This window comes from Aulonocara stuartgranti (assembly GCF_965226115.1).
Source record: "Aulonocara stuartgranti genome assembly, chromosome: 5".
In the NCBI taxonomy this organism is placed as follows: Eukaryota; Metazoa; Chordata; class Actinopteri; order Cichliformes; family Cichlidae; genus Aulonocara; species Aulonocara stuartgranti.
This window is the reverse complement of record NC_138943.1, coordinates 7,725,770-8,302,485: the sequence shown is the minus strand read 5'-3', so window position 1 is coordinate 8,302,485 and position 576,716 is coordinate 7,725,770. Positions and strand designations below refer to the sequence as shown.

At 38.2% G+C, this 576,716-nt stretch overlaps 20 protein-coding genes and 1 long non-coding RNA gene across 50 annotated transcripts in view; 9 read left to right on the top strand and 12 right to left on the bottom strand.

The window, feature by feature from the left end:
- Nucleotides 1–178,746, top strand: part of grm4 (glutamate receptor, metabotropic 4) — a 206,904-nt gene extending 28,158 nt beyond the window's left edge. Inside the window, exons 2-12 of one of the 6 annotated variants that reach the window (XR_014276816.1) lie at nt 9,345–10,396; nt 92,281–92,497; nt 132,442–132,577; nt 132,782–132,936; nt 133,276–133,416; nt 146,616–146,816; nt 158,924–159,060; nt 160,225–161,160; nt 173,684–173,930; nt 174,168–174,279; nt 177,032–178,746. Coding sequence is in view for 4 of the 6 variants with exons in the window: in XM_082533805.1 (XP_082389931.1) it covers nt 9,686–10,396; nt 92,281–92,497; nt 132,442–132,577; nt 132,782–132,936; nt 133,276–133,416; nt 146,616–146,816; nt 158,924–159,060; nt 160,225–161,160; nt 173,684–173,930; nt 177,032–177,081 (2,931 nt within the window). In the remaining 2 variants the exon portion in view is untranslated. Of the gene's footprint in view, nt 1–9,344; nt 10,397–54,701; nt 54,741–82,197; nt 82,272–92,280; nt 92,498–132,441; nt 132,578–132,781; nt 132,937–133,275; nt 133,417–146,615; nt 146,817–158,923; nt 159,061–160,224; nt 161,161–173,683; nt 174,280–177,031 lie in introns of those variants that run through there. The other 5 variants (XR_014276817.1, XM_082533805.1, XM_082533806.1 and 2 more) reach the window with 5 other exon arrangements.
- Nucleotides 751–3,416, bottom strand: LOC309706860 (E3 SUMO-protein ligase ZBED1-like). Its single transcript, XM_082533811.1, has 3 exons — nt 2,043–3,416; nt 1,614–1,866; nt 751–1,450 (listed from the first exon to the last, which is right to left on the bottom strand). Exons 1-3 carry the CDS (start codon nt 3,158–3,160, stop codon nt 1,034–1,036), a joined length of 1,788 nt encoding a protein of 595 aa, XP_082389937.1. The 5' UTR covers nt 3,161–3,416; the 3' UTR covers nt 751–1,033.
- Nucleotides 178,747–203,886: 25,140 nt separating the features above from the next.
- On the bottom strand, nt 203,887–205,465 carry LOC309705965. The gene is made up of 3 exons (XR_014276648.1): nt 205,146–205,465; nt 204,859–204,946; nt 203,887–204,159 (listed from the first exon to the last, which is right to left on the bottom strand). It is a non-coding gene; the product is annotated as an uncharacterized lncRNA (long non-coding RNA).
- A 13,608-nt stretch (nt 205,466–219,073) lies between these two features.
- igfn1.1 (immunoglobulin like and fibronectin type III domain containing 1, tandem duplicate 1) lies at nt 219,074–245,321 on the top strand. 3 transcript variants are annotated; one of them, XM_082534211.1, is made up of 24 exons: nt 219,074–219,227; nt 222,771–222,861; nt 228,976–229,095; nt 229,833–229,975; nt 230,090–230,189; nt 230,328–230,372; nt 231,587–231,620; nt 231,709–231,892; nt 232,045–232,158; nt 232,248–232,416; nt 232,666–232,938; nt 233,090–234,004; nt 236,630–236,754; nt 238,445–238,586; nt 238,781–239,074; nt 239,179–239,475; nt 240,171–240,350; nt 240,458–240,586; nt 240,674–240,982; nt 241,407–241,492; nt 241,591–241,783; nt 241,875–242,171; nt 244,147–244,473; nt 244,733–245,321. In XM_082534211.1, exons 2-24 carry the CDS (start codon nt 222,813–222,815, stop codon nt 244,735–244,737), a joined length of 4,530 nt encoding a protein of 1,509 aa, XP_082390337.1. In that variant the 5' UTR covers nt 219,074–219,227; nt 222,771–222,812; the 3' UTR covers nt 244,738–245,321. The 3 variants fall into 3 exon arrangements, with proteins under 3 accessions (XP_082390337.1, XP_082390338.1, XP_082390339.1); XM_082534212.1 differs by lacking the exons at nt 219,074–219,227; nt 222,771–222,861 and adding exons at nt 223,974–224,045; nt 227,711–227,811; XM_082534213.1 differs by lacking the exons at nt 219,074–219,227; nt 222,771–222,861 and adding exons at nt 227,148–227,189; nt 227,711–227,811.
- Nucleotides 245,322–256,868: 11,547 nt separating this feature from the next.
- Nucleotides 256,869–286,503, top strand: LOC309707389 (immunoglobulin-like and fibronectin type III domain-containing protein 1; the record flags this gene model as incomplete). The annotated part of the gene is made up of 41 exons (XM_082534697.1): nt 256,869–257,052; nt 258,072–258,194; nt 258,552–258,691; nt 259,352–259,451; nt 259,647–259,728; nt 259,804–259,996; nt 260,170–260,283; nt 260,696–260,864; nt 260,964–261,236; nt 261,401–261,622; nt 263,502–263,617; nt 263,815–263,956; nt 264,048–264,341; nt 264,458–264,760; nt 264,998–265,177; nt 265,278–265,406; nt 265,516–265,595; nt 265,784–265,976; nt 266,150–266,446; nt 267,915–268,208; nt 273,263–273,313; nt 275,899–276,021; nt 276,113–276,252; nt 277,293–277,392; nt 277,780–277,861; nt 277,936–278,131; nt 278,406–278,519; nt 278,644–278,806; nt 278,911–279,183; nt 279,379–279,756; nt 280,230–280,354; nt 280,508–280,649; nt 280,953–281,246; nt 282,056–282,355; nt 282,741–282,917; nt 283,042–283,170; nt 283,307–283,615; nt 284,251–284,336; nt 284,442–284,634; nt 285,267–285,563; nt 286,160–286,503. The coding sequence occupies exons 1-41, from the start codon at nt 257,007–257,009 to the stop codon at nt 286,501–286,503; spliced, it is 7,506 nt and encodes a 2,501-aa protein (XP_082390823.1). The 5' UTR covers nt 256,869–257,006.
- Nucleotides 286,504–288,192: 1,689 nt separating this feature from the next.
- On the top strand, nt 288,193–298,489 carry LOC309706063 (protein phosphatase 1 regulatory subunit 12B-like). 3 transcript variants are annotated; one of them, XM_082532282.1, is made up of 8 exons: nt 288,315–288,388; nt 290,917–291,092; nt 295,040–295,056; nt 295,230–295,359; nt 296,072–296,173; nt 296,358–296,408; nt 296,488–296,538; nt 298,080–298,489. In XM_082532282.1, exons 2-8 carry the CDS (start codon nt 290,991–290,993, stop codon nt 298,164–298,166), a joined length of 540 nt encoding a protein of 179 aa, XP_082388408.1. In that variant the 5' UTR covers nt 288,315–288,388; nt 290,917–290,990; the 3' UTR covers nt 298,167–298,489. The 3 variants fall into 3 exon arrangements, with proteins under 3 accessions (XP_082388407.1, XP_082388406.1, XP_082388408.1); XM_082532280.1 differs by lacking the exon at nt 295,040–295,056 and having other exon boundaries at nt 288,195–288,388; XM_082532281.1 differs by lacking the exons at nt 295,040–295,056; nt 296,488–296,538 and having other exon boundaries at nt 288,193–288,388.
- A 2,160-nt stretch (nt 298,490–300,649) lies between these two features.
- On the bottom strand, nt 300,650–328,258 carry syt2b (synaptotagmin IIb). Of its 3 annotated transcripts, none has more exons than XM_082532813.1 (9): nt 328,127–328,258; nt 310,398–310,626; nt 310,120–310,280; nt 308,004–308,135; nt 306,235–306,402; nt 305,171–305,338; nt 304,021–304,138; nt 303,703–303,836; nt 300,650–303,562 (listed from the first exon to the last, which is right to left on the bottom strand). In XM_082532813.1, the coding sequence occupies exons 2-9, from the start codon at nt 310,600–310,602 to the stop codon at nt 303,347–303,349; spliced, it is 1,302 nt and encodes a 433-aa protein (XP_082388939.1). In that variant the 5' UTR covers nt 310,603–310,626; nt 328,127–328,258; the 3' UTR covers nt 300,650–303,346. The 3 variants fall into 3 exon arrangements, with proteins under 3 accessions (XP_082388939.1, XP_082388938.1, XP_082388940.1); XM_082532812.1 differs by lacking the exon at nt 328,127–328,258 and adding an exon at nt 315,132–315,225; XM_082532814.1 differs by lacking the exon at nt 328,127–328,258 and adding an exon at nt 315,132–315,225 and having other exon boundaries at nt 308,004–308,126.
- Nucleotides 328,259–332,081: 3,823 nt separating this feature from the next.
- On the bottom strand, nt 332,082–344,099 carry mybphb (myosin binding protein Hb). The gene is made up of 12 exons (XM_082534515.1): nt 343,861–344,099; nt 342,793–342,855; nt 342,487–342,621; nt 341,694–341,861; nt 338,264–338,352; nt 337,984–338,179; nt 337,764–337,903; nt 337,439–337,598; nt 334,749–334,885; nt 333,337–333,523; nt 333,154–333,207; nt 332,082–332,461 (listed from the first exon to the last, which is right to left on the bottom strand). The coding sequence occupies exons 1-11, from the start codon at nt 344,051–344,053 to the stop codon at nt 333,176–333,178; spliced, it is 1,500 nt and encodes a 499-aa protein (XP_082390641.1). The 5' UTR covers nt 344,054–344,099; the 3' UTR covers nt 332,082–332,461; nt 333,154–333,175.
- Nucleotides 344,100–344,404: 305 nt separating this feature from the next.
- On the bottom strand, nt 344,405–426,068 carry nav1b (neuron navigator 1b; the record flags this gene model as incomplete). 6 transcript variants are annotated; one of them, XM_082534509.1, is made up of 31 exons in its annotated part: nt 344,405–347,742; nt 347,843–348,040; nt 348,256–348,374; nt 348,476–348,672; nt 349,030–349,101; nt 349,187–349,338; nt 349,468–349,703; nt 350,972–351,140; nt 352,502–352,597; nt 352,697–352,794; nt 353,308–353,506; nt 353,706–353,862; nt 354,067–354,245; nt 355,266–355,387; nt 355,482–355,593; nt 356,029–356,112; nt 357,843–357,920; nt 358,849–358,901; nt 359,478–359,651; nt 360,143–360,303; nt 360,389–360,430; nt 361,112–361,522; nt 363,144–363,903; nt 365,169–365,469; nt 366,844–366,994; nt 380,384–380,743; nt 382,457–382,559; nt 388,104–388,841; nt 395,927–396,015; nt 396,307–397,118; nt 425,982–426,068. In XM_082534509.1, 30 exons carry the CDS (start codon nt 397,089–397,091, stop codon nt 347,659–347,661), a joined length of 6,480 nt encoding a protein of 2,159 aa, XP_082390635.1. In that variant the 3' UTR covers nt 344,405–347,658. The 6 variants fall into 6 exon arrangements, with proteins under 6 accessions (XP_082390635.1, XP_082390633.1, XP_082390634.1 ...); XM_082534507.1 differs by lacking the exon at nt 388,104–388,841 and having other exon boundaries at nt 352,697–352,797; XM_082534508.1 differs by lacking the exon at nt 388,104–388,841.
- On the top strand, nt 416,208–420,670 carry csrp1b (cysteine and glycine-rich protein 1b). Its single transcript, XM_082534528.1, has 6 exons — nt 416,208–416,339; nt 417,198–417,307; nt 417,758–417,926; nt 418,202–418,331; nt 418,425–418,518; nt 419,349–420,670. The coding sequence occupies exons 2-6, from the start codon at nt 417,199–417,201 to the stop codon at nt 419,423–419,425; spliced, it is 579 nt and encodes a 192-aa protein (XP_082390654.1). The 5' UTR covers nt 416,208–416,339; nt 417,198; the 3' UTR covers nt 419,426–420,670.
- Nucleotides 425,082–426,465, top strand: tnni1b (troponin I type 1b (skeletal, slow)). 2 transcript variants are annotated; one of them, XM_082534527.1, is made up of 5 exons: nt 425,082–425,313; nt 425,404–425,535; nt 425,667–425,756; nt 425,925–426,101; nt 426,311–426,465. In XM_082534527.1, exons 1-5 carry the CDS (start codon nt 425,305–425,307, stop codon nt 426,413–426,415), a joined length of 513 nt encoding a protein of 170 aa, XP_082390653.1. In that variant the 5' UTR covers nt 425,082–425,304; the 3' UTR covers nt 426,416–426,465. The 2 variants fall into 2 exon arrangements, with proteins under 2 accessions (XP_082390653.1, XP_082390652.1); XM_082534526.1 differs by having other exon boundaries at nt 425,082–425,535.
- Nucleotides 426,466–433,379: 6,914 nt separating this feature from the next.
- On the top strand, nt 433,380–442,551 carry LOC309706296 (troponin T, cardiac muscle isoforms-like). Of its 2 annotated transcripts, none has more exons than XM_082532659.1 (12): nt 433,380–433,457; nt 433,604–433,648; nt 435,795–435,821; nt 435,946–435,967; nt 436,064–436,127; nt 436,229–436,345; nt 436,433–436,510; nt 436,689–436,790; nt 436,875–436,984; nt 437,117–437,207; nt 439,792–439,832; nt 442,154–442,551. In XM_082532659.1, exons 2-12 carry the CDS (start codon nt 433,636–433,638, stop codon nt 442,191–442,193), a joined length of 705 nt encoding a protein of 234 aa, XP_082388785.1. In that variant the 5' UTR covers nt 433,380–433,457; nt 433,604–433,635; the 3' UTR covers nt 442,194–442,551. The 2 variants fall into 2 exon arrangements, with proteins under 2 accessions (XP_082388785.1, XP_082388784.1); XM_082532658.1 differs by lacking the exon at nt 433,380–433,457 and adding an exon at nt 435,021–435,219 and having other exon boundaries at nt 433,614–433,648.
- A 655-nt stretch (nt 442,552–443,206) lies between these two features.
- On the bottom strand, nt 443,207–457,396 carry LOC309706610 (plakophilin-1-like). Its single transcript, XM_082533308.1, has 13 exons — nt 456,514–457,396; nt 454,543–454,634; nt 453,260–453,675; nt 453,001–453,148; nt 451,929–452,136; nt 450,456–450,624; nt 448,690–448,807; nt 448,107–448,283; nt 446,260–446,430; nt 445,967–446,120; nt 445,564–445,750; nt 445,306–445,390; nt 443,207–444,954 (listed from the first exon to the last, which is right to left on the bottom strand). The coding sequence occupies exons 1-13, from the start codon at nt 456,884–456,886 to the stop codon at nt 444,880–444,882; spliced, it is 2,373 nt and encodes a 790-aa protein (XP_082389434.1). The 5' UTR covers nt 456,887–457,396; the 3' UTR covers nt 443,207–444,879.
- Nucleotides 457,397–460,030: 2,634 nt separating this feature from the next.
- Nucleotides 460,031–468,519, bottom strand: smpd2b (sphingomyelin phosphodiesterase 2b). The gene is made up of 11 exons (XM_082533422.1): nt 468,283–468,519; nt 465,918–466,031; nt 465,729–465,825; nt 464,514–464,590; nt 463,973–464,066; nt 463,279–463,368; nt 463,105–463,187; nt 462,817–462,949; nt 462,267–462,371; nt 462,006–462,183; nt 460,031–461,531 (listed from the first exon to the last, which is right to left on the bottom strand). Exons 2-11 carry the CDS (start codon nt 465,965–465,967, stop codon nt 461,107–461,109), a joined length of 1,332 nt encoding a protein of 443 aa, XP_082389548.1. The 5' UTR covers nt 465,968–466,031; nt 468,283–468,519; the 3' UTR covers nt 460,031–461,106.
- A 5,985-nt stretch (nt 468,520–474,504) lies between these two features.
- tead3b (TEA domain family member 3 b) lies at nt 474,505–498,811 on the bottom strand. 10 transcript variants are annotated; one of them, XM_082534516.1, is made up of 14 exons: nt 498,561–498,811; nt 488,322–488,386; nt 487,716–487,778; nt 487,519–487,581; nt 485,491–485,502; nt 484,485–484,610; nt 478,885–478,928; nt 478,643–478,699; nt 478,164–478,228; nt 477,931–478,067; nt 477,516–477,689; nt 477,066–477,209; nt 476,816–476,968; nt 474,505–476,648 (listed from the first exon to the last, which is right to left on the bottom strand). In XM_082534516.1, exons 1-14 carry the CDS (start codon nt 498,682–498,684, stop codon nt 476,535–476,537), a joined length of 1,341 nt encoding a protein of 446 aa, XP_082390642.1. In that variant the 5' UTR covers nt 498,685–498,811; the 3' UTR covers nt 474,505–476,534. The 10 variants fall into 10 exon arrangements, with proteins under 10 accessions (XP_082390642.1, XP_082390645.1, XP_082390644.1 ...); XM_082534519.1 differs by lacking the exon at nt 478,643–478,699; XM_082534518.1 differs by lacking the exon at nt 485,491–485,502.
- A 14,199-nt stretch (nt 498,812–513,010) lies between these two features.
- Nucleotides 513,011–525,060, bottom strand: LOC309707555 (tubby-related protein 3-like). The gene is made up of 13 exons (XM_082534949.1): nt 524,898–525,060; nt 522,239–522,371; nt 522,031–522,135; nt 521,769–521,897; nt 519,204–519,323; nt 518,928–519,062; nt 518,772–518,854; nt 518,488–518,652; nt 518,202–518,314; nt 517,990–518,098; nt 517,798–517,896; nt 515,973–516,144; nt 513,011–514,926 (listed from the first exon to the last, which is right to left on the bottom strand). Exons 1-13 carry the CDS (start codon nt 524,910–524,912, stop codon nt 514,793–514,795), a joined length of 1,512 nt encoding a protein of 503 aa, XP_082391075.1. The 5' UTR covers nt 524,913–525,060; the 3' UTR covers nt 513,011–514,792.
- A 13,208-nt stretch (nt 525,061–538,268) lies between these two features.
- LOC309707558 (adenosine receptor A1-like) lies at nt 538,269–547,272 on the bottom strand. Its single transcript, XM_082534952.1, has 2 exons — nt 540,076–547,272; nt 538,269–539,945 (listed from the first exon to the last, which is right to left on the bottom strand). Exons 1-2 carry the CDS (start codon nt 540,402–540,404, stop codon nt 539,315–539,317), a joined length of 960 nt encoding a protein of 319 aa, XP_082391078.1. The 5' UTR covers nt 540,405–547,272; the 3' UTR covers nt 538,269–539,314.
- Nucleotides 547,273–550,032: 2,760 nt separating this feature from the next.
- On the top strand, nt 550,033–555,789 carry LOC309707556 (adenosine receptor A1). Its single transcript, XM_082534950.1, has 4 exons — nt 550,033–550,118; nt 550,231–550,553; nt 552,957–555,020; nt 555,136–555,789. The coding sequence occupies exons 1-3, from the start codon at nt 550,089–550,091 to the stop codon at nt 553,564–553,566; spliced, it is 963 nt and encodes a 320-aa protein (XP_082391076.1). The 5' UTR covers nt 550,033–550,088; the 3' UTR covers nt 553,567–555,020; nt 555,136–555,789.
- Nucleotides 555,790–556,699: 910 nt separating this feature from the next.
- rplp2 (ribosomal protein, large P2) lies at nt 556,700–558,651 on the top strand. Its single transcript, XM_082534953.1, has 5 exons — nt 556,700–556,807; nt 557,925–558,048; nt 558,118–558,166; nt 558,258–558,353; nt 558,522–558,651. Exons 2-5 carry the CDS (start codon nt 557,926–557,928, stop codon nt 558,596–558,598), a joined length of 345 nt encoding a protein of 114 aa, XP_082391079.1. The 5' UTR covers nt 556,700–556,807; nt 557,925; the 3' UTR covers nt 558,599–558,651.
- A 1,962-nt stretch (nt 558,652–560,613) lies between these two features.
- On the bottom strand, nt 560,614–564,928 carry LOC309707179 (uncharacterized protein). Its single transcript, XM_082534330.1, has 6 exons — nt 564,449–564,928; nt 563,301–563,897; nt 563,065–563,175; nt 562,756–562,817; nt 561,525–561,785; nt 560,614–561,263 (listed from the first exon to the last, which is right to left on the bottom strand). Exons 2-6 carry the CDS (start codon nt 563,887–563,889, stop codon nt 561,225–561,227), a joined length of 1,062 nt encoding a protein of 353 aa, XP_082390456.1. The 5' UTR covers nt 563,890–563,897; nt 564,449–564,928; the 3' UTR covers nt 560,614–561,224.
- A 5,805-nt stretch (nt 564,929–570,733) lies between these two features.
- Nucleotides 570,734–576,172, bottom strand: LOC309707453 (potassium voltage-gated channel subfamily A member 10-like). 3 transcript variants are annotated; one of them, XM_082534792.1, is made up of 2 exons: nt 575,769–576,172; nt 570,734–574,821 (listed from the first exon to the last, which is right to left on the bottom strand). In XM_082534792.1, exon 2 carries the CDS (start codon nt 574,655–574,657, stop codon nt 572,966–572,968), a length of 1,692 nt encoding a protein of 563 aa, XP_082390918.1. In that variant the 5' UTR covers nt 574,658–574,821; nt 575,769–576,172; the 3' UTR covers nt 570,734–572,965. The 3 variants fall into 3 exon arrangements, with proteins under 3 accessions (XP_082390918.1, XP_082390919.1, XP_082390920.1); XM_082534793.1 differs by having other exon boundaries at nt 576,030–576,172; XM_082534794.1 differs by lacking the exon at nt 575,769–576,172 and adding an exon at nt 575,664–575,752.
- Nucleotides 576,173–576,716: the final 544 nt, after the last annotated feature.

Below are 576,716 nucleotides of genomic sequence, written 5' to 3'. Positions count from 1 at the left end.
TATGTCCTTTTAAGGCTTATTTCAGTAATTTTTTTTCTTTCATTAGAAACATAGTGACAGCCTCTTCCAAGCTCTCAACTCCTTGTGTGCAGCTAAGCCCTCCTCTCTTCATTCATTTTCCTCAGGGCAGCCTACTTCTACCTTCCTATTGATCTGCTGTGCAGCATCAACATGCTGGAGTGTCAATTAGAGAACCCATCCTGCCCATCTGTGAGAGGAGAGCTGCAGCATTTCTCAAACTTTCCCTGGCTCACTTGGCCATCCAGCAGCTGCTCAGGTCTCTGAAGATAAAGAGGGGAATAATCGTTTTAGAATAAATAATAATTTATCTCAGCTATACCCTTGTTCATATTTATAATGTTCCTTTCACAGCACTGATTAGAATGTAAAATACTTGCACTAGCGGTGTGATTTCTAATGTAAAGTGATAAATATTATGAGGGAATTTAAAGGAATAAGGGCAGATCTGCAGAACACATTTGTCTGCTTCAAAGAGAACACCACTTATTTATTTATTTTTTCTCAGGTGGATTGCATTTGTAAGTAGTGCTGTCAAGAGATTAAAAAAAAAAAAGAGATTAATTAATTATGATTTTTAATTAATTGATCTAATTAATCTCTTTTTTAATCTCACCTAAAAATAGCTGAGGAAAGCCCTCAACTTATTGTGGCAGACCAAAAGACTGATATAACAAAGAAAGTGACTTTATAAACTCATTTATTGTTTAACAAATGTTAAACAGATGCAACCATTTACATACTGTTGTATTCTTTTGTAAAATAAGTGGAAAAATAAATACAAATAAAATCAAATAAATTAAGTGCTGCAAGTTAGCACATCAGAGTTGCTCTTTTCTGAGCAATACAGCACTGAAATTCCTCTGCTTCAGATAATGAAAAATAAAACTGACATTGCAGTGCTGCAAGTTAGCACATCAAAGTATTCTTCCATCACAAAAAAAAGTGCTGAACATCAAGCAATCTATTCTAGTAGGCTACAAATGACACAGCAGCTATGCTGACCACATGTGTCTCATTTCTTCTTCCTCAGCCAGTCGCTAAGACACACCAGCCTGGTAACATTTTCTGGAAGCAAGGCTGCCCTTTTCTTTTGCACTATGTGGCCTGCAAGGCTAAAGAGTCTCTCACAGGGTACAGAGGTAGCTGGGGAGGCCAGGTACTTTTGTGCTAGGACTGACAGCTTTTCATAGACTCCTGAGTGAGCATACCACCACTGCAGGGGACAGTCATCAATACTGATGCTGGGTTCTGCTCTGTAGCGCTGCAGCTCTCCAGACTCAATTCCATCTTCTGAGTCAGAGTCAGACCCCAGAAGGAGTTCGCTCCTCCTCTTCTTCTGAGCTGGTCCATCATCCTCTGTGGAGGGCTGGAGACTATCTGCTCTTCTGGGCTCTGCTGCCTGGAGCATATTCTCCAGAATGGTCCACACCTGAATGAATGAATGAATGAATGAATGAATGTGATTAAAACTAAGTGCTTTTTTATTTTATTTTATTTAATCTTGTAAAGAACTTTGTGTTCCATATAATAAATAAAAGTTTGATTTGATAATGAATTGGACTCATTAGTCCAGCTTAACCTTATTGTCCTACCTGTTCCCTCTTTTCTCTTGGAAGACATTTCAAATCCTTAAACCGTGGATCCAATGCTGTGGCCACCTCGAACCATATCTCGTTGCCATTAGCTCGTCGTGCTGCCAGATCCTTCTGGAAGGCATTCTTGAACTTCACCACGTAGGCAGGATCATCATCAGTAATGTCCATGACACGGTACAGATGGCGAAAAGCAGGCAGCACTACAGAGCAAGAGACGTAGGCCTCACCACCCAGCAGCTCTGTCACATACCTGCAGAGGTGGAGAGGTTTGCTAAATAAACCTAGCTGGATTCATTTAAATCAAAGTGTAACTGGTTTCCAATTTAATTGTCCTTAAAAGTTCCTTGTTATGTTCATTAATTTTGATTTTACACATGTAACAGTAGTTTATATAATTAAAATGGGAAGGTGTTTATTTGAACTTACTTGCATGGTTCAAGCAGGAGCTCCAGCCTCTGCAGTTTCGCCCACTCAGCTTCGGTTGGCAAGACCAACCTGTGGTTCTGTTGGTCCAACGTAGCCTGGACAGCCTCTCGGTTACATAGGAGGCGTGAGACCATTGCGAGAGTCGAGTTCCACCTGGTGGGTACATCCTGTATAAGTTGATCGCTCTTCTTTCCGAGTGCTACTTGTTGTTGGTTAAGTTCTGTGGTACTCGCAGGGCTTTGTTTAAAATGACCAACAATCTTGCGGCACTTTGCCAGTACACCGACAAAACCACTGCTATCGAGACATACCGTGATGGTCCTCTGGAGAATGTGAGCATTGCAGGCGATGTGCTCATATGGAAGTGCTCTCATAGCAGCCAGCATGTTTGCTGCGCTGTCTGTGCCAATGGTGGATATCTTGTTTTCAATACCCCAGTCATTTGCTACCTTGAGGAACTGTTCGGCGCATTTATCAGCAAAGTGCCTGGTTTCTGTTCTCATGACGGTCAGTGCAAATGAGTTGAGGTTCCACTCACTATCAATAAAGTGTCCAGTCACCCCAAAATAGCTGTGGTTGCCAGCTGAGGTCCAGTGATCTCCGGTTATAGCAACACAGTTGGGAGAATCCTCCGCCAAAATCTCAAGTTTGTTTTTCTTTTCGCCGTCGTACATTTTGCTGATTTTGGTCGTTACTGTAGTCCTGCACGGCGGCTTGTATGACGGGTCATTGGACGCAATTTGCAACACCTCTGTCAATCCTTCGTCCTCTACTATATTTATCGGCCTACAGTTCATCGCTATCCACTTGGCAATAACATTAGTCAGCCTGTCGGTCGCAGACTTGCTCATACGAGGGGTATTCTCTAGTTTTGTTTGGCGAAAAGCTTTGCTCTGGCTTGCTATATTGCTAACGTCTTCACTGCTAGCTGTTGCTGCACTCGCGGCTGGGTGCTTTGCGTTGAGGTGATAGGCCAAACTTGAGCTGCTTCGGTGGTAAGCAAACTCCTTCTTACACTCTAGGCAGACCACTTTACCTTTGTCAATGGTGCCGTCGGGGCGTTTATGAAATACAAATTTCCCGTTCATTGGGCCAACAACTCTCAGATGCGCCTCCATATCCACACTGTAAGCTAATCACCACTTCTCACCTTGACCTCACGACGTGACTCCACCCCCAACAAGTCAAGCACAAGGAGCCCAGCACATAAAAACGGATTTTATAACATAGCAACTCTCATACAAAATCAATGACGTCAAGAGATTAAAAATTAGATTAACGAGATTAAAAAACATAACGCGCTAAATAGCATTGTAATTAATTAATCGCAATTAACGCGATAATTTGACACCCCTATTTGTAAGGGTAGGCATGTTGAGGCGAGTGAAGCGAAAACGTTTTATTTATTTATTTTTAAGCGAACGCAGGCTGTTTTCAGCATTGTTTCGCTCAGTAACCAAAGTCTGGTGTGTTGCAGATCTCTTCCAGTGGCTTTATTATTTCCAAGACTGGTTTGAATACAAAACAGCTTTCTGGAAATCAGGTTCTAAAAGATGGGGTTGAATGTGAAAACAAGATATTCAACATCAGGTTGTTTTTATTTTTATTTTTTTCAAAGGAGAGCGTGCCACTGTGACATTATTGGTCTTAATGTTTCCTGACCTCGTCAAATCTGTGTATATATTTCTGTCATCCCCATCTACTCTAGGATATCAGCAAGAATACAGCAGACAGGCACTGGTAGAATATCATGAGTCTTCTTGGTTTTTGAAAATGAAGTTCAGTTTTTAAGTATATAACCTGAGTCTCTTTCTGTCTTTACCCTCTGCTTCATGAGAGAGGACGGCTGATGTGCAGCTGCAATTTAAATGGCCAGTGACTGTGTTTCTGAGTAGAAACTAGAGATGGCACGATTTTTAAAAAAATTTTTAAAATTTTTTTTATGTCCGATATCATATATTTGGATATCTGCCGATACCGATATGAATCCGATATAGTGTATTTTGTAATCAATACAACTTTTTTTTTTTTTTAAATAAATCTCTATAAACCTACACCATCCTCCCTATTCTGATATTTTAAAGAGTACTTAGCAGAAATATTAAACAACCTAATAGGGTTGCCAACTCCCAGCAAAAAAAAAAAAAAAAAAAAAAGGGAACCACCCCCCACCCTCCGCCTTGTGATGTTTAATCAACATAATCAACTTTAATTTAATACACGTGCATTTAAAAAAAAAAAGCAGCACAGAAATCAATTATTTTTCTACAATAATTAAACAGATTCAACATCTTTCTTCAACAGAATTGCAGACTGCAAAGATGGAAATAGTACTATAGCTTACTAGAGTATATATTAGACTTAATAGTTACTATATACAGTAATGGATTTCTATACATTTAATCAGATGAAAACTTTGGTTGTAAGATTCAGATAATTATTTATTAGTCATTTTAAATGAAATAACAAAGAAATATTTTTGTGCCCCCCTTTCCCAGTTAATGCCCTACCTGGCCCCCTGGCAAAACTTTGCTAGACCCGCCGCTGCACAGTTACCAGCTGTGCGCTACGTAAAAAAAGGATCTTGGTGTTATTTGTCTCTCAGAAATAGTTCATAACTTCCGTTCATGTCACCTAAAAGGTAACCCTGTTTCTCCATCACCTGTTCAGCTCTGATGATTCAGTAAGGACAGCTCCTGGTTTCATCTTCATGTTTCCCTCTCACCAGATAACCAAACCGATATCATGACCAGTAGTTTTTACTGCCGTGGCTCCAGCAAACAGCAGCTGATACTAGAAAATTTATATTAAATCAGTTCTAACAACAGCTTATCAAGCTTAAACGTGCTGCTGTTGTTTATCCGCTGGTTTCCTCTTTCTAGCGCAAAGTGAGCGATAAACAAACAAGAAAGACGGGACTTGCGAGAAAAAAGCCGACCAGCTGATCATTGATCAGTTTCATGATTAAAGTAGCAACAGGGGAGGGAGGGGGAGAGAATGAGAGAAGAGTCAGCTTTGCAGCAAGGACAGAATAACTCCAGCTTTGTGTCTGTTTTTCATTCTAGCTGAAGTACAGGGCAAATCGCTTCCTTTTCACCTCAATATGGAACTCCAATGCCCAGTCCAGCTGTGGCTCCATATATCAGTTGTTAAGCTTGATGTGGAAATACTATGCAAACATTCAGAGATGAACTTACGAACTTGCTTTACTTCTCTGGGATAGTTTTCTCCGAGATGAAATGTGGCGGTTTGGAAGCATAGTGAGGCTCCAAATGCTCCACCAGACCACAGACAGGTCTGGCAGACAACAGCCGCTCTATCACGTGATACTGCTCCGATGCGCTGAGCTGGGTTACGCCAAAAAGCGCTTTTTGTGAGGTGATTTTGCGATACCTCGGATCGGATTGCATTTTTTATTTCTCTCCGATATTCGATCCAGTAATTTAGGTCAGTATCGGACCGATAGGTAATATCGGATCGGTCCATCTCTAGTAGAAACCTGGCTTTTTAAAATCAAAGTACACCTTTTTGGCACAGTCATAACAAAACATCTTTTAGTGTGTTAATTCATGCCATTTTGTTCCCATTGAGAGTACATTAAATTAAATTATCAGCATTGACAGTGAAAATTTTGGTAAACGCTGTTTGTGGTCAGCATTTCAACGCCAAGTTTTAACTTCAACAGGTTTTTGCTTTTAAGCCACACCCATTTCTGACATGACTCTTCATCCCTTGCAAAGATAAATTTTCATGACTTCATCTGATACGTTTTACTGCAGAAGCAAACAGGGAGCAAATCTGACAGCCAAGATGATGAGGTGCTCAAAAAACAGTGTGAGAAGTGGTAGGAAGCTGTCAGAGAAAATCATTCTGACCATTTCAAGAGCCTAACGGGAGAAAGTGGGAGTATGGGACTGATAGGACAAACTAGACAAATGTGCCATTCATCTGTCAGCCTATTTCCTGTTTCTTAAAAAGCTTCAATGACGAAAACTCTCCTGTGTTTGTTAATAATCATATCTCAGAAAAAATAACATGGTTTTCCACAACCAGGTCTAGTTGTGATAACAGACATTGCAGGACAAATGTTATGGTATAGAGGCTAATTTAGATTACAGTGTGAAATCAGCACCATCTCATTCCTTCCAGTTCCCACTTAAAGTCAGATTATTAGTTTTTTGTTGTTGTTGTTTTTTTTTTTAGAATATTTCCATTAGAACTCTCTTTAAATTGAACCCTGTATATATAACTGACCATCTTGTTTGTGTAGGGTTAATGCAAGAAGTTGAAATTCTTGAAAATATATTATTGCTAACATTTTTGGGTTTATCAGTATTAAGGAGTTACTGCTTCCACTGTCGCTTGCAAGGCCGTTTAACATTACACACTGATTTGCCTGAAGGTTGATGGCCTTTTGAAATGAATACATAGTCTGCTCTGAAATATGCTTTTGCACCTGAGGAAAGGTTGTTCTCTGATATGAATCTCCAGTAATTCCTGCAGCTGTCTTTGACATTTTCTAGCTGGTAAACATTTTGGTTGTTTTGCATAAGTCTGTGCTTCGTATGGTTTTTGAGGTATGCTATTAAGGGCTCATCTGTGAATGTGTAAACATTTTGTACTTTCATTCAGTACGTTTGTTTTTCTGAAAATGAAAACAGCGGAATTCCATAAAATAAAGGCAGAACATAGATTTTGTGCATTACATGGAGTATATTCCAGATGTTTTTATAAGCCACACAGTAAAAACACTGATTGTGCTTTCTGTGAGATTCTACGTCACTACTTATCGTGCTGAATTGAAGTCTGACAAGTGGTTTGTTGTAACCTCAATGCTTCATTAAAACAGAATTCATAGTTTTGGCTGAATGGTGATTGCGTCTGAGATGATTAATTCTAAGACAGCCCATCCTGAATGCCCTGAGATCTCTCAAATATCAGAAAGAATTGTCTGCACTGTGGCTGAAGATGAAACACCATAAGATATTAATCTGTAACAAGACAACACAAGCTGATTAACAAGATAATACTTCATGTAATCTTGTGAGATATAAGATCTTCTTCCTTCAGTTGCACATGAGCTACTTCTACAGATTAACTGGCTTTCTTCAGTCTGAATAAGACATAGGAGCTGTCACCCAACCAGCTTTTCTTCTGTTCAAGCAGAAGTTTGATGACATCTATCTTCAAATCTGCAGCCTTGCAGAACTGTTTCTTATTTGAACTGTTCAATGTTTACACCTGTATTTTATTTATTTATTTATTTTTTTAGACTATCTGTACCATGCTATGCTGGCAGCAGCACTCCCCGCCTCAATCTTAGTGTTTGCTTTAATGTCAGATGTGCTGCTGCATGGTTTGCGTTTGATTATGGGGGCTAAGGTGAGTTGGCTGGCTTTCCAGTTGTCATCTGCCCTGCAGCAGTTTAAGTGGACCTGCAGTGAATCAACTCTGAAAAATTACTTCTCACTCAGTAGGAGATAGTTGGGTGTATTCAAAGTACCTTGTCACTTCCAATATGCTCTCAATGAATCTCCGCCGTTGCCGATGCAAGGCCTCAACCCACTCTGCTGGAAAACCAATGTCTACAGCTGTATTTTGTGACTGTGTGCAGGGAGATTGTTCCTTTAGAAGTTATTACAACTTCAGGAATGAGAAGGGTGTAGACGTGTAGATACAAGATGGTTAATAGTGGCATATTTTGTGTGTCAGGCATGTGTGTACTTTTTATCTCAGGCAGAAAAAGGAGGAGGGCAGAAATAATAGTGCAGGGTAGTGATGACCAGATGTGCGTCACAGGAATCAACTTAGAAATTAAAAATCCGTCTTCAAATTTAAATTCAAATGTAACCAATGAGCTTGTTTACGACACCTGAATTTGCAAAGAATCTCGTAACATCATCTAACAGCACTCATAGCAGCAAAACAAAAAAACAAATGCAGTTTGATATAACAAGAAAATGAGGTTTTAATGACTCAGAGTGCTGTTTCTACATGTTTTTGGTTGACTGCTCTAAATGTTCTGCTTAGCAATTTTTCCCCTCTTCTTTTTAATCTATAGCTATCTATATGATGTCAGTGTGAGCAGATATATACCTGATACGATTCTCTCAGGCAAACAACTCTAGCTGTGCACACAGACGTGCCGCCCACATGCTGGTCAAAAAAAAAATCTTATTTTGTGAGGGGCAGCCAATCAGAAGAAAGGTAGTTTAAAGGGAGGGGGAAGGGAACTAGAAATGGCTTCTTCGCTTTCATACACTCCAAGGATAAAAAGAAATATGTCATTGTTCCCCTTTAAGGTAGACCATCTTCCTCTTTTGGCTGCTCACCACAGCAGATGATATGCCTCCATCTCACCCTATCCCTACATCCTCCTCTGTCATAGCAGCCTTCCGTATATTCTTTTTTACTTTCTCCATCAATTGTCTCCGTGGTCCTTGTGTTTTCCTTCTCCCTGACAGCTCCATATTCAACATGCATTGTTTCCTTTAAGACAGATGTTGGACATAAAAGTGGCTCTTCATAGTTAGTTTCAAACTCAGCCCATAAACCTGTTGCTTAAAATACTTAAGTGACTCTGAGGCCCACATATGTATTTTGTTATATTATACTGAATCTATATGGAGTTGGTTTTGCCTGTTGTAAGCAGAAATATATCCAGGTAATGCTGAAGTGGTTCTTTAGGCACAAAGGGAAATCTTCTATATGAGAAGCTTATTCAGCCCCTTGGACGTTTCTTTAAACTCTTGTATTTTTAATGAAAAGATTTGAAGACGTGTATATATCATGGTGGAAATGCTGATAGACTGATAAATACTAATTTCTGAGCAAAGTACTGCCACAGACCAGCAGCCTCATTACTACCACCAATGCTGTCAGCGCAGTCTTATGTTAGTGGAACCATAAAAATGTCAGTACTTTTTCAATTTGTCAATTTGATGGAAAATTGACAGAGAAATGGGAAATATGATAGTCTGAGAATGTCACAGCATTGTGATTGTGGCTGAATGTGTTGCTGACATGGTTGATAGGTGAAAATGAAGCATGTGGGATCATTCTCAACCTTGAGAGTCCATGGCAACCCACTGAAAGCAGAATGGTAAACAGAGGCAGGCTGTGTGAGAGAAAGAAATTAGTTCTGGACCAGAACTGTCTCTTCATTTCCGCATAATAATACTGCAGTAAAAAGGTTGAGGAAAAAAGTATTAAAAAATCTTAGACCAATACAAATCCCTGTGCTTTTTTGCCCCTGTTTTCTCTGTGCTATGTCTCACTTCTCTACTCTTTTTCATCTTTCAGGAATTCACTCTGAAGACTGTGGACCTAAGCAGGCCTGAGGGCTCTGACATATACCAAATCCCTGCCCAGGGGAACAGGGGAGATTAAAAACTTCTGATTGAGGTGGAGAGGAAAGAGACACAGATAGAGGGAAGGAGAGACAGAAAGAAAGCTTATCGTTCACCTTTGTTCTTTTTAATGCCCCAAGTGAAAGATCTCCATAGGCATGTCTGTGAATAACAGCAAACACAAGAGCAGCTGCCCACCACTGTGGTCAGAAGATGGAGTGAGAGAGTGAGGGAGGAGACGAGAACAGGATTACATCCTGTGAAAGAGCCAAGCTCATATTCTACTTTAATTGAATGTTTGGGAGAAAGGAGAGGCATGAGAGCAAGCCTTTTCAGTGCCAACTGCTTCAAGAGGTACTGCAATTAACCCCTGGCCATCATAAAGTAATACCTGGCTTTTGCTGTTTTCCAATTGCTGGGTTTGGTTGTACACTGTGGATGTGTGCTTGGGCCGTGGTCATGTTTCAGCCCCTGGTGTGTAGACCGGAACGGACCGGCTCTCAAAGAAACGGCCTGATTCCTCCTCTGTTGCTGCTGCTGCTTCTTTACACCTCCCTTAAGCCCGCTCAGGCGGCCAAACCCAAAGGGCCAGGACACACACATTTGAACTCTATTCGCATCGATGGGGATATCTCCTTAGGTGGGCTCTTCCCAGTACACGCCAGAGGGCACGATGGAAAGCCGTGTGGGGAGCTGAAGAAGGAGAAGGGTATACATAGACTGGAGGCCATGCTCTTTGCCCTCGACCGCATCAATAATGACAATAATCTACTGCCCAACATCACACTGGGAGCACGAATCCTGGACACCTGCTCAAGGGACACTCACGCCTTGGAGCAGTCTCTCACCTTCGTGCAGGCTCTGATCGAGAAGGACGGCACAGATGTCAAATGTCTCGGTGGGGGGGCGCCCATTATCACCAAACCTGAGAGGGTTGTAGGTGTTATTGGAGCCTCCTCCAGCTCTGTTTCCATCATGGTGGCCAATATATTACGCCTGTTTAAGGTAAGATTATCATTACTTATTAGCTTGGTTTGTTGGGATGTGCGAATTGCACAAAAAAAAAAAATGGATTCCAAATTCCAAATGATGTATTAGCCTGAAAAATACATATGCTTTTGCTTCAGTGATGCACGTAGATACTGTATTTGTTTGAATAATTAATAACACCGGATGGAAAACAGTACAAGCCGCTGAACAATGTGAGAGAACAATAAGTGTTCGATATCTGCTGCCACACAAAGACCAATTTCATAACTTTAGTGAGGAGATGCCTGGGTAAATCTCATCCCGGCTGGTGCCCTGGAGGAGCTGGTTGCTAAGCAGTGAGAGGTATTGCCTGTCACAATACAAAAGTGATTAATAGGATTTGATTTCATTTTTGGCCTATAGCCTTTCCCTTGATCACAATAGTGTTTACATTTGTTTACACTACAGAAAAAAATATGTTCTCTTCGTGGACATTTGGACATTTGATAAATTATTCAATACAGATTTTATTATCACGCCAGTCAGCCATGGCAGTCATAATAGTTCTTTTTCACTTTACCAAAGGTATGATTGCTATTTAACGCTTGGCTCACTACAAAATAGCAAACCTTTTTTGACTAAAAAGAACTAGTTTTTTAAAAGTACTGTCATATTTGAAAAGGTTTCATGGGTAATTACACCTTTTTGCAAAATATTAGACAAATCACTTTCAGTGAGATGAGGTAGTGGCTGATTTAAATTCAGTGATAATTAAAACCAGGAACTTTTCCTCACACAAACTTGGGGCTAAAAAAATATTTTAATATTTATACAAGACCCTGACTCCAGATTTTACCTTCACCTTGATCTTGCATGGAAATTTGTGTCTATTACTGTCCTTTTCTTGCTTATGCTGCAAGGTCAAAGGGGAACTCTATCACACTCAAAAACATTCTTTCAGCTGATTCAGTGTTTGCCCAAGGACACTTCAACAGAACAGGTGTTTGCTGTCATCAATTCTTTTAAAACGTCAGTATCTAAAATGTTAGATGAGGAGCTGCAGATTCAACTCGAAGCACACTGCTGGACATTTTTTCAGTGCTGTATCACTGTACACAACACCAGATGAAAGCACAGCAAGCCACACATAGATTTTACTCGGGCAGGACACGTGGGTATATTGAGGGCTGCCCAAGTATATTTTGAAACCAGCCTTTTTATTTAAACTTCTGTTATATATAAGAGTCCTAGTAGCTGCCTCCGACGCTGAAAAGTGAAGCTAATACAAAGTGTCAAAAACTCCTCTTCCTAGAGTGGCCACAAAAGCCAGTCAGTCCCCATAGACTCCCACTTTTAAACGTGGTAAAAAGCATGTTTATGGATATTGTACCTTTTTATAACAACTATATATAATTTTTCTTTTTTTTTTTAATAACATGTTCATTTGGATACTGGTTAAAGTGCACATTAAGTTTGCAGCATGGCTGCTTCATTTCACAGATGTGGTGGCACCTGCAGCCATTTGCTGTCTACTAGATTGTGCCTCCTCTAATGTGGGTGACAGACAGTCTTTGTGTGGTTGACATCACTTGGCAATTAGAGATGTAATTACTTTACAGACAGCACTGTAATTCAGGTGTGCTGCACCTGTGGAATTTCTGGCAGCTGACCAAACACACTAGCGTTAGTTCGTAACTTAGAAGTCTATCCTCTTGTCCAAACATGGCAACCTCAGGCTCCAGAAAATCAACATGGTGGAAACCAAAATGCTAATACTAATGCTTCAAACTGTGGAGTCCAGAATATTATGTGATGTAACAGTGGTTACTTCCATCTTTTATATACAGTGTATGCTGCCAACCAGCTAACTGAGACCCTTTATCTCGTGCACGTTTCTGTACTGGCAACCAAGTTGCTTTTGTTTCAGCTCTTTATTAAACACTGCACGCTTACATACAGTACTGTGCAAAAGTTTTAGGCAGGTGAGGAAAAAATGCTGTAAACAAAGAATGCTTTTAAAAATGGAAGTGTTAATCATTTATTTTCATCAATCAACAAAATGCAGTGAATGAACAAAAGAGAAATCTAAATCAAATCAATATTTGGTGTGACCATATTTTGCCTTTAAAACAGCATCAGTTCTTCTAGGTACACTTGCAGACAGTTTTTGAAGCAACTCGGCTGGTCAAAACATGTTCCAAACATCTTGGAGAACTAACCACAGATCTTCTGAGGATGTGGGCTTCCTCACATCCTTCTTTCTTCATCTAATCCCAGACACACTCGATGATGTTGAGATCAGGGCTCTGTGGGGGCCATACCATCACTTCCAGTACTTCTTGTTCTTCTTTACGCTGAAGATAGTTCTTAATGACTTTGGCTTTATGTTTGGGGTCATTGTGCTGCTGCAGAATACATTTGGGGCCAATAAACAATCATTTATATTTCTGAAAGCATTCTTTGTTTACAGCATTTTTCCAAACCTGCCTAAAACTTTTGCACAGCAATGTCATGAAAATATCAAAGGGTGTTGGTGAAATAAAGAGTTGATCAGCCTACCATATGTTCATTTTTCATTCATTAGTTTATTAATGATTAGTTATTTGTAATTTTTAAGCCAAATGCTTAATTCAAAGTAGAACTGGGCGATATGAGATTTTTTTCATATCACGATATGTTTTTTTTTTCATTTCAGGCGATAACGATATCTATCACGATATAAGCCAAATAACTATATTTGTAAGATTTAAATGTGCCGTTGCTCACAAGTAAAATGTGAAATAATCAGCAGCTTGTTTTTATTTAAATATTTATTTCCCATAATAAGTTCAACAGGGTAGACGTACTTAAGGAACATGAGACTTTTTCAGATAAATAAAGGCAAATATTGCAAACTACACAAAAGGCAGCCGCTAAAGCGTTTAAGTTTCAAAATAGAACAAACAAAACAGACTACTAAATTGTCAATTCCACTTAGAAACAAAGTATTAATTCTGAAAATAAATCTTAGTTTGTTTTACAGAAGAACAGACAAAACTGACTAACTTTTGTCAATATCAAATAAACTGAGAACTAAAAGGAAATTCTCAATCTCTCCTTGTTGTATAGCTTAGCTTTTCAAACAGTTTTAACAGTTACTTTAGTCTGACAAAAGCCGAATGACGAATTAGCGCTTCCAGTCAGAGACTGAGGCTACGTCCACACGTACACGGGTATTTTTGAAAACGGAGATTTTCCGTTTTCGTTTTAAAAAATAATCCCGTCCACACAAAGGCAGAAATGAAGGAAAACGCTGCTATGAACATGCCAAAGCAGCAGGTGGCGCTAGATTCCTAACCGTGCAGAAATGTTGGCCAATCAGAAGTCTAGAAGCCTCGGTGGGAAAAAGTAAACAAAGCTGGGGCATAGAAGCAGAACAGACAGTAACTGTGTGTATATGTAAGCATTTAAACACTGCAGAGAGTAGAATTAACAGTAACAGTATTGTAGAAATTCATTTCACCGAAACAATAACGTGGCGCAGTGTGACGCATGCACCAGTTTATTGTATTTCCAGACTTGCTTTCGGCACAATTTACAGTGCACGCTACTCTGTTTTTTGTCAGACTTGAAATAGCCGAAATACCTTCACACTACGGAACTTCTTTGGCTCTTCCGTTCGACAATCTCTCCGGCGTTGGAACCATCATCTGTTTTCTCTTCGGTCACGCTCGGTTGATTTTTCTAGTCGGCACACTCATTTCCTCCATTATGCGCTGGCTCCATTACCCGCTGGCTGCTTCCCAAACAAACACACGTGCGGCTTGGCACTTGTGCTGTACGTAACAAGTCACGCGACGTGACGCTGCGGCTGTGATTGGTTCGGCTCTGCGCTACTTAATTTGGATTGGCTGATCTTTTTTTTTTTTTTTTTTTTTTTTAAGAGGACAAGAGCGGTGAGGTCTATCGCGATAGCTTAATTTCTCTATCGAGTAAAAGTTATATCGCGATACATATCGTTATCGTTCTATCGCCCAGCTCTAATTCAAAGCTTTGTTAATTCATGTATTTTTGCTTTGTTTTATTTTGCTACTCTTCTTTGTCTTATTTGATGTATGAATTCAGTATCTCAGGTTCTGGAGTGTAGTTTTGAGGGTCGGAGGGTCGGCAATTTGAATTTGTTACCTTGGGCTCTGGGAAACTCCGGGGGCATTTTTACTATTTGCGACATAACTTAGAAAATAATTGGCTGATGGATGTGAATGAATGAATGAAAAATAATCATTAGCTGCACTGTTGGATGATGTAAATGAAAGCCAAAGGAGCATGATGTACAATGTGTTTCTATACTTCTTTTTTTCCCCCCTTGATCAACCAATCAGTGTTCTCATTACCAGTACCAAATCCTAGACAACTGCTGAACCAGACCAGACTCAATGCTTTATCTGCTACCTTCCAGTGTGATGTCATTCGCCAGCGGTATGCAGGAGAGATGCTCCGCTGTGTGATTTTCCTTTTTTTCTTTTTTTTTTTTCTTTTTTATTATAACTGGACTATGATTAGGACATGTTTCTTTTTTATTTCATTGCCTGTGAAAATGTGTTCATTTTACAGGTGATGTGAGTGAAGCCCAAAAAAATGGGGAAAAAAAGTGAGATGTGAAGTAAAGCATGAAAGCTGATATATATACTGTAGGAGTTTGGTGTGGGGTAGCTGGTGTGTAGGTGTGCTGCACTGCAGTGTATCTGGACAGAAGCCATTAATACTATAGCACCACTCATACTTCCAGATAGGTTGAGTAATTTTAAAAATCAAAAATATGTAAAGTGGAAAATGAAAAGTAGTATTCACATCACTAAATAAAATGCAATGCAAATGACCTGGAATGCTTAGATTTAGCTACGGCTCTAGATTTAGCTGAGATGGATATGAGGCTTTTATTTTGTTTTTTATGCTTATTTATGTATTAGTTAATCTAATACTCCACAGCAACAGCCTGCAGTCTATGTGTTATTTGATAAGCTCCCTGATTCCAGAGTGTTACAAACCACATGGGATGTATCCTCCTCCTCGAGGCCCCCAGCATTAATCAGTGTGAACCCAGTGTGATGGCACACACGCACTTCCTCACACACGCCAAGGTCTCGTGCATTCTTTTATATGTTTTAATGTGTGTAAATGTTTTTGTTAAAGTCTGTGTATAGGTTTGTGCATCTCCGTACGGATATGTTCAGTACACACCAGTAGAAAATATACTCTAGCACACAGAACCCTGTGCATGAACTTTGCATTTCTCTCTGTCTCTATTTCATAAAGTATGCCTATATGTGCACTCACACAGGTAAGAGTCGGTGTGGGCCACAGTAATGAGCATCTCCTGCAGTGCGTTCCTGATCCCTTTCTCGCATGGGAGCCTCAAATCCTTCGTCATTAGCACAGTGCTCATTGCTTCTTCATTAATGCATGTAAGCGTTGTCCTTGCATATTTAATCTGAATGTCTCTGATCTCCTGTCTCTTTATCCTCAATGCATATAAGCAATGCATTCCCCTCTTCTGCTTTTTTATATGCAGACAAATGGAGGGTGAGAAAGCAGCACTAGACTGATAGCAAGCCAGTCCATCTTCAATACTATCACTTTTTAATCGCTCTTCTGAAAATCAATCAAATCACAGTGATAAATCAATCAAAGACTGTTGCAACACTCCAAAAAAAAAAAGACTGAACTAAACTGTTACAGTTACACAAATTTAACAGCAAACTTTTAATGCGGAGCAGTGTGTGGTCATTTAGGCCAAGGCTTTGAGTTATAGCTTCCCAGGGATCCATAGGTCAGCCAAATGCCAGCCCGTTCTTCTGGCCCTGATGGAGCCGTTGATGGGCTCAGAAAGTTTTAACTTCCTCCTTGCCACCAAGACCCCCCCCCCACGCACTTCCCCCAAAGAAGAAAAATGTCTACTTATTATAATAATAATAAGTAGAAGGAGTTCAGGGAGGACTGTGTCTACTAGCTTTGTTGCTAGGCATAAATGCTTGATTTAAAAGAAGGCAAAGTATGTACACAACTAACAACTCAGGATACTGGTGAGGTAAAACCAACTTGTACACATGCTTATGCATCTGTGTGCATATCTACATACATAAACCATGTGCAAAATTGCAGCACTCAAATATACCAGCTATATAAATGCTTCACACAAAGAAACAGTCTCGTACAAAAGTAATCATGCGCATTTGCACACAAACCACTTTAAAGGCAGCAGCAGCCACCCTGGTGTAGTTAGCAGGTTTTCTGAAAAGTGTTTCCTCAGCACTCAGCTGCATACAGATGTGATCCAGAGAAGCTGATGAATATTTTACTTGAACCTTATGTAACGGTACATGGGGACCAGGAGCTGCAGCTCAAGAAGATTTTAGTGCATTTCACAGAAGAGGGAGCTGCTTTGACAAGCATTTGGGGAAAAAGATCATTTGTGATCACAGAAAAACCATGTCAGATGATTGCATTATTCATTTACGCAGCAGATGTGTTCATAATGTGTTGACTCATGTCACAGATTACACTACCAGGTCTGTCCTTCCCAATCAGCGGGAGGTACTGACAGGGATATTATTTTAAATTCAACCACAGCAGAAGCTTGGCTCTCGTTCAGTGAAAACAAAGTAGTTTTCTAAATTTCATTTGATTTCATTTGATCTGTTCTGTGGTACACATGAGTAGCAAAACAGAGACACATTGACCCAGGAATAAGATGCTCAGAACCTTCAAGCCTTCAATGCTCACTGGAAAGCATTTTGCCGGCTTTTTGTTGCTCTAACATTACAGTTTAGTGCTGGCTGGACAAAGCATCTCGCATTCACTTAATGGTTAGTTTCAGCAGTAAAAGGGTTCAGAGAAGAGTAAAAAAATATCCATTTCGAGGAAGAAAAGTAGAAGATTTTTCATGCAAGAAAACACAAGCCTTCACTTCAGCATCCCACTCAATGTTGCATTATCTCTGAAATTTAGTTCACGCCCTAATGTTATTTTCTTTTTAAAGTTTTGTATTGGAAACATAAAAACTGACCTGTGTTTATGCAACTCCACATTGTGGGAGCATTTTCTAAACTGTAAAGGTCTCACGAAAAAAAACCAAGAAGCACAAAATAAGGCATTAGGACAGTAAGTACTTCTGACCTTTTAGTGAATCTTGTTAGGCTGCACCTTCGCAGATTAAATGCTTTAAAAACTCAAAAGTAAAGCAAATTATTTTTATTAGTTTGGGAGATTGGAAGGAAAGAACACCAAATATTATTAATATTTCCCATGATTTATGGTGGATGATTGCTAATCATATACATATCATATACCCATTAATCATAAGCATGTGAATAAGATCTATGCTGAAAAGTGCATTGTTGGGCAGATCAGATTAAAAAATGCTGTCAGTTACTCTATAGAGCCTGTGATCCTAAAAAGTAAACCAATATATCTCAAATTTAAGTAGTGATTCTAGCTTATTTTTGTTTTATAAAAATACAGAGTGGGTGGTGTTTTTGAAGGAGAATAAAAACCATACTTTAAAAATCAAATTTCAGTCTGATGCTGCTAATGTTTGCTTTTTACTGGCTTCTTTGGCTACCATGACTCATTTCTGAGTGTACTTGTGCACTTGGGAGAAAAGAATATCACTTATAGTGAAGCTACAATTATGTGGTGGCTTGTAAGGTAAAAGCTATCGGTGTCAGTCTCATTCAGAGTATGTCCATGTTGAAACCTAGTCACAAAAGAAACCACGAAGAGGGTGGCAGCTATCATTAGCTGACTGTCTCTATCGTGGTTCCCTGAATGAGCGAGCTGATACATTCTGCAGCTGTTATGTGGTCAAAGCTCCACCACATCCCTTTCTCCCAGTGGTGTTCACCATCTGCTTTGTTGTAGCCTCTTTTAGCAAGTTAATGCTTATTTCCCCCCAGTTGATCCTTTGCTCCTGAGCTCATTTTGGCTTCGGACCAGTTTGGCAAAATCTGTTAATGTTATGCTGGTATGGTCATTTGTTTCTTTTTTTCCCCCTCTTTAGTTAGAAAGAAAGCATGTGCAAATGAAATGAAAAATTTGATTGGGACCTACATTATTTTGTTTAAACTTGTACAAGGAAAAAAAAAGATTTTAAACCAGAAATAATATATTAATACCTACAATATTAGATTATTGTTGCAATAAAAAAATGCCTTGAATTATTTTACTTTTTTAGAAAATTTGTTTTGATTGTTGTAGTATGACTGCTAAATACAAAATCCGTGACATCACTCACTGGTTTGCTGTTCTAGGCTTCAAGATTTTTTGCACTCATCATCTTGATGCTATCGTTACATTCTAAACCAGATGTGACGATGATGAGGGATCCAAACGCACACAGAGCTGCGCACTGAGGACATAAACCGTGTTTGCAGAGGTCAAGTGGGCCATTTTAGCAACCATAGCTATCGCCCCCCTAGCAAGTTTAAGAAACTTACGCACTGGCTTTACTTGTCAGAACCGGAAGTTATGCTCGTCTTTTATGCTGTGTATGATTTTTGCTCTAAGAATCAGTAAAAAAGTATCAAAAAGCAGTTATTGTATTCAAATTCTAGATTCACCTTGTTCCTAAAATGACACTGAGGTGGTACTCATGGACAGTGAAGCTGCGTCTCGATGTTGGGAGAAACTTTTATTTTTGAACTGTATTTTCAAACCTACATTGTCTTTGACCGTTAAATATAATTCAATTGAAAACCAATGAAACAGAAGTGGTGGAAGATGTATGTTCATCTGGGTTGGAATATGGCCCAGATTAGAGGGTATTTTCAAGTGTGAAGCCTGTCTTTAAATGGCAACTACTGATCCACATAGGTCTATGAATAAAAGACTGATCAGAATCAGAATCAGAATCGTGTTTATTGGCCAAGTATATGTGCAGACACATACAGGGAATTTGGTTCCGGTAGATGGTGGCTCTCAAGCACAGCAATGTAAATCTCACACACACAAGTGTCTATATATACACATTACACATACATACACAAAGCTATGTAAACCAACCATAAATAACGAATCTAAACTTATATACATAAAACACAGAAATGAATGAGGTGGAATGAATACTACAAAATGTACATAAGGTGCAGTTGCAGTCTGGCAGTGGGAGCAGTGTGACAGGTCAACTGTTAAGAAGGGAGATGGCGAGGGGAAAGAAACTGTTCCTGTTTCGGGTGGTCCTGGTCTGCAGGCTTCTGTACCGTCTGCCAGAGGGCAGCAGATCAAAAAGTCTGTGTGCAGGGTGTGAGGGGTCTGTGATGATTTTCCCTGCCCGTTTCCTGGTTCTTGAGAGGTACAGATCCTGGATGGAGGGCAGGGGGGCGCTGATGATCCTTTCTGCTGCCCGTACAGTCCGCTGCAGTCTGCTCCTGTCCTGTTTAGTGGCTGCTCCATACCAGACTGTGATGGAGGAGCACAGGACAGACTCAATGACCACAGTGTAGAACTGGATCAGCAGCTCCTGTGGGAGACTGTACTTCCCCAGTTGTCTCAGGAAGTACATCCTCTGCTGGGTCTTTTTGAGGATGGAGTTGATGTTGGTCTCCCACTTCAGGTCCTGGGAGATGGTTGTACCCAGGAACTTGAAGGTCTTCACAGTTGACACAGGGCTGTCTGATATGGTGAGGGGGAGCAGAGTTGAGGGATGTCTCCTGAAGTCCACTGTCATCTCTACAGTCTTAAGAGTGTTCAGCTCCAGATTGTGCTGACTGCACCAGAGTACCAGCCGCTCAACTTCCTGCCGGCATCACCATCTTGAATGAGGCCAATGACAGTGGTGTCATCTGCAAACTTTAGGAGTTTGACAGCCGAGTTATTGGAGGTGCAGTCGTTAGTGTAGAGGGAGAACAGTAGTGGTGAGAGGACACATCCTTGACGGGCACCAATACTGAGGGACCGGGTTTCAGAGGTGATCTCCCCCAGCCTCACTTGTTGCTTTCTGTCTGTCAGGAAGCTGGTGATCCACTGACAGGTAGCTGGTGACACGCTGAGCTGGGAGAGTTTGGAGGAAAGAAGTTCAGGCACAATGGTGTTAAAAGCCGAACTAAAGTCCACAAACAGGACCCTGGCATAAGTTCCCGGGCGGTCAAGGTGTTGCAGGATGTAATGCAGCCCCATGTTCACTGCATCATCCACCGACCTGTTTGCCCGGTAGGCAAACTGCAGAGGGTCCAGCTGGTGGCCTGCAATGTCTTTCAGATGGGCTAACACCAGTCGTTCGAAGGATTTCATGACCACAGACGTCAAGGCGACAGGTCTGTAGTCATTCAGTCCTGTGATGGTGGGTTTCTTGGGAACAGGGATGATGGTGGAGCGTTTGAAGCAGGAGGGAACTTCACACAGCTCCAGGGATCTGTTGAAGATGCGAGTAAAGATGGGAGCCAGCTGTTCAGCACAGGTTTTGAGGCAGGAGGGTGAGACGCCATCTGGTCCGGGGGCTTTCCTGGGCTTCTGTTTCTGGAATAGTCGGCTCACATCCTGAGTGTGTATTCTTAGTTTCAGGGAGGAGGAAAGGGAGGTGAGAGGTGTGGTGGAGGTCGTTGAGTCTGGATTGGGGAGGGTGGGGGTGGTCGTTGAGTCTTGATTGGGGAGGGGCAGGGTGAAGGGGGGAGAGGTGGAAGGTGTGTTGAGGGTCAATGTCTGAAGCAATGTCTCTGGGGAGGGGAGGGTGGTGCGTGGGAGTCTGTCCGTCTCAAACCTGCAATAGAAAGTGTTTAACTCGTTGGCCAGGTCTTTGTTTGCTTCAATAGTGGGTGGGGGGCGTCTGTAGCTGGTGATTTCCTGCAGGCCCCTCCACACTGACGCAGGGTCGTTGGCTGAGAGCCGTTCTTCCAGCTTCTGGGAGTAGATCCTTTTAGCTGCTTTGATCTCCTTGGTCAGTGTGTTCCTGGCTTGCTTGTACAGGACCCTGTCACCACTTCTGAAGGCGTCCTCCTTGGCCTTACGAAGATGTTGGAGTTTAGGAGTGAACCATGGTTTATTGTTGTTGTATGTGCAAAAGGTCTTTGTTGGCACACACACGTCTTCACAGAAACTGATGTATGATGTCACAGTGTCCGTGAGCTCATCTAGGTTCTCAGATGCAGCTTCAAAAACAGTCCAATCAGTGGAGTCAAAACAGTCCTGCAGTTCCTGCTTTGCTGCGTTAGTCCACTTCTTCACAGTTTTGACTACAGGCTTGGCACCAATACAGAGTTCTGTGGGTGCCCTCTTTTCCTCATCTTGGCTCAAGCTGAACTAAACTGTAAGGTTTGAGCATTTACATAGGTTGGGTGACCTCTGCAAGAAAGAAAATAGAAATATAGCATTGCTTAAATTAATACGGTGCAATAATCATTTTATCTTCAAAATTTTAATTAAGCATAAGGTTTGATCCACTGCCCAGTCCGAGTCACAAAACAAAAGCCTGGATTTCAAATTAAGCAGTTCATCAGTAGTGTTTTATCTGGGATTTGTAACTTTTTATTTTTATTTTTTTAAATACACACCATTATTAAACACTGAAAGAAAGGGCGGGGTGGTGGGTAACACAGACACTTTGTTGGACATTAAGTTTAAAATGATTTCCTGTAAAATCCTCCCAGTCTTTGCCAGCTTTTCAAAACACATTATTTGAGCAGCTTTTTATCTTTCCGCCGTTGGGCTTGTATTCATTTGGAATGAAGCAATAACCCGAGTAGAGCTTCTATAGAAAATTTAATCAAATCTCCAAATTTAAATGCATACTTTTGGTGTTAATTTAGATTTTGTACCCAGACAGAATTACATTAGCGGTAGGAAAAAGTCCAAAACCTTCAGCACTGTAATATATTTCAGTCCATGTATTTCTGCACTTATAAAAAACTGACAGGCCTTGAATTAAAACACGAATAGTTTCATTTTATAATACACGTTATTCATTTTCTGTACATCATGTTTTATCACTGTCTGGATGAAATTGGTTATCCTATTTATTTCATTTTATCAGTGCGATTGCTCACACTTTTAATGACACTGGATACGGTCATCAATCATTCGGTATCTGATACATTTCTTTGAATTTTGACCCTGTTGTAGCCCTTGCAGCGAACTCTTAAAACATGGGGAAAAAAATGGGTCATGAAATTTCATGCTTCGTCTCACCTTGTTCTGATGGTTTTTATTCCCCTATAAACCTTCCAGTGACACAGCACAATGACGGCCCTGTGCCAAAATTGATTTAGCAGCTCATTTGGGGGATGACAGCTAAATCAAGATTTACTAGTATCAGCTCATTGAAGCATCTCACTTTGACCAAGCCCACTCATTCAGTGAGCCAGTGACAACATGATTGTTTGCACCAACTGCTTCATTGCTGTGCATGTACTTCAGTTCATGCAAGAAGGTGACATGTTTAGACTTAAGTCAGACAAAAAAATCAGAGTTTTAGCATTTGCAGAGGCAGGTTTCATTTTATGTTTTGTTGGATGTTATTGACAACAAAAAATACTTTTTACCGTGTGTGTGTGTGTGTGTGGGGGGGGGGGGGGGGCATAGTTCCAAGGAAAATAGATTACATTTTTAATTAGACAGAAACCTGGACACATCAATTTAAAGATATTCAAGGGGATGGCACAGCACAGATGTAAAGATGGTATAGGGCTTTGTTACGTTATTATTTCAAAATGTGAGCCATTTTGGCCCAAGTACTGTAAGTCATTGCAGAAACTGCAGATAATAATCCTGCTACGTTCTCACAGGTGGTATTTTTCCATTTTCTCTATTTTCCTATGCTTTTTCCATCCCTATCCTTCTTTTTTCTCTCTGTCATCCAACTACTCCATTAACAAAATGCTGACCTATGAGGCCATCACTTTCTTCTCCATTCTTTTATATGTAATATACATATAGTAACTGTATTGTTCTGTCTCAATTTTTGATTTTGGTCAGCCAGATGTTATTCGACTTGGAAACACATTGTGCTTTGACTGCCAGAGAAGCTTCTGCATCATCCATGTAATTTCATTCTGCTCATGCAGCCTCTGCCTGCACCTACAGTGCAAGGCTCTGTCTGGCTCAACATGAGAGGGGCATTTTGTGGATATATATATATATATTTTTTGTCCTGATTTGGTCCAATCCTAAATCAGACCCCCCAAAATTTTAGTCTTTCACGGAATGGCCCAGATTTCACAGATCCGACAAAGAATCATTTTCTGCAGGTCTTGTAAGCTGTATGAAGCTAGAGGGTAGTTTGATACCATAAGAAAACACTTGTTCTTTCTTCACATCCAGGTCTTATGTAGATGTTTTTGTTTGTGTTCCCTTAAATGGAAGAAATACAACCTCAAATAACTAGCTGAAAATGCTGAATAAAGCATTTAAAAAAAAATCTTGTCCTCTTTTAAATCTGCTGTGGTATAGTTTAATTACCGAGTTCAAAGGATGTAGAATCAGAGAAAAGATTAAAATGGGAAAAGATCACTTTGTGTGACGCGAGACTCAAAAGAAAGAGGCAAATATTCTGAATAAAAATGGAACACAGGCAAAATGAAGCTGTGTTTATTCACATTATATGGGAAGTAATGCAAGGCCACCTACGTGTTACACTACAGGAGCTGCTTGGCCATAGAAACTCAAGTTCCAAGGGCGCAGTTATTCTTCTAGGAGGCAACTGGACTTAAAACATCTGAATTCAAACATTAAGAATTTGAAGAGGAGAGATCAATCTCTCTGGCAATAAGACACAGATGGCCCATCATGGCAGAACGGAACCCTAGAGGTGATTGCCAATACTTTTATCCATATAGTACTATATTATAAATTATACTGAAGTTTTAACAAAAAAAAAATGGTGTAGGGTAGGTTGCCCTGTGGGCCCCTGTATTTTTCTCCAATGCAGATCTGATAGATATTTTCCCCTGTTTTAATGTGTATTTGTAATGTGTAATGTGGTTTTTACAGTATGGAGTACAGTAATTGTCAGCTTGAGACATTTTATCCTCATCTTACTTGTCTCTGTACTGGACAGGCTTTATGCACACACTATACAATAAAAGCAACACATGCACAGTGATTTTCTAAGCAGAGACAAAGACGAACTAGCCTGGCAGTAGATTATGGCACAACACGGTAGAGACTCTCTAACTGAGCTGCATTTGGAGCTTCTCTGCTTCTTTTCTTCTTCTGATATTACTTCTGATATTTGCTAGTGTGATTTTTGTTTTTTGATCATTTCCTTGATAAATTAAACAAGCTGGTTTACCCTGAACATGACCGGCAAGCCAAAATAAAGAAAATTTTTAAATATATGATGTTAATATAATCTAAAAAATACCATGCAACAAATGATGATGTGGTTTTATGACATGCAGTCTCCATGCAAAAATGTTGCACAAATTATTTTCAGATTCAGGTCTTAGCGTTCTGGGTTTTTTTTGAGTGCAATCTTTTTTACTGCCTGATTTCTTGCTTGTGTTGTTTTGCTTCTCTGTGAGTAAGCATTGCATTGATTCATGGTGACTCATTCATCATCTTAAAAAAAAAAAAAAGAAGTTTTAAAGATGCACAAGGCCATGAGACATACATTTTATATTAATATAGATTAGATTTCTCAGAGAAGTGATTTAAATAACTTTTAAATCAGCAGCAATTATTGATTATACTCCTTATTACCATTTGTTATGGTATGTTGTATTTCCCTTTGCAGCTTGTTTTTCCTGCATTAAACACAAATTATTTACGGCAGGTGTTTGCCAGCTCTGTAGGGTTTCGGGGAACTAGATGTTGTGTTATCTTGTATAATCATATTGTTTTACACTATAATTATATTTTGCCATGACTCTGATCTCATGTCGCCAAATACAAACAACTCATTCTCAATGCAAATAAGCCGTAACATAATTTCTGTATCTTCAAGAGTTGATAAATGTCCATCTAGAATCAAGATCCAGACCTTCTACCATCTGCCAGTGTTCTTTACATGCCAACAACAATTGTGTGTGTGTGTGTGTGTGTGTGTGTGTCTGTCTGTCTGTCTGCGGGTGGCTGTGTTTGAACACGAGTACATATGTATTTCACAGGCTGTTTATTTGCATATTTCTATTTGGTTATATGAAGATTCTCTTATAATAGCCATATGTTTTTGCACAAACATGAAAACAAACAGCTTGAAAATTGTCTCTGTTCCCTCACAATTCAATGTACCATTAGCAGAAAGCAAGTTTTCAGTTCACAGAATCCACTGATGAAGGTTTCCCAAAAAAGGAAAAGAAAGGACAAGAAAATGCTAGAATAGAAAACGGCAGAATGCTTGCTTTACGCAATTGCTTTTTTTTTTTTTTTTTTTTTTAAAAAACAAAAAACTACTTACTAGTACAGCAAAAAACATATTTAAAATTGTTGGTCTTATGGCACCCATATAGTCTCATCCTAAACTGACATTTAACTCTTTAACTTCTTTGCTGCTTCATTTCAGTAGCAAGCCAACAGAGCTCTGAATAAGTGTCCAAACCTCAAATATGTTTGGCTATTTGAAGAGAAAAAACTGCTTCATAAGTGTGATTATCAGCATTTAGTGACATTTCGTCTAGTGGCACTGTTACCATTTGCAGTTGCATTTTCAAATCTTACCTTTTGTACACAATTTTTCAATTTGTGGAGCCAAATTAAAAAAAAAAAAAAAAATCTTGAATGTATTCGCTAATTTTCATTTGTTTATTTATTTGTTTTTGTAATGATTACTTGCTCACAGCTCATTAAGTTCCTCTTTTTAAGTTCTTGTTAATAAAAGAACTTGTTTAGTTTATATAGGGAAATGGCATATCAAATGCACCCTGCTGGAGTCATTACAGATTGAACATTTGAATTTTAATGGAATTTATAATTAGGAATAAAAATGTAAAAGCTCTGCACATCACGATATCTCCAGCAGTAACAGCCATTACTGTTAAAGTTAATATCTGCTGAATAAAATAGCTGTTAGTGTTTATTTGGTATTATTATTTGTAGTTTGGTGTGTGTGTGTGTGTGTGTGTGTGTGTGTGTGCGTGCACGCACGCGTGTGTGGTGCGGGTGGGGTGGGGGGAGTTATATTCTGTTATTTGTAAATTTTATGTGAAAATTCACGCAAGTAATTTTTTCTTGAATCAAGAACCAAACTATCTCAGTTGATGCTGGATAGAATGGTTGAGACAAAATATTGATACTGCAGTATTAGGGTTATATTGGCACATAGTATCAATAACTGTATTAAAACACGCAAGTGCCCTGAACTAATTTCTCCATTATTTGGACTTAAGCCACTGTTGCATGTCTTTTACTGGAAACCCTTACTGAATTCATGAAGGTAAGTGATCTGGAAGTGTCCTTAATGATGATGATGTAGAAACAGAAGAACTGCCAATGTCTTTCTATCTTTTTGAACTTAGGTTATATAAAAGCAAGCAAACACAGTCTGTGCAAACTAATCAGCAGTAAAAATACTAAGTCCACCTCACGATTCAGGAGCTTGCAGAACCACCTTTAACCAGCAGTATCTTGAAGTAATAATTTTCTGTATGACTTTATCAGTCTCTCACGTTGTTGTGAAGGAACTTTGGCCCACTCTTCATTACAACATTGCTTCGGTTTATTAATGCCGCTTTTCCACTAGTATCTACTTGGCTTGGGTCAGCTCAACTCTGACCTGTTTCGGTCATTTTTAATTACAGTTGAGTACATCCTCGATGTGTGTGGGGTTGTTATTGCAATGTAGCCGAAAAGTCCCATGATGTTATTTGTATGCAACACAAACACAACACAGTAATGGAGGACGTTGATACAATGGCATACCTGCTGCTCGGTGTTTGGTTTTTTTGTCTTATTCGGGAACCACAGCGTTGATTTTTGTGCTGCCATTTCCCTCATTGCTGGGTTTCAGAACTGACATTTTTTATTTTTGTGAAGGAGGTGCTTTCATGACTCATGTACCTGGTACCAGGTTCTACCACATAATAGAAAACCCTAAAAACCAAGTTGAGTTGAGCTGAGCAGAATACGTTTTGTATACAGAGGAGTTCATGGTTGACTCAGTGACTGCAAAGTGTCCAGGTTCTCTGGCTCCCAAGAAGTTCAGCAACCCTCCACCACTGTGGCTGACAGCTGGTATAAGGTGTTGGTGCTGAACTGCGTGTGTTTGGCTTCCACCAAACATCTCCACATTGGTCTCATCTGTCCAAAGGATTTTGTTCCAGATGTCTATTCAGATGCAACTTTGCTGCCATGCTTTTTTTTAATTTTTATAGAAAAGTGGCTTTCTCATGGCAATCCTTCCAAAGAAGCCATACTTGTTTAGTCTCTTTCTAAATGTACTGTCACGAACTTTAACATTTTACATGCTGACTGAAGCCTGTAGTCTGAGATGTAGCTCTTGGGTTTTTTGCAGTTTATCTGAGCATTGCGTGTCTTGATATGATCAGCTGACTCTTGTAAGCTTCAGACTCTGGGGGAGTTGGTGGCAAGGACGAAGACTCAGTCTGCTGTGTTTTTAACACAAACATCATCATCAATTTGAGTCATAGAATTAACAATAGATAGTAAGAGTTGATGCAGCCTTGAAAAACATTTGAGTAGGAGGATACACGGATACGCATCTATAGACTCAAAAAACTCAAAACACAAAAACAGACCAACAAACAAACACCCCAACACCAAAGGAGTCAGAGTATTAGCTCCCTGACAGAGGTTTTTAGGTTAAACATAACTGTGCCAAACAAAAAAGGCAATTAATTGTTATTTAAAAGAGAGTGCCTTCGAGTTTTTGATTTTTAAACTGACGAAAAATGGTAAGCAGGTTCCTAAGTGTTTTGTACTCTGAGCTTTGCTAATAAGAGTGTCAGAGCTCAAGAGTGATTTACACTGTTGATCCTGAATAATTTTTCAGCATGAAAGTGAAATGTTCACACTGTAGCTGTGGGAATTTCAGTCCATTAAAAACTAGGTTTGAATTTTTTTCTTTTGTGTACTCTGTCTATATATTTGGTTTATCATTGTATTCAGGTATTTATACATATATTTAAACTTTTTACTTGTCTGAAATTTTTTTTTTTTTTTTTTTTACAGTATACTGTTGGTTTTATTATTTTTTTTTAGACTTTTTAACTTATGCAAAAGATGTAATCGTGCACACAGTCTAAAAATGAGAATTTTCAACCTTATTGTCAGGCAAATTTAACTGGTAAAGGTATTTAGTGTTTTATACTGTGTGGATAACTGCATTCCACTTCTTATTGCCTGGTTTCCGTGTGCTCAGCTTATGCTAGAGTGAGCTTCTTCCTGATGCTCCAGTTTCCTCCTGCTGTTCAAACACATGCAGGTCAGTAAGGAGTTTCTAAATTGCCCATAGTTGGGACTGTCTGTCAGTTTTTTGTGCAAACCTTGTGACTGCCTGATGCTTAATGCCAACTCTTTTCCTCAAAGGACCCTTCATAGGGATAAGCAGTTGCAATTAAAACTATTTTCCCACAGTCCTTCAGGTCTCAGGATAATTTGCATTTTCGACAAAAAAGGAGAACCTAACCTTAACCCAAAGAAAGAAAAATGCATAGAAATTTCTCAGTTTACCACAGCTTCTATAGACAGTTCAGTGCATGCGTTGATTACATTTTTTTTATTACATTCTTCTGCCAGTGGTTGCCATAAATGTTTCAATGCAAATTTTAAATAAACACAGTTTGTTTTAAGCCCTATGTTGCGTTGTAGTACAAAATTCAATGTATTTAAATGGAATGGTAAATAGACTGAAGTCTATTCAGTGCTTTTCTAGTATTGTACACCACTTAAATCGTTCGCACTACAAGCCACAGTCACCCAAAGATCGAACCTACTGACCTTTGGATTAGCAGAGCCTCTCTACCTTCTGTCTGACAGATTCCCCAGAATTCAGCACCATTTGTATAAAATGTGACTTTATATTCATTTGCAATACAAATTATTTTTTGATAATGACACTGTATTAATGAGATTAAGGTTCCTGTTAAGGAGACGAAAGTTTGTTTGTTTTTTAAAATTTTCTCTTAAATTTTAAATAAAATTAAATAAAAAACAAACCCTGGTTTTCAGATATGAATACTGTCTACTTTTCTTAGTTACTAGAAATAATCCACTTTATTGTTTTGTACATATTGGATGATAAAAATAATTACCAAGCTTAAATTGCTATCCAACCTTTAAAACATTATTGTTCCTTGCTTTTAAGGTTAAAAAAAATTAGAAGGCACAAAAAGGTGATTCTTTTCATCTGGATGTAGTTTTCATTGAAACATTTTGTCACTCATCCAAGTAACTTCTTCAGTCTCAGCTGATTACAAGTTTACCCAACTTTATAAAGAATACATTTTTCAGCTCTGCTGCCTAAGCGAAAACTGTGATCTCTTATGTGTCAGGAGTATCGGAACAGCTGAGACCAATTCTAAACACTGCATCTTTGTAGCTTTCAAACCCCAAACACGTTGCGCCAAAAACTGATCTACCCCAAGGATCAGTTCCCCCCTGCACAAACAGAGTAATGTAGTGTTCGCTGTTAGGTGCCAGAAGGATTGCCATGATTTATACATCGGGGAAAGCAAGCAACCTCTGGCTAATTGTCTTACTGCATGCTCAATAAAGGTAAGGAAATCTCAAAAAGTTGATTCTGTTCATCTGGATGTAGCATTTTCAGAAAAAGTTTTGGGAACCTCTGGCTAAGCGGATGACACAACACAGAAGAGCTAACTTGTCAGGCCAGGACTCCGCAGCCTGTTTACACCTACAGGCCAGTGGACACTCTTTAAGTGATGAGGATGTACACATCCTGGACAGGGAGAAACGCTGGTTTGAGCGTGGAGTCAAGGAGGCCATTTAAGTTAAAAAAGAAAGTCCATATTTGGGGCCTAAGGGTACATCTTACACCATCTTACAATGCTGTGATTGCAGCCATTCCCCAACTCTCTGTGAATAGTACTCATGGCAATTGATCAATGGTCTTTGATCAGTGGGCTTTGATCAGTAGTTGTTGATCAATGGCCGTGAGTACCATTTACAGAGTTGAAAACGCTACATTCAGATGAACGGACTCAACCGGGATTTACTTACCTGGATAATTGAGCATACACCAAGACGAATAGAGTAAAAGAATTACTGTAGCTTTTCCAAAGCTCATCAGCCATGCTCATATTAACCAAAGAGAACCCACTTCTACTCAATGTTACAAAAGTTGTTTTGAAAAATTAGGGAAAATCAGATGGTTTCACCAAAACACAAACCAAAATGCTTCATTTCAAAATGTTCTTAAAAATCATACATTATAAATATCTAACAAAATAGCAGTGTAGAAACTTTTTTTTGAAAAAAGAAAAAAGTTAATGTTTTAAACGCCTTCGTTTACAAAACCATGGCTTCACTTACTATTTTACATATTGCTAACATATCACACACGTCCCCCCCCTCCCCAAAGCTTTTTGTGAGGCAAAGAGAGTGAGAGATGCTAACCCAGACCAAGAATTCCCTCTTACTGTCTACACTGAATTCTGAACTACATCTCTCTTTAGAGCATATAAGTAGCCTATCTGACATTAAGAAATGGATGATACATCTTTCATTGGTTCAGAGCGCAATAAAAGTGTATTTTTTAAAATACATTTTTTTTAGGTCTTACAAACCTTCTACAAAATTTAGGTTTTATAAACTTTTCACCACCGTACTGCCCTTTTAGAGACATTGTATCTGAATAAAGGCACCCTCAGACCTCTGTATTACCTTTATTCCTTATGTGCACAATAGATCCATAGATCATACCTGTTCTCTGGTACTTCTTCATTGTTTCAAGATTCACAAAGGGCCATTCGAAAACCAGCAGCTGCCTTTCTCTGTAGGAATCTGGGCAAATGTGTGAAAAACTGGGAACACAGAGAGCACTTGTGACAGTGTCAAGGCTCCCCTTGAACTCTGTCACCACAGATTCATAAAAGACGCACACTAAAACAAATGCACACAGAGAGTGATCAAGATAAGATTCCCTAAAACCTCAACTTTCCTTGATTTGCCCCCACTGGTGGATTATATATCTGAACAGAAGTTTTTCAAATTTGGCATGGGGCAGCCTCAATGTACACAAATCTGTAGCTCCTATATTAAAATATACAATTGTTAAATATTTTTATTTTTATGTATTTTGGGTCACTTTTGGAAAAGTCTTTAGAATGTTTTTTTTTCTTCTTTTATTGCTGTCAGATGTTAAATTGGATCAGATTTGACTCAAAGAGTAGGGTAAAAAAAAATGTAAAAACAAAACAAAAAACACTTGTTTTGTAAAATCAGCTTTAGGATCAGTGACTTGAAGTAACGGTTTTCTGTATGACTTTATCTTTTTTTTTTTTTTTTTTTTTTTTTTTCCTCCTGTCCCGTTTGGTTCTTTTGCCATCAGAATTATTGTCTAAAGGCCAAGAAAGATGCCTAATGGATTTACTTTGCCAAATGGACCATCCCAGCCTTGCCGTATTGGCCCATTTGATTGACCTTTGTTTTTATTGCTACACACGGGACAGACATGACTGGGGGAAAGAAAGGGAGAAAGAAAGAGGGAAAGAAAAACAGCGGGGAAGAGGAACGGTGATAAAGGGCAAAAAACAAAAGCAAACAAAACAAACAGACAAAAAATACATATATCAATCGCCCGGATCACCTGTTGAGAAAGAAAAAAGAGAAAACAAGCAAAAAAAAGAGAGCAATATAATAAACGCGATCGCGATGATCTATGGGAATATAACAGTAAATACTAAATATTGAATATTATTGTGCAGCATGTAGGATCGACAGCGCACAGTGTGCTTTGAGGTAGGAGCCAAAAAGGGTGTAGTTTGTGTGTGTGAGCACCCGTGTGTACACCTGTGAGCATGAGCGCGCTTGTATTTAAAAGGTTCCTTCATGTAATAATCTGCTAGAGGGTGTGGGGAGCCACAGCCCCGTCCTCCAGGGCATGAAGCAGGCATGGAGGAGATCCAGGCTCCAGACATCCAGAGACCCTCAGAGCACAAGAGACCAAGGAAGACCAACAGAGGGGCAGCCGCGCCACTCTCCCAGAAAGAGCTGAGGAGAGCCCCAGATGAGGGGTCACTCAGCAGCCGCAGAGCAGAAGCCAGGGGGGGTTGCAGTGATGTGCCCGTGAGCTCCGCCGGCAGCCAGCCGTGCCAGAGTGACCGAGCCCCAGGCCCAGAAGCCTGTATGACTTTATCAGTATCATATTGTGGAGGAATGTTAGCCCACTCTTTAGAATGCTGCTTCAGTTCATGGAGGTTTCAGGGTCATTCATTTATACACAGCTCTCTTTAGGTCGCACCATATCAATTCAATCAGTTTGAGGTCTTGGCCATTGCAACACCTTAGCTTAAATGCTGCTGTGCTTGGGATCATTGTCCCAGCTTTGCACATGCTTTAGCAGTTGGACAGATGACCTCACATTTGACTCTAGAATACTTTGGCATACAAAGAAGCTCACTGTTAACTCAATGATTGCAAAGTGTCCAGGTTTTAGAGAAGAGTCAATCCTGCAACTCTTGGATTTTTTGCAGTTTCTCAGAGTTTTGTGTGTACTGACCTTGGGGTGAATTTATTGTTATGTCGACTCCTGGGAAGCAAGTGTTTTGAATCTTTTCCATTTGCGAATAATCCTTTTCACTAAGGAATTTTGGATTTAGAATTGTTTGGAAATGACCTTCTAACCCTTTCCAGATTGATGGGCAGCAACAGTTGCTTCGGATCATTGCTGCTGCCTCTCTTCCTTGGCATTCTGCTTTTTAGAGGTGCTCACACTTGCTGATGATCCAATTAGTCAAATGCATTTGTTTAGCAGAACCTATGGAAGTAGTAGAGGCATACTTATGAAATAAGGTTTTATAAGAGTCTTTTGAGCACTTTTTATTTTATTTTTATTTTTATTTTTTAAAGACTCCACCTTTGTACATTTCTGGTCCACAAAAAGTAAACATGGTGAGTTTGAGGTCCAATAAGTAGCCCTAGGGCATAGATCCAGTGTATTGTATCTTTTAGAGAAAGAAATGGTCTTTTATGTATCCACGTTTCAGTCGGTCAGACTCGGTCTCCACTGTGAGGAAACATAGTTGCGGTCAATAGTTCTTCTGCTCTGGAGATGAGCAGACGAAGCAGAGATGAGCTATGAGGTCAGCAAACTCAGAACCTGAACATGTGGATAACTGGTACATGTACTGCTACAATGAACTCACTGAAGCTGCACAGGAGAACAGCGACTACAGCTGCAGTCTAACATTGTGCAGTCTGATTTTGTTCATTTACTGGAGAGGCAGCTACATTAATCCCTGTGCTGTTATTTGTTGTTACAAATAGTCTAGTTAAATGATTAATTTAAAATGAATAATACCTCCTTTTGCACCTAACTATTGCCTCAAATAACCAAATTCTTTGGGAAATGGTGGAGTTTTATAAACAAATAGTTGTTCATTTGTTCAGATGGTAACAGTAGGCTAATAATCATGCATTAGCTAGCGTAACTGTTGCAAAAAAATCTTTTCGGTAAGCTTTCATAATGCCAAACTCTGTCTGGTGGTCAGCAGCCTGGTGTGCATCAAGTGCTTTAGATAGAGAAAGATCCTGGTATAGTTGAAACACTCATAGTCACATATGCCAGTTTATCTTGAGAGCTCCATGTCACACCTTTTCCTAATACTGTTGACAGGCATGAGGTCGATGTTGTTAGTTGATGTATTGATCTTCAGTGTTCAGAACCTGTCTTTGGTGGCTCTTTACATCCTTATCGTTCACACAACACCTATGTTGGTGATTACAGCTGCTTACTGATGATGGCTGTAATAGACTGATGTCAAGCAAGAAAGAGACCATGTTCTGTGGGCATTGGCCACAAAACGTAATCAGTTGTCTATGGGAAGTCTGAGCACTTCTTATCAAGCAGCTTGGCTGAGCAGCACAGATCGATTGCCAAGATGCTGTAAGATTGACCATAGTGAAGAGAGAAGTCGAATCTTGTTATGGCACTTTTTTTTTCAAGGAGACATCTGAAACTCATGAAATTGGACTTATCAAACTCTAAACATAAAAGAGCCAGTGTTTCTCCCAATCCTGATAGGGAATGGTTGAGTGAGTGATTTTTTTTTTTAGGCACGCTTATTTTCAAGACATCTTGGACAACTTGCAATTTGGCCTGTCCCATACTGATTGTGACCCTGACTGAAGTTGACAGATGCCAAACAGTGAAGAAAAGCTCCAAACTTACTCTGTGAGCCTCTTTCTTTGTGCATATACTCCAGTGTGTGTGCGCGCGCGCACGCACACACACACACACACACACACACACACACACACACACACACACACACACACACACACACACACACGAGGGATATGGGTACATGCGTACGTGCTTAGGTACAGCCTGGGCATCTATTAGTGAAAAGGCCACTGGACCAGCCAGGAATTGTAAAGGAGTGTTTGTCAACCCTCCCGTCATCCAAATCTGTATGTAGTTTTCTCAGACTGAAGACAGTCTGCAGTGAGGCATGAGAAAGACCATTACACACACGTCTACCACGCTCTAGATGATGAAGAGATCTGGGAACACATACTCCCATGAAAACTGCCTCTGGCTGAGATGCTGCATTTCCTGCATGCGGGCCCCAGTCAAGCCTTGCCAGCCTGTGCTGATATAATGTACACATGGTGGAAACTACCCCGAGACAGCCTTGTGTCACACTCAAGTGTTAATATTGGAATGAAATGAATAAAATGTCCCTGCTGGAGGAAAAAATGGAAATAGAAAGGGTGTCTTTATAAAAGTGTTTGTTTTTGTTTAAAAAACACACACTAGAAAATATACCAACAGATAAACCTTCAAACCTTTCTATTAGCATGGACTTTGTAACATGAGTAACCATAAATTGCACATGTTTTAAACAATTATTTCTTGATGCCTAATTTCAACAAACTGGAATTTGTATAAAGACAGCCGCCTCTGTGTTTCAGTTGCTTCTCTCATTGTATTCAATGCCAGCCTCTGTGGAGACAAAATAGCATCAGTGAAGCAATTAACTTGTAGTGAATATTACGTATTCACAGAGTGTGCCCATCTGATCAGTTCTGGCCAGTATCTTTTGAGTTGCTTCAGCTCAGGCAGTATTTGCCCCATGTGGCTGGGAGTATTTAGAATAGGAACCTTGAAGTTTCCCACAATTTGATTTTGATTAATGTTGCTTTAATACAATTAAACTGCATTTTTTTCATGAATCTTCATGCATTTTGTTTCTTACAGAATAATCATAATTGTTATGTCCATCCATTTTCTTATGTGCTTATTATATCCCACCTGCCGCAGGGTGAGAGGCAGGGACAATCCAGGACAGGTCGCCTGTCTCTCACATAAAAAAAAAAAAAAAAAAAAAAAAAGTATTTTGGAAGAAGCCAGGATGCCCAATGAGAATCCACAGGGAGACACAGGGACAACATGTAATTCTAACTCTACACAGAAAAGCCTCAGTCAGCTGGAAGATATAAACCGTACTGCAAACCACTGCAGAAATGGCAATCTTGCATTTTTTTTTTATATCATAGAAAATGAATTGGGTTTTGGGTGCCCTAATAGCATAATGGGTTTGTATTTGGTTCCATTGTCAATTTTATACTAAGCTCTTATTTATTTATCAATTTATTAGCACTAAAGAAAAATGCCAATCACCATTAGCATGGGATAGCACTGTTTACGCCTTCATTTTGTGAGAGAAATGAGACCTTTTTCGACAATATTGTCAGCCTTCAATAAACAAAGTGAGTGCAGCTGTTGTCTTTCAACAAAATCCATTTTGTTTTTTTGAACAAGCTGTTAAACTCATCACTCACTGCTTTTCTCACTGTCTCAACCACAGTTACTGTCACAGCTCAGCTGTCACTTTGATGGCTAAGCTGGGCGATGTGGACCAAAAATCATAAAAATCAATTGTCTCTGTATTGTTAAGCTGAATGGCAAAAATGATATGCCAAATAATGGCAACAGTATGTGTTAGTTTTCTTCAAAATGGGTTAACGTTCTCTTAAAAAGTACGTGTGTGACATAACAAACACTTTTATTAGAAAAGGCTGAAGAGAATGACATGCAATGCAAATTATTCAAAAAAAAAAATTATGGGTCATCTTTAAAAGCAGTAGGGTTCTGAGTTAGCAGCTATTATATTTTTCAGGAAAACTTGAAAACTTGACAGATTTTATTCTGATATTTGACAGATTAACCATTTCACCAGGTAAGCTATTTTCACTCCGTTCATTTTATCTGACGTGGGATTATATTATGGTGACCATATTTTGATTTCCAAAAAAACGGACACTTGGCCCAGTCATGAAGAACTTTAATAATACTGTTTGCTTAAAAAAAATAAGAACATTTTAACATATTTAAACAACGCCTTCTCTGTGCGGTTAATGAATGGTAAAACAAAAAATGTCATATAGGCTTTTACAAGAAAATAAGGGCAAAAAATTACTTAAAAACCTCTGGAATTAAATTATGGTATAGAAATAAGGCCTCATATAAGAAAACTTACCAGTACCGGGACGGTACGAGGGAAATATATTTTGCAGTTTTTCTGAAAAGCTGCATTTGTGCTTTGGCATCTTTTAAACGTCACCAGACGCGCTGCTGCCCACTGTCTGTCTGGTCTGTGAGCGCAGAACAACAACTCACAAAACCGCAGCTCGGGGATGACGTCACACATATGGGTCCTCTGTAGGAAAACCCGGACATTTTCATCAATCTCGAAAATCGGACGGAACGTAAAAAGTGGACATGTCCGGGGAAAAGAGGACGGTTGGTCACCCTAGGTTATATGAGGTACTTACCCATTGCCAGTGCATTACCTATAGCGGTGTGCATGGCCCCAAGCTGGATTATCAATTCAGGTAAAGCCATATTTATGTTTTCAATGCCTTACCTGTCTGGCAGACAACCCTTTCTGACTGGGAGTCAAAGGGCATTTTATCTTTAAAGCCACCAGACTTGCATTGCAATTTTACCTTACAAAATATAGAAGTTGCTAATCAGACCAGAAATTCCTGTGTTCTACAAAAATAATATATATATTTTTTTGTCAGTAGAGTCTAGCAGCTTTGAAGGGAATCACTTCTCAAGTTAAAGTTAATATACACCTTTTACGGCTTAAATTTACTGTTTGCCCGGTTATGTGTAGGTAGCAGTGGGGAGTAGTTGTGAGTTGGATCGTTTCATTCATTCATTCATTTATTTGTTCATTTCCAGGCACAACAAATACCTATATTGAACATAAAATGCACAAAACAAAAAACAAAAATTGCCTGAAAAAGGAGTGGGACGAAGAAAACTTATTAAATCCCACCCCTATACTCACTCATCAACAAAAAAACAAAAAAACAGAACAAAACAATATACTTCCCGCAGCTACGCCCATTATTGCATACAGTCCCATCAAAAGCCCCGGGCGCATACAAGCATCTAAACTGCAGCTCGCAAGCAACAATTAGAGCCTTCATAACTGAATACAGAATATATAAATTATAAATTACATTACCACAGGTAACAGGCAGTAATAACTACAAGTAACAAACACACACATACACACATACATATACATACATATATATCTACACACACATGTACATATATGTACATACATACGCACAGTCTTTTTTTTTTTTTTTTTTTTTTTGAATCCATACCAGCAATGGTAAGAGAACAGACATTACAGAGCACACTAAAAAACCATCATTGAGTATACTGTGACCAGACCAACTGTTTGTAGAGAAATTTAAATCTATGAATATTTTTGCATTGTTTCAGTTGTAAACTCAGACTGTTCCAGATTTTCACACCACATACAGACACACAAAAGCCTTTATGGGTTGTTCGAGTTCTGGGTAATTTGAATTCTCCAAATCCTCTAACATTATAAACCTTTTCTCGAATTTCAAATCTAGTTTGTAAATTTGCCGGTAAAAGTTTAGTAAAAGCTTTATACAAAATTATGGATGTATTGTAATTAACCAGATCCTGGAATTTAAGTAACTTTGCCTGAAGAAAGAATTTGTGAGTATGATCTAGATAACCAGCCTTGTGAATTATACGCAGTGCTCGTTTCTGTACTGTGACTAATGGATTAGTTGTAATTTTATATGTGTTTCCCCACACTTCCACACAATATGTAAGATATGGAAGAACCAGGGTACAGTACAGAGTACGAAGTGCATCTTTATCAAGGAATTGTTTCACTTTGTTCAAAACTGCGAGGCTTCTGGAAATATTGGTTTTTATGTGTCTGACGTGGGGTTTCCATGAAATTTTGTTATCAATTACGACTCCCAAAAATTTGTTTTCACTCACATTATCAATTGGTACACCTTCAATGATAATTGGTAATTCTATATTATATTTAAAATTACCAAAAAACATTGCTTTAGTTTTATTTATATTTAATGATAATTTATTTATGTCCATCCATTTTTTTTTTATTAATTGTAGCTCCCTGTTTACAGTCATTACAAGATCAGTATAATCATCGCTACTGAAAAATATGTTGGTGTCATCTGCGAACAGTATGAGTTTAAGTACTTGAGAAACATCAAAAATATCATTTATGTATACATTGAAAAGTTTTGGTCCCAACACTGACCCTTGGGGAACACCACATGTAATACCAAGTTTCTCTGAATGGTAATGCCCTATGCTAACATATTGTTCCCGACCCGTTAGATAACTTTTTAACCAGTTACCAGCTTTCCCTCGAATACCATATCTTTCCAATTTATCCAATAAAATTGAGTGATTAATTGTGTCGAAGGCCTTTTTGAGGTCAACAAAAATACCAACTGCATATTTATTTTTGTCCAGTGCATCAGTAATTTCTTCTACTGCCTCAATTATCGCCATTGAAGTGGTTCTTTGTGTTCTGAAACCATACTGACCAACATTTATTATTTGATGTTTTTCAAGGAATTTTTGTAATCTTGAATTAAAAAGTTTTTCTAGAATTTTTGAGAATTGAGGCAGTAGAGAAATAGGCCTATAATTGGTAAAACTGTGTTTGTCATTACTTTTATATAGTGGTATTACTTTCGCAATTTTCATTTTTTTTGGAAAACAACCGGACTGAAATGATAAATTACAGATATATGTTAAGGGACTAGCAATATTCAGAATAACCTGTTTAACTACAGACATATTTATGTCGTGATAATCCATTGAAGACTTACTTTTACATTTTAATGTGATATTTATTACTTCTTGCTCATTTGTAGCTGAGAGGAACAGTGAAAAGGGATTTGATTTTATATTGCTGATATTTTCATTTTTATGACACGGGATGTCCGCTGCTAGTTCAGGGCCAACATTTATGAAGAATTTATTGAACCCATCGACAATATTACTCATGTTGTGATTTTCACCATTTGCATCAGTAAAATATTCAGGATATGATGTTCCAGAAGATCCTTGTTTAATTAAGTTGTTTAACACATCCCAAGTTCCTTTTATATTGTTTTTATTTTCATATAATCTTCTTCTATAATAAAGTTGTTTGCTCGTTCTTATAATATCAGTCAATTTATTTCTATATGCTTTATATCTTTGTTCCACTTCTTTTGTTTTTACTTTGATAAACTGTTTATACAGATTGTTTTTCTTTTTGCAAGCATTAATAATTCCTTTTGTGAGCCAAGGACTTTTTATCTTTTTTTTCTTTGTCATGTGTTCATTTACAGGACAATGTTTATTGTACCACATAGTAAAAATATCTAGGAAATTGTCATAAGCCTTGTCCACATCTGACTCTTCATACACCGAACTCCAATCTTGTTGTGCTAAATCGAAATTGAAGGCATGAATTGCTTCTTCATTTATTGTTCGCTTTGCTATCATGATTTTGGTATCTATTTTTTTAAAATCACAGTCACACAAAGTAAAAACTGGTAAGTGGTCAGTTATATCACAGACAAGCAGGCCACTATTAATTTGGAAATCCATGACATTAGTAAAAATATTGTCAATAATAGTGGCGCTATGTGATGTTATTCTGCTTGGCTTTGTTATTGTTGGATATAGTGATAAGCTGTACATCGTGTCAGTAAAATCATCAATGGCTTTTAACCTTGTTGGGTTTAGCAAATCAATATTAAAGTCACCACAGATAAATAGTAATTTTTGGTTCACCGAAGCAAACGTTTTTTCTATCCATTCATTAAAAGTGTCAATACTTGAACTGGGTGTCCGATATATGCAACTTATTATAACATTTCTCTTTTTTTCATTCATGATCTCAATAGTCAAACATTCCAAAATTCCATCAATAGCCATAGACATAGTTGTTACAACATTATATTTTATAGAGTTATGAACATATATAGCAACCCCGCCGCCCGCCTTATTTAATCTATTCATGTATTTTAAATCATATCCATTCAAACAAAAATCTATTCCTTTATCGACATTGAACCAAGTTTCAGTGATGGCTATAATACTAAAGGGGCGAGAAAATTGTTGCAAATAGTCCTTAATGAAATCAAAATTAGAGTACATACTTCTGCTGTTAAAGTGAATTAATGAGAGCTTCCTGTCTAGGTTAATTTCTTTTTCATATTGTTCCTGAGTGAAATAATTACAATTTTTAACAAAAGTAGAGAGAAAGTTACTTCCAGAATCTATTTCTGGATGTATTATATTATGCTCCTTATATTCACAATCTAGATCAATTACTTTCTGTTGAAGAATTAATTTCAACATGTCCATGTCATTTCCTGGTGTAATTAGAGATGTTGGTGTATTTATCATTTGATTGTCATTAGAGTTATATATTACCTCGATACATTAGTGTCAGTTGTACTTGTCCAGATCCTCCATGTTCCTCACTATCAGTACTTTTGCCTCTTCTGGTGTCCCGTTTAGCTTAATGAAAATCTTACAGTTTGTTACCCATGTATGTTGTATTTTACCATTCTTCTTCAGTTGCCCCTGCCTTCCTCGCGATGTCTGCGTTTTTTCGTGTCAGATGCTCATTAATGAAAACATCCGTGCCTTTCAGTTTGCGTCCTTGTTTCAGCACTGCGACCTTGTTCTTCCGATTGACAAATCTCATAACGACGGCCGGCGGTCTGTCACTCCTCCTGGGCAGTGAGTGACATGCTTCTATGTGCTCCAGGTCCATCTCTATCCCCTTGCTTTGGAGGAAGGACGCCACCTGTTGCTCCACCGAGCGGGTCTCCTCGTCGCTGGGCTCCCCGACGTTCCCGGCCACTGCGTGCGCGTACGAGCGCGGCTTGATTTTAATACCGCTGATGACCACGTCGTTCGTACGGGTGTACTGCTCCAGCTCATCCACCCGCCGCTCGAGATCCATGATCCGTCTGTCCTTTTCGGCATTTTGGAGGCGTAGCTGTTTTACCTCCTCCAGTAGCCCCAGAAGCAGCTCCTGCTGTGCCCTGACTGCTGCCACGTCTCCGCACAGCGCTCCGAGGGAGGTTTTAATGTCCTCAACCTCCTCTGGTGTTGGGCCTTTCTTGGGTGGCATACTGAAGCGAGAGCACGAGGCGGCCACCACGAGGGACCCGGAAGCGGAATTTCTGATGATGGCGCCTGGCTAGGCCTGCTGGCTGATGGAGGAGCCTGGCTGTGGCCTGCTGGCTGGGCCTGCTGGCTGATGGTGGAGCCTGGCTGTGGCCTGCTGGCTGGGCCTGCTGGCTGATGGAGGAGCCTGGCTGTGGCCTGCTGGCTGGGCCTGCTGGCTGATGGTGGAGCCTGGCTGTGGCCTGCTGGCTGGGCCTGCTGGCTGATGGTGGAGCCTGGCTGTGGCCTGCTGGCTGGGCCTGCTGGCTGATGGTGGAGCCTGGCTGTGGCCTGCTGGCTGGGCCTGCTGGCTGATGGAGGAGCCTGGCTGTGGCCTGCTGGCTGGGCCTGCTGGCTAATGGTGGAGCCTGGCTGTGGCCTGCTGGCTGATGGTAGAGCCTGGCTGTGGCCTGCTGGCTGATGGTAGAGCCTGGCTGTGGCCTGCTGGCTGATGGTAGAGCCTGGCTGTGGCCTGCTGGCTGATGGTGGAGCCTGGCTGTGGCCTGCTGGCTGATGGTGGAGCCTGGCTGTGGCCTGCTGGCTGATGGTGGAGCCTGGCTGTGGCCTGCTGGCTGATGGTGGAGCCTGGCTGTGGCCTGCTGGCTGATGGTGGAGCCTGGCTGTGGCCTGCTGGCTGAGGCCTGCTGGCTGATGGTGGAGCCTGGCTGTGGCCTGCTGGCTGAGGCCTGCTGGCTGATGGTGGAGCCTGGCTGTGGCCTGCTGGCTGAGGCCTGCTGGCTGATGGTGGAGCCTGGCTGTGGCCTGCTGGCTGAGGCCTGCTGGCTGATGGTGGAGCCTGGCTGTGGCCTGCTGGCTGAGGCCTGCTGGCTGATGGTAGAGCCTGGCTGTGGCCTGCTGGCTGATGGTAGAGCCTGGCTGTGGCCTGCTGGCTGATGGTAGAGCCTGGCTGTGGCCTGCTGGCTGATGGTAGAGCCTGGCTGTGGCCTGCTGGCTGATGGTGGAGCCTGGCTGTGGCCTGCTGGCTGATGGTGGAGCCTGGCTGATGGTGGAGCCTGGCTGTGGCCTGCGGGCTGATGGTGGAGCCTGGCTGTGGCCTGCTGGCTGATGGTGGAGCCTGGCTGGGCCTGCTGGCTGATGGTGGAGCCTGGCTGTGGCCTGCTGGCTGATGGTGGAGCCTGACTGGGCCTGCTGGCTGGAGATTGTGTTGTAGTTCCACTGCTGGTCCTAGTGGAACTCGTATCTTCTGATTGCCGTTTTCCTCCTTCACCTTAAGGATGAACTGTCCCAACTGAACTGTGGGAGTTTCAGGCCCAACACACAAACCAACCAGGGAATCGTGCCACTAAGAACTAGAGCTTCAAACATTGGCACAATAGCGTGCCAGGGATTATGTATCACAACATCAATATAAATGCTGTCATACATCTTATCACAGCTTGCTTGAGGGTGTCTATTATACTGATTGCCAAATGTTGGCAATCTTGGTCTTGGTCTCTACTTAAATAGGTTGTTGGGTCATAGTAGTCATAGCAGTCCTAAAATAGTCCTATTTAACTTAAATTGGGCCTTGTGGTAGTGTCATTCATCCACCATCTGAAACTAGCTCACTTTTGGCTCATTTCCCTTCAAGATCACCCGCATTCTTTTATTCTTCTTTCAAATAAAAGATTTAAACTACAGGAGAGTGGGGTGTCTGTGCTTGCCACATTTAGGATATGTCCTCTCTAGGAAAATCTGTCTTAAATTGAGCATTTAGAGCAGTCTGGACATTTTGTGAGATTTGGGTTCACATGGAGAACTTGTACACCTTTAATATTTTAAACTTTGTACATGTTTAATATGAGCATTAGCCTTTGACAAAGTACATTTATATACTGTGGGAAAAAAGTATAACAAGGAAATGCAACAGCAGCAAACAACCTTAAGGTATCAACATACCAGATGGAGTAGAATTATTGCTAAACACCCTGTATGAGTCTACTACTGTGCACTCCCACAAAAACATGTTAATTCATTAATATCTTTTTGTTTTGTTTTGTTTTTTGCATTGTTGGGCACACTTGTCAGGGACTAGTTTTAAAGAGCAGCAAACTGCACCATTGTTATAGTGACTGACACTCTCATCTGTGTAAACCCAAATATGTTTTTAATGTTATAAATTATTATTATTTTTTATTGATCACGATTCCTCTTACAACTTCTAATCATATTCCACGGCTTGTAGAAGGCCACAGATTTTCCGCTGACATAATCTAAACATATGATTCAATTAGAATGAATAAATCAGAAAATTGCTGAGTGTCAGCGCGCAGGCAGCTACAAACTTCTGAGAACTTAAAATTCTTCAGTGAGGGGAAAGATGGAAAAAAGATTCCAAAGACCAAAAATGTACCATAAGACATGGAGAGGAAACAGTTACTGATACAGTTATTTTACTGTACAATGTAAAGCTGAACTCTTTCAGTTCAGCATAAAGGATACATACTTTCCCTACCTTTAAAACCAAAGTTTTGAATTTTATTTCATAAATAACTGTGGGCTCTTCTACAATGAAGACAAAACCTTACAGAACTGCTCTAAATACCAGCAAATGCAAAGCTGTGGAAAGAAAAAAGAAATCTGCTGCCTTCTGTAAAAATGTAAATGACCTGACTGTATGAATAGCATTTGGGTGGGAAGTGGAAGGAATTAATGCATTTCAGGTAAATATTCTCACAATCGTCAAAAGTGTTCATGCAGCTGCACAAAAATGGCTACAAGTTATCGTGCCTCATTAGATTTATGACTCTGATGATGATGCATAACGGGTATCTGAATGGGGCACTTCACTGATATTACATTATTTTAGTCATGTTCAGTTCAGCTTGGTCTATAAAAAGAGCTTTACATATAATATGTATAGATAGATGGATAGCTGTAAGATATTAATGGTGCTAATATATAGGAATAATGGTTATTCAAGTGACACTTGAAGGATATTTTTATCTTATTTATTCTCAGAAATTATGTTCTTAACCACATGTATTATACATGACTAACATTCTTGAGTAGAAAACTGCAATGCCATTGCTGATCAGGGTCTTTCACAATATTTCAGTGTAGATAGTGGATGGATAATGGACGAATTGATGTCAAGCTCTTTTTGTGGCTGGAGCAGCCCCACCGGCTTCGTCCTCGTGTAGAATCTTCAAGCATTCAATAGAACAGAAGGTGGAAGCAAAGGCCGTCATTGTTTCCCAAATTAAATTGAATTATCCACGTTTTTTTTTACCCAAGGTTTATAATGATACTAAGTATTAGGCCCCTTAATGTCAATAACGCATAACAAATTAACTGGAATTACGTTTAAACTCAGGGTGAACTATTTGCAAATTCTATGTGCTGAAATGTCACACGTTTGTTGTGTAGGTTTAGTTTAACAATGGGACGTGCTTTATGCCAGATGTTTAAAAGGGGACTCCATGGTAATGATAATAAAATAGTTTTATTTGACATGGAGTACTTTAAAGGAATCATTACTTTTGCTCACTGTGGTGTCTAAAATATTTAATTCTGCAGCTTATATTTTACTCAGCACAACTACGCACAACTCTTACCCATAAAATGCAAAAGATCTGATTTGTCCTTCAAAGCATGCATCCCATGCTGGCAATCATTTGCCTGCATATGGTCACGTAGACATTGTTACGATGACTCATTGAGCTTCTGACCAAGCATCAGAATCAGTTAGAAAGGTGATTTTAGTGACTTTGAATGTGGCATTGTTGGTGGTGCCAGATGAGTTGGTTTGAATATTTCAGAAGCTGCTGATGTACTGGGATTTTCCCACACAACCATCTATACGGTTAACACGGATTGGTCAAAAAAAGATAAAACATCCAGTGAGCAAAAAATATCGTATTATCAGAAGTCAGAAGAAAGTGGCTTCAAACTGATAGGAAGATAATCACTCATTACAATCAGGTTTTGTAAAAGAGCATTTCTGAATGCATAACATGTCCAGCCTTAAAGCATTTGGGCTACAGCAGCAGAAGACCACACCAGGTGCCACTTGGTGCCACTGTCAGCTAAAGACAGTAAACTAAGGCCATAGTTCACATGGGCCCACCAAAATTAGACAAATTAGATGTGGTCCAAGTCTCGATTTCTTGTGTCACAAATATCAAATAATCTCTAACGCAAATGTTCTCCACAGTCACTAGATCTCAATCCCACAGAGCACCTTTGGCATGAATTTGAATTGAGGATTCTTATCATGAATGTAAATGTAATGCTGATAAATCTGCAGCAACTGTGTGATGCTATCATGTCAACATGGACCAAAATCTCTTAAGAATGTTTACAGGCTCGACTGAAAAAAAAGAAAAAAGGCAAAAGGGCATCCAGCCTTGTTCTAATAAGGTTTCACATCGTGGACGTCTTCTGGTGTAGGTGCAATAATCTCAGAATTTTTTATTGAGATATATCTTTTGGACAGTGCCTCCTTTGTTCACCCATTTTACTTTGACTTTTTAGTTTAATTTCTTTTTCTAATTCCAATGACCTGCCAATGGATTTGTGTGCAAGCCACAGTAAGGGCTAATGGTAAAAATGAGAGGAAGTCTACAGATATTGGTCAAATAAGGTACAGTCATTATGTTTATTGTACATGGAAAAATTATGGTTCACTGTTGGGCAATATAACTCCCCAGAGAGCCATTTTGAGTTGGGAATAACCCTGTAGTAGTTAATCAGTTAACCACTATGGGTGATGCAGTGATGGTGTCACAGTTAATATGAAAGATTTTCTTGTTTAATTATCCAGCTTTTGTTTAAGAGGGGATATGTTGAAATGTTTTAATATTTATTTACTTAGACAACAATACAGTGGTGTGAAAAGTGTTTGCCCCTTCCTGATCTTTTTGTATGTTTGTCACAATTAAATGTTCAGATCACCAAACAAATTTAAATATTAGACAAAGAGAAAACAAGTAAATACAAAATGCAGTTTCTAAATGAAGGTGTTTATGATTAAGGGGAAAAAAATCCAATGCCTCATGGCCCTCTGTGAAAAAGTGACTGTCCCCTAAACCTAATAACTGTTTAGGTCACCCATGGGAGCAACCACTGCAATCAGGTATTTGCGATATGTTGCAATCAGTCTTTTACAGCGCTGTGGAGGAATTTTGGCCCAATCATCTTTGCAGAATTGTTGTAATTCAACCACATTGGAGGGTTTTCAAGCATGAAAGCCCTTTTTAAGGTCATGCCACAGCATCTCAACTGATTCAGGTCAGGACTTTGACTAGGCCCCCTCCAAAGTCTTTCTTTTGGTTTTCTTAAGCCATTCAGTGGTGGAATTGCTACCACTACAATATTTTATTGTTGGTATGATGTTCTTTTTCTGAATTGCTGTGTTACTTTTACACCAGATGTAATGGGACCCACACCCTCCAAAAAGTTCAGCTTTTGTCTCATCTGTATTTTCTCAAAAGTCTTTGGGATCATCAAAGTGTTTTCTGGCAAAACTGAGTCGAGCCTTTATGTTAGTTTTGCTCAGTAGTGGTTTTGATCTTGGAACTCTGCCATATAGGCCATTCTTGCCCAGTCTCTTTCTTATGGTGTAGTCATGTTCTTTGGATGTTTGGTCTTTTGTGATCTCTTGGATGAGTTGTCGCTGTGCTCTTGTGGTGTGTTTGGTCGGCTGGCCACTCCTGGGAAGGTTCACCACTGTTCTGTCTTTTTACCATTTGTGGATAATGACTCTGATGGTGGTTTGCTGGAATCCCACAGCTTTAGAAAAGGCTTTTTAAAGGGTTTGCAGGGGTAAACACTTTTTCACTTCACTGTATATTGTGGTAGAATAATGGAAGGCACATTGCAGTAGATGAGCTTTATATAAGCTTGTTTCTTTTCCTATACTCTTGAGTATATGCAGATAAAAGTATGCCTTTACTTTAGTAAACAGTTATGACATTGAGCAGATGCTAATATTACTGACAAAACACTTTGCCAAAACTGCAAAAGTAAGATTAAAGGTTTCCTAAACTAGATTATCCTTGTCTTCATGAAAAATCCCTATCTACTTTTATCGCCTTCATGTTTCCCAGGTGTTAATTGAAGGTTGCAAACACTTGTGCATCAAATGTATTTTGTTTCAGCAAGCTGTCAAACACACACGCTGCACAGCAAGCAAAAAGCTTCCAGAAGAGCGGTGCAGGGTGACGCAACAAGGTGTGCAACTGTGCACACTTCTAAAACACAGTGTAAGTGCGCTAAATATAGGAGATGTTGAGGTAAATGTCAGTATGTATTATAGTACAACTGTTGGGCTGTGAACTGCTTAGATAATGCTGCACGAGCCATTTAAAGGAATATGAAGAGCGAAAGGATTACGTGACAGATGCACTATGGGAACAGCCTAACGGCTGAGCATCAGAATGGGCAAGAAAGGTGAGTTAAGAGACTTCAAATGTGCCATGTTTGTTGGTGCCAGTCAGATTGGTCTGAATATTTTAGAAACTGCTGATCTACTGGATTTTCCCCACACAACCACCTCTGGTCCAAAAAAGAGAACATTTCCAGTGAGCAGAAGTACTCTGAGTGAAAATGCCTTGTTGATCAGAGGTCAGAGGAGAATGTCCAGACTGCTTTGAGCTTGTGGGAAAGCAACAGTAACTCAAATAATCACTTGTTACAACCAAAGTGTACACAAGAGCATCTCTGAATGCACAACACATAAAACCTTGAAGCAGATTGGCAACAGCAGCAGAAGAGCAATATTCTTGGTACATTTCAGGTCCCTTAGTATCACTTAAGCATTGTTTAATTGCCGCAGCTTACCTGAGTATTGTTGCTGACCCTGTCCATCTTTTACTGACCATGTACCCATCCCACTGATGGCTGCTTCCAGCAGGATAATGCACCATGTCACAAACTTCAAATCATCTCAAACATGAACATGACCCTGAGTTCATAGCACTCAAATAGCCTCCACAGTTATCACATCTCAATCCAGTAGAGCAGATTTGGGATGTGGTAGAACGGGAGATTCTCATCATTGATTTGCATGCAGCAAATCTGCAGGAACTGTCTAATGCTATCATGTCAATATACACCAAGATTTCTGAGGAATATTTTCTATAACGTGGTTAAATCTGAATCTGTGCCATGAAGAATTAAAGCAGTTCTGAAGGCAAAAGGGAGTCCAACCCTGTACTAGCACAATGTACCTAAGAAAGTGGCCAGAGATTTTATTTCATCAGTTGTTCAGCTGTTTATTTTAACCGCATCTTGGACCTGTACTACACACTGGTTGTGGGTGCAATCATCTCTAAATGTTTTATTATATCCATGGTATTTGTTTTATAGCTTTAGGCATTTCTTCTATAACATTGCATTCACTAAGTCAGTTTTTGAAATCTGACAGGCTTTACAACCACTTGGGCAGCTTGATTATGACAAAAACATAATCCTATTATTTGAAATGATTACTCATTAACTGTGGAAACATGCTTTTATAACTTCCCTATAGCAACTGGTGTAACTGATGGATATCATTGAGAAACAGAATTTTCTTTTTTCAAAGCTGATCCAGGATTTCAGAAAAATGTGGTATGATCGGTTTGGCTGTGACTGCTTGTGTTTTTTCCCTACCAGATATTGTTTTGGCAATGCTGGTACCCAGAGGAATGATGTCATAACTGATAAGTATTAGACAAAAGACAAAAAAACACTGGTTAATGACATAAAAAAGGATGTGTTAATGTAATTCTAATTGCAAATATTACATGTCGTCAGAAACTACTATATGCAGTGGGAGTAATTAGCAGCTAGACAACCATAAAACGACAAACTTTTTGGGAGATGAGATACTTGACTTGATTCACATATTTAGACTGCCTATAACAGATATTTTTATTCTTTATGAAAAAACAAAATCACTCTTACTCCAGAACTGAATCCCATTTACCTAATTGACAATTAGGGACTCTCTGATTAGTCATTCATGAGAATATAAACACCCTAATCGTTATGATCCTCTCCAACAAAAACCTATGCCACACAAGCTTGCTCAGTCTGTAAGAGTTGGTTAATTTGGTAGATTACATTTAACTCAAAATCACAGCAGTTTAGAAGAATAAAGAAGTAGAAAGAAAGGTTGCACTGTTTAGTAAGTAATCATATATAATCTGTCTCTGTGCTGGAAAGTATAATGTTTAAAACACCCAAAATGTCACACAAAATTAAAAAAATAAAATAAAATCTTACGTATACAAAACTTTTATAACCTGAATTTATATTTATCTTGATTTCAGCATCTTAATTTGGTATCAGTTAACTGTTTGTCTGTGTTCCCCGACACTGTTAAATTATTTCCTAGTGCCATTGCTCTCCAGTGTTTGATAGGCGCTATTATAAACACAATGCTGGACAGCTTCACAAAGAGCTTGAACACTAGGGATAAAACCAAAATAACCACAACAATGTATGTGATATATATATATATATATATATAATTATGTCAACATTTCACAACTATTTCTTTTAAGTGAATGTTTGAAGTGATGTCAGGCTTGTGCATTTGTCACACAGTCCATTTAGTGTTGGAGGAATTCAGCGTTCACATGATTTGTGTCTAACACAGCGTGTGCGCATTGCCAAATATTTGTTTCTCTTTGAAGAGAGGCAGAGTTGGCTTGAGTTTATTTATACTTGACATCATTCTTGCTAATGATGTTTGGACTATTTTCTAATTACAGCTAGGTCCATACATTTTTGGACAATGAGAAACTTCTTTTTCTAATTTTTCCTCTGTACACAGCGTGTCTTAGGCCAAACGACTCTCAGTTTTGTCTTCAGTAACTAAAAATCATGTTCTATTGGGTTGAGATCAGGTGACTGACTTGGCCATTGAGGAATATCCCATTGCGTTGTGTTGAGGAACTTTTGAAAGCTTTCATAGTATGCTTTCAGTCATTACCCATTTGCACTGTGAGGCACTGTCAGATCAGTTTTGCAGCATTTAGCTGAATCTGAGCCACAAGTACACTGAACAAAAATATAAACGCAACACTTTTGTTTTTGCTCCCATTCCCCATGGGATGGACGTAGAGACCTAAAATTCATTCCAGATACACAATATAACCATCCCTCCCAAACAGTGGTCACAAATCAGTCCAAATGTGTGGTAGTGGGCACATCTGCTATATTGAGATAATCCATCCCACCTCACAGGTGTGCCACATCAGGATGCTGATCTGACATCATGAGTAGTGCACAGGTGTACCTCAGACTGCCCACAACAAAAGGCCACCCTGGAATGTGCAGTTTTTTGCGCTATTGGGGGTCTGGGGACCCAGAACCGGTCAGTATCTGGTGTGACCACCATTTGCCTCATGCAGTGCAACACATCGTCGCATGGAGTCTATCAGATTGTCAATTGTGGCCTGTGGAATGTTGGTCCACTCCACTTCAATGGCTGTGCGAGGTTGTTGGATATTCGTGGGAACTGGTACACGCTGTCGTATACGCCGGTCAAGCACATCCCGAACATGCTCAATGGGTGACATGTCCGGTGAGTATGCTGGCCATGCAAGAACTGGGACATTCTCAGCTGCCATCTGCCCTGAACAATGTGAACCATGATTCATCCGTGAAGCGTACACCTCTCCAACGTGCCAGACGCCATCGAATGTGAGCATTTGCCCACACAAGTCTGTTACGGCGACGAGCTGGAGTCAGGTCAAGACCCCGATGAGGACGACGGGCATGCAGTTGAGCGTCCCTGAGACGGTTTCTGACAGTTTGTGCAGAAATTGTTTGGTTGTGCAAACCAATTGTTCCAGCAGCTGTCTGGGTGGCTGGTCTCAGAAGATCTTGGAGGTGAACCTGCTGGATGTGGAGGTCCTGGGCTGGTGTGGTTACACGAGGTCTGCGGTTGTGAGGCCGGTTGGATGTGCTGCCATATTCTCTGAAACGCCTGTGGTGACGGCTTATGGTTGAGAAATGAACATTCAATGCACGGGCGACAGATCTGGTTGACATTCCTGCTGTCAGCATGCCAATTGCACGCTCCCTCATTGCTTGTGGCATCTGTGGCATTTTGCTGTGAGACAAAACTGCACATTCCTGGGTGGCCTTTTGTTGTGGGCAGTCTGAGGTACACCTGTGCACTACTCATGATGTCAGATCAGCATCCTGATGTGGCACACCTGTGAGGTGGGATGGATTATCTCAATATAGCAGATGTGCCCACTACCACACATTTGGACTGATTTGTGACCACTGTTTGGGAGGAATGGTTATATTGTGTATCTGGATTGAATTTTAGGTCTCTACGTCCATCCCATGGGGAATGGGAGCAAAAACAAAAGTGTTGCGTTTATATTTTTGTTCAGTGTATAACCCCATACACTTTAGAATTCATCCTGCTATTTTTTTAGCAGCTTTCACATCTTCAATGAACACAGCTTTATAACTACGATTGAAATGAACTGAATCAAATTGACATTCATAGACGCCCATAACATAACATTGCTTCCACACTGTTTAACAGATAATGGTGTATGGTATAGATCGTGGACTATTTTTTCCTTACCCATACTGTTCTCTTACACAGTCATTTTGGTACAAGTTAATCTTCTAGTTCAAAGATTTCTGTTGTGTTTATTTGTTTTCAAGAATTGGGCAGGGTGTCTTTAAATAACTCTAATTTGGCTCAGAATTTACATTCATGAAGGTGTCTCTTGATTGTTGACAAGGATGGGTATTGATATGATTTTCACGATTCCGATTCCATTTTCGATTCTGTTTAACGATTCGATTCTTTATCGATTCTCTTATCGATTCTTTTTAAAAAAAGGAGAACACTAAGTTCGATTAGCTTAGAACTTTGTTTTATATCTTCTCTTTGAACAAGATAGAAATTTAGGAGTAACATGGCCTTACAAACCCAACAGTGAGATCTTAAGAGATCCACAGCCTATGGCTCTTCAATGGGGCGTCACAGGGTCCCCAGGAAAAAAATTGTAAATGTAAAACAATAAAATAAATATTCTTCTGTAGCAATAACAAAGTATAACATAAATTATTCTGTAGCAATTACACGACTATATTCAGTAATGTCCCTGCCTACAATTAAATACATTCACTTACCGAATGTCGGGGGCATCTGCTGTGGCAAATGGGTGCAAGCCTTTGACCACAAACTTAGTCACTGCTCGGTGACATTCGTCTATCCTGGCCTGAAAGGAGACGCTACCGGTAGACTGCAGCGAGAACTGCCAGCATCTGAGCCAGCCTGACTCTGTCTCTCTCATCATGGTCACCTAAATGCACAGTAATGGCAGGTTTTGTAATAAGACAGATCGCGCTAGCATAATATGCACTGTTAGTTGATTATTTACCTGCCGTATTAACGGGAGAGAACGTGCAAACGTTACCGCTACTGCTCGGTTGAGATTCACGAGTCCGGAGCGGAATTAAAAACACGACATTCATTTAAGGTTATCACGTGTTTTGTGAGCAAATGCTTTTGCATATTCGTAGTGTTTCCTCCCTTAAATGAAATATCTACTTTTCAAGTATTGCAAGTTGCCTTGTTGTCATCTGTTCTCGTAAAGTATAACCAAACTTTTGAGCGTTTGAGCCGCCATGTTTCCTGCCAGGTAAATGACGCTCTGCAACGTGGTGACGTCATTCGGGGCGCCTGGAATCGATAAGGGAATCGTTTGCAAAAATGGCAAACAGTTCCAAGGAATTGAAACAGTGGGAACCGGTTCTCAACAAGAACCGGTTTTCGATACCCATCCCTATTGTTGACCTTGACATCGATGTGCCTACCTCCTTGAGAATGTTCTTAACTTGGTTAGATGTTATAAAGTTATTTTGTTAAACCTAAAATAATTCTGTTGTCGTACAGTTTAGTTGTTTTTTAGGGTCTTCAGGGCCTTTTGGTGTTGCTGAACTGGCTGCTGTACCAGATTGTTGGTTTTGCCACTCCTAAAGTTTTTGGATGACCTCCTTCCTTGCATAGACATCACTATGGACATATTTTATGAGTTCCCTACCAAATGCAAGGTTTTAATCTTTGAAAATGGGGCATTGTAAATAATGGCTGTAATTCCTCAACAGTTAATGCAAGAGTCTGCACTTCAAACACATTGTGATTGTTTGTTTTAAAATCAACTGATCAAATAATTCTTGTCCATAATCTTTTTGTAAGCTTGTGAATGCGAATTTATTTTGCAATGACCTGAATAGCCTGAAGCAGTGTAATATAAATGATTTTATAGGCTGTATAAATGCATATATATGATCTTATATAGAAATAAAACTGAATGTAATATTCCACTCATCACAGAAAACATAAAATTTTGATGTTTTCATAATTAAAAATTAAATTGTTTAATATTTATCTCTGAATTAATATCATTTTAATCAGTTGTAGTTACACTTTGCCAGCATGGAAATTCATTTGAACATTTCGGTGTAATCAAGTTTGTTTTACAAAAGAGTTTTTTATTTTTTATATGAGACTCCTGAGTAAAAGAGGAGAAAAAAAAACTCGCTGTCTTGTCTTCTTTGTGGATGTTTTCAATACTGACTTATATAAATTATGAAATTTAAACTGATAGCTTCACAGGCATCATAGAGCATCACTAAGCTTTAAAACCCAAACCAAGTTTAATGTGTTTTTCACACTAAGTTGTGAGAAGTTTCCTCATTCTCCATGTCCCTTTTAATTCCCTGTCATAAGGACAAGAGAAAGAAACCCCTGAATAGCTGGAAGGAGACATGTTTATCACTTTCCTGCAGATGCACGCAACGGTAAATCAAATCTATGTGTGATGTCATGCAGAGGAGGGAGATTTTCCTCTAGTCGCTCCTAACACAGGCTACCTCTGACATTAGAGAAAATGATCTGAGGGGGAATGCTATCTGTCGCTTACAGCCCTGAAAGCCTGTGTGCTGCAAGTTACTCAGCTACAGGTCTAAAAGTCAGAGGAGAACTTTTTTTCAAATGTTTTGCTGACGGGTATGACACTCTCAAGAACCTAATTTGGCTGGTTTTTGTACGGCATATAGCATTTAACCAGTGGAGCTGTTTAAAATTGTTCAGTCTGTGAAATTAAGACTTTTTATGTTTCATGATAATTGAATCGTCAGGAATAAGTGTAGCATATAATTGTATTTTTGATGTTTTTACAAGAAGAGCTTACTTTTTAAAAATTGAGCTGAGAGGTGAACAAGATGAAGTTAATTAAGCGTCCTCTTCCTACAGCATGTATCCGAACCTGTGGGAGTAAAAAGTATGTAGAGTTTAACTTTTTAAGACAAGAAAAATCCCACTTGTTCTTTACTCCTACATCATTGCCCCCATTTTTCTTTCTCATTTTTATGGCCTCAATTTTGAACATATTCTTTTTTTGTTATTGTCCTTCCCTCTTAAGCCATACACCTCCCCCATCCCCTTTCTATTTCACAGTATTTTTCATCTTGTAGTTGATGAGGTTCTTGGTGGCTGAATGAGTTCACTCCCATTTTGTTGTCCTCACTTTCTTCTGCTGACTGTGTCCCATTCAACCCGGGAGTCTCTGAGGGGCCAAACCGTGAAGCGGGTGTCTGATGCAGACTTCCAGAGATTGATAGCATTTGTTGAACCATAGCTTCTGCTGTGAAATAATAAAAGTCTGGTGTGTCACCAAGGTTATTATTTGAAATACGCCACTAAAAGATGCGGAGCGATTATATTTAAAAAAAGATGATAAACCTCCAATGATGATTTTTCCCCTCTATTTATGATAGGTTTGGAGGCTTTGTCATAGTTACTTTAATTAATCTGCCCCACTTTAAAGGGTTCTGCTTCTGTCGGCTGTATTCATCTTCTGTGGCCTTTATCAGGGGCCAATGCAATTTTCTCCCCTCTACCACATATTACAGGCACAGAAACAGAACTCTGATGGCGACTATAGAACGCAGTCTTTCAAAGGAACTCCAGTGGGTATTCATGAAAAATGCATGAGTGCCGACTGCACATGGATGCTCCCTTGAGCTGAGGCTCTGAGAATATGACAGTGACAAACAATGGTCTCATATGTCAGCATTACTACAAAGAAGAGGAATATCTGAATGAATGTTTGCATGCTTATATGTATATTACAGACTCAGTGGGGCTGGTCACAGCCCCTTGGGTGCAGACTGCCCCTTACACCCAAACTTCAAACGTATTTTCTCCCCTATTTTCTTCCACAACCAGCAGCTCCCCTAAATGCGTGAGAATGTGAAGGCTGACTTTTAGTTGCTTGTTAAAGTGGACATTGGGAGGCTGGCTCTTTTCCCTTGCGTCTTTTTAATCAATATCATGCGGTAAATTTAAAGAATCGTAAAACATTAAAAGAGTAAATTTTCACTTTTTCCTTTGAATGCGGCTACCTCTGCAGTTACAAGATAATGTTAAGGATGCAGAAAATCAGCAAGTGGCAGTATCTGATCAACTGTCAGAGACAAACTATGAAGATGACTAATGCTCAAATTACGTCATACTGAATATCACATGTTGCTTTATGTTCCTCCAGCTAACCTCAGCTGATTAAAACTATAATTGCAGCGCTTTTGTGCTTTGTGAAATACGACCTTTCACTCTTAAACCGTTTACCTTGATTCTCCAAAGACAAGGGTGCCTAAATCAAATTGAGCGATTGAAGTATGAAACGAGGCAATAAATGAAGTCTTGTAATGTCTTCTTGTAATGCTGTTTTGTGGTCACACTATCACAGGGGTTACATGTCACAGCAGGCTGATAAGCCAGAGTCATGAAAGACGCTAACGGGCCGATGTTAAGCCAGTTTCCTCTCTAATACAGATAGTCATGGTCTATTTTAACCAGACCCTGCTGAGCTGATAACTTTGCTGCTACATGTTTGGCTTTAAAATGATAGAGCCAGGAGAGGTGAGCAAAGCCAATTGAGAGAGGAGTGAATAAGTGGCTGCACCAGATATTCCCTGTAAAAGGGAAATGAATTAAACAAGATGGATATTCTCGACTGTGTGTTTGGGGAATCAAGGGAACAATAGCAAGTTAGGGAGGTGGAAGAATAAAATTAACTTGAAATAATAACAGGAGAGAGAAGAGATGTTGAGGTTTGTGGGGGGTGGGGTGGGGGGGGGGGGTGGTGGGTTGTGTGGGGGTTGTCGCTAGTGGAGTCAAATCCACCAGTAAATTTGTGCCAAATGTTAGCAAATTCGTTTTTGACCAAAGGGAGAAAAAAAACAGCTGCTGGGCACGTCTCATTAATCAGCTGGCAAAAAGTGTCATGAATATTATGTTTTCCTTTTTCACAGAAGTACCTCATTTTCACATTTTTGTAATCCAAGTCAACCTAATTATTTTGGGACTCTTTTTGACTGTGTGTTGCCATGCTTTCACTTTTTAGCTCATGCCCAAAGCCTCCTTGGTAATGGAATTTGAGCCGCCCTTTTTGGTGACTCATCCCTGTTTCATGAAAGGAAAAGAAGGTCACATTAAATGGGGATTTACATAAGGCTATCTTCACAGCCATGAATTCCAAAGCTGTAATAGCGGATTTTAAGAAGGAAAATAAATGCTTTTGGTGAAACCACACACAATAAAAAACAAAAAAACTTCAGAGACATCAGAGACAGAATAATTGAGGAAGGCAATGGCACTACACTTTCTCATTTTGTCTGTTAGCTTTGCTTGTTGAAGTGCACAGCATTTTCTTATGTGGGAGAAGAGATGATGCCATTACATATGCTTTGGGGACCATTGCTTTCAAAATGTCTACTCTGTAACAAATGGATACCTATGCTAAAAAGACCCAAATAAGACAAGAAGACAAATCTTTACCTCCAAAATAAATCTTTTTGCTACCTGACTTCTATGTGAGGTAGCTGTCAAAACCTGTAAAGGTCCCCATCTCTCTGCGAATAACACGAGAAATCTTTGATGTTGCAACAGGGGACACTACAGCCAAATGGAAAGTTCTCACTTGCCAATATTTATGTTTCTGCCCTGGTGAGCGAACGGTTTGTGTCACAATTTGACACACAGACTACAATATTGTGCAAAGATTTATATCCCAGGTGGCCGTGTTCACAATATTGGACATATTTGTAATATTGGACAGCACATAAAAGATACTGATCTATTTAGGCTGGTATTATTCTATATGGGCAAGCCATTGATAAGAGCTGTCTAATTGAAACAGCAAGTTGAAAAAACGGGATCGATGGGTACACTGGTGCAGAGAGCTCTCTTTGTGCGAGTCATATTATTAGATTTCATACAATTTGATAACCCTTTTGCTTTTGATTGATCTTTTCCATTTCGAGCATTCAGGCCTTGGATCAATGGCCCTGCCCTGCAGCCACTACTGTCAAAGCAGCAGCAGGTCTGCAAAAGCAGGATGTGGTCACTCTCTGAGAAAGGCATTTAAGTAAAACTGCATGTCGCTATATGGTCATGACATAGCATGAAACGTACCTGCCTCTTAAGTATTCAGCACGTCATCTTTATTTACACCAACTCGTAGAATGAAAGCTAGTCTTCCATAAGTCTCTCTTTCCTGACAAGCTTCTGTTCGTAATTATGAAATAGCGATGCCTTTATTGAGTTTGTCAGATGAGAATCAAAAAAAGAGCCTTTCAGTCTTATGGTCGTCACATTATGTCATCTGATCTTTTCACAGTATGCTCTCAAAAGAACTGGGATTTGACAGTGAAGGGCGTAGAGTAAGCAGAGCTAAGTGCCTCTCTCTAATTCTCCCAGTCTAGTCTCTTGAGATGGCCTACTGGAGCTGGTGGGTGTTGCTTTATGAACCAAAAGGCTGAATGAACTGTAATGAGATTTGTAAGTACAGCACACAGGAGCAACCATTTTAGGGGGTTGCAAGACTGGTATTAAATATCTTTCTGGAGCTGGCCTTGCTGCTGAGCTTATCCAAGCTGTATGTAATTTATGAAAATGGAATCCTTCAAGACTCTACTACACAGTATATACAAGTGTTCATGAGGTCTTCATATAAAAGGTTTTCCAGACTACAGTTTATGTCTTGTCATATTATTCATACAGTGAACTCTGGCACAAAGCACTGGTGTTTTTGTCAAACAAGCACATGCTGTTTAGTTCATTTGGTGCAGAGAAAGAAAGAAAAGCCACGCATTGTTTGTTATTTATTGAGATTTGCGGCAACCAAACCAGGATAAGTAGGAATAGAATCATCTCGTCTGTTCAGTGCACAAAGAAGTAAGAAAAATAAGGTTTGTTTGTGAGCAGGGTTAATTGGCACATACTGAAAACCGTGCAGAAACAGAATGGTAAATGGGCATGTTATAACATATTTATGAGCTATAGTGACTGTACAGAAGCTATAGTTCACTCCCAGGAAAATGCATGATGGACTATATGAGCAAGACATTATCTGGGAAGGTCCTGGCACTTGCTGCTGCTGTGCATGTTACAATACCTCTAAAGGAACTGTGAATGCATATAGAAGGTGGTGTAAGTGTTGGGCAGGGTTGTCTTTTTTTCCCCTTTTTTTACACGTAAGCTGTCTAAACCCTGTCCCTCACTATGTTATCCTTGTGCTGAGCTCCACACCAGAGAGCTCACAGGTTGCATTTCCAGCAGTCAGCTTTCTTGTCTTGATAGTCAGGCAGCCAAAATGAAGACAGTAAACACAATAAAGGACAGCTATGTTTACACAGAACTGATTTGTAAGTGTGTCTACTTGAATAAGGAACAACAGTTTGCAGTGCATTGTGTTTGCATACACGTAGATGGCAGATTAATTCAAATAAATATAAACTTTGTACTACCTTGTACTAGTCTCTGGAATGATGATATTGAAGAGCTGAAGATGGTGTGTCTGATGTCTGAATTGTACTTTTTGAAAAATTCATCTTTATCTAATGTCAAACTAGGACTACATTTTTATATGCTGTTTACATACATATTTTAGTTAGTGTTTGAGTACCTGTTTCAATGTAAGCACCAGAGAAATGGGGAAAAGTCTAAGCAATTTATTGACATGAAATACAGAATAGAGTTTTTGCAGTCATTACTAGCTAGTCAATATTTGGTAGGGCTTCTTCAAGGACATTCACAGTTCTTCTTCTTCAGATATTGGCTCTCTTTTCTTCCATTCTCTGCCAAGATGTTCCCACACTACTTCACCAATGTCCAGGCTCTGGGGAGGCCAATCAATGAGCCCTGTTTTTCTATCCAGGTATGCTTTTCTTGCATTTGGCAGTGTGTTTGGGATCATTGTCATGTTGACAAATAAAGTCACTGATGGTTTCCAGATGTTATTTCATGGTGGATTTAAATCCATTTTTCCAGAATTCTTTAAGAATACACAGAACACCATTTTAAGATTTGTCAAGTTTTTGGCTAATAGCTCTTTGGGAATCAGCTTACTGGTGCAAAACACTATTTTATCCCTGTCAAACTGTGTTGTCTTTGGCACTTTTTATAAATTCAGCTAAAGAAATGGGAGCAAATGATCTATTTTTGCAACCGATGCAATTTAAAATTGGTTCTTTGCTAGGCTGTCATACAGAGATACAACACTGGTTCATCTCCTTTTTATGCTTGAACGATTCATAAGTTTGTGTAAAGACACTTAAGTTCTTTAAACTAGCCTGTTTAATTTACCAGACTTTCTTGTGCTGTAGGAGTGTAATGGGTGGCTCATCTACAGAATATAACTGCCACGCAATCAGGTACGGGAAAATCACGCCGATAGCTGATACTGAAATTAAATTCAAGGTACATATGCAAGTTCAGCTTTTGAATTCATGGTGTATTTCTGGCAAATGACACAAGCAAATCATATTAGAGTTTGTTTTGGTCTTTTTCAAGAAGTCCTGGTCCATCTTACAAGGAGGATCCTGGTCCGCTTCCATGTTCCTGGCTTGTGTTGGAAAGCAAAACAGACAGACTGCAGAATTGTTATAATGATATAAATGTGGACATTAGTATCAGTTTAAAAGACAGATGATGAAGCACTGTATTTGGTTGACCTTTCCCCTGTTTGTGTTGCGATTATGTGTTTTAGCAGTTACTCATATTAAAAAAGGACGAAGAAAACGTAATAGTCAGTTTTATTTTGCAATCTCATAAAAGACAAGCCAAAAAAAAAAAGGCATGATAAACATCAGACACCTGCATAAGTCCCTGCCAGTCATTTGAATCTGAATTTCCCCTGCAGGTCCTTGTAATACTGATAATACTGAATGACGGTTGCTGCGAAAAACAAACCAGAACTCCAGCATTTATGTACAATTCCTGAACTACTCTGCCTTACTGATAAAATTTTGATGTGACATTTGTGGTTTTATAATAATAATAATTATAATAATAATAAAAAAAACCCTTTGTAGTTCACATGCTGCATGCTTTTTACCCTTGAATTCATCCTCATGAAAAGTTAATGTGCTCTCATATACAAGTAGAGGAAAGATCAGCAGCTGATGAAGGGAATACGAGCATCAAATTCTCCCTCGTGAGCTTCCATATTTTAAAACACAGAAGCAAAAATAGCACTGTTACGCTCAATCTTCTGATTTTACCTTATTAAATCTAAACTCTCTCACGCACACACATATGCACTGAGTTAAGAATAAAATAGCAAAATAACAAATGGTGTCTATAATTACAATTTGTCCTTGGAAACACTTACGGCTGGAAAAACAGTTGTGAATTAATTTTCTGGTCATTAGTGACACCATGAAGTGAAAGAGCTGCTTATCACAAATGATATTGTTTACCCTCACTAATCAGTTTTACCTTTGGCATGGACCTTTAGTGTTTGCCTGCCCACCTACACTAATCATTCAGACAGGCCAACTAGGAGAAACCCTCTCATGGTCCTGCCTGTTGATGCTGTGTCTCATTTAAACCCTTCTTAAGGTCATGTAATCTAAATGAGTAAAAAAGGAATAGAAATGCCCTCATTGGCTCCATTTTGAACTTCGTGGCCACTCTGCACTACAGTGCTCATTTTGATAATTGTTCTTCCTGTAATACTAAATCATGACAAATTGAGGGTGTTCTTACAACATTTATACGCATTGTCCCAATTTAATTAATTTGTAAAAAAAAAAAAAAACCCAAAAACTACATTTGCTGCAAAATTAGACTTGTACCCTGAGCCAGTTTGCTTAAAGCCATTATTGATGAACATGTTTATCATAAGCTGGCTTCTCCACTTGTACAATTATAATCGCTTACCCCACACCCCCACGATCTGTGGCGCAATCACTAATGAGATTATGAAAATTATAACTTCCTGGCAGGAACAGAATCCAATATTAATGAACAAACCCAGAGCTGATTTAGGATATGAAATTATATATTGGATAAGTCACACTATCTCGAGGTTTAGATGTATTTTGTTGTGTTGCATCAGACAGTCTCAGAGGTTCCTTCGTCTTCACCACATTAGTGAGAAGAGACAATAAAAGCACACAGGGGAAAGGTCAACCAGATTGTGGCGAAAATGAAAGACAGTGCAGGGAGATGGGTCAAAGATGGCAAGATTGAGAGGCCGTCTGCATAATTAGGTAGCGTAATTAGGTTTTATTTATGAGCCACACAGAATAGAGATCACACAGTCTTGGATTCATCTCCTCAAATTTATGATGGTAACCAGTCTGAAAATGTATTTTACTAATGAATTAAAATTAAATTTAACCAGTTCATTGATAACTTGGTCGTGGAGTCAGTGGCTGGTAATATCAGATAGTTTTGGCCTGTCACAGGAATGAATATCAGCATGAATGACGTCTGATGTTCACTGATATGGAAACTTTGTTGTAAACAAACATATTGCAGAAAAAGATGCCTGGGGTATGTTACAAATGCTGTCATTAAATGGTTTGTCCAGCAGAGCGACTCTGACTCAGCTGTTTACTCTGCTCTCACCACTGTCTGCATCATCTAGCAGGGAAACATCTCGGCTGAGCAGATGGTGGCACAGACTCAAGTGCTGTCTCCACAGTAAGGTGCTAACTAGTTTGTGAAATATAATATCAGAAAGTTAATAACTAATGAATCCAGCTTTTTTTTAAGCTTTTTTGTCAATAGAAATCTAACCAATGAAGTATTATACACATACATTGATTCTTTTGTTACAGTAGAAGTGTGTTGATTTGTGTCAGATGGGTAAAAATACAATAAAACAATTTGGCGAATGTTATCAGACTTAAGATGCTTTGACAACAGCTGATGATGAAATTGTAAAAATTGTTAGTTGCAGCCCTTACTCCATCATCATCAGAAGTATCTCTTGCTGCGTGGCTTCTGTGTTTTCAAGTCTCTGTGGCCGTACTTCATTCTTCGTAGACATGGCTGTTTCCATTGCTACATGCCAAATTCAGTAGTCATCCTAGCATCATGATTATGAATAGATTACATTATTAGTCACTTTCTACTGCCTGCCAGATCTAATTAGTCGTGGGTATCCCCCCGCCCACCCCGCTTCTTCGTCCTGTCAAGGAGTGACTTGCCAGCCCTCCATGACCCCGTCTGTGTAACAAAGCTGCCCATCATGCTGTTTTAATCATTTATCCAACTGGTCCTGAAAGCTAGCTGTGAACTGCCAATCCTTTCTCCCGCTATGTGCCTGGCTGCTGGAGCCTACTGATCAAGGAGCACGTGCCAGAACCGAAGTGTCCAGGGACAGCATCCCAGGACTGTTTTAGGGCTGAAGTGACACATTTCGTCACCCCCCTCCCCTTTCACCAAACTGTCGGTTGTAGCATCTAACACATGTATGATACAATGTTTCCCTCCACAGCACGAGGTCTGCCTCTTTGACGTCCAAAGAAATGTTTTGTTTTTAACCGTATTTTCAAAGGTTCACGATGAGCTACATGCAAGTATTTTTGTGATATATCTAGTCAAAGTCCATAAAGTCAAGCAAATGTCAAGCATTTTGCAGTCACATCTTGATAATTGTATGCAGGCTTAAAGGGAGCAAGTTTACATTAGGTCTGAATATTTTATTTACTTTGTGAATTCTCACTTGGAGGGTGATAGAAGGATCTCATTAGAAATATGCCACACCTTTCAAAAGATGAAAAGCAGGATTTCATGGGAGACACTCACAGCTCTGAGACCTCCATTTTCAATGACTTGCTGTGACCAATAGCATTTTTTCCAGCTGTTGCAATTCTCTAGCTTATTCTTGGGTCAGGGGAGACTATCTTACTGACTTGTCAATAAAATGTCTGTTGCCACTGGGAAAGAGCAGGATCCGTCAATTGGTTTCACCTTATCTACCTTAAACATGCCTCTGCTGACTTCATGCTTCTTCCCATTTCTTTTTCTTTTGCAGCTTTTCATTGTTCTTTAACCCTATTCTCCATCTCCCTCTGCACATAAACCCAAAGAAATTAGTCAATTACTGAAAATGCATTAGACGAAGATTAAACAAAATAACTGTGCAAAAGGTAAACATCTACAAGCTCATTTAATTGTTGCCTATCCTGTATATTAGACTAAGAGACAGTTTTCCCAATGTTGCATTTAAACATCAAAACACTACAAAAACAACCCTTTGATTTGATCCTGCCATGAAACTCTAAGGGAGTTCGTATAACAATAGTTTTATGTATAATTGAGTGCACACATCCTATTTGACAAGGACCGGATATGTCTTCATCTCTGGAGACAAGTGGAGGTCAGGAGAGGTAAAACTGATCGCCTTTTGAAATCTCCTCAAAAATCAGGGCTACAAACAGTTGTGGAAATATAGATGACAAAGCCTGGCCAGGGAATTGCTTTCAAAGGGTCTGATTGAAAGCTCATGTCAGGGAGGCTGTAGCAATCAAAGGACTTGTGTATTTCAAGTCGAAAGGGGCCATGTTGAGAGCATGATAAATCTAACAAATCTCCTGATCCACCATTCAAAAGCAACTGTTTTCTATTGTTGCTGCTCTTTTCTGGTGTTCTGCTGCACCTTTTTGAAATACTCAGTCTCCACAAGCCTTGATGTGCAACAGAGTCTTAGGATGTCAGAAGAGGGAGACTATGGATTGCTGCTTTAGTGGCAATTCATCTTCTACCATATAAGCTAAGAGATTGTTAGCTTGTATATCTACAACATTACCCATTTATTTTTGAAATTCGCTTTTTGGGGCCAGGCTATAAATATTCTTGTTTCTGTTGTAAATTTGGGTATTTAGCTGGAACTCAAGGAACTTTGGGTTTTATTTTCAGAATAGCTTTTCTTTACCTGAGAACCTGTGTTGTTTTGTAAAACTTTTCTATTTAGGTTATTTTGGTTATGCAACTATTAATTGCATATCCCAGAATTGAAGTGACAAAAAGATGGTATTTTGGAGAGGGAAATATATATATATATATATATATATATATATATATATATATATATATATATATATACACACACATATGCATGCATATATATATGCATATATGCATATATATATATATATATATACACACATATGCATGCATATATATATATGCATATGTGTGTGTATATATATATATATATATATATATATATATATATATATATATATATACACACATATGCATATATATATATATATATATATATATATATATATATATATATGCATATGTGTGTGTATGTATATATATATATATATATATATATATATATATACACACACTATGGCATGCCCTTTAGGAAAATATTATATATATATTCCAACCAAAGTCTGAATATATAGAATGAAACTTGAATATATAGAATGAAGCTTGAATATATAGAATGATCTTTTGAATATATAGAATGAAGCTTGAATATATAGAATGAAACTTGAATATATAGGATGAAACTTGAATATATAGAATGAAACTTGAATATATAGAATGATCTTTTGAATATATAGAATGAAGCTTGAATATATAGAATGAAACTTGAATATATAGAATGATCTTTTGAATATATAGAATGAAGCTTGAATATATAGAATGAAACTTGAATATATAGGATGAAACTTGAATATATATAGAATGATCTTTTGAATATATAGAATGAAGCTTGAATATATAAAATGATCTTCTGAATATATAGAATGAAACTTGACGTCACGGAGGCGCTTGCGCCATCTAGTGTTTTCCTTGTTTGTACCTGCGAGGAATGGCACTATGAGCCAGTCCGCACGGAATTTTGTGGCTCAAATTCTAAGTAATGAGGAGCTAATTAACACCCTGGCAAATGCATGTTCTGGGCAACCTAATATTTGTACTAGTGTACCGCATCGTACTACTGATGAAGAAATTTATTCACTTTTTCGTCGTGGAAGACCAAATGCAGTGAACCTCTCCGGTCAGATAACCCCTGGTTATCCAGCTAACGTTACTGCGGTCAAGTGAGCCCTCACTTACGAAGTCGCAGTCAAGCTAGCCGCCCCGCCAGCCGCACCTAAAATGTTGTTGCACTACTCTTACGCATATTACGGTATAGGTGCCGACTGGCTTAGAAACGCAGTGTTTTCTGTCCTGACACTATTTTACTTCACAATCCACTCCCAGTTTTGGTTAATCTCCACTTTCACCCCTGTGATCCACAGCCCAAATTACTGTATGATTCAGAGAAAATTAACAATAAAATTTACCCAATTTACTCAACTATACTTTTAATGTCCTCATCTTTGAGCTCAGATTACAGGAAAACTGAAAGAGGTGACGCAGATATCTCACTGGATTCTGACTCTGGGTGACCCCCACTCTGCATGCTGTGATCCACAGCCAAAATTACTGTACAGTTTTTGAGAAAATTGATAGTAAAATCTTCCCATTTTGCTTTACTGTACTCTACATATTGACATCTTTGATCTCCGATTACAGGAAAACTGTAAGAGGTGACGCAGATATTTCACTGGATTATGAATCTAGGCCATCTCCACTCTTCACCCTGTGATCCACAGCCAAAATTACTGTACGGATTTTGAGAAAATTGATAGTAAACTTTGCACAATTTACTCTACTGTACTCTATATATTCTCATCTTTGAGCTTAGATTACAGGAAAACTGTAAGAGGTGACGCAGATATCTCACTGGATTATGACTCTGGGTGACCCCCTATCCGCACCCTGTGATCCACAGCCAAAATTACTGTACGGATTTCTGATAAAATTAAATCCTATTCCATTACCAAACAAAATGAGTTCATTGAAGTATTTGCTTAGCTACAAGAAATGTCTTTCCACACACAATTTAAATTTTTCAAAATGTCATTCACACACCACCTCAAGTATCAACTTCAGTTTTAGACATTATTTATTCAGTGCTTAATCACAACAATAGTCAACTTAAGGCACTTACATAATAAGTTAAACCTTACAATAATACATACAGAGAAAAACCCAACCCAATCATATGACCCCCTATGAGCAACAGTGGGAAGGAAAAACTCCCTTTTAACAGGAAGAAACCTCCGGCAGAACCAGGCTCAGGGAGGGGCGGCCATCTGCCTCAACCGGTCAGGGTGAGAAATTACATTTCTCAGATTACTGATTTCTCATATTACTACTACACAGTTTAGATACACTCAACAAAAATATAAACGCAACACCTTTGTTACTGCTCCCATTCCCCATGGGATGGACGTAGAGACCTAAAATTCATTCCAGATACACAATATAACCATCCCTCCCAAACAGTGGTCACAAACCAGTCCAAATGTGTGGTAGTGGGCACATCTGCCATATTGAGATAATCCATCCCACCTCACAGGTGTGCCACATCAGGATGCTGATCTGACATCATGAGTAGTGCACAGGTGTACCTCAGACTGCCCACAACAAAAGGCCACCCTGGAATGTGCAGTTTTGTCTCACAGCAAAATGCCACAGATGCCACAAGCAATGAGGGAGCGTGCAATTGGCATGCTGACAGCAGGAATGTCAACCAGATCTGTCGCCCGTGCATTGAATGTTCATTTCTCAACCATAAGCCGTCTCCACAGGCGTTTCAGAGAATATGGCAGCACATACAACCGGCCTCACAACCGCAGACCTCGTGTAACCACACCAGCCCAGGACCTCCACATCCAGCAGGTTCACCTCCAAGATCGTCTGAGACCAGCCACCCAGACAGCTGCTGGAACAATTGGTTTGCACAACCAAACAATTTCTGCACAAACTGTCAGAAACCGTCTCAGGGACGCTCAACTGCATGCCCGTCGTCCTCATCGGGGTCTTAACCTGACTCCAGCTCGTCGCCGTAACAGACTTGTGTGGGCAAATGCTCACATTCGATGGCGTCTGGCACGTTGGAGAGGTGTGCGCTTCACGGATGAATCATGGTTCACATTGTTCAGGGCAGATGGCAGCTGAGAATGTCCCAGTTCTTGCATGGCCAGCATACTCACCGGACATGTCACCCATTGAGCATGTTCGGGATGTGCTTGACCGGCGTATACGACAGCGTGTACCAGTTCCCACGAATATCCAACAACCTCGCACAGCCATTGAAGTGGAGTGGACCAACATTCCACAGGCCACAATTGACAATCTGATAGACTCCATGCGACGATGTGTTGCACTGCATGAGGCAAATGGTGGTCACACCAGATACTGACCGGTTCTGGGTCCCCAGACCCCCAATAGCGCAAAAAACTGCACATTCCAGGGTGGCCTTTTGTTGTGGGCAGTCTGAGGTACACCTGTGCACTACTCATGATGTCAGATCAGCATCCTGATGTGGCACACCTGTGAGGTGGGATGGATTATCTCAATATAGCAGATGTGCCCACTACCACACATTTGGACTGATTTGTGACCACTGTTTGGGAGGGATGGTTATATTGTGTATCTGGAATGAATTTTCGGTCTCTACGTCCATCCCATGGGGAATGGGAGCAGTAACAAAGGTGTTGCGTTTATATTTTTGTTGAGTGTATCTAAACTGTGTAGTAGTAATATGAGAAATCAGTAATCTGAGAAATGTAATTTCTCACCCTGACCGGTTGAGGCAGATGGCCGCCCCTCCCTGAGCCTGGTTCTGCCGGAGGTTTCTTCCTGTTAAAAGGGAGTTTTTCCTTCCCACTGTTGCTCATAGGGGGTCATATGATTGGGTTGGGTTTTTCTCTGTATGTATTATTGTAAGGTTTAACTTATTATGTAAGTGCCTTAAGTTGACTATTGTTGTGATTAAGCACTGAATAAATAATGTCTAAAACTGAAGTTGATACTTGAGGTGGTGTGTGAATGACATTTTGAAAAATTTAAATTGTGTGTGGAAAGACATTTCTTGTAGCTAAGCAAATACTTCAATGAACTCATTTTGTTTGGTAATGGAATAGGATTTAATTTTATCAGAAATCCGTACAGTAATTTTGGCTGTGGATCACAGGGTGCGGATAGGGGGTCACCCAGAGTCATAATCCAGTGAGATATCTGCGTCACCTCTTACAGTTTTCCTGTAATCTGAGCTCAAAGATGAGGACATTAAAAGTATAGTTGAGTAAATTGGGTAAATTTTATTGTTAATTTTCTCTGAATCATACAGTAATTTGGGCTGTGGATCACAGGGGTGAAAGTGGAGATTAACCAAAACTGGGAGTGGATTGTGAAGTAAAATAGTGTCAGGACAGAAAACACTGCGTTTCTAAGCCAGTCGGCACCTATACCGTAATATGCGTAAGAGTAGTGCAACAACATTTTAGGTGCGGCTGGCGGGGCGGCTAGCTTGACTGCGACTTCGTAAGTGAGGGCTCACTTGACCGCAGTAACGTTAGCTGGATAACCAGGGGTTATCTGACCGGAGAGGTTCACTGCATTTGGTCTTCCACGACGAAAAAGTGAATAAATTTCTTCATCAGTAGTACGATGCGGTACACTAGTACAAATATTAGGTTGCCCAGAACATGCATTTGCCAGGGTGTTAATTAGCTCCTCATTACTTAGAATTTGAGCCACAAAATTCCGTGCGGACTGGCTCATAGTGCCATTCCTCGCAGGTACAAACAAGGAAAACACTAGATGGCGCAAGCGCCTCCGTGACGTCAAGTTTCATTCTATATATTCAGAAGATCATTTTATATATTCAAGTTTCATCCTATATATTCAAGTTTCATTCTATATATTCAGAAGATCATTTTATATATTCAAGTTTCATCCTATATATTCAAGTTTCATTCTATATATTCAAGCTTCATTCTATATATTCAAAAGCTCATTCTATATATTCAAGTTTCATTCTATATATTCAAGCTTCATTCTATATATTCAAAAGATCATTCTATATATTCAAGTTTCATCCTATATATTCAAGCTTCATTCTATATATTCAAAAGATCATTCTATATATTCAAGTTTCATTCTATATATTCAAGCTTCATTCTATATATTCAAGTTTCATCCTATATATTCAAGCTTCATTCTATATATTCAAGTTTCATCCTATATATTCAAGCTTCATTCTATATATTCAAGTTTCATCCTATATATTCAAAAGATCATTTTATATATTCAAGCTTCATTCTATATATTCAAAAGATCATTCTATATATTCAAGTTTCATCCTATATATTCAAGCTTCATTCTATATATTCAAAAGATCATTCTATATATTCAAGTTTCATTCTATATATTCAAGCTTCATTCTATATATTCAAAAGATCATTTTATATATTCAAGCTTCATTCTATATATTCAAAAGATCATTCTATATATTCAAGTTTCATCCTATATATTCAAGTTTCATTCTATATATTCAAAAGATCATTCTATATATTCAAGTTTCATTCTATATATTCAAGTTTCATTCTATATATTCAGACTTTGGTTGGAATATATATATAATATTTTCCTAAAGGGCATGCCATAACACACACATATGCATATATATATATATATATATATATATATATATATATATATATGCATGCAAGCAATCGTTTTTAATAGCTTAAGGCAAACTGAAGACACTGTTGTACTTGCAGGTTTGTTAGAGAAAAGTACCCAGTAATTGAGAAGCTGCCTGCTGACTCGTAATGCTGCCAAAATGCCAATTAGCAAAAGCAGCAAGCATCCGCCTCCTTACCAGAAAAAGGTACCACTGGCTAAAAATAACTACAATACTACTAGAAAAATGTGGCCGCCAGTACAGCAGTATTGCAACGCATAGACAGTACACAGCTTCTTTGTAATTACTTCATAATCAGATGATTGTGTGCATTATGAATGGCATTATGTGTTGTGTACAATCTGCTCTATATTACTTTGTGCCTGTGCTGTTTTTTCTCTCTCAAATCCATTCCCTTTTGTCACACCAGAGCCTGAACAGTGGGCATCCAGAGCTAATCATCCCGATTAAGGAAGAGTTGGTTTTGTTTTTGTTTTTGCAAAGCCACTATATTACTCGCATTAACCCTCGCACTGGTTTCAACTACAGGCACATTTTAATAATTAAGGAACCCCAAGATCATCAATAATCGAGTCGTTTATTCATTAAACAACACAAGGAAAGCAACAGGGGCAGAGCCAGTAGGAAGACTATGCAGAGTTCATTCTGAGCTGACAGGGAACACTGATCTTTAGGTTGGAGATTGGACTAAGCAACTTTATGAATTGCAATGTGGGAGCTATGCTTCTTGCGGTTTGCAGACAGGTTCTCCAGTAGGTTGACAGATATGTGGTATGGATAATTGGGCTGGTGATAACTGTCATCTGGGCACTTAATGAAGATAATAAGCTTTTAGTTTGACAGCTTAGTTATGCCTATCCAGCTTTTACTCCCTCTACGTACATTTCCTCAAGAAAAGGAAACAGATCTTACTGTCATTTGTAATTTAAAATATATGGTGTTTGATATTTTAGGTTATTCTTCGACTCACCCAAAAGTTAACATCCTCTAGAACTGAGACTTTTGTTGGTATCATTTTTGTCTGAAGCTACAATACTCCTTCTCACGTAATCCTGATCACAATCAAGGCAAAAGCTGGCTGTGAGTCTGATTATATCTGAACTATAAAAGAAAAGAGACAGAAGCCTGGAAGTGTCCCTCCAATAGTCTGGGTCTTTTTACTTCATTTTCCTTGGCTTTGCAAACTATGTGGATATTGTTAACAAATGCAGAGCTGCTGCCATCAGCACCTTGCATACTAATGAGAATCATGTTAAGAATGTTTATTATTGCACTGTGAATTTATTCACTATTAATAGCTAGCAGCTCTCCAACTCATGCAAAGAGGGAAATAAAGAAAGAAAGCAAGCTTTAATATTTAAATCTTCCCCTGTACCTGTAAGAGGTGATCTTTACTTTTGAATGGTCAGTATTGTGTTTTTTCTTCTTATTTTAATTCGTTTGTGATGAATTAAACAATGAAATCATGGTGAATAAAAAAGACTGCACTTTGAAGTGCAGGTGGTGGTTTAGATGTAGTCGTCTGCTCTCCACTGGGTTTTTGTGATTGAATGCAAATAAGGAAATTCATTTAAGCTCCTTGCCCTCATAATGTGAAATGCAGATGCTATGTTATAGCTTTAGTCTGTACAGTGGCAAATCTAGTCTGTTGGTCCAAGTTCCAATACAAGGATTTAACTTAGGTGCTAGAACCTGCACTGGCTGCTTAGATTTTCATAATGAAAAAATATAGTTTTCAGTATCAAAAGCTAACAGACCTACATTACAAATGTGGAAAATACAATGAATACAAATGTGGAAAATACATGCACCAAACTACACATACATTGTAGCAATTTAGAATAGACTTCTAAATTTCATAAGTTAGCATTCACAACTTCTCATTTACCTTGAATGGATACTGCTTTCAACAGTACAAACAAGTATTGTTCAAGTTAGCTGGTGGTTAATCCACCTGTTCTACTGATGTCCTATAAAATGACAGGTAAAACCTTACTCTAGAAATGGGAGGGCAAGTTTATTATAAGTGTTAATGCTAGCTGCAAACATCTACGTTCTTTCAGCCTGCTACAATGGCTAACAGAGCTGGGCACACTTCTGCTAGCTAATATAACTAATGTTAAAAATCAGAGTAAGAAAAACCAAAAATGTGGTTCTGGTGAAAGTTCCATTATTTAAGTTTCTCTGGCCTCAGCGCCACTGATTGACCAGGACATTGTCACATGGTAGTTAATATATTTTTCACTAGCACAAGTATAAACGCCAGCAACTACGTTGAAGACTTAAGTTACATTGTAGGATCTACAAAGATTGATGGATTTAGCAACGCCAGGTTTCTCCAACTGTGCAAACTTTGCTTACTGCTGAAGTTTAAAGTACGTCAGTCTTCATCAGTCCCCCGCTGGCCTGGGCCAAGGCAGTTGTGTGCCCAACCTTTTAGCAAGCAGTGCCTCTTCAGTATCCCTATAGAGCAAAAACAGGTCAGTTTTCCTGCCATTGTGTTTGTAATCATAATTTATTACAGTGACCACACAGAAGAAGAAAATAACTATTTTCCTGAGTACCTCCATACATGAGTTCAGTCACACCGCAAATCATGACAAAGAGACTCAATGACTGTTTATATGAGATTCATTTGAAGCTATTTATTTTCATTGTCAAGGTGAAAAGCACCTCTATTAGAGTCAGTGTGTGGTTAACACAGTCTGTGGTTCAGTGTTTGTGTATAAACTCCTATTTATTACCTTTATTCTCACATACAGAATAAAGGATTCTTTGTAAATATATATTTGATCAAGATTTAAATAAATCAAAGCTTTTGTGGTATCCCAAACTATAGAACAGCGGTCCCCAACCTTTTTTGCGCCACGGACCGGTTTATGCCCGACAATATTTTCACGGACCGGCCTTTAAGGAGTCGTTGATAAATACAACAAAATAAAAGTTGTACCGGTACTGAAAAATAGAAGATTTATTCATAACACACGTGAAAAGACCCAGGAAAACCGAGTTAATGATAAAAACGATAACAAAATAACGCTGAAAACCGATAAAAACCCTGAAAACCATACATTTCACACCTGAGCCTCTATTCTCGCGGCCCGGTACCAAACGACTCACGGACCGGTCCAAGGCCCGGGGGTTGGGGACCACTGCTATAGAAGACAATTCTATATATAGGAAAGCTGTTAACTGGGGCTTCTCTTCTCCATTTATGCAATATACCCTGGGTTTCAAAATGTGTGGGAATTCTAGGTATGTCAATAATGACCTGCGTTATTGTTACAATAATAATAAATATTGTGTATAATGACAAAAGGTGAAATAGATTTGCAACACTAAAAGGGTTAAATATCTCCTTTTTTCCACAGGTTTACTTCTTTGAGGGTCCAGGTATCATTTTACATAGGGAACCTTTTTGCACATGCAACAACATAATGAATTGCCCTTTGATAATGAATTGTCTCTAACATTTTTATTATCATTATCATTTTCTGGTCTTTTCTTTGCTTTTTGTATGGGGAGGGCAGTGGCTTCCACTGTGAGACACACACAGCAGGCGTAAAACTGAGAGCAGAGGAAAGAAACTACCATAAATGACAGCAACGGCACGATGAATGAAAAAAGTGCACATGGGGGAAATGGCTGCTCTTTTAGCTGTAAATGCTTCAGTGCATTAATCACAAGTCCTTTTAAGGACCATATTGGGAGGCAGGTGGGGTTGAGGTGACACAAACACACCCAACTGTCAGTTGAGAGATTGGATGTGCAAAGTTGTCTAGCACCACTTGCAGGTGTTTTTCACTCAGGCCTTGGTTATATTTAGGCACCAAAGTGGCTCAGCAAGGGAAAGGTTTGGTCTAAAATAGTTATTATTAAGCTTATACCTTAAACAATTGCACACATTCTAAAGATCACTTATCTAAAATTTAATAACACTATATGCGATAACAGCTTGTGCTACCAACAAGCCGGTGTTTAGTGTATCAACTAGTTATTAAATTTGCCCAGTTAGTGTTTGATTCTGTGAAGGTACTTGGAGCTATTTCACAAAATGACCTCATATAGCAGAGAGAGTAAATCAAAATAGAACAGGAACAGGCCCCATAATAAAAGCAAAGTGCTGAAAGACCCTAAAACAATGTCTACAGTCAAAGGGCAATAGTTTTATAACCCTCTTTGAGTTTGTTACAATAAAAATGTATACTACACATACGTTTAGTCCAGTGTTTAAATAAAGGTAGCCTATATGTCGGAGCAAGGAAAAAGTCCAGCCAAAGATGCTGACTGAAAATCCCAGATGGGGAAAAACAGCTCAGAGCTGCTTGGCTTTCCAATATTTCTAATGTTTCTTATCTTAATTTCACTTTCTAGAAATTTTTCTCAAAACTATTTGCAAAAAATGTGGTTTAATGAACCGTTTCTGATTTGTAAAGTGCAAATAAACAACATACTGTAGCCGGTGGTGAAAACACTATGTGCAATGTGATCGATTGCTGGTTTCTTGTAAACTTTGTGAAGTTTTTATTTGTTTATTCATGTAATCATATTTACCACAAGTGACTGTTTATTTGCATTGTTACTTCACTACAATAATTCAAATAACAAATAGTTTGATAGGCAGTTTAAGGTGTGTGGGTCAGGAAGTTGAGCGGGTCGTCCACTAATTGGAAGGTCAGTGGTTCGATCACTGGCTCTTCCTGTCAGCATGTCAAGGCATCCTCTAGCGAGATACTGAACCACAAATTGCAATGAGAATACAAATAATAAAGTGCTGTGTCAATGGGTGAATGAGACTTGCAGTAGAAAGCACTTTGAGTGCTCAGAGTAGAAAAGTGCTATGACTCGCCAAACCATTTACATCTTCGAGTTTAACATTTACAGAACTTAAAAAAAGACAAATCATTCAAGAAATCTAGAAATGTTGAAATTTTAGAAAGCATAAAAAAGTTTTACAAAATTAGACTTGAGCGTACTTTTTTACATGCTGCATCATGAAATGGTAACATAGGTCCAAAGAAAGGCATCAAGTTGTCTTTTTCTAATAATTCCTGTTTTGGGTTTTATTAAATTTGACCTTCCTTGTCATCATTTGATGCACCATAGGTACTCATTTATGAACTTAGATTAAAGACACAGTCTGAAAACTTTGAATGTCCCACAAAACAGGAGGGCAGACTAATGAATCATGAGAAGTCGTGCATATCTAATCACTTTAGCAGAGGACCATAATGGCTTATTGACCAATAGTGAAGTAAGACTGATGTTGCTTTGAAATATTTATAATTGCAAACTCTCCATGTCATCTTCACCACCATGTTTAATTTCAAAAAATATGTGTGAAAGAGATTGAAAAATCTTTAATTGGACCACGACACGCTGTTCCTATACAGCACACGCTCTGCATAAATATGTCGTGTGCATTTGAAGTTTACTGGGAATATGCAGCAGAGGTGCTTTGAACACAATATTTTGACTTTTTGCCCTTTTTAATGTTTGAAGCAAAGGAAGACTGTGACATTTTATGTTTGTTGAGGAACACAGCATGTCAACATTAAAGAACAAGAAATCGCACAGAATTTTAAAATAAACAAATATAGCCGTTCTCTTCTATTTTTTATATATATATATGTGTCTGTTGTGTGGGTAGCTTCATGTTGAAAACAAGAACAAAAATGTTCAGATATAAGCCATCAAGAATAAATACCCCCCCCCCCCCCCCCCCCCCCAAAAGAGCAGACAGAAGCTCAGCATATAACCTGCCAGTTCTGATCAGGCTATTCAAGATCGTGTGTGTAAAGTCACGGACTGAAGGATGACATACAAGTAAAAGCCCTTTTTTAAGGGTCAGCGAATGTGACACTGTGTACTGCTTTGCGGTCTTCACGGTTTAAGGAAAATAATTCAGGGCCAAGGTAAACGGCTTGCCTCTTCTTTGCCACTCCATCCTCTGCAGTGCAATAACTTTGATGGTTGGATATTGATGATATCTTGGGGTCTTTATAAGGACATTCTGTATCTTTGTTATTAAGTGGCTTTTTATTGGATTGTGAGGCTTTATCTTGGGGCATTTTAAAGCACACAGCAGAGAAAGAGACCTGACCGCGGGATGCTTTCCATCATTTTCCCTTTATTTTAAAAAATGATGAATCACTTCTGTCAATTGTTGTGATGTATCAGTCATTTTTATATGAGTCTGGAGTGTCATCACACTACATGATATACCATTTTGCTGGAAGCCAGTTGGTAATTCGAAGCCAAAAAAATATAGTGGAAAAAAAAACAAAAAACCTCTGTCTTGATTTATCTTCAAAAGTGTGGCACCACCATTCATCATTAAGGGGCTTAGTTTCGTCTTTCATCTAGCCAAATCCATCCCTAAAACTTTACTCATTAGCTGCCAAGTTGATGAGGTGGCGGAAGACATATATGTGTGTTTCTACCACCATATGGTAGATGCATTCAAATGTTTCAGTGGACGTGTGAACCTCTGTAAGCACCATGTGGCTTCTTTTGTGTTTGTGGCTTTTTGTCATCATGCTAGAGCCACATTGATGTTTTGTTGGTTGCTTAAGTGTTTGTGATACATGATCAGCTGTGCAAAAAGGAGATTCTTTGGAAGGAAATTAATCTTTGGAACTTGTGCTTTGGAACAAGACACAGGGATGTGCTTGAGTTTATTTTGATTTGCAGCAGAAATATTGGAGCCTGATGGAACTTATTCAAGACTGTTTTCAGTTCTTTTTTTTTTTTTTTTTTGCTCTGCCATATAAAATCAAGTAGTGGTCCCTGTGAAGAGGAGCACTTGAGTGAAGAAACCGTCCACTCTGCAATGTCACCTTTTAATTCCTAGCAATCGTTTACCTCCTTCTCACTTTTATAAAGCTTTTCTACTGCAGAAGTTTTGACACGTAATTCCAGGAAAAGCAAATTTGTATTTAATATTAATGATGTTTGATGTTTCAGATTTAGTTTGGCTAATTTCAGTGCACACACTGACTTGCAGTAATGGCTTTCTCTGACACCTAAATGGACCAGAGTGTTGTTAATGTTTCTCATTCCATCTCTGCTCTCACTTTTAGAACTTTTTTTTAAACTAAAAACGCACTACTAATGTTGAATTAGTACTAAATTCGAACCATGCATCTTAGATTATATGGTCTGAATCATCACTTAAAATAAAAAAGGGAAAAAGAAAAACGTAATCATTTTAGTTTTTATTAGTTGGTTCAACACTTTAACATTTTTTGAGTTGTTACTCATTGTCTTTGTGGTTTACATACTTACAAGTGCAGACACCAAAATTCAATATGTCAAACTTTTAACCTCATGACCTACTGACCTTTCCTCCTCTTGTATTCTTTTTTTCTTTTGAATTTTCACTCTGAGGCAGTAAAACTAAATCGAAACCACCTGGACCTCGTGAAATAACCCGCTAAATTATTTAAGACTGAATATCATGGTCGGTTTTGATATTAGTCTATTTTAAACAAATCTGCAACCTTTTATTCACCCAAAGTTGTTTAGATTTCTCTAACTCCATCTTTTCTTACAGCCCACTCAGTCCTCCAGAAAGCTGTTTTAAAAGCTAAAAGATAAAGATAAAATGTTTATTATTCATGACCACCTACTCCTAATTCTACCTAATGAATTTTTAAAATTTCCTTACTCTGCCTATATAGTGTCAGTAATGGCTGCCGCTAGAGATGTGAGAGTTGGTACTGTGGCTTGTGATCATGATTCCTTAAGGGAAAGGACCTCCTGTTATACAAGTGAGCCTTTAATAGGATGTTTCAAAGTGATATTATTGCATAACTTACCTGATAAAGTGAAAGTATATTTTTTGCCATAGCATGCTTCCGATCCTTCATCTTAATCAGCTACAATGCAAACTAAAACTGCAAAAAATATGTATACACGGGGCAGGTGGTGGGATTACTCTGGCTACCTGTGACATAACAAGAGGTTTAAAAACGGTTTGCTATAGAATCACAAAGTCACAGTGGGAGGCCCTGAGCACGAGGATGGCAGGAACAACTGTACATTTAATCCATCCACCATTAATGTCATCCTATAATACCACAGAACAAGACCAGCAAAGCTGATGTCAAGAAATGTAACAGTTATCTATCTAACACTGATGTAAACCAGTTTAAAAGATGGAAGGAAATACTAACTTTGTACTTTTAACATGTATTTTTTTTTTATTGCAGCACTCAATAATAAACTGGTAGTGGAACCCTAAATCGGCACTCGATAATCAAAACTTTGAGAACCCCAGCTCTCGCTTAAATTGAAGAGTGAGAATTTTGTAGTTTCACAGCACAAACCCTCCCACCCCTTAATCTGTTCCAAAACAAATGTTTCTTTAGTTTCCAGAATTGCAACATTTGCTCAGGAGATTGCAAAAAGTTTAAATTTTGGTGGATGCACTTGGAGGTATGTGGTTTCTATTTTTGTACAAAAAGTGTTCTTGGGTTTAGTTTTAGGGATGCATCGAATGTGACTTACTGCAAAAAGTGACCCCTTTTATCTGGATGATGGTCCCAAAATATCTACATATTCAGTTCACATTAATGTAAAACAGCAAATCCCGAGAATAAAGAAAAAAAATAGAAGAACAAAGTGTTTGGAAAAAATTTGATGCCTGGTGATAAATTTAACACACAGAAGGAACCACACTGCATTTAAGTGCATTTTTATAACCAGCGTTTGTGGCTCTTGTTAAAACTAATGCAGTCTGATGCATAAGCCCTGCAAGTAAATCCTTCCTTTATTACTATACATTTAAATACTTATTGTTTGAGTGCTGCTTGTATTGGTGGATGTGGTGGTACTGAGTTGTTTTGGATTATGCCAGAACTTTCTTGTTTTTATATCATTTATATTGTATTGATGTAAATGGGGTGGACGAGAGAGAGTTGTACATAGAAGTAAAACAAATTACACAATAGGTTTATTTATTTACTTTACAAAATTTAATTAATTCATTATGGAAATATATCTGTGATAGAAACAAAAACAAAAGCAGTTCTCCCTTGTGTTAGCTACTCATTAGCTTTCTGTGACTGGACCTAAATTAAAAATGTTGTTTTTTGTTTTTCAACATGAATTTCACACTTTCATGTCCGTGAACACAACTTTTAATCAGGCTATATCAGTCCATATATACATTTCACAGATTTTCACACATCATTTGTATGATTTGTAAGATCATAATTCAATACAAAAGTGTTGCTTGATTAGGTTTAGGCATTAAACACAACTAGGTTGGAGCTGGGCAAAAACCCCCGCTTGTTTATGTTTATAAAAATGTCTTAATTTGTGTTAAAATACAACATTGCTGCTCCTGGTTCCCATAGTAACACTTCCCTGCTTTCTCTACAAAGATACAAAAAGTACATGCTTCTGATATGAAATATATTTCCTATTGAAATACATTACATACAAATTTGTGTTCACTGACACAAAATTGTAAGACAGCGGTCCCCAACCTTTTTTGCGCCATGGACCGGTTTATGCCCGACAATATTTTCACGGACTGGCCTTTAAGGTGTCGCGGATAAATACAACAAAATAAAACTAGTACCGGTACCGAAAAAAAGAAAATTTATTCATAACACACGTAAAAAGACCAAGGAAAACCGAGTAAACGATAAAAACGATAACAAAATAACGCTGAAAACCGATAAAAACCCAGAAAACCATACATTTCACACCTGAGCCTCAACTCTCACGGCCCGGTACCAAACGACTCACGGACCGGTACCGGTCCGAGGCCCGGGGGTTGGGAACCGCTGTTGTAAGAATTTGTTTTCATGAATATGAAAAAAAAGATTAATTTTGTGAGTGCTGCCTATTTGGTGGTGAAGCACAAAGAAAGCTGAGAGCCACTGATGACACCAACTTCTAGCCTAACAAAAAGTCTGCCTTTGTAAGTTTAAGATGTTCTTTCCTTAAAATTAAATCAATAAAAAATGAAAGCACTACTCTGTAATCTTGTAGTTTTGACTCATTTTTCCATATGAGAATGTTTGCTTTTGCAAGGAAACACTCTTAGTGGCAGGTGATTTAACTAAACCCAATGGGTCGAACAGGTGGCTATCCCAGTTGGCAGGGTTGGAGGAAATCTTTGCCTTTTCACACATCATTATTGTGTGTGTGTGTGTGTGTGTGTGTGTGTGTCTGTAATGCAGTGCAGTCAACACTCGATAGCCTCCTCAGTGGTTTGAATGACACGCTTCCCTAGGAACGGTGGGGTGCAGAACCATATCAGTCAGTGATGGATGGTGGGAGGGTGTTTTCAATGATGGATCTGTAGGTCTATACCAGGAGTGACTGTGACATACTGAGCTGCCAAAATGCTTTGGTGTAAAGCATCCTCTGTGGTCAGATTTGAGATATCCTCATCCTCTCCACTCAGTGTTCACATCACTGATTACAGGTAGAGATCATGTCAAGTCCTTCTTGTCCTGGATTGAGAGTCTTGTTGTTTTTGGCTCACTAAAACAGCAGTCGGTCCTCTTATGTGTCATCGAAAGACCCGGTTGTGTTTTCTACAAGCTTCAGCAGCTTGAATAAAGGGTCACTCGAGGTGCCGTCTTTGGAGCACACAGAAAGCAGAGCAGAGAGATAGAGACCCAGATAGCAGAGAGTCGATTCCTCACACACTGTGTCATAAGGTCTTTAACAGATGGGGGGGTGCTATGTTTAGCACAGATGACAAGTGCTCTAAAGAAACTTGGAGCATCGTGACAGAGTTTGCACTTTCAGCACGCACTACCTCACTTTGCAATTTGATTCTTCATGTTAACATTAACTGTAAGGGCTTTTTTTTGGTAGGTGTCACAATGTGATTGAATGTGTTATGTTTTTACTTTGAATTTATCTTGATAAAAGAGACATTTCACTGCATTGGATCATGCATGCAAACTAAGATGAAAAGAGTACTGAATGTCATACTCAAATAGAAGACCTGATGATCAGAAAATTAAAGACTTATACTAATCAATTTAAGATCTTTCTGTTAATCATGTCTTGCTTTGTAGACATCACTATCTGCTTGCTTCCACCATTTGTGTCAAAATGGTGACCCGCTCAAGTTAAATGAGTTGGCAGCTTGACCCTTAGGGAATAGTTCAGAGTGCACACCCCTTGTCAGGCTTGTGCCCAAACATGCTCCTGACATGATGCACCACCCTTGTGCTTGGACATTGTGGACTGAAAACTGCTGTTTGGTCTCTGAGTTGTAAGCATAACATCCAGCTATTATTATCAGCAATGATCTTTAAGAGACGTGAAAGTTGGGGCAATTTTACACAGAATTTGTTGCTCACTGTACATATTTTTAGGTATATCATGAAAATGCAGATGCGGTTGTGAAGTAGCCTGTGGAAAATTATAAAGATAGCAGGACAGCTGGAAGCAGTACAGAAGAGCACAGGAACACAAGAAGGAGAGAGAGGTCAGATTCTAATTATTCATGACTGGGAGGAATCAGACATTTTTCTTGATGATGGACATTTCTGCATTTAAAATGTTGTGTACCAAACAATACAAATTCATTAACATAATATATCATTATTTTAGGTTTTCAAATCAAACTGAAAAGTTGCTTTTACCAGTGTAAATCTGGAGTAGGATTAAAATGCAGTAACCATGAAAGAAACAAGTACGGCGTCCTGACTGTATTAGAGAATATTAGTCTGTCTTTTTTTGCATTTTCTAAAATTTTGAATCACATTTAAAAATCCATTAAAAACCAGTTTCTCTCTATTTAATCTTCTAAAATATGTATATTTATAAAAGGTTCTCTAAGATTTGTACAGTGCAAAGGCTTGTTTTCACCTTAATGATTTTTAAAACAAATCTTGTTTTGTTGTGTATACCTGCCCCAAAATGCCTCTGAAAATTGAAAATAATATAAAAGGAAGGAGAGCCATCTGCCAGAAAGCCCTAAAGGCAAACTTCTCAGACTAGCAAAGCAAAGTACATGCATTCAGCTGCTTTAAACCATACAGTATGTACGGGCAATATTTTAAGCTGGAGTACATATGCTGGCTGTAGCACTGATACATTATCACCGACTGCCATAAACAGAAACAACATCCACTTACGTTCTGAAACAATAAACAGTATTAAATGTTTCTGCACTGTGACAACTTGATTTAGTCGCCATTATTGTTGGGGTTAATTGACTTCCTCCTTCATACACTGGGAAAAAAAATGAACAGCTCATTATGAGGTTCTGCCACAGGTTTAAATAACATTTAAAAGTTCTCCAAGTTCAGTTTTTCTTACATCACAAAGCAGATTTTCTTTTAGGAACTTTTCAAAAAAAAAAAAAAAACTAACAAACTGGAATTCATCCAAGAAACTGTTATCATATATGAAACCATAAGTAAATAAAAAATAACCTTTAGCTTTTCTTTTACAGACAAATGTGCCTTTTTTTTCAAAATGTCTTTGACATTTTGTTTATTATAAATAAACAAAATATCCCACTCAGTGAGGTCATTTGTCTCATCAATTGCAGACAAAATCGAAGTGATCTTGTTGAGCTAATCTGAGCATTCAAAGCAGAAATATGGTGGAAAAATCAATAACTGGCAAATCTTTCAACCGTGCATACACCAAACACCCACATACCCCAAGTGTGCAAACTAGCATTTTTCAACTATTTGGCATTCTCATGTGTGGTAGTCAAATTCACCTTTTGCATTTTAACATCCATAGTTTTGATTTTAGAGTTCTTTCCTTTTGCAGCCTTGCCTCTCATAAGATAAACTCACATCCATTTGTCAAGTTTGTCTGACTTTTAGTTCTTAGACCAAGTGGGTCAAAAGTCGTATCCCTATACTTTCAGATTGAATAATGCTGTATATGTTTGAGCATTGCATTTTCAGTTCTACATTAAAATCATGTGTGCAGCAAAACCAAACCTCTTTCACAGCTAGGAGCCCTTGCAATTTTTATGGAAATTTGGTAAGACTGTTTTACATATTTCATTACGGTGTTTAAAATTATAACTGTTTCACTGTGTAAACAGTTACTCAGTCATTAAGCATCCATTTTCACTGCTTCTACCAACTGTATACCATTCCCGCAAAAGGAAAGATACAAAAAAATTGAAACTGGCTGCCGTTATCACAAATCATCAAACTTTGTCAGCTAATACTAAACATGAAAGTGTAACATTTGGTTTATATAATCAAACTTGCTGGACAGCATTTCATAAATGAAACCAGTTTTACTGTATTTTTGGCATCTTTGGAACATAGTATTTTTTTCCCCAGTTCAACTGAATTTTGTTGATTTCATTTAGTGCCATTTCACAGTAATAGTCATGTCTTTCTAGTGCTTTATGTTAGTAAAGATCACGCAGCATTAGAGAATCTCACTTCATCCCCTGTGAGCAAGCCCTCGGCGATTATACCACAAGTAAGCCTGGCCTTTGAGAACAAAGTGCTCTATTGGGATAATATGGTCTTCTTAAGCATATAATGGGGCCTGCTAATTCAGAATTTTGTATATGAAATAAAGGATTTAGAATTAATTTCTGGATTTAACATGGAGCCAGTGATATGGGGAGATATGATCTCTTACTCGTCCCCGTTAATGCTGAAGTGAACTAAACTGAAGGCTTTTCTGAGACAGTGGGCTAATAATTAACAAGAATAGTCTTGCCTACAAGAAAAAAAAATGCATGAACTAATTTTTTTCTTTTAGGCAAGACTTCTTTTGATGTTTGAGGACAAACATCTTGAAACTACTGCCTCACCTGAAACAGTCACATCACCAACAGGTTCGTCTCAGTTCACAAATTCTTTTTGAGAAGTCGCCATAACTTGACTAAAGATGAGGTAGGCAGCAGAGAGACTTGGGCTCCCCAGAGTGATCTGCATGATTGAAGCATGGTGATGTCAGTCCCTGTGGAAGACAAAGCAGGATGAGCTCGGTGTTATTGGCTTTGGCTTCTCTCAATTCAGTCGAATGTCAAAATATTAAAGGTCAAATCTGAGAGATGGAAATATTATGAAAAGGTCTAAAGCATGCTCTGAGTTTTTATCACCAGTCTCTTGGGACTGAACATTTGACAGTACGGTGACACTGCACGGCTGAAATTAAGTAGCATTATTTGGAGTCACAGTTTACCATTTTGGCTCAATTAAACCCATTATAGCTAGACAGTGTATCAGAATAAGCAAGTCTAAGAAAATAATGGCGATAATGAAATAATTCCCACTAATATACTGTCCCTTTATATACTAATGCATCAGTCTGAATCATAGCCAAATATCCCTGTTGTATCCAGTGCTACGTTGTTGTTCATTCCCTCAGCGGTGAGAATATGTTTTGTTATTTCATTATACAGGAATTGGTTTTCTATTCAGAAGGCTCAGCTATTTGCTGCTCCACTTACCCTGACAGTAACAAAGTGAAACTTTAATCTCCCCTCAATGTCAACAGCAGCTGATAGCAATTACGGAGAAAGCCTGGATACTGAAGTGGTGCGTTTGACTCAAAGAGTTGACCCACATCCCTCACTGAAAATTTAACTGAGTCCTCTTTATGTTTGCAGCCGCTGTCCAAGCCCAAATTTCTTTTCTGGCCCTAAATTGAATTAAGGAGCTACGCCACTGAAACAGTTACACAATTGTCTGGATCTGTGCAGATTTCAGCATGCAAATCAAAACATTATAGATATTGTTTTTCTTCACATCCTAGTCCCATACTAAGTGGCCATTTTATAGTTAAACAATGCAAATTAGATGTTGTAATTTTGTGTAAATTTAATCTGCATGAAGCTGGAGGAGAAAACTGCAGGCATTATCTCTGCCTGAATGTAGTGAGCACACTGCTGTTTTACCTACTGACACTTAAGTATAATGCAGCCTTTGCTGTGCTGCAGTCAACACACAAAGCTCCTGCTGTGTAAGAGTGAGGAGCTGTTGCACTGCAAGCTTTGCTTTCTCTGACAAAGAGCGAAACAATGGTGGAGCCCACTGTTCGTCGAGTACAAAAGCAGACTTCGAAGTGTTCAGTCTTTTCAAGCGTGCAATTATTATGTCTGTTTAAGTTTACGTTAATACTAGAACTGTTCAATCTTCATTATGTTGCTTAACACAAGTTAAAATTGAGCATGCTTTTTGTAAATGTGCTGAAAAATATCAGCTAATCAGATGAGGAATTTAACGTTGTTTCACTTCGCAACAATCCTGCTATGGAGAGCTGTATGTCTGTCATGAGGAACCAAAAGACAAAGTACACAATATGTCCTTACAAATGTCACTTAGCCAATATAGAGTAAATGCTTTAAGAGCAAAAAAATGTTTTTTAATTACTCAATTCCTTCCACCTGATCTATTGATCTAAATAGTGTCACATTGTCACTGATACTTGTTCTGTTCTGTGCTGCCTTTCCTGGAGCACTTCCCTACCTCCAGCTTTCCACATAGGCACATGTGAGGCATATATTCAAAATCCCTGAAGAGAGAGTTACTACCAAATTTAAATTAGTACATATAGAAAAAAACACTCTTCTGTTGACTGTAGTAGTCTAGACTAAAAAGATTTGGCTTGTAGCTAAATATTTATAGGCAGTGATACACTGCAAAATGCATAGTGTGTATCCCCGAGGCCTCAAACATTAGACATTTGGAGAGCATTTTTCTTTTCATTTTCCAGTTTTTACATTTAAAATCTTCATTAAAAAAATATACCTATGTTTACCAGCTAGCTTTTCCTCTGCCTTTAGTTACACATTACTGCACATCTTAATGCCCTACCACTGCTGGTAAAGCTGTTCTGTGGAAGAATCTAAAATCATTGTCAGGACTGTGTATCACATCACCTCTGTGTGTGCACTTGTGTGCTATTATGTGTAGGAACAAGATAAACTAAACTCAAACAGAAGTCAAATTGAAGTACTCCATAATGGTACCACAGCAGAAAACTCCAGTGTATCTGGAACTGATGATCAAAATGTTGCTATTTCAATTACAGATTTTTTTGTTGTTTTATAAATGATATGTAATATGAAAAATACTTATTTTCTACTAGATTAATTATGCTATTGACTTTGTAGTCTATTATATGTCTGCACTCATACCATAGATCACAAAAATTGAGCTCATGCAATGTTGAAAGTCAGCATTCTTCAGATAGAAAATTAGAATGCCAAGTAGTACAGCTAAACTATCTCTTTCCATCTATTTTTTCCATATGCAGCGTGATTGAAACAGATGCTCTGCATTTGGGCCACACTGCGGGTTGCAAGGATCTGTCAGGTGTCTGAATTACAGATGCAAATATAGTCAGCTACTTTGCATGCCAGCATCATTTGCTCAGAAAAATACTGCACCTACACCTCGGGTCCCAATATTATCATCATTAAGTTGCTCCTCATCTCAACAGGATGCTCAACAACGAAAACAGTTGAGATAAATATGGCACCACACAGTCACTAAAAGGTCTTAAATGATGCTGGAAAACATAAAGGGAGGAAACACCAATTTTCTCTGCCAGATTATAATTTTAGCGTAGCACTTAGGATCTGAGGTAATGTTAGGATGTTTGAAAATGTTGCTATCCAGAGTCTTGACCTAAATAGGCAAGAGTCTAAATTCTAAATCAAGTAACTTATAGATGCCTATCTGCAGGTGTAGTCCAACTAAATATCTAAGCCTAAAATTGTTATTTACATACATATATATAATATGTCATGTGTTTTTTGTTTTGCAATGAATTCTAGAGGACTGACATTCAACTCAATAGTAAGTGCAGTTTCTGCAGGCAGACTTTCTTTTTATAGTCAGATTACCATGTGTCGCTGGGATGTGAATCACACTGAAATCATTAAGTTCTATCACATTCACAGCTAGCTTTCCCACTGCTTTCACAAACTCAGGTGCTTAATGCTAAGAGCGCAAGTTCAGGTAAAAAAAAAAAAAAAAAATCCTGGTCAAGATGAAAACCTTTACACATCTTTGTTAGCGACAAGCAACAAGCCAGTAAAACAGAAACTGACAGATTGTCAGAGTGACATGGTGTGACAGAAATCTGCTATTTCTGGTCTCTGAATATACCAGTTAATAGTCACAACAATTAAACAGCTTTGCACTCTGCAGAGTTCTCGGGAGAGAACACGTTGGGTGTCAAAGCTGAGAAAGTCACATGCCAAGCAAGCAAGTATGCTTATTCACTTGTGATTTATTTCCTCCTTCAAATAACAATGCACCTAAAATGCACCTTTGTTCATTTCAGATGCAAGGTAAATAATGAGATTCTTTAGATCTTAATCCATTCATCGTGATGTGCATACTTATGAGCTTTCCCATATTCAGCAGGCCACCCAGGATGTATTTTGTCGATATAATTTGAACAAACCCTTGATGTTTTTGATGTAGTGCAGGTTCATGTTACTGGTTCAGAGGGTTTCTATTTTTTCTCCATCTGTCTGTCCATCTACTTGTCTATCTGGGAGATGTTATATGAGTTGGAGCAAGAAAAGGAAATATGAAATTAATTGGTTTGTTATTTCAATAACAAATAAACAACATAACTACCCCTACACAGATGAGGGTTAATTTTACTGAACTGTTTTCTTATTTAAAAGGAAAAGTAACTGCAGTATAATAGTAATAATAATAATAATAATAATGACTGTTTCCAAGGAGACTTTTGTGTCGTTTTTTATCCCCACATAAGTTTGATCAGTAATATATTATGGTTGACAAAGTAAGCTTTCAAAGATTCCAGTCTATGAATACACTCTGCTCCATTATAACATATTCCATTATTTCATGTTTTCCCTCACAAGTGCTTGCTCAGGGAATCATTTTAAAGTACTGGTACAAAAGCGAAGTACCTCGTTGAGTCTGGCCTCTAACCTATCCTCAAGAATAGATTTCAAACCAAGCTAAGGTATCTTAGACATGCATGGATAAGGCTGCTGTAGATGGGACTGAAAAGACTACAAACAAACGCCATGTACCAACATGTATTTTTGGCCTGCTGTGTTTCTTTTGCTAGTTTAAAAGAAACCAACCCTCTTCACCTCAGATTTGGCCTCAGATGAGCGTCACATATTCAGAGTTTTTGTGTTTTTTGGTTTTTTTTATTTCGCAATACAAAAATGTACACATGCCATCGCTTTAGGAAGTATTCAGTATTGTTTTAACAATTTTAAGTCTATAATATTGGATTTTTCCCCTTCTCTGTCAGTTCAGACTTAAGAACCCATGATAAAAGTAACCAGCGTTGCAGCAGTTACAGCTTACACTAGCAGTCTGCTTGGGTAAGTCTCTACAGGCTTTGCAAACCTGGATTTGGACAGTTTATCCCATTCCTCCTGGCAGAGCCTGTGAAAACTTCAGAGAACTGCTGTCTTCAGGTCTCCCTACAGATGTTCTGTGAAGTTAAAGTTTATACTTTGGCTGGGCCATTCACAAATTGTCATGACTTCCCCTAAAGCCACTGCACAGTTATCTTACCTTCTTTTTGTTTGCTGTTGCAATGTAGTTGGTTGCATTTTTATTCCCCCCACTTCTGACCAGTTTTTGTTTTTCTGCTGTTGAGAAGGATTCAAGAAGGTGATATTGCCTCTACCATGTTTCACCCATTATCCAACCTGAAACATGAAAACAAATAAATTAGGAAATAAAGGAAAATCTAAAATGAAACAATGCAACATAAGCTTGTTGTCATAGTAGTATAATTAAAGCAGAAAAGAGAACAAAAACACCAAAGCTAATTGTTATAGAGGTCACGATGTGTTCTGATTATGATGTGATGCAGGTAAGCAGGTTGATAAACTGCTTCAATTTTTAGCTCCCAAAGGATTTATCTTTAGTTTAGTTCAGCGTGTGAAGTTTTTACAAAATTTTGACTAAACTTAATAGAGGACCTGCTCAGGAGATAGAACAAGTCATCTACTAATTGGAAGTTTAACAGGTTGATTCCTGGCTGACCAGTTTTGCATGATCACATTTCAAGGCAAGGGGTGCATGGTACATACTAACCCAATAACTAAGGCATTTTCAAACATAAATCATAATGCATACTTACTAGTTTCACCTTCCAGATTCTTCTTACTAACTACCCATGAACATGCCGTACCTATGTTTTTTTTTTTGTTTGTTTGTTTTTTGTTTGTCGAATATGTATTTGTATTTACAATGCCAAGGTTGATCTGCAGCCACTGGTGAGTGGAGACAAGTTCTTCATTTTTATTGATATACTGTAATGTAAAGAAGGGCGTTAGGCCACTCTGGTGTTCATCATGTTGGGAGGACATTGCCTTTAAGTCAGATGTTTTCATTTCAAGGGTTATCTGTGTGTGCGTGCGCCTACAGGTCTGTCAGTGATAATGAAATGCTGCATGTGGCAAAGAAGTATCTGGAGGGAAACAGTGCTGTTTTCATTAGGCTCATGTTTCACTGAGTGCACCTTCTCCTCATTTTGTTCAGAGACACAAAAACATGACGACAGATCCTCATCAAAAAGGCACACTGTGTATCATTACCAGGAAACACCTCTGCCGTCTGTCTGTTTTGTTCAGTGTGACCCATAGGGATGAAAAATTCCATTTACACAAACACAGTTTATCTATCACAACAACTGCCTTGGTGAAATCCCTGAAAACAGCCTCTTGTGTTGAGAAACACAACACCAGCTAAGAGTAAGTCTTATATAAAATTATGGTCACTCAAGAAAAGCTTCTTGCTTTAGCTCACCTATATGTTTTATTTTATTTTTTTTGTGTGTGTGTATTGTTTTTCTTGGTGCACACATCAGTGAAATCGTTGATCGAGTTGGAGCAGAAAAATTTGCATCTTGCACATCTGCTTTGCTACTGGAAACTGATTTTCCCGGAGGAACCCACCCGAGGGATTAATAAAGTTTCATCTAATCTAATCTAATCTAATCTAATGCTTGTACAATACTTCAGTTATTTATTTTTATATCATTTTCTATCATGCTTAGCTGTAGAAGCTAGAGCCAAGCATGGACATTCTGTGGTACACAAATATACCAGCAAGTGACCCATGCTGAAATGTGTGACATACTCGTGATCTCAATTTATATTCTGGCCAGCCTACGGTAGCATAAGGGACTAGTGATGCTGGGTATTATAAATGGATCAGCAGGGTGTTGTTTGATAACTGTCTAAAGAGAAATAACCTGAATAACTTGAATCTCAGCTCCAATTGGTAATGGAAAAAAATGGTGTATTGGTGCTTCAATTTCAATGACTACATCATCATCATCATCATCAACTTTATTTATAAAGCACTTTAAAACAACCACAGCTGACACAAAGTGCTGTACATTGGAACTGTAAAATAAAATTACATGAGATATAAATAAAAAACAAATAAAAGAAGAGTGAAATCATTAATTAAATAACTACTGCATTAAAAAAAGAAACTAAGTCTCACTGAGGTTAAAAGCCAAGGAATAAAAGTGGGTTTTAAGACGTGATTTAAAAGACATTCACAAAATTGGGCTACTATCATAAGGATGCATGACAAACAAAATGATTTATGCCAGACTACTATATCTAGAAAGTTGCATCAACATATTGAGCCGCGATCGTGACTCAAGAGTTGGGCGTTCGTCTTGTAATCGGAAGGTTCGAGCCCTGGCTCCGACAGTCTCGGTCGTTGTGTCCTTGGGCAAGACACTTCACCCGTTGCCTACTGGTGGTGGTCAGAGGGCCCGGTGGCGCCAGTGTCCGGCAGCCTCGCCTCTGTCAGTGCGCCCCAGGGTGGCTGTGACTACACTGTAGCTTGCTATCACCAGTGTGTGAATGCGTGTGTGAATGGGTGGATGATTGTGTATAGTGTAAAGCGCTTTGGGGTTCTTAGGACCAAGTAAAGCGCTATACAAATACAGACCATTTACCATTTTTATTCAGAACATTGCTGTTACATTGAGACCAAGATCAAGTGGCTGATATGACTTGAGTTTTCACACATTTGTATCGATTCCTCGTTTTAAATGAGTGGCTGTGAAATGATTCCAATTAGCACTGAATGGTTCAGGCTACAATACATTCCTGTTCTTCTGAAGGTCTGTTTACTGTCCCTTAGTCAAAACTAAAAGTGGATAAGCAGTATTCAGTTTTTATGTACAATAAACTTGTCTATAAACTCTAGGGCAAGTGCCCTTTATTAAATTAAATTGTTTATTCTTTAAATATGTCACTTACTTTTATTGTGTTTTTTTTTTTATTGTACTCTTTTTAAATCCTATCTGTGTCTGCTATTACTGTATAGCTTTGAGCTTCTTTTATATCTTGTCCTAATGCCTTTTATGTCTTATGTAAAGCACTTTGATCCCCTTGTAGTTGAAAAGCACACACAAGTAAGTGTGCATTGCTTTGCCTTGATACTGTTCACTTCAATCCCACAACTCCTTTTACTAGAAGCTCCTTCAAGCTTATTTTATTATTACTTCTTTTTGTGCAGATACCCCAGGTGAGCTATGCCTCCACAGCTCCAGAGCTAAGTGACAACACCCGCTATGACTTCTTCTCCCGAGTGGTGCCTCCTGATACCTACCAGGCCCAGGCCATGGTAGATATTGTGAAGTATATGCGCTGGAACTATGTTTCCACAGTGGCCTCAGAGGGGAACTATGGCGAGAGCGGTGTTGATGCTTTCATTCAGAAGTCTCGGGAGGATGGTGAGTACACTTGGCCTTGTACATCATTACTGCATAACTTGCACACCAATGTGGGAAGGTGTCACCTATTTGAGCTTGCTGCACTGATGAATGATATATCTCAGTGACACAGCTAGCAAAAGTCAGCCACTGAGGTCAAATGTTAGATTTCAACCCAGAACTTGCATATGCAGAGGTCTACTTGAATACCACAGAGTACATCTGTTTGTTGTTACCATGCATATAATTATGATATGAATGGCTTTGAAGCACCATTCAGTTTTACAAGAGTGATGCTATAGAGACAATATCAGTCATATGTAGAAGTTGCTAATTAACATCTAGAATATACACCTAACAATGCACCCATACACAATGCCAATCACAGTAATCTACACTAAAGTTTATTAAAGCCAAACAACTCTGTAAAATGTTTCATACCCACACAGATTTTCAATTCAATTCCATTTTATTTATATAGCACCAAATCACATCAACAGCTGCCTCAAGGTGCTTTACATTGTAAGTGAACTGTAGTACCTGGAATGACCAGTTGAGGCTGTCTTCAACAGCAGTTTATTCCTTATAAAGTCCAATGTAAAATGGCTTACCTTAAAAAGTATAGGTACAGCTTAATACAAAGAGCTTATTTCTCCATATGTGAGAACTTCACAGGGTGTCAGTTTCTTAGTCAAATGTTTTAGGTCTCAAGGTTAAGTTTCATTTATGTTGGCTGCCTTTTGGAACATTTTTAATGCAATTACTTAAATATGTGGCCATGTTAAGCCCATCCGGCCTATTTCGCAGTCCACCCTTTTGTCACTTTTGGCTTCTAACATACCAAAATGGAGAAGGCCATAAAGTTAAAGTAGAGGATTCAGAATTAAACAAACTACAAAGTGATGTTGAACTAAAGTCATGGCCAAATGTTTTTGACATCAGCAAAAATTTTGGTTTTCATAGACTATATTTCTTTTTAAAAATATTTTTTCATTTCTTTGTTATATTAAAGAACAGTCATAAGCATTTCATACGTTTCACTGCCAAAACGTTAAGGCTATTTTGTTTTAGATAAATAGCATTATTATAATATGTTTAGTTATATTTTTTTTTATCTACAATAAAATGGATCAGACTTTAACTGTATTATCAACACAATTTTTTGGGGGATTGTTCAAGCTCAGTACATATCTCTCTAAACACACTAATCTATATAAATTATTCAGAAAAATCATAGATATTAGCTGCTACAATTTAGTTTGAGCTCTTAATTGAAACTGTGTGCTTTCACAATATTAAGTGAGCAAATCCCTGTGACTGTGGATTTGAAGTATTCTGCTAATTCATTGCTGCACTTGTTCTCCTACTTTGCCACTGTCATGAGCTGAATAAAGAAAATAACCTGAACGGGCAAATTATCTGACTCAGCTCCCATAGCAGCAGCCCTGGCAGCCCAGGAGCCACATGCTTGGAGCTTCACCAGAACAGCTTTCCCTTAAGAGAGCCAGCAAATAAGACTGAGTACAATGTGGGTAAAAAGCAGATGATGAAAGGTAAATATGAATTCCAGGTGGGGTTTTGTGATCTCTGCTTTTGTATCCCTCTTCTCTGGCAAAAAGTGCCTCGAGCTGGGAATCAGTGGCCTTCAGTGTTTATTTCTGTGTAGTGTCTGAGATGAGAAGCTTCTCATCTCCCATATACTGACCCAGGATGTGACCCACCCTGAAGGGATGGTTGTAAGAGCTGTGGTAGGATACATGGACACGAAAAGCAGTCACTTGTTTTGTTTAAAAAAAAGAAAGCTTTCCAAATCACATACTTTTTATTTTTACCTTCACTATGCCCTTTTAAACTATGTAATACTGCATGGAGGGTGTATACATTTGGGACTCACTACTTCATCGTAATGTTGAACTTTTGATGCACTTAGTTGCTTAGTTGTAAATGGCACAGAGGATTGTGGACAGGACAGGCAAAAAGTATGCTGGTGGAAGTAATAAAACAACCTGGTATTTTTGTCAAACAGCAATTGACATAAATATTTTTTTCTGCCATACTAAATTTTAATATGTGTATTAGTTACACCTAATGTTGGAAAAATCCCCTTTTTTCACCTTGTATTTTACTGCTACATTCTAGCAGATGTTTTCTCTGCTGGCAATGAATGTGTTATATTAAATTACCAAAGACATCAAAGCAAAGAGCAGTACAATGAGGACATAGTAGGTTCTAATAACACCAGATAATTTGGAACATCTTACATGGAGCTGATGCAGCCACCGGATGCTTTATTCTTCAATTTCAAAGGACCTATTTTATGAAACGCACATAGTTTCTGAAATGGAAACTTCCTAATGGTCATCTGGGGTCTACTTAATGGTCTCTTATTGCTTACTACTTTCGTATTTATGAATGTACGATTCTTTCCGAGTGCAGACTTTAGGAAACAAACAGGAGACAGAAAGACCAGTCAGTTCTGGGCAGTAGAAGCTCATCTCTGGCTGAAGACTGCCCTTCTCTGCAGAGACGTTGATTACTATGGAGCATGCCCCAATAGATGTCATTAATCAAGTTAATGAAACACAATGTCAATAAGAACCCTAACAAGATTTCCCTTGCAAACCAATGGCCTGTCTGACATCAACATAAAAAACCCTGCTAATGGAGTAACTGCTACCCCCATGTGATGAGGATTACAAGTGTTAGCCACAGAGTTGGGCTGAATAAGCCCATGTGGAGAATGTAAAATGAAGAAGAAGAAAAGGGGAGCACAAACAACTCTGCATTGCTCCTGGGTGGTTTATTTGTAGATCCAGGGAACAGACAATTTTAGAATGGGCTGATTGTTATGCCTAGTGAGCGAAAACAAAGTATGAACTCAACACATGGGGAAAATGCATAATTATGTTTTATTAACTGATTCTTACTGAAATGATCTTTCAGGTTAAAAGCAGTTCACATTTAAATATTAAGGTTGGTGAGGCTTTATATTTATGTCATAAATAACAAATCCCATGAAAATATTAAAACACCAACCGGGTGTTTGTGCACAACTTTGCAGGTCTGAGTTACAGTATTATTTAAAGATTAATACATGTAGCACTGTGGAAACATCTTGAGCTGCCTTTCCTTATATTTTGCTTTGGAGTAGCCAGACTTTCTTGCAATTTTCAAAGTGGTCTTGAAAAATAGTTCTCCAGGGTTTTCGAAGGTCTTTCAAAGTCCTTTGGATATTGGCAGCTTCTTCACTCATTTTCATCCTAGTCCTTGTGCTGGACCATGAATCATCCAAGCACATGTTATCTAGCCACCATTGTCACACAATACAGTCAGAACTTTTCATCATCAGCTTAACACACGGAAGACCAGAATCATTAAAAATTTGCCATCACATTGCTTAAAGAAATTACAAGGAAGCTTACCTAAGAGAGTTCAGGTTGTTTTATAGAATAAAGATGCTCATTTCAAATACTGATTTTCATGCTGATAAGAAATGTACAAACTAAGCAAAATATGAAGAGATATGGGGTGACTCAAGACTTTTGCACAGTACCATATGTGGTGCACTAGTACTGAATTTTGATAATAAGTTTGTGCATTAGAGCAAGCCTTAAGATGCATAGGGCTTGTGTTTATCGTAATGCAGTAATGCACCACTCAACGCAATAGTGTAACAACAATGGAGTTTTATGGCATAGGGGAATAAGCTAGATCACGCTTTCTTCTTACTGCTTTATAAATATTTGATGCACTCTTTGAAGAATATCATGAAAGCTGCAAGGTAAAGAAACTGGAAAGTATTGTAGACTGTGTAACAGGATAAGATAGAAGCACGGCTCCACCCAGAGCAACAGACAGACTTGTGAACATCTGCATTCTAAATGACCGCAGTCACCCAGGGAAGAGATCACAGCACACACAGCGATGTCCCTGTTTCTATCTGTATGGCCTTTTAATCTCTAGTTCACACCCGTGTGTGATGTGTCAGGCAGTTATGTCTTTATTTATTATTTGACATAACGCAAATGACCCCTGAGTACCTCAGATATGTCCTCTTGCAATTTGTTTGAACAATTACTTGTCATTGCTTAATTAGGGAAAACGAAAGGCTAAATAATCATCACTCTTCTTCTCTAGCAGTTCACTCTCCATCTTTTCTCCCTCTCTGACAGGGACGTAATGGTTACATATTGCTCTTAATGCAAAGACACTATAAAAGCCAATTTCCTTAGCCAAGTGCTATTTGAACTTCGATCTTAAGTAATACCCTATAGAAATGTTAGCTGACCAAATGATTTCATGTGACATCATTCCCTTTCTGCTTCTTCTGTGGCAGCTTGTACTTTATAATGTCAATGCACATTAATACATATTTAAAACAAAGACAAAAATGGAGAAATACGTGACGCAGATTCAATCAAAAGTGCAGGGGGAAAAAAGCAACGGATTAGGGTGTGGGGGAGGTTATGGGGGAAAGTGGAGTTTATTTTAGCCTGAACTACCCGGGGGATGTGGCACAAATTGGCCACAAAAGAGGCTGTTGTGTGAATTTTTATAGATAAGGTTAGTATATGAATAATTACATGGACACCAAAAACAATAAAATGAGGTTACTGACTTAAAACTATGAGCATCAAATTTGTTTCTAGTTGGTAGTCTGTTTGGTTGTCAGAGAAAAACAGAATGACATTTAAGTGACATTCAATAGCTTTAGCATTGCACCCAGCAACAGGAGATAATCAGGTTGGTGTACAAGAAGGATACCCCCCCCCCCCTCCCCCAAGAATATAAGATGAGTGGCAAAGTTTTCCTAATGACTATGTACATGAAAAATTCTGGATAAAGCTAGACAAAAAATGGACATATAACTGATTTTAACTTTCAAAGAGAGTTGAATTTGTCTGTCTACTTATTTAAGTCCATCATTCCAAACTTATGAGAAGAAGACAGATTTCAATTACGCAACATAAGACAATAATTTAAATTAGACAGTTCAGGCAACTAATCTGGATTACAATTCTGCAGATAATCCAGACAGCTCCTTTTCATAAGAACATATCAATAGCACTTTTGTCAGGGGGATAAGATTTTCTCAGCTTCCACTGAGCACTTTCTAATGGCTTCATATTAGCTTCATTAGAATAGGCTTACACATTACATTACAGTAGTGTAACGATTCCATGACAGTTTCTGAAGCAACATGATATCTTGTGTTGCAATCTTAACTTAGTTTAAAGTGACAAAAATACATACTGTACATATACATGTACATGTATGTATATGTATATGTATATACATGTTTGATATGTTGGTCACTGCTGTGCAATCATGCCGTGTTTCAATTTTTGAAGGCTCATATTTAAATAAAAAAATGTAAAAAGATTTTAAAATTTCAAATGTTACCAAAGTTGCTCAATTTAGTTCTTACTGTGCAAGAAAAATGCACTAACATTGCAAATATTGATTAGACACTTCCGAATTGCTTTAATGTTCCATCACATCCAAAAGGTGCTCTATTGGGTTGAGATCTAGAGACTTTGAAAGCCATTGAGTACAATGAACTCATTGTCATGTTCAAGAAACCAGTTTGAGATGATGTGAGCTTTGTGACATGGCATGTTACCTTCCTGGAAACATCCATCAAAAGATGGGTACATTGTGGTGTTAAAGGAACATGGTCATCAACTATATACAGGTTAGCCATCACATTTGAACAATGCTCAGTTACAGGCACAAAGGAGCCAAGAACATATTCCCCACAACCTGTGTTAAAAAGCAATTGAACAGATGTGCCTAATTACGAAGTAGGAAACATTTCCATCAATTTTTGGCGTTCACAAAAACCAGTAATGTTGTCCAATAGTTTTATTAAAAGATGCCTCCAAAGCCAGTTTCCTTACTTTCCCTGGTGCTCTTTACCCTGGTCAACGCATGAACCAAATTAAGCAAAAAATCATAAAAAAAAAATGACCATCAAAAAATTGTAACATAAGTTTTTGTAACATAAAAATGATATCAAGTAATTAAAATCTTAAATCTTATTTACCTACAACATAATCGTTTTAGCTTTAATCAGGGTGGAATTATTTTTTTTACACAGCTATATTTATTTGCTGATGTAGTGGTTTGCATTAGCATTTAACTGAACAATGTCAAACCCAGAGAGGATTTCTAAAATGTACTAATTGCTCAGTCCATTTAGAAAAACAAGAGGTGAGTATTGGCAACAACATTGATAAAAACATTACTAAATGTAAAAATAATAAACATATTTGAATTCCCACTTTGATCAAAAACTGCATTAAGAAGCTCATTAAGATAGTGATGTTGTATGCAGTTGCCCTGAATCGATCCTATGGATGTTACTATGGAGATTTTTTTCCTTAGGTTAGGTTACAGAGGTCACTCAGAGTTCACTTAATAGAGGAGCTTCACTTGAAGGAATGTAATGACTGAGCATCTCTCTAGACACACTAAGGGCACAGAGCTCCTCTTTTCAAAGATTAGGTAAAAATCATGTCCGACATTAATATTCCGTCTGTCTCTTATAAGACCTGTGACATTTGTAGTGTCTTATTCAGAGAGTAAAGTATGAAGAGTAATGTACAAAAAAACAACAGGTCCTTCAACTAAATCATTTGTTGCTACAGTACCGCCTGAAACGACCCATGTAAGCATTCCTGAAACAAATGCTTTTAAAGGTCAGACAAAGGTCACATTAGGTGGAATGAAAGTGGCATGGACACATTTTACTGTTCATTGAGAGACTGGACTCCAGTTTATTTACTTGAACCTTTTCTTTTACTCACTCGTTCTAACTCGTGGTTTGGTTATGTTTCAGCAACAACTGAGAAAAAAACAACTGAGTTAAAATTAGGAAAAGAACTTGCATTTCACAAAACTGTTTACTGTGCAGACACTAGTTCAAAGCTGTTGAGCCACCAGAGGTCATTTTCCTTAAAGCATAAATATTGGATATCATAAATAATGTAAACAAATACATAATTTTGTATAATGAACCCTGTTACTTTATTTCAATTCATGTGTGCATTGCTGCACTCCTTAGCCAACATTTCCTCAGTGGTATTGCAGTGTGACCAAACCTGGTACCACAAGTTTTCTCTGGCACTCACTCAAACATATACAGTCACTCAAACACAGAGTTAGATTACACTAATGCCTAATACACGCATGCATTGTCTGTACAACAAAGAGCTTTGGACATTTTCCAGTGAACTCATGGAAGAATGAGTATGCAGTGTTTCTGTACAAATACAAGAGCTTACAGAGTAATTTCATGATTTCACACAAAACCATGTGAAAATATTTGTTTAATAAATGCATTACATTGCCTTTTATATGCCAGGCAACCAACCCAACATTGTACCAGACAAAACACAGACAAATCCTAAGAATTATTGTACTGACTCCAAACTTGATTGTTTGTCCTATTCGCACATGTTTACAGGAAATACAGCTTTTTATTTCCTGTAGTTTCGCCTTATCTAAGCTGCACTATTTCTGTGAGAGCAATGGTTATTGTTAATTAATTTATATGTGGTTCCTATAAGGAAAGATGTATTTTATGATTTTATCAGCCTAAGGTTAATTCATTTCATTTTTACTTTCTCTCCATTTTATATATGTGTTGTTTTTATATAGTTGCTAGGGGTGCAACGATATTCGTATCGATATTGAACCGTTCGATACAGTGCTTTCGGTTCGGTACGCATATGTATGAACAATACAACATTTGTAATTTATTTTATCAATTTTCCTTCTGACGATGCTGTCTGTGTTGAGCGCTCAGTGAATCTGTGTTCGACTACTCCGCCTAGGCTGCACTGTCCAGCGCAGATCCACTGAGCGCTCAACACAGACAGCATAGTCAGAAGGAAGAGCGCAGGGCAAGCTAGCGAGACAGAAGTTAAGCTCTCCTTTTAACATGGACCTCCCCCACTCTCATTCAGATCTGGCGTTTGGAATTATTTTGGTTTTCATGTGACGTATGACCCTGAAGGTAAGCGAGTCATGGACTAAAGTAAAACAGTATGTTGGATGTGCCATGCAATGCTCAATTACATTGGTGTGAACTAGTGTGTTAGCGCAGTTAGCTCGTTAACGTGTTGGCCGTCTAGCCCCATGCACAGGGCGATCGGCGGTAGCTCGTTAACGGAGATTTGCCATGTTGTGGTGTTAAGGTCATTTCAACGAGATTAACCTGAAAGCACTAGTGGGAACACAACGAATATGACTGCACATTTACGCCGACATCATCCTAGTGCAAAGACAAAAACAACAAGCATGCTACTAACTTTAGCCGAGTCATTTAGACAGCTGTTAGCACATGATTCTCCTTATGCTGCTGAGAATATAGCCCAGAAGAAGCGTATAGTATAGCTTTTATTTTGGAAAGAGCCATTTCTCTGTAATAAACTCTCTTTTCCAAAGATGAGTGATTCCTCAATCAGATACAGGGCTTGCAATATCGCTAGCCCGACGTCCTGGAGCTAGCGATTTTTTTCAGTCGGGCTACCAAAATCTATCTCTTCCCTGCCCGTCGGGCTATTGTAGGAAAAATATATGTCAATGCTTTTGCATTCTTTCGGAAATGTAGCTGGGTAATTATGTCATTGGCATCGGTGAGCCACTGTCAATATGTGACATATTGAAGTCGCGTTTGAATTTGCGCTTGTTTTTTTGCTTTCACTTTGCAATCGTGCGAACTGTGTATAGAGAGCGACAGCACTGATCTGTGAGTGATGATAATTTGTGCACCAATTCCTCTGACATCGTCTTATTAATCGTTAGCTTACTATGCAAACATGACAAGTGAAATCTCCCGCAGCTTAAACATGTGAGAGGTTGATCGCGCAGAGAATCGCTGAGCTTATGTGAGTGAGCGTGTAAAAGCATTTCAGTTATGCTGAGCCAAATAAGACAGGTCAGGGTGAAGAAGTGACAGCCAAAGAAAAGCTTACCACAAAACGGAGAAGTTATGACAAATCAGACTATAAGGCAAAAAGAAAGTGCAGCTTTATGGTTTCATGGACAAAATAATTTCTGTGGCTGCAATATGATGAGCTAAATAACCAGGGCTGCACATAAGTGGTCCGCAGGTGCGCATTCGCTGTCAAAATAAAAAACACGCACAAGGGTTAGGGTTAAATTTAAAAACTGTACTTTTGAGTTAAAATATATATTTATAATTTTAATAAATGACAAATTAAAAATGCATGAACATTTTTTGTATCGAAAAAATATCGAACCGTGACACCAAAGTATTGAACCGAACCGAACCGTGAATTTTGTGTATCGTTGCACCCCTAATAGTTGCTGGTTGGCACACTTGGCATCTAGATTACTGGGCGCATGCAGCCAGTGGCACAGTAGAGCAGTGTCTTTAGATTAGTTTGACTTGAGAGTTATTGATCCCTTTGGGGAAATGTGCTCATTACAGCAGCAATAAAATTTAGCTTAGGGAGAGACGAGAATAATATAATTACACAAATCTAAAATAAACAGAAGGCGGTCAAGGTGCATCTCAGCACAGTTTGCGGGAAGGAAGTCAATTAATGGATATTGTGTTTTTGCCAGTTGCATCTATTTATCGACGCTGACGTCTTAACATCTCACTTAACAACAGCATAGCTGAAGAGGCTTTCATGACCTCAGAAATGACAAAATCATTTTATGTGTCTTTATAGTATCTGTGTTTGATCAGACTTTGCTTCACAACTCTGTAAACTTTCTTTACACAGCACGGAGCCTTGTATGACAAAGAAACACAGATACATCTGGCAGTACAGTTTCCTTCAGAACTATTGCTCTTTCAGGTTTCTTCCTAACGAGCTGGTGGAAGACGTTGTTTAGTCAGCTTCTCATCTAGCTTGAATCTTCATCCTGATAAACATCCTCACACAAAAACAGAAGCTTTAGATGAAAACCGTGAACCTGTTCTGTTTATGTTACAGTATTGTGCGTTCTTTGGTGTAAATCAGTGAGCTGTTTTTTGTGGAAAGAAAAGGCTTGGTGGTTGAATCGTATGTAGACAGAGTGTGATTGTTGAAACATTTGTCACCGTTAGGTCTTGTTAGTTAAGAGTGTTATGAGGTCATCAGCAATGATGCATTGCGTTACAAGACAAACCAGATAGAGCGAGTGCAAGTGGTATTTTAATTACGACACACTCCCCTCTTGCTGTAGTTCTTCCTGTCAGGCAATATAGTATAGACTGTATATTAAAGATGGAATCTATCATCCTGTCCTGATTTCCTCCCATTGATGTGTAAGCCCTGGTTATGAAGTGTCCACATGCTCATACTCTTGTGAATTATCCATCACAAGTTAGACCTCCATTAAACCTTCATCATTTTATTATCTTTTTTTTTCCTCTGCAAAGGGCTATAATTTAGAAAACAGACATTGTTTTTCATTAAATAAGATTTGAAACTGGAGACTGACAAGTGCGATTTCTATACAATCAGACTTTTTTTTTTTGAGCCAGAGGAGTAAATGAAGAAATCCTGCTTTAAGGCAGTGAGCTTTTAAATCCATAGAACTGTCCCATGGTGCTTTGGATGAACCTGTAATTGTCCACCGACACTGATTCTGGAAGAATGGCTTTGCTGATACAATTCAGCAAGGAGGCAAACTAGCTTTTCTGCTAACCTAGAAATTCACGAGGTAACTAGCTAATACATGAAGGAGTTAACAGGACCAAACTGTTTACAATGTAAAATATTAATGTTAAAAATGGTTTCTTTTATTGCTAGATGTGGTTCATGATATAATAAAGTTACATATATAAAATCTTTACAAATAGAAAGCACGTATAGGTCAGATAAGAGTCTGAGCCTTTTTCTGAAGTTGGAGGCTGTGCCTGAGGATGCATTCTAGCAGGGTGAACTGATGTTAAACAAGATAATATTGTTGCTGTAGTCTTTTTCTGGCTCCCCTGAGAGCTAATTACTGCTCTGGCTAACTTGCATAGTTGCAACATTCTTTCTAAATTGACAATAGTGTTGAAACATTGTGATGGCTGTGCAACTACGGGATGCACAGCAAACTAGATGATGTCAAAGTTTTTTTTATTTACCATATCATTAGAACCGAGTTCTGTAATGCACTTCACTGAAAAGGTGAAAAGATGTAAGACAGTTGCACCTTTGCTCTCTGGAGATTGGGATGACCTTTAAGAGTCATTAATTTAAATATGCTTGGAACTAGGGCTGGGCGATATGACCCAAAATTCATATCTCGATATTTTTTAGCTGGATGGCGATATAAGATATATATCTCGATATTTTTTTTTTAAAGCCATAAAGTAAGAACAAAAAGAGAGTTCTTAGTCAAAGCTGTGTCCCAGATGTCACACAGGCACTTTTATTAACATAGAGCAGATGTACATAAAATTTACTCAAAAATAAATTATGAGCATTTATTAAATAATAATGCTCCATAAATAAAAGAAAACAATGTTGTTTTTGTGCATAACAAAAAGCTCACAAATGTGCAGTCAAAATGTAAACTAAAAGACGAGCACTATAACAAGGACAGATTTCACAGCTGCTCTGTTCCCAACTTGTACTGCGTGACTGACAACCTGGAGTTTGAAATCCGCTTCGCAACCACGTCTCTTAACAGGTGCCATTTATGGTCCTTATACACAGTAAGGTAATATTACGTTGAAGCACAGTACGTATCACTCCGCGAGGCTCAGCCGTAATGCTCCGACAATCCATCAAGCGCTGCAGCTCCGTAGCTTACCAAAGTCGTACTAAAACATTTTTTGACAGATTGCTGAGCGCCGTGTTCCACATAAAATCGGTGCGCGGCCATCAAGCACAACCAGAATTCATACATAAGGCGCGCTGTCAACTTTTGAGAAAATGAAAGGATTTTAGTCCGTGCAGCACCTCTGGGCTGCATGGCGTTAGCGTGGTTAGCTCGTTAGCGTGGTTAGCTAGCTAACACGTTGACGCCGTCCAGCCCCACGCACGGGGCGATGCGCAGTAACTCGTTAACGGATTTGCCGTGTCCATCTTGTCGCTTCCTGCAGGTGAAGCGATGGGGGAGGAGGGGGAGTTGTGTTCAGTGAAGGAGAGGCGAGGCCGAGTAATGTTGCGTAAAGACGAAAGTGGACGAAAGAGAGGCAAACTTGCGGCTCCGCAAGTATAATTATAACGTAACATAGACTATATCGATATAAAGGATATTGTCACATCTTATATCTCGTATAAAAATATATCGATATTTTTTAAAAACTCGATATATCGCCCAGCTCTACTTGGAACTGATTGATTCCATCTTTTATCCACACCAAATATATAGCTATGCTTTCTCTATTTTCTTTTTAGCCACGCAGATTTAAATAATGATTGTGCTGCATAATTCATATAAAACCAAACCTAACATTTTAGTTTGCCATTGGGTGTAAATAATCATTTGTGTGACCTATATTTATATTTAATAATTAAAGACAGTGAAAAGTAATATTGCTGTGAGTAACTCGCTGATGCATGTTGAGCTGCTAAGTGAGCCCTTGGTCCCTTTAAGCAGCGAAAACAATATTTTGTCCTGTTTCTGTCAAAATGGTGTTGTTTTACACTGTTTACTGTGATCTTAAAACTCTAACAAGTTCTTGAAACTGTATTCTTCATCTGCTGGGGGATTAAACAACATTTCATCTCTGCACAAGGACCTTGAAAGGTCAATTTTGAATAAATGAGAAAAGCACCCTTGTGCTAGCGAGTCAGGGGTACCATTGTCACAAGGGGGAGGGGGATGAATAGAGGCTTTGGTACCTCATGTGATAGGAAAACATTGGCATGAACCAACCACTGACTGTTAGGCACAAGCAATCTCCATACACAGCATGCTGAAATAACCTTGATGGTGGAAACTGAATTTGATTTAGCGTAAAGAAATAAGTGATGCTGTATTTTGAGCAGGATTTCCATAAGGTAATAGGCAGCACAGTGAGACACAAATAGGATTCCAATTGTCCCATTAGCCCTGATGAAATCGGGAAAATGTCTGGGCAAGGCGAAACATCTAGAACTGATTGAAGGGAACATCCGAGGAATTATAGTTATTTTTGACCAGAAGCATTAGATTTTGTGACAACAGCTGAAAAAAGGTATTGCATTAATATATTCTAGGTATGGGTTTTCCCCAAATCACGTGGTTTGAAACCATCATCTTTGGGGTTATAAACACATCATGGGATTGAGATGGTAACACATTAATATGGCTGGCATTTTTGCCCTACCAAGCATTTAGAAATTTGGAATATTTTGCCTATATTTGTCACCCAGAGAGAACTAAAGTAACCTAGACTTAAAAAAGAGACTTTTCACAGCTTCCTCAAAATGCAAAATTGCCCATAAATCACCAGGACAAACTGCAGGAGCTTGAGGTAATTCTATAAAAGCAAGTGTGAGAGGAGGCAGCCATTTCATTGAAGTAGAAAAAAACCGACACCCTTTGTTGGCATCTAAAAGTTTAACACAATTTTGCTCTTTTTCTTCAACAGGCTTCAAACTCACTTAAGAGGCACAGAGGCTTTGAACTTTCTCAGCAAAATTGAAATAGTGGAAGACATTGGCTACGAAGTGTTATTGAAGACATTACACTGGAGCCTCGTTGAAGTTATGGTGTCTCTGTGAGAGTGTTCCTATTTTAATTCAGAATGAGAAATAAAGCAAGAGTGATTTAGCCTGGCAGTAATCGCAGGATAAATTTTTGACATAATGTCACTTCGTCTCAGGGCGTGTCATTTCCATTAGATATGACAAGGCAGTTAGTTGAGAGGGGGAGAGGAAGAAGAAGGGAGTGACGTGTGGGTGAGAGAAAGTAGGAGCGGATTTGAAGGGTGGAAAAAGGGAAGTTTTTGCAGAATGAGAGAGAAGCATTTGTTTGATCAGCTAGGAGTGAGGGAACTGCTGCAACTCTACAAATTCATTATGCATTTGTTCTATTGTGCCTGATGAGGAAGTGATCAAAATAAAGCTGTTTAGTCCTTACTGTTTTGTTTTGTTTTTTTGGTAAACAAACAAACACCATACTGTGATCATGAGGCGCAGTGCAGCATTTCTCTCCAGGTTTCTGTTTGGTAAAATACCACAGTCTTGATTTCTTGGAAAATACAGGTTAATCTGTTGCAGAGGAGCAAGGATTGATATTACCTCATTTGTCAGGAAAACATTTATGAGTTTTAATCTCATACTTCCATTTTTCCTGTTGTATTGATCGATTTTGTGCCATCTGCAAGCTTTGTGAATAAATTGAGCTACCATGCAAACAGAGAATGTGGTGTCCCAACATCAGCAGGGTGATCAATGGCAGAGACAACCCGGGTCAACAGTTCTGATGCCTGTGTTTACTGAGGCAAAGTATTGAAAAAGAGACGGGCTGGTGGAGTAGAGAGTGCAAACTAGAATCAATACAACAGCTATCATCATTTGCAGGGTTTATTAATGGCTTTGCCCCTAGCTGGGAAAGAGAATAACACTGACTTGCATTTGGGCAACCAGCACGTCAGTGTTTATGCAGCTGGCTTCCTATCAATCATCACAGTGTAAGTTGCTCTCAGCAATGGTCTAGTTACCTCCACTCACCTCATCAAAACGCCCCCCTCAATCATGTAATGAATGGCATCAATTATGAGACCAAGCTGCCAAGATATACAAATGATTCAGAATGGGTCAAAGTCTAAAGGCAGGCAAAAGTGATTGTGCAATGTGTAGTTTAATTCACTTTCTTTCACTCGCCTACTGGCTGCAGCTCAATGCAGTTTTCTTTCTTGCATTTTAAAAGGTATGTCTTCCTGTTTTGTGACTGACAAATGCATCAGTCACACTGGATACAGCCATAAGGCAACGAGTGTTTCAACCAATAGGTGTATCCTATCTTGGTGGTAGTCAGGAAATTTCCCCTCTGTAAAAAGCTTTCCTGCTCAGTCTACAAAACTTGTCATCTACGACATCAGACAGCAAAGAAAAACACATGGTGCCTTTCATGGCAGATGAATTGTTTGTACAGGATGTGGCAGCTCTAAAGAATAGAGAGTATGTTCAGTCAAATATGCCGGTGTAAAGAAAATGAACAAATCCATTTTTCCTGCTGTCAAATAAAACTGCTCAGCGCTGGTAATGGATGAATTAAAAAAAAGACAAAAGGTGTGCTATTTTAGAGTTCAGAGACAAAAAATATTAGAGGGATTTATTATTAATATAGAAGAAGAGATGTGATTAAAAATGTATTTAAACAGTGTAGTTAAATCTATATGACACTGAGTAAAAGCAATGGCATAAACCCATATTAGAATAATGTATGAATTTCAAAAGACAAGAAAAATGGAAAGAATGTAGGAAGTTATCAGCTTTTCTGTCTCTGCACAGATTAGAGCGTGGCACTTGCCTTAAGGTACGTTACTATGCCCGTAGGATTAGCCCACTTTAATAGAGCTCCCACTGCACTGACCCAGAGACTTGAAATCGTAGCCCTGCTCTCCCCCACAGGCCGGCTAACCACATCTAAGATTACCATATTTGAACCGAAAGCTCTGAAGTGTACTGACATGAATAGCAGAGCAGAGATCTAGGAGTGATCCTCCTGCTTCTTTCTTTTACAGTCATCTTCTTGCTGCAATGCAAGGCATTCGCTTGTCTGAGACTCCAGTAAATCTGCTGTGCCTGCAGCAGAAAAATGATGCAAGAATATATTTAGCAGCCTAAAAAACTATTCATTTAGTGCACTAACACTGTCACTCCAATCATTTGACAAAGCACACAAGGCAAAGACTTTAATTAAAAACGGAAGATAACATGATAAAGTAAAACTGTGCCTCTTTGATTCACATATCTTTCATAGCATAAGAACCTGCTTTCATTCACATTATTTGGCATAATTGGAGTCATATGTTATTCATTTTATGTTTGGCCTGTATTTTTCCATCAAGTGTCCTTTTATTGTACGACTGTGAGATGAACAATGTGTGCACTCATCTGTGAATTCTCCACAGAATTCTTGACAAGGCTTGAAAGATAGAGCAGGCGTGAAATAGTCAGATCTCCGTGTGGAAGTGGAATCGTTGTCTCTGCATGTGAAGACGAAATCTGTTGTTGTTGTTGTTGTTGTTTATAAAGGACAATTCCCACTTCTTTTTCAGTTGCTGTCAAGTTAGTTTGTTTGGAGAACATGCAAAACAATTTGTAAATGGATAAATGAATGGAATGGTAAAGTGTACTAAAAGAATTACATTTTTTAAGGTGGATGGCATTGTGCATGTTATGTCCAAAGAGCAATGCTGGCTTCATAAATTAGTCAGTTTAACCAATATTTAGGAAGACATTGCACATTCCCAGTTTTTAACAAAGCCTCTGAAAATCTGTTTTGCTCGTTAGTTAATCCAAGTTATCTTTGAATACAATGCTCATCCACTAATCCCCTTCAGTCATAATATTTATATTTGCAACTTTATGCATACTAAACACAAATGAAAATAAACTGGGCTGCCTGAGTGGTTGATATGCCATGACTTTAGGAAAACATTAAAAAAAATCTTCCAGTAGGGAACCCCGAGGCCCCTGGCAAATTAAGGTCTCATCATTATCTAACTTTATTCACATTGTTTATAGCATAAGAAATTAGTGCAATTTTGTCTGTAAGGAATGAGTGAGATGTCTCTTGCTGAGGGCAGTTGCTGATGTGAAGTGCAAAAGAAATAAATTAATTAATCAAGTGAGGTACAGCAGTAGCCTCAAGGTTAACGGATCTGGCTAGCAGAAAGTTTCCCAGTTCGAAGACCTACTTGAGCTAGAAGAGGCTGTAGGGGGCTTGATTGACTTTTTAACTACTGTCAGCATGTGCCTGAGCAAGGCACTGAAGCCAGGTTCTTTAGCCCTGTAGGTAAGGCAAGTATAACATTATAGTAAAATGAATATAAAGCTGCTGGCATGCTATAAAGCCATTCCAGCGCTTGTGTAGTTGATTCAGCAAAGATGCACTGTGGAGGTATTGGACAGCTCCCATGTGCAAATATGTGAAGGTCTGCATACCTGAAGTCAAATGAGTTTATTTATGCCGGCCAAAATCATGAATCAGCCTTTGAACGACTTTGAAATCTGTACAACATCCTTGGCATCATTAGGCCCTGGATTCAGATAAAAGAATTCCCAAGGAAAACCCTACAGTGCAGAAAAAAAGAGAAGAGCAGCATTTTAGACAAGCAATAATGCTGTAAATACAGACTACAGAGACATGCTCATTCAATTACAACTTGTTGGAAAACAAATTTATACAATAAAATGCACATTCACACAGAAATTTTCTTGTGAAACTATGAAGGTGTGTTTGGATCACAGCACGTGGGGCCATTGCAGATGGTAAAGTGACTTTATACTCACATAGTACACAACAGAGCCATCACGGCATGAGCTCTACAAGACCTCTGAAGATGGATACTTATGTTTTTCACACATTAACAGCAGATCTTTTTATACCCCAACACCTTGTCATCCCTGGCATCCAACACAGGCGAGAGATGACTGTCCACTTAATGTCTGATGTATCAAAGACATTGATGTGTCATTCTTATGAGATAATTATTGCTTATTGAATACCACCTGCGAGTGGTCCTAACGTTTTTTTTTGCCTCATCAGTGCATATTTGAAACAATATATTTATATTTATGAACGCATTTGTCTTAACCCTCCTGCCATCCTTTAAAAAACTCACACCCATCACCCTAGGGACCATTCTCAGCCACGCCATAAAAAGACCATATATCCATATTTTATTCCACTTTAAATTAGCCAACCTTGTAAAACTACTTCTCCCTGAAATATTCATGTAAAGTTTTAATTATATTTTCGTTGTTTTAACCCTTCAAATCCCAGTGTTATTACATGAGCGCCCTGTGTTATAAGCCCCAAAAACCAAAAAACGAAACTAAATATTTCCACAAAAAACCAGTTGAAGTAATATGTGATTGTCATTATAAGTAGGCCTTTAGATGGACCAAAGATTGGCACCAACATACATTTTGACCTGCCATTATTTTTTTTGCATTTTTTTTGCAATTTAAAAATTAAAACTTCAAGGCCCTGAGTCTTCATTGACATCCAAGAAAAGAAGAAAAAATAAAATCATATGATGATAATTTGGGGTTGAAAAACAGCGTTTATAATGGAAGTCAATGGGCAGAAAATGGTCCCCAGGGTGATGGGTGTGGGGATTTCTGCTGCTCAGCCATTTTAGGCTGATTTAAGGAATTCACACTGGAATATTAACATTGACAGGTAAAAACTATCCTGTGGCAAGTTTGGTTATATTCCACTGAACACAGTGGAAATGGCAGCCATTTAACACATAGCAGTGGCACAAAAAGGTCCCAAGAAGGCAGGAAGGTTAAATGTGAACCTGTACATGTTCTTATGGTGAATATATTCATGAAAAGTACACACACATACGCACGCACGCACACACACACACACACACGCACAAAGTATTGTTAAATGTTGAGGGACCATGTTTTCAGACACACTGCAAAGTGTTGTTATGCTTTCAAAAAAGAAAAAACCCTCTTGTGACCATGCAAAAGAATAAAATATGCAAAACATGTTTTGTAGTTAATTAATAATAAAAAGGATGTCAGCACAAAACTAGTACAAACACTTTTCAGATGATTAATTATAATGAACTGAAGGTCAGGCTTTATAAAGGATAAAGACTGCTGCGTTCATTTGTGTATCACACAATTTATATTAAACATATTTATTGACATTTTGTCAGAAGAAAACATTTCTGAATTGTGCAGAATCAGGAATGCAGAGAGAAGGTTGCAACATGAGATTTCCGTGAAAATTATATCACTGTCGCTTTGAATTCTTTTCATCTTACTACTTTGATGCAAAATTGGTTTGGTGCAGCTGAGCACTTAACAACATCACAGTGTGTGAGAAATATTTTTCCTTTCTGCACACAAAACACTGAATCCTAAAATCCTGTTTTGGGGATTTATTTGTTTGTTTATTTATTTATTTATTTCTGTTTGAGCGACAACACAGACTTCTTTGTTTTAATGTTCTCTCTTAAGATCTGTGTGTACAGCAGCTGTTTATCAAAAACAATTGAAAAGTAAAAGGACTTTGAGGCTGTCCTTTAATCATGAATAACTAAGAAATGTTCTGTAATTGTTTGCTGGGGGACAAGCTGACACTTAACGAGGACATTCAAGGAATGTAAACAAGTTCTGTCTTTGTTTATTTTAGTAGAATATCATACTCTGCCATGCTGACTCATCCACATGAAACACACAGATAAGCACAGTGAGTTGTACATTATTAAGCCAAGTTACTTGCACACAGAGAAAATAGTACCACCATCTCTCTTTCGGTAAGATTACTGATAGGTTTTATGCCTTCATAAAGCTGACCAGCTGTGTCTATTTTGTTAAATTTGGAAACAAATGAGCAGGTCAGCTGCTGATCCACTCCAAGTTTCATATTATTTCAGCTCAAGAGAACCAGGGTAAAAGTATCTCCATGTGCTGCAAATACTCTTTTTTTTTTTTTAAATTGCTGATCTAAAACAAACAAGCAAACAACAACAACAACAGCAATAACAACAACAAAAAACAGCAATAGAAAGGAAGGTGGAGTGAACTCTGCAATCAATTTGGCTAAAGGGGGGGGTTATTTCAGCTGACCAAGATGTTCTTCAGTTGAAAACAGCCCTAAAATTGGATTTTAGGAGTAATACTTATTTCCAGTGCTGAACGTTTGGCTATTAATTTTACACATCTGAGCTGTGAGGAAAAACAATACTGCTTTGTATTTATCTGACCTCCAATCTGCTCAGAAAAAAAGCAAAACAATTTCTTTTAGTATTCAGTATCCAGTATAAATTTGGTGGCCAGGAGAAAAATCATGAGCCACTGTGCAAAAACTGCAGTTCCTCTTGATGCCACTTGAGACTGTGTGTCAATCCCCATAGTTTCCCGTTTTAAAATCACATAGCAATTCTGAATAGTGTTTGTCTGTTTGTTGTTTTTAATAAAGTTAGTTAGTTAGGGATGTGGGTGCAATGATGTCCAACACTGTCCATTAGGGTTGAGATTCACTGCTGAGCCTCATCCACTGTTTCAAGTTCATATGTTGGACCTCTTTCCTTCAAAGCTTCAAAGTTGAGTACAAAACCAGTGAATGACAAAGCTACTGTTTAGGATTCATTATCTGAATACAATGCAGAGAAAAAAAGTACTAGCCATAGATCTCCACATATCTTATTATATGTCAGTACAAGTGTCAAGTTTTAGATTGACTGACTGACCCTTTAGATCAGCCTACAATCCCTAAGACAACATTGCAAGCATGGCTACAAATCAAAATAGTCTGGCTGTCTGAGTGTAATCACTGGCGACCTGAATAGCGTCCCTCACTGAGCTGGTAATCCAGGATAACCCAGAAAATTCTCAGAGACTGTCTACGTTAAACTCTTAATGTAAAAGGTCCCCTTTTGTTGCTGGCACAATCACTTTAAAGCGCTCTTCTCGTTGGGGTAAAGGAGTTGCCAACATGCGTTTGTGGGTATTCTGTGGTAAAATTGACATCTACTGTTCTGCTCAGTTCCTTGCTGGCACATTTAACAGCTTTCCCTAGTATCCACACATTGTTACTGTAAATCCTAAAACATTTCAATAGACGAGGATAAAGGAGGATCAGGTTTTCACAGAACGTCCTGATCAGCATCTAGAGGATTTCACTAGAGAAGATCTTCCAACAATTGAGTTGTTTTTGCTAGAATGGAATAATTTTAAGGAGTGCAAAGAAGGGTCAGATTATTTTGGGCAATAAAAAAAATGAAACAGTTAACTGCAGATTTAAATCAACCTTCCCAGACAGAATCCCTCCAAGCAGAACATTGCTAGCTTCTAAAAATTACTCTGTGTACTATTCTGTTATTTTAGTTGTATTTTAAAGTTTAATTCCATATTTATCTGATTTGATAATTTCTGTCCAACTTTCAAAAGACGTCCTACAGAGATTGAATCACACTTTCAGTTGTAGCTAAGAGTGTATGTTTTCATTCATCAGTCCCACTTGATCATTTGGGGACACCAATTTCCACGATTTCATGAACACTTAACCTGGTACCTTGTAATAACATTGTTGAACAGCTGTGAACTTAACAAGCAAACATATCAAAATAAACATTAAATATGAGTGTAAAATGTTTATAATAGCATCCTTTAATGTGAAAATCCCACAGTCTTTAACAATAATGTAAACCAAAAGACTTGTTTGAGAGAATTTATGTTTATACTTTTTGCCTCCAGGGAGAGAAACTAAGCTGTTTATTGCTTCACATCATAAACCTCTGTCAGAAACTTCCTCAGAGTCCTAACCAAAAATGACAAACAACTCTTTAATAAAAAGTATTCTTAGCAAAATTCATTTCATGAACAACGATTATCCCAAAGGCAGAAGTAGATATATAGCTCTCAGAAGGATGGAAAAATCCTCAACAATAGCTCATCCTCCAGGCTGAAAGCTCTCAATGCTTCCATGATCCAGCAACAATAACAACAAAATCTTGTAAACAACTCCCACACTGGGCAGTCAGTCTTTTGCAGCTTCAGATTGTTGATATTTATAAACATATTGAAAATGTGCGAGTTTTTTTTTACAGCCCACATTTATGCCTTTTCTATAGGGACTCCACAGCAACATCAAATTAGCAAAACAAAACACTTGCCTATTTTTTTTTCATATTTTTTGTCAGTTTCCTCAGCAGACTTTTGTACTACATGAATTCACAAATGATGTTTATATCACCTTCCCACATCAGCGCACCCGCTGAAGCAGCATTCTATAAATCAACTGAAACAGTCTTGGCATTACATCATAAAAAACTTCTCATGGGGTGATAAAAAGCAGGCAAATCAATCAGTCAATTAGAAGATGAAAACATCTGATCCCATTGTTTTATTCTGTCAGTGTTTAATTAACAAGGAGGTGATCATGGCAAATAAACAGAGGTTATTCATCTCCTCCAGCAGTTTTGGAGCTAGTTTGAAGAGCAAAAAGCTGATGGGAGTTGGGATTGAAGAGTTTTTGAAAAGATGGACCGGTCTTATTATTAGGCCATTTCAAAAACACTTTGCTCCACAAATCAGTCTTGAGGTTGCACTTATTTTTCACTGCTTTGCAGATTTTATATGACAGTGTTCCTCCAGGTCTGCATTCATTATATGTGACAGAATGGTTGATACAATTTCTACCACCCAGTATAATGAATTGCAAAATGTGTTTGTTTGTTGTCCACATATTCCCCCAAATCTCTGCATTTGTGCTGCTGCAGCCCTGTTATCTTTCAGGCCTGGCAGCTTAAGGGCTTGGATTTTCCTCCTCGAAAGCCCCTATGCTCCCAGGCAACAGGTTCCTCTAATGATGGGAAATTATGCTTGTGGCACGTCAATTATGTTGCAAAAATACTCTGGAGCAGCTATGTATCATTTCTGGCGGCTTAGCATTTCTCTCATAAGAGGCTTCCCATAGTATTGCAGCTTCCTTCACACTCACAGTACCTCTTACAATAGCACCAATAAAATATTAAGCATAAAAGTATACAAATAGTTTCTGAATTCACTCTCAGTGAAACATCAAATTGCTCTTTTCTCCTGTGAAGTAATTCACAATTTTACAAGACAAACCAGCGTAGTCAGATTTGTGAGTGAGTCATGTGTCATCCAGTACAGCTGATTTATAAAGTAGCACTGGGCTGTGAAGACCTGTTAACTAATCATTGTCAGTCAGATGACATCCTTTCCATAGAAACATAGAGAAAGAGCAGTTAAGTGAAAATTCTAAAGCAGTAGGAGCCTCCTCCATATGGTGCCTGTATCCCCCCTCACCCCATTTAATTAGCACCTTTTGAAGGTAAGCAGGAGTTCTTTTTACACAGTGCAGGTCAAAGGTGTGAAAAACAAAATCTCTGTAAGAGGCCCAGGCTATCCAGACAGGAACGAGAGGAATATTCCAGTTGTCTGTTTCAGTTTGAATGAAAGAAAAAAAGTGAGTGCATTTTTTTAACCACAAAAAATAGAATATGTTTATTATTCTTTTGGCTTTCTGTGGAGCCTTGAGGTAGCTGTTGTGATTTGGCACTATATATTGAAATTGAACTCTCTGCAGTGTGGCCTTACAAATCTGATATTCAAAAGTATTCATTTGAAAACTTGTTTTCTCTTCACCTCATGCTAATGCTCTGCTGTGTCGTCCCACTAGTCACTAACTAGGACAGGCAAAATTATATCCATAAATCAGAATGATTTTGCTTAAAATAGATGCCTGCTAAAACTCGGGCCAATATAACATCACATTCTTGGTGGTGACACCTAATATGCTAAAATCATATGATTCTACATACAGTTCTTTTCTCTAATTTTGAGTCTCTCTAAAAGTCCTGGAGATTTTATATACAGTAATTGGAAATACTATAACCATTCTTTTTTTTTTTTATGAATTAGTTTTGTTTTTTAAACCTATCCATATCTCTGATACAGACTTTGTTGATCCAAGTAAATCTGAGTAAAATCTGTGGTGTGATTTTACACAAAATACATCAATATGCATTCTCAAAAATACGTCATTTATTAACATTTGAAAGAGTAGTGTATTAAAATAGCCTTTTAATGTCTTCTAATCTTCCCCAGTAGGTCAAATATCCAAATGAAAGAACATTAAGCAAAGCAGATTTAGTGGAGAGGAAATGCGACATGTTAAACTAATTACTCAAAATGACCAATTGTAAATAATCACATTGCTGTTCAGTTTTAGATTGTCAGCCTCTTGTTGCTAGTGATAAATTTGGAGTTGCACTGGGAGGCCCTTTTGTCATTTTTCAGGGGTCATTGTAGCCAAAGCATGCTTGAAAACTCAGTCAATTTGGTGGCAGTGAACTATGACACTATTACAAAGTCAATTAGGTAGGCTACATTCTAAAGGCCTCCTTTTCATATGGCACGGTGTGGATTCAGCCCAGCCTAAGGCGTTCCTGGACTGTACTCAAAGGAAAGAGGTCAGACAGAAGTCAATTGTTTTGATTAAAACCACTGCCCTTACTTTTGAAGAGAAGTGAAAAATAAAATACAGGCTATTATGCAGCCTTGTCATTTCTTCTTTTTTCTTTTTCTTGCAATTGAAAGAGGGATCTTAGTGAAAAGCCTGTGTCAATCCATCTGTTGATGGGATATCTGTGATGATATATCAGAGGTGAAGACTCGCTGGCCTGGATTGCAGAGCTCTATAATTATTTTTTTTAACTTAAATGTAATATGGCAGACACCACCTCCATCCAGTGTTGCTCAAACATTGAAGGATGATTCATTGTGGCACTGTGTTCTAATGTTGAAAAGCATTATGGTGAATAGCTTGATGGAGGCGATACCAACTAAAGGTCAACTTTTCAAATAGACAGGTTTAGACTTGAGCTCATTTTGGCTCACCACTAACTTAATCAGTAATCTCTGTAGAATCGCTTCTTCTATAGTTTGTCTGCCAGTACTGCTGAAAACACAATATGAACACTTTTTAAAATCTTTTTCTTTTTTTTTTTGTTTGTGAGAATGGCAGAGGTGAAAGAAATTATTCTTTTTTTCTCTCTGATGCACTTGTAACTGGACATATTTGCCAAAATGTCTGGATTAAGAAAAAATTTGAAAATCTTTTCAGGATATATTTGATATCTGAAATTAAATATATATGTGCTAAAATAGATTGTTTTAAAATGTGTTGACTAACTGTACTCACTCTGTTTTTCAGGAAGTCATTTTTATGTTTTTTGTTTGTTTCTTTTTCTTTTTTTTTAAATAGCCATTGATGAGCGATAAAGTGCAAAACTGAAAGCATCAGCTATTCTGTTAGCCTTCAACAATTTTCACACTTACTTGTCAAAAGGCCTGATGCTGGCTGTCACCCATCCTTTGTGCTTCAGCAAATTACTTATTTCAGGAAATGTTTTTTTTCTGTCTGTCTACAGCTGCAATTCACTAAAACTGAGAATTTTTAAAGAAACCAGTGAAATATGTAAAAGCAGCAATTAGTTTTAAAAAAGGCACCAAATTAAAAGTTTGATACTTAAAATGTATATTTACTTTTCCTGTAAAGAGAAGCAGTGTACTAGCTTTAAAGGACACCAATTATGTCTTTTCTCACTTTTAGGCATAATTTTACAATGGTGGATGCTTAAATTAAACATAGCCAAAAATTAAAATAATTAGCATAAATACAGCATATGGACAGGTAATCTCTGTGAGCAGAAAGCTCAGGTTTGGAGAGCTCAAGCACCGGGCTCTGACTGTGAGCACAGTCAGCCTCATGCTTTCAATCTTTATGTTTAGGAGGGCAGCCAATCCTAAGAAAGCTGATTTAAAGGGTAGACTTAAATTAAGAGGAGTTAAATGAGCTCGTTTGAGACAGAGCATATGCTAAGGACAAGAATAACATAAATAAAAGGACTATGTTGATGTTTAAATGATAAAAGACTTCTGTTGGCGTCTAAGAATAAAAGTATGAGATTGGAAGTAATAACATTTTAATAACTATTCCCCTTTAAAGTGTATACAAGAGTCATTTTTAGTAATAATAATAATGTGAAATGAGACCAGAATAATGAGCTTAAGATGCTAAAATGATATACACTTGCAAACTAGACCACTTGGTTTTGCATCTGAAAATATATTTTTCACTTTACATATCATAATATAAACACTGATGATTGCAACTTTATATAGTGTGATATATGTGGTATAAAAATAAAGCCCATAAAACTAAAAACTGTTTTTCCACTTGTACCATGTTCATTTCTGTGTGTTGCATGTCAGTGTTTAGTGTAGTTGCTGATTATCAGATTGTTAGAGTTTAAAAAGTTCAAACTAGTAAAATTTCCACCTTTTTCAAAAAAATGTTTTTGCTTTACCTGGATCTTCCTAGAAAACTAATCACTAGCTTCACCGTTGGTGAAAGTCTAGACCAGAGGTTGCCTTGTGGCATGGGTTAGCGTAACCCTACTAATACATATAATTCAATTAAATTTTATTTATATACAGTGGAACCCCGACTTACAAAATTAATTTGTTCCAGAGGGTCTTTCGTAAGTCAAAATTTTCGTAAGTCGAAGCACCTTTTTCCATTGCCTTTTGAGTGAGGCAATGCTGGCTGAAGACGAAGTTTTTGGTGGAGGAGGAGGTGGCTGGGGTTGAAGAAAGCATACATATGCATGCATGCATACGTACGTGTAAATGTACATAACATTATGGAATTTAATTTTTTAAATTTTCTATTTTATCTATTTTGTTACGCGGGCATTTTGCTGTACCACGGGCAGAAATATTGCCGTTAAGTGCCTTCGTAACTTGAATTTTTCATTAAATGGGGTCTTCATAAGCCGGGGTTCTACTGTACTGCCAAATTACAACAACAGTTGCCTCAAGATGCTTTGTATTGTAAGGTAAACACCCTACAATGACACGAAGAAAACAGGGAAAACACCAACAATCATATGACCCCCTATGAGCAAGCATTTTGGCAACAGTGGGAAGGAAAAACTCCCTTTTAATAGGAAGAAATCTCCAGGAGAACCAGATTCAGGGAGGAAGAGAGCCAAATAAAAGACAGCTCAGTAGCTCAATTCAAAGATACAAACTCTTGCAGTTTCTGAATTATTCTTCAAGTATTTTTACTTTCATTGTCCATCAAATGTTGCTCTTTCAGCATATCATTTTACAGTATATGTTGCACATCATTGACTGTAATGGAAGTGGTTATTTCTGTTTGTGCAAGACTGGTATTTGACTGGTGCGGTGTATTTGCTCTCAATTGTTTTAACACAATATTTCAAACTGAAGTCTGAGACTTGCTTGATATGCTTGAAAAGCATAAAAATGAAGTAGCGCTTTAAAGTCAAAAGCATCTAAAGCTTTAAAAAAGAAATCAAGATTGTGTTTTCCACACATTAATTACTTCCTTGAGTGGCTCCTCAGACTAAACACACAGAAAGACATGTGTGGTGAACAAATAACAGGGGATAGATGTACAATTTGGGAATTCAGTAGAGCAGAAAAACAACAAATTGTGTTTTCAGACCTAATAGTATTGTATTTTGTTGGTTTAATTGAACAGGAACTGAGCATGGGCCCATCATAAAAGATTACAGTATACAACCAGGCACAGTTGTAGGAGATGCATTGGAAAAAAATGTTTTGGAAATTCATTTTGGAAAAACAAATCCCATCAGTGGGCCATATATATATAACACACCCAGCACGCCCCTGCGGGCGGTTTATCCTTCAAGCTCGGGTCCTCTACCAGAGGCCTGGAAGCTTGAGGGTCCTGCGCAGTATCTTAGCTGTTCCCAGGACTGCGCTCTTCTGGACAGAGATCTCCGATGTTGTTCCCGGGATCTGCTGGAGCCGCTCGCCTAGCTTGGGAGTCACCGCACCTAGTGCTCCGATTACCACGGGGACCACCGTTACCTTCACCCTCCACATCCTCTCGAGCTCTTCTCTGAGCCCTTGGTATTTCTCCAGCTTCAGCTTCTCGTGTTCCTATGTATGTATATATGTATGTGTGTGTGTGTGTATATATATATATATACGGTATATTTCTTTTTCTTCAGGCACATCAGTCACACACAGCAGTTTAAGTTAAACAGTGTGCACTTGGCAAGAAAAGAGAATAATTTCAAGTTCAAGTTCAAGTTCAACTTTATTGTCACTTCAACCATATACAGTTTAAAAATACACAGTGAGGCGAAACAACGTTCCTCCAGGAACCAAGGTGCTACAAGACAAGTTAGTGCAAAAAAAAAAAAATATATATAATATATCTAGTAATAATATTGTGCAAAAGAGCATTTACAGGTTGGTGTGTGCGATGGTTTGGTGGTGTAGGTCAGTGTGTTTGCGCTTTGTGTTGGTTAGTCAGTCCAGTCTCAATGTTTTGAGGTATTTGAGTTAAGCTGAGTGATAATGTTAGTGTATGTGTGTGTGTGCGTGTTTATCAGTCAGTCCCTTTTTGCTGAGGAGACGGATGGCTTGTGGAAAAAAGCTGTTGCACAGTCTGGATGTGCGTGCCCGAATGCTTCGGTACCTTTTTCCAGATGGCAGGAGTGTAAAGAGTGTGTGAGAGGGGTGTGTCCGATCAGCCACAATGCTGGTGGCTTTGCGAATGCAGCGTGTGGTGTAGATGTCCTCAATAGAGGGTAGAGAGACCCCGATGATCTTCTCTGCTGTTCCCACTATCCGCTGTAGGGTCTTGCGGTCTGATATGGCACAGCTCCCAAACCAGACAGTGATGCAGCCGCTCAGGATGCTCTCAATAGTTCCTCTATAGAAGGTGGTCAGGATCGGTGGTGGAAGCCGGGCCTTTCTCAGTCTTCTCAGAAAGAAGAGACGCTGTTGGGCTTTCTTGGTGTTGAGGGACCAGCCGAGGTCCTTCTCCAGGTGTACACCCAGGAATTTGGTGCTGTCAACGATCTCCACAGAGGAGCCGTTGATGCTCAGCGGTGAGTGGTCGCCTCGTGTCCTCCTAAAGTCAACAACCATCTCTTTTGTCTTGTCAACATTCAGAGACAGGTTGTTGTCCTTACACCAGTCCGTTAGTCTCTGCACTTCCTCTCTGTACGCTGACTCGTCGTTCTTGCTAATGAGACCCACCACGGTCGTGTCATCAGCGAATTTAATGATGTGATTTGAACTGTGTGTTGCTACACAGTCATGAGTCAGCAGTGTGAACAGCAGAGGACTGAGCACACAGCCTTGTGGGGCCCCAGTGCTCAGTGTGGTGGTGCTGGAGGTGCAGTTCCCGATCCGTACTGACTGAGGCCTTCCGGTCAGAAAGTCCAGGATCCAGTTGCAGAGGGAGGTGTTCAGGCCTAACAGGCTCAGCTTTCCGATCAGTTGTTGGGGGATGATCGTGTTAAATGCTGAGCTGAAATCTATGTACAGCATTCGGACGTGTGAGTCCTTCTTGTCAAAGTGTGTCAGGGCAAGATGGAGTGCAGTGGAGATGGCGTCGTCCGTTGAGCGGTTATGGCGGTATGCAAATTGCATTGGGTCCAGTGAGGGGGGCAGCAGGGTCTTGATGTGTCTCATGACGAGCCGTTCGAAGCACTTCATGATGGTGGGTGTAAGTGCGATAGGGCGGTAGTCATTGAGACAGGACACAGAAGACTTCTTGGGCACGGGGACGATGGTGGTGGCCTTGAAGCACGTGGGGACAACGGCACTGCTCAGAGAGATGTTGAAGATGTCGGTGAGAACATTTGCCAGCTGATCAGCACATTCTCTGAGCACTCTGCCTGGGATGTTGTCTGGTCCAGCAGCTTTACGTGGATTGACTCTGCGTAGAGTTTTCCTCACCTCAGCTGTAGTGAGACACAGGACCTGGTCGTTCGGAGGAGGGGTGGTCTTCCTCGCCGCCACGTCGTTCTGCCTGTCGAACCGAGCATAGAAGTTGTTAAGCACATCTGGGAGGGAGCCGTCACTGTCACAGGCAGGTGGTGTCGTCCTGTAGTTAGCGATGGCTTGTAAGCCCTGCCACATGCGTCGTGTGTCGCCGCTGTCCTTAAAGTGGTTGTGGATTCTCTGGGCGTGTGCGCGCTTCGCCTCTCTGATGGCCCGAGAAAGTTCAGCCCTCGCTCTTCTAAGCGCCACCTTATCTCCCTCTTTGAAGGCAGAGTCTCGGGTCCTTAGAAGTGCACGCACTTCCGCAGTAATCCACGGTTTCTGGTTGGGTCGTGAGATGATGATCTTGGAGACAGTGACGTCATCGGTGCACTTGTTGATATAGCTGGACACTGATGATGTGTACTCCTCCAAGTCAGTGAAGTCGCCGTAAGTTGCAGCCTCTCTAAACATGTTCCAGTCAGTGCTCTCAAAACAGTCCTGAAGAGCAGAGATGGCTCCTGCTGGCCAGGTTTTCACCTGCTTCAGAACCGGTTTTGATCGCCTGACGAGGCGGAATTAGCATAACAGAGATGTGGTCTGAGTAGCCGAGGTGGGGGCGGGGCTCTGCCCGATATGCGCCGGGGATGTTTGTGTAAACAAGATCCAGCGTGTTTTCTCCCCTCGTTGCAAAGTCCACATACTGATGGAATCTAGGAAGCACTGACTTGAGATTTGCATGGTTGAAGTCCCCAGCAACAATAAACAGTCCATCCGGGTGTGTATTTTGCAGTTCACTGATCTTTGTATACAATTCCCATAGCGCTTCCTTAGCATTAGCGCTAGGTGGAATGTACACTCCGATAATGAAAACAGTGGTGAATTCCCGTGGTAAGTAAAAAGGTCTGCATCTAACAGTCACAAACTCCACCAGCGATGAGCAATAACTAGAGACTAGCACAGAGTTCTTGCACCATTTCTCGTTGATGTAAACACACAAGCCGCCACCGCGAGTCTTACCGCACAGAGCTGCATTTCTGTCGGCGCGAAACGAGGCCAGCCCGTTTAGCTGAATAGCGGCGTCCGGTACTCTTTCGCTGAGCCATGTTTCCGTGAAAACAAAGACACAGCAGTCTCTAATCTCACGCTGTGTGGCCTGCTGGAGTCGGATGTAATCCAGTTTGTTATCCAGGGAGCAGACGTTGGATAAGATGATGGACGGTAGAGCCGGCCGGCTAGGGTTTGTTTTTAGCCTAGCACAGACTCCCGCCCGCTTGCCGCGCTTCCGCTTCCTCGCGCAACGCTTCCGATGTCTCCACCTCCGTCCGCCGGCATCAGGCAACGCCGAGGCTTCGAGGCCTGGTTCGCGGAGCAAGCCGAGTTCACGCAGCGTTTCCCGCAGCCCCTCCTGGATGTCGTCAACTAGGTTATTTAGGTTGAAAAGTGTCTGGCTGTTGTATGCACGAACACCGACACCAGTTGCGACGTTATCCATACATAGTGCAAAATAAGCACGCTACACACAAAAACGTAAACAATAAACAATGCAGCACCAGTTTTGGCTCCGGAGTGGCCGCTGCGTGCTACTGCCGCGCCGCCATCTTGGTGCAATTTGTAGAGAAATTATTTCAAATTTCAAATTATTTCAAATCGCACATATCTATGAAAACAACCTCCTCATGCAAACTATGCCAACAGCAAATGCAGCAGAATTGCCTTTGTATTGTAAATGCAGCAGAAAGGTAAAGTCATCACAAGCAGAGTTAGTTTCTAGCATCAAACTGTGTTTCTCAGGATCTGCTTTTCTTCTTTGAATATTTTGTCAGTTCCCTCTTCCTTGAACTTTTCTGACTTTTCTGCTTTTCACATTTCATTTGTAAAACCACAGTGCAGCTCTCGAGAACATTATAATAGTGAAAAGTTCACATTTGTCTTTTTAAATGTATTTTTCTGCAACTGTTATATCATAAGTCTACATACAATATGAATCCATTCAGGGCTGACCTCTGTGAGATTACTTTCTCTATTCCTCGTTAATCCAGCAATGTCTGATGACTATTTGGGATTCAGTGCTATCTATGTTTACTGTGAGGACGTCTGTGTCCTACCTGATTTATTTTTGTGAAATAACTTCACTGACAAAGAGTTCTTTACATAATGCATTCAAATTTGGGAAGAGAGCAGGAAGAGAGAGTTTGTAGTAGAATTAAAAAGCAGTTGTTTTTTTTTATATAGGACTGCTGCAAGGTTAGCAAGCTCACCAGTTTGTACAAGTAGTGACTTAAGCAGGGAATTACAGTATGTTTTACCTCAGATTAATACATAAAAGCCATGACATGCAAATGGGCTGTTGCTAATGTAAAAATTCTGTTTAAGTAGAAAGCCTTTGTCAGCTCATGTAGGTCTATCCTTAAAAATTAATCCTGGATTTTTCAGTGGTTGTTCACTGCCGACAATATTACAATACAAAGCCGTGCAGTTTTCTGCAGAATAAAGGCAGGATAATATTGTGACATTTTGTCCTTTGTTGAGTCTGCATCTCAGTAGTCTTTTTATTTTAAGAAAAAATGGCATACATTAAATAGAAGAGTCATCATGCTGCAAGTTAAATCTGTATTTTCCCTTTATTTTCTCATGCATATAACAATAAATACATTTCAGAGTTAAATGTAGAATTTTTGTAAATGTCTGCAATCAGGGCTCGGTTTATATAAATGAGCAGTCCATCGTAGACATTCATTCATATATGCAGTTGCTCATTTTGAGCATCAAAACATACTACTCAAAAACTGAAGGGGATACTTAAATAACATCGGATCTTGATGATTTACAAATTAAAAAAAAAAAGAAAATCTTCACGGGCATATACTATGCTACAATCACACTAGGAAAATAATGGTTGGTGACGCTACTAAAACGATTGTGAGGATGTGCAAAGCACTTGTAATCTCATTGACTTGAAATGGTTCACTGAAAATCAAGAACAGGCTTGTGACCACTCGCGGTCAGTCGCTGTCTTCAAAATGATCTTGGTGCATCAAGATGGCAAAAAAATGGGAATAAGACGGTATCAGTCTGCTATCAGTTTGTAGTTGAATTAGGGCATGCTGGCAATTACTTGCAATCTGTTTGTGATAATACAGCAATTAGGTCTAATACAGTAAATTGGTGAAAATAGCAAATCTGTTGCTGTGCACATATACACAATTTCAAGTAAACTCTTTACAGTCAGAATCCAAAAGCGCCAGAACCTCTTAGATTTAAATGGGAAATACAGAAATTCCACAAATGATGGCTTAGTTGTTGCAGGATGGTGATTTAATACATTTTTGTCGTTCACAGTTTTTTTTTCTCCAAAACATCAAGATCACTGTACTAAATTATACTATAAACAATGTTGTTATTCTTAACCTCATGGGCCTAATGGTGCTGAAACGTTCATGACCTGAAGGCCACAGTTAGAGGTTAAAGGATTGATGAGTTGGAACTATTTTCTCATTCTGATGACATTATCATTCCTGGGCAAGATACTAATCCTTGCAGCTATGCCAGAGTTGCAGTTGATGATCAACCAGGTGAAGATGCATACTCTAGGAAGTCAACAAGTTTTTCAATTTCCTAGCAGTAATAATATTTGCTGAGAGAAAGAGAAAGTGTTTACCTGTTACGCCCTTGCATGCAGGGATAACAAAACCAAACCTGCTATTGTTGTGAAATCTTCAAATCAAAGGTACAAGACTGAAATATTGAGACAATCTAAAAAATCTTACGAGCACCGTATGTCACTGTGCACCAGACAAAGAAAAATGATGAAATTTCCAGAAATGGTTGTATCCTGAGGAAACAAAACAAAATCCAAGTGACAAGGAATAGAAAAGTGTTTAAAAAGTCTTGGGGTTTGGATTATACAGGCATACCTGAGCAATCCAAAGTAGTCGTGATGACAAATCTGACACATCTGAAACTACATACAGTAAGTAACATGGTTAATGGCTTGGCTTGGGATGTATGCAATGTTCCCTCTAAGCTGCAGGCGTGCGCAATTGCGCACTACTGGCACGGTCTCTCCGCACAGAAAATCTGCGTTGCGCACAGAAAAAAATCTAACCTGAATTGAAATTAAAATGAATACGTTAACAATTCTGTTTTGCAGTGTTAGTCAGTGACTGGCTGCTCCCGTATGGGATTAGAACGATGCCACCTTATCCCATAGTCCAACCAATAATGCGATTCACATTCGTATATACGCAGCTAATCAACGTTGCTGACAGGCTATGACAGCGTCCTTATGTGCCGACACCGGTGTTTTAGCTAGCAAAGCGGCGTGGCTGATGTGGAGTGAAGCCACTTTAATGACAACGTGTACAACCATTGGAGATGTGAGCAGGACAGTCGGAACAATTGACGGAGAAAGTGTGAACTTTATACCCGTTTTTAAATTGTGTTGATCGGCCACGTAAAACCAGAGTTATGATAAAAAATATTTGCAATGTTTGGTTTCCTTCCTGAATACTATCGTTGTTTATATTTACTGCAGAAAAAACTGTAAAAATGGCGTTTTATAAGGAAAAGGCTCGAAAGCATTCTCCGCCTGTGAGCAAAAACAAAACCAAAATAACCCCTACCCTTTCCTATTGGTCGAAAAATGTACCATGTCGACCAATCAAAAAATGATATGGCAACATTGCATTTAGTTGTTTAGGAAAGATGTGAAAGATGTGTTTTGAGATGTGAGAGATTTGCGATGTTTAGCGCAAATTTAGTGTTAGTGTGTAGTGTAGTCAATAGTTTTGTTGTGTGTGTCAGAACAATGAGGCGACTGCTGAGTGTTACAGGTGTTGCAGGAGTAATACATCTCCTGTTGTCAGGCCTGCAGGTATCAGGCTGTTGTTCTCCTTTATCTCATAGTGGACAGAAATTATTTTTTGGAGTGGCACAAATAATTTGTGTGGCATCAAACTTGATGCAGAACAGCTGATTGTTCTGTAAATAGTTTGGAATGTTTATTTAAAAAACGCCTTGGCTGCATTTTTAGGTAGACAGCTGCAAAAAAAACTTTGTTGTTTGCATAACTCAGTTACTTTTCTGAAGAAGTAACTATATAATTAATTGGCAAACATTGGTCATTATTTACTGTATTTTGCAGACAGAAAGTTGCAGGACTCTCTCCCAGACCACAGACGCATAATACAAGTCAGAGCTTTATAAAAAAAAAAAGAAAGTTTTGTTTTCAAAATTGGAGTTCAAGTTATTTTTACTTCCAATAGTGTTAACATACTACACAGGTCATGAACAAGATTTTTTTTTTTTAATTTTCATTGTAAGTGGGATAAAGCAGTTAATTAAAAGTAGTCTAACATAAACGCTGTAATTTGATAATTTTAATAAACCATGTAACTTGGATGGATTCGATGCCGGCGTGACCACAGTGCACACATCTGCTGTTGCTCACTGTGGTCCAAGGGACCGCTCACGGAGTTTGTGTGTTCGCTCAGACACATGAAAAATTAGAGGGAACATTGGATGTATGCATGTAGTATGTTGTGCAAGTGGTCATCACAAGAAACAAATTACCTACCTGACTATCGTTATCATTAACTTATCATTGACAAACAGGGCAATTAGTGTAATTGAAAGCTTCCTGTGAATTTGTTATCGTATTTTATAGCACTGTAAGATAAATAAAGTCAGTACAGCGTGCAAATCAAACATGACGGTAAATTTGAAAGTTCAGTTTGTTCCTCTAGCTTGCGACCAAATGTACAATCTTAAAACACAACTCTAACATTTTGTCAGTTTCTAAAAGTTGGCAGCAAGCTGTTTTCTGTTTACACATTCAGCACAGATGGATCAACATTAACATACAAACTCTTAGCAGACAGAAAAAAAAACCTGATGGCACTCAAATCATTAAATCTGTGGGATGTAAAAAAAAAAAACCAAAACAAAAAAAATAGTGAGCTGAAAGACAGTAAACACCCCGTAGGGCTGAACAGAACTGCAGCGTCATAGTGCGAGTCCTAAAAAATATTTATTACTGTCACTTTGGGAAATCAAACCAAATTCACAAACTAAAAGCAAATGAAATTAAATGATCTTTGTCATATTAACAACATGTAACACAATGAATAAAAAAAATAGCTGAAAAATTATAGTAGGTCACATATCAAACTTGAAGAAACACTGAAAATACACCAGTGACCACGCGTCACTGGAAATGACGAGTGTTTCTCAATACTATTTGTCTCCAAAAGAGTTAGACGTTTAATAATAATAGTGTTCACTAAGTTTTAATTTCCATCTATTGCCCATCTGTATTTTTACGTGTTAATTAGCTTGTCATATATCTTCAACATGTTTTCCCTTAGTTTGACACTATATATTGACAAAACAGTGAAGATGTTTTCCTTGTTTTCTTTCCCTATCAGAATGACACCTTGTGATGTGAAAAAAGAAAAGAACCTAGTACAAGAGAATTGCTTGGAAGAAACAACTTGTCAGATTTAACAAGCAAGCCAACAGGAGTCATTATAATGGCCTGATCTTTAAATGTAAATTTGATTATGTCATTAGTATAATGACTTTGATTGTAGCGATTTATTACAGCTGGGATTTTTATGCATTCTTCTCTTTGTGATCTGGTCAGCTAAGACTGCAAATATTAGAAAGCACAGATAATAAGCACCGAAAATAAAATTAAATAAATGAATAAGAAAAAATGCTGCACTTGTTCATGATGTGGAAAGTCAAGATATCTAAGTGAACATATACTATAGTAAATGATGTCAGATTATTAGGAAAAGAAAGCTGCAGCTTGACTGCCTGACTTGTCTTCTGATGAATTTATGCCATTAAAATCCATAAATCACTTCACTTTTGACAGCCTAGCATGTCTTCTTTACAATTTAAAAAAAAAAAAGAATAAGAAGAAATAGCCTCTCCCTGCAGTATAAATCTAATTCCTGGTTATTTGTTCATGAAGTGTCCATTCTGTGGTGCTGTGATTTAATCTGATTTGTGATGATAGAATCCAGTGTTCACATAGTTCAAATGCAATAAACGCTGTGGTTGTTGATATCTTGACTTTTTGTTGACATTTTCTTTGAAGATTTGTGTTTATCTCACTAACAGCATGTTGCGCATGTCTGTGTTCATTGGAAGGCATCTCACTATAACTAAAAACAGAAAGAGAAAAGTAAGAAACGGTGGCTCAGTTATTGTGACAGAGACCGACTGCGTGGCTGTGGTTGGCCTGACACCACAGCAGCTATTTGTCACTATTAGTTTCCATTAATTTAAGTGAAGACATTGTTAGGATAGCACTGCGGTGGTCCTCTGCTGTGGCAGGTGAGAAACTGCAAAGAGATGCTCGCCTTGAATGCTTGTCAGTTATCTAAACCCATCCATTTTGCTAAATGTCCAGAATGACCAATAATGGATCCTGTTTGAGTGAAATGGACAAGTGGGTCATCACACATAAATGGTTGAAGTGATGAAATGCTCTCATGACTGCAGTCAAGACACACACATCCTGCAGCATATCTACCATAAACTAAAGGATGATCTGAAGCATTAAGACAGTTAAAGTGTTATTTTTATCCATGCTAAACATCTCTTTTAGGATCAAAAATGGAATGCTCGTAATGAATATTTCCTCCACCAAATCGCTGTTGGTCTTTGCTCTTCTAAGCATACTGCTTTTGGTGACAAATCAATTCACAGAACATTTGGATAAAGTGAGGGTTTTTTTGGCATTTCATTATATGCATGAAAAATGCATAAAAATATCCCTGCATGGCATATTTCCAGGGACCACTGCAATAAAAAAAAGCTGTAGATGTGTCAGTCTGTCTGACTGATTCAAAATATTTGCACAAATTCAAAAGGTATGACATTTAATGTTTTCAGGGTAGTGTTTTATTGGACCAATGGATTTTCCCGAAAGGGTATGTGCAATACCTGTGAAACCAACATTTTGCCAAAAAAAATAAAATAAAGAAATGCGCTATAGAGACAGTTGGCAAGCTGAAAAAAATGGGACACGGTTTGAATTCACTGATACCATTAGTGGGAAGGGTAATTGAAAAAACAGTGCAATGTTGTTCTGAGTGTTCACCTGTTTCAGGCAATATTTCTGCTGCAACAGGAGGTGATCTCTTCCAGGATGAGAATCGAATACGTAGGCTATGAGCGATAACTAAATGGTGTGATGATGATTCACATGCTGTGCCCTTGCTAATCACTAGATCTTCAACACCTTTGTGCCAGAGAACGTCCTCACCCCCATCATCAAAACACCAGATGGTGGAAGAATGAACAATCAATGTCAAAATGCACTGATGGTCTGCTAGTGGCATGCTTTGGCTCAATATCTAATTAAAGTGTTTAATATTGACTTTTCCTTTCCTTTCTTTTCCTTTCTGTTTCCCTTACATGTTGATGTGGGATGTATAAAATGATGACGCACAGGGGAGACTCACAAGTAAAAACAGCTCTGCTTGGTTGTGTTTTTACAGGATTGAGTTATCCTGCTGCCTTATTTCTGTTTTTATACTGAAAAGTTTTATGAACACTTATTTAAGAAGTACCAATACAAGTACATATATGTGCTCCAAGTTGTGCTGTAAAAGAAAAAAATAAATTAAATTAGGAAAAGACAGCATATCACTGCTGATCATTGGCTGATGCTGTTATCCCTTTTGGAGCTTCTTTATATGCCATTCCCTGCAGGTTTTTTGCTGACAACATTTTAAATCTTTGCATGTCTGAGGACTGAGCCAGGATTTGTCTGACCTTCTCAAACTTAATGAGGTTCACTGACAGGTGAGGAAGGAGGAGACAGTTTCATCCAACACAGGGACTCTGTCTCAGACTTCAAAACTTTTTTAGACAGCTAAATGGGGACAGGTTTAGCTGCCCCGTCATTAGGCTGGGCATCAGAGCAGAAGACCACCAAATGGCAGGAGTCTAGGCCATAGACTTTTACAAAGTGCACACACCTTAACTAAATATATGTAGGTGTAGTAAAAATAAGACTCATTCGGCATTCTAGTACTCTCATTTTTACTAGTTTGGAGAGCAACTTGTGACAGTTAAAAAATAAGACACACTGCTTTTGCAGTTGTTTAAGTAGTTATGACCCGCTCACTCTTTCTGGCTTCTAAACATTGTGTTTCTGTGTACGATAAACAGTGTAAAGTATGTGCAAAGCAATCCTCTGGCAGTGTCCCTGCTGTCCGTAGAGCTGCAGGAAGCTCAGAAACAATCGTTCAGACAAACATGGCACTCTGAGGTGCTCTAAATTTCACCCAAGAAATCCTGTTGGAGAAGCCCAGGAAAACTCACTTGAGTGGCATAAAACACATGTCAGCATCCTCTTTCTCTGTTGCCTTTGCAAGGACTCAAAGTGTATTTTTTTTTCCTTTTGTAGGTTCTCTAACTCTGCTTTGTCTAATGGGTAAAGAACATACTTCCTATAATATTTCAGTGTTTTATTACAGAGACCGGATAGGCCAACATAACCACAACCTTCACAACATGCCTGCAGCGGTGGAGAAACAAAGCTTTCAAAAAAAGCCTTTTGTGCCAGTGTTTTGTGCTGTCATGCTAACCAGCATGGCCGGACCTAACATGGCAGAAAACAAATCAGAGCTGCAAAGCTGTCCCGTCGCATAAAGGTCCTTTGTATGCATTACAATGAACAAACATTACCTTGTTCATTTGGTGCATAAACTCTGAGGTTCAGGCTTTCAGCATACCTTAAACAGACTTAAGAACATTTATACCTTATAACAAAACAGTTTGAAGAAGAATAGCACACACAGTAAGCTTTATTGTTAACAAGCATTAACAGCACACAAAAACCTGTTTTGTCCATGAATGAGCATTATTTAATTTTCAGTGGGAATTATTTAAAAGTGTGTAAAGTACTGGTAGACTCTCACGCTACCTTACCTGACAGAGGTTGTTTTTGATTTTCAGATGTTGCAGTTTTTTGTACAGTAACATGTAATCTCAGTGTTCGTTCTGTCTGGTAGCAACAGTGTTCAGGTAAAAGTGAAACTGTATATTTCAATAAATTTAGATAAACTTTTTTTTATTGACTATTAAAATATGGAAATTCATGACAATGTTCATGCTGTCATATACTTTGCATACATTTTAAACCTATCCTCTGAATCAACAAATAGTATGGGTGAACAGAACTTTCAATTATTGATAATTAAGATAATTTCTCCTATCCCACAAAAATGCAAAGAATATTTTCCTGGTCAGAGCTGCTAGTAAGTGAAAATGATGTTACTTTAATAAACTCTAAAAGACAGTTTGTTTCTCACTTAATAGCCACCGCGCTTTATTCAGCAACATACAACATTTAATTTCATATTAATTTCACGTTCAAACCACTCAATTAAGTACGGTACTGGCTGATCATTGATGTTTTAATCTTATGTTTGCGTGTCTGAGAGTTCTCTGACATATTATTTTATGTCTCTATATTTGTTTTTCTAGGCGGTGTGTGCATCTCCCAGTCTGTCAAAATTCCCCGGGAGCCCAAGCAAGGAGAGTTCGACAAGGTCATCCGGCGACTCAGAGAAAATCCAAATGCCAGAGTCGTCATACTTTTTGCCAATGAAGATGATATCAGGTATAACCTGGTAATAGATTAACACTTCTTTTGAAGATTAGGAAAACATGACTACAGCAGACAGCATGCAAACATGTGGGAACACAGCCGTTTCAGTGCGGGTCTGCCAGACTACTGTGTAATGAATTGCACAACAAAATCAAAGTGGAGCTGGTTGGGATGCTGACCTTATCTGTGGCAACATCTGTTTCCTCACCTTCACAGGCGGCTGCTCCATGCAGCGAAAAAGGCCAACCAGACAGGTCATTTTATCTGGGTGGGTTCAGACAGCTGGGGCTCAAAGATCTCTCCGGTTGTGCAGCAGGAGGAGATGGCAGAGGGAGCGGTCACCATCTTGCCCAAGCGTCAGTCCATCAGAGGTACAGAGATGGACATTATGCAAGCATCTGATCTCCCTGCCTTCTAAAATCATGTGCACATATCAGTGATTTATTATTTCCATGCAAGTAAAACAAAACTATTTATCTTTTACTCTTTCAGAAGACTACGTTATTTGTAATGACTTCAACACTCATTTAATCATCAAAGATGTAAAAAAGTTCAGTCAAATAAAAAACAAAAAAGAAGCAAAGTGAATGTGCACACGATATTGAATTATTGCATATACTCTAGAACACATGACAGCTACGGTTCTCATATAGCGTTGCTTACACTGAGAATGACCGCATCACTGACAGTGAACCGACTGATCTGTTTAGGGTTTGATCGTTACTTCATCAGTCGAACGCTGGAAAACAACAGAAGGAATATCTGGTTTGCTGAATTCTGGGAGAACAACTTCAACTGCAAACTCAGCCGTCATGCGGTGAAGAAAGGGTCCGGGCTCAAGAAGTGCACAAGTAAGATATTCTCCTGTTGAGAAAAAGCTATTCTGTGTTCTTTTTGTTTAAACTTTTACCCAACATGAAAACATTCCTCTTTTAATGTATGATGAGGGAGGTGACACATTTGGCTCATGGGGAAAGTGTTTTGACAGCATTGCCCACCTATTAAAAGTGGAACCGCTATATATTCAGTCTTCAAAATCACAGTTCATCTCACAGCTCATTTCATTGCTGCTCTATATTTCTGCTGAGTCTAGTGTGTTTATCCACACAGCTATAACAAGTGAATGGTTTAGCTCGGCTGCATGCTTAAAGCTTCGGGCTTAATGCCATACTTTATACAGCTGTAGATAGCACAATCTCTCTTGGTGGGAAAAGTCACTGCATATTTTATCATGATTTAAACCTCTATTAAGTAGTAAAACATATAACAAAATTGAAATTTTGCTTACAGTCACCCCACTTCTGCCCTATCTTGAGAACTGCAACAGGGTAAAAACTAAACCGTACTAAGTTAAATGAACCCCCCTCCCCAAAGAAAAATCCAAAACCAAAGTTCTATATAATGCAGTAGTTATAAGCTGATTAATTTAATATAGGATTTATAGCATATCTGGTGATCAGCTCTTATTAGCATTCACGCCTTGTTACTGCATTACCTTTTCTAACTGCTAAATACTCCATTATGCTCAACAGCTAGTCACCAACCGTGTCTGATGCAGGCAGCTCACTGTTGATTTTAAAGTTGTTGTTTTTTTTGCTAAAAGCAGCTACTTGGTATGGCTGCAAAAAGTTGAGAGAGGAATAAGAGTGCAACAAAACATTGAAACTGTTGGATAAACGATGATCTGAAGTTGATTATAAAGCTCTGCAAAGCTGAAGGGAGGAGTATATTCAGGCTATAATTCTCTACAGGCTCAGACAAAAGACTTTTACGTTCTACGTTGTTCCACATTCGATATTTCTCGCTGCTTTTTCTTTTTCTTTTCAAAGAAAACAAACTTGCACTGTTTTAAACCCTAAATAATATCAATTATAGCATCTTTAAAAGTAATAGATTTATTTTGGAAAAGCAAAAAGCAAAAGAAACTAAGGTGATAATTAGATTCACTTTTGGAACCCAGCTTATTTCTATAGCCAGTCCCAAGCCCCAGGTAAATGGGGAAGGTTACATGAGAAAGGGTATCAGGTGTTAAAATCAAACAAGCAGATTATTGAGGTTTCCATATGCGATTTCTATACCAGATCAGTCAGGGCTAGAGTTAACAATAACTGCGGAAACGGTGTTACTGTTGGGTGAAGACAAAGAAAGGGGGAAGGTGTGTTTGTAGGTAGCAAGAGAGAAGGGAAGGTCTAAGTGGGGAGGTGAGAGCAGGGACTCTGTAGTCTGGTAAAGGGAAAGAGCTAGTTCATGTGCTGGAGAGAAGGAAGGTATATTGTTTGTGCAAGAGACCAGGTGGAAGGGAAGCAAGGACAGAAACACTGGAGGTGATTGGTAATGAGGTTATTGGATGAGACTTCAGTGGACATGTAGGTGAAGGGAACAGAGGTGATGAGGAGGTGTTGGGTACGTATAGTGTTAAGGAGAGAAATGCAAAAGGACAGATGGTTGTGGATTTTGCAAAAAGGATGGAAATGACTATGGTGAACATGAAGAAGGAACACAAAGGGATGTATAAGAATGCAAGGACGTACACATAGGTGCACTACATCTTATACAGAAGAAGCAATCTGAAACACAAGTGGAAACAAGAAGTGGAAGTGAGTGAAGACATAGGCAAGGATTAAATGGTAGAAATGTTGCACAGATACTGCCATGAGGGCATTTGTCCTATTCTCTGGACAGAGTAAAGAAGACAGAGTGACGCAATGGTGGTCACATTCATAAATGCTACTGCAGGAAAGTATTTAAAGGAAGAGATTAGCAAAGAAAACATGGAAAGTAGTCGGGCTGATGAAGAAAGCTGACAGGACTACTGTGAGACTTTTTAACCAGATTGTTTAATAAAATCTTGGACAGTGAGAGGATGCCTGAGCAATAGAGAGGAAGTTTACTGGTGCTTTTCAGGAATAAGGGTGATGTGCAGAGCTGTAGTAACTACAGAGAGATAAAGTTGGCGAGCCAGATCATGAAGATATGGAAAAGAGCTGCTGAAGTTAGGTTAAGACAGTGGTTCTTAACCTTGTTGGAGGTACCGAACCCCACCAGTTTCATATGTGCAGTCATTGATCCCCTCTTTAGTGAAAAATAAAATATGATTTATTTTTTTTTCAAATTCAAGACATAGATATGTTTTTTTACTGGTGCACAAAATGAGCCGTGCATGTCAAGGCGGAGGCTCTGCCGAACCCCTGAGACTGACTCACCGAACCCCTAGGGTTCGATCGAACCCAGGTTAAGAACCACTGGGTTAAGAAGATAGGTGATAGGTGCAAACAGCAGTATGGCTTCATGTGGAGAAAAGAGCACAGTTCCAGTGTTTGACTTAGAGTGTTGATGGAGGAGTGTAGCGAAGGTCAGAAGGAGTTTCATAGTGTATTTGTGGTCTAGAGAAAGCAAAGTGGTATACTGCATGAGAAAGCCAGGAATGGCAACGAACTATGTGAGGATGGTGCAGGACATGTTGGTTTTGAGCTCCTTTTTTTCCAGTGGTGATGGGGAGTTTGACAGATGAGGTCAGGCACACGTCTCTGTGGAGGAGGATGATCACAGGCAATGCTGTGATCTGTAATGAGAGCATGGAGCAGGTGGAAGAGAGCCTGGAGAGGTGGAGGTATGCTTTGGAGACAAGAGAAATGAAAGTAGAAGCAAGGCAGAATACATTTGTGTAAATGATAGATGTAACAGGGAATCTACACGGAGCAGAGGAAGTGAAAATGGACAAGTATGCAACTATCAACTATCCGAGAGAGGAAAAAGACACTACAGGTTTGGTGGACACAAGTGTCAGGAGTGATTTGTGACAGTAGGATAGCAGTAAGAGTTGAAAGGGAAGTTTTGCAAGATGGCCTTTTATGATATATGGTTTGTAGACGGTGACACAAATGGAAAGATAGGAGGCTGAGCTGGAGGTGGAGGTGAGTTCAAGATGTTAAGATTTTTTGTTGGAAGTACCCAGAATGAGTATATCAGAAGAGAGAAAGTGGATATACCAGACAAAGGATGTTAAAAATTGAGCTGCCAGGGATGAGTAAAAGTGGGATATCACAAGAAAGATTCATGGAAGTCATGAAGGAGGATATGCAGAGGGTTAGTGTGACAGAAGAGGATGCAAGGGATAGGGGTGGCATGAAGGCAAGGATTTGTTGTGGTGACCCATAAAAGGAACAGGTGAAAAAAAAGAAGAAGAATTAGGTGTGTTATTGGTGGGGAAAAACTCAAGTAAGAGTTGCTGTATGCAGCCCAGCAAGCAAGAACACTGCCAAGAAACAGTCTAACATTGCTCTCGACTGTCAGGTCTTAGTGATCCCTTGAGAATCTCCCAAGTTTGAAAATTGCCACGTATAGCCTCAACCCTCGAGTGACATCAATTAATGGAAATATTTCTCCCTAACGTATGCAGAGTAGCAAAATGACTAATTAATAACTACAGCATAACACTGAAGTCTGCTGGAAAATGTAACAATACAACAGAGAAGAAACCAGAGACACAAATAAGATTTGTATGATAATGACCATCATTACAGCCAAACACTGCAGAATTGTTGCAGATTTCATGCAGTAATAATCCATATCTTCTTAATTACAGGTAGCTAGTATTGCCATTAAAGGCAGATCATCACAACTGGACTGTTAGGATCAGTTCTTTCCTCTAAAAGAAGAGTCCAAGTGATGACTCAGTGGCTTTTCAACAACCTAAAAAATTAACACTCAAATGCCCAGATTTGAATTATTTAATATGACGATAAATTTACGCTTATAAATTACTTGCATATTCTCTTTATTCTTAAAATGTGACAGTATTGTGCTTTAGAGGATCATGGAAAGCTGGATATAATAGTGCTCTGTGTCATTCTTTTGGTAATAAAAAGAAAGTTGAATTTGATTGAATTATTGTAATTTCATATAGCCCCCACTTGCCTCTGAAATAAACATATACTAAATCGAGACAGCTCACTGTGAGGACACAAAATATACAGCAGATAAAGAAGTCATAAAAACAATCACATTATGCTTCATAACATAGTTGGGAATGAGGAATAATTTGGGGGGCATACAGCATGGACAGAAAAATAGATCAGCACACAATTAGAGAACACAACGTTTAAAAAATCCCTCTCTTGAATTTACAGTTAAGAATGAGCAATTTGTCTTTAGGCGGAAACCATGCAAACTCCAAGAAATCAAAGGAAATAAAAGTAACAATCTAGCTGCTGTACGGTGAAAGCACTAACCACCGAGCCACCACTCTGCCCTGGAGCCAGATGTGTATATCCCCAATCTACATACACCAGTTTCCACACATACACTAGTATTTATAAACAAGACTGTGTCGTGACAGCGTGCGTACAATACTTCCACACTGGCTTTATATGGCGGTAATCCACACATCAGTGGCTGGGCTGAGTTTCACATGCTGCAGCATTATGAGTAAGAGAAAGAAAAACATCAAAGACAGAATCTGGGGAGGATTTGGAGTCGGCGCATTGCACAGATTCACATGTACAGTAACATTTATGAATGTGAGCACAGTCATTTTCTGAAATAGTGACCTGACTGGCAAAGTTTACTTTGCTTTTATTTCTTATTTCTTCAGCCCTTCAGTTAATGCTAATTCAAAATTTATAGATCTAGATAGCTTTTAATGTTAAACCCCCCCCCCCCCCCCCCCCAAAAAAAAAAAAAAAAAAACCCATGAAGTGCCTCGTTAGGTTGACAGCACTCATCGGGACTGCAGCAGCAGAAAGAAACAAAACAAAATACAGTACACTGCTTGAATGGGTGGCGGACAATAGGAGTACATGATTCTCTTACTAATGATGGAATTTGTGTTGAAAATGCATGCTATCTTCACTCAGTTCAGCTGTTGTGAGGCCACAGGTTAATGTTACACTCTTCATTGTCTTTATTCTTTTCATTTTTTTATATTTAGTTCTTATGAGGAACCAGCTTTACTTTTTCTTCTGGCAATTTTTGGTTGCAAAAAACAAACAAACTGATTTTGTTGCAGGGAGGGGGGAATCCCTCTTAGTGCACTTCAGTAGTGCCATAAATCACAAAATGCTCCAAACCAGCAGGCTTTGTGGAGGTGGGATTTACAGCATGACTAAATTAGATTTTTAAGGTGGTTGTACGTTGTCTTACAATGCTATATGCATCGGTCACAGCTGTGCATTACCCTACGATATAACATGAATAATATAGACTAATTTTATTTATTTATTTATTTGTGAAAGATTTCCAAAGATTTTACCATGCTATTTATTGCATGGTAAAATTTGAAGTGACTGTAATAGACCACTCAGTCAAGAGGACTTTGTGGCAGTGCAAAATTTACAGCTTACTTTTCTAAATGTGATGAAGAACTCTGATTTGTCAGGTAGTTAACTGCCAGAGGAGACATTCCCATTTAGATATATTACCTCTAAACAGTTTCTCAATTAACTCTATGAAAAATATACTTGATATGAGAGCCCAGCTGATACAGGATTCTCAAGACTGATATCGATATTAAGCAATTTAAAAATCCCATTATATCAGTCCATATTTTTTTATGTGAAGCTATTTAAGTTATTACTAAGATAATATAACAGTGCAGTTTTATAAATAAACTTATCATCACAACAAGTCCTAGGTTAATTAATTATGCTCTACTCCTCAGCTTGTTGTTGTGTTTGTGGCCACACCTTTTGGCAACAGGGAAGTTGCAGAATACCCCCTGGTGGACAAACTATGTAATGCAACACTCAGGACATGGTTGAAGGGTGTTTCTCCCATCTCGTCTTCACATCATTTATCAGTTGGTATAAATGGCAACACAAATATACTGACAAATAATAATATTTGTTTTGTAATATAGCAGTTGGACTACCTGATATACTACTAAATCGCTATACATTACTTTGTATTGCAAATGTTGAATTGACTTATTTTGCATCTTTTACCTTAATGTTTCCAAATTTTCTTCAACCACTGACAGTGGAGTGTTACGTTTCGGTGTTGTCAGTGTGTTGTTTTTGGCGTGACTGTTATGTGTTTCCTGTTTTACTTTGAAAGTCTGTGTTATCTTAGTCTTTTCAGTTTACGTTTCCCTGTCTCGTCAGTTCTGAGTTGCCCCAGCTGTGTTTCCCTCTTGTTGTCCATTTTCCTGATTCCTCCCTCTAGGTATTTAAACCCTGTGTTTCAGTGTGTCATGGTCGCGATCTCCCCCGTGTTGTAAATAGTTTGGTGTTTTGTTGTAAATAAATAGTTTGTTGTAAATAGATTTGTCGATACTTTCGTTTCGGGATTTTGGTGGTGAGCTTTAGTGCGGTTTTTTGTGTGTGTTTTTTTTTCTTTATTTTTACTTTTTTCGTGTTGCACTCCGGTTGCCTAGGCCGGGGTGTAACATGGAGGTACAGTAAAACCTGCTTTTCTTCCTTTGTTGAGCATAAGAAGTCATAACAACTACACCAAAGCAAAGCAATTCTGACGTACGGTGTAAATGGGCATGTTGACATGCAATTATGCGTGATTGTGGATGATCATGCCACTTACCTCTGCTGTACTAATGTGTATAATAACATGTAATGATAAAAGACAAGGACCCCTGTGCTGAGACTCTAGAGAATCTTAATGTTTATTTATTTGTAGATAAAGGGCAGGGTTGGTAAAACAATAAATAACTGAAACAGCCCTGGTGAAACAGTACAAACAAAATACACCAGAGACATACTTTTACTCAAGGGGTGAGCTGCAGAACCAACAGCTGGTGCTGTGTTCACAGGCAATAAAACCCAACACAGAGTATTCTAAAGAGATAACACAGAGGGTTACATTCAGGGCATCACTCAGGTGGATAAGATAGTACTGATGGATCAATTTGTCTACTGATTGGCTACACTGACCTGCCCACCCCCCCAAGAGGAAATGTTGCCAAGAACAAAAAAACTAGATAACTCCAGTGACCCTCTGGGAGTCTGCAGTCTGATCAACACCATGGCCAACACTCATACCATGTTTTCATTTCCTTATATAAATGAGATGGAAAACATGGCACATTGTTTATGTTTGGGAGCAAATGTATTTCCATTTATTCTTCTTTGTGTCTTGAAATATCTGTAGTAGTTTAATACTGAATGTTGAATACCGATCTAGATTGATATTAACACATGGGTCTGGGGGAAGATTTACAATATATATTTTTTGAATTAGTGTTTTGTGGTAAAAATTGCAAATAAACAAACCACCCTGTTTCCTCCCTCCCAAGTTATAGAAGATAAGCCAGTTGGTAATCTAAATATTTCTTAATGTCACAAAATCCTGTGCAGACCAAAACAAAACAAAATGTCAAACTGTTTATTAATACTGTCTGACTTTCCAGCTCTGTCTGTGGCACTCCATAGTCCTTGTGTTTCTTGTAGATGATGCAGACCTTTAAAACTCATCAGGTCGCATTGTTTTTGTTTTGTTTTTTGAAAAACAAAACAAAACAAAAGGCCAAATCATTTCTTAAAATAGCTGGGTACTGCATTTTTGAGCAATTACAGCAACAGAGTTTATTATAATGAAGTAAGGGAGCATTAATGTGGCTTATTTTGTTGGGTTATTTTCTGCAACCAAAACAGGCTTAATACACCTTGGTACTTATTTGGCAGGTCTCTGGAAATCTATTCTCTAACACAATTTTCCCAAAGATATTCCTTAACTTTGCATTCTGATAAAGGTTATGAGTACTGGTCCAAAATTTCCCTGAGGTGACCCTTCATGCATTATCAGAAGGAACCGCTCTGATCAGGATAGAAATTTTCATTAAAGTAAAGGTGATCACTCGGCCCTGTACTTATTTGCAGTGACCCTTGCAGCGACCTCTCACTCCCTCAGACACACACACACACTATAACAAAGTTACTGAATTCATCACTGTAGAGATCAAGGTTAGTTTAGTTTTTGATCAGAGATATCAAAGCTCTGTTTTATGTTATGGGATTTGCTGAATTTATAAATCTATAGAGAATCTCCAGTTTAATCCTTAAAAATAAAGATGCTCTGCTTCAAAATGTAAATGTGTGTTTTATCTGCAAGATGGATTCAAGCAATGAAACCAAAACTATAAATGGGGAAAAACTGTTATACGAGGAAGTGTTCCACAACGAGACAAGGAAAAAGAGCAAATGAAGCAAACATATAATGATTGTTATCTACCAATAAAACCAATGATGATCTTTAATGATTATTTGTACTCTCAATGATTATGCACTAGAAATATTTTTAGCCTTCAGTTGCTGCAGAAGCTAAATTAATAGCTCTGAAAATACCCACATTGACATCGTTAAGTTTATCTCTATACTAGGAGTGAGTGTTGTATAGGCACCTGCATCTCACACTAAGTAGCTGTTCTTCTATCACTTGTCTCGCTCATTACAGACATTTTAGTATTAAACTTCCCTATCAGCTCTGCTTCACAGGGAGTGAGAGTCTCATAGAATTTGTTTGAGGTTAAAGTATGACACTTGAGCTGCCTCTTCACTGGTGGGGAGCTTTGCAGTGTCCCTGTGGCAGCTGTGCAAAAACCACATGGGGCATGCTGCAGAATTATCAGTGTCCTGAGAGGGTTAGACTGCTTAGTGTGATCAAAGGATAAGGAGGGCATGAGTGACTGAAGAAAAAAAGTGAGACTTGTCTTTTATCTGGGAATGAAGGAGATGTAAAACTGATATTGATTAATGTTGAGAGGAGAGGGGAGGTAGAGCAGGGACCCATTTCGCTGGCTGTGTGTTTCGCCTCTGTATTAACGATGTGAGCGGAACAGCACAGAGAAAGTAATGCAGATAAACCGCGCATGTGCTCTCACATCCAACCATCTATTTTTATACTGCTCACCCTAAACAGCGTTCCAGGGTGACTAGGGGGGTTTTCAGCCTTCTCTGGGTAAGAGATGGGGAATATATTGGACAGCTTGCCCTTTTATTACAAAAAGGATTTTGTAAAAAGTAATTGAATTCATTGTGGAAATAGATTAAATTATTTTAGGAAGCAGAAAATCTCTGATCAGTGGTGTGATGGAGAGTTTAAATAGTTTAAAATTTAAAGCCTACCCTTGAGTTGATTCCAAGCGTGAGAACATGAAAAAGACGATACAACTAATACAACTATTAATCAGTAAATAGCAATTACATTTAATTAGTTAGAAATTTGACTGGGGTAGGTTTTGAAATCTGTTTGCTAATATGATGTAACCAAATAGGTTATTTGCATATACACTAATTGGCCACTTTAATAGGTGCACCTGAGTTGGACTCCACTTCAGCCTAATCCAGGTCAACCCCAATCCTGGACTGGGTTTGCCTCGAGAACTGCCCTAATTCTTCATATTCAACAAGGTGACAGGAAACATTGCTCTGAGATTCTGGTCCATATTGACATAATAGCATCACACAGTTGCTCCAGATTTGTCAACTGCACAACCATCCAGCAAATCTTTGTTTCACCACATCCCAATGCAGCTCACGATTAGATTAGATCTAGAGACTCTGGAGGCATTTTGAGGACAATGGATTCTTTGTCATGTTCAAGAGACACGTTTGAGATGAGCTTTGTGACATGGAACATTATCCAACTGCAAGCAGCCATCAGAAGATGGGTAGACTGCGGTCAAAAAGGGATAAACACAGACAATATTCAGGAAGGCTGTGGGGTTTAAACATTGTTCAGTTGGTTCTGAGGGGCTCAAAAGGTACCATTTGTTGGTTACACTGTTGTTTATTACATTGTTGTGACTTATCAATGGCTTTGTGGGTGATAAAACCAGCTGTGACATGTTTATTGAACATTAATACAGTATAGTTGTAAAGTGATTATTTTTTTTTTTAAATCAGTGTTAATATTGAAATTACATTTGCTTGAAGTTGCATTTTAATTATTTGCTTCAATAACCAATTTTTTGAGTTTTCTTTTTTGAGTATTAATCCAATAACAGTTTTTTAAATGTGATATCATATTTGTTATCATTTTTGATATTTTTTTAATATACTTTAAATTACTATTTCTGTTTGACTGAAAACATACACACAACAGCACATTTTTAGTCCGACATGAATTGAGACTTTAGCTCTACAATCACGTATAGGAAAATTCACAGAAAATGTGAAATGAAGGTGCGTGACACATGTCAGCAGCGTCACATTAACTTAAAAGATGGTCCGATTGCCTCAGTGGATTGGATGGCCTGCAGCCGGTCGTAAGCTGAAAAATAGGTCAAAGGTTTTGTGCCCACACTGTCTGTCACATAATGTCTTGTGTTTCACCTCAGTGGAAGACACCCACACTCAGCTTCTGCTTTGCTTAATCTAAAAGGATTTCTCTGAAAGCAAAACGCCAGCTTGGAAAAGTTGTGCGAGAGTGCCAAAATGCCAATGAGGAGTTAGCTACAAAGAGAGACAGAAGGAAAAAGGGAAACTGTCTTATGGAGAAGAGACAATACAAAGTTAGTGTGGGTGGCCTGCCAAGACTGAGAGAGAAATATCACTCTCACACCCACTCTGGCTCACAGGATTCCCCACGGCATAAGCATGGCGGCCAAACTGTGACAATCTCTGTCCAATCAAGGCCCTGTGGCCCTTAATTACTGAGCCGTAACCTCCAACAATAATTCATGCATTTTCAAAAGCTCATGAGATAATCTGAGACTTAAAACCCCTTTGGTCTGCAGTGAGGAGCTGGAGATCTAGCAAATGAAAGATGGCTAACAGAAGGAGACCTTTGCTGATTTGGAGGCTAGCACTCTCTCGGATTGAAGTAGCTGCCGAAAATAGCTTGCACCTCAAGAGGATAGTTGTTGCATGATAATGTTTAGGAAAAAGTTTACTTGTGAAAGCTGTATATCGGCATGTCCAAAAGTATCAGATAACCACATAGTCACAAAAAACTGTTCTAGCCTGTATATGGTTGAGGTTTGTTAAGGTGGCTTTTAATATTGATATTGATCATTTGTAGTTCATTAGTTCACATCGGTTCTGACAGTATAATGTCTTTCTTGTTATTAAGCCGTATTTGTTTGAACAATTATATGAAGGGGAGGCACCAACTGTGGAATTTTCAACCAATACCAATGTTTTATATAAAATTTTTTTTTATTTTTTATGTTTAAGAAATTTTGTGACTTTAACTTGTTGTATTTGTGGCATCCTATTAGAGTACTACATTCGGATTCAGTGAGCTCTTTAAAACAACCTATTCTTTCACAAATGTTTAGAAAAACTGACTACATCCTTGGTGCTTGGTCTGTGGCAATGAGACTGAAAACACCTGATTTAAAAGATTAAGAGATGTTTAGTATAATGCAGGTCTGTCCATTTTTATTTTTGAAAATCATTCACTGCATTACAGTAAACTCTACTTTTAAATAGAGTCAGGTTTTGGCATGGCTTAGGTTTTGATTTAGTTACTCTCTGTCCTATGGCAAAATTGGTTTAACTTACTTTTTGTCATGTTTAAAAAGACTCTAGTTTACTAATGCATTAACCTAGAATTTAACCAAATTGCTTACTGAAATATACTGAAAAATATGGAAGTAAGTTAAGAAGCTCTATAGCATCAAGTATTTTTTTCAACCAACAATATGGAAATTATTGTGTGAGTATCAGCAGCTCATTCCCTGCTGTGTGCTTATTAACTTGCAAAGCCTAATTGAATTCTATGCAGCTCTATCATTAGCTTATCCCTAGTAATTAGTCTATTGTAAATCTTAATTGAACACACCTGCTTTTAATAATGGCTAATGCACATACAGGAGATTTACATAGAAACAGCTTTAAGACTTCATGCATGTGAGCAGACAGCCGAAGTTAGGATTGGCACGTTGTATCTCCTTAGACCCCACCTCCTCACAGCAATTAACAATCACAAAAACCTCTGGAACAACCTGAGCCAGGATTAATAAACTCCTATCACGAGTTATTACATTGAGCCCATAAGGGGATTATCCCTGTCCTGTGAATGGATGTCTCTATTTCCTGCTTCTTTGGGTCTTCTAAATTGAACCAGGCAATAAATACTGAATTCAGAGTTGGACACTCAGTCAAGAAGGTAAAGAATACAAAAAATTGATCAAATTGGAAGAACTGTTTAAAGCAACTAATGAAAAATAGCATGAGGCATATTTTTAAAATTTGTAGAATAGAAATGCAGGCCCAAAACATAATGCTCACGAAAATCACACAGAGGGAACTCTACTACTCCTTCAGAAGATATAAGAAAGACTCTTCATTTTTAACAGATGAGATTTCCCAGAGGAGAAGACCTTGCACTCCAGATATTAGAATTGATTTGGTCCTCTGCAGCGATCCAGATATTTACTTTCTAGCTAATTGCAAGAGGCAACACCATTCAGTACATAAAAAATAAGACTCACTGAGGAGCAATGCATTTTCTTCTGTCTTTTGGACTGATGCCACACCCTTCGTTTAAAAGGTTTAGCTCATTCCAAGTAGCGTGAACACAATTGTCTTATCTAAAAGCTGCCATCCAGAGTGGGGATGACACAGAAGTTTTCCTGACTATTGGCACACATCAGTAGTATCTTCATCAAGTTACTTTATAAATTAGTTTCAAGATGGATTTTTTTTTTTTTTTTTTTGCTATAATTGTGCATATTAATTGTCTAGAACAGGCACTGAATATGCAACTTTATCATCGGCCTTCTTTAAACAAGTGTCAGAGACAAACTCACAAGTAGATAATTCTTTAAGCTGGATCCACTCATGGAAACCGCTCATGCCTTTAAATGAATACAGTTTTCTTAATTGCATGATGTGGCTGATAGAGCTACAGATTTTTTGCCTGATTGAGTCGTTTAAATCTACTTGTAAAATCTTTTTTCTGTCTCAAACATGATTGCTTGACTACATGGATACTAATACTGGACTCAACCTTGTCCTTGACATGGTGACCAAACCAAATGAATGACTGCAGATCATTACATATATCACTTACCACGATTTGAATTATTTCATGAATTCTTTTAACCAATTAATACTTATAAAACCACACACATGCATCTGTCTATGTCTTTCAGATCAGGAGCGAATCGGAAAGGACTCGCAATATGAGCAGGAAGGAAAGGTACAGTTTGTTATTGATGCCGTCTATGCAATGGCTCATGCCTTGCACAACATGCACAAGGAGCTGTGCCCGGGCAAGGTTGGTCTCTGCGCTAAAATGGACCCCATAAATGGCACTCATCTGCTGAAGCATATTCGTCGTCTCAACTTTTCAGGTCAGTTATAGACACTCAAATATACACTTTTAGGGTCATTTGGTATTAGTTTTGAATTGACAACATCTTATGTCAATTAAAGTTTATTAGAATAAGTTTTATGAATCAGTGATGGGTTACATCACGTGTTACAGGGCCCTTTTTGGCAGCTGTCATTCTCGTATTTAAGTGGCACATTCTGTTACCAAATGCAAGTTTTTATGTTAAAAGGCTAACTAACTAGTAATTCGAAAAGCCTTTTTGAAAAACCCTTGTGGCAGAGCTGAAAGGGTTTTGAGAAGCAGGTGTTTTTTGAGAAACAAATGCTTTAGTGGTCCTCAACCGCCCGCTTATAAATGGTTAAAAAAAGAAGAAAAAAAGTGGTATGGAGAGAATGGACAGATCAATCCAGGTTTGAAGTCTTTGGATAAAAGGTCTGTGAGGCTGTGAATGCTAAAAAGAGATGATTCTTCTCTTCTTTCAATTGCAGAACAATGTTTTATATATGACTGCTATATATTTCCCACTGACTTTGTAGGAAACTCAATGCACATTTTCTACAAACTTCACATTTTTCATGTTAAATGTGAAGTTTTAAGGTTGAAAATGTGTGCTGTGAAAGATGCAAGCAATGTAGGATTACAAACATACATTGCTTATAGAAGTTCAATGGCCATCCGAGGTCTGTGTTTGAGGGTTAAAATGATAAGTACTTGACTTTCACATTATTAGAATTATTTTTTTTCGACACAACCATACAGTTTGAAGAACATTGTCTTACATTGAGATGCCATATATGGCTCCCGACCCAGCACACAACTTACTTTCCCCCCTCTACTGTATGACCTATTTCCCAACTCTTTATGTAGCATTACATTAAACCCAGTTATCAGTCAAGTTCACATTCATGACTGGCATATTAATAATTGACTGCTTTCACACAAAGAGCAGTGATCCAGAGTTTCATTATATAGTCAGCCTTTTTAAAGCAAAGCTGTTTAACGCAATTATAATTCTTTCATAGAGACTTGAGTATGCAGTGTTTGCACAGATAAATTATTCATTTGAACTCATGCTCTTCAAGCTAATTTGTCATTTTAATATCTAGTTATTACATTGGCAGAATGTCAATTTAATGTTTAATTCACATTTGGGAAGTAAATTTATATTTTTAATTTCAAAATAATTTTATTGGGTGATTCTGCAGGTTTTGGTATCATTAAACCTGCTTTTGAACATACAGTCAACATTTTGGGGTTATGACATAGTCTTTAGCTGCATTGCCCAAAGTCAGTTTTAGATGCATTGTTAAATCCATGTTTACAAGCTTGAAACAACCTACTTATAAAAAATAGCACTAGAGCACTACTAGGTTGCCACATAGACCCTAAGTGTGGCAATAAATGGGGACACTTTTTTTTTTTATTGGCCTAAAAAGCTTTTACTTAAGTGGTGTCAGTAATCACTACTGACTTCTGTGCTGAGTTATCTGGGCCAAAATGTTGCTTGTTAGAGTAAAGCAGTGTAAACTCCTGAAATCTGCTACCACTATTACAATGCCATAGTTGATGAATTGAAATCATAACTGAGCACAATTACGCCACTGATGGACATAAAGCTAGTTCCTTGTAATACTTCAGCAGGAGTCAGTGGTTTTTAGGCAACAAGCACCATGCCTGCGGCATTATTACCAAAGCAGGACTGTGTACAGTATTCAGTAAAATGTAATTTTTACTTTCGCAAATATAGTACTGTGCAAAAGTTTCAAGTCACCCCCCTTTACTTTTTTACAATTGTTTTACTTTCAAGGAAATAGATTTTCTTGTAATTCGTTAAAGTGGTTTTGAGCAATAGTTCTCCAGGTGTTCTTGAGGTCTATCAAAGTGTGAGGTTTTTGGTTTGTTTTTTTTTAGCTTTTTTTTGACATTGTCTGCTTTTTTTTAGTCATATTAAAATCATTCAAGCACTGAAAAGGAGTCATTAGCTGAAAACTTGGCATGGTTTGCAGTGTGTCCTTAAAAAAAGGGGGAAATTGGACAAATAGATGACAAAAGAAGTGGTCAGCCTAAAGAAAATTGATCTACAACAGTTGCACTGTATCTGAAACTTGTGTCCTTAACAAATTGGGGAAAAAAATCCAACAAAGATGTGACACAGGACCTGAGAAACGCATCTGGCCCTTGAGTTGATCCATCTATTTTTTCACCGAAGCCTAATCAGAAATGGTCTTAGTGGAAGAGTGGCTATCAAGAAGGCTTTCTTAAGGAGGAGAAACAGGGAGAAAAGGCTGACGAATGTCAAGTCACGCAAGAACTGGACTGGAAATCAATGTCTAAAAGTCTTATGGAGGGATGCATCCAAATGTAATATTTTTAAACTAAATCGTTATCAATATGTACGAGGTTAGGAGAGAGGTACATCACTGAGTGTCTGCAGCTATCTATAGAAGATGGTGAAGGTTCTGTCATGGTTTGGTAGTGCATTTCAGTAAATGGTGTTGGGGATCCTGTCAAAATGAATGGAATGATAAATGCAGGTCAGATTTTGATCCACCAAGCAATTTGATTGGCAGTGACCAAATTTTTAGATAAACTTTTCTATTTATTTCTACTTTTCTATTTTCTATAGCTTTTCTGGTCAGAGGGCCCGGTGGCGCCAGTGTCCGGCAGCCTCGCCTCTGTCAGTGTGCCCCAGGGTGGCTGTGGCTACAGTGTACCTTGCCATCACCTGTGTGTGAATGTGTGTGAATGGGTAGATGACTGGATGTGTAAAGTGCTTTGGGGTCCTTAGGGACTAGTAAAGCACTATATAAATACAGGCCATTTACCATTTTTACCATTTATCTGTCTATTTCAAACATCTGGGCGATCGTGGCTCAAGAGTGTGGAGTTTGCCTTGTAATCGGAAGGTTGCCGGTTCGAGCCCCGGCTCGGACAGTCTCGGTCGTTGTGTCCTTGGGCAAGACACTTCACCTACCGCCTGCTGGTGTTGGCCAGAAGGGCTGATGGCGCAATATGGCAGCCTCGCTTCTGTCAGTGTACCCCAGGGCAGCTGTGGCTACAACTGTAGCTTGCCTCTACCAGTGTGTGAATGGGTGGATGACTGGGTGTGTAAAGCGCTTTGGGGTCCCTAGGGGGGACAGGTAAAAGCGCTATACAGACCATTTACCATGCAAATATAAATAAAATTACAAGCAAAGTTTTCATGAATATCACCATCTACACAACGTTTATGCTTGAAACCTTTTTCAGCATAATAATGATTCAAAACACGCTGCCAATGCAATACTTTGATAGATAACACATACAATGGACGTTATCACTCGTGGATTAGTCTCCCTAGAGCCCGGATCTCAGAATTGTTGAAGCAGTGTGGGTTCATGTTGAAAGAGAACAAAAGGCAGGCAATTCCTGAGGACAACTTCAAGGCAGCCTGCCTAAGAGAATTCAGGATCATTAGAATTGTAGACACTCTGTCTTTGTCTTAAATACAGTATATCTTGATATCTGGAGTACAAGGTCTTCTCCTCTGGGAAATACAGTAAGAAATGAGGAGTGATTCAAGAGTTTTGCACAAGAGCAACCTTTTTAAAATCTTATTACATAATTCCTCAACACAATTTTTAGCATCAGTTCAGCTCTTTTCACCCTATTTATGATATATTGATGTAAAGTACTGATTACAATCTCCTGGCTTAGTAGTAAATCAGGTGCCCTTAGCACTGCTCCACACCAGCTGAGCTGCTCAGGATCCAATAATGTTAGATAAAAACAACTCGCAACATGCAGTATGTTGTTGAAAGTGGTTCTCGTGATCTGATGTAAAACAGCTTCTGTAGTTTTCTTTTCATCCCAGACAAACAGGTTCTGATAGTTTCTGTCTAGACAAATCATGTTTATGTCATTGTCTAGACAGTGATGTGTCCAATTTCGTATGCTGTATATAGACCAGTAAGCCTGGAGGTTCAAAGGCAACCAGTCTTGAATTTAATGCAACTTCTGTTTCTCCCTTTTAGAGCTGATGTTTGGATGCTCCTACAAGAAATGACATTTTCGACCATGGGAAACAAGACATTGAATTAAAATTGACATATTGAATATATAAGAACTGTATGATGGAATAGCATGTTAGTAATGTGTGTGCATTATAAGTGCATCCACAATCATTTCAAACATTTATTTAATTGGGCTGTTTGTAAAGTAATGATTGAGAGATGCTCTCTGTAAAAATTGGTTTCAACAGGGTTTTAGCCTGTGAGCAGGGACAGAAAACTCCTGTGCAGTAAGCACTTTTGAGCTGAATTTTGTTCTTAGCAGGGAGACTATATTCACACCATCAGACCAGAGGGGTTGCCTTGAGGTTACGCTACACTTCATCTAATTGCATCAGCTCACAGTAGTATATTGAACTTGTCCAGATACATAAAACAGCCCAACAGCTGAGACTGTACTTACTGGCCAGTGTACAAAAACTTCAAAGATAATATTTATCTCTGTGTTGGGATATTAGCATGTTACTCAGCAGTAAATACACTGAGCAGTTGTCCTGCTTCTTCCTACAAATTGACAGAAATGTATGTGAAAGTAGGTCATTCTTTGTTGTGATGAATCATTCTTGAGGCCGAGCCAGCAAGAATCTATTGTTACACATTTCTGTTTATTGTAAGCAGTTTCAGCAGATATCTTCTAAAAATAATTCTAATTTCTTCCTCTGCAGACCTGCATAGTTAAGTCCATACACAGCTCGAATGCACTCTCTTACATTACAGATGTTGAAACTGGTAAAGGTCAACAAGTTCCTTTAAATACAAAGATGTACTAAACCTGCTCCTCATGTGCCAGGAAAATACATAAATGCATCAATATCTGAGCAGACTGTCATGGGCTCAACAAGGGACACAGTAGCTGATGACATAACCTTTTAGAAAATATTAAAAGAAAAGTCAAAAAACATTTATTTCTATTGGTCTGTGGCGTCTGTGCTTTCTCGAAAAAGCTTTTATTCTTTTGTATTTTCCCACACAGATGTATCTGGGGATGTAACTGTGTCTCCTCTTTTGTAAATCACCAACTTCACAAGTGCTGATTATTGGTTCATTCAGTAGCAGCTGGAGCTGCAGCCCACAAAGCGAAAGAATCAAACACCTTCAATCTATCTTTATCCACTGTTTGACACTTTAGAGCTTTCCTTTTCTTGCTCCTTTTCAGCAATGCATGTATCTAATGGTTGTTGAGGCTTCAGTGGGCCACAGTTGAATGGAGCTTCCTGTCAGTGTTTCATGGCTCTTGCAATCACATCAGGGGGAGGTGTTTTTGTTCTACCTCTGACTGAAAAGCAGTGGCCTTTCCACTGTCTTTCTCACCAGGGACAGCAGTTATGAGTGTGGAATAAAGGCACGCTCTCAGGTTTTTCCATTTTTCCACACTTCTCTTTCTTCTCAAGGATGTGCAAGATCTTCATTGTTGCATAGCACAAAAGCTAATTCTATACTAGAGATGGACCGATCCGATATTACGTATCGGTATCGGTCCGATACTGACCTAAATTACTGGATCGGATATCGGAGAAAAATAAAAAATGTAATCCGATCCATTAAATATCACGAAAGCACCTCACAAAACTTGCAACACACCGTAACTCACCTCAGGTTAGCACGTCGGAGCAGTATGCATCACGTGATAGAGCGGCTGTGGCATGCGGGGGTGGTCTGGATAGCATTTGGAGCTTCGCTAGCAACCTGGCATTTCATCTCCGACAAAGTTATCCCGAGAGAAGTAAAGCAAGTGTGTAAGTCCATCTCTGAATGTTTGTAAAGCATTCCTGCGTTAAGCTTAACAAACGATATATGGAGCGACTGCCTCTTCTTGCTGCTACTTCAATCATGAAACTGCTTAACGATCAGCTGATCGGCTTTTCTGTCGCGAGTCCGTATCTCTAGTTTGCTTTTGGCCCACTTTGCACCAGAAAGAGGAAACCAGCGGCTGAACAACAGCAGCACGTTTAAGCTTGATCAGCTGTTGTTAGAATTTATTTAATATTACTTTCTACACCAGGATCTTTTTCTACGTAGCTGACGGCTGGTAACTGTGCAGGGGCGGATCTAGCAAAGTTTAGCCAGGGGGGCCGATAGGGCATTAACAGGGAAAAGGGGGCACAAAGACATACTTTTCTTTCTTATTCTCATTTAAAATGTCTAGCTTTTAATAAATAATTATCTGACACCCAAAGTTTTAATTTGATGCAAAATGAATAGAAGTCCATTACTGTATATAGTAACTATTAAGTCTAATATATATACCCTAGTAAGCTATACTACTTTTTCCTTTGGGAAGGTACCATCTGTGCAGTCTGCAATTTTGTTGAAGAAAGATGTTGAATCTATTTAATATTTCTTGAAAAATAATTGATTTCTGTGCATTTTTTTTTCACACTGCATCAAATTAAGGTTGATTACGGCGATTAAGCATCATGAGGTGGAGCGTGAGGGGTGGTTCCCTATTTTTTATTTATTTATTTTTGTTGTTGCTGGGAGTTGGAACCCTATTAGTTAGGTTGCTTAATATTTATGCTAAGTACTCTTTAAAATACCAGAATAGGGAGGATGGTGTAGGTTTAAGTTTATTAGATTGATCAGTATTGCTGTACTATGAAATATTTTTTTTTGCATACAGGTATAACAGAATAGCTTTAGTGTAGTTGTTGTTTTAAACTTGAGTATGAACTTATACAAAATGCAGCAAGATATTTAAAAAACAGTTTTGTTGATTAAAAAACACCATATCGGATTCATATCGGTATCGGCAGATATCCAAATTTATGATATCGGTATCGGTATCGGACATAAAAAAGTGGTATCGTGCCATCTCTATTCTATACTGACATATTTTTTTGCATGTGCAGTATGTCTGGGGTTTTTTTGTATTCGGCATCATACTCAATCATGTTATTGACAAAAGATCCCCCCATATCTTATAGGAACAGACATTATCTTAAAAAAAGATCTATTTATCATTCTCTACTATCAACTTCTGTCCCCTCAGATGAGCAGTACATCCTGTTGTTTACAGAGTCTGTGTCTAATACAGAAGCTATAACAGTAAAGAAAATGTTGAAATACCAGCTGGGGTTGTTATTTATCTTTATTTGAAACAACTTTAATTCTACCAGAAATAGGCCTTCTTTAATGCTAGTGCTTGTAACCGTTTGATGAACCGCTCTCATTTTAAAATCGTATTCAGGGTGACTGTAGGAGGTGTGACCTCGTGGCTATGGTGTGTTGCAGGTAATGTGGAAACACAGAGAATGACTGACCACCACTCAGTGTAGTGTGGACAGCGTCAAAGAGCTCGTAGTCAGAGCTAACCAGGCATGAGGAGCTACTGTCAGACTGTGTTTCTCCTCTGGAAAGATGGAGAGTGCGGTGGAGCTTTGTCAGCCAATGGAAACACATTTAAAGTCCTTTGAGAGTGTTCCTGTGCACGCACCTTAGTTGTACTATAGCTGAACTGCTTTTCAGACGAGAGTGGCTTTTCTGTGTTCTTGTTTGTAAGGCAGTGTCAGTACATGGCCACATAACACAATTTTGTCTCTTCATCAGCCCTAAATAATTTGTTGCGCATTGGAAGTGCAGTGTTTACTTGTGTTTTTCTGGCTAGAACTGCTGAGTCAGCAGAAGACGATAAACTGAACAAACCAGTTTTAGAGCAGCGGGGTGTGGCAGTGGAAAGCTGGCAGATGTTGCTCGGAAACACAGACAGAGGGAGAGACTATGCTCGTCAAGAGAATCTCTGAAGTTGCTTTACACTGATGACTTTTCATTGTGAAAGTTTTGAAGTAGGATTCAAAAACACTTCTCATCATTCCATATGAAAGCACTGTTTTCATTCACTTACTATTCTAGTGAGTGTTTTTGGGTCTTTTTGCATCTTTCTGAGCCTAGATTAAATGAGTCAATACAACAATAGCAACACTTGCAGCACACTGAAAGCTCAAAAGGTATATTCATGCTTTTACATGCTTTTAAAACAGCTGCACGTCAGGTTGTATTGACAATATTTTATGGTGCTCCCAAATAAGGCAGAGACAGACTAAATGAAAGCTGTGTTTCTGTTTTCTAAAGAGAAAATGTTTAGTGTGATATAGCTGCTGTTGCACTGATGAAAATAGTGCTGTGAGATTCCACATTATGCTAAATTTACCATGCTAGCTCTAACATTACTGTTTTTTCACTCCTGTGATGCTTTTTGCATGTCCTTCATTTGTTTGTGTTGGGTAATATTTAAATACTGGCTTTTATGTGACAATTTGCAGTGTTTTAAAATATCTACACTCTCTTAGCAGATCCAAAACCCAGATGTGTTGTGGTGATTTGAATATATACATTTTCACATATTATAGGGTTTTTAAAAGCAACCACTTGCATGCTTTCAGAACATTTTAGGGCCAGTTTAAGAGTACTTGCAGATAGTGAACGTGTATATGCTATGACTGAGCAATCATGTACAGGTCATGCCTGTGACTGAATGGCTTAAAGAGTGAAAGTGGATCCATGCCAAATTCGACATTGTGTCTGGGTACAGGTCATTAAGAGTTAATGACCAGCTGTCATGTTGTTGTCATTCACTGAGGTGTTCTGGTTGTGCATCGATGCAGAACAAGCACATGCTGGATTAATGATCATATCATGGCAATTATTAAAGAGTTTATGTATACATTTACTCGGGATTGTCACAACAGTGCAAGACAGAAAGAGGTCAAAATCATTAAATATTACATATAATTACTAGCACCTCATTAACCCCAAACGAGCAGCCTGAGGTACACACTTGTGCTACCCCCAGGCTACAGTTCACAGCACAATGGAGCCATGGAACAGTCCTCTGTGCAAATAAATCTTTCCTGGACTTGAGAGTTGACTATTTAGACAAGCAGTTTAGGGGATGAGAAATCTAATTTCTTAGCTGCAACTGAAAACTGACCATAGTGCCGCAAAATAAACTACCTTCCTGCACACTTAAGATTGTATTTCCCCATTTTTCTTTAATTTTGTTTCATTATAGAAAAATAAGTGGCCAATATTTTGTTAAATTTTGTTGATATCCTGTTCTAGTCCCAAAGTATTTGGCCCCCCATACTGCATTATTCTAGAAAAGCTATGTCTAGTTAGCATTTAGAAAGCTAGCGTTATATCATGTGATAGCAAGGTCATTTATAGTCATTTGAAAAGAAAAGTACACCACATGATTAAATAACTTGTGGAACCAACTTCATCAGCAATAAGTAATCTCTGTAAAATTACTGTACAACATCTTTACAATATCTGTAGAACATTGCTTAAGTTGATTTTGGTTTGCAGGCACTTGTTTATACAAATGTTTCTCAAGGGCCCACCACAGCGTTTCAGTCAGGTTGAATTGGGAGCTTTTGACTGGGTCAACACCTTGATTCTTTTCTTTTTCACCCATCCTGTTGTAGATTTGCTTGTGTGCTTGTAGTCATTGCGCTTTTGTTTGGCCCATTTTTCAATAAGCTTTAGCTGTCAGAAAAATGACCTCGCATTTGACTCTGGAATATTTTCACATATAGATGAGTTCAGTCGACCTAGTGACTGCAAGGTGCACAGGTCCTGTGGCTCAAAAACAACCCAGTATTATCACCACCGTGCTTGACAGCTAGCATGAAGTGTTTGTTCTGATATGTGTTTGGTTTTCAGCAAGTGCATGCTGTACATTAAGGCCAACCATCTCTACTATGGACCCACCTGTCTAAAGGACATCGCTTCACAAGTCTTATGGGTTGATTAGGTTCAGCTTTACATATTTAAGCTGTGCTGCTGTGTTCTTTATAGAGAAAAGACTTTTCCCCTTTTTCTCCTTCTTATTAAGAAATACTTGCTCAGTCTTTTTCTAATTGTACTGTTATGAAGCTTTTATAGAGTTGGTCACACTTGCTGACGATCAGTTAATCAACTGCTTTGATTAGCACCCAGCTGCTTCTTAGTTTTTGGCTGGACTTCATATTCCTCACATTTGACTCCTCGCATTAGTTTCTTGAATTCTCCAGATTTCCAATATTAAAAGTTACATGGTGTGAAAATGCTTTAGTTGTCAAGATCCAAAAGTATTCAACTGTACAAACACTGTTCTTGCTGATGTCTCTTTTAGTGCATCTAACCATATTGCTCCATGCTATTCAAAGTCAATGTAGCACAAGGAATTTGGGGCTTAATGCACCCTGTCTCTATTGTGTGTCCCACATACATACTAAAACCAACATCATTGTTTTTATATTTATAATGACCCAACAGAAAAATAAAGAATAGTCCATTTAAATGTTATTACAAAATAATATATAAATAAAATCACTGCAAAACTGCTTTGTTTTTGTATATGTGCATAAAAGAGAAGATTAACAGTTGCTCAGAGACTCAATAAGAGATCAGTCAGTCTATGAAAGGATTTAATTTGCAAAGCAAGCATAACCAAAAGGCCCACAAGGCTTTACATACAACTATATCAGACGCATTGCCGTATCATTCTCTTAAAGCTGCCAGTGACATTCATGGTCCGTTTTCCTCTTTCACTGAAGGTGTCCATAGGAGCGCTTGATCTCATAGTCTATATCCAAGCTTTTAAGGCTTTGGCTTGAGGTTATGTGTTCAACCATGACAGCGTAGGCAGACAACCATGACACTGGAAGGCAGATAGCTTTAATCTTTTTGAAATTCCGCTGGTCATTAGTGAAAATAAAACAAGCTTTGCATGATTAAAATCTCTGAACAAAAATGTCATAGCTTACTAATACTGGCGATGTTCTTAATATTTTTATATAAAAACTGCCTCTGTGGTTCATAAAGTCACTGTAATCCTCCCATGATCAGTAACTGCTTTGTGATGTGGGCGGCATTGTCACAAGGCTGAGTAAAACAGTAATGCCTTAATCCAACAGGGCTGACTCATCGAGACGTGGATTACAGTGCCGCTTCCCCAGAATTGAAACAAAGAGCAAGGACAAAAAAAATTCTCATCAGCAGAAAATCCATCAGCAGCAATTGGCCAGGTTTACCTTTTTCGTCTTAACTGAGATTTTAATTGTCTTTGGGAGACTTAATGTTAAACCACAAGTGGCCTAAATTAAAATAAAATAAAATAAAAAGAAGCATTTACGCCATTCTCTGGCCAAGGAAGACCATTCTATGAATACCATACTGTGATTAACATACTTATCATAAAACAGGAACACAGGAATATTATTTAGAGTCATTATTGGAAAGATAAATTATAGCCCACCTTAGTTGACAGAAAAATCAGTACAAAATGCGGTCAGTACTCTATCTCTGAACTTCCTGCTCAACTCCAACTGTTTACAGCCAGTTTGCTGTAAGAAGAAGGCAGGCTCTTAAGGTTTCTTGTGTGCAGTGAGATGCACTGATAATGGATTTTTCTTAAAAAAAAAAACCCCACAGAAACAAAACAAAGTGATAAAAGAGAACCATGAAAATTCTAATTCTAATTGTCAGATTCCTATGTATTTTTTATTTATTCTACCATATATGGGTTTAATTGCCAAGATCGATAAGCTTAGGAAACTGGAAAATTTGATTATGTTTAAGATGAGAACTCTGATAAACACACACTGCTGTCTTCACTTTACTTGGTTCTTTCAGATTCTGTTTTGTTGTGTTTAAGAAGTTTGCATGTTGACATATCTGTCCTACCACTTTTAGCAAACTACAATGGAAAAATAACATTTGTCTCAATTTCCATTCTCTGGTAGCTACATGTGCAGGATCGTTATGTATTTACACTTAATCCCACCTACAGCCAAGTAGAAATGTAGTGGAAGCAACTGTCAACTAGCCAAAAGCTAAAAACAGAAGTCACCATTGCTTTCAGTTACTGAACTCAGTGAAAATGTGGTCAGTAATCCAAGACTGGATGGTTCATTCAGAACTTTGCTGGTCTTTGATGGATCTCCACCTCCTCCACACCCTTACTTTCCACATATTGATGAATTATTGTACACTATAAAATCACCCATGAGCACAAGAACTGAAAAATTGTAAAAAAGCACACACAGAACACAAAAAAACAGATAATGATGATAAATATTTTTGTTCTCTCACTCAGGCATAGCTGGCAACCCAGTGCTCTTCAATGAAAACGGAGATGCCCCTGGACGCTATGAGATCTACCAATACCAGATCAGAAACCGAACAGCCGAGTACAAAATTATTGGTCACTGGGCGGATCAACTCCATCTGAATGTGAGCACTGGCATTTTCTATTCTGTGTCCCCTACAACTTATGTTTGTGTCAGTGTTTGCAATGAAAATCCTCCGAAAGGTTACTTCAGCTCTGCAGCTGCATGTTAGATCTCTAACCCCTCTAAACCATTTCACAGTGCTCAGTTCTATCTTCAAAGGTGTAAATATCCAGGGGGCACTTTAAATGATTAACAGAATGGACTGTGATGAAAAGAAAGCCACGGGAGCTTACGGACAGACATATTTAATATCAGACAGCAGACGGCATCACTGACTTCCAAAAACAATACTGTGGGCAGGCAGTGTGATGAAGTAACAGTATTATAACAGTAAATTACATAAAGGACTCAAACAAATTATGTTTTCACAAAATGAAGAGGGGGCCTTGGGCAGGCAAATGAGTTCAATTGAACACATGAGGCCGGCTGAGGGGAGCTTTGTCTTCTTCACCTCTTTCAACAACATGTGCTGAAAGAAAAAAAGAAAGGTAAGGTATTTGTAGGCACCTACTGTAAAATGTGCCAGCAGTATTTAATTAGTGTTATTTGAGTTCTCAATTAAATACACATTTAAAGACAAATTTACTGCCTTTGAATGAACTGGCACAATTAAATAAAACCGATAACATTAAAGGGAGTAGACCTTGTTTCAAATGATGAATTTAATTTATCCTCCAAAGTATGCTTAGGAAACTGTAAAATCCACAAAGGGGAATAATATTTTGAAATGAGACATCTCTTTCTACTTTGATTGATTAATTTTTAACACAAAAAATTGCCAAAGCCAAAAAAAAAAAAAAATACAGGAATTGTGCCATTAGTTCACTGCAGGACAAACATTGCGTTTCTCTTTTCCTCTCAGACTTGCCCTTCAGAAAAGTTGACTTACCACTGAAAGATTTTGCTGAATGTATGAGGAATACTTGAATAGTTTGCCTTTTTTCAACTTCTCACCCAAATAAATACAGAGAACCAAAAACACGAATTCTCCTTGGCTTCCAGAGCTTCTGATGACCATTTTGGATCAATAAAGCACCCTTTTGTACCTATCTCAGCTGTATGCAATTCAGTGAGCTTTGTACACTAAAAATCTTTTCTCAGATGTTTCTTCTCTCTCTCTATCTGTCCATTCATCCCTTTCCACATTCCTCTGCCTCCCTCATAGGTTCGTTCAATGCAGTGGCCCGGTGGTGTCCGTCAGATCCCTTCCTCAATCTGCAGCCAGGCCTGTCGCCCTGGTGAGCGCAAGAAGATTGTGAAGGGCATCCCTTGCTGTTGGCACTGCGAACGCTGCGATGGCTATCAATACCAGGCAGACACCTACACGTGTAAGATGTGTCACTTTGATTTGAGGCCCAATGAGAATCACACAGGCTGCGTTCCAATCCCCATTGTTAAGCTGGAGTGGAGCTCTCCGTGGGCAGTCATCCCTGTGTTTGTTGCAGTCATTGGCATCATGGCCACTTTGTTTGTGGTGGTCACATTCGTTCGCTACAATGACACTCCAATTGTGAAAGCATCAGGCCGGGAGCTAAGCTATGTCCTGCTAACTGGCATTTTTCTCTGCTATGCCACAACGTTCCTGATGATCTCTGCCCCTGATGTCGTAATCTGCTCCCTTCGTCGGATCTTCTTGGGTCTGGGGATGAGCATTAGTTATGCTGCTCTGCTTACCAAAACCAATCGTATTTACCGCATCTTCGAGCAGGGTAGTATGTCTGTGAGCGCGCCAAAGTTCATTTCTCCAGCCTCACAGCTAGTCATCACATTCACCCTAGCCTCGGTGCAGCTGGTCGGGGTGTGCATCTGGTTTGTTGTGGATCCCTCCAAAGCTATTATTGACTATGAGGACCAGAGAACCTCTAACCCAGCGATGGCTCGTGGTGTGCTCAAGTGTGACATCTCTGACCTGTCCCTCATCTGCCTGCTTGGCTATAGTATGCTGCTCATGGTCACTTGCACAGTGTATGCCATTAAAACCAGAGGGGTGCCGGAGACCTTCAATGAGGCCAAACCAATTGGTTTTACTATGTACACCACCTGCATTATTTGGCTAGCATTCATCCCAATCTTCTTTGGCACATCACAATCAACAGAAAAGGTAAGCTTACAACTAATACTGGAGTGCAATTTGTATTTTTTGCCTGTCAGTTTCTTTTAAGAAATGCTTAGACATGCAGCTACACAAAACTATCTTTAACACCTATTAGCGTGGCTTTTGGCATTCATATTTCTTGACATTTACTTAGAAGACAAAAATAACCTCACAAATAATTGTACGCTGGTGACCATGTAAAGCAGAAGTAGTCTTATCATAACAAACCCATAGCGGGTTTACAGACTGACTTCAACCAGTATTACCTGGTTTCCCTAGTTTCCTTTAACAATTGTCTTTATCTTGGTTTATTAGAATATCGCAATTATCAAGAAAGACATGAAACAAAGATTATAGAAAAGATTTTCTCTACTGCTCTATCCAGTTATTCAACCTCTTGTGGGCGGTGGGGTGACCATTGGGTTAAGCCTTCCTGCAGTATTAAGCATTTATAATTAGATCCACCAAGTCTGCTGAATTAAAGTGCTGTTTGAATGTTAAATATGTATCTAATTATATACTTAATATAATGAAAAGGCTAAATTATGGTTCTACTCAGTTTTCCTTACTGCTGTTCTGTAATTTTTAAACATTTTGTGAAGTACCAGTAATTATAAAAACCAAGAACTTAAAAAGAGGATGCTTGTGAATACAGAATCTGCAACGTGTACACATAAAGTAATGTAAATGTTTCTGTAATAACTCTGAAGACAACTCACAAGCCTGTGACTCACATATATGTGACAGCTGTATGCCACAGTGCATTAGGGAACCATGAGCTGTTTACATAAACACAAGCTCACACTCTTATTCCCATGTCAAATCAATGTGCCCGACCTCTTGAACCATAGACCTGGACTGTGTTCAGCAGGAGCACTGAGGTCAAGAGGGATCCAAATGGGACATGGAAATGAAGGTTGGGCTTGGACCTCACATTCAGAGGAGAAAGTCTGGGGACAAAGCCAAAGGGGTACAACAATGACACAATAGCAATGTGTTGATGCAGTTGAAAGAGGTGTTTTGGCAGTGTAACAAAAGGGGCTTGATGGCTACAAGAGAGGGCAGTGGTGAGACAAAAAAACAAAAAAGCCCTAAAACTGGCACGGACACTATCAGCAGTGCCAGCATGGGTCTGACAGATGCAACAAATTAATCCTTACCTTCTTCCATTTGGGATTAAACAAAACAATACATCAAAATGCTGGCCTGGAAACTGGCCGTGATAGTTAGCTTGGTGGGAAGAAAAGTGTGTATTGTGGTTCAGAGCACACCCCGCCCCCTCCCAATTTCTGTAGTTTGCGGCATTGCAGAAAATCTGCATATGACTGTAGCCAATTGTATTATATTTATGCATTATGTGATTGGCAGTACAATGACTTATTTTCATATGCTGCATGTTGCATTAATACTATGAAGGCCAAGCTACAGGCTTTCTCTTACCCCAAATGTTAACTAGCATGAACAGAAAAAGTGCAGACAACAGCATTTAGATGCTGAAAACTGAGAGACCAGTTGAGTTTCACACATATTGCTTGATTAATGTTACATTTCCTCAATATAGTCAGAGGGGAAAAACAACCATCAGCTGTCGTCACTATACATTTTTCATTATCATACACGTAGCATACATAGTAAAGAAGAATTGGTCCAAGTGCAAAGCCCACATTATTTTTTAATGTGAGTGTTGCACATCTGAAGTCGCATGTCAACACCAGCCGCGGAGATCAGCGAGTTCTTTGTTTAATCATTCCATCTCCTCTCTCTGAAGATGAAAGAGAATTATACAATCACAGAGAGATTGAACAGCTTTTTTAGAGGATGAGGTAATCCATTAGCTAGCCTGGCTTTGAATAGTAAAATAGAAGTGAAAAAAAAAATCTTTGAAGCGTATGTGAAGTCCTACTTTTTGTTCCTTACCTCAGATGAATTTAATTTACAAACCCTGAAAACTTTTCTCACCCAGTCTTAATATAAAACACTTTTCTTGATCTAAATTACATGAGTCACTTATTAATTATTATTTCCTGTGGAAAACTGTACACACTATGGCTGGAGGACAGTTTTACTTTTATCATTTAGAAAACTTTTACTTTGGCCCTGAGCTATGTTAAGGTAAAGCACAAAATGGAACACAAAATGGAAGTTTAGCTTCAGGGAAATGTCCTACATTTTTTTCTTTCCTCATTTGAGAGAGAATAATCATATTTAATATATAACCCAAAAGGGCTGTTGAGTGTTGAGTCTGAAAAACTTAATTTAAGTTACTCTCCAATATGGTTTGTAGCTTTGTCAGACCACACAGCATACTGCTACTGCAAATGTTTTTTTGGTTTCTTTTTTTGTTTTTTTTACCAAGCATTTAGAAATAATGGGAACAAAGATCGGATGTAACTTAATGAATCAGAATGAGTTTTGTCCCTTGAGAGCAAGAGCCCGTATTAAGATATTGCTGTAGAAAAATACATAAAAGTCTTAAGAAGGCAGAGGTCAAAGCAGATGAATGTCCACAGAACATGGAAACATTGGTTTCTTGTAACGAAGGCTACATCCTCACTAGCCTGGATAGATTTGAAAAGGCGTTTTCGTCTGGAAATGCCTCGTGTCCACACTATCGTTTTCAGTCGTTTTCACAGAGTTGTCAGTCCACACTGAAACGGCCAAAACCGCTTATGTGCCAATACTGCACATGCGTGAAACGCAAGACGATTCGATCTGCCTCATTTCTGTCTGTTGTTTATTTACTTTCCGGCCCTTTGAAACGTCGTGGCAAAATGTTGAGGAAAAGCACCAAGTTTTTTAAACGGACTAACGATGAGGTGGAGTTGTTGCTGCGAGTACCAAAAGAGTACGAAGTTGCAAAAGCCAGTGAGAATTAAGAATTTGAAGAAAAGCTATCTGAAGCATTTACACAGTGGGGGGGGAAAGGGATTGGGCATCTCTTGGATTTATGTAAGCATCTTGCGTGTAGCTCCAAAAGTTGATTCTATTCATCTGGACGTAGCGTTTTGTGGGAGAAACGTTTCGTCACTCATCGAAGTGACTTCTTCAGTCTCGACTGGTTGTTACATTTACAAAAGTCTAACTTGTAATTTGAACAAAAATAATTTCATGTTTCTAGGTTGAACGTAATTAAATCATGTAGGATCTGTATGAAATTCAACAACTTAATTTGTTCTTGTTGAGATGACATGATACAATCTAGTAAGAGTGGTTAGTTGCTGGACTCATGAAATTCACAAGATTGCATGACATTTCAAACTGTAGGAAAATCACTGGCGTTTTAAGAGACAGACAACTACACACACACCACGTGTATGCTATCGCTATTTATTGTGGTTTAACCTGTCATGGACAAAAACGTACAGAAAATTTGAGAGCAAACAAAGCAACCGCTGTATAATGCCCTCTGCTATCTTAATTTAACTGGTCACTGGAATTGCATCACATGACTAAAATGTGTCATCGTTTTCAAAAAGTCTCAGTTTTTGCTGTCCACAATGCAACGCAAAAGCACCGTTTTCAAATGTATGTGTTTTCGAGAGTGTTTCAAAACACTGCGTTTTCCGTGAGGGAAAGCGCCATCTCAGTGTGGACGGAAGGTCAAAACGGAGAGAAAATGATGCGTTTTCAAACGAAAACCTATTAGGATGGCTGCTGTGTTTGCTTCGGATTACTCCTCACCACCCACCCGACCCTGTGGCTTGTCACGTGTTCCATAATGTTGTGCTGTGGACATTTATGTGCTTTTTTTGTGCAGAGGAGTTTTTTTGTTTCCTGCTCTCATGCTGTCCTCCCAGGAGCCCAGCATGAGTAGAGGTCTCTTTTTTTCCTCTTGTACTTTCCCATTGTAGTGAATATTTCTGTTTTTTTTTTTCTGTAATGCTACCGATCTCCGACCTTTATCCCCATGTGATGTCAGTGTTGTGTGTGTAAGGTCGGGGGGGGGGGTCCTATTTCACTGCAGGGCAACCTGCACGTAGCGAATAAAGCCTTGATTGATTGATTGATTAGTGTGGATGTAGCCAGAGATATACCAATACCTTGAAGACAAATGACACCCTAAATTATTTTTACGGTGCGTTCACACTGAACGCGATAGACGCGACCAGAGCATCAGGTATACATGCAAAGTAATTTATTAAGGAAATTTTTAAAGAAGAAAAGGCAGGAACGCTCTTTAGAGGTTTGTGGGTGGCTCTTAAAAGAGCCGTTGTGGGGAAGTCACTGGGACTTCAAATGAGCTTATATTAGCACAGGTATCGAAAAAGGACTGCCGTTTTAAACACTTTTACTAACCGCAGGCAGACGGACAGGTGTTTAGGTGGGCGATGCTTGGACTGACGCTCAACAGCAGCTCCTCAAACTGGGCGAGGGAAAGATGGTGGTACCGCTGAAAGCGTCCGTCATGCAGACGCAGCTCCTGGAGCAAGTGGTGAAACTCACCAAACTGCTCACTCTTCTGGAGGACCTGATGGACCCAGGTACAGCGAGGATGTCCTTCATGCCGCTGTTCTGCTCTCCACAGTAAATAGAGAAGAGAGACTCTCTCTTCAAAGGCTAGATCGACAGCTGCCATCTGGCACTATTTCCTTCCACATTTCCGCTTCATGTGCGTGAAAATTGCATGTTTTGAAGTGCAGCCAATTCGCGTTGGTCGTGCGTCGAGGTGCGAATGTGCACGTGACCAGCTAGGGGCGTCTGGCGCTTTTTGGTCGCGTCTATCGCATTCGGTGTGAGTCCCAAACATGCTGAATACAGATATGCATGTAGTTGAAATTCTCTTGTTCAAATTTGCTGTATACAGGACTTCTAGCTAAATTTAAGGCTATTAATAATAACAACAACAACAACAACAACAACAACAACAACAACAACAATAATAATAATATCAGAACCATGATGATTTTTTTCAAAATAGTCAGTAACAGTCAGTCAGAACAGTAATATCACTGCAATAGCAGCAAAATTGTCAGAGCTGATGATTTTCTGTGACATAGGGCCTAAATGAGCATGTTGGAAAATGCCTTCTTCTGTCTTTGTAGTGTGTACTGCAGAGAGTTAGGATGGATAGTCCATGATGGAGAGTATTTTGTTCAATGACCTCCTACTTTACACTGACTTGGAGTAAAGGGTTTTTTCCCCCCCCAATTAAAGTTCTGTCCTTGAGAATGTTTTTTTTTTCGATTCTGTTGCCATGTACTCTCCTAGAAAACCACTCCACAGTTTGTACACAGCACACAGTCTGAATGAAGACTGCTTGAAAATCTCGGGAATATTTTTGTGCACAAAACTCAGCAAAAAGAAAAGAAAAAAGAATAATCATCTTGTTCTTGTACACTTGCAGTGTTGGTCCTCTATTCTATTTAAATTGACACCCTAAATACTCTAAAATTCCAAATGTAGGGATGGTCATGGGCTTGATTGCACTTCTAGCCATCATAAGATTGTTGACTATCTTCCAAGTCTTAGTGCACTTAGTGCAATTTGCCTCATCGGGGCAAACAAATATCCACCATTACCTCAACTCTAGATGATCTGTAACAGCACTCTACCACTGCAGAGTGGTCAGAGCCTTTACAGGTGGCTTGAGTTAAACTGAAAAGCTGAAGCGCAGAGAAACGGACAGGATATGCCCCCAATGGTGCTCTTCTGTTACCATGAAAACAGTGACATAGTTGCCATTTACATGTCACTGTTTCTGATGAATGTGCTCAAAGCCAATAAGACCTTAAAGGAAACTTGTTATGCCCATTTCTAACTCCATATTTTTACTCTGTTAGGGTAGTTTGATGGTTCAAAATAATCTTTATCTACATGGAATGTTGGTGCACACAGTTTCTCCATTGCCTAAAGCAAGCAGCTTGAGCCTTTTTCTTACTCTCACTTACAGCCAACTTTGCTCTTATTTACTGCTCCTCATAAATAGAAGATCTGAACAGCAGCTGTGTACCTGAGATGACTGTCCTAAGGATACACGCTCTCATTGGCATCATACTGCACAGAACCAGCAGCAGAAAGACTCCTCATTGGTTATGAATTTGGTCATGTATAATATGACCACTCATCATTTTAACAATATATATATATATATATATATTTAGAAATGAAGAAAGGGACAACAGGAATAAATATAGGAAGTTAGATCATTAAGCAGATTCAGAACAATTTTAGGAAGTGTGGACAAATAAAATTTCTCACCTGTTGAACACACATTACATTTTGGAAAACTTGTTGGTTGAGCAGGAAAGTTAGCTAGTTTTGCTGTGCCAGATTTTCTTCTTCTTGTTTTATTTTTTTAAAATAAAGCCTGTGACTGATTTGCTGAGATGTTATATAAACAATGATCTTATTTAAGGAATTAACATGTCAAAGCAAACACACCTCATAATCATTGTACTGTAAATGTCAGGCTGCACAAATCTTCACAGCCCACATTGACGAGTCTTTCAGAGCAATTAAATGCTCCACTTCTTTTGGGTCTCGATTTACCTTATCTAGCTGTGTACGCACTCATCACCCGTTTACAGCAGGCCTCTGCCTCAGCATTACAAGCACCGTCATTTATTTGTCATCTGGTGCCAAGACACATGCAACGAATGCCATAGGAAGCTTTCTCTATCATTTAGACGAGGACATCTGGTCTATCTATGGAGTGTTTATGCTACCTTCAGGAATAGATGTGACACCTACTTACCTGGAGAAACTGTCTAAATCAGCAGCTGTCTCAAAGATATAGGCAGGAGGAGGGGCAGCAGACAATAGCATGCATGGGAATGAGGCTACAGCACAATGGGCTCAGCTTAAATTCAATCAGCCCACACAAAGAGGTCCTGCCATTACAGTGCATGAATCGTCTGATTAACTGAGTGGGGTTGTTTATTTCTGTATGAAGTCTCCATCTCACTATTGGCACCGTTAGGACAAAAAAACAAAAAAACTGCTGTTAAAGTGGTAGTCAGACAAAGAAGTGGGAGTTTCAGTTCAACCAGACCAGAGTCAGGAGTGGGGTTTTTTGTTATTTTTTTGTGTTACACAGTGTAATCTGTGTTCATACCTGCTACCTGTTACCACCCATTCCATGTTCCTTCCCATTTCTCCCTTTGTCTTTTCTCAGTCGTAAGATAAACAGCGTTATTCACAGTAATGCCCCTGAGGCTCTGTAATAAATAATGAAGATTGATGCTACGAAGCAGAGGAAGCTAAGCAACATCTTGGACTTCAGAGAGCAGTTGTTGCTTTCATTAGGCCTAAAGCACTGCAGCCCTCTGTTGACCTCTGGGTGCTTTGATAATGGGTGGATAGGCCGTGAAGCTAATCAAGGCCAAAGAATTGTGATCTTTATAAATGACAATCTGCCATGAAGCTATATTATTGTGTCCCCTAAGGGTTCTGTTTGTTTATTGGCTTAATTAGAGTGCAATTATAGTGAATTCTTATGCAGCAAACTCCTCTGCTCAGTACTTCCATAGCATGCTGAGAAAAAAAAAGTACCTTAATATAGTGAGGGAATTATGCAAGTTTAAATAAATTTGATTGTTTGCATCCTGCCTCAGAGACTCTCTTGGGTTGAATTGAAAATGCAGTCTGTTCATGTTTATTAGCTGTCAAATTAATGTTATGAGTTATCACAGATGTTTTTACTCAGTTTTGCTCTACTCACCGTAGGCCAGGGTGTGGAATTGCTTTATCACTTCTGCTGGAATGAAAATAATGAAATACAATTCCTATGATTACTGTAAGAAAGTAGATTATCGTTATTGGTTATCTTCATGTGTATTTTTTATGTGAAAATCAATTGCAGAGTTACCAACAAAAAAACAAAAATCTAATGGTCTAATACATCTTCACGCCCAAGGCAACACAGCTTCATTATGCAGTGTTTTCACAACCATGTAGAGGCCCTCTCTTACAAAAACTCTACATACTACCTCTTCTGCAAAAGTATTGTATGTTAATTAACTGTAACGACTTCAGTTCAAAGGTCACGGGTATAGCAGATTGTTAATGTTTTAAGTTTGTGTTAGCCTGGCGATCTAACAAACCTTGGCTTGCTACGTTTGCTTATTTAGGATGCATTACCATTGTTGCTCAGTTAATGCTGCATTTGCTTGTTCTCTGGCTTGACAGAAGTTGAGCTGTGTAGGAGTAAATAGGAAATCCACATTTAAATATGACCTTATCATTTCTGTTATGATTTTTTTTCTTCTTTTTTTTTAGAGGAACAGAGGATCTGAGACTAAAGAGCAAATTCAGCAGATACAACGGCAGCCTAACTGCTGTTACACGAAGCAGTGTATTCAGTTTCATATAGTATTTGTGTGAGTGCATTACACTGTGCGTAAACATTTTGCAGCTTCCTTTTTTGATTTAAAATGTCAGTTTATGAGCTTTATCTCTACATTTACTTGCTTTAGGCTGGGTGTGGCTCACTGGACTTATTATCACCATATAAGAAATTTTCTTTACTTTTCTTTACCACAACAATTTGCTGGGCCCCCAGTGACACCCATTGTGTTACTTTGCATGTCCCCCACAATTTCCCCAGCCAATATTTTTACTGGCCCCCATATGACCACACCTATTAAAAAGATTCTGGAGGTGACCCTTGCTCTTCAGCTTCCTCTTTTGTGTAATACAGCCATGTTTACTAATAATGCCATTATTTCACCTACGTTTTATTGGAGTACTGTTGTACACAAGTACATTTTTACTTGAGTAAATATTTCCAGGACTCTTCCCATCACTGATCCTCCAGGTACTGATAGCTCCATGATTTCTTTCCATCTAGTTCAGTCATTAATGCGACTATGAGTACTTCTTCTATGTTATGTTTTGCCTAAGGCAAGCTACGCTAATGGCAGTGTGATGATATGTGTGTGAGATATATGGTATCTCTCTTCATTTCTCTTCCAAGTTGCTCCAGTCATTGAATGCTCAGGTGCATTTCAATCAGGAGGAAACAAATTAATGGACTGAATATTGGACGTGCTCTGACATTGAAAAAAGGACTCCATTTGTAAGCTAACATCAGTGAGGCAATAGAGAGGGCACATGTTATCTGATGAAATACCAAACAATAATATATTGATTTCAAGTAAGGTCAAGGCAATAATTTCCTTTCATCTAACATATTACATTATATACATATTATTATAACATAGACCAACAAACAGGCAGGACTGAGATTAGTTTATAAAATGTGCTGATTTGTTTTTCCATTGTTCATCTATAAGAAGGTACCAGTTACTATAAAATCTATCACTTTGTCTATAATGCTGTTACAATTGATTCAAAATGTAAAATTATCAAATAATTGTTTATTTTAAAAAAGAAAACAGTTCATGCACTAACTAGTCACTTCATTAGGTACACATGCTAGTCCTGGGTTGGACCGCTTTTGTCTTCAAGTGCCTCAGTTATTCTTGCCACAGATGTACCAAGGTGCTGGAAACATTCCTCTTGGATTTTGGTCCATATTGAAAAGATACTCAGTTACTGAAGATTTGTTAGCTGCACATCCATGCTGTAACTCTGCTGTTCCACCACATACCAAAGGTGCTCTGAGATTGATTGGTGACCATGGAGGCCTCTGGAGTACAGAGAACTCATTGTCATGTTCAAGAAACCAATTTGAGATGATTTCAGCTTTATGACATGGTTTGTTATGCTGCTGGAAGCAACTATCACAAGATGGGTACACTTTGGTCATAAAGGGATAGACATGGTCAGCAAAAATACTCGGGCAGAGCTGTGATGTATTGCTAACTTGGTACTAAGAAGCCCAAAGCATGACAAGAAAATATCCCCCATGCCATTGCACAACCACCAGACTGAGCTGTTGTAATAAGACAGAATGGAGCCATGTTTATGTCAAATTCTGACGCTACCACCTGAATGTTTTGCTGTAGAAGTCAAGACTCTTAAAACCAGGGAACATTTCTGCAATCGTGTATTGTCTAATTTTAGAAACTGTAGCCTCAGTTCCCTGTTCTTAGCTGACTAGCTGTCCTTCAAATCACCTTTCTTCCTCATTCTGTTCAATTTTATTTATATAGCACCAATTCACAACAGCAGTATTATTGTAGAGACCCTACAAAAATACAAACATTACTCCATTTAAACTTAAGTAGGTCATCTTGATCATCTCTACATACCTTGCCTTGAGTTGCTGCTGTTTGGCTAATTAGATATTTGTGTTAACGAGCAGCTGAACAGTTGTACCTAATTAAGTGGCCAATGTATATTATCACCACCATTAAATGTAAAATATAAATGAAACTATTATTCTTGCACACTGTACTATTTTGCATTAAATCCACTTATATTCTATTCTTAGCCTCTACAATGTGACAGCTTACTGATTGTCCTGATTTATATCACTGCTGACATAATATTCAAAATTTAAAATAACCTTACCTAAGGTTACATTAGATTAAATGATAATAACAATATTTGTTCTTCAACGTGACCTAATTTACAGTGAGATATGGTGCAGTTACATAATCATAGTAGTTATTATTGGAACTGCGTTGATAAGTTGATTAGTTGAGCCACAAATAAAGCAAGTTTTTATAGCTCTGACATAGGATAATTGACTTCTTTTAGTATGGACATCAAAGATGATTTAAGTGTCTTTTGTTCCTTGTTGCATTAATTTTACAGACCAAAACTGAAATGATTGAGAATATAATTTTCAATTTTTAAAAAAAATGTTATTCTGACACAGACTTTAAATGTTCTCAGATTTAAAGTCATTTTACTGTTCTTATTTATTCTGTGCCGGTATATAATCAGTGACCGAGAGGATGGATTTTAAGATGATATTATTCCTGGGTGAAAAGCAGCAGAACACTTTTATGTTCTGTTTATGTGATGAACAGCTTGGGTTCAACAGTCCGTCCCTGAGGCAGCAGTGAACCAAGCCCTGAGCAGTTCACTGGTTAATACTCCCCACAGCTGGGAGGGGAGCGCTGCAGCTGTCTCTCTATAATACTGACTCCATTCTTCCTTCTTCTCTTCAGCCAGCAGTCTCACATGGAAAGAGGGTTGGCTGAGTATATAGGGAAAGCACTGTGGAGAGTCAAAATAATAAAAACACACAACATATTAAAATAGAGGTCACGTATGAGAAGCTGTTACTTTTGTTGAATCAGAAAATAGCAGAGACCTGATGAGGAAAAACTTGACTTGAAAGATTGACTCTTAAAGTACCAACATATAAAATACTAGTGAGTAAAAATCTATGCATGAGAGGATTTATCGTCTGATTCGAATATCGTTCCTGCAAGAAATAACAGATTCTGATTTGTTGGAAATGTGTGTTCATTTGAATACTGTAGTCGACTGTGGTTTAATTATCTTTGTAAATCAGTGATTATGGTAACCAAAGAATGAAAAACCTGCTCTCGTTTCAGTCTTTCTTGTTGTTGTTGTTACTACTCGCACCTGTCATCCTCCGAGTAAATATATTAAATCTTACACCCACAGCAGGTTATAACCCATTACATTATTTTAAGCCTCACCATCAATTTTGATGCATTAGGAACAATTTTGGTGGATTTGAAGGAACAACAAAATCTCTCATTATTATTATTATTATTATTATTGACAGTATTCATACATTTATGTAGTTACACCAGGTAAATGATCATAATTAGATTCTTGTTGTGTGTTACAGAGGTGTAGTAAATTACAGCAAGCACAATTTAATTTCTATCCAAACAAAACTCCTCCTTTTTAGTGAACTGAACTTTCAATTTTATATATATGTAAAAATTAAATTTTATATATTTTGTCTATATCTCGCTCTATCTATCTATCTATCTATCTATCTATCTATCTATCTATCTATCTATCTCTCTATCTCGATCCATCAATTATAGATAGATAGAGTGTGTGTGTGTATCCCAGTATTAGCCAAATGTAAACTCATTCCTCAATCAGTCACAACAGTATGATGTTTAGAAATTGCATAAGCTTTTCTTCTACCTTATTGCATCTTTAAAGATGACTCATTAATTTGCTGCAGTTCTGCAAACAATTAAATGGAATGAATGAGGATGGTACTCTGTTGCCCTCCCCCATAATTTGGAGGATTTGACCATGTGTAAAATTTTCATGAGCTTGTTTCTTTTTTTATGGGCCTGCTTATTATGAGTCAGAAAAAGATCCAATCTGTGTTCAGGGTGGACGTGATAGTCATATTAAAACTAGAATGGCAGAAAATTAAGTAAACACTGTGGCCCTGGCTGGCTCAGCACACATACACCATAAAAGCAGATAGGATGCTGATTTAAAACAAGTTTAACACATCATTTTCATTAGATAGCTTTGCAGCTTCTACTGGACAAAGTAGATACTCATTTAAAAACTCCTTGACCAACACATGGGTCATTGAATACTCTAATTATAATGATGCACAGCAGATGTCTCTTGTACTATACATGCCACTGCCCACACAGAAAAATCGGTAATGCAAAACACTGTTAAACTGTTTGTATCATTCATGTTTGGTTTTTGCCTCTTGCAGATGTACATCCAAACAACCACGCTGACGATCTCTGTGAGCCTGAGTGCTTCAGTGTCCCTCGGGTTGCTCTACATGCCCAAGGTCTATGTGGTTCTTTTCCACCCTGAGCAGAATGTGCCTAAGCGCACACGGACCCTCAAGGCTGTGGTTACTGCTGCCACCATGTCCAACAAGTTCAACCCCAAGGCTGGACTCAGACCCAACGGAGAAGCCAAGACCGAGCTGTGCGAAAGCCTCGAAACACAGTGTAAGAGCAAAAATGCAAATGAGGAAAGCTTTGACTAGAAACCTGCTGGCTTAAGTTCAGGAATGTTTTGTCCTTCCGTGTCTGTAAAACAAATTGATGCAATGATAGGATGCAGTGTGAAAAAAAAACAAAACCTTATTAACAAATGTATAGCATGTTATTTAACACTTCATTGAATCTAGTAAATGTGACACTGTTATTCATTTGGTGGTGAGGCTGTGGAAATTGTTTTTCAAGAAGCATTACAGGAATCACAATTATGTGTGTGAGAATGAAGTCACAAAGGAATGGATTAGAAAGCATATTCTGGAGTCCAGCAATGGAACTAAAACGCCTGTAAAACATTGAGGTATGATTTTATTACTGGCATCAATCTTCTTCTTTTTTTTATTAAAGTGAATGTTTTCCAAAATGTCAAACTATTCCTAAAATAACAAGTAAACGAGGGTAACACACATCCTTAAAAAAGTCTTCAAGTCCAATCGCCTAAATTTTAGGCCTTCTCTAAAAAGATGAAGACGACTTTACCACATCTTAAAATTTGATACAATTTGATTGTTTCACTTTTAAATGTGTTTTGGGAAAAATTGTATTGATCATGTTGTTACAAAATTGCAGTATGAAACCAACACGGAGTCAATAACTGCTAATGCAAACTGTGCAGCCCAGTTAGAAGCATGCAAGTCTCAAAAAAGGTTAGGACAGAGCTGTGTTTACCACTGTGTGGCATTCCCTTCTGTTAAAAACAGTCTGTAAATATGAGGGAACTGAAGAACACCAGTTGCTGCACTTCTGGGAGAGGAATGTTGTTCCATTCTTGTCTATGTCCGTGTTTTTACATTTTTGAAATTCTTTATTATATATTTTTTATTCATCTTATCATAGAACAGTTTTCCATTTTGCCTCAGTCCAAATGAGCTGTGGCCCAGAGAAGACAATGTTTTTTCTGGATCATTTTCACATATGGTTTCTTCTAATCATCATACTGTAGAATTTTAACCTTCATTTGTAGATGGCACAGCAAATTGTGTTCATAGACCTGACCTTTGTCCCTTTATTCAGATTATCAAAATCATTTTGTGATATTATTTAAAATGTATTATAGGTGTTGAGTTAGTCAAAGTCTTTATTCTGAAAGCCATTATTCTACAGGGTGGGCCATTTATATGGATACACCGTAATAACATGGGAATGGTTGGTGATATTAAAGTCCTGTTTGTGGCACATTAGTATATGTGAGGGGGCAAACTCCTCAAGATGGGTGGTGACCATGGTGGCCATTTAGAAGTCGGCCATCTTGGATACAACTTTTGTTTTTTCAATAGGAAGAGGGCCATGTGACACATCAAACTTATTGGTAATGTCACAAGAAAAACAATGGTGTGCTTGGTTTCAACATAACTTTATTCTTTCATGAGTTATTTACAAGTTTCTGACCACTTATAAAATGTGTTCAATGTGCTGCCCAGTGTGTTGGATTGTCAATGCAACCCTCTTCTCCCACTCTTCACACACTGATAGCAACACTGTAGGAGAAATGCCAGCACAGGCATCCAGTATCCGTAGTTGTCTTGTTGCCAGTTAACCCAATCAATCGCAAAATATCCCTCCAGTAGTTTTTGTAGTGCAATACCACTTTTCTAACATTTTGTTATCCCTGTTCAAACTTTGAGACATGTTACTGCCAACTAATTGGAAAATGAGCTAATTCATCAAATATTAAAATGTCTCAGTGTAAACTTTGTGTTTTCTATTTCTATCTGTTTGAATCCTGCTTTATTTATATTTTATATAGCGTTCCAGTTCTTGTGTGGAACTGGGTTTCTAATAATTTTCAGTTTATCTCTGACTTAAACTGTTGATTTTTGTCATGCAACCATTGCTTATAATTCATTATAATGCAAATATTTACTTGCTCTATCCTGTAAAATGAAGCCATCGGACTGGAAAATCTATCTGCATTCATTACTATTTACTGACATGCTATATATAAACTGAAATAATAATCAATAGATAAATTATTGAATCACTAATCAAAGCCTAGCATTTGCACACATTATTAAAAAAAACAAGAAAGGTGTGACTATCTTTTATAAAGCAGCTGAATCACTGTGTATGCCTCCTAATCTCAATGCTTGGCACTCCTGTGATGCACTGTGGATTTATATTAGTGAGGTAAATAATGACCTCAGCAATTGAGTCAGCAGAAATTACTCAAGTGGCATTCAAAACACTCTTCTTGCCTTAAGCTGGAAAAGGTTTTTATCAGTCTGTGGTCAAAACCACAGGTATTGACAGCTGTTTCCTTTCATAGGAGAATAAAATAGCTGACATATATTTACTGTTAGCACAAAACCAGAAATCAATGTAAAACTTATCACAATGCTCTGCAGTAACAATAGCACAATGGTGTGAGGCCTGTCACAAAAACTACATGCATCCAAACAGAGCAGCATTAATTCCATTCTTGCTTCATGTTTGTGTGGATGGTTAAAAGGGCCTTTTGTTAAAATAAGTGTCGAGAAGGCAGAGACGCTGAATTGATAGCCAGCAGCAAATTATCCTGATGGGGTTACCGTTTACAGGGGGCTATACAGTGTATGGCTATTTGAATGAGTGCCATTTGTCATTGTCATCGCCAGTGTGGATATATGGCTTGATGAAATTGAAAAATTCCTGTCTGGGCCAGCTCCCCCCAATGCTGAGATCTAGTGGCGATATGTCAGGATTTATCTGCTCCCACTCAGAGAATCAGCTAACATGGTCCGGGGAGACAGCTGGAAAGTTAACTCCTGATAGCTATAGCTGTGAGGGAAAAAAATGGTGGTGGTAGCTAAAGGTAATAGTTACATTTGGCACATGCTGAGGGGAATAACATGACCTGAGAACTAGGGAATTTTTAATAGGATCGTAATATCATAACCAATCAGGAACTAAACACATTTTTTCAGCCCTGTGTAGCAGTTTCTTACTCTTGTTACTACAGGAAGAGCGCTAAACAAAAAGAGCTTCATGCCCAAATCAGCTCCCTTTCTTAGGTTACAAACTTTACCTCAACTGTATTAAACTCTGACTCTTCCTTCTCATTTCGTCTCTTTCAGCGTTTTCAACAAAGCAAACCTACATCAGCTACAGCAACCATGCAATCTGAAGGACAAAGGATGTTATCACGATTCAGGATTTCCGTCCCAGCAAAGAAAACAAAACATGCAGTGGAATTTCAAGCATCCGGCAAAAATAAATAAAGTCAAATAAATTAAATAGATATGTCTTTTTTCCGGGTGGAGATCAGAGAAATATTGCACAAAGACGCGGCATTGTGTGGAAAGAGCACATGAGATGCAGGGATGGACAAAACTTGGGACCAGAACAGATAACAGCACAATTTTAAGGTTCCATCTTTGGTCTGCCTCAGAAGAATACATAAAAGAAAAATGAAAATATTTGCATGGCAGAGGCCTATAGACTGAAGGATGGAGCTTTCCTTTTCTGTGTTTACATTTCAGCTATGCCCTCTTTTAAAGACTTCTCCGTCATCTTTCGCAGCACTGACTGAAACTGAACTACGAGTAAGAATATGTTCAGGTTCTTAATGTCGTTTGCCAGTTTTGTGAATTATAATTAATCTTCAAATCCTCAAGGCATCACAAGGGATTAATCAACACCAAAAAGGCATGCAAACATGGTCTATGGATCTCTGAGAGGGGCTTGTGTTTGTTTTTATTTCTAAATGTGTTCTGGTCTCGTGAGTCAAATGACTGGAAATATTGATCGTCACAACAATGCAACAGATCTTTACCAGACTCCATGTATTTTGATTTCCTCTTCCAAGTTGCCGATGAGTTAATAAGAATGACTACACATATAAAATGGTCTCTGCTGATTTTGAGCATGCCAGTTTTAACATCCTGTGTTGTGTTGTTTAAAAAAACAAAAGGGAAAAAAAAGGAATGCGTTTAAACTCTGTTGCAGTGTTGTTTAAAATTGTTTGGGCCTATTGTACGTTAAAATCTGTTCTCAAATGGTGAAGGTCTAGTGAGTGATTGTTTATCTGTGCTACAGTAAGGCCATGATTTGTATTACCAGCTAGCCCAAGGCTGCCACTGCCCTCTGCATATCTGTATGTGCTTTGAAACAGTGGCTCATGGTTAAAATAAACAGTGTTTTAGCCAGGAGATCTCACTGTGAGCTGTTATCCAGGATGACCCTACCACCACTGCCACCAGCTATTCTCACACATTCATAGTGTAAGGGTAAAGCTTAGCTGTACAGATCCATTAGTAGGGGAATTAAGATGAAGTATGCCCTTGAGAGGATCATGCAATATACCCTGAAGGTGATATCCATAATGGACCAGCTACTGAAAAAAAAAAATCATGTCCTCTTCAGGCACTCTTGTGATAAGGAGGAGGTGTCAGGAAGTTGTAAGGCATTTTAGCAAATGAAATTCTAATTGCAAAACTATACAATATCTCTATCAATCACTCCGAGTTGGCAGAACAGATTAAGGGTTGGCTCCGTGCAGTATAAAAGCCCTCTATTGTCTTGGGGAAAATATTGTGGGGTCATTTGTGTTGTGAATTCAATGCTGCTTTTCATGCCTCCCTCTGTATTACTTTCAACACCATTTGTGTTGCAGAATAAAATGTGAGTGCTGACCAAATTAAATGGTAAGTTAATGTATGTTATTAAATAGATTGATGATGTCTGCTTTATGTCCTGACATATTTTAAAATTGGGGAAAAAATACAAAAGGATACAGTGCCTGGCTAGCTATGTATTTGTTAAACCTCATGAAAACTAATGAAGTGTGTGAAGCATGTTTAGTTTTTTTTTTTATACAAAATTTTATTTCTATTAAAAATGTTTTAAAACATCATTGTCCATTTTCACATTTCTGTAATTCAAGAAAGTTGAAAATTGGTTTGTTTATTATTTTTTGTTCAGTTTTTCAACAGGTTATCATTAACGGTTCCTGTCTGGTCTTGTACATATGTTGCTTGAGTTTAAAAAAAGAAAAGAGAGAAAATGATACATTAGCAAACTTACAATATCCCTAGCTAAATGATTGGCAGCACTTCTGTGTGAGTGAGTGTGTACTTTGTTCCCAATGTAAAGTGTTTGTCCGCCCTGAAGAAAACAAGACAATGGGTGCCATCCTCTGAATAACACGTTGCCACATTGCTCTGATAATAGTGCTGGAAGGACACAGAGTTGGTGGAAGGAAACATGAAATTATTTTAAATGAATGGGGAGCCCCTACTTTCATCCAAGGCTTTTGCATGCAGAAAGCTCTCTGCATCTATCATCTTCTCCACGCCTCCCTGATAGTGTGAGCCCACAATACAACAAAGGCTTGGAAAATAACAGTCATTGCATAGCAAGAGCAAGAAGAAACAGAGCACAGAAAAAATGACGCACTTCAGTACATTATCAGCACATTATTAGAATCATCATTATTAATAGATCTGGAAGAAAACCCGTCAACAATCAGTCCTCCATCTCAGTAGGTTTTCTAATGACTACTGGAGATGATCCAAAAAGTAGATCACAAGACATGTTTGTACATCTCTCATGCTTTTAAAAACACAAGATATAAGCATACACTGTCCAAATGTTTATTACAATTCATTTAACTTCACCAACAGTGCAGGTATGTAATAAGACTGATCTGATCTACATAACTTGACACCCTATACCAGACCTCAGTAAATCCATACATTTAAACTACAACTGATAAAACAACCATTCAATTCAAAAACTGCAGTATCTTCTAAATGGTAAAAACTTCAGTTTGCAAACTTTTAATGTGAAACAGCTGAAGAAGGGCACAGCAAATGGGAGGTGATCATAATGAATCAGTGGTACACTACATGCTGTTTGGAATCATTATCACTAATCCTGATATACTGCTAAATTCAAACCAACAATATGGTGAGAATTGTATTAGTTTATCAGTTCATGACATAAATGATTTTACATATTTAGCACCAAAACACAGTTTGCAATATGTATGTGTCTGAAAGTGGATCTCTCCTTTTTGATTCTGTTCTGCTTATCGGCAAGTGGTGGCAGTAATATTCCATAAAACGCAGCCAACTGCAGACAATCAGATCTACATTTTTATGTTTTGTGTTTTCTAAGAAAAGCAAACAAAATTGGACTTTTGCAATGCCTGCCACCAGAGCAATCTTGAGCTATATTTGTTATTGTAAATGTATGTTTGAACAACTACATTACTGCATCAAATACAGTAACGTAATTGTTGACTGATGATGTCATGGATGTGCTATGAGCAAGCAGAGGTAGGACCCAAATGCAGGACTTGAACACAAAGGTATTAACTAAGGAAGGCAGCTTTTATTGCTGTAGGACCAAACACTAAAACAAGGAAACAAAACTTAAACTGGAACCTGGGAAACTGAACTAAGAAACTAGGAGCTAGGAGAAAACTAAGAGCAATGAGCAAAACTGAGGAGCTTGGGGAAACACACAGCAATGTGGAAAACGTGACAACATACAGAGGAGTTAAATACACAGAGGATAACGAAGGGATGGGAAACAGGAGGGAAACACAGCTGGAGCTAATCAGATTAACAGCACAGAAACAAGACTGAACGTAATGCACACAGGACAGGAGACTATCAAAGTAAAAACAGAAACATGGGACACACACTAAGACGGTCTGACTGAATACAGAAAACAGAAGAGGTGAGCGACACGACTGGAAAACAGATGAACAAACATGGCGACAGAACTAACATACATGAAAGACAGGACAGACAACACACTGAACATGGACATAGGGGAGGCAAGTAAACAGAATGAGTAATACAACTAAAACAAAGAATATAAATCAAACACTGGGTCACAGACGCAGGACCATGACAAGTTATTTTGTCATAATGGTGTCAAGATAATGATTGTCTCTGGCTCACCCCATCAGACTACTTTAACAAATGTCATCCTAATACATATAATTAATACAGTAAGAAGCAAATAGATAAGTACACTTAAGTGAACTAAGTGTGACATTATCTTTGAGGTAACAAAATATTCCTGACATCAAACATTTGCCAGTGGCAATGATATCTTGCAGCAGGAGTTAAATGCTCTAACCACTGAGTTCCAGTAGAATACAGCCCAAAAATAAGATCAGCACTCAGCACCAAACAACTGAACTCAACACTTATTCTGGTTCTCAACGACAAATCCACCAAACTCGAAGTAGACAGATTTAACCTTTGTTGAGACAGTCAAAGTGTTTATTAGAGAGATAGTTATGTGGATGATATATGATGTCTGACTAATAGAACTTATAATAGCTGAATTCATGATTGATACAAAAGACAAAAAGAAATAAATCTAGTTTAATGACTTTTTCAAATGATGGTGCAATCAGAATCTTCAGCCCATCAAAGACTTGGGTGTCTGAAACTATGGACTTTCGTCCCAACTTTGCAGGAGACATGCGAGTGTGAATGTGTTATTCTGCCAACAGCTGGCCTGTCCTTGCTTCAATGCGTCTGACTCTGAAAGAACAATATTTGGGACAACTTGAGATGTTGTTCGGCAGCACAGCAGCAAAATACACTCAAGAAAATAAATCGTGTGGGTGGCCATATCGACACAACTGTCGAGCGATTGAGTGCAATCTGCTCAACTGTGTTATTGCAGACAGGGAGATACAAATACTCAGATAAGCATTGAGGGGGTTATCAACACAGGCTAATGATACACTAGAAATGTACAACTACATCTCTGATGAGGTGGTCTCATGATATGAAAAGTGACAGCAAAATCAAGAAAGTAAGCTTCCGTTTTGAATATAGATCTCTCCTCAGCATTATGTGATCTTAGTAAAAAAAAGACAGCTGCTTTAGAATATTGGAATAAATGAATTTCAATGCTACTCACACAATAGGGAAAAATATTAACACAGTGTCTATGCAAACCCCACCATTTGACTACTGGATCATAGAGCAAGCAATAATGCTTTCTTATGTTCTTGAAATCATCTTGCCTCACTTCCAATTGAACCATGTCAAGTCTTTAAAATGTGTAAATGCAAGCCATCTGTCTTTGCTCTGAAAAGTACTGCAATAGTAATATAATTTGGTTTTAGTCATCAAAAACATTTCATTAAGCATTTAAACTGGATCTGACTGCAGTGGGTGGGAAGTGAAGTGCCAAAGCTGAGACAATCCTCATGCAAGTATGAATAGCTGAGCCGATAAAATGTTTATTCACTAGTCCGCTCCCGTGTGTACCTCAGAATAATACAATACAACTGCCCTCAGGTGACAGAATGAGTGCAGGAGCACATTTGTCTTGAATTGAGCACCAATATACAGCAGGATTTGAGAGAAGCAATGCAGTGATGCTTTCTCTCTGGGGTCCCGTGACTGGGCTCTCTCAGCTGTGCAGCTATGCTATTGTATACCATCACAAATGCAACACTGACAGGGGCTGCTTTGCTGTAAAAAGCCTGATCTAGAGGCAGCGTCAGTCGAAGAGGCTCAACCAATTCACTGTGGACAGAAACAGAAATGAATGCGTGTATTAAAAAAAAAAAAAAATACCAGCGTTTAACAAAAATAAACTGGAAATGTTTGAAAAGCTGTCTGTCCCATTTCTTTAAACATTCCCCTAACATTTCATTCATCTTTTGTCTTAGTGATCACAGACATGCTACTATAGCTCATACAGTACACAGTGCATACGCTATGTTGCTAGGAAACAGTACCTCATGAATATCCTGCAGTTACTGCGCAATCAAAGGAGTAATGTTCTGATAATGCAGTCACTGTATAAAAGCAAAACGTTGAATATACTCACCAAAATGTGTTACACTGCAGTTTTTTTGTTTTTGTAGTGTGTTGCATGCAACATTGTAACCAAGGCTGCACTGATGCATGTGCTGCACCATCATTTCACTTTTTGTTTAATGCTTCAGAAAGTTACTTTATTTCCATTCTCTCTGCAATGGCAAAAATGTGACTAAAAAGTGTGAATATGTTATCAGCATTAATGCTAGATTTGCATATTGTAAATAAAGAATAAAGAAATTAGAGAAAAGAAAAATACCACACTGCTCTGACAGCCAGTACTTGACTAGAAATGCCAACCAAGTTTCATTAATTCATTCCACTCTGCCAGAAGCATTATTTTACTTGTTTTACTTGCTTATTTTACTGATTTCATTGGGACATGAAGATATCATTTGCAATTTCAAGTCAGAGGTTAAGGTTTTAAAGAAAACACACTCCTCTGTAACGCTCAACACGTCATTATCTTGACTGTGGAGTCCATTGAACAATATTTCTAATTGAGCCCCAGGGAAGATGAAGAACCAGATAAGTGCTGTAAGTAGAGCTCCCCAGGTTAAAGAGAGACACTGTGGTAATGTGTTTTTCTCTAGGGAGAAAAAAAAAGTGTGAGGAGGTGGGTAAAGTCTTTACAATGAAACTAGGCCATCCTAAAAAGAACAGGGAAAGGCTGTGACAGTAGAATGCAGAGCCTAGTTTACCGCAGCCTGGGTCTCATATTCACCACCAATAATGCTTTCATTTGCTATGCACCACTTCACTCTCTCCTTTTAGCTCAGTCGACCTCAAACGCACAGTGCTGTCTGTTAAATACATCTTCTTAGGTATTCTGTCAGAGAGTCGTTTCACTGGCCAAATCTAGATTTTGATTATACAAACAACAACAATATATTGTATGTTTATGCTGATTCAGAAATGTGGCAGCACTGACATGACGTTCTTTTAAAATGTAATGTATTTTGTTAATATTTAATGCTTCTATTCATATTTCACAACAACAGAATTGATATTTCTAACCTGTCATTTCTCTTTCTGTGCACCTGAATATGTCCTGTATTTATTTATTTGAACTGAATTTTCTGAAATGCCATACCAGTATGTATGATCGCTATTACCACGGTGGTGTCATAACATTATAAATTAGTCCACCATTACCAACTACTGGATTAACTGTCATGAAATTCCTTCAGGGTTCTTCATTATAGCCTGTGTCATGGTCCAGTACAGTTTACAATCTAATTTCTGTTTTTGGTTATAGTTTTAGTTATATTTAAATCCCTGAGTTAGCTTCAATGATTTGGACCCCTGGGTTGTTATCACACTGACTGATAATACCTCCTTTGCCACAGTGAAAACCCTCTGGAGCAAATGATATAGTTTTAATACTACAAGCCATGATCAGTAGTTTAAAAGAAAAACACAGTCATTATGTTATTAAAGTTTTACACTACTACTTGCTCACTCTGACACAACCAGGGTTTTTTTTATGATTTGCATAAAAACCCATGAGATGGGATAATGGGTAGAATGAACTTTTTAAAATTTAGGCTTTCTGCTTAAGATCCATAAAAAGGCATGTTTGAAGAGTCATTTGAGTTTTCTCCTAGTAACATCAGCTACTTACATCATTCACAGTATGTTAATAACTTTTTCTGTATTACTCGTCGTCACTAGAAATGCCTTGATCCTTTGCTCATCCTGAAGCTGCTGGTTTGTGGGTGGCTCTGAGCTCTAGATAGCTTAAGCTTTAGACATTTTTTTCTTTTTCATCCTCTTTAAAATTTCCATGTCGAACTGGAGGAAGACAATTTAAGTTTCTGATTCTGTTTTTAACAACATTGTTGTGCTGTTGAACAAAGTTCACCAGGAGGAGGAGTTCATGGTAAACTTTTTGTGTCCACCTCTGTGTAGATGAGGAACCTACTGACATGTTAGCATGTGGCTGTGAGTCTACACGTGATTGCCCAGATAAAAAGAGAGCCATCTTTGTGCATTGAGAACTCTGGCTTTAGGGTCAAAATATCTGACTAACCCTTTAATCTTGCTTGGTAGTACATGCCTCCAGATGGAACTCAAACTGTGGAACACATCAAGTAATAGCAGCCTATTGAGAAAGCCACTTTCCCACATTTTACATGTCATTTGGTAGTGGTCTAGTTTTTGCATGTCATTTTACAAAGTGTCATTTTATAGCATTGCATCTTGAATTAGGGGTAGGAGATAGGCCTAAATTGTTATTAGCTATAAATAAAAGCTGTTAAATACGACTTTAGCTGCACACATGTATTGTATTAAGACTTGTATACCTACATCTTTTCTTCTGAAGCAATTCTCTTGTAGATTTGCTGGTGTGCTGGGGATCATTCCCCTGTTGTATGACCCAATTTCACCCAAGCTTTAGGTGCCTGACAGATGGCCGCACACTTGACTCTGGAATACGTTGGTATACAGAGGAGTTCATAGTCAACTTAATGACTGCAAGATGTTCAGGTCAGGCTGTAAATCATCACTCCTCGACCACAATGGTTGACAACTGGTATTAAGTGTTTGCACTGATACATTCTGTTTAGTTTACACCAAATGCAGCACTGTTCTCTATGGCTTAATTTTTCCACTTTGGTCTTATCAGTCTAAAGGACATTGTTTCAGAAATCTTGTGGTTTTTCCAGGTGGAACTTTAAGATAAGATAAGATTACCTTTATTAGCCGTAACCATTAACCTTTACAAACCTAAGGTGTGCTGCTACGTTCTTTTCAGAGAAAAGAATCTTTCTACTGGCAACACTTCCAAACACGCCACACATACTGTAATGAATTTTAACATTTGACATGCTAACTGAATCCTGAAGAATCTGAGATTTACTTCTTGGGGTTTTTGTCATTTCTCCGTGTACTGACCTTGAGTGGATTTGCTGAGATGTCCGCTCATGGTAAAACTGGCAATTGTATTGAATGTTTTCCATTTGTGAATAATCTTTTTTACTATAGAATGATGGTCTTGAAATTGTTTGGAAATGGCTTTATAATGTTTCTGAGATTGAGCAGGAGAAACATTTGCTTCTCTAAGATTCAAATGATTTTTTATCATGTCTTGATACATAAAACCTTCGAAATGAAAGAGGTTGCACTTTTTGCCATGACTTTATGAATAAGCAACAAGGTCCCAGAAGTGAGCAATGCCATCAAAGGTACATTGCTGCAGATGGAAATAATCTTCCTCTGACTTTAGCAGCTGTGAGTGAAATAATCATAGCTACGGTGAAACTAAAGGAATTCAACGATTAATCCATGAGTCAGTGCAAAGAAAATTAAATGATTATGGTCGAGCAAGAACGCCTGAGTCAGTCACAAGTAAGGGAACTGACTAACTAGCTGTTTTCCAGATTTTTCACATTTTATTTGGACTTCTGAACTGTCTCAAGTTTGTTTTGCATATTTTATTTCATCACATGTTGTACTTGTGATATCTGAGACTATAATAGGTAGCAGGTAATTCAAAGAGAAACATCCTAAGGATGAGACTCATGTGTGATGTTATACAATAAAATAATGGAGCAGAATGTGACTTAAAATGGTTAATAAATAATGGGGGCTGGACTATAATGGTGATTGTCTGTGTATAACTAATGGAATGACAAAGTGGACAATGAGTACTCCGAGAAGATCCACATTTATCTTTCATCTCACGAGGGACTCTGGAACAACTTTGTGTGGACTTTGCTAAGAAGTAGGTCAAGTCTAGATAGAGGTGAACTCAATCCCTAAAGCTGTTAAAAATCATGATTTATTGCAAACCATTCAAAGCCCTTCACTGCATTAATACTGGATGACACTGTATGAAAATGTGATACATAGGGTAAAAAAGCTTTCTAGTTTTATAAGCAAACATTGGTGTCTGGTCACGGAGAAGATGGGAGCTCATATTGTAATATATTGTCAGAGAGTCCAACATAAGAGGAAATATGGGCCCATTTTTAATATAGTTCAACCTCCCAGGCAGATAGTAGGGCAAGGGTCTTCTAATATGACCACTCATATTTTTACAAATATTCTCCAATTTAAGAAACACCGGCTCTGATTATATTCAGAAAGATTTTCTCGCTACAAACAAGAATTAATAACCAGGATATTTGCTCAATTTCCACGGAGGCAGGTTGGCAACAAACTATAAGGATTATGAGCTACAAGGGAATGTTTATCTCTTTGAAACTCACTTTTCTATCACAGGAACTGTAATTCCCCTGGATTGATTTGGTTATTAAATGTTCTATTGAGATTAATATTAGATCCACAGCCTGTTTTTCCTGTAAATACAACTATGCTTAAAATGACTTTGTGCTATCACTCTTCAAGCCAAAAAGCCTTTTTACAAATTTGATACATGTTGATCTTTTAAAGTAGAATATTCTACACACTAAAGTCTGCAATACCATCATCTTTTACCCATTATAGGACTTCAGAAACATCCATCCATTCGCTACCGCTTATCCTTTTCAGGGTCGCGGGGGGTGCTGGAGCCAATCCCAGCTGTCATAGGGCGAGAGGCGGGGTACACCCTGGACAGGTCGCCAGTCTGTCACAGGGCCAACACACAAGGACAGACAACCATTCATACTCACATTCACTCGCACATTCACACCTAGTGGCAATTTGGATTATCCAATTAACCTATCCCCACAAACTGCATGTCTTTGGACGGTGGGAGGAAGCCGGAGTACCTGGAGGGAACCCACGCAGACACGGGGAGAACATGCAAACATGATGGTGGAATTGAACTCAGGACCTTCTTGCTGTGCGGCAACAGTGCTAACCACCGTGCCACCGTGGCTCAAGAGTTGGGAGTTCGCCTTGTAATCGGAAGGTTGCCGGTTCGAGCCCTGGCTCCGACAGTCTCGGTCGTGTGTCCTTGGGCAAGACACTTCACCCGTTGCCTACTGGTGGTGGTCAGAGGGCCCGGTGGCGCCAGTGTCTGGCAGCCTCGCCTCTGTCAGTGCGCCCCAGGGTGGCTGTGGCTACAATGTAGCTTGCCATCACCAGTGTGTGAATGACTTCAGAAACAAGCACCTAATATTACTGCCTTGTGTTTTCTTGCAAAAAACTTTTTACTCGAGGCTGTTTATTTACTAACTCAGCAGTTACAGAGCAGCATTAGTCTAATAACTTTAATTTCAATAATCAACTTAAATAACCCGGCTCTGCTAAATATTCCAGTGTGTTCAGCAAAGAGTTTTAAACTCATGTGCAGCAGATTTTCAGTACTTTATCACTTACACCAGCTGCCTGGCTCCAGCCGAAGACGACACCATAAGGGTGAACGAAAACGGTAAAAACCTGGAATATAATGAGATACAACTCCCTGTAAAGTTTTATAACACTAAGCAGGGCTGCGGATTCAGGTGACAATTACCTTTATTGCCCCTGTACCCATATGACTGACTCTTTTCACACCATCACACATTATTGTTACATCTCCATTTCATAATTTAAAAAAAGTACATACAAGTGTATGAGTGTGCTATTTTAGCTTTTTGAGTTATGCGTGAGAGAATACTAGCAAAGCAAATAAAACCATATTCACAGTTACACATATTTTAGGGGAAACCCATTTTCTTTGAAAAGCCTCTGAGCATGTCACATGTAGACTGTCATTAAGTTAGTATTTTGAAGAGAGAATAGCTATGAGGATGCACTTCCTCATATCAATGACATTGAATGAAATGACATTAAAGCAGTCTGATGTATGGCTATCAAGACAGACAACTGACAGATGGCCAGATGGCCAGATTTCTCAAATTATACTCATTAATGTCATGTAATAGTAATTGCAATTTCATGACCTCCTCTTAAGGGCACAGCTACATATCTAAATGGACCACAAACTAAACAAAGGTGAAAGCTTTAACTTTACATTTTTTTTTTACATATTTGTAATGCAAATTTCAAACTTAAGGTTCATATAGTTTTGGGAATAACAACGGAGACAGTATTTTTTCCCAGTGAAAACTATAAACATGGTGACATTACTGCTTTTTGACTCAAGGCAAAAAATTGAAATTCACCACTGGGCCTCCAAAGTCTCCAAATGTATGTTCAACAATCTGTGACAAATGCTATTAGTCACAATGTCCCTCTGATGTAGAGGGTATGATATAGGGCCTCATCAAGCCTTATTCAACTTAATCGCTCTGAGTTTCAAGTCTTGATGAGTGCATAAAGTGCCTCTTTCTCTCTTACTTCACTTGTCGCCTTAAGGCTTTATTCTGTGCTCTCACAATCTTGGCAACCAAAAATATTAAAATAAAATATACAAATGTCTTTTTTCCCCATGTTTTTTACTTGGGAAGATATTATAACTGAACAAAATAAGGTTGTTAAAGAAAACATCTGAAATGAAATAAATAAAAAGTCAGTTCAAAGTATTATAACAAGGAGGTGATTTTTATAATATGCCTCCATGCATCATTATGATGGTTTTTAAAGGAGTTGAAGACTAAAATTTCAGCTTTAATTCAAAAGGTTAAAAAACAAATAAATATAATTCTAAACATACTTTTTTTTGTAGGATGCATTTCTATTTTATGTAGATAATGGACATGTGGATGCTGCCTTCAAGTGCTGAATAGTTGTGGTTCTTTTTGCTTTTACTTTCATCTTCAGTAAATGGAAGTCACACTCTAATACTCTTATATTTAAGATCATTCAATTTCAAACACTAAGATGCACTTGTTTTGTTTTCAGGGCATGCTCTGGGTCATTATGCATCTGTACTGTGGAGCAGCATCCAATCACCATTGTGGCATTTGTCTAGATCTGACCAGACAGTATAGCTCTATACACTTCAAAATTCATCCTGCTGCTTCTATCAGCAGTCACAACATCATACAGCAATGACCCAGTTATATTGGCCATGCCATAACATTGCCTTTACCATTTTTGACAAATGACATTGTGTACTTTGGATTATGAGCCTTCCTTTACTTCAAATTCTTCATTTCTCACTATTTGGGTACAAGTCAGTCTTGGCTTCATCCATCTAAATAATCTTGCTCCTGTTTAGACATTTATTTAATGTAAGGCCAAAATGCACAGAATTTAAGATCATGATTAACTCCCACCTTGTCCTCTGATTATGGGTACAGATTTGCTGGGTACAGATCAACTGGTAAGACAACGTGTGAGGGTCACATCGCAACCAGCAGGTTACACCAGTAAGATGTGGTAGGTGCTGTGCTCAGCAGTAATACAAGGTTTTCTGGTGCTCTGGACATCTTGAAAGCATAGGGAGAGACAGAGTCTGTCTATTTGGAAAACCCAATAAATAACATAGTTGACTTTGGGCCAGAGGTGCCAAATTCCATCAATCCCACAAAATGGTTCAGGGAACAGTTGTTAGGCTACAAAACCTACCAGGTTTCACCAGTCTCATACAACATAATGCTGAAACTTGCCTGGGTGTGATGGTTCTGTCATGACCCATAGGTTACCAGAACAGAAGTTCTGTAGGATCTGAAAGCAATGCTGGAAATGGGGGTGATGAGCTCATAGTGTCTGCTATAGCTTATACCCAACTATTCATGTCATTAAAAATGTTAAGCGAGTGAAGTGTCATGGTTTTATGCTTATCCCATGCCCCTGATCAAAAAGCTCCTGGAAGTTAACCAAGGGTTCCTGGAAGAGTTCCTTCTCCTCAGAGTCTAGGGAAGTTGGTATATCCTACTCTATTCAATATACCAACTTGATACACTTACTTTCCGTCTCTTTATGCTTTTTAGGTACCTCATGGACAGGGTGCAGCGTGTTATGCTGCTACCTGTGTGGACAATGTCATCATCTACTGCTCACCTGGTGTGTGCAGCAGGTGGCCATGGTATTGGAGTCTGGGCTTATCACTAACCTGAAGAAGTATGCGGATTGATGGAGAGAGGTACAGTATCTGGGGTACCACATGGGCAGTCAACAGCTGGTCTCTTAGGCGGATGAAACTCACTTTGCTCTCATCCAAATTTGTTCCAGAGGCCAGAGCAATGCCAGGTGGAATTTGAGAGTGAAACAATCTCCACTCAGCGCTCCTTGCTTCTCTCCTCTTTGTCTCGCAGATTCATGCTTCAAACACAGGGCTCAGGGCCATTTTGTTCCAGCATGGATATCAGCCAGAAACTGTCAGAGTGTAGAATCAGGCTACAGTACTGTTGAGAAAGACTGTCCTATGATACCGTACACTATTACTGCCTGGGACACTCACTGGGGGCTGCAGGAGGAGACATGGGGCAGAGTAATTTAGGAACAGTGCCAGGTGAGGTGATTGGGACACCTGTTGTGCATGTGCCAGTTATCCTCTCCCTTTTTTATGAATTAGGTACAGGCCTCTTCAAAGACACACACACTAACCTGGGAAGACAGCCAATGGGCTGTGGAATGGAAGAGAGCTCTTCACCCTTAAAGAGTGCTCTTCATCTAACTAGATGTAGCCAAGCGTTTTTTCTTGACCTACTTTAGTTGTAGAAGTCATTTTAAGAATCTAACAAACTGATGATGTGGTCACTTCATCAACAGCTCCTTGGACTGAATACTGAGAGTTTCCATGAACAGGTGCCAAATGCAAATTCAGCTATTGGACTTCAGTAATGAATTCAATTCATTGTCCAGTTGCTTTTGAGCCAGTGGCTGTGATTTCTAAATGGTAAAACCAGAGGTGACCATCGCCATCACTGCCCCTAGACTCTGGAATAATCTCCCAGTCGAAATCCGTACTTCGGAATCAATTCAATCGTTCAAATCCCGTTTAAAAACACACTTGTTTAACTTAGCTTTTGAAACAAATTAGTTTGACTTTCATTTGGCCTGCACTACACCATGTAAATGCAATTTTAAGTATAATTGTACTATTTGTTCTTTATTCTGCCCGCACTGTGGTTTTATTGTGAAGCACTTTGATGTACACTAGTTTTTTTAAAATGTGCTATATAAATAAACTTTGACTTGATTCGACTTGACATCTCAATTTTGTAATTTCAAATCTATTGTGGCGGTGGAGGAAAACCTGTTGAAATTGTATATTTCAATACTTGACCTGACTGTGTAATACACCAATCAAAACACAGACACAAACAGGGAGCTGATTTAGCTACTGGCTGAGTCAAAGTCAGAAATCTGGTGGGCACATTCACAGTACACTAAATACTTCTTTCATCAACAACTTAACCACACCAGTCCTCAGTGATAGTCAATTAGGTGTGAGAAATAACAGGGTGCAGTCTGGTTTCTGTACTATGTGGAGCCAAATACAATGCTCATAAAAGTGACATATTTCAGCCTCCTAATTATTAACCACCATCTGCACGGTGTCTGAGGGATTAGGATGATTTGTTTGGGGAATCCTAAACAATGAACCCTGACAAACAAAGTGGCACAAGGAAAGCTAATACCATATTTCAGATACGTTTTATGCTTGAAATATTGATAACTGCACTAATAAGACATTACGCCGAACATCTCTGTTATTGCTCTCCATCTGAAAAAGTGATATGACATTTTTGATAGGTAGCAGGAGGCTGGTTTACAATGTTAACCACTTAAGCTTAGTGCATTTGTGTATTAATATTTACTGATGAGCACAAAACATAACAAAAACTGAATAAAGTGGGAATATTATCTCTTTGACAGTTCAGACCAATCATTGTACAAACCAGTCCATTGAGTATGCATTGATATTGATATTTTCAGTTAGATTAAAGTGGGAGACAGTAGTTTGGAATAATTAAACATATATGGAAAATTCGCTGGTTAACTTTCTCTCTGAGAAAATAAGGATTGATTTTACTCCTGTGTCATTTTAGTTCTATGCTGAGTCAGTGCGCTGTGGCAAAGAGTAAGTAGAAAGCTCAACCTTGAAAAGAAAAGCCCATAGTCTTAAAAGTCTTGTTATTAACAGGCTCTCTCTTCTCTCTTTCTCTATGTCCTCTCACCCCCTGTGGGCGTTCTGTCCTTCAAGCTCAGGTCCTCTATCAGAGGCCTGGGAGCTTCAGTATCCTGCGCAGCTGTACCTAGGACTGCACTCTTCTGGACGGGAATGTCGAATGTTGTTCTTGGGATCTGCTGGAGCCACTCGCCTAGCCTGGGATTCAGTGCTCCAATTACAACTGCATAGTAGCATTCCAACAGCGCCCTATTTTCATCTCTTGCCCACAGACGCCATCTTATTCCAGTAGCCCACTTCTCATCAGAGTGTCCTGGTTCCTCAATGCCTCATGTGACAGGTAGGCTTGGTTAGCACGGGGGGTCTAGGCTAGAACCCTTACTGGATACAGAAGCCCTGGTCAGGAATCAAACCTGCGAGGTGTGCAGTCTTACCATGAATATATTGAATGAATGTCTAAATATATTGAATGAATTGAATGTGTTAGCACCAGATGTGTAATATTACACATCTGTAATATTACAGAAGTGTAATATTCTGTACATTACTTATTCTGTTCATTACTTATGAATGCAGCTTCCCATGTCGGTAGACAGGGAAGCTGCATTCATAAGTAATGAAGACATAATTCTATGGAAAATGCTTGCACTGTCCAAACTAATGCTAGTAACAGCTTTCAGGGCAACGATAATCAGCCTTTCAAAAATTTCTGATACAAATTCTTAAGCAGTGCAAAAGACTCCAAAGAAAACTGTGGAGCAATTCATAGCATGCACTCTAAAGAATTGTTGAGAGCACTCAAGGAAACAAGTCTTGGAAGTTGCTCTGCATATGTGTAAGTCTTTAGGCAGAGTAGATAATCACTACAGATCACTCCACTCAGTCTTATAAGGTGTGACAACTGACATGTGTTTTCCTGGACACTCTCTCTGTCTGGTTTCAGTCTGAAAATTGCACTGCCAATAGATATTACCTCCTATAGACTTACTTAAGAGGTAGTACAGGGAATACGTGTTAAGAACCTCAGAACAGATAGTTCTGTTTTCCACTTCTGTTTTCCCTGAGTTCTTATTTTGTGCCCTCCTTTTTGCCTCTACAACAGCGGTCCCCAACCTTTTTTGCGCCACTGACCGGTTTATGCCCGACAATATTTTCCTGGACCGGCCTTTAAGGTGTCGCGGATAAATACAACAAAATAAAACTAGTACCGGTACCGAAAAAAAGAAAATTTATTCATAACACACGTGAAAAGACCCAGGAAAACCGAGTAAACGATAAAAACGATAAACAAAATAACGCTGAAAACCGATAAAAACCCTGAAAACTATACATTTCACACCTGAGCCTCAAATCTCGAGGCCCGGTACCAAACGATTCACGGACCGGTACCGGTCCGAGGCCCGGGGGTTGGGGGCCACTGCTCTACAACATACTCTTAATCCACTGGGTTCTGACATGCGCGACCTGCTGACTGATACAGTAATTGAAGGACAGTTGATAAACTGTGTGTCTGGCTGCTACTACAACATGTATGCTTAGTGCTGATAGGAGAAAAGATTAAACCACAACTGGGTAAGAGTCTATACTCTGTCACTATTCAATCAAAGGTTTTAGAGTACAGATAAATCAATATCTGTGTTTAGACATATTCTACCTGTAAACAGATTAGTGAGTCAGTGCGCTGTGGCTGGATATTTTAACCTCCCATCATAACTGAAAAATGACTATGTTTTCAATAGCTGTAAGGATTAATGGTATATTATCTGACAACTACAATAAGCAGCACTTTTGGTTTTACAAGAAAAACCTACAACTTGCATTAGATAATTTAACCTCTTTTCATTGCTTAAATCTTAAGAATTGCTTAAAAGGAATAGAATATACATTTATCATGGAATCGGTTTCATGGAACTATATGCTTAAGTGAGCAGGCTTTAAATAGAAGCAGGTAAGGGCTACAACACTTCAAGATGTCCTAAAACCTCAATGATTCTTATTAGTTACTTTACAAAGAACATTTTGTTTGTGAAAATGTATGACCTACTCATATTATCTGACAAAAGACTCTGAGTGACGCGTAAAAGGTACTGTTGTTTTCCAGACTGCAGATGCTTGGGTAAAGAAATTCACTGCTCAGTCTGTTAGGTCTCTGGCGAGGTTTCCTGCTGCTTTTATTTTAGTATAATCAAGAGTCCTTGAAGCTGACAAACTGCTTTTATCCTGCTCTAATGACGGAAGACACTGACAAGGAACAAACATCACAAGAGGAAGATGTAGCTTCGTTTTACATGTACAGTGAAATGAATGAACCTCATCAGATGGACTCATGACTCATAATCCACAGACATAGGTGGGTGATTCAAATGACTAATACTGTCCCTTTCCTTACAAATTACTGTCAAATTGCCCTTCATGAAGGCACTGAAATTCGTATTCAGCAGGAAGGATGGAGTACACAGGTAGCTGTGGTGGTTGGATCCCTAGGGAAAAGTATTTTCTCTGTGCTGTTAAAAAAATAAAACACCTACCTTGTTGAAAAACAACACATGCCCCTCTGATTAGTATCGCTGTGGTGGCAATTAGTAGTGCAGAGTTTTACAAGTTTATTGTTAAGCATGGGGTGCTAAATAAAACACAGTGATGGAGAGGCTTTTGATCAAATAATGATGATGATGATGATGAATCAGCAAAATCAAAAACAAAAGAATTCATACCTTATTAAGTCTCGCTGATGAATATTAACCTGTGTCTTTTGGTAAGTTTTTGACATCCTTTTATTTGTGGCTTCAATATTGTATTTGCAACAAACATGATAACTTCATGCAATCATGCTGGTATTTTTTTTCTCCTAGTCAATATTTCAGAAGTATACATGCACTATAAGTTATGTGTTTCTGGAAATAATAATTAAAAAGCAACTGATGCATTATATCTATAGACTAGAAAAGTATTATCATGTGAAAAAGTATTATTATCAACACTAAATAGTCTTTTTACATGGAAAGAGTTTCCTTTACATGATATTTGAGGTCTTATTGTTAGCAGGTTGTCGTGTTTTGACCTTTTAAAATGATATCTTTTAAAATCTAAAAGTATTCAATGGTATTACTTCCAATTTTATTTTTATATTTTATAATAATGTGTTCTCAGCTCAGAGTGTCAAATACACATTGTTTCAGATACTGCTGGCATTGCAGAAATATGTACAAGGTGTCATTTGGCTTGGATGCCTTCATGCACCGGCTGCAGCAGTATTGTACACCACAGAGGAAAAGTCTGCATTAGGATGCTGGAGAGGTGTCATAAATGGTATCCTGTTTGGTCGTTAAGTTACATCACCCAAATTAATTGATTAGTTTTAGGCAGTAAAAATAACTTCTATGGGTTTATAAGGAGATTTTGTATTAAAAAAATATGAAATGTGGACTGAGGTGGAATTATGATTACGCCTATACAGTATACTGGTACATGAGATGTCAAGGGATCCTTAAAAAGTGTTCATATCTGATGAGGTGGGAATGAGAGCCATCAAACTATTGTCATAACTGGTGTATCATGTTGTTGAGTGTACTACTTGACTGGCTCTAAATTAAAAAATAAAAGGGTTCTTTTTATAAACTGTTGAGCATTTCTTTTCTATTTCTGTGTGACATCTTTACACACAACTTCTAAAACTAGAATAGATATAGAGAAAACCAGTAGGGAAAAAGTTCATAAACAGAACCCAAATAAATAGAACCCTAATAATATCTCATGAGATGAAATGTTATATTCTGTTGATCTGAAGTACAAAGTATTTGCTCCCTTCCTGATTTTTTTTTTAGTCTAAGGATCACAGTGGCAGACATAGAAGAAAAGGTCTACAGTATGAAGAGTTAGACAGCACCAGGCCCCAACATGATTCACACCTACTGGTTAGAAGCTGAGTGGACTCCGTGAGCGTCTGGCAGCACAAATGAACCAGCTGCCAATGGAAGAGAGACACCCGGAATGGCTAACTAAATGTCAGACAGTCCTGATCCCCAAGGATCCCCAGAAGAGACAGATCCCATAAACTACCGACCAATAACCTGCCTCAGTACCACATGGAAGCTCCTGTCAGGCATCATAGCAGCTAAGATGAACAGGCTCATATCAATACATAGCACAGAAAGGCCTTGGCAGGCACACCAGAAGGGTGAAACATCAGCTACTGGTAGATAAAGCAGTCACCAGAAGCGGCAAGATCAGGCTTACCAACCTGTGCCCCACCTGGATTGAAAGCCTGTGACTCAATGTCCCACATATGGATCCTGGAATGCCTTCAATTCAACAACCTCAACAGGACCATAACAGCTGTCATCAGGAATTTGATGGGGATGTGGCAAACAACACTAGAGGCTAACTTCAAACCAGTCGCACAAGTCCCCCTCAGTGAGATTACTGACAAGATGGATACCAAGTACGGAACAGAGAATTGTCAGCCACCTCCTCTAAATAGATGACATTAAGCTGTAAGTCAGGAGTGAACGAGACATAGATTCACTGGTTCACACCACTAGAATATAAAACAACAGCATCAGAATGTCATTCTGTCTGGAGAAGTGTAGTTCAATGGTAACAAAGACAGGGAAGGTATTCAGAACTGAGGACATTGTACTACTACAAGGGAAGATTGTAGATGACTTGTAGATGACAGCTACAAGTACCTTGGAATCATACAGGCAGATTGGAACCACGATGAAACTGCCAGGAAAGCTGCAACCACCACATACCTGCAGAGGGTCAGGCAAGTCCTAAAGATCTAGGCAATCAACATCTTTGCCCTACCAGTGATCAGATACCCTGCTGGGATAATAAGCTGGCCAAAGGAGGAGACAGAGGAGCAACTGACATCGACACAAAGAAACTCCTTAGCATGCATGGAAGATGGCTACAACTGACCATGTGCTTAGTGAATACCTCAGGCAGCAAAAAACCTGAGAAAAAAGAGGAGCACGACAGGCCCTTGCATGGCATGCATCACCGGCAGATTGAAGAACTGGCTGACATCCAGAAATCCTACCAGTGGCTAGATAAAGCTGGATTGAAAGACAGCACAGAGGCACTAATCATGGCAGTCCAAGGAACAGCAAAGATACGGCGCAAACCCAAGGATGAAGGATAAAGACCACCTCGCAGGGCAAGGGGGGACCTTTATTTTACATATACACAATTACCCATTTGAACCCTTTAAACAAGCTGTCAATGCTGGAAAACTGTCCAGTGTGACTGAACTAAAACAATTCTTTAAAAACAGCCAGCCAACGCCCCTCCAGAGTGATGCGAAAGACTCATTGCTAGCTATTGCAAATCCTTGACTGCAATTTTTTTGCTTTCACAGCAGTGAGCAGTGGGCATTTATAGACAGATAATCTAAAAAATAAATAAATAAATCAAAATTTCATAACTCAAGATTTTGGAAGTATATTGTGGCAGGAAAAGTAGATATCTCAGAAAAAAAGTTGTTGGTACTCATTAGGTTGGAAAGGGTACCATCTTGGAGTTTGGACTCCACCAATTTACAGGCACCAGTGTGTATACAAATTAACCCTAAAAGCCTGAACCATGAAAAAATTACCAGAAAGTTGTATTTTTTTTTTTTTTTGAAATGGTAGTTTTGAATCTTTAAAAAAATAATAATAACTGTTAATTTATATATATCAGTTTTAATTTGTATCATATTTGCTACATCCAGCTCTTTTTTTCGCAATGTATTGCTTATTTTGATTATTTTGATTTTTCGGGGGGAACAAACATGACGATATTGTGAAGTCACAAAAGCTAAAAAAAAACAAAAAACCAAAAAAACCCCTCATATATCTAATATGATACACTAGGCATTAGCATAGAATAACATTAACATGGAATATAATGACATAAACAAAATAGAACCTTTTAGTTTAAATTAGAAGTGTTACATTTGGAGAGAGGAAAAAAAACATTGTGGTGGTACAATTAATTCTAAATTATATCAGAGAATTCTATTAAAAAAAATGAAAAAACCATCAGTATAAATATCTCAACAAAAAGTGAGTCATGCAGAAGAACAATAACCCTCAGTTTTCACATTGTTCTGCCAAAAAATGCTTGAGGAAGAATAAAGAAAACATTTTACACAATCAAGTCTGAGTCAAAGTCCTGACCTTAACCCAGTAAGTTGGTGGACAGCATGAAAGTGGTTCATCTGAGGTTAGTTGCTGGAAACAGTAACCTGCAGTTATTGCTGCACCAGTGGATCACATCAATGACTCACTCTAACATTTCCATTTAATTTGCTTTTCATTCATTTGTAACTAGATTCTCTTTTTCTACTTTAAGGACCTATAAAAATGGATGATACTTTATTTCATTCATATCCAGGAGAATAGAAAGGGAATAGAATAGAATAGAGAATAGAAACTACACTATTTCCCCCTTCATACACAAATTAAGTAATACTCATATTTAAAAGGATTAAGACCGTAGGGGATCGCTTCAACATTTTTATTGGCAATTCTTGTAGAATTAAAATTAGCAAGTAATAAGCTAATGAATGGAGGAAGTTGGATGGATGAAGGGCCCTGGTTTAAATACTTGAAATAGAACTTTAGTTTTAATATTGACTAACAAACCTACTGAAACTCGCAGTTCCATAGTCTGGCTTTACGATACATTTGCTGTAGTTAAACAAAATGAAAGAGAAACTGCATGTACAGCATACTGGTAACATGACACTAGCATGCTGATAACAGGTAATGGAGAAGAAATGTGAGTGATGATGAAAGGGCTGGCACAGTTGAGGTTTTAGCCTCTTGATTTCTATGTACACTGAGATGTCTGTGTTAGCAGTACAGCCAATGTCATTGTTGAGTAATGAGTCACAGTCAGTTCCTTGTGGGAGAATCATCCACAGGAAACCTGGATTTAGGGGAGTTTCTTTATTAATGTTATACTTTTGCTCCTTTTCTTTTTTGCTGGAGGAGCTTTTAAAAAAAATGAAGCGCTGCCGCTCATACAGTGTGACAAGTGAAAAGCCTGGGGAGACGTTTTCAGTGTATTCTACAATAACATAATATTGTGGTTCCTTACCCCCTGACCTTGAGGCTACACTTGTCATTCACACCTACTTGCACTGAACAGATGTGGAGATGCAATATAACATCTAAAATGCATGTAAACGTTTAGCTGATCATACTCTTCACACACCTTTTTAGTGAGGTTTAGTGACCTATTGCTATTTTTATTCGGGTTTTTTGTTTGTTTGTTTTTTCCTATATAGTTACAGTGAGGGAGGTTTGAAGCTGGATCAGCCAGACTGGAGGATAAATGGCTATTATGATGGAAGGTGAAATACAGCACAATCAGACTTGTTTTTTTTTACTTCTTATTGGCTGTTTCCACAGCCAGGAAAAAGCCCAGACAGCAGAAAGAAATAACTGAGCAATTCTATTCCACATAAAAAATACAACTATGTCTGTGGCTTTACCTTCCTGTCTAATTTCTTCCGCAAACAGTCTTTATCCTCCTAAGCAGCCGATCCATCATACTTTAGAAAAAAGCAGACTTCCTTTGCCAAAGTCCAGTTTGGTCAAAACTGAATTCGAAAATAGTAACTGGTATAAATGTTTTTGTAACCAACTGTATGGTTATTTCAGACTAACAGCAAGTTGACTAAGCTGTGATACAAATCCATAACCAGCAGACATGATTTACATGCCTGATCTGCTCAACTGGTATCATGGCTCAAGTAACAAAAGTTAACCTGTTTTTACATTCAGACTGCAACTGCCTGTGTCTTCACCTGATCCATATGAAGAAGCAGAGATGGGTAAGTATCTCACAGGAATATTACTATGAGGCTCATGAGGTAGCTCATCGACAGATGGATGGCATTCTGCAGAGCCAGAGATGGGGACCTTAAGATATTAGCCTAAATGATGACCACTATTTCCCCTAGCAAAGGATAAGGCTGTTGAGCGCCAAATAATGGCCACAACAGAGAAAAAGAAATGACTTAAGAAGGAAACATTATACTAGTAGAGGCCCAATTTCAGTAGCAGCATACTTAAAGAATGATACAGAATGTGACCAGACATAATGAAAATGAAAAGTTTAGTGATGACAGCTGGTCTAACGTTCGAAACTATTTGCACAGAAAGGAAAATTTAAGTTACAGTCTTATTAGTTAGAATTTTTTTTGGCAGTAAGTCCACAGTAAGCCTATGCTGGCATAGGATTGTATATACCAGTGAAGTTACATGATTACAACTATTACAATCGATGATGGCTAGCAGATGTAATATTAACCATTTTTAGCAACTTGGTTTAGCATGCTAGTGTTCGCTTATTAGTTTTAACCAGTAATTGTTTTTATTTTTTTAAAGTGTGCTTTAAAGTGTGTTTGATTTTTTTTTAATGTTTTTTATTTGCATTATTGTCTATTTAGCAGTCATAACTTTAGAGTAAAAGTAGTTTAAGGCAAAGTACTGTTCAAGCATGCTGGAAAACACCAACTCAGTTTTTAATGTCACTTCTTAGACTAGGAAATGTTTAAAGTCATGTGGAGATTTTGTTTTAACAGGAATACATGGATGGACAAAGGTTATGCATATTGAAAATATGGACGGGTCAGCAGTTTTGTTGTTTGAAGGCGAAACACATGACTTAAACATTTATTAAATATCTAATTTGCTAGTTCTGGATTAATATTAGCTAACTACAGCATGGGGTTATGGGCCTGTTAGTTTCAGTATTAGTGTAGTTAAAGACACTATGATATTGCTGAGCAATAAGTACCATGATATTAAACTATGCTAAAGTGCATAGATTATTAGCAAGATATGTTAATGCTGCATATCCACTCAATCATGATTTTGCCTTGTTCCCATTAAAGGTGCACTATAGCTTAGCCCTCGTAAAGAAAACAAATTCTACTACTGTCGCTAATATGGTGAACAAATAAGAACGTATGCTGCACACACTATGAGTAGCTACTACTGGCTTGTGCTAGATGAAAAGTCAAGGGACCATTATGATCACCAAGAATATCTGGACAAAATGTATAAATATTGATATTTAAATCTAGACCAACGTTGTTAGCCTGAGAGCTGCCAGCATGGCTTTGATTCTGGCACTTCAGTTAGATGCGCTCACCACTGGTGAAAGAAATATATTTGCAGAGAATTCTCCAGTACTAAGAGACAATAAATTATTCTGCATAGTTACAGCCTTGGTCAGCTCAGACATAGAGTAGCTGTGTGGAGGATTTCACTCTTGAGTTTTCTCACACATGAGGTTTTCAACAAGAAGGTCCTTTAAAGAAAGGAGTGTGTAAAAAAGAATATATTCCCACAACAGGGGCTCGTCTGTCATCGTGGCTGTGCAGAGGTCCATTATTACATTGGAGTTATCGCTCCTGTCTCTGGTAACACTGCAGTTCTTAAACAGCTACTATAAGTAAGACTTATGGTGACCAAGACAGAGATATATATAATGGCAAAGCATCATATGAAAAATTACTGCTTTGCCTGAGCTTATTTGCTGGTGCTTGGGTTTGGCTGTGATATATACCAAAAAGCACAATACAAAAATGGTTTGTCTGTCAGTGTAGGTGGGTATCAGGCAGGCTAACAAGCTCAGTTCTAGTATCCCATCACTGCACTATGATGAACATTTACCATCCTTTAATGGATATGCACAAACAAGGTCATCCTATATGCATTTGCTTGCAGCCATGCAGTAGCCGTGAATCTGATACACTGACTTATATTTAATAATGTATTGAAATTAATGACGTGAATATACTTTCCATTCACATTTTCCATAAATATTGATGTAATTTACAGAAAATCAGGTATAAAGAATGGCAATTAACATGCATTTCCACCCTATTAAGAGTTGATGTGCATCTAGACAAACATCCTGTGGGGATAATTTAGCACAGGGGTAACTAAACTGCTGCTAAAGACATGATGGAAAAAGGTACATTTATTTTACAGGAATTTATTGATCATTGCTTAATGTTATGTTAATATTTGTGAGCTGTTCACACAAATATAATGTTTTTGTCTACTTCAGTCAAATATACAAAGTATGCAGATTGTGGCAGGGTGTGTGTTTTATATGAGCTGCATTTTTAAAAAGTAATAAAGGCATACTTAATAGTTTAATGATTATATTAAGTTAATAATTATTAATCACCTTGTACAAATAGTATTAATGAACCACTAATCATTTAAATTATATTGTATTCACAATATCTTAATGGTATTCAATTCAATTCAGTTTTATTAATATAGTGCCAAATTACAACAATCAACAATCTGTCAACAATTAGCTAATTCCCCATAAGTGCACACTTGGTGTCAGCGGGAAGGAAAAACTCCCTTTAAACAGGAAGAAACTTCCAGGCTCCAGGGAGCGGCAGCCATCTGTTGTGACTGGTAAGAGATAAAGAGAGGGAGATTGAACAAAAGAAACACAGTGGAAGAGAGCCAGATTTTAATAATAACTAATGATTAAATGCAAAGTGGTGTATAAACACACAATGAGAGAAAACTCTGTTTATACACCTATTCGAACATGACAGGCAAACTGTCTCCTACCAACTTTGACTGCTGGTAGGAGAAAAGATGAAAACAGCAGTCTCCAGAGTCAAAGACTTTCATCTCCCTACCCTGGATTTCAGTGGATATCTGCAAGGTTCTAATGATGTCATGATTAAATAGTTTTCTTTTCAAGAACACAATTATCTGTGGTTTCATTTTTTTAAAACTGATCGCCAGTGCTGCTGTTTTCTGGTGAGGACCAGAGGCGGAGCCAGACATTTGAAACACCCGGGGCTTAGCCCAAAGAGTAGTATGCATGTGGGATTTTTTTTTTTTTTTTTTTGGGGGGGGGGGGGGGGGGGGGGTGTAGAAATGACTGAAAGATTAATAGGCTCTGTTCAAAAAAGAATGACTTCATATAGGGAAAAATATATATCACATGTGCAGGACACCTTAAACTAGTTTTTTAATTAAGCAGCAAGGCAGAACAAGGTCAGGGCTGCATCAAGACACGAGGACTAAACCCCAATTCAACCAGACCCAGAACTGATCCAGAATTAAAAACAGGACTACAACAGTTCAAAATCAGGACTACTGAGGACTTATCCAAGACAGAACCAGAATCAGAACTAGATGATAGCACTAAAAATCTTCATAGACCTGCACTACACTTATTTTTTTAATTCTACCAAAGTCCACTATTTAGATTGAGAAAAGTTTATATAATTATTCAGCCTTGTTGTGCAAACAAGCCTGCAGAACTTAATAAATACAGAATTTGAAAAATAACAAACCTAAAAAGAAACACTAGGTACGAGATACATGAGGACCTATGATACGGTGATACTTTTGGTAAACAACCATTTGACTAACATGTGTGTCTCACCTGCTCTTGTTCATCTGTTCTGTCCTCGTTCTCCTCTCTCTCCCTCTTTGTGCTGACAATCATCAAATATACAGTTGAAACCAGATATTTACTCTTCAGATAAAAACACTTTTTTAATTGTAACATCAAATCAGACTAAATGTTTATTTTTTTTAGATTGATAAATATAAAAACATATTTGTTAACTTTAAGAGTAAAGAGAGAAACTGTCTGTATTTCTTAATTGCAAATGGCACCAAATTGTATTCAAACTTGAGCCACACTTATGGAGCTCCACAGTTCTGTTCCTGGTGTTTTGGTTGATATCTCTTGATTTTCCCATGTCAAAGAAACAGGCTCTGTGTTTTGCCTTATATGCATCCACAGCTGTGCCAGCAATTTACTCACATGGACTCTACTAACCTATCAGAAGCTTCTTCAGCTCAGAATGGAATCGTCTGGAGTTTTCTTATTAATTAAAAATAAATTTAGTGTACATGTACTCCTAAATTTGATGAAAGTGATAAAAATAGCTCTGTCTCTCTTTATTCTGAAATTTAACTAATTCAAAATATATTTCAATATTTATCTAAAACAAAAGTTTACTCTAAATTGATGTTGTACAGTAAAAATGTTTTATGTTTTCTCCCTAAAGTGTATGTAAATATCTGGTTACAAATGTGAATATCCTGCTGTGTACTGAAATCCCTCTTGTTTTGCATAGAAATATACTGAACAACATACAAAGCATAATATATAAAATAACATTTACCTGAGTTTTTTCTTTGAAAGAACCCTCTAATGTCCATTCTTATGTTTCAGTACATAACTGAAACCGATTTAGTCGGGGAGGGTAAGAACTGAAAATATGAAATAAACACACGTAAGCTAAGACTCTAAAAAAAATAGCATTTGTTCGGCTTTTCATTTCGCCATTTGTTGAGTCACTTGAAGAGCAAGTAACGTAATATTGGTCAAGTGATCAGTTTCATATCAATCTTTCGTGATGCACCGTCATATTTACATTATTTGTACAGTACGAATGATTTGCTTTGGTACCTGGTCAAACTTAAGCTCTCCTTAGTATGGCTGGCTCCGTCTCTCCAACAGCGCACTCACGGGCAGCAGCTGCCCCGCCCCCTCGCTCAGTCGCTTAGTGCCTGAGCTTGGATCATACCAATATCAGGGGGGGATTCACGCACAGTCGTAAATTCCCACAGTGTGCACTATGTGCTTCGAATATTGTGTGTACTTTTTGTTTTATACAGTTGTCAGCCAGGCATCTAACTATGAAAAAATTACACTCCAAAATACCCCGGGCTTCTGACAAAACAACCCGGGCTTAAGCCCCGTAAGCCACCCCCACGCTCCGCCCCTGGTGAGGACAGCTGACATTTGGTCCTTGGTGGTGTTCTGCCAGGCCTGGACTATGGCCAGTTTTTAGTCTTGTAGCCTGCAGCCTGGTATTTACCAAGAGAGACATCATTTGGAATTGCAGTTATGTCACTGACTTGGCCATCCTTAAAAGTCAAGAAGGTGTCACTGTTTGGCTCAAAATATCTGACAAATGGTATAGTCGCTGCTTTTAATGCACGCACATGGTAGGCAGAGTTATATTATCAGTAGAAATAATGTATATTGATTCTCAATAAATATACTGCTAAATTCAAGTTAGATTCAAATGTACTTTAGTATGATATTTTCATTATGAATGATTCTTTAAGAGATATTTTTGCCTATAGTCACATAAAATTTGTACTTGTGGCAGTATAATGGTCTCTGGATGATTGGGCATATTTAACATTTGCAAGACTGAAGAGAAGTTAGAAGTACTTTCCTGGGTTTCAGAATACATAACCAAAACCTGCTGTGGTGAAGAGAAATACTCCTGGAGTATTCCTATTCAATGCTTGCTTTTACAAAGAAGCAATTTGGAGGTTTGATGCTTGAAATCATTTTCTCCGAAAAGAATGATATGCTAATCTTCTTAAAAGTGTGCTGTAGGGTATTTCATGTTGCGGCTATGAATCATGCTATTGTTGGCTCTCACATTAAGGTGGATGCACGACTACACCTGAGCCCTTTTAAAAACCATTTTTACTAGTAGCTTTATCCTGTTCCTGGGTGACCTCCCACTTTAAAGCTTCATGCTTGAAATTTAGCCTCGAGATCTTTTGGAGGGGAAAAAAGGAATAAGTAAATAAATAAAATCCTTTCATCCTGCAGCTGTCAAAGATTTTTCCACACTTTGGCAAAGGTGTTTCAAAGGCACAAATCAGATTTAACATTTAAATGATTGCTTTGGTCTAGTTAACCGTAACTTCGTGTCTATGGATAATATCATTCTGTCATTTCTGAGACAGCTTTCCATATTCTGATTTTATATGAACAGAATTCATAAACTGTCATTCAGTGCCACCTCCAGTATGTTATCCAAATGAGAAATGGTTAGGTGGACATAACAAAAAAAGATTAAGTGGAGGTCTTTCTATTAGGAATATATATATTACTAAGACACTATTTATCATCTAAGGGAATTTTATACTGCAATCAGTATTACATGGTCACACTAACTGCAGCAACAAAATGGAATTCAAGCTTCAAAACTGCATTGTAATTCAGTGTATAAACATTCTGACCAGTTGTGCCACATGACTCCTCAGCTTTTGATTTTTAATTGATTAAAATGTGTTAAATTCACACCCTGTTGTGAGGGAAGCCTGTCCTCACAGTAAAGCGTAACAACACCATCTAGTGGCAGCATTGTCCACACTATAACAATGACAAATATGTCAAGGAATCATGTTAAGCTCTGGATGTTGGAATCTGCATTGGAAATGACTAGTTTTTTCAGTTTAAATGACTGTTTAAACAGTGAGTCCATAATGTGATTTCACAAAGCTGATGGGGCCGTTTATGTCTTGCCACCACATTCAAACACTAAGTAGAAATATGATCTATGTGGATTTCATGGCTGCTCAGCGCTGACGATCAGTTTCCCAAGAACTATTTTAAACCCCGCTGGCCACACGGTAAACACCAGAACATGCCCCTGGCCTTCATCGGGCGCTGATGGATGCATGTTTCATAGGCTAAGAAAAGCAACATACTAATTCCCTTTTTTCAACATTATGTTTAATGAAGTATCTTAACATGAGCACAGTGAATGAAGTGCTACAGTAAATGCTACAGACACAGACTTTGCCTTAGTTTATATGAATATGCAGTTGATGAAACCACACAAGAGAAAGCCACAAGAACTAATTTTCACCTACTCCAGAACAACAGGATCTGCTCTGATCCACCTGGCCTCTAAGATTAGCTTTACTGATTGTAGTGAGTGCAACTGATTAAACTTTTTTACAAAAAAGAAAAACTATTATAGATAATTATCTGTAATAAAAGACAATCTACATTTCTTCTATGTACCTGCATCTGTTTAGAATAAAGAAATAAAGTATCAGCTTCAAAAAAACATAAAAATTGAGACAATTAAATTAGATTAATAAGGTTAATCCATGTTCAGCCTATTTTTATCTATCACTCACACCCATTTGTAGTTTGTTACAGTTTTTATAGTTTAAGACTCTCTGTAACTCTCTGTATATTTATTGCTTTCATTTTCTCTTCATATTTATATATAAATATATATAAATAAGAGTCAAATTCCTTGTCTGTGTGCACAAACATGGCCAAATGACCAAATAAAGATGGTTCTGATTCTAAAAATGAGTGAGTGCCATTAGTATCCATAATGCTAAGTGTTTTTTCTTAATCAAAATATCAGTTCTTTTTGACAGTGACAGATGGTTTCACATTTCACTAAAATATGTTTGACAGAAAGGTGATAATATGAGCATCTATGTGGATATTAAGTCATCATAATATATCTGATAAAAACACCAATGATTGCGGCTTTACTTGCCAGTAGATAAGGGCCTGCCTAGTTAGTTTAAGACTTACAGCTCCAGTGATCCTTATGCTTTGCTGTTGGAAGAAGGTCTCTTACATTCTGTTTTTAAGAAGAAAAATCAAATTGAGATGAACATGGAGAAAATATGTGTATTTGAATCTAAGTGGGTCAGGCTTTTTATGTTTTTCATTTAGATGTAAATAAAGAGCATTGCTCAGAGAATGTTATCGCTATGTGTTCAGTGTCATGGCTTTTTTGTTTTCTGTAATTGATAATCTTTTGTGTTTAATCAGTCACACTCACTACCAATTACCAAATCACACTGGCTACTTTTCCTATAGTAATTAAAAATTGTGTTGCTTCTGGCACAAACTTACACATACATTTCAAGCGTGCAAAGGCTTTCATGAACTGGATATAGATATAGGATGTGAACAAACACCTCATGTCCATGTTCATTTAGGTGAAGGGTATCGATTTAAGTCTATCTATAAACAGTTTGCTGCAGCATCTCATAGAAATACTGGGGGTACAGAAAAATGATAAAACCATTCATGTAAGAATGTGCTTGTGGCTCAAATGTCGAAAAGGGCCTCTGTTTACTGTTGCAGAGTCAGGTCGAAATGGGTCAGATGCTTTAGACCACAGAATCATCCATCATCTGCTGGGCAGGAGAGGACAGGGGGAAACTGGTGACAGTCAGGCTATTCCAGCTGATGATAAAAAATCATCAAGATCTCAAAGATTAATCTCAAAGATACTCTGTAATCGACTGCTAAGAAATTGCAGGTCAGTGAGGAAACACTGATTATATGAGCATGTGGGTTATTTAGTTAGATTTAAAAAAAAAAAAGCCTATATAACTTCTGCCCTATATCACACTAAAACTGGAAAAGCACTTAAGAAAATGGACAGATGGATGAATAAACCGATAGAAGATCATTACTTCATTATTACCACCTAGATGTAGGTGTCCTGCAGGTTTTAGATATCACTCTGGGTCAACACACCTGAATCTAATGACTAGCTCATTACCAGGTCTCTGGAGAACTTCAAGACATGTTGAGGAGGTCGTTTGGCATTTAAATCAGCTGTGTTGGATCAAGGACACATCTAAAACCTGCAAACCCTCGAGGCCTGGAGTTCAACACCCCTGCATTAGATAGACCTCCCACTGCCAGTACAGTACAGTAGAAAAGTGCTCCATATAACCCCAGTTCATTATGCACAACACTGAAAAACAAGGTACAGCCACTAATAAAAAAAAAAACCTGGTCATAATTCTGTTTTAATCTATTAAGAAGGATAAATAAATCTCATGTCTTGATCAAAGATCAAACCTTCAAATATAAGAGCTTTAACATTATACTCTTTGCAATATTCAGTGAAAAAGAAAAGAAAAGAAAACTGTTCAGGACAGAAAAAAGACCCTCCACCCCAGCTACACCCTCGAGCAGAGAATGCAGTCTGAAAATTGACCATAAATTAAACTGTTACTGTGAAAGTATCTAATTAAACATTGTATATTATGTCATGTCTATGTGCATTGAGCCATTTCTGTTTGAAGAGTGTGAAGAATACTGTATTTACAAAACTGTTTTGTTGGAGTGTTGGATATATTTTCTTTAATACTCATTCTAGTGATTCTCTCTGGATCTTTTTTCCCATTTTAAAGTCTCAGGATGTCTCAGGACGAGATCAAGTACCAGCATGCTGCATCAGTGTTGTCATAAGCTTTTATTGGTGCTAATTTACCACTTTTATGGCCAAGGTTTAACTGAATTTTTATGAGATTGTGACTGGACCTCTAGCAAATGAACATCAATAACATCTGGACATCTGCACATTAATAACAGAAATCTGGAATTTAAGAATATGTAAACTGTAGCTTTTCGCTTAAAAAAAACCCAAAAAACTTGTATGACTTTATTTGTCACTGGAAACCAGATATATAGAATAGAAGCCCTTTATTGTCATTGTACAACAGATTTATAATTACAAATACATTGCAATTATGACAGTTGCTGAGCAACAGAGCTTACATTAAAAGATCCAAAGCTTATGATTTCATGTGGAATGCTTTAACATTAACCACAAAGCACATTTTGTAAACCTACCAAATGACTGAAAAGGAATAAAATTGTGAGTCATTTCAGATCTCTATTAATTTGTAAACAGATTTTGCACTAAAGGAAATTATTTAAGATTATCATAATTTCTTTACAACAGCTGCGAAACACAAAATCACATCCTGACATCCATTCTGACTTTCAAAGACATGCATTACTCGTTGCAGAGTCAAAAGAAGCTGATTTAGAAAAGACTGAACGATTATCACTGAGATGTTGTAAGTAAAGGTTAACATCAATAAATTACAAAATGTTTTATGTCCACAAATATGTTCTTTTCAAATACTAAAACATAGAAATTTAGTATGGAATTAAGCTATCAAATAATCAATTTATAAATTTGATTGGATAATGTGCAGTTCTGACAGATTTCATGTATTTACTATTTACAGTTAAAAAAAAACTGGTTGGACAAGAGGACATTTGATGCATTTAAAACATTTTAAATCTACATTATTATATATTACAATCTATATTATTATAAATTTAAACTCAAATTAATTTTTAGAGAAACATTTAGTAATTAGTAGTAAAATATAACTGTAAACTGTCACATGGTCAGAATGTAAGCATTTGGTAATTTCTTACACAGATATTATGGTGAGATGATGGTGCTGTGGCTCTGTCATCACACTTTGTAAATCTAAAAATCAAAATCTTTTGTGAACTATAATTTAAACAGTCATCTATTAAACATTCAGTCTGTACAGCTGTATATAAAGCGTTTACCGTATTTTCCACACTATAAGGCACACTTAAAATCCTTTAATTTTCTCAAAAATTGACAGTGCTCCTTATAATCTCAAAAATCTGTCAAAAAATATTTTAGTACAACTTTGGTAAGCTACAACCTGCACCGCTTGATGGACTGTCGGAGCATTACGGCTACCGTACTAAGGAGTAATCTGGGTCCAAAACTCTGTCAGCTTCAGGTCCCAAAGTCAAACGAACACTGCAGCATCACTGAGAGTTAAAAACTGTCTAAATTCTTTCATCTTTAATCAAATGATCAGCATTGCTGTTTTACCAGGTGTAACAATTAAGTTTAACATCCATGCATCCATGAAAACAGAATTTATTAAATTTAACGGAGTTAGAAGTTAGCAGGAAGTTAGCTCGCTAGTTTCCACCTAAACATGATATACCATGTTCTAACTGAGAGATTTCTGAAAAAATTAAAACCTCTTTCTGCTATCACTTCCATAAATGAAGACAGAAAACTAAACAGCAGTGACGTTTGTAGGGTTACTGAAGTTGGACTAGCTGGTATATAATGATGTGCTACGTGATCGTTAGTGACACAACTATGTTAGATGTAACATAAACACAGTGAAGCTGGAGGATGAATGCTAACTTTTTTCCACTTGATAAAAGTTAATGTGAGTGTTCCCGAGGGTTAGGGACAAATGCAATCGCATGATAGGATGCTGTAAACAGACCAAACAACAAACTTCAGTCAGGAGAACAACTGAGATAATCCATCCACATTACGAGGTTAGTCATTAATATACTGCAACATGAAAATAGAGCAGCTGTGAGAGAATTCAACATTAATGAATCAATGGTACGGAAGTGGAGGAAACAAGAAGAATGGGTTGAGTAAAGTTTGACTTATCTGACTGTTTTGTTTCACTTAATGCGCCTTATAATCCGGTCCACCTTATGTATGAAAACAGACCAGTTCATCGACAGAACGCCTCATAAACCGGTGTGCCTTATGGTCCGAAAAATACATTATTTCCCAGTGATGTAATATAATATAATACTATTTTTTTGGTCCTAGATTTTCAAGTGTTGGAAATATTACTATGAAATGTAGCAAAAATGTGTAATTTTGGTTATTTTGCTAAAACTATCACAGGTGTTTGCAGGTAATCATGACGGTTAACTAAGTTACATTTTTACTTTCAAACAAAGAAGAATGGGAAATAAGGTTTATTTAACAAAAAGTGTTATTTAACAAAAGTATTTAGGCTGAGAGAAAAAACAAACAAGAATAGAAAACAAAAGGCCAAAGAAGACTCAGAAAAGTAGACTAACCCAAATCAGGCATACTGAGACAGCGGAAGCGAAACTGAACACAATGCACAAGAGTTTAGGGACTGTCTAAATAAGACAGGGAGTATCACACACACCAAAACTAAGACAAGGACATGCAGACTTGACACTTTGACAGGGGTAAACAAACATGGAAACACATGACAGACTGGGGGAGACAAAGGAAACACAGGGAGAAGAACATGGACACAGAGCACAGAGACGAAACAGGGACGAACGACAGAGAGGGCGAGAGACATGACAGACAGGGAACAAAACACAGAGAGCAGAAAAAAGGGAGTGGGACTATAAGCTGATAACCATGAAGTAACTTAAAACTAAACTAGAGACCTCTAATAATATAGCAGAGAAATTACCAGGGATTACAAAACTCTACAATTTCAGTAGTTTGGTAAAGCTCCAAAACATAAAAGGTCCAAAACACAGAACACTGGGTCAACAACCCAACCCCCCTACCATGACATAAGGTATGATTAAGCAGCATCATTCTGAGGTTACTACCACAAGTCAGGGACGGGGATAAAGGGCAAAAAACAAAAACCAACAAAATAAGCAGACAAAAAAAAACTACATATATCAATCACCTGGATCACCTGTTGAGAAAGAAAAAAGAAAAAAGAAAATACTAAATATTAAACATTATTGTGCAGCATGCAAGATCGAGAGCGTGAAGTGTGCTTTGAGGTAGGAGCCAAGATACGCCAACTTTTCAGCTAATTGCTCTTTGCTAACCCCTTTGTTGTTGCAAAATTACTATTTTATGACTGTCAAACTGTGTTATCCTTGGCATTTTTCATAGATTAAACAAAAGAAATTGGAACAAATTGTGCATTTTTTGGGACACCCTGCCAGTAAGAATGTGCCTAACAATACAATTCAAAACTGGTTCTTTCCCAAGTTGTCTGTTATGTTTGCTTTGAAAGTCCTTCAGAAAGCCCAGAGAATTACTGCTCAAGGCGATTTTGAAAAAAATTACAAGAACATCTGGCTTTGGAAGTAAAACATAGAGAAATGAGTGATAGTTACATACTTGTGCACTGTAGTTGCACTAAAAATGCTTCTTATATAATAAGTCATTCAACTGCTAGAGGTTCTTATAAAGCCAACATAAAGATAGGCCATATTAAGAATTATAGCACACAGAAAATCCTTTCATGTTTCTTGTCTTCTATTCTACATTTCACAGTATCTTCTTCAATGTGGAATGAATGTGCTACAAAAATGAAAGACAATGCCCTATTTTTAATCTTTGACTGCAGTCTTTAACATGAAGCGCATGATGTAAAGTGCATTGGTATCAAACTGCTGATCAATATCCCTACTATTTCTCAGAGTGAATATCTGCACAGTGGAGTACTTGCATCACTGACTCAACTAATGCTACCCTAAAAGGATACTGGGTGGGGGCAGTAAATGAGTATCGCCAAGTTTGCAGTATCCTAACTAGTATCATCAAGTGTCCTGGTATGCACTAGCAACAGGTGGCACCTTTATGAGTGCCAAAAGTGTTGCATGACAGAAACGTCTATGGGTTTATTACCACGACCAAAAGGGAGAGATGGGCAAGGGAAGAGGGAGCAGGATTTGAAAGTTCATGGATGAGATAGTGACCAAGGAAATACAAAGAGGAAGGAAATGAAATGAAAAAAAAAAAAAGATTTACACACTTTGTCCTTTTGTTTTTAACATTGTTCCTTGACTGCAAACAGAGACATGTCAGTTATCCCAAACCTTTCTTCAGCAGCCAAAACACATGATGAACAGAGAATTCCAGAGAGGTCACACTAACCTCGACCCCTACCTAACTCTGTCATGCTAAATGAGCCTCTGATCATGCCTCAAGTCAGATGACCTCAAAGAATTTTAGTTCTAAAAGACTGTGGCCTACTCAGTCCAAATCAATGAGCATGACATCCATCCAAGTTGCATAAAGAACGACATATATGAATAAATTAAATAACTACATATAACTACACTCCAAGAGGTTTGGTTTTATGTTTTCTGAAGAACAAGGTCATACTGACTTGATTACAAATACAAATATGGTAAACAATCCTGATATCACCTACCCATGCCAGATCAATCTATACTCTTACTTAGACCAGATACACTTTGCTTTTACTGGGTTGTAACCGAACCAATTTGATTCTTGTAGTGGAAATCAAGCATCATCAGACCAGGAAACATAATTCCAATGTTCTATTGTGCGATGTAAAATGTTCTCATTTTTCTCCTGACAGTGATGGTACCCAGTGTGGTCGTATACAGCTGTAGCCCATCCACATCAAGGTTCAGCGTGTCTATTCAGAGATGAGTAGTGTAAAGAGTGTTTACAAGACATTTTTACTTATAAAACTGCCGCTGCCTGGATATTTTCTCTTTTGTGCAGAAAAATCAGTAGATCAGCAGTTTCTGAAATACTCAGACTGCCCTGTCTGGAACCATCATCAATGACACATTCAAAGTCACTTAAATCACCTTTCATCCACATTCTGCTGAACTTCAACAGGTAGTCTTGAACACGTCTGGCTGATTTGATATTTGTGTTAATTAGGAGTATAATACACTGGGATCTCATACAAGATCAAAAAACACATTAGCTTTAAACACAATGTACACGCTGTGGCAATTGTGTATTCCTTTAAGAAAGATGTAATACATAATTGCCACAGCCTCCCATATGGAAAAGAAATAGTAAGAACTTATGTGTGATTACTCATGAAAGTGGCCACTTTCGCATTACTTTCATACATTGTTTTAGTAAGTATCCAAAACATACAAGTTTCATTATATAATTTTTCAAGGGATCTTATATCTGTTTTCACACTTATATGCTTTTCATACAAGTTTCACACAAGACAGATACAAACTTTATAAGATTTATATATATCTTTTCCATATGGGCTGACTTACGCACACCTAATTCATATCTAATTGGATTAGATTAAACTTTATGCTTAATCACACATCCTTGTGATCCTACTTGAACTCACGGTGCTTTCCTGACAGATTAACATCAACTCGCAACAGTGACATGCCATATGTGCCCATTTCCCATTCAAGTAGAGGTAATGCTATGTACTGTGCAGAACTCAAGTTCTCTGGATGCGATGAAGAGTTTGCTAAGAGCAGATGCCTGGTCAATGTCTCTTAGTATATTTTCAGTAAAGTAATACTTTGAAAGTATACTTAAACCAAAATGGGGTTTACCATGTTGTTGAGTCTGTGACGGGGACAAGATGAGCACCACTTTAGGGTTGGGAAAGTGTAAAAGGCATGAATTCAATTATTTTGGATTTAAAGTAAGACGTTTAGCTTCTTCTTCCTCTTCTCTGGTTGAACGTGCAAGTGGTTTGAAGTGAGGCTAAATCTTAATACATTTCTCAACACAAACTTGTGTGATCATTTCATTTAAAGTTGTAAATACAATCTCACTTTTTCAATGTATTCAACTGTGCCAAAAATTGAGAATCAAAATGACAGATACAAAGCTACATTCACACAGTCAGAGCACAAAACTGAACAAAACCAGAAAAGCCTTTCATGTTTACAAGTACTCTCACAACAAAAGGTATTAATAATGTTTTTTGATTCATACACTACATGCTGCTCTGGCCACAGTCCTAGGTTTGGTGTAGCAAAGCTGGCAGGGCATTGAATCTGACACAGGGAGAGACCTCATCAGCCACTTACCTCTTTTAAGAATTGGGGCCATCACCTTTCCAGATCGCACCTTTTCCTGGTGCACTCCCTGTAGTTCCAAAACGTTCCAACGCTATTAAAATTATCCACGTAAAACTAGTCACATGAAGGCTAGTTGTTGACCCATACTGCTTACTGGACTGCTTACTGGGAGAAAACTTTGAAGTCTGTCTATTGCAGTTCACAAAAACATGCAAGCTAACAAACCAATGAATCATTCAAAAGACAAATCAACGACAAGAAATGGATCAACACTGATTTATTTGTTTACAAGATAAAATGTAAAAGATTAAAAGTAGGATAAAATGTTGCATGCAAGAAGAGATTCAAAGGAAGGACAGGAATATCAAAGAATAGGTAGATATGTTTGGTAAATGGAGTGGAAAGGAGACAAAGTAGTGGAGTGTGAATTATCAGACAGACCATTAGAAACAGACGCACACTGCTGTAAAGCACCAGTTTGCAGGCATGTCACCAATACTAATAATAAAATCATACTGCAGCGCTGAGGTTTTTTTTTTTTCTTTCTTTCATTTTTTCTGATGTAAAATTCTCCCTTTGTGGCACCGTCCATTCCATTGCAGTTTAGCACAGAAACACCTTCAGTTGTCTAAATCACACTGCTGCATCATAATGGCTTGTGATAGATTTATACAATGGATTATTTGACACGTGAATCAGCACAGTGGATTTTATTCTTCATCTCTTTGACTGAAAGCATTTTTGTAATTTTTTCATTTAAAGTGTCAAGATGAGAAATGTTCATATTAAAAGAAGCTGATTCGAGTTTCTTATTGACATACATTTACAGTATGTTATGCCTGCAATGAAATCCATAGGTCACTTGCAAAGCATGGCCTATATAACACTGGGAAAAACTAAATACATTTATTTATTTATGTCTCCTTGCTTTCTTTTTGACACTTTTGAGAAAAAAACAAAACACTGTAAACACAATTTATATAATCAGAGATTCTCATTCTGAATATTTTCAACAGCTACTGAAGTTTTATATAATGTAGAATAAGTTAAATCTAATATATGACCTGGGGGGCATCCTTTCATTTAATATGGATTCAATAAAAAATTTTGGTAGGCACTGTATAGCGATGTGTTTTACTTGGAGTTAAAAAAAAAAGTTGTTAAAAAAGTCCGTGTAGCTCCCCTTTGTGCTGACAAAACAGCTCTGAACCACTGAGGCATGAACTCCAAAAGACCTCTTAAGGTGTCCTTGTGCCACAAAAGCTGGCACAGAGTCATAAAACTGCAAGGCCCAAAGTTGGAATCACTGATATTAGTACATATCGTTAGCTTCATAGCATAAGTGCCTAAGTCATTTGACTAAGTCAATGACTTAGGCACTTATGCTATGAAGCTAACGATATGAGAAGATGCACTCTGAGAAATTCCCAGGTGATTCAAAGTCGTAGCAGGCTGCTAATGTCTGATGTTCTTTTGTCGTGACTTTCTTTCTCAGGGAATTATCCTATCCAGTGTACTATAACAGTAAATAATTTTTTGTTTTGTAACTTGTCAAAATAGTTTCAAAGGAACAGAAGGCAAAAGTGGCTCCATAAGAGCATTGACACCACATCTGTTGAATGTCATATTCCTCAAATCAATTCTGAACATTTTTTGCACTGTCGCAAGGTGCATAATTTGTTTTCTGAAAGAGCCTACTGCTATTAACTAATACTGTTTTTGCTGGCTGACAGCATCCAAAAACAGCAAGAGGCAGTTTTTGTGGTCTTCATAAGACCTTTCCAGACCTCGACCTGACCCAGTGACATGTCTAACCTCAGCCAATAAATTATGCCGGTGGTATCGTTTTTCCATGTGAGTGAACGCATAAACCTCTTAAGTATCTGATGCAAATGTATGCATGTTTATTAAGTGTTTATGATTGTATGTAGAATATGTAGAAGCAAGTAAGTTGCTGCTCCCTCACTCTATGACAAATTAAATCCTCATGCAGGATTATTCTGTAGTGGAATTATTTTCTGGAATAGGTTTTCTCTCATTTTTACAATGAACTATATATTTACTTAAGCATAAGTCAAATAGTGGTGGGCCTATATATTAGTATATTTTGCCTGGAGACCTTTAGTTATTTTTAGTCAAAGTTTGCTGTCAAGGCAGGAAGCTTAAGGAAATATTGTCATGTGTTAAAATTTTTTGGCGTAACTACTTTTGAATATTAGAATTTTTAAATCATTAAATTCATTATGGTATTAGTGTGTATGCATTTCCGGTAAGGATGTTTTTGTTGCGGTTACTAACACTCGTCAACACCCATGAGCAAGTTTCAACAGCTGCCTGGTGATTGGCAGAACACCCAATGGGAGGGGACAATATGACACACCTACAATACACATCATCTCTTTATTTAATCCTCTGTAGACAGTGTCTGGCAACTTCTATAGCAAATCTTAAAATAATACCACAACTCTAAACATGACATTCAGTCTGCAATATCCTAGTGTGTATTAAAAAGACATGATACAAAAGCATTTATAGCTGCAGCCTTTAAACTTGGCCTAAATAGGAAAGATAAACAACAACAACACATTAATGGAAAACCTGTTGTTAGATATTACATGATGATGCTTATCAACTCTAATGTGCCAATCTGCTATGAAGATTTTGAAAACAACCCTCTCTGGATATCATACTTTACCCATTTAAGATGATCATGAATACATATTTCTACTCCAGTTGCCACATCAATATTAGCCATTTAGCTACTCCCTATTTTGTTAATAAAAGTTGACAGGGTGATAATTATTATGTCCCAGCAGTCAAGAATGGATTGCTTCAAGTTATAATGCACTGGATGACAGGACATCATCTCTGCACTGAAAACGTGTAGTTTTGTTTAATGTTTTGCAACTTCCCTTTCCAGGTGATATTTGGGTTTAGTTTATAATTAAATTGTGTTGAATAGTATGGTGATTAATTTTTTGTCCATCATTTTATATGCTGGTTGTCTAAACACACATTTTAGAAAGAGACAGAAAGAGAGGGAAAGATTCAGGCTTCAGAAACTGGATTAACGAAAAAAAATTCTTTAATAGGTGTTCAACCTGCTGCCACCCCCCCACCCCTTCACATTACCTCCCTACTTCACCACCCACTCAACCTCCAATGTCTTTGGGGTCACGACTAATACAAAAAAGCCTAAACAGCTTTTGGCAGTCACTGGGTCTGGGCAGTAGAGGAGCATTGAGCTCAGACTTGCACACTGCTGGAAGGATCTATTACACTGAAAAAATTAGGAGAAGGCACAGTGTGACCAGACTGCTGTCTGAAAGGGAAGAGTGCTAAGAGGACTGAGAGCAGGTAGGTGGCCCTCAAAATGAAGGCTGGATAAGTAAATGTAGAAATGAATTGCAAAAGCCTATCCTCTGTAAGTCTGCAGCTGGGAGCGCAATCTGCATGAATACAATGTCTACCATCACTGTTTATATCAGAAAGATGTCAGTACTTTGTAAACAGGTGCTTAACATTGCAATAGAAAAGCTAATGTGTAAATACATGAGACATGAAGAGATGTTTCTATTTTCCTATCCAAAGACTGAGCTTGAAGCTTAAAAGTGCTTGTAAGTCACGAATGTGGTATCTGATTTCAGTTTCTAAAATTACAGTGCATGCAGGGTTTGCTATCATATTAATAATTCAGACATACATTAAAACTTACAGGACATGATTTAATTACAAAGAGGACAGAATTGATGTTGCTGCATGAAATCACTTAAGCAAGGCATGTAGGCTTCTCAGTTTGAATTTCATAGCTTTAAATCTGGGAAGCTCATCATAGCAGTATGGTCAGAGCTGTGAGGTTGTTGGGTGATGACTAAGTTTAGAAGGAGGTATCAAATCAATATGTGACCTAAGATTCAAGAAGCTGCATAGAGGGAGTGGGTTGTATTTTGGCAGGGAACTGGATTTCTTTTTACATTAAATGAATTCACAGGGCTACAGTTCACAATGTACAAATCCTCCTAACACTGAGCACATACGGTGCATCTCTCTTGCATTTAAAGATTGAAAAAACAAAGCAAAATGCTGTATTCAGTGTAGTTAGTAGCTTAAATAGACAAAGACCAGCAGACTCATTACAACATACATATTACATGTAGGCTAAGTATTTCTTACATGTTTTGAATACCGAACATATAAACAAATCCACTGGGAGGCTCAAATAGTACCACTAACACTTGGACACTAAAAGACATGTCATCAGACTCAGTTTTGTGTTAGAAAGTGACTTCAGCTGTGCATCTTGTGCACTCAGCTGCAGTCAGTGATGTGTAGAAAAGTGCAGTGAGGGACATTTGAGAAGCTACCAGATGCCATTTCCAGAATATGTAGTCAGCGGTGCAGTCATCTGCAGTAGGTGTCACATGCGCTCCTACGTATTGGGTGCAGTCTAGTTGTCTGCTGTTTCTCAAATTTCTCAAGAGTCTTCTTTACAAATTTCTATATGTTTGAGACTCCATTTCATGTTGGTAACATAGAAAGAGATCATTTCAGTATTGTAAGCAAAAGAAATACATAGATGTCATTACATAATAAAAAAACAATCATCATAAATATATCAGTGCTATTTTTACCACTTTTAATTAAAATGAAGAACATAATAATGAATAAGTACAGTAGTGAAGTATACAGGAAAACATGAGGCAACAACAACCAATACTTTTCTGTAGCAGTGGCCCAGCATTTCAGATAGTCCATCTCCAATTTCAGCGGTGGCGGCTTGTTATCTTGCCTGCAGTGACAGCCAGCCTGCCTACATACTGGTTATATGTAATGATTTTTTGAAGCATGTTTTTTTTTCTTTTGTTTATTTTTTTTAAGTAACAACATTTAATGAAATGCAGCCTGCAGCACAAATCCGTCAATCTCTGGGACAGTGACTAAGACAGATTTATTCTGGAATGCATTGATAATAAAAAAAATGTCTAGAATATCCCCTCCCCCACAAGTCAAAATAAAAAAAAAAAACAGATGCAAGCCGCAGCAAAACAGTAAATGATAAGAGCTAGCACAGCAACAACTATTAAGTGGAAGAGAAGATGAGAGCGTTGCCTTTTGCAAGATGTCTCCTTTTTCGTGCTGTTTTCCCTTTACCATATGTGTTGTTCATTCTCAAGACAGACCAAGTGCCAAGATCACTGCTGGAGCCCAGAACCTTTTTAACATATGCTAGAGCATGTGCACAACTATAAATAAAACAGTTATTTGTGGAAATGTTAATGTGGAGATTATTTGACATCCAAATCAGTCAGTCTCTCAAAAGATCATCTCAATAGATCACCCATATCCACCACACACCAGCTTTCAATTCACCCAGCCTAACAACCTTCAAATGATTAGAGGAGTTCATATAGGTTCAAGCACACATGCTTTCTGAATGCCTGAATTTCTGTAAGACCAACATTGAACAAGCAGGATAACAAAGCAAGCATAAATTTAAGAATTACATGAGCAACATTTCAAAGTCATGAGCATTTTGGTTATGTCTGTTTCTTCATTAGTAGAGTGTGACACAGGAACTAAACCATGTTTTAAACACTAAAAACTGTTCAAACACATCCTGAACCAGGGGTAACATACACACACACACACACACACACACACACACACACACACACACACACACACACATATATGTATATATATATATACATATATATGTGAACAAGACTTACCTCTTCACATCAACGTTATCTTCTAAAAATCCATGTTGAGCTACAAAGTAATGACAATAATATTATTTACCCATAAGTAACCACACCCACTGTGAATCTCTGTCCAATGAGGAAGTTAAGACGTCTTAACATGACTCTTTGGTTCAAATTTTACAAGAACAAAAAATAGTAATGGCATAAATCCATATGCATGACCTTTTAGAACTGTGACGAATGCTAATTTGTAAAGTGTTGTGTTGCACCTGATGTTCTAAAAAAAAAAACAACCCCAAAACAACAAAGAAACTTTTAACTTTTGAGCATCTGAAACAATGTTTCAGTCAAGATGGAAAAACAATTTTCCTTTATAGCTTCATCTCTTCAGCTTTCAAACACTTACGGAGCTAAAAAAAAGGTGATGTATTGACCACGGTGGTGTGACTCTGAGCCAGTGAAACCCTTGTTGCTCAAGAAATCTCACTAAATGTAGTACTATGGAAAACTTTGATGTATATTTTCACACACACACACCAAATTAATTATCCTCAAATCATTTTGCGGCATTACACAGTCATAAGCATATATCCTAAGCAATTAAATATAAAGAATTTCCTTTGAATTTCATTTGATCCTTGTCACCGACTTCGTCCAGAATTGTACAGAAGATCCCAGAACTCTTCTAAGAACAGTAAAATGTTTAAAAATGTTTGCAGTATAATGTCTGTAAAATTATAAATTTTACACTGGCATGTAAGTTATTGTCATTAACTGGGTGATCATATAATTATTGCTGTACAGTGTGCAGCATTATCAATCTAATTCCAAATCTTCTCCATGTTTATATGAGGTTTCATTGAGCACCTCGGTTAATTAACAAATGTATGCAAAGGAATCCTGAGACACAGAATAATCCCATGTTAAGTCTGACATTCACTGTAAATGACGTTGGCTGAACGGGTGCTGATGATCACTTTGTGCCACTGGAAAAGTAATTAGAGCAGTCTGCTTCAAAAGCACTACATTACTCTATTAAAACTTTTAAATGGCGTCTGCTTAAATTTTCAAAAAGAAAACAATCCCAAAATTAAAAGACTAACACCTCAAACTCTGACACAAATGTCTTATATCAGGGATTTGATTTGAGCCACACTTGTACAGTAGATTTTAGATTTCCTATTCTGTCTTTTAGTGCAGAGCCTTCTGAATCAGCAGAGCTCAAGAGAAAACCAAGATGTCGAAGAAGTCAAAGGTGACCGATCAGACTGCCACTGGGCAGGCGGGTAAGTAAAGAAGCCAGTCAACGGTTAGTATTGCAACCTTGTCACCCTGTACGTTCTATTATTGCAGTGACACACAAGAACAGGATCCTCCTCACAGACAGCAAACAACTAAACTTTATTAAAACTAAAGAGCTGTGTGACACTGCATTCAAGAATAATTAAGACAAGAAAGCAACAGGTAAAAATGACATGCCAAATGGTACTTAAAGAATAAAATTACAATAAAATGTGTAATATGAAGGCCATCACCAACAACTTAAAAAGAAGATAAACAATACAGCTGCCTATTTTCTTCAGTGGAAGCAGTCGATACAAGATCCCTGCAAGATATCGAGATTTTGTGTGGCAATGAGAAAACAGATGCTATTTTTCTTCTTTTTTTCTGTCTAAGAAGAGAAGTCATTTTTCAGTCACTAGCTTCTCCACTCGAATGAAGATGTCGATCAAAGAAATGATCAGCGGCATCACTGACAACACAAGAGAAGATGCAAACAAGCTCTCATCATGTTTAAAAAAGATTTCTTCATGACCAAAGACAAAGAATACTCAGGATTCATCTGAGAAGCAATGCTGGCAATGCAACCGTTGGGGACATGGAAGATCAAAGCAAGATCATCGAAGATTAATTCAACACACACTTGAAGCTGCCACAAATAAAGAGGGAGCTGAAAATGAAATTGTGTCTCTGTTTGATAGAAGACAAAATGAAGGCTTATTTGAAATCATCTTTCCACAAATTGCTTTTCTATTTATACATAATTTCTCTCAAGCACTGCACAGGAAACATCCTGAGATGTCTACCATGAGAAAATGCGTAAGAAAGTGTGAAGCTATGTCTAATCATCAGTTGTACAGTACAGCATTTACATGCTTGCTGTAACAACACATTGCTAACCTCTGTCTTATTTTTTGTCTGTGACTAATGATTTGATGTGCAATGTGTCTCTAAATATTTGGGTCTGCTCAAGTCTGTCTGTTTGTGCTTTTGATTCCTGGGAATATACTGTATATTGTGGTGTTTTATGTCTATTATATGTTATAATCCTGTCGAAGTTCCAACCCAACATGGTGCTTTTGTCAGGATTAATATTTACCTGTCCTGTTCCCTCTCCCACTTTCACATTACGTGTTAAGTTGGCGGTTCTGAAAAAAAGGTTCTGAGGGAGTTCACCCAGACGACAAAGGTATGCGAGCGAAAGACAAAAAACAAAACAGAAAAAATCGAATTACCTGAACGATTCATCTTTGTAAATGCATGATTCCATGATGGGTGAGTTGCATGTATGATATGATCTTCATCATTCATTGAAAGGTGTCATCCAGAATGGATGATATGACTTTCAGTGTCACAACAGATGCATTTCATTGTGACATTTTCAAACCCCTCATATGAATAGTGTCTGCAGGCTGTTGCTAGAGGGCACTGCGGTTGATTGCCATCTGTTGACTGTAGCTTGTAATTTCAAGAAAAAAAAATGCCACTTTTAAAGATGTATTCAAATGCAAAGTAACCTTGTACAATATGCTGGCACAGTTCAGTCTAAATAAGTGAACTTGCTCTACAGGAATGGCATAATGTCTCCTAAAATCTATCTAATGCAACTTGGCACCTGTCACATTAGATAGATTTTTGCACTTTCTAAGGACCCTTAAAAAGTGCAAATTTCATCAAGCTTTAATATAATTACATTGTAATTACTTTTAAACTGCAAATGGCGTGCATTTGGTATAAGTAGAAAGATTACCAGTAAATTATATCTGAGTACTTTCCTCTAATTTGGACCATTCTGTACCCTCTTAAATATTTTGACCTTTGTATTCCTGCTCAACTGTGAAATGTCAAGGTAACCAGCTAAAATGACAGTTCTCAGTATCATTTAATGTCTTATACACGACAGACAAAAGCACTGGGTAACAACCTTTAATCTATCTTTGAATTTAAGAGTTTTAATCCCATTGCTAGAGGAATATAAAATCACGCACCTGCAGTCCACCTTTACAATGAGTGGAAGAGAAAGACCTACTGTAATACTGTATGGCACAACACTGTAACAAAAGAGTTCATGAAATTTCTTCAGCTCTGCTATAGACCATGTAAAGATGCAGATTTACAAACCTCCTCTGGTGTTAACTTCAGCACAAAAACTGTGCAACAGGAGACTGACGGCATGGTTTCCTATAGCCAAGTAGCTCCAATAGGTGTAAATATGTAAGTGGCCTGGGACTTTTGGGCCTTTAATGTATTATTTCATTACTCAGTCTAAGGTATAAAATAAATAAATAAAAATAAAACTCATATTCTACCGCAAATCTCACAATTTATACACTGTGACTAGTGCAATGGCGTTTAGTGGCCTGTTCTACTCAGCAGACCTGACCAACTCTGACCCTGACTCTTAAGAAACTTTGCAGTACCAAAACAGCTAACAAGTTTTACATCGATAAGCACAATGAGTCACTTATTCTGCTGCAGTATTTAGTGATGTCGTGGTGATGTCATGTAATATAGTTTAAATGCAACCCTAGTAACAACACCAATTTTACACTAAATTAAATCCAAATTTCAAAGTGTACTCAGTTGTACTACAATCATCCTCACTCAATCTTCCTATAACCTCTAGTATGACATCTTAATTAATCCAATAATAGCACAACAAATCCTTTCTCATAGTTGCGTTTAAAGTTGCACATATTTATTTGTACTTATTTTGCATGTGAAACCAGACATTAATGACTCAATCTTCAGATCACAGGTGTGAGAATCGGCCTGTCAAATCGGCCCGCTGGACAGCTTTAGAAAATATGAAGCAGGCCAACATTTGTGGGCCTTTAACTGTATTTTTTATAGGTTTTACAGCTTTTCCTGATGATAAAGACCTCCCCCACAGCCAGTCATGCTACACCAAAGTAGTTAAGTAATAAATAAACAATTACATTTCAAAATAGTTTTCAGTAAAAAGAAACACTGAGATGTGCTATTGAAATTGCACTTCTTGATCTTATTTTAAGATATCTAAGAGATTAAATGTGTAGTTAAACATATTTAAACATCTCTACACTGCAAATTAAACAAAAATAAACCAAAATGTTTTTTCATCAGAGCTTTTTCACAAGATAAAACGTATGCAAAGCCATTTTCCTGTGAGACACAGGGGGATTTAACAATAAATTAACAAATAATTTGGAGGATTAGAGAGCATTTTCCAGGGTTTTTTTTAGTTGAGGTTTTAAAAAAATAAACATAAACAAAAAATGCACTATAGAGTTTAACTACAGTAGGACAGTATCAAATAAAAACAGTTCAGCACTACTTATCTACAAATGAAAAAGAAAATACATTATTCAGTCCTGTCAGTCTAATCTGACGAAAAGGTTGAAACTGTACTGTTGAGAACACAAACATCTGACAAAAATAAGAACAAACTGGAGAGTGAGCAGGTTTTGACAGTCTACCTGAATAGACTCATTATTCATTCATATCATTCATTCTTTTGTACAGTTGTTTGCTGAGGAAAGCCAAGTGTATGAAACATCATTCAAATAACAAGAGCCTTATGAGACACAAAAACACAAAAAGGGAAAAATATTCATTTAAAAAAAGAGAAAAAAAGAAACAAGGTAAAAGGAGAACGACATTAACGAGATAAATGCATTATCCTCCTGCATTCATTTGCAGGGTGTAAGGGTGCACGGTATAACTACTTAAGTTTTAAAAGTAGATTTTGTTTTTAAAAAAAAATGAAGTGGAATCTCTTTTATGAGTTTGTTTTCCAGCTTTTAAGCAAACACTGAGGGACAAAGACTCTAACAACAGATGGTACAGTTATTATCATTATTACTAATTCATTCCAAAAAGAGGTTCATTGTATGTGATGAAGATGCAAAAAACACACAAAAGGAAAATTTATTCTGTCGCATCTGTGTTTGGTAGACAATTCAAACAAAACAGGGACATTTCCACTGCGACGGTAGTGCAAATTTTCAATGAAGGCAATCATTTAAGTAAAAAAAAACAAGATATCAGGGATGTGATGTTGAGAAAAGTAGATGTAAGACAACTCAGATATAATATACAGTGGAACCCTGACTTACGAATACCCCATTTAACGAAAAATTCAAGTTACGAAGGAACTTAACGGCAATATTTCTGCCCGTGTTACGGCAAAATGCCCGCGTAACAAAATCCGCTGGCTCTGATTGGCTGAGCCCACAATGCCTACAATGCCCACAATGCCTTCCCAATCATGTGACAACCCCCTTGGCTTTCGTACTTGCGCTTCCGTCGTTGCAGTTAGCAATTAGCCTATAGCCTATCTTTCACTCAAAAGGTGCGATGGGGGCTTCGACTTACGAAAATTTTCGACTTACGAAAGACCCTGTTTTTAATCAAGAACATACGTCTTGTTCAATCTACTTCAGAATGACAGAACTGAATTAAACCTTTTCGTACCACATTTATGCTAATTATTTTTAAATGTTATCTGCAAATTGACCTATGATATCAATGCTTGGCTTTCATGTCATTCTAATCACTGTCTTATTTTGAAAAGCTGATCAACATTTTCATGCACACATGTTGTTTTTATTGTTGCATCATCCTAAAAATTCCACAGTGTGAACATCCAGCTTGCTAACAGCAGCAACACCAGTGTAACGTTATCATCACCGTGCAGCATACAAACCATATATACTATTCAGTAACCCCTGCTGCAAGCAATTTAACTTATTTAATTTAACTAACTAATTTAACAGTGTGCTTCAGACTGCAAAATGCTGGGTGGGGCATTCTGCTGTCACAATCTTTAATAAAAATATAAATATTTTGTAGCTAATATTCTGCCTATTGCAGGTCTTTCACGCAAGGTGAAAATAATTAAAGACCAGGGATCCCTGGGCCAGCTTTATCCTTGTGAACAGCAATCAGTGATGAAGTCTTCGATATTGCTGAGGGTTAGTTCATATGAATACTCTAATAGTACAGCACATATATGTAGATCCAGGTCTGATTCTGTTGACACATATTTTAAAATACAGAATGCATGAGCTAACCTCAACCTTTTTGTTCAGTTTTATCTTTTCTCATACTCACAAATTTAAAATAAACTGTGCTGAGAATAATACAACTAAAGCTGTAAGTGTTTTAGTAAATTATAAATGTGTTTTTTTAAGATTATGTATCCATTAAATTGAAATAGACTGAGAAGAGAAAACTCTTAATCACAATCACAAGCATAACCTATTCCACATGACCAAAGTGCTGATTTTATGCTAAAAGACTGACTTTATTGTTATAATAGCACCAACTATGATCTTACTGGGCTTGAGACTCACACAAATATTTGTCTGAGACTCAAGCCCATAAATATGGCACATGCTAATATCACTAAACACTACACACTTACTACTACAACTACTTCAAATGCCCATAGGTTTGTTAAATTGTTATAGGCAACTCTGTCTTCTTTCACAAAGTTACTTAAAAAACCTAATTAAATATCTCAGTTATACATTCACTGTAATTAACGGTTTATGATTGTTCACCTTTCTCTATGTAAGTGGCTTTTATCCTACTTAAACAGCACTAGGAATTGGATAAACTGCGGGAGCAAGTTCAACAAACCTTCAGCAATATGAAACTATCCTAGCTGATAGCTGACATATTTCATTCCCAAATAAGCTGACTGTTAAAGTATTATTCCTTCCCTTAGAATAAGCACCTGCAGTTTGTAAAGAAAAAGGGGTAGATAATCTTATAAAATGCAGCTTTTCTTAGCCATTTTGTCATGCAGCAGTTGAAATTTGAGCGTGTATTGTGGCATTTTAACATCAGAATATGCATTCTCTTCACACATACTTGATTCATATGTCAGAATGTGACTGTGTTTGCAATTGACCCTGACCTCTTTTTTTTTCTGGTCTGGGTTTTTAATTTCTTTAAATGTGCTGGTTATTTTTTTGATCAAAATATGACTGTTTTTTAGACTTATAGAGTTGCTTTTTTAACATTTTAAGTGATCTATTATCCTCAGTCTGGATCACACAAATTTGTATATATCTGGTCTGCTTTGAAATATTAGGGTTGCCTAATTGCCTAATATGCCTTGATTTGGTTAGGCATCAGGAAGAAGTCAAAAGTGCCTGGTGTCATGATAACACAGTTTATGGAGGAACTTCCAGAGGGAATGACAACTCCAGATTTCACCCGCAAACCGATTGCTCTAACTATTCAAGAGGGTAAGTCTCATGTCATGTCTCAAATGCTTCACAATACAATACAAAAAAATGTGCTGCACACTGACCTACACCTTAAACCTACACAAGTATTACTGACAAATACTGGGAAGTCCTAATTGTTCTGGTGATGTAATTAAACTGAAGTCACTAACAAAAGTATCTATTAAACAGATGACAAAGATAAATTCCAGTGAAACTTTTTAGATGCATGTGATCATGTTTGTGATCAGGTTTTTGAGAAGCTCTTAATCCAGTTTTGAAGAAAAGGGGTATTGCGTGTTCTTATCTGGGTTACTGAATGCTATTGACCACTGCGGTTTTATGTACTGGGAGGGTTTTGTTTTTTTTAGTTGAATAAAAACACATGACATACTACACTATGTCACTGTCAGTAACTACAAGACCAAATCATCATCCCTACACCACCATGCTTGCCAGTTTGTATGAGGCGTTTATGCTGAAATGCCTTGTTTGGATTTTGCCAGACATGGTGTTGTGCATTATGGCCAAACATCTCCTGTAATATTGGGTTGAAATAAATATCATAAAAATGAAGAAAACTAGGAAAAGCCTCAAACCTATCATTTCTGCACACTCAGTGGCAGTGGCAACAGAAATCATTTTAGAATTTCTTAATTTAATGTATTAACATGATCTGGAACATTTGTAACTGGAACATTTCCATTTACTAAGTTATTTTTTCAATACTAAACAATCCTCAACTTTTTCTATTATAGGTAAATTTGCGTTCTTTAAAGCCATAATAGTAGGAACCCCAACCCCTACTGTGACATGGAGTAGAGCAAATGGAGAAATACTTTTTCATCCTTCTGTGTGCCTACAAAAATATGATGAGGCAACCAACGAACACACCATTGAGGTAAGCTCCACAATAGCACTTTCAAGGTACAAGTGATTGTGAGCTGAAATAAATAACAACACTTAATATGCAGTCAAACATAATAAAAATGACATCAGCTCTGTGCTTCATTAGTTCCCTAAAGTTTCTCCAGAAGATGCTGACACCTACAAGTGTTTTGCAACAAATGAATATGGAAGGGCTGTTTGCACTGTTGTTTTAAATGTTATTGAAGGTAAGACTTTTATTCTCTGAAATACTGTCTCTTTCAGATGTGTTAAAGCTGAATTACATATCTTCATGAGCAACTGGTATCTTTATGATGAATTAAAAACAAAACTAATAAATAAATAACTATGTTTACTGTTCACAGTTGGATTTTCCAAGACCAAAGAACTCCAAAAGGCACAAGTCGAAGGTAAGAGCTCATAAACACTTGGTGTTGTATGACCTTGAAATGTTTTCTTAGAAGCATTTAGTGTTTCCTTCACTAAATGGTTCTTCCTGTTAAAAGGGAGTTTTTTTTCTTCCCACTGTCGCCAAAGTGCTTGCTCAATAGAGCAGCGGTAGGCAACTCCAGGCCTCGAGTGCCGGTGTCCTGGAGGTTTTAGATGTGTCCATGATCCATCACAGCTGATTTAAAGGGCTAAATGACTCCTCAGCATTTCTTGAAGTTCTCCAGAGGTCTGGTAATGAACTAATCATTTGATTCAGGTGTGTTAACCCAGGGTGGGATCTAAAACCTGCAGGACACCGGCACTCGAGGCCTGGAGTTGCCTACCCCTGCAATAGAGGGTCATATGATTGTTGGGTTTTTCTCTGTATGTATTATTGTAGGGCAGGGGTCCTGCAGGTTTTAGATCTCACCCTGGGTCAACACACCTGAATCAAATGATTAGTTTATTACCAGGCCTCTCGAGAACTTCAAGACAGAGGAGGTAATTTAGCAATTTGAATCAGCTGTGTTGGATCAAGGACACATCTAAAACCTGCAGGACACCGGCACTCGAGGTCTGGAGTTGCCCACCCCTGTTTTAGGGTGTACCTTACTATATAAAGGGCCTTGAGGCAACTGTTGTTGTGATTTGGCACTGTATAAATAAAACTGAATTGAATTGTTTGTTATCAGACCAGGACAAGTTATGCATTACTGCGCTTCTGAAACATTTTCTAGAAAATAAGCAAACTGCATTACAACCAAACTATAAATGTAATTCAGAAAACATCTATTAGATTTTACAGAAGACATTTGGGGAACTTGGCAAGATAAGTTAAATGGATATTGATGGGCTTTCTTTAAATCTACCAATATTTAGATAGAGTGGTTCACTTTTTCTCCTACACAATTTGCCCATTAATTTTAATTGCAAGCTGACATTTTACTTAGTGATTTGAATTATTTGGAAAAATCTGTCTGTCACATCAGCACAGTTTCACTATGCACTGCCACTTAAGACATCAGTGACTCTTTTTCTGAAAATATTAACCTCAGCCCCCAGACGCTTGCCATTATGAAGCTATGCTGTGGTTTAGTTTCTAGAGCCTCCTTTGGTCAGAGCCTCCCACATTTATGATATTTCTATATTGACTGACAAATTTGTGTTTTAAGTTTGTTTTTTTATGGTTCCGCAGATACAGTTGACTTCAGAAAGACACTAAAAAAACGGTGAGCTTTTTTATAGCTTGTGAACTATTCTTACTTTTTGTATTCTTTACAGCTGTGAATTCTAACTTAATGCTGCTTGTCAATACAGTAATCCAGATGGAACACGTGAGCAGAAGCCAATGGTGACAGAGGAGAAGGTCTGGGAAATTCTGCTCAGTGCAGACAAGAAAGACTATGAGCGTATCTGTGCTGAGTATGGTATCACAAACTTCCGTGGCATGCTAAAGAAACTTAATGAAATGAAAAAAGAACGAGAAGAGGAGGTCGCAGAGGTACAGAACTCTGGCATTCTTTTATTTAATCAAAAGCCTCTCCAACAAAACTGCTTTTATTCAGAGAGGCCTATAATGTTTTCTTTAAATTTGCTGTATTGTATACTGTCGCTTGACCATTTTTTATAATTTTTGATATATCTCTGCCATAGTTTGTCACACATATCAGCAGTTTAAAGCCTATTGAGGTCACAGATGATGATTATGCAACAATTGAGTTGGATATGGACCTCAAGGATCCTAGCAGTAAACTGTACCTGTACAAGGTAAGAAATTAACTGCTCATTACGTTTTGTCTTGCTTCTTTCTTTTTAAACGTATTATCAAAATGTTAATACATCTTTAAATTCTGCAGGATGGTGTCATGGTTCCATTTTCCAAAGATGAGGCTGATGAGCAGAAACATAGTTTGAAACAAGTTGGCAAAAAATACATATTCAAAATCAAAAAACTAGGAGTAGAAGATGCTGGACTCTACTCAGTGGATGTTGAGGGTGTCAATGTGTTCTCCACTGATTTTAAAGGTCTGTCTTTAATCCAGGTATTAAGATTAGATAAGGTTTAGGTCTATTCAGCTTCTTTTATTGTTACTTATACAATTGTTAACCATAAATCGTGTTTTTCCATTTGATTGAAATGTACTCATAGCTTAAATTAATGTAACTCATTAAGTTCGGGCAGCTCTGATGAAAGAGTTCTTGAACAGGGTAAGCAGTTTAGATAATGGATTGCGTTTTTCTCTGATTCTTTTGTGTCTTTTTAAAACCTTTCAGTAACTCCAGTCGAATTTGCTGTCAAAATACAAGAAGTCAAGGCAGAAGAACGAGGGGACGCCCTCTTTCAATGTGTCCTAACTGCACCCATGAACGAGATCAAATGGTATGGCAAAAGTGCTCTGCTGTCAAATAGTGAAAAACATGAAATTACTATATCTGAGGATAAGCTCATCCACAAATTGATTGTGCGGGACTGCATGCCTTTGGATGCCGGTATCTATGCTGCTGTGGCAGGAATAAAATCTTGCAACGCTTGGCTTATAGTTGAAGGTGAGAATTATGTACACACACACACATGTATATATATATAGATATATATAATTTAAAAAAAATCACAAAATTCACATTAAAAAATTGAATATTCCAAAATTTTTCCAAAACCAGCTGCAAGTTACAAATATATCTGATATATTTTTCATAGCTGACAAAGATCCTGCAAGTAAGGGCAAAAAGGTGGCTCGGAAAACCACCATGGCTGGAGGTAGCAACGAAGAGGAGCTGTTGAAAATAGCAAAGGAGCAGCAAGAAAAATATCAGAAAGAATTGGAAGAAAAACTGGAACTTGCAAAGAAAGCCCAAGCCGAGAAAGAAGCCGCTGGAGCAGCAGCCCAAGAGGATGAAGAAGCAGCTAAAAAGGCAGCTGCTGAAGCCAAAGCTAAAGCTAAGGCTGCGGCAAGAGCTAAAAGGGCAGCAGCTGGTAAAGACGGAGCTCCAAGGAAAAGTGCGAAAAAAGGAGCCGGTGCTGGAAGTGGCGCAGCCTCTGCTGATGGAACTGTTGGTGCCGAGGGTGCTGCTGGTGTTGGTGGGGCTGCCGGTGCTGATGGAACTGTTGGTGCCGGGGGTGCTGCTGGTGTTGGTGGGGCTGCCGGTGCTGGTGGTGCTGATGGAACTGTTGGTGCCGGGGGTGCTGGTGGTGCTGGTGGTGCTGGCGGGACAGGTGGTCCTGGTGGTGCTGCTGCAGTTGCAGGTGCTGGTGGTACCAGTGGTATTGGTGCAGGAAGTGCAGGGGGTGCAGGCAATGGAGTTGATGGTGGTGCCAGTGCTGGTGGACAAGAAGGTGGACATGGAGCTGCAGCCATTGGAAAAGGTGGAGCTCAAGGCGCAGCTGGAGTAGGAGTCGGTGGCGGTGAAGGAGAAGATGAATATGATTCATTTGAAGATTCTGATGAAGAATTTGAGGGGGAGTGGGGAGAAGAAGGATGTGTAGAAGGAGGAGGAGAGGAAGGAGAAGGAGGAGAGGGAGGAGAAGGGGGTGTAGGAGGAGAGGGGGGAGGTAAAGGAGGAAAACGCAGAAAACGTGTGAGAGCTGGTCCTCTGGTTCCAGATACAGTAATAGGTAAGTTGTTAATACTGTACTGCACTACACACAGAATTATATAATAAAAAAAAGAGTTGACCATTTTTATTCTCTTTCAATTTATTTAATTTGTATTGTATTACACAACTTTTCATTTACGGTGTTAATATTACTAGCAGTCTATTCTGTATAAAAGTGCTATAAAATAATTAGAAATATAAATGATGAGGAAACCACAAATCAATGAGGAGACTTGTGGTTTCCTGTGAAAAAGAAAAACACTGAAAAAAGGTAAATGTGGCATTTGAAGAACCTTTTATTGGTAAGCAATGTAAAGGTTGCATGCTGTAGTTTATTGACAAATAAGTCATTGGGAATGAAAATCGCTATCATTATACCTGTAGGGAATTCTAAATACTTCAGTTTAGATTCAGGTGCGTAAGCAGTAGCTGATATCTTACAAAGTTTTTCAGTACTCTGCTATGTCAACTGCAAAATTAAGCCCCACGAAGTGGATTAAAAATAATAATAATAATAACAAATTCCAGAACTCAGTAAGTAAGAGAACACTGGGATGTTAAACAAGCTAAAGGGTTAAGTTTACTGCTTCTTGACAATCCAACATTCAAATATAATGTCATTTAATGAGTCATCTGTAGTGCAACCATGTATTTACAGATCACATGGTTTTCAGTCCAGAAACAATGAAAACCTCTAGTTAATAAATTAGAAAAAAACTGTTGTATATTATGCCTGCTTTTCTTTGTTTTTGTGTCTCGTCTTGAAAACTAGCATATATGTTTTTTACATTTTAAACTCTCTTTTAAAGCTTTCACATATATGGAAAGTGATCTGTATTTGTGTTTTATGTGTATTGTGCTTTCATGTTTGTTTTTATGCTGTATAAATGTCATGTTTGAATCATTTGAGGTCTTCTATTTAGTAGGCAAATAGGAAAGATTATTAAAACCCAAACAACTTCACATATCTAATCATGAACTGTCCACTTTTTGAAGCACTAGAAAATTTAAAAAGGATCACCACTTTTATCACATGTATTACTGCTTTTGGTTATTTCATCTATTTATTTTTCACATATACCAAGAAATACTATTCAACTTAGAGATCACCTTTTCCACCACTCTGTTGTACCGATTGCTGTTTGTTTTTATTATCTATGTAAATATTTGTTATTATTACTGACTTTATCAATGTTATTTGTAAGGCTTAACCAACAGCAAATGAGAAATACTGGATTGATGGTATTTATGGTGATGTTCCTTAAACTTGAAAAGCAAAAAACTGAGAAGCAAGAGATACCAATGGTGATAATGGCACTGGACCATCAGCAGGCAGTGATGAATCTCCTGAAAATGGTGAGGGTGCAGATGATGATGAGCCAGCAGCAGCTGGCAAACGTTCAGGCAGTGCACAGCAAGGCTGACTGTTTGACGAGACACTTTGTGGTAAGATTACAGGTGCTATATTAACTGCTGCATGGGAAGCAATCTCACTTCTGGACGACTCTGTGAAGTCATATGATGAGCTGATGACATTTCCAGTGGCTTGGGACTTAATAGAAGTGTGTGATCATTAAGAAGAAGAGCAGATTTAATGTCTAATTGGATAAATTACCTCCTACAATGATTACAGGTCAGGACAAGTGGATTTAACTTTGAACATGCATTTATTTAGGAAACATCAATTAAATTTGATACACTAATGCTTTTTTAGCTTAATTGTCCCAGAATTGTTAAAACTACTTCACATATTTTTTAGGTAACAGAACACCATTACTTATATAATTTTAATTTTTTTTTTGACCTACAGGTGGATTAGCTGCCAACAATTTGTTTATTTGCGTCTACATGTGTCTTTTTATGTATTTGAAGGTTGGGTGTGGTGTGTGTATGTGATTTTTATGCATCTGTGCTTTCTGTGCTTTCTGTGTTAACAATCTTGCTTTTCATTTTAAAAGTTAATTCAGGATGAATCAGTGCTTTGGAGTAATTTATTTTTTAACTGGTCACTTAAATACTTTGTGTAGTTGCACTCTTACGTAACTGGAAGATGGAAGACAACTTGGACTGACCTTGGAGGATGACTATGTCCTAAACCAGATTCATGGGTGTGTTTTTTTTTTCCATATTTCACTTGATGCTGAATTTATGCCAGCAAAAACGACACGACATACTCCTTCACTGACCAAGAAGGTCAATCCCAAGTGGGACATCTTAATAGTAAATCTTTCTTTTTTCCAAGACTAATTAAGTGAACAGATACAAATGGACGACTCTGTGAAGACATTCCTGAGCTGTGCCAAGAGTTGGCTTGAGCTGACGAAGACCAATGCCATATGAGACAAGCTACAAATTTTAAAAAAAATAAAAAGATCTTCATCAAGTAATTTTTTTCCCCAAAAACCCACTCTTATTGCATCATTTACCAACTTGGATTAAACAGCTACTACAAATCTGAAATTTCTGTCATAAAAACTTATTTTTTATAAGTAAAAAATAAAATAGGTAAGTATGTCCACAATTGCATTCCTGCATGCATGAATGGAAATCTTCAAATCACTAAAATTCTAAATGTACAATTACAAAAATGAAATAAAAGAAACTGTATTTGCAATTACTAACTTAATGTTTGATAAATCTTCAGACCCAGGAGTTCACTTTCATGCTGGGCTTTCTGACTGCAAAGCCATTATTGGAGATGCGGCAGAGCTGGAGTGTAAAGTGAGCAGTGAAGACTGTGTGGGAGTCTGGTACAAAGATGGGGAAGAGGTAAGCTCATGGTCTTAAATCTGTTCATGTTGCATTTAGACTTTATCTGCATGGGTTTCCTCTGCGTACTCTGGCTTCACCCCACTATCTAAAGACATTGTATTTTGGCCATGGATGACAGGCAGATATTATTATAGAACAAAGCGCTATATCAGGGGTCTCAAACTCGAGTCCCACAACACTGTATATTGACATGAAGAAATATAATGCAATTTGACCCTTGAAGTTACTTTTTTGTTAGGATTTGTTTGTTGCTGAGTGCAATGTTAAAATAGTCTCTCCAAAAAGTTGATTCTGTTCATCTGGACGTAGCATTTTGTGGGAGAAACGTTTCGTCACTCATCCAAGTGACTTCTTCAGTCTCAGCTGAATGCAAGTTTCCCGAATCTTATAAACATTTGCATAATGCCTGAAACCAGCCCACTGAAGGAACAATGGGCTGGGATGTCAATTCCTTAATCTTAATTATGCAAATTCTCATAACCATTGATCAACAACCACTGACCAAAACCCACTGATCAATAACCACTGATCAATGGCCATGAGTACCATTCACAGAGAGTTGGGGAATGGCTGCAATCACAGCATTGTAAGATGGCGAAAGATGTACCCTTAGGCCCCCTCCTCAATTTAGAGATGGTCTTTCCCTTTTCACATAAATGGCCTCCTTGACTCCACGCTCAAACCAGCGTTCCTCCCTGTCCAAGATGTGTACATCCTCATCCTTGAAAGAGTGGAGCAGTTGAGACGCATTTTTTCTAAACACCGGGTCTCTGTGGCTTTTAAGCCCCAAAACACGCTGCGCCAAAAACTGGTCCACCCCAAGGATCAGGTCCCCCGACACAAACAGAGTAACATAGTGTATGCTGTTAAGTGCCAGGAGGATTGCCAGGATTTATACATTGGGGAAACCGAACAACCTCTGGCGAAGCGGATGGCACAACACAGAAGAGCTACATTGTCAGGCCAGGACTCTGCAGTCTATTCACACCTACAGGCCAGTGGACACTCTTTCAAGGATGAGGATGTACACATCCTAGACAGGGAGGAACGCTGGTTTGAGCGTGAAGTCAAGGAGGCCATTTATGTGAAAAGGAAAAGACCATCTCTGAATCGAGGAGGGGGCCTAAGGGTACATCTTTCGCCATCTTAAAATGCTGTGATTGCAGCCATTCCCCAACTCTCTGTGAATGGTACTCGTGGCCATTGATCAGTGGTTATTGATCAGTGGTTATTGATCAGTGGGTTTTGGTCAGTGGTTGTTGATCAATGGTTATGAGAATTTGCATAATTAAGATTAAGGAATTGACCTCCCAGCCCATTGTTCCTTCAGTGGGCTGGTTTCAGTCATTATGCAAATGTTTATAAGATTGGGGAAACCTGCAGTCAGCTGAGACTGAAGAAGTCACTTGGATGAGTGACGAAACGTTTCTCCCACAAAGCGCTACGTCCAGATGAACAGAATCAACTTTTTGGAGATTTACTTTCCTGGATGATTGAGAATGCATCGAAATGTTAAAATAGGTTATTTAAAAAGCACAACATGGTTTAATATGAGCAGACAGTACAAACATGTTGAGGGATTGCCTGTGTTCAGTGAAAGTTATTTTTAAAAGAAAACAATTTTCACTTGCAATCAAAAACTAATTTGTACACTTATGTCTGCATTTTTATTTTGTTATTATTCCAGATTAAGTCATCTGAGGGGTTAACTATTTCAAAGGATGGAACATTTCACAGACTGAAAATTCATAAAGTCACAGAAGAATTTGCAGGGAAATATAAATTTGAAGCAGACGGGCGTAAGACAGAGGCTGAGATTGCTGTTGAAGGTAAAAACATTAGTATTGCAATAGCTATTTTCTTGCTCACAAGGTCTGCATCATTCATTAAGCAGAGTATTTAGTTCATGATGAAAAATAATTTTTAAGAGCAGTGCAAAATAAGTTTATTTATTGTACATACAGTAACTACAAAGCATAACAGTGCTTGAAATATGTTTTTGTTTTTTTATGACTCATTCTAGATCCACCACGATTTAATGCTGAAGATCTGGAAGCATTCAAAACTCCTGTCACTGTGAAAAAAGGACACAAAGCTACGTTCAACTTGGCTTTTATTGGACGGGAACCTATAAAAATTCAGTGGTACCGTGAGGGTGAAGAGCTTTCGGAGGAGGCAAACATCAAGATAGAGCATTCAGAGGGGTCTAGCCGTCTACTGCTATTGAAGCTTCAGCGTAAAGATAGTGGTGAAATCAAGATTAAACTCAAAAATGAGTTTGGCACTATGGAGGCTCTCAGCCAACTTGTTGTACTGGGTGTGTGTGTATAGCACTTTTGCATAAGACACTGGATTTAATACACTTAAAAATCTTGGTTCTGCACAGATGAATATTCTGTATTGTACTTTCTCTTCAAACAGATAAACCTACTCCTCCAATGGGACCTCTAGAGATTGTTGAAGCCTCCTCCTCTGCAGTTGAATTCAAGTGGAGACCCCCAAAAGACAGTGGTGGCTGCAAGATATTAAACTATATCCTTGAACGACAACAAGTTGGCCGTAACACCTGGAAGAAGTTGGGGCCAATTGGTCCTGAGGCCAAGTACAGGGACACGGATGTAGACCATGGCCGAAGGTATTGCTATCGCCTCAGAGTGGAGACTGAAATGGGCATCAGTGAACTGATGGAAACAGAGGACATTCAAGCTGGTACAAAAGGTGAACTAAGATAACAATTATTTAAATGCCATCTTCTCAAAATACCACTGTATTAACGATCTGGTCATCAACATTCAAAAGGCAAATCTTACAGGTAAAAAAAGAAAACCTTTTATTGAAAAACTCAGGTACTTGTTTTTTGTGTTTTTCCTCCAGTGCTTCACCATAAAATTGACTTTCCTCAATTTTCACAAATTGAAAATGGGAATGGTCTGCAGACAGCTGCGAGATAGGACACTCACTGTTTATTTTATTTTAAATAAACTATGCAAACTTACTTCTATGACAATAAATTGAACAACCTTATTTTCATTTTCCCATATACATTTTTTTCTATTCAAATCTTTGTTGAATTAGGGAAAAAAACTGACAACTAAAAGTCAGGCAGAAGCTTTCATTAACAATGTAATAAATCTAGCTGTGTACATTTCAAGAGAATGAATGGAAACATTTTGCTGTGCTAATTTCTCATGTGGCAAGACTTCTAATTTAAGGTAGCTAAATAACTGAAGAGAATGCAAAGAATATCTTTTAATTCCAACTGACCACTATGGTTTCTAATGAAATAAAGTTATTGTTCAGCTTTTGTGTCATTCTCAGAGTTCCTCAAAAGTAGACAACCTTTTTTTTAATGAATCTTTAGACAAAAAAATATAAATGAAAAACATACTAGTCCCACTCTTTTCTGTATACAGCATACCCTGGACCTCCATCAGCACCCAAGGTTGTCAGTGCCTTCAAAGACTGTATCACTCTCTCCTGGTCTCCCCCTGCTGATACTGGAGGAACCAGTATTCTGGGATACAACCTTGAAAAACGCAAGAAGGGCAGCAACTTATGGGGCCCTGTCAATCCACCCAATGAGATGATTAGAGGTTTCTTATTCACAGCCAGTTTCTGTTTGTTTATGTTAGAATAACTTGACAGCACAACAGTGATGTCCTAATGATTTATTGCTGCAATTCAAATTTTTCCCTTACAGGGAAGCAATTTGCTGTGAAAGATGTAATTGAGGGCATGGAGTATGAATTCCGTGTGTCTGCGATCAATAACTCTGGAGCCGGTGAATTCAGCTCCCCTTCAGAATTCGTGTTTGCCAGAGACCCTAAAAGTAGGTGGAAACTGATACGGTTGGCATTTTTAGACTATATTTAGCTTTGTGTAAAAATAATGTTTGTCTTTGAATCATATTTTACAGAACCTCCTGGTAAAGTCAGTGACTTCAAAGTGACAGATTCCACTTACACAACCATCTCCTTGTCTTGGACAAAACCCAAGGACATTGAGGGGGTTGAAGATGAAGCAAAGGGATATTTTGTGGAGATCAGGCTTGCAGAAAACACAGAGTGGGATCGCTGTAATTTGAATGCAATAACCATGACGTCTTATACAGTAAAAGGCATGAAGTCAATGGCTATGTACTGGGTAAGAGTCATTGCTATCAATGAAGGAGGCCATGGAGAGCCACAGGAACTGGATAACTACCATATCTCTATGCCTCCTCCTGGTGAGAAAATTTCCAAATGTTATATTTAATGTCATGATTACAAAGCAACATAATAATGATAAATTCAGTAATTATTCTTTGTTTTGTTTCCACTAAGCAATGCTTGACTCAAGTTAAGTATATAGTTTCAATTACTTGAAATTACCAGAATTTTGCATACTTCAGAAATCTAATAACCAGCATAAAAGGTACAACCACAATATTTGGCAATACATACCAGATTAAAATCTGAGGTAGTTTCCTTGAGCATCAATGCACCCAGTGTCTCCACTGCTCATGGTACATTTGAATTGCTCCATGTATAAATATCATCTTCTGTGCCAAATTATTACCACCAAAGCCTACTTGCGAGATTTGTCTTCCTGTAACTTTTACCCAATATTAAATTTTGTTCTGACAAACTTTCATCCTGCTGTTTACATAGTGAGGCCCCGATTCACTGATGCCAAAATTAAGAGTTTTATGGTGGTGAGAGCAGGAAATTCAGCACGATTCAACATTAACTTTGAGGTAATAACTTGATTACTATATTTGTGACAACAGACATATAGGGATCTTATTTTATCTTCTTACAAACTAAGAAAATTACATCTTTGTATTCTTTCTAGGCCTCTCCTTGGCCAGATGTAATCTGGCTAAAAGATGGAGTGCCAGTGTCTAAAAAAGTGACCATCAGTAATGCAGAGGGTACATCCCAGATTCTCATTCCTTCTGCTGAGCGCTCAGATACTGGAGTCTATACAATCATTGTCAAGAACATTGTTGGGCAAGAAACAATCAGCATTGAAATTAGAGTCACAGGTGTGTTTGGTATAATCTTGTATTAATTGTAAAACTTCCATTTCATATGCTGTGGACAAAAGAAAAAACTAAACTTTCTTTATAACTCCAGATGAGCCCAAGCCTCCAGGTCCTGTGGAGTTAGATGAAAATGTGCATGGTACTGTGACTATTTCATGGACAGCATCTCCAGATGAGAAACGTGATGACAGGCTGCACTACATGGTGACCAAGCGTGATTCAAGCAAAAGAACATGGAACACCATTGCAGATCGAATCTTCAACAACAGATTCACAGCATGTAACATAATGCCAGGACGAGAATACCAGTTCAGAGTCTATGCAAAGAATGACATGGGCTCCTCCAAACCCTCTGAATCCCCCAAGTGGCTGATTCCTGCCAAAAAAGGTATGCACATGGTTATGCCTGTCCTTTTGGAAGACATGTTAGTTTGAAGAAGAACTGCAATTTTTAAGAGTACAGCTTTAAGAAAATCTAGTATTAAATATTAACAACTAAATGACTCTTTAGCTACAAAATAAAGTTTAACTGTTTGTGACCATATCTATTTTACTTAATTTGCACTGACACTGATGTCATAGGGCCGTGTGTGTGTCTCATATATATATATATATATATATATATATATATATATATATATATATATATATATATATATATATTATATATAAATAATGTGGACAATGGGTATGCATTGCTGTATTTATCTGTATTTGTTTTTATGACTTATCCACTGATATTTAAAACTTTAGAGTTTTAACCTTGTTTCCCTTTTGCTTTGCTGTATGATTATGACAAACTCTAGTACACGAACAGGACTAGTATCTCCTTTCATTTTCTAATAATTCTGTTGTAGAGCAGGGTGATATGGCCAAAAATATTTATCACGATAACGGTATAACTGACAATATAATTGATGCGAGACAAAATACAACTCCACAACATTACTAGCGCAAAAAGACAACCTTCCATTTATTTTCACTTAAACAAAAAGCTGGTTTTTATGTACATTAAAGCTTTATAAAAATGTAACAGTGCAAATGCAAATTCCTTGCTGAAAGTTTAACCAAAAGGCATTTCCAGTAGAAATGGGCTGACATATCCTGAGCATAACCATGTATAATATCCGCTGAAGTTAAAAAGAGGTGCTTTGCAACATTAAACTGCAGTGTGCAGTACGTATTTTCCGGACCATAAGGTGGACCGGATTATAAGGTGCATTAAGCAAAACAAAGCAGTCAGATAAATCAAACTTTATTAAACTCATTCTTCTTGCTTCCTCCACTGCTGTACCATTGATTCATTAATGTTGAATTCTCTGGCAGCTGCTCTATTCCCATGTTGTTGCAGTATATTAATGACTAACCTTGTATTGTGGATGGATTATCTCAGTTGTTCTCCTGACTGAAGTTTGGTCCGTTTACAGCAACCTGCCATGCGATTGCATTTGTCTCTAACTATCAGGAACCTTCACGTTAACTTTTATAAATGGAAAAGTGTTAGTGTTCGTCCTCCAGCTTCACTGTTTATGTTATGCTAACATAGCTGTGTCGCTAGCGATCACGTAGCACATCATTATATACCAGTTAGCCCAACTTCAGTAACCCTACAAACGTCACTGCTGTTTAGTTTCCTGTCGTCATTTATTTTGGAAGTGATAGTAGAGCTGTACGTTTGAATTTTTTCAGAAATCTCTCAGTCAGAACATGCAATATCATGCTTAGGTAACTAGCGAAACTAGCGAGCTAACTTCTGCTAGCTTCCTGCTAAAATCTAACTCCGTTAAATGTAATAAATTTTGTTTTCATGGATGCCTGGAAGTTAAACTTCATAGTTACACCTGGTAAAGCAGCAATGCTGATCGTTTTATTAAAGATGAAAGAATTTAGACAGTTTTTAAACTCTCAGTGATGCTGCAGTGTTCGTTTGACCTGAAGCATACGGAGTTTAGGACCCAGATTACTCACAGATTTAAGAGCATCTTAGTCCGACAGTAACAACGGCCACTTGCATGTTCTGCAAAAAAATGTGCTTTGTCGTGTATCTGACGGACAAACACCAAATCAGTTCCACATCACTGAAATTGCACCATTTTTACAAACCAAATCTGGTTCATCTGTTTCACTCAACAATCGGCCATGTGCGTATGAAAACAAAGGCACTGCGCATGCGCGTTGTACTCATATTCTATCGCGATATTTCATTTTCCTATCGTTGCCTAACATTATACCGGTATTACCGTGAATGGTATAATATGGCCCAGCCCTATTCTGTTGTAGCGCCATCATCAAGACAGTATTGACACATTTTCTAATGTTAGATGAATACAATTAGAATGCACTGCATGTTTCCTTTCTTCCAGAAAAGTTCACTGTGAAAATGCCAGAATCAAAGACGTGCAATCTGCTGTGTCCTCCCAAGTTCATTGTCCCACTGAAAACCCACACAGCTCCTGAAGGGTATGAATGCTATATGACTTGTGCTATAAAAGGGGATCCAACACCTCATGTCACATGGCTCCGCGACAGTGTCAGTCTGAATACAAACACTAACTACCTAATCTCCAACACCTGTGGAGTATGCTCTCTGCTCATATTGAGGGTTGGCTCGAAAGACACCGGGGAGTACAAGGTTGTTGCAGAAAACTCTTTGGGAAGGGCAGAGTCTGCAACTAAACTCACAGTCAGAGGTAAGCCTTTCAAAGAGACATTTTATGCCTTTCCTCATTTGCTGTCATAATGAGTGTAATATACTGATATAGATATAGATATATCTATATCAGTATATCAGATGTATATACTAGTATGATGTAAATCATCTCTTCATGTTTTAAATAATAAAGGAAAAATAATTCCTGTGGGCAAAATGCTCACTTCAGGCTCCTCTCACCAGTTTCAAACAGTTTCTTTCCAGAATGTGTTTATTTTTGCTTTACCTTTTCTTCACAGAATAATTGGACACACCGAAGATGGCAGACTTCCTTTATAATGCCAGCATAAATCAAGCTCATGATAATGCCACATTGTTTGCAGTTAAGTGAGAACTGTCATGAATGAAACCTTTGTTGTTTTTTAAATTATGCTAGTGATGCCTTCCTTATTTGATTCACAAATTCAAAACAAACATCATCTAAAGTTAAAGTAACAATAAAGCCTTAGGCCTGCAAAAATTGCTTAAATAAAAGTTACCAACATGTGTCTATTTTGATTTCAAGGGTATAGCAGTAATGAAATAAAATACTGAAATATAACTGTGAAAACTATATACAGTTTTTATCTCTGCACAGCACTGATTGTTATTAGATTAGTTGCTATTAGTCTGAAGGTGATGAAACAACTTACTTGTGTCTTAACAGATTTTTAGATGCAAGGATCTTTGGCTTGTATAGTAGGTGTTTGTAGAAGACCCCAGAATAAAACTAATATGAGAAAATATATGAACTGACAGGATATTTACATTACAATGACACTGCTGTCATAAAATGACATCAATATGAAAATTGTGTGAGTTTGATGTAAATAAACATTTCAAACAGCATCGTGACGTGAATTTTTAATGTGACCTGCAAGTCACTTTGACCTGAAAATAATAATAAAAATGTACCGGACAGATTTTTGTTACTATAGACTATTGTGGCCCTGGGTCAAGCCTCAGCATAGCAGACAAGTATTGAAATTCATGTGTGTTGTTCACATTCATGAAACTTTCTGAATAATAACTTATGTCCAGTGTTTCTTATATTACATTTTTAAGCATATTTTGAAAAGCTCAGCCATCATTCCAAGTTTAGAGTCAATAAGAACTAGAGGCTTAGGTAAACCCTGAGCCATACATAAATTCTGAATGCAGGGTGACACAGCTCAGTTTCAAATACTGAAATTAATATAAATGCTAAATCTGCTCATATTCATGCTCAGCCTAAACCTGCAATAAAATAACTGTCGCTCATTGGTACCCTAATTTTAGAATGAGGTTTATCTTGCTTTGTTTTGATGAACAAATAAAAATGTATTCCTTTTCTTATATGTTCAGATACATATCAGATAGCATACATGTAAGATCAGACAATGCCAAGGCGGCTCCACCAGTGGCACTACAACCCTCTGTATCAGATCCTATAAGACAGCACAGAAGCACCCTGCTGCCATTCTAAAGTTGACTTTCCAGTTTTGAGGATTATATTAGTGCCTTAATGCTGCAATTTATCTGCTGTCACCTTTTCAAGAACTTATAGGAATCCAATACCAGGGCTTAAGTCAGTAACCTCCAAGAACTATGGTAACAAACAAAAGTAAAAAACAGTGGTTAAAGGTTGTTCTGAGGGTCTTTGAAAGGCTTTACTGCATCTCAAAAAGAAAGCCCAGACTCAAGAATCATCTGAAACCTAGCTGACAACAGACAATGGAAATTGAAAATACGGTAAGTAAAATGACCAAGAACACTGTGATGATCGTGTCCACAAACACACAATTGAAAAACTCTAGTATTACTAATTATATTTCACAACCATATAAATCAGATACAGAATAAGGTTTAATGCTGCCAACTTATTTTCACATTTAAGATTTCTTGAGCTTTCTGTGTGATATGTGTCTTTGTATTAAATTTAGTTATTGACTCTGGGGTTTGCCCCTTTTTCGTTTAAAATCCTTTAAAACATTAGTATATAGATTGGGCTCCATCTCATTTGGGCAAGTCAGTTTGTTAAGAGATTATTTATTTATTTATTTATTTATTTATTCATTTATTTTAGACTAACCACATTGCTGTTATTTATATTCACCATTTAATAAAAGCATAATTGTGAAAAAAACAAACATATTGCTACTCATGCTAATGTCATTATGGAGAGAAATTGACTAAATTTATTGTTAATAGTATTCATGAGAGAAAAGAACCAGATAAACTACACAGAACAAGCTCACTCATTTTTTTTTTTTCTTTTTTCTTAAATGACATCAGAAACAGCAGTATGCGACATTACGTGATGGCAGAGCTTCAGTTCATCCTTTGTCATTTTTTTTTTTTTTTTTTTTTAATAAATAGGACAGGGGGAATGAATGAGAGAGAGAGGGGGAGAGAAAGAAAGAAAACCAAAGGGGAGAAGAGACGGTGAGAAGGGGGGGGGGAAGAGAGAGAAAAAAAAAAAAAGAACTCCTGGGTCACCTGTATGGAGAAGAAAAAAAAACAAACAAACAAACAAAAACAAACAGAGGAGACAGCAAACAACAAAGAGCAACATAATAATAGAGAAAACAAAGCACCATCACAATAAACTAGCTAGTCATAGATATCAGTATTTACTAAGTAATAAACGATATTGTGCAGCACGCAAGATAGACAGCGCACAGTGTGCTTTGAGGCAGCAGCCAAGAAAGCTTTAGTCCGGGTCTGTGAATACCCATGTGTGCATACCTGTGTGGATCAGCATGCTTGCATTCCAAAGGTTTCTCCATGTAATGATCTGCTAGGGAGTGTGGGGGGGCCACAGCCCCGTCCTCCAGGGTGTGAAGCGGGTATGGAGGAGATCAAAACTCCAGACATCCAGAGGCCCCCAGAACACAAGAGACCATGGAAGACCAACAGAGGGGCAGCTGCGCCACTGTTCCAGTAAGAGCTGAGGAGAGTCCCAGATGAGGGCTCGCCCAGCAGCCGCGGAGCAGAAGTCAGGGGGAGTTGCAGTGACGCGCCCGTGAGCTCCGCCGGCCCCCAGCTGCGCCTGAGTGACCGAGCCCTAGGCCGAGAGGCCGGGGGCACCCCACCTCCAAAGGGGCCCGAGCGAGCCCCAGGCCCCAGGCCCCGACAAGCGGCCGCCAAGGAGTGAGCCGGTGTGTACCCGGACGCCCACAAGCTCACTCATTTATATGCTTATATTTACCATATTGCTCTTTAGATTTTTACACCTTTTTTCTGAAACTTTAAAATTCTTTCAAATGGAAAAGGGAAAATTACATGATATGCACGTCCATGTTATAAATCAATCAGTTCACTTATAACAGCGTTCAAAAGCCAACTAATAAATATGGCTTCACAACAGTACACCAAGCATACAAACCCATTAAATATGTAGGCCTTTTATTAACTGACAGAGCCCAGATGATTAATTTTAATTAAATTTAATAGAGAAAGCTTAAGTAGCTATCAAATATACTGTCATTGGACTATTGAACCATATAAATGAAGGAAGACTGAGCATAAATATATTGAGAACAGCAGCTTTCACATTGCTTTTTCCCTGAGATACAGTGTGATACAGCATATTGTTGACATTACATGAGAACAATCAATTTGAATCTTCTAAATATGCAAACACATTGCCAAAAGTATCTATAATCTAAATCTTATTTTTCTTTCTACATTCATTTGTAAGTATGGTGCTACGTCTTCTGCTACATAACAATGCAAATGCCCTCAATTTCAGTTATGGAGAACAGAACCATGCAGGTACAACAGCAGGTGAAATGTTGTTCTGTTTTGGTTTGACAGGTTTATGTTTTTAGATACAACGTTATTTTCTAAGACATGTTTTCCTCTTTTTGGATGGCTGACATTGAAAACAAAGACAAAGCCACAAATCAATGGCAAGTTTTGCAAACTGTTGATGAGTGCAGGCAAGAAAGATTACACGAGCATCTGTTCTGAACTACTGATTTTTGCTGGATGCTAAGGAAACTACATGAGCAAGAAAAAAAGCTCATGTAGTTTGAAACTTGGCCTTCAATTTGGATGGCTGCATCCAAATTGAAGGCCAAGTTTCAAATAATGGGGAATGTCAGAGATAGGCCATAAACTGAGCATCCCAAGAAGACGACACTACAAGACTGTTCCCTTACCATGTCAGCACTTAGGAACTGTGGGCAGTGTTATACAGATTTACAGTGAAGGCTTGAAGGATGATATGGCTTACAGCTCTTTACCCAGAGATACTGGACATAGTGCACACAGCCAGTCTCTGATGTCAAGGGGATGGCAGGAGACCTGCCAGGCCACATATGTTTCTGAATACTATGCCAGCCACTTGGTTATGATGTTCTATGTATGCCCTACCTGCTAGCATCTTGCACCCTGATGTTATGTGCTGGATTAGCTCAGTGGCATCTTTACACCTGGGGTCTTGCCTGGTGTGATGGACACCAGTATCAATGGATCTTGTGCTCAAAGCTTGTTCCTGTGCTGCCATGATTAGTGCCTCTGAGACATCTTTCAGTCCAGCTTTGTCCAGCCACTGGTAGGATTTGTGGATGTCCAGCCACTGGTAGGATTTGTGGATGTCAGCCACTTCCTCTATCTATCCTTCCATGATAGTTCCTCCTCTTGTTCCTCTTTTTTTGGTTTGCTGCTGCTTGAGGTATTCACTGAGCATGCGGTCAGTCGTGGCCTTCTTCCTGATGTACTCGTGGATGTTCGTTGTCTCACCCTGGAATGTGGTATTGACACTCACCAGTCCTCGGCTTCCTTCCTTCCGCTAAGCGTACAGCATCAGGGTGCTGGACTTGGGTGAAACCCTCCATGCATGGTCAGGAGCTTCCTTGTGTTGATGCCAGTGGCTTCTATTTCCTCCTTTGGCCAGGTTATTATCCCAGCAGGGTACCTAATCACAGGCAGGGTGTAGGTGTTGATAGCCTGGATCTTGTTCTTACCGTTCACTTCTCAGGACTTGCCTCACCCTCTGCAGGTACTTGGTGGTTGAAGCTTTCCTAGCGGCCTCTTCATGCTTCCCATTTGCCTGTGGGATCCCCTGGTACTTGTAGTTATCCTCTATGTCTGCAATGTTGCCTTCTGGTAGTTCAATCCCCTCAGTTCTGACTATCTTCCCTCTCTTCGTTATCATCTGACTACACTTCTCCAATTCAAATGTCAATGTCGTTGCTGTATATATCCTGGTGGTCTGGCTCAGTGAATTGATGTCTCGTTCACTATTGGGATACAGCTTGATGTCATCCATGTAAAGGAGGTGGGTGATGATTGCTTCTTTCTGTAGTCAGTATCCGTAGCCAGTATACAAATAAATAAATGACCCATTTTTCACACACTGAAATCTAAGGCAATGCTTGACCATGAATATCTCAAAAAGCATTAAAGATAATAGCTTGAATCTTTACTGTGTTTTCTTACCATCAATGTGAATCTGTAATTTCGGACAAATGTATCAAAAATGTCTAAATATTGGTTATATCAGCACTACTGAAAGTCCCATATTTGAGGATACATAAATCAAAAACTTGAAATTGCAAAAGTCAACTTCTGAATGATATCTTGTTGAATTACACAATATTGTAAAATAAAGCAAGTAAAATACTTTTTAACATGAAATTCTTAGACACAAAAATGAAGAAAATGCAATTTTTCATTCAACTGTCACACTACAAACTACAACTACAAAACAAAAATATTAGTAGTCCTGATAGTACTCTGAACAATTTAGTTCAATATGTGAATGTTTTCTTTTATTTTCAAGATCTGCGTCATTCCATCTCCAATCATGAAACTTTTTTTGCAATGTGAAGTTGTTTTGTGTTTTTTTTTTTTTCAAATTTTATCTAATCAGTATTTAGACATTTTTCAATGTATTTGTTCCAAATTAAAGATTCTGATTCAGTCTGATGGTAAGACAGATCAGTAAATATTTCAGGCTTTTATCTTTTATAGTTTATATAGTTTACCAATATTATTTTTTTAGATTTTCATGTTTAAACATTGGCTCAGAGTTCACTGTGCAAAAAAATAATAATTGTGCTACAATTATAATATAAGGATTGTTTTAATATTTTCATTTAATACGCTTGAGAAACTTGAAGTCTAGAACATCGCAAAATGCTGCATTTGAACAAAAGTGGTGTGAAAACCCCCACAAACAATCTAAAGAGCTTTGAAAGAAAAGGATCCGGACTTCTTTAATTTTCTTCAAGACACCTCACCTCTCATTCAAGAAGCTTCTTCAGCTCTAAGAGCAGATGGTGGAGACCCAGATTTTTTTAAGCCCTGTGGGAGTGTCCCCCAAGGGGGGCATGGATCCCCTATTGATCCTCCACCTAATCACACGAGCCAAGGTGTGAAAACGGGTGTGGGTCATAATCAACCAAGGCTTTGGGTGAACCCACTGTGAAACCTAGCCTCACCCTCATGGGATTTCCTGAGGTAAAATGGCCCAGCATGTGAGTGGGTCTGGGAAGGGATTTTAAAACAAAGACAATATAGATATGCTATTTTAAACCACCAATAACATTAGATGTGTTTTTTAAACACTGTTTACTGCAAAAACATTCAGTTTTCCTACAAACCTGTGTATACTGTGTGAAAATACATGCCTGGCTTCAAATTTACCTTTTACTCTGGTGTTGCAAGTTGCTAGGGAAAGTCATAAGTGATACAATTTCATGTGAATGACAAAGTACAACTGTGAAATAACTATACATTTTTTATAAAGTGCTAAGACATGCAAACATTATCAGTAGCCACACTGTATCCTATTATTAGTGGCACACATCATTAGTAGGAGTTTCCTGTATTAAGCTTTGACATTTGGAAACCTATAAACACATACCAATGGTATATAGAAATATAGAAATTCTCTGTAGTAATGCAGTAAGGAACAAAGGCATACCCTTAATTTAACAACCTAAAATAAGCACTCATTTGAGAACATAAAAATATATGCCATAAATGATTTATCTTTCAGCCATTTAACTGTAGTTCTAATATACTAAGTATACTGACGTATTATGTATTTAAACGAAAAGGGGAGAAAAACCTTTGAAAAGTGATGGCAACACACAGATAACACACTACCTTAGTTCAGACTATACTGCTTTGTGCAATTTTAGCTTGTTTCATCATTGTTTTGGAGGGTAGAATTTGAAGCTTTTGACTTTTGTGACCTTTTGCAATAAATGCCGCCAAGCCCATCAAGCCTCTCATATCAGCTTTCACTGTCTGAGAACCTCATAGTTCTTGTGTCACACATCCGACTTTTATTAAACATCTTGAACACACACACGCACGCACACGCACACACAAGTTCATGCTCAGACTGAGCATAACTCTGTTATTATGGTACCACAATAACTGGGCAGTGGTCTAAAGTGCCAACGAAGATAAGTCGGAATGACTCCTAACATGTAAGTAAACAGCCCCAAGGTGGTAAGTGCGTTAAACAGAAAAGATATTTATACTAATAAAGTAAATAAATTTTTGAATTTTCTGTGATGTGTTAAAAGTAGTTTTACAATTCTTGGTCAATACAAAATTACCCTATTAAACATTCTTTTGGATGTATAAAATAACATCAATTGGAGGTAACAGTGTAGTTCAACTATGTAGAATTGCATTGTTACTGTAAATACAGAAACAATGGGAATAATACAGTCTTAATTCGTGGGAATGATTGCTGTCCTGTGCTCAAGAAAAGTTGCTTTGGAAAGAGCAGTACTTTAATTCCTCAGAGGATTTCCCACCCTTTCAAAGGTGATTCATTAAAAAAGAAAAAGAAGAAATTTTAATGACAGCAGAACAGAAAAGCTGTCCTTATAGGTTAATACACTGCTCAATTAAAAGGAATCACCTTCATCGCAGGAATCCCACCCCCCATTATGGAATGGGTAATGTATTAGAAATGAAAAGATCCTACATAATTTACTGCACTGAAAATGATCAATCTATGGGGGTCTGAAATCAAAGACACCCCAAAAATCCAGATCTGTAGAGGTCTGTGCATCCCTGAAAGGATACAGTATGACTTCCCAGACCATGACTGACACACTCTCAAACAGGTCATGCTGAATGATGTTACAGGCAGCATGTTCTCAACAGCTTCTCCACACCCTTTTATGTCTGTAAACAGTATGAGGTGGACCTGCCAGTTCTGGTATTCTATAGCAAATGCCAGTCGGGCTCCATGGTGCCAGACAGAGAGCACAGGGCCCACTAGAAGGCTCTCGGGGCAAAAGATGAGGAAATAAATCTGTCAGTGGCTTGCACCTTTCCTGTGCAGCAATGTATATAAAGAATATAGTTTGGTATATATTATTGTTTTTCCATGCATATTTGTTATCATTTGGCCCTTTTAGTTCAACCATCCCAGAAGAAAGCTCACCTATAGTCCTCTCAGAGCATTACTACCAAGTCATGTGGCTAATTAAGCCCATTCAAATACTGAAGAATAAATACTAGAGGGTATAAGGCTGTCAGCTGCAAGTATGAAGGATGTAGTGGTCACAGTTGTATTTCCCATTTTTTAAGCAAAGTATAAAGTAATGGGGGTGGCTGAAGACTTTAACACTAGTGTACACACTTGCTTTGTTGAGTATTTCTAAATGATCTGTAACAATGTGTGAAAGAGACAGAATAAAGGAACTGAAACAGGGAGAATGTAAAATGTAAAGTCTTGTAAAAGTGGTATGTGTGATCATAACAAGATTCATTTTTAGGTGTGTCATTCACAGTAAATGTCCTGAGGAAGCTTATGTATTTGTCAACAAGAAGTCCCAGTTATGGTCATCTCAGCACAAGGCTTGCAGGCAGCCTTGGCTTTCCGTCTTCCTATCTAGAGGTTGTGATTTATGCCAAAAACAAAAAAAGCAATCCCCTGTCTTGGCAGGCACTGTGTCTGACAACGTGGGAGCTTGTCGCAGAGTCATTGGCATTCCTGTAAGGATTTAATAGCTTGTAGACCAGGAAGGCAACACTCGAATATCAGCCAGGGAAGCAGCACCACTGAACAGGATCACAGGAGTACTGTGGTGAGTTCATCATTCATCTTATATACATCACCAGTCTTAGATGAAGGTGTTAAGTATTAAGACATGGCTCTAGTTTTTAACACTCAGTTCTGGGCCATATTAAATCTTAAAGATAACAGTAAATCCATGTGATAAACTGTGCAAAGTATTTGCCTATAAACACAACTGAGCTGACTTAATAAAAGTTCTTTGTTGTGCACATGAAAGTGGTTTAATTTTCCATCATTCACATTATTTAAGTACAGTGAAGTTGTTTTCTAATTACTCAGCTCCTATGTTTCATTAAATATGCATTTCAAAAGGTTTTTCAAAAATTTTGAAAATGCAACAATAATGCACATCAGTATACAAACGTAACTGCTTACGTGAGTTCAAATAAAATGAACTTTATGTGATTTCCAGATCTTGTATATAATTGTAGCCAGTTGGCAAAAAATCCTTACTACTCATAACTTTGCCCTATGTCCGTGCACGTAGAAAAAATATCACAGCCATACCTAAAACCAAGAACCATCCTTTTGAGAGCATGTTATTTTTTTAAAACTCCTAACTTTAATTTTTCTTCATGAATAGTTACTCTAATCTGCTCTATTAATTTTTCATCCATCAGCTTGTCAATTTATGGCCCCTAAAAGTTTTAAATGAAGATTTAAATAGATAAATGAGCTGCATAAAAATACAAAATAGTTTATGGTGAAATTCTGGAATAATTCAATTTAAGCAAACCTGGCACTCTAAGCTACTGGCATCAGCGTCATCTCCGTAGATAGCCACATGCTTTGTGAACATGCCCCTCACGGTGTCTCCCTTTTAATCATCTTTATGATGCTCTCAGTCTCTGAGTATACTATCCCGTACTGTATTTCATCTCCAGTCAGAGAAGCAGCTGGTGGCATTAACATCGACAAGTTAACATCAGCAAAGGCGATATTATATCCTATAAAAACAACTCACGCACTGGTTGTGTAAGGAGTGTGTTAGAAGCCAAGTACACAAAAAAATAATTTCTAGAGTAAAAAAATAAAAAAAATCTAAATCTCAAAGGCTTTTCTGACCATAAAAAATAACTTTGCAGAACAACCACAATGGGAGCTGAAGTTATGGGCTTAATCTCATCCCATTTATCCTAAGAACACAAGAATACAACAATGTGCTTAGCAATAACCATTTTCTGTTATATTTACTGAATACTTTAAAATAGTTAAAGGCTTTTCACCATTTAGTTGCTGCTATAATCATAAGTAAATGCACCAAAAATTAAAAAGGACTGATTATGAAGGTTATCCGTTTGGTGCCCATAGATAGAAAATGTGGTAATCTATAGTGATTTAATTTGCTAGACTGAAAAAGTTTCACCTCAGTTTGACATTATCCTGTCAAGTGATTTACAAGCATATTAAGATGTGCAAGATGGGATGTTCACAGTTTTATGTGGCATGTGACCTATCATATGACAGTCCAGTTTTCTCATCTTCCAACAGCCATGAAGCGCTGAAACCCTAGAATATCACATGTGTATACCGGGATGTGCTAGGTTTGTGCAAATACTATACATGAGAATGAAAGATGTCGCACGCATCTGAAATATAAAGTCAGTGTATCTAATTAATCAGCAACAATGTAGAGCTATACAGACTGAAAAATTATGATGATTAGTCAAGTTACTCAGGCATTCAGAAACAGTTTTTCTTGTTCACACATATGTGAAAGAGCTTTACACAGTTTGGTGGATTTTGACATAACAGCTGCAGACGTCTTACACCCTTCCCTGCTGTTAGATCAATGATTCAGAACATTAGCTCTGTACTGTGTACTGCATTGTGCACTGACACATCAAACAGGTTATTTCATTCAGACATAAAGTTCAACGCAGCCCACAGAACTTTTAACTGGTCCTGGGACACAGGAAATGGGTCGAACTAAAGTGCTCTGGAAACACTGAGTTTTGGGAAACAAATTTTCATCGACTGTGACTCACATCCACTCAAAGCAACTCATTTCATAACACTAGCAACAGGAATTTACAAATTCTGTAAAAATTCCCTCTCCACCAAACTAAAAACTACAGTATATGTAGGTGTGATGATGAAACTGCTAAAGTGTAAGAGGGAACATTTAACATTTGGGAACATTAGCATTTCTCTGTCAAATGATATTTTTTACAGTATATAAAATTAGAGATCCAAGCAATGTTTTCATGTTTAAACCTATAGTCATGTACAGTTTTTCTTTTCCTTTTTTCTCTTATTTTCTTTTCCCTGTCAGACTTTGTTTTGACTGACAGCTTTGACAATCTCAGCATACAATACTAAACAGTATATAATCCCAGATCTCTTCCTGTCATTATAAAATCTATCAAGCTGATGTTTCTCAACATATGGAAACAAAAAAAAAAAGAAAAAAAAAAGAAAAAAAAACCCATAAAAGTAATAAATAAATACATCAGCTTATCATTTATTTCAACCAGAGTGATGGTTATAAAAGGATTTATTGACAGAATTTGTTAGTTTTCGTATCATTTCATACAATCTCATCTTTCTTAAAACCAGCACTGATAAAAATATCTAATTCCTGCAATTATGCATTAATGTTCTAACGAAATATTAACATTTCTGCAAATCCGCTTAAGCCCCAGCAACACTGAATCCATTAAAATTAATGTTCAGTCTATTTTAGTCAAGTGACACTTGTCATTCTAAGTATAGCAATCATGTGGGTAATGAAAGCCATGTAGAGATCCCTGCTGTGAATGGATCTTTAAGATCATAAAAATGTGAATTTGCTAAGCATGTAATCATTTAAACAACACGTCAGCTTGCTGTATCTTAACGACACAAGAAGAAAACTACAAATTAATAATAGTTTGCACAATAATATCATAAAGTGAGGTAAGAAATATGGGCTTTTCCCCTCAGCTATTCTTAAAAAGTTGATTTCCTTACTTTAATTACTCTTGGCATAGGGCAAGAGTTAGACGACATGCAAAAACAGATGTCCATGTTCTGTGTCTTTTGCCGTGTAGTCAGTCTGAATTTGTCACCAGTCACAGTATTTCCCTTAAGAACTCTCATAACAGGTTCTACATTTTTAACCCTTCTTTGTTTTGAATTTGTCCTCAACTAATCAGTCCCCCAGAAAAAAAACAAAAAACTCACAATTTTGTGGTTTCTAAAGAAGAACATTTTCAAACATGGCCAAATTTTCCTGCACATCATGATTTAATGAAAGGTTGGTCACATCTCGCAACGCCTCTCTTAAGCTGTTCGGTGCCAGATAACTTTTGAGTCTCAGTTTCAACTGAATCTTTAAACAATTTCTTTCAATAATACTTAATAATACTCAATAATCCAGTAATACAAAACTAAAAAATGCTCCTGCTATTTTAATAAATTAGTACACTGAAAATATTGTGTTATGTTTCCTAAATAAATTAACTTTTCTCCCCAATTCTTGCTGAATCCATTCAGGAATCAAAAGACCCAAGATGATTAGAAAATCAAAAGCGACAGATGGGACAGCTGCTGGCCAAGGTGAGCACTACATATAACTGTCTACAGCACTACAGAATACTCGACTAGCAAAACACTGTCTGTACAAATTTAAACGAATGATTTTTGCTTTATTATTCTAATTTTAACATCAATCTGCAACATGCAAGTGTTAACCAAATTAAATAAGTACTATGACTCTAGAGAGAAAATTATTAAATTAGGTATATTTGCATAATTCTGAATTTATCTGCTAGTCATGAATGTACATTGTCTATTACATTCCTCCTATTACTAAGACTATACCATACATCAGGCAGACAATATTACAGGTTTAAGCAAGCACACGTTCATTGATAAGCTGTAGCAATATAGAATAGGAAATGTGTGCTGTAACCATTACAGTGCAGATTATATATTGTTACTACTTTTTAAATAGTTATATAGCATAACTATTCATTAAATATTCTGCAGGTCAATTTATTTATTTTGTTTGCTTGCTTGTTTGTTTTTTGGGTCAGTTAAACTTTTAAGTCGAATCCAGTGTTACTACTATGCTGATCCATGCAGTACATTCTTCTTAACATATGCCTTATGAGCTCCTGCTGCAGAGAACTACAGTGGTAAAGAAGGTAAAGAAAGCAACAGAAAAAAAATGTTAGCCATTTATCTACCTACTGCTCATGAAGGCATCAAAAACTCATATGCAATGAATTTCTTGATACGCATGTAATTTGTGTGAATATGTATGTATTACTAAATATCTGTTCTCAGGCTGAATTTTAAATATGGATTCATACAGAAGATGTAAAAGAGGTAAATCTGACTGAAACGCAAACGCTACATTTAGTATATAACTCAGAGTGGTGATAAGGTGAGTAACATTAACATTTTAAAATATCAAGTAATAGAATGTGTTTTCAGCAATGGTTTAAGGGGGCTTGCTTACAAAACAACAGATTTTGACAGTGAATACAATTACGGCTATGATTTTCATCCTTTTCCTTGCTCCAAGTGTCACATGTATTGCCACTGACATTTCATTTTCCAATTCTTGACAGTTGGGATCAAGAAAAAATCTAAGGTCCCAGGAGTGATGATTACACAGTTTATCGAGACGCTGCCAGAGGGAAAGAGCCATCCAGACTTCACCCGCAAGCCAATTGCTTTGACCATCCAAGAGGGTATGTTTCATAGCAAAAAAAATAATAATTTTAAACATTAATATTCAGGGGAAAAACATCCCAAGGAAATATGTGATTCTGCTAAATGGATTAGATCAATTCAATTTGCCCAAAGAAAAAGTCTCTGCCTTTCAAAAGCAAGAAGCCTGTGTCAGTAGAATTGCAAAACCGTGACTAAACATCTGCAGAAGTGACAATGTTACCAAATCTACTCTGCATAACACAAATGATCTTTTTGCCTCTGTAATGTGAATGCATTAACAGGTACTGTTCACCCATTTCAATTTAATATCCATACTAAATGTCACCGTATATATTTGGATCTCTTCACTGTCTTTTTCTTTTCTTTTTTTACAGGGAAATTTGCTTTCTTTAAAGCTATTGTCATTGGAGACCCAACACCAACTGTAACATGGAGCAGAAATAACGGAGATGTGTCTGATACTTCCCGGTACCAGAGTAAATACGATTCCCCTTCCAATGAGCATACATTTGAGGCAAGTGATACAGTAAAACTAAAGCAACATGTTCACATAAAGGAGAAGCAGATAATGTAAAGACAATCTAGAAGACAAAGATATTTGATTACATCAAAGGTAAATAATATTTGTTACAAAAAGTACAGTTATACAAATTTCAATAATAACCACATTATTGACTTCCACACCACGAATTGTGATAAATTAGATCAAAATGAAATTTAACACATTTGGTTGTTAATTGTAAATTGTAAAGGGGCAGCACGGTGGCACGGTGGTTAGCACTGTTGCCGCACAGCAAGAAGGTCCTGAGTTCAATTCCACCATCAGGCCGGGGTCTTTCTGTGTGGAGTTTGCATGTTCTCACCGTGTTTGCGTGGGTTCTCTCCGGGTACTCCGGCTTCCTCCCACCGTCCAAAGACATGCAGCTTGTGGGGATAGGTTAATTGGATAATCCAAATTGCCACTAGGTGTGAGTGTGAATGGTTGTCTGTCCCTGTGTGTTGGCCCTGCGACAGACTGGCGACCTGTCCAGGGTGTACCCCGCCTTTCGCCCTATGACAGCTGGGATAGGCTCCAGCGCCCCCCGCGACCCTGAAAAGGATAAGCAGAAGCGAATGGATGGATGGTTGTTAATTATCTAGGTCCATTACACTCAGTATATCTTTTACTGTCCAGATGCCAAATGTTGCCCCAGATCAAGCAGATACCTACAAATGCTTCGCCACAAATGAATATGGACAAGCCATGGTCACAGTTGTTTTAAATGTGATTGAAGGTAAGGTTATGAAGGTATAGATATGGAGATAGTGTGATGAAAGCAATCATAGAGTTATTAAATCTGCACGTATTTGAGTCTGCATGCAGATTCTGCCAAATTTGATACTTTGTTACTTCTCCGCTTAAGGCTATTTCTGTCATTTCACTTTTTCCTACATAGTTGATAATGTATTATCCTTTTTTTACTTTCTAGTGGGTTTTAAAAAAAACAAAGCCCAAAAGCAAGCAGCTGATGCAATAGAAGGGGATTTTAAGACTGTTCTAAAAAGGAAAAGGTAGGATTGAGGTAGTCTACTGATCACCATGCGTCATATATAGATTTACAAATTGTTTACTATATCCATTTCCAGCAAGGTTCATCCCAAATTTGAGCAACCTGAGAAAAAAGAGGGAGAAATGGATCCAAAATTTTGGGAGCTTTTACTTAGCGCTGACAAGAAAGATTATGAGAGAATCTGTGCAGAGTTTGGGGTAACTGACTATCGTTGGATGCTCAAGAAATTAAACGAAATGAAGAAAGAAAGGGAGGAAGAACAAGCACAGGTCAGTGATTCGGTTCATGATTTTTTTTTTACTTCCTTTATGAGGCTTGATGTTGACTATACAAGCTTAAATTTGTTTATAAGTTTATTCTTGAAAAAATAAATAAAGCTATTTAGTTGCAAAAAAAATGTCTGTTTGCTTTCCTTTTATTACTTCCTCTGTTTTTGTCCCAGTTCGTCAAAAGCCTCTCTAATCTGAGACCTATTCAGGTCAATGCAGATGGCACTGCATCCTTTGAGATAGACATGGACCTCATTGAACAAAGCAGCTCTATATTCCTGTACAAGGTAAGTTATAGAATGAAGTCGTAACGCTACTAAACCATAATAGTAGAAAACAATGAATAGAGTCATTATCTAGGACCACCCCAAAATACCACAGCCATAATATGACCAGTGCTTGCAAAGATACATCAAGATAATTAGATGATATATACCAGATAACAACCTTTGAATTAATTTTTTATGTTTAAACATTAGATATGCAGCTTTGTTTTTGGTTTTGGTTTTTTTTGGGGGTTTTTTATGCAGCTTTGTTAATGAGTTTTTACTTTTTTTTTGATGAAATCCTGTTATAATGTTATCAATATTTAATCAAATAAGACTTTTTTGTTTTGTTATTGTCTTGCAGCTACATTGTGCTATGCAAGTACAAAAACATATGAAAATAACAATCTATGTATATACACACACTCCACAGGATGGTGAAATGATCCCTTACACAAAAGAACTGGGTGATAAGCTCAAGCACAGCCTTAAGAAAATTGGAAAAAAGTACATTTTCAGCATGAGAGACCTAATGCCAGAGGATGCCGGGCTGTACCAGTTGGATGTCGAGGATGTCAATATGTTTTCCACTGATTTTAAAAGTAAGCATTTTTACAATTGCACATGACACAACAAAATGAAGGATGTTGAAATAAATTCATGTATAATGTAGTATAATAAACAAATGTCTTATTTTTTAGTCCCCATGGTGGATTTCTTGGTGAAGATTCAGGAAGTAAAGGCAAAAGAGAGAGAAGATGCCATATTTGAGTGTGTCTTGTCAAACCCCTTTGCCAAGATTTTGTGGTTTGGCAAAAATATGCCACTGGAACAGGGAGATAAATATGACATTGAGGTTTCAGAAGACAAGCTCATTCACAGGCTGCTGGTTAAAGACTGCATGGTGGCAGATAAAGGAATTTATTGTGCCTGTGCAGGGATAAAATCTTGCAGTGCTTGGCTTGTCATTGAAGGTATATCATCTCCCACCAAAAGGCTATTTTATAATATATGATATAATTAACTGACAATATTTTTTGAAAGATTAGATTAATTTAATCTATTATTGAGTTCATGACATAAAATAAATTTTTTTAAGTGCACACTGTCACAAATCTAATTGTCTTTCCCAATTCAGCTGATAAAGATGCACAAAAGGGTAAAAAGACAGCAAGGAAAACAACAAGGGCAGGGGGATCTGGGCAGGATTTACAGAAAATTGCCAAAGAGCAACAAGCAAAACTAGAAAAGGAGAAAGAGGAAAGAAAAGAGCAAATGAAAGCTTCTGAAGAGGCTGCACCTCCACCTGCTGCACCCACTGACACTCCAGTTGTGGCTGGATCTGCAGCTTCCAAACCAAGTAAGAATGCCCAGAAGTGGTTTTAAATGAACATTAACCACATTAACCAAGAGAGAAAATGTCATTTTAGATAAGTGTGATGCACCTTTTCATATGAATATTATGTTGTTTATGTGGTTAGTCAACTTTTGTTATTATGTGGGTAATTATAATGTGTTAATCTATCAACCTCTGACTTGTTTTTTTTATGGTTGATGAGGAGTGGTAAATGAACCAACAATGACAGGTTCACATCCACCAGTTGTGGAGGCAACAACCACTGGTAAGATCCTAAAATTACTTTGAGACCTAAAGTCCTTCTTACGTCTAACTATTTAAAAGTATTATTTATGTAAACATTTGCCAAAATATAAATATAAAACTGCTAGTGAGGTCACAGTAATATTTTGGCTGAACTTCATAATGTAATCAGTTCATTATGTAACTACCTCTTCAAGGATAGATTTTAGCTGACTTTACCTTTTTTTGATGTTGTAAAATCATTATTTTTATTATGACAAAATAAAAGTACTGAAACTGAGTTGCAAGTCATTGAAATTATCAACAAACACAGAATAATAATAATAGCATTGTCATACTGTCTCTGATCGCACATAGGTGAAACATCAAAACGAGAAGCTGCCACAGACAAGTTTAAATCACTTATTGTTGTTATTGCCATCAGGCCACTCACCTGAAGAAACCAGTGGTAGTGAAATGCTAAATCAACCACTTGCATATGCAGGCATGCCAGATATTTAAAACTGAAAAAGCACTACAGTACTAACAATATAGAAAGACTAATAAAATATCTATATAGTAGCTTACATGACTTTAACAGAAGTGTAAAAAATAACACATTAACATCAATGTATGTTTTATTCGAAACCCTGCTTACTTTTTTAATGCAGATAGATTTTAATTAGACGGAATATCAACCAAAAATCCAGAGGGGGAAAAAAAAAACCACACAAAAAAACCAAAAAACCAAAAGGAATGACATAAAAGTTATAAACTGATTTTCATGTCATTGAGCGAAATAATATTTGGTCCCTTACAACTCAATCAGTGAATCAATAAAACCTGCTAAAGGCTAGAATGTGCCATGAGACCATCAATAAGAAGCTTGGTAAGAATGTGACAACTGTTGGTGCAATTATTAGGAAATGGAAGAAAAATGGCCTCCAATCGCCCTCGGTCTGGAACTCATTGAGTGAAATAAGTATTTGATAAAACAAAAAAAAACTTAGAACTTGGTGGAGGAACCCTTGTTGACAAGTACACTGGTCATATATTTCTTATAGTTTCTGTTGCACTTTTTCAAGTTTTTCAGTACCGCTTGCTGATTATTTAGCATTAGTGTTTGCAGACAGTTACTATAAACAATAGGAAACCGTAGGAATCTTTTAGCAACCAAAGTATTTCCAAAAAGGTATCTGGTACAGCAGCCCTTTTGTGAGTGATTTCATCTAGCAGCAACTATTCACAAGCTGGTCAGGGAATACACATTTTCCCTAACAACTGGTGGTTACCAGGGGTTCACTGGTGATTTTCAGTCTGTGTTATACAGACTTATACAGACTCAGACCTAAAGTGGATTTTAAGTTGGGAGTCTATAGGGACTTTCTTGTCTTTAGAGCCAGTAACTGCAGCCATCCCCAGATGTGGCCACTTGTTTGTTTCACAAACTTGTTAAACTATTGAAGAATTACAGAAAAACCTTCCAAAACATCTAGAAAGTTCTCACCTTTATTTGAACAGCTATTTACTGAAATTAATAAAAACAAAACGTTTAAATATTGTATGTTTTCTGTTTTTATTCAATATGCATGCAGTTTTAAAGACAAAGCTTCATCACAAAGAATGTCAAGAGGATTCTAAATGCATTTATGTTTCCTAGAGCCTGGAATTACCTCTGGACTTTCTAATATTTATGCCCTTCGAGGAAAATCAGTTGAATTGCAAGTGAAGATGAACATTGACAGTGATGGCACCTGGTTCAAAGATGGAAAGCAGGTAAAGCCAATGAATAAGTATTATTAAATCTATATTTTTCAATTTTAGATAGCATTTGGAATAAGTCAGTATTATGAAAAACAAGAAAACTCTACCTACAGTATGTTTCTATCATTAACTAATTTTATATAACAAATTGTGTTAACAAAATTGCCATATCAGGTACTTTCCCTTTGCTTTTTTAATTTCCTTTTTAGTTAAACTCAGGTGCTGGGATCACCATAACCAAAGATGGAAATTCTCATGAGCTAAGAATTAAAAGCTGCAGTGATGACAGCTCTGGAATTTATCAGTTTACATCAGGGGAACACAGCACACAAGGGAAGGTTACAGTTGGAGGTATAATATACTTTCTCTCGCTGTTACATTTCTATTAAATGGCAAAACAGTCACAGATCTTTAAAATGGACTTGTGCTTTGTGTTTCATAGATGTACCTGAGTTTGATCCAGATGACCTTCACAAGTTCTCTAAACCTGTGATAGTAAGAGTGGGACAAAATGCTGCTTTCAAGATGCCCTTTCCTCCTCAGGAGTCTTTGGAGGTCAACTGGTTCAAGGATGGCACTGAGCTGAAAGATGGAGGAGGAGTTAAGATTGTGAGGGAGCGCAATCACAGCCGCCTGTTGTTCAGAGACTGCCTGCGGATAGACACAGGGGAAATAAAGATCCAGCTGAAAAACCCATTTGGAGCCATAGAGGCCACATCTAAGCTTATTGTGCTTGGTATGGAAACAAAGATAAATATATGTGAAAATGAGATTTTCTAAAGGGTAAATCAATAAACTTTCTAATATTTGTTAACTCCCATACTTATGTTTAAAATTTAACATGATACCTAGATCGACCCGGTCCACCAGAGGGTCCAGTGAAGACTGTTGAAACTACCTCATCAATAATTGAGATTAAATGGAACCCTCCCAAAGACGACGGCGGCTCTGCTGTAACCAACTACATTATAGAACGGCAGCAGACAGGACAGAGTCTGTGGACAAAACTTGGAGATGTCTCAGCGGACAAGACCTCCTTCAGGGACAGGAATGTGACACATGGAAAGAAATACAACTATCGCATCTATGCAGAAAACCCTGAGGGTATTAGTGATGCCCTGGAGACAGCTGAAAGCATAATGGCTGGCATAATGAGTGAGTGTAGAAAAATGAAGTCGTGTTTAGTGTTTCTCGGCAAATCCAAATGAAAATGCTTTCATGTAGCTTTTGTGTTATCACTGCAGCTACTATAGCAGTCTAACATTTTATCATTGCTGGAATTTATGCTCTCTTTAAGAGAAACTGCTTGCAAATGTCTTTGATTAATTTAAGTATGTCCTAATTATTAATGATGAGAGTATTTAATTAATTAGACTTCTCACTATTTTATAGTACTCGCCGGCCCTCCTGGTGCTCCTAAAGTGGTAAGTGCCTCAAAAACCTGTATCAACTTGACCTGGACCCCTCCAGAGGATGATAAAGGAGTGCCGATCATTGGGTACCAAGTAGAGAAACAGAAGAAGGACACAAATCAGTGGATTCCCCTAAATGCAGTTAATGAACCTATTGAAGGTTTGTAAAACAAAAATAATTTCTACTCCTAAAGAACAATTAGCACCTTTCATTAAAGAAAATTGACTCTTTTATCTTGACATTAATCATATTTTTCCAGACATAAAGTACGCAGTCAAAGATATCACTGAGGGTTCAGAGTACGAGTTCAGGGTTACAGCAATCAATGAGTCAGGATCTGGAGATCCAAGCCCTCCATCTGCGATGGTGTGTGCAAAGAATCCCAACAGTAAGTCTTGACATGCTTCAGTGTGAATATAAATGATTACCTTAGTTATCCAGAGCAGTGATTTTTTTTTCCTGCATTAATTTGAATGTTTTATGTGTTTTATATCCAGTGAGACCTTGTTTTAAGGATCCAGAGGACTTCATTGTTGTCAGAGCAGGAAATTCTGCTCGTATCAAAATTTGCTTTGAGGTATGAATGAACCCAAAATCAGGTTTCCAAGTATTTTTTCATCCCTTAATAACTCTTAAATCTGTCATGCCAGTATTTTCTGCATTTACTTCCCTTGTCATATTTTTTGAGTTGTAAGTTCACCACAGCATGACAAGGGAGGATTTGCCTCACATTTAAGGTAATTTATCTGATATTGATATCTTCAGGCTGAACCTCCACCTCAGATCACTTGGCTGAAGGATGACGAGAAAATATCTGCGTGGATTAATATCATAAATACAGAGGGAACATCTCAGCTTGTTATTCCCAATTCAAAGCGCTCGGATTCAGCCATCTACACTATTAAAGCCAAAAACTCTGTGGGTGAGGCTTCATTTGACATTGACCTTAGAGTCACAGGTAAGGACATAGATATCAGCCTATGATTAATGTAAAACAGGTTGTATCGCTACTAGTTTCTGAACTTTGTGAAATATATAATAGACTATATTGTTATTCAATTTGCCGAACTGAACCAGAGTATTAGCAAAATAATTATCCCACTTTCTGTAACTTATTCTGTTTTTTGCTAGATGAACCCAAGGTTCCAGGGCCTGTGGAACTAGAGCAAACAGTACATGGAAAGCTAGTGATATCATGGGCTCCCTCACCAGACCAGGAGCTTGATGACCGCCTGTACTACATGGTTTCTCAACATGACTCCCTCAACAGAGTTTGGAAAACTATAGCAGACCGTCTATTCACTAACACATACACAGCTAGCAACATCCTTCCTGGGACAGAGTATCATTTTCGAATCTATGCCAAGAATGATATGGGACTGTCCGATCCATCTCCGTCACCTACATGGGGCACCAACATCAATAAAGGTGGGTTAGTTATTTTTAATTATGCCATAACGGTGAACTAAACTATAGGGTGCATTAGTTTGATAATTTAGGTGCTTTCCAGTGACCATAACAGCTAATTTGTCAGAAAACAAACATTTTCATGAAATACATTTTGTGTCATTTAAAATCTATTGTCATCACTGAAGACACACCCTACATTAATAATAATAATGTAAGAGGTACCATAATTTGAACAATCAAGAACAATCAAACTGTTAGAATGATTCTGAGGTTTTCCTCGTGTATTTAAAACCTGCCTGGCTAACCCAGGCCAACATATTATATTATATGTTGGCCTGGGTATTATATTATATCATCCACTTAACACACTGTTTGCTGCTACAACTACACATGTTTCTTTTCCAACTATTTATTTATAAGTGACTTATGTATGTATGTATATATATGTATATATTGTACTATTCTTAGTTAGCGTATTGTCTGTCTTGTCTTAATGTTGGTTTAAAATGGAGCACTGTAACAAAAAATAATTTCCCCCAGGGATCAATAAAGTATTCTGATTCTGATTGATTGAAGACTGCAAGTTAAAAGTGGACAATACACTGTATTAAGAACTAAAAGTACAGTATATACATTTTTAAAACAGAAATCATCTCATCATTCTCTTTATTGCTATGTCTTTGTTAATGATTGCATTATTCTGATTTGTTTGTGTGATGTGTTTTGTCAGTTTTCTTAAAAGAATGGGATACATTTTATTAAATATGCCAATGTATACTTATGCTTCCTGAGCCTAATAGATAAAGGAGTTTAATTTAATTAAATAAATTTTTCTAAACTTAAAAAAAAAGTCCTGCATCTTTAAAAAGAAAACAAAATAAAACTTAAGCAAAACATATGTTCACCTGGTGGGACAAGAGAGAACAATACCTACCATGCACTTTAAAACAATTAGCCAACAGTTGCGCTCCTGCTCAGAAACTACCTTACCTCATTCCCTGCCAACCTCAAAAGCACACATCAGGCAGACTGGGCAGAGTCATCACAGTTATGATGTTGTCCTTTCTCAAATTTAGCACACAATATAAAGGCTTTGTTTAGCTGCATCATGTGTGGAACGCCATACTATGACAACTTCTTCAGCGTCACTGAAGAAGTTGTCTCCAGATGATTCTCCAGATGATTATTATTATTCTTACATTCGCTCACTCTGACATTTCCCAGACAAACAGGCACAGACTGCATTAGGGAGCTGACAGGATATGTATTCTCACATTGAGCTCTACCACATATCAAGAAAAGTTCAGGGTTGCACTGGATATGTAAAACTGTTATAATGCTGCTATTTGAAATGTGATTAGTACGAAGGAATTTTGCAAATATTCTTGGACCTTTATTGACATTATTAAAATCTGACTTTAAATACTAACTTTGAACGCTCCTTCTGTTTAAGTTCCAGTAACTTCAAATGGAATTATTTCCACAGAGGTCTCCTTTGAGAGACCTCCATCTATCTTGGTCCCTCTGAAAGTCCACACACCACCTAAAGGTTACCAACTCTTTATGACATGTGCCGTTAGAGGATATCCCGCCCCAACTGTATCCTGGTACCTGAATGACATCTGCATCAACTCAGACAATAATTACTACATCACCAACTCTTTTGGTGTCTGCTCCCTGTATATTCTCCGAGTTCGGCCAAAGGACAGTGGGGAATATAAGGTAGTCGCAGTTAACTCTTTTGGCAAGGCAGAGTGTTCCGCTAAAATTTTTGTCAGAGGTAAGCTTTATTTAAGATTATTATTATATTTTTGTAGTTTGTGATGAAGGGTTTATTCTTATAATTGTTTTGCTTTTTTTCCTGAACAGATTAATTGGCAACAAACCTTTGTGGAGCTTTTCTTCCTACTGAGATCCTGTGGAAAATACAGAAATAAAATGAATTTTTTGGTTTGCTATATAACAGAAATAGTATACTTTCAATACAAAGTGTGGGAAGAAAAAAAAAGAGCTTTAATGCAAACTCATTTGATGTGTCTGAAGTGCAATATCTACAATTGTTACCCTGTCACTGGTAATAATAACTATTAAAATGAGTGAAGTGGCAATCTTCAGTATAAAAACATCTGTCAAATTGTAACCGCAATAAATCAACAAACTGATGTGTACTCAGTGTTCTGCCTTCTCACTTATTCTTGTTTTATTGAGAACTTTTTCTATTTTTCACTGATACAAAGCATTGCATGGGTTTCAAGCACCACATGGCTCCAATTTATGAGCCCATGACAACATGCACGTCACAGTTCTACATCAAGCACCTATGATCCAAGTGTGCATTTTATTTCATTCCCACATATCCATTTCCTTTACATACTTATTCATGTAGATCTAAATAAAAAGACATCGATTTGCATTTTATCTAGTGTTGTAAAGCTACTATGAAAGAAGTCCATGTTGACAATCAGAATAGTTACTGTTAGAGTTTGTATTGTTGATTGTCATTTATGCTTAGAAATATTTACTTATATATGCTTAGAGTTTTGTAATTAGTTGTAGATTGGTAGAGGTTTTGATCCTTGATAGTCTGCAAACTTTGTGTGTATTAGACAGCACTTTGGGAGCATGAGAGGTCATACCGTGTCTTATTATTTTATGGTAGGATTAACGTAGCTACGTCTGTTCTAGTCTAAGTGCTTTTCTGTTTAGATGAACTGCTGGACTTCCTCACCGGGGGGGGTCTAGTCTACCCTCTTCCTGACCAAGGATGTTTGACCCTTTGATCAGCAACACACACACACACACACACACACACACACACACACACACACACACACACACACACACAGGCAAGGTACTCTTTGTTTGTATGTAGACGTCGGTATGTTAATGGACCTATGCATATTCATGTAACCTCAATAAAAGGACAGTGTTACGGGAGGACGGACGAGAGCTACTGGGGTCAAGCGAAGGAACGGCGTTTGTCTGGTTCTCTCCCGTGCACGAGTACCATGAAGAAGTTTGCCTACTTGTGTCTTGCTTGCAGTGTAATTATATTGTCTTCAACGTTCCAGCAGATGGGTTCAAGCTACAAACCTATCAGTTACTGTACTAGATCTAACCTGTTCATTTAGCAGTGTATAGTTACTGAATAGAGTAAAATAATGCAGCAATGATCTTATATTAACACAGTCTCACAATCAGAATACTGTATTAATCCCTAAGGAAATTGTGTAAATGTCTACTAGATTATGTAAAAGTCCTTACCGCATTTCCTTCCATTGTCAGCTCAGTGGTGATATTCCTGATGTCATCAGAGTTTTCTTGCAGTTGAGTCATTTACTTTAAAAAGGTCAGAGTAACTATTCTAACTGCGCTGATATGCCATGCTTGTTTAACCTCTGACTGCTAACCACTGCTCAGTACACCGAGTCCAACATACCACCAACACCACGAGCAACCACCTTTCCATAATGCCAAAGCAGACAGTGTGACCTCCCAAATACCAAAGGCATGCTGTGAGAATTTCTGCTGATACATTTAGCGGTCTATTGGAACAGTCAATCTGTTCATTTCAATTAGAGATTATTTTACCAAATAAAATGTCTCATGTTAATGTTTATTGACCAATAAAGTCCATAGTACAGTGATCATATGACTATAGACCTCGTGAAGCTGCCAGTCAAAACCTTTAAGTTAGATAGTTTGCCTATAAAATGAAATTATAGGCATTATAAGTCTGAACCTCGAACCATGGAGTATGGTAATAACCATTCCTAATGTAATTGTAATTAATGAGAATATGCTGGAATCCATCTTAGTTTTATTTGAATCTGGTGCAATTTAAATCTTCATATTAATATACAGTGCTGATGGGATTTTTATGTTCTCAACAGTAATGTTTGAAAAGTGTTGACTCAGAATCTCCAATGCCAGATTGAATGAACAGTCATAATGTATTTCCAGTGACAACTGCAAAGTGATCGCTTTCATAGAGATGCGTAAGATGAGCCTCGAGCCTTTACCAGCGTTGTAATATGGATTTTTACCAACTATCCATGTAAGGGTTTCTATGTGCTCCAAACGTTTATCACCGAACAAAAAGGAGTGTCCCCTTTGAAATATTGGGTAGTGAGAAGAGCACAAGTTGAAGGCGGATAACTGATCAGAGACGACAAAAAACAAAAAGTGAGTACAACTTATGTTATTAGAAAAAATGTGTGTTAGTAATTTTAATGAGTGTCCCAAAAGAACTGCTAAACTAATATTTTAAACATGAGGTTTGACTGAAATTCTTATGCAGTGCTTTTGACAACCAAGCAAATTCGGCAAGACTTTTAGTACTATTTTATAACAATGGCACACCAAAAAGGTATTATTTGATAAGACCTATATTAGGACTGAAAGTGCAGTCTAGTTCTAGTAAATGAGTATCCTGTAAATTTACACCTATAATAATTTCCCAAACATAATTTAATAAAGAAAATCATCAAGACATTTTCAGTTGCTATAGAAGTCAAATAATACTGAAAACAGAAAAACAGAAGACAAAGATCCTGGAGATTTTATGACTTGGTTGTATATTACCAAAATTGCTATATCAAAGTGATATCTTTCTGCAATGTTATCTTCTTGTGTGGTAGTACAACCTTTAATGCAATACAGTCAAAAAATCAATTTCTACAACAATTCTATGAAAAGGAGAAACATTAATTGACCTTTTGAGATCAGTCCAAACATTTAAGATCTCAACAATGAATGACATTTAACTGTGTGACTTTCCCATTTGGCTTCCCATGACTTACAAAAGACTGAACCTATAAACTAGGTCTGAACTACAGACACTGTGACACATCAAAGCTTAAGCTTTTTTTCTGGGTTGTAGATGAAGGTCAGATATGCTTTTTTTTCCTCACATTTTCAGTGTCTCTTTTATGGTCCTAAAAATAAAACACTGCATAAAAAAGCCTTATGGCCATAATCTTGATATAAGGTCCATTTTGTTCTAATTAAAAGCCTCTCAGCTCTATAGCCATTAAAATAATTACTTAACTAACTTAAAGATTAAAAATAACCTATACGAAACATATCTTTGGTTTACTATCCACTGTTATTTAAGGTTCCACTTTTCACTTAAGAAAAGTTCAGTGTACTGAACCTGAAGTTTATTTTTAAATTAGACTTAAAGAAGTGCAGTCATCTTCTTTTGATGCTATTATGACCTGGATGACTAAGAGCCTACATAGAGATATCCCTAAGGAGTATTATAAAGCTAAAGAGCAGTTTTAAGCATTGATGGCATAAAAAAAAGATATACAGGTTACTTCATCGCCTTATCACTTTGATATAAACACACTGAGCTCTCTTCTATGTTTGGATCCTGAGCAGTTAAATTGTTGGCACAGCCACCTGACTCCACGGGCAGTTGGGTGGAGTGAGTCACTAGGTGGGATTTCACATTCCCCATTTACAGTGTCCCAGCATGTCTCCAACTGTCTGCACAAGTCACGCGTCAAGGAAGTCAAGGAATTCCCAGTTTAATGATACATGAGAAGATGCTTGAAGGCAGGATTTCTCAAACTCTAGTTGCCCATGGCTCTGTTTCTAGGTGCCCTTGATTCTTGCAACACTAGCAGCTACTAGAAAAGAATGGTTAAGTGAGACTCACTATAACTGACTGCAAAAGAAAAAAAAATATTAAGACTTCTCATAATTTTTGCTGCAGTAAAGAAATACTATATTTTTTTCTAGATGTTTCCTTTATGAAATGTATTTAATAATCTCAGCTAAAGAAACTACTTACCTGCAAAAAATAAATAGATAAACAAATAACTGATAAAAAAAACTTTGTTCAAGTTTCCTGCAAACTGCTGATTATGTAGATTATGTAGTATTTGGTCATATATGGACAATATGAAGTATGAGTACTGAAAACTGGACCTTTTTTATCATGTCAACATGCAGCAATTTTCTTTCATTATTATTCAAGGCTAAATTTGTATAAAATGCATAAAACATAACATCCACTCACCCATTACATCATTAGTTACATCTTGCTAGAACTGAGTTTGGCTCATGTTGACACGATAGCATCACAGAGTTGGTGCAAATCCATGCAAATCTCCTATTCCAGCACATCCTAAACCTGCTCTGCTGGACTGAGATATGGTGACTGTGGAAGCTATTTAAGTACAGTGAACTCATTGTCATGTTTAAGAAACCAGTTTGAAATAATTTAAGCTTTGTGACACGACACCTGGCTAGAAGTAGCTTCCAAAAGATGTGTACACAGTGGCCATAAATGGCTGGATTTGCTCAGTGACAATACTCAGCAAGGATGGGGTGTTTTTATACAATGTTCAATTGTTTGAAACACTCTGGCCATTCTCCTCTGACCTCTAGCATCAAAAGGCATTTTCACCTAGAAAACCGAAGGTCACTTTTCTCTTTTTTGAACCATTCTCTGTAAATAATTTCTGAAACACTCAGACCAGCGTGTCTGGTACCAACAATCGTGCCATATTCAAAGTCACTTCAGTCACCCTTTTTCCCCCCATTCTGATGCTTAGTTTGAACTTCACTTGGTTGTCTTGACCATTTCAACATACCTAAATGCACTGGCTTCCTGCTATGTGATTGGCTGATTAGATATTTCCATTAACAAGCAGTTGAACAGGTGTAACGAATGAAGTGTAATGAAGTGGCTGGTGAGTAGATGTAAGGCTTTTTAATACTAATAAAATCAGCTTTGATTATAATGACAGCATTAGTTAACAGTGACAGTCTTTCTTTGTACTTTAGCCACACAAGGATCGCACCTCTGATCTGATAATCAACAATCAAACATCGCCATGAGTTCAAAAACAAACCAGGACCCAAAAGCCTTCGGTAAGTATGAAAAATGTGATATTATATATTATATTATATATTTCTAGCTTCTATAAAAACAGCGACAGCTGCTGAGTCTAGCAAGTCTACCATGGGAAATAAAGGGATGGAGGTTTAGGTTCCTTTATTTGTACCCATAAGTAGGATTAACTATCATTCAGGATCAGACTTCTTAACTCTCATTGACTTGCTAATGTGAAACATCAAATACAAACTATGAACAGCTATTCCCTAATAAAACAGAGCCAGATGAGACTGAAATCATTAATGGGCCAGCTTTGTAGTATACCAGTGTTTCACAGTTGACAAGCTCACTGTTCTTACAACATTTTGTCGGCTGCACATCCATCTGACCTACATCACACCTTGGGTGATCAGCTAATTCAGTTTAGATCATTCATCAAGCCTGGAGATAATAAAACCCCAGATGGATTACTCAAGATAATTCTAAACTACAGACTGCAATAAATGTTTTCAAATATTACTGTTGTGCTGCAGACGTTGCTGATTCTGCCTGTGGGTAGCTATAACAGAGAGCAGGCATTTCTGCTTCTATCCAGGATAAAAATGAACTGAGAAAACAAATGTTGCAAAAAAGGACTCGGAGCACACTTTCTCTCATGGCAACTGCAGGCAAATCTACTAAAAAACTGGAGAATCGTGTAAATGATGTCTATCGTTATTTTATGCATATATTTATCTCTTTTGATGTTTAACATGGTGTCATTCTTCATTGTCACCTGTATCTGAACTGAACTGACCATTTTTGTGTTCACTCCAATGCTATGCATTTACTGTTTAATGAAGAATTCCCTATGGTTATGACACATATTTAATTTTGGAAAAATTATATGAATAACAATTAGGATTAATAATTCTTTCTGCACTGCCGTACAGTCTGCTACTCTCACACTGAATAATTTGTGTGTGTGTGTGTGTGTGTGGGGGGGGGGGGGGGGGGGGGTCCACTGCCCAGGGCCTATGGCTCTATAATAACCCGTTTACATCACAGCTGGACTCCTATCTAGCTCTAAAGACATTTTAGGGATTATTAAATCAAAAAGGATGCCTCATAAATGAGATATTTTAGTTTTCTTCTTCACAAGGAGGATAATCTGCAGAGTCTACAGTATTGAAACAAACTGACATACACGTTCACTGTGATTTTACTTGTAAAGATGAAAATAAAAAAAATAAATGAATGGACATTATAAAAAGTAAGCATATGGTTTAGCTGGGTTTACAGCAGGAATATCTACTTTATACAGTCAACAAATTCTTACCGAATGTGTTCCTGCCAAGGTTCCTGCTGCCAAAAATCCAAAAAATTCTTCATGTAGTAATTGCTATGCAGAAAAAAAGCAAAAATGCTCTCCTGCTAGATTATGTCTAAATCGATGCTTCAGTAACAAGGTCATAAGAATCGTGCTTGTGTCCAGATGATATAAGCATGTGCATCAACCCATTGACAGATTACACATACAGTTTGATGAATATTAAATAAATGCCCTCAAACTATGTTAAGGCCACAGAAAAAAAATAAGCAGAGTAGACAATCTCAAAGTGACTCACAGAAGGCATGACCAAAGAAGTTATCCCTGGATACTCCATGTCTGATCAGATTTGTTTTGGGTTTTTTTGTTTTGTTTTGTTTATTTCCTCCTCACTGAATAAATCTGAATATGATTGGTATCTCCATATTTAACTCTGGCATAGTTTGGTAACAAAAGTATGGTTTAATATGATATATTTAAAAAATATATTACAATGACGCTCAGACAGATTGGATTATATATGCTGAATTATGTTAATATAAATGTAGTAGTAAACACGTACTAAATGTACAAGCCCCAGAGTACTTAATGCAGCTGAGCTGAACACCATGCATTTATCTAAAACCAGCAATAAGTTAAATAAACTTAGTGCTCTATAACATGTCTATATGATTGGAATTTTGGATAAGAGCAAAAAAACAAACAGAAAACCCTGAAAAATATGCTATGTGTCTTTTTTGTTCTCACAAAGAACACAGTTAGTGTTTAATACAGTAACAGGTCCTAAAACTTAGTTTTGATCTACTGACTTTACAACTCTATAATGACTTCTTAAATAGACACACTTACAACTTGTCCAAGTCACTTTTTTGGTTAAAATAAAAAGAAATAAAAATAAATGAAAAAGTATCATGCTGACAGGTTAAAACCATCTAATTTTAAAATCAAAGTCCTCCAAAAATCTATACATAAATTAAGCATTTAACCAAAAAATTACATTAAATTAATACATTAAATTAATTAAACAACAAAAAATGTGTAGAATTTAATCCAAACTTCAGCTTAGTCAATAGAGTTTAACATATTTCAAGATCTTGCCATGACCTAGCTGTAATGTTAAGAAAAGTAAGGAAATGGTGACCTCTTGTGAAATTCCAGTGTGAAACTGCAACTGTTCTAAATAATATATACTCTGCAGACACATGCATTTGTAACATCTATGTTTTTCTGTTGGTAGCGGGCTTCCTGTTCATGTTTACATTCATAGCATCAACCAGCTATGCTGTTAAACACTAAACCTTCCCTTGACAGTGGCTATCAAGAAAAGGTCCAGGGTTCCTGGGGTTATGATCACTCAGACTGTGGAGCAACTGCCACCAGGGAAATCGACCCCCGACTTTACCCGCAAACCAATTGCTGTGACTGTCCAAGAAGGTAGAAAAACAACCATAGCCAGTGAAACTGACAATAGCCATAGAGCATAATTATTAACACCTGCATCACTGTCATGATTTGATTATTTCAGGTAAAAAAACCTTTTTCAAAGCTATGGTTAGTGGAGAGCCAGCACCAACTGTGACATGGGGGCGTAATAAAGGTGAAATAGATGACCCAGAAAAGTACAAGACTAGATATGATGAAAGAGCTCGAGAACACATTCTTGAGGTAAGAACAAAATAAAAGGATTGGGCTAATGATAATTTCCCAACTTTAATTTTTCAAGCTAAACATTTTTGAAGTCATGAAATTCTTTTTTGAATATTCATTAACAATTAAAACAACAGTTGTAACTAAGTGTACAATATGCATTTACTTTTAGATTGAGGTAAGCTTGTAGTAATTGTAGGTGTCACGGGCCTGCAGCTGCAGACTGTGTGGCGAGAGGATAAAGACCCAAACGTGGACACTTGAAAATATGAGTGGGTTTAAACAAAAGGGGAGCCTTTTATTTAGGCTGAATGAAAATACAAATAGAAGTCAAACGAAAACTTAACCAAGACTTAACTAATAAACTAAACTGAGCGAACTAAAGCTAAACACTAAACACAGGGATTACGGAAAATGAGACCTGGACATGGAAACCTGGAACATGGAGCATGAAATGCAGGCAACCTGACAGGGTACAAAGAAAAAACAGAGGGTGATTAAGGAGAGTGGAAACAGAAACATGGCTGGGAAAAATAGACATAACCACACAGGGGAAGCAACACTAAACACACTGAACACGGGACGAGAGACTGTCAAAATAAAATAGGAAACACACTAGGATGCAGACTGAGACACGCACTTGACACAGGAGGAAAGAACGCACATAGGAACAAGACGGACTGGGAAGATGAAGGGAGGAGACAACAAGAGGGAAACATGGAAGCGAGGAAGAGAGGGAGCGAGACCAAACACAGACACGACTGGAGAAACATACACAGAAGACATGACAGACTGATAATAAACTCGAACTTAAAACATCTTCATAATGCGATGGAAGAAATAAACGAGAGATAACCTCAAGCCTAAAATATCCTAATAAAGCAAAGGGTCATGAACCAAAAGGAAAACCCAAAAAGCTTGGTCATAGACCCCAAACCATGACATATGGTGTTAAAGCTCCATAACCAAGTTTAACTTTTTTTGGGAGATAGACTCAGATATTGATTCCACTGTTGTCAAATATTTACATATTTCACGTGAGAATCATTTTTTGTCAGATAATCAACATCAATCCAGACCAAGCAGACACTTACAAGTGCTTTGCCACCAATGAATACGGAAAAGCTGTCTGCACCACCACTCTCAATGTCATTGCAGGTGAGCTTTATAGTTAACAATAAAAACTGAGTTAAACAACTTTACAATATACCATGTCTGGTAATTAATGACTTCTTGTTCTATTGTGGTTTTCATGCATGTATGAAGCCGGCTTCAGGAAGAAGAGCCAGGGAGGTAAGAAAGCATACTTTAACATGAAGTGGTTTACTCTTTCTAATAGCGTCCAATCCACAAGTTTCTTTTTAGAATTACAGACTTTTAGCATATTTATTCTTTGCAAAATTTTACTTCTATAGCAAAGATTTGTTTCTTTTTTATTGCAAAATAGTAAAATTTAAACAAAAACTTGACAGAGCCTTATAAGAATCCTTCACAATTAGATTTGGAAAAAAATACCACAAAGTGAAAAAAGTGTCCAGATGGCAGAATTTTATTTTAAATTTAAGTCAAAATGTCTTTCAGGAAGTCAGCAGGGACCACAGGATTTTAGATCAATGCTCAAGAAAACGTAAGTTCACATCAAAGTCAAATTATTCAAAATGTGTTCTGCGTGTTGTAATGGCCTCCAATGCCCTTTTTTAGTGTTGTTGTCACTAGGAAAAAGCAACTCCCACCACAGAAAGAGGGAGAAATTGATCCTAAACTCTGGGAACTGCTTATAAGTGCACCAAAGAAAGATTATGAAAAAATCTGCTTTGAATTTGGGGTTACTGACTTTCGGTGGATGTTGAAGAGATTGAACCAGATGAAGAAGGAAAGGGCAGACGAACAGGCAAAGGTACTGTATAAATTAACAGTTACACATGAATTCTGGATTTTGTATCCTGAACCAACGTTACTGAGTTTAACCAAGGAAGAAGGTTGACTTGCATCTTGAGCTTTACTTTAAACCCTGGTAGTTCATCCTGCTAAAGTCTGCTTGGTTATTTTAAATGTTTCTGATTTAATTCCTTCCTTCCATTTTTTCAAAACGTGATTATTTAAGCAGTAAAGTTTAAAACAACACTTGCAGACACATACATTAGATAAAACTTGTTATCTTTCCTTTATAGGTTGTAGAGCAGCTGGAAAATGTGAAACAAATTGAAGTGAAACCAAACGGAAAAGCTGAATTTGGATTTGACATGCAGCTATGGGATCCCAATAGTGCAGTTAACTTATACAAGGTGAATTTAAAAGCATTCTAAAACAGCAAAAAATAATAATAATTTTTAATTAAACTTGCTAAATAATAATTTAATAATGAAAATAAATACATAAATAATAATGTTACTACTTCTGTCTCAAAAGGATGGCGTAATGGTTCCTTATGCAGATGATGAAAATTCAAAACATAGCCTTAGGAAAAAAGGAACAAATTATATATTTAGCATTAAAGACCCTCAGCCAGAAGATGCTGGATTTTACCAGGTTGATGTCGAAGAGGCAAATGTTCTTACAACTGACTTCAGAGGCAAGTAAAACTACTCTTAAAGTTTATAAAACAAATCAAGTACATTTATATTTTGGAAATGAGATCATCTTGGGTTTCAAAATCTACCTTTTTTCCTCTCTTAGTGCCTGCAGTGGAGTTTGTAGACAAGATTAAGGATGCTAAGGCTGTTGAAAGTGAGGACGCTGTATTTCAGTGCATCTTGTCAACACCACTCAACAGAATTACTTGGTCAAGAGAAGACTCCTCACTTGAACATGGGGACAAATATGAGATCACTGTCTCAGAGGACAAACTAACTCACACATTAAGAGTAAAAGATTGTGAAATTGCAGATAAGGGAGCATATTATGCCATTGCTGGTATTGCTTCCAGCAGGGCCTCTCTCATGGTGGAAGGTGGGACATTTTTCTTTTTTGTACTCACAAAGTACAATAATAAATAAAAATGCAAATGGTGTAATACAAAGACAAATAGTCTTGACTGTTTGATAGTCATGATATTATTGAACCTGTTTTGCTCATCATTTATATTTTAGTCAAACCTTTTGACTGAAATAACTGTTCTCTCTATGTGTGTCAACTATAACTCAGAGGATCCACATGGTCGGAAAGGTCGCAAGGGAACCAAAACCATTGGACATGATAACCTGTCTAACCAAGGCTTGGACAAGGCAAAGATTTCAAAAGAGAAAGATGACTTGGAGGCAGTCAATCGAGCACTTGCTGAAAAGAAAGCTGCAAACACACTCGGAGATGCGAAAGATGGGGGTGATGGAAGAGATGGTTTAGGGGCTGGGGATGGTTCCAGTGGTAAAATTGGCGATGGTTCTAGTGACAGGGATGGTGATGGAACTGATGGAGATGATAAGAACCACTTAAGAAGCGAAGAAGATGATAAAGATACAAAAGATGATGCGAGTAAGAAGAAGCAATCACGAACTGGGCCTTTGGTTCCTGACACTGCCTTAGGTAAAACTCCATACAACATGGTTTAAAGACTGAATAATGTATGCTCAGATTACAGATTATTATAATGTCAAAGATTTAGCTCAGCTATTCTCAAGGGTTAGTATCTGCAAATACTTGTAACTTGGCAATATCAGCCCATTTTCAATCAGTGTTTCAGGATGACTCCACTAAAGGTTCGATCAGATATAATGTTTGAGGCTTAAGTATCATTTCTATTCCAGAGGGAGAAAATGGACAAAAGTGAATGTGGTTCAATTTTTAGTGAAAGATAATCATCATACATATTTCCCAATCCCATCTGCTGTCCACAAGAAAGTGCATACTGTAATGATAAGGATTTTTAAATTAAATTGTGCGCTTATGTGCTTTCAGTTTTATCTCTATTGTAATTTGCTACTGATGTGTCATTTTAAAAATAATCAAATCAATAATTTGTTATATAACGTGATTATTTTTTACATTTTCACATGTAGATCGAGGTGTTCAATTTGTCAGTGGGCTATCAGATACGAATGCCAATATTGGAGAACGGGTGGAGATGTCTTGCAAACTAAGCAGTGAGACGTCAGAGGGGCACTGGTACAAAAATGGGAAACTGGTAAGTCAAAGGAGTAAAACAGGAGTGTAACAAATTGCCACAATTCACTGTATATGGAAATTACTATAACTACGACTTTGTTGTTTTTCTACAAATAACTAACATTTTATATAGTTAATCACTTTTTTACTGTTTATTTACTTATTTGTCTAGCTAACAAATGAAGATGGGGTAACAATTATCAAAGATGGAGCCTTTCACAGGCTGATAGTTGATTGCTGTAAAAAAGATGATGCAGCTGTGTACCGCTTTGAAGCTGAAGGACGTAAATCAGAAGCAACACTTAGTATTCAAGGTCAGAATAAAATGAGTAACATGGCTGTAGCACGGCAAAACATATCAAATAATTAGTGCTGTCAGTGTCAATCTCGTTAAAATGACGTTAACACCATAACCACATTAACACGGCAAATCTCTGTTAGTGAGTTACCGCGGATCGCCCCGTGTGTGGGGCTGCACAGTGTCAACGCGGTTATGGCGTTGACGACATTTTAACAAGATTAACACTGACAGCACTACAAATAATATAATAACACTTTTTAAAAAAAGTTCTCAATGTTTAAATAAAACACTTTTTCCCGTCTCTCCTATACTAAAGATCCACCAAAAATGGACCCTGATGCACTAGGAAATTTCACAAAGCCAGTCATTATAAAGGCAGGCGAAAATGCTGAATGGAAGCTGCCATTCTCAGGCCAAGCACCAATGACTATACAGTGGTACAAGAATGACGATGAGCTGCTGCCAGCCCTCAATGTGAAGATTGAAACGTCTGATTCTGAGAGTCAACTACGCCTTATTAAGTGTCAAAGAAAAGACAGTGGAGAGGTGAAAATCAAAATAAAAAATGAATTCGGTACAACAGAGGCAATATCCAAACTTATTGTACTGGGTGAGTTTTCCTCAGATATAATTTGGCAGTTTCTGTGATAACAGCCGAGGACATGTTAGACATAAACAGGCTGTGGAAAAATAACATTTTCTACTTGAGCGTGCAAGTGGTATACTGGCAAATGTTTCACAAAAAAAGCCCTATGAATAAATAAACAAAGGCTTTTATCGCCACTGAAATGATAATGCTTTTAATTTTCCGGAGATGAATACAGCAATTAGAGGAGTATGTTTAGGAAATTATGACTTTGTAATAGCAAAAATTACAGACATTAGCTTAATTGTTACATATTATCTGGCATAATGACCTGTTCTAAGTTGGTTCTCTATTATATTTGCAGTTTGTTTGCTTATGTTGTGCTTTATTTACTTTATAAATTAAGTAAATAAAGCACAAATTATATTGTTCGTAGTGGTGTGAATAGTGAATAATTTAGTTGGTAGCTGGTTTGAGGCCCATCCCCATGCAAGAATGGAGATATTGCTTTAAGAGCAGAGCCTGTCTACAGAGAAACCTGTGCAATTATTCACTACAGTCTAATTACCATAATGCATGAATTCCAGCATGGCCAACAGAAGTGTACTGGATTGAGGCTTTCAACATGAAAATATCCATTTATTACCTTAAAAGACAGTCATAGAAATAAATCCCTGCTTGTAAAATGACCGTGCGTCAAATAAAGGCCTTAAGCAACTTAAGTACATTTTAAAAAAATGCCCTGGTTGCTAGTTGAACAAAAACGGTATGGCAAAATGTAGAATGTGCAAAGATAAATGCCTCTGACGCATTTCTTGTCATGTTGTCAACAGACAAACCAACCCCTCCACAAGGGCCTGTGGACATTATGGAAAGTGCTGTGACATCTGTTGAATTCAAATGGAAACCACCAAAAGACAATGGCGGATGTCCGATCGCAAACTACATCATAGAGCGACAACAAGTAGGCCGAAATAAATGGACAAGTCTTGGTGAGATACCCGGCAACAGCCCAAGTTTCAAAGATTCAGATGTGGACCCTGGAAGGAGATACTGCTACCGGATTAGAGCAAAGACTGCAGAAGGTATCAGTGACTACCTGCAGACAGAGGACATACCAGCTGGTGTATTACGTAAGTTTTCAGTTAATGCCTTCTTCTTCATTACTTTTTCTTTGTTCAGTTTAGAAGGAAGTATTACAAGGCATGTCTTTTTAGTATCCAGGTGGAAACACTTTGTTTATTGCAGTAAAACCCTGACTAGCCGCTAATAAAATGTTTTGGGAGAAGTTAAAAGAAATCCATAAAGAATATATACAAAGCTATGTTAAATATATTAAAAACACTGTCTCTGAATTTATGTGTCTAATAAATACCCTTCCATTTACACATTCTTTAGTTTTCAGCCACCTGCTAATTATGGATGACGGAAATAATAAAAGTAATGTTGAGAAACATGGCATGGCAACATTGATTAATTAACTCACTTTCACTTTTCTGTGTCATATATCCCCCGCAGGTTATCCTGGACCACCAGCTGTACCCAAAGTGGTCAGTGCCTTTAAAGACTGCATTAATCTGGCATGGAGTCCTCCATGTGACACTGGAGGAACCAAAATAGTGGGATACAATTTGGAAAAGAACAAGAAAGGCACCAATTACTGGAGCCTTGTAAATCAAAAGGGGCCAATTACAGGTATACAACTTAAATGCTGAGGTGCAGGACATTTAGCTCAAGAGTAAAAATAAATGCTTGTGATGTACCTGTACACATCAGTGCAGATTTGTATTGATATAATTGCTCCTTCTGTTGTCTATAGATACAAAGTATGCAGTTAAAGACGTATTTGAAGGAGCAGCATATGAATTTCGAGTGTCAGCTGTCAACCTGTCTGGTGCTGGAGATCCCAGCATTCCATGTGACACAGTTATTGCAAGAGATCCAATGAGTAAGTTAATCACACAGACTTATGTTTTACTGTATTTGGGGGGATTTTTCAGTCATGAAAGTCATTCTTTAAAGTAAATATAATTCTCTCTGTCGTGTAATATAAAAGCTTCATTCTCACCTTACTGTTATTGCAGAACCCCCAGGCAAAGTCACAGACCTTAAATTAACATCTTCCAATTACATGACATTTTCGCTGGCTTGGACTAAACCTAAGGAAGTGCAAGGGGTAGAAGATGAAGCCCAAGGGTATTATGTGGAGATCAGACCAATAGAGAGCCTTGAATGGACCCGCTGTAATACCACCCCAATTACTCTAACATCCTACACTGTGCTTGGCCTTAAGGCAATGGCCACATACTGGGTGAGAGTAATTGCCACCAATTATGGAGGTGATGGAGAACCTCAGAGCTTTGATAATTATATCATTGCTATGCCTCCTCCTGGTAAGAAATGCAGATTTTATAGTTTGGTTATTGGTTATTTCTAAAATGAGATATATTTATATTTATTTTTCACAAAATGCCAAAGAAAATATGCAGTTTTTCTTCTAATACAACACACCTACAGAGAGGAACAATTGTCTCGAAAAAGCTTACAGCTGTCAAAAAATAATGTTTGTGTGCTATACACCCATTTAATATCTGTAGATATACGAGACGGCGGGTGAGAATTGTTGTGACAAGACAGGTTATGACTGAAAACACATCTGATAGGATTATAAAGCCCAGCATGGACAAAAAAACTGCACTTCAAATGCATCATATCACCAAGCATAGCAATTTAAATCTGTAGTTCAAACTCAAAGAAGAATTGTAAAAGAAAAACTAATGAGTGCATTTAACATCTTATTAATTGTTAGTTTTATTCTCACTACTAGTACAGGTTTTCTGTGTAGCTGAATTATGACTAACAAAAGGGAGGTCTAACAATGGAATTAAGGTTAATTATACCCTTTTTGTCAACTATACACAGAGCACGTCCTCATAATACAGTAGAGAGATTCAAAATATAGAACTCCCTCAGCAGCTTTATGAATTACAAATTTAATTGTATTGTATTCTAAATCTATCCCTCACAGTCAAACCAAGGTTTAAAGACCGCAACATGAAGACCTTTGTGGTGGTGAAATCTGGAAACACTGTTCGCCTCAACATCAACTTTGAGGTATTATTCCACAGGCTTTTACTCTGTTCACTGTGTGAGAATCTAATCAATGCTGTTAGTTAATATAGCAATATATTAATTTGACTCCTATGCTGTCATCTACAGGCGTCTCCCATGCCTGAAATATTTTGGTTAAAAGATGGTATTCCAGTACCAAAGCATGTAACCATTACCAACTCTGATAAAGGATCTCAACTCTTAATTCCTACATCTGAGAGGACGGACACTGGCATTTATACCATTACTGTCAAGAACATGGTTGGCCAGGAAAGCTTCAATGTTGAAATCAGAGTTACAGGTAACTGTCCAAGAGCCATAGCAATGGTTTGTCATTGTTAGGCTAAATAAGACCATATATTGTAGCCAAATTAGAGTAAAACTATGAAATCTACTTATCCTGTAAGTTGGCTGGATACAGTTGCATGGTAATTGCGGTACAGAATAATAACTTAATTTGGTGACTTGGATTCTATTTGTATTCATACTACCACGGAAACATATGTTTTAGCAAATACAATGTGATTAAAGTAGGAACAGAATACATGTATTTATAACTTAATGTACCACATAGGTTGTACTACTTTAAGATCACATTAAAGGTATGCAACACTGTAGATAAGGGAATGCTTAAAGCCATAATCCTGTGACTGTAACAAAATACTCCAGTCCAATTTTCTCTCTGCCTTTTACTTTGCCTATTTCAAGAAATCCCTTTTTCTCCAAGCTACGCTTATTGCTGCAGCTAGCTGTACCTGTGTTAGGAGTTTTACTTGAATGAAAATCTTTCTAATTCAAAGCGTATCCGGCAGAAGCTGTACAAAAATCTATTTCCTGTCCAAACCATCAAGGGTACAATTTAGACTGAAAATCAGTAACCTAGCCCTGCTATATCAGTAAACAGTATTTTAAAATCTCTAAATTTTTCTCCAGATGATCCTAAACCTCCAGGTCCAGTGGAGCTGGAACAGAATATCCCAGGAACAGTGACACTGTCCTGGACTCCCTCTCCAGATGAAAAAAGGGATGACAGGCTGCACTACATGGTATCAAAGAGGGACTCCTTCAAACGGACTTGGAGAACAGTGGCAGACAACCTCTTTAACAACAAATTCACAGTTGTCAACATTTTACCTGGACGGCAGTATCACTTCAGGGTGTTTGCTAAAAATGACATGGGCCTTTCTCCACATTCCGAGTCCCCTGCATTTGAAACCAAAAAGGAAAAAGGTGTTTCAAGTTTTATCATGAAAACAATACAAAACTTGCAATCATTTTGCAAACTGTCAAACTAAATCACTGTTCCTAAGCTAAGCTAGGTTCTCAAGAAAGTGATGATTTCTTTAAACAGTAAACTATTAGATTTCCCTGACGTTCATTCATTGTTAGACTGGGGTTTGAGCCACAAATGTATAAAAATATTAATCAGATTGTCAATTAAGAAACTAAATAAGCCCTTTTCTGTATTCAATACAAAATAGCAAAGAAAGAAACAGGGGTCTCTGAGTGAGCGAGAATAAAATATGCACAGGCAGCCAATAACAGACGGCAAAACTGACAGTAAGAAAGTGCATGATAGCTATAAATATGGACTCATCTGTGAGCTTAAATGTGTCTGCTCATTACCCATGGTTATTAAAGATAAATGCATAACACACTTTTATCACAACCTTTACTTCAATCTAAGAAATCAGATTTGAAATCAACATAATGTTTAAATTTCACTAATTAATACTAACCATCCCTTATCATAAGTGTCCCAGTCTCCCCTACTTAATTATTATTTTTGTTAAAATATAATTACTTTTTGTAATTCTTTGTTTCAGAAAAGTTCCAAGTAAACAGGCCAGAGATAAAACACCGGATCTTCGATTCTCCTCCCTCATTTATTGTTCCCCTGAAGAGGCGTACAGCCCCACAAGGTTATGAATGCTACATGAGCTGTGCCATTAAGGGTGATCCAGCTCCACGTGTTACGTGGTACTGGAACAATATCAGCCTCAACACAAACACCAACTACCACATCACAAATGTATGTGGAGTCTGCTCCTTGCTTATATTGAGAGTGGGACCCAAAGACAACGGGGAATACAAAGTTGCCATACAGAACAAACTGGGCACTGCGGAGTCATCAATGATGCTGAATGTCAGAGGTATTCACAAGGTTTAACAATCATAAAGTTTTTACTAATTTGATTGTCTGTTGTAACATTTGAGTTTGCAGTATGTAGATTAAATAACCTTAGAGCAATATTGCTTTTTTTTGCAGAGTGAAGACAAGCCACAGCTCCTGGGAAGAAGCTGAACAAACACCTATGTGGAAATAATATAACCAATAAATAAAATGTAATGGAAAATGTGGTCATTTTTGTTTAAATGGTGGATGTTGCAAAAATAGTTTAAAAATTGCTCTTTTTTAAAATTCTGGAAAGGGATCCAAAGCATTTTGAAAGAAAGACAGTTTGAACATTTCAACACAAATGTGAAGTGCCATTGCTAGTATCTTAAGATTACATTTATTTATTTTCCACAAATCACAAAATATCCAGGTTAACTGTGTACTGCAACTAGTATGAATTATGATGAAACAGCTCTCTCTTGAGGTGAATGTGCAGTGTGACACCTGAATGCTACAATAACAGAGTTAAAGACAGTCACATCAGATGGCAGAGAGATGGAAAATTTCCAGGTACAGAAAACATAAAAGACTGCATTTCCATCTTACTTCATATGTTTAAAATCAAAAGGCTTTAGTATTAATATATTAGTGTTTGAACTGCAGCAAAATGTTACAAGTCAAGCTCTTTCCTCTTTTATTGACCATGTAATGTGTAGTTTCAAACATTCCTCAAAATCATATTTTGTAGTAATTTAGTGGTAATGAAGCCATTTAGGCTTATGATTTATCAGTAGATCTATGTTTAAAAATAGAAAAGATATCAGGGAAAACATATGTTGCTGTAGCTCAGGAGGTAGAGCAGGTCATCTACTAATTGGAAGGTTGGTGGCATGCCAGATATCCTTGAGCAAGATCCTAATTCCAAGTTGATCTCTGATGCATCCATTGGAGTATGAATGTGTGTGAATGTTAGAAAGAAAGCACTCAAGTAGAAAAAGCATAGGAAAAAAGTGTCTGTGTGAATGAGGCAAGTTGTATAATGCACTTTGAGTGCTCCAGCAGAGTAAAAAGGTGCTATGAAGTGAATTTAGTTCACAGAAGACACCCAACTCTGGTTAACTCCCTTTGCTGTTTCTACTGTGAAGTAAAAATCATACCGGCCGCAACAAGAAGCAGCTTCCTCCTGTTGGAGAAACTAGTGTGGTGAATGCTAGTGTTGGTCCTTTGTACCTTTACAGTCAGGCCTCTGAGAAGAGGGATGTATATGTAACATCAGCACAATCTTAAGAAACTGTCTTTACAACAGCAATACCTCCAGCAGGTGACGGAGATCACAGAAGCACAAATTATCTAACTTTATCACCTCTAATCAACCGGACTCTTAATTAATATTAAGTACTTCTATAGTTACTTATTTCATTCCTTCCTTCCTTCGGAAGTTGCATTAAAACACACACACACACGTCATATATACATGAGTTTAAAAACAAGGCACCAAGATATAAATAAAATAATGGAAGCATTGCAGTTTCACTTCATAGATAAACGTGTAACTGTTACGGCCCTAGCAAACTTGTTATGTGTTTTAGTGTGTCCCGTTTTCCTTCTCGCCTGACTTCGGCCGCCATCCAGTTCCCCCGAGTGGCCAGTGCACAGCTGGGTTCACTCAGCAATTAGCCACCCAACAGTAAAAGTTGTTGAAGAGCTGCTCACTGAGCAGCTTCAATGCTGTGGTGTGCTTGGGCGTCTGAGTCAGAACGCCAAGCCTGTAGAGGCCTAAGCTGCAGTGTTGCCAACTCCTCAGTAAGGAAAATCGCTATTGGTTGTCCTAAAAGTCGCTAAATGACGTCATCGCCTATTTTGCATAATTGATCATGCTAATCTAATTGCACCTATGTTGTTGGAGAGAGAAATAACATCGTGGAAGAGACATAAAGTGAGTAAAAAACGTCCTAAATGCATTTAGAGTTTATTTAGAACTACAAATTAAATTTATTTTAGCAATTATTGTTTTTTTTTAATGTTACAATTCCAACCCTGCTCCTTTACCCGGGCTTGGACCGGCAAAAGTGACCCGAAAAAGGCACTCTGGTGGAGTTACTTTGTGTGTGTGTGTGTGTGTGTGTGTGTGTGTGTGTGTGTGTGTGTGTGTGTGTGTGTGTGTTTGTTTGTTTGTTTATAAGTAGTTTTAAACCTTGTGATCCACAAAACAGCATAAGAGTAAAAGAAGAACTGACTGCGTTACAGCACCCGCTGCTTGTCGAGAGTAAAAGCGATGCGCGCTTTCACGTATTTTTTTAGCGACTTTCTTTAGAAAAAAAAAGTCGCTAAGGGGTCTGAAAACTCACTAAATATAGCGACAAAGTCGCTAAATTGGCAACACTGCTAAGCTGAGGTGTGTCTTGACAGTATTTGGGTCTTCAAGCTACTAGACGGTAGCTAGAGCCTGTTTACAGGAGCAGTGTTTTTCTTTGCTTTGCAGTGTCCGTTCTTTTCAGCACATTTTAGTTTGTTGATACCTAATGACGGTTTGATGAAGCCCTGTGAATGTGTCCAATCTTGATGTTTCCATGTGCTTTTTATAATGTCTTTACTTATATTACTAAATAGACTTTAGTGAACAGGATTTACAAAGGGGTTATATTTCTGCTATCCTCTTGGTCCGATTTCTCTTTAAAAAAAAATAAATTTTTAATGTCAATTAGACTTTTTAACTGGATAAATAAAGGATACATAAATGTCAGGTTCCCATATTGTGGGTTCTACCTTATGACAAGAATGTCATGTTTGTGGCTCAAGATGACTTGATATCATTCGTGAGGGATGCATTTAACATATGTTTCACATATTATAGGCCAACAAGTCAGTTATAGCAATTTAAAAACGGGAAATCACTTTACACAGTTCTCTCAGTGTCAAGTTCTTTTGTGAAAGGTACTGTTTTCTGCCAGCAGGTGGTGCCTGGTTACTGCCATATGATGATGAAGCATACTGAATAAAGGGGATATGGAGAAAACAAAACCTTTGTAACTAGTGGATATGTGCCGTTAATCTTTATTTATTCTTTTATTTTTGTAGCCAATTTACAAGTTACTGTTAAATGTAACCTCAGATACCTCAGATTTCTCATGTTAAGTGGACTACTGTCATCTTTCCTTGGTCTTTGAACTGAAACTGATTAAAAGGCCACAGCAAGCCCTTTTTAAGTGAGTGACTGACTCCTACATTGTTAGGATGTTGCACTTTATGTAAACTGTACTGTCTCGCTATTGTCCAACATGAAATAAATAGAATAATCCAGAATTCTTCTTTAGTTGCAGTTACATCATGTACGATGTGCTCCCATCAGCATTCCTGTAAAAATTTAAATTTGTAGAATTATTAGATTTTTAATGTGATTAGAGTACATGGAGATGATGTGTACACTGAGGCTGAAAAAAGAAATAAAACCAAGCCCTAGTTTGGTATGACTAAGATTCCTAAAACTTTCACCTCTCATAATGCTAAGAAATTACTCAGAATCAGATATTTTTGCTAAAAAAAAAAAAAGTGTGTCTTTACCACTGGCACAAATTTACAGCAGTGCATTATTTGGTAATAACTTGCAGAAAATGTACCCTTTTTAGATAAATGAATGCCAAAAAACTGCCTTTGAGCTGGTTACACTGCATTGCAACTAATGTAACCACAGACACATGCAACTTGGAGCTCGGTCAAAAGATTAACCTTTAACGACAGAATATACTGTAAGACATAGTATACACATGTCTCCATGGCCAAGCACCCTATATGTTTTTATTATTACTTTTCCTTCCTTTACTACTGTACATTCAGATGTGTCTTCCGCTAGTTATTTAAACTGGTAGGTTTTCATTTATTTATTTATTTATTTATTTATTTTAATGTAAAAACCTTGGTTCCCTTTTGCTTAAAGGACTCTATAGTAAATCACATTTTAATTCACAAGGAAAAAAATACTTCTTTGCCTTGAAATAAGTTTACTTCCCTTTGCATTACATACAACATCACATTTACAGAATTTACATTGCATCAAAGTTACACCATAATATACAAAACAAGCTTTTCTTTAAAAAAGAGAATAATGTATATTCATTTTAAAATACTATTAATTTGACTTTTTATTGTATTTGTAATTTTTACTCTGGTTTGTTAATTCCTTTACACAATGTTGCTATAAATCCTTGTGTACACACACACACACACACACACACACACGCATGCACACGCACACACATTGCAGCCCGCCTACTCCCCTCTCCCACCACTTCGCCCCACTATCTCACACTTGTGCAATTGTTTCACTCTCTTCTGATATGCAATGTCTCACTATCACGTGAAGAAGACGCTTGGATTGTCCTTTAACCAAAGAAAAAACAAATCTGATTTTAATCTTACTGGATAAAAAAAAATACATATCTCTCTACTTCTCTTTCGTTTAAGAAGAACATTAAAAAAAAATTGGACATACTTCTGACGACAATACTGCTGCATGCAGTGGTTCCAGCTGCCCAGGAGCGATGTCATCTCTACCCTCTCACAACAAAGATCCGTCACGCATCAGAAAGCAGTTCTCTGACTCTTGTCCAGTTTCTTCTGTTGCCACTACTAAGAGCCTGCGGGTAAGGCCTGATTGTCTTTAATCTTTTAAGTGTTTGTTTAGTGGCAGGAAATGCCATAAAAGGAAAACATTAACTTTGAGGTTCGGTCATTGTCGAAGAAATGTGTTGAAAACAAGCCACAGAGGTATTTCTGAGCATTAGAACACACATAACTCATCACTGCCTTCAATCCAATTCTATTTTTTTTTTTTTTTTTGGTCTGTTTTGTTTTTTGGACATAATTGTGTGGCATTAGCTAATCATTTTGTATGATTTATGCAGTACAATTAGGAAAAATTAGGGAAGTAGAATTTCTCAAAATATGCTAGACTTCATGTGTCTTCAACTGTTTCTGCAACATGATTACAATGTTTTATTTTGGTAGTCCAGTTTGACATTCTATAACTGCAGAGGAGATTTTGTGGTAATTTAGTCCAATACAGCCCAAAGTGTTATATTTACCCAATAATGTGCTATTTTTACATTCTAAATAAATCGTGTGTTTTCCTTTAAGTTCGAATAGCTTATCTTTGGGATTACTTATTTTATTGCATTCTAGGGTCTGTGGAGTTAGATTATTAGATACTTGTAATAAACCATGTGGAGAATGTGCAGTTTTATATTGTTCATTACTGTATATGGGGATAGTTCAAATGACCATAGTAACACATAAACTGATAAATAAAGCTACACGTTGATGTTCGTGAGCAAGGGAGCAGAAAACTTGAAGGAAATGTTGTAATGAGCAGTTAGTCTTATCTGTTTATGCAAACCAAGAACCTCTTGAGAAAAATATATGGTGTGACGCAGAGAAAAGTTTGTGAGAGAAAGGGCAACAGGAAGAAAGGAGGAGGAGGAGGAGGCAAGAGAAAAATAGAGAGAAAGAGAGACAGAGCAGGGGGGATGAAAGACAGGATGAAGAGGAACAGAAGGAAAGAGGGACAGAGTGCTTGGAGGACTGACTTGTGGGAACCCAGTATTTATGGATGTTTATCTCTCTGCTAGTCCTAAGGGAAGTTCATATTTTCCATTTGGGAATAGCTGGTCATTAGACAAAAAGTCCCTCACAGAATCTGGGAAGGCTGGAGGACAGATTTCAGATGGAGTCAGTCCTTCATGAGACAAAGACACAAACTTTTTGATCAGAATCTGTTTCTGTGCGATACTGCTTAATATAAATCCGAGCTTTTTCCAGGTCTGAATACAGTATATTGTTCATTGTCATTTACATAGCATGGCAGGGTTTGCAGACATGACTGGATGTCATCTCTTTAAAGGTCCCATAAATGTCTGAAGTGAAGCGTATCACTGTGTTTACACAATGTGCCTTCAACTTAAAACCCTGTCTCTTCTTTAGAGAATTTAGCTTACTTTATCAGTTTCACATGACATGTAGCCCTCAGGCAAAGGATACATATCTGCTTTTTGGCTGAAGTTTATACTACAGTCTCTACCAAAGGTCTCTGAAAGAATAAAGATGCAGTGTAAACTGTAACTGTGTGGACTGTCTTATATTAACAAGTCAATTCTCTGTTTGAATTTTCTAAAAGACAAAATGCAGAAGTACAGGCAAAAAGCAAGATCATTACTTTTACAAGCTTTAAACAAACGTATTGTTTGCACTAAAAGAGTTACAGTAAGAGCTTTTCTTATGATGAATAAACAGAAAGCACACTTGAGGATTAAAAGGTGGGTTTAGAAAAGAAACGTGGCGAAGCTATTTTTGTCTACTGGAGGCTGTATTTTGCTTTCTTGCCTTTTAATCTATCACACAAAAGTGGGCAGCCATGCTAGTATCTTTACAAGGCTGTATTTAGGAACAGCGGTGCTTTCAGCTAAATGCTAATGTCACCACAGGACTTGGGCATATATTTTCTTTTGCTCTCTAAGGTTAGGATGTTTGTCCCATAACGTTTGCTAATCAAATGATAAAATCTTACCAGATTATTGCAGACAAATTTTTGAAGTATAACAATAACAAGTATCCAAGAAGTCCTCCAAGCACATAATAGTGTTGCTAATTTGTTCCTACTAATTTTAATAAAGAAATTCTTTATATGGATATCCATAATCTGTAGGCAAGGGACATAATGTTTGGTAGTGACAATGTTTCTGTTTATAGGCTGCTTGTAGTCTGAGTGCTATTGACCGATGATTTAGCAGGTTTGGGTGCATGCAAGTAAGCAGTCAGCATGGAGAGCAAAAGAAACAGCATTTGCAAAAAACATCCAACTGTTGAAACGAAGACTCCAGTCTGACCTTTTTCTAAAATGACTGTTTAGTTTTGCCTTGGCTCTCTGTTTATTTTTCATTTCCTCTTGCTATTTGGTTGAATTCAGACACAGAAACTAGTTGGTTAGCATTAGATAACAAGAGCAATCTGAGTTAAAATACACAAAAAAGCAGTAAACACATGTTAAAAAACAGCTTTATTTCCTATACTGGTGCTGAGTTACACTCACAGATTGTAAATAAAGCTGGATATAGCCACTGTGACATCATCTATAACTGGTCCTGCAGTGAAACTTCTAGCTGAGCATGTTTGCCACTGCTAGCTGTTTTGAAACCAAATTTCATGAGTGACATTAAACTGAAGGCGCTTGTAGGAAATGGAAATGGAGTGGAACTCATGTGATGTTTTATAGTCTTACTGACCACTCAAAGTGCTTTGGACTACAAGGTACGAGCTTCGAGCATATATAATCTAAGTACTTTATCTACCTCATGTTTATGGCCAATTTAAAATGACCAGATAAACCACAAATACAAATCTTGAGAGAAAGCCCAAGTGTCAGTACAAAAACACATGCAGGCACGGGGAGAACATAACAACATGCTCCCCAGAGAAAGACCTACCTTATCAGACAAGATATGCCTATTCTAAACAATTCTCTATTTGAGCCTTAATTTTTGCAGTAATGGTAAACATATTTCAAGCAAGTGCTAGAGACTATTCAGGGGGCAGAAGAGTGTTTGTTGAGCTCATGGATCAGAGGAGCCAGTGGATGTTTTCTATAGAGTCTGACTTCTATTTGCATCATAGGCACTGCCAGTTGCTGGCCACGGAAGAATAGAGGCTCAAGGGACTTTTACAATGGCTATAGTCTTCAGAAAAGAAAGCTAAGTCCATTGTTTAGATACAGTCTATAGTTTCACTACAGTTGAATGTGGCAGCACAAGTGTACATCTTATTGTTGCTAGTGGTCTTAACTTTAAAATTTCAAATCACAAAAGGAAACAAACTTTAAAAAAATATGCTATGGCCTTCCCAGTCACTGGATCTCAACTGTCAACTCAGCAGAACTGGTGTGGAAGACTTTGTACCATATATATAGTCCTTATATTTCATACTTTATTATATTTACTAACCTTATAAGTTGATGTATTATCCTATATTTTGTCATCTCCTGAGGAAATTATTTCCTAATTTGGAGTTAAGCAGTAGTCGGTGCAGTAGTTATTACCTTTTTTGGATGTGTTTTAGCTATCTGTGCTTGTCAGTTTATTTAAGGAATCATTTCCTCTCCCCCCTTTAACTTGGCTGAGAATTTCAGACTGCCATAAACCTTTTTTTCCCCACTAAAAGTCCATTTCAAGATAATTCTTGAACAAGTAATTTTCCAGAAACCCAGACATGCAATTGCATGAATATTGATAATATAGTCTGTATCTATTTTTGTTGACATTGTGCCTGTAATAAAACATGCTCTGAGTCCAAATTACCTTTATTTTAGTGTAACAGTCTTATGCAGAAGAAAATGTTTGTGCATTTGCTGGAAAATGGGGTTGAAATAGTTCCTTATGCAATGTAAGGGGTTAAGCACAGCTGATATCTTGGTTAAGAGAATCAGGAATGTTTATAAAAGTGATTAGTGTGGTTGTCATACTGTATTTTTTTTTATTTATTTATTTTTTTTAAACTTTGGTCAGATTGCACCCCTTTCTAAAACATTTTCTTCTCATTTCAGCATGAGAGGCTCTCTAGGTAAGGTTCTTCTAATTTGATTTACACCATCAGTAAGAAAGGCATTACCACGTATTACCAGAATGACAACAAAAACAGGAATCTATCCATTACTGACAGGAGTATATCCATTCAATTGGGCAAAGAGTGTGCTAAATCTGAATTAATAGTTAATACATCTCCTGTGTCTTCAGATTGGGATCATCTGATGTCTCCAATGACACATCAACAAACCATGCTGAGTCCTACTTTTTACAAAGAGAGAACAGACTATCTGCAAGGAAAAAGGCACAAGAAGAGACAGCAAATAATGATTATAAAAAGGTATGTGATACACCTTAAATACAAATATACACGACTGTTATAGATTTGTAATATGTAGATTCTGAGTGCTACTTTTTGACAGTACTGTAGATGCGTATGTACTGTAATAAAAGAACAAAAATAAAAAGAGCACACAGAGATTCAGTGGGCTCAATAATTCGTAACATTTGGATTTAATGAAAATGATGAATAGAATGGGAGCTACTGCTGATAATAATCAAATCTAATTTCAAATAGAAATTAAGTATGTAAATTTAATACCACTGCACTTTTTTAATGTTGTCAGATGAGAAAAATAGTTTATTCATATGAAATTATATGAAAATGAATCAGAATCACGTATTCAGGGGGGCAGATACTACGATGCTAATGGGTTCTATGTCGCTTTATGAAAGTAATATGATCACCAAAGATAGCACAGCTTATCTTGACAAACACAAGTGCCATGAGTGATTCATCCAAAACTTGTTGAAGCATTTCCCTCACAGCCACTAATGTGAACATCATGGGAGGAAAAAAGTCTCCAAAGTCAATATGATTCATTATACATGTAACACATATACTAAACCTAATGGCAATCTAATGTCTGTCAAGATATTTTAAGGAAGAAATCTGACCCTGATGGCAATTGATGAAAACTGAAACTACCACAAAAATGTGTCCTGGTGGCAGTGTTTGGTGGTGGAAATCCTAACATGTGGGTATTTTGTAGATGTATGAAAAGGCACTGGCAACAAATCAAAGGCTCAAGTCCCGACTGGAAACAAGTAAACAGGAACTCACCATGATGCAAGACCAGCTGGAGAGAGCACAGGTACTCTAAGCAAGGCTGAAGTAATGATCCAGAAACACTACTGAGAAACAAATTAACCACTTGTTTGAAAAGGGCAACAGTCCATTTTTTTACATAAATATGAGACATTGATAACAGAGACTCCATAATCAAGCTGTTTCCATAAATTGCAATCTTTTCTCATAGTAATCTCTCTTTGCTGCAGAAGGGGAGACAGGATGACTGTGGGGCCAATGTGCTAGAAGCAGAAAAAAAGGTATGGACTCAAGAGGAGAAGTGTTTTTTAAGCATTTTTACTCGTTTATTTTAATTACCTTTAATGATTATACTTAAAGGAAAGCTGGAGCCTTAAAAAGAGGATATCAGATATGGAAGAACAACTGAAGGTAAATGTTTTATAAATGCCTTAAAATTGAATTTGAACATTAAGCCTCTTTTGAGAATATACAGTAAGTGTTTGGTTGTAACTTGGTGCTGTGGTCTCAGCTGTTTTGTCTTCAGTGGTTTTAGCTGACATCATTTGTCACCATTATGCTCTGCTGGCTGTGCAATGTGTGAGCACTGCAGCGAGTGAGCAATCAGTATTCATGTGCAGCGTAAAGCCCACAAATGTCTGCTGTGTTCTGCACAAGTGAATGCAAACAAAAACCTCTTGTTGTCTGTGAATGAGAGACCTAAACAAAGATGCTGGTCTAAAAATATACCTTTACAACAGAGAAATTATTCAAAACTGGTCTAAAAGCATCTGTCTGTCAGTGTGTATGAACACATTATTGTATTTGTTTAATAAAGATCAGTCTGTCCTTTATTCTTTAGGCCAGTTTTCTTTCTGTACCAGTTACTAATAAGAGTACAAACCAGAAACCTTCATAGAATGTAGATAAAAGATGGACATACCGTAGTCAGTATGATATCAGGTTTGGTTTGAAATAGGTTTAGAAGCCTCAGGCCATGGATCAGATTGAGAAACCAAGAAGCACTGAACACTTGTACAGTAGCAAACTATGAGTCACAAGGTAGGTCCTCTCTGCAGCATACCTGGTTTTTTCCATCCTATTTGACTTGAATGGGGTCCAGAATCTAAAAAGAGAACTTAAAAGTAGCGGCTAAGACCACAGGGGAGTGTTTACGCTGGCCATAGCTCAAAGGAGCCAAAAAAAATTTTTTCCCATAGATTACTATACAACTGAACATGCAGGAACCATCTCATGCTGGTGATAAGACAGACTGTAGGTTTAAGGCACTTTTGCATTGCTTTCACTTTTCAGACCCTGAAGCTACGTCCATCATTTATAAACACCAGCAAGCTTGTATGAGTTTCACTTTAAGCAGGACCTTGTTACTGTCCACTTTGTGAGCAAGAATTTTTTTTCTCTTAGAAGACACCGTTCTGTATCCCTGTGTTTCTCTCTCCTGTGTTATGCACAACTTTTAAAAAGTGGTCTCTGCACAGATCAAGATTCATTGTATTTATTAATATTATATGTAAATGTTATGACAGTTACGGGGTGTTGTGGTCACTGTCGATCAAATCTAGTGAAACAAATTTTGTGCTCAAAGTAAATATTGTTTATAGCAAAAAAATGTTTACTTGTGGTTTTGCAAGAATCCAAGGTTATGCCTTTGTTTTAAGAGGTAGATTAGCATGTGTTCTGCGGGTGGTCTGTTGTACTCTGAATCTGCTACCTCCCATTTGATGTGACCAAGGCTGAAAAGATTACTGACATGACCAGAAATAAAAACCAGTCCTTGGTGTGTAGCCCATGAAGACACTACCAAAATATGAACTTACTTTTAAACTACAAATTAAGAACAAGCAAATCCTTATACTAGCCACTGTAAGCAGAAATGCTCTACCTGGGACGAGTTGTAGGACTTTTTAGATACTCTGTCCACCCTTATGTTTTTATACTCTCTTTTCCCTCAGATTAAAGCAGAGCTTAAAATGGAAAACCAGAGACTAAAGGATGAGAATGGGGCTTTAATCCGTGTCATCACCAAACTCTCCAAGTGAGAAGGGAAGCAGACAGGAGGGAGGAAGAAGAAGAAAGGATTCAAGAAGTCATATTTTAATCTGTATCCTTTAAATTTCTGAAAGCATAAGTCCATCCTCTGAAAAGATATGTACATTGGTCAGCAGAATGTATTAAACTGAGCCCTTTCTACTGATTGTTTAGAAAGATGAAAGAGATGTTGATTTAATACTGATTTTCCATCCTCCTGTTCACATATAAGAAGACACATTTGTCCAACTGTAAATGCACAATGCATCAATTTAAAATGTAAACTCACTAAATATTTCTAAATAAAGGCAAATGCCAGTTTACGTGTTTCTTATTACTGTCTTTACGTGAATAAATTGTCCTCAAGTAAACAGTATATGAAATTTTGGTACTGAGTAGACACTTTCACAAAAATGGACAAAATATTGCAGGTATTTCCAAAGAAGCATTGCCATGGAAACAGCAATATTTGGCCTATTCCATATGCAGATCATGAAAATGGGCTCTGAACTATCAGGGACAGTGGGTGATGGATGAGAAACATTTTTTAGGAACGTAGGAGTGTCATCTCTGATTTAAGAGCTTTACCTTGACTGATGATATTGCAAGTAACACGATCTTTGGCTTACAAGTTTAAATAGAAAAAATGTTTGTATTATGTATTTATATATTTTTTCCCTATAAAAGTGTCAAAACAAATTTAGCTTTCTTGTAAAATATCACCTCAATCTCATGCACTTATTAATCTGTCATATTAGCGTCAATTAAGTAGGAGTTGTGGTGATTTTGATCAAATCACATGGACTTTATCGCTAAATGGTGAATATGATATCCTTTATTTAAAGGCATAAAACTGTGTCTTTTTTTTTTTTTTTTAACGCTGGGCTGTCATCTATGTGTCACACTCAGCTACTAAGCTGTTTCTTGGCATTTATTTTATGCATGCAACGCCACCCGCTGACCATAAATGGAAATGCATCCTCTACATACATTTACACAACACATGGGACAAAGCTACTTAAAATGCCTTTATTTCCTATTATTACATATGAACAACACAGAGATATGCTCTGATCACATCCTCATATTTTGGTTCCCTTGAGTACTTCAGTTCTACACAGAATGATGTATGAGTACAACTTTTTTGGTCTTTTTTGTTTGCTTTTCTGCTGGAAAAACATGGATTCTGTACAGAATTAAATCATGCAGTTCACAAAAAGGCACAACTATTGACACACCTCTACAACAAGACAAAACAAGAATGACGAACGACATTCAAGCATTTCCCTTGTCTATGTTGCTGGGTAAGTGAATATACAAGCGAGCTTGACTGTCTTTGGATGTTCTGTTATATGGCTATGTTGACTTAACAGGATTATGACTGTAAAGGAACCATTACCGAAGCAGCAGGTTGGCAGTATTGCATTTCGAATGTTGAATGTTGAATCTGCACTGTTTGGGTCTGCTCTGTGCCTAAGACAGCTTGTGAGACCCAGGAAGACAGGGATTTTGTTGCCTGCATCGCAGAGAACATACCTAACATACCTTAACAGAAGACCATTTAACGAATGCCGGCTCTACACTCCTGTTGAAAATACATAAACTAGCACATGTAAAATATAAGTTCTATATCAAAGAGTAGAGGATGTGCTGACACACGGTGTACTAAAGGATGTAATGAGGTGCTTCTCCACAAAAAAGATATTGGAATTAGACATTAATCCTCTGTCTTCAGCTCATCTCCTCGAAACCAGAAACAGTCTTAATGTGAAAGAGAGTGAAGAGAGGATTAGGCGCGTTCATCTCCATGCACTCCATCTTATAAATAAGGCTTTATCTAAACGTAAATGATAATGACTCAAAAAGCAGAAAAATGAAGGCCCACATTGTAAATGATGTGGTAGACAGCGTCAGTATCTAAGAGCATGCACAAGCGACACAACACCAGCTCATCCTATTGTAATCCCTTAGTTAAAGTATATCAGTTCATACAGTGGCATTTGTAATGAAAAAAAATATTGATTGCTTGATTATTAGATGGTAGCTACTTAAAAGAACAGCATCAATAATCTGGTATGCTGTAATAATATTTAATTACTTATGAAGCAAAGAAGACACTACTGAATAATGAATTTACAACTGAATTCAGTTTAATTTATCCTACAATTTAAATAAAAGCTAATTTTCTTGAAAAGCAAGAAGATGAGGAGGTACAATTTAATGACGTGTGACGAAAAAGGGGCTACAAGTCAGTTAGCTAATGTACGGCACTGACATTTGATTAACTAAGACTTGACACCCGTCTGGCAGGAGTACATGAAGGAAACACTTAGGTACACTGAGATAGAAAATTAAGGAGACAAGTATTCTCCTGTTTTGAAATATATACAATTAACTGATTATGTATTAATACACTCAGAAATGAACAATTATTACATGACTTGTAGCCTGAGGAAAAAAACACACTAGCATAGAGACATAAAAACAATGACAGAAAATCAGACGATCATGCAGTTTGATGAAAACGCAATGGATTTCCATGTGACACTAAAATCAGCTGTGTTTTTAACTGAGGCATTCATGGAGTCTGGTAAGCCAAACATGGATTGTTCAGACATACATTCAGCAGAAATTCATACACTTTGCAGTCAGTGCATCCTTTTTTTATACTCTGTTTTATTATAAAAATGACACAGAACACAAACACACATACACAATATAATTATGGTTCCTCTTTAAAACATGCCGCTATTTACATCATCTTGTAAATACATGCTGTAGCCTATTAACAAATTTTGCGGGATGCATATGTTAACAATTGTAAAGAAGTACTGTGGATGAACCTGTCAATGTGCCGCTGCTCACCATTAGATACTTCTGCTGGCGACGTGGATGCATACGAACGACTGCCTTAACATTTTCTTTTTTAAACAAACTGCCCCCTTATAAAAATGTCCTGAAAAATCTATGTTGACATTTAAAAGCACTAAATGTAGACACAAGTTTCTATGAGTTCATTTTTTCCAGTTTCTGAAATTCTGAGAAAATATTTTAATGTGTTGGCCTCCCAAGATCTGATTTTGGATTTTTTGATTTAAAGAAAGTAATTCACAAAACACCGATTCCCTGATTTTGTCTCACTTAGAATTCACTGATAACATCAATGTATCAACTCGGGTTGAGTGGATGAGTGGGCTGGAGTCAATCCCTGGAGATAATCCACAAGAGATGGGGTAAAACCCTGGACATGTGTCCAGTTCCATCAATTCATGGCCAGTTCAGAATCCAAAATTACCTACGTAAGCAGTGAAACTCAACATCAGAGAGGCTCTAGACAGTGTTTGAAGCCAGAAATTAGTTGTCATTAATAATGATTTCAGTTACAATGATTTGAATTATAAGAAAGTGATACTGACTCTTTTCCCTCCCGGTAAATTCGGAAGATTTTTCAGGTTCAGGTTGTCATCACGTATGATTAGAGAAAGTGTCATCCATTTTCTAAAGCTATTTTTTTGGGGTTTTTTAAGGTTCCTGCAATAAATGACAATTTTAATCCTACATATGTCTACATTTAACTCAAAGAAACCAATATGGGGACAGTCATGATTCTTCAGTTAAGAGGAGCTGCTACAGGAAAGAGATCAGGTCATTGGTAAATTCAGTGGAATTTAAATGTCAACATTTTAAATGTTCTATCCTCAGTCATTCCCTTATAATAATCAATTCTTTGTGTCCTTTTTTGCTTCCAAGCCACTAAACATTACACTAATAATTTGCCTACAAGTTTCAACATCACCATATTGCAGCACTTTGTCTCCAGGATCAAAAAGCTTGTGTCCCGACCGAGTGATTCAAACAAGACAAAATACTGCGAGGCATGATACATGCTCTATTCTGCAGCTCTATTTGGTTCAAGCAGATGGTCCAGGATGTGTGTATTGTATACGTTTGATGATACAGTTGCTATGTTTAGATTCTACACACCTCATTAATACAAATCAAAGCTACATCTTACATTTCAAATTCAATAATCTATAAAAACATTTCGTCTTTGACAGAAATCCTCATGTTGTTTCAGCAGAAACTACAGAAATATTGAAGTGAATTACAGTAGAACTACAACATCAGCCAATGACGTGGAATCGTTTTAATGAATGTCAAAACATAATAACCAAAATGGCACTGTCTTTTACTAAACAACAGAAATCAAAGAAGCATAGTCAGTACTGTTTTCAGCATCATTGGTAATCCTTTTTAGTGCCTTACTTCTACAATGGATAAGTAAGGTTTTACATCCAAGTGGTCAACATAGCCAGATTTCAAATGGCACATTCACAGTGTCCCTGACACATTTTGAACAATATTCAACCACTTTAAAATAAACAATAAAACCTGCACTACTTCTCAAAGTGTCATATTAGGAAGGCACCCTTGTATTCCTGTCTTACATTACACCTGTCTGAAGACACAGAAATATGGGTTGAAGCTAAATGCATAGATGGGCCTTCGTGGCAACACAAAACAAGCAACTTAAGTCAGACAACTGCATCATCCCTGCTATATGGTTCTGCTGCACTGTTTGCACCATCTCATATGTGAGCTGATAAAATCAAGAAAAATGTCATACATATTCCAGAATTGATTGTTGCATTCATTGATCTCAACCTGAATCATCTGCACTTGAATCTCTTCGCATTGATAGACTTAAGACAAACTTTATGCAGGAAATAACCCCAAATTAGAGTACTTTCTATTGCAAGTTAAAGCACAGTTATTAGCAAGACACAATACTGGGCGTGATGCACGCAGAGCAGTGGGGAGGTAAGTAAAGCATGCTCTATAAACTAAACTAAAGCCTTTTTTTTATATATATCCAGCATTGTCTTCACCAATAATTCCATTCAGTGTCAGCACCCTAAGAATGAGATTCTTCAAATGAAGGAAAGACTAAAAGTCGATCATTCATTAACCAGTCACCCGGTAACTCAACACCATTCTTCTCAGCATACATTAATGTGGGAAATGTGATGCTCAAAAAGAGTTTCAGATATTCTACAATGTCTTTTTTTTTATATATTTTTTTTGAGCAGGACTTTTGACAAATAGTCATGTGTGAAGTCATGAAATTCATGCAAAGTAGGGATGAAGATTGGATTTCTGAGTTAGTGCATTAGCTGGTTGGTGAGATGTGTTACTTCTTTGCATTCAAGGATGCCAGCTGGCCATCAATTTCCTCCTCTGGCTGCAATGGGTGCCACTGGGCAATGGGACGGCGTGGATTAGCCAGCATGTCAGACCAGTGCTTCAGACCTAAGCCAGTAGCCTTACTGCCCACGAAGATTTTTCCAATGGCATCATTCTTACCTATCTTGTCATAATCAAACACTGTGACTGCCACCAAGATTTTCTGAGAAGGCAGCAAGAGAAAATGTAATCAATTATCTGTTTTCTGGGCATTTCATCATTCAAACTGTAGTGGAGATTCATTCATGAGCTATTATAACATATCAGTGAAGTCCAAAAGGTGTTGTATGACTTGTACTGTACCTGCATCTGTTCCAGGGGGATTTCAAAGCTGAAGGATTCATTGTAATATGGGTTTAGGGTGTTCTTCTTCACTGTAGTCTTCTTTTTCTTCAGACGCTTACCACCCTGGAGCAGCTGGATCTTTACATAAGGATCTGGAAAAAACATGAATATGATGAACAAAAGAGAAAAACTTATTCTGTCAATGACACAACCTTTAGTGTTTCTTAATTTGTTTGTTTGTTTGTATTTTAAATGGTTTTTCTTTGAATTTTCTCTTCAAATTGAATTTTCTTGCATGTGCCAAAGGACAAGAGTATTATGTGTTTTTTTTTCTACCAGATAAACCGCAGGCGTCCATCTTCTTCAGATTCTTTGCCTCCAGGATGCAGACAGTGAGTTTTCCAGCAGTGGGGACATAACGAAGGGAGATGCAGATATCTCCAAGTTTCTCAGGCTGAGCAGTAAGAGACACAGAAATGACAAGCACACATACTCATCAGATGTCCATAAATTGCATTTTCTGTGATGGGTGGGTGCAAAACATAGCTTTTATTTATCAAGATTTATACTCTTAGACTGAAACTGAGGGGTTTTTGTTGCTGCAACAGTGACATTATTTGGAATAAAACCCCTCTATCTGGATTTATGATCGCTCTGAGCTTTTAGACTTTGAAAATCCACTTTGATGACTGGGGGCAGGGATAACCTCGAAAAAGACACTGGAAAAGACTAGAGATACTAGCAGGTTATGTATGTAATCAGTTGTGATAAATTTAAAAAAGTGAGATAGTTTCCTTAATTATTCAAGCAAACTATCTCAGCATCATTGTTCACAGGTGTAGAAATGCAAGGAGAGAAATTTGTTGCTCCACTGACATAAATAAAATTTTTGATTTCTATGTGTCTGAATGTTTGTGCACTGTTATGAAATTCCATCTTTTAAGAAATGCGAACTAATCAAGGAGCTAAATTATTTCTGAATATTAAAGATAGGATGATCAACCAGTGCCATAAACATCTTGCTGACTCCTCCAACCGAGTCGACATCAAGCCCCTCAGCCCTGCTGTAGTTTTCAAGTAAAATTAAATGCAAATAAATAAAGAGGGAGAATTTTTGGTGAACTACATTTAACTGTGTTTAAACCTGAATTGATACACAGTTAGTGCTCAAATAAGTATTCATGGAAGCAGCATGAAAGACTAACGAGAAACAAACTATAGTGGAACCATTTATCATAATGAAGGAACATGTAAGCTGGTGCAATGGTGCAGCTGAATGTGTTCTTAATTGATTTTTGGTCAACAATGGAGCATTGTGGCTCAGAAAAATAAGATATAATTGATCTCTGTCTAGACAGACAATACTTGATAGTAGCATCAATTCATAATTGGTTTGGGGCTTTTTCTTAGGGTTGACACCCAGAAAGTTTAGAATCTCAATGGTCTATTATTTAAAGAGCACAGAATGAATCAGTTCAATAAGCACCTCCTCTTGATCAGCACTCTCGAGATCCCGCCACTCCTCAATAGGCCGTCCAAGGTCAATGGTGTTCATGGGCAGCTTTACCTCTCCAATGACATCATGTTTAGAAAATCGGTCATAGTCATAAACAGACATCACCAAGGTCTTTCCACCAAGCTCCTCATAGGGTACCTGACCAAGAAACACAATGTCACTTATAGATTGTATTTATCTGTCTCACAGGATAAATAGGTTTATTTTTAATGTCATTAAACTTCACATAAACTGCCTCTGGAATTCTTGAAAAGGGCGAGTTAGTCCCACTGAAAAACCCCCTCATTAAATGATACAAATACTTGCTTACAAATTTATAGTGTTTAGCAGCTGCTATACAGAAAACAGTCAATAATCAAAACTAAATGGAAAAAACTAAGTGAACTAAAAATGTTAAATTATAAATTATCAGAGAAAATAATCTGAGAAACCAGACAAATAATACGCCCTAAAAGCACTAAATGAAATGCACGGTTATTTTCTCAAATGCAAACAACAAACATATTAGGAAAAATAAGTTATTACACCCCAATCCACAGAAATCTATGTGAAAATGAAGATGAGGACACCTCTACTACAAACTGCATAGGCATACATGAAATAAAAAAAAAAAAGCATCTTCTGTTTTAAAAAGAAAGAAAATATCTGGAATAAATTTTGATGGAGAAACAATAAATCTGACAGTGAAATTCTCATGGGAGGCCTTTGGAGATGGCAATAAAGGGCAGCCTGTACAATAAGATATTTTTCTGCTGCAGTTTTAACATTTTGCAGACTGGTATCGCCTGCAGCTTGACCCAGAGAGACTTGCAAAGTCCCAGCGGGGCTTATTAGCTAGGAGCATCTAAGAGCAGCATGTAGGCTGCATAGGCCAGTGGGTACACACACAGAGCCAGACAAACCTGACATACTGTCAGTTTCATACACAAAAAGCTGCGATAATGATTTGTGATATTTAAAAAAAAAAAAACAACTTGCTCAAATAAGATTTATGTTTCTTTTTTTTTACAGCTGCATGCAAGAACAAGACTCACCTTGAAAACAAATGTCTCATTGAAGACAGGGTTCAGTGTTTTTTTGTGCACTTTGGTGTCAAACTTCTTCTTCTTGTCAGGGAAGAGCAGGACTTTAACATAAGGGTCTGAGGTTCCACCTGAGTCCATGGACATGAGATCTGCAGCTTGAAGGATACCAATTGTCAGCTGTGTGGAGAAAATGAGGGTGTATGTAAGCAACAGGAGCAGTGAAAACAGAATTTTATCAGGCAAAAATGCAACTTTTCTTTGAGGGTCACTGCCTCAGACTGGTTATATAAGCCTCGCAATCCATCACCACAAGCGTCTCAGCTGACTGGAGACATACTGGATGTCAGAAGCTTTTCCTCAGTGTCATCCAATTGTCACAGTGTGGTAACTTCTAAAAAATGTATTACACTGTGTGCTAGAAAATACAGATTTTAGCTGTCTATATTTTACAGATACATTAAAAGTACAGCCATTTCACCCTCTACTGTGTTTCATATCTAGTGAATTATTGGCATTTTAATTGAGCACATGAAGGTTTGCTCATATGCTGTCGAGTAATCAGTTAAGCTGCTGGAAGTACCACGGTTAGATAAATGTCTTTTGATTTACCTGAAGCCACTATAACAAGTTACTCTTTTAAGGTTTAGCCTCTTTTGTCTTTTCAGCCCTAAAAATAACTGTGGTTTTACTGACAATGTTCATCTTCTGCATACTCCTGTTCAGGTTTTGTATAGTATGTAAATGTAACCTTGAGTAACATCAACTTAACTGTCCTGTTTTGCTGCTATTAAAATTGTGAAGTTTATATTTGGTGTTTGTTCACATTCAAAGCCTGAATTAGGGAACTCTCTATTCCTCAAAATGTCATGGAAAATTACTCTTTTTCTGGCTGCTGACAGTAATTTCTGATTTATGGAGTAATAAAAAAACAGCCCTTTGTAAAAACTTTAATACGTCAAAAGAATGAAAGAAGAATTCCGAGTCTCATTGATCTCACTCTTACCAATGTTCAGATATCTGTTCCAGAAAAGTTTTCAAAACTGGCAATGATGCCTAATTTGCATAATTGAATGTGAAATTTCAGAATACATTACAAAAAATAAATAAATAAAAATATTTGATTAATGTCTTGATGGATCCAGGTAAGGAAATCTCAGAAAGTTGATACCGCTCATGGGTAGCGGTGGGAGGAATGCGACTGAAGAAGTGACCTGGATGAGTGAAAAAATGTTTCTCCCACTAAAAACACTGTCCAGACGAACAGTTTCAGCTTTCTGGGAATTGGATTAATGTAAGTAACGAACTAGAGAAATCTTAAGGTATTATCTTTCAATTAAAATGTTTGCTTTAGTGTTTTGGCACCTTTAGAGTCCCTTATTAAGAGCTGGATTACTCAGCACAGAGGCATTATGTGGTATTATTGCTACTATGCATCTCCCAGGTAAAGAAAATGTTTCATTCATGACACCCATGAAAGAAAAAGCTTGTTTTTTCTTTGCACTTCGGGTTAAATAAACAAGAAAAAGCATTAATTTAATTACTATAACTTTACATTTTTTTATTATCTTTGCACAGAACCAAGCTACTACAGCGAGTTCCATACTGAAGATGACATGAATTGGGTTATCTAACTCTTTAATTTAAACATGTCTTTAAACACTAAAACGTTTCAAATGGGTAATTTAAATATAGCAGAAAACATGAAAAACTCCCTCCAAAATTGTTAATTATTTCTAGAGCTTTTTTTTTGTAGTTCACAAAATGTGATAACCACAGACCTTTGTATTCTCAAAGTCATAATCTATAGAGTATTGCAGCTTCCCCAGTTTCTCCTGCTCTTTCTCCTCTTCCTCTTTCTCTTCCTCTGTCAGTCCAGTCTCTCCCTCATCATCATCGTCATCCTGATGTGTCTGCAGTGTAAAGGTAACAAAACAAAAAGCTATGTTAAAGGTAAGAGTACAAAAAGTCAGGATACAGGGTTCCCCATAACAGCCAGCATGCCACAGACACTGGAGCTCCAGGAGTTTTTATGTGGGAGATACATGTTTTGGTTACTGCTTACCTGCACAGCACCTGATGATAAAAACCAGGAATTTATCATTTAAAAGGACATAGCTGCCTGTAATCGGTATCCCTACTTTTTTTTAAGAAACTGTAGAAATGATTGTCTCAGTGTTTGTGGATCAGTGGGCAAGTCCTTAAATCTGACATGCTTCAGCAGTACAGTGACAGCCAGAATCAGTGGAGGCATTGCATGCTAGTTCCACTAAGAAGGGTAGTAAATGCCACGTCCTAATAGTGAAACTGAAAATAAGAATAATTTCTTGTTGTTAAAGGCATTAGATCTTAACAAATGAGCGAGGAGATATAGGTTTGGATAGACCCCTAAGGAACTAGCTTACAACAGCAGGAACAAATGCATATTAATCAATAAAAAATATGACATAATATCCAGGGCAAGGGGATGTATCTTATTTTATAGGATTTATTTTTAAGACTTCAAATTTGTTAACCTGCATCTCTTTAAATTAATGTGGCAAAATAAATGTTTCTCCTTTCACCTCACCATTATTACAAAACTAAATCAGGATTAAAGGGCACAGCCAGCTATTTGAATTTTGTTAGAGCCTTACTGCTTCAATATGATTTTTCTTATTAAGTAACTTAGGTGATCTTGACTTTGTAATCTTTTCTTTGGGTCATCCAGTGTCGTCACATCCTACCTCCTCCTTGAGTATTACCATAAAACGAAGAGATTTGCAAATCTTTGGCTCACCATGCAGTTTTATCATCACCGTTTCCATGTCTCCCAAACAACCAGCCATGCCCTTTATCACATGCACAGATTAATAGTGTTAACAGTCTTGGATATCAGATTTTAATCCAATACTTTCCATATTGGTGTGATTTACAGTAACATTGTCCCGAGAACAATGTGTTAGATGGTTAGACTCTCCTCTCTGGGGTTTATGGAGCACATCATAGCTTTCCATTGTTACATTCTCAAGCTATCATACCAAAAAACTACAAAATAATGGGGAGGAAATTAAAAAAAGAAAGAAAGAAAAAATAGCAAAGGAAGCTACAACTTTCATTCCATGAAACCCCCCTCCGCCCTGGGGGCCAGAGAGCATCGACATGAGCTATCCACCTACCGTAGAGCAGGGGTCCACCACAGTCAAGAAACACGAGGCACACACAAGACACAAAGCGGAAAAGGAGGAGAGCAGAGAGAGGAAGAGATTCAACTCACAAGACACCAAACACACTTCAAAAAGAGAGGCAATCAACACCACCACCACCACAATCATGATGAGAAATGACACGCTTGTTTTAGGCTCAGGGCGATAATTTCACATTGTGGACACAAGCAGTTGATTGCTTTAATTAACTGTACAGGGGCAGTCTATGGTAATATAAGCTGTTTAGCCCATCAAATTAAGAATTTATCCTTAACTTTATAGCACTTTGATTCACAACTTCCTGATGTTTCTGCAGGCCTCATCCTTTCATCCATTACCTTTTAATATGATAAGCTTTGTTTTATAAGTTGACGAAACATTCTCTGCTCATTCTTTGCCACATTGCAATAAAGTGTGCCGTTTTTCACCATGGAGCACAATGGAGCACACGTTTAAACAACCACAACAACAACAACAACAACACAAATTGAGGGGAAGAGAGCTCTCCTTGTGTCCTCTACAGCCTGGGCTAAAAAAGCTGCTGGTAAAAGATCAGATTTAGTTAGCAACATTGTTAAAATCTGGGCAATAACTATCATAATAAATAATAACAACTTGAATAATAAATTATTGTTGACATAATCGACAAAATTTCACCAATGCATCTTGTAACCTTGACTCTTTAGCATGTAGGAAGCGCGAGGCATCATACCTCACCACCCTGCATGTTCTTCATGTTGAAGCCATCCTTTCCCTTCTTTCCTTTCTTGTTCTTCTTCTTCTTGCAGCAACATTTTTTGATTATGCAGAAACAGCAGGTGAGGATTAGCAATGCTGCCACTACAGCAATGGCAATCAAAGCCCACGGAGGCACTGTTGATTTCAAAATAAACGAGGAAAAGTTGAGTTTGAATGGAACTTTGGTGTTTGCCAAATGTTAATGTTTTGTAATGCTTGGAATGATGTAAAAAGCTCTGCAGCATTACTTACATGGGATTTTATCAATTTCATTCAAGAATTTGCTCTTGATCTCCTCAAACATGTCATTCTTGCTGATCTCTGTATTGTTCGAGCCAGAAGTTTCTGGTGCTGAGGTGGACATGGCAGCTGAGGTGGGAGCCATGGTCATGGTGGGGGCACTGGTGGGCTCGGCCGCTGTCATGGCCTGTGGCCGTCTGAACAAGTTGAACTTCATTGTCAAAGACTAGGCACAGCGTCCCTGAAACACAAAGAGATCGGATATGAAGCAACAAAAATTGCTTTAGTGGTATCATGGAAGATTTGTCAAAGAAAGTGAAAAATATTGAAAAACTATTGAAATATTGAAACTCATTATGACTCAGGAAGTCATAATGGAACATCAATCAAATTTAGCCATCTGCACCAACAACAGCGGCAAAAGACTGAAGTAACTTCTTAAGAGGGGTGGCAAATACATTAGGTTACCTATTCACTAGGGGTGCAACAATACACAAAATTCACGGTTCGGTTAGATCCTTTGGTGTCAGGGTTCGATATTTTTTCAATACAAAAAAATGTTCATGCCTTTTTAATTTGTCATTTATTAAAATTATAAATATATATTTAAGTCAAAAGTAGTTTTTAAATTTAATGGGGCTAAGGCACTAGTTCCCACCAATTGAGCATTGCATGGCACATCCGACATATTGTTTTACTTTTGTCCATGACACGCTTACCATCAGGGTCATGCTTCACATGAAAACCAAGATAGTTCCAAACGCCAGATCTGAATGAGGGTGGGAGAGGTTCAATTTCGGGTAGCATTGAGGCAGTTGCCATGTTGCAACGAGCTTAGCTTCTGTCTTGCTAGCTTGCGCTGCGCTCAGTGGATCTGCACTCGACAGTGCAGCCTAGGCGGGCGGAGTAGTCGAACACAGATCCACTGAGCGCTCAACACAGACAGCATCGTCAGAAGAAAAGTTGATAAAATAAATCAAAAATTTTGTATTGTTTGATACACATGCCTACCGAACCGAAAGCACTATATCCAACGGTTCAATATCAATACGAGTATCGTTGCACCCCTACTGGTTAGTAATCTAAAACTCCAGAAAGCTGCTAAATTGATTTTATTCTGACTTGCTTTCCATTATAATTTTTAATTTTATGTTTGAGTGATGATGACCTTGAGAGCTGCAACTCAACTCTGTGAAAGATGGGGAGTATGAAAACAATGCTTCATCTGGGACTCATCACACTCATCACACAAGTCACAGAAGTTGAAAGCCCTTGATGTTGCTGATGATATGAGAATTTAGTGTGTGTGTGAAACTGTGACCTGAGATGATTACACCTCCACCTTAAAACACAATGATCTTCCAGACCTAAAGGAGAGTCTAAAAAGTTATCCAAAATTAAAGGATACGTGAGTATCTGTACATGTACATGATGGCACAATTGTTAAATGATTTTCTAGAATAATCAATACATAAACAGCATCATTTTGTCAAGTAAGTATAAAGAGAGACATTAAAGATGAATAATTAGTTTATCTTAATGACTTGAACCCAATAACTGCTTGAACCAGAAGAAAACAGCTGCTAACTCAAATTTAGCAAATGTCAGTTGCTTGTCAAACCGCAGAGCATTGTTACTTAAAATATATATGATGAGTGAGCTTTAGAGGTCCTTAAGATAGACCTTATTATATGTGACAGAACCATATCTAAGCGTCTATTTTTCTGGAAAAATACCAGAAACACCTTCCCTGACATGACGAATCATGCTTCTCTGTCTGGCAACCCGATGGATGAGTCTGGGTTTGATGGTTGGCAGGAGAACGATACTTGTCCAACTGCATTGTGTCAAGTATAAAGTTTGGTGGAAAGGGAATTATGGATGAAGAACTTTACTGGCCTGCACAGAGCCTTGATCTCAACCCAATAACATACCACTGAGATGAATTAGAGTTCACATTTCGAGCCAAGCCTTCTTGTCCAATATCAGTGTCTGATCTCACAAATACACTTCTGGAATAATGGGCAAAAATTCCCACAAAAATCAGACTCGTAAAACTTGTGTAAAGCCTTCTCAGAAGAGTTTAAGCTGTTCTGGCTGCAAATGTTGGACCAGCATCACACAACCCTATGGATGAAGAATGTATGTCACTCAAGTTCAGTCATTTGAAGGTAAATGACTGAATAGTTTTGGTAATAGGGGTTTTCTTCTACCAACCAACTAATCTGTATTTATTTTTATTATTTATAACCGACGAATCAATGATCAGACCAATAAATAGTTGAAGGTTCCACCTTAAGAGTTCAAATGTTTTAAGATCAATCTTAAAATAGATTCTGAAATTTTATAGACTTAAGTTTAACAGGTTAGACATAGCTGGAGATCTAAGCTGCGACTTTAAATAGCATAAGAAGGCAGTCATCTAAATCAGTTTCACCTCCCAACATACTCTAATAAAATGAGTGTCTTCTCAGAAGGGCCCTCTTTTAACAGATGACAACTCCAATTTAACTCTCAGCCCCAAGTGAGCATTATGTTATGTATTCTCTGTTTGCTCTTTGCATGACTGCTGGTGGCAGCAACAACACTAACATTTACTGCTGAGCACAAATGTCAATGCTCTGGTCTAATTGAAGCTTGCTGTTTGTCAAAGTGCTGCAGATCGCTAGATGAATTTGAAAACACCTGCTTTAGTTTTAATTAACTATGAATAACTGTATTATAGTGCTGGGACAGGATTGTTTCCTACTGCATTTAGTCATTTATTTGATTACTATGTATGTCTCAGGAGCATAATGGTTTAAATTGTGTCAGTAAGACTACTTATTTACCACAGTGTGATATATTTCTAGGAGCTGCTGCTCTGACTGATATGTTTTTTTAAAACTAAATAATATGATTTTGATGCTGCCTTTACTCTTTCATGAGCCCCACAAACTCAGCATAGTGCTTAAGAATAACTGGCAGCTTGACATCCTTTTATTCGTTTTGTCACTCTGCTAATGTTTCCACATTTATTTGTTTTTCACTCCAGGGTAAAGAATTCAAAGAAATAAAGCAATTTAAGAGAAAAGGTCATGGAATTAAGATGTGTTCAAGCAACTAAGGAAAATGTAACATGATTTACATATTTTTTTAAATTGCTAAGCACATTAGGTATAATGTTTTATATCCATGCTATGGATGTAAGACAAGTATAGAATTAGTACTGGCAACTAAGTTTGCTAGCGTTACACCTTTTTTTCAGTTGATCTACTGTGATCTGCTCGAGTTTCTTACTATAAAAGATGTAATAACTAAAAAAAATTGTACTTTTTATTGTGTAAGCTTTAAAGTACGATACTATCAGCTTTTTATCAGCTGTTTGCTTGCTATTACACTGTTATTTTACAGTGTTTCTACTGTTATTATCATCAAACTTTTATTGTTGTAAAATGTACATACATGTCCTCCTCATATAACGTGAATCCAGTTTATTGTCTTTCTTGAACTATACGGTAGCTCCCCACAATTCTTTGCAACACCTGGTTAGAGAAATGCTTGCACAAAGAAGAGGTCTGGTCATCTGTAATTAATTGCTTCAGGAGTCTCAGCCATTGTGGCTCATTGCTAGCTGTTCTCAACTATGCAAATAGTAGATGCATATACAGAACTATCATAGTCTAAAAACACTAAATAAATGCACAGTAGCTAGATGTTAATGTTTTTTTCTATAGATATCACCATTTACAGTATTCAACTGTATCCACAAAAGTCCCTCCAGTCATACAGAGATTTGCTACAGCGAGCTTATGTGTCATTATCAAAGGAAGTGGTCCGCAGCTAAGGATATCAGTACCTCAAAGTAAAAGTGAACTGTCAGAATATGGCAAACATAATGATGATAAAACCCAATCTTAATTGATTTGCAGCCCACAGATCGATAAGTATTGCATTTCAACATGTGCACTTTAGCACAGACTTTCTATTGCTGTAAGGTAGACTGTGCACTGTTCACATACAGTGGTGGTCTATGTGCTGTGGGCAAGCACATCATTGTTGCTAAGCAATACTGATAACGTCTATAGCTGAAGTGACCAACCAATCAAATAACCAGTTGGCTCAAGGCCAGTGTCAAGTCACTGCCCAAGTGGTGGGCATGACATGATACGAATGCAGACTGCTGCCACTGAGCTGAAATGTATAATGGTTATGAATAAAGTTTTTGCTCCAGCAAAGGTTCTTCAAAAACATTTTATTCATCACCTGCCCGTATCTTTCATTTGTCTCTAAACCCATCCTCACCCCTAAAATGAAGCACATCTGAGACTGCAATGTTAAAAAAAAATCCTAACATTAAGTCAGATATGATTTTCTCCACTACCCGAACTTCCCTAAGTTAATTCTGTCTCCTCTGAGAAGAGCAGTGATGAGAGAAGCGACTGAATGGAAATAGAATACAATATGCCCATACCTTCCCCTCTTATTTTAGCCTACCTTCTACCTCTGTGCCATTAGCACTCAGTCCTTATCTCCCTAGGATTTCGGCAGCTCACCACTGGCCGATATCACTCAGTCACAAAAAACAGGCTCGGACACATCCTCATTCATAAGTAGGATCAGGTCCGGAGAATACAGTGCAACCAAAGCAGTTTGATATGGTTTACCCAGTTTAAAATGCAGAGAAGATTCCTCTAAGATAACTGTGGTCCAGTTGTGCATCTTAACTCATTTTTAATCTACAAAGATCTTCAAGACAAAACTCACCAGTCAAATGTGGTATTCCCCTCGTGGGGTGGCCCATCCAATCAATAAGTGTTTGGGTTACAGTTCCTCAGAGCTGTGGTAACATAGTCTGATCTCTCCCATAAGCAGAGACTGCAGTCTCCTCTCACTTCTCTCCACTGCAGCACTACACCCCTCCTCCTCCCCCTCCTCTTCCTCCTCCTCCTCTGTCCAATGCACACCATCGCCCCCATTTTCCACCCTCCCATCACATATTTCCCTACACCCTCTCTGTCTCTCTGTTCAATGTACTTATGTACGCAACCTCTTTACCTCTTTCTCTCCATCTTTCTCATTCCCCCAGCCTCATTTGTGATGCTGCTCACACAGCTGATTGCAGCATGCCACTCTACGGTCTAGTATTGGAGGGCAGTTGTAAAAGATCACAGACTCTAGGGTGAGGTTCATGTTAATAAAGCCACAGCCTGCACAAGTCAGGAATAAAAAGCAAAAGTATGCACTAGGACAGCTGAAAAAGTCTTAAGGCGGTGCAGTTTTTTGTTTGCTTGTTGTTGTTTTTTAAATCAGATCTACTCCATGGAATTAAGTGGTTGCTAACAACTGATCTCAGAAGTATGATTTAACCCTCTGAATAGACCATCTCTGTTAAGTCATTCAGAGTGAACAATTGAAACAAAGAGTGATTACTCCTATTTGTCCGGTGTTCACTGATCCCTCAGGAGACTTGTCAGTGATGATTAGAAGTGAGGAGATAACAAAAGCATCTTCTCGAGTTGCAATACAAACAAAACGTATCCCACTGTATTGAGCTAAAACTATTACATAATGAAACGTGCTGTTTGAGCCAGAGACCTACGCAGATGCAGAACTAAACATATGAGGTTTAAAAATTAAACTTTAGGTGCCTGTAGCCGACCTTGCGTGATAAATGTGTTTCAAATGTTCAACATCCCTAAAGCAGTTATGTTTGTACATGTTTGAACTCTTTGCAATGCTGGCATTTAACCTTTTTTTTTCTTGCTTTTTCCTGAAAACCTTTTTCTTTCAGTGCTCTCCTTGGGGAAATGCCTTTCTAAATGCTTAAGTTCAGCTGTCATCTGTTAGATGCCTGGCTTGATGTGGCTATTCTTGCAGTATGTCAGGTTGCAGTGCATTTAGCTGCTTCTACCAGAGGAGGGCAGGAATCTCATATAAAACTGCTGCATCACAGAGCATATTCTTTTTTTCTTTTTGAGAACTGCAAAGTTATGCCCAGAGACATTTGTCTTCTCTGCTTTGCAGGGTCAGTTTTGATCTGCTAAATGCATTTAGCTATGGAAAAAAATGACACAGTGTTCCTCTTTTTAGATAGAATATTAAACTGTGGATAAGTCACCACAGTATTATGCTTGAATAGGCCTTAATGTTTTCTCCTGCTTTTTTTTGTGATTTTCTCGTAATATCAAAAGACTTATCCTTCAAAAGACTATTTTAACATTTTCGCTCTAGGAGTGAATTAAAAAATGCTGCATTCATCTTAAAAGCTTAATGCTTTAATTAGAAGTTAATGAATTGGTAGAGTGAAATGGCTGTGCAGTGGGGCCATGGGAGCAGAAATGATCTGGCTTTGAAGAAAATAAGCAGCTAGGGGAAAGTTAGGTGGGTTATATGGCCAATTCATGGATTTGTGTAAGATATTTTAAGATATAGGGCATTTAAGTTACTACTGCTTAAGTAGTGATGTCTGCACTTTTTAAGGTTTTTAAGTTAAGCCATTGTAATAAAGGAGATTGTAAATGAACAGACTGTTAGATGTTATACAATCTATTTTTTCTTCACGATAAAGTATATCTTATGTTATTATCTCATCTTTAATTATTTATTTAAGACACTCTTTTGCCTTGCCCTAGATTGCATGGGGCTCCTTCATGAAACTGATATGCCTGTTGTCCTTCTTTTTTTTTTCTTACTTGATTCCTGGTTGTTCCCTGGAGTGACCCGATATGGCCTGACACCTCGTGGCAGAGCAATTTAACGAAACCAGGAAAAATATGAGTAAGCTGTAAAAACCTCTTCTGAGAAGTCAGTGACTGTTTTGCTTTTTTATTCTTATGAAATGTATTTTTAATAAATTATTTATTTTTGATATCAGCAGCATATTAGCATTAGAGCTCCCATAGATATGAAGAAATAGAAATCGCAAGATGGCCGCAAAATAACCAAAACAAACAATGAAACAAAAACAAAATGCTCAATCAATAAGATAATACCAGTCAGATTAAAAGATCGTGGATGGATTTTTTTTAAAGCTATATGTTAAAATAGGTGTTAAAGATTTATTAAAATTGTTACAGTATATTTTTCAGTTAGTGTGAGATTGTTGCAAAATTCTCATTCTGCCCTTAACCCCTCTCCAAAAAACTGTGCTTTTACAGTATGGTTTACTGAAATTCCCACTGCATTGTGGGATACTCAGCTTCTCCCTGGTTCTTGCATTCTTTTATGAGCACCTGTGAATGAATAAACTTTTCCCTCCCTCTCCATCCCTGCTCTCTAGTGGATGAGTCAGGCCTGAGCACTGTGCAACATTAGGAGGTCAATAAGAGCAACACAGCTACTATCAAAGCCTCACATAGTAAACATATGCAGAGGGCAGCTGCTGACAACGTGTTCCCCGTGCTGAGTTGTGCTGGGACATTTTTGTTGAGATGACTTATCGCCTCTGAGGCAGCAGAGACGATGTGGAAAAAACTGCACCTCTCCAGCTCCTGCAGGGAGTGCTGCAATGCAGGGGTGTAATGGAGAAATACGAAGCTAGAAGGCAGATTGTCCAATAGTCAGCTAGCAACTCTCTTCCTCCACTTCCTGCCTTGTTTCTTGTTTCCTAATTTCTTTCATCTTTTATGCCTGTCGTCGTAGCATTTTTCCTTCTAGCCATGTCTCTGTGTACCACTCATACACACTTGCATACGCTGTATCCTGCTCCCTCTCTCTCTATCACTCACACACACACACACACACACACACACACACACACACACACACACACACACACACACACACTCATCATCTTCTGGCCAGTCATTACTGCAGCACAGGCAACAATAAACAGAAAAGACCATATGCTTGTAGTTGGCTCTGTATATCACTTGCAGTGTTTGGGTGTCTCAGAAGTAGCAGTTGGTCAGCATGGGGACAGTGTGTGTGTGTGTGTGTGTGTGTGCGTGCGTGCGTGCGTGCGTGCGTGCGTGTGCGTGTGTGTGTGTGTGTGTGTGCGTGTGTATGCGTGTGTATGTGTATGCGTGTGTATGTGTGTATGTGTACACTTTACACCGAGTAGCTGGAATGATGTCATTCATCTAAGTGAAAGATGGGCAAGCCTTGACAACTCCATCAATGTCAACATGACAACATGTCAGCAAGTGAAAAAAGATGATGAAAACTGGGGCACTTTTATGAATTTGTTACAAAAAGTCACTTTATTAATAAAACAAAAGGGCTGCTGGGCAAAGTCTTAAAGCCAAATAATAAAGCAGGCCAGAAGCTAGACTTGAAACGGGAATGTTGCTATTAGGGTATGCACCATATATTTAGACTGTCAACACGACAGTCTAAATATGGGCGATCGTGGCTCAAGAGTTGGGAGTTCGCCTTGTAATCGGAAGGTTGCTGGTTCGAGCCCCGGCTTGGACAGTCTCGGTCGTTGTGTCCTTGGGCAAGACACTTCACCCGTTGCCTACTGGTGGTGGTCAGAGGGCCCAGTGGCGCCAGTGTCCGGCAGCCTCGCCTCTGTCAGTGCGCCCCAGGGTGGCTGTGGCTACAATGTAGCTGCCATCACCAGTGTGTGAATGGGTGGATGACTGGATATGTAAAGCGCTTTGGGGTCCTTAGGGACTAGTAAAGCGCTATATAAATACAGGCCATTTACACAGCCGTCACAACTCGTACAGACGCTGTTTATGACAGACATTTTGACTTTGACATATAGCATGAGAACAAGACTAGGTCTAACAATAACTCATTTACATTTTAAGATCCCCTTGAGTCATTCATGCTGATTTTTCCTCTGCTTCACATATATGCAGCAGGTCCAGCTAACACCATGTTCTAACAAGAATAATAAAAGTTTGAGATACACACACAGAGAGATGTGGAAAACCTGACTATAATGTGATAAAGATTAAGCCCTGTTTGTCCATGCCAATGCAGAAGTGAGAATAGATTAGGAAGTGTAAGAGAAAATGAGTGGACTGTGAGTCTCTAGACTTTACTTACTGATTTTCTTACATATGGCAATGCAGGTCATGATAATCAAGCAAAGATGGCACAGAGTATATCAGTGTGTATTCCATCACTCCAGTGAAATCACTTGAGCTGATTTTACAAACTTTGCAGACAGAGAGAACAAATAGAAGACCATCTGCAAAATACTTTAACATGTTTTCCCCTTTTTGGCTTGAACGTTCAAGTCATAGTATTTATTTGCAGTCAATAGATTGCAAACACAATTTGCTGGAAAGCAGCCATCATAAACATTATAAATTACACCTGTGCTTCATATACTTATTTGACATTTGTGGAGGATCTAAGTACTTGGCATTTTCTAGCAGTACGATAAAATGTGGCCCAAACAAAGGCAGATCCACACGTTTCTTGTGGATTTGGGGACACTGACAATGGAGGACTGGAAACAACACAAAGACTGTACCAATTTCTAGAATGGCTGTGTTTTGTTTTTATCTATGTACAAAGTTATCAGAACAGCACATTTTCACAGCAGGCATTTTCAGTTCTCATAACTATTAAGATTAATAATAACCACTTTCTTCAAATGTTCAAACTGTATTAGTGAAATTTTCATGATAAAGTGAGTGTACACTTTAACAGGACACAGAAACTGATATAGCTGAGAAAAATTCAGCCATGACTCATTTTATTATTTTTATTTTATTTTATTATGATTTCTTTTCTATTGGGGCTTTTAAAAATGTCTTGGGAGTCTTTCTGGTCACCCACTGGACAACAACTTTTTCAGCAGTGATTAATAAATGTCCACTTGTTTATTTTTGCTCTAATGAAAGAAATGTCGGCACAGTAAATTCAGCATGGGAGCAATTAAAACAAACAATATTGGATATGTGTGGTATAAAGGTGCTGAATGAGAGGACAGCTAATTGATCTCTGGGAAAAATGTGTGTGTCCTTTGACTTCTTCCCAAAGTGCACGGCAATATGTCTGTGAAGGTTCTCAGTCATCCAGGTCATCGTAGTCTAAGGAGCTTGGAAAAAGAAAAGCGTCTGGACTTCTTTGAGTTTAAAGTTTAACCTCCTAGGACCTGGCGTCCACATATGTGGACATCACATTTTTGGGATGTCTGGACCAAAACACTTATTTTTTCCTCTACAAGGGCCTGATATACGCTTACAAGGGCATTATACTGCCACTGTTCTATCAAAATTTAAAATGAATGTCCTCATATGTGGATCTAATTTTTCTCAGAAACAAAAATTCGGTAAAAAAAATAAATAAATCTGGCAATTCTTTGTTTTTAAATTCATCAGGTCGCAATCAACCAAAATAGCAAAGAAAAATTAAAAATGCATACCATGAAAGAGTCTTAGGAGGTTAAAGAAGTCCAGACGCTTTTCTTTTTCTACGCTCCTTAGACTACAATGACCTGGATGACTGAAAACCTTCACAGACATACGTGTCCTTTGAATGATTAAACAGCAACAGCCAAACAAAATCAAACTTCAAGTTTGGCTGTCCAGAATAAATAGAAAGCACATTTTATGATGCAGTATATTACCATCCACTTACAAGTGGAAAATAATTCTATTCACATGGGCAAAGCTAACAGAAGCTATTAACCACAAAGCATCTTTCCACTAAATTTCCCCTGTGTGCATCCATGTATATTAGCTTACAGGCAAACTACTGCAACTATCACGCCCACAGACTATTTCTCTGTGATGGGAAGTTATTGGGGGATACAAGAAAAATGATAGACAAAAAAATGATTGCAGATCTTCAGTTGGGGGGGGGGGGGGGGCAATTTGTAAAGCCTTGTTATGGAAGTTTGTCTATTAAACATTTAAGTAATATACTTCTTTTTTTTTTAAGTTCTTTTGAGTTCCTTTCTTTTGTTTTGATGGTGTCGACTGTGAGTAGATAATGCATTATGATTGAAATTCTGACTGATAATACTTTTACAGACACTAATATGGTTAAGGTCAGTAAAGGTGTCAATAAACCCACTATCTCCATTTTTTTCATAGAAAAATAAAGACATGTTTTACCTTAACTTTAAGCATATATTGAACTCTAAATATGAATAAAATAAAATAAAATAAAAAAAACAACTCTGTGACAATATAAAAGGGGTCACTGAAAAGCCTTTTCACATTTCACAGACTTTGAAAATTATCACCAGAGTCTGCAGCATTTCTTTTCTTAACTTTCTGCAACTTTTTCTCTTCTTTCACCACTTTTACAGCATTGTTACAGCTGCAACAGGAAGCTGTTTTCAGTCCAAAAGTAAGAATATAAATAAATAATGGAAAACTGGTGGTGACAAATGCTACGTGGCAAATGATAAAGAATTCCCCAGTAAAGATCCAAATTAAATGATCTAAATTTAACATCTCTCCATTATACCCAGTGGGGGACAATAAATAGAAGACTTAAAGTACAGAGTATTGCTGTATCTACAATTAATGTCCTAGTTATAATGAAATGTAATCATTTGTAAGTTTAAGCCATTTAAAGAAAATATAGATTATTTTCTTTAAAGAAGTTAGAAAACAAGGAAGCTACATGATACAGATTGCAGAGTAGAGTTTAATGGGTTTCAGGAGCATATTTCAACTCAGTTGATAGGTTTATGTAGAAGTTAGTTTTTATATATCAGATAAGTCAGGTGGATAGTATTTCTACTGTTATAGTTATTTTTGTCTTTGATGATATTCTGGAGATTTTATAAAGCTCATAGCAGCAAGTTTTGCACTCAGTTGCTTGTTTGTATGTTTTTTCATTCAAAAAATAGTCTCACACCTAAAAGTGACAACATCCCAACACTCTTCTTTGTGCAAGCCAATATAAAACTGGTATTAATCAAGTATAGTACAAATATTGACAACGTGGTCATAATCTGTAGCCTTGCTGGCCATATTCTCTGGTCTGTGTTTTAGATCCTTTTCAACACATCTGTCTTTATCTGCTTTTTTTGGGAATTTTAAGTCAGGTACAGCTAACAACATAGTACCAGATCACAGCTGAGCCGCCCTCCAGCTGGTCCAGTGTGAAACCAACCATAGAGGGCCTGCGTGTAATCTTGTGGAGAAATTAAAATCATAGTTGAATGTTTTCTGTTGGTGTGGTCGCCCTTATGTAACTTTTCATTGTGTTAAAGAAAACAATGAAGGAGACTGTTACAGAAAAAGTTTGTATTAGCATCTACATTGTAAACATTTTCTAAACTCAACTGGGTCATTTTGGTGTCTTTAACTGGAACAAATATTGAGTGGAAACAGAAAGTCAAAAATAAAAGTCCATGGACATGGTTGAATATAAGACAGGACTCGTGTGTTTTAGATGGAAGTCCGGCCCATCTAAGACTGGATCTGTAAGTTCTCATTGCTTAAGTGCCATGAATGCACAAAGATTCAGTGTGTACATAAGGAAAACTGAGACCATCATCACAACTAACAAGCACACAATCTCTAGCTCCAATTGTTTACAATTTAAGATTGTTTAAGCTGGATCAAATGCTGCACTTTACGCTAGTACATATAGGCTGTGAATAGAAGGGAGGAGGGGCACGCCATTTAGAGACTAAGAAGGAAGAAAAAAGAGAGACAATACACCACACCACCACCAGTGAAGGATGAGTTGTCCAAATGCATAGATCTGGGACAACAAGACAAATCAGTGCTGAGTAAAGAGAAGCCAGGAGGAGCACTAGTTCAGTAAGCAACTAATTATATGATCCATCTGACTTCTCTACATTTCCTCTAGCCTCAAAACCATTTTACATCAGATTTCATTGTAGACTCTCGCTAATTAAATAAAGAGCAATAATTTCCCCACTTATTCTTCCTCAAAAACATACATAACAGAGCTTCCATTTTTGCAGGACGATATTTACAGGATATATAAGTCTGCTAAAATCTAAAAGATCTGAATATCTTTAAAGACCATCATATATCAATCTTAACATCCCCCATTTTCTGCTCCACCAAATTTCCAGATCTGTCAAGGGTTTGATGCTGAGAGAGGATAAGACAAACTAGCATCATTAAAAAAAATTCTCATCAGCAAATCCTCACAAACAGGTCTGCACTCTGCCTCAATATGTGGAAAGACATGAGGATCATTTTTATTGTTCTGTTTTTTTTCGCATGATCAGATATTTGGTGTAATAGATGTATTAGAGGTAATGCTCCAGCAATGCTCCAGACTTTTGCATCTGGCCAGTGTAAGACTGAATGACCAGCAGACCATAGTAAATGCAGTAAAAATAATAAATATCTTGTTTGACAAAAGGATGCCCTGCTGTGAGCTACTTTTTTGCATTCCTTGCAGTATTCCACATTGTTACTGCATCGATTGGCTTAGCTTGATTTGAGCGCCTAAACTGACCACAAGAAGCTGATGTATTCTTGACTGTGTTGCGGACTGAAAGCAGTTCAAGCAAAAGAAGTCAGATTCAGTATTGGCGCTGTGTATTGACACACAGAACAGATCCTTACAGACCAGTCATTCGCCTATTATCCCTGAGCAGTTATCTGTTAAACTGATGGAATTCAACTGGAAATATACTGCAGCACCAGCAAAGACACTAATTCAGCAGCTTTCACAGCAAAACTACAGCAACAACATTCCTCTCATTCCTCTTAAATGCTGTGAAAATGCTGCCTATCAACGTGAAAAAAATCATCAAATGTCATGCTGTGACATGGCACTCTTTATATTCACTGTACCAGTAAATGGTCCATGTGCACACACACACACAAACGTTGCTATCTGTAAATGAAAAACATCATTCTGAGTGTGCTTCATGTACACTGATGCACCTGACAGGCTGTGAATGAGGATATAGGTTGACAGGAGGGGGATTATAGACTGCAGAACAGCCTCCCATTTCATGAACCATCAAGCAGCAGAAGTGCCCCAGGCATGCAAACCTGGAAATGTAATGTGGAAACTCAGAGTATCAGGAGCTGACTACAAACAACTGTCTATAATCAGGAATACAACATTAGTGATATTCTGGTTTAGGTAATTTCACTTTTACTCAGTCATTAGGTTGCTATGGCATGCAGCAAAATATGGTTTGTTTGGTTTATTTGGTTATAGACCAGTAGGGTCATTCGAATAAAAAAAAAATTAATTAAAAAACGTGCAAATTTAAAACCATATTATTTTAATATTTTAATATATTTAATTAAGGATATTTTAATTCCCCTACAACCTCCCACTGTATGATAATTGTAATTCCATGTGGAGTTGCGTCTTTTAAAGAGTCCTCTGAATTAAGAGATAAGGCAGAAATATAGAAGCATGTTTTAAGATCCCACAACCTTTCTCTAATGGAGCTCCATTTAGGATACAGCAAAATTAAGATCATGTTAAACTATTCTAATAAAAAAAAAAAATTTCTGTTCCAGTTATATTCAGACAGGCAATTTTTTTTTTTAATGCTGCAGCTTTTTAATTTTTTTTTCTTTCATGTTCTTTATTATTAGCATAATAAAAACATTTAAAAATGAATAAAGCATGAAGCAATTTTTAAAACCATTTACCAACCTATAGAAAATTTCTATTTTGTTTGGACAATTAATGCTACTCCTTAACTAAGTTTCCATTGGTGCAGACCTGCTCTTGGAGTGCTTCATATCACACTTTAATTTGAGGCTATTTGGCCTGAAAAGCACTTAATGTGGTGGAGGAAGAGTGTGTACGGGTAAGAGTGGAAATGGGCCAATAAAACTATGTTAACAGCAGCTGGGAACTTAATGCTAACATCAGCATACTGACATGAAAAAGTCATGGCATTACTTTTAGCTATCATATATTTATTTATTGCAAATCGCTTAGTCTACGAACTGCAAAGACAAAATTTATCAGAAATGTTCATAATTACATGGTTAGCATCCCATTTGCTATCAGCATTAAAATGTGAGACAAGGCCTCAAAGGAAACCATCAGTAGGATAGTTGCGTTCTAATATTTGGTGGATTTGTAGTAATTAGTCACAAAGTAAATTTTGGACAGTGTAGATCTTTTCCTCATGATGGTGCCAACTTGAATGCCATAGTAATCCAATAACTGAGGACAAACATTTCATACTAATCTGCAAAGTTGGAGCCCATGTGATACTCTGGGAAAAATTAAAACAATAACCAACATTGTTGTGATACATGTTATTGGGAACAACAAATGCCAGTGGGCTACCTCATTTTGTGTGAAATTATGATAAATTCTGTAAGACTGATTTGATATTCAAACAAAAAAAAGATCAAAACACTGTCACTAGGAAATCACACTGAACACTTAATAGATAATAGATACATTACGTCCGTCAAATTACAACTGGACACCCCCCCCCCCCCCCCCCAAGTCCACAACACACCAAGTCCTTGTGTGTCCTCTTTGTATGCAGCTTCTTTGCTACTGCAGCAACAAAAACTGTGCAGTGCAAAACAATACACACTGATGTTATCCTCTTCTTCTCATAGTCCAAAGATTCTTTAGACATTTTAGAAATGACTCAACTGATGTAGTTGAACCATTTTTTTAATGTGTCGTACAACTTTGGAGTCTTGTTGTTAATCTCAAAATCTGTCACTCTTTTTTGATTAGTCACCATAGCAACTTGATCTGGACCATCTTAAAAGTCCTACAGATGAGATGTATAAAATATATGAGAAAGCAAACAAATCAATATTTAGTCATTTGTGTTTATTTAAAAGAAGAAGAAGAAGAACTCTAGACTCTGTTAGGCCACAGTACTGATATATATGCATCCATGATATATGAAGATAGAGCTTCTAACTGGCATAGCTGATATTTGATAACTGGTAAATGAAATCATTGACCATCTTCCAGTTTTTATAGTTTATGATAAGAACTGTACAATTAATAAACTGAACAGAAAAAATAACAATGCAGGTGTGTAAGAGATAAATGTCTAAATGCTTTTAAAACAATGGAATGACAGAGCTGGGTGGAAATAAGATGAGAATAGAAAAAAAATGACATGTGATGTCAGTGGTGCATATAAATGTAATGTCCATGGATAACAAAGGGTCTACAAAATACATCTTAAAAGCATCATGCAATTTGAATAAAACTAAAATAATGTTATTATGATCATGAAAGCAGAAATATGCATGTGCAGATTTAAATCAATGGAGTTGATATTGAAAGAGTAAATTAAAAACAGACTTGGGATAATAAAAGTTACAAGATTTCGTTTTCCAGGTTTATTCAGATTTTGCAATCAGCATTGATGTGTGGCTGTAAAGTCATAAAGTTGCCAAAACTATATGTGATTATATTTTTATTTTACATGGTGTATAAATTCTGTGTAATCCGAAATATATTTAGTGTTGTTATTGAGGTTTCATTAAGGAAACTGGATAAAAAGTAATGCATATTTTATTGAGAATGCTTAGGATTAAACAAGAGTACATGTCTTCCACTGCTTTTAAGATATGTACAGTTAATCAGCAAATGTTAATGTGATATTTTGCTTGATTTTGTTTCATGCAGCTTTCGGTATACTGTTTACATGTTTTTAAAAAAATCACCAAACAAAAAACAAGATGTTACTCTATTGCAGCACAAAATGCGCCATATGTATGCAGCTGCTAACATATTGCACCTGCACATGCACTGATTCATCTCTGCTAATGCATAAAGAAAATCCTCATTTGGCACACACTCTGAGGAGTGTTCCTGTCATGTACTCATAATATCCCTGGGGAGTAAAGAGACTACAGCATCACCTGACCTGTTCACACCTTTGCATCATAATCAGCCCAGGAACAAACGATGCAAAAGAGAGTATTCCCCCTCTTCTGCAGCAAAACGTGAGTCACTTTTAATTGATTAGAAACTAAAAAAGAAAACAGAAAAAACAGATATTGGAGATGAGATATGGGGCTTAACATATAGAATGTGCCTCCCAACTCAGTATCCATCAGAGGCTGTAATGCAGAGAGCTTTACCTTCAATCACCTTCAGCCAAGCAAATCTAATCTTTTTTAAAGAAAAGGCTGCAATGGAGTACTTAAATTCACCAATCTAAGTACTAATAAGATCACTCAGATTCATTTGAAACACTGAGTTCTGCAGACTCTATGTGGGCCCTTCACTCTTGCTGGCTCAGCAAATTTGACTTTGCACACACTCCCAGTGTATTTTTACTGTATAACATTAAACTGAGTACCATCATCCCTATAGAGCATCCGCACACTAAAGCAAACCAATAAAATAACAGAAACAAAAACAAAACAGTGAGAAAATGAAAAAAATGAAACAAATGAAAATCTGTTACATATAACAATTTAATGTTTGTGCACTAAAAATCTATCGTCGCTCACTGTTAATCAGTTTATAATCATCTTTGTCATAATCAGCCAATGAAAGTCAATTAATATTTGTTTAACAGTGAAATAAAATTCAGTTCTCAAGTTCTATCTCACTCATACGTGCTTTGTTTATTATGTAACATTATACTGCAGCGCTACATGATGCTACGCACCAGTCATTAAGGGACTTACTGGCATGCTTTAAAAGTTCCACTATAGCAGATTCTCTAATACGAGACCCTGCATTAAAAGGAGAAGTGCTAAGACTGTCTGCTCTAATTACCCCTGAGCCATTTATTCTCTCTTTTTCTCTGTGCAGGGCTTTTTTTCTACATTCATCCAGGATGTGTGTAATGAGGCTAGGTGCCTCTGTGACAACTTGCCACACAGCAAAAGAACCATTAACAGAATGCTTGGACATAGAGGGAAAATGCAGCTTACCTTGCAGAGAGATGTCTCCTAACCAAGGAGAGCGGAAAACAGGGTCAGATATGTTCTTAAAGAGATGAGAGAAGTCTTAATAGTCTGCCCTTTGACTCATCCCACCCTTGAAATACATTGCAAAAAAAGAAAAAAAAAGTAGTAGCAGGTCCCAGTGTCACCTGGGGGAGGTTTCTGTCCTAGAAGACACACATAAACGAGACTCAGTTTGTTGCTAATGCGTGCTCAGATCAGGCAGGGAGGAGAGGATACACTCATTAACATTGTTCTAACACAGTGAAATAAGCACAAGCACCAGAGCCGGTGCAGGTCCACTGCTGTATTTCCCGGCACTGCATGCTCATTGGCTAAGGAGCAACTCAATAAAACCTCTCCTCGTCATCAGTTGGATAGGGAGGGGTCTAGATTTTCTTTGGCACACTAATAGCTGTGCTCCTCCTCTTTTCTTCCTCACTCTATCACTTTTTCCCTCAGTACAAGCAGACAGGGACTGCTGAGCTTTGAGAATTAGACGCAGGAGGAAAACCAGAAAGGGGGGGACAAAGAGAGGAGCAGGAGGGAGTATAAAAACAGGGGGATCGATGAGTGATGAAAAGAAGGGTGAACGTGGAAACCAGCAGTCTGCAGTGCCTCTCAAAACAGAGCTCGATTTAAGGTGCTGTACCTCCCTGCTGCAGGAACTGTATGGGGACCTGAGTGCAGTGAGGTGTGAGCGGAGAGGATAGAGGAAAAGGGGGAGGAGGTGAAAGGGAGAGAGAGGATGGGAGAGGGGGAGTGACTTGGGCTGTTTTTGCTGCAGTATAGAGGCAAGCAGAACACAGATGGGAAGTTTGTTGTTTTTTTTCTGAAGCAGTTAATGTGAAGCAGAAATGGCAAAGTAGTTCACCCACTCTACAGAAGCACCCAACATGTAACTGGTAAATAATTTAGAAAGTAGGATGAGACACATAACTGTGTCATTCACATGGGAGATAGTATTCAACAACAAAAAGTGCAAAGGTCAGTGAGTCAAGGTGATATATGTAGAGCTTTAATGCAGCAGGATGCCAGCAGAGAAATGTCTAGTTTGGTTTGACAGCATATTACTGTATACTTGTCTACTGGCCATCTCTTTAAGGTTTTGTGATATACCATAAGCTTTAAGACGGCTGTTTTTTTGTTTTTGTTTTCTTTTTTTTACTTTTCACATATTTATTTAGTATCTTGGTTTTTAAAGAATGAAACTGACTAAATGAAATCTCATTCTGCCATCTTAATTTGAAATATGGTAGCTGGACAGCCTTCCTCTGCAGTTTCCTCCAGAAAAATCCACGTACTGTGTGGTCGGGGAGAAGCATAAAAATACACAATTTCCAGAAGCACCAATTTCCCCAAACAGTACCTGTAAATGTTTAAAAGAAATGAGGAGGAATGTGTTTGTTTGCGCATAACAGTATCCACTTCTCATTCCTCCTTAACAGCCTAAATCTTTGGCAAATGAAAAGTGTGCTCAGACAGTCTATCCAGCTGATTTACTGGTGCAACATTTGTTAATGAAAAGCAACGACAGGACACTGTTGTGACGGCCAGTTTCACCATTACGCTTATTAAACCTTCTGGGACCATAGCCAAAACTCTGCAGCAAATGGCAGTCAGGCTACCCTTCAAGAGCGACGCACCATTTCGTTGCCTTTGGCGTTACCCTTGACATCCTGTAGCAGTGACCGGGCAGTGCTCGGCGCATTACCCACAATTAGAGCAACACCGCAAGATGTGTCACAGATGCTGCATCACTGAAGCATCCAGGTTTTTTATGAACTTTACATTCTGCTGTGCTGATTTGCTCCTATTCTTGATCAGAGGGGAGGATGATGGAGAAAAAAAAGTTTTGATAGAATCCAATTATTCAGCCAGAAGATATTTGGTGATTGCCTCCTGCTGAACGTTATAGCAATAAATTGGAATAGATGAAAGGTGGTAATTCAACATGGAGATTAGAGGCAGAATATGTGCCTGAAGCAGCTGTGAAGGTCTGGTTTCATAAAGGTGAAGCAGGGAGTCTAATGAGGCTCACATATAAAATGAAGATGTAATAGTGAAACGAGACAAAGAATACAATGATGTTAGCTGCACTATGAGGATGAACAGCTGTGCTTTGAACCAAACGTCTCCCTGCTACCTTTCTACAGGTATCTTTGTAACCACACATTTTTGGTCTGCAGTTGCTGGCCTCACCAACATATCCAGTGCTTTTCCTTGTGGTTTCCCTCAATGCTCCCTCCACTCACTCAGAGTAACTGTTTGAGACAGATGGCTGCCGTCCACGGACCTCTTTCTTCTAGGGAGTTCTTTCTGCTATTTGGAATATATCCAAAAACTACATTAACAATTTTTTAACAGAATTTCTGGATATCTGCAGTATATATTTTTTGCCTTACAGCAATGTTTTGATCTCAAAGTAGAAGAAAAACCCGTAATCCTCACTCTACTATTAATATTTTTTTGGTGGATATAATATATTATTTAATGCATGTTTTTACACAGTCCATCTGTGATATAATGACGCCTTTCATTGGGAGCTGGAAACCTTTTCAGTGCAGGATCTAAATTAGACAGGAAGTCTCTTGCTCCATGACCCTATTGCGGCATGTCAGCATCCAGGGAACAGCTAGAAGTAGGCTTGAGACCCATTATGGCTCATAGCCCACAGGTTAAAGCTGCACTATGCAAATTAAGCAAGTACCTTAAAATGTCAGGAAACAATGGAGCCTATCTATTTAAAGACATATAAATTACACTTGACTGTGTTGATCTTTGTTGACCTCTAAAAGTCATGTTTGCGGGTTTTATTGTGACTTATGGATATAGTTTTCATTTGACAGTCTATCCTTTTATTTCTAGTTCCTCTAGATGTCATTACTTAATTGAAACACTAGAGGGCGCCACACTCAAATAATCTGAATAAAGCTGCCTTTTCTTTTTTAGCTGGGTCACTCATTAAGATGTAGGTTTTGAACACTTTTCCCTTTTTTATTACTTTGCCACCAGAATAGTTTTATTTATCCATTCCTTTTAAAAATTTTTATATCAGTTGGCTACTGTGACTTAAAAGCAAATTTTGCCAGCTGAGCTACTGATCCCTAAAATAACCCATGGGAGATGGAGCACTAGGGCTAATTTTGTCAGCCTGTGTGTGAACCCATGCGTCTCTGTAACCTGGATATCTCTGGCATCCTGCCTGGTACTGTATCACTATGCCAATGACTTCAAGACCAAATAGTTACAAGTTCAGTATTATACACTGGTATTATTATTACGGACGTTCTGGCATGCTGTAGTACTTTTGGGTCTGTAAGAGTCACATGAACAACACTGCTGTCTCCAGTTTCTTACTGGACTTCATCCAGAAGCCTCATATACTCAGTAGCAATATTGGCATTGAAAGGGAAAGGTATTAGATAAATGTGTGGATATGGAAAAAAATTATAAAGAAAATATGAATTTCAAAACTGAGTTTAAACCTGTATTTATCTTTCAGGTAGTATTGAATTTTAAAAACAGCATTTTTAAATGTGTTTGGCTTACCTAACCTGCTCAAAGACTTTGTGTACAATTACATGGAATCCATTATTTGTATTTGGAGCAACTGAATTCTTTATTTTTGCTCAAATTAGTAGCACACTTAATTAGTAAATAAAGTAAATCAGTACCAACAGGCCTAAAAAATGAAGTGTTACTATATTCTAAAAACCTCAGCAAGCATAGCTTGTTTTATCAACGTAAACAATTGCAATCTATATAAATATATAACACCATAAGTGTACTCCATGTATGATCCCTGCTTTATTTTTTCCCTCCATAGAGCTTTTACAGATTATCATAGCACAATATTAAGTTTTTATTTAAACTGCTGTACACAATAGAAGCCATTACATGGCAGTGGTTACAATTTACAGAAAACAATGTATTGAAAAAATAAAACCAGAAATTAAATAGTTTATTGGTATAAACTCATTGATGTTACATGTAGTTCTCCTACGAGGAACAGAAGATCCATCCTGCAAAATTCTTGGTGTTAGATGATAAAATAGGAAAGAACAGTGTCTGACAAATTCATAATTTAGTTACAATAGACTTTGTTGTTGGGGAAAAAGCTGATTGTGGGCAAGGATATGGACTTAAAAATGCAGTTGTAGCGATACTGATGATATTTAATATTTAATTGTAATTATTTTTCATCATAATTCATTGTTCATCATAATATTTGTTAGCGCTTGGCGATAGATCAGTCTACATCCATTAGGCAGTGTGGTCACCAGCCATATATACATGTTCTTCCAGGAATCCAGCACCTTCCTGCAGGGAAACAAAGACATTATTTAAACTACAAAAGTTTTTTTTTTTATCAGTGTGGATGACCATTTTAGAAACACTGTCAGGCACCTGAGACTGCAAAGGCCCCTTTCCTTCTGAGTCTAATTTGGGATTGGATCAGTTGAACAAATAGCAAAAACATATGCTAAGGAATAAATTAAGCTGCAAAAACAGCAGTGATTTGAAACAAAGCACACATAAATAATTTTCTTGTATTTTTTTAATGTGTTGTACTGTTTAAGTGTTAAGAAGTGACCTACAAATAAAATGCTCCTGAAGGAAGCTACTGCAGCTACTTCTGCTGAGTTGATGAAATGTGATTAAGTCTCCAAACTGAGTGCATGGGGAGTCATTACAGTTTTAATTTATGGGTGCTACTGATTGGAGCATTTCAGTGGCAGTGGCCATGTTTTCCAAGTTTAGTTCTCTCCAAGTATGGACACCAAGTCATTTAGGCAGCTGGTGAAGACACACATAGATCAACCTATCCAATGGATCTTATTTAATTGTTTTGACACAAATGTCCAGCTACAACAGCACTACAATCAAAGCTAACCCCGAAATATTACCGTTCTGTTAAAAGTGTTGTGACAAAGTTGTATACTTGGTGTACTGATATTCTGAGAGCAAATAAAGTGTCAAAGTATAAAAAATAAATAAATCAGATTTCTCACCTGTGAGCGTCACGATGTCAGCTTATTTCTTGTCGGCATCTGCAATCACTGGCTCTGTATAACAAAGACACGTGATATTCAGGATACTGGGTACTGGCAAAGCAAGTCCTACAGCTGAAATAGAGTTTTTACACATATCCAAAAGACCTCGGATTTTAGTACAGCTTTAAGATCCCGACTTACGTTTGACCTCCAGCTTGCAGCTGACAGTTGCCTCTCCGTGATCATTCTTGGCTCTGCAGGAGTACACACCTCCGTCAAAGTTGCCAGGCTTTCGGATCTCCAGGGAGCAGATACCCTGGACACAGATCTGCCTGAACTTGGGGTCATCTCCAATAATCATCTGGTTTTTCATCCACTCAATCTTGGGCTGTAGAAAAACCGATTCATACAGTATAACTGGATGTAAAGAGCAAAACACCTTGCAAAGACTATGAACAGAAGTATTGTTGACATATTTGTGGCTTTGGGACTGAAGCAGAAACAACGTACACACACAGCTTGGGAGTTTAGTGGCATTAAAAGATAATAAATATCTGGTGGCCTCTTTGCATCGTATTGTGCTTAGTACCATTTATCCTACATCCTGTTGGTGACCTAGTGGATTGCAGACATGAAAGAAGAGGTAAGGGACTGAGACAGTGAGCTAATGAGCTAATGGGTGCAGCTTTCGTATGTTTAAGGAAGAAGGTGCCTATGGAACAGTCTAGCTAGTTTGCACCTCTGGTAAAATCGAATCTGCATGCACATTTAGACTTTAATATTTTAAAGACCAGAACTGTGTCGGAGGTTCTACATATGTAGCGATTATCTAAGCAAAGCAAACATTCTTCAACTTCTGTATTTTGTTAATAACAGGTAGTAGTAACAGGGACCTAATAATACATGTGAATTACAGTGCTGAAGTATGATGAACCCGGGTGGACATTTGGGGTGTGGTTTTACATGAGATCAGCACTTTGAAGATTCTTACCTAGTTATCATCCTTTTAGCATTACTTGCGATTATTGTGATGTTTCTTTCTTTCTGTAAGAGTCTGTATGAAGAATTTAATAGAAGGGTACGTCCCCACACTTTTATATGGCGATAATTTGCAAACAAAACTGCAACCAGAAAGTAGCCAATAAAATAGCTTTCACACCTGTCTGTAGTAGATATTTGGATTGAGGTGTTGACATAGAGCATTTTTATTTCGCTTGTCCTTTTAAAATGTGATATTTAGTGGGAGAAGAAAAACGTATTAAAAAGTATTTAAGCAAGCAGAGGAGACTGATCACTGATGTTCACTCTCCACCTCACAGTATAAAGCACCTTAAGACAGCGGTTCATATATTATGAATATATGAACTGAATTAGAGAATTACAAGAATGTAAATACAATTCACGTGGATTCATCAAGCAAGTTTTATAAAAAAAAAGCTTCAATTGATCTCTGTGATCTATCTTACAAGCAGTAACTTGGTCCATCAAGTTAATGACTGTAGACTGAACTGAAAATAAAAAGCACACTACTGTTGTCTTGAGACCAACAAGAGCTTACAATTGGTGCTGTTGAAGTGCTAATAGAGTGCAAATAGAGAGAGATGTTACTATACTTTTGGGGATCCCCTGACGGAGCAGAGCAGCTTGGTGCTATAGCCAACAGTAGTGGCCCGGTCAGCCAGGGATGTGGTAAACTTGGGTGCCTCACTGAAGTCACGTTCCTTGTAGTCAGGAGGCTTGTAGTCAATGCCTGAAAATAGAGGAAAACACAAAATATGTAGAATGAAAAAAATTTGAAACATGAATTGCAGCCATGGCCTTTTCTATACATCCCCTCACATAGGTGATGGAGAACAAAACTGTCTGATGCAGTCATATCGCACATCAAATGGTTTCTAACCTGTTTCTGAGTGAAAAGTCAGTGTGATGTCTGACTGTCCGCTCATAAGAAAAATAGAGGTAATTATCCAGTGAAATGTCAGAAAAACAATTTGCTGTTGTGTATATTGCGTTGTGCATCACACTTTATCCAGGGATCACATAACAGATGTGTTTCTATTAGTGGAAACACATCTAATGTGGGCTGTCTCCTGTTTTGTGCCACATGTGAGAAAAAACAAATTCTGACCAGGTTGTCCGGGGAAAGAAATGTGACTAACGGGGTCAAAAGCCATTTTAAGTCATACAAATTTTTAGCAAGCTAAATCGATTTTGTTTTTTAGTTTTTATTGTAAAACAAATCAAAATGTTCATTTCTGGCTCCAGAACTGTCCTTTATAGAAATGCAAAAATTGTCAAAGATTTCAGAAGTGCCACTGCAACCCCCTCTGGCCTCTGCTCCATAGCTGCGGGGTGACCTCTCCTTTGGGGCTCTACTCAGCTCTTCCCAGGAGGGTGGCACGGTTCCCCCCCCTTTGGTGGTCCTCCTCGGGTCCTTGTACTCTGGGACCTCTGGATATCTGGGGCCTGGATCTCCTCCATACCTGCTTCATACCCTGGTGGACGGGGCTATGGCTCCCCACACGCCCTAGCAGATCGTTACATGGAGAAACCTTTGGAATACAAGCATGCTGATCCACACAGGTATGCACACAGGTGTGCACACGGGTGTTCACAGACGCGGACTACAGCTTTCTTGGCTGCTGCCTCAAAGCACATTGTGCGCTGTCTATCTTGCGTGCTGCACAATATCGTTTATTATTTAGTATCTACTGTTATCTACTGCTAGCAAGTTTATTGTGATGGTGCTGTTTTTTTTATTATGTTGCTCTTTGTTGTTTGCTTTCTCTTCTGTTTTTTTTTCTCCATACAGGTGATCCAGGTGTTTTTGTTTGTTTTTGGGGGGGTTTTTTGTTTTTTTTTTTCTTTCTTCCCCCCCTTCTCACCGTCTCTTCTCCCCTTTGGTTTTCTTTCTCTCCCTCTTTCTTTCTCCCTGTCCTATCCCCCCACTTCTGAAAAAAGATTTCAGAAGTGGAGCATTCAGTCTGCACAAGATCTTTTATTTTAAACTGTCTGGATTGTCTGCGGTTCCTGTAATTGATTTCCTCCCAATAAAGGAAATGGAAATCCAGCTGTTCTTGTTGCATTTAAGAGTAAGATTAAAGGGATTACAGTATACTGTACTAGTGGGTGATACATTTTCTTAATAGTAATCAAATAGTTTAATGTTTATTGGTCCCCTGATTAGCTGTCAGGGATTTCAACCACACTTCACGCTACAGAAGTGAATTTTTGATTCATTTAGTTCTATTCTAATGAACGTAAAACGGAAGCAATTCTGTTTGGCCCAAATCGTTCCTCTGATATCCCTGCTGTTGACCTTGCTGCTCTGACCCCTCACCTGAAGAGCTCGATTACCAATCTTGGGTTAAAAATCGACTCTGCACTTACCTTTGATGGCCACGTGAATGGGGTGGTGAAATCGTCATTCTATCAACTCAGGCGTCTGTCGAAGGTTAAACCTTTTCTTTCAAGGTGTGATTTGGAGACTGTTATCCACGCTTTTATAACCTCACGCTTGGATTATTGCAACTCCCTTTTAATAGGGGTTGGACTGGGCACTCTGACACGCCTGCAACTAGTACAGAATGCTGCGGCACGGTTTTTATCTGGTAAAAGGAAATTTGAGCACATTACTCCAGCCCTGGCCTCCCTGCACTGGCTTCCAATTGAATTTAGGATTCATTTTAAAGTTCTTTTATTGGTTTTTAAATCTTTAAATGGTCTGGCACCTGCGTATCTGTCTGATTTGCTGAAGCCCTATGTCCCCACTCGTTCGCTCCGGTCAGCTGAGCAGCTGTTGCTCTCAGTCCCCAAATCACAGCTGAAACTGAGAGGAGACCGAGCGTTCTCTATCGTGGCTCCTAAGCTTTGGAATAATCTTCCTCTTCACATTAGGCAATCGACATCAGTGCTGGTTTTTAAATCCAGATTGAAAACGCATTTTTATTCACTGGCTTTTGACTCAGTGGTTGACTGACTTGTATTTTATTGTTTTCGCTATGTTTATTATTTTATCATATTTATTATTCGTATGGTATGTATTATGTTTCTATTGTTCAGCACTTTGGTCAGCCTTGTGTGTTTTTAAAGTGCTATATAAATAAACAATGATGATGATGATGATTACAAAAAACTGTCCCTGCTCTCATTTAAATTTAGTTTAAATTTAAAAAAGACTTACTGATGGCAGATGCCAACAATTTCAAATTTAAGGCAGGATCCACTGCTGAATGAATGAATAAATTAAAACATTTCTGATATCTTCCTTCTAATGCCTTATAGCTCTTTTTTAAAAAAGTACCTGTCTTCAAGATCTTGGCCTCTTCTTTTGTAACAGCAGCACTCTCACTCATTCCACACTTGTTTTCACCAAACACTCTGAACTTGTAGGTGTTGCCCATGATGAGGTCTGAGATGGTGGCATTCAGTCTGTTGTAATGCTCCAACACAGTGAACCAGTCCTTTAAACACACACACACACACAGACATGATGGATTATTAGCAGACGTATTGGGGATTCAGGACATGCGGTATGTAATTTATCAGTGGAATGCGACTATTAATCATCAGAATGAGTTATCTGTTATGACCTGAAAACAAGCGGCCCTTTGGTACAGAATACTTACTCCAGTTTTTTTGTCCGCTTTCTGCACTGTGTAACCCGTGATCTCTGTGTTTCCATTGTCTTTGGGTGCAGTCCACTCCAGAGCAACATTGAAACCCCAGGTATCCACAATCTTTACAGTGGCAGGAGGCCCTGGCAGCTCTGCGAACAAACAGGCATGGGTTGAGTATCAAATAGGACAGTTTTAAAGGCATCTCACACAGTATCAGAAATTTACTCACCAACAATTTGAAGGGTAATTTGAGCCTTGTCCTCAAAGTCATCCACCTTCACACACATCTCGTACACTCCAGAGTCCTCTCTCTCAGACGCACGGATGAACAGGATGCTGTCTCTTTCGGTACTGCGAATGTTCACCCTCTTTGTGTCAAGGGGCTGCCCGTTCTTTGTCCAGGTGACCACAGGTTTGGGTTTTCCCTGAGAGAAGAAGCAAACAGACAGTGAATTCCAGTGTGTTATTTATTACCCATGGAGCGATGCACAGAAATCTTCCAATCTTACTGTGAAGGGGATGGTCAGATTGATCTTGTCTCCAACATTAGCGACATATCTCTGCCTAAGAAAACGAGGTAGACGGACCTTGGGACGATCTGGAGAGGAAATCAATGAGGAAAATAATTAATGGTTATTTGAATTATTTTCTTTCGTATGCTGTTTGCAAGATATATGTATGCAGGACCCCTCCAACTTGCTTAGTGTAAATCATTCCTTCTCTCTTTTGGAACCCACCTCCACCCCATCTCCGCCTCACGCAAGTCACTCCATCCAAGTTTCCATCTTATCTTCACCACCACCAACATCTAGGATTGTGGCCTAATGCCATCACCGCTGGAATTTCATTCTCTTGTGTTAAGTCATCAGTCTAATCGCGAATAGCATAATTGAATTCTGTAGATCAATAAATCACGTTCAATTCCTTCTAATGATCTGTCCTTATTGAACAGAGAAACCAAGAACAAGGCTCAGTCATAGGATAGTGACTTGTGAATCATAAGGTACTGTCGCCCTATACACTAGCCTGATATCATTATTTATCATTTGTTTTACTCTCAATGGGAACCATTATTTAACATCGCATTGTCCATTCATCCATCTGTTTGATTCATTTTCTTCCGCTTATACAATTCAGTGCCACAGTTGAGCTGGAGCCTAACCCAGCTGTTATAGGGTGAAAGGAGGGATACACCCTGGACAGGTCACACCTAAAGACATATTAGAATCACTATTCAAACTAACATGCTTGGCTTTGGACTATGGAAGGATGCCAGGACACTCAGAGAGGACACGCAAAGGTCCCACCCACTAGATTGAAACCCAGAACCTTCTTGCTGAGAGATAACAGTTCTAACCACCACATCCTCGTGCTGCCTGCATTATGTTGTGTGAAAAATATATTGCAGTCTCTGTCAAGCAAGAGAGTCATTTTTAAAATGGTTTATTGTTATTTACACTAGCTGTGATATTTTTTTATTTATTCTTGATGAGTTTGTATAGTTGACTGTAGGGCTGTGCGATATGACCAAAATCTCATATCCCGATATAAGAATTCTATCGTCCCGATAACGATATAAATCACAAAAATGTAACATTTTCTGTAAATTCTGTGAATCTCGGGCAGCTCGACTTGCGGGAAGTGTTTCCAGCTGCGCGTCGTGTAGCTGGAGTCGAGTGTTTTAACAGATGCATGAAACTATACATTTTTAGACATAAGTTGTAACGGCCGCCGTTTTCTTTGTGAGTATTTATTACACGGCGTGCTGCGGGGAAAAGCCTGTTCTAACGTTTGAGTCTACGGTTTATTTTTTAGCACCTGGCGGCTCTTTTTCACTTCTCATCCGTAAACAATCTGCTCTTTCACGTGATTCAGTTTGTTTTGAAAAGTCTCAACAGGATCTTGAGTAAGTAAGTGAGGGAGCGATTAGGAGTTATATAGAGTCTTTCGATCTATTTAGTGCATTACAACATAGGAGAATACTTAAGCAAGATAGTATTTGAGTGTACAGGCATGTAAATTCATATATATGCATCTTTATTAATATGGCATACACATGAAGTTGCATATGAAAGAAACTGAGACCTATGAACATGTAATTTTATAAACATTACATTTGTATGTTTTCATGCCAAAATCAATATAAATCAAATTAACATAAAGTTGATATGAATGCCTTAATTGTTGCTTTATTTATTATCGTATTCACAAAAATTGATCTACACTTGTTGTTTAGTTCCTTGCTGTGTAGTCTCTTTTGTGCGATGTAACTGAAAGCTGACAATCAGTGAATGAAAAACAGAAATGTTTCAGATGGTTAAACACTTGGAAGTGTCCTGCTGTAGCTTGTTTGTAAAAGTGATTTGCAGAGAAGCAACACCTGCTGAGTGCAGCCCAGCAACATTTGTCAGGTCTCTAAATAAAGCAGGCGTACTTTAGTCAGTATATCGCTTCTCATGACGCATGATTTGGAGATTCGGTTACCCCCACTCACATCAGAATGCATTAAAATCGCAGATGAGATAAGCAGACACTCATCTGGACACTCCTAAAAGCAAATGATGAGTAAACATTAAATGGGATGTAAACTGTTAACTGTATAAAAAAAAAAAATCAAAAAGAGGGTAAGCTAAGGTATTAGAAAGTATACACTGCATGTTAGGTGTCTTATCACTTCATGTGGAGAGGATTAACCTTAATAAAGATTTGTGCTGTAAAGTCCATGGCATGTTTCAAGATAAACAGTGAATCTCCAGCGGTGTCATGAGATTTAGGTGTCATCTGAGAGGTTAGAAGGATACCATCCACCCCCTCTCTACTCTGAGTCAGGACACGCTGGAATTTCCCATCCACCCCCTCTCTGCTCTTAACCCTTCCCTAAATGCTTGCAGTCAGATCACTTGACACCATCGATCTTAGAGAAGGGAGCCTGACATTCCCCTCAGCGTGAATCCTGGCAGGGATCACGAAGCAATGCCAAACCCTCCATAGAAAAGTCTGTGTTAACAGCACAGACATCCCAGTTATTTTCTAAAGCTTTGTGGTAATTTTGTAGGAAACCATTCATAAGTTGATTCTATATGGAGGCCACCCGCTATGGTGAACACGATGGTTAATGTGACTACTGAAAGACTGCCAGTTCAGCTGGGATCAAGTTGCCTTCCCTCCCTGTTTGACTCTCCATTACACATAACGATGATTTGTGAGGGGACCCAGAGTCATGCAGCTCCTCCTTATAAAGCCCTCAGGGTCCAATCATCTTTCACAGCAATTCAGCTCAGATACATATACTGTCTATGATTAACACTGTAAGGTGTGCAGCAACAGTAAAACCGTCCACTTATCAAGTGTGTAATTATCACACTGTTGCCAGCTCGGTCGGGGTTTCAACTTAAAGTGGAAACAAGAGAGAACACCACAGTTTTAAAATGCAACATTGCAGGCATGTGCCAACAGGACATGGACAGCTGAGAGGAAAAACATTGCTGAGCTTCTTAGCTTTGACTCCTGCACTTTGCAACTCCCCTTTCTCGTGATAAACTTTAGGCTATATCTGTTTCAGATGGTACGCACTGTCCTCTTAAAACACTAAATTTAATCATTTAGCACCTGGGAGAAAGTTTAATTTCATATATATGATGTAGAACGTCTGTTTATCTAGTGGATTTATTAAACAGCACTGATGTAAAAATTGGGAAATAAGAGTATAGAATGGCCTGATTTTGGAATGATTTTTTACAGCTTTTATGGTTGATTAATTGTAAAACAATTAGTTTATGGTATTAAATACATAAATAGTATGGACAATATATTAAATAGTATTGTTAATTCAGGATTTAGTACCCTTTAGTTTATCTTGTAAATAATTGGTTTTCCAAGAGGTAAAATTCCCTTATAGAAAATGTTCAGATTATGTTCTCTATTGGAAACACTTCTTACCAGCGACCTCCTTCACCAACACAGGCTCAGGGAGGCTAACGGGAGGACTGCGGCCACCTTCGTTCACAGCAACCACTCGGATCTTCAGGCGGTCACCAGTGGTTTGGTTCTTGATAACAAAGCGGGAAGACTTCTGCAGTTCTTCATTAACTGCTTTCCAATCCTCAGCTGGATGAGAAAAATTACACACAATGATGAATGAGTTTAAAAAGCTGTTGTTTTTCAAAGGAAGAGTCTGCCCAATATGCAAAATGTAGAAAGAGTGAGTTTGATTTTGAGTGAATTTATACAAATTATCAGGCACTAAGAAAAATGCAGGACAGTGAGCACTCCTTTTTTGCAGCGTTCATATTCATTAAATTGCTGTGCGGGTCTGCTAAATCAAGCCTGCACTGTATTGCTGCTGACATTAGCTTAGTGCTGTAAGTCTAAATGCAGAACATCCAGCAAGACTGCAGCGGCTCCTGAAATGCCTCTTTCCTTGTAGGGAGAAGTTAGGTAGCTCGTGATATAACTCTGCGGCTGACACTTCAGGAACAGCTGCTGCTGATGTGCCTGACACACTTTAAAACAGAAAAGAATAAGAATTTCCTGACTATATTTTGAAAAAATAAAAATGAAAAACTATGATGCAATTAAAGATGCACGTTGTGAAACCCTAAAATCTGCAGCTGAAAAAGTAATTCAAAGGTCAGCTGACATTTCTGTCAGGGTATATTAATACCACTATCTGACCCCTTTCGTGGACATGCTGCTATATGATGCACGTGGTTCAGAGAAGAGCTGGGCTTACTTCCATCCTTGCAGACTTCAATGGTGTACCCATCTAGACCTGAAGCCCCAATGTTCTCTGGCTGGCTCCAAATGATAGTGACCGAAGTATCGTTCTTATCCTCAACAAAGAGATCCACAGGAGCGCTTGTGGGCTCTGCAGATGCCACATAAAATACAATTATTACATGAATGAATTTTAAAGACAAAGCTTATAGTATGTTGGAATACATTTTCCTATTTTAATGTTGTAATAAGCACAAAGCAAATGACAAAAAACAATGAAATAGGTTTTTAAATAAAGTTTTCGCTTTCATGAAAAGGTTACCTTTGGGTGGTGGGGGCGTAGGTGGTTTAGGCTCTTCTGGTACAGGTGCCTCAGCAGCTTCAGCTGATGTTAAACAGGCATTTGTATTATTGTTGGCAGCATATAATGAGCAGAGCAACAGCATCAAATATAATCCAGCTATGCATCTCACAGCTCTCTGTCCCCTTTGCTGGGAATTCAAAGGATTAACAATGCTATCACATGGAGAATTTCCATCCAGTTAGTCTCAAATGACAAAATCATCTCAGTTGTTAAGGAGAGAGAGGAGTGAAGAGGAACACGTTTTCTATTTTTGCAGGTCGGATTAACACCAGCAGAGACTGCTGCTGGTGCAGCCTCCTGTATCGCTGCACTCAAAGTAGTTATTATTAAGTGTTATATATTATCAATTAATGCATTGAGGAAGGTGGAACATGTTTTGAGACTAAGCACTGCAGAAAGTTTTATCAAGAAGTCACTTAGAGTAGTTGCTAAAGCACTAATGAACAAGTGAAGTCCTTTAATTTACCATCATCAGTGGAGGCAGCTGGCAATTCCTCAAAAGCAGGAGTGGCAGCTGATATTAAGGGTTAGTGCACTCATTTTTATGGTAGAAGACAACACTGAGTGTGCATTTCCAGCATGGAGTTAAACGATTCAAATAAAAATGAACACATACTCCTCTGTGTGACTGTGAGTCAAGTCAGTGGGAGCATTGATGTTGGCGCTAGATTTCAAAATCAGTGTTCAACAAGACGAATTTAAGTGTTGTAGATTATAGAAAAACGCATTTTAGTCGATAAACATGCACTGTCAACATACATTCCTACAACAAACGTTTCATAATGCACTGTGAATTTTAGGATTATCTGCTTGTAAAACATGCAACATGCAAGTTAGCGTCATTATGTTTCTGCAGAAGGGCAAAAGTAAACATTTGAACAGTTCACACTGACCCCTCAGAAGTGCATGTGTCTAAAAAGTTACCATTGGATCAATTAAAGAGTTACCGACTTATCAAAAGTTCAGCCATCGAGAAAAATGATTAAAGGTGGGCCGTTTGAGACACTGCTGTGCACGGGTAATTACCAGGTGGCGCAGCCTCTCCCTCGGCAGCAGGGGCCTCTCCCTCGGTTGGGGCAGGCGCAGCTTCAGCCGGGGGGGCCTCCACGGGAGCGGGCTCCGGGGCGGGTTCAGGAGCCGGCTCTGGAGCCTTTGCCTCCTCTTTCTTGGCTGGTTCTTTCTTAGCCGCCTTCTTGATTGGGGCAGGCTTGGACGGCATGTTGGAGGTGGCAGCTAATTCCCAACTCGTTTAAGTCCTTCGAACTGTATCCAGTGCCATCATTCCTGCGGGGGTGGCAGGCTTATATATGGCTCGGCACTTTCAGACGCCGCCCCCTAATAATGTATTACATGTAATGGATACCGACACCATGTATGACTCAGACCCCACTCAATTTGTCCCAGTCTGTACACTCACTGTACATACTGTATATTATTAACTGCTTTACTAATTTTAAAAAAAGCCTTTTTAAATCAATTTGATATGATGATGATGAACTCTATTACTTAATGGTTACTGCAATTCCTAGTAACAGGTCACTCATGTCAACTTGAACAAGAAGCAACAGAATAAATATAACATGTATTTTATTAATTTCAACAAACAGTGATAAGTGGATGAAAGCCTTCAGAAGCATGCCTTATCCATGTATTGGACCCAACTTTGAAGAAATATATCTTTCTCTCACAGATTTAGTTTTTCCTCCTCAGTGATTGTTGCCGCATCCAGAATGCTGACATATTTACAGACTTTACAATGATGCTCTGTACAAAATAGAGAACTTAACTTTTACAAAGGATTCTTTAGAAAAAAAAAGAAATATCAAATATCTGAGTATTAAAAAAAGAAAACATTATCATCTATTATCAATGATTTTCCTAAACAATGCATTAATGTTAACATTTTTTCATCACACAGCAAGTTTACATGCATTTACAACACTTAGAAACCCTTGACATTTGCACATTAGTGACACTGCATACAGCGTAACATTGTTTTCTTAATCTTAGTCCACAACAAGCTTTGCGAAAATATGACTATTCAGCAACATGTATTGGCCTAAGATGTCAGATTGTTTTTTTTACTTGTTTTAATGCAGACTAACTGCGAACTATTTCCACCTCATCTTTTGATTTTTTAACCTTCCTTGAGGGGACTGTTGTGATTTGATAAACTGGAACTGAATTGCTTTTTATTTCGTTTTTTATTGTCATTTGACGATTTACAAGTCCAGCTGCATTACTTTAGTTGCCATTCATAAGGACAAAACACATCGGCTAAACTTATGAACCCTGTCTTCAATGTATCACCAAACAAATCCTCTTCTCTTTAAGGCTGACACTTATCATGTGGTGCAGTTTGGTCCGAATTAAGAAATCAAAGCCCGACCATATGAAAACACAGCGTTTGTTTGTGAATTTCATCATTGCTGATTGCCAACACCAGTAGAAGTTGCTGCATAGTCCCAGTACACTAGTAAGCAAACACAAATCACAGCTACCACAGAACAACAGGCACAATAACCAGTGAATGAGAAGCTGGAGTTGATGGCTTTAGTTAACCTGCAAAACAGATCAGAGAGGGGCTTGTAACACAGTCTGATACCTCACATATTTACAGTAATCAAAGTCAGCATGATGTCAGGGTAAGAGTCCCAGACACTTGACATCGTTTTTGCTCTTCGATGTCTTTTCTTCATTCATTTTTTAGTTTGCTTGTGACCAGTAAGAGCTGCAGATTAGCTTGAAGATTTAAAACCAGCCTTATACAAACAGTGCAATAAAGCAAATAAGCATGAAGCATCTCAGACATAAGTTTTTAGACTTTCTTATTGAGCTGTCTTTAAGTGGTCCAACATTCATTTACAGGTTTTACTTCAGGTGAAGTTTAGTCTGAGCACCAAAATGTTGGGGATAAAGAATTATTTCAACACCACTTGCACAACAATCTGTCATTTACTCCATAGGGGGCGTGTTTACACACATCTACACCAAATTCTTCATAAAGCATTTTAAATCTTTTTAACTCTTGCCTTGGAATAAGCACTCTACTACTTGATTCTGCATCATGTGCCCAAAATCCTCTCAAACATAAATACTGCAGGACATCAACTCGGGTATATACCGTATAAGATCTCACATGACTTCAGCCACTACAGAATGTCTTTAATAACATCTCCTATGAACTGTCACACATTTTCTTCCAAATATATTTCATATTTCTTTTGTGGTTGACAGAAATTACAGACAACTTTTTGCTAACCTACCCAGAACATCTACACAGCTTTTATCCAACACTAAAACAGCTTGGGACATTTTTAAGGAGCACCATGAGTACCGTACCTAAATGAAATTAAACATGAGTGGGGAGAAAATGTTCTTTTTGTTTGTGAAGCGTGTAAAAAATGAAACAGAAACAGGCAGCTCTAAAGCCACCCTGCTCAGCCATTAATAAAAGTGTTTAGCAGTAGAACTTTGATAAGGCTTACTTTAAAAGCACCTCCTACATGACTGTTATACGGCTGCTGTATAGGTATTTTCTATACATTCATAGTTGAACTTAAAACCCTAACTTGACAGTCAATATGCATGATTAAAGTACAGTATTTGGTTCAGTATATTCGATATTTGCACCAACTAATGTAGATAAAGTAACTGCAATGCAATCTGACTGTATTTACAGAATATACACAGTAACTAGTCTGAATGTTTGGGGAAAGACTTGAAAGAGATGTGCCTTTTCCTACATAAATGTTCTAGAGAAACAATCTTGAATTGGATTTAAATAACATTTACTCGTTATGTCTTCATTAGAGGTTGTTTGTTAAGTTATATCATCCCTGTGTAGTAAGTATCTAATACCTGATACATATGGCGACATTGGTGGCACTACTTAAGTAGCGACTAAAACAAAATTAAGTGTGCAGCGACAAAGTGATGAACTTACATCACTGATAAATAAGTTCTGTTTTATGCAAAAGAGTATGACAGCAGATTTAACTCATAAACTATGAAAATGATAAAGAAGATGGGAAAAAGTAAAAATATATTTTGAAAATTCCACTTGGAGTGTTCAGACTTTTTTTTTTTTGCTGTGAAACGTAACCATGATGAACTGTAATATATAATATAGAAAGCTGAAGAAACAGCTTAGGATGCGGCTGTCTTAGGATGTTATTGATAAAAGCACCAGTATATTCTGCTTAAGTTGAGGTGACATTGATGTCTTTGTCTTAAGGCATATCATAAGTTTCACCTGCTCGGGCTGTAGAGTTCAGGATTGCATATATGTAAGATTTGGCCTTCAAAGACTGATACAGTAGATATGTGCCAAAGAACCTTGCAAGAAAGACTGGTATCTGTGATGCTGTCATACTCTTTTCCAATGGCTCTTTTTGACAAACACTTCAAGGTGCCCTTGAGCATAAAACAGGATTGACCGTGTGTTTTGTTGCAGAAGTCCCCTGAAGCTGAAGTGCTGAGCTGATGGACTTCTTAACAATCCACTAGCACCAATCTAAAAGTACTGAGGGCTACCATACTGGTAAAGATATCTGATTTATGTGAAGTGATTCTTAAATATATAATTAAGTAAGAGAACATAGCTTTTCATTTAACAGTTTTTTGAAAATACTGAATGGGTTAAATGATTTGGATTTAATAAGTCATATTTTCAAACTTCTCCTGCAGGAATGATGGTTTTTAATAGCCCCACAACCATTTCTGAGGGTCCATTTGTTCCTGAATATGCACTGCATACACTGCAGTACAGTAAGCAAAAACAAAAAAATTGGAGAGCTAAGTGTTTAGGTGTGAGCTTTGTATTCAAAGTTTAGGCAGGCTAGGGTCTTCTTTGTCTGGTGATTCAATGAAATTGGCAGCCTCTTGAAGTTTCAAAAGCATTGCCATCTATAAAAAAACAAAAGAGAGATTTGGGAAATTAGAACTTCTCTGGTTTGCAGATCAGTTTAAGAAATAATAGAAAGTATTGGGACACTGTCTCTATTACCAGAGGATCATTTTCCATGGAGCTGGGCGGAGTCTCTTTGTGAGGCCTCTCCTCACTTGGCTGGCAGGGGCTGCTGGAGCCGATGCTGGGAGGAGGTAGGTGGAACAATTTTGCCTGGTCCTGCTGGGCAGATGGCCAAGGCAGGGTGCCCCTCACCCACTCCACTGGGTCCTCCCATACTGCCTTTTGGCCATGGACCTGAGGAGTCACAACATAGCACCAAAGTAAAATTAGACTACAGCATTTCCTGTGAAAGGAAATACAATGGTGCTTTCAGAGAATAATCAAACTGCAAATTAATCTTGACCAAGTTTTATTTCAACAAGAATTACTTATTTTATTTGCTGTTATGGCTGCCCTAATCAATAAAAGCTGATTAAAAGTTTTCACTTTAAATGATTAAAGTGGTTCACCTTGATGCCATCCTTGGCCCCTTCTTGCAGGTATGGTATGATAGAGTGGTTCCAAAGATCAATGAACCATGATCGAAACTCATCCACTGTGACTGGACAGGATAAGAAAAAGCAAGGGCCTAAAGAGAAAAAAGCAGAAAGAAGAGTGAGAATGCAGCAACAACTATCACATCGAAACTAAACCTGTTTCTTCATTCCTAAAGTCTCAAGTGCTTCATACCTATGAGGAAATCCGATGTGCTGTGCTTCTCTAGGAAGGTGTGCAAATGATACCACAGTTTGGGAACCCAGTCTAACACCCTGATTAGATCCTCATTGGTCAAGTTCCTCTCATCTTCGGACTCCATCAACTTCCTGTGCAAGTATCGCACAAGGAAGCCATTGGCTGGCTCCACATTATTGGAGAAGGTCACCATCCTGAGACAATGAGAAGCATTGCATGTCACAACGCTAGACTTAATAGTTTGTTAACAACATATTTCATTATTTAAGAAGGTTTACCTTTAAGCTACACCAACATTAGATACATTGTAGTTTATAGTTAATGTTAAAATGATAGAAATGAGCTATTCTTTATAAACTACTATTAATGTTAATATTTATAAAGACGTCTTTTTATTTTGGTCTTTTGGCTTTTAGAAGCCTATCATTATCCTCTTACTTATAGTACTGGGACAGCATTATTGAATGAAGCATGCAAAAATTCTTCAACCAGCATTAATAGTTTCAACAGGTTATTGCTATATATTAGTTACATAGTCATTTATAACCAACCTGAAGCTGAGATGCAGGCCATGGTTTGCAATCATCTTCACTGGCTGATTGCTTGTTCCAACAATGTAAGGGCTAAACAATATTGCACAGTTAAGGCCACATTCAGCACCTACATAACTATGGTTTATCAAGTTGTATTCATGGAGACGAAGTTTACCATTTGTGATATTTGCAGGTTAGAGCACCATTGACAAGTTCACTGATGGAAGCAGGATCATGAATATCATCCAGAATAACCACCAATGGTATTTCCGTTGCGCTTTCCCGGTCTATTTGATTCGCTAAATTAGAAAGATAAAGCTGCAGATCCTACAAAGAAAGAGACAGAGATTGCAATACAAAATGATAAAAGTAAAATCATACAGGTGCAGACTGGACAAACTCAGTCTGTGGAAGAAGAATTGTGGGGATCTTTAAGGGCACATCAGTTTCTGTTACCTTGCATGACTGGCGGTGCATGTTGAAAGTGACCACAATGCCATCTGTGACTTCGCGAGCACTGCGGTCCACCAGGTACTCAGCCAGCCGGGAAGCGAGGTACGTCTTCCCAGTGCCACTCGGCCCAGACAAGATCAGACGACGATGTTTGAGTAGAAGACTTATGTAGTGCTGCATCATGGGTTTGGGAATGAGAGTTTCAAATACCAGGCTGTCCACACACTTCTCCTTCAAACCTGAGCATAGTGAAGGAAAGAAAGAATGACTTGCATGATCAACTGCTCTAATAAACAAAGTTGATGACTATCTGCTAATTACATTGGATGTATCAGCGATGGTGATAAAGTGCAGTTTGATACATAATATTTAAATGCTTGATTGGAATTCTGTTAATATCTATACCAGAAAAAATACACATTGCAAACTGGACTGGCTTCAGTCAGAAGATGTTGTGAAAATAGATTTATATTACTTTGCATGTCCTTCATAATCAGCACAGAGCTCAAGCATTTCACTCTAAAAATAGTTCTGCATCAAGTGTAGGAAGTCTTTGCACCCCCATCCCCCAGCCTGCAGAAGTGCAATCTTCCTTAACATCTATGGGGCCCATGTGTCTGACGCTGGTCAACCAGCTGGGCCTGACTGCCCTGAGATCATGTTACTCAGAGCCCTGTCTGGGCTGCCGCTGCTTTCCCAGCTCTCCGAGCACTTGGCTCCTCGCATTCCTGCATGCGAAGGTGGAGCGGGGTCAACCACCAAACCAGAACCATGACTGTTCCCACCAATCATCACTCTGGTTTAGAATCACTGATGGGCTCAACATGTGTGCAACTCAACAAAACAAAACAGTGCCAAAGGGTAAATGCTTATACCTCAAATATATAATCCTAGTGATAACGCTAAGTGAGCCTCTGACAGCAGGTCACGTTGTTGTTTACATCTATATCTGTTTAGACATGACCTTTGACCTTCTAGATATAAATCACATAATTTTATTGTATTGATATTTGTTGAACTTTGTTATAATATACATAGGAATGCATTTGAATTCTTGCATCAAGGCCAAAAATCATTTTTGTGGGGTAAAACAAACAAACACTTTTGACCATTAAATTCTAATTAGTTCTTCCTTAAATATAATTCAGTGTTTGAATCGGACAGACATATGGATAACATGAAGTGTAGTGTTTCAGGTCACAACTGTCAAAAATAATTATTTTAATAAAATAGCGTTTGGGGAGAAATAATGACCTCATCAGCTGCTTTGACCGAGGATCAGAACAGTGCAGTTCATTGGTTTTGACCACAAATGATTGTAGAGAAGTCGGCTCAAGCTAAAAAAAAAAAAAAAGCCTCATACAAAAATCATTGTGAATTAGGAAATTTGAATGTTGAATTCCAAACTTTACGTTTCAATACTAATCTGAATGAATTTACTTCTAATTCTGTGAATAAAACATCTTAAATTTAGTAGCACTTTAGAAGTTATACATTTTCTGCAAACCTTTCAGTGCCACTGTGATGCTACTGGGGCCTCGTGACATGCAGCGAGAGGGTTGTGTCTCAGGAGCTTCTCCTCCCAGCACTCTCTTAATGTGGCCCATACTGTAACTGTAGATGGAATCTGTAGACAGTCCCAGACTGGAGGTAGGGTCCACCTTGGCTATATATACCTGGAAGAAAAAGTAAAGAAAAGCAGAACTGAGTAAAACTAAGTAAAGAAAACTCCTTACAAGAAGAAAAAGAAAAATATGTACAGTATAACAAAAAAATAGTTTTAGAGCTATTCCTCCACACAACACATTTGGTTTTATTACCACCACACAAATAAAATGAATGATCTTTCAAGCCCATTACCCTCGTAACAAAATCAGAAAGTTATTTTAAGTTTACAGATGCAGCTCAAAAACTAGAATTATGAAAAAGTTTGTAATTTCCATTTAGTTTATCATATATTAAATTTTCAATATTCGTTTTGATAGTTAAACCCTAAAGTTCCTTCCATAAAAAAATAACTCAAAATATTCGAATATTTCAATTTAAGTTTAAGTAAAGTACTATTAAAATGGTATGAATACTGTGTACCTGTCAGTTCAGTATATGCAATCACAATCATGCAGAAGACTACCGACTTGACAGTTGTCCAGACGATGATCACTGACATTTCCCACAAGGAGAGTAACCTAGCGAAAGTTATTGCTAAAAGGCTGACTGTCTTCAGAGGCTGTACTGAAGCATACTAATGGAAAGTTGACTGGAAGGGAAAAGGGTGGTAGGAAAGGGTGTGCAACCATCAAGGATGTCCTCAGTCTTGAGAGGACTGTTGAAAAAGTCAATTCAAGAACTTGGAAGAGATTCACAAGGAGTGAAGTGAGGTTAGTTTAAGATACAGATATCTTCAGCAAAGTGCTAGAACTACAGCTGGACCTGACTGTTGCTCAATGGTACAAAGTCTCATTTTTTTAGATGACTGTAAACTTTACATTTCAAAGATTTACTGTCTACTGTTTACATTTTAAAAATCAAGTCCCAAGAGACTGCAGGAAGAGTAGAGAGGTAGAGAATCCAAGAAGTTTGAAGTCCAGTTCGAAATTTCCACAGTCTATAATGATTAGGGGTGCCATATCATCTGCTGGTTTTAATGGTGGTTGCTGGTCCATGATGAGGATACTACAGATGTTGAACGTTTCTCTACTATAAACTCTTTTTGATTGATCTTGGGAAAATCATAATAACTTAAGACACTGGATTTCTAATTTTAATGAGCTCTAAGCCAGAGTCATCAAAATTAAAAGAGAAATGGCTTTAAATATTTCACTTTATGTGAATGTAGAAGATATGAGTTTTTGAATTAAATACCATTTTCAGAAGCACTGGTATGTATGTTTTCTGTGTCTTACTTTACACCTCTGAACAGCGCTCCTGATGCTCCTCTTGATGCTAAAGTTAATGTGACAGCTGAATTGTAATTGTAAGCATGCTTCAAATTTGCATTCAGCTTTTTAACAGGTTGCAGTGAGTGAGGATTTCTCACCTTAAAAGCCTGGCTGACAGCTGAGTCAAGCATCACCCAATCCATCCTGCCATTCACTCTGACAGTGCCGACAAAGAAATCCTGCTGTTTAACCTCCTGTTGACACAAAGTGAAGTTAATAGGTGATTCACAGATGGCAGAGGCAATTTAAGAGGAAAGGAAGGATTTAGAAAAAGCAAATTTACGAAAACATACATCTTTAAAGACACGTAGATCCGCAACACAAACCACGACCCTGACACGATGGTCATCTCTCTGTGAGGAAAGGCTGAGAGAATCTGCAGTGTGGATGTCTGCTAAGCAGTAAATCAAAGAGTGTATAAACAGAAAAAAGAAAGCTAATGAGGCACAAGTTGAAAGTTGAAAACAAGCAGTGTTAATTTTGCATTATATTCTGTATCTACTGAACTGTAATTTTAAAAGATCATATTTTATAGACTTCAGAACAAAAGCATGGATTTTTACATCACCATGTATTAAATGACCAAGGAAACAAGTAATGGATTTTGACTTCCTTGACACTGTAACTTTAATTTTTATTGTTATCAGACATTTAATCTCTGGGCATATAGATTCTAAATAATGGCATGAGGCAATTATAGGGATTCTAGAAAATCCAATGATTTCAGTGATACTGAATTACATTAAATTATTTTTTCTTCAAATAAATTCGGTTGAGAAGTTCTTTTTATCATTCAGATAAACATGCTTATTTTCACTGTTCTGTTTTGTTTTTTTACCCAGTTATGGGACTCATTGTTGCATTCTTACTCCTATAAATATAAATGTCAAAGACGGAGCTGTACCTGAGCTGCTCCCCTCACTCAGCCCTCTGCTGTAGCTTTTAGGCACGTGCATGGCTACTGACTGTCGGGGTGATGAGCTTCCCAGAGCAGTGAGACCTGAGGACTGGGAAACAGAGCTGGAGGGTCCAGGAGATGGACAGGGAGACAAAGTACCTGTCTTCAGATGGTCGTTCTCAGCCTTCAGGTTTTCGATTGTCCTCTATTTAAAAATAAATAAATAAATAAAAAATTACCGATCACTGCACTGTTTACCAATTGCAAAATACAAAACACTAAAGGGTAAGATTTTTACAAAAGCAAATCAACTGGTCTAGACAAAAATCTTCATAAAATAAACATCCGGCTGGAAAATGAAATGCACTTTTTATGAAACAAACAAAAGACAAAATTATATATACCTGCATGTTGTTCATGGCCTCCTGCAGGTGCTCCAGCTGATGGGCTGAACTCAGAGCCTCGAGGCGGATGTCTGTCAGTTTACGCTCCTTCTCCCACAGTTCTGTGCGCAGGTCTGTTACAACCTTATCATCACCTGCCTCACTCCCTTCAGAGAGTCTGGTGACAATGAAATTATGGGAAAATTATCATTATGGTACTGTAGCAGGGATCAGAGGAATGACAGGAAAATAACAATTTTACATAGTTCTGTGATATTCTGTTTTCACATCTACGAGAAGTTTGTATTTATTTATATTGTGATTCAATTCCTTATTTGATATGCATATAAATAGAACAATGATAAAGATCCTTGTATGGTACCTTGAAGATGATGCTGAGGCTGAGGATTTCATTGACACCGGAGGGTTATCTCCATCATGGTGGATTTTGGGGGAGGAAGGTGCTGAGGATTCTGGGGTGGCAATCTCTTCAATGTCAGCATATGGCCCAGTTGGCTTTGAGCCCTTCTTACTAAAAGCCTTGTTGAATGAGCTGCGTAACTGTTGGGAGAATACATGAAATTGAGATGTAATAAATAACAAGCCTGGGAAAAAAACAAGAATAAAAGCAAAAGACAGCTGAAAAGAAATTCTTAAAAAGTGATTGTGATGACCTGAGAGTTCACAGAATGTGGCTTTTTTTAAACAAAAAGTAGGCAAATATAAATTTCCAAACAAAAAAAAGTTGGTGAAATGTTAGATTTACAGCAAACTAGTTTAATAAAACTCATTTAGTATGTTGGGGTTTTCAGTTCCTGAAAATTGTAACAGCAGTTTGAAGTCCACAAGACAATAAATTTAATAATAAACATTTAATAATAAAGCATGATTAAATCATACAGTAACTGTGTATGTTTGAAAAACAGACAAACAAAAAAAGGGATGACAGAACATTTCCCAACATTTAGGAAGTATGACTCAAAGCACATGCAGGCTGGAGTGGAAAAGGTTTGAGTTTTATTTACTGTAGCAACATCACTCACCTCAAAGACCTAAAATAAAAAAGCGGGGCAGCATGAGGGAGAGACCAGAGTCATATTTAATACGAAAGATGGAACAAGACAGGAGGCGAATCACACACACACAAGCAGGAGCGTAAAGTAGGACAACAACTGACTTTTTCAAGACACAACAAGAAAAGGAAGCAAGACATGTTCATTCATTTAAAATATTCATCCATTTAACCATTGAGCTGTATTGTTATAATCACAATTAAAAGCAATTATAATTCTATAGCTCCACCATACATTTCAGATGTTATATGTAAGACAAAAAGAACAAAACGACCCAGTTTTATCAACACAGTCACTGAATGTGGTCAGTCTGATCAATTTGGAATCACTAAATTGATACCAATATTGTTACTTTCATCTCGTTTCCTGATGATTTGTATGAAACGATGAAATGTATTTGTTTTTCCTGCCATATATTGTCCTGCACAGATGCCATACAGGATGGTACATTAAGACTCCTGGTGAACTTCTTAGGCACAAATTTAGTCAGTGACCAGTGTTTCCTCACCCAGCTCTTCTTCTTCTTCTTCTTGGCCTCCTGCTCCTTGAGGCTGCCCATGCTCGAGTGGCTGGTGGTGCTGGTAAGACTGGAGAGGCTTTCTGAGGAGTTCTGGCGGTTGATCTGCAGCTCTGAATACCCAAAAGAAAATAGAAGAGTTGAACAAGGAGACAGAAGTATATGACAGTCAAAATCCTACTGTATATCATAAAGCGCAGTCTGTACCTTTGGGTGTGACATCAGGATTACTGAGGGCCCCCTGAATGATTTCCTGGGCTTCAGTATTTTTGGCCTTCAGAATGTCAATGGTGTCCTTCAATTCAGTAAGCTCAGAGTCCTTAAGGAAACATCAGTATGTAGTCATGTTAGTTGATGGGTTAGTAACTGAGCCAAGATTTTTCTGTACCGACGACTGTGGAATGCCTCTTCACTTTCACTAAGGATGTCAGGTTGTGTTGAGTGACAACATCGAAATCCTATCATGACTCGCATCTCATTTTCATGACAACTATGGAACTATGGTCTCTTTTTCACTCACAAAACTAACCTAATGAGCAGAGTGCATAGTTTATGATTAACATCACTGGAATTTATTTGCTGATTATGTAGTAATTTCTGTCTGCTTTTAGCTGTCATGTAAGAGATTGTTTATGGCGTGTTTCTAGTGTTAACTACTTTTCTCATCAAATTTCCTCATGTAAATAAATGGAGACTGGCACAGACTTCGCTACCGTTATAGTATTCAATCATCGATGTAATATCGCCAAAATACCTTTTGATCTGAGGAGACAGACAGTGTCTGCAGGCGTGCTGTCATCAGGGCCAGACTTTGTTCAAATGCTGCGACCAGATTAGCCTATGAGAGAAAGACACAGAGTTAAAAGGCTACAAAGAGAGAGTGTGTGTCTGTGTGTGAAGGATGGTGAGGCAGCAGACAGGTATGAGTCACCAGCTGAAACAAATCGATTTGCAGCCTCACACACTCACACCACGTCGAACAAATAGCTTTCTTCATCTGCTGGGAGAGGATAGAAGGGATGGAAGAGTCAACAGCTGCGGATGATGTCAGAGGTAAAAAAGGACATTATGGTAATGGTGGTAATGTTCAAGGGGATGTTGCACTATGGGACAAAGGTTGTTAACCTCAAAAGCCATGGATAACAAAATCACATTTAATTAGTTAACAGGTACATGTGAGTTTTTCTTTGTTTTACAATAAATAGTTTCTACAAGGATCTTTTTGCAGACTTATTTTTTCAGTTGTTTTAGAATATCTTCCATGTCCAAAAGTCCACTTGTTACTACCCTCTGGTATACATTTAGAGCTACCAAAAATACATTTTTTGTCTCATACTGCTTGACTCATCATTAGGTTTGCTGCTGACCTCCTCAGAAGCTTTTAAAGCTATCCTAACCACCTAAATAAAGAGCAGTCAGCTACTGAATTGTCACTAAGAGCAGCAGACCTTCAGCAAACCTAATATGTTACACTACCGGAAAGACGTTCCAGTAAAACTCATGTCAGCCACAAAACTAAAACCTAAAAGTAAAAAATAAGTCAAAGTTAAACTATACAAAGAGACGCCTCAGAAAACTGTGCTGCAACATTTTTTTAGATCAGCTGTTTTATATTAAATAATGAATGTAACTGTTAGTTGTAGCTCTATTTAAAATGAAAATTAGCATTCAAATCGGAAGGCTTACGCCACACCACAACACAAGACCACCATGTCAGATGTCACAAGAGAGTGAAACAGGGTGCTCTGAAAGTAACTAACAAACCTGGCCTAGCTGCTACACACAGCATCCAGAGGTACAGGACAGTGGGAGGCAGGCAGAGGGCAGCAGTGAGTCCAGCAGTCAATGCAGCCCAGGTTGTAAAAAAGAGGGATAATGGTGTTAGGAGAGCGAAAACCTCTTACAAAAACATACGGACAGACCAACAAACACACTTAGTTCCCCATACATACATCAAAACATCCAGATTAGTCAACAGCAAAGCCTGTTAGTGCATGTGCAAAAGAAGAATGTTGTCTACTGCATCAGAAACTGCAGATTAAAGGGTCACAAGCTGTACAATAAGATAATTAAAAGTAGCTGGGATGGGAAAGCTGGTAGAAACAAAGTTACAAGCGAGTAGCCGGGTGTAGGGTTACATGATTTTGTTTAAGAGGATACAGATTTTAATAAATGCGGGGGGAAAGTAGTTATAGAGAGAGAAGACGTAATTCGGCCTAAGTGCAATTAGAGGGGTAAATCTTAGGTTCTGTGTCCAGCATGCTGTTTAAGTAGATGCCAGGGTTACAGTTAGACTACATTAAAGTTAACTAATGTAGTTTTTTTTATTTTCTTAGATTAGCAAAGATTTACACACCCAGATAAGCCTCACAAAACTGCGGGTACACCTGCTTTTAGTTGGTTATGGGACAAAAGTTCAATGACTTAAATCAAGTGGAATTTACATTTGTGGTTGAGCACTTTGAGAGAATACCTGTTATGTAGCCAAGTTATTATCAGATTAACTTTGGAAAACAGACAGAAAACGAGGGTGGAGAGATACAGGAGGTAGGGGTAAGGCTTACGTACATTGGCAGAAAGCTGCACGGTTAAGTTGGCAACCTTTTCCTGGGAGGATTCCAGCTCCCGTCTCAACTTGCGGATTTGCTGTAGACAAATAGTAAATCAAGTTTGAACAGTATGACCACAGCACCATACACAATACCTCAGACATAAAACCAGAGCTGATGAAGATGTTAACACAAACTTTGATAATGATAATGCAGTAATGGAATGTGTTAAATGCATAGCTTTGTTTGGTTAAATCAAAGAATGTATAAACAATGTAACATGAAGGTTAATGCTCCACCACAGCAATCAAAATAATCCAGAAATATACTCTAAACCAACAGAAATTGGATGAAAGTCTCTTTTCAACTTATTTCTCATGCACTCAGAATTTAATGAGAACTGGCTGTCTTTATGAAATGTTAGAATGTATTGTTAAAGAACACAAAATATTAAAGATAAAACTAAATGAACTGAATGAACTGAGTTATGAGCTTCTGAGATATAATCTCAGACTTTCTGAAGCACCAGTGACACCATCTGATGACAGAACCCATTTCAACAGGAAATGACAGACGGCGAGTACAAATGCAAAATGGGATCTGAAGACGTATGGCATGTTTGCCTTACCTCCCCTTGTATCCTCTCCTCATTCTTAAGAAAGCATGGCGAAAGTAAGAGGGATAGTGTAGAGGATTCAGTTCACGGGCAGTCATTAAAACTAGTCATCAAAACAAATATAACTCAGAATAGTTATCACTACCCCGATACCAGCTCATGAAGAGGCTTAGGAATCAGCTGGACAGTTTCATAAATGCATACAAGAACTTTCCCATGTCAAACCAGTTGATAACTTGTAGTTATGGAAGCTGGTCTCCTAATGAGAAATTCACCCTTATCCTACACAGGAAATACTTTTAAAAAACAGCCTCCTGGATGATTTGTAGACATAAAGAGGAAGTACAATGCTACAAGATTAAAAGTAAAACATTTCCTATGCTACAAAAAAGAGACCGTAAATACTCACTGAGGAATGGTTGGATGAAGCATTAGATGCCAAAGACAGCACAGAGCCATGCACTGAAAACACAAGGTAGAGTTGTAAGCTTAATATTAAAATTTAGTTTCACAGAAGGCAGCTTTAATTTGCAAAGTAACAAAGAAATGTTGAAATAATCATAGACCAAAATGATAAATAAATGACTAAAGAATCTAGAAATTAAATATTTTTTAATATACCAAAGGCTCCCTCAAATCCTATTCAATATTCTATAACATTATAAAACAGTATGTGACTTAGCTGACTTCATACAGTTAAAAATAAAGCATATCCTGTTTAAAATTCATTCAGATTTCTGTAATTAAAAAAATACTTAAATGTGTAAAAACAAACCAATTCATTAAGAAACTGAAGTTAGGGGTATCCTAATGTTGGACTCTGTATTAAAATGTCTGTAAATTATCAAAGAGTTGTAGCAGGATTAAAATGTTGCTGTTTTGTATATATTTTCACCACAGATTATGCCCTTAAACGAGTCTAACATTCTGCTTAGATTGCAGATAGACAGATTGTGTGCAGTATGAGTAGACAGCTTTGTTTCATTTGAGGTCATATTGGAAAGCTCCCCTGCAGGGAAGTGAGTCAAACAGACTCACCATCCTCTCCTGGTTCACGGAAAGACCCAGACCGCATCATGCTTTTTGGACGGTCAACCAGGGACATACTGCTGCCCAGAGGGGAGGATCCATAGAGATCGCAGGCAGAATCACTTGGGGGGCCTATGCTGTTGGACCGCGATATCCTTGGGGTGCCACTGGAAATTGGGGCAACTATCATAACAGATAGTTGGTATGGTTCAGTGCTCCACACAGATACATATATGCATACAAAACAGTCCTACACCTTGGTACAGTATAGCACTCTCATTCTGATGACTAAGTGTAAAGCAACACTGACACAACAGCAATATATATAGCCTCACTCGACCCCTGTTGCATTCATCTCCAGCATATTTTGAACCTAAACTCAAGTTTAAGTAGTTGTTCATATGGCATAATTCAATTCAGATTTTCAAAAAATCTATTTTAAAACATCTGGCCAATACTTTTTCACTCACAATACAGAATGCATTACTGACAACTTGTGCAAACCCTGCTCAACTGTAAAAGTTTTTCTCTCAGCACGAGCTCCATAGCCCTGTCCTCTCAAAGCTCAACAAAAAGAAGCATCGCTAATCAAAGATTAGCCCTTAATGTTAAAGCTCAAAAAGTGAGGGCTTTTAAAACTTGTTAGCCAGCCAAAATGGAACACATAAACTCACCCACATTGGTGAGAGGAATCTTATTGGATAATGGGTGCAGGGCGCGGGTAGGAGAAGGCCACTGAGGGGGGCTATCACTCTCTGTCATGCTGACTATGTTGTGGGAGTGCCGTCTTCCTGGCTTACTTTCTTCACTCTCTGATAGGTTTGAGCCATAGCGTCTGCAAAAGAAAGGTTATTTACTTGAAGATGCAGCATAGTGCATGATTTTAAATAGACAATTTGACAATAAGTGTTTTGACATACTCTAAGCCTTTCTTTGGCAAGGTATTCCGATCTGTTTGCAAGCTGTAAAGAAAAGAGTAAAAACACAATTTTCAGAAAACATGGCCTGGGTCTGCCTAAACATACATTCCTTTGGCAGGAAAGTATCTGGACTATCTCCATCTCAATAAAGAGAAATTTTGTGATAGATGCAGCTCTTCATCTTCAAAATGAGACCGTGGACTCTCCTTTCCCAGAAAAAGGCACATATAATATGAGTGAAATGAGTGTCAGCTGCCCAGAAATGTATAGCCAAACCATCACACAGAAACTTCATCTTAGCTGGGCTTCATCCTTAGCTGCTCGTAGGATAAATGCAAAGTCTTGTGATTGTTCTAATGAAAAGACATGTGGACATTTTTATGACTGAATTCTTGTGCAATGAGCATTTCTTGTATTGCCAATTGAATTAGGAATCCCTGAATGATAGCAAAATGAAAAATAAAAAAGTTTTTTGGTCCAAGGTTTTGCTTCAATTTTTTGAGGGTTTGTTTTTTAAACTTTGATGCTTTTTCAAATTAGTTGCAGAAGTATTAAGCATTTTTTTCTCCTCTAAGGAGACAAAACCAATTGTCTGTTTAGAGTTACTCTTTAGCAGAAACTCTCTAACAACATACACTGATGACATTAAAACTGCATAACCCCTTTTTTCCCCCAAACATATCAGTTTTGACACAGTTTACATTACATATTTCAGACACTTGCCTGTCTGAGAGGGTGAGGGACGTCCTACTCCCAGCCCCCCAGGTTCCTGTACTCCTCTCTTCTTTATCACGGGTGTTTGTTGTAACAAACCTTGCACTTGCAGGCACACTCATCTGGAGGGGCAGGGACTCCAAGCTGCGGTGCATGCCTGACAGTTTGGGGTAGAGTATCGGCGATCCACTCAGGCTTTCACTTGCGTAAGGGCTGGGTGAATCAATATGAAGGACTGGCGCTGGGCTAGGGGTTAGGCGGGTGGCCGTGTGGGAACTAGCCAAGTCTTGGAGCTTGGAGTATGGGGGCACTTTGGGTGGAAGGTCCTGTATTGTCACACAGGAGTCAAGACTGTTTGAGTTGACCTTGTCCAGGTGAGCCAAGCTAGGAGGACGACCTAGAGACTTAGTGTTCAGCATCCTAGGATTGAAGCATGAAAGACATGATGATGAAAAAGGAAACTGAACATTTTAAAACCTGTTAAGTATTGAATGCAGTTTATTTTAAAGCCTTTTGCCCAAATTTTTTTTTTTTTAATTCAATGTTGCCTTTTTTTTCCCTAGCTCTATTCACTCCCCCTTCCATGTGCTTGTCCTGCTAGACCTCAGTGCAGATTTTGATACTACTGACCATAAACATTTTATTACAGCAATTAGAGCATGCTGTAGGTATTAAAGGTAGTGGGATGAAGTGGTTTGAATTGTATCTACCTAACAGACTCCAATTTGTTCATGTAAATAGAGAGTTTTATTCACAAACTAAGGCTAATTATGGACTTAGCATACATTTTCACTACTATGCAGACGACACACAACTTTATCTATCCATGAACCCAGATAACACACACCAATTAGTTAAACTGCAGGGATGTCTTAAAGACATAAATTCAGATAAAACTGAGGTTATTGTACTTGGCCCTAAAAGTCTTAGAAATCTGATTTCTAGCCAGATGCTTACTCTAGATGCCATTACCCTGGCCTCCAGTAACACTGTGAGGAATCTCTGAGTCATTTTTGACCAGGATATGTCCTTCGATGCACATATTAAACTAATATTTAGGACTGTTTTCTTCCACTTGCGTAATATCTCTAATATTAGAAACATTCTTTCACAGAGTGATGCTGAAAAACTAGTTCATGCATTTATTACTTCGAGGCTGGACTACTCCAATTAGTTATTACCAGGATGTTGAAAAAACTCCCTGTAAAGCCTTCAGCAGATCTAAAATGCTGCAGTAAGAATACTGACAGGGACTAGAAAGAGAGAGCAGATTTCTCCTGTATTGGCTTCCCTTCATTGGCTCCCTGTTAAATCCAGAATTGAATTCAAAATCCTGCTCCTCACATACAAGGTCTTGAATAATCAGCTCCCATCTTATCTTAATGACTTTGTAGTACCATATCACCCTATTAGAGCACTTCGCTCTCAGAGTGCGGGCTTACTTGTTCCTAGAGTATTTAAAAGTAGAATGGGAGGCAGAGTATTCAGCCTTCGGGCCCCTCTTCTGTGGAACCAGCTTACAGTTTGGGTTGGCGCGACAGACACCCTTCTCTACTTTTAAGATTAGATTTGAAATTTTCCTTTTTGATAAAGCATATTGTTAGAGCTGGACCAGGTGACACTGAAGCCCCCCTTAGTTACCCTGCAATAGTTGTAGGCTGCTGGGGGATTCCCTTGATGCACTGAGTATTTCTTCTTCAGTCACCTTTTTCGCTCATGTGTTTATACACCTCTCTGCATTGAATTATTCGTTATTATTAATCGTTGGCTCTCTTCTACTGCATGTCTCTGTATGGTTCTGCTGGAGGTTTCTTCCTGTGAAAAGGGAGTTTCACCTTCCACTGTCACCACAGTTCTTGCTCACTGGGTGTTATATGATTGTTGGGGTTTTCTCAGTTTTCTTTGTATTTCTGTAGGGTCTTTACCTTACGGTATAAAGTGCATTGAAGCATCTGTTGTTGCGATTTGCCACTATATAAATAAAACTGAATTGAACTAAAATGAAAATAAAAACCCTCAGAACATCAATAAAATGACAAACCTTGGTATGGTGGGTGATGACAGTTCGGGGTATTTGCTGCTGCTAGTTCGTCTCAGGCCATGCAGTTTCACGGAAGACTCTCCTGTTGATTCGGATGGTGCGTGTTCTCCTTTTAGCGAAGCACAGTCGATGTCTGCAACCACAGCCTTAGCTTTGGCCCTTTCCTTTTCTTTCTCTCGGTCTGTCTGGTTTACTGGGCCAGTACTTGTTCGATTAGTTATTTTAATGCTGGAGCTACTTGGTTCTTTAACCCTGGGGCCTGAAGAAGTTATGGGTACAGGTTTCAAGGACAGCAGACTAGAGTCAATTGTACTGCTGACAGGGCGAGTTGTGGGGCGCCCAATCACACTAAGTGTGCTTGATTTGGCCGGTCGGGGCAGGCTGCGGTACTGAATGCTGTTTCGGGCGTTTGGCCCCAGGAAGCTCTGCTCACTGCTGGCATCAAAACTGTTCTTTCTACCCGAGGGTATTCCTCCTCCTACAGGTTTCACAGGGATGCCAGATGACTTGGGGGTTTTTCCCACAGTAGCAGAGCCACTAGAGATGGTGGCACCCCCTGCTGTCATGACGGTTGCTGTACCAGTTGCTGTTGGTGGTTTCTTGTAGCCAAAGGAGGTTCCAGCAGTGGGTTTAACTAGACCTGAAGGGGGCTTGCGGTGCTCTCCATGATGATCTCTGCCAGCATCTGAACGGGAACGCTGCAGACCAGCAGTTCTGATGGAAATCTTGGATTTGTCCAGTGGCTTCTCACTTTTTGGTGCTAGTTAGACAGACAGAAAGAAAAAAACATATTACATTGACATTAAAAACTTAAATAACTTAAATACTTATAAAAGCAGCAGGAATTTGGGGGAATGTGATTAGTTCTATTTATCTTTCAGCCACAGTGACCATAGCCTTCCTCTTAATATAATCACACCCTGTCAGAAGAAAGTATTCAAATAAATAAATGGGTGGTTATTTGTTGAGGGATATTTATGGGCTAGCAAACCACATGAGAGTAGAAATGCATGCCATTTTTGCTATTACTGATGAGATAAAACAAAACACATCTGTCTGCACTAAAAGAACCTTTATGTGTTCCTTGATGTTTAGAGTGACTCACAAAAAAACTTTTATTTAAAACGACGGAAAGTAAAGTTTTAACAATATTTTAAAGCCTATAGTAGTGAATTAACCAACTAAATTTATTTGTTCATCTAAGACAAATGGAAGTAAATCATTTTTAAGAGGGTATATTGGACAAAAAAAGAGTCAAACCCCGATATTTTTTTCTACTTACTTTTTTTTTTTTTTTTTTTTAACTTTAGCATTAAAGTAGCTAAAGTTCAGGTTACAGTACATTCATGAAAGCAGATAGAAAAACAGCTAACTTATGGAGTCATTGTCAAATATAGTATACGGTTTAAAATACAACAGCCAAGAGAACTTTTTTCCACCTTCAACCTGCAGCCAAATTACACAGAACTGGATATAATTTTAACGACTTACTATTTTTAAAGCTAAAATTAGGTTGAGGAAATTAAAATGAAAAGCAGGCCAGCCAAATGTTCTTACTGGAACTCAAATCTAAGCTATTATTTAATCATGGCTTGTTTTGTTAGGGATTAGAGGACACTTAAAAAGCTGCTGCAGACGGAAGGCAGTGCCTCTGCAGACATGTAGAGTAACACACTTTGCTTTAAGATAATAGAAGGTCTGGAACTGAAACTGCAATACTTTCTTTATTTAAGTGAAATGAATTTAAACGTATGTATGAATCATAGCCTAGCTTACATTTAGGAGTAAACTTCTGTATTTATTTTGTTACCAAACTCACATCAACTGTTGTATAAACTGCTATGGACTGCTGGACTCCACATAAAAGTGAGATAATAGACTGTATAAGTGTTAAAGCTATAAACATTTAAGAACATTGGCCACACACCAAGTTACTACATGAGACGAGCAGAAGAAATAATGGTTAGGGATAAAATACACGCAGATGCAAAGTAAAAAAAAAAGTTTTTAAAAAGAAAATGTCACCTGCGACTTTGAGCATACTCTGGGAGGTATGGGTGATGGGGGAGGTCACACCCACAGGAGGATTTCTGCTTTTCTTGAAACTTCCTGGTTGACCCAAACTTTGAGGCTTCTTCAGTTCCCCTTTACCGCCAAAATCTTCACTAAGACTTGGAGGCTTCTTTCTCCACTTGCTTGGTGCCTCTGTCTTGAGACTTCCTGAGTCAAAGCTGGAGCTACCAAGCTTATGGGTGCTTTTGCCATCCTCACTGTACCAAGAAAGTCCACTTTCCACCAGAGAGCGCTTCTCTGCATCAGTGCGGAGCTGTAGAGAGAGGAAGGACACAATGTGGGCAACCATCAGACATGGTTTGTGTTATCTATGGAATTGACTGTTCTCTGTAATCTTTATCCCATCTGAGCTGCATTCCAGTGGGAAGGAGGGAGAGATAAACTGATACGTCCCAAGGGGATAAAAAAAAAAAAAAACCCACAGAGACAAAAGAAAGAACAAAAACATGTCCAAGGATTTAACACTTTAAGAGTTAGATCAACACATTAAACAGTAAAAAAGAAAATATTACAGCAGAGGACAGCTAGAGCATTATTTTTGTAATTTAGGGCTATATAGTAGATAAAAAACTGCTACACAACAATAGAAAAATCATGTGGTGCACCGAGGAGGTAGCACGGAGGGCAAAATTGGGCATGCTGTTTTTTGGCACCATATTATCCTGTTATAGAGCGACAGATGGCACATTGAGTAGCTCTAGTGTTTATTTCTTCCAAGAGACCAATTTCTAAGTAAGTAAAAGCACAACATTTACCTATGAAAAAGGTAGAATGTGCGGCCACTTAACCAAATCAAATTTGATGCTCATTTCTTTTCAAATTTAACAGAACATCCTTTAGGAATGGAATACTTACATGGCACCTGATAGGTTTTTCTTCACAAACATCAATAAAAGAGCTGATAAAAATTTCATAACTTAATATTTTGCATTCATTTTGCACAGTGTTATGTGGAGAGACAACTATCTCCCAGGCCTTCAGATATGAAGGCAAGTATACAAGTAAATAAGCAGTCCTGGACTAACTACAGGTTGCTCTTTGGCAGGGCATAGGATCAACACAGCCGCCTTCCTTTGGGAAAAGCATTATAAGTAAAGCCTTGGGAAGCAGTAAGGTGGAAGTGCAGTAATAGTGGAAGAACTGGAATTCCTTCGATGGTGACAGTCACAATTACACTAGGTACTCAAATTCTGGTTCTTCAGCCAGGGTCACCTAATTCAGCTAGTGAACTTCTGCTGTGTGATAGATGCAGTGAATCCTTAACTAGACGCATTTGAAAACTCTAGCAACTCTGCAAGATGATGATGATGATGATGATTGCACAGTGAAGCCCCAAAATATTCATGAGTGGAGGAACGCTCCCGCCACATGCATTTTTTCTGACTAGCAGGAGAGAGCTGTGTGTACCGTGACAAGGTAAGCTCTGTAGTGGCTTTTGTGGCCTCTGCCAAAGCAAAGGATTGCCTTTAACACACAACAAACTAAATCACATGGTGTGGCTTTGGAAATGGTTTCAGTAAAGAACTAAGCTGCAATCTTTAGCAATCTTTTGCTACAAACAAAATAAGCTGTGGGAAAGAACACATGCCACATGCTGTATTACAGGCCGGTACAGTATTTCACTAACCATAACAGAGGAGTTGCGCCTTGATCCCAAGGGTGTGTTTGGGAGGGAGTTGAGAGACGAGCTGGCATTGAATTCCTCTGAACTGAGATTCTCCGAGCCATCGCCATCACCATCGCTGAGTCCACTGCTAATGGAGCTGCTCTCGTCCCAACTGAAACCAGACAGAGTAACCACTTAGCAAAAATGTGCCACTGAAAGTGTGAATGTAAAGCACGAAAAGCTGCAGAACTCTGTGTTTGAGGAGAAGATAAGTCTTGCAGCAACATTAATTTGTCCATCTGCCTTCAGCAGGCTATCTCTGGAAGAGGCCACATGCTTAAACAAACAGGTAATTCCAACTTGGCTATTTTGCTTTGACTTAACAAACACATCAGAGCTCAAGACCATATGGTGAACACCTCGTCAGGCGTATATCCAGAAGATTTCTTTAATTTATGGTATACATACATCAACACTGTCTTTCGGAACTTCAAAAATAAGATTTAAAGCCATACCTACTTGTTAAGTCCCATATATTTTAATAAAAGTGCAAATTACAATTTATTCATTTTAACAAATCCAGAATCTGTGGCAGTTCAAATTTATCAAACGAGCTGTGTATCATAACACTGTGTTTTACCACAAAGTGCCAAATTATAAGACGAGACGTCATCAAATAGTTGTTTCCCTGGGTTTCTTGACTTCATAAAATTTATGCCCGTTTGAAACTTTCATCAATCCACAAACCCCACCATTCACAATCTTCACAGCAGCTAATAAACCTTTTTAAACACACTGCACCACAACTCATGTGGGGAAACTCCAGTCTAGCAATCATAATAAAATGGTCAGCTTGGGCAGTAAATTTTAAGTCAGAAAAATGTAATAAATCGTAATGACAGCACAGCTAGGACAGCACTCTTTGTAGTTTTTCAGCACAGCTTCAAGACATGCTGATGAATCGTGGTAAATAAAAAGTACTGCGACTGATAGTTCAGTGTTTAGAAAACAGTCTGTTATGCTCAAAAGAAGCAGGATGACAGAAATCAGAGTGACAGGCTCCTGAACCTTGCATGACCCTTCCCAACAGCCTTCAATGAAGTCCTGTCTCGCCTTGAAACAGATGCTGCCACATTGGCCCTTCTCCTGAGGCCAGAAGGGACGGGCAGTCCCTGCACACCCCAGAGAAACTGGTCACTGGGCATCAGGTCTCTGGGTGCATTCATATTTGAAAATACAGTTCAAGAAAAAGCTTCTCAGTCAACCAAAACATCACAGGATAAAACAGTTCAATCTGAGTGGGAAGTTTAAAAGAAGTGCTTTAGAAGAGCAATGATGCCATGGTGAACTTAAAAATGGTATCTCCAGAGAGCTAAATGCAAGTCCAGCTCATATTTGGTATAATTATGTTCCCCATCATTACCACTGGCAGCCACAGGTGGTAATCAAATTTGTGTTGGCGCTCAAAAATGTTGCACAGTGGAAAAGGTAAATTAATATGCCTCTTAAAAGCAGAGTAACTGCTTGAGCTGAATCAGTTCTTTTCCCTTTCTTTGGTTTCCCTACTGAGCTCAAAATGCTCTTTGTGGGTCTGCAGTCTGCAATTAGCAGAGCCATGGAACATGGAATTGCACAGGAAAATAGAGGGAGACAAAAATGGCTTATACACACATTCAGAATGGATTTAAACACATGGCATGAGTTGAGTTATAGATACAGCTGTAAAACAGGGAAGAAGCTTTTCTTGACACTGTGTGCTGGTTTTAAGGCTTTTTGATGTATAAAAGCAGCGTTTTAGTAAAGTGATTTGTGGCCACAGATATGTGACCTCTTGACAACAAGAGTGTAACATAAAATAAATGTTGGATTTTAGAAAAAGTTCTTACATACCAGTAAGAATAACAGTGAGAAAAGTTTCATGATTTACATTAGGCACAGATGTTAGTGGTATGTTTGAACAATACCTCCTCTGTCAGGGGCGACAGAGGGGCCATGAATAACCCCACAGGGATGTCAGCCTAGGAAGAGGCAGGAGGGCCTGTGGGCTGTTGATATTACAAGTCAAGCTGTCTGCTCTCAGAGGTAAAATCCAGACAGGGAGAGGGTGGGAGTAGGCTAGGGTAGTGCATACTTCATACATTGGGTGGCAATTAACATTTTGTTTTCTCTGGCACAACTCCTACGCATATCTGATTTGAGCCCATTTGTGATTTGTGAGCTGCAATAGTGTGAATATTTCTTCTGTTTTAATAAGATTGAGAGGTGGTTGGTGGGGCAGAGCACAGTGTGGACATTAGTCACTGTCTGGAGCTGGAAGTAGATTTAACAACCTATGGTGGATTGGATGAACAAGAAAAACAAAAAATACATCAATTTTTTTAGGATTAAAAAGCTATCCAGGCTTCTCAGGGACCGTCCTTTGATAATATTGTAAATATCATATCAGATTAAATAGCACATGGGAGGGAGGAAGCATCTTGTAGGTCAATTTGGCAATGTGTCTGCAAAGTTTCGGCTTAAAAAAAGAATAATGATGTGGCTCCTGGGAGCGCATGACTGTAGCTGAATGAGTGGTGAAGACATCCTTCATTATACAGATAGCTGTGGTAGCAGCGCTCCCGTGTCCTCCAAGAATAAAACTGTTTTTCCACAGATGCTATAACTTCAACTGCAAAAACAATGTCTGATCGTGACATTTAACTTCATGGCGCAAAATGTTACAGGTGAACGGCACGGCAAAGTCAAATAATTAAAAATAATATATTAATTAGATTTCATCGATTACACTGTTATGATATTACACTGATGATCGAAAATAAAGTCATATTTAGAAGAATTTAAATCCATTGAAGAGCTTCATTTCTTCGCGAAGAAACAGAATATTAGCGTCGGGGGCAAATAAAGGCAGATAATGTGCCAACGGCGATTAAATATTAATGATACATTACCTTGGAGTTAAAAGGAAAGTCCTCCTTGCTCGTGTCGCCGGCTGCAGCGGTGGCACTTTACCGACCAAAACACGCCCGCTCATTTGTGACTTGTACGGCTTTAGAGTGAGCGCAGAGTCACTCCGCAAGCAAAGACCCCTGTTCCCTCATTCAGCGAGAGGAAAAGTAGTGTGTCTCTCAGCATTCAAGCAACACCCCCTCCCATAAAGGCAAAAAAAAGAAAACGAACGAGGAGATCATAGAGACCCCGATAGCTGCTCAGTCCTCAGCGAGACAACGACCAATTGCCGTGGAGCGGAGTGGTAGTCATGGCAACTCCAATTACTCCCTGTGGTGTAATCCTTTACTTCGCCCCATGTAATCCGGATACTTTGATTTATGTTTCTGCTTCACCTGAAGCGCTAATTACCATAAAAAAAGATTATCCCAATGAGTCTAAGTACCGTTATCATTTTTTCTTCTAAAATATGAATTTTAGTTTTCATGTCTATAATAAAGAACATCTTAAAAGTCAGGTATGCATAGCAAAACCTGAGAGGGTTTATAGAAGATGGAAACAGCTGCAAGGTCTGAAGAGTGGAGCCCAGTTCACGATTGCTTTGAACTTTAATAACCAGCAGGGGCGACGCTTCTGGTTGTAAAAAATCCGATTTTACAAGTCTGTGGGAAAACCACCACCAATGTCCATTGACCTATGGCCTCTCTAAACCCTTCACTGATGTGCAGATGAGTTTATGTTAGTTTCAAACATAATGAATATATCAATATGTTCATTTTGTTAGTTAGGATCCCCATTAGAGTCATAAAGGCAGATAATGCAGGCTATACTTAAGCAGAGCCTACTGTGAGCATTTTTGTTTGGTTGGTTGTTTGGTTTTGTTTTTTAATAAACGCTGGATGGATGCACGGGTTCTTTTTAAAAACAGTTTTCACTTTGTTGTATCATTATCAGAAGCAGTGAATGTGTTAATAATAGCAATAATAATAATAGCAATATTGATTTTCACCAATTGTACAACAACTAAATACCAGACTCAAAACATTTCTTGTCTTTTGCATAAGCCAAAAAAGTATGTTTTTTTAAAATACATTAAATATGCACGAATCCCAACTGCATAAATGATTCACCTTTTTTGCATTCCATTGTGCTCCCCCCTTCCAAATGCAGTAAAATGAATAGACACCAACTATAATTGGCAGTAAGGCTGAGAGCAGACTTTCTTAATTCTCTGATGGATTCCATGAACCTTACCCATTATGGCAGCATAAACAATATCGCGTAGCATTAATACTAATGAGCTTAGCTACATATTATAGATACACTGCCACTAGGCCTACAACAAGAAGGGAGATTTGAGAGGTTGCTTTTAGCAACATGGGGTGCTGTAAATAATGCAATAGTGTAAGCTCCTTGTATAATTTTGATTGATTGCGTCGAAAAAAAATTGGTTTAATTTACAAGGACGTGTTCCAGTGGAAATTTTCCACTTTAGTCATGAGATCAGGGTGATCTTGATGTATATTAAGTGTGTCTTGGTGTAAATTTGTTTTGGAGTCCCTCTTTTCTCTAGTATCCAACAACTGCTGAATGGTGCTTATTGTTCATATAAAACTTCAGAATCACTCATATCCACTGACTTCAGTGCTAACAAAGTCAATCGTAGAGCTGAAATAAATCTTTTAAACATGCTTACAAAAGGACTAAGAATTTAAAAAGACTATGTAAACAGATATTTCTATACTTTGACTTCTTTTTACATTAAGGAGAAGATTATCATGATGAATTTCCTTAAAGATGTTTAACTTCTAAGGCCTAGTTGGAAAAAAGTCATTCCAAGGTAAGGCTTGAATCACTGTGAGTGCAACCGCAAGCCCACAATGACACAAGGACCTCCACTGAGGCATGGGTAGCCTTGAAAAGCCTCCCTCCCCCTTTCATTGGCAGAGGTGATGATCTCACCAGATCTCAGCTCTGTAAACCTCTCCAGGAGGTAACAGTTCTATAGACCAAGAAAGCCCCACACACCCTGTCCACATCATCAGTTACAAATCAGTTCAGTGTGTGCCTAACAAAAATCATTTACATTTGAAATGCAGTAGCAATACACTTTATATGCAACATGGCAATAAATCATTGCTAATTTCAAAAAGTGGAAAAAACAAATATACAGGACATGCAGAAAAAAAAAGATTTTCCACATTGGGGAATATTTCAGAGCCAGCTTGAATGGGATTTTAAAGGACAGTGGGGGTTTTTTTGTGAAAAATAAACAGCTATACTGATGTCAGCCTGACTCCCAGACATAAAGGCATCCCTTAAAATATCTTTAGCAGAATGAGATTCAAACCTGAGAAAATCTTGTCTTGTCTGTCTCCTTCTTTTCATATCCGTGACTCTATCTACTGAAAAGAAGCTTTTCAGTAGATAGAGAAGCTTCTCAGACTGTGGCCCTTTGCGTTTTGCTTACAAACAACATGAAACATTTTGTTTAAATACCTGTTGGTTACTTCTAAACTTTCCTTTCAAATAGCTAAACACTGATGATTATTTTGTTGCTTAAAATAGTGAAATGATCTGAACTGTTTACGGTGCAAGAAAGACGTGTGTTACTCACATCTCCTGTTTATCTCAGCCAGGCCACAGTGGTAATAAACAAGATGACATCCAAAAAGCCTTGAAGTCATGTTTGTGCTGTAGAGTAACAGCTGTCCGGCACTGATAACCACATGGCATGTGTAAGAAACATCCTTTGTACATTTGCTTACATGGAAAGTTATTGAGTAATTATGCCACCATAAGTATTTACAGACTCATAAAGTGCAGATTAAACCCATCTGAGAGAAACGCAGCACCTTGTTTTTTTACTGAGGCAGAAAACCATTTTCAGGATTCGACCTCTACTGTTGTGATATTTGATCTAAATCATTTGTTCCATATTTCTCTGGTGCAGTAAAGTGTGTTGCATTGTGCAAGACTAAAAACTGATGAGAAATGAACAGGTTCTATCTCTGTCAGTGGCGAGAGGTCTCTTCAGTTTGAATTCATCAGTAAAGACTGGCATCCAAATTAGTAGCAAACTGAATAATGTGGATGTCATAATAAGAGTTCATGTAAGTATTTTCCCCCTGAGGGAAAAGAATATGTAATAAACCATCAGCAGCATAAAGTATGCGGACAGGTAAACAACTGACAATTTAAATCTGTAACAGATCCAAAGTCTTTTCGAAGGGTTCTCATTCTCAACTAGTTTGGTCCCATTCAGTCAAAACAACATTACTAATGCCAAAGTTTGTTTGCTCTTGGCCACAAAGCCATTTCGAAGTCAGCATTATGGTAGCTTTTCATTATAAGTCTGCACTGTATCCAAGTAGGTGAACTCAGTAATGGTCAAAGAGACTGATAGAAATAGAGCTGAAAGAAAGCTGTGAGTCCAGCAATGTGGTGCAATGACATTTGATTTCCAGCAGGAGGCACAATGATTTCAAGCTGTGCCTGCTATGGCTACAGTTTAATGTACATGCTCTGCAGCTGTGTTTTAAAATGAGGCACCACTTGGCATTTAGAAAAAAGCAGGACTTTGATTTTGAGACCTTTGATGGCGAGAAAGAGCCGACATTCCTCTGTTGTGTGCGTTCAGCTCAGAAGTACAATGTGGGAAACTGCTTTAGAAAGACAGCTCTGTGTTCAGTGATTTATGTCTGCTTAAATATCATTCATTCAGAGAGACTGCAGATGAAAAAGCTATGCATCTCAGATCTTCACAGCCCCCAATTCTGATCTGTATTGAGGTTGACCATAACTACGCAAATAGGACTGGGCAGCCTTCGGCACAGAGCAGTGGCACATCAGTAAAGCAAATGGGCCTGGGATGCATCACTGACCGTCTCAGAGACTGCAGCTGACCTATCTCTTCAGATCCCCAGAAAATGTATTTGTCATCGGATTATTGGACTGGAAAATTAATGTACCATTTCCATCGACTTCATAGGAGACTTCCACCTCAAAGACACGGCAAACAATATAGACGCCACACCTAATTCTGAGGTTTTCAGTCCTCTTGGTGCCACATTTACAGCCTGATAGTGTGGAAATCTGTGCTGTGCTGGTATTATGACATTGTATTGTTTCATTGTGTTGTCCTGCACTCTGTTTTTAGTTTCTTATTAATATGGCACTTAACTCTGATCTTGAACTGCTTACTGTCTGAGTAATGCAACTTGTGTACCAGGAGAGTTGAACTCTTCAACAGTCATATTCAAAAGCGGATAATCTGACAACTCCCACTCTGAAAAAATATATATAGTGGGGAATCACAGATTAACAAATGCCATAAGATTCCCGTTTTTAAACATACCGTTGTGGGGGGAAAAACGTTGATGTATCACATTTTCCACTTGGGGCTGAGTTTAAACACCGTCTGAATCCAAACTGTGCACCCAGACGACCACACGCAGACATGATACACGGATGAGTCATCGTCCCCGGGTGTTGCAATAATCGTCCATTATTCACATGGCTGAGGACGATGGTGAAGGTGGAAGTACACTGGTGTTGGGGGAGTCAGTATGTTAGTGACCAAACGAGCTCCATATTGACCCCAGATGCGTTCGAGCTGCTGACTTTGGAAGAATGAGTGCACTATTTATCTGTCCTACTCATCAGTAACACAAAAGACAGTATAATGGAGATTGCTTTTTTCCATTATTGCCTCCCTGTTAACCATTTTGAAACAAATTCAAATTAACTTAGCTTAAAAATGTGTGTAGTAGACAGAATCAATCAAATCAAATCCCTTTTTATTGAGCTCTAGCCCATAAATGACAAACTCCAAGTGCTAGCTCACTAAACTGTAATACCAGCAATGCCTGTGGGGAACCAGAATAGAAAAGCCAAAGACCAACTCTTGAGCAAATGTGTTTAAGTGGGTTTTAAAAAACGTGTTAGGCCTCAACTGTCGAGGAAGCACTTGGTGACAATAGAAAGGTCCAGCCCAGTCGGGAAAGTGAAATTGAATGCAGACTAGCATGGGCATCTATCCAGGATCAGAGGACTGCAGCAAACCCTGTGCGCATTAGAGAATGTACTTGCCGACACACATAGTTTCCATAAAGCTGTGAAATGTTTTAAAAATTAGAAAACTGCACTCACTTTCACACACGCCAAGCCTTTAACCATGGAAATGGTGTTTTTATCCCACAATATATAGCAAGGCAAAGATAGCAATGACATATATTCAGTATTTAAAAGGGCCCAAAGGTCCGAATGAGGGGGGAAAAAAGCTAAAAATATTGTTCCCCACATTTATTTTCATAGTAAATCACGGTTATCATCCAATAATGCAAACAGAAATACAAACAATGCCCTTTCATACAAGCACCTGTCCCCCAAAAACGCCAGATATAAAACAATCTGGTGGTTACATCAGCTTCTCGTTGCCTATCGATTATTCTCTCATTTTTTCTTTGCATATTTCGTTCACCCTTTCTTGCCATATCTCAAACAAACCAGCACAGAATGCACATACACATCCTCCACACATACATCAAATCAGCAGCTATCACACTGACACACAAGGCAGTCCCATCACTGGGTCAGTGGAAGACGGTTGCCATGGCAGCACATCCAGAGCCATGTTGCCGCATGATCAGAAGGGTGATGCTGCTGAACCAGCCCCCTTTCTCTGCTCTGCTCCAGCAGTAATAAAGAAAGACATTATCACAGGACAACGGAAAGAGATAAACTATTATGTTACTCTTGTTTTCAGGACGCCGTATATGAAGCAACTCTAATGATATTGTGTTATTTATGAGGTTACAACATTCGATAGATTTGCCCATTTGCTAATAAAACCATTTATGTACTATTTATTCAAGTCTTATGATAATGTTAACAGCAATGGCTTAAAGCAGGGAAAATAAATTAATCACAGAAATAACAGTGTCCTGAGTCTGTTACAGCTTTAAAGCATTGAATACTCAAGAGCTTACTGCTTTGGTTTAGTAACTGCTTTAAGTGAAAAGGCTTTGATAAACTAACTGTACATGCCCAGCATCAAGCAGCAGACAGATCAAAATGAATCTGGTTGACTGAGTTATGATTCCAAATGATGGCTGTGTCTGCTGGATGATGTATTTTCCGCATTGCATTTGATGTATTGATTTTATTTTAATGTGTTTACAGCCTCCTTATCTATTCCTGAAAAAAACAAAGCTAATATAGAAAACTGTATGTGTAAGAGCAACAAATAACAACTGGCACTTAATATTTTTTTTTCAAAAGTTCAAAATGAGTCTCCTGTTATGTTATGGTTATGTTTTATTAGAGGTGAGGTATCTCACATTTTCTATTTCTTATATTAAGAGACTGAGGAAAGGCATAAAAAGCTTTCCTTGTCAAGAAGAAAAAAAAAAGACAGAAAAAAGAAAACTGACCTCAGATTCTTGTGGTTATCAGTAGCTCATTATTGAATTTAAGTGCCCTTTGCTCTACTGTAAGAAAAAAAATAATTTGAAAGCAGTCGAAAGGTTAAAACCTATTTGCTTTTCTCCTCTTCCAGTTTAAGGTTTTCAAACTGTTTATCTTCTGACAAAATACAAAAATGAGGCTTGATTTATCCCATTACGTAATTTCTTTAATGAGCATCTGTATTCGACATGAAAAGCTTGCTTACATGAATGCTTACATACACTACAGCTGAATGTCTGTAAAACATCAACCATAACTAACTCAACACCACTAAAAATCAGACTGAATGCTGAACAGGAGTCATAATGTAAATACCAGATACGGAAACAACCGCCATCAATATAATGTGATTACTGGTCCACTCATAAACCAGCCTCTCAAAATATGGCTTTTAACGGGATGATAGCATATAAGTGATGGTTAAAAACTGGCAATATGGTGTGAAGAAGGCAGCCGCAGGAAACATTTATGATTCCTGACGTGGTCAAGCCTAAATAAGAAGCCAGCTCAACACACTAATGTAAGCTGAAACACAGCAACTCACTTCCTGAGTAGTGCTAGTGAAATGAGAAAAACTCTTGTTAGCTTCACTGCCAGCCAACATTTTAAGCAGACATGGAGTCTACTGAGGACAAAATGGAAAATGATGTACAATTTTGTTATTACACTGTATGTAATTATGGCAATTTTAGTTGTAACTGAATGTAAACATCCTTTTAGGAGAGAACAGTCAAGAAGAAAACTTGCAGAAATGGGAAATGGACTGGTACTTCTTTACCTCTACTAAATTTTGAGCACTCAAAAGTCTCATTTGCGCAATCACACACACATTCATACAGTGCTTTTATCTATACCTAATGGAGAAGAGGAGGTGAAGACAAGATCTAAGTGCTTTCAGGATTGCCATCTTGGTGTTCTGAAACCAGATGCGTCGAGTGAGGGTGGATTTGGCTAAGAAACACAGAGAGCATGCGTGTCCATATGGTAGTAACTTCAAAATCACAAGGTAGGGCCTCTTTAAAGCTCAGCCTGCTTGATCATTCTTTTTGACCGCAATTTATAAAATTACCTCATGTTTTAAACAGCACCTGAAACTATTAACTGAGATGACAAAGCAAGGAAGCTGAGGATGATTAGAAGATATGCTTCACTTTTCCAGGATACTCTGAGTGTCTCTTCTTCACTCACATTTTTTCAAGTGTTTATACACCATTCTGCATTTAATCATTAGTTATTATTAGTTTCTTGCTCTCTTCTTCTACTGTCTTTTTTTTCCTGTCTTCATGGCAGGTGGGTGCCCCTCCCTGAGCATGGTTTTGCTGGAGGTTTCTTCCTGTTAAAAGGGAGTTTTTCTTTCCCACTGTCACCAACTGCTAGGGAGTCATCTGACTGTTTGTATTTTCCTCTGTATTCGTTTAGGGTCTTTAAGTTACAGTAAAAAGAACTTTGAGGTGAATGTTGTTGCAATTTGGTGTTATTTAAATTAATTAAATTGAAGTAAACTGGATTGCTGAGCTAGAGATGCTAGACTTCATTGTTCCTATAGGGCTCAGAAATCCAATAATGCCATTCCATCTCCTTTGTATTAGTGATTTGACAAAAACGATGGATTAGATCACAGCAAAGTCTGCCAGATTGTCTTTGTTCCACAGAGTGTAAAATATCAGTGTACAAACATTGATTATGAAGTGTTAAGTCATTAATATTTCATTAACTGTAGGTGAACACTGCACTGTTGGATGGCTTAAGATTAGAATGGTGACAAATAGAAGCAGCAGAACTGTACCTGTATATCCCCAGATCGTCTTGTTTGTCTTTAGAGAGGGTATGTATCCTTTCTTTGTAATTAAATTAGGACAAACCAGCTTATGATTAGGTTACATGTTGCAGCTTTCTCTCAGACTTCTCCTGTCTGAAGAAGGCTGGAGCTGATGAGGAGACTGACTTATGTATCAGGTTATTGATGATGAAGACACACCGTAGCAGTGATAACGGTCTTTGTGAACATCTTATGTAAGCAGTGCTCCCTGGTGTCGATTAATCAATATCCATTACACCTTGACCAATTTGCTGCAGTACCATTAGACTAGTTAGTCTTAACAACATGCCTTTTGTTTTATAATTTTTACAGTTGACTCAGTTTTCCATTTCTAGCCCATTTCTCTTGAGCCTTCAGGATTTTCTTTACATGATCTAAGTATTACATACTACAACTGCATTAGTGATTTGACATTCTCAATGTGCCATTCATATTTAGCTGATTATATGGGTGCTCATTTCAGATCAATACGTTTTATGAAAATGTAAAACTGGGGCCTTACTGAAAGGGGAGCAGAAATGGCACCTCTCCTTACAGTCGATTTTCAGTGGGTTTCCATGGTTACGCGGGAGGAGCCTGATCTATTTTCAAGAGCTGGTAGCTTCTCAATGAGCTGAACTGTAAGTGTGTGACAGGGGATGTGGAGTAAATGCAAATGCATCACAGAATACTGTAAAAAAAATTAATAAATAAATAAATTAGAGCATGTGCTGCAGCGCCTGCTTCAGAAACTGGATTAGCTTGTTATCTACACCAAAGGGTGTTGGTATGTTTATGTGGCACAATTCATTCTTGGTATAGAGCACTAGCACCCTATTATTTCTGCAGTCACGTCCAAGCCAACAAACCAGAAGGATTTCAACCTTCCAACTACAGTATAAGCACGAAAGTTAGTCACGTTAGAGAGAAAACAGCGCAAAATATTTCTGTTTCCTGGTATGTTTTGTAGACTGAGTGACCTGTTATTACGCATAACAGGAGGCATATCCATAGCATGCTTTGGGTATAAATGGTAAAAATGCTCTATGGGGACCCGTTTTTCCCATCAAGAGTTCTTCCAGTCACCTTGAAAGCATGTCTAGGGATTGCTGACTTTGGTGGCCTAAAACAGAGAGCATGATGAGGCATTCTAAAACTAGTGTTACATAAAATGATTAGCATCTTTGCTGCCTGCGGTGTCAAAAAGCAGAGGTGACGCTCTCCGCTCACCTCTCTAATGAATTTGAAACACCCCAGCAGAGCTACTGCAGCGAGAAACAAGGAGAAATACAGGGCAGATTTAAATGGACTTTTTAGTGCATGGATGTTACTGTGAGGAATGGACCCATTTGACATAAACCCCGTTTAATCCTGGCCTTATCAGCTTTATGCTGTTTGATCATTTTTCACCTCTCTCCTTCAAATTAACCATCTATCTTTACTTGTGAAGCCAGTTCTCCATGTTAATTTCATTTAGCCCTGTTCTAGTTTGCATTTTCTTCTTCTATGCTCCAATTTCTACTCATCTAAACTGTGCCTCACTTCCTCTCGTCTCCTTAGTGCACATAGTAAGAACGTGACCTGGCATGCAGGGCCTTTGGAGTGCTCCAGAGAGCTTAAGTCCCACTGCATGTGCAACCGTGATAAAGCTGCTACACTGGAGAAGTGTCCTGGATTCTTCCCCTCTCTCTCACGCTCACTGTCAGCTGTCAAGTTGTGAGTGGGAATTAGATAAAGAATGTAAGATGAGGGAATCACGGAAGATGGAAAGTGAGTGAGAAGATGAGCAAAAAAACTGCACAGGTGCAGCTTTCTACATATGTCATCGGAGCTATTTAGTGCACTTGTTTATACTGTTTACACAGAAATGAGGGAGTGTTTACTGTGTGACTGAGAAAGCCCCAGATAACTTCTCTCCTCAGTGATAAAGTTAAAAGAAGCTTTCCACACGGTCAGCAAAAACAGGCTCAGACAATGTCTCGGGCAGTTTGAGAAGTCCTTAAAGTGCAAGAAATACCAAACATGTCTATAGAGATTGCTGATGAAAGCTCTCTGATAAGCCTGCCAAGCAACATCAGGCTCCAGCAACAAAGAGAAATTCATGATGTCGACGTGAAAAGTTTCCTTCATGAAGGTTTTTTTTTTTTTGACCAGCAAAATATGCACACATTTGCAAATGAGGACTGATAGTATCAGGTAATGTCCAGCATTTCAAGAAGAGTGCCTACTTATTAAAATGCAGCTGAGCTTCTCATTGACCTTCCTTAAGTCAAAAGATGGAGGACAAACCAGTATGCACCATTTGCAGCAAACTATTGCTTCATGTTCTCATTTTTTAAGTGCTCTTACCCGTTAGCCAGGTTGTCATCATCATCATCTGGCAGGCTCTTCCCTAGAAGGTCAGTGTCACTCAGGTAACCAGACTTGAGATCGGGATCATCAACATCAAGGCTTTCTATGAGCTCAATACGAGACGTGCTGTTGAGTCGACTGGAGCAGCGAGCAGGCATTGTATGGGCTGTGTACTGGGAACCACTCTTACTTCCCTGGTATCCGCCACCTGTGGAGGATGGGGCATCGCCAGCTTGAAGACGAGGGCTGGCCTGGCCGTGGCGCCAGGAAAGAGGTGATGAGCGGTTGGATAGGCTGGATATGCTGCGAGCATTGGTTTCATCGCTGTCATAGCCCACATTACTGCTGTCCAGACAGCTAGAGGGACACACAGGGAGAGGGTCAGGGTGGTTTACAAACATGTTCAAAGCAATTGGTTAAGAGTCTTGTCCCGAAAGAAACATAAAAGAAAGACTCCAGATGTGCACAGCACACCCAGAAAACTTCTCTCTTTTTTCTTCTGAGTTTCTCTTCAAAGAAACCAACAGTGGCATTCAGTCGCTCTTGACCTAGATACACCAGTTGTGTTGTATCAAGTTCAGGGAGTAAAACTAGAAAAGATGCTGCTTAGGAGAAGACTAAAAGACGGATAAATTGCTATCTCTGTGTTGCATTGCATATAGCATTTCTCTCTCTTCTCTCTGTTTCTTCAATATACTGCTTTTGTGTACCAGGAAGTATTCCAGGATAGCAAGGACTCTGCTTTTCAGGACCACACACAGGAAATATTAATAAAATTTTTCTCTGTTGTAAGTGGGTCAGAATTAGAAACGTCCTCCAAATGGCTAGGAGCGTCTACTGTGTCTGTCGATTACATAACGAGATGAACCGAGTCACCCAAATAAATATTGCAGTGCCCACGACCATGCAAGTATTTTTATCCATTCTTCGTGGATAATTCATCAACCTGAAGGCTGAGAATTTCTGCATTTGTCAGTGACTTTAAAATACTATGATGATGAAAATTACAGGACAGTCCTGCAAGCAGCCATTAAGTCTCAGGTCAGTCATTGATTAACTGAAGCCCTTTTGATAGCTGCCTAAGAAAAATTTAGCGTGCAATCGCACAAATGATTATTTACTATAATCACAACTCTTTGTTTAACAATATGTTTCAAAGAGGTTGAGCAGAGTAATTACATTAAAACTAAAAAGCTTTAAAGCAGCACTTCTCAACTTTCTGGTATAATAACAGCCATCACTAAACAAGATTAAGTTTATGAGCCAAACAGCCTCTTTAAACATCTAAGACAGAATAGTATCGCCCTGTGATAGTTGGGATAGACTCTGGATGGATAGAACTGAAAGCATTAGTGCTAAACTTTTCCATATCTGATCAGATGCTTTCCAGATGATATTGGATCAAAATCTGGTATTTTATAAGACCAACACCTTTGGGTGAAATGCAGCACTAAACCATGACACAAATGCAATTATCTGTACAGTTATCTGTAGACACTGACTGTTTTATTTCTCCCCTGACCTCCTCCGTACATACTGACAATGATTTGATTGTCATCAAATTGCCATTTGTTTTCATCACTCAATGTGACCTGTTGCCACTGATTTTCAGTCTAGTATTTGTGTAATTTGTTATCCCTCAGCCCTTTCTCATTGTTTCCCTTGCTGAAAAATAACTTGAGAAGATTTTTGGTAACACTTTAGCAAACACTCGCTGGATCAACTGAAGGTCAGTCTAATCTCTCTAAGTCTTATCTCAGGTTTTTTTTTTTTTGTTTCTCTGCTGTAGATAGTTTTTTAGGCCTGCCACTTCTTCTTTTGTCCTCAAAACTGCACACCATGCAGATATATGCCACCAAGGATAACCTTCTTGGTGCAATAAACCAATTTTCTGTTATCTTGTTACCAAGTGGCAACACTGTAAGCAGCCACAATACAACTGCTTACACGTGATTATGTTATGTATCAATCCAGCAGGGTCTAAGTGTGTTTTTTTCACTTTAAACTGACTTTAATAAATGGATTTATCTCATAATTTTATCAATACATGTATATATATACTTTACTTACCTATGGCTCATCTGGGAGCCCCGCAGACTTGTCATTGTATCTTCTAAATTCTGGCGTAGGTCAAGGACATTCTGCACAGTCCGCTTCCTCTGGGACTCGGGGTCTGTGGGTGAATGATGCAGAAGCAAAAGGTTATAAAACATTTAGACGATCACAATAAAAACCAGACACACGGTGTTCTGAGCTTAGTTTTTAATGTTGAGTCATCTCTATATGCATGTTCTTCCTTTTATTATTTGTATTTGGACTACTGTGACCTGCATCCTCTGTGTAAGAACATCTCCCATGCTTGTTCGCATCATTAAGCAGACAAATGTTACTCCATAGGCAGCTTCACCATGGCAACCCCTGCTCTACCCCCCACTGAACTGATGTGGTACAGCCTAAAAATGCACCATTGGAAGGCTGCCATTGACTTCGACCTGCCGCCAGGGGGATTCATGCCACACCAGGATCGCTTTTACTTTCTTTCTAGAGATTTTCTGATCTGCTGAGCATTACCTCAGAGTCACTCGGTTCAAGTAATACAGCTAACTATAAGCTGAACTGCAGCCAGAACAGTTTCAGTGAAGGTCAGCTTATTTGGACTATACTCTGTGCACTGCAAAATATAGAGTCAGTGGGTTGTGACCGTGTCAAATCAATATTACAGTACAATTAGGAGCGCTGTTGTGGTAGCTGTAACAAACGAGAGAAACCCCCTGTCACACAAATGCAGGAAGTTGGGATTTTCCCCAGCAATGTTGAGGCAAAAACCCTCAGGCAGAAAGAAATTAATATTCACTGTATTAGCTGCAAAAGCTGAAGCAGTGTAAAAGTGTAAAGTGTGTAAAGTGTGCGTGTTAGTCCCCATAGGGAAATAGTTCCTCTGCATTTAACCCATTCACCCAGTGAAGCAGTGGGCAGCCGCCAGTGCAGCGCCCGGGGAGCAGTGTGTAGGGACGGTACCTTGCTCAGGGGTACCTCAGGGTAGCGGTTCAGTGGAGTCGAACCCCCGACCTTCCGATCATGGGGCCACCACTCTACCTACTGAGCTATCCCTGCCCCTCGCAGAGGCGAGGATGTCAGGGGACCAAAAGACAAATCATATGCTCGTCTCATAAGTAGATATTGAACTAAATCAGCAGAGCACACAGAGAGTGAATTCTAAGCCTCAATTTGAGTTTACAAATTGAAATGCACTATTGTGATTTTTGCAAGTCAAACTAAAGCCTTGTTTACTTTGCCACTCTGAAAAAACACTGAGCTTTCTGAATGGTGTGTTCTTCGGGGTTCTATAATATACAGTAGCTACATATGTTATCTGCAAAAAAAGGACAACAACTAATTTATAAGCACACAAGAGCTGGTCCAGAATGTCCAGAATGAAATATTGATTTCATCTTTAGTGCTATTCTGACAGAAAACTGTCTGGCTCTGGTAGCATTTTTTGAGTAAAGATTGCAGTGCAGCTGGAATGCTACAGTACAAACTGCAGCTAAAGTCAGCCAAGAATTCACTCCATTGTTCCCCATATAAAAGATACTCAGCAGTTCTTGCTATTGCCAAAAGAAAATAAAAACATTTTGGACACTTTTGAACACTCATTATTTTTCATTTTATTACATACATGTAATCATCTTCTTGCACAATTGCTAATCATTGAGTGTTTATAATCTAAAACATTGCTTTGAGAGATTCCTAGCAGATTAGACATGGATTTCAAATAAAAATGCTATATAGTCAACATGCTGTTCTTTATCTGTTTGTAGTCTAGTGGCCTTCTTCTAAACACTATACTCTGGGAAAAGCATAGGTTTCACGTGACCCCAAATAGTTTTAATATATTTGATATTATCAGAAAGAAGATTAATATCTTGAAATTGCAATGCTAACACAAATATGTCCTTAATATGAGATCAGCAGAGGTGTCCACTGAGCAATGAATCTTTTTGTCATATTGCATTCTTATTCAATCTTCTCATTTCCTTTGCGATTAATTCTGGGGGAAACACTTCAGCAGGAATGCTAGACACAAAGTGCCCATGTGAATCACATCTGCTGTGAGTATTAGATTTATGTGTTGTGTTCTTGTTTAGTAGTGGTGTGGTACCCTGCATTGCAGTTGGATGGAAAAAGGGAAACTCAGACAGAATACTGAAGCAGATCTGAAATGGGAAAGTCCTATGAATGATGCAACATCTCAGGAGATACTCCATATACTCACAATGTAGGAAAAGATAAAAGTTTGGAAAGACTCATTCTAAAATAGCTAGAGGTCCTCAGTAATTAACCTTACAAACACTGGTAGATTAACAACAAAGGAACCGCATGTTGCACCAAGTCACCAAGAAATACAACAGCAGGGTCTTGCAGTCTTCTTCAACCTCCACATTTCACTTTTATGCCTGTTCAGGGGGTTAAATTTCACATGGAAATATAAGAACTGGACAGAAAGAGGAAAAAAAGGTTTTTGCTTTAGGGCAAAAAGGAAGGGCAGAATCTTTTTGCAGCTCACATGAACCTTCTTATTTCAAAGGCAGATGTAGTAGATGACAACTGGAAAATATTTATCTTTCTAAGAAAACATGAACTGTGACTAATGGTGCAAAAAAAAAAAAAAAAAAAAAAAAAAGGTTACCAGTCATTGTTAAACAATCTATCTTTGTGGAGTGGTGAAAATACATATAACCATTTAATCTCTAGTTCCTACCTTTTCAAAATATTGTGTAAGAGGAAAAGTGCCTTTGCTTCTTCATTTAAAAAAAATTAAAAATGTATAAAACACAGGTATGTGCAACAGAATATTGGGGCTACATTAAGAAAAAAATGTTAATCTTTTTGAGATTAAAGTAGAAGTTTTGAGAAAAGTCCAAAGTCAAAAATATATTTTGAGAAAAAAGTCTAAATCCTATTTTGTGAAAGTCAAAATTTTGAGATTACAGTTGTTGTTTCAAGACAAAGTCCCACGGCTCCTACACCCTCTACATGCCTTGTGTAGAGTTTGTGAAATCGTACTTCAGAATCAGTTTTAGTGGTGGTGATAAGTATAAGGGCACTGATAATATGGTGCAGAAAGCTGCATCTGGTCAGATGGAGAAACCACACAAACATGAAGAGTTGGCAGTTTGGTACAAAATGAAATAGCTGGCAATGGACAGATGCAAGGATACCAACACTTACACCCTCATGCAATAAATAGGATGGACGTTGTATCACATGACAGCTGATCAATTTGTCTACACACAGCATTTTTTAGAGGCTATAGCAGCCGTGGCATTTTGTCTTGAAACAGCAACTTTGATCTCAAAATTTCTGCTTTATTCTCAAAATGATCAATACAATTTTTGTTTTTCTTACTGTGGCCCTAATACTCCTTTCTAAGTATGAGATAACAAGTGTTTCCCACTATTACACTAGAAATACCACCTTAAAAGAAGTAAAATGAGAATGATAATGTGGCCTTTAAAAAGTTACCCTCATGATAACCTGTGTAAAAGTGAACTTCTCTGACACTTGCGTGCCTCTGTAGCTTCAACAAAAAAGGCAAACATAACCATAATCTCTAGATCCGCTGTGATAGATATAGACCACTGCTTCATTTCTGAAGATCTGGCATGACAGATTCCAATTATGACAAAATGAGATTTGTTCATCCCCATGTTGTCTAGGGTAGATGGGTTTTATCAGATGTATTTCTGTCTGTACTACTCTACTATTTTGTGGACTTCTTGTATGTGCTTTACGTTGAAAATAATGTAATGCAACTGATTTTTTAATTTATTCCTGCTCTATTCCAAATTCTGCTGCTCTGTGAAGCTATTCTAGATCTGAGGAGGGAGTTTTTTATGTATCCATGTGCATGAAACCTTGCCTTGTGATGAGGAAGTGGTATGTACAGTAATGCTCCAGTGTCCTGCACAAACATAAATGGTTAAATTAATAAATTACCCTATTAACTAAGATGACCATTCTTGCCCTATTGGAAAACAAAGAGACCCACTATACTCATAAATAAATGCATCCTTTCAAGGAGCTCATAACGAGAGATGCTGCTGATGCAGAGCACATTAACCAGGCCTTGAATGTACTGCAGACATGAAAAGAAATATTTGTAGTAACAGGCATGTTCACTGTAAAAGTTCTGTAAACTGGTAAAACATAACATTCTGTTATAACTCTGACACTGCTGTCTTCAACCCAAAACAATGACATTACTACTGTAACATGAAAATATTTTTTCTCAGTTTCTTGCTTATTAATTCTTCTTCGATGCTAAAACTTAAATGTCTTTCCGTGTTTCCATGTATCCTTTTTCTGGAAGGCTATTTTTCTTTTCACAGTTCATTAAAATGATAAAACAACTTTTTCAAAAATGCCTTCCATTTGAGCCAGAGGAATACAGAAATATCAGCCTCAAGCACTGAGCTGCAAATTTAAGCTAATAAAGCAGATATGGGTGTGGTGCCGAACCTCCAGAACTCTTAGCAATTTTGGTTGTGGCTCCACAGTTAATTACACAAAAGGGATTCAAGCAGCTGACATGTATAATATCCAGCACAGTATAAAGTTCCCACTGGTCTCTGCAGTATGTAAGTGTAACCAGTATGAATGATAAATGTCCACATACTAATGAAGCGTGGATAACAGATCGAATCATTACAGATGTGTTCATTAAGACGCAACAGCAAACATGATAATGTTGAGTTGAATGGAAGAAGACATTCTTGCTTGTCTGTCAATGTATATAAGAGCAAAGATTAGCAGTTGTGAAATACACACACTCCAACATGCCATTTTATACATCTCACGATTAGATTTGGTGTTCAGTGCATCCAAATTAGATTATAATTAGATACACAACACACCTGCAATTAAATACAAAGCTATCTATTTAGAAAATAAACAAATACAACATCTAATCATCAGAATTATAATCACCGCTATATTATAATCAACACCTGTATTAATCATAAAAGCTTTCCCAATACAAAACCTGACCTACAACCTCCACAGACAAAGACATTTTCTTTGCCATTTGCAGTGTAGTAGTACACTGGGTGGAAGCCGTCTGTCAGTGCTCTGCAGATGAATGAAGCTGGGAGGAGGCTAAATGTGTGTCTCTGTGCCTAAAAGGAACTTAATATGGCATGCTGTTATTCCCATTTCTGGTTTTTGGAAGCATATGTGGAGAAGCTGATGGACCCTCGAGTGCATCTGCACATGTTGCCATAAATGAGAATCTTTCGGAAGGAGATCAGCCTGTTGGTAATAATCCACAACTCCCCCAGGCCTAATGCAATCAGGCAGCAATGTTATGACTACAAGCGAAAATATTTCACACGCCCAAAACCAAAGCACATAAACCTGAGTAGCATGCTAGAGGAATAAGAATCATTTCAGCTTCATGTTAAAATGCTAAACAGTGCCTGTATTCAATAAAATAAGAGTAGCATGCTTTGCAAGCATGAAGATGTCTTTGTGCTTCCCCCCCCCAGTTGGTGAGCTGTGTAAAATCCGTTCAGGGGAAATGTGGATCGGGAGCAGCAAGCAGGTGCCGTGTGGTGGCTGTTTCAAAGGGGGGCGTGTTGCAGATTTGGTTCATAGCACATCGTATTTGAGAAGCCCAGTGGTGGCAAAAGCATTAGGGCTTCTTGGCTGTACTCACCTAACATCTGACTGAAGAGCAGCTGCTCCAGGTCACCCAGCACTGTCACCACCAGCTCTGGGTCCACTTTCAGGAAAGGTTTGTCTGCTCCTTCTTCTCCTTGACCCTTGGCACTGCATTCCCCTCCAGCTCCAGCTCCAGGTTTCTTTCCATTGGCCTTTGCCTTACTGGACAGGATCTCATCATCTGATTTTCCATCCTCAGGTGCTTTGCTCAAAGGCTTCACTTCAGCGTAAGGACCACGAGGTATGCGGCTCTGCTTGTTCAGGGCAGAGGGAGCAGCCAGAGGGCTAAAGGGCTTGGGTTTGCCTTGGAACAGTGAGTGTTCAGATTTGGATAGGTTTCGGGAGAGAGGGGCACCCCCTCCAGCACTGCTGCCACCCCCTGCTGTCTTTGGCTTGCCCGTTTTGATCTGCCCTGTTCCAGGCTTGGCCATGTCATCACACCACTTTGGCTCATAAAGGTGTAACTTCTTCTCGGCGTCAGTGAGCACAGCCAGGTTTGTCATAGACCTCTGTTTGCGGAGATTAGAGGGCACTGGTATCCTGCCCTCAGAGCTACCTGCCCGGTAAACCTTTAGTTCTCCCCTCTGTGTGCTCTGGGGCACTCCAGACTTGGCCCTCTTAGCTGCCATACCAACTCCTTTGCCATCTGCTTGGCTGTATGCCTTTGTGCTATCCGTCCTTTCCATCTTTAAATCTCCTTCTCTGTCTTTCACACTATTTCCAAGCATTCCTCCTGCATGAGACCATATCAAAAAGCATCAGGAGGAAGAAAACAGGCTTCTACACTTCCTTCTCTTTGTGCAAAATTATATATAGAAATGGTCCATTTAAAGCAATCCTGCAGCCTTTCCTTCCTCTGTCTCCCTCTGTCTCCTTTTCTTCCTGACAGGCTGCTGCAGCTGCAGCTGTTGCAGTGCTGCCCAGGCGCTCCCTTTCTCTCCTTCCTTTCAGTCCTCCTTTCCTCTTTTTTCCACAGTCCTCCCTTCAGCACACCCTCATGCCGCTGAACCGCGCAGCAGCAGAATGACAGCGGCGGAAGACGCAACAGTGCACCCTCCTCCCCTTGCTCTCTGCTGCCTCTCCCTCGCCTCCGCCTTCCCTCCCATCCTCCCTCCTCCTTCCCTCATTTTTCCTTCATTTAAAGATGCTTCGCTGTGTCTCAGCAGAATATGTAAAATACAACAGAATGAGGAAAATAGATCATGTGCGGCTTTTTTTAAACCGGCACAATTTTCCTCTAACACAGCACGTTATCGCACCATCTCCTCTGGTTCCTTTGTTCTTCCCCTCCCCCTTCTTCACTCACTGTTCAATACTCTTAACGTGGTGCATGAATTGTTCTAGTGGAGGTGTTATTAATGTGTTAAGTGATACCCATTTACATATGTAATTACATCCTATAGCATAAATTAGGATGGCTGCCAGATTGCAACAAAAGGAGGAACCTCTTCATTATCTACAGGATTTCTATTTCTTTAAGATATCTATTCTTGATTTATGCCAAAAAAAGATTAGTGGACCTTTAGTCATACTATATCAACAATAAGCACAAAAGCATTTAAACTTAATGTCAACAAACGAAATAAGGAAAAGTAACTGAATAGTTTTGTTCACTGCTTGAAAAAAAAAAAAAAAAAAAAAAAAAAAAAAAAGGAGGAAATATGACTTAAAATGTAGTGTATCTGCCAAAAGAGTGACTTCACTTTTGCAGACTGGGAAAGCAACAAGATGTGCCAGTGTAAGCAAGTAACACACCCAAAACCACACTTTGGAAATATCTTTACGTCACCAAAAGATGCATTTAAACACACACACACACACACACACACACACACACACACACACACACGCACACGCACACGCAAACATGCATGCACGCACACACTTCAAATTGCAACTCCAGTCACATCATTTTGTGCAGGGCTTATTTGCTGACATACGAGTATAATCGTCATTCAGTATTAGACACAGCAGTCTCTGAAGAAGATTCAGGAGGCTCAGGCTCTGCAGAACTCTCATGCAGGCTGCTCTATGGAAATACTCTTTCGAAAATGCTGCATGTCATCCACGCCAGATATGCACAACCACAGCTGCCAAAAACCCCCACAAACACTTAACTGTGACAATGAGAACATGTTGATATGTAATCATTCTATGAAATAAAAAAAAATCCTTTAAAGTACACAATTCACTTAACCAGCATGACTAAAAAAAAATGCTACATGGTGCAAATCCACCGGATATGTTTGACCTGCTTGCTTAAGTGTGGAGAGGGTTCAACTCCAACTCTCACAATAGGCTGGCAACACACTCCAACGCCTTTTTTATTAGGCTTTCAGAGCACCTGGGGTGGCTCATGGACTAGCAACCCTGTTTGATCTGCCTCCAAAAAGCCAAGAGAGGCCCGATGGTGCTAAATAAGATAAGATAAGATAGAACTTTATTAATCCCTCGGGTGGGTTCCTCTGGGAAATTCGACTTCCAAAAAGCACAGCAACGACCGAAGTTACAGTTACAGAATTGTTATTTATTTATTTATATATATATATATATATATATATATATATATATATATATATATATATATATATATATATATATATATATATAAATACAGAGACAAATATAAATAAAATATACAAAGGGGATAAATAGAATAAATAGGAATAAAAAATAAAAAATAAAAAAAATGCTTGTGCAGGTAGATTGCAGAGACATTTGCCATAACAATTCATAACAAAGATAAAATGTACAGATACCAAACACTGGTTGTAATGTACAGATTTCATTGTTTTTAATTAATAGTTTTGTTATAGATTTCCTTGGTGGTAGCTAGGATAAACGTTGAATTAATACCAGCATTACAAACATGAATAAGTCCGATTACTGGAAGTTACAGTTTTTTACAGCCGCTAGGACACATTTCACAATACTTAGGTCACTTTTGCAAAACTCTTCACACAATTCTCCTAACTGACCTTCAGCTTGGCAAAGCAGGTCATTTCACATTCAAAATGCACTACAACTACCAAAACACTTTATTCAGGTCTCAAATAAACTCATTCTTCCAGAACACTAGCAAAGGTTGACAGCCGACAAACACACTTTGTCACCCACAAAACAATGACCTAAAAAACACTAACAACATGTAGCATTACACAGTGTTTTCTTGTGTAAAACAAGGACACATCTCTGTTTATAATTTCAATATATGTTACTGGAATGAATCAGACATCATGCAGAATTCGTTAATATTTGTTTATGTATTTTTATTTTTTTGCACTAAGTAATCCCAAGATACAAGAATTTGTATACACACCATCCACTGATACACATACAATAGTAATGCTAATCTACTCGGTCTTCTCCATTTGGCCACAGGTTCTCATCCACATCACATCTTATGTCATCTAGGGCAATACACCTAGGAAAGAATCTTCTGGCTGCCAGAATTGAAGGAGTTGAAAAATTGAAGGAGTAACACCTGTGTAGATGTTCATCTACAATGAGAATCAGCTGTGGCTGGTTAAACTGCATTTTTAGATTTAAAATATGTTTCAATAAAATATTGCTGTTGGATTTTGCTGTCTTTTTAGTTTTTGCATTGTGTTATTGTTTTGGCCATAAGTTTAACAGTTTTGAAAACAGTATGTAAGTACATGCAAAATGTCCTGTACGTACAAAGATTTTTGGCAGTTGTTGTGTCTGAGTGAGAAGATAATTCATGAAATTTGAGAGATGTAGTCATTGAATGCATTTTGTGCCAAAACAATGATAACTGATCCTCAGTTTAGCCCACATAGACTTCTGTTGTGCTCACTGTGTGAGGAGTTTTGCAAAAGTGACCTAAGTATACTTCTATGGCAGGACAGCTACACAGGTGTCTGTGGTGCATTTCCCTTTTTCAGCACGTGTAATCATTTTTGGGGTGCTCAGCTGCTATGATGCAATGCACTGAGGAACATCAGGCAGACCAACACATGTGCATGAAGGGGAAAACCACAAAGAGTCACATGGACATTACTGGGCTTTCAGACAGAATGTGAAAAAGGCCTATTGCATTCTGAAAGTGTTTATTTGTAATGGTTTGTGCCATGCTGAGTTTGGAGAATATATTGAAATTTTTTAAGCAGCACCCATCACTCCATCAACTAGTGATTTACTACATATTCCACTTACTCGTGCCAATGCCATTTCCAGTTAATGAAACACAAATGTGTGTGCCTAAAAAGAACACAACATGTCTGATTTGCAAATGATCTAAACAACAACTGCTTTCCCGCTTCATATGTAAACAAATAGGTGGGATAACATATATTATACTGAAATTGATATTGATATTGAAACGTATTGATCACAAAATATTGTCAAGAATCATATCCAAGCAATCAAACAACAACCATACAGCCAAAGTCATTAGAAACCATCTGTCCAAGATGATTTGAACAGCCTCTTTGCCATGTGACTTGACATAATGTGTGCAAGTGTACCTTTTGCAGAGAGCTGTAGGTCGAAGCATAGAATTAAAAGCACATGTAAAAATTGTGTTGAAGTCATATGGTAACTAATGCGATGCAAGAGTCTCTAAATACAGATGTAATGGAATCATTGTGTTAGCTGGAATGTGAGAAGCCTTAAGGGCTTCTCACATTATGATTTTTTTCCTGAATGAAAGTCTACTGATGAGCTCAAGCTGCAAGACACAATAGCAAAGGTTAAATGGTCTTGTCTACTACTTGCTGTTTGTAAAGTAGTGAGTCTTCCTATCCGGAAACTTTTCTAACTGAACAGTTATTTCTGCCGAATGGAACCATCAGTATTACACATGTACTTCATCTTCCAGCTATGTAGCTGAAGACATATGACAGGTTACAAAGACACATCTCTATGAATTTAAGCGTTCCCTAAGTCTTTCCACTGGGGAGAAGAGAAACTCCCAGACAGGAGGTGAAAGCTGATCCTCCCATCAAACCACTCAGTCTCTCAGTCATGCATCTGTCCACCCTCGGCAGAGGACCACTCAGTTGCTGGTCTGGTCTCTCCCAGAGGAGGCTGGCTGAAGGCTCTCAACCCTCAAAGTGATTAAGATAATTAAGAAGTCAGTTAAAGGGTTTTCAAATAGCCCGTGGCATTCATGTGAGGCCATTTTCAAAGTCTGTGTGATTTGGGTGATCCAGAAATAAACAACATAACTAATTCAAAATACTTGAATGCATCCCTGTAAATTCAGTTTTACTGGGATGAATTTTGCTAACTCAATCATTAAAGAGGGCATCACTGTCTGTTCATTTGAGTCAATATCGCTTGCTGTTAGCTAGTTGCCCAACCAAGACTAAATCTAGTCCAGTTGTAGTTATTGATTTCTGTATTCAACTCATGCCAGTAATACTCATACATGTCCAAGCCCATGTCCTGATATACTATATAAATATAATTTTGGTTCATTGCTAGTTGGCTGCAATGCGATGGGCTCATTATATGTCCTATATAGCACACTATAATATTCATGTTTTTTGGCTATAAATGATGGGATTTTAACATGCTGAAAATAAGGCCACACCCAGACAAAAAAGGAAAAATGATATGATGCTTTCATAAGCTGTTACAGGTGCAAAGATGCTAAAAATTGGCTCTTTTAGTCCATTGGTAGGCGGTTGCTGAGCAACATAATGGTCACAATATCTACTAAAAATAAGACCATAATATCATTTAGTGGATCTAAAAATTAGACGTTACTGTCATGAAATTGAAATTAAGCAATGCCTTTATAAAGTGTTACAGGTTCATAAATGCCGCCATCTTAGCCCATTAATATGTGGTTGCTAGGCAACATGATGACATCATGCTATTTCATGCAGAATTCAAATATTTTGCAGATATAAATTAGTTGCTGTTATGAAATTAAGTATGATGCCTTTATAAGTTATTATAAATGCCTAAACATTACAAATAGGTCACCTCAGTCTTTTGATAAGTGGTTGCTAGGCAACATGATAACATATTTGATAAAAATAAGAACCTTTAGGGGTCTAAAATGTACCGAAGTGCCAAGTTTTGATGTTCAGCTTTTGATTGTGTAGGAGTTCACAGACAGACAGAGACTCCATGCATGTAAGATACACAAATAAACTGGTATCTCTAGTCATGCGATTCAACACTATAGTGTATGTATGCCACTTACTGCCCAAACAAGTTAAATTTGCTGATGCTCTTCATACTCTTTTCTAAACATCATTGACACTGGGTCAAAACTAAATAACCACAATATTACAATCAAGAATTCAAGAGTTCAGATACAATCGATTACATCATGGTGGGGTCCACGTTTTAAATGCTCCACACTCTGTTGCTCACACTTTGAGTTTTAGTTGTTTGTGTGTTGTTGTCTGAAAAGATTAGTGGTTTTTCATTTTTGACCAGTTTATTACTGTTAATCATTGTGACAGTTCTAAAAGAAGTTGGTCCATCTCCAACAATGGTTAAAAACAATGTTTAATATTAAAATATAAAATATAGAAGCTTCTGTGTAACAGTTTTACAACATGCGGGTTTAAATAATAATTTTGTTCTGTGATGTCTGTTTATTTCTCTTAATTAATATTACTTACTTACAGTAGAGCTTTAATAAAATAGTCTCTCTAATTTGATTTAACAGATCTGCCATGCTGGTAACTGCTTCAATCTTCATTTGGAAAAGTGTATCCCTTAAAACAATGAAATAGTGACCATACAAAACATTTTAAGACACTGTGCCTGTTTATGTTCACACGTCATGTTTGTATTACAGTGTCCAAGCAACAGGATGTGTGAAGAACAGGGCTGAGGCAAAAATAACTCAACTTTTTATGTTTTACACAGCAGGGATGCAAAAAAATGGAAATTTGATTGTAATGGCACATCAGAGATGTCAAAAACATTGATAAACAGTGTTGCATTAACAGTGGTGTGCGATTTGAGAGAAGTACTCTCTGCCAGCAATCTGTTTTCCCACATGCACACAAAGAAAAAGTGAAGTGCTTCAGGAAATCCTGATGAACATAACAGGTGGTACAAGCAGTATAAAGATTTTGTTGCGAGTTGGCGGCAGTTTGGTGAGAACAACTGTCAAGCTGAACTGAGTTCAGTGTCAACAGTCAGCCATATAAAAACTTGAGTGTTACACGATGCATATAATACAAATGGAAAAACAGGGTTTTTTTCTTGTTTTCCTTCTTTTTTTGCATAAACTGCCTGACCCTTTCAGTTTTAAGTGAAAAAAAGTTCATTTTTGTAATGAATTAAGTAGGTCCTTTGGGGATAACAATACTAGAAAAGACTTAAAGAGTGAAAAGAAGAAGAGTGAATTGATTTAAAGTCAAAGACTGATGGAAATCCATCATAATTTTTAGCATCCTGAATTAACCCTTTTTATCATTAAGCATCAATTTTACTGGGTTTATATTGGCACCCATTTAAAAGCACATGTGAGTGTTTCATGTATTTGGAGGATATTTGTTTGCCTTAACTGAATATCAAAGAGCAAAGAATAAACCATAAGAGAGAAATGGAATACCAGATAAAAGATTAATGAGTTTTACCTTAAATTTGATGCCACTTCCACAAAAGAGTTGTTGATTTTTCTTATATTTATTTACTCATATGAATGAGAATAATTAAACATTTCATATGACAACAGCAAAGATCACAGAAATTCCAAAGTCTATGACCCTCCAAAGTTATTTGGTAACTCCTTAGAGGTGCAAGATCCCACATTAAGAACAACTGCTTTATAACAACAGATGTGTCCAGTAGAAAGATTAAGATTTCAAAAAGACTCACCTAGATCATCACAACAGACCTCCATGGAGTCAGAGGAGCAGTCACTGAGATCATCCAGGGAGGTATCTGTATCCTCGTGAATCTTAAACCTACAAAAAACAAAGAAACAAAGAAACAAACGGGTCAACCAAACAAACGGTGGTTTAAATCCATGTCTGTTTAGACATAACTTCTGACCACTGAATACTGCATTCAAGAGAGTGAGGCTATATGTATAAACAGACACCAGGGAGCGGGGGGGTGTCTTTCTTTTAATAAGACCATGAATAATAAAAAAAGTATGAGACATTATGAGTGTGCATTATTTTCTCTGTGTCCTAGAAATAAACTGCAATCTATTGTATATCTTCCTATCTTAAAAGGTGAAACACTGCCCTCACCTGAATCTAAATGGAGCAACAGCAGCCATGTTGACCTTTCCTGGCTCACTCCCTCTGCTGCGTGGCAGGTTGAATGTTTGATGGGAAGACTTTGATTTGTTGAAAAGCTCCCTGTCAGAAGCTTCCAGCTCATAGTTAGAGATGTTCCTCACTTCTTTTTGGAAGTTCTCTATTCCTGCTGAAGATACTCCTGGTATCTCATTTCCATTTGCATTTTTACTATAAAGAAGACGTCCTCTTCCGTAGCCTACCTGAGGATTTGGTGGGCGGTGTCGCAAAGTGTTACCCTCTTGCGCATTGTCCACACTCCTCTGACGATACTTTCCAAAGGTCCAGTTCTTGTTAGTGTTTCTTCTTAACTGAAGGTCTCTCAAAGCTTTCTGGGTTATCGTGTCGCTGCGGATGTCTGATGTGTCTTTCGAGCGTGGAACTTCCCTCTTTGGTATCTGAGGGCTGCTGTAAGCTGAGCAGGTTCCATCAGCTCGCCCTGCAGCTGCTGAGCTTCTATGTGAATACATGCTAGTCTTTTGGTGCAGCAGGTTGTTCTTTAAAGCGGCACCTCTCAGCAACTCTGCAGCTCCTGAAGAACCAGAGAATGAAGAATATGTAGGCCGTCGTTTTGCGCTGTGCTGATACTGCATTGTGGGATTTGGGAGCCCACTATATTGCTCTTTGGGCTCTGCCTTTGAGACCGACATTGTGCTTCGAGGTGACGGCAGACTGGAGCTGACACCTGCGTCACTCTGCCTCCGAGATATGACTTTGATATTCACTCCGCTGCTCATGGTTGTTGACAGTCACTGCTCTGAGATCTGGAAAAGAATTCAGGAAAGACAAATACAGTACAGCAGTTACAACAAGTACAAGATAAAAATATATTTTCACAACAGCAGCAGCAATAGTAGTACATGTTTGTAGCAGTATTATGTGTAATAATAAATATTCAAATGTTTCAATATTGCCTTCTGTTATTTTGGTTTATTTCTGATTAGTTCAGTTCCAGTGTCAAGGTTGAATCTTGATTATTAAGAGGTGGGGGGTGTGGGTTGGTGTGGGATGGGGTGAGCACTTCTACTGATAAATGGCTGATATGGCAGGGCCATCAGCTAATGCATTCATCTGGGCCTCACAGGCTAAATAAGCTGGCTCAGATAAACTGTTCAGTCTCACTTCCAATTCACCTTGCATTAACCCTCTTTAATGTCTGTGGCTTGATTAGTTTATGTTTATTCAATTATCTTCAATTAAGCATCTTGTGTGGACTCCTTGCCACCTACTTTTAGCCAGTTTGTGATAAACATTCTGCAGATTTTAATAATGCCACCAAACAATGACAGAGTTGGTTTTGTGTGGGGAAAAGAAGTGTTAGAAACAGAAAAATCAGTGAGCATTTATTTAATGGATGCAGACCTTTAAACATTAACATAAGGGCTAAGTCACACTATAGTACATAGGATCACAACGTCTTTGCCCGGTGACTGGACTGAATTGTTTTTGCCGTAAGCAACCAATTGCAAGTAGCTGGAGTGACCAACTAGTTGGCCAGAGATTAAGAGTGTGACTGCTTTGACTGCAAGGTCACGTGGCTGGAGGCAAACTGTCTCTAGATAATTGTGATCTTACTTTGACTAACTACAGTTAAGGTTTTCAAATAATTACTATTTAAGTAATAAATGCAACCAGACTGCCAGCACTTTGGAATCAATCTGCACCAGAGAGCAAAAACTCATCTCTGATGCCTTTTTTTGTTACAGGCTACTAAACTTAACTGGTTTCCAACTGGTTTTATTTCAGTTATATTCCTGTATGAACCAGAGTCAAATTCTTTGTTTGTGTGTACAAACATAGCCAAATTACATTTTCCACAAAATACTCTTTCAAAATCCTACTCAATAAGAGAATAGCAAATCAGTTGACACTGGAAAATCTATAGCTCTAAGTGACCTTCTTACTGTTATATACTGAAAAAATAACATATTTTTAAACCTTTCTGTGCACATCAAAATATACAAATGTTTATGTGTAGACATTTATCTTTGCTACATTGTGGATGATGGATAACGAGTGAGATTTTTATCTTACTAAATACTGTAAAACAGCTGCACATTCCAGGCTGTCTGCTTCAGAGACAGTTTCTAACCACATGACTTACTGAGTGAATACAAACATGAGCGAGTGGGAAGGAAGAAAGAGGAGAAGATGGTTTGAGGGGAAGGAGCATTATACCATTATGTATCGATTACAGCATCAAAGTAGCTTGAAGGTCTAAAAAACAGACCAGTCACCAGTTCAAATTCCTGTTTGGGGAGAAACACTAAGATCAGAAACGTCTCATGATGTTTGTGTGCCCTTGATTGCACCTCGACATGAAGCAGTGAAGCAAGAAAAAAAAATCCGGGGTTAATAATAATGAAAGGAAAACAACACTTTTTAAAAAAGATACAATAGATTAAATTGAATTGTGATCAAAATAAGAAGAAAACAATTAAACTGCCTAATTTCTAATTAATCAAAGCACCATGTGCATTTCAAAATGTGCCATATGCTTCAACAGCTTTGCCTAATGTATTCTTGGTCCTTTACCCACAACCTCCAGTGTGAAACGTGCTGTGAAAGCCAGTGGCAGACTGACACCATTTGGCACATGCGGTAGGAGGATGGCTCCTTTCAGGCCATGCCAACACCGTCTGTCCCTGTCATGGCCAGCAGACAGCACCTCTCCTCCACAGATACAATGTAGTGATTCAACAATATATACCACTTCAATGAACTCAGTGAGGATGACTTTCCTGAATGGATTGTATAGTAGGTGTTGCAGATTCACATTTTCTTTCCTAGAAAAACTTTCTGTCATTAAAGCCCTCAGTCAAAACTGGAATCCGTTTTAAGCTCGGCAACTTTAATTCTCTATATTTTTAACTATTGTCTGTGTAACAATGATGGAAATCAAAATGCCCAACCACTGAATCAGACATAGTGATGTTTCTGAACCCCTTTCAACATTGCATAAGGCTACATTCAACACCAAAACAGATAAAATTGATGGAATAATCACACATTTATAGTTCATTTAACAACTACAACAAATATTGTGCAAGTATTTGGCTATTTACATTATTGTAAATTAAAATCTAGATGGTTATCTGTTTTGGACATTTCACTTAGGGGATGATGCGCCTTGTCGCAGTTTTCTGACACAGTTTCATAGATCAAAATATAAAATTTATGGTTCGTAGATAATACAAAGAATTGGTTTCAGCCCTACGATCAGATAATTATAAAGACTATAATGGATTCTGATTAAATATACACAGAAAGGAAAATAATGAGCATGCCCTGTTAACCCTGTCAAGGCAGACGTTGCCGATTTGCAACAGTTAAAAACTAACAACCTGATTATCCACATACATATTTTATGAGTTTTTTTACTCAGAAGTACCACTGCAGGACTTGGTTGTGCATTAGCAACAAAAAACTTAATTTGAGCCTGAGAGGGTTAATCTTTCTGAATATGTACATACAAAACCTCATTTAAGCAAATGTAAATAAATAAATAAATAAAAAAAAACACCACACACACACACAAACACACACACACACACACACACACACACCAAAAAAAACCCCTCCTTTGTTCACATGACTCTAGTATCTGGGTTTTTTTTATGATTAGCAGTGGGAATGCTGCAATATACATTGGTGTAGTAGTAGTGTAGACATTCCATTAGCTACACAATGCTCATAAAAAAGTTCCTGAAATGTTTTCAAGCGCTTCATGTTTGTCTTTTAATATAGAAATCATTCATTTTACTGCTGAGTTTTACTGAGTTTGTTGCACTAGTTGTTTCAGTATGTAACAATTAGTTTTTGCATTTTTCTTTTCCCAAAGCAAGGTACTTTTTGGCATTTCAAAAACACTTATTTTGTGTTTACTGTATTAATATAAAGTACATGCTTCCCAATAGTTTGCCGAGATTCAGTTTTGCAAGTGCTCATTCCATTAATTTAGTCTAAAGTGATTAAACATGTGATTTTAGTCTAAATAAATAACTGTTACTAGTAGTAGTTTTAATGATAGTTTTAAATAATATTTGGTAATAAAATCTGCACAATACTTCCATGTGTTTTATTGGGTTTTTTATGTTTTACTTGAGTGATGCCTTGAAACCCTTATACGTACACTGAAAATAAGGAAAGTTTAACCTGTCAAGGACAAAAACGTACAGAAAATTCTACATCAAGACTTGTAATCATAGCTTTCCTACTTTTGTTAAGCCTCGATTTACAGGTTGTTGGCGTGGTGGTTAGTGCTGTTGCCTCATAACAAGAGAGTCATGGGTCCAAAACCACAATCTGGCTAGTTTGCAGTGGGGTCCCTCTGAGTACTCTGGTTTCCTCCCACAGTTAAAAGTCATGCAGTTATTAGAGTTAAAATAAGAGTTAATTGGTGATTCCAAATTACCCATAAGTGTGAGTGCAAATAGTTGTTTGTCTCTTTGTGATAGACTGACGAGCTGCCCCAGTCCCCCTGCAACCCGGATAAAGATAGGAGGATGGAAGTTGTTGTAAATCCATTCAGTTTTTATGTTAACCAGACTCTAGACTTTGTTGAACATTATGTAATATGAAGACAACATTTAATTATTTAAGTATTTAAGTGACCGAGCAGTATTGGGGTAAAAGTTATTGAATAGTGTTGGAATAAAGTGACAAAACCGTGAAGGACTAAAATATTCCAAGAGCTCAACTTATTTCATTTAAACATGTTTCAATCATGTTTTATCAACACAAAATGCACAGGTTTATTGAATATGAATAAGTTGTGTTGATTTATCTCAGTTGTTTAAGTTTCTGCCAAAGCAAAACAACTGTGTGCAACCAATGTCCACTATTGAATTAAGTAAATCCAACATGTTCTTTTTTCAGTGTATGAGAAATACTGCTTATATGCATATGGATATGCACACACAAACACAATGGTTTTCATGTCATATTGAAATTAAAGCCACAACACACAAATACAAACAATTTAACACTGATAATTTAAAAGATTGCAAAGATAACTTATATTAGTTCCATTTTTTTATTTTTTATTTTAAGTTTTCTAAATAAATAACATGGTAGTATCCTCATTGAAAAAAGTTTTTACCTATATCTCAAATAAATATTCTGTTTTAAATCTACACTGGCATAGCCAAAAGAAAATTTTTCATCTTACCTGAATAAAGAAGTGTCCAAACTTTGTGTTCCACAAAGAGACAATAAGCAGTGTGATGTGCAGGCTAACTGGCTCTCATAGTAGAGCTACACCTAATAGGGAGATCCAACTTAAGTAAGAGTGCTGTTTTGCAGAGAGCTTTGGCAAATGAGAAGTCAGTGAGAAAACTAGAGGGAAACCTTCATCTCCAACAGCTCAACAATCTCTAGTTTCTCTTCTCTTCCCCGAGGCCACATATACACACACACCCACTTCACCTATTATGACCAGAGATTAGTGAGTCATACTTAAGTCTTTTGCTATTGGAATCATGTGTCACAATTTAAATGTGACTGTAAGCTTTTTATTTATTTATTTTTAAACATGCCAGTCTTTCAGCAAGCCATCATCAAAGCACCTTGCCAACTCTATGAGGAGCTAAAATTGCTAAAATTGTTCTCCAAACCTATCATCAAGCAAGAAGGCCAGACTAAAGATACTTAAACAGACCAACATCATGTCTGCAGAGGATCAGTTTACTCTACTCTAAAGTGTCCAGACTGCTCAGGAGCCCTGTACAGCTGATAATGTCAGGCCTGATAATGTACTCATAACACATCAGCAGATTAAATTTCAGGAAACGCCATTAATCCATTTTGGAAAATGTCTGAAATAAGGATAAAAAAAAAATAATCTAGAAATAATCAGCATTCAGTGAACCTTTTAAATGCTTATCAAGCCACATGTAACCATTTTATTTCACTTGCAAGGCCTAATTTTGGTGCTGGAGAAATACACAGTCCCAATCTCTTTGCTGCTCATGTTTCTCCCCATGTAGTCCAGCTCCAATAGATAAGCGCTGAATGAGTACATCATTACATTATCTACATAATTCAATTTTCTCAAGACTGTCATATTATCTACTTTTACAAGTTGCCTGATCTAATTGTTATATATAGCACCAAGGCCCAGATTCCTGATTTTCACCATTTCTTTCTGTGACCTAGCTTTCCCAAGGAGAAACTCTGCTGGGGGAAAAATGAACTGAGGTCAGCTCAGAATGATCAGCAGCACACAGATGCACACATCCAAATTTAATATATGCATATGAACTATGAAAATATGTAACTAATGGAAGTTTCTTCTTATATTTGGTGTAAGGCACAGTGTAAGTGATCCAGTTTCCAGAAGATAATTTAATCCAGTTAACAAAAAAATGTTAAATGAAAGTTGCAAATAAAAAAAGAAAAGAATAAATAAATAATAAATAAATAAAATTTTATTTATATATCACCTTTCTAGACAGAGTCAAAAAGTGCTGCACAAAAGATAACAAATAATAAAAAGGTAAAACAGACAATATAAAACAGGCAAAAATTAACCAAAAACAGTTTTAAAAAGGTGAGTTTTGAGTTGTTTTTTAAAAACAACTACTGAGTCCACAGTTCTTAATGTATGAGGGAGAGAGTTCCGGAGTCTCGGGGCCACAGTGGTAAAAGCTCTGTCACCCTTAGTCTGTTTTATAGCAAGTAAGCCCTGATCAGATGACCTCAGGGACCTGCTAGGGACATAGGGCTGTAGCAGATCGGAGATGTAGGCTGGTGCCAGTCCATGCAAGCCTCTGAATGTCAAGACCAGGATCTTAACACGTACTCTAAATTCAACAGGAAGCCAGTGTAGTTGAAATAGCAATGGTGTCACATGTGAATACTTGGAGGATTTTGTCAACAGCCTAGCGGCAGCATTTTGCACAGCCTGCAGACGAGCCAGAGAACCTTTGCTTAGACACATAAACAAAGAGTTACAATAGTCCAAGTGTGAGGAAATAAATGCATGTATAGCAATCTCCAGTTCAGGGTGAGATAAAATAGGGCTTAACTTAGCCACACTTCTTAAATGATAAAAACAAGACCGAACCAGAGATTTCACATGCCCATCCAATGTGAGAGTCGAGTCAAAAGTCACACCTAAATTCCTGATAGAGGATTTAACATACACTGAAAGAGGACCAAGGGTTCTCACTATCTGGGATAAAAAATCTGTCCGCATATGAGGACTTCAGTTTTCCCCTCGTTGAGTTGGAGGAAATTTGCAGCCATTCAATGTTTGATGGAAATATCGTGATGCATGCTCAATCATCCAGGCAAGGACATCCCAAAAAGTTGGTTCTGTTTATCTAAATAAAAAGAATCAGCTTTTTGAAATAAGAGTAGCATTTGACTTATCTTGTTGCTTAATAATCAGTGTTTTGTGTTTAGCCACATTAGTGCTGTGTGACTGGAGCTCACAAAGTTAGTCAATTTACTAACTTTACACTTTCACATTTGGGTAAACTGAGTGAACTTTGATTAGCACAATGTATTCACTCATTCATATTCAATGTGAGAAGAGACACTCAGATCTGCTTTTACCCAGCCACCTCCTCCAGCTTTTCTTGGAGTGGTGGAAGAGTGGTTGTGGGGGACCAAAGCATTCCCAGACCAGGCGAGAGCCATAATCTCTACAAGTCCACGGGGCCTCTGAACCTCCTCCCATTTTGACAATCATAAAACACATTACCTAGGAGGCATTCAGGTCAAAGGCTACCTAAAACTGGGTACTTGCAATGTGTAAATGTGTAGTGGTGCTACTGTAAGCTATCTAGTAAGTGCAGAGACCCTTCAAAAGGAGATTGTTTCTGCAGTTTGTATCCATGAGCTTATCCTTTTGTTGACTACCCACAGCTTTTGGTCATAGATAAAATGGGGAAGGCAGACTGTTTGGTGAACTGACAGCTTTGCTTTCACTCACAGCTCTCTTTACACTACAATAAAGCTGTATGGCACAAGCACCATGGCAGACATGGCGTCAGTCCTTTAAATTAAATTTCCTTCTCCATCCCCCCTTACTTGTGAACAACATCCTGATAAAGTGCAGCCCTGGTGAAGCTGAACTCCCATTGGGAACTGAGTCTGACTTTTAATGCAAACCAAACACTCTATGGTTGTACCTGGACCAAATAGCCTGCAATCATGTGTCTAATACCCAATATTACACTTATAAATAATAACCAATACTACACATCTTTATGTTGGAACACTGTAGCAAAACTGCAGCAGAGTTCCAATAACCAAAGAGCCACTCAGGTTTGAATCAAGCAGGTCTTTCCTACCAACCATATCCCTCAAGGTTTCAGTGCCACTGCCACAAAGAGTCTATAAATTGGGCATGATTCAGCACCTTGCTGATAGATACCAAGATGGCCGGTGCATAAAAATAAACAAAAGCAAGGAAGTACCCCTGATGTTCACCTGTGAAAAACTGAATAGTGGACACAAGTATACCCACCCATGATTATTGCCTCTCATCTGCAACTTCTGCCCTTCTCCAGTACACTGGATCCTGATCTGTGTTGTCAGGTACACATTACTTTATCTGCACCGTTGTTTGTTTAAGTAATATGGAAGATGTAAATTTTAACAAATGACGAGTACTAGATGTTGTGGTTCTATGCATCTATCATATAAAAAACAAATCACATTTTATTCCTGTGTGTTTGATGACAAATTAATTTTAAGAACAAATTATAATTTGTTTTCAAACACGTTTTTGTGAACATCTAATATATTTACAGCAACTGTTTAAGTGCCCAACTGAAAAACTCGCCGTATTTCTTTTTTGGGAATTACTGCAAGTTTTTCAGCGATCACATCACCTCCCTAATTTCAACACAATAGTTAAGTAATCCCTCCTCAATCCATCACACTGACTAACACATTTATAGCACTCTGCAGGAGCACTCATCAGCCGTGTGTCTGCTTACATAGAAAGGCATGTACATTGTTATGTAAAGTGAGTTTTGTGATCTCCAACTTCTCATCACTTCATTTAGTCTTGTAGATATTTGTTGTTCTTCAATTAGTGAAATGTTACCATGAAACTATTAACTACTGACATATTGTCTTTTTTTTTATTAAAGCTGTACTTTGTTTTGATGTTGAGATTAGAGGGGACATTTAGGCAAGTGCATTAATCCAGGGATTTACCCTTATTAGTCACTTTATGTAATTAACCATGGTCAGTAATGCTATGGCAGGAACAACAGCATTAAAAAGTTACATATTAAGTCCATATTATGGGCCACTGGTGATGTATTGATCTATATGTTTTAAAGCTTGAGTGGAGCACTTGTCCTTATAAATGAGCATCAAATACATTCATGTTCTTGCCAAATAGGCGAAATAAATGCTTACTAATCCTATTAGAATGAAGTAAAACTCCCAGTACTGAACAGTATTTCATAGTTGCATCCCAGCATATTTTCCCTGCACTGATTTTTATGCATTTCTTGTCAACGACCAATGCGTGGCTTGCAGAGATGAAGAGGGGAGGAACTGTAATGGATATGTATTGGGGAGATGTTAACTGCATATAATAGTAGTTTATTTATGCATGGGTCTGCTTGTAGTTTATCACCTTACGTTTAGTGATTATCTTGCTAGCTTTAATGATTTGTGCAGTTCATTGATGTCAAATTCTGAGCCATTATGCAATGCCTTCATGAGGCAGAAACATATGTTGCCAAGTGCTCAAAAACCCTATGATTTCATGATAAGGAATAATCGCCACAACCAGCAAGTATATAATGATTCCTTCTACCAAAAAATGTCAATTCAGAGATTTTTTTTTGGATAAAATGTGACTATCTTGTTATACTTTCAAGTGTAAACTATTCATTTTTTTGTTCATTTATTTCTTTATAAATGAGTTTGAACTAAATTCATTTCAGTGTACTGGATCCTATAGTGGAATTACCTAGGGGGCATCCAGGAAAACTTTCTGATGCTACAAATAAGGGATCAGAGGACTGATTACAAGCTTAAGATGAAAGTGATTGTTGGATGCAACTGTCAGCAGCAGTTCTTACAGATACTGCAAGTGCCATGTATAAAATAGGGCTCTAATTTCTGTAATTTTCTGCGCACTTGAGCTATTATGAGCTGATTTCGGTTCCTGCGCATGGAGGAGGACAAAAAAGGGGGAACAGGCGCATGATGGTAAAGTGCAAGCTGCATCCAGAATAGAAACAGCTACATTACATTGCAGATGCTGAGAAAGAGCATCGGCTCCAAATATCCACACAGACAGCATGCTAACACAAAGCAAGCCAATAACCCGGAGTGATGACAAAGCTGAGTCTATGTTGACTTCAACCCAGCAGCCTGACCCCGAACTTGAACAAATCACAAAGGCAGTAAGTTCGGTTTGCAGCATTGTGGCCTGCATTTCTACCTGTACATCTTTCTATAGTAGAATTACAGTGACAATCACTTTGTAATTGTGTTGAACTGGTTTTCAGCTTTGCAGTGTTCATACATACACTAAAAGAAAGAATGGATGTGTGCCCTCATTAGGATAGAGATTTGTGTAGCATGTGGGACTGCAGCCTACGGTTTATATTGTTAACTGGCAATTATGTGGCATCTTATGAAGTAAACTGAAAGTAATGTAACGGGTAGTGTAGCAAATTACTTTCTCCAAGAAGTAATTAAGTAACATACTGTATTATTTAGTAATTAGTTGTCGTTTAAAAAAAGTGAGTGAGGTCATTTCATGTAGACATGCCACATCATGTTGCCTCTTTGACATAAATGATTTAATTTATCTGAATTACAACAAACAAAAGTATACACAGCCCTGAAGGATTATGAGCAGTGCGGTATGTTCAGCTGTGAAATCCCTTAAGCGCACTAAAACAACCTGCTGCTGTAGTTATGCAGCTGTTATGCAACTGACACGGTTGTTTGAGGTGAACAGAAACTCCTATAGAAAAATGAAAACGTTTGCCCTGCATGCTGCAGCACCGTGATGAGTCTAAGTGTGGGCAGTTGTCTGTGATGGTTCAACAGCCTTGTGAACTGGGTTATTAGAACAGGTAGGAGGGGAAATGTGGATCAAAAATATACTTTAATCATGGACCAAAATCCAGCAACACCCAAAATAGAAACAGTGATTCAGATCATGCATAAGAAAGTAAGACATGATTTGTTACTTTCATCTTCCAGGCTGCCTGAGGTTAAAAGATTTACAAGTTTCTTTTCTTTATCCACATTCTGCTGAAACTATATGATTGATGACTGACTGACTACACTGAACTAACTTACACCATACCATGTACAATAAAGCAGATAGTTTGCCAGTGACAGTCTTTAGTTTGCAGACATTTATTTTACATGGTCAAACTCAGAATCACCAAAGTCCTTCTTTCACTTGCCACAGTCAAAGTCACATCTGATATGACCGACTGAGCATCTGCTCATGCCATTCCCGAAAGCTGTCACCACAATCAGCTTGTCACAATAGCCAGCAGTAAAATGAAAGGCAGAGTAAAGCCAGGGCTTTCTTTTCCTTTCTCTTGACACAAACTTGAAAATTGTACCGTACGACAAGGTGCTTCACTATGATACATGTATGGTAGTTGTCATTCATTTAAGAATTCGCTTAACTACAACACACCTTTAGCCAGAAAGGAATAAACTGCTTACAACAGTTTACAAAGTTGCAGTGAAAACTGTGTACATTAACACTGGTGAACAAAAACTCATGGAAATTTTAACCCTCTTAATCTTGCAGTGTTATCAGTCCAGATTAAAACAAGGCTGAGCTTTCCTCCTAGTAGGGTCTTAACATAATCCTAGCTGAAGCCTGTCAAGTCAGCAAACTGACCTTTTCCACAAACAGCTAAGGTTTCCACGTGAAACACAAAAAAATAGTGAAACAGTCGTGCTTTTGTTATACAGTTCTCTCTTATAATGCATTGTCCCAGTGCTACTGCACATGTGGGGTTCAGAGTTTGTGTTCTTTTCCCAGAAACTGGTGATACTGTTTAACTTAAAACACAGTCCATTGCTTCAGCCATATACCTGCCAGCAAGAGACCTCCACAGCTGCCAGATGTTCAACACAGTTCACACATCCAGCAATGTGGCGTCCTGTGAATGCTTAATAAAGAATTTGAACCTCCCTAGGTTAATATGCATACTGTTTTCACTAACAGTACACCAAAAATGCTCTTCCATCAGAATCTGCTCAGCTGAGCAGATACTGATGGAAGAATAGGGGAAGAATGGGGGGCAACTGCGCTGAAATGTCAGCGTGCCTGCAACATGTCACTCAGCAGCTGACAACAGCGACATAAATTGTAACCAGAAGACTTAAAACTGAGGCGCTGCTCTTCCTGGAGGTTTTCTTAGTCAAAACAATCATTTGTTTATTTTTATATGTGTACACTTTAACAAAAAGCAATTAGAATGAGTCATGACATGCATTAATCTTTCCGCCACGCCATTTACATAAAAATGATCCAGAAAAACCGTATGTGAGTGCACAGCTCAGCCTGACATTGTCACTCAGAAGCAGCCCACGATTGCCATCTTTGACATGCTTCCCCTGGCAGCCATCACTGACCCTGCATAAACAACATAAAGCTAGAACATGCACAAAATGGGAGAAGTCACCCCTTGTCATGTCTGAGCTCTGACAAAGGTTTATTCTGAACACCCATTATTATATAACAGCTTTATAGGGAACACATAAAATATGTATCAAGTTTTCCGAAGCCGGCATACATGTCATTTTCGGTTAGCCAAGGTGGAACATGTCTGCTACTGGAGCGTGTCTGCGGACGAGATTTTCCAAACCCCACACACACACACACACACACACACACACACACACACAGGATTCAGGACGCTCTGAGACGTGGCATTTACAAGAAGGGAAAATAAATAAATAAATCTCCCTTTGAACATCATGGTCTCCAGCATTTGAAAACATCCCATCATAACGTCATTGTGCATGCGTGTGTTGTTACACCACAACTGTCGTTGTTATTGATGGTATTTGTAACTCAAAATGAGCTATTTTAGTGTTCAGTAGCTCACTGACCAGAATGCCTACACTGCTACTTCTTTTGACAGGATGATGAAAAGGAAACTACAAGGCATCTGCAAATGCAGCAGGTCTGAAAGTCTTGTACATGATGGGTACTCCCGGGAAGAGGCTAAAATATGCCCTTAGCTACATTTTATAAAAATCACCATAATAAATGTCTCACCAGAGACGACTGTTTCTGTGTTGTGTCATGATAATCCAGCAACTCTGAAATTAGTTAAGTTCACGTTGCATACATGTTAGATCTGTTTTATTTAGAATGACATCACCCACCATTAGTGTTATAGTGTTATGCCAAGCCCCATGTATGGACTCCCTTTGTAGAATTGAATTACTTTATGGTTTGCACTGTATGCATTAGTGCATGCTCACGTTGAATGGCACTTCAGTTCTGTTTAGTACAGACCAGCATGTGTCTGCGGAAAAGCACTACCAAGTACCAAATTGAAAGAAAAAAAAAAAGTGCTGATAGAGCATGCTTTGTCAGATTTTTTTCTTGGTTTTTTTATCCCTCTAAACATCACATTGATGTTACACAGATAGGCACATTCTTACCAGACAGCAGTTTGACTCCCAGTAATTTCAGGATTCATAATCCTCATCGTATTCTTGCCCAACTAATGTTATTCCCATAATGTTAGCAATCTAACACTTTACACTAAGATACTGAAGCTTACCTTCTAAACATCAGCATAGTGGAAGTGCCAGCATGCACACAGTACGTTAGCATGATGAGTGCAGCATGTAGCTTACACAACCACCTCACAGAGTCTCCAGGAATTTCTTTGTTTTCCACTGCATTGTGGAGGAGTTTTTCTATATCATTTGGGAAACCATTAAACATCTGAGAAGTTGTTTGTTTGCTTGTTTTTGTTTTAATCTGCCATTGAAACTGTAGCTGAGTTTTGGCCATTTGGAGATGAAAAGCTGTAAACAGTTATAAAGATATTTTCTTTCAGTTGGATTACTGGTCAATGAAAAGAACTCAATGAGCTCAGTGCAATAAACCCAATATTTGAATTTATATCAGCCTCTCAAAGAAATATCTTGAATTTTGGGCTGCTAAATACTCTGCTGAATCTAGGCCTATTGGCATTGAAGCAGCCATTAAAATCACACAACATATTAGCACACGGACTTGATAAAATGATATATTTCATTATTTTTCCCTCCTTAAAACTAAAACTCTTTAAATTTCAAAGGAAGTCTTGTCTTCCAGCACTGAAACAAGAGCTCATATTGATTCAGTCTTTGATGAGGACATCAAAAACCAAATCACGAATAATCACAGGCTACTGGAGCTCAGTGTAAACTTAGTAGATTAGCAGTGATATGGATGAGCCTGACGCAGAAGTAGCCTCCAGCACAAACAGTTATGAGTCAGCAGTATATCCCAGACATTTGCTAGGCATATGACTCCCTGTACAAGGCACGGACAATAAAAATCTTTGCAGGAATTAGTTGAGCTGTTTGACTGTGTCCTATTCCCCTCAGGCTCTTTTTCTTTTTTGTCATACACATGATAGAAATCTCTCCACAGGACACTGCTGTTAAAGGACTGTGTGTGCCGATTCCTCGCATGCTCAACAAATACTACATCAAAATGCACTTATGGTAGTAGAATCATTCAACTGAGATGTTTAGAGAGAACAGGAAATAAAAAGCTAGTATTAACGAAATGATTTCAAGTCCAGTTTAATTCAAAATAATTTAACAGGTAGCATATTTCTTGCTAGTCTATTTTTATTATAACGGATTATTAAACGGACATTGTTTTCTCTATTTATTAAGCAAGAAACCCAAACTTACCTATAATTGACGCTGACAAAACTTAATGAAATGCTAACAAGCTCAGAACATGTGGATGCTGAGTGATGAGCAATATCTCCAGACCTCCATCAGTCCATCCTCGTTGCAGCCCATGTGCTCAAAGTCCTGTGGAAGTCTACTGTCCGGTATGCAAATACCCAGAACACCAAAGAAGCAGCTTCCAGCTCTGAAGCATCTCAGCCTCTGTCCGATGCCTGGATCAAAGTGGGACTGCTCTCTTCCCGCTTGCATAACAATACTCTAGACACATCCTCAGCTGCTGCTGGTGCCTGTGGATGGGACTACTTAGCTACCAGGCGATCTCTCTCTGACTTGCAAATGGACCTGGCACCGTTCCAGTCCAAGTCTTTCTGAACAAAAGTGCTGAGCTTAAACTGGGTCATATACCTGGTGAAACACTCATAAAACAGCCTCATATTCTGCACTTAGTAATCTCTGGCGCTTTCTGTCACTGCATAGCTTGGCGGGTTGCGTATGCATCTTTTCTGCCTGGCGCTCAATGTCCTGAGTCACAGCTAGAGCCAGTGAACTGAACTAATTTGAATTGTCAATGCATGTTTGTAGTTGGCTGCCTACGGGGCACAGGCAGCACGACCCCTACTGAGAATCTGGGCCAAAGGAAGCCGGCTCAGAGGTGTCAGCTCAGGAAAAAAAAAGAATGACAGGAGGAGCGATGATATGGTGACAGCATGGGTTCACACATTTTTTTCCTCATAATATTTAAGGCTGGGATTACAAACTGTGACTAAGACACCCCTCTCTGTGTGGTACAACCAAATATTAGAAAGCGAGTCATATGATCAGCTTACAAGGTTGAATATGTGCAGGCTAAGGACATGTAGTGGAATATAACTAAAATTAACCTGTGCTGAAAGCAATGAAACTACACACTTCAAACGGGTGTGAAGACAGAGGGCAATGAGTGATTTGATGGTGGGGTACGCCATAATTCTCGCACATTTGAGAAAATTGCCTGCCCTTGAAGTTAAATCGCTCTGCAGGATGACTTAAGTTCACAAGGGGAGATTATAGACTGTGGCAGTTTAGAAATTAGACCCCTATGTCCTCTGTGTCTGAGTCTTAAACAGGAGATAAGTGAGGATTACAGTCAAAGATGTGCACTGGCTGGACGCAGAAATTTTCAGAAAACTGTAATTAATCCTCACGCTGCACAGATACTCCACACGTTTGCTGTCTGACCTTGAGAGATGCAAATTACTATCTACATTATAAGATCCCTCGCACAGGGCTGAACATAGTCACAGCTTAATTAAAAGTGGCAAGATAAACAATCAGTAGTATTACAAGCAGGTACAAACATCTCAAGTGAACTGCAATGATAAAAAAAAGTCCTTCATCGTCTTATTAACTGTGCACTTCACACTCTGATGCTTGCATGTGCTGCGTCAGATAATAAGCCTTGTCACCTTTTGCATCAGCACACAGCACATATAACACAGACAGAAAAACGGGTGTGTCTCAAACATAAGCTCTGCCCATATGTGACCTCTGCTGGCTAATTCGTGTAGCTACATCTCTACGCCTCTCATTATGGCCACAGTGCGTGCTGCAAAGCAGGACTTTGCAATGGATTCAGTAAAACATCAAACTGCTGCTCCCTGAATCAGAGAGGATTGTTCAGTGCTGAAATCCTGCCAAAAATCCCTCTAAACACAATTATCTCATTCCCACCCCACCCTAAATGCATCCAAGGTTTTTGCTGAACAAATCACGGTTATATTTTTCCATCCTAATCTGCTCTAATGACATTAGACAAAACATTGCAAACACTTTTGGTTACTTGTGTTTGAAAAGCTATTTTTGCTTTCTCACACAAAATAATAGAGATTCAGAATGGAGGGAGAACAGGTTTACTGCTAAAAAGTTCAAATTCAATACACTTTTCAATGTGCCGAAAAGGGCGCCTAGTGCAACCAATGACTTGTGCATCAGTCTGATCCTTAAATGCAATATTTAAGGAAGTTAATCAGAAAATTACTAAACAATATTGTTTATTATTTCCTTTTCTTTTTTTAATGTCTTTTTCCTTTTTCTCTGTTTGATTAAATGGTGTGGAAAAGGTCAGCAAAAAGTAAAAACTTGCCATAAAAATTTATAAAGGTGAAGGTAACATATTAAAGCGCTTGTTTAAACTAAAGATATAAGGTGAAATAAAACCAGAAAGTACTCTCATTAGAGAAGCTCAGCTGTGTAAATTTGGGGCATTTTGCTTCTAAAATGACAGATTACTTTTATAGATTCCTCAACTAAACAGTTTAATCTTAAGTAGTGAAATGAAAACAAACACAAAAACAACCAGTGAAAAATTGGAAAAAATTAGGCTACATGAGGTTGTTTTGGCAGAAGTAACACATGACAACATGAACCAAACTATGAATATCAATCAGTTGAATACGAAACACTGCTGTGTATCCAGCCAAACACACCAACACAACACAAACACATTCTCAGTGTGAAGTCAGCTCACCTCTTCCTCCTCACCTGATAACTGGCAAAGCTTCTCCAAGAAATGTTGCCAAAAGCAAGATCATTAGCAAAGAAGTGCTGGATTTAAGTCAGGTGTTTTGTTTTGTTTTTAAAATAGGACCAAATTCCTCCATGAGACTTCAAGAGCAATCACTGCTCCTCCACACACTGATGGATGGACCACAGCCCAGCTCCGTCACTGCCTCTTATCATGCTTTCCCTCTCAGTCTGTGCTCTTCCTCTGGATTAATCCATTGAGTAGCTGTCACTCCACCCCTCTCTTCCTCTTGTTTCCCTCTCTGTCATGAGCCTAATCACATGTACACATACTCTACAACTAGCCAAGGCGGATGTCCACAGAGCAGAAACAGAGGGCTAGTGTTAGCCAATGGCAGGCTATAAATAGGCTTCTTGAGTTCATCATTGTCTCTTCGTATGATGGTGAAGAGCCTGGAGGGCTTAGAGGGAGGGAGAAAGGCACAGCATCACTATCTGCTGGCTTTTACTTCTCTCCTTGCATCGGCTGTAATCTCCATATCAGTTTCACTTCTCCTTATCTGTCTCTTTCATAGGGAGATATCTGAACCTAGCATCAATCATGTTTACGAATAAACGAATGAATGAAAAATAATCCAAAATACAAGAAACTGTGACTCTGTGTTATGATTTACTGAACAGTGGGATGATTTATATCATACCATGCATCAATCTCTTCCGTCTGAAAGGTCATGCGTGCATTTTTTTTTTCCACCAAGAAGGGGAATGCCTTCTACAATTGTTGAATGTCATAGTGCACAAGATCAGCAGCAAAATGTCGGCAATTGTTCTTAAAGCAGAAGCAGGTAAATGCACATGCCACAATAAGCAAAGCTGCTAGTCTGCCTTAATAGACGTACAGACATGTTTAGCTTCAGTTCTTTTTCACATAATGTCTGTTGCTTTTATGAAATTTTATATTTCAACAAACAACAAACTGTAAGAGTTATTATTGTGGGAGCATTTAGGAACCACAGCAAAGTGGGGATTCCAAGTTCTGAGACGCATAGTGCATAAAAGTCTCCAACGCTCTGCTGACTCAACAGCAGAATTCTAAACCTCCTCTGGCATTAACATCAGCACAAAAACTGTGCACCAGTAGCTTCATGGCCAAGGAGCTCCTGTAGGTGTAATGTGTCAGTGGCCCAGTACTTTTGTCCATATAGTGTACATGTGAACTAAATGCAACTCGAGAGAAATATCTAAACTACTGCCCACAAAGTTGCATCAATCACTTAAACTCAATGATGTCTTTGAAGAAATTACTGAAGGAAAACGAACGTTGCATCTCTTTAGTAAAACACCTTGTAAGGAAACAGTACAAACCTTATCCTTTATTCATGCTTATCTGAAAGAAGGAATGTGTGCAAGCACTACAAAAACTGGGATGTGCACATTTCCCATTTAAACAAACACAAATGACTTTCTCCCTGAAGAATAATAGTAATGCTCTCATCTAAAGTCAGAACCAAAACAATTAAAGCTGCTCTCAGCTACAACATGGCAGACAAATGGATTTCATTTTTTTTATTTAAAAAAAAAAAAAAAAAAAGGTTCATAAATATTTCTAATGGGTTTCTTTATTCCTGCCAAATCACACAGCTAAATGAAAAGTTCTGCTGCTCTTTTGTGCCATTTAATTGTTGGTTTCTCTAGTGCAATCTTACTTCTATGGTTACAAAGAAGGTAAACCTAAAACATATATTTTTTGTCACTGGGACTTGTGGAGGATGTACTTTATATCTTGCTTAGTTTTCTCAGAATTTTATTCAGTCTTTTTATATTCTAATGATTTTCTTTGCTTATGTAACGTACTTCGAAATACATTGTTTGAAAAATAAAAGCATTTCCATTGCCCTGCCTTTCTTCCTCTTGTTCTTCTTTCAGGTGCTCCCTTTAGGGGTCAACAACAGCTCATCTGCTTCCATCTCACTCTATCCTCAGGACCATCTTCTGTCACACCACCCCTCTGCATTTCCTCCATCACCACATTCATCCTTCTATGAGGTCTTAATCATTCTCTCTTGCCTGGCAGCTCCATATTCAACATCCTTTACCCATAATACCTACTATTCCTCCTCTGCACATGTGCAAACAATATAAGCCCTGTCTCTCTGTTGCTTTGACCATGTGTGTGTGTGTTTAAAAATAAGTCATTAAATGATGTTTATCTAATATTTACATCAGTTTTCAATTCTCAAAGCTCTCAAAATTCAACCTTTTACCTCTTCTTACCACTTGGGACAACGAGTGTGCAAACTTACAAGTTGCAGACATTTAGCAATTTGATTCAAGAACACAATATAAAACACATGCCACGACAGTGAATCTTCATTCCTTCTCTCTCCCATCTCTCGATAACTACTCATTATCTTCCTCCTCCTCTTCCTCCCTGCATCTCTCTCCCTCCGTGTCTTTTTGTCACAGCTCCTCCCTCACTTCAACATGGGCCTCCCTCTGTTTCTCTGCTAACAAGTGTCTCTTCTCAGCTCAGCTGTCTCACTGTTTCATCAAACACCCACTGAGAGGAGCATCGCTTTGACTTGTTACGGGTAAGATAAATCTGAATAATTTTTTATATCTCAGCACTTAATCATACAATTTCACGCTGCAGCACAAATTTGTCTTTACTTTGTGCAAGCAATAAATGCACGATGGAAGTTTTACTTGAAATTGAAATGTTTGGGGTTTTTTTGTTTTTGTTTTTTTAAATTGGGAGTAAATATAATAACGTAAAAGAAGCACTGATAGACATACAATTTAGAAATAGTCAAGAGGCTTTTCCTGAGCATCAGTAGCACTGGCATCCAATAAGAAATAACTGCTGTTTAATATCTAAAAATACCTTCAAACAAACTTTCATTTGAGACAATTTTATGTGTGATTAGAAATAATTAACTATACATAAAAAAACAAAACAATGTTGGATCATCAAAAGTTGTTAACAATGCTGTTGTGACTACAAAACAAATTAAAAGTAGATTATTTGATTTCTCTGTGTATGATAGCACGAGCCAGGCATATCTGAAATGTCACATAGTGTGTTTGCCATTAAAATGCTTTGAATTTTTGAAACCCAGAGCGATATTGATGTGGTGTTTATACAGAGCCTCACGTCATTTTATCTGAGTAAGCTGGTTTAGTGCTATCTAAAAAATGCAAGATACTTTGCATTTTACAATAAGGTCTGAACAGCCCTTCTGTTATCCACTCAACCCAGCAGGCTTAAACTGGAAAACAGAAGAAAGAGCAATATATCAGAGAAAACTGGTGCTTCTCCTTTTATAGGAATTGTTGTATCTAGCCTCAAGTGCTGCAGAAGGCCTCTGTCTACTGACCAAGAATGATCTGAACATTATATATACAATGGATGAGAAATATACATAAGCAGCTCTCCTGTGTGTTTGCAGAATGCCTTTAGGGGGAGGAAATAAGTGTGGCTGCTGCCAGAAACCTGTCTACTTTGCTGAGGAAGTGCAGTGTGAGGGAAAGAGCTGGCATAAATCCTGTTTTCTGTGCAGTAAGTATTGAGAACTTAAGGTAATCCGAATCATTTGATCAACAACTTCTTTAAATCATAAGAAGTGCCCGGCGGGAATGCAGAGTATTTGGCATCACAGGAGTAAAGTGAGCATCCACAGCTTTTCACTAAGACATCTCAGTCCTTATTTGGATCCACTGCAAACATGTGACAAATACTTGGGCTTCCTTTTATGGCGAAGGAAGGTACACACACTCAGTCTCAAACACTGAGCAGTATTTATCTGAGACTGCCACTGTGGTGTACACCATTCCCTTCTGTCACACAGACTTTGTGGGTATGCCACAGCTAAACATCTGTTTTTAAAAAAAATGGCGGCTTGTGGTGGGTGACTGCTTTTGAAAGATAAGCTCGTGCTGTAGATGCTTGAGAACTAACGAAAGAAAACTATGTGTATATTTGTTTTTCTCCCTTTATCTCTGTTTTAAGTGGTGTGTAAGAAAAACTTGGACAGCACAACTGTGGCTGTTCATGTGGATGAGATCTACTGCAAATCCTGCTATGGCAAGAAATATGGGCCAAAAGGCTATGGCTACGGAGGTGGAGCTGGCACGCTGAGTATGGATACAGGAGAGGGTCTTGGAATCAAGCCTGAAGTGTGAGAAAAACAACTTCCTCCTTTCTTTAACTGCTGAAACATTCAGATATATAACAAAGAACTCTATAATCAAAACAAAGACTAATATTTTATGTATGTTTGATTTACCACATGATATAATAAAACACACCAAACCTCTTCAGGTTCTGTATTTAAAGCTTAAATGACAGATGAGTACGAGGAAAGAAATACATTGATTTTTTTTTTCTTAATTCCATATGAAAAGCTTTTTTTTTTTTTTTTTTCCCCCCCCCCTCTTTCTCTTCTAATGGCAGGCAAGCTCCTCATCGCCCCACAAATAACCCCAACTCCTCCAAGTTTGCCCAGAAAGCAGGAGGCTCAGATGTGTGTCCACGCTGTGGGAAAACAGTGTATGCAGCAGAGAAGGTTATTGGGGGAGGCAATGTAAGAAAGAGAAAAGCTGCAGTCTCAATGTGCAGTCTTGTTTCAAAATAAAAGTAGATGACGATTTAAAACATTTCTTCCATGTCTCTTCAGTCATGGCATAAGAGCTGTTTTCGCTGTGCCAAATGTGGAAAAGGACTGGAGTCCACAACCCTTGCTGATAGAGATGGGGAGATCTACTGTAAAGGTTTGTGTATAAAAGTATTATCTAAAAGACAAAAATATCCCCGGGTTCAAACTGATTAAATATAGAAAATGCCATTTTTTCTTGTGTAATAAGTGTATAGTACATTTATATTATATTACCATATTTTAATTACCAAATAAAGACATAAACTGACATGTCAGTTTATAACTGACAAAATAATAAAGCATATTAAACACTTCCCATCTGTCTGTTCAAAGTCACTCAACTGAGTAAAAAGACAAAATAACATTGAAAATCACTATGATATCTCTGGTGTGTTTGAGTTGAACTGCATGTCCACTGCCAAATTACTTGAGACAGATGCTCAAATGGCAGCAGCTCTGACACATTGACCAAGATTTCATTAAATTTATGCATTCATTTTTTTTTAATTTTTTTTTTAATTAACACCAATTCTAATGACAGGCCTAATTGATTTTACGACTGTAAGGCCAATCCAATATTCAATGATCAATGAGGCCAAGCCAACACTTTGTGCGATATTCATTAATAACAGGAACATTTCAGTAGACAATTAAGAATATGTTTTCCCACACATTCCTTCCGTCTTCCATCAGAAAGCACTAACACGTTTATGCATTGCAAAATGGTCCACTATAGGCCTTTCTCAGTTCTAAAAAAAACTTCTAAGTGCATTCGTAGTAAACCCTTGACAAACAGCAATAAAATTATAATTTCCCGGTATATAGTTAATATTTTATATGCTTAAATGTTGATATCCTTATCAAGCTCATAATTCCAGCATTAGTTCTATATTCTATATACAAATTATGCACAGGATTTCTCATTCATTTTAATTTCCTTTACAGGTTGCTATGCAAAGAACTTTGGTCCAAAGGGTTTTGGCTTTGGTCAGGGTGCAGGCGCTCTTGCTCATTCCCAGTAAAGCCTGAAGCCTTAGCTCACCTGGGACTGACATCTGGTGGGCTCCGATATCACAGCTTCTGGGATCTCTCAGTCAACATGAAGCTTATTTCACTTTGCCCTTTCACTTTAGCTACAGGCAATGAAAAATGAAAGAAGCACACATCAGCAGCTCTTTGAAAATATTCACCAAGCAAAGTCTGCTCCTTACTTGATGTTGCATTAGACTCCAGTGTATACAACCCCAAGTCCAAAAAAAGTTGGGATGTGTACGTGTTATAAATAAAGATGGACAGAAGTGATTTGCAAATCTCATAAATCTATATTTTATTCACAATGGAACACAGAAAAGGCATTACATGCTTAAAATGAGGTATTTTACTTTTTCATTTTGAATTTGCTGGCAGCAGCATCGTTCAAATAATTTGGGATCACGACAGCAAAGGAAGTGCAAACGTAAGACTAAAAAACACAAAGCAGTAGGAACAGAAATTCAACAATCTGGAAAACACTGCATCCACAAATTGATGATCAGCATTCTGAAATTTTACCAGAAAGTAATATACCATCATCAAAAGATTGAGAGAATCTGAAGAAATCTGTGTCCAAGGGACAAAAATGAAAATCAGTACTGGAATCATGTGATCATCAGTAAACTCATCGGGACGACATTAAAAACATAACGGTCATAGATATTGCCTGCATGTACTCAGGAACACCTCTAGAAACCATCGTCTCTCAACACAGTTCACTGTGTCATCCACAAATGCAGGTTAAACCTCTATTATCCAAAGAAGTGCAAATACAGAGGTTACAGAAACAAGTTCCAGACTTGTATGGACCGTTAAAGGAAGACGAGTTGGTACACCGTGGTAAACACGGCCCTGTCACAACTTGCTTGGGACAAGGCTGTGACATGTTTTTGCTGTCAGATTCAAAATGACCACATTTTATTTTAAATTTGTACATTTTCTCAGTTTACACATTTGCTATGTTTTTTATTTTCTGTTGTGAATAAAATGTGAGTTTGAGATTTGCAAATCATTGCATTCTATTTACCTGATTACATTTGCTACATTGACATAAGTGTAGCAAACACATCTACAAATGTTACACTGACATCTAATTCGTGTGCACTCACTGAGTAGTTAACAATTTGGCTTAAACAGCACTAGAACATGTACACAAAAGCAACTTGGCTTATCGAGTGCTAAATTTAAATAACATCTAAAAATAATAGACAACAAGAACAAAAGAAGAAATTATACACTGACAACTGTGAGAAAACAGTCTTAAATCATGCCTCAGTTACATTGGTGCTGAAGCTTTTCTTACTGCCGAATGTTATAATTAATATCTTAAGAAATGCATTTCTTGCTCTAACACAAAATAAATTTAATGGCAAAAGCAAACAGTAAGTTTGAAAGTTTTCCTTACTTGTCGTAGTGCAAAGTTTTTCATTGTTGTTTTTTTATCTGCTACTCAGATCTGATTAAATCAGCATGCATGTTTATGTGATCTCAAGTGTGCTTGACAATCTTTCTAAATGATTGTCTAACTTAACAACATGCCAGTTGTTGTGGTGAACAACAGAGCCATAGTATTCAGACCCATCTCTGGCTGCACCGAGGAGTTGGCACACTGGCCAAAGCACTATGCAGCTGTGGTGGTGGTACAAATACCACCACCACAGATGTGTGAGTCACATCGGCAACAAAACTACAGCAGAAAGTCACGCAAACATCAAGTGTTACAGGGAAAAGCGCAACTCTTTCATTTTGTTGATATGCTTACATAAATATGCACTAGTCACCAGAATGTTATGGCTAATATTGTGTAGGCGATCCAGTTGCAGCTGAGGGTTTCCTGTGGTGTCTGCTATGGACTGAACTTATTCTCTCCTTCATTCTTTCTTGGCAGTCTGGTGGCAGTTGCAGTCCTGTTTCTTAAAACCAGTGTTTTGTTATGTGTTGTTTGGGAGTGCCATTGCCGTAGGGATTTGTGCCATTTTGGAACAATGTTTATGTGGGTGGTAACATACAGATAAGAGTCAGTACTCAAGCTTTTTGAATCGACAGCATTATCAATCACACATCCTTCGTCTGTGATTTTAATGGTGCAGCAGTTTGTGTTAAATAGGAAAACCCCACAGATCCCCTTAAGCCAGTTTCTGTAGAAAGCAACAGAGTAGCACTCCATCACAATAAGATGCATTTTTCAATTATCAATAGGTCCGTCTTTAAATTTCTCCATATATTGACGTAATGTTGGTGTACTTGTTATACACTACCATATCACATTAAAAATCCAAGAGCAAAGAAGGGAATATGCCATCATGTGACCACTCAGTGACAGGGCACTCAGTTCTATGTCATATCAGACTTTACAGAACAAGTACTGGCAGTTTATCCACATACACAGTAATAAAACCTGAATCATTCGGTTGACATTTTAAAGTTTTTTGTCTTAGAAAAAAACAAACAAACAAACAAACAAAAAAAAAAAACCCAGAAAACACCCAGAGACTAGTGCAATGTACACCACATAATCCCTTTTCATCTGTATTTATCCTTCCTGCTTCCTGGAAACAGTGCTACAAACACTCACAGGACTGCCGATTCTGCCATATATGCTGTGGAATCAGAATCAGCTGCCATGAGCTAGGAGGGCAACTCAAATCAGATGCAGGGATTGAGTCCTGACTTAGTGAGAGCAAAAGATTATTTCCTGCATAGTCCATTTCACATCCTTGCTTCAAAAATAATAAATAAATAATAATAAGACACAGCTTGAATTATAACTGAAAGAGTACAAACACATTGTACTCTTGCTATAGTTTTGAAAAACTAAATGTTTTCCCAGCTTTCAGTCATCACTGGGTGACAGGCCTGGGCTGTCCCAAGTCCCAGTCTTGCCTTTTGATCTGCCCCTTTATAAAAGCAACACATCAAACAAATACAACCATCAATTTAAGAGTCTTCTGATTAAAGATGACTGTTTGTGTCCCATACTTGACAGAGCTTCAACATAGTTACTTTGTCAAATAACTGTTTGTGTTCCAGCAGTCAGGATGTCCACTGGACAGGCGCGTAGCCATTTGACTGACTATACTGCAAACTCATGGCAACCACCCTCTATCCTTTCTGGCTGCTGCAGTTTCTGATATTGACAGCATATATGGAAACAATATAGTGCCCCACTTCTGGTCACATGCGACCAACAGGTGGTGCCCGTTATCCAGCAGATCTAGGCTTTAGCAAATTTACAGCCACATGTTTTAGGCTCTGTGGATGGTTATATCCGGCTCTCTGTGTGAACTCTAGATCAAAGCTGCTGTATCAAATTAGGACTTTGTTAGGCTATTATGTACATGACTGACTTTCAAACTGGACTTTCATGTTTGTTGTACTAAGTGGAGAGTATGTCGGTAACACAAACATCGCCCAGACACAAATAATTTCATGGATTACTTTAAGGACTTACTGTCCTTGTGAGTGTGAACTGAGCACACAAATGTGTGTTCACAAAGACAGCCATATTCATCTGTGTTTTTATTTTGCTTGGAGCACACAAACCCCCAAATGCAAAGCATGCACACAATTGCAGACCGAGACCCAGTATCAAAGAGTGGCAGCATCACACGGTGTTGCAATTTGTCTATGTTTAGTTGTGAGGCCGTGGCCAAATGAACACTGGAAACTGCATTCCTGTCTTAAAACCAAGGGCTTAATGTTGTCTGCAGCCATTATCCTAATCAGACCAATGGGGCCCTTCAGTCTCAAAGGGGACATGGCAAGTCTCCAGTATCTCTTTCAACAGCCACAGAAAACCTCAGAAAATCATCTGTACTAACAAGACAGACTGTAGGCTGCTTTATAGTTGATTTAACTGAGGTGATGAGGAGGTATACACAAAACTCTGACCAAATGTCAGAAGAAAACAATAACTGATCCCGCCTAGAATTTTAAATAATTTACTTTTGTAAAAACAGACTAAAGATGAAAAATTTATTCAGAATGATGTTGTTTATGCCACTTTGCCACACATTAAAGTTCACACATATTATTATGAAGAATAGAAAAGCGGTGATCTGTCAACACAACACAAGCAGCACAGGCACGATTATCTTGAGACCACCCCCTCTTATGGTGTGTGTGTGTTTTTCTATTTAAGTCTTATTGTGATAGAGAGGAGGGCCAAAAGGGAGCTGGAGATAAATGTTTCACTGTTCTTCTCTCCATCACTTCGTCTTTGTCTGCATCCACAACATCAGCAAAGAAAGGTAATGGCATAGTCTTCCTGCTACACAGAATACTAGCCAGTGTAGTTTTCCCTGTTCTTTTTCACTTTGTAATATATTAATTTTCAATATATAATTTTATTACCAATATATAAACTGCTGGTATTTAAGAAAAGATCAAATAATATTTTTTTTCCAGATAATACTTTGGTCTATTTCAGCAAATAGCAAAAAGTAATAATAATTTAAAAAAACAAAAACAAAAAACAAAACGACATGTATTACAGGTTACCTGAACCGAAGGTGACAACTCCTTTTTTTGGTTGAGTTTGATCAGTAGTCTGACATTCAAAGATTTAAAGTTCAATTACCTACAGGAAGAAAAGCAAATCATGATAGTTCTTTTCTTGTGCAAGAATTTAAAATTGTTTTTCATAAACCATAAAAATAACAAATATGTCAAACAGTAAATAACCTGAATAGCAGGAAATGTATTGCTCTTTTTAAAGCATTACAACAAAGCACTCCCAGTTGTTGATCTGCTAACACTGTTCAGTAGCTCAATAGAAACCTGTAATCTGCAACTAGATTCAGTTCACTCCCTTAAGCAAGAAAAGGCCAAACTGCTTACTTCAAGACAATAAATTATGAAGGGTGTCTGCTTGTTTTGTCTAATGTGGCTATAAGCTAAATATCTGCATGGCTATAAATTAAAACAACAAAGTACTGTAACACAATATGTTACACCATCGATGGAGAAAAAAGAATATATGTGTCATATAACTTGGTGAACATCAGTCATGCAGTTTAAGTCTGGGATGTTCTAAGATTTATAGAGCCAGTCTATATTTGTGTCTTGATGCTACAAAGCAGTGAGGGGGAAAGTGGAAAATAAATGCTATCAGGAGTGGCTGCCATGTCGAGGGCCTGGCATGCTTTTCCATGTCTGCCATCACTTCCCTTTCATTGTTATCAGCACTGAGAGGCAACTAGATGATTTTATCCAGGAGGCTCAATGAGCACAAAGTAACAATGTCTGATAAATTTAATAAAATAAAAAAAAACATTGCTAGATAAAGTAAAGTTTTGTCATCCGTTATCAATTTCATGAATAACCGACCTCACTTGTCGTAAAGAATCTGGTATAACAGGCCTTGGGATATCTCTAATGTATACTTTACCGGTAAGTCTTTTAACACTATACCATTGACTCACCCATTGTGTCTTTCAGTGGTTCCCACTGTCAAGCACTTCAAAAACAAAAGGTTTTATTTTTGTCTTCCAGGGGGAATTGAATAGTCAAGATGCCTGAGAAAGCGTAAGTATATTGAGTTTCTATTATTATTTTAATTGCTGATTGAGAGGATCATTTACAAACAGTAAATAGAATTTCCGTAGAAATATAATTTAAACATGGCAGGAGCAGTCAAGAATTACAATGAATTGAATTTCCTGTCATCAATAATAAAGCACTAATGTTGGCCTTCTGTTTCAACCAACAGACCAGAGGTAAGACTGAACTAAATATATTTACACTTACTAATGCTTCAAAAACAGCCACTTCAATCAGCATTACTGTAGACTAATAAAATGCCACAATATGATTAAAGAAACTGTGCTTTTTGCAGAGGAAATCTAAAATCTCAGCCTCTCGCAAGCTCATGCTGAAGGTGAGTAATCTGCAGCATTTGGCACACAATAATATCTCACTCAGAAGGATCGATCAAATAATTACATTTACTTGGTGTATCGTGTTTCAGAGCTTGATGGTAGCCAAGGCCAAGGAGGAACTGGAGCAGGAGATTGTAGAAAAAGACGAGCAAAAGGCAAAGTTTCTGGAGGAAAAAGCTCCTCCAATACGGACCGGTGGCCTCTCCTTAGCAGAGCTACGGGTACCATTTAACATTCATCATCATTTTGTTGCCACCCACAGACTAAAGTTACGTGTGGTTACAGAAATTACACTGTCAAGAACTCAGCTATTCATCTCAGGACATTACGGGGAAATGATCTAACTTTGCAGATATTATGTGAGGAGCTGCATACCAGAATAGATGTGGTGGACGAGGAGCGCTATGATATTGAAGCCAAGGTCTTGCATAACACCAGAGAGGTAAAAAACACAACTGTAGCAAAACTAAAAAAAAAAAAAAAAAAAAAACTAAAATAAATGTATATATCAACATCAAATAGATACATATATATCTGTATGTCACTTTATAATATCTTATTTTGGCTTCAGATAAAAGGTAAGGGGTTTATGTCAAATTATCACCTCTAGATCAAAGACCTGAACATCAAGGTATTGGACTTGCGAGGGAAGTTCAAGAGACCTAACCTGAGAAGGGTGAGGGTCTCTGCTGATGCCATCCTGCGCTCCCTACTGGGCTCTAAACACAAGGTCTCTTTGGATCTGCGAGCTAACCTAAAATCCGTCAAAAAGGAGGACACAGAAAAGGTGAAGTCATGAGAAAGAAAAGTAAAATATACAGACACAGCTACTGACAGGAGATGCTTTGGGCAAAAAAAAGAAATTAATACAGATAATCATTTACTCCCCTTGTGCACAAGATGTGCACATCAGGTCTTCTGCTGATGTTCTCGCCAAGTATGAGTGGCAAACTGTGAAAAATCATATCTCTCATATGTATTCTGTGTGTGCTGCAGGAGAAGACAGTGGAGGTGAGTGACTGGAGGAAGAATGTGGAGGCCATGTCAGGCATGGAGGGCCGCAAGAAAATGTTTGATGCTGCAAAAGGCCAAAACCAGTAAAACAGCTGGCGAACAAACAGCTGGCTAACAAACAGTTGGCTAACAAACAGTTGGCTAACAAACAGTTGGCTAACAAACAGTTGGCTAACAAACAGTTGGCTAACAAACAGTTGGCTAACAAACAGCTGGCTAACAAACAGCTGGCTTTCATCTAATCACCATCACTTGCATACCAAAGATTTCTGAGCACAAAGCATAAGGGATGCTTGGTGACTTCACATATTCAAGTCGTTTAAATACTCAGTATCTTTCCTCAACACTGAAATAAACAGCATCTCTATTCTCATCGTCCCTGAGTCATCTTGTTTCGAAGAAGTGTTCAGTGATTTCTCTGTTTCTTGTTTATTTGTGTAAGACACAGAAGCATATCCTTTGTAATAAAATAGCTTAAATGAAACTTTACTTCAAAAGCACACAGATTCAGTTCTGTACAGCTGCACACGCGAAACAAAATTACCTGCCAAGAGATAAACGTGCTCAACAGTACAGCAACTGGAAATTTGCAGGCTAAGGAAGCATACAAAGTGCACATACTTACTGTAAGTTTGGTAAGTGAACCAGCAAAGACTAAAACCCTGCGGGAAGAATCAGTCTGCCATGAAGACTCCAGGACAGGAAACTCCAGTTTTAGCTCACTCGAGGATGAGAAACAGAGAAGAATCACAGAAGCAATGGAAAAACACCACTGTCTTAAAAACGCATCTGTCCAACATGACTGGACTTTTTGTGGACGATGAAAACGCCACACGAACCTGGTACTGGAGCTAAACACTGGGCTGGGGACCAGTAGTTTAAATAGACCGCGTCATTGCAGTCTGCGCATGCTCCGTGTAGCCAAAAAAAAAGAAGAAAAAAAGAAAACCACCGCCGTTTATTGAGCAGTGAATTTTGCACATGTCCCTGCATAGGTCAATAGACTAGACACCACGTTGTCATTTGCCGACACTAGCCAAGTGTGCTTGTAAGTTCTGGGACCACACCCATCTCTGAAAATATGTTTATCGACTCGATGTGAAATATATGACGACGTGGATGACTGAGAACCTTCACAGACGAAATACCTTTTTCACGGTATTGCAAATTTCCGTTTAGTCTTGGACAACTTCTAACTAAAATGCCCACCAAGCAAGTTTTCACAAGTCAGAAGAATATAGTCTCCTTTCAGTCTCACTTCTCTCAGAAAGAAGGAATATGTTTCCAAAATGAAAAGCAGAGAAAATTGTTTTCCCCTGCATGCATCAGGAAAAGAAAAGGGGGGTTCATGTGGGTTGTAACCCTCAGGTAATAGGCCTACTTAAAACAGCTGAAGTTGTTGTTGACCCAACCTGTGCACGGAACCTTTCACCTGTAACCTCTTAACCATCATTTTCATGTGAGCTGGTGCACTGAGTGGTGACCAGTGTGTGACAGTCACTTTTCTTTCTTTATATTTCCGACATATAAAGAAACATAATAAACGGTAGTTTCTGCTGTTGGATTGGATCTAATAAGGGGGGAAGTTTGGTATTTTGCTAAATTGCCCCCCATTAGTTACTGATGACCAAGGATGCTCAAAATAATTCCTAAAGATTGCAAACTGGTGCTCTGGTCCATATCAGCAAATGTTGGTTTTACCACACGGTGGCAGTATTTGCTTATGACTTCACTTCAAACAACGAGAATAATTGTGGGTTCGGTAATGAATGCATCGAGTAAACGTTCAGATGAAAAAGCTATCAATTAAGTGAAAGTTGCAGTGATAGCCGGTGGTACAGTAAGAAAAACAAAACGTGCTGGAGTTAAGAGTCTGTGTGTCATGGAATTAAAGGGAATTTTATAAGTGGAATTACGAGGAATAAACCTAAAGGCTTATCTGTGTTGTTTTAATCGTCGACTCAGGTGCCAGAAAGGCGGGGTTTTTCAGCAATAAAGTCAAGAAGAGAAGGTGTGACTTGACGGCTTTTGATCCATTCCGCTAAACAAATATTTAGAAAGTAATATGACGTCTAAAAGGAGGAAAAACAAGTTTGATTTCAAAAACGAATAAAGCCTAACATGGCTTACGAACATCTGTTTTACATACTATACAGAGGCGATTCTAGGTTCAAACGTAGAGGGGCTCAGCTCTCGATCAGAATGACAGCAGTGCCTTGCAATTAATATTAATGGCATATGCTGTTTGCATATGCAATTACAGTTTTTTTTTATTGGTTTGGCGCAGTTTTCACAAGCAATTGGTACATTTTCAAAACTCTTAGTACTTATGTCACAACAGATCATCAAAAGTGCACGTTTTTCAAACATTTCAGCATATTTCCAATTGTGTCAGTATAATACACATAATGACAAAATATCCTTTTCACTACACAAAATAAGTGTTTCATCTAAATAAATGTTTTGTTCACAGTTACTGCCTTTCATAATGTTATCACTATCAAATTTTTGATTTGCACCTCTTATTATTCAGTTTAATACATTTGTCTATCATTTAATTCAACTGATCTTAATGTTTAATCAATGAATCCTTCATTATGTCCATGGATTTTCAACTTGACTGATTGTTGTCTGGTCATTTGTAAGTTACACATTGCTGCAAGAGCAAGAGGTGGTGGTGCTCCTCGACAGAGAGGTGGTCTTCAGAGAAATGTAGGCAGAAGACAACGCACCATCATCTCTAATGAAGTCCGGGCCATCATTGTTGACCATGTGGTTAACAGAGGCTTTACCATGGCTGAGGCTGCCAGGTTGGTACAGCCTAATTTACAAAGGTCAACTTTCAGCTCTATCATCAGAACGTTTCGCCAAGAAAACTGGTATGTCTGCTATAGCAACTTCACTTCTAAAATATAGTACTCTATTGTATAGATGAACAACATGTAATTGTCAGTTTACAGTAATGTAATTTGTAATACTTCAATATTGACAGTATATGATTGTCCTCAGAATTAACAGGAGACAACCTGGTGGTGGTCGCCCACGTGTTTTGACTGACCAGCAGGAGTTGGCTGTGGTGGAAATGGTCAGGGCAAGGAATGACATACGGCTGTCTGAAATCAAACAGGCTATTGAGAACAACAATGACACCTTTGCCAATGTGCCATCAATTAGCCTTCCAACGATTACCCGGCTTTTGAAGAAGCACCAGGTTTCCATGAAACAAATTTACTTGGTTCCTTTTGAGAGGAACAATGTCTGGGTGAAACAACTGTGTTCAGAATATATTCAGGTACAACACTAAACTGGCATGCAATTACTGTAACAGTACTGACAACTATTAGTTGTAAAAAAAACTAACTAAATTATCATTTTAGAGGGTGATGGAGCTGGACGCTGCTGTGAATCATCACAAGTATATTTTTGTTGATGAGGCCGGTTTCAATCTGGCAAAAACTAGACGCAGAGGACGTAACCTTATTGGACAAAGGGCTACCATCCAAGTCCCTGGACAACGTGGAGGAAACATCTCAATGGGTGCAGCTATATCTGAAGATGGTGTGGTAGGCTGTAGACCAGTTCTAGGGTCATACAACACTGAACACCTGATAGTTTTTTTTTTAAATGAACTGGAGCAGGCCTGTCAGGGAGAAGACATTGTCTATGTTGTTGTGTGGGACAATGTCAGCTTCCACCATGCACAGCTGGTTCAGGAATGGTTTCAAACACATCCTCGCTTCATGACACTCTATCTTCCACCATAATCCCCTTTCCTCAACCCAATTGAGGAATTCTTCTCTACATGGAGGTGGAAGGTGTATGATCGCCATCCCCATGAGCATGTCTCCCTTCTTCAAGCCATGTGTGAAGCTTGTGGTGATATAACTGCTGAGCAATGTCAAGCCTGGATTCGTCATGCCAGGAGATTTTTCCCACGGTGCCTGAACAACGAAGACATGCATTGTGATGTTGATGATGGCCCAATGTTAATAACCGGCTTGATTAATTGTGTAAAAGTGATAAAAATAAAATAAAAAATATATTGTGCTTATGTAAATGACTTGTTGTTTTTTCTCCCTTTTTCGTGTGTGTATATGTGTATATGTGTGTGTATATATGTATATATTATATATATATATATGTATATATTATATATATATGTATGTGTTGTTGTTTTTTTTTTTGGTTATGCCTGAACATAAGTGTAATATTTGCTGTGTAAAGTTTTACAGTTCAGTTACACTCATTCATCACCAAGGACAATTTGAAACGCTTACCTTGTATTATTTGCTCCTGAATGAAATGATTGGTAAAAGTACTACGTTGAAAAAAGATCTTACTGTTTTGTTTGGGTGAGTAAAGCAAATGTTCTCAGAATATATCACAATGATCATATGTTCTGCAACAATGATTAAGTGGAATGAAAATTTGTGCAAATACAATGAACTCATGACATCAGATTTGAAAGAATGACTAGTGGTGTTACAAATGTGATCAAATGTGAGTTTTGTACTGAGAGATTTGAAAATGCACACTTTAGTTGTGAAAATAGTACCAAACCAATTAAAAAAAACTGTAACCCTTTTCACATTCCCAAACCTCAGTTCAGTTGGATACACATTACAATGCTGGATGAGCGATTGTAGTGTCTAGGAAGGATTCAGAGTGAATAATCACAGATTACAATCTAATCTTCCAGTTTTCTCTCATTTCTCATCCTTCTTCTTCTTCTTTGGTGCAACCCTATAAATACGCGGTACCCCTTTGGCCTTTCCCCTTTTCTACAATTCCCCTGTGGGAGAAATTGGTGTCATTTCTTTCCCAATATTGTACAACACACATATACTGTATATTTAGCCACCCTGATGTTTCTGATTGTGTTTTTAGTTCAGATATTGCCATCATTGTGCCTCTCTTTGGTAGATACTGTAAATGTGTGGTACGTGTGTGCCACATATGTGTTATAGACACAGTTAATAGCATGAACAGATAATTCTTGCTAGCTTGGAAGTTGTGGTGACTTGAATAACCCTCTTCCCTATTGTTTCCATTTGGTTGCAGGGGCTGGGGTGGGCAAGTTAATGACTTGGAGGTCTTTGTTTCTTTTACCTTTCATTGTCAGACATCACGCAGGAACACACCGGTTACACAGACACTTCACAAGTCACAGCGTTGTCCCTGCATTATCAGAACAGTTTGAACTTTACAGTTTGAACATCTTCTTTCTGCCACAGGAACAAACGTCTTACTTAGTCTATTAATGACAAAGCAACAACGTCTCTGTGTGAGTGCACTATAACATCATGACATCAACAACACTGGACATAAAACTTGTTTTCAACCTGATGTAAACATACACGTTTGGAAAATATAACACTGAAGATAATTCCAGAAAATAATTCTAAAATATGCTATTATTAGTGCTATTAATATAGCTATTTTTAGGGGTGCTCTGATGAAATTTGGGGGTGGTTGAGAACCTATGTACTATAACAATGTTAGAGATCTCTCCACAGAACATATCTTTATTAACATGATAGTGTTGTAACCTGTGGTTTGCATCACGGTTGTATTACATGGAAAGCAGAGGAATAGATGCCTTTACTTTGTAAAAAGAAAACTTTCAAAAAAGAAAAATGAATGATAAAAAAAAAGGTCAACATCCACCTTTATATTTGTGAGCTTTAGCCTCGTTCTTTATGCGTATGGCAAAATAGTTTTTGAATCAAAGAAAATCAAAATAATGATATGACACGTACAAAATGTGAAAATGTGACCAGCTTTTTTTTGTATGCTTATTTTTTTAGTGGACAAATCCTTAACAAACGTTCATCTCAAATGAGACTGAAACAAGACAGCATGTTATTTACCCTGGTCCACACAGTGCTTATGGGTACACAGGGTTGCATCATTGAGCCTGTTAGGAAATCACATTGACAGTAAATTCCTCGACTAAACTGATTCTGACTCTGTGAATGAGTAACACAAACACAATAATGTGCATGCACACAAAAATACAAAAAAAGTAAAACATAAATATAAAATTATCTGATCTATGATGTCACTCTGTGTAAATAGTTCACATAAAAAAGCAATAAAGAAAGAAAGAGAAAATTATGATAAAATGCCATAATTCATCGGGCATCAGTTTCATATTAGAAACATGTCAAGAGGTTCACTCGGTGCTGTAAAGGAATAGTTTTTACAATTTCCTGTAAAGAGCAATGTTCTTTTTCAGTGGTCCTATATAAGCTCATAGTACTTTTTTTTGACAAGTAAACTATGTGAAGTTATTAATAAATAATGATACATATAGATGAATAGAATATTTGCAAAAAATGTAACTGACTGTACTTTTGACAAGACGTGACTGACATGTGAGAAAACACAGCCAACCTGAAAAGAGTTACGGTGGAGGAGGAACTCCCATTGAATAACCTTTGCAAAGAAAGTTTTGGCTTCAGCTGTCAAGACTAATCTCCTGATTGTGGGGTTAAATACATTACCAAAAACACCGGGAGTATCAAAAGACTTGGCACGGTCATAAATGATGTTGTTGGTAGCATGTTTTTGCATGTAAGGACTGAGGGCAGAGTTTATGATCAAAGACAATAAACACAGGCTGGAGTCTGAAAAAGGGTGTGAATTTTATGTGAGTATTGTTTTTGGTATTCTGCTGTGGGAAAAATGCAGTTACTTCACTGTATAACAAAACTGCAGGCAAACCTTGTAGAAATGTCATACCCATCTTCAGAATCCTAATAGGAAGTGAAAGCAAATATCAGAAGAGCTTGAGCCATGCAAGAATGTATTTGTGTGCAGACAGAAATATTTTTATAAGTATTATAGGTAACCTAACTCATGAGAAACTGAAACCTTCAGAGAGCAATAATCCTGTGCTGTTTGGCGGAGGTTTTACAGAGTAAAAATAGTCAAGGCAAGTCCATAGAGAATACATGTTTTCCCATTCTAGTAGATGTTATCTGCCATCTGTTTGCAGGTATGTGCCCACCCATTGTAGACATGGGCAGCTTGCCGCCATGTGATCCACTACTGGGTTTAAAAGCTTATAGCCCACAGTGAAGGACACAGTATACAATTCTCCATTGAGCCACATTGCACGAGCTGGGTAAGTCTGCATGCTTCTGTTCTGTCTTTTTAAACAATCTAACAAAATCTGTAACAATTTTATACTTTTTTGTTAGATTTTGGGTTTCTCTCAGTCTGTAGAAGCCAAGTTAATAACTTGGCTTCTATGTATATTCGCATTTACAGGAACTGCATCCTAAACATGTCAGACACAGAGGATGCCGAATACGAGTAAGTACTGAATTATTTTCTGTAGAAACAAGATTGACGTTCGCAAAGTTATGCCAGCGCAAATGGAATTAAAAAGTGAAACAAAATAAAATTTTGGTCTGTTTTTTTATTTTTTCAGAGGACAACGTGAGTCATTTTGTCAGTTCTCCTAACCCATGCATGGGCTAGATAAGTTTTTGACTGTTTCTGTTTGCACTCTAGTTTACAAGCTGCAGATTCATGCAGCTGCATGTCTGCATGCATTACATAAATCCAGCTACAGTAGAAATGCCTCACCCATATTTAATTTGCCAAAGTTCATTGCTTTTCGCTGACCTTTGCTCTTTACATTGTGAAAGAGATGAATATATTATTGTTTGTTTATACAAACAATATCTATGACAACAATGCAAAATTTTGCTTTTTTTCTTTTGTCTGCCACTTTGTTGCTTTCCACTCTTCCATTTAAACATTCATCATTACTTAACACAGTGCATCTGCTAAGCTGCTGGCTTCACTGCACAGCCCACTGTATTTTTGGCATCTTGTCGCCACTGTAGAGATGGCTGCTATTCTGTAGCTTTTATGCCAGATTGACCTTTGTCCTCTGAGTCAGTCCTCTCGGTCTGAGATGTGAGATAGTTCACCTTTTATAAACATCCCAGTGGATCTGTCCTTTCCAGTCAAATGGTGCAGTGGGTCACCATTGCAGAGACAAAGGATCATACCTCTATTTCTGTCTCCTTTGTGGGGCTGTCCAACCAAGCCCATGTGAAGATTGGCTGAAACCAAGCAGCACCTGTCTCCCTCTATGGAGATAACAGTAGCTGTTAGTGAGTAATGTAGGTCAGGCTATGTTCTCAGTAGAAGCCCTTGGGGAAGGTAGCAGCAGGAGCACAATACACACGTTCGGTTTTATTCCTGTTAGAGGACCTCCCGAATGCTGGTTTGACTTACCTTCTTTTCAGGAGGCTGAGTTTCCATTTGTGCCCACAAATGTTTGATGGAATGGTTCTCCCTACAGACGTGCGGTGAGGATAGGGGGAAAAAAATCCCCAAAAACAAAACAAAAAAGCAGAATTTAAAGTACTCTGAAAACAGGGAAGCTGGTCGAAAAAGCCAAAAAGTGATTTCCCTACTTTATTGATACTTTTTGTCTTTGGTTTAAAAGGAATTTTTAAATACAGGAGTATTATGACTAAAGCCACTTGTATTGTCTGGAACACTATCCAAAAAAGCTAGTATTTTAATTTTAATATTAACATAATAAAGTCAAGCAAAAATAAAAATATAACACAACTATAAGACAAAAGACAGCATCATAAAAAGAACTTTAACTCTATTAAAAAATGAAGTGATTTAAAATAATCAGATTTTCTTCTTACATTTTCAGGTAAGGTATTACAAAGCCATGGGACCATTATTGCAAAGTCGTGTCAAGCCTAGACTTGACAGAAGGGCTCCATCTAAGGAAAAAAGTCTGCAAACTAGCTTATAGCATTTCTGTTATGTAGCTTGGAGGGGTTATCCAGATGGGCTCTAAATAACAAACTTTTCATCTATGATGGAAAAGAAGGAATTCCAAAAGTCAGGTAAAAGGAAAATAATGTGTAAAAACATTAAATGTTATTATTTTTTACAATTTTCACTAAACTAAAGTTTTATAGTTGAGAATGCACCTGAACCACAGAAAATATGTTTCTTTTCTTTAGGTGTATATTTTATAAGCGCAAGTAGTTTGTAAGTAAAGTTATACATTTTAAGTGTTAACTCAAAATGTTGCATCGATAGATAAACATTCTTTGTATGGACAGAGACTAGTAGAGACATGAAGTTGTCTTTCAAGATAATCTAAAGTAGCATGTTCTAAACTGGACAAGAAACGCTTGTATGACTGCATGGCCCTTTATATCTATCATCTCTTTGGGAGACGTTCCTCTTAACGGACTCATATACTAAGTGCTTTACGAGCCTTAGGGTCATTCCAACGCCATCATCACTGACAGCCACTTAGTGACTAAAGTGACAGTGACTAATGTTTTTGTTGCATGAAGATTTTGTGTAGGTTGCGTCTCATTATTAGGATTTCAACTTTCATAGCTTTATGCTTTAAGCTGTGAGCTTTTTGTTTCTTTAATCAGTATTGACATTGCATATCATCTTTCAGAAGATGCCACAGAGGAAAATGAAGGAGGTACGGAAGGGTTATTTACAAAACACAGGAACTACTGTGTGTCAAAGGATAAGTGTTCTAATATTTCTCAGTGCTTTAATTTAATTTACTAAATGCTTTGATTTTTTTTATTGTGGATACACAGATGATGCAAAGCCCAAGCAAAGGTAAGAAAAGTTTTAAAATATTTTTATAAGTCAAACACAATACAATTTCCAATAAAATACATACTTAGGTACATTTTTTATTCTTGTTTTCCTTAGGCCAAATTTTGTGCCTGGCTTGGCAGCTCCCAAGATCCCAGATGGAGAAAAAGTGGACTTTGACGTAAGTTAATTTTAGGGCCAACTAAAATGAACAAATAATCCAAACACTCGTAAACTATAGTCCTTTGTTGTTTAAATAAAATATGAGCTTGATGTTTTCAGGACATTCAAAGGAAACGAATGGAAAAAGACCTGACTGAGCTCCAGACTTTGATTGAAGCTCACTTTGAGAAGCGTAAGAAGGAGGAAGAAGAGCTTATTGGCCTCACGCAGCGTATTGTATGTTATTTTTTTCTTTTGATAGTTTCAACAACCATTTGATTGTGTTACGTTTCAACTAAAAATGTCCTTCCTTTTCAATATCAGGAGAAACGCAGGTCTGAGAGAGCAGAGGAGATGAAGATCAGAGCAGAGAGAGAAAGAGAACGGCAGAACAAACTAGCAGTAAGTGTAGTTACTACAGAGTAACATTTTCAGAACATAACAGATATTTCCTACATGTTTAAGTTGTCTAAGAATCCACAGTTGTACCTAGGAATTGTATTCAATTTGTGCAAATTCAGACACTGCCAGCAGTCAAAATAGTGTGAAAAATCAAAGGTACTCTACATCATTTCAACAGGAAGAGAAAGCCAGAAAAGAAGAAGAAGAAGCCAAGAAGAGAGCAGATGACGATGCAAGGAAGAAGATGATTCTGTCCAACCTGACTTTCACTGGATACAGGGTAACAATCTAGTTTACCATTAAAGCATCTTACTATAAAGTACATGTAAAAGTGCATTTCCGCTTGTGCTTGTTTCCTTTCCAGCAAACACAGAGTGGGACAAAAAAACCAACAGAAAGAGAAAAGAAGAGAAAGATCCTGAATGATCGACGCAAAGAATTAAATATTGATCATTTGAAAGAGGACAAACTCAGGTAAAAGGACACTGTTACTAAAACACTTTACTTTCTCTTGATTTATTCAAAATATCTGTCATGTACATAAAAATTATCTTTATTCATCATCTGATCATTATACAGTAAACTGTCATAACATTTTCTCTACAGAGAAAAGGCTAAGGATCTTTGGGACTGGTTGCGCCAACTAGAGGCCGAGAAATTTGAACTTCAGCAAAAATGCACAAAGCAGAAGTACGAGGTAAAATGTCAACAGATTCTTGCTGTTGCAGCCAAAGATTTCCTCTGAGTGGACAGATTCAGGCCAAGGTGAAAACAAAACATGAAAGTGTGGTGCCTGGGAACACCCATTGCAATGAGTCACAACTGTTTTCTTATATATAATGAGTGGAACTCAGCCAAAGATCCAAAATAGAAGGGATATAGTACTCAACTAACCAAGGTTTTGGTGATTGTGACCCACACCTGTTTTCACAGCTTGGCTCGTGGATTAGGCAGAGGAACAATAGGAGGGTCCACGACCCTCTTTGGGACACTCCCAATAAGACTTAAAAATTTGAGATTCTCCACCAATTGCTCTTAGAACTGAAGAAGCTTCTCAGATGAGAGGTGAAACGTCTTCAATAAACTTAAAGAAGTCCAGATGTTTTAATGCTTGTCTGTCTTTCTGTGTTAGCCCTGCAAGAGATTCCCGGGGTATATCTGCCCTCTAGTAGCTGAGACAGGCTTTAGCCCTCGCCCCATGATGCTGATAAGCGTTAGTGAATAGATGGATGGAGATGACTGGGTCAGAGCAAGTGGTCCAAACAAGGAACAGTGGTGAACCAGTAGCATGGATGGCCAAGGCTCATTGATGCACATAGGGAAAGAAGGCTGACCCTTGTGTTGAGGTCCAACAGATGTGCTACTGTTTACATTATTGTATTTTGTACAACTCTGTTGCTTGTGAAGCTCGCACACAAGAATTTCACTCACATGTGCGGTACCAATGTAATTGCACATGTGATGTGACAATAAAAGTGATTTGACTTGATTAGATTTACTGTAACTCAAATTGCCAACAAAGCTAATGGTAATTCTTATTGCCCCTACTGGTGCCTTTGCACCACTGAAAGTGTAACGGCGGGATGCGCAGAAGAGGTAGACCCAAGAGCAGACACGGTGGAGACAGAACTAGGTTTCCAAAAATAAAGCGAACCTTTATTGCGGCTGATGGCATGACAAAAACTATAAACACAGAGTAACTAAGCGGGCTATGAAACCAGTGTTGCCAACTTAGCGACTTTGTCGCTATATTTAGCGAGTTTTCAGACCCCTTAGCGACTTTTTTTTTAAAAAAGACGTGAAAGCGCGTATCTCTTTTACTCTGAACAAGCAGCGGGTGCTGTAATGCAGTCAGTTCTTCTTTTACTCTTTTACTCTTATGCTGTTTTGTGGATCACAAGGTTTAAAACTACTTATAAACACACACACACAAAGTAACTCCACCAGAGCGCCTATTTCGGGTCACTTGCCGGTCCAAGCCCGGGTAAAGGAGCAGGGTTGGAATTGTGACATTAAGAAAAAACAATAATTGCTAAAAGAAATTTAATTTGTAGTTCTAAATAAACTCTAAATGCATTTAGGACGTTTTTTACTCACTTTATGTCTCTTCCACGATGTTATTTCTCTCTCCAACAACATAGGTTACAATTAGATTAGCATGACCATATATGCAAATTAGGCAATGACGTCATTTAGCAACTTCTAGCGACTTTTAGGACAGCCAATAGCGATTTTCCTTACTGAGGAGTTGGCAACACAGTGTCACAATAAGGGAAACTACAAAAATATGAGATGAGGATAACAGATGATCTGACACTGACTGAGCGGAAACACACAGACTAAGTACACATAAGGAATGATCAAGGGAAGAGGAATCACATGGGGAAAACAACTGACAACAATTAACACAATGACAGGACAGGGGGCGTGAAACTAAATACAATGAACAAAAAACACAAGGCTCTTTCAAAATAAAACGGGAAACATAACAAGACCCAGACATGACTCGAATTTGACAAACAAAGAAAACTTGGACATGAAACATGACAGATAAACACACGAAGACTTAACCTGACAATCTGACACAGAAAACTTCACACAGGGATGAGACAAATGGGGAGCTTGATAAATCATGAACTAAAACTGTAAACTAGGCATGACAGAATGTAACTAGATAAATGAAAATAACAACAAAAACATCAAGAACCTCAGAATACTGGGTCACATGACCCAGGACCATGACAGAAAGTGCTAAAAATGGGCACATGAGGATCAGAACTGGACCACGGAGCAATGGAAGAATGTGGCCTGGTCGGATGGATCATGTTTCCTTTTACAACTGGCAGCAAGACACCAGTGATACCTGCTTGGAATCCTTGGGTCCTGCTGGATAAACAAGTACAATCCATGGAGGCCCTGCCTTGCCGCTTACAGGGCTTAAAGGATCTGTTTTTAACATCTTGGTGTCAGATACCATAGCACACCTTCAAGGGTCTAGTAGATACCATGCCTCCATGGTTCAGGGCTGTTTTGCCAGCAAAAGGGGGATCCGCAAAACATCAGCTAGGTGGTCATAATGTTATGTCTGACTGGTTTAAATTTAACCTCCACAGTTACTCTTGAAAAAAAATTGTAGTTTGATTTTCTTTCATGTTTTCCTAGTTGCACGGTTTTTATGAAGATGTGATGATTTTTATATAGTAAAGCAAATGCTAAGAAGTCAACATGTTGGTTTTTCACAGTATAGATATCAATGAACTGTTAAACTACTGTTTTCTCAGGTCACGGTGCTGAGAAATCGTGTCAGTGATCATCAGAAAATGTAAGTCTATTCTGCTGTGGTTTCTGTTGACATTGAGTAGCAAAGGTAATGTACAAAAATTAGGATTTTATTTGCTTTCTAACATATAGCATGGACTAAAGACTGCAAAGCTGGGTAGAAATGTAGAACTACAGCAAAGTAAGAGGAGAAAGTAGTAATGAAACTTATCAATAAAAGGTTTCCACCTCCTCTCATTTCACCTTCTCCCCCCCCTGCTTTCTAACAACAATGGTCTCCATTCTTTTGAAACAGTAGAAGAAGTAACCGTTTGTCTTGGCAACCCCTGAATATATCCAGTCAAACAGGACTGGGAAAAGTGTATGCTGGCATGTCTGAAGGACACATACACACCCAAATTAAGACCATGCATATTTTTCCAGCTGACGCCATGTAGGCTTTACAATAAATATAGTGAAGGGCTGAATAAAAACTAAAAAGTTCTAATACTGGTTTTCATTCAGAATATGCAAAGCAGGAACACACCTGAGTCAATAAGAGAAAAACTTTATCAGACTGAAATAAATCTGAATTTATAAAAACCTCCATAGGTTATAAAGGTACAGGGGACACGGACTTGTGTAGCAACAACAGATAAACATAGTAGGCAGTTATTGGTTAGCACATCCCATTATACAGCTATTAAAAAGCTTTGAGTCACTCCAGTATCTGAGGGCTGCTTTTGTAGTGTGTTCTCCAACACAAATGAGTAGAGTCATGGTAATTCTATATTCAGATCATATGCACAAAAATACGCACACTGTTTATTTTTTATTCAAAAATTTTAATCACTAAAAACCTTTCACTAAAGTATTTTAACTCACCATATTCTGAAAATAATTCAAATGATAATGAAAACATAACCCTTGTAAGCTACTGAAATGCACCCAGTGTGGCATCAAGTTTGTGGAAGCCACAGGCACAAACATTTGACATGGGTCTGTAAGTATTTTGACCTTTTTTTTTTTTTTAGTAATTTTGCAATTTTATCTATGTACATTGAGATTTAACAAAATATTGCACTGCATTGCAAAAATGACTTTTTCTACAGTCACCCATTTCTAAAGGCTCAAAAGTAATTTTCTGATAAATGGTTTCATGGCTAGATAAGGCCTCTTCCCTTGTTTTTCTTGACATCTTAAACATATAAAAGAGTTTATTCCTAATGTAAAATTTGCATTTAGTATCTATTCACTTTTTATTTAAAATTAGTTCCAAAGACATGTTCATGCAAGTGAGCGAGGCCATTATTAATCTGAGAGACAGCATCAAAACCCTTTGGAATGGCCTCATTAACAATCTGGTTCTTAAAAAGAAGGAATGCACTGGCCAGCTCACCAACACTAAAAAGTCTCAATGACCACACAAGACAACTAAAGAGCATGATGACAGAATTATTTCCATGGTTAAGAGAAAAAATATTTTTCAACATCAGACCCAGTCAAGAAAACTCTCTAAGAGGTTGTAGTATAATTGTCAAGATATACTTTCAAGAGACAGTCATAAATGGCCATAAAAAGGATTTAAGGTGCAAACCACTGATTACAATCAAGAGCAGGAACAGCAGCCACACAATAGGTATGAGTTCCTAGCTTGGCCAGAAAACATCTAAAAGAGTCTGAACAGTTCTGGAAAAAATCTTTAGACAGATAAAACCAGGAGTAACTTCTACCAGTATGATGGAGAGGAAAAGTAAGTAGAAGCTCTGTTCTGAAGTATATCGCATCGTCTATTAAACACGGAGGAGGCAAAGTTATGGCACAAGTGTGTATGCCTGTTACTGGAACTAGGTCACTAGCTGCAATTGATGTTTTAACTGCTGATAAAGGTAGAAGAATGAATCCTGAAGTGCACAGGGCTACACTCTCTATTCAGATTCAGTGAAATGCTGCAAAACTGATCTTAATGCAATTACTGCTTAACAGTGCAAATGGATATTGACTCGAGTTACTTCAGAAAAAGCAACCCAAGATTTTAGCAAGACAAAGAAATGTGATGTAAAAAGTCAGTGACATGAAGTTCAAATGTTAGAAAAGACACAGGTAAGCCCTAAGACAGAAAATTTACCTAAAATAATTTAAATTTCAAATGCAGCCGCAGTGACTTATTTGCATCAGTAGAATGAAATACATTTCTAAAGATCAATTCAAGGGTCAGCTCACAAGGAATGCAGCCACTCAGCCTTGCATTCAGGTTTTCACAAACAGATATACGACCAGTGGGAGTGAATACAAGGTTCAACAAGCACTACAGATGACCACCAAAAAGCTAGCCTGTGTGCTCGCTGATGTGATGATTCTCTGCTGACTTTTATTTATTCTCAGTTCAAAGGGTGGCAGGAGCAAGCGTGGCCTGAGGAAGTAACGTCTGACATCAGCTGGAGAAAAACCAGCAACATCAGCCATCCGTAAACGACTGAGAATAAGAAGCTGGATAATAATATTTTCTTAATACTTGAAAATGCAAGAACAATAAAAAAAGTACGCTCTTTTAGATGTTGTTAGTGGAATAAAGTGCATGTTAAGTTACTGATAGCAGACAGATCAGATGATGTGGTTTAACTTGTGTTCATCTGACCATGTGTAACACATAAAGATTTTTTTTTTAAACTGAATCCAAAAGTTTAGAAAACTGACTGAAAGAAATAAGAGCAACTGAACCTATTCTGGTGTGTAGGATTTTGTGATTGCAAGAAATTTAAATAAACTTGTATCTAACAAAATGGATGTAGCATTTGTATCTGTGGCTCCAGCACTCGTGGGAACTTACAGATGAATACCAACTCTATGATAGTTATAAAAGCCACACCTGCTTTAATGAAGCCAGATTGTCGTTTTTGGCAAACTGGACTTAATAGTTTTATGTGACAGATTCCAGTTAGTTTACTTTTACTTTGCCATCCTGTTTTATTTGTGGCTTTTGACATATGACATCCACATAAGGTTGATGCATTCTCACAGTAATACAAGCTTTTTATTAATGAACACATTCAGACACAAATCTCCAGTGTACAATGAAGTGATTATTTAAAAAAAGGTCAGCTGTGCCAGAAGTCTAAATCTAAATAACACCCACGGACCCAAAATCCCCTCATGGCTGTTCAGTGGATTATGTGGTTTGAAATGTGGACGACCAAAGTTCAAATCTGGTCAACAGTTATATAATAGAGTGAGCGCAACAACAGCTGCAGTGCCTGGATTAATAAAATAAATCATAGGGGTGGAGTAAACAGAATGCGAGAGATGAGTTGCTAATCTGTCCTGAAGCATTTCAAACTGCAGTCAAGGGGTGTGACAAGACATGAATGAGATTGGAAACTTCTTCATGCTGAACCAGTGACCGTGAAAAAGGACTCAGAATTACTCAAAATTCTTGGATTACCTTTGCAGCCAAAAGAATATATTTATTTCAGCTTTATTACCAGTACTGTGTTCAATACAGCTAGCTAATTTCAAAATGGCAATCATACATATGAAATAGATGGACATCCCAACAGCAAAAGTTGTATTTACAAATAGAGATACACATCAAATGTCCTACAGCAGCAATGCTAACAGAATATCATTTATTTTTATTTGGTTATGTTATGCATTGTCAAAATTTTTTACATGTGCATTACATGCTATGACACACATTTTAGTGCAAGATGAAAGCCGAGGCATTGTGTCACTATATATTTATGCAAGCTCACGGTTCCAAAGTGAAGGCTTGGACACAAACTGTATATAAAAACATGACATGACAGCATTAAAAATGAGAAAAGCAAATAAAAGGCAAGGCAAGTTTATTTGTATAGCACAATTCAACAACAAGGTGATTCAAAGTGCTTTACAGAGACATTAGAAACAAGAACAAATAAAAAGCATGATTTAAAATTGATTAAAACAAGCAAATAAACTAACTAACTAATTAACAAACAAACAAACAAACAACCAACAGTATATAAAATCAAAACAGATAAAATCAGAACAGTAGATAAAATCAGTAGTTAAATGTAAGTTTTGAAATTTAAGCTTAAAGTGTGGATTTGGTGCTTTATTCAAATGCAGCTGAGAACAGGTGAGTCTTCAACCTGGATTTAAATAAACTGAGTGTTTCAGCTGATCTGAGGCTTTCTGGGAGTTTGTTCCAGATATAAGGAGCATAAAAGCTGAATGCAGCTTCTCCGTGTCTGGTTCTGACTCTGGGAACTGATAAAAGACCGGATCCAGATGACCTGAGGGATCTGGATGGTTCATACTGGGTCAGGAGGTCATTGATGTATTTTGGTCCTAAACCATTCAGAGCTTTATAGGCCAGCATCAGAACTTTAAAGTCTATCCTCTGACGGACAGGCAGCCAGTGTAAAGACCTCAGAGCTGGACTGATGTGGTCCACTTTTTTGGTCTTAGTGAGGACTCGAGCAGCAGAGTTCTGAATGAGCTGTAGTTGTCTGACTGATTTTTTAGGTAGACCTGTAAAGATGCTGTTACAGTAATCAAGCCTACTAAAGATGAATGCATGGACTAGTTTTTCCAGGTCCTGTTGAGACATCAGATCTTTTATCCTTGATATATTCTTGAGGTGATAGTAAGCTGACTTTGTTATTGTCTTAATGTGTTTTTCTAAGTTTAGGTCTGCATCCATCACTACACCCAAATTTCTCGCCTGGTTTGTGGTTTTTAGATGTATAGATTGAAGTTCTCTGGTGACCTGTAATCGTTTTTCTTTGGCGCCAAAGACTATTACCTCAGTTTTGTTTTTGTTTAGCTGGAGAAAATTGTGGCACAACCAGTCATTGATTTCCTCAATGCATTTACCAAGAGCCTGTGCACTTTCTGCATTTTCGCTCTTATTGTACTAGACTTTCACCCATATTCCAACAAGGAAACAGAAATTTACATCATATAAAAGATCATGTAGTGATTTGTTCATGGATGCACTATGTGGAGTTTATGGATGAAATGGGAAATGTTGCAACTCTGCTTCTGTGATTTTATGTCCTGTGGGTGTGTAGACACATTGCAGGTGAGTTACTTCACTGAACAACTTTCAGAGGTCTGATAAGCTGTTAATCAACAACCTGAAGTGACCGCTGTACCGCCATGGTGATGTCATTCACAAATAAGGACTTGCTCATCCCTTGCTGCAGGATAAATAGTTAAATATAAATGAGTGTTCTGCATCGGTCAATACACTCGTCTAACAGTAAGTGGTGCATTCAACTCAAACATTTACCTCATTTGCTTTAATGGCAAAGGTAAAAAATGATTTATCTTGACAACAAACATGTGCAAACAAAGTCCCCCAAGTGATTTATAAAACCTGAGCTGCGGGATTCCTCAGCTACATCACTCATGTCTCAGTCGTTTTTAAGCTGGCATTTTAATCCTTCAATCTTTCTACATGTGATTCTCACAAATACCTGAGGGAGGTGTGGAGTCTAAGGTAAGATAATCGGAGGACACACCCAAACATGACAGATCTTAGCACTCACCCGTTTCAGGAAGCTTTGTAAATCTTTGTCTGACCAAAGTTTGCAGAGAAACAGGGCTGACGCTTTGCTGGATTTAGGGAAGTATCTATGAGAGAGGGGAAGGAAGTGTTTAAACTGGATTGAAAGCATGTACATTTTACAAAAACAAATTCCAAACAAATCATAGATATTCCTCACAGCTTAAATAAACCTGTTTGTTTATTTATTTAAGTCATATACAAACCACCAACTTCTCTGCAGTTAAACAAAGAATCTTACATGTTTTTGCTGAGATCGTTCAGGGAGCTTATCAGCTTGTTGTTTAATAAGTTCTTGTTCATCTCGGGATTCCTCATAAACAGGCAGCTGGCAGCCTGGCAGGCCATGGCAAGAGTATCATCAGATTCATTCCCTCCCGTGGTGCCATTGCTGAGGATCACCAGCAGCTCTGGAAGCCCTTTACGACCTTTAATGATAAGATAAACAAAATCCCCTCACTGTTTAACACAAACTAACTTTTGTAAAGCTGCAAAGAATTTTTCAGGATGATAAATTTCACAGTAAAGACTATTCTATTGTTTTAGGATGATAAAATTAAGAGTAAAATGCCTTTTGTTTAGATTTAAAATAAAGTACACAATAAAGGCAAATACAAAGATTTTGAATTAAAACCAATTCTTACTGATGGCACTGTGCAGGACAGGGTTCTTTGTCAAGTTGGCTATTAAATCCACTGTGCTCCTCTGCAGGTTGACTTTTTTTGAATTCAAGAGGGGACTGATAACCTGAAGCCCATTCAGTTTCTGTACAATGGTTTGACCAATTGCCCTGGAAACCTGTGAATACAAGAGCCCATATCAGCCTCTGAACTCAGCAAATGACATGACAGTTGTAGATGCAACCAAAATTAAGTTTAAAAGACAAGTGAAAATTTTATCAGTGTTAGACAGCTATTTGTAACATATTTCTCCTTACGAGGCCTTCCTGTGCAGTGAGACTCTGCAATATTCCACAACAGGCTTCCCGTGTTTCTTCTCGCTGGCTAGAGCCAAGCAAAAACAGGTAACTCTCCAGGGTTTTGGAATGAAACAGCCAGCTTGCCCCAGCAGGTTGTGACTCTTCAATAACTGGGAAGTCAAAATGATACTGGACAAGAAAGAGAGCAAGATCTTTATCTATCTCTGGCCTACTAAATTGTCCTCCATAAATGAGTTGAAAAAGCATTTTTTAATCTCTAAATGCAGGTGATTCTTTTTAAGTAGTGGAGACTCACAGTGTGCATAACAATTTTTGCAGGAACATGAAGTAAATCTGGGCAATTCAGAAAAAAGTGATGGTATTGAATGCAATACGGCAGCGGTCCCCAACCCCCGGGCCTCGGACCGGTACCGGTCCGTGAGTTGTTTGGTACCGGGCTGCAAGAGTTGAGGCTCAGGTGTGAAATGTATGGTTTTCAGGGTTTTTATCGGTTTTCAGCATTATTTTGTTATCGTTTTTATCGTTAACTCGGTTTTCCTGGGTCTTTTCAAGTGTGTTATGAATAAATCGTCTTTTTTTCAGTACCGGTACTAGTTTTATTTTGTTGTATTTATCTGCGACACCTTAAAGGCCGGTCCGTGAAAATATTGACGGGCATAAACCGGTCCGTGGCGCAAAAAAGGTTGGAGACCGCTGCAATACGGTACTACATGTTGAAACCCATCCTGCGTGCTCTCCTTATTAATGTGCCTATTTGGATTTTTTTTTATACAGCACATTTTATCACAGATGATGTCAATGTACTTTAAGTTAAAGGAAAAATCATGAGTAAAAATGCAGAAAAAAAGCCATTTCATCACAGGGTCAAGTACACCACACAACAATTCATCCCTCCACCCCCAAAAATCATGTAGCAACTCTACAAAATGTTTAATACAATTTTGTTTATTGGTAAAAGATTTACTTTAGAGGTCTGTTTGGGTTATAAGCCAACCGTGAAAGAGAAAGTTAGAGATGTACCAAGGGGACACGCCTTTACGAGATTTGAAGACTATTAAAAGATTTCTCAGTCTCTGTTGTGACTATTGGATTAGTCATTTCCGTGCATGTCTAAGAACTGTGGTTTTTTGCTTTTTGAGTAAACATTTTTTAAATAACTATTGAGATGGTGAGATGGAGATATAAACCATTTTCTAAGCATCAGTTTCAGATACACTGAAAAAAACATTGATTTTAAGTAATTTTTCAACTTTACATGTAATTTTGTTGCATGAGTAAAATGTAAAACAATACATTTAATAGAATCTGGTCAAATTAAATTAACTTGATCGGTATGCTATGTGTATTTCTCTTATTGATTAATTATTTGAATAAATAAACCTTTGCGTTTAGTTCTATTCAGGATAAAAAATGTATGTTCTTTAAGTGCTAATATGCTTTAAAAACTGACATACAAACCCAAACTAATTTTGAAGATTCTGTCTCTTAGTTTATTTTGGGTTTTTTTTTTTACAAGGACATGTCAGTTTTGTTTTGAATTAGCTCTAAACGTTTTATCAAATGAGCAACAGACTGAAGTATAAGGTTACAATTATCACAGACATTTAGGAGCCAGATCGGAAAGTTTCCCACTGTCACTGTCAATTTCAAACACTGGAATTATTAATGACTTCTATAATGTTGGCGCAAGTGATAAATCATTTGTCACCCTTCCAGCAGAGGGGAAAGGTAGGAACAACAGGTTCTGTCTAGACTGACAGGTACTTGTAGGCACTTTTTAAACTACTTCTGATAGTTCAAAAGTACTACTTAGGACTTTATTCATTCTAATATGTCTTTCTCACCTCACGTTCTAGTGATTTGCTCCGAGTGCTGAAACAACCGATGGGACTGATATTGTCCTGGCTGTTGCCCCTGTATATGTTTTTACCCAAAGCATTGATCCTGATGAACAGCTCAGGAGCCTCGGCCTCCAGCTGGAATGTCAGATTGTGCAGGATGCACACACAGTTTTCGGCTGACTGATTTCAACAGGGGAAAACATAGAGACGATAACAGTCATACACATGTGCAATGTAAACTAATAAAAAAGATGAATTCAAATGAATTTTTATTGACATAGCACCTAATCAAAACATTTGCGTCAAGGCGCTTTATACTGTAACCCTACAATAATAAACATAGAATAATGGAGACAGATTTTCAATAATTATAATAATTACATCATGAGTTATTATGGAAAATTACTGTAAAATGACAGATGGTTCTTTAAGATCATTTGATTACATAACAAAACAAAAAATAGCACTTTTTGAGAACTTTCTAGGTTCTAAAAACATATGTACAAGCTGAACACAGCAGTTACCCTGCTTTCTCTATAGTATGTTATGCAAAACTTACATATACAATGCTTTTCACACAGTTTACCTCATCATCTTCTTTTCCTGTTTGCACACACTCTTTGATATAAGCGACCAAACAGTCGATCAGACTCCGACATTTTCTCATTGTCTGTCTGTAGCTTTGCTTAGAACTGCTGAGGTTTCTGTTGAAATTAAAACACAAGATACATGCTAATTAGACACCCCAGAGTAAGAAATACTGTTGGCAAACCCATCTACTTTTTAATATTGGTAAAAATATGAAAGTACAAGCAAAGTATATAAATACTTTACTCAGTCATTGTATGTACTCCACTGTGTTTATCTGTCAGACTAAAGCAGTTACACAAGGCCTCAGAAAAGGTATCAAGAATTCCCTTGAAAGAAATCACATCTAAGAACAATCGAACCTTACCTTAAAAGTAAACAATGTTAATCCTGTACAGTCATTATTAAAACAGAAAATAAACAGCTGCAATGTAGAATAATACAGGAAGTCAGGCAGGTGCTTTAGATTGGAGTCATGTTTTTAGCTGATACCCTATCATACTCTACGTTATTAGATTACAATGTATTACCAACAATTACAACAGACCTCTGAAGACAATCCTTCAAAAGCAGCAACCCCAATGAGTCATTGAGCAACCCTGATAAAGAAGCTAGCTTACCTTAAAAAAACCTCATACATATTTGTTCAAATTGACTCAAACAGATTTTTGAGTTAATAAACTACCTTGTGTGCATCCATTATAACAATGGAACAACAATACTCAAGAAGGCTGTAGTGTTTAAATAATGTTCAGTTGTTACTAAGGGGCCAAAGGCGTGCAAAGATGATATCCCAGAAACCCTCAGCAGCCAGAACTGTTCATGCAAGGCAGGCTGGATCTACGTTTTTATGCTGTTTACAGCAAATTCTGACACTACCATTTAAGTGTTGCAGTAGGGATCAAGACAGACCAGAAAACATTTTTTCCAATGTTCTTTTATCCAATTTCAGTGAGTTTGTCTACACAGTAGCCTCAGTTTCTTATCCAACAGGAGTGGAACCTGGTGTGGACTTCTGCTGTTATAGCCCATGTGCTTTAACATTCGATGTACTACGGTTTCAGAGGTGATGTTCTTCAGGCCATGGTTGTATCAAGTGGTTATTTGAGTTTCTGTTGCTTCATTAGCTGAAAGAAGCCAGGGCATTCAACTCTGTTCTGAGCCATCAAGAAGGCTCACTGGATATTTACCCTTTCTTGGACCATTCTCTGTAAATCCTAGAGATGGTTGTGTGAGAAAATTCCAGTAGATCAACAGTTTATGAAATACTCAGACCGGCCCATCTGCCCACAACCATGCCACACTTGAAGTCATTTTTCCTCTCCATTCTGATGCTCAGTTTGAGCTTCAGCAGATCCTGTTAATTGTGTCTACAAACCTGAATGCACTTAGTCGCTGCATGTAACTGACTGATAGGATATTTATGTTAAGTAGTGGAATAGGTGTACTTAAAAAGGTGCCTGGTCAGTGTATAATCTGTAAATCTCACCTCCATAATGATTATTTAAGACCTCTCACATGTGAAGGAAGCCAACTCTTACACAGTTTTATGCTGCCTTTGGTTTATCACCAACCTTCTCTATCTCATATCATTATAACCCAGTAAAATAAATCAGTAATTAAGGAAAACAATTATAAAAGATTGTTACATAATGCAAACTTTACTGGTTGTTTGATATGTATTCACTGCTCAGAAACACCAAACAGTAAAGGAAAAGCAATGAATTCATTGGTGATGCTCCGCTAGAACACGCTTCTTCTTACCTAAGACATCCTGTGGTGTGAAAAAAGATGTCAGCATCTTTACTGTTCCCATTGAGCTGGTTGGGACCTGTTGTGTAAGGAAGAATTACACGCTCCATTAAAACGGGCAGTGCACTCTTCAACAGCTCTGGCTTCAGATGGTCTACAGAAGACAGATTCCACAGAAGACCTGGAAAGATAAGGAAACATGACCGGAAACTTAATTTATTCTTGTTGAGATGACATGATACAATCTAGTAAGAGTGGTTAGTTGCCTGTATTCACAAAATTCACAAGCTCACACAAGAGTTCAAACCACAGGAAAATCACTAGGGTTAGAAGAGACAGACAACAATACACACACTACGTATATGCCTTAGCTATTTATTGCGGTTTAACCTGGACAAGGACAAAAACGTAAAGAAAATTCTATATAAAGCCTCGTAATCATAGTTTCCCTATTTTTTTAAGTCTAGATTGACAGCTCGGTGGCACAGTGGTTAGCACTGTTGCCTCGCAGCAAGAAGGTCTTGCAGTGGGTTCTCTCTGGGTACTCTGGTTTCCTGCCACAGTTAAAGTCATGCATAAGTTAGGTTAATTGAAGTTTCTAAAATATCTGTGAACATGAGTGCAAATGGCTGTCTGTATCTCTGTGATAGACTGGCGACCTGTCCAGTACTCTGACTGCCACCCTATCACATCTGGGATAGGCCCCAGCATCACTGTAACCCTGGTAAAGATAAGAGGAGTGCAAGTTATTATAAATCCATTAACATTTTATGTTAACCAGACTCTAGACTTTGTTACACTTTGTTGAACACTCCAAAAAAACAACTCTTTAAATGAACGTAAAATGATTTCCACATTAATAAATGGCTTTCTATCACGATTAAGCATTTTTGTTGCACTAACGTAATTTGCATGGGTTGGATCAACTCAATTAAATTAAGTTGGACTCAACTGTAGTAAAACAGTTGAATCATCATTAATTAATCAAGTTAGTCCAACTCAAGTACATCAAGTTGCAATAACAGAATTGCATAATCCTAAAATAAAGCAATTTAAATACGTGGAAATTCTTTCCATGATTTTTTTATGTTCATTCAAAGAGTTATTTTTTTGAGTGAAATAGTCAATCACTGCCTGTCGCAAAAATATAAAAGAATTCATGCTGATTTTATAGGTTTAGGTTTATATATGTATTTGGCTGTTTTCTCAACTGTTTTACTATTTTACGTGTTATTCAGATGCAATCATAGAGTTAACTGTTCCTTCTTCAACACATTTACAGAATCCTTGTTTAACTGCACCTAAATGAAAGCCGTTTGGGTAGTTTCCTCTGAAAAACAGTAAACATATATAATGTGCCAGAACTTGATGAGTATGTAAACACTGTTATGTAATACTACACACCAGTGGCTCCCTGTCAGACTTGTTTGGTTAGGTGTGTGTCCGTTTGTATAGAGGTGCATATTTCAGTGTGATAATATTTACCTGTCAGTTGTTTCTGTAGCTCTAAAGAGTTTGCATCTTTGAGCAGAGCAGCAGCCTGCGTGATGCCACCGCAGCGCTGTATCTCCTCTTTGTTTTTCTCGTTTTTGAAGGACAAGTTACGAAGAGCAGCTGAGACTGTAGAGGTGACTTGCAAACTGGGACTGTGCAGCAGATTCACCAACGGAGGAATGCCATTAAGCTTTAAGACCTGTGGGAACACATGACTTCAGGTTAAGTGCAGCTTGGAATCATTTTTTTGTTAGAAAGAAAATGATTTTTGTTCAAGGTTCAAGGTTCTTTATTTGTCACATGCATAGTTATACAAGTATAACACACAGTGAAATGTAGCCTGACACGCTCCTCGACATGTGCAAAAATGGGGGGGGGGGGGGGGGGGGGGGGGGTGTAGAGGAAGAACATTATATATATATATACATACATACAGTATATACACTGGGTGAATGTGCAGTAGTAGCAGCAAGCAGGTGAATTCTGTACATTAATATGAATAGACATCTGACTATTTTACAGGATAGACAATATAAACATATTTAAAATTAAAGGAATTGAAATGTACATTGTGCCTTGGTGATCATTTAGTATTGAATCCATGTGAAGCTTAATATAAAATGATTGCATTATTAAAGACCATAAAGTACATTTTAACAATGGTATAATTTAACGGCTACTCAGCATTTGCTGTAATTGGAAATTGCATTCACTGCTACTACAAATCCAATAAAGCGTCACTGAATAAATTATGACTGAAATCTGAAGGATTTTAAGTTTAACTGGTTTTGGTAATATGCCAGTTGCAATTTTTTAGAGTATCAAATAAAAGATTATTTATATAGCACCACATCACAAAAGTCAGCTGAAGGTGCTTTTTACTGTAACACAAGTGATTCATATTCCATGTATTTCCTTCACCTTTGTCATTTGCCATGTCTCCTAAAAGCAATACTGATCCAGGTTACACTTAGGAGGAAATGATAAGCATTCCAACACCACAGCAAGATAAGATAAAAACATATGAACATATTAAGAACATATTAAGAATGAGGTAAGCTACCTCCTCTTTAGCTTTGTCGTCAATGAAAGTGTTGTGCTGGATGTAGGAAGCTCCACAGTGCTGATACGTCTCCTCATCACTGGCTAGATAGTCCACAGCCTCCTTCATAGTAATATCAACTTTATCAATTTTGGCATTTCCATCGGAGCTGTGAAAAAAATATTTAGATATTTGTTTTTTTATTAGCAATTTTGTTTAATCATAACATAAAATTTAAATGTGAAATTCAGGAAATGATAAACTGTATTTTCCGACTCACCCAGAATCCATTTTGCTTTTGAATGAAGGCTCGGTAACGTTCAGCTTTGGGGCTTTAACTGTGTCTATTCGGCTGTATATGAACTGATTGTTTGCTTTAGTCTGACCATTTGCAGCATACTGTGGTGGGGGTACCGTGGTCCTCGTTATAAACTGGCTGGTGGCTCTTTGTGACCTGCTGGCACCAGTCTTCATGGTTTGGATTCTCTTTGATGGGCCCGAACGCGATGGTACAGTGCGCTGATGTAATACCAGATTGGGCTCGCTGCGGCTGCTGTTGCTCTGACCGGCTCCCATAGGCCCAACAGGGGCATAGTGACTCTTATATTGATAGGCAGAAGATACTGGGTATCTGTTCGCACTGGATCCCTGGGAGATGTTGGCTTTTTGCTGGGTACTGTTTTTCTCATAGCTGAGCTGCAGAGCCACAAAAAAGATACATGTGTTTGCAATCAAATATATCACTGTGTCACGAAGACTTATTTTACCAGCACTGAGACTCGCATGGAGCAAATCAAACTGTGAAAGAACATTTTGGTTTGCAACCCTGTGGTGTAATGCCTGGCAAGCTGTTAAATAGATTTTTGTGGGAAGAGCCTCTGGAAGGATCTGAAAACAATTTTTGTGTCTTCACATTTTCTATTCAAACCTTATATTTACAAAGATAGATAGCTACATCTATACATATACATAAAAGAAATAAAATAATAAAATAATGATAAATCAGTACTTCCCAAAGATAGCAATGCAGGTAAGATTTTAGAAGGTTTGGGTGTTGAGCAAAAATTACCCCACAAGACTTGTCTCTAAAAATATTCTGACTCTGGAATGATTCCAAAAATACACGTAAACAAAAATAAGGAAACAAGATTAAACTTGATGTGCGATTTTGAATCCAACCCTCAAAGGGTTAATGATTGACCATTGTTACACAATTTCGTTCTCAGCAAGTCCCACAATGTGTCTCAGTGGAATATTTCATTCACCCACTATCTGATGGTTGATTTAAGAATTCCTTTATTTTTTTAAAATATAAATAAATTTTTGATAATAGTGCCACTAATTAAACAACGAAAACAATAATAATAATACTAATAAAAGAAGATGATATAATGTATGTGGTATTTTTTTTAAATTTAATACAGTCTAAAATAAGGCTCTAATATAAATAATGTCTTTTGGTAGTTTTTTGCCACAATTCCGAAAATGTCAGGAAGCATTCCTAAATGTCACAAAATATTTGTGTTTACAAATAGTGAAAAAAAAAGATATTCATAATCTTACACTTCTAGAGTAGCCATTCTTGAGAAGCATAATTCCATTTGTGCTCTGCGGTGATTTCGGAATTTCTTCAAACACAGAGTCATACGAAGGGCCTGAGGAGAAATGTAGACATTCTTAAGCTGTAAAACAGTACAATAATCACCTGATTTATGATCACTAATTTACAGCATTTGCCTTTAGCAAAAAAAGTTAAACTTCTTGTTTCCTGTCAGCATATCTGATGTAGTGTTTATGCATAAATTTACCGTGCTGATAGAAAAAAGAAGGAAATGAAATAAAAGTTAGACAACACTTCAGCCTAGTAGAAAGCAGTGGCCTTAAGTGGGAGCATAAATATATCAGCGTCTATAAGGGTTCTTGTCTTTAAACATGTAACGGTCACACTGGAACTCTCATTTTATGAATCCATTAAATTCTGTGAGAAAGTAACACTACACATGTGACATCCACTAACTTTTGGTTTCTTCCTGAAAGAAAGCTTCACCGCGCGCTCTCTTTTAACTCTATTACGCCTTTCCTCATAACACCCACATAACTGATTGCACTCTGTTAGTTAGTTAGGCTGCTGAACAAGTGTCCATTTGTTTACTGACCTTTATGTGCACACTCTGCAGACTGTGTTGTGCTGGACTTGCTTGCTGACATTACTCAAATTATTTCTGAAGTGCATCCTATTGTAGCTCTGTAAGGTCAGTTTTGCAGTATTTGCGGTTCATAACAATCTTACGTTTGTCTTTAAAGCTATACAGGCTTCTATTGTCATTTCTATTGCACCGATACTCTGAATCCCCAGTTTGTGAATTGTATTTAGGTTATGTAGCGTCTCTTAAAAAAATCCAATCTTTGTTAAATGTTATATTGTGAATAAATATTATTTCCTCCCCACACTTTTTATAGTAAATGAACATTTGTCATACTTCCTGTGGTATAGTAAAGCTGAGCTATGTCAAAAACAACATCTATAATAACTTAAATAATTTGCACCTATCTTTCTTATTTCAAAATATTTCTTATATTTCAAACACAGGTATGTGATTTGCTTGTGTTGTTTCTTTTTTTGTAGTAGCAGTAGATATGATTTAAAAGTACACAGATCAGAGGTGACATTAATATTTCTTTGCAGTTTATGCTGTACATTCAGTTGCACAACCAGTACATTTTGTTAACAAAAAAGCCTAAATTATGTTTAAATGCCTTCTCAGTACTACTGGGGGGAAAACAGGATGAAAACAAGAATACTGAAGCCTTTAAGCAATTTATCAGTTATTAAAAAAAAAATTATATCCTGATGCAAGGGGTCTCCTCTCCTGACCTGACGATGCACCCATGGAACACAAGGGCTCAATGATCAGATGAATAAGCATGAATATGCAACAAATCAAATGCTATCTTAATTCAAAGCTGACGTTGAGCTGATGTCGAGTACTCTCCAGCACAATCAAACACTATGCATCAGGTAATCTTTCAGAAAAATATTAGAATCCAGAGACTTGGAGAACCAATAGCAAGGCATTCTAAGACTGATTCTCTTGTTATAACCATAACAAAAAGTCCTTTTTTTCATTTTGCTTTGATGCATTGTATTATTCAGCTTGAGCTACAGTTTCTCTGTAATTAAAAACAGAATATTATCAACAAAAACATCTACAAATGATTATCATATTAATATGAAGTTTTGGTTTATGTTGGCTTCATATTCGAACATAAAAAGTTATGAATTTCGTCTTGAGGGACTAAGGAGAGATGGTTTTGTGTTCTGTATAGACCTTAAACGGCGAAACCCAAACGAGGGAAACACGTTTCTTGAATGGCTTTCTATACGCTAGCCTTTGAGTCCTGAAGAAGACGACAGGGTCAACGTTTTTAACTGCTTTCTTTCACTTTCAGGCTCACAATCTCCAAGATCTCCTCCTTGATACTCCTAAGCGTCCAAAGCTGTATCTGTGCTCTGGGTGTCGTGGCTGATCTTACTTGTTGGAGACAAAGAAGTAGATCCACTCCTGCTGCTGGTGCTGGACTTCGACTTTGTCCGCTTCATACTTTGAACTTGCTCCAGGACACGTTGCTGTGCGCTTCGGTTCTGGTTAACCGACGGCATCGCAAGTGACGTGTCGTCCACATTCCCGATGGAAATGACAGATTTTAACGGGTTTCCTTTCGACATTTTTCTAAATGTCCCGACGGCTCCGCGGGAGATAAGTGAAATTCGACAGCCGCCGAACGTGCAGTCTGAAGAAAGCGCACCTTGCCCTGCCCTGCGCAATAAACCGCGCCCATACGGACACAATAGGACAACAGGACCGCCGTAGCGTGACACTTTCACTTTTTTCTGTTGTTTTAACATATACGTATAAGAAACAGTCTGGCAAAGAACATAACATAGGCGCGTTTAAAGTACTGGAAAATAATAACAGTGAAGCAGTCTATTTGTCATCGAATATTTCTACTTTATGTAACTTCGTTGTAGTTGCAGTTATGCTGCAAGTAATTATTCACCTAGAAATGAATGCCAGGTTTAGTTTTTGTTTAACCAAAGCCTATGACAACGAGAGAAAATACTAGATTTAAAGCACACATTTCAGCAAAGTGAACTTGTATACACACACACACACACTGTTTGAACTGAAAAGGTCAATAGACACTCACTCAAAAGATATCTGCTTAAAAACAATCACAGGAGTAAAAACTGATTGAATAACTGAGTGATTAAATGTTGTGTTGTTTGTGTCATGGAAACAAGACTTTTGTTGCCAACTAAAGTCAAGCAAATAAGGAGAAGGAAAAAGAAAGTGTTGAGTGAGGTTAACCCATGTTTAGACCTGTTCACACGCTCTTTTTCCTCCTCCTTGAGCACAGAGAAAGCCGGAAAAGGCTGCAATTTCTACAGCATGCTGCAAAAGAAATAAAAGTATTAAACAAAACAGTTGACTTTGTTGACTTATATTGTGTGCAATATGTCCCATAACAGGATAATATAACTTGACTAATAATAACTCACAAGAAAAAAGCACAACTGGTAAGGTGCTACTTACTTGTTTGCTAAAATTTACAATACAAGTTCCTTTTGCACAACAAAAGTCTGTAAATAGCCTTTTGAGACTATCATTTACATTACCAGTATCCTTTTTCCATTTTACAAACGCCAGGCTATCACTTTGTTGGAGCGAAAATTTCAAACCAGTTCTGATGAGTTGTATACCTATATCATTTATGGAAGGTTATTAATTAGATTTTGGAAAGTGCAACAGAATAACTTCCAAACATACAGTTTTAATCAAAGTTGCACAGGTGTACAACACCTTACATGTCAGCGCGTCTTAAACATTTGCCATATTTGTGTTTCGAGTTTGAAACTTCTACCTTGTGTGCAGTTAATGTATTATTCATATTTGCGGGGGGGGGGGGAGAGAGCATTTGAATGCACCACACTAGGGTTGCCAACCGTCCCTTAAAATACGGAATCGTCCCGTATTTCGAAACAAAAGTACACGTCCTGTATTGAGCTAATAAGGGACACACTTTGTCCCGTAATACAGTGAGACTCAAAAGTAGTCTATAACTTTTAATGGAATTAACACTTTGTTTGAAAACATAATTCCCAGCCCCTCTCCTGCTTTGTGACCAATGAGCTGACAGCACACTTATGACAATTCGAGTATGACAATTCAGATTACCGCTCATCTCATTGGTCGAGGAAAGGTCGCTTGCGGAGAAAATACCGGAAGACAACAGATGACCACAACAAGAAGCATGGCCAACAGGGGAACAAACGCCGACTCTGCGGTGCAAGTCTCGGATGACAGTACACCTAAAGCTGGGCAGACACTGTGCGATTTTTTTCAGTCACGTTATTCAGCTCCTGCTCAAACTGCACGATTGACTCGCAGGGGTTAGAAGTTCGTATGCCACGATGTACTCTCACACTATACCGCCCGATGCTCTGATGCGACCTGAGTGCTCACACTGTGCCTCCATAACATGAAGGTTATAACAGAAAATCTGTCGCTCGCTCTCTCTGTCTTTCACTCACACAGACACACCACTACCATCAACTTTGCTAAATTGCTAATGAAAAACATTGATCGGGCAGCTGTGATTGAGCAGCAGTGTAAATCCAACTGTTTTCACGGTTGTTGTGGTCGTGATAATTTTGTGATGCCACATCGAAAAGGCTCGGATGAGCTTTCCAAAGTTGTGCCTCCATCGCTTGTGTCCAGATCACACGCTGCACAGCCGTGCTGCAACGTCTTTTTCACCAACGTTTATGTTTGCGCGTGAGCAGTGTGAGCGCCTGTGGTGACACCCTCACGAGCGATTGATGATCGGGAGCTGGTCGTGAGGTGTTAATCACTTCTCGTTACCCCACGTATACTACACGACGCACGATGAAGGCCAAAATCGGTCCGATCACTCAAAAATCGGCTCAAAATGGGCCTAAAACCGCACAGTGTGAGCCCAGCATTAGAGCAGGAAAAGGAAAACACCTGGCTGGAAAAAGTTAATATGGGCATGTGCAATGAATATCAGCGCTATGTGGCCAGAAGTGTGATAATATAATTTATTTTGTGTAATAAACAACTGCAAGGATAGATGATTACAACAAATTGATGACTAATACATAAAAGTAATACATAGATGAATAATGATGATGAGTTATGATGCGTAATCATGGGAACAAGCGGGTTTACAAACAGGAGCAGCTGATTAGCATTAGAAAAGCTGAAATAATACCTCAACTGAAGCCAATTGTACTAAATGCACTAAATGTGCACTGTTACAAGAATATTTTTCTTTCTATTGTTTTCTATTATTTTAAGTTAAGCAGGACAGAGTGCTTTTAAAGAAAGATTTACTTATATTCTCAAAAGTTAAGCATGACAGGCTTCTGTTTAAGAAAGAGACCTGTTTTACTGTGTTAATGTTGTCATTTTGAGCTAAAAATAAATGGCTAAATGATAATTTGTTTCACATGTGTTCATATCACAAAGAATAGAATATGCATCTACTTAAATCAAATTCAAGTCAAATGGTTAAAAAAATAATTTCACACACAAAAAAAGAGCTAGAAAATTCACCACACTGGGAAGGGTGAAGACAACTGGGTCGCCCGGCCCTGGCCACGAGGTGTCCCTTATTTATTTTTCAGGGAGTTGGCAACCCTACACCACACCCATGTCTGAGCTTGTCTTCTGTGCATGCTAAAGGTGTGAGCTGGCATCTAATCTATCATGTTAGGTTGTCGGCTTCTTATGTTCTCACTGGCTTTGTTGTTTTCACAGCCGTTGTCTGATATATTTATTATTGTGAAGGCTGTTTTTTTTTTAAATCAATGACATACTTAGAGAAAGACCTGTTCTGATACTGTACTGTACTTTGACTGCTCTCTAGTGGTGAATATGTGAATCTCAGGGAATACAAACTACAGTTTGAAATGTCAGACGCCATCTCCTGACGACTTGACAGGTCTACATAGAGCCACAGCAGTTCATAAGCATGTGCATAAAGTCTTTATTATTGCTTTCATGATCATGCCCATCACAGTTTCCAGTTGGAATGAACATCAAGTATCTGAAATTCTATAAATCATAATGAACTTAAGAACTGCGAAGTGCTTCTTCTTCACTGAGGTGAAAGTAAACGTTCAAACTCTTGAGTTACAACATGGTATTTTAGCAATGTAACATATTAAGCAATCTCCTAGCAAAACTATAGGGAAGTGGTTCACCAGGTTAATCAACAAAGTGCACTGCACACTAACTGATGTATTCTGTTTTTATTTTCTACGGTATATTGTGCTTTGTAAAAATGTGACCAAAAGAGGTCAAGGTCAAGAGCAGAACATTTTCAGTATTTTCAATCTATACTTGAACATATGAGAGGAGTGTAGATTGTCTTTAAGATTAAGACACTATAAACAGAGAGCATGACAAATGATACATGCATACAGACTTGGTTCCTTTATCTACAGTACAAAGGATCCTGACGAGTGCTGTTGTAGAGGAAAAATATTACTGACTGAAACGTAAACCTCCTACATGTGGAGTGTCTGTGTCTTCTATTGCAATGGAAACCACAGAGCTACTTTCTTCATGTATTTAACACATTAAAGACCCGGTCAAACTCAACCTGGAACCATAATCTCTGTGCAGTTGATTATTAAACTCAAAAAAGGGAAGCATTAAATTAAAAACAGAAAAAAATGGTCCCGGTGAATCTACTGGTGGGTGGAATGCAAATCGGACCTGAGGCTAAAAAACACAAATGGTCAGACTTAGTGACCTTCAGCATAACAGCACAGAAGCATTACAGTACATTTGTATATTCTAGGTACATCAAGTGAAATCTAGGTGTAATAAAAGCCTACAGATCTCTATATAAAAGTATATAATGTCAATGCATGTGCCCTGCACTACTTTCAGAGAAGCATTTCAATTATGATTGATTCTGCAATATGAATATAAATCTCCAAAACTAAAATATTCAGGGGAGCAAAGCTCCTCACATGTTCACTATAAAAGTGACTTCAAAGTCGCCTTTACCACTTTGACATTCTTGGCCTCTGCATTACTCCTCTGGCTCAAAGGCACCGGGCTCCTGAACCTCTGGGGGCCTTCCTGAGGGATTATGAAGTTGAGCTAGACAAAAGCCCTTAAGCTTCTCTTGCAGACTACCTATACCCAGCCTCATCTGGTCTTCAGCCCCCTGAAGTGATTTCAGCTCCATTGTGTAAAAGATGTACAACATGGAGGTGGTCAGCAGAATGGCAAAGCACAGCACAGCCAGCAGGTAGAAGGAGGTACGAGGGAAAGGCTGTTCTGCTCCCAGAGCTAAGTAGGGCACCGCGGCGATGACCAGCTCCAGGAACAGCAGAGCCAGCCCCATCACTCCAGTGCGTGCTGCTGTGTAGCGCATCCTCTCAGCACAGTGCAAGCCCACTTTGACTTCAGTGCGGGCCTCAGTCACAATGTCAACCAGTTCAGCCAGTTTCCCTAAGTCCATGAAAGAGAGACAAGAGAAAGAGTGGAGCCTTTATACCAGTACAAAGCTGGAGAGCAAAGCACTGCAGAAAGTGTTGAAGAGTCAAGCTCTATACTGGACAGGATTATTGTTACAACAGAACATTAAATATTCACTGTGCTCCATGTTATTTAACCCACTGTTCCTGGCGCAATTTAACCAGGGATGAAATTACAACATGTGGCCTGGAATAGTCCTTTTGGAAGAGCAGCCAGAAAACAAAACAAAACACCAGCATATACTTAAAGCTGGCAATACAGCCTGGCTACAGAGCTTCACTAGGGCTGTTATTTCTTTTTCTTTCTTGTCTGACAGATTAAAATTGCTCTGATAGGTAAAAGTGGAGGAATCAAAATGGATTTTCCATTGAATAATTTATACCAAAGTAATTGGACAATCAATCACCTTTACACGAAACAACCTGCTGGCATGGAGTGTGCAGATACCTGTAGTAGAGTCCTTATTCTTCAATTTTCTGTCACTTCCTGTTTCAGCCGGAGTGTGCGGCTCCAGCCTCAGTTCAGCAGTGAGAGCTTCATGGTCGGAGTATGGGAAAGGATGGTTGGGAACGGAGCCTTTGGTAGTGGACATGGAATCACAATGGACGTCGGCTTTTGAAGAACCCTGGGAATAACAAGAGGGCAATCATGCTTTAGCAGTTACATGGCTTTATAAAAATCATCAGATGACATGCTGCTTTCACTCACCTTAAATAGTATGTAGTCGATTCGAATCCCCTTCTCAAAAGGTACAAGCTCCTTTTTACTAATAAAAGGGTTGTCTGCTATAAGAGTCATACCATTCTCACATCCCTGCAAGAAAAAAAAAAAAAAAAAAACTTGCTTAAATTCAATTTACATAAAACCAAAGTGTAACAGAAAGCTGCTTCTACTTTTACAACCCTGGCATTTCTTGAATAATACCATTTTACTTTGCAGCTCAGACCTTAAGATATGAGACCACAATGACACAGTAGCAAAGCTACTTTTGAGCCAATCTGTTGTGTGCAGCTCTAAGAACCACAATGAATAGCCAAGACTTTATGGTCCAACTTCCTATTGCATCAAAATAAATGTGTTAGAGCCTGCATAACTGCATGCATGGCAACTCTATGACTGCCACTGTGCCTCGTATTTCAACTTGAAGTGATGTAAATTTAAATGCACTAAAATCTGCAAGGATCTACATAAATAAAAACAGGTACTTGATTTCATTACTGCACTCACTGTTTGAATACAGATTAATACTTCTACATACATCAAATTTAGCTGTTTCTAAATAAGAGTCTTGCAGTCCAGTGTAAGCCCTCAGTAGTCTGTTCCCAAGGTCCTGAGGGTGCATGTTGAGGTCACCACCAACAATGACCACATCTGCACCAGCAGAGGTGTGGCTAAGAAGCACAGGAAAAAAACAAACAAACAAACAAACAAACAAACATGTTAGTCATTGTATTCTACAAACTAGATAAATGTTACTTGTAATATTACTTCAAACATTTTAGTAAATATGTAAACAAATATAAAGAAACAAGCAAAGGCACACTACCGAATGAACTGCTGCAGCTCCCAGGCCTGAACCACTCTGTGAGGTAGATAAGAGTCCTTCTCTCGGGAGTACTCTGCATGCAGCTAAAATCAGTACACAAGGACAACAGCACATTGATCAATAATAGAAAATCATGTACAGTTAGGGCTGAAAACTGCTGTTATGAAACCTTACATGAGTGACATAGACATTTGCAGTCAGGCTGCCGAGGTTTAGGATAGCCATGCCAACAGCTTTACCACCAAACCAGTCTCCATGGTGAGCCTAATTAACAAGGAAAATTACAACTGCGAATAAACAGTGAAAACGAAGGGTGATATGAGGAGTACAGATAATTTTGCATGAAGCCAATGCAGGGGAAAAAAAGTTGACACTAATACTGTCGTGCTATTAGGGTTTTGCCAAAAAATTGAATTCTTTGTTACATATACTTAACTACAATCCTAAAAAAAACCCAGCTATTTTTAGTTTGGTATTTACCTAAAATTTGTTGCTCCTGGTTCTGCCGCATGTTTTATTTATTTCTTAAAGTTGTGCATTCTCACATAGAGTAATAGCAAAAGAAAAACAACTAAAATTACTGCTAAAAAAAACTATTTTCGAAGTATGTGAATACAGTAATTAAAATGAGCTACTCCCCTAATGTCTACTCAAAAAGTCTGTTCACAAATTTATACATCAATGACAATTTCACAATATATTTAATACAGTTAAAGCCTTTTAGCATAAACAAGTAATTTTACTATTGTTGACGCAGTGTTTTACTTTGGTGAATTTTAAAGGTGCAACTCTTACAGAAGATTTTTTATTTGTTGATAAACATGAGTACAAGATACTGTTTTCTCCATCTCCAGCTCTCCAGACTTACCATGTAAGGATAACCATTCAGTGAGTAGCGATAAAGAAATGTGTCGCGGATTCTGTGTTTGGAGAAAATGGCCAGTCCACTGCCTATGACGCCACTGCAAAAGAAACATGTGACAAAAAGTTATAAATAATGACTCATATACTTGGTTTCCATGTAGTTCGACAGTAGCTTAGTCTAAGTACAAATCGGTAGTATCTGCAACAGATGTGAGAACTTATCTATTAGAGTTGACATTTTTGTGAGCTACAGAGGGGATTAGAAAGGTAGAACCTTAGCTTAATCACGGTCTTGTTCTTTGGTATGGAGGTCAAGGAAGAATTAAGGAGAAAAAGTTAACCCTCGATAGTTTCAGTGAACCACACACACACACACACACACACACACACACACACACACACACACACACACACACACAAAGACATTATGGCCTTTTGAAGATATGACCAATCACGACCTTTAGTCTCAGACTGAGATGTTCAAGGTTAAAAATTAGGGAAACTATTTCACAGTGAGCTTTTGTGTGAGACGGCAGAAACATTACCTTCTGAAGTAATGAGAGTGAGGGTGACAAGAAGCAAGTTTCTTTTTCAAGAAGAGATAGTCTTTCTCACTCCACACCTGTAAAAACATTTGCATGTCACTCAGAAAGTTGAATACCACACATTATTACGAGTATTTACCCATGTCTAATTTTAATTTATAACTTATGGTCAAATTACTTTCATTGCACTGCAGCCTACAATTTGTTAGGGACTGTTTGTAATTTTAAATCAGTCCAGATGAGACTGAAGTGTAGACTTTAACCATGGCAAGTTGAGGCATGTTCCCTTTTTGATTCACAACAAATGAAGCAGGAATTGAGTCCAAGCATTGAAATTTAAATCTTGTATGTTTTCATTGGCCTCTTGTATGTTGTTAATGCAAGTGAAGGAGGGTGAAACCAAAACAAACCAATGGGTGGGACAGCAAAACATACAGGTGTAGCAAAATCAACAATATGATATCATTTTAAAAAGAAAGAATACACTGGCCAGCTCAGCAGTACCAAAACAAGTCTTGAGGAGGCAGAGGTATCATTATCAAGGTCATGAATAGAAACTAGCTGTACAACGAGCTATTGTTGATTACACAAGATTAGAGAAAGACCAGATTAGACTTTGTCAGAAAATGTCTACAGGAGCCGGCATAATTCTGGAAAAGATTCTTTGGACAGATGAACCCAAGAGTAACGTGTGCCATGATGACTGGAAGTCAAAAGTATGGAGAAGGAAAGGAACAGCTCATGATCCAAAACATAGAATATCTTCTGTCAAACAAGGTGGAGGCAATGCTGTGGCATTTATGGCTGCCAGTGTTTGATAACGTGACTGCTAAAAGAATTAGCACTCTGAATTCTAAGGTTTATAGGGTTGTATTCTGCTCAGATTCAGACAAAAGCTGTTAAACTGATCACAAATGATGCTGCAAAAGCAAACAAGAGTTTCTGAGGCAAAGAAATGAGATATTCTTCAACAGCCCAGTCAGTCCGAGGCGGTGCCTCTGAAAATGGGAGACTATGTATAAAAATAGGTGTAATTCCTGTACATCAATCACATATTGAATATTTTATTTAAAATCCACTGTGGCGGTGTACAGATGAGAAATTTTTAAAAAAAAAACATGTAGTTTCCCAACACATGTATGGCCTGCAGAGTCTCTGTTTTTATCAGAACAGTGAGTCTGCAATCAACCGTTTTGTAAGCTGGCTTCCACCTACCTCTTGCAGTAACACAATATCATGCTGTTCCTTATACAACATTTCACCAATCATGGCATAGCGCTGTGGACAGTATTTGCTTAGATATCGGATCCCCCTGCAAAAATAAAGCGCATGGAGCATGACTTATTTTTTAATGGGTGTATCACAGCAATGCATTAAGAATCTCCACAAACCACAGCCACTGACCAGCAGTTCAGAGAGAAGACCCGCACTCTGACAGAGTCCATGTTAGACATGTTGGCGTATCAGTGAAGCTTCAAATCAGGAATGTCGGCTCACGTGAGGTGACTAGGATGGATCCTAAAGTGTCACATAAGAACAGTTGTTAGATACTGCCTGAGCTTCACTGCCAATGTAGTTAGCTGAACATCTGGGTGTGCTAATACACCCTATAAATACACAGGCAATAAGGAAAAAAATCTGGATAAGAAGGGGATATGCACATATCCAAATAACACAGAAATAAAGGTTGAAGTGACAAAAATTAAAATTAATAAAAAAACCTGCTTGGTAAGCACAAAATGTGAAAACGCAGCACACTGCAGCCTGACTGGCAGCTGACACGTTCAGCAAAATTGTTACTGACAACAGTGTAAACAGTTTGAACAGTTCATGTGAAATGCTCAACTGGCTGTGTAATATTACATATTGATAAAATGTGCAGATGTGTTTTTGCAGCTGTGTATTATTTATTTTTTTATATTGTAGATACATATTCTTTCTTCCTGCACTATCATCCATCTGTAGGCTAAAGACAAATTTATAATATAGGGCAAAACACATGATTAAAAGCTGACCTAGGCAGAACTTACTATGTCACATGTTAGGCAAATTTTGCAGTTTATTTTCCTTTTTCTTTTTAAAGGAGACAAAGTTGGAGTACAACTTGCCTGCCGATTGCTGACATAGCTAGAGAGAAAAGGGGAAAGCAGCAACGCAGTGAAAGAATCAAAGGGTCAGAAGCATCATTGCTTTAGCCCACACAAAACATGATAGTAGAAGCTTATAAACTGCCTGGCCAAAAAAAAGTCGCCACCTGGATTTAACTAAGCAAATAGGTAAGAGCCTCCAATTGGACAATTACAGCATGGGCGATTAACTTTCAGCTGGCAACAAGTTATTTAACCCCAACTGGTGCAAGGAGTTGCTTCTTATTTCATAAACAACCATGTCGAAAGACATCTCGTGGTCGTGGAAAAGACGTTAGTGTGTTTGAGAAGGGTCAAATCATTTGCATGCATCAAGCAGAGTAAACGTCTAAGAAGATCGCAGAAACTACTAAAATTGGGTTAAGAACTGTCCAATGCATTATTAAAAAGTGGAAGGATAGTGGGAACCTATCATCTTCGAGGAAGAAATGTGGTCGGAAAAAAATCCTGAATGATCGTAATTGGTGATCACTTAAATATCTGGTGAATTCAAATGGAAGAAAAACTATAGTAGAACTCAGGGCTAGGTTTAATAGTGAAAGCAAGATCATTTTCACACGCACTTCAATTTTCTAGGAAAAATAAAGATTCTGACTCTGGAGCAATGGAAGAACAGATTTACCCTGTTCCGGAGCGAGGGGCGTATCAGGGTAAGAAGAGAGGTAGATGAAGTGATGCACTTATCATGCCTAGTGCCTACTGTACAAGCGTATGGGGGCAGTGCTATGATCTGGGGTTGCTGCAGTTGGTCAGGTCTAGGTTCAGCGAAAGTATATGCTCCACGAATGAGGCCAGCTGAGTACCTTGCTATACTGAATAACCAGGTTATTCCATCAATGGGTTTTTTTCTTCCCTGATGAAGCGGGCATATTCCAGGATTCATCAGGCTCAAATTGTGAAAAAATGGTTCTGGGAGCATGAGACATCATTTTGACAAAAGGATTCGCCACCACAGAATCCTGACCTTAACCCCACTGAGAATTAATGAAAAAAAAAATGCAACACTGGATGGAAATAAATATTTTGACATTGCAGAAGCTTATCAAAACAATGCCACAGGGTGCCTAATCAAAGCTAAAGGCGGTCCAACGAAATATTAGACTGTGACCTTTTTTTTGGTGGCCAAGCAGTGTAGCATAAATAAAATATACAATGTCCTTGATATTTAAAGACTAGCATTAGAAAAAAGGTTGAACAAGGAAGAGGGCAGGGGGTTCTACACCAACCACAACAGCTTAAGTGTTTCTATTAAAACTCAAATGTGCCCAAATCATTCAAAGTCTGTTTAATGCAGAATCAGTGAAGAAATGCAGGTTGTTCTCAGTGTTATGGCAGGAAAAGCAGATAATATTCCCGGAACACTCAAGAAGATAACATTTTAGATACCTCGGTACTTCCACTGCTACACTAGGAATGCTTCATTAGTGGAAATTTGATACTATGTAGTATAAAAGTCAAAGTGTTAATCGCTGGTAGGTAAGCGTAGTTAACTAGTGAGTGTAAATAACTGCTAGTAAGTTCCAGATATCCGTTTAGCTAGTCTGTAGAAGTGAAGCTGGGTCTAGTTTCCGTTAGCCTGTTGCCGGTTTTTATATTATGATTTATTAATTGGTTTAACTCACCTCGAGTCTGTTGACGTTAGCTGAAGTTAACTGGGCCGTTCATGCAGAGATGCGTCGTAAATTTATACAAAACACTTCCTGCTGCCGTACTAGCTCACTATCACTGTTACCCTAAGTAATAATAATGAAGACAGCACATTGTCTGTCGGTCGGCATCTCACGAAGTGAACAGACTTTAATGGCATTCAACGTTTTACATTGCTGCGTGGGTTTCCTGTCTATGTAAAGTCAGAAGGAAATAAATAATGGTTATGACCTCCGGTTTTATTTTTTACCACAAAATAAAACCAGAACATCAGTATTACTATTTTTAGCGAGAGGAAATATCTCATGTGTATTTAAAATAAAATAATTGCTGGTATAAATGCTTTGTTACACGGATTTCATTTTAAATATCCCAAAAATTACATTTTGTAAAAGTACCTTTATTTTGAAAACCTTGTTTCCGGACTTAGGCTTCCTTGGCCGCGCTCAATTGTGGGACGTGAAGTTCTTTAAGACAAAAACCATGGAATCAGTTGAAAAGGCGCTCAGACTAAATTAAACCAGTAAAATGAATATATTTCAACCATTTAAAAACTGCTACAGCAAAAATGTGTAAGTATTATGACACAAACAAAAAATCTAAGGAGTAAATGCAATGGCACAGCTAGGGGTGTGCTTGTGCAATATGACCAAAATCTCATATCCCGATATAAGAATTCTATCGTCCCGATAACGATATATATCACAAAAATGTAGCATTTTCTCTAAATTCTGTGAATCTCGGGCAGCTTGACTTGCGTGAAGTGTTTCCAGCTGGGCGTCGTGTACCTGGAGTCGAGTGTTTTAACCAATGCATGAAACTATACATTTTTAGACATAAGTTGTAACGGCTGCCGTTTTCTTTGTGAGTAATGAGTATTTATTACACGGCGTGCTGCGGGGAAAAGCCTGTTCTGACTGTTTGAGTCTAAGGTTTATTTTTTAGCACCCGGCGGCTCTTTTTTACTTCTCATCCGTAAATAATCTGCTCTTTCACGTGATTCAGTTTATTTTTGAAAAGTCTCAACAGGATCTTGAGCTTTATTGTGAAAGGTTTATGTGGAACATAAACAAGTGGACACGCGATGCTGTTACCGTCGTTGTTGCTAACCACAACGCATAAAAAACGCGCTTGTCCGTCCATAGTGTGGTTATATAAAATATAAAAGAATAAGAGAACTTTAAGAAATTAATATAGCCACTAGAGTGACCATCAAAACGATGAAAAAATATTGCCGTAAAGAGTTTATTTTGCGACACCACGAAACAAACGATAGCGTAAAATGAAACGATAGATGTTTTTATATTGTCATCCGATATATATCGTTATATTGAACAGCCCTAGGCACAGCAATAAGTCAGGTGGTAAATAAGTCAAGTGAAACAGAATCTGGAAAAATGGGTGCGCTAATGCTCTATAAATACTCGGGCAATAAGGACAAAATATGGAGAAAGTAAGGGAAATACACATATCCGAATATCACAGAAATAAAGGTTAAAATGACAAAAATTTAAATAAATAAAAACTGCATGGTAACACAAAATGTGAAAGCCACAGCAGGCAGCACTCTGCAGCCTGACTGGCAGCTGATAGGTGCAGCAAAATTGTTACTCACAACAATGTGAACAGTTCATGTGAAATGCTTAATTGCCTGATTAATATTAGATATCAAGTCAAGTCAAAAAGACTTTGTCTATCCCCATGGGGGGACATGCGTATGTGTGTGTGTTCCGTGTTCAGCCGAGAGAAGGTGTCCCTTCACCCAGTTAGACAAAAGTAAACAATCTTCGGTCGACGCGGGTGGCCATGAATGAGGGGGGAGAGAGTCACAACAAACAGTCTTATTATCTAAGGAGAATTTGTGATTCCCGTCAGCTTTTGCCTTGAGCATCCAGCTGGTGCCAGGGGGGCCGCATGAGATGAAGATGGTAGTTGTTTTGGTTAGTCCGAACAAACTGCTTCCAGTTTTACAGTAGGTCTAATGTCCGTCACTGGTCACCAGGTCTCTCAATTCCCGTTGTTCTTCTTCAAGATCTTATCCATATAACAGAGCCATGAGCTTCTTCAAGATCGCATCCATATTGCGTAATAAAAAACACAGTGTGAGTGCTCACAGCACTGCCCATCATCTATCATGTCAGCCAGCTTTGTGGGATTTTGAACAGCTGTAGCTGCTCCTTGTTCTTCAATAAGCCAGGTCCGAGCCAGCTCCATTCAGCCAGAACTCTGTTATCATAGTTCCGAACTGGTAGATGTCGTTCAATGTCCTCCATCGAGAGTGTTGCCAGACACACGACGCAACCGACCATCGAGTATCTGGCAGCAAACGTCTCCGCAGGACAATTGGGCTCTCCCAAGCCCAGGAGGATGTCAATTCCGTTAAGGGACCAGTTGATCAAATCCATAATTCTTCTTTAGGTTTTTAGAGAACAAGTCTGGGAGACTCTCTTAGGATTAGAGAATAAGCGAGACTATACAAGACATGAGAAGCAGGAAAGATAAGGGAGAGGGGGAAAGTGCGACCGCCTCCTTCAAGAGCCGAGAGAATGATAAAATTTGCAAATCTTTTATTGGAGCTGTGTATTACTTTTTTTCTATGTTGTAGATACACGTTCTTTTTTTTTTCTGCATTATCATCCATCTGTAGGCAAAAGACAAATTTATATTATAGGGCAAAACACATGGTTAAAAGCTGACCATTGTAGTTAAATCTGTTAACTGTCATAGGCAGCTCCATATTCCATACTGCATTTCGTTGCCCTGTACCTGTGCATGTGCAATGAAAATAAAGTTGAATTCTATTCTATTCTATATTCAATATTCTTTGTCTATTATATTCACTATCGCTACTCTGTACATGTCCAGTCCATCTCAGCCCTTCTTCTTTAACTTCCTCTCCAAATTGTTTAACCTGAACTGTCCCTCTGATGTAATTTTTAATCCTGTCCATTGTGGTCACTTCCAATGGAAATATGAGCTACCTTTCATTCCTCTTCTCTCCAAAGCATGCCTGCATTTCTTCAGGCTCTATTCCACCTGCTCCCACTCGCACTAAAGATCGCAGTGTCATACAATGGCTTCATACTTTCTCAGTATGAAGAAAGATCCATCCATCCATCTTCATCCGCTTTATCCGGGGCCAGGTCGCGGGGGCAGCAGCCGAAGCAGAGAAGCCCAGACCTCTTTTTCCCCAGCCACCTCCTCCAGCTTATCCGGGGGAACACCAAGGCGTTCCCAGGCCAGCCGAGAGATATAATCTCTCCAACGTGTCCTGGGTCTTCCCCGGGGCCTCTTCTTGGTGGGACATGCCCGGAACACCTCACCCAGGAGGCATCCTTGTCAGATGCCCGAACCACTTCAGCTGGCTCCTTTCGATGTGGAGGAGCAGCGGCTCTACTCTGAGCCCCTCCCAGATGGCTGGACTTCTCACCCTATCTCTAAGGGAGAGGCCAGCCACCCTTCGGAGGAAGCTCATTTCCGCCGCTTGTATCTGCGATCTCGTTCTTTCGGTCACACAGCTCGTGGCCATAGGTGAGGGTAGGGACGTAGATCGACCGGTAAATTGAGAGCTTCGTTTTTACACTCAGCTCCCTCTTCACCACGACGGACCGGTGCAGCGTCCGCATCACTGCAGCCGCAGCACCAATCCATCTGTTGATCTCCGGCTCCCTTCTCCCATCACTCGCGAACAGGACCCCGAGATACTTAAACTCTTCCACTTGGGGCAGGAACTCTTCCCCGACCTGGAGTGGGCACTCCACCCTTTTCCGGCTGAGAACCATGGCCTCAGATTTCGAGGTGCTGATCCTCAGTCCCGCTACTTCACACTTGGCTGCGAACCATTCCAGTGCGTGTGTTAAACAATCTGGTTAATAAGTCCACTGCTCTCTCTCGTAGACATCTCCTCCCCCACATAGGTCATCTGGACTAACCATCTCTTTGGCTTCAATTCTCTTCATAGCAGCCTTCACTTCCTCCTTACTTACCCTTAGCAATCCCTGATTTCGTAACTGTCCACCATCTACCATCATCTCTCATTTTCTTCATTTATCAGTTCCTTAAAGTACTCCTTCCATCTTTGCAGCAAACCCTTTTCACTCATTAGCACATTTCCATGTCTATCTTCAATCACCTTGACCTGCTGCACATCATTTTCAGCTAGATCTCTCTGTTTAACCTGTCATTAGTCCTTTTCTCCTTCCTTAGTATCCAGTCTCACATACAACACACTGTAAGCCTTTTCTTTTGTTCTCCAGCTAGCCTTCAGTACTCCTACTGTCTTCATGTCTGACTATATGGAGAGAGGAGAACCTTCCAGATAGACAACCATTTCTACAGCACTCTGCCAATCAGACCTGCATGGTAGAGTGGCCAGACAAAAGCCAAACCTCAATAAAAGGCACATAACAGCTAGTCTTTGCCAAAAGGTACCTACCCGAAGGACTCTCAGACCATGGGAAACAAATGAGACAAAAATTGAACTCTGAATAACAAGCGTCATGCCTGGAGGAAACCAGACACTACTCGTCACCTAGCCAATATCATCCCTACTAGTTATGGATCAAACAATACCGAAGCGCTGTTTTGTGTATCCAGAACAAAGACCTGAAGCCCTGTATTGGTATCGGTGCGTGTATCACGTATCACGAAAAATCACCAATACAGCTGCTGTGTCGTACAGCGATGAGGCACCAAATTATGTTTATTGGAAAGTGAAAATTATGACTCATCTGCATTCACATTGAGAAGAGAGAAGATTGTCTTTAGTGCAGTTTGTGTGTTTCTTTTTGCCACATTTATTATCCAGTGAGAAAAGGAACATTTTCTCCAGACTGAGATCATTTTGATCTCCTAGCACCAAATAAGGTAAATGTTTTTCCCTTTCCTTTTTCTACTTTTGCTCAATTGTCATCAGTTATTTGTGTTCCAGTTTTTTTCCCCCGAAGGACTCATTTAAATTTGTTATTAATTATTTTGACCAATTTAACTTTCTCATGCTTAATAGACATATGTAAACCCTGCCTTCACATACAAGTATACAAGTATACAAGCACTCCCACTATCACAAGCACTTAGATTTTCTAAACTTCTCTTTCTCACTTATAATTCCTTGCAAAAAAACCCCAACAACAGCATTTGATATAGTGTATTAGTCAATCAATCATTTGTTTGCTATAATAAATCAATCAATAATAATTGAAATATAAATACTTTTATCACACTTTTTGCACAGCATTTTATCATGAACTGGTTAAACAGGACCCTTCATCATTCATGTGATGTCTAGATGTCAGAATCAATTAACGTAGTTCAGTCTTTCTTTGTCCAGGTGGTCTGCAATGACTATTTAAATCCTGCAGATGTTGCTATTGAGCGAGACATCAACAGTGTCACACGTGTAGACACAATAAGGGCAATATGCAACACACCCCATGAGGTATCATCTACCCATCACTAACCACTACAGTGAAGCATGGTGGTAGCAGTATCATGCTGTGGTGATGTTTTGGGTGGGAAGAACTGGGAGTTTTGTCAGGCTTGAGGAAAAGACTAATGCAGCAATGTTCAGAAACATCTTTAATGATAACCTACTCCAGAGTGCTCTGGACCTTGGACTGGGGTGAAGGTTCATCTTCCAACAGGACAATGACCCCAAGCACACAGCCAAGATAACAAAGGAGTGGCTTCAGTACTATTCTGTGACTGTCCTTAAGTGGCCTGGCCAGAGCCCAGACTTGAACTCGATTGAGCATCTCTGGAAAGATCTGTTAGTAGCTGTACGTCCCCATACAACCTGATGGAGCTTGAGAAGTTCTGAAAATTAAAAGGGAGAAACTGCCCCAAAATAGGTGTAGCTCAAAAAGACTGAAGGCTGCAATTGTTACTTCAACAAAGTTTTGAGCAAAGGTTGTGAATACCTATGTAGATGTTACATTTTTGTATTTTATTTTTAATACATTTGCAAGAATTTCAAGCTAACTTTTGTTAAGGGTATTGTGTGTAAAAGTAAATAATGAATATAATCAATTTTGTAATAAAAATCTAACATGATAAAATGTGGAATAAGTGAAACATTGAATAGTCTATGGAAGGTTAAAAGACTGCAAAAAGCAACAAATTATAACACACATAACCTTATTGGAAGGCGACAGTGCTAACCACTGCACCCACTGTAAAATGAATCACTATAGACAAAACAAATTTACAAACAGGTTTAATGACTTTTCTGGGGGGGAGGGGGATGGCCCCAAAGGCACCATGCGTCATGTATTGTTAGATACATTTGTTGATTACATAGTCCAACTTCTACTCAAAGTATAAAATTGCAATGCACATTGGTAACAAAGACAATAGTAAACCATCTTAAACCAAAAAACAAAGAAGAAAACTGCCCACACCATTCAGAATATGATACATTAGATATCTCATTATTAATTATCAATATCAGCACAATCACACATTTTTTTTTCAGTGAAGCATATGGCAAACACTGAAAGTCAAGACAACTGAATCAAAACAAAATATTAATCTTTATAATGGCAAAAATGTCTGTATAAAAGATAGATTGAGATACCTACTAGAGGAGGAGTGTTATTGTATCTAGCTTGTGAAATATGACATTCAAAGCCAGGTGCAAGTATGCCACCATACAATATTTTAAATTTGAACTTGTCCAGTGAACCTCACAGAGTAGACACTCATCTAGCAGGACCCATGAGTTGGCAGTAAATTCTATCTCTAATATAAGTCCTACAATACTTTTAACATCTCCATCATGGTGGAAAATCATCACCAATACCCCACCCTTCTCTCCTGCTATTTCTTGTTCAGCCCTATAAATAACAATCAATGGTCATACTCCACAGCACAGAGACAATAGCTCTCTTTCAAGACAGTTATTCAGATTGATGTAACAATTATTTCATATGTAATGTCAGTAAAAAATGTCTTAAATATCAAAAAGTATTTTAATTAATGAATGCAGCTTCTCCACACATTACAGAGAGGAGTGAAGCCAATGTACCAACTTCACAGCATACAGTCTCTTTTTTAAACAAAAGAAACAGTGGTTAACTTCTCTCTGCTTTAACCATGGTCTCTGTGCTGAGTTTAGCTGATCACAAATATGAAGACCCCCCCACCCCCAAATACTCCTATGTAACACATATTCCTTTAGTATCCACTTACTCACAGTACAGAAACAATTCATTTTATTCAGTAACGCTACATACCTCAAGGCAGAAAATAAGCACTGTGTTGCTGCACTTCTTAATCTTTTAAGTGCAACTGAGCACACGTCTTCAAACAGAGAGAAATAACAGGGCATCTCATAAGTAAGGCAAAGCCCTGGGTTTATGTCAGGAAAGCAAAGGTTCAAGACATCCCTAGTGTCAAAATCAGTTATAGATAGATGCTTGTAAGACCTGATTTTTTTTTTTTAAATTGTGTAATAATATATGTATAAAAAAAAAGAACCTTAATAACATGGCGACACAATTAACCTTCTCCCTGTACACTTGGACTGTAAAACCTGGGATGTTGTTTTTGTTTTTTTGTAAAATAGACCTCATCAGAATTAGTTATCCCACTCCTCTGCGTGCCTGAATACAAGAACTGCCCCTAAAGATGTTGATCTGAGGTTTCTTTCCACATTTTTTTTCAAAATACCTGTATGAATATTTTCTTTTCATTTAAAAACAAGAGGTAGTAAAAATAAGGCAATCCGAAGTGGCAGGCAATCATAATCTTTGGAGAAAAAGGCACTTTGTTTCCTAAACACCTAAACACAACTTGACCCCACTTCCATGGTAATTTTCTCTCTAGTTTTTCAATGCTATTTACACTTCTCTTGTTGCTCAGAGTGTGTTCCCTTGGATACTTTAAGAGTCTTTTCAACCCTAAACACGTTCTCATCCCCTCGATAAAACATTTCAGGCTCCGTCGATTTTTGCAAAAGTGACCCACTTCATCTAAATCATGTTTAAACACATGGAAAATAACTTGTCTGCAATTCTTCAAAATTTCTTTGCGTGCTGGCATGTTGAGATTCGCTCTCTCTTTTTTTTTTTCCTTGGATACTTTTTTAAAGCATGTAATGTGTCCATGTTAGTTCGGTCTAGCATTGCTTTGAATGTTTTCATAATTTCTCCTGGATCGTTGAGCTGGTTAAAGAGAGACTGTGCCACACTTTATTGTGTGGCTTTTCCAAAACCTCCCTGAAGAGCTGTTAGTCTTTAACAAGTCTGTAGACGTGATACTGAGCCCCGTGTTCACTCGTGGAAACCTCAAAAACAAATGCTATACAGAGCAAGGTTTCCTGTGTGTCGCGATTCGTCACCACCTGAGGAGAAGAACAGTCCATTTAGAAATAAGCCCATAATGATCAGCTGATTTGTGAATAATTAGAAAATAGCAAATATCAACTGATAAACTGGTCTTAATGGGGACATTATGCGTAAATGTAAGGTTAAATGTTGAACTAAGCAGCCATAATTCACTGTATTTTACCTGTAGGATAGTGAAGTTTTCAAGAACACTGTTCATCATGTATTTTTCAGGTAAGTGTTTCAGTTTGTGGATAAAGTTGATCATGTACTCGCACATAGGAGAGCGGTGGATCCTGTAAACACACTTTCCTCCCTCTAGGCGGGCATACTCTGTCTGCAACACACACACAGGCGAGTCAAGAACAGACAACAATGTGCATATAATATTAAACATACTTCTCAGAAAAGACTCAGTTAAAGCACCGGCGTACCTCTACTTTTTCGACAACTTGCTTGCCAAATGAGCAGACTTTGGTTGAAACGGTGATCGTCATGTTCTCAATGCTACTGTATTGACTGCTGACACCATAGAATGAACCTGGACCGTCTGGCATACCACTGCTGTTCAGATCAGCCTGCAGAGTGCACACATGTCATCATGACAAAAGGCCCTCACATGACATCAACTTTAAATTGCATAAATAAATAAATAAATAAAGATGTGGATGTAAGTTATTCAAAAGAACATTTATTAACCAAAGACAAACGCAGTATAAATGAAGCAACATTCTATGAAATGCATTGCCTCTTATCTTGAAATCATGTAATTTATCACCACATGTAGCATGGTATTGTAAGAAAAAAAAGCAGTTTGCATAATTTCCAATTGTAGAAAACAGAGGCATGATAATATTAAGTGTCAGATTATAATAACAACATACCCAGAACTTTACAAGGAAGAAAGCATTTTGGGGCCCTTTCTCATAAAGCTCTTTGAGCCCACCCTTCTTCTCAGGGAACTTGTCGTAGATCTGCCGAATGTCCACAGCCTCAAGGAGCGGATCGCTGTAGGAGGGATTGGTTTGTCCGATGTGGACAAACAAGTGTTTGCTGTACTATATTGGACAGAGACAGAGCAGATGATAAACGTTGGCTATAGGACTTGATTTAGTACAGGGAGCACGAACAAAAAAAACAACTAAAACACAGCCCTCAAACATCAGCATTAGAGAGAGAGTGAACTATCAGGACAATGTAGATGGGCTTAAATGTATTAATGCCACTACACTTTTAAACAAGTTCTTATTACTCACAAGCTGTTTGGTTGGGATATGGTGCAGACCATATTTAACTCACATTGTCTGGGTCCCTCTGGACCTCCATGAAGGCTGAGTACTCCAGCAGCCTCAGCTTAGAGGAGGCAATGGTCCGATCCTGCCAGACTGGCACTGCAGTAGCGGCTGGTGCAGGAGGTGGCGCCAAGGGCTCATAATCTTCATGTATGCAAACACATATGCATAAGCATTAATATATCACACCCATTTTCCTTTTCTGGTTTCCATTTATTGATTTATTTTGTTCAAACTTACTTGGTATGGGTTGGTTTACAGAACCTGGTAGGCTCGAGTATGGGGGCTGTGCAAATGGTTTGATACTGAAAAGTAATGAATGAAAGTGAGAAAAAGACTCCAATACCAGATTTTTGTGACACATGGGTACCTCAGTTATGCAGAATTGTTAGTGTATCAGTGTAAGCATGTGTTGCTGCACCAGCTAGGCGTAAGTCCACCTGCTTCATTGCTTAATAGTGATGCAAAACAGCATCATTTAATTGTGCTTTTGCTGACAAATTCATAAAAATACATACAATTTTTTTGTGTGAACACAAATCATCAAACACTACAAGGATTCATCTACCACATTCCTCTTTTCTTAATAAAATCTGAAGCAGTCTATTGCCTGGTGGTGGTGATGGTGGTTTACATCAGTGCAGAAAACATACAATGCAGTGTAGAAGAGTTAGTACTGCTTTGTGCTCAATGTTGAACCTTGGCTAGGGGGAACTTACGCATGGCTGGTGCGGCCAAGCCCAGGAGTCCTTCCCGGGTTGAAATCTAGAAGCAGCCTGGTGTACAAAAACGTTATTCATTAAACATTCCCTGCAATACCCACCTGATATTAAACCTAACCTCATCAGTGATTCATTTACTTATTCATGCTTTTACTTATCTCTATCACCAATGTATTACTTCAGAAAGAATACCATGATACCACAAAGTTCCTGTGCGTTCAGTGCAGGGGTTTACTTACTCCTGAGAAGGTCCAGGCTGTCCTGGGATTTGAGCAGGCCAGAACTACAGAGTAAAGAAGAAAATAAAAGAGTCACGTGATGGAGCATTTGGGAATGGCCGCGCCATAGAGAGTCTCTGACCCCCGTCGACCCTACATTAGTTTTAAAACAAGGTAAACGCTCCCAAATAATATATTTCCTCACTGCGGTGACTTGCTAGATCAGTGTCCTCAAACTTATTGAGAGACATGGCCACAGGAACTAAGAAGAAGAGCGTGCAAACCCGAATCTCCACGGTGGCAGCGGGGGAAAGTAATGCTAGCAGTGCCAAGGTTAGCCCTGCTAGCCAAGAAGAAGGGCCAAAGATGGATATAAGCGGCCTGTTTGCCGAAATGACTAAGCTTGGAACTATCCTAACTAGTGTTGCGGCCGATGTATCTCACATTAAGTCAGATATGGTGGAACTTAAAAACGCTATAAGTGCAATCCAAATACGGATGACCGAAGCTGAGGGCCGCATTTCAGATGTGGAAGACAAAATGAGGAGCATAACAGAAGATAATGGCAAAAACGCTAAAAAGCTTGAACAACTTTGGGCCCGAGTAGACGACCAGGAAAACAGAAACCGCAGAAAGAATGTTCGGCTTATCGGTCTGGAAGAGGGTCTGGAAAGTGGTGGCAGCATAAATGATTATGTGATGAAGATACTCGCGGATGGCCTAGGTCTACGAGGGGAGGAATATGAGCTGGAAAGATGCCACAGAAGTACGAGACCACGCCTGGGACCTGGTCAGCCACCTCGAATCGTGCTGGTGAGATTTCTCCGTTACACTGCACGACAAAAAGTTATCATGACCGCTAAACAGAAGAAAGGAATACTGTGGGAGAACTGTCGTTTGTCATTTTATGAAGATATGACCGCGGAGCGAGCGGCGCAGAGGAAGCTTTTCTCCCCAGTAATGAAGAAGCTATGGCAGCATCAGATAAAGCACACTCTGGCACATCCAGCAAAACTTCGATTAACATGGAAAGGCCAGCAGAAGAGCTTTGACAGCGTTGAGGAGGCAGAGAAATTCGTGCGTGAGAACTTTCAGGAAGTGGTGGAGTAAGGGGTTAATAAGCTAAATTACGTGCATGGGAGCGCATCGTTAATAATTTCATAAGACGGGGGCGGGCTCCCTGGGGTGTCGACGGGACAGAAGGAGGACAGCAGTTCACTGTCCACGGGACCATCACGGACCAGAGACAGTTTTGCCCACGGGGCTTTTGCGCTGTCATGTTCCTTTTTTGGACGGCGCTATTTCTTTTTTTATGTTCGTTGTTTTTTGTTTTTTATTTTTTTGGTAGAGATTCTATAGGTGAGGTACTGTTCTTGTTTAAACTTATGTTCTGGTTCAAGCAGGGTTATCAGCACAGGTTAAATGGTTATGGGTTGGAAGATATAAGGCTTATAGATACCTTAACATGGCATAGTCATGGGGAATGTGGACGTTAATATTGTGTCATGGAATATAAATGGCTGTGGCACACCAGTCAAAAGAAAAAAAGTGCTTAGCTACCTCAAGTCTCATAATGCTGATATTGCATACATCCAGGAGACGCATTTTGCGAATGAAAATGAAGCATTGAAATTAAAAAGGGATTGGGTTGGGAAAGTATTTCATAACGCAAGATCAAGCAAGAGTCGTGGTGTCATGATACTCATTAATAAAAGACTAAACTTTGTGTTATTGAAGGAAAGCCGGGATGAAGACGGGCGAGTGTTGGCTCTGCAGGCTCTCATTAATGGAGTTCAGGTTGTTCTGTGCAATATTTACGCCCCAAATAGGGATGAACCTAATTTTATGGATGAGGTTAACAAGATGCTAGGGAACATGAAGGGCCAGATCTTGTTAGGTGGAGACTTTAATAATGTGATGGATGAATATATTGATAGAAGTGCCATTAATGCAACTTCAAGTACTAGAACTGGGACAGCGATAGATGCTTTAAAAGAAGATCTCAGTGTGGTAGATATTTGGAGGCTTGTTCACCCTATGGAAAGAGAATACACCTTTTACTCTTATTCGCATAAGACATATTCCCGAATAGATTATTTTTTGATTTCTAAATCATGTGTCAATTTAGTAGTAAACTATGACATTGGTGTGATTGCTTTAACAGATCACGCACCAGTAGAATTGCACATAAATCTAAATGTCGAAAAGAACAGAACGGGTAGGTGGAGACTAAACTCAAGCATATTGCAGGACGAAAAATTTGTATCAACCCTAAAAGAGGATATAAGATATTTTTTAGAGGTGAATGTTGGATCTACGGACAGGCTGGCTATTGTATGGGATGCTTTGAAGGCATTTATTCGTGGAAAGTGCATAGGCTATAGTTCTAAGAAAAATAGAGAAGATAAGGAAAAGATAAAAACTTTGGAGGAAAATATAAGTAAATTGGAAAAACAATTAGCAGGAAAATTTGATGATAATAAATTTAAAGAGATTTGCCAGCTTAAATATGATCTTCATAAAATTTATAACAAAAAAACAGAGTATGCCCTCTTTCGTCTTAAAACTAATTTCTATGAGAATGGTGAAAAGACAGGCAGGCTATTAGCCAGACAACTTAAGCAAATGGACAATCAGAATGTTATTACGGCAGTTAAAAAGGATGATAAATTAGTTACATCTTCTTCAGAGATTAACACAATTTTTCAAATATTTTATCAAGATTTATACACGTCCGATAACAAAGTAAGTATGGATCTGCTGAGTACATACATTGATAAAATGAAAATACCAAAAATCTCACAAGAGGGTAGGGACAAATTGGAAACTCCACTAACTGAGGTAGAAGTAAAAGAAGCTATCTGTGCAATGAAAGCTGGGAAGTCACCAGGAATAGATGGATTCCCAGCAGAATTTTACCATAAATTTATAGATTTGCTATGTCCTTTTCTAACTGAAGTATTACATGAAGCCTTTGAATTTGGACGACTCCCTGCAAGTTTTAATCAGGCAGTAATATCACTAATTCCAAAAGGCGACAAGGATTTAACTGCAAGCGCGTACGCTAAATTGGATACGATACAGAGAAGATTAGCATGGCCCCTGCGCAAGGATGACAAGGATTTAACTGATCCAGGTAATTACAGACCAATAAGTTTAATCAATGTGGATTGCAAAATTCTATCCAAAGTTTTAGCAACAAGGTTGGAGGTTGTGATACCACAAATTATTCATCAAGATCAAGTAGGGTTTATCAAGAATAGATCTGCTTCTGATAATATGAGGAGATTACTACACCTGCTGTGGCTGAATAGAAATAACACAAATCCTGTATTGGCTATATCTTTAGATGCACAGAAAGCTTTTGATAGGGTGGAGTGGAACTTTCTGTTCACAGCCCTGGAAAAGTTTGGAATAGGTGACAATTTTTGCAGATGGATTAGAACCATGTATTCTGGTCCAGAAGCAGCTGTATTTACAAATGGGGTACTTTCTCCTTTTTTTAGTATTTCCAGATCAACACGTCAAGGATGCAATTTAAGCCCATTGCTATTTATAATATTTTTAGAGCCATTAGCTATTCAAATCAGAGAAAATGCAGAGATTAAAGGTGTATTTGGGGGAGGCAGAGAACACAAATTATTCCTGTATGCAGATGATGTGCTGATATTAAACCAAGACCCAACTAATTCTATCACAAAACTATTAGAGGTGATTAATACATACTCAATGTTTTCGGGGTACAAAATTAATTGGCATAAATCAGAGGCGATGCCAGTTTCCCAGGCTTGCAGTCATAACTTAATATCGGGCTTTAACTTTAAGTGGGTGGACAAGGGAATGAAATATCTTGGAATTGAATTGGACCCCAATATTGAGGATATTATGGCTAACAGTATGGGAAAATTATTAAACAAGATCAATAAAAACTTGGGTAAATGGAGTAAACTAAATTTGACATTGTGGGGAAAAGTGAACACAGTTAAAATGGTTGTGGCACCGCTCATCAACTATTATACAGGAATGCTGCCTATGTGTATCCCGCGACGGATGTTGCAAAGCTACAATAATATGATAAAAGATTTTCTTTGGAAGGGTGGTAAACCCCGTATTAACATAAATCGACTGTCCCAATCTAAGAAAGAAGGGGGACTAGCCCTGCCCAATATAGAGTATTATAGTATCTCTTTTGAAATGGCTAGATTAGGCAAACATTGGGCAGGGAAAAATAATGTAGACTGGATTTTAATAGAACAAGAGCTTGCATCTCCATTCACACCAATTGATATTTTATCACAAAAAGTGAATAATCACGGTAAGACGCAAAACCCTATTTTGAAATTTTCGAAAATGGTATGGTTGGAGGTGCATAAGAAATACAAACTTGTGCCATATGTACAGAAGTATGCCCCCTTGTGGTATAATCCTAAAATTAAAATTGGTAAGCAGACTGTTTACTGGACACAATGGCTGAGAAGAGGTATCAGAACTGTTAGTGACCTATTTGAAGGGGGTGTTTTCATGTCGTATGAGGATATTAAAAAAAAGTTTTGTTTAGAGGGTAACAGTCATTTCTGGAAGTATTTGCAAATAAGAAACTGTTTAAAAGGAGGAGTTACAATAACATGTGAAAGTAACTCGATAGAGAATTTCATACTACTACCCCCATTTCTGTGCACAGCTGCGAAATGGTATAATATTTGCCCATGGATTAAAAACAATATAAATAAGAGCCTGAAAAAAGTATGGGAAAGGGATCTAGGGCGTACAATGGATGAAGATACATGGGATTCTATATTGTCGAACAATGGATTATACATTAGGGAAGCCAGGGGAAAATTTATTCAATACAAAATTCTTAACAGATACTATTATACTCCTTCAAGGCTGTATAGAATGGGGATTGGTAGAGATGACTTGTCTTGGAAATGCCAAAAAGCCAAAGGTACTCTGATACATGCCCTCTGGGAATGCCCGCTGGTTTTTCCAGTTTGGAACACTGTACTGAATTATTTGCAGGGGTGGACACTTTGTAACCTACCCAGATCACCTAAATTATGTTTACTAGGAGACAAAGGAGAGGTGCCGCAATTAAGTAAACACCAGTTTAGAGTGTTAAGTACTGCATTGGTAACATGTGCCCGTGTCATTTTGGAACACTGGAAGGACTCTCATATTCCAACGCTTAAAATGTGGAAAGACAGAATGATTGGGAATGTTGCATGCGAAAAGATGCTGGGAAAAATACATCATGTGACAGAAGCTGCGCTGGAACAGTGGGACAATTTTTGCACCTACATATCTACCTGACTTGGACATTTGAGTTTAATACAACATATGTTAAAACCTCACTTGTTTTGTTTTGTTTTGTTGTGTTTTTTTTTGTTGTTGTTGTTTTTAAATTTATTTATTTTGTTTGTTTGTTTTTGTTTGTTTGCTTCTTGCTTTTGGTTGTTGCATCTCTGTATTTGCTGTTATAAAATGCAAAATCTAATAAATACTTGAATTATAAAAAAAAAAAAAAAAAAGAAGAAGAAAATAAAAGTCAGTGCCCATTTGAATCACTTCAAACTGCAATGAAAAACATTAATGCCTTTTAATTGCCAAAAATTGAGTCTCACTCTGGCTGGTGGATACGGGGCCGGAGGCAGTGGTGGAAGATGTTTATTTATTATACTCGGAGAGACGATCTGTGCAGATGACAGCGCTGCCATGTTCTGCAGGGCTTTGTCCTTAGATGCCTGATCCTGCAGGTTGACAGAGAGAAACAAGAGGAGTCAGCCACAAGGTGGCAGCCTAACCTCGGCATAATCCAATGCAGTATGCTATCCTAATGATAATACAAAACAATGACACTGTTTGTGTATGTTTCATAAATGATTAATTAGTCTATTCTAAATAAAGTTAACATTAGCTTAGCTCAACATTCAATCTATTGTAAAGTATCAATACAACATTGTTTTGAAGATGTTTGTTTGAAAGAGCAGCTGTCAGAAGGAAGCAAAGAGAAGTACAGAAAAAAAATCAAGGTCAGTGTGTTATAAGGCTCACCACAGGAAAACAGAATGAAGAGATTCAAGTTGCAAGAGTACACATGGACAATTTAGATTAAAATTTACTATGAGAAACTTGAAACGTAGCATAAAAATGATCCAAATGCAGTCAATTGGTGTCTAAATTACCTGGAGTATTTTTTTTGTAAATTATCATTATTTTGAAAGTACACATTGTTTCTCAATTACAAACATGTCAATTCAGATTTTTGAAATGTACTATTTTCTTCTTTTTCTAATGGCAAAAAGCAATTTAGCCACCAAAATGTGACTTTGCAAGTTAAAGAAATACGCCTCAGAAGCGAGAACCCGAATCAAAGAACGACACCTTATGCCAAGCAAGCAGAACTCTGACTTTTGGCGGAGGTTGGAGAATATTAAACTATTGTAGCAGGATGTGGAGCAATACTGTGCTCTGCTCAAAGCGTGGCTGTTTTCGAAGCATTGCTTCATTGCGGGATTGCAATGGGTTGGGGCGCCATGCCAGCAGAGGGCCATAGCAAAGGGACAGTGCAGTGTTGCTGCCAAACAAAGGGGAGGAGGGAAGCATATTGCACAAGTCAAATTCACTTACCAAATTCATCGCCTGAATCAAAAAAGAGAGAAACCATTAGTACTGTTCAATTCTCAAAGCTATATTGAGGTTAATCTTTTTTTTTGGTGGGCATACGTATAAATCTGAGCGTTCAAATCCAGGCCCATATTTGATTTTGTTTGTATTGTGAAAATAATGAATAACTAACAATTTCAAGTTGTTGTAAATATGTGAGGAAACACGAAGCCAATTCATTATTTCATTGAGGAAAGAATGAATTTGATTTTTTAAAGAGGATATAAAATCTGAGTGCAATTCAAAACATAGGATTATTTGTTTTATTTCGATAACTCAGCAGATATAAAATCTCAAGGAAGTTAAATCCTTATAACTTGTTACTTAATACTTATCGCTGTGCAATATATGAGATGTACAGCGGGTAGACATTTGCAACTGTTACACTTCAGATGTACACTTCACTTAAAGAGTGGCTCGGAAAACCTTTTTTTTCTTTTTTTGTTTCTAGAACTTTGAGTTGGATAAACTCAGAGTCCGCCATGGCTGCCCTCGACCTCTGGGTGTTAACGTTTCAAAACCAAGGCAAAAAGTAAAAATGACCTCATCAATCCTTGCACCGATCAAAAATGCACTCATGATGCATTATAAATCCAAACAACTGAACTAAATATATAATCAGTAGTTTATTTACAAGTTAAGTAAATGTTTAATGGGCTTGGTGTAAAGTGTATTAAATCGATTATGATTTTTTTTTCTTACATGGACACAGAAGGAAAGAGGGTATCTAATGCTTTCGTGTCAAAACAGAAGAAAATAATCTTTATTCTTATAAATTCTAATAAATTATTCCATGTTAACGTTTTCAAACAGAAAGTGGGCTCCTTGATCCTTTATGTCTTGTCCAAACAAGACAGTAACTTTAAAAGTGTATTATTTTTTCATTAAAATATTCATGTGAGATAATTAGAAGGACTAATAAAGTGACCTCTGTGATACCTGTACAGTTAGTGGAGAATTTGTAGACAAACAAGGGAGGAACAGGGTGAAGATTTCACCATGAAAAGTCTATGTAATCAGAAAAACACATCTCATTTTAAATGGGGTCTTTGTATTCAACATGACCTAGGAGTTTGTAGACAGCTCAGAAATAAAGTCAAAACTTATGAAAGGTGATGCTTGATGCATCTACTTCTTTTTAATTTAGAATACTAGCCACCGTTGGGTGCACTGCACTGAATATAGGATGTCACCACTGACAAAATGAGACTACACAGTTTTTTATTATGTTTTTTAAACAAAAAAAAATCCCTGCTATGAATGCCATTTCCCCCCAGATTAGTCTGTGTTAATTCAAGTTTTGGCTTAGGTTAGGATTCAAAAGATCACAGTATCTTTAGTATTAAGTAGTGTCTGGATATAGTTTTTTACTCATATGTGAAAATGCAAAAAACAACAAAAAGCATAAAGAGTTGAAAGAGGATTTACGAAGTTTGAGAAAAGTCAAAAGGAGGCACAAGATTACAATGGAGGATTATTTTTCTATGTTGACTTTTACAAAAGGCATTACAAAGAAGCACACTCTAGGAGCTCAGGATCTCAGAGACAGTTTTAGGGAAAGAAAAGGTCTCAGAAGAGTACAGTGTGATGCAGCAGCATGACTGGCACAAAGGAAAGATACATAGCGGGAGCAACATGCAGCTAAATGATCTTTCATTCAAATTTCATCAGCTTGTGCAGCATTCATTTCAAGTAGAGGCTAGAGGATGAGATAGAATAATTCAGAGGATGAGATTGAATGCATTCCTACAGCTCAAAATCGTAGTAAAAACTCTCTCTGTCGGTGCATTGTATGCATGGCACAGATGCAATATTATGATGATTTCTAAAGCTTAACTGTTAAACAATAATGCGCATGGCAAGCTTGCATCTACTTATGCAGCCAGAATAAACCTCATCTTAAAGCAAGGACTGATAAATATATTCACAAATTAGCAGGTTAGTGCCAAGCCAAGCATTTACCAGCCCCACAGGCCGCAGTGAAGCGCATACCTTTAGCTTTGACTGGATCTCGCGAGATTTTCTCCGGGCGAGAACCTGCAAGTGGCTAGAAACCTGCACAGAAAAATAGCCAAGAGGAGGAAAGAAGAAAGGAGACAGAGAGAGAAGAGAAGAAAGAGAGAAGCCGTAACCAAAGAGGAAAGAGACGCCCAGTCAGTGTTGCCGGGAGGCAGGCTGGCAGCACCTACCTTTATACCCGCCTGGTATTCACGAACTTTCTTCCGTGCTAACACCTGTATGTGACTAGACACCTAAAGGGGTGTGAAACATCATTTGAGCATAAAAATAACATGCATGCAGATCCATGCACACAGGCCACACATCTATACAAGTGCTGATCCACACACACACACACCTACACACACACACCTACACACACACACACCTTTTACAGGATCATGACACACACTAAGAAATCTACACATAAAATAAGAAAGTGGATTTAAAGGACAAAGCCGTTATTTTTTCATATTAAAGTCTAGACAGTTAATTGAATGAACTAATTAATAAAAAATGATAAGTTAAAGGTTTATTTATAAAGACAAAATGTATTTGTTTAATGTTTCAGTTTGATAATTTGTGGTCTATACTATTTTTGTCCAAAATCAAATCAATTGTTAATAATAATAATAATAATACAGTAAATTTTAAAACCAGACTTGTCCTCTGAAGTACTCATAATCCACTTTTTTTAAGGAAGCCACCAGACAAAGCTGTTTTGATGATGGATTTTTTTCTACGTCACCCAGTCAGCAGCTGGACCCAAACATTAAAGTCGTAAAAAACTTGATTACCTGTTTTCTTGTCCGGGTTTTGCCTGTTCTCAGCTTGATGTACCTCGCTATTAATTCATTGCGACCTGTAAAAGAGAGACAAAAAAAGTGGGGGCTTATCTTACAGGATGGTAATTGGATTACACTAAGCACAGACAGACAAACAGCAGGTGTCTCCAGAGTCACTTTTAATACAATGACACACAAACTGGCAGACAGATTGAAAAAAAAAATATCATTCAACATTTGGAGATTACTTGCAATATCACAAACTGGACAGAAGGTGGCACTCTTCTCAAGTCTTGATCTCATGTCAAAAGAAAAGTAGTGTGGCATTTCTCAAAGCTCAGAACACTTGTCAGGAGCCACAGAAACACCTCTGTTTCCTATAGGGAGATTTTTTTTAAGCAAATTAGCAAAGAGTACATTTATTTGTTTTATCCCTGGGTTTTCACTAGATTGTTTCACACCTCCTTAAATTCAGCTCACATGGCCCTGAAGCCTAATTACAAAGAGTACTTAAAAACAGAACCGCGTTTTTTTTTTCCCCATGCCATAACATCTACACTCGACATTCTGCACAAACAGGTTGTGCAGAGAACAGGATTCTATTTCGGGCTTTCACTGTCCTCTATATCTACAGTGCAGCGCATGTGATTCATCAAGCCATACCTTTTCAACAAACTGCAGCTGTGGTCATGCAAAAATCATCTCTGGAGTATGAGAAGTGCAAAAAGTGTTATTATGTTGTCTCAGTGGAAAATCAGTCCATCAGTGCTTTCAGTTATCTTCTCTGCCAAGTCACGCTTATTAGGTTTCTGTGGCTGAAAATCGGGCCAGAGGGAGAGGCTGAACTGCCGTATTATTATGAATAATGGCCTTAACTCTGCTAAACTTGCTGACATAAATTTACACCAACAAAATTGGTCAAGATGCGCCTTCATGAACACACAAAAGACTATGTGTCTAGATGTTCAACAGCTTTCCAGACACATAATGGCAGCAGAAACAAGTCCTGTTTTTTTCACTTTAGCACTTGGCCTCCGGAAGGCCATGGTTAGTGCAATTACCATAAAAGTACTGCAGGCCATCTCCAGTAGGCTTGCAGTACTCACCGTACAAGCCAACCACTCAGTCCGGCAGTCGGCCAGCAGAGCAGAGCTGAACTGTCTGCCGATACTGAGGTAGTCCCTCCCCTTCTGCCCCGGGCCAAGGATGGACACACCCGCTTCAGCGCCTCCGCATTCCTAGCATTCCTCTAAGCCTGTCACATCTGTGCTAGCCAGTCTGATTGGCCTGGGCCCGTGAACACAGCCAGAACTCGGGTGAACACACATATGTTCATATGCACTCCCAGCCCTGGGAGAAGCAGGGGTTAGAGCTGGAGTGAAGGCCATCAGGATGGGGTAAGGGGCAAAAGGGCAGCTGAGAAGGGCAGTAACTCTTGCAGGAAACACAAAGCCATAACTGTCTCTGCCAGCAACTGCCACCTGGCAGTAAAGTAGCCCATTTCCCAAAACAACAGCACCCTGTGACCCCGCAGTCAGCAGACAGCCGCACCTGCTGCCGACCATCCCAACAGAGTGTGGCAAAGAAAGAACAATGACATCAACCCCCACCCAACTGTCACTCTCAATCGCTTCAGCTGGCGAAAAAGCAATGCAGCAACAACAACCCCACAGTTCTGATATGAATATAACCGATATCTCACTGTACATTACTGTGTACTGAAATTAACTTGGTGCTACAGGCTTGACCAAGAAAGATAAGAACTTGAAAGATGTGGATGAGGTGTAACTCGCACACTTTCCGGACTACAAAGAGGTTGAATAAAACTCAACTTTCTGTTATGGTGATGTCAAGATGTTAAGATTTTTGAAACTTCCCACAGTGATGAGCAAAGTAAAGGCTCTGAATTGTGTGGTAAATGATAACCTTTCACCTGTTGGACAGTGAAGTTCTTTAGTTGAGGTGCTGAGAACCAAGTCTTCATTTTGTGGACCTTGGAGGTGTAACTTATTTTGTAAAGAGTTTTTCCTTTTCTTTTTTTCAGATGCACAGCAGCTGAATCATACTGGTAAAGCTTGCAGGGGAAGGCCTGAACAACTAAATGTAGTACCAGGAATTATGTCAACCATCTGAAATGAAAAGCATGACATCCTTTAAAGATGTTACCTACAGCTCATAAGGAAGTGACTTGTTTTTTTTTTCTTTTTTGTTTGTTAGTTTTTTTATTTTAATTGTATATTGCCAATCTCCTTAAATGGGTACGAACTGCACAAGCCAACATTATAGCCCAGTTGTAACTAGATTACATCTAGACACAGGTAAGAAAAATTGGAATTCAAATTGTGGATAGTGATTTTAAGCAAAGGTGATCCTGCACCCTTATTTTAAGCAGGAATAAAAAGGTTCCTGACTATAAAAATATATGGAGGCAGTAGGTGTAATATACTCCGAAAATAAATTAACAAAATAATTCATTCATTAATTTCTTAAAAACATCAAAGCAGTAGCAACAGTGTATGCCAGTAGCTGTTTTGTGCTAATTAATACTTCAGCAAGTTCTTCTTTAGAAAGAATACCCAGAAAGACCAGTTAGATTAGTTGATACTTTTTAAGGATACTACTTCCTTAAAACTGTAAGACATTAAAAAAAAAAAAAAAAAAAAAGCAACAGAGAATCACTGCGTCTTCAATCCGCACCCGCAGTAGCAACATCTGCTCAGATTTGACACGGTCAGGGGGATCAGAGCGGGAGTAGCACGGACTGCAGGGGATCATGACAGGTGCTTACAAAAACACAGACACACTTGTACAGTGGTATGCAAAGTCTCATTGTCCTCTATTTTCTCTACATTTGGTCTTTCCATCTCTCTTTCCGCCTTTTGAACTGCTTATGACTTTTTTGTTGATTGCTCAACACCCCCTCAGATCGCTGCAGGCTGCCATTCTTAACCTCTTCATTGACAAGACACGCCTATCTTTTTCTTATACTACATTACTGCTGGAATTTTCCACTTACACACCAAGATAGTGAGCAAAAAGGTACTCTCTCTTCACTCACCATAACCCCCACCACCCAGAACCTTTTATACGCCCTTATTATCTTCTCTCCTCCCTTGCCATAACACTGAGGTAATCCAAAATTGCTAATATACTGCTCAGCCATGACTGAAAACATTCCTTACATCTCAGTGAGTAACTGACAGAGAAGCTACATGGCTGCTCAGTCATCATTACAAACCAAAGCTGCCCACCCCCTTTTCTTTTTCTTAAATATGTCCACATACATGCTGTGTTTTGTCAAAGTTGTGCACATGCACCGAACCTGCTGGCAATTCAACATCAGTCCACGAAGGTAGGAACAGACATAAACCCTTGTTTAGCACTCAAATCTTTCTCTACTTTTATTACCCAGAGTGCTCTTTAGTAGTGACAGCTGCAGGTCTAAAAGAGAAAAAGGTGTGCGCTTTGGGTTTGACACACCTGTTGAGGCCAGAAAACGTAGGTGAACAACATGTCAGCACAGCCCCAAGGCCAAACAAGACGGGCAACATTTTTTCCATCTTCTAACGACACTTCCTCTAAATTTACTGTGTGCCATGAGCCAACCATTTCATTTTACCAAGAATAAAGTGCCTGACTCTTGTTTAAATGTTTTATTTTTCATTAATCTGAAAAGATGCATACGATAATCTTTACCTGTAACAAATGAGTTCCTTTAATCTGAACAAATGATCTGAAAAAGCAACCAAAAGGTTTGACATTTTGGTAAATATTTACTTACGAATAAGATGAGATGACTGACTCCCCTCACCTGTCTGTTATAAGGTTATTAATATAACCTTATAAGCTTGCATTGTAGCATTATATGCATTATAGCTTGCATTGAATTTTGTAAACAGGTTGCTTGGTCCTATCCCCAAGTTTTTAAAAAAAATCCACAAACAAGCAGCTCTAAAACTTGTTAAAGACATTAAGTATATTTAAAAAGTTGGAGCATAAAAAATAAAAGTCAAGTATGGGGGTCATAAAACCATTAAAGTTTGCTTTTATAGGGGCATGAATTAGCTACTTGACTTTGAGACAGTGACCTCTGAGTCTAAAACATAACCAACCTCATTGGTGTTCAATTTTTCAATTGTAGTGTATTGCATTTTACTTCCTGCATTGAATGCAAGCAGAATCAAGCCAATTAATTAAATAATAGCAACTTAGGGTAATAAAACTTTAGTGGCAATGTGTCGTCTTTGAGCAATATTTTTTTCTCTCTTGGACACTGTACTTGGAGAATGACTTTTACGGCGCCCTACAGCTGCTAAAACACCAGTTTACACAGAAAACCTTAAATTTTAATCAGAACCATTTACCATTTACTCTTTTAATTTAAAGCTTTTAATTTCATGGTTGTGCAAGGGGCAAATTGTGTGTGCCACTTCTAAAAATGCCCCTATACATTCTGTTATTAGCATTAATTAATTTCTTTTTACCTCTTACAAAACTGCTACAATCACTTCTGTTGCACTACGTAAGATCAAAACCAACTTAACAACAATACAATACAATATAGTAAGAAGAGGCTATTTTGAACTGGACTCATGTCGGTTGACAATTCCGGAGCTGTGACAGAATGAATATATTAGGGGTGCAACAATACACAAAATTCACGGTTCGGTTAGATACTTTGATGTCAAGGTTCGATATTTTTTCGATACAAAAGAATGTTCATGCTTTTTTAATTTGTCATTTATTAAAATTATAAATATATATTTTAACTCAAAAGTAGTTTTTAAATTTAATGTTGCTGAAACAACAAAATAAAAATAAAAAAATCTATCTGATCGAGGAATCACTCATCTTTGGAAAAGAGAGTTTATTACAGAGAAATGGCTCTTTCCAAAATAAAAGCTATACTATGCGCTTCTTCTGGGCTATATTCTCAGCAGCATATTAAAATATCAGGTCCCCATAAGGAGAATCCTGTGCTAACGGCTGTCTAAATGGCTCAGGTAAAGTTTGTAGCATGGGTGCTTGTTGTTTTTGTCGGCTTCTACTTGTCTTTGCACTAGGATGATGTCGGCGTAAATGTGCAGTCATATTCATTGTGTTCCCACTAGTGCTGTCAGCGTTAATCTGAAATGACGTTAACGCAACAACACGGAAAATCTCCGTTAACGAGTAATAACTCATTATGGTTATTTTTCATTGCATTTTCACTGTGTAACAATTGATTGTTTGTATCTTCCTTTAAATGCTACTTTTAAGCAAACTGGGCTAACGCAGTAGTTCCCACCCATGTAGGGTTGCCAACTCCCTGAAAAATAAATAAGGGACACCTCGTGGCCAGGGCCGGGCGACCCAGTTGTCTTCACCCTTCCCAGTGTGGTGAATTTTCTAGCTCTTTTTTTGTGTGTGAAATTATTTTTTTAACCATTTGACTTGAATTTGATTTAAGTAGATGCATATTCTATTCTTTGTGATATGAACACATGGGAAACAAATGATCATTTAGCCATTTATTTTTAGCTCAAAATGACAACATTAACACAGTAAAACAGGTCTCTTTCTTAAACAGAAGCCTGTCATGCTTAACTTTTGAGAATATAAGTAAATCTTTCTTTAAAAGCACTCTGTCCTGCTTAACTTAAAATAATAGAAAACAATAGAAAGAAAAATATTCTTGTAACAGTGCACATTTAGTGCATTTAGTACAATTGGCTTCAGTTGAGGTATTATTTCAGCTTTTCTAATGCTAATCAGCTGCTCCTGTTTGTAAACCCGCTTGTTCCCATGATTACGCATCATAACTCATCATCATTATTCATCTATGTATTACTTTTATGTATTAGTCATCAATTTGTTGTAATCATCTATCCTTGCAGTTGTTTATTACACAAAATAAATTATATTATCACACTTCTGGCCACATAGCGCTGATATTCATTGCACATGCCCATATTAACTTTTTCCAGCCAGGTGTTTTCCTTTTCCCATTCTTCCCTTTCTCTGAGGGGAACAAACATTGCTGCTCTAGTGCTGGGCTCACACTGTGCGATTTTTGGCCCATTTTGAGCCGATTTTTGAGTGATCGGACCGATTTTGGCCTTCATCGTGCGTCGTGTAGTATACGTGGGGTAACGAGAAGTGATTAACACCTCACGACCAGCTCCCGATCATCAATCGCTCGTGAGGGTGTCACCACAGGCGCTCACACTGCTCACGCGCAAACGTAAACGTTGGTGAAAAAGACGTTGCAGCACGGCTGTGCAGCGTGTGATCTGGACACAAGCGATGGAGGCACAACTTTGGAAAGCTCATCCGAGCCTTTTCGATGTGGCATCACAAAATTATCACGACCACAACAACCGTGAAAACAGTTGGATTTACACTGCTGCTCAATCACAGCTGCCTGATCAATGTTTTTCATTAGCAATTTAGCAAAGTTGATGGTAGTGGTGTGTGTGTCTGTGTGAGTGAAAGACAGAGAGAGCGAGCGACAGATTTTCTGTTATAACCTTCATGTTATGGAGGCACAGTGTGAGCACTCAGGTCGCATCAGAGCATCGGGCGGTATAGTGTGAGAGTACATCGTGGCATACGAACTTCTAACCCCTGCGAGTCAATCGTGCAGTTTGAGCAGGAGCTGAATAACGTGACTGAAAAAAATCGCACAGTGTCTGCCCAGCTTTAGGTGTACTGTCATCCGAGACTTGCACCGCAGAGTCGGCGTTTGTTCCCCTGTTGGCCATGCTTCTTGTTGTGGTCATCTGTTGTCTTCCGGTATTTTCTCCGCAAGCGACCTTTCCTCGACCAATGAGATGAGCGGTAATCTGAATTGTCATACTCGAATTGTCATAAGTGTGCTGTCAGCTCATTGGTCACAAAGCAGGAGAGGGGCTGGGAATTATGTTTTCAAACAAAGTGTTAATTCCATAAACATTTATAGACTACTTTTGATTCTCACTGTATTACGGGACAAAGTGCGTCCCTTATTAGCTCAATACGGGACGTGTACTTTTGTTTCGAAATATGGGACGATTCCGTATTTTAAGGGACGGTTGGCAACCCTACACCCATGTAATTGAGCATTGCGTGACACATCCGACATACTGTTTTACTTTTGTCCATGACTCGCTTACCTTCAGGGTCATACTTCACATGAAGACCAAAATAGTTCCAAAGGCCAGATCTGAATGAGGGTGGGGGAGGTTCAATTTGCCAAGTTGCAACTAGCTTAGTTTCTGTCTTGCTAGCTTGAGCTGCGCTCAGTGGATCTGCACTCGACAGTGCAGCCTAGGCGGAGTAGTCGAACGCAGATCCACTGAGCTCTCAACACAGACAGCGTTGTCAGAAGAAAAGTTGATAAAATAAATTTAAAATTTTGTATTGTTCGATATATATGCCTACCGAACTGAAAGCACTGTATCAAACGGTTCAATATCGATATGAGTATTGTTGCACCCCTAATAAATATATATATATATATATATATATATATATATATATATATATATATATATATATATATATATAGAGAGAGAGAGAGAGAGAGAGAGAGAGAGAGAGAGAGAGAGAGAGAGAGAGAGCGAGAGAGAGAGAGAGAGAGATTTACTTTTTAACATTATGAATCTGATTGTTAGCACATGATTTAATAAAACTTATTGTTGGGCTTATTTGAACTTTCTGTCACCCCTGAGCTATGTAAGTGACTGGAAATGGCACTGGGAAGTCTAGACAGGCTTGTGGAGCAGTGAACACATGAGTATAAAGTAGTCTTTTCTTGCGAATGGAAAGTTGCAAAGGTTTCCCAGCAAATAAAAATCCTGGAAGAAAAAATGGAATTCCCAATGGGAGGGATGACTTGCCTGCTTTTGGAGGCCATTGGAGTCTGAGACTGCTAGGTAGACAGTCTTACATACAGTGCAATCGTTAACATTCCCCTAACCTCACGTCAGGGCAGCTTTTAGATGTCTGAGGTAATCACCTTGTGAGAAGGCTTCTTCTGGGGGCATTCCTTGGCTCTCCCAGCAGAGCCTCAGATGACTTATTGTAAAAGGAGAGGGTGTTTAATGCTCTAGAAAAAAAAGGGCTTCTAAAAGGGGTCTTGACAGTTTGTTGCTGAAGGGGCAGGTTTGTGCAAAGCCTGCTTCTTTGTTGGTGTTCTCATGACAAATGTATGGAAGGGAAGACACAGCACTGCACAGCTAAAGTGGAATAAAATTTACTTGGGTAAATTTGAAAATGCTTCAAAAGTTTATGTGTGTGCAAAAGTCAAAGCATGTTCTAAACTAGCTCTGGCACCTAGTAGAAATATGTCACAATATTTTTCCCATTATATCATATGTATATGTTTATGCATGATATTCAAATCTGCCAGAATAAAAAGTTGATAGATGTTATTTGATTTCATATAAAAATTAAAAATATAAATCGCATATAAAATTAAATCGCATTGGATAAAACCCAACCAATCTTGTTGTCAACCAGTACTAACCTGTCATAAGTGTATCAGCATAGGTGTATCCTGTGCGCTAGACACCTACATAAAAATTTAGATCTTTGGGATAATTTGTGCCATCACATAGTGAGAGCAAACTGAACTACATTATTTACACTATATGTATATGTCATTTATTTGTTAAATCCATGCTAAAATGTTCCTTTTTTCGGGCGGATTAATCTGTAACCGTATTTAGCGTATCAGCAAAACCATAAAATATTCAATTTAAAATTATCCAAAAGAAAAGCAGTATGTCAGAAATATTTGATAAACTAATTATTAGAAATTCATCTACGCAAACAAAAATTTTAATAAGTTTTGAGTAATCGTTTAATCCACCACGCGTTTCATGACTACTTTGTTCCTTAAGGCAGGTTGAGAGTAACAACAGAAGCTGCAGCAGTGGCTGAGTAATCTCAGGTATGTGCCTGTCCTTGAATATCCGAATCTGCTGAACAAATGAGGATAAGATTCCATCTTGGTTGAATCATGCCAAAAGAATCCCATCTGACGTCAAGCAAATAAAAGCCACACAAGAAACAAACACCGATGCTTCTAAGATACACAGTCCCTCTGACATTTTGATGGCCATGATTGATGGTTTTTATGGTTGCACTGAAGCTACAATAAGTTTAAACTTTTAGAGCCTTGATGGACATTAATTAAAGGGCAGGAAATTCTTACTAAGCACAAGGGGGCTGAGTTACAATGCTGAAAAAAATATCACTGCAACTTAGCAAAATCAAAAAGAGGGCACAGCAAGTACAAACGTAAAAAAACCAGCTTGATTTCTCGCATTCAACATTTATGGCTCTTCAGCTACATTTCCAAGATAAAATAATAAAATCTCATTAAGAAAACAGTCTCGACATTAGGAATGGGAGAGTACGATCAAAATAATCAAAGACAAGTGTGTTAAATTTCCCACACCTGCATGCGAGTGAGTCTACGGAAGGCCTTGCCAACATATCCATCTGGAGCGTTTCAGGACATTAGGGGCTCAACACCTGCAATTTAATGGACACGCTGGAGGAAACAGCGCAACTATTCCGAAACCATATGGATGTTTAAACTCTTCGGCAGAACAGCAGGCCAATGTGATGTTTTTGTTCTGAGTCTCGATTCATGCTGGGCTAATTATTGCTAATTTAACTGAGCCATCCTGCATCAAACGCAACAGTTCTCCTGAAAACCAGCTTTAACCGGTTACCTAAAGGCAAAATTCTCCCAGTGATACCAGTGTGTTTAAGAAAAAAAAAAAGTATATAAGATGTTGTTCAGAGATAAAAAGAAGACAAAGAGGTTGTGTGTCTAACAACATAATGTCGAGAAGGACAGGTTGTGAAATAGTAGGAGAGGGAAAAAAAAAACCCAAAGCAATAAAAACACTCTGAAGAAAAAGACAGGTGTAAATCAATGGGAGAGCAGCCGATTTGCTCTCAGGACAGCAATAACCAGCTCTGAGAGTGCTGGTACGACTGGAAGAACCTGCCCCTGGGTCACAGCACAACAGGTACAGACTTGTTAAAGAGAGCTCTGAGTGGAAAGAAAACATTCTGTAGCAAAGTTTTGAGCGCAAAAAGAAGAAAAGTATTTTTCTCATTTCTTTTCAGGAAAGTATTACCAGTGTTTGTTTTCTTTTAGCCACAAGTCTCTGTGGAATGAATGTTTTTCTCATTTTCGTGCATTCATTATGGAGTGGATTTCCATGTAATTGTTGTTCTTTTGTTACTCTGGCAGTTATCCAGTGAACTCACCATACATCTTTCCCTCATCTGACAAGATGATTTTCCTCCTTCCACAGGGAGGGTAGATGGCGAGGGCCTCCTGGAAGCTCTGCTCAATGTCTGGGGACCACACACCCTCGGCATCCCCGTCCATGGTCTTGTCTTCATTGTCCCCGTCCAGCCCATCTTCTGGGCTACCGTTGGCACTCCACTCGTTGGACGCAATTGTGGCGGCTCCACCTGGGCCCAACCCTGAGCCCCGGTATCAAAGGATCTGTAGGTGATCTGTTGAATACAGTTGCATAAACATTTTTACAAGTCCCATACTGATCGCAATTTTTATGATCATCACCAGATCACAACCCAACAAACAGTGTTTTTCACCCAAACAGCAAGTTAAAGGGTCTGAGGAAATGTAGAAACAGTTTATCGTTAGTCCAGCGTTATTTGGAAACGCTCATTGAAAAAGTATTGTCTGTTTTGCCAAATCCATAATTTAACCCTTATTTGTTGCCAAAAAAGAATATAAAACAAATCAGTGAAGCACAATGTTTCACTTCAGTTCCTATTACTATTATAATTATTATTACTATTATATATTTTTTCTCCAGTAAAACCTCACCTAGTAGAATTTACAGATGTTGCCATAGTAGAAGTTTGATCTTCTACTAGATCAAAGCCATTGTTTACACAATGGCATCCATGCTGGTCCCAGCTTTACACTTAAATGTCCAAATTAAGCAAAGGTACAGGACATGTGGCATTATCTGGCAACACACATAAAATGTCCAACATAAAATTGTCTTATTTTTGTGCGGAGGTCATGAATTTGATGGACTCGCTGTGATATGAGCTAAGCAGCAGGCAAATGGGTCAGGAGTGAACAACTGTCTTACATTGTTCTTAGAGTTTATGAAGCAACACTGCTGAGCTTCAAAAAAAATAAATTTTGACTTGATGCCTTCTATGAACAGACACCAGATAACCTTGAGGAGATATCTAGTAAAACTCAATCAATTCAGTTAAATCTAAGACAACTCAAATTTGACTCAAATCTCAAATTTGTCTTTTTTCTTTGAAATCCTCACAACTGGAAACATTTGACTTGAGCAAAGAAGATCTCCTTGAAAAAGGAATGTTGTTCATCTATACAGCCACTACCTTCTTTGACGTTTTTTTTTTTTATTGCAGTCATTAAATTTGCAAGAATAAACAATGCAACCCGTAATCATTATGATAATTTCCTTGATTTTATGTCTCTGAAATGGTCAAATGAATTCAAGATATTCCATAAAACGAAGTTTAAAGACCTCACTAATCAGCGCTGGCCTCAAAGAATTCTTGTGGTCTGGGAACTGTGTTCCAGTGTGGTTGGCTTATGGCTGACTGCAGGCATGGCTCTTAAGTATTTTTCAAGCTGCCTTTTCAGCATTGTATTGTTTCTAAAATGGAAGTCTATGAGGTAACCATTATCCTCCCAGGATGCTTATGTTTCTGCTTCAGCATTTCTGCAGATACTGACAAAAATAAAGTATAATGGATAAATACAGACCCCAGCCAATTCTTTTTTTCATTACTGACCATTATTTTACGAGGTTTAGAAATGCAGGATATCATAATAGCATAAAAATCAACCCATAACATTTCTATTCTCAGGTGAAAATATAAATGAGTAACAATAGTGAATAAAACCCCTGTTTGTAATGGCAGTTTTACAGCCAAGACATTTATAACATCCTCTCTATATTGCAAGGTAAAGAAACTACAACTTCACAAATGGAAACAACGGTACAACACACTACGAGGAACTTGATGAGACAAGAGAGAATAAACTCCCTTTTAACAAGAAGAAACTTAAATATAAATGTAAAAAAAAAAAATACTATACATACACTATAATGTATGAAATTCATCATTCATGAGCACAGGAATCTCTCCTAGGCTTTCTTTTTCCATGCTTTTCATCAGTACGTAGAACAACACACACACACTTTACAATTACTGTAGCTATAACAAAATGCCTGATGGTGAAAAGCAGAGGCGAAGGATTAGTGATGCTTTCATTCCCTTCCCATCATCATTTAAAAGGAATTACAAAAGATCAAAGGTGAATAGAGTATGGCAATACTGTTCCTGCAGTGAAATTCTACCACAAGCAACATGCAACATTAATTTTGACACTGAACCAAAGCGAGAGTTTGAGAAATATCCACAAGTCAAGCTGCTAATTTTAGCTGAGAGGGTCCTGGTTACGGTGGACCCTTTGAGACAGGGTCACGGTGTTAAAACTCAACACTGAAACTGAGCACTCATCAACAGCTCAAATGATCTCAGTCCTCACGAATCACTGGGCTGGACTGCTCCCAGTGACTGCTAGAGTTGGGGTTAGTTTAATTATAATCTATCCAGCCAATTTGTGGGGGGGGGGGCAAAATTGTGATACTTTACTGATAAATAAGAATCAAAAATGTGTGCAAGTAAACAATTAGAAAGCCCTGCACTGACTTGTGTAAAACCATTTCATAAACTATGAATTGCCATTTAATTACTTATGTAGAAAAGAAAAAAATCTGGTTTTAACTTCTAAAAAGTGATGATTTCTTACATTTTGCACTGCTAAAGAAACAAAACAAGAAGTGGAAAACAAACCAACAATAAAAAAAGTTTGGGCCTACAATGTCATGTGGGTAGATAAATTAAGACATAGGGAAATGCTCGTTATGGTTTCCAACAGCAAAATATGATGATTTCAAGTGCAATGTTTTATTTCACCAACATCTCAAAACCCTAAAATAATCAATCTACTATAATACATGGCATATTCTAGCATCACATCTTTACATTTTAGAAGCTAAAACCATAAAATGTGTAAGCAGACTGAAACAACCACAAGAGTTTCGCCAGTGCGATTTTTACTTTGTTGTCACGCTGTCCGCATTGGAACAAATTAAAAACTAAACCAGCACAAAAGGTACACTTCTACAAACAATAATGCAATCTTCAATACATGTCTATCTCAATCTCAAGTATAGCATATGGTGGTCATATAGCTTGGTGTGAAGATGTCTTTCAAAGTATGTCATTAATGTGTGCGCAGGTGCTGCGGGGTAACGGGCTCAGTAAAGCCGAGACCGTAATCATAGGCTGATGGCACAGTTAGGGAGGCGTGGAGGGAGAGGTGGCTGCTGTTGTTTATCTCCAATTATAGCAGAGAAAACACTGCGAACCTCCTCTGCACTGTGAGCAGTGAAGAGCCGCAAACAACGCTCAATGTAACATCAGATCCGACGACCTCAATGGAGCTCCAAGTGCTCACAAGAGTGTGTTCAAGTGAGGTGCTGCAAAAGAGAGGCTCTTCACTAAGAGAGGGGCCTGAATTCCAGACATGTCCTTATTAAGAAAGGGCTGCGAGTGCTCACTGTTTCTCCTCCTGCCTCCCTTGTGTCAACCCAGCACCCTCCCCTCCCTCCCCTCCAACGAGCACTCAGAACGTCTTTACCCAAATAAGGACAGGAGACCAGGGGATGCATGTATGGGAGGAGGAGTGGGTGGTGGGTGGGTGGTTTGGATGGTAGGTTTAGAGCAGAGGGGGAAAAGGGGTGTGTATGGGGGGTGTGGGGGGGGGACTAGGGGGGGACTTTGGAGGGGGGAAGGGGGGTCCAATTTAGGCGTCCACTTTGGAGTCTGGAAAACAGTGGGATTGTTCCAGCTGGAATGCAACATCAGCAGTGAACACGCTCCCACTTTGTGACGCTCAGAGCTCAGACTAGAGGGAGGGCATTGTCAGTGGAGCAATTTTTCAATACATCTCCGAGTGGAGTCACGGGATTTAAGTCAGGACAATGGCCCCGACATCATGATAAATGTTGGACAGACAGTCTTATGGACTCAAACGCAACAGCTAGTTTCATACTTGTAGAGCGCTCCAATTAAATGAGTCAGCATGAGGAGGTTTGGGATTTAGTTGTCCAACATGATTTACTCCCAAAATACCAGTAAAGCAGTTGTAATTAACATACTGATTCAATTAGAAGATCTCTCACCAATGCACTGTAATGTCCCTTCGAGCCAGTTTGGGTGAGAAACTCCACAGCATAGTAACAACTTGCAATGATTAAAATACAAACAGTCCTCAGTGTTGATAGAAAAAATAAATCAGTTGACTGATGTTGAGTGGCATTAACTGAATGAGCATGTTCGATGAGCAATAAGTACTTGTGAAGCAAAGGTGATAGAAAATCCTCAGTTCCTCATTCTCTACTCGAATAATTTACAGTTCTTTTTCCTGTTACATGAGATTTAAAAAGGAATATCCTTAATGTTTTGGGCTTGAAATTAAATACAAATTAAAGTGAATGACATCATTCTGGTTTTGCACACCAAACACAGCCTTAACTGAAATGGCACTCCCAACAACAGCAGCCTCCTCTAGCAGGAGAACGCACCTTGCAGTGTGGCAGGAGCAGCTCAAGGAAAGCAATAAAGTGCTCATGCCTTTTACCAGGCCTCTAAATTCCCAGATCCCAATCCAGTAAGCATCTGCATGTTACACAAGCCCGATCCATGGAGGTACCACTTGCACCCCACATGTCCTAAAGGATCACCTACTTCTGTCATAGTACCAGTAACTGCAGGACTATCATCAAAAGGTCCTACATCGATAATAGGTCAGAGCTATTTGGGTGGCAAGCTTGCCATTTTAATATCATGGCCTAATTAACATTTTACTTAAGAATGAATCAATTGTATTGTGTGAGACAAAAATGAGACAGTGGTCACTTTCATGAGTAAACCATAGTATGAAATATAAATCTTATAAGGGTGATTTCTGTTTCTTTTCCATTCAGCTTAGACAATTGTGACACACTTTGGCTCATTTAATTTGCTGACATTTTATAGCACAATTGAGAAACTGTTATGGAACTGATACTGATAATAACCAGCAGCTCCCATGTACAAAACTGTGTGTAAGACTTTTAGATCTTTTGCCAGATGGAAACACTTTTTTTTAAAATGTGCCCTGGTTGGATGACACACTGCTCTCACATTTTACATAAAAATCAGGGACACACCTCCCCTCCCTCTGTCTGGGAGTCAGGCCATGGGACTCTGAGACCAACATGCTACAGAATTCCAATGTGCAGCAGGAATGTAAATAACACTGCAAAGCTATGTGGCTCGCACAGTCACTGAAACAGCACCATTCATGCACCAGAATCCCTCTACCCATTTTCCCAGTCCTGTACCCAGCGATCACATTACATTCTGTTTTCAGCAATCGGCTTATCTCTGCTCCGGCTCCATCTACGAACTGACCGGAGTTTGTTGGCACTGCTTCTTCTGAGAGAGGGCTATGTGTGGTAAAATGTACCAATGAATTCCAGAAATTCTACTGAGTCACTCTCAGCTGGCTTGCTTGAGGAAAGTTGTCAACATAGCCTTAATCAGGAAAGGGAATCCATAAGTCACACAGAATGGAGGAAATCACTTACAAACACCTACAGGCCGGAAAACAGATTCTGTTTCTTTCAGTAAAAACGAAATAGGTGTCTTGGCATTCAGCAGTTGGTAGGATAACATTTAGTCAAACAGAAAAGGCAGAGCTGACACATTTTTATTTGTTGTCTGTTATTCCTCAAATTTATCTTCCACTGAACATGATATCATCTTGGGTCTCTCAAATGGACCAACCAGATGGGTTTCTACTTACGCAGCGGAATTCCAAGACTACAGTGAGGCAAGACCTTGAGTCAAACTTTCTCTGTCATGTCTGATTTTTATGGCCTGACGGCAACATCTCCTCTCGAGTCCAGCGGTGGGAAAAGAACATCTGTCGAACCTCGAAGACGTTTAAGACCAGACAGGATGGATCATAGTAATACATTTTAGCAGAGACTAAACATCCCACCGTGAGAGCCATGTGAGCCCACTGAGCTAGGACAGCAGTGTAAGTACCAGAAGGGCACAGTATGTGTCCAATAGCTTACAAGTGCAAAGTTAAGCTTTAAGCTTCTGCTGTATAGCAATAAGGGAAACTATTATTTCAACGCCCAGGTTACACATGTCACAGAAAGGCCTCCCAAAAAACAAAACCACAACTTAAAAAAAATGAAGCCAACAGCTTCAGTTCTTCTAACGGCCACTTGAGGCTGGCTCCTAAAGATCATCAGACTCCATAGACCCCTATGCTAACATTCAGTCATGGAAATTACTTGTTTATAGCCATATACAAAAAAATATTTTGGTCTGACTAGCCAACCCTTCTTCACAGCAGTACAGGAGCCAAATCTTTTTTCTTCTTCTTTGTTTTCTGCTAAAGTTAGGGATGTGACAGAGGGCTATACGCATCTTTTCTAAACAGTCTACAGCATTGTGGGTCAGCCTAAGAGTCCTGGGCCCACCGACTTCAACAATGGACCCATCCTGACAGCCCATGATAAGTATTTTACTAGGTTTTATTTTCTATTTTCAAAATAATTATTTCAATAAAAATGAAACTAAATGCCCTCCCGACCAATTACAAGTGCCCATTTCACAATGACAGTACTTGTTAAATCCGAGGGAGCATGTCATGGTTTAGCAGAGCAGGAAGAAATTTTCCCTCAACTTTCTGCTGTCGATGTGACGAGCATAATGTTTGACTCCATTTGAATCCGTTTTGGTTCCACTGAACTTCTCTGTTTATGAGTTATTTGCACACTCCGTGAAAAAAAAAATTGTCATGAGAACTGTTGACAAATTCATCACTTTTAATTAATACATTTATTTTTCTTGCAGTTTCTGGCTGTGTAAAACGCCAGTAACAAGGCTTAGATGGAGAATGAAGTCAATGCAGCAAGTACATTTTCTGTTGAAAATTGAAAAAAAAAATGTTATAAAAATAAATTCTTAATTTCTTTACTGCTTTTTTTTTAAGCAGTAAAGACCAGACAGGATGGATCATAGTAATACACTAGAAGCTTTAATAATAAAACCATCAACTACTCTGGTTACTCCTACTCTGAATTTAAGGTAGAAAACACAATCTTGTAAATGTAACTCATTTAAAATTTTAAAAACACCTGAAGTAAATATAACATGAATTCTGTGATCTCTAATACGTTGGTACAGAAATCATCCTTTTTTTTTTTGCCATTGTGATATTTAAGCCTTTAACAGCAACTATTAAAAAGTTGAACCTGGTCCACAGGACTGAAACAGTAGAAGACACATTGGAGCCAAGGTTATAAACAAGATATCTGACACAGCCATTAGATATATTTGCAATATATCTTTACAGATGTTTTCCTTTTATTTTTTAAACAAAAAATTCTACATGCCCTATCAAAATGAAGGTGTATGTAATGCAACACGCGCATTTGCTTTAGGATTTTGTTTCAGTGTGTCAGCCATAATTTTTTATAGAATGAAGTTATTTATAAACCTCACTAGCTGAATACCAGGATGCAAAACGCTATTTTGGCTGTAATGTTAGTACATCTGATTCATTTGGCCACTTGGGGTAGTGCATATCGTTTGTATTATTTATTTATTTTTTCAGATAAAGCCCAAACAAAGCACCATGAAAGGATCAGCTTCCTTCATCTGTTCACATCTCTGTACACCCCATGACTCAGTTCTACTGACTCATGTCCCAAAGCAGATTGTTAACAGATTTCCTTCAAATCTGTCTCTTCCACTGTTGATCCATCAAGCCTGTTGTGTTTGCATGTCTCTCTGTCATTGCTCACAGTCGGATTGTATATTCTTCCATCTGTACACTACAAGATTTGTTCCTGTCGTTATAAATGAAGTCTTTGTTTAGTTGCTGTAAGAGTTGGGACACTTGTTGGCAAAGAACAGGCCCCTACTGGCAGACATAAGCCCCCCCGCTTAGCTGGGAGTAAAACACACCTCCACTGAACTTAAAGTCTCGTGTATACACAGTTACAAATCACAGACCCAAACTCCTCCACATTAGAGAAGCACACATCTTGTTAAGGTTGAAGGGTGCTCACAGCTGTAGGGTCAGTGCTCTCGTTCAAAGTGAGACCCCCACCACACACACCAACAGTCTGACAAACACACACACACACACATTTAACAGGGGAAACAACAGGTCTTGGCGGCAGAAGGAGCAGCTGCTCTCTAAGGTCAGATTACAGATAAAGAAAACATTTTAGGTTCCGGGCCAGGAAAGCTGCTCTCTGACAAGAGCTAGAAACATGGCCTTATTCCTCCTTACACAGAACACACATATGCACAAGTTTAACTGCAGCGCCTTCATTTAGGAGATAAATCTAAGGTGATGAGCTGGCACAAGTGTCAAGCTGTGTGCTCTCTGCGTTTGCTGAAGGCACCACTGCCTTTTTAAGACTCATGAAAGCACGAGCCCATCTTCCAAAAAAAAATGAAAAAAAAAAAAAAATCAGTCACCACCTTCCCCTCTCCCTTCTGTGTCTGTGTTTGGCCCTAATAAATTCTCTCCAGCTCCTCCAATAACTTCCTCCTACTTCCTATCTGGCAAGGCACTCAGGAAACAATCAGAGCTGAGAGTGAGAGGAGGGCTGGACGGCCAACAGCTCACACGGCAAGAGACAGAAAGAAAGGCAGAGGGAAAAGCTAAGACAAACACATGAACACACACGTACCACATGCACACTCTGTCAAGTCAGACATTTGCAGTTTGATACCAGCTGCCTGCCCGAGGAAAAAAATAAGGCTCAGAATAACGTCTTGCACGCAGAAAAGAAAGCGATCTGAGCTGGAAGTGTCTGGCACACATTCCTCGATTATTTACACCATGAAAATGAAGAGAAATGACTATTATTTATTGCTTTCTTTTAATCATTTCACATAGCATGGAAACCGACTAACATGCTGCATGGAGGCAAAAAGAGGTGGCTGGTTTCCTATGAGTCACAGAGTCTAAGGCGGATAAATGAGTATCACACGTCAAGGCACAGCATGAACATAAGGCCCGATTCATTCATTTGTTGTTCTATTTTAACACTGGATGCTGCTGGCTATTTGGTCTACCTTGAACTGTGACACGTTCAGAGATTTAAGCCTAATCCAGCTGAAAAGGGAAAGACTAACACAAAGCAGGGCCAGAAAGCCAGAGAGCTTTTTTTTTTTCTTCTTTACAGCCTGAATCAGCATTTTAATCGGAAATTTTCTGGGGAACGTAGCAGAGAAGCCATTCTAGCCTGAATTGGTCATTTTGTGGTGAGAGGAGCGGTTTAAAGCCATAATCTGTGAAACCTTTAAGACATGCATAACTTTGCAGCAGAATGCACCAGCCAATAATTCATGCAACCGTATAAATCGTGGCACAAGGCATTTAAAAGCAGCCACGGCTGTGATCAGAGCTGTATACGAGCTGTATCACAAGGGGAAAAAAAACTCCAATCTTACATAAAAAGCACACCCAAAGGTTAAACTTGTTCTTCTGTTGAAGACAAAAGTTTAATCAGCCTAAAAACGACTACACCTGTGATGTTTTATATTAGGAGCAACTAAAATGAACTGTGCTGCAGAGGGAGATCATCCCCCAACCCAAAACACTGAGCAGAGGGATTAAAGGAGTTTCACATGAGTGCCCTTGGGTCACTGGAGCACCAGTGCGACACAGGCCACACACACACACACACACACACACACACACACACACACACACACACACACACACACACACACACACACACACACACTTTATGAAGCAGTGCAGGAGTAAGCCTCCTGTTATTTATAATGGAGGCTGGAGAGGAGACAGACATTGTCACAAATAACATTTCTTTCTGAGTACTTCTTCTTTCGAGTAAAGAAATGTGGAACATTGCTAACTCTTGGTTGCCAGAGGAAGAACAACTAAAACCTTTAGCAACTTGGGGACATCTGACACAAAGAGTATTCTGTTCTCAGCCACTCCCCAGCTCCTCCCCTCAGTGGTCTGAAGAGGAGGCCAGAAAGCTTATCTGTTCAAACCTCATGGTTTGGAGGATATGTAAACATGTGCAGTGAATTAATGTGAATAAAATGTTGATAAATTGCATTACTGAGGACTTTCAAAGTGAATTCTATTTTGACACTTTCTTTTTTGGCTCTATGACTCCAACAAGTAGCTCAGTCCAGCCGTTACTAGCTGACAGTGTCAAACTGCATATTGTAATCCAGATCATCATTAATGCCTTTCTGCTGAGAGCTGCAGGCTTTTCTCTTTGCGTCCTCACCGCACAGACATAAGTGGTATTTGTTCAGGTCTGGGTTGACAGAGGCAAAAGTGTCCACCATTTGGACGAGAACTTCTGAAACTGGTGCTAAAAAGCGACCAATGTCTGCACAAATGGGCAAAAGCTCATTAGCTGGTCTTCTGTGGGTTTGACACAAACGGGTGAAACTGCTACTGACAAACGGTCAACAGACCTGCATCCAAAGTAAACTCTCTGCAGCGCAAACACAGGATGCACTTCACCACTGGAATTAGCCCTACACCACAAATAATTTGAAATACCTATAGTAGCTACAGTTTCTGATTAAGCATATTTAAAAAGAAAAATCAAAAACATAAGGGGATTGATTTGTTACCCTAATGAAGAGAACACATGCTCATTAACTCTTCCCTCTAATAAACAGCCCGAAGGAACACAGCTGGGGATGAAAAAAGGAGAGAAAACAGACACTTTTAGGGGATACTACCACAAGTAATCTAATTGACCTCCGTGACATGGTAAAGCTATAAAACTTTCCCTTAATTTAACTCCTACACAAGTACAAAGTGTAAATGCTGAATCCGCAATTGCTAAGAAATATAAAGTATGTTCAAGGAAAAAAAAAGACCACATTGTACAGTGGGAGGCCTGATGTATTCAGGCTGCATGAAAACAATGAAAGAGAATCTGACGGAACAGCAGAATGCTTAATCCTCTCCAGATTTACCCATCAGCATCAAAATCTATTATTAGGCATCTTGGCGTGTCTCATTTACCAAGGGCACATTGTTTGGTTCTTCATGTTGGTGTTTCATTTCAGAACATTTCCACATGTAGGTCTTAAGCAGGCCCCAAACTGGAGATCTGGCTTCTCAACCATGACCTAACGTGACAGCAAGAAAAGAGACACCCTATTTGATAGCCGATTATCCTTCTGCTTTAAAAGGCTTTAGAGCGGGCTTAAAGGGCTACACCAAATCAATGTCATACTTTAATTTACAACTGTGTTTATGAAAGACAATGATGTGAAAGAAAAAAAAAAGAGAAAGGCTTTCCTTCTGCCTTGAATTTTAGGAAATGTTGGAGAGGAAACAGTAACAGACGTTAACAGGTTATTCTGCTAACAGCGACCAACCTGACAGACCGCATTCTGCCGTTGAGTCAAACGTGTTGACTGTCAGTGATTTAACTGTGCAGTTCATATGACCGCGCAAACTTAGGATAAAGGAGGTGCCAACGTTTGGCTCTGTCAAAACGGACACATATTATTTTCGCCTAGGTCTCTACTAACCACACACAGTTGTATAGCAGGTGTAGCCTGAGGTGGCACTCATATAATTATACAATTAGCTCGCTACGTATCCATGCATCTCAAATCTTCACCTATGAATTATGTACTTAGAAGGACTTTGCAGTGTATCATCACATGCCACGTTTGAAAAAGTCAAGAACAAAGAACTACATAGATAGACAGATAGTTACTTTCTATAACAACTTTTATTCTGTGGTTTACACTGCATAGTCTTGTACACCTCTATATGCATGTACTTAAATAAATTTAGATTTAAGGTGTAATTCCAGATGTGAGTGAAAAAAAAAGCTTTGGTTTTCTAATCTAAAACTTTGATTCATTGCAAACCATTTAAAAATCATTCATATTAATTTGTGAGTGTTTTGATGAAAAAAATGCTTGATTTAAATTTAGTCTTAAAAATGTATTAACATACTGCAATGTTGTTCACAGTCCGCCCGGCAAGAGCTAAAGCGAAAGCAGACGTAGCTGAGCTGACACACACACACTTTTATATGAGATAATCTTGGTTTGTTTAGGCGTTATCAAGAAAACTACTCTGTATTTGTAATTCCATGTAGGAAGCATCAACAAGACCTCCAGAATTTATTTAACCTCGCTTCCTAATCAAGAAGCTGTCTTACCTTAGTGATGCAGAGGTCCAAATCACGCTGATGTTGTGTATTCCTCTAAAACGTTTTCGTCCAAATCGTCTCTCTCCGTGCTTGTCTGTAAAACTGTTGGATTCTTCTTGAGGAGCAAGGCTGGAAGAGTTGGATCCAGGTATGAACTGTCCGGGACAGAAAACAAACATGTTTTTCCCATTTCCTTCTGTCAAACGAGAAAACCTTTTTCTTTTCTTTTTTTTTCTTTTAGGTAAAAGTATGTGCCAATGAGCGGGCTACCGGTGGAAATATGATTGCACATAGGCTGTCAAAGATATCCATGCACACTGGGAAAGTCAAACACAATAGAGTATCAAACTGCAAATGTTTTCTTCCCTCCCAACGCAGGGAGCTCCGCGGAAAAATGTAAAAAATGACAATGATCTGAAAACTTCACCGAGACAAGCGGCATGAAAAAACTCCCCAGAAAAAAGGCTGTGGACAGAAAGAGGGAACATTTGTGGAAGACTTACCTTTTTATTCTTGCAGTCAGCTTATTCTCCTCAGTGGGGGAAACTGATCAATTCAGTAACTTTGTTATATTTTGGCGCGCTGTTGTTTTCCTTAATATTTCTCAGAGGTTTGACAGTATAAGTGGAATGTTAAGTATGACTTTGGTATGAAATCAACGCACTACACTGGAAAACGAAGGGGGAGGGAAAAAAAAGACTTTCAAGGAGGAGCCATTGGTGCGCGTCAATCAACAAGGTTTTGGAGGGGGGGGGGGGGGGGGTAGTGACTTCACCGCAGGCCCCGCCCACAAAATCCCTGAACGCTGATTGGAAACTCTTGTCCGAAAAACCAGTCTGGCAGTACATACACTCGCAGAAATATGTCAAAGGTAGGAAATATATAAAGGGCATTTACATAAAAGACTCCGTGGCTTTATATAAAAACACTGGAACAGTCTTTAAATGAATCTTTCTAAAACATTATTATTATTATGTTTTATTACTGTAGATAACTTTAAAGAAACATGGAATATTTAATGTTTCAAAACCTTAATGCAATTTTTAAAATTTTCTAAATAATAATATATAGGGTTTAAAATGGAAAATTGTGCAGTTAGTTACATGTGGCAATATTATCCTATCCAAAATATTAGTGATAAAAAGATGAGATAATATGGTATAGTATATAAATATAAACAGAACAGAGAAGATCACAACAAATTACATCACTACTAATCACTACTGAATAAATTGGATTTATATGTTGGAGGTATTTTCACCTGCTGGCTCATCCCCAAGAGGCGACCACAAGCGATGGATATGCATATCTGATTTGGCACAGATTTCACATTGGATGCCCCTTCTGGCACATAAATGATTACCTGGGCTCGTGACCCCCTAAGGCTGGGTTTATGTCTTCTCTCATTCTAAAAGCAGGAATCTTTTGCATGTAAGGCGAATATGTTCACTACTAAATGATGGAGTCACCTTCATGTTGCTTCGGAACTTAATTTTAGTCTTAATTTTACAGTAAGACAGAGAAAAAGAAAATGTTATGGTCCCCTACACACTCAATAGAAAAATGATGCCATCTCAATGTCACACAGAACAAACAGCACACATTCAATGGTTTACTCTGTGCGTCTGGTTATGTTGATATTTAATTTTCTTCAAATCTAAAGAACAGAAACCTCAGCTTGATGTTTGGTACTTAATAATGGAGAAATACTACAAATATACAAATGATGTATTATGAAAAGCTTTAGTTAGAAATAGATAACAGACTCAGCTTTATTGTCATTCAACCATTTGACATCTTCCTCTTTCTTCTTATAATTTTCTTAGATTTTAGTATATGCAAAAAAAAAAACTACTATATTAAAAAAAGTACTAAAATATTGTCTAATATTATTTAGAATATGTCATCCAGTCTAAGGTTTTGATTATTCTCAACAGTTTAAATGCAAATCCTTCTCTTAGACAACTTTCATGTGAGGAAAACAGTTTTCTTTTCCCCCCTAGAATTTTGTTACTTTAATTTCCCCTAACAGATGTTGACATTAATGCAGCCAAACCTGCATAACTCACAGAGAGTAATTTAAAGCTCCCATAAATGAGAATGAGAATCAGAAGGAGCATTACTACTGCTTAAATGTTATTGACAGAGAGACACAAAAATGAAAGCTGGACCTTTACTAGTAATGGAATATTTTATATTATATTAATATTATATTATATAGTATTTTCTTGGCATTTATTGTATAATTACCTCAAGTATATAGCCAATTAGTGAGTGTAATCTGTAACAGTCTTTGTTGTAGTTTTACTTTCACATTTTAGTCTATCTATACAAATAATAATACATTTGTCATGCAATTATACAAATATACGCTGTAAATGCTCATATTACACTAAATTCCCATAGAAACTATGAATATTGCTCTCCCTCGTATTATCGCTTATTTACTGGAAAGAGGGTTTAACTAGTAACCATGTGTGTATCACTGTAAATCTTATAAGCTTACACTCACACCTTTCCATCCAGCAACAGCTCCTTCTGTTGGTCAATAACATGGTTGCAACATTTTTAGATTATGAACGTTTATACACCACACACATATAAGACAGTAGTGTACAGTCATTTTCACACATTGTGTCTAAGAGTACAAATGTATCAGCATGACTACAATAATGTTGGCAGTTGTTTAACTATTGCTCACATTACAGAAAAAAAACAATGGGGTAGGAAGAACTCACCTTACAGCATCTCTCCAGAGGAGCTGCCAGTTTTAGGCTTCATTTAATTTGCGAGTCTGGACAACTGCCTGAGCAGGTTCAGGCAGAATACACACCTCTCACTTACTCTGGAGGCCCTCGGTTCAAACAGGTTTTTCCATGCTGAGTGAAGCTCCTCTCAACATACAGGCAACTGAAGAAAATCGTGGGTGTTTGTAAAACTGGAAACTGGAATGTGACTAAATATCTGCCAAGCGCTCTCTCGCATGAGAAGATAGAACTATAAAACATATTTTATAAATATCTGTTCTAACAGATTTTTTTTATTTTAAAAACACCCATTAAAACACCATTTGTAGGGTTGGAAGAAGGATTGGGGTAACCTGCAAGTCTTGTAATTCTGTGGTGGTACTGAGTGGTACTGACCATCTGCAAACAGTCAGTAGCACTCTAAATTTACTATATTACTGTGAATCAGGGCGACAAGAAAAGATAAAAAATGACAACAACAAAAACATGACAAAAACATACATTTATACAAGCTGACTTCAAAGCGATTTAGTTAACAAGGAAATTTAATTCATTTGAATTATTCCCATAAGCCTGCAGCGAAGGCAATGTTTATGAATATAAAGAAATTAAAAAAGACAACATACAAAAACCTACAGGAGTTCACATTAGAGCCAGTTATCTAGAAACATATATATTTGGAGAAACGTAACGTACATGCCTAGAAAAAAGATTTTCACACCTATGTGTATATTAATGTATACAGATACACAAAACGGTTTCACAGTCACTAAATAAAATTGAATAAACTTAAAATAAAAGTGTGTCTTTTGTGCAGATGATTACTGTCACAAAGTATAATTTTCATTTTGCCCTAAAGAGAAACATTTTTATTGTAATTTGGTGTTTCTGCGGTCACATTTGACACAAAAAATTGGCGCTATACAGCAACACAATACCTCAAAGCACAACAAAGCAAAAAAATTACCGTAATTCACGGTTTAACATCCTTTAATGATGTTAGTAGTCTTCAAACACCTTCATAAATGAGGTGTACAATTATCTCCCTGAAACATAGCTCTCCAGTCACTGGACTCCCAATGGTGTGTCTTTCTGTAGTTCCCAGAAGTTCAGATGATTGCAGTGAAATACTGAGAATCAAAAACAGAGGATTCTTCTGCACCATGTCATGCAAGATCAGACGATAACATGACAACAATTTTGTGTCTTACACCTGGGGGCACTCACACGGATAACAGCAGCACAACAGCAGGTATTGTCACATTTGAGGAACCATTGCTGTTATCGACACCTATCACAGGAAGTGTAAGCGAGTCCAAAGACGCTGGGTTGATCTGATGTGAATATGGGTTTGTTGCATGCTGGTTTAAGTGTGAGTCCACAACTGAAGACTTGTGTGTTATTCACAAGCGATTTTGCCATCAAAGCTGGAAAGTGCGATGGCAAAGGCCTGCACAGCGCACAGCGGGTAGTTGTAATCCAGTGTGAAAATGTCATCAGCTATTCGTCCAAATTGCATCACAATGTAGTCCACTGGAAAAAGAAAAAGAATTCATTAATGGAGCAATTATCTTAATAAATAAATAGGTAGTGTTTCGGTAGGTAGGTACGTAAGTAGGCAGGCAGGGAGTTAATAAGATGGATCATGGCAATGTACATACTTAGAAGTAATAAAATATTCAAGCTGAATCCCCATATTCGTTTATTCTGCATAAACTGCTTGGTCAGTCTAAAGACTGTGAAGCAAGTTCAGCATATAAACTTCATAATTGACTTGGGATTTTAAAACAAACAAACAAACAAACAAACAAACAAAACATTTGGCATAAATAAGAAATTTCAAATATGAAAAACTGCAGTTCTAAATTTCAGAAGAAATCATTTTTTAAAATTGTATCTAAGGGTTGTACAGGCAGAAATAAAATAATCACTGACCAATGTCTGTCTTATGAGACATAATTTAACTGGCCACTTTATTAGGTACAGTTTGCTAGTACCAGGTTAGGCCTGCTGTTGGCTTAAAAACTGCCTAATTCCTTGTGGGGCAGCACAGCAATGCAGTGGTTAACAATATTGCCCCCAGTGCACACCTTAACATGTTCTCGCCGTGCGTGCATGGGTTCAATCCAGTTCCTCCAGCACCTTCCCACAGTCCAAACACATGCATGGGGTTAGGTTAACTACGATTTTATTTGAGAGATTTTATTTCATATTGACATAACATAATGCAGCCGGCTGCACATCCATGATGCAAATCTCATGTTCCACCACATCCCGAAGGTGCTCTGGTGGATTGAGATCTGGGGACTGTGCAGGCAATTTCAGTACACTGAACTCACTGTATTCTTCAGGGGATAATTTCTCAGATGATTTGAATTTTGTGGCATGGCACATTATTCTGCTGGTTGCAGGATATACTGTGGTTATTGGGAGATGGACATTGTCAGCAGTAATACCTAGATACTCATTTAGGTTGTGTAGATCTTTCTGTTGTTTTATGCATTGCCAGTAAACTGCTTTTCATTTCTTTGCCCAACTATTTAACATATAGTAGTTGTGGACAAGCAAAAGCCACTCACGATCTTTGTTGTGGACGATCTGGAAGTTCTTGATGGAGGCTTGGGTGACCCTGCCATTGAAGTTTAGCACATGAGATGCCGTCTCTTCGTTCCACACAGGCGTCTTGTTGTGAAGCTCGATCAGATTTTCCATCCTTCTGTTTTGGAATCTTATCAGCAAGCCATCGCATTCCTGCAAAGAATTAACAAAACATAAGTGGTAAACGTCAACATCAAATAGTTCATTCCCACTGGCCTTGTGTTGCTCTTAATGCTATAGACAAGGCTTAACAAGTCATTTGTGAATATTCAAATTTATTGTTTTTGCTTGAAAGCAGAAAAATAGTAAAGCACATTATTATTCTAATGATTAAGATGACAAATTACAGTTATTTATCTGCATTCTTTAGAAACAAAACGAATCTTAGTTGTTGGGTGTTACGCTTGACTGCACAAGAGTGCAGAGTTAGAACACGTAGTAAGCTCTCTCTGTCTCATTCCTCTTCTCTCCGCAGCACACCTCCACCTCTCCAAACTCTCTTCTATCTGCTCCCTCACTACAAATCACAATGGCCTCTGTAAATATCATAGTCCACAGACACCTTGAATCCATCTGCACTACCCTCACATAATTCTCTACCACTTCTGCCTTCCTCATGCAATGTCACAGTTCTTCTCTTGTAGTGGTGCAATGGATCCAAAATCTCACGGTTCGGCTCGGATCACGGTTTTAAGTCACAGATCGGATCAATTTTTGGATCAGCAAAAAAAGAAAAAAAGACAAAATTGTTTGCCTATTAAAAACATTCAGCTCAAGACTCATTCCACGAAATTATATAAAAACAAATTAAGGTGCAGTATAGGGCAGTACAGGGCTTTCCGTTGACCTGGAGGTCCACCCATTTGTAGTTGGGCAACAGAAGATGCCTGGGACAGTTCAGCCATAACTTTAAACTTTTCCTGCTCATACATGCCTTGGTACAATCTTGTCACTGAAGTGGACACGCAACGAGATATCATAGCGTGGCTCAAGCACGTTCATCATAGTTTAAACCCCTTGTTTTGCACAAGGGAATACGACCTCCCGTCTGCAGCTAAACACCCCAGTAGCTTTTGTAATAGCTTTAGCCCGGTCAGATTGGGGAGCAAATGGCTGCTTAAATGCAGCAAACTCCTCTACTCCTCCACTTGGACCACCAGCGCTGGCCATAACTATCACTTGACAGACTGACTACGCGCACCATACACATACTTTTTTCCTTCTTTTTTGAATCTTCGGATCACGTGCGTCCCGAACCGTGGAGTGCGATCGGTTCGGATTACGGATCAACCGTGATCCGTTGCACCACTATTCTCTTGGCAACTTATCATATCTAGATCAACAAAAACACAGTAAAACTCCTGGACTTCACTTCACGATCAACACTCTCAAAGCAAATATTGCATCTGTTGTGCTCTTTCATAATATAAAACCATATTTGCTGCTCAGTTATTATCAACTCCCTACTTAATCTAGCTTGAACAACTCTTTCCCATATCCTCGTGGTATGGTTAATCAGCTTTATTCCTTCTGTACATACTGCAGCTTTGCACATCACCATAACTCTTAAAAATCAGTACCAGTACACTTTTCCATTCCTCAGGCCTCCACTTACTCTCCAGGATTGTGTGACTTAAGATTGTGTGACTATAATATCAGATTTAAGCAAGGAGTGAATTTACTTTTCATTTCAAAAACAAAACAAAAACTATGACTAGTCAATTCATATTGAATTTTCATATAGGCCTTTATCTTTTGCCCTCATTGAACTGGTGTTTTATATGATTGCATTTACAATGAATTTACATTTCTTGGTCGGAGGGGTACTCGCTCGTTGTCTTTGCTCATTCCTGGAATGATGACAGTCATCCTTCTGGGTCCTTTTATTCCCAAGACATTGGTTTCCTGTTGTCAGAAATAACCAAAACAAAATCAAATACAGTTCTTATTATTCATACAATGTACTGTAGTTAAACGTTCTGCAGTAAAATGACTTACATAGATGATGCCTGCTAACTCTTGCCGAGCATTAGACATGTCTGGAAGAGCTTTTTCAGGATTCACAGCGTTGTCAAACACAGTGAACTTAGTCCCCATTAAATTTGACCTGGGCAATGTATAAAACACATTCAGTTAAAATGCACCTAATTAATACTTTATACGTGACAGTTTGTTTACCTGCTTTGCAATTTAAACAAAAATCCTTTTACCTCAGCTTTCCCACAAAATTCTCGCCTCCTCTTGATAAATCTGTGGCATCGATGGAGATGAGGTAATTTGAAGTTGTACTTTTCTTTCTCTTCCGTCCAGCCAGTAGAAACGTCTACAAAGAAAGAAAGAAAAAAGGGGGGGGGGGACAAGACACCGACAAATGACAACTGTCCATGATAACAGTAATTAAAATTAATAAATGAAAGGAGAACTACTGAACGTGCTGTTGTACTGTGTTTACAATTTTGGTCTGCATTTTGCAACTTTTTAAAACATGATACTGACCTTTTTTTCATTGTCTAGATGAAGGTAATACAAAGGGTAGAGGCTCTTATCCATCCCTCTCTGATCCCGAGTCACTCTGCATTTCACAGTCACACCCTGCGGAGCTGGCTCCATTACAAACTTCTCCAAGTTGTCAAATTCAATTTCAGGTGAGGGAGAGCGCTCCTGATAAAGAAGAATAGATAAGAACATTTTAAAACATGGTCCACTCTGAGTGAAAGTTGAAGTGTAATATGACATTAAGTGACTAAAATGTTGTGGTTGATTTGTTTGAAGTCAGATACTTTTTTCTTCTTCCCTTTGCCCTTCTTCTTCTTTGTTTTTTCTTCTTTTTCTGATTCAGAATCATTGCTTTCGTCTGCCTTTGCTGAAAAAAACAACAGAGATGTTATACGCTTGTCTGTGAATACAACAGAGGAAAGCTTTAGTAATAAACTTGCCTTTTTTCTTTGTCTTCTTGTCTTTGTCCTTATCTGCTGATGTTTGAAACATCGATGCAGAGCCGGAGTTGGATTTTTTCTTTGATCTGGTTGACTTTGTTTCTTCTTCACTGTCATCACTTTCCGATTTGGCCGCTGTTCAGTAAACAAGTGTAAAGTGTCTCAATTTTTGTCATTTTAACATCAAGCATCAAGATGGATGCTATGCGGCAAAGCATTTGGTAAAGTAAACAAAGACAGAATTTTACAGTTCGTCAGTTTAAAAAATGCAATCACCTTTCTTTTTGCTTTTTGAGTTTTTGTCTTCATTTATCTGGAACATTGAAGCTGGTTCCTTCTTCTTGTCTTTTTCCTTTGACTTGGATTTTTTTTCTTTTCCATCAGAATCTTTGTCATCTAAGGAAAAAAAGTATATAGTTTAATAGAAATGTTGTCTATTCTTAAATGTGATAGCCTGAAGAATTGGAAGCACACACTGAGAAATGTAACAAAATGTAAATTCACTTGTAGAGTATAGAGAGTAATCTTAGTGAACACTATGGTGTGAGTTCCAAAAAATGCAAACTGTTATCAGTTAAGTCAACAAAGATTTATGTGTGAAACAGATGTGTAGCAACAGAACTAACTTGGAGCATGCCATCTTGACCCAGATTCGGACAGCATGCGAATGTGAGAGTGACTAGGGCTCAGCTTGGATCCACCCGAATTTAGATGTTAAGTTTCCATTATAGTAGTACCTTTTATTAATTTTCAGAGTTAAGGAAAAGCTGATGAAGCAAACTGGGACGCAGACGACATATTTTAGCCCTCAGTTTGTTTACCTTTTTAGGATTCAAGCTGCTAAAACAAGGAGTGTATAACTGGGAGGACATCAAAGTGAAGTGAAGGATCTGAACAAATTCCTTGCTCAAATCTGTGGAGCAAATTCTCAGAACCTCGATTACACTTGTAACACTCTCAGTGCTTCCTCTTAAAACGTTTTCCACAATGACGAATTTGTCCCAACATGCCCTCCCATTTAGACTTACTCCCGTTTAGACTGCTAAAAGTTGTTAGTCCTCCCTGAATGTTTTTGGCAGTGTTGAACTTTGGGGATTAAAAAAACATAGTTAAACATCCGTGGTATGCACTGCTACACTGGTAAAAACCTTTCTAACTCCCTGCCAAGTAAATTACAGAGTAACATTAGCATTCACTTAAGAGTTAAGTTTACAGTTACCTAATATTTACTCTCTTTTAACGGTCTACTGTATCTTGAGGATAATATCTGGTTGTTGTTTTTTTCTTTTTAAATCTCCACTATTTTCACTGTTCCTGTTGTTTGTGACTGAGCAAGAGTGCACAGTGAGTTTTAGAGCTGTCAAGGAAAGCTGACAACAGGACAACCAGAACAAAACTATTAAAGCTGCAAGCAGAAAAAACAAAATGAGGTAGGTGAAAGGTGACAAAATGCTTTGGAGAGCATTTTGAGATTGATCACATAAGTAATTGTGTGGCCAATCTTCTATTATAAATACTGTATCTCATGCAGAGATTTGAGCCAATAGTTCATTTCTGCAATCAAAGAATGAGTCCTGCTAAAACCAGCTCACTGCAAAATTCTTGACAAACAGGTGAGTTAGAGCGCTTTGGGAATAATTATAGCAACATCATTTCCAAATATCTTATGCTCAGATTCACTGAGCAAATAGATGAAGGGAACAGAAGCAAAGACTGGTGGGAGAAGGTTATAAGCGCCCTGAGTAAAGTATTCATGTTTACACCTTAACATGTTCACAGTGTCAGCCTGCAGTGTCAGTTCTAAAATAACTGAGGAAGCCTACAAGAACAAAAACCTCACATTCTACCATACAACACCAACTATCAGCTCCAACGTAATCTTGTGATCCCTTCCCAGATGTTTCAAGCCCCACTTACACCTTGCCTCAAGAAACCACAAAAGCTCTCATGATGATGGGGTGAGACAATGTGGTGCAAGGTTTCACACCTTGACCCCGATGATGGCAATGACCCACGCCTTTTTTCATATCTTGGCTCACATCATGATGACTCACATGATTAACAGTGGGTCAGTCACCATTAGGATCACCTCCAAGAGGCCATCACTGGGGGTTAAATACCTGGGAGTTTTTTGAGAACTGAAGCGTCTTGAAGAGCTAAAACATCGCAATGAACTGAAAAGATGTCAAGCTGCCTTCTGTTCAAGCACTCAATACTATTGCAACAAGTGCAATTTTATATGGTGATGCCACAACATAAAACCACAAGAATGTCAAACTTAAGGTTCACTTGGACACATTATCTGGGAATCCACAGTAGATTAAGTAGTTTGTTCAATCTGGATAAAAGTTGTGGACAGACCTACTGAATGACTCACACTGCTAAAGCCATGCTGTTAGCAGGACTAAAAATATCCACATTCTAGCAACACCTGAAAGTGATGATGGGATGGAATAAAGAAAATATCTCTTAGAAAACATGGCTTCACATCAAAAATTCAGTTCTGTTTGGATTATTTCACTGATTCAGTTTTCCGATTAATTATTCTGTTTATTTATTCAGAATGTTTTATTCACTTACTTCAAAAACATGCTGGTGTGTAACATCATGCTGCAATAATTAATTACATTTTCCACAGTTAATTACTTAGAGGAAAACCACTTACTTCATTATTATGTGACAACACAGCCAAGTAAGGAAGTGTTTCCACTAAATGGCTCACACGCCATTACACAATAACATCATCTAATCCTCTTAATTACAATCTGGTCATATAACTTCTGTTTAGAGCACACCATTAACGCCCTTTAGACAACAGCTTTCTTCTCCTCATCGTCATACCTTTAGTTTTAGTTTTCTTCTCTCGGGTGGAACTTGCAGGTGGAGAACTATCCTTGGTTGTTTTTTTCTTAGTTTTCTTTTTCGGAGTATCTTCACCGTCCTCTTCATCGTCATCATCTGAGTCTGAATCTATAGTAATGGAAATCAGTGCACTCATGGCGTATTTTTGTGGGAGTTACTTAAAGTGTCATTGTATAGGAAACACACCCCAGCTTTAACACATCCCAGTGAAAACTCAATATTACAGTCATTGCTGACTTACCTTTTTTCTTTTTTGGAGCACTTTTTGCTTTCTTTTTAGTCTGTCTTTCCTTTTCTGGTTCCTCTTTGTCTTTTTCTAGCTTCTTTTTCTTCACTTTCTTCCCATCTATAATGTTGATAAGGAAAAAGATATGTAACTGCTTTCGTTAGACTACAATGGAGATGTAAAGAGAAAAATGAGAGAGTAAAAGTTGTTTTTATCTCCTCACTCTGAATGGCAGAACTGTCCTCTTTGGCTACATCTTCATGCTTCTTTGTCTTATCTTTTTTGGGCTTGGTCTCAATTCCATTCAGCTTGGCTTCTGTTGTACCATTGGCCTCTTCTTTCTTCTTTTTTGGTTTCTATAGATTTTCTTTAAGCACACAAAAAAGATTATTGGTAATACTCATAGAGCCCTTACTACAACTGAGCTAAATTAAAATGGTAAGACATAAAATGCAGTGAAAGATTTAGTCAAACTAGCAAGACTGTTATAAGTACCAACTCACCATCACAAATTCAGATGTGAGGAAAGCAGTGGGAAGAAAGACAATAAAAAGATGAACAGAAGTGGTATCATTATTTTTTCTATTCTAAATGATTCAAATGAAATGAAAGTTGTTTATTTTGCACTGGTAGCTCCTGTCAAATCTGCCTGATAAGTTTAGCTTTTGATTTGTAAATCAGCATAAAGACTGTTTAAAGGAAGTTAATGGAGAAACAGGGCATGAGGTAATAATGATGTGATGCATGTAAGGCTGTCTCGTCTAGAACTGAACAATCTGTTTCTATTCTTGATGAGACCGTTTCATAAGAAACACAAGAAAAGGAGAAACAGGTTTTGCAACAGTTTTATGAAACCTGCCAAGGCCTTCAAGCCCTGGAGAAAACACCCACTGCACTGCTTTGTGATGAAGTCATGCCTGCTGCGATTCCCTGATGAAAACGTGAGAGCTAAAATGGGATCGTAAATTACGAGAAAGTATTTTATACTCAATTCTGATTCTGAAATATAAAGTACATTTGTTTTGTGCATCTTAAATGCAGTTATTTATAACTCTTCTTCTTTGGCTTTTCCTTCTTTATCATCTATAACACAAACCTCTTCCTAAAGTGTATACAAGTTTAAGCCAAGGGGGCTCTACATAAACTACATAAATAAATAGTTTAAAAAGCAAACAAACAAAACAAAACAACAAAAAACAAAACAAAACAAAAAACAAAACAAAGGGAAGTTATCCTATTCTTTCTTCGCACACCAATCCCCACACCACCACTCTGTCATTACTCCTCTGTTCTTCAAGTTACAGAAAGCCAGCTTGTAAAGGGGGACCAAATACAATCATATTGATGCAATTTGTCTAATAAACCATAAGTCACTTTTTCGTAAGACGCCAACTTAGCCATTGTCTTTAGCCACTCTTCATATGGAGGGGGGTTCTTTTTCCGCCAATGTCTTAGCAGGACCTGTTTGGCCGTAGTAAGAGCCAAAATAATCCATCTTTTTGTATAACTGGAAAAATCTCCATCAGAAAAATCTGTGGTTATACCAAGTATGGACAGTTTTGGTGAGATACCAAATCTCCTTTTTAAAACACTGAAAATGACCTCCATTATATTTCCCCACCAATCCCGAAGTGCCGAACAGCTCCATAAGATATGTAAAATCGAAGCATTTTGACCATCACATCTCCAACATTCGTCCGTAGAGGCCAGGTTCCATTTATACAATTGTTGCGGTGTTCGATACCACCTATGGATTATCTTAAGTTGAATAAATCTACTGCCTGTTTCTTTATACATAGTATTAACATTTTGAAAACATGAATCCCATTCAACTGAAGATATGTCCAATGCCATAAATAGTCCTTTCTGAAATATCTATTTATTAAAAAAAAAAAAAAATCATCTAAGCAATGAGATTAGCTTTGATATTTTTTCAGTAAAATACACACAGCCTACATCAGTGATATTAAATTAAAAGTGTTTTATTTTACCAAACATCTCATACATATTTTGAGTCTCAGGACTAAACTTTTGTGCTAAGTGACAGGAACAATATGTCACCATCTAAAGTCACAGACAACGAGGTCAGTGTGATCGCTACTACCGGAGACGGGAAAAGTAATCCTATTAAATGCAGGCCTATTTGCGTCCACAGGAAATCCGCATCTCAGCGTTATGGCAGCAGATTTGACATTTGCTGTATTGTGATGAATTGTTGCATTAAAGTTATCAAATGTCACTGGACACTTTAGCCACATTACCACATTTGTTTATTATATATGTCTATTGGTATAGCACTTATGATTATTGATGCTCATTTTGTAAGTTTAGACTTCACCAACAACAGTCACAAGTGTAGTTAATTTTGGTCAGTTGTACAACTACACAATATGCAACTGTATTGTTCTCAAATATAATGTTACTGAGTCAAATTAACAAATTTTACTGATGGTGCAAGATTTGCCAAAAAATCCAGGACAATACATAAATAAATGAATATAGAAATAAAAGTAAAGTAAGAATTAAGACAATGCTTTTGCAGTTGCATTTGGTTCAGACATCCACCATAGCAGCATTCCAGTTTGCTTGAACGTCTGGATTACTGACTGATTTCAATCCCTGAAGCATGCTTCCGAATATGTGTCCTCTCCACAACAAACAGAAATATGAGAAATTCACCTGTACAACTTTAAACTTTGCAGTATATCGATAAATAACGTCATGTGAAGTGTTAAGTTACTCTTATAAAAGTAACTTGTGTGGTCCACTTCCCAAATATTGGCACATTTCATCCCTGAGAAGCTTAAAGTCCAGAGAAAAGTAATCTTATTTAAAATATTTTTTTAAAGAAAATCTACAAAAACCTAAGTTCAACCTTTTACCTTCTCTGCAGACATGACGTGGCCTCCAAATTCAGCTCTCCCACCGCTTCTTTTTATGGCTTAGATAATAAAAAAGCAGACCTCTCAGGGGAGATGATGACAGAGAGAGAAAACCCTGTGCTCACTGCATCTCCATCAGCAGAAAGTTGTTAATAGGATTTATGTGTAAAGCCATCTGCTCTGCAGGAACACGTCAACGGGAGAAACCAAGAAAGGCTCGGGAGGAGGGAGAAGAGTTGTTTGTCACGCGTTTCAACCATTCAGAAAACTACATGAAAATTTTCTTTTCAAGGTTTTCATGCCAGTGGCTGCTCTATATGTTTTATCAGTCTGTTGTTGCGAGCACCACCTTCTTTGCTGTGGCGTGCTGGGGTGCAGGCATCAAAGCAAACAGACTAAACAAACGCATCAGGAAGGCCGAGTCTGTTGTTGGCATAAAGCTCGTCACCCTGGAGGAGATGATTAGTGACAGTATGCTGGCAAGACTGTTGGCAATCACGGACAATGAATCCCACCCCCTCCATAACACACTGGACAATCTGAAGAGCAGTTTCAGCAACAGGCTTCTTCAATCTCGCTATCTGAGGGAACATTACAGTAGGTCGTTCCTTCCCGTTGCTATCAGACTCTTTAATTCATCCACTTGGGTCAGATCCACACATGTGGAACACAATTAATCACACATCAATGCACTCTGTCACTTTTGTACACCACTACATATTTGCACACATACTTGCCATTTTATATTTATATGTATATTCATATTTATGCCTATATCTCTATATTTATCTATCTATCTTAATATTTATCTGTCATACTGTTTGTTGTATATTTGCTGCTATGACAACTCAATTACCCTCTGGGATTAATAAAGTTTCTCTGATTCGGATTTCGGAACCAATTACTTCTAAATATGTGAAATGTCAACAAAGCTGACAATTAGTGATGTTTTTATTTATTTATTTTTTTGATGAGTTAATTGTTAATCCCAATAAAAATCCAAAAGTCCAAGACCCAAAGATATTTTGTTTCATTTCAAGGAAGAAGCTTGAGAAGCATTAAGAAGAATCATTCAGTCCATGACAGTTTTACAAAAACAATTAATAAAGTAGTAAAGAAACAATTTATAAAGCAGTCAAACTCTTACTCTTGCTATAGCCTGCAAATGCAATGGTGGATATATTAGATTAACAGGTCACTGGGCCTAAGTAGGTCCACCCGATAGCAGCACATAAAGCTTTCCCTTCTTATTGGTTTAGCGCTACTTGGCCTGTATCATTGGAAACTGAGTGTGGTAGCGCAGTAATAACCATTCTTCATCCATAAACCTGATGGCATGAGGAGAAAAGGAAAAAAAAGATGAAAAATGCTTGCATGGTAAGGACTATCAAAAGCTCTAAAGTGCTGCATGGAATGTTTACATACTGTACTTGCCATTCATCCAGGCCTCTTTCATGATGTGTTTGTGGCATGAATTGTAAGACATCCAGCAAAAATCGTGTGATTTTAAACCTACTTGTACATATTTATATGTATTACAACCAAAATGTACTCATTTATAGACATACAATTCTTTAGTAGGTGTGTGGTTCTTAGGCAAGGGTGTCTCATCTACTCACAAGCCTCCATATAAACAGTGAAGCCCACAAAGTAGTCATGTGATACAAGTTGTAAGAGGATTTTCATCAAGCAACAGGTCCCCCCATGAACTTGCAGACAAACATGATGCCATGACTGTTCAACTGGGATTACTATAATCAGCTATTCACCATCTGTGCACATTTTGTTTTGATTTTTAGCATCAACTCTGTGGAGAAACATGGAAGATGGAAATTTAAAGAGATTCAGAACAAACAAAAATGTGCAGTCTTAATTCAGGTAGGTGTAGCCGCACAGTCACACTGCATTACAAAAAGACTACTGAATCTAGAGATCTGGTTATAACCACAAGCCCTGCGATTTCCTTCCTGCTTTCATTTAAAAATAGAGATTAAAAATTAGTGTCACTATCAAAAACAAAGTGTCATTTCCTCAGCTGACCACCAGATGCTGCTGTACCCCAAGAGACAGAAAACAATGCATGAAGCAGCTGGGAGACACCAGAGGGAACATGGAGAAACTGTAATTTGATTCATCTCGACATATTTTAAAAATGACGGCTTGAATCACAAGCTGTCACATTCACAGTTAAAAAGGAGGTTTTCTTCATCATCGTGTCCCATGCGGCTGTAGCCTGAGTGCTCACAGAGGGAATGGGAGGAAATAAATCAAAGCAGAAGTGAACAATAACAAGTAATAGGAAACAAAGACGGAAAAGCACTGTGTTTTGTAGTTTTATATGGGCCAGACTCTTTGTTTTTCTGCATCACTGTGCAGCTCACACTGTCCAGACTGCTGACTGCTGAAAACGCTCTGGACTAATGGCCTTGCTGGCATTTCTGCAAATGCTTGACAGTAACATGGCAGCTGGCAGGCGGCCTAAGGAGGGCGAGTGACCTTAAGGGAGCAGCAGAGAAGCCATCACGATCTTAAAGAGACAGAAACCACGGCGTGTTTCTCACCATACAGTGTGTCTCTCACCATACAGTGTGTCTCCAGCCCATTTTATTTTTATTTTTATCACCACGAGGAAGATAGTAAACATCGTCAAAGCAATGAGAAGCAGTGTCACAGACTACACCAGAGCGGCTGTAAAAGCAGCTCTTACTATGCCAACAACTGTAACAACAAGCCTGAATGAAATGAAAACACATTAATCTTTGTTATGGTGAAATGGAGGCCATTCAAAGCAGTTGTGCAAACACTAAGCAAAGAAGATATATGTTGAAATACATATAGCTTGACCTTGGACCTGAGGAGGGGGCATGATCGTGGTATTTTAGTTCACCCATGGGTTTAGTGCTGAAACAGCATGCTGGTAAGGACGTGAACCCGGTGGCACTCTAAAACCGAGTGAATCAACTCAGAGAAGGCCCATATTGCAGGAAGCACAAACAATGAAGACGAAACAGGGAAATCTGGTTTACATGAGTTTATCCTCAAAGGGAAGACTGTCTGAGGAAGGTGGAAGGATAGCAAAGAAGACAATGGCAGGAGGTCTTTTCCATTCATTATAAATGGAAATATGTTATTCAGGAACAAAAATAGCAGCTTGGATTGTACAAAGATCAAACCTCTCAAGCATACAAGCACAATTCACGTACAGACATAACACAATAACTGCATTCATTTTAAGGTCTTTATGGTATCATATTTATATTCTGATTTACCGAGCTCTTCTTGCTTAGTTCTTCTTCTACTCCTCGCGTGTGGGAAAGTCCTCATCATTTCGTCACCTAAAAGTCAAGGAAAATCTCAACGAAACATTTAAACTGCTTCAGTGAATGTATACTTGCTGACATTGACTGTTACAATAGTACCCCATCTAAGCACTAATTTTAAGAACTGAGGCTGAAAAGTTAAATCATTTTAAAATGTTGCTTTTCTGTTTAGATTTTTATTTATAATGTTCAGAAATCATTTTTTAAAATGCATGGATTCCGGACAAATAATGAGACAGACTCATTGTTTTAGCTGTACACCATGATCACCCCACTGAAGGCCCATTTGATGCCAGGAAAAAACCCTGTAAACAGAGTTGTTAGTGGAAATCTTGACATATTGCTAATGCAAGAGAAAAAGCTAAACAATCCCAAACCTCTTTTAGGATTTGTAGTGAGTGTAGAGATGGCTGGGTACAAATCCATGGATACCATACTGTGTTCAGCTATAATACAGGCCACTTGAGTCCAACATGGACAAACAGACACACCTAAATGAACAAACCTCTTCATTTATGCCACTGATATATTGATTTTAGTAAAGGGTGAAACAATAAAATATCTTTCTATTTTCATAATTGAGCTTTTCCAAGGATTAAATTGATGGGAAGATTAAAAAACATGCTGAAAACCAAAGTTTGCTAAGGCACAAACATAAAAAATTGCCAAATCAATGAAGGAACAAATTAGAAACACTGGCTCTCTCAGAAGCCTCGCTAGTAGCTCATTCTTGTTTATAAAATCCTCCAAGCTGGATAATAGCAGGTCAACTAAAGGCTGTATAGCATTGAGTGTATTAACTGAAACTACCTAGCCATAACACTCTTGAAAAAGGTTAAAGGTTGACTTAGATTGTAGGTGACTAGGTGATGACAAATGTAAACAAGGGTAGAGTCCCAGTGAAGAGAGTCCTTACACATTGGCACCAACTAAACCTGTAAAAATATACAATAAACACAAAGATACACATATATGCATAGGTGAGTGTGCTTCTCATATGTGATACTTGTAAATAGCTGCGTGAAGGGTCATAGTGTTTCTTGAGTATAGATAGCAAAAGTAATACAATGTTGCAATATAGCAGGGAAGAATTCAGAATCTAGAAATTTGACACAAACTCGAGGTGTGGTCAAAAAGCAAAAAAACAGTTTATTCTTTATTTAGATTTTATAGCACAGTACTGCCCACTACTCAAAAAAGTATTAGAATAACAACTAAAACCCCTTGAGACCCAGAGCTTACTCTTAGACTATAAGAAAATCACTACTCAGGCTAAATTACTGCATCAGTAAAAACATAAACCTAATTTTTTTTGCACTTCCTGTCACTGAGTTCATTATTCTTTAATGCCAATCTGTGTAAAAGTTGCATAAAAAGCACAGTTGGAGTGCTATAAATTCTTAAGAAGGCAGCAACGTGGAGGGTCAGACGAGAATCCCGGGGCCACTTGGAGCAGAAAAGAAAAAAAGAAAAAGGCAGAGCAGCCAGGATCTTGTGCGAACTGTAACACAAGGAGTGCTGAGCCTCGTGAGAGCTTGACACACATCTGAAAAGTAGGACAAAGTATCCAGGAAAGAGTGCTGTAGCTTGCATTTCCTATTCTCTGGGTGTCTGTGATAGAGACCAGGCTTGCTTGAGCGATTCAAACCACCGTGGATCTCTAACAGATGTACTGCTGCCTTAAGGATTGAGCTGGCATGAGCTGACATTACCCTGAGAGCAGAGTAAAAGTCCTGAGAGCGGTCACTGCCCTGAGCCCCCAAGAGAGTGTGGGTGGTGGGAGAGAGTGCAAAAAGACAGCGCTCTCCTCACAGATTTGTCCTCGCTGTTCTTCTGAAACAGGCAGTGCTCTTTTGAAATGGTGCCAGCGGAGGCTGGCCCAAATCTTTGCAGCTGAAACTTTTACAAGCTCGTGAGCAGAACGGGAAAGACACAGAGTAAGATCTGTGCAAGGAGTTTGCAGCTCCTACGTCTTCCTCACCCTGTCGAGATATAAAAAAAGCAAAGAGCCACGCTTTCTTTCTTTGACAATGTATATAGTCTTCAAGATTATCAACAGAAATGTTCTGGATCGAAGACTGCATTGGAAGAGAAAGGCTTCAAAGTATGTGTAAGAAATGAATAAAAGAAAAATGAAGACTCAGTGACGTCACTCAGGAAGCTGTCTTGGATGTTGCCTGAGGAAAGATGCATTGTCTGTGGCATTCTTGGCAGGGACACCCTCGAACATTAAACCTGTACGCTCTATTCAAGACTGGAATATGGGATTATCAAAGTGATTTTCATTTCTCGGTGAAGCTCCGTGTGCAACATTATTTTGAATCTGTTTATTTTCACAGATTGGCTGCACTGTTGCCTTTGTTTTTGCTTCATAGCTCGATGACACAGTTTGTTACTTCAGGTTGTATTGTGGTAAACACCCGAGGCCACTCATTTATTTCGCTATGTTGACAGTAAACAGGGCCTTCCACTCTCAGCTACAACAAAACTACACCAAAGTCTGAAAGGCGAACTCTGCCTTTGCTGCTTTGCTCAAAATCTGACTAAAGACACAGGCAGGTGCAGAACAACTAAAGACGTCCTGAGCGACGATGAAAATGGGAGGCATGTACTACCTGGGAATGATGCCAACTGCTGACAAAAGCCTTTAATGCTCAGCTCCAAGAGAAGCCTTTAACTCATTTGCTCTGAAATGCTACAGGAATACTGAAGTCTTTCCCAACTGTAGATAAATCTGTCAAACCTTTTGGCTTTGTTACAACACAGCATGTAAGTACTCACTTCTGATTTCTTTGCCCAAGCTTACATCTCTGTCTTTTTCTCTGCATTTCTTATCCCCTCCCAGCTGCAAATCCTACAGTAAAGTGAGATGTCTATTTGATGACACATAATCTTTGCTTCATATGGCTTTTCCCATTTAGTGTGGGGAACTTCAATTCTAAGCCACATGAAGTTTGTATATATTGTGGAACCATGTAAGTAAAATTTAGTGACTATGTGATTTGTTTGCCGAGCTCCCTTTCTCCTACTGTCTCTCTCTCTTGGCAGTAAGGCAAAAGTGGGCAGGGAGAGAGGAGGGCATGGCCCAAAAACTGCTCTCAAGCCCCAGCCCCTGTTCGAGTGGGGTTGCTTGCTGGTACACTACTCAGCCTTTCCCTAGTCTTGCAAGCAAAAGAGAGGGATGTGGAAATGTATTCTTGACTCTTTTCTAAGCCGCCTTTATTTTTCGTCTGCACCACCGCCTTATTGTTTGTTGGTGAACGCTATCCTGATCTTGACAAAAAAACAAAAACAAACCCTCAGGTATTTCTCATTTTTGATTATCTTTCTGTTTAGGCCTTGATGTTCCTCTTTGTATTCAAGCCTCCCTTTATTCATGTCTGCACTTTTACACTCCCTTTACTGTCACCTTCCACACTGTACACGTGTCTAATTCGCTTGCACCGAACACAAAGCCTAAATCTTAACCGCTACTGAGAAGGGATTTTGTTCCACATGCTATTTGTTCTGCTAAATGCATTGCAAGCAAAGCTTTTGTATAAACTTACTGATGTGAGAAGTCTGTTTACGTAGCACTATTTGATAAAAACACATGCCACCAAGTAAAAAGAAATTTTAATACTGACATTACTGCCTCTTAAAGCACAAACCTGCAGCAGAAATAAAAATTCTGGCATATTTTACAGCAAGTCGTAGCCTAAAGACATTGTAACTGCAGTAGTTTGAACAAACTTTGCCCTTGGAAAAAAAAAAGTGATTATTAGCCCCACGTTTCAAACAGGAAATTCTCTGTAATAAAAAGGCAGTTGGTGCTTTTTTCTAAGAACTTTGGTGTTTGTGTTGCAGGACTGCTGCATAGATGCACGAATTCTGCAACATCAAAAAATCCCCCCGCTGCACTGTATCTGCTGTTAAACATCTATTACTGCGAAAATGAAAAAGCATCCTGTGGTTTCAATCATACAGTGAAACTAGATTATTAATGTAGTTTTCTTGAATACTGCTGTTTGACAGGCCTGTTTGAAAACCAGTATGAACCAGATCCATCTGTTGCAAGCACTGTACAATACATGAAGGGGCTTGTATTAAGGATTACAGCACTATGTTTCACATCAAGCCTCTCTGGTTTATTAGTGTTTGTTTTCAATCTTAAAAGCTATTGAAAGCAGCGTTAATAGTTTAAGTTAGTAAATCTACAGGAAAATTCATTTTTTAGACAAATTACACTCTTGCATGAATTAGACTTATGCGAATTGACTTTGTAAACATTTTGGCATGTGCTGCTTTGTTTGCATACAGTCGAGTCAGCTCTTAAGTTTGTGTTGAGTGTGTGCAACACTATTATTGCATACTGTACAGAAAGGCTGAATGAAGAAAAAAAGGAGTGGGAGGAACGCAGGGAGGATGGGCAGAAAGGGAGAGAGAGAGAACGAGAAAGAAAATGAACTTATTCCCTCCTCCCCCCAAGTTCTCCTCAAATGAACTTGCTTTGCTGCTTGATGACATGTTGTTTGGAAAGCCATATCCTCTGCTATTTGTGCTTCTCTCCTCCCCGTAATTGGAGTTACTTTGTAGTTACCAGGATCAAAGTCTCTCTTTTGGTGTTGCTTTTTTATCAAGTCGTGCCACATACACACTTCAGCTCTTCCTGTTAAAGAAAAAAATAATTTTGGGCTATAAACACCACGTCTCACTCTTTAGACATCAGCCGTTTTACACAGTCTTGAAATCAACAAAGTTACGAGCAAAAGCCATGAGAGATGGTTCACCACTATATTAGCAATTTTGCTAATATCTGTATCTAAGTCAGAAAGAGGACAGATCATATAACAGTAGTTTCCTACTATTGCTAGTAAAAGCTCTACTTTAAAAACACAGCCATGTGATCATTTACACTTGCAAACACTCACTGTACTGATACTAAGGAGCCAATGTTGACAAAAATATGACATTAAAGAGTATTTGCTAAGATTTCTTTTTAACCCAGGTCTCATGAGAATGTCACTGTATGTGTATATAAAGATTCATATGTGAAGCTGTTCTTAACTCAGAAGTATGTATAGCATGACAGGAACATGGCCTGCAGTTATAGACCGAGGAAAACTTCCCAGCCTGTAACAAAATATGAACCACAGACAGAAGCCTTCGAGCCTCATCGCAGTAGTAAAATACCACAAAATAAACAAACCCACTCTTGCACTTTACTTCACATTAGATGAAAATATTTTAAAAGTGCAAGTTGTCAGCATTAGCCTTTTAGCAGTGATGTAAAATGTTATTTTAGTTTAGTCCATGGTTAATGCACAATTTTCCTCAGTGGAAGTGTTTAGAATTACAAAAATAAAATTATAGTAAGTTTTCAGTAGTATCTTAAAATATCTTTACACTGCACTTTCATTGGAAAACAAAAAAAAAGAAAAAACTGCAGCAATTCAGATACCATTGAGCTGAATGTATTAAAGAGGAAGCCGATATGTAACCACTGATAACAAACAGCAACAGCTCATATGTTAAATAATTTTAAACACAGAATTTACTGCATTAACTGCAAATCAGCACAGCAACTCTGAACTATAGACCAACTGAAGTCCACACCAAATGTCCTTCAGATCTGGGCACATTTAATTTGTTATAGGGTCAGAGATTCAAAAACTAAAACCAGTCTAAGGGTATTCTAGCATGCTGTTGGGAGTTAGCCCTGTTCGAATCAGAAGCAGATATTTAATGGTGGTCCAGTGGGTCTACCTTGTCGCCACAAGAATGAACACCAGCGTGTGGGATTAGACCCAGAGACACTTGAACATCTCCACCTGGAGCAGAAACTCATTCCCACTCATGCATAGTGCCCTTTTCTGGCTGAGAACCATGGTTTCAAACTTGGACATGCTAATTTCTCATCCCAAGGCAGTGTAAGCAGAAGCCTAAAAAACCCACATGATCTGCAAAATGTAGAGATGGGATCCTGACCCCACCAAACCTAACACCCTCCACCTCTTGGCTGTGCCATGAAATGCTATTACTAAAAATTAACAGAATGCGAGTAAATAACACTGAATCCTCTTTCTAAAAGAATTGCTCAATCCTTTTAGCAAGTACTTCTTGTAAGAAATTGAAAAAAGTCAGCTATTTGATTTTCAGTTGACATGAAATATGTTTTAATATAAAGACATACTGCCCACAAGATGTATATTCACTCTTTTTACTTTAGTTTAAACAGGATCAGGATGGACTCACACAAAAAATAAATACCTGTTCAACATATGGACGAAGCATGCTTATGGAACAATGGACCTTTCTTTAGTAGTATACACCTAGCTCACATAGCCGGCAATGCACTGAGCATCTGGCAGCAGGCTACACCACCATACCTTACTGTGTGGCATCACAACCCTTGTCTGACATGGCATTCTCTGATTGCTTGGCTGCCAACACTCTCCTCCCCCCTCAGTTATGGGCTCTGCCATGCTGCATCCACGACATCACCCACTTTTGTCTCACTGAGATTCAGCTTGGAGGGCAGACAATGCCCATTTCTTGGCACAAAACATTGGAAGGAGCAGCATAGGAGAACCCAGATCAGTCCCCGACACTCATGCCCTGTATTCCGCAAATCATCACGGACCAGCGCCAGTTTGAAATGGGTATTTTTTATGCATTATTATTGCCTAAATACTCAGTTGTTTGCTATCTGAGCATTTGACAACACAGATTTCGTTAAGAAGTCGTAAGTTTGCTGCTGTGAAATGAGCTTCTCTGGGCATATATACATACCCGAGGCAAAAGAGAATAACTGTGTCAGTGATATACTGATTGGAATGCTAATTGTTCTGAGTATCAGATAAAAGTTATGGATGAACAACAGAGCAGCCATTTCCCCTTGATCTGCAGCTTGTGAATAAGACTATTTTAAAGTGTCACTTCCGGTTGTAAAAAGCGAAATTCTTCTAAGAAACATATGAGTCTAAACGGTCACATATCATGTTACATTATGCAGGTGGGGTGCTAGTTTATCATGCTGACTGAATGGAAGAAATGGTGCAAGTTATATTATTACTGTAAACAGATGTTAAACCTAGCTATAAATTATTAGTGAATCGTATAGTGATAGTTGGTCACAACACAAATTTGACAAATTTGTTCTTGCTTTCTCTCCATCCCCTCTGCATTGGCCAGCCAGTTAGAAGAATCTGGTACCATTAAGCATCTGATTAATTCATCATCTCAGTTAATGCCACTCACTCCCTCAAGCCCCAGTGAGCATGCCCTGTCACCACAGCCACACAGACTGCCAAAACATTTCAATCACTGTTGACATTAATTGGGCCAAAGAGGAATTCAGAATGTTAATGAGCAGCCAAGCAGCTTTTCAGTGACCACCGTTCACATGCAAATTTATGCAAAATGTTCCAGCCTTTGCACGGTCTGGTCATCTACCACAACACTGCCTGGGCTGAGCTGTTTCGACCAAAGCATGGTTCTGTCTGGACTTGGACAGCTCCACCCAGCTTGTGTCCCAGACTCCAGCTGGCACAGTAAAGAAACTTCTTTCTCAGTGGCTTTAAATTGGCTGACTGAGCAAAAAGGGCAATTTTGAGAAGTCAAACCTTCCGTTTCTCTACTAAAGACCCCCCCCCCCCCCCCCCCCCCACACACACACACACACAACAACCACCACCAAAAACACCCAAGAACAACCAATTTACATTGCTCTTTGTACATTCCCCAACATTGTTTGGAGAGGTCTATGTTTTCAAGAATTGCAAGGAGGAGACAGTCGCTCCACAGATGTTGAGGATGGGTGCCAAACAGCTCCCTAAAATGGCTGAGGTACAGCCATTTTTCTTCCTTCGTTATGCATTACTTTCTGGTTGTAGAGATGGAGGGAAGCAAACTATAAAAAAAAGACATGATTATAAAGAACTTGGTTTTTCTAGTTGTCTTGAATTATGGACAAATTATTATAAACTTTTGTCTTACTTTATGTGCTATTTTTTTTTTATTAACTTTAATTACACAGGGTAACATGTCTGTCACATTTCAGTCTTTAACACTTGTCAAATATATTTCATATGTCAAGAGCCAGTAGTCAGATACAGGATATCAGTTACGCAAACACAGCAGCTCTATAATGAACTAGGCCTTGACTTTAGAGCTTAGGTTACAGTGGAATGTGGAAATGAAGCTAGAAAGTAATTCTTGGTAAATCTGCTACCATACTACATCATTCTGTGGTATCAGTGTATTTAATCGATGTGGTCTATAGTGTGTAGTCAGTCGAAAAATGAAGAAACGACACTAAAATATTTCAGCAACTGTTTTTCCGAGGTGAATACTGACATCTAAAAACGTGTGTTTTTTCTCTTTGTCTCACAGTTTGACTGACACATTTTCTACTGCTACGTGAAAAACTATCTGTCCTTAAGGTTGAGGTAGTAGATTGAATAGTTGTGGGGTTTACATCCTCCTTTTGAGATAACTATACAATCTACTGTCTTTCCTAAGGAAACAGGTTAATCTGCGGAGATGCCAAATCCTATGTGCACGAGAAGCTCCCTGGATAAAGGAACGCATCACTTATGAAAATACAAATAATCTACCCACACCTGTTTAAAGACAACTGCAGTCCAAAGAAAGACTGTCATTTAATTATGTAATCGAACAGTAGAACCTGTCTACCCTTTCTAATTGGTGTATACTGACCAAAGCCTTGTTATTAAGGCTTTTCATTTGGGTTTGAAGTTGAGCCTAGCAAGGTGAGGTAGTAGGTTGTATAGTTTGTGGGATGGACTCAATCCTATTCAGGTGATAACTATACAGCCTATTACCTTCCTTGAGAGGTACAATAAGTGCTTGAAGGAGCCACTCTGATGCCATCTTGTGGCAAAAAGACTATTATAGCTCCACAAATGATCTTAACTTTGGGACCTGTATTGTATTTTAACCTGCATTGTATATATCTGATATAGTAATAACAGATTTACAGAATAAAAAACAGGCATATTTTCACTTGACAAGTTGATTTTAAATGAGCTGCAATATAATTCAATGACAAAATGTATAGCTTAAAGAACGCATTTCAATGAGCAAATGTTAGCCATCTAATTTCCAGTATGACTTCAGATTTGTAAAACAATTTCTTTGACAGAATATGTAAATCCACAAGTATTTAATATCCAGTGTCACATTAGGGAATTTGTATTACGTTGATATTAATACTGTCAGAAAGATCACAGTAAAAGTTTTACATGAACAAAATTTTGCATTTTGCAACTTAGTGGAAGAACTATGCAACATTAGGTTAGCAGACGGGTAAACTGAAAAAGGAATTCTTGATAGTATCGCAACTAACCACAAAGTAACAAAAGATACAAGACCTATACATAAAAAAGAAGAACTCGAAGCTCTGTTTCCCATGTTTGCCTTCTAAGCTATAATTTTTTTCAGGTTCTTTAAAATATGTTTGCAAAGATATAAGGAAAGTTTGTATAGAATAGATCTGTACTATAGACTCAAAGAGAAGAATACTGCCAAGAATATTGATACTGCCAGTTGAGTCTGATGAGTTTTAATGTACAGTAATTTACACAGTGATACATATAAAATAATCGTACTGATTGTCTGAAGTTGTTTTCATTACATTTATTATCCAAAATCAGTATCCGGGGTCTGCATCTGAGGGCTAAGGGGAAGGTAGTCTGAGTTATGTATGTATATACCCCTCTTTTTTTTAATCCCTGTCTTTACTGGCTTGCATTTTTTATAGAAACATGTAGACGTCAATGTAAATGCCCGCCTAAAGGAAACATTTCTAAATAAACATATCTGAAAACATTATCCAAAATCAGTTACTATAATAAAATTTCTAATAAAATTAAAAGGTTGTACATTGAATTTTTTCCTTAAACCTAGCATAATCATTTCTTTATTAAGTCTTGATGGTTGAACTATATATATATATATATATATATATATATATATATATATAAAATGACGCATTAGTGGCTTAAGAATTTTATAAATGTTCCTCCATTTTCATTTCATTTTAATGAATTGAATATTTTACTGCCAAGCAGTGTCATTATCAAGGTCTGGAGATGTGGGTACTGAAGGTACTGAAGATGTGAGTGCTGACAGACATAACATGATGAATTGCACACTCTAAAAAAGCTATACTCTGCACAGCAAATTGCTGCAAAACTGATTGGACAGCGCTGCTGCATACTGCAAACGCAACCCAGGAGTTTCTGAAGGCAAAGAAATGTCATTCTTCAATTCTGAAGTCAATGATTTTTTAGTTTAATAAAAGTCAGAACTCAGGCATCAGTTACCCCTACACAATTCCATTTTATTTTACTTTAACTACCACTTCAAAGAACAGTGAATATAATTTTCGAACAGAATACACTGTCTGTTGATATTAATGGAGAGTCTTCATATCAACATATGACGAACTAGAACTTGAACAGAAACAGAGAAAGAGTGATATGAAACTTTATCTAAAAACTTAACTTTAAAAACAAGAGGAAGTTGGTCTTTTTTTCTGCACCAGTTTACACAATATAGACAGAAACATGTGCTTTACATCTGTACACACTAGGGCTATCTCTAAAACAACTCAGCAGTAAGCTACAGCAAATATTTAAAGCTTTGGCTAGATAGTGAAACTGCTATATTAAAAAAAAATGTTTAGTCCCCTAGTTGGCCTTAATGAAGTGAACTAAAGCGGCATCATTACTAGTTTAAATGACATGGACTCCAAGGATGTAAGCTGAGATGGATTAAATTTCCACATTTAAAAGAAACTAATATTTAGTGTGCCCAGTGACAGACTGGCAACCTGTCCAGGGGGTACTGCCACCCCTTTCCCTATAACAGCTGGGATCTTGTGACCCTGAATTGGATAAGAGAATAGATGGATGGATGAAAATTTAAAACTGAATACCTAGCAAACATATGAGTATCTAAATAATATAATATTTGGTTCTAGGCCTGACACACACCAAGGTAATCATCAACTCACTAGTTTTAATACATACATTTCAAAAGCCAATCAAATTTGATCCCTAATAAAATAGAATCAAACAAGGACGTCAGCCTTCATTCATTTTGGGCCAGACTATCATTGTTACTGCTGGACTTGTCTGTTGTCTGGCTTATCTGTGATTCCTGCTTTTCTGTTCCACATGAAATGCACTCTTTCCAGATCTTTAGATATGCTCTTTTGATTTTTTGTATTTTGAATGCATAGACAACTGGGTTGACAGCTGAGTTAGCATGAGAGAGCACAATCCCAACATTAAAAGCTTGTTTTGGTACCTCACTATTTCCAAAGTGCTGAATACAGTTCATTATGTGGAGAGGGAGCCAGCACAGGGCAAACAAGGCCAGTACCAGAAACAGAGATCCCGCCAGCTGTTTCTCTTTCCTTAAGTAATTGTAAGAATTTCGGGCATGGCTCCCTGGTTTGTCTCGAAGGCTTCTTCTGATTGTGCAAAACACATAGATGTATAAAGCAGTCATTACCAACAGAGGCGTCAATGTGCAGAGAAAAAAGTTGAAATAAACCAGGTATGACATTGGGATGACATCTGTAAACTTGCAAGTTGTATAATTTAAAGTTTCATTCTCGTGCCATCCAAACATAGGAGTAAAGCTGAGAGGAATTGCAGCAAGCCAACATGCTGCTACCACACAACAAGAGAGTCTGTGTGTTACAGTCCTTTTGTACCTATAAGTAAAAAAAATTCCTATTAGTTTCAAACTAATTGTAATTATTTTTAATTACATAAAGTTTTCATAAAGTTATTAGTATGGTGAATGCTTATAAATTAAAGATCTGGTTATGCAGGCCATCCTACCTGATAGGGATACACACCCGAAGGAAACGGTCTACAGCAATAGCTGCAAGGCACAGAACTGAAACAAAAGTCAGCAGGATGACCACACAGCTGATGAAGAGACAGGTCTTGAATGAAGTCTTCACTCGTTCATCCACCACTACAGCCAATGGTATTGCCACGCAACCTACTAGAAAATCAGCCACAGCCAGCGAGACAATAAGGCAGAAGGTTGTCTGCTGAATGTTTCTACTGATCCAAAGGGCCAAAATTACCAGCATGTTACCCAGACAGCAAATAACAGCAATGAGCACTTCCACCACGGTATAAATAGTGTCTTCCTCCTTCATTGTGCGTCCAGTCTGGTTGGTGTGTGCAGGTTAATGGTGCAGCTGCATTATGTGCAAAAAGACTATTATCACCACATCTCCTTCCGGTGAAACATTTGAGGAAGTTTTTTTTCTTAACTTTCAATGACGCTTGTTTTTTTCTTGATGTTTGACCACACACTAAGGTTTTGCATGGTTTTCAATATGCATGTTTTAACGAATGTCTGGTTGCACTTTAATATTTTTCTGGCCTAACAAAAAAGAAAAAGAAACCAAACTGTAGGCATGTTGCATTATGTGGTTTAGAAAAACAGTTTAAAAAAAGAACCCTCATAGTCTTTCTGCTGAGAGGAAATGAGATATATCCTGATATCAACTTGGCCAGATTATACTAAAAACATCTGCTAATAATTATTATAAGTTTACAGAAGCAGCTTTATGTTATATTAGATAAATTACAGGTTTAGCAAAATATAGCAACATAAATATTTTGTCACTCTGTTAGGGAGTCCTTGTTTTGAAAATATCATTCTAGAGCCTGAATGGGTAAGGTGACCAACCCTTAAACAGACCATAAATAAGGTTAGACAAATATGTGATTTTACAACAACTCTCCCCTAAGCTGACAGGAGAGTTGCTGACTGGTATTGGCCAATATGCTTAAAAATGTCATAATGTGAAGTATCAGTACAAATTTTTAACAGTGAAACAGATCTGTACTAAAAACAATTTATTTAAATTACAAAAATGCAGTATAAGAAACTATGTATACTGTGAGCATGCATGGTGACAGTTAAAAAAAAAACAAAAAAAAACATGTTTTGGGAAGTGAGTGATTCTCTCTCTGCTGCAAGTATGTGGTTATAATATAACACATAAAGCCAGAGCACTGTAAAGTGCAGGAGGGGTTCTTTAATTTACCCTAAACCGCCATAACCAGTGTACCAGTCATCTAAATGTACCATGTTCATTGCACCAGTTATTAGGGTCATGCAATATCATACTGTCCATGAAAATACCAATATAAATGTTATGTAACATGCAAGTGCCATGTTGCTATAACAACACCATGCCTTTGTGCTCCCTAGTAAGTGTGCACGACGAGACAAGCCTAGTCGTCAGGGCTTGTCTGAAAGTAACAGCCACAAGGGAGTCTCCAATAATGATAAAAAGTGAGCTACTTCAACAACCCTCAGTTTTATTATGTGACGTTATCATGCACCTCCTGACAAGTGACCAGTTGAATCTATTTGCAAAACTAAAGCATTAAGCATTATGTTATACTTCTATTTAAAATGTCCAGGGAAAGCACTAGACCTAGGCTACCTTTGACTCATACCGTGTGTCTCTACTGTTGCACTATAATGCTGCTGCTTGCACATTGTTTCAATAAACACTACAGTAGCTAATTAAGAAATAAGGATGGAAAACATATTTCATTTACTTGTCTACAAGCTGCGAACACTGATAAAACATTGTTTAGTTTAACATGAGCATGCCAGAGAGGCTTAGACTAAATAAAAATGATCATGATTTCACATTGGAAAGACTAAATAGTTCCACAGTTTAATAATAAACGTTTAATTTTTTTTTAAAGCAAAGATTTTCAGGAGCTTAAAGATTTAATGAATCCAGAGAACTCGAAAAACCTTAAAATCATATTGAATGGCAATCATCGACTTGTGAAGCACTGCATTAGCAACAAAAAGGATTCTGGAGAAATCAATGCATGTGCTCTGAAACAGTTCTGAACACATTTCCATTATTGTTCATTTAACATAAATAATAATGCAAGTATTTAATGGCTGAGCACAAAACTGTCAGGATCTGTGTGCAGCAAGCAGGAAAGTAGGCCCCAAATGCAGACTCGTGAAAGTGAAACTTAAGCTAAAAACCCACAGCTTTATTTTTGGCATAGGTCAAAACAAAACCTGAACTGGGGCAGCTAGAAATTGAGTTAGAAACAGAGCACACAAGCCAGACTGAGGGTGTGAAAAATCAATGCAACAATGAATAGGAACACACTTCAAAATACTACTCTTCTTAATTTATTAAAATATTTAGATCCAAGTTTAATATTTAATATTACAGTTTGCCTTTTCTTAGAAGCTAAAATACTGCTTGACTGTCAATAACATTGTTTGTAATGCAATGAAGAACCAGCATATCAACCCTGAGTGATCAGTTGATCTGGGTTAAACTATACCTCAACTTTAAAAATATAAAAACAAAGCCCGCTCCAAGAAAACAATATTGTACATTCAAGGTAGGGTATAAAGCAGATTCTAGACCCATAGGCTGTCTCTTGTGTTCTGCATTAATTAGTATTTTTCAGAGTAGGAAATAAGTACAACTAGCATCTTGCTAATGCTATTAGCATAACATTAGCTATCTTATTTTCAAAATCAGACTTTTTCCAAATATCCAAAATACATAAAATTTAAATTGGCATTCTGGTCTACATATAAATACATAAAATGCGACAATATTTGCGAACAGTTAAGTAGTGTCACATCGAAACGTCAGGAGACGGTAGGGTTGCCAACTCCCTGAAAAATAAATAAGGGACACCTCGTGGCCAGGGCCGGGCGACCCAGTTGTCTTCACCCTTCCCAGTGTGGTGAATTTTCTAGCTCTTTTTTTGTGTGTGAAATTATTTTTTTAACCCTTTGACTTGAATTTGATTTAAGTAGATGTGTATTCTTTGTGATATGAACACATGTGAAACAAATGATCATTTAGCCATTTATTTTTAGCTCAAAATGACAACATTAACACAATAAAACAGGTCTCCTTCTTAAACAGAAGCCTGTCATGCTTAACTTTTGAGAATATAAGTAAATCTTTCTTTAAAAGAACTCTGTCCTGCTTAACTTAAAATAATAGAAAACAATAGAAAGAAAAACATTCTTGTAACAGTGCACATTTAGTGCATTTAGTACAATCGGCTTCAGTTGAAATATTATTTCAGCTTTTCTAATGCTAATCAGCTGCTCCTGTTTGTAAACCCGCTTGTTCCCATGATTACGCATCTTAACTCATCATCATTATTCATCTATGTATTACTTTTATGTATTAGTCATCTATTTGTTGTAATCATCTATCCTTGCAGTTGTTTATTACACAAAATAAATTATATTATCACACTTCTGGCCACATAGCGCTGATATTCATTGCACATGCCCATATTAACTTTTTCCAGCCAGGTGTTTTCCTTTTCCCATTCTTCCCTTTCTCTGAGGGGAACAAACATTGCTGCTCTAATGCTGGGCTCACACTGTGCGGTTTTAGGCCCACTTTGAGCCGATTTTTGAGTGATCGGACCGATTTTGGCCTTCATCGTGCATCGTGTAGTATACGTGGGGTAACGAGAAGTGATTAACACCTCACGACCAGCTCCCGATCATCAATCGCTCGTGAGGGTCTCATCACAGCCGCTCACACTGCTCGCGCGCAAACACGTAAACGTTGGTGTAAAAGATGGAGCAGCACGGCTGTGCAGCGTGTGATCTGGACACAAGCGATGGAGGCACAACTTGTAGAACTTTGGAAAGCTCATCCGAGCCTTTTCGATGTGGCATCACAAAATTATCACGACCACAACAACCGTGAAAACAGTTGGATTTACACTGCTGCTCAATCACAGCTGCCTGATCATGTTTTTCATTAGCAATTTAGCAAAGTTGATGGTGGTGGTGTGTGTGTCTGTGTGAGTGTAAGACGGAGAGAGAGAGCGCGACAGATTTTCTGTTATAACCTTCGTGTTATGGAGGCACAGTGTGAGCACTCAGGTCGCATCAGAGCATCGGGCGGTATAGTGTGAGACCTGCATCGTGACCTACCAACTTCTAACCCCTGCGAGTCAATCGTGCAGTTTGAGCAGGAGCTGAATAACGTGACTGAAAAAATCGCACAGTGTTTGCCCAGCTTTAGGTGTACTGTCATCCGAGACTTGCACCGCCGTGTCGGCGTTTGTTCCCCTGTTGGCCATGCTTCTTGTTGTGGTCATCTGTTGTCTTCCGGTATTTTCTCCGTAAGCGACCTTTCCTCGACCAATGAGATGAGCGGTAATCTGAATTGTCATACTCGAATTGTCATAAGTGTGCTGTCAGCTCATTGGTCACAAAGCAGGAGAGGGGCTGGGAATTATGTTTTCAAACAAAGCGTTAATTCCATTAAAAGTTATAGACTACTTTTGATTCTCACTGTATTACGGGACAAAGTGCGTCCCTTATTAGCTCAATACAGGACGTGTACTTTTGTTTCGAAATACGGGGCGATTCCGTATTTTAAGGGACGGTTGGCAACCCTAGGAGACGGATTAAACAAACGATATTGCTAATAGTTGCATGAAAGATTTAGGAGTCTTTCATAAATAAAAAGTACTATTAGCCACAACTGGTAATGAGTGCTTGCAGTCACAAGAGGCTGCTGTTGCTGGCACTTGCTTTGGAGCAGTGTAGGAGGAGGGACAGCAGTTCTAACAACAGAGTGAAGAGATGGAGAAAGGTTGTAAGAAAATAAATGGAAGAACATAATTAGGAAGGGAGAGATTCAAGGATACAAGTAAAATGATTTGCTACCTCCACCTGTTCATTTTGTTTCCCTTTTATTCCCCCCCCCCATCTACAGCATAATCCGACTTAGTGGTGTGTGTTTCACCTGAAAACTCAGCTAAATGATTATGCCAGAGTGAAATAAATTCTACATTGCACCGGGATGCTTGATGAGGATGTTGAGAATAATTTTGTTGATTGATACCGGTAATAGAAGTGTTACTGTCATGTAATCCCTGTGGCACATGTGGAAGCGGATCCCTGCAAGGCCATAATCAAATTTATTTTTTCTGTTTATAGGTAATGATGGTTTGTGCATAATGCAGGTTGTGGAGCAATCAGGTGGCTGATTTCATTGTACAGCCTGTGACAGATTGGGACAAAAATATTTTGTGTAAAGAAATTTAACAAGTCTTCACTATGTTTGATAAATGTATCGCCACTACAGAGGAATTTGTAGTATGTTCAATATGGGCTGTGCACTGTTATGTGTGACAGAATAACTGCCTTACTTACTGTGGTGCAATTCACAGATTAAAGGGGCTCTTTTTTATTTTCATAGTACCTCATGTGAGACAGCATAAATAATAGGGCAACATACTAATCAATCTTTTGGTGTGAGGTACACTTCAAGACCGCCTAAACCAAGACCAAGACAGACCGAGTCAAGACTAAGACAAAGTCAAGACGAGACCAAGACAGAGACCGAGACAAAAAAGTCTTTAAACTGCAGCCAGATGCTGCTTCGTTTACGGGTGTCAGGCATATTTATGTGTTTTTGCGATGCACTCGCACAGCCCTGCTCACCGCTGTCTACTGTCTCACTCACTTACTGAGAGGACAGACGGACTCTCCACTTGAGTGTCGCATCTCTCACCCTCTCTGTTTTTCACATAATGATAATATCCCATATCCTCACATGTGATTGGCCACAATATGGAGGGATTGAAGTATAGCTGAGCCACTGTGTGAGAGCTGAGCAGCAAAAGGAAATTGAGTGGGGCTTTTGCGTATGACACATTATCGAACATTACGTTGTGTGTCATGGATACTGTTGACTCCAAATCTCCCGACCACTATATCGATCTGAGACATCAAGACCGAGACAGCGAGACCAAGACAAGACCGAAGTCCGTCAAGACCAACACAAGACCAAGACCACATAAAAGTGGCCTTGAGACCGATCTCGAGACCACTTTTACGTGACTTTACAAGACCGGTCTCGAGACATCCAACTCTAGTGTGAGGCGAAGAAAGAAGCCTGTAAAACCAATGCGTGACAACTTGATGGGGATAGATAACCATGACTTTGAATAAATAAATAATGGAACCAAATACATGTTTCTTAGGCATGTTACATTAGCTTTTAATAACCACATTGCCACTAAGGAATATTTTAACTTTACTGGACTGTTTCACGAGAAAAAGAGGGAACAAGGAAACTGTCATAAGGATATGGATAAACAACAACAGGGTTCTATGTTACAGTACTCTGTATTCACGGTTATTTCCTCAGTACTGATAATGTGTATAGATTGATTATGGAGTGACAGAGGCCTGTAAGTCTGATTCAGTGTTTTCTCACAAATGTCCTAATGCATACACTCAGGCCTGAGATTTTAGGCAACCGGCCAAAACAACATCCAGAGTCATCGCTTTCTTTAAAGTGAAGTGATCTTACTGAATATACTTATGGGCAGACATTCAATCTGCTTGCTTAAGCAACTAAAGACCATCTCAGTGATTGCTCGCTCAGTAATGCTGCCAAAGTCTTTGCATCCTTGGATGGACAATTAAATTAAGCTTTATAAGTAAATGAAGTTTTTTCTACTACCTGTGGGTAATTCATGTTATAGAAAAGCAGTTCAAAAGAAAGACCTGGGAAACAGTTTGTGTTTTAAACTTCAAACAGTCAAATGTTTATTAGTTTATTTCCACATAAATGTGCATTCTTACATTTAAGCTGCTCTAAACTTAAGAGGTATTTGCAGTGACTGATTGGAATTATATCTGTAAGTGAAACGAGCAATACAAGAGAACTTGACCTGTCAAATTGTCTTTGTTTATATAAATCTCTCTTTGGAAACAAATGATAAGCATTTCAGGTGTTTTCTTTATTAATTTATGCAGTATAATAAATATACTATTAACTTGGTTTTCCTGTTAGCCAAATTTTGGTTACTAATGTTGGCTAGTAATAATTTCTGCATTAGCAAACATTGTGACTAATGCTAACTGAATGCTCAGACCATGCCATTGGTCAGTTGCAATGTTGATCCTGGACCAATGATGATGTAGGAACAATACAAACACAGGGATATCAGATCATTCGTATGTATTTGTATGCTAGCAATAATTTCCACCTACAGTGGGGCAAAAAAGTATTTAGTCAGCCACCGATTGTGCAAGTTCCCCCACTTAAAATGATGACAGAGGTCAGTAATTTGCACCAGAGGTACACTTCAACTGTGAGAGACAGAATGTGAAAAAAAAATCCATGAATCCACATGGTAGGATTTGTAAAGAATTTATTCGTAAATTAGGGTGGAAAATAAGTATTTGGTCACCTCAAACAAGGAAAATCTCTGGCTCTCACAGACCTGTAACGTCTTCTGTAAGAAGCTTTTCTGTCCCCCACTCTTTACCTGTATGAATGGCACCTGTTTGAACTCATCATCTGTATAAAAGACACCTGTCCACAGCCTCAAACAGTCAGACTCCAAACTCCGCCATGGCCAAGACCAAAGAGCTTTCGAAGGACACCAGGAAAAGTATTGTAGACCTGCACCAGACTGGGAAGAGTGAATCTACAATAGGCAAGCAGCTTGGTGTGAAAAAATCAACTGTGGGAGCAATCATCAGAAAATGGAAGACATACAAGACCACTGATAATCTCCCTCGATCTGGGGCTCCACGCAAGATCTCATCCCGTGGGGTCAAAATGATCATGAGAACGGTGAGCAAAGATCCCAGAACCACACGGGGGGACCTGGTGAATGACCTGCAGAGAGCTGGGACCAAAGTAACAAAGGTCACCATCAGTAACACACTACAACGGCAGGGAATCAAATCCCGCAGTGCCAGACGTGTTCCGCTGCTGAAGCCAGTGCATGTCCAGGCCCGTCTGAAGTTTGCCAGAGAGCACATGGATGATACAGCAGAGGATTGGGAGAATGTCATGTGGTCAGATGAAACCAAAGTAGAACTTTTTGGTATAAACTCAACTCGTCGTGTTTGGAGGAAGAAGAATACTGAGTTGCATCCCAAGAACACCATACCTACTGTGAAGCATGGGGGTGGAAACATCATGCTATGGGGCTGTTTTTCTGCCAAGGGGACAGGACGACTGATCCGTGTTAAGGACAGAATGAATGGGGCCATGTATCGTGAGATTTTGAGCCAAAACCTCCTTCCATCAGTGAGAACTTTGAAGATGAAACGAGGCTGGGTCTTCCAACATGACAATGATCCAAAACACACCGCCCGGGCAACAAAGGAGTGGCTCCGTAAGAAGCATTTGAAAGTCCTGAAGTGGCCTAGCCAGTCTCCAGACCTCAACCCCATAGAAAATCTGTGGCGGGAGTTGAAAGTCCGTGTTGCTCGGCGACATCACTGCTCTCGAGAAGATCTGCATGGAGGAATGGGCCAAAATACCAGCTACTGTGTGTGCAAACCTGGTGAAGACCTATAGTAAACGTTTGACCTCTGTAACATAACCTTTGTTGGCAATAACAAAGTATTGAGTTGTATTTTTGTTATTGACCAAATACTTATTTTCCACCCTAATTTACGAATAAATTCTTTACAAATCCTACCATGTGGATTCATGGATTTTTTTTTCACATTCTGTCTCTCACAGTTGAAGTGTACCTCTGGTGCAAATTACTGACCTCTGTCATCATTTTAGGTGGGGGAACTTGCACAATCGGTGGCTGACTAAATACTTTTTTGCCCCACTGTATACAGTCTATGAATGCCATTTGCTAAGCTGGCTAAAATAAGCTGGTAATGTAGCACTCCACACCCTGATCCAAAGTGGGTCAAAGGCATGCCAGGTAGGCTTTATGCCAGTGTGCCAACACATGAAAAGCCAGAACTACAGGCAAGACATTTCAGGCATTGCTGCAGTAGTATTTTCTTAGAGGATTTTTATTACATTCTAGAAAGCACTTCAACTTTGGTTGTAGGCTGATATATGTAAATCATTTTATAATACCATATTGTACCACTTCATTTATAAAGCACTTTTAGAAAACAACAAGAGGGCTGACCAAAAAGCAGAAAGGGTAAGAGATGCAGAAAAACAAAAGAGCTGTAGAAGTTAAACAATAAAATAGTACATAAAAAGTATCTCAGAATAACTGTTAATATCTCTCACTGGGTCAAAGGTCAGGGAGTAAAACTGTTTTTTTTAAACAAAAAAAAACCCCAAAAAGAGAGTGACAGAGTGAGAGTGATATATGGGTACAGCAGTTCAGACAGATAAAAGGGAGCACAACTGTTAAGAGACTTTAAACAACTAAATGGATTTTAAAATGGATTTGTAAACAAACCGGATGCCAGTGAAGGAAAGCTAAAATTGGAGTGATGTGCTCTCGCTTGCACCAATACTTTGAGTGGCAGTTTTTTTTTGCACGAGCTCTAGGAGAGCAATACAAGGCTGGCTAATTCAGATAAAAATTGCACTGCAGTAATAGAGATTAGACATTTTGAAAGCATGCCTTAATGTTTCAAGGTGAGTTTCGACAGGATATTAGCACCATACAAGGTAAGATAAAATGAGTTCTAATGCAGAGCCATCTTGAGGTTAAAGCTCGCTATTATTAAGCCCTTTTGACAGTATTTCCTGCCAGTTATTACAGACCGCAGTTCCTCTCAAAAACCGCAAACACACACACACACACACACACACACACACACAGATACACACTTAATGCAAGTGAAACTCTTGCTGCAGGATGCTGCAGGAATCAAAGTCCCTCCCCTTGATTTTATGACTTGTGAGAGAGTGAGTTGGTGAGAGCGAGAGAGTAGAGGACGTAGAAGAGTGGTGATGCAGGGTATCCAGTCCTGTCCAGAGCTTGAATGACATTCTGAGGTTCAGTTCTTCACCATGCCACCATGAACATAAGCTCCACTCACTGTGAAAATGGCACAAATAGGAAATTCCTCCAGTCAGGTAAGGAACATAAATAATGATAAATGGAAAGTCTGAACTAAATGTATTTCTTTAAGATAAGTGGGATCTGTGAAGTGTAATAATGACTTCCTGTCCTGTCCAACCTCACGAGCACATGGATATGGTGTACATCTCCATTGAGACCACTATTGCTCTGGCCTCTGTGGTGGGGAATGTACTGGTGGTGCTGGTGGTGTATGAAAACCGGGCTCTCCGCAACGCAACCTTCTGCTTCATTGTGTCTCTGGCCATGGCTGACATCGCTGTGGGACTTTTGGTCATCCCTCTAGCTATCGTTATCAGTGTGGGATATTACACTCAGTTCTACACATGCCTCTTCCTGTCTTGCCTGATTCTGATGATCACCCAGAGCTCCATCTTTTCCCTACTGGCAATAGCCATCGACAGATATCTGCGAGTCAAAATTCCTACCAGGTGAGGAACTGATTTAAAAGCAGTTGTTTGTGTGTTTGTTTTTTTATTGTTATTTGTTTTATCTGAAAAGGTAAAAATAAATTAATTGGAATAAAGTAGTGAAAGTTGAGAATTACAGTATCAATGTAGTAAATCATGATCTGTTTACATTAAGAAGAACTCAATATTCATAGCAGAACACCATAGGAAACTGATGTCAGCATCCTCCTTGACCGATAAAGACTGCCTGATCCAGTCCATTGCAGCTTTCCTGTCCAAAATTAATCATGCAAATTAGTCATCCACTGATCTAGGTTCTGTACAATATTCATCCTACTTATAAGCATAAATTTATTTCACAAACATTTTAATTGATATCACATTACAGGGCTCTAGACTAACTTTTTGACATGGGCGCACCGGTATGCCTAACTTTAAAAATTTAGGCGTACCGGCACAAAAGTTAGGTGCACTCAAATTTTTCAACCGCATCGCTTAACACCGCAGTTTTACATGTGCACTTTCTTTGGGGGGGGGAAGTCCATACAGACAATATTAATTTCTAAATTATTAACTAACAAACTTGTGCTTAAAGTGCTTTGTCAATATTGTAGAAAATGTTAAAAACTTAATCATCATCTTGGCCTCCTCTGACAACCTGTTTGCTGCTGTCTGCTGCTGAAAGGCCGTGGGGAGAGGGGACACTTGGGCAGTGCATTTACTGCAGCATATAATGTGTTTTCTGGATACACTGTGCTTTTTCAGCATTCAAATATTGATGGCACCGTGTCAGAGCACTGGCTATGAATTTCAGACAGATCAGGCCTTAACTTAACAAAAAAGTTATCAATAGTTCTTTTCATCTTTTCTTATTACCCACAGCTACAGTACATCCACTTCTCTCAGGCCTAGGCTGCTCACTAGGGCTGAGTATCATCACTGATTTCTATAATCCATTCAATTCCGGTTCTCAAAGTCCTGATTTGATTCAATTTAGCCTCAGACAGTCAGAAATATTATAATTCTGATCATTTATCAGTACTGATACACATGAGACTTCATCAGAATTGTGAAAATCACAGCAGATGCCTTTGTGTGAAAGTAACTGAGAATAAAACACAGGAAAACATGAAGGAGATTTTCCTGGTCTGGCTTTTTATAGCAGATAACCTTAAAAATATTCTGCAATTTTGCATAATTTTAAGAAATTTAAATTTCTTCAGTATTGAACAGCAGAAATTAGGCTTTCTTGTCCGAGGTCATTTAAGTGAAAAAAGAAAAAGCGCTGTAAACAACGCTAGACTGGTGGGTAATAAGCGAATGAATAATGCAGAAAACAGATTTGAGACGGGAAACTGTTCCTGAAGTACAGAGAGAGAGAGAGAGAGCTGTGCAGGAAGTGTGATTTTTATCGTGGTGGAAGCAAAACAGCAAAAGTCAGAGGGAATTCATGACGACATTGATCAAATGTGAAGCGCAGTTTGCTGCTTCTTTTGCTGCAGGCTCGGTGAATTTTGGTTGGAGAGAGGCAAAACCTGCAGCTCAGAATCAGCGCAAAAAGACGTAAACACAGCGCGGACCCGAAGAATCGCTAAGCTCCGACAGCGTGTCCGTGTTCAGGCCGTCGGGTGAGAAAGCCGAGAAAGACGAAGCTGATTCTGATGTGTTGGGTCCGCTCCGTGTTTAGGTCTTTGTGTGGAATCCGTTAATGAATTGATATCGCTTTATTCAAGCTACTCACCTCTCTCTTCCACCTGCACTTTCAACTGGACCACGGCCAATCAGAGAGGTCCCGCCCCTGACTATCTCTGATTGGTTTAGTCCACGATAGGGGCATAATGTGTGTCTGTTGTTGACCACACGGAGAGTTACAGAGATTTTTTTTTTGTTACCGGAACAGTTGGTCGCACCTGTGCGACCAAATATTTATTTTTAGTCGCACCACTGAAAAATTTGGTCGCATTTGCGACCAAATTGGTCGCACTCTAGAGCCCTGCATTATATAGCATGTGTCTTTTGAACTTGAACTAGCAGAACATATGGTGTTAATCTCTTTTTAATTGTCTTTAGAGTCAGAGAGCCTAATATGTGCTCAATCGAGTGAATTAGGTTCTCCATCTTCATGACTGATATACAGCACCATATATCTTTGCAAGGTTTAATGCAAATAAAAACCTTTTAAGCAAATTAAAATGTTCCTGTCTATGTAAACAACTGACAGAGGTAGCATTTTTATGAAAGCTGGCGGTCTACCACACAACATTTTTATATATCAGTTGGATCCTGATGTCAAGTGTCAGTTGTGAAAACTTTGAAAAATCTCAAAGGCTGACATTGGACCAATGAAACACTATAACTATAGTACTCATATGCGCATTTAGGTGAATCGGAAACCTGTCTTTTCTTTTTCATCATACTGCGCAGGTACAGCATCATAGTGACTAATGGGCGAGCGTTCGTGGCAATTTGTCTCTGTTGGATTCTTTCCTTCCTCACTGGATTGGTTCCGATGATTGGCTGGAATAACCGGGATACCGCAAACCGCAGCAACGCCAGTGAAATATGCTGCCAGTTCACCGCTGTTATAAGGATGGACTATATGGTGTACTTTAATTTCTTTGTCTGTGTGGCACCACCACTGCTGATAATGATCACTCTGTATGTGGAGATCTTTAGGGTCATACGGAAGCAACTTAACCGCCGTGCTGAGGCCACCTGTGATGGAGACAAGTACTTCCGGAAGGAGCTGAAACTAGCCAAATCGTTGGCCTTGGTGGTGTTTCTCTTTGCTTTGTGCTGGCTCCCAATACATATCATGAACTGCGTGACTTTATTTTGCCCAAATTGTATCAATCCGATAGCCTCAAAGGTAGGGATTTTCATGTCCCATGTAAACTCGGCTCTTAACCCGCTGGTTTATGCATTCAAGATGAAGCATTTCCGTGCCACACTCATCCAAATCATTCGCCGCTGCATGTTATGTAAACCCTTAGAAGCGACCGCATACCCTACAAGCACAGTAGTCCTAAATTAGAGAGTGAATTTAAGTGTAAAAAAAGGACTGCGATATTTCTGTTCTTGGTTTCCAGTGATGGTGTATCAACAATACTAATGGGATTACATGATATATGGAACTGATAAGGAAAATAAACCCATTAGCTGGAATAACACAGCACTTCACTGAGTCTTGGGAAACACCCATATCTTAACCATTTACATTTCTGTGAGTTTCATTAGAATAAACCAAGGTTGCAGTGAGAAAAACTGAAAGAAAATTATATCTTCATCAGTCTGGCATTTGATTTGTTTTGTTTTTGTTATTAAGTTCTTTCCTTACTGATTCATATTGATTTTTTTAATCATTGTAATGTGCTGTAGATAAACATCATAAATGATGCATTCAATATTTCATGCTCAGAATGCTTCAAAGTGGAAACAAGAGATGTATTTCCCATTTTAACAAAATACATTCTACTCAGTGAGATGTTGCAGGTATGTCTTAGACATCGCCAAAGTTATTATATTTCAAGGACATTATCCATGTTTGTGTGAAAGCCAGTGGCATTCCATAGTGGGCGAAATATTGCAATATGTGCCAAAGTGGTCGACTGACTTATAAATGAGATTAGATTCATTGCAAAGATTGAATTTGGAAAACCACATACTAGATGCTTGATGAGTCACATGAACACAGTCAGAAGAGTGAAGAGATTTACTGGCATAATATCAATACAGAGTGCAGTTTGTTCTCTGGGTTTCACATAAACAGTTCAATATATGCTGAGATGAAAAGGCTCTGCCTTGAATGCAAATTAATCAATTCAGGCACTACACCAAATGAGACAAAAACTCTGCCAATATCAAAGCCTTTCAGCCATAAGTCTTTATCATAGGATGCAGGGACTTCCTCAGCGAATTCACATAGTTGAGGCCATATTTCACAAGCTGTGGCAGAATGGTGAAAAGGCTCTGGCGCATTTAAAGAAATTAACAACAGAGCATTATGCTCAAGTGATTTATTCCAACTCCAAGGCTAAAGCTTCTGCTAAAGCCGCATCGGTTCTGCATCGTCATCAGTTTGACCTCAGGACTACATCCACTCAGTACTTAATACATAAAAGCGGTATAATCCTTTTAGAATATTAAATGATTTTCCATTTGATATGCTCAGAACACCAGGCTTTGTGTTAAAACAATGGGGTTCAAAAAGGTATTTAATTATCGCTCAACATGTCAATATGTACTATATATTACCATCTCTAACCTTCATCCTCGCTGAGGGATTTGAAACTGCTGAGTGTGGTCTAATCCCCAGCACTCATCTTAGAGAAGCAGGTGCCGCATAACCAACCTGGCATTTACTGCCTTTGCACCACACAGCCCTGTGAGCACTGGCCTAACAATATCTACAGTAGAGAGGTAAAAGCATGGTGTAAGTAGGAAGTGTCTATCGTGACTTCATCACACAGAAACTGAAATCTTCGCAAGGTAAGACTATTTATATGTATATTTGGAGAAACATTTAAGGCTTCTACAAAACACTATCACTACATCAGTTTGCAAAATCATTTCTTACGTTTGCTTTTTTAACATTTTCAAGCAGCAACAGAATTTTGCATGCCCAACCAACTATAAGATGGCTGACACTCATAGAGAAGGAGAGGAACAAGGGGAAGAACAAGATCTAGAGGCTCCAGAAGAAGAGATGGATGACGAACATAATGCCTTGCTACACTTAAGCAAATACCGTGAAGCTCAGTTTGCAAAACCGTGGGAGCAGTGGACCTTCAGAGATAAAGCAAACTATTACATGGACCGCATCTTCCTTGGGCTTTTGGTCACTTTTTTGGTCATTTTTATTGGAGAATGTGGCTATAAAGTCTGGTACTTGACAAACGTGAATGCGATTGTGGAGTTTGTTTCAGATTTGGTGGTCTTTTTGTTCGATTGGCTCTTCACGCAGGACAGACAGGAGCAGGTGGCTGAACTATAGGCTGCAATGAAAGGATTACTTGATTTTGTCTTTTTTTGTGTGTATTTTCTGCAATGTTTAAAACACAAAAGATCACTAGAGAATTTGTCTGCATCTTAGTAAGGAATTTTTGTAATATTACCAGTACCTGAGCACTATTTCTGATCATTTTTGATGGAAGTAAACATATTGAATGAGCTGTCTCACTGTCATGCACTTCAATGATTTGTACCATGTGGTTTTTCCCCCAAACCAACTATGTAATTAAAAAAATTATTAATTTCAGCTATGATTTATGAATGACAACTGCTATAACTATGTTAGTTTCTGTTACAGGCTAATTAATATGTTAATATATTTTAAAGTTGGAACATTGAAACATGCAGTGCAAATGCTTTGAAGAGTGCTGTAAAGCTGATTTAAAGGACTAATTTTTTAAGTGCCAATTCCTGTTTAATTCTCAATTTCCTTTACTCCTTAACATTTAGATGCATTTTATTAGATATCATGTTACATTTTTATTTATATATATTTAGAATTGATTTATATTTACTTATAAATATTAAATGTAGATATATGACTTAATTGTTACAAGCCAGTTAATTTACTATCCAATCTGTACATGGAAAGTGAATAATAATAACAACAATAGAATGTTTTTAGTGTATTTTTATGAAAGGTGTCATTCTGCTACAAAAATTTTCCACTAAATCATGTTATATATATATATATAAACTTATAATGGAGTGAATACAAATGTAACTTAATTGTTCGACTTCTTCACCAAAAATCAATAATAACATGGTTTCTTACTTGTAAAGTTACATTTATAGGTGTAAAATTTGGCAAATTATAAGAGTAAAGTTATAATAGCAACGACCCAGTGCACAAAAACGATTTTCTGTGTGCTGTTTTCCTGGAGATAAGCCACCTAAGTTGTTTGCACAATGGAAAATAATTTCACCAATATTTTCAACAATAAAAAGAAATTATTCTCAGTTGGGCACTTCCAGAATAAATGTACAGTGGTCTTTAGATCCGAAACTGCAGTTTAGACCAGCGTGTATTTAATATTGAAATTATAATAATTGTTACCGATTTATTTGGTCAGTGAGACGCTCGACTTCATTCTGTACCACATTACCCACAATCCAAGTCCAACAATGATTCTGACGTATACATCTGTCATCAAGCAGACCAATGAAATCGACGCACTCTATCTCATACAACCTCCGGTACCGCCTCTCTTCCTCTTCCGGATTTTCTAGCGTGACCGACGTTTCGTGTCTATTTAGACTTAAAAGTAAGTCCAACTATCCGTCACATTATAGATGTTAGTTTGTATCTCCTTATGATTTTTTAAGGTGACCCGTGTTTGATGGTTGATTTTATTCGGCTACAAATGTGTCGTTGTTGCCTAAATTACTGTCAATAATGGAGGACTGCTACAGACAAACACTGGGCGCCATGCTGCCTCTGTCGGTCCCAACTGATGTATCCAGCTTACATGGTTCACACCAGCATAGAGGCTGTTACACCATGTGTTCTTGGCACTGAATACAAAGTCGAACAGCGACCTGCATATTTAGTATGGTGATTTTTGTCCGTGTGTAATGTTTAGTATTTTTATTTGTAAAACATCAGCTACACTACAGCTGAACTGCTAAACCTGGGTTCTCCGAACATATTTAAAGACTCAAAGTATAATCTTAAAAACACTAAAGAATCAAAATATTCTTATAGAACTACTAGTAGTTATACACTTCAGTTTTTTGCTTTATGAAAGTACTCATCGTTGTCCTTAAATAAATTCACCGAGGGTGCGTGCAGGCCCCCTAGTGGCAAACCTGGAGTATTTCTGAGTGTCAGACTACTCGATAAAAATACAATTTAGAAATCACCTTTTCCTGCTTTAAAAAAGAAAGGTGCTAATCTAACGTATTTTGGCCTTCCACTCAAAGGAATATTGCCAAGACTATGATTTATCATATTTTTAACCAGCTAGTACTGCACAAAATACACGTTTGCCGATCATACGGGCAGCAAAAAAACGACATTTCTGTTGAGACATGTAGAAAAGACTTGCTTTAACTATATATGGACTATTCATGGTTGCATGCGTGGTCACCCACTACAGGCCTATTTTGAGAGAAAAGAAATACAGCTAAACTTACACTTTCTGAAATTGTTACCTGTTTATCTTCTAGTAATATAATTAGCAGCATCAATGCTCATTATACTCAAGTTCTCTAATCTCATGATTTCCCCCTTTTAATTACTTAATGTAAAAAATCATCAGGCCATCAAGATTAACTGTAACACAAACCGGAATATTGAGATGCTTTTCGAAATGAAATTTTCCAATTTACATTCGTAACTTGGCACACAGATTCTTCACTTCTGTTTCGTTATCACTACAGAATGCGTTACGTGGCCGCTTACCTCCTGGCTGTTCTCGGTGGAAACGCCAATCCTTCTGCCAAGGACATCAAGTCCATCTTGGACAGCGTGGGAATTGAGGCCGATGATGAACGCTTAAATAAGGTTTGTTGCTAAAACATTGAGCCTTTTCCTCTGAAAATGTGCCGTGGCTGAGTTGTCTCTTCTCTGCAGGTCATTAGTGAGCTCAATGGTAAAGACATCAATGAAGTTGTGAACTCAGGTAAAGGCCCTTCTTTGAAAATAACTGCAGAGGTCAAGATGATATACACTGGAGCTGGCTAACAGTTGTGTATCACTTTTTTCTTCCACAGGCCTCTCTAAGTTAGCCTCCGTACCAGCAGGCGGTGCCGTGGCGGCACCTGCTGCAGCTGCCGCTGGTGGAGGTGCTGGGGCTGCGCCTGCTGCTGGTACGTATATATTTATATATCTGTCATTAAAGAAGAAAATTAAAGCTTCTGCAAGTTTGGATGATAAATTTGTACTAACGCTGAAAAAGTTTAGCTGTGTGGGATCTCAGCGCTGGTAACTACTCTCTGTACTTATCTTTTCATTAAACAACATCTTGTTGTTTGCAGTGGAAGAGAAAAAGGAAGAGAAGAAAGAAGAATCGGAAGAGTCCGACGAAGATATGGGTTTTGGTCTCTTTGATTAATCTGCCTTCTCTGTGTTTAAAAAGCAATAAAAATGTAAAAGGTTTACACAAAATCACCTTTTCTTACTGTCCTTTAATTGATATTTATTTTAAATAACCCTTACCTAATTGTGACTGGGCAAAAGTAATCATTCACAAAGATATTACAGTTTAAGTGTCTGGGGCTTGACGCTAAAGCTTTTGTCTCATGTTAAAAATAGACAAGACTAGGAAACCAGTCATCATTAGGCAAACCAGACCTTCCGTGTGGTCTGTCTGTCGTATTGTTGGTAAGATAATTGAAACCACATAATGGTATGAGCAGTGAGGGACAGTCCATGAACCAGACCAGACCAAAATAATAAAAAAACAAGATTGAAACTGGTGTGTTTAAGGTTTAGGAAACACATAAATGACCTGTAACAACAATTCAGTCACAAGGAGAAAAAAAAAAACAGTATAGAAATTTGTAAAACGGGTCTTTTGGAACATGGAAAAAAATACCAATAAAGTGTTGATAGTATAAATTGTATAATTATCAATGCAGCCATACAGACACAATGATTCTTAATTTTTAAAATTACTGCAAGACTCACGAGAACAGGATCAACAGGAAGGGGGGAAGAAGTCAATCAGTAGATTGGTAATGTGCTTCAAACAACAGCTAGCATAATGTTCAGTGCTCTCAATAGTTATTTCTCATGGTAAAGACGTTTGATTGCCCAACAAGTTGAATAGTAATGCAGCTGGCATGGATGGACACCTTAGTGACCTGTCATTGATTACCTGTGTGGTTTCCCTGTCACAAGCCAAAACCCTGCAAGGGCATAAATTAGAAGTGAGTCATTAGTCACATCACAATATATCTTTTGCAATTGATTTTTTAAATTGCATGACAGCATAAATAGTCACTCAGCTGTGACCTGGATTTTTCCACTACCTGCCATCTTCCACAAACTGCTTTTGCCTTACATAAGATACCCGAATTAAGGTCAACGAAGTAAGCAACTTAATCTCTTAATGCTGCCTTTGAAATGACTAACTACGGTACTCAAAGAATTAACGCTGATGTGTGGGCTTACTTTGCTTCAAGTTTCACTAAATCAGATCTCAGTGGTTCATGTCATACACAACACTCATAACTGTGTTGTGTTCATCATGCAGTTCCATTTGTCTTTTTCTCGTTTTTTTTGTAGAGCACAGCACAAAATCACACGTGTTCATTATTTTTAGTAGGATACTGAGGCAGTCATAGTACTTCATAATAATTATATTGACTGTTGATTTCCATTTAATATTTGCTTATTCCAAATATATTAAAGTCTATCAAATGTATACAGATTCTTTATACACTTTGAATTGTCAATGTAAAGCTTTTTTTATTTATTGCAAAGCTGATGAAAACATACTTTATTTATAATTGCAGTAGTTTTAACAAGTCTGTTTTATTGTCAGGGTTGTACAGCTTTTAAAATATGTTGTTATATGTTAGTTGTAAAACACAAAGGTGTGGCTGACCCAAGGTCTTTTTATTGCTTCAGCTTGCATTCATCTGTTAGAACAGAGTTTCTAAGTTTTTGTCAACCTGCAGCTGCATACATTGTATGGACAAAAGTAGCGAGCCACTTGCACATTATACCTACACGAGCAACTCCCGTTACAGTACTATGCTGGAATTCGGTGAGCTCTTATTTCCACAGAAGTTTGGAAAGGTCTACCACATGGCTAGGAGCCTGATTTTATATAGCCGTGGCAATGGGATTGAAAACACCTGAATTCAAAGGTTAAGAGGTGTGGCCCATGTATGTCAGAAGCTGATGGCTTTATTTCTTGAAGCCTGCTTCCTAACAGGTATAAACAGAGATCTCTAGCCTCTCCTAAACAGGTTTGAGCAGGTATGTAATAGCCTAAGGCTGATGTTTGATTTGTTCTATTAGCTTCATTTTTCTGTTTCTCAGGTGGTGGAAGGATAATGAATTTTTTTTAATACTCTTCACAATAATTATTTTTCCAACAAATTAAGGGAGATGCAAGTCTTAATTTTTGCTGTTTTTATTGTCAAGTTGATCTTAAATTAAGCCAGCCTTTAGATATACATCAATTCTCAATGGAAAAAAATATAAACATCTTTTTAGTATTTAATATGAATGCCAGCATTCATGAAAAACAAACATCAGTCACATTTTAGAATACCAAAATATTCAAGAACCTTGCACCAAGTTGTTTAGCTTATACATAAAAAATTGCACTGATCTTTCACATTTTTACAAATTCATATACACAACTCAACCTAGCAAAGTGTCACAGTTTTTTAGTTTTGTGAAACCAGCTGTGTTTGTTAGTAGTTTACTTATATCTCAGTTGAACCTTAATGTGAAAGACAACACTCATGCACTCAAACAACATCCAAACAGTTTTCTCAGCAGTCGTTCTGTTGCGAATTTATAGTTTAACACGCACTCAAAAACAATATTAAGAAAACATAACATAGATTACAGCATGTGTCTCTTTGCAGGCTTAAAGCATTTCTTAGCTAGCCCCTTTGTAAAAAGGAACTCAGGTGTGCAATGCATCCTTAACCACATCTACAGTGCTAAGAGGGGTTGTCAAAATTTAATGTGCAGCTATGTTTCTGCTTGGCTGCTTCTCAGTCATCACTGTCAGACCATGGATGATCTGTGCATGCCTGTAAGAGAACATAAGAGTTTAAATAAAACAAACTTTTTCAATGTCATTTTTAAAAATAAACAATATCGTACGCTATATTTAGCATCTTTTTTAGGGATATACATTCAAATATTGAAGCAAGGGAACATTTGCATTCCCATTTTAATCAATAATTAACTGATAACATCGTTTCATTATTATGAGAACAACACATGAAAGCTGTTTCTTTCTAATGTTTACTCTCTTTGCTTTATCCCTCTCCATTTCATCTGATCCTTACCTGTCTGTATTCAAATCGGTCCTGTAGATAACGGTTTCCCAGACCAGTAATGTGGCCTACATTCTGTTTGGAGAGTCCGGCTATCCTGGCCGTGAAGTCGAGTGTGAAAGCCAGTTTGACCAGCTCAGGTGCTGTTGGTAAGACAGTTGGAGGTTTTTGGGTCGATGAACCTTCTTTCTCAACATATGCATCAGCAAGCTTTTGGAAGGAAGAGTATGTCATCTGCTGAAAGAAGTAGCTCAGGGTGGGGTTATCTTTCATCTGTAAGACATAAGGAGAAGAGGAGGTCTGTTAATACAATCTGCTTTTGATTTACTAAAATAAACGTGAAGTCAACAGCTACTGAACAGTTATACAAAATGGGATAAAAAGCTAATTACAATTTAATAGAGTGCAAGGCTATCTTATCAGGAAGCCTAAATAATCATTAGCTGTAGCTGAGAGAACAGAAAGCTTTTAGTCTGATTCATGATGGGTCCAACTAATGATCATTTACATTATTGATTAGCAACCCATTTATTTTCTCTTTGTACTGATTGTTTGGTCTATAAAATGTCAGAAAATTAAAAATGCTCATAGCTCAAATGTGGATAATATCTCTAAAGGCCATATTTACATGTGCAAATGTTTTTGAAATATACCAAAAACAATTTATGATCCAATAATACAAAGAAAAGCAGCAAATCCTCAGACTTATGAAGCTGTCGTCATGAAATCTTTAGTATTTATGCCTGATCACATTTCTAAATAGTTTGTATTGCCAAATGCAGCCATACTTATTTAATGTGTGAACCTGTTGTATGAAAAAACAAAAAACTAACTGTAGTTTCAAAACACGCTGACATGCTGCTAAGTAGAACTTTGCATATTTAACTTTACACCTCTTCCTGTTCTCATGTAGGCCTCGTTTACTACTATTCTTATTGTAAAAACAGAAAACATGCAGGAGTAAATGCCCATGACAAATTCACAAAAACCCATTAAGTATTGCAGACAAACACAGGAACTTGAACATGAATTTGTGAAGGAGTTTGTACTTTTTCACTGGAGTTGGTAATGGTTATCTTTATAATAATTTGAGATTTATTAGTTAGCTTTTGTTTTCTGTTAAAACACATTTTATCTGTGTAATTAAAAACAATTTAAATTCAAGGCATTATATACAGGCCGACTATTTCACATAAAGTATTTCAATATTTGTAATTTTCCAAGACTGACAGTTAATACCAACCTTGACATCTATGGCATCACCCTGTTCCTTCATCAGAGCAATGATCCTGTTAATTACTTCCTCTGAGACCAAACAGAAAGATGAAGTGTAATTAATGCTCTGAGCAGTTCACAACATTGTTCACACCACAGTCTGCTACATGTAACAATGTGGGTTTAAGTGTATGGTATAGTTACATTTTTAGCACAAACCTTCCATTTGGTTTAGGAGTTGTTTTACTTTTCTTTCATCAAATTTGTTGCCAATACTGAAGTATTTTCAGACTGACATGTACATGACTTAAATTTAGAGAACTAAACAGTTTCTTACCATCTGAAAGTGGTGCAACCTCTTCTTTTTCTTTGACCTCATGGACAATTTTTTCCAGTTCCTCTGACACCTTCTCATAATAAGAGTATGTTGGTGTTACACTGACAACAGCTGCAAAATGAAGATTTGGTTATTTTTAAATGTGTATTTTTTTGTATTCCAGTGATTTGGCTTACTATAAAAATGTAAAAAATAACATTGTTTATTAACTAAGGTCAGTTCTCCCACAGACATACCTTCAACTCCAGTGATGTCAGCAGGTTTGTTTGGTTTTGTCAGAGATGGCTGCCTTTTTGAGAATCTTCTTCTTAGGGACTTTTTTCTTGTTGACTTCTTTGGTAAAGTGACTGGTGTAATGGGCAAGCAGTTAGTTACTGTCTCAGAGGACTTGGACTTGTCTGGTGGACTGTCCTGCTCATCGTCTTTATCCTCATTGTCCTTCCGGGTGAAAAAGCCAATTATATTTTTCCAAAATGAGGTTTTCTTGATCTTCTTTGATTTTTTTGTCGGTTTCTCTGGTTCTTCGGGACATTTCTCGGTTTGGTTTGGTACATGTTCGACCGGAGAGAATGTATCAATTTCTTTGCCATCCACATTCTCAAGTGAAGGGGCCAAGTGAAGGGAGGGGTCGCTGGAATGATGTCTTTGTCTTTTTGGCACTGTCACCCATTTTTCTTTCCTCCCAGCCACTTTAAGCCCATGAGTGCCATCATTTAGGCTGAGGCTACGTTTTACGTATACCTCCAGGAGACGGACTGTATCCTTGGGAGGCACGGAAATCAACTGGCTGTGTGGAGGCCTTTGTTTTTCTTTCTCTGTTTCCATATTGGACTCTGAAAGGTGAAACACAACACCACATATACAACACATCCTTAACACTTTTGAAGGATACGATTTCAATCCAAATGACCTGACAATGGATGGTATCATCTTCTTAATTGTAACAAACAAAACAAAACTGAACAATACTGAGAAAAATGTAAACATTTGTAACAATTTTAGACCTTCAAATTAATAAATGTAGCAAGAAAGTAGTCGGCACAATAATCATTAATTTCAACTAAGATGGCAAATATTTTTTTTAGTCTGTTGTTAAATTGGAATAAATAATAGTAGGTAGCTCCATATAACCCGTATGGAGATATTTAACTTCCCTTATCTGAACAACAGCACAACCGAAAGCTAAACAGAAAAACAAATACGAATCTGGGACTTTCTGAAAACAGGTTGCTATTAAGTGTTCGTTAAATGTTTTACTTTAAACTACAAGCGGTAAAATTGTAGAGGCGGATTATACCATTAACAAGTTGGAGGAAGAAGAAAGACTGCAAAACAACAAGAAACGCATTAGTACCATTAGCAGTAGGCCAAAATGTAGACTCACCTTCACACACCGCAAATATCTTAAATCTCTGCAAGGATCTGTGCAAGTCTGGCTACCACCACTCACGGTTCTTTTTAAAAAGTTATATGCTCCAAAGTCCGGCTGCCTGCTCAAAAACCCTCCTCCTAACTCCTTCGCAGAGTGGGCGGGAAGCTGGGAAAACACCACCTGTCTTCCTGCTTGCATTCGTGTCCAAAGTAGACGTCAGACTCAACGCGTGTTTACAGTTTCACCCTCGCCCTCGGTTCTGCTGTAAAACAATATATCCACCGGGTGCTTTGGCCGATTTTTACAGGAAGACATTTTGCTTCCTTTCAGCGGCTGCATTTAGAGGAAGCAGTACAAAACACGACGTTTTTTAAAATGACGTAATCATAGTGATTGTTTTTGGTTATATTTAGGTCATTCAACCACTCTTGCGCGTGTTTTTCTTGATTTGTGATAATATGTGGCTGTCTCTTTATGTATTCTAATACAGATGTCTTGGAAAAGTAATCACGAAACTACTTGTATTATAATAATGATATTATTATTATGATTAGCAATAGTAGTAGTAGTAGAGTAATAACATTGTTCTCATTTATTTTCCATTATGTCTTTAGTCCTGTGGTGGGATTCGTTTCCAAGGAAACTACTTAACTAACAATCTTAACTGTACTGTTTACTTTCCACTCACTTTTTAAAGAATATATTACAAATGTTCCAGAATTTATTTTTTGTTGTTATAGTTTAAAACCGAGCACCTCTAACATTTCACTTGGATTGCACCATTTGCTTTAATTTACTTTCATTAAAACCTTTATTCCCCAAAACTGACTGGATGCTCTTGTGACAACATATGATAACACAGTTCCCAGGATTTTGTAATCACAACTTTTCCCTTGCAGTTTTCCAAGCATAGAGCACTGTTATGCATTGCGGTGAAGTATTTCCAGGAAGTGGTTGTGATCAGACAAACTATTTTTGTTTAATTGTAAAACATGCCTATCCCTTATTTATGTGCTTACTTATCAACAGTCTTTCTGTCTGCAGCTGACTCTTATCAGTACTCTGTTATCTGGCTGATTTACTGGAAGTCCATAGAAGGTGCAACGTTAAGGCATGTTAGTGGCAGATACACAACAGGAGACAGTAGTTTAATAATCTTTCAGTGATTAATTGCCCCATAGATTCCTTCATTTGATCTTATAATAGAAGAAAAGGTTTCAAACCACATAATATATCAATTTAATTTGTGCAAGTTTTTGAGTTTCTCTATACTGAAGCATAGTCCATTCTGTGTCCTACAACAATCACATACCTGTGCTTTACTGGTATGGTGGTCTAGGTTATAGAGCTCAGTTTCTGTTGAAAGTAATTTAGAGAGTTGTTATTTAACTTTATGGTAATTTTGCAGGCTGCTGATAACCTTACTGAATTTTCTCTTTGTATAGGCGGCTAAAGATTAACAGAATCCCAAACTGGAGCCTCTCATGCCGGTAAGCTACATCATGTTTTATGAGCCTTTAGTTCATCAGTGTGTTATTACATAATCTGAACAACAGGAAACAAATTCACACAAAAGTTATGGATACCATTGTGGTACATAGAGTCACCATGTGCATGAATGTCATGGCAATTTTGCAGGTTGTTCTTTGTCCAGGGTGGAATGATTGATACATTTATACAGTTTGTAGTACCAAAGTGAAGCCACTGGGTGTCCCTCTTAAAACATGTTCTGGAGGCTTTCACTGTCAAACAAGCATTTACATTATTTCCCTGCAGGCCATAAGCCATAGAGTAGTTTACTTTTCTTATAAGTATTTAATCTCAATACACATATGTAAGTATGTATTTTTGTATTCATACATTTCATGCTATTCCATGCTGCAGCACAAATTTAGTCACAAATAGTATGCTTGACTATACTATATTTATTTGATGCTGTTTTCACTTGTTACCTTTACAGATTAAGGTTTGTTTTTTGTTTTGTTTTCTTTAATGATAAATTTGACTATATTTTTGCATTCAAAAATATGGTAAGCCTACATAATTTGTTGTTCCACAGTATACAAAATAGTTTCACTTTTGGTATCCACATGTTTGCGTAACATTTTCAGTTCCACAGAACTGTGCCTTTATGATTGCATCATTTCCAGTAATTTTTCACAAACAGATCCCTAACCTGACTTTATGAAAAACCTTGGCTGTTGCAGATGTGCAAAGCACCTTGTGGTCTTCAAGGCAATGCATTACTGTCTGGCCCCACATGATACTTCAGGTCACCTTTTTCATTTTTCATGGGTCTTAAGCTGGACAAATGTGAGACTCACATTTCGTCCCACAAGATCTGGTCATTGACCTCCAGGGCTGACGCAGTGCAGCGGAGCAGCCACAGCGCGTTTACCTGCTGTAAATCTTTATCTGTTTGAATAATTACTCATCCTCTGTCTAGGGACTCTCCAGTCTTAAAATGATAGATGAGTATTACCCAGGTAATGCAGAGCTGTGCTAACAAAACACATATAAACAGATACTAGGGCATACAGTGATTACATTAATGTCTCTAGCCAATAATACTGCTGTACAATACACCCTAGAGGCTTTTTGATTAAATGGTGTAATAGCGTATATGATGCATTGAAAGCTAGCCACCAGAAAATGAAACTGAGTTATGTAAGTTCATCATCATGTCATTTAACAACTTAAGAGGTTTCTGAAACAAAGTCCTTATACTTTTAATGCTGAATCAGAAAGGAAATACAAGCAGGAATCTGTTAATGTGTAACATAGTTTCACATTTATTGTAGATGTTAAAGAGGAAGGAAATCCAGTTCACTTAAGACATAAATCTAAGCAGTGCATCCAATTTTACTGCAAAGCTCAGTGATCTTAACAGTTGGAGACTACAGATTTTAGTAAATAAGAATAAAATAGAAACAAATAATTTATTTGTTTTTATATATGTTATTCAGTAGAGCAGTATATTTTGCATAAACCGCCATGTTCATGAAAATGGCCACTTGAGGCTAACTGTCAGCCCAAAGCTAGCACATCTACAGGATGGCATAATAATAATGGATTGGATTTATATAGCGCTTTTCAAGGCACCCAAAGTGCTTTACAATGCCACTATTCATTCACTCTCGCATTCACACACTGGTGGAGGCAAGCTACGGTTGTAGCCACAGCTGCCCTGGGGCAGACTGACAGAAGCAAGGATGCCATATCGCGCCATTGGTAGGGTAAAGTATCTTGCCCAAGGACACAACGACCAGGACAGAGAGCCCGGGGATCGAACCGGCGACCTTCCGGTTACAGATACGCTACCCAACCCCCTGAGCCACGGTCAACTAACAACAATTTAGTTGCTATTGCTAATTTTCCTCATCCTTGAAATAGTTTTTAAAAACACATCTATTTAAATTAAAGTGGACCTAATCTGCCCATTTCTGCCTCAATATTTTTTTAATTCTTGGACTCCACTAAAGTAGTTTTTGCATAACTTAGAGGTCAAGCTAATTCTTAGTAATCTGCTTTTTATACTGTAAGATGCTTGAAACAGCTGTTTAAGCTCCTTTGCCTTTAGGACATTTTTCCTTGAAATCAGCTTTCTTTTGATTGGCAGACTGACAGTTTAAACACCAGGTGGTTGGGCTTAAGTCTAGGATTATTTTATTTTAAAAAGTGTAAACCGCATGTATGTGTAAACTTCACTCTATTCCTTTTGGAGAATGTGAAAAAATCCTTGGTATATAGAGATATCCACAACACCTTGTTGTGTTTTGCCTTGGTTTTTGTTTATAATTTATTGTAGTTATATAATGTAGTTATATTTATATTTTTGAAATGAACTAGTCAATTAATAAAAATGAATAATCAGCAGAGATCTGTGTCTACATGTTAAATCTATACAGTCTAAAGCTAGTTTTATACTTTCCGTGTCCCAGAGTCCAAGGGGGTCCACTTGGGTTCCAGTGACGTAAATTTCTTCAACGGACGGTGAATGGAAGGGTCCGTGGATAATTTACCTTACAATGCACCAACTACGCATGCACTGAGCTATCCGTGACTGTGTCCGCCACTAACTATAATCCAGGCTTAAAGTCCGTTGGGGTATGTTTTGTTTCTGGGTGTCTTAAAATTCTCATTTGCAAACATGTCTGTCTCTGATATTGTCTTGTGTCACAGACTTTAGACTTACATTAGTCACATTACAACGCCCCAGCTGGTGGACTTCAAAGAAGTATTGTAGGGATGACTACTTGGTTGCGGTGTTCCTAATTGCTATTTTTTAACGTCAACATTAAACTTGCTAATGTTAACGTAAAAAATTAGTTAGCTCCAACTCACCTAAATATGGTCTCTTCATAACATGGTGTCATAAAACCCAGATGGTTTTCGCCAAATGCCAAACTTTGAGGATTCAGAAAGTACCAGAAATAACGTCACTTTTATATAAGAGAGGGTTGCTAAGTCTTGCTAAGAAGGAATTGTTTGGGTTATGTTAAATGATATCTGATCTTTACCTTATGATATTAAGTAACATTTACTATGATCCTTTCATTGTTTTAATTTTTTAATGACATTTATTGACAATCAGAAACATAAAATATCATCAGCCTTATCCAAATAAGGAGGACTGAGATATGAGGTTCTTTAATTATTACCTAGAAGTTGATTCATGCGTGATGATTACATTTTAGATGTAACATAAATGATCTCCGGCATAGGTGAACAAACAAAACAACGGTTGAAAGGACTTCCCAACAAAACCCCATCTGTGGAGCATCGTGTTATCACATAGTGCCAGGATGCCTGATCCCCTCTCCACTGTAAAGAGGTGTACGTCGACCTTTCTGTTCTTCATCCTCGAGTGCTGAGAGAGCAGATGGAGTACCTTGCAAGATTGGTTTGTCCTGTGCCAAACAGCTACTGCTCATTTGTTGTAAAGCGGCTCTTCTTTGGTTTTGTTTTTCTAAGGTCATCATATTAGTTCTTTAGTTAATAAAAAGGCTATAAGAGTAATGCAGAAGCCGTGTCTAAAAGTCCTCAGTCAGTAAACTCATGGCACAGAATCAATGATTCAAGTAATACCGTAGGTATTAATCAATATTAAAGCTGTGAGGATTGCATTGCCACTCATTGCAGCGCTGCCTTCACACTTTGATCAAAACTCTATAACAACAAGGTCATCAAGCATTGTTTTTACTGGGCTTGTTCCAGCATCCAAGTCACTGGAAGAAACTGGAGACTTTTTAGAGTTTTATTACAAACACAAGCTGCAGAGGTCCAAGTGACTTTGCCCTCAGGAGGGTGTGAACTACAGTACACAGGCTGCTGTCTGTGCAGCTTTGAAATTGGCTTAACGTGTCTGCTGACAAAACAGTAACCCAATCTACTGATATGAGACTCATTGTCTGAGCTTTCATGTGAGACCAGTCCATTGTTTTCTTTTAAAGCAACGAGACAGAGCTTGTCACTAACTTGGAGAGTAAAAGGATAAACAGAGTCATGCAACAGTGATATTTTTAGATCCATTAAGGGGTGCAGTACAGTGTGCTGTGTCACAGTGACTGGACCATCTGCTTTGAATGGATTTCTTGGGGTGAATCTTTTTGTAAGGCAGGATAGATGTGATCTCTTCATTAAACACCCAATGAATTATAAATGATAGCCTCACATTAGCTTTGACCTTGCCAGAGCCACCTGTCTGTTAAATGCTAAAATGCTACCAGACCTTGTCTTTGGGCTATCACTGTACAATCAGTGATCAGTGGGGCAGAATGGTGGCCCGCTGACCTGAGTGTTAACTAGAGACACGGACAGGGCTCCAAACAGATGGTAATAAAACAGTCAGTATGTTTCAGCATGAAAACACTGCAACTACGTTTTTGATGGAGGAAAGACTTAGCACAAAAAATGCATTAGATATATAAAGTCTACACTCATAATACCTTGATATCGTTTACACATACCAACTGAAAATGTTTCCTTCCTGTGACTGTATGGGACAGTAAGACAAGTTAAATAGTCAGTGCCTAGCCTTAGAAGCCAAGATAGATAGTCTTATAAATGATTCATAAGGTCTGCATATTTAATTTGGTGCTTTTGCTTCAGAAACGATCCCAGTCAAAGGCATTGTTAGGCACACAGTATTAGAATTTCTCCATCCAGTGACGAGCTTTGCCAATAGAAAGGAAAAGCTAATCACGTTTCTATTTCACATTTTTGACTCAAAATCCCCCCATTTTTAGATTGCTCTATAATTTGATAATCCCTTTTTGATCTTCACACCTATTTCTGACAGAAATTCTATTCTTTATAGGCTTTTTTTTAGAGAACACACAATGACAAACATCTGCTCCTCCAGTCTTGATATACATCAATATTTAAAACAGCCTGACTTTTTCTGTCTCGTGATGTGACACAGTGTTAGGCATGAGTTTTTATAGAAACCTGAAGATACAGAGAGGGATGCCATCATGATATCAGCAGAGAACCAACAGCGAGTAGGCGTTAATAACAGCTAACATGAGGCGTTAATGAGTATTCATGCCTAAAGCTATACACTGAGACTTACACCTCCATTCATCACCATTATTATTAAACACAGGGGAGAAAAAGATGTTTTAAACATTTAAATTAAAACACAGGTGCATTTCATCCCAGAAAAGAAATTATCTAAGGAAACTTCACACTTTTAGAATACACGTTTAATGAAAGGCACTCTTTGCTGAATAAATAAAACAGCAAATTATGACTTGAACTGTACAATGTTGACACACACAGTAAGAGTCCTTAGATATTAAGTGCTTCATGACATTGTAAAGTGCTGAGTACCCAGGTGACGTTGATGTCACCTTATTGCATTTTAATTACAGGTATTGCTCTTTCCATGGGTGAAAAATACATTTTTTTTTTCATCCGCACGTCACGTCATTATTGCATATTGTGAGGTTATTAGAAAGGTACCAACTGTTTTTCAACTATATCCATTTACACTTTAGTACAAGCTGTATTTATATGTTTCATAAACTTACATACAGTACATTTTCAAGGTCAAAATGTGGCATGCATATATAGTACCAATTCAAATAAACTGTGCACATTTATCATTTGTTCTCTTCTTTTCTCAAATCCACTTAAGGTATTGGCTTTTCCCATCACATGGAATACAATGCTCATTACTATAATGGTTAAAATACTACAATGCATTCAGCCACAGTAAATATTCAAAGGTTCATTTGCTGATAACAAGAAGTAAACCTCATTCCAGCACACTATGCCATGCAGTTAAAAATGAGAGAAAGAAGGCAAATGGAGATATGTTCAAATAAGAGTGCAAAGTCAATTTTTTTTTGCCTTTGTCCTTTCTCCAGCTCTCTCAGATACAAACTGAAGACACATGTTCTTTCACATTTTTTTTACACATTTTTTTCCCCTGCCAACAGTGGATGGTGCAAAATTCCAAAAGTGCTTAAGAGATATGTGGAAAAAAGCATTAAGTGCATTGGATTGATGTGTTTTTTAAAGGGTAAATTCACATTACACTTTAGAAGGTGATCCATATATCTAATGTGCATAATTTGGAGCAAAATCCCAAATAATAAAAGAAAAGTTGATTTTAAAAGCTGAAACTTTTTCATGCAACTACTGCATGTACAACATTATACTCTATTATATTAGATTTATATTCTTCAGCCATCTAAAAGATTTATGGCGGACATGCTAATGTGCCAACTGTTTGTCACACAGATATTGTTATGCTGTGTCATATGGAGAAGCGCTGCTTCTCCACAAGAATAGATTTGCTGATAAGTCACTGCGTGTGCTGATGTCCTTTTGCCTGGATACATTCATCTGCCCTTGAAAATCATGCCAAGTCCTCTCAAGATTCTGCTGATTATGATGAAGTATAGACTGACATGGGACTGTGATGTAATATGAGTACTGAATATACTTCCAGTTCTACTGCTGCTCAAAATAATTTTTGATTTGTTTTCTTCCGTCACTTAGTCTGCTAATACAGCCCAGAGGGACATTATACAACTGCCTGTCCCGTCGTTACAGTATTTACTCTAACAATAACATTTTCCAAGATTAAGTATTTGCCTCAAGTACATAATTACTATGACATTTTTCTTCAAAGTGCACTGAATGAAAGATAATATGTTATACCTTTCAGTCATTTTCATAAAGGTAACTGACAGTAGTTGTAGTAATTGCACTTTGACACATTCACATGCAGGCAGACAACTTCTGTGAAAACTGTATCGTCAAACATACATCCATAGATTTATCCATAACCCTTTATCTAAGTCAGAGTTGCAGGGTGGCTGGAGCCTATCCTGGTTGCCACAGGACCACACGGTTCTTATTAATACTGTAATTTATCTGCACAAATGCTGCCATGTTTGTTGTATAAAATAGAGAGAAAGATAAACTGATTAGCCAGTGTATCTTATTAATGGATATGTTTGTTTTGTCCATTTGTTTTTCATGCCCTTTATATAAATAAATACTTGAGTTTCTTTATCAGTGCATGCCATTCTTTTCATTCTGCCAGGTGCTGTTACTTTTGTTTAGTGAAAGTGTGCTTCCACACTTATTTGCAGCTGACATTTTCTGGGCAGCCTCTGCTGCTGCATCCATCACCTGTTTCTCCTCCTGCTCAGTCTCACGGTGGTAAAAATAGTTGAAGTTGGACACGATGACAGGGACGGGTAGGGCAATGGTCAGGACACCAGCAATGGCACAGAGAGTGCCGACCATTTTGCCTCCCATGGTGATGGGGCACATGTCGCCGTAACCCACAGTGGTCATCGTCACCACAGCCCACCAGAAGCCATCAGGGATGCTAACAAATTGTGTCTGGGGCTCATCCACTTCTGCAAAGTAGATGGCACTTGAGAATAGGATGACTCCTATAAATAGGAAGAAGATTAGCAGGCCCAGTTCCCTCATGCTGGCTTTCAGGGTCTGCCCCAAAATCTGAAGTCCCTTTGAGTGTCGGGAGAGCTTAAAAATTCTGAAGACTCTCACTAGTCGGATGATTCTTAAGATTGCTAAAGACATGTTCTGACTAGAGTTCATATCGTCATCAGGTGTTGTAGCCAGCTCTGTTCCCAGGGTTACAAAGTAAGGAATAATAGAGACGATGTCGATGATATTCATGATGTTATTGAAGAAATCACTTTTGCTTGGGCACACTACGAAGCGGACACCGAGTTCAAAGCAAAACCAAATTATGCAAATAGTCTCCACTATGAAAAAGGGATCAGTGAAATATGCTAGCAGGTTTTTAGTGGTCTGATGAAGGTTAGCATCTTCTCGGGTGCCATTGATAAATTGGGTTACACCCGGAATAAAGTCATTGTCCTCCCTGAACTCTGGCAGAGTCTCTAGGCAGAATATGAAGATAGAGATGACAATAACAAGGACAGAAACCAGAGCAACAGATTTGGCCGCACTGGAGCTCTCTGGGTATTCAAACAGTAGCCAAAACTGTCGCTGGAGTTCATTGGTGGGCAAAAGAACTTCTGGCTCTTTGATAAACCCTTCATCTTCACGGAACTGCTCCATTGCTTCATGACCCAATTCATAGAAAACAATTTCATTTGCAAATACATCTAAAGGTACATTGGCTGGTCTGCGGATTCTCCCTCCTGACTGATAGTAGTAGAGAATCCCATCAAAAGATGGACGGTTTCTGTCAAAAAAGTACTCGTTTCTCATTGGGTCAAAATAGCTTATCCTCTTCATAGGGTCTCCAAGCAGTGTCTCTGGAAACTTATTCAGGGTGCTGAGCTGGGTCTCAAACATCAGTCCTGAAATATTGATGACAACTTTCTCATCTTTTTCTTCCATGTAGTGCTTTTCAAACAAATCTTCACTCTCGTAATAATCCCTCGGCATCTTACTGAAGACACTGTTGGTGGGAGACTCACTGTTGATCAGGAGCTTTAGATTAGAGATCAAACTGCCACTGCTGGAGTTGGCTTTGGTGGTCAGTGTAAGAGGAGTGGAAGGTGAGAGCCCCTCTGCACCAGACTGATGGCTGCGTCGTCTTCTGTGTGGTGACTGTTGAGGAGAAGTCAAACGCTGGGTTAAAAGGTTCTGATCAGCGGCCTCTGATGTAGGTGAGGTTGGGTACCCAGAATCACTTGGGTCTCCCAGGTTGATGCCAACATCATCCATGTTCTCAAAATTAACTAGTGGCACCTCCATTGCCTGTCTTGTCACTAGCCACAGCTCTGTCTATCAACGTTTTTTTGTAGACAGAGGAGACACCACAGCCAGTGCCACACGGAAGATCCTGGCAGGGGCTCCCTCCTCCTGGTTATCATTCAGGCAGCTGTACACTACTTTTTGGGTTCAGACCTCTGTGTAATCTGTGAAATAGGGGTGGGAAAAAGGAATGTTGTGAAATTGGACAAATGCTGCAATACACCTCTGTCAGCTCCTGTTTAGATAAGCAGAGTGCCAGCCATCTGATACTTTGCTTGTGCAGTTATCCCCCCCCCAAAATTCTCTCCAATAGCCTGAATGAAAACACAAACTCGGCAAATTCGGCCCTGAAAATGCTTACATGGAGTATGGATGGTATTATTGCTGATATGTATGGCAAAGCTGTTTCATTATAGAAAAACATCTGAACTTTCATTTATGACTGAAAACAGAGATTCATCAAAACCAAAGCACATTTATTTTGTCTCAGTATCTAAATGTTTGTCTGTAAGTACCTAACTAGTGACTTGTTTAATCCATCCAGACGCTGTTCAGCCTCAGGATAGTCTATCAGCATCACATTTACCTTATCTCTAAGATGCTGTTTATCATTCCGTTTGTCTGGTTCGGACAGGTAACCAAATCCTGACACACGCGCGAAGGCTGCAACCTCTGTGTCCACTAGACACCAAGGGCCCTGACAGACTTGGGACTCAGTTTCCACTTGCAATGTAGCAGATAATGTAACAGTCTGTTCTTATGTAAGAATATTATATAGAGGTTATGCAAACAACTGAAATGGTATATTGATATATGTTTGGAAAGGAGTTACTGAGCCCAATAAAAAAAATGGACAAAAAAGTGCATTTTGGACAGAGTTCTTGGATCTCAGACATTTGAATCAATTATTATAATGATTTTTTTTGCTGCAGAAACCTTAAAATTGAGTTAACTCAGCATTATCTCACACCAAGATGATACTGAAAGACACAACAAATGATATTACCTTAACAAGGTCTGAACATCAAAGCGCTCCCAAATCACGTCCAAATTTTCAATTAAAAAGTTAAAAGTTTAAATCCAGCTGTGTGCAGATGCCTGTACCACTCACCCATGTCCCCGCTCTGCAGAAGTTATTGTGTCCTCTCTAATCCTGCCTGGCAGCTCCGCTCTGCTCCCCTTCACTCCCTTCACTCTCCCTTATCCAGACTCACAATCAAGAGTGTCTCAAGCTCTATTAAAGCTCCCACTGGGTAATTTAACACCGAATACGAAACCAGAGATGCCAGAGGTACCCACACATACTCACAAACGTACACAGTCGCACACACGCAAACACAGACAAACTAAAACACACGTAAAGCGAACTCACTGTACTTTAAATGTGGGGGTCACCTGGCTTTGTTCTCCCTCCTCCCTCCTCCACCACTGGAGATAGGTAAGCTCTGTGATAGGAGATTTACTCCGCAGGAGCCAATCGCTGTTTGATGAGGCAAAGGGAGTGTGGGACCCCCTCTTTTCCGCCTTTCCTGCAGAGTAAGCACCCACATACAGGATCATCCAACCCACCCTCACCTTGGGATTTAACCATATTTTTTCCCTGTTACAATACTTGCCATTACCCTTATTACCCTAAGCAGAAGAACACATCATCCTAGGGGCTTCACCTCCCTTTTATTTACACATGTACACAGATGTGAACTGTTACTTCACCTGCCATTGACAAAACTGTCACAACTGTTTTCTAAATCTTAACAGAAATCTGCTTTTTACAATGGCTCTGCAAACATGTGATGCAAATCTATAACGTGCTAATTCTAGTGTGTGAAAAATATGAATTACAACACATATTTTAGTGAATTCTATTGATAAATGGTTGAACTTTTCACAGGGGTTTAGTATATTCTGATTGTGCTCTCCCCTTGAGGTGTGAAGACTTAAATACCTCTGCACCTTCTGCAACTGAGATTTTGTCAGATTAATAAAGCAGCTAAAGTCCAATTCAAATTGAAATACTTTAATTACAGAGATGCTATACTAGTTAGTATAGTTTAATTGA

Bases quoted from the DNA above. Each gene is read 5' to 3' on its own strand.
- LOC309706860 (XM_082533811.1), bottom strand. From the start codon at position 3,160: ATGGAGGCGCATCTGAGAGTTGTTGGCCCAATGAACGGGAAATTTGTA. The intron at 1,867-2,042 runs GTAAGTTCAAAT...CCACCTCTGCAG, and splicing joins CTCCTGCTTGAACCATGCAA to GTATGTGACAGAGCTGCTGG. The intron at 1,451-1,613 runs GTAGGACAATAA...TCATTCATTCAG, and splicing joins CAAGAGAAAAGAGGGAACAG to GTGTGGACCATTCTGGAGAA.
- igfn1.1 (XM_082534211.1), top strand. From the start codon at position 222,813: ATGTCGAAGAAGTCAAAGGTGACCGATCAGACTGCCACTGGGCAGGCG. The intron at 236,755-238,444 runs GTAAGCTCATGG...TTATTATTCCAG, and splicing joins GGTACAAAGATGGGGAAGAG to ATTAAGTCATCTGAGGGGTT. The intron at 240,983-241,406 runs GTGAGAAAATTT...CTGTTTACATAG, and splicing joins TATCTCTATGCCTCCTCCTG to TGAGGCCCCGATTCACTGAT.
- LOC309706063 (XM_082532280.1), top strand. From the start codon at position 288,347: ATGTTGTTGGAGAGAGAAATAACATCGTGGAAGAGACATAAA. The intron at 288,389-290,916 runs GTGAGTAAAAAA...TCGTTTAAGAAG, and splicing joins CATCGTGGAAGAGACATAAA to AACATTAAAAAAAAATTGGA. The intron at 291,093-295,229 runs GTAAGGCCTGAT...CTGTGTCTTCAG, and splicing joins CCACTACTAAGAGCCTGCGG to ATTGGGATCATCTGATGTCT.
- syt2b (XM_082532813.1), bottom strand. From the start codon at position 310,602: ATGAAGTTCAACTTGTTCAGACGGCCACAGGCCATGACAGCGGCCGAG. The intron at 305,339-306,234 runs GTGAGTCTTGTT...TTTCTTGGTCAG, and splicing joins ATGAGACATTTGTTTTCAAG to GTACCCTATGAGGAGCTTGG. The intron at 304,139-305,170 runs GTGCTTATTGAA...CTTACTGCTCAG, and splicing joins AGAGTGCTGATCAAGAGGAG to CCTGAGAAACTTGGAGATAT.
- mybphb (XM_082534515.1), bottom strand. From the start codon at position 344,053: ATGCCGTCCAAGCCTGCCCCAATCAAGAAGGCGGCTAAGAAAGAACCA. The intron at 342,622-342,792 runs GTAACCTTTTCA...TGGCATCTGCAG, and splicing joins TACGCCCCCACCACCCAAAG to AGCCCACAAGCGCTCCTGTG. The intron at 334,886-337,438 runs GTACTTTTTTAA...CTCTATTTTCAG, and splicing joins GGCCAAGATCTTGAAGACAG to GCATTGACTACAAGCCTCCT.
- csrp1b (XM_082534528.1), top strand. From the start codon at position 417,199: ATGCCTTTAGGGGGAGGAAATAAGTGTGGCTGCTGCCAGAAACCTGTC. The intron at 418,332-418,424 runs GTAAGAAAGAGA...ATGTCTCTTCAG, and splicing joins AGGTTATTGGGGGAGGCAAT to TCATGGCATAAGAGCTGTTT. The intron at 418,519-419,348 runs GTTTGTGTATAA...TTTCCTTTACAG, and splicing joins TGGGGAGATCTACTGTAAAG to GTTGCTATGCAAAGAACTTT.
- tnni1b (XM_082534526.1), top strand. From the start codon at position 425,305: ATGCTGAAGGTGAGTAATCTGCAGCATTTGGCACACAATAATATCTCA. The intron at 425,536-425,666 runs GTACCATTTAAC...CTAACTTTGCAG, and splicing joins TCTCCTTAGCAGAGCTACGG to ATATTATGTGAGGAGCTGCA. The intron at 425,757-425,924 runs GTAAAAAACACA...TATCACCTCTAG, and splicing joins TCTTGCATAACACCAGAGAG to ATCAAAGACCTGAACATCAA.
- LOC309706296 (XM_082532658.1), top strand. From the start codon at position 435,189: ATGATGGAAAAGAAGGAATTCCAAAAGTCAG. The intron at 436,128-436,228 runs GTAAGTTAATTT...TGATGTTTTCAG, and splicing joins GAGAAAAAGTGGACTTTGAC to GACATTCAAAGGAAACGAAT. The intron at 439,833-442,153 runs GTAAGTCTATTC...ATTTATTCTCAG, and splicing joins GTCAGTGATCATCAGAAAAT to TTCAAAGGGTGGCAGGAGCA.
- LOC309706610 (XM_082533308.1), bottom strand. From the start codon at position 456,886: ATGTTAAAACAACAGAAAAAAGTGAAAGTGTCACGCTACGGCGGTCCT. The intron at 450,625-451,928 runs GTAAATATTATC...TTATCTTTCCAG, and splicing joins GCTACAGAAACAACTGACAG to GTCTTCTGTGGAATCTGTCT. The intron at 448,808-450,455 runs GTAAGAAGAAGC...TAATTTCAACAG, and splicing joins CACACCACAGGATGTCTTAG to AAACCTCAGCAGTTCTAAGC.
- smpd2b (XM_082533422.1), bottom strand. From the start codon at position 465,967: ATGTCTAACATGGACTCTGTCAGAGTGCGGGTCTTCTCTCTGAACTGC. The intron at 464,067-464,513 runs GTAATGTTTCTG...TTTCTTTTGCAG, and splicing joins CACTCTCATTACTTCAGAAG to TGGCGTCATAGGCAGTGGAC. The intron at 463,369-463,972 runs GTAAGTCTGGAG...CTTGTTAATTAG, and splicing joins TGAATGGTTATCCTTACATG to GCTCACCATGGAGACTGGTT.
- tead3b (XM_082534516.1), bottom strand. From the start codon at position 498,684: ATGGACGGGGATGCCGAGGGTGTGTGGTCCCCAGACATTGAGCAGAGC. The intron at 478,929-484,484 runs GTGAGACTCAAT...TTTACTCTGTAG, and splicing joins CCCCGTATCCACCAGCCAGA to TTCTGGCCTGCTCAAATCCC. The intron at 478,068-478,163 runs GTAAGTTTGAAC...GCATACATGAAG, and splicing joins TGTAAACCAACCCATACCAA to ATTATGAGCCCTTGGCGCCA.
- LOC309707555 (XM_082534949.1), bottom strand. The intron at 519,324-521,768 runs GTATGACGATGA...TTTTTTCCTTAG, and splicing joins GAAGAAAACTAAAACTAAAG to ATGACAAAGATTCTGATGGA. The intron at 518,855-518,927 runs GCAAGTTTATTA...TGTTTTTTTCAG, and splicing joins CAAGAAGACAAAGAAAAAAG to CAAAGGCAGACGAAAGCAAT.
- LOC309707558 (XM_082534952.1), bottom strand. From the start codon at position 540,404: ATGAAGGAGGAAGACACTATTTATACCGTGGTGGAAGTGCTCATTGCT. The intron at 539,946-540,075 runs GTAGGATGGCCT...TTTTACTTATAG, and splicing joins CGGGTGTGTATCCCTATCAG to GTACAAAAGGACTGTAACAC.
- LOC309707556 (XM_082534950.1), top strand. From the start codon at position 550,089: ATGGCACAAATAGGAAATTCCTCCAGTCAG. The intron at 550,119-550,230 runs GTAAGGAACATA...CAACCTCACGAG, and splicing joins TAGGAAATTCCTCCAGTCAG to CACATGGATATGGTGTACAT. The intron at 550,554-552,956 runs GTGAGGAACTGA...CATACTGCGCAG, and splicing joins CGAGTCAAAATTCCTACCAG to GTACAGCATCATAGTGACTA.
- rplp2 (XM_082534953.1), top strand. From the start codon at position 557,926: ATGCGTTACGTGGCCGCTTACCTCCTGGCTGTTCTCGGTGGAAACGCC. The intron at 558,167-558,257 runs GTAAAGGCCCTT...TTTCTTCCACAG, and splicing joins CAATGAAGTTGTGAACTCAG to GCCTCTCTAAGTTAGCCTCC. The intron at 558,354-558,521 runs GTACGTATATAT...TGTTGTTTGCAG, and splicing joins TGGGGCTGCGCCTGCTGCTG to TGGAAGAGAAAAAGGAAGAG.
- LOC309707179 (XM_082534330.1), bottom strand. From the start codon at position 563,889: ATGGAAACAGAGAAAGAAAAACAAAGGCCTCCACACAGCCAGTTGATT. The intron at 563,176-563,300 runs GTATGTCTGTGG...TTCATTTTGCAG, and splicing joins TGACATCACTGGAGTTGAAG to CTGTTGTCAGTGTAACACCA. The intron at 561,786-562,755 runs GTTGGTATTAAC...TATGTCTTACAG, and splicing joins GTGATGCCATAGATGTCAAG to ATGAAAGATAACCCCACCCT.
- LOC309707453 (XM_082534792.1), bottom strand. From the start codon at position 574,657: ATGGAGGTGCCACTAGTTAATTTTGAGAACATGGATGATGTTGGCATC.